The following is a 427,709-nucleotide window of genomic DNA, read 5'->3' as shown; positions in this document are numbered from 1 at the left end:
TGGGAGGAAGCCTATTTACAAAAAATTCAAATAGATGGCACAGTCAGAGCCAGTTTTGTATCGCTTGGAGTTTTTAGTTGCAAGCAATAGAAACTAACTCTGGCTCATTGAAACAGAAAAGGAATTCATGAGAAGGATACAGGCACCTCTAGAATTGTCAGTTCTGAGAATAAATGGAATCCAAGTTCTTGTGCTGTTAACTTCCAGTATGTTCCATGAACCATTCTGCTGTTCCGTAAAGCCAGCAGCTTCTGGTTGCTGGGGAGCACAGTAGGCTAATGAATCTAATAGGGCAGCCAGCTTCTTTATCTCTTTCCCTATAAAGTTAGTTCCTTGATCCAATGCCGTGATGCATAAGATACCATGATGGTGACTAAGGTATTCAGTAAGTCCATGTAGATTGATGGTAAAAGCATGACTGGCAGGAAAATCAAAACTAAATTCAGTATAACCCTCTTCCCAATGAGGTTGACACAATGTCTCCTCCATGATAGAAAGAGTCCATCATAATGCTGCCTTCTACCATGGACGCTCAGCAGTGGCAATAGCCAGGTCAGCCTTGCAGAGGGGAAGTCTCATATAATCCCATCATAACGTGAGTCATGGCCTCCATGACCACTTTGTTCAGGACCCCAATAAGCAACCACTGGTTTGACTAGGGAAGAAACTTGACCTACATCCACAGGGTGTATTAAAGCTTCCTTAGCAGTGGGACATTTTGATATGTATTCACATGGGACAAAAATACTCTCACTCTCTAAGTCTGTTCTGAAAGTTTCATCTACATCCCCTCTCTGGAACAGCCTTGTCATCAGCCCACTAAGTCCCTGACCCCTTGGCCAAAGAGAAACTGCCCTTGAATTGATGTAGGGTCTTTCTTGAGGCAAAGAGAATCACAAGAAGTACAATTCAAAGTTCTGCCCACTGGAAAGATTCCTTTTTGCCACTGTCAACGACCACTTCCAAGTGCAGCTATGATACCTTAGCAGTCCACTTCCAGTTGAGACCACCTGTAAACCAAGCTCAAATGTTGTCCTTCCTAGTCATCTGGTCATGGGGAGTCCTCCACAAGGCCGTGGTTGTGGATTGAGGGAGATGTGCTGGTTTGTATATATTATGCCCCAGAAAAAGCCATATTCTTTAATGCAATCTTGTGGGGGCAGAAGTATTGGTGTTTTTTAGGTTGGAATCTTTGGATTAGGATGTTTTCATGGTAATGTAACCCACCCAGCTGTGGTTAATAACTTTGATTAAACTATTTCCATGGAGGTGTGGCCCCACTCATTCAGCATGGATCTTGATTAGTTTTACTGGAGTACTTTAAAAAGAGCTACACAGGCCCAGATGTTTTGCTGGCTGACGCTGATGCTTAGACATGCTTGGAGCTGCAGCTTAGAGAGACATTTTGAAGACAGCCATTGAAAGCTGATGGCTGACATTTTGAGAATGCCATTTTGAAACACAACCTGGGAGCAAGCAGATGCCAGCCACGTACCTTCCCAGCTAACAGAGGTTTTCCAGATGCCAATGGCCTTTCTTCAGTGAAGGTACCCTATTGTTGATGTCTTACCTTGGACATTTTATGGCCTTAAGACTGTAACTTTGTAACCAAATAAACCCCCTTTATAAAAGCCAATCCATTTCTGGTGTTTCGCAAAATGGCAGCATTAGCAAACCGGAACAGGAGGGGTAAAAATGGGAGTAAATACACTGGGAATTGTACTCCTGTGCCTTCTCTGGAATCTGTTCTGGCCTGCTCTTATATATACCATGTCCTCTTGGGCATGGGCATGCTACTAGGTATTTTTAACTAAGTGGACAGAGACTCAGTTCATGATAAGCAGCACAGATTACTGGTCACATAGTACACCTGTGGTCAGGCTTTTGATCTTTGCCAGGGCCTATGAGCAAAGTCAGACCAGTTTCAAAGGCGTATAGTTATTAGCCAGAGAGCAAGGCTTTGCTACAAAATCCTAAGCATAACTACAGTGATGTCCTTTTTAGAGCTTGCCATTGGCTCTGTACAGCATCCCAATATGTGGCTGGACACAGAGCACCACAAGGTCCATTGGGTCACTAGGACCAATTAGCAGAGCAACTTGTACTGCAGCTTGTAACTGCCAATGAACCTTCTCCTGGTCTGGGCTGTGCTCAACATTAGCAAGGTTTCAGGTCACTCTGAAAAGGGTTTAAAGCAGCACATACAAATGTAGTATATGCAATCTTCTAAATTCAAAAACAGCTGCCAAATATCCAGTAGCATAAGTAGAAACCACTCCCTCCCACAGTCCTTGAATTCCTCACACCCATTATATGTTCTATGGCTATGCCCACACAGTCCACTAAAGACGCCTTTAATTCCAAACAACACAGGTGATTTTGTTGCATTGTTTTGCCACTGTTTGCTAAGGACCTGTCAAAGTCTCATGTCTTAATAGTAGAAGCATTTTCTCTGACATCACCCTCAAAACACTAGACGGGCAGTCACAGACCACTCCCACCCCATTTCCCCAAGAGTCTGTGGCACCAATTTTGTTATTATTGGGTTCTTGATTGCAAGCAACAGAAACCCCATTCTTTAAGCTCACAGAATATCTGAAACTGCCCAAGAACCAGGTTCTGAGGCTGTGCGGTCAGGAAGTATCCAAACTCAGGCTAGAGAATCGGACCAGTGAACACAGCACAGCTTTGGCTACCTGGCCCAAGGCTCAGCTTAACCTGCTGACACCACCAACACTGGGCTGTGGCCCCTGCTTCGGAGCAGCGCCAGCTTCCAGTTAAAAGGCTGAGGTGAGTGCCTGATGATAGGGTCTCATGAGAGGAGGACAAGAGGGCGCATCCCTGGCATTTCAGCTCCCATGATGGGATCCAGGCTATGCCTCGCAGTGTGGAGGATTCCTTGAACCTGGGAGGTGGTTCCGATTGGATGGGATCTGACAGAGAGAGATGTCAACACGGTGTGACTTGCATTTGAGTGACTTGGAGAGTGATGCACCACAGGCCTGTGGGTAAGGAGCAGAGAGTCAGAGCAGAGAGCTGATTAATGGAGGAAGTAATTATCTCTGTGACCTCGGACTGGTCACTCAACCCTGATTGATCCCCAGTTTCCTCATAAATAAGTTACGGGGACTGGATGATATCAGTAATTTCCAAACTTTTCCACATTATAGCACCCAGTAAAAACTAGAGGAATAAACTGGAGGAGATTTGGGGCATCCATGTGAAATGTAGTGAATAAAAAACCTTAACATTTTCTTTACAGAAAATAATTATAATAAAATAAAGCGTATCACATTAGAAAAGATATTAAATACTGAATTTGTATAACACTTCAGAAAAAGCCTTCTTTTTAAAATAGAAACTTAAATTCATGTGCCTCACTTTTTATTATCAGCTTTTGTGCTTTAATAGCACATGCAATTTCTGATCAAGTCACTTTAACAATGATCTCTTTAAATTCTTGATCATCATCATTGACAAGAAATTGTTTGCAACAGGTGATAAAAAAATTTAAACCATCTTTGACAACAGTTCAAACATTTGCAATAGTAAAAATTATATTTAAATTATATTTGAAACTTTCCTTTTCTTTCACTGACAAATGTACTTTTGAAATTTCTTGTGAATTTTAGATCCAATCAAACTTTTTCATTACTAGTGTTTCAGAGTAATGATGAAGCTCTAATTTATGGAACACATATGCATTAATAGAGTGGATATCATTTGTGGCACACCAGTCATAAATAGAAAGTATTATACAATATAAGTGAAGATAGAGTTTTGGGGCTGCCTACATCAGAACCTCCCCCCATCCAACACACACACATTCACTCACTCACACTGAGGAGACTGGTCCAGAGATTCCAGCCATCCTGAGGACTGGAGGGATGAACATCTCCATCCGCCTGTATCCCATTCAATCTGCACTAATGTGTGCCATTAAAGCACTGGTTGGGAAGATCTGGAGTAGATCATCCCCAAATCCTTCCAACGCTAATATCTATCATTATGATTCTATAATGGCTCCTATTTGGGTATGCTGAATTTGTTTTACTAATGAGATGACAAGGTGGAAATGTCCAGGAGATACTTCAAAATGTGGACCAAAGCTCTGGAGAGATTGAGACTGGAGGTAAAATTTGGGAATCAGCCTCTTGGAGGTGAAAATGGCGGCCATGTGGACCAATGAAACCATTATGGAAAAGAGTGCAGAGAGAGAAGGAGCACTCCATACAGATGCTTGCTCTTCAGGAGCTGGAGGAACAGAAGTCTATTCAATGACTTAGAGAACTGGCTTTAAAGTAAGTCATAGCCAAATGCAAACCAAGAATGATGAAAGAAACTGTGCCCAAAACCCTTGCAAACGTCAAATCCTCCTATCTCTTTCATTGCTCCCCTTTGGTTTCTTTTGTAGTCTCCTCTACCTCTACCTATTGGCTCAGATGTTGTTATCTTCAGGATTTTGTCCTAATTACACCTCTCCTGAACCATCTCATTCAATTCCATGGCTTCAGCTGTCACATGCTCAGCATCTTTTGTCCAGACCCGTGCTCTGATTTCTTGTTTCTCAAACAATCTTTTGATTTGTTTTCTTACTTCCTGGTACCTCATCTAGGGATGAAAGTCCCCTGAATTCAAATGCAAATATTCTCCTAACCCAGCTCTCTGGACAGGTCCACCAGTCCCTGTTTTGGGGAGAAACACAACCTGATTCCAGCAGAGAAGATGAACCCTTGTTTTCATCTTGACCTCAAAGACTTTTGCATCTTTGGATGTGCCCTGTACAGGAAGATAGGGTGACCAATTCATCCCATTTTGCCAGGGACTTTCTTGGTCCAGGTAAACCAGGTGGTTGATGGTCCTACAGGAAGGTGTCCTTTGTGAGATACTGCCAGTGCAAAGACCTGGAAGATGAGTGACTGCAGATCTAACATTCTATGACACTGGGGGTGAAGAGGAGGCAGGTGGCATGTGTACTAGCAACTAACTCCCTAAGGGCCCCCAGGGCTCTGCAGAGGTCCTGCAGGAGCAGGTGGGCGCAACGAGAAGTGAAATTTGGGTATGTCTAATGTGACCTCATTTATACCTACAGGCTGGAGAGGCCCAGGGACTTTTGGGGTATATTTACATGGCTGAGATCATACTAGATACCCAATTTTGTCCTACTGCTATTTTATCTATGACTCTACCAAACTTGATCACACTTTAATGGCTGCAGAATATAACATCAAGAGGATTTTGAGTTTGCTTCAAAATTTTTCCTATTATAAGTAACACTTCATGAACATCTTTGGGCTAAAAGGTTTTTTTTTCAGTATTTAATATTTTTCAATAGCAATTTAAAAGTACCATTTATTAAGTGTACCAGAGACGGTGCTAAGCACTTTACAGTTGTTATCTCATTTAATCCTCACTACAACATGCTGGGGTAGGTATTCTTTTCACCAGGTGGAAATTGGAGCTCAGAAGTTAGGTAATTTGCCCAAGGCCACACAACCAGTGTGTGAAGGAGCTAGGAATGGAAACTAGCACCACTCTATACCTTGTAAAATTTGTGGATGGTGAATTTTGATTAGTTCAGGGCCACATTGTCTTTTGGCTGCGTTTGCTCTACTGAGCCTCCCCTGAAGCCTCATTTATGCATCCCTTTATTTTTGGTTATATGTGCTGCCAAAGTGACCAATGTACCTCTATTTTGCATTTCTCCCACTGTGTTGCATTTGCTTGTTTATAAATCTGCTCCACCTGCAAACGGGGCAAACCCCTTGAGGGAAGAACTGCATCTCGCTCATCTCCTTCCAGCACACTTAGCATGATGTTGTAGAGACTCAAGAGAGATGTGTTGTTGAATGTGCAAAAAGAAAAATCAATTAGTAAACTGAGAGTCAAGGGAAGGATTATTTCAGGATTGGGGATACTGGAACAGCTCTAGGGGTGAGAACAGACAGTCTTGACGAAGCTGGCATTGTCAGGGGAGGAGGAGGGCTGGAGCCAGGCAGGCAAGCCATTCTGGGCTGAGGGAACGGGAGAAGCAAATTTAGGAGGATGGGACTGTCCACGGGATGCCTTCACATATCCATTGAGCAAATATTTGTTGAGCACCCACCACATGCCAGTTGGCATATGATGTTACTTGAGAAGGGAAGCCTTCTCTGCAGAGGTGACATTCGAGCTAAAACCTGAACATTAAAGAAGCTATTTGTGGGCGTGGGTGGGGAATGGGAAGTTAATGCATAATAGGTACAGAGTTTCTATTTGGGGCAATGGAAAAGTTTTGGAAGAGACAACAGTGGTAGTAGCACAGCATTGTGAATGTAATTGACACAGACATACAAAAGAAGAGGCCATCTGTGTGACAGGCTGGAGAAGAACATTCTGAACAGAGTGGCCCCAGCATGCTTGGAAAACAATAAGATTAAATGTATTGGTGCAACTGTATGATCCTAGGCAGGTTTCTTGACCTCTGTTTTGTCATCTGTAAAATGGGGATGATTATAGTACTCACTTCATAAAGTAGTTATGAGGATTAAATGAAATAATGCACATAAAGAGCCCAGCACAGTGCCTGGAACCTAGTAAAATTTAATGTAGGCTAGTGATCATCGTCATTATTATTTCAGTATCATTTATTGCTTTATTAGTTTAACACTGAGAAATGCATGGAAGGCAACGTGGGATAGTCCAATGTAAATACTCCGGAATCCGGTTTGGATTCAGTCCCAGGGTTATAACATGATGGCATATGTTCCAGTTTGCAAACACTGCCAGAATGCAAAACACCAGAAATGGATTGGCTTTTATAAAGGGGATTTATTTGGTTACAGTCTTATAAGTTACAGTCTTATGACCATAAAAGTTTCCAAGCTAAGGCATCAACCATAGGGTACCTTCACAGAAGAATGGCCAATGGTGTCCGGAAAACCTCTTTTAGCTCAGAAGGCACATGGCTGGTGTCCGCTTGCTCCCAGGTTGCATTTCAAAATGGCATTCTCCAAAATGTTGCTCTTGGGGTGTTTTTTCCTCTCTTAGCTGCAGCTCCTCTTCAAAGTGTCACTCTAAGTTGCTCTCCAAAATGTCACTCACAGCTGCTCTGCAACTGGGCCTGCATGGTTCTTTTTAAAGTATTCCAGTGATCCAATAAAGACCCACCCTGAATGGGTGGGGCAACCCCTCCATAGAAATAATCCAATGAAAGGTCTTACCCACAGTTGATTGAGTCATATCTCCATGGAAACACTGAACAAATAGGTTCCAACCTAATCAACACTAATACGTCTGCCCCCACAAGATTGCATCAAAGAACATGGCTTTTTCTGGGGGACATACCATATACAAACTAGCACAGCATAATTTGCATAATGATTTTTTTTTACCTCTCTGAGCCTTAGTTTTCCCAGCTGTAAGATGAGGGTTAAAAAGAGTACTTACTGCATAGAGTTGTTCTAAGGATTAAATGAAAAACTACATATAAAGCATTTAATACAGGGCCTGGCAACATGGGATACGCTCAAAAATGTTAGTGATTTTTATTGTATGTCTGTGTGCCTATGTGTGTATGGTAAAATCCCTTTTTTTTTTTGATAGACTTTATTTTTTAGAGGAGTTACATGTTTATAGAAAAATCTTGCAGAAAGTACAGAGTCCATTCCCCCCTGAGTTTTCCCTATTAGTAACATTTTGCATTTGTTATAATTGATGAGCCAATATTATTATAATTATATTATTAACTAAAAACCATAGTTTACATTAAGGTTCACTCTGTGTTGTACAATTCTATGCTTTTTAAAAAAATTTTATTGTGGTAATATATGTACAATATATAATTTCCCTTTTTAACCACTTTCATGTTTACAATCCAATGGTGTGTGGCTTGAAACCTCTACCTTCCCATCATGCTCCGAGGAAGAACCTCTTCAGTTCACAACAGCCTGGGGCTGACTCTGACTGACCTTTAGCACTCTGTTAGCTATGTGAATAACCTTCATAACCTTCATTGATGTGTGCTTTGTGCTTTACATCCACGTCCATGTTACTATTGCACTTCTTTGGTAAAATAAATATTTTTAAAAATAAAAAGCAAGAATTAGTACTATAATCCCAATTTTTAAAAGTACATTATTATAACGTTTGGAACTAAACCAGAAGATGCCATTTCACACACACTAGGATAGCTATAACAACAACAACAACAACACAGCGAAAATAACAAGAGTTGATGAAGATGTGGGGACACTGGAAGCCACATACATTACTGATGAGAATGTGAAATGGTGTAACCACTGTGGAAAACACTTTGGCAGTTTCTCAAAAAGTTAAACATAGTGTTATCATGTGATTCAGCAATTCCACTTCAAGGTATATACCCAAGAAAATTGAAAACATATGTTCATACAAAAACTTGTTCTGGTTTGCTAATGCTGCTGTTATGCAAAATACCAGAAATGGATTGGCTTTTATAAAGGGGATTTATTAAGTTACAAGTTTATAGTTCTAAGTGTCCAAACTAAGGCATCAACAAGAGGAAACCTTCACTGAAGAACGGCCGATGGCGTCCAGAACACCTCTGTCAGCTGGGAAAGCACGTGGCTGGCATCTGCTGGGCCTTTGCTCCTGGGTAGTATTTCAAAATGGCTTTCTCCAAAATGCCTCTGGGCTTTTGCCTTAGCTCCTCTCTCTTGGTTCTTATGTGTCGTTGCTTCTTTCTCCCAGGGCATTTCTCTCTAAGCATCTGGGGGTCCCCTCTTAACCTTTCTGGGGCAAACTCTAGACTTCATCTCTTAGCTTAGCATCTCCAATCGTCCTTCTGTCCACATCTCCAAACATCTCCAAGTGGAAGCATCGGCATCAGCATCTGTGTCAGCTCTTAGCTTCTCTCTTAAATTCTTCAGCGAACCAATCAAGACCCACCTTGAATGGGTGGGGGCCACACCTCCATGGAAATAATCTAATCAGAGGTTCTACCCTAATCAACAGACTAATCAGTCTGCCCCACAAGATTGCATTAAAGGATATGGCTTTTCTGAGGGACATAATATATCCAAACCGGCACACTTGTACACATTTGTTTATAGCTACTTTATTCATAATAGCCCAAAAGTGGAAAACCCAAATGGCCATCAACAAATGAATGGTAAACAAAATGTGGCACTTCTATTCGAGGATATTATTCAGCCATAAAAAAAGAATGCAGTACTGATACAGGCTACAACATGGGTAGACTTTGAAAATGCTATGCTTAGCAAAAGAAGGCAGACACAAAGTGCTACAAATTGTGTGATTTCATTTATATGAAATGTCCAGAATATGCAAATCCACAGAAACAGAGAGTAGATTAGTGGTTTCCAAGGACTGGGTGGGAGGGGAGATGGGGAGTGACTGTTAGCTGGTGCAGGGTTTCTTTTCTTTTCTTTTCTTTTCTGTTTTTTTTCTTTTCTTTTCTTTTTAATGTTAAAGAGGTCTCCTATTCTTAGTTTATTAGGAGCAGGGTTTCTTTCTGGGGTGATGGAAATGTTCTGGTATTAGACAGTGGTAGTGGATGCACAATCTTGTGAGTGTACTAAAACCACTGAATTGCACACTTTAAAAGGGCAAATTTAAATGTAATTTGAATTATATCCCTAAAAATAAGTAAATAAATAGTAAACAAGTGGTACAAGGAATGGGAAAAAAAAACACTGATATGCCTTATGTCTTCTTTGTTCAGTTTCCCTCACCCTTTGAGCAACAAAGAACAAAGTTACTCCCACCTGATACTATTATTATCAATTTGATACGGTTTCTAGACCTTTACTAACATTTACAAATATATTGGGATGTGTGTGTGTGAGTGTGTGTGTGTGTGTGTGTGCATGGCACACAGAGAAAATATGCAAGGTTGTTTGGTGATTTCTCTTTGTGATTTTTATACTTTTTTAAAATTTTTCAGCTGCTGTGTCTATGGTTCCACAATTTCCTTTTCTTTTACTCTGTGCACTTTCTTTCTACCTTGTTCGTACTCTGCTTAACTTGACCTAGTTTTCAATTTAATCAAATCTTCGGAAACCGATTCGTTACCATTAACAATAATCTTACCATCTTTATTGTTGAAATTCCTTTTTGGGTGGGGGGGTGTTACAGTGCAGCCACAAAATATAGGATGCCATCATTTACTTAACCAGTAACAGACAACACTTAGGAATAAAACTTGAAAACTATATGCTTACCTGATGATAAAAATGATAAAAATGATTGCAGTTCAAAGCTGCCTGTTCCAGACAATGGTTTTAGATTTGCTGTACGCCTGAAAGCCATGAAAAATGCATTGCCTGGCATCTTGATAAGGAAATCAATTACTTACTTCACTCTTGAGTGATGAGAATGAAAGGGGGGGGTTGGGGGGTGGAAATAACCAAAATGGTAAGGATAAAACAAACCGGGAAGAGACATTCATTTCACGCTAGTATGGCTTTGTTTGAAAACAAAGTCTTTAAGCCCTCAGATGTTGGTGACGACTTTCATTCCTTGACTCCTGGGTCCTCCCAAGCCCCTGAGAACACCCACCCCAGAAGCAGCTGCCAGCCTGGAGCCACACCCGATGTCATTTTTCTCAGCTTGTCAGGGCTGTTACTGGAACAGAATGGCCTCTGGTCCTCGTCACCACAGGCATCCCATTCAAGAATTCACAGTCCCTGCTGGCCTGGCAGTGGAAAACAAATTCAGTTTCCAAGGGGAAGTTACAGATAATCTTTTTTTCTGAACTGGGTTTCCATCAGTCTCAAATTGCTTTATTTGGCCTGGCTGCTCCCTGAACAGGCCTGGCAAATAGGAAGTGAAACAGGTACAGATTTTTCAAAACCCCATTCAGTCTTCCTAATGGGTCATTTTCGCTGAGCAATATAGGGACAAGAATATTTTTATGATCAACTAAAACTACCCTGAGTAATTTTAGCCATTTCATTATCTTCCCACCTTCACAAATGCCTCGTTCTCAGCCAGCAAGCTATAAAGCCAACATCTTAGAAGATTCAGAATTTTATTAAACATTTATTTGCATTACTCAAAAGCGAACTTCTGTTAGCTTGATTATAAAATGAATGACCTTTTTTTTTTGGGAAAGGGAAGGTGGTAAATGAAACATGCCAGTCGTTTGCCCCCTGATGCTGAAGTCACGTAGGATTTTCTTTTTCCTAAAATAAATAAAAGTTGGGGGAAAGCTTCCTAACCTCTGGCTGACAATGTGTATCCAAGGATTGAGATTGGAAGGAATGGATCTGCTTTTCCCAGCTCTGAACACACACACAGACAGTGGATTGTCCTCAAGGGCAGTCATGGCCAGGCTAGACCTAAATTCCTAAGCTCTGTCCTCAGCCAGGGTTGCTGCAACCTCAAAGCAGTCACTACCCAGGACTGCACCTTGCTTTGTTGATTCTCACCTTCCAGCATGTTCAGAAAACTAGACGTGGCTCATGGAGGTAAGGAACGGAAGGCAGCCTTGCAGACATGCCTCGGCCTGTTTGCACAGTTCGAATCCCTTGGCCATCACAGTAGCTCAGAAATGAATGAATGAAATCCCGAACTGGGGGCCTGCCATGCTGCCACCTGCCTGACGCCTCCGCTGGGGTGCCTAGGCCCAGCATAATGGAGGGGAGGCAGGCCAGGCTGCAGGGCATGGGGGACAAAAGTGTCTAGGTCTGGCCCTGCTTGCAATCCTTTACTTAAGGTGGTCGGATGCATCTTTGCCCTCTAAGCACTCAGCGCATTTTGATCCGAAGAGTTTTAAAGCAATGTCATCAAAGGATTCCATGGCAAGATCAGATTTGGAAGGTTTTACAAAGAATAGGGGCACAGGATTTAAAACCCAGATCACACTAGGTCTGAAGGAATCAGAGTTAAGAGACAGTTCTCAAGACGAGTCTTGAGCAGTGCTCTGAGGCTTGGGCAGTGCCCCTGCTTCTCTTTCACGAGCTAAGGAAAGGGTCCAGCCTAGCCTTCCGGATTGTGGCATCCTCTTCCACTGGGTGACATTATTATCTGTGCCAGGCTGGCCTGTGCTTTGGTCCAGCCGTTTGGGCCAACAGCAGGGGCGCCACCTTCAGGCCAAGCCCAGAAGTGTAGTTTCTCATGTTTCCACTGATGATCAGGCCATGATCATTCACTGCAGTATAGCCTCAGGATGCTGCCCAAAAGGTCTGGGCTCCTGGGTTGGGAGAAATCCTACCCCCACAATTCTGACATTGAGCATTTCTTCAGGTTCCAGAATCTGTGTGGTGTGTGGTTCATCCCCTACTTTTCTACCCTGTCTGCCTCAAGTAACCTCAGAAAAGAGAGAGGGTTCCTCAGGTACCAGTTGCAGCTCTGCATTTTGTTTCAGGGATTAACAAATGCTTTACTTCTAACTTGTCCTTGGCCTCCCACAAATCAGCCCGGCCTAACATCCTCAAAGTCAATTCTTTTCACCCATCATAAAAAGTCCCCAGCCCAGTGATTTCCTCCAATGGAACGCCATATGAAGAAACAAGTGGCAGCCAATGTCAATGCTCAGGGTGAAGACAGAACTGTGGGTAGTCTAGGGGCCTTCAAGGAAGGGAGTCCCCATCACAGGACAGCCGGGAGTTCCCAGAGCAAACCCAGCACAGCTCATACTATGTGAATTGGATCACAATCTTCAAGGAGTTTGATTCTCAAATTTGCCAGCTGGACAGCCAATACTGTCTGGTATTTATCCTGCTATGGAAGGCAGGATAGAAGGGGATAGCAGGGGAATCTCACCCCCAAAGCACCATGGCCTGAGAACTTTGCAGCATCCCAGCTTTGTTACTGCTGGTCTAAACAATTATACAAGACCATCGGCAAGTTGGCTGAGATCCAGGCCCAATCAAGGGTATGGAATGTACAGGATCCTTCTCAACCAGAACAGCCCACCAGTGCCCTGATGGTAGGAACCTGCTTGCCAGGGCCGGGAGTGGGCAGGACACTACCAGCATGTCACTGAAGATCATTAAAAATCCTGAACTTGGTCCAAGGGGACATTTGGTGGCTCTGTGATCTGGACACTGTCCCCAAAAAGCACTGGCCCTAAGGACCTTTTCTATATCTCGTGATGCCCATGGCCATCATACCATCATGGTGGAGAAAGGGGGGTACCCTGACTAAGGAGGCACACCCCACTCCCTATACTGGAACTTCCCCATCTCTTAACCCAGTCATCTCTCATGAGCCACTGCCTCTCTGTTCATGGTTTATTTCTACCTTCACAAACTGCTCAGCCATGGTCATTAGTGGTTTGCATCATAGATCTGAGAAGCCCTATTTAAAGCCCTATTTCTGATCCACTGGCCATTACTGAGTGTCTGGTGGAATGCATCAATCAAGCCCACCAGGAAACACCACTGCACCACCCACATTAACTCTGCAAGATTTGTATACAGTTCACTACATTGCCATGACCTAAACACATGGACACATATCTACCATGGCTTCCATTCCTTGGCCTTCTAGACCACCAACCAGCTTCCCAGCAGCTGGTCAGGACCTCAAGGGCTTGCACCTAGCAATGCACATCAAAGAAACCCAGTGGGGAAAGGAAAGTGTTTCCAACAAATGTTGTTGGAAAATGATATCTATATGAAGGGGGAAATAATGCACTTGACCCCTTTCTCAAACCATACACAAAATTAAATCAAGATGGATTCTAGACCTAAATATAAAAGCTAAATATAAAGCTCCTAGAAGAAAACATAGGAGAAAATGTTCATGACTTGAGGTAGGCAAAGGTTTCTTACAACACAAAAAGCAATAATCATAAAAGAAAAAAAAATGATAAATTAAACATCAAAATTTAACTGCTCATCAAAGACACCATTAAGAAAATGAATAGGTGGTATCTCTCTGACACCTGAAAAACAGAGCTAGGGCTCAGCAGATATGAATGTCAGTATTAGTGCATACAGCAACTGTTAAAAAAAAAAAAAAAAAAAAAAGCTGAAAAAGAGCCCAGACTTCAATCAGTGATATGAATGAAGCAGATCTGGTTAAGACTAGGGCAAACCATGCCAAAGGGTAAAGGTCGAAACTGACTGTGTTTTAAAACTTCAACTTCCATGTGAGACCAAGGGAAGAGATGTCTATTTGGGGCAGGAGCTATATTTTCTAAACAGTATAACTCTACAGTTGGTTTGCTCAAACACCACATTTACATGGAACTTTGAATAGGAAGTGAGATACAGTAGATTAGCATAGGTTACAGTGAAATAGTGACACATCCCAAAGTAATTTGGGCAGAGAATAAAAATGTGTTTACAGGACCCCCTGAGGAGCTGGGGGAAGGTGCGGAGGTGTTGGACTTCCTCACTTGGACTAATGTTGATGTTCTCACAAACATTGGGACTGGTGGTTTGATGTGCTGAGCCCTCTATCATGGGACCTGCCCTTATGAAGCTCATTACTGCAAAGGAGAGGCTAAATTTGCATATAATTTTGCCTAGGAATCTCCCCCTGAGTGCCTCTTTGTTGCTCAGATGTGGCCCTCTCTCTTTCTCTCTAACTGAGCCATCTCAGCAGGTGAATTCACTGCCCTCCCCTCTACGTGGGACCTGACTCCCAGGGGTGCTGGGGATGAATCTGGACCCACATCGTGGGATTGAGTATATCTTCTTGACCAAAAGGGGGATGCAAAATGAGACAAAATAGTTTCAGTGGCTGAGAGATATCAAATGGAGTTGAGAGGTCACTCTGGTGGATATTCTTATGCATTATATAGATAACACCTCTTAGGTTTTAATGTATTGGAATAGCTAGAAGTAAATACCTGAAACTATAAACTCCAACCTAGTAGTCTGGACAAGGGGTGACAGTGTGATTGCAAAAACCTTGTGGATCACACTCCCTTTATCTAGTGTATGGATGGATGAGTAGAAAAATGGGGACAAAAAACAAATGAAAAATAGGGTATGATGGGGGGGTATGATTTGGGTGTTCTTTTTTACTTTTATGTTTTATTCTTATTCTGATTCTTTCTGATGTAAGGAAAATGTTCAGAAATAGATTGTGGTGATAAATGCATAACTATATGATCGTACTTTGAACAGTTGATTGTATACCGTGGATGATCGTATGGTATGTGAATTTATTTCAATAAAACTGAATTTAACTAAAAGAAAGAAGAAAGAAAGAAAGAAAGAGAGAGAGAGAGAGAAAGAAAGAAAATGAATAGGTTAGCCACTGACTAAGTTAAAGAATTCTCAAAATATTTATCTGACAAGGGACAGGTATCCAGGATATAATAAAAAGAAAAACCTAATACAAAAATGTGCAAAGGATTTGAAAAGACACTTCACAAAGGAAAATATATGAATGGCCAATAAGCACATGAAGAAGTGCTCAACATTATTTAGTTATCAGGGAAATGCAAACTAAAATCACAGTAAATGCCTCTATTCATTCACCAAAATGGCTAAAATTTAAGAAATTGAAATACCAAACATAGGTGAGGATGTGGAGTAACCAGAACTCTCATATAGTTTTGAAGGGTATAAAATGGTGGGTGTAAGATGGTACAACAACTTTGGAAAAATATCTGACAGTTTCTCATAAAATTAAACATATACCTTACTTTATGACCCAGCATATCCACTCCTAGGTATTTACCCAAGAGAAATGAAGATGTGGCCACACACAAAAAATACTCATACAAAAATGTTCAAGGATGGTTTAATTATAACAGTAATAAACTGGAAATAGTCCAGGTGTCCATTAACAGGAGAATGGCTTAGCAAACTAGTATTTCATTCAATGGAATAGTACTCAGCAATAAAAAGGAACAAATCACTGGCAATAACTGTAACAAAATGAACTAATCCCCAAAACATGCTGAGTGAAAGAAGCCAGACACAAAAGACTAGATACTATTTGACTCTATTTATATGAAGCTCTAGAACAGGTAAGTACATGGTGGGAAAAAAACCAGGGAGATGAGGATATGGACTGACTGGAAAGGAGCATGTGGTGACGATAACATTTCATATCTTAATAGGGGCTTGGGTTACACAGGTGCATGCATTTGTCAAACTCATCAAATGGTATGCTTAAGATCTATGCATTTCATTGCATATAAACTTTATCTATAAAAATTGCAAACCCATAAACACTGAACTACTTAATAATATGCATAGTAAAGTATACTGATATTTGTCATTTACTCTGAAATGCATAAAAAATAAGACGGATTGATGGATGAACAGATGGATGGAGAAATGGATAGACGTGATAAAAAAAAATAGTAAAATGTAAATTATAGATTCTGATGGTGGGTATATTGGTAATCACCGCACAGTTTTTTCAAGTTTTTGAAGTCATGGGTGCATGAAACCTCACTGGTAACTTTTTTTTTTCTCAGTGGTAAACATATGTGGATGTTTGTAATACTTTTCTTCACATGTTTGTTATTGAAATATTCTGTAATAGCTAACTAACTAACTAAACATTTCCAAGTGATTCTGGCACTCACCCCTGGTTGAGAACTGCTGGGCTATGAGAGCTCAGAGGTCTCTGTGCACTCTTCACCGTGCTGAAGGGACACATATTAGTTACTTATTGCTGCTGTAACAAAACACCACAAACTTAGAGGCTTAAACAATGCAAATGTGTTAGCTCACAGTTCTGGAAGTCAGAAATCTGCAATGGTTCTTATTGGTTACAAAATCTGGAGGATCTAGGGGAGAATCCACTTCCTTGCCTTTTCCAGCTTCTAGACGCCGCCTGCATTCTTTGGCGCATGGCCTCTTCCTCCATGTTCAAAGCCAGCCAGCAGCACAGCATCTTCAAACCTCTTGCTGACTCTGACTCTTCTGCCTCTGTCTTACATATTTAAAGGACCCCTATGATTACATTGCCCTTCCCCACAAATAATCCAGTATAATTTTCTTTCCTTAAAGTTTAGCAACCTTAATTCTATTTGCAATCTTAACCCGCTTGCCATGTAACATAATACATTTACAGGACATGAACATCTTTGAGGGGCCATTATGCTGCCTACCACAGGGTTCTACACCCCTGTTAGTGGCTTTCCAAGTAAGAGGAGGTACTATGAATCCCTTCCTGACATACACATGACACCCAGCCTTGATGAAAATGAAAACACTCATTTTTGCAGAGCTGTGACTGTGCTCTTTGCTCATGTGGGTTTGCTCCATCTTCAACTGCTCCCAGATCACCCCCCATAACCCCCCCTACAGTCAACCCGGACAGTCGGGAGGGGAAAGTGTGGCATGTGGTGCAAGAAGCACTAAACCCCCACCAGCCTCAGGACCAAGTCCAGTGTTTGGTGCCATTGAGAGGGCATGAGCTAGCAGGTGGATAACTGGTATCCATATTCCCCTCCAGACCTCTGAAGAGGTAAACGGTCTACCAGGTGAGGGAAGGGACCATGTCCTGCCTAGGGGAGGCCATAGAAGAGTCTGGTGCCTGCCCCAGTACTAGCCGTTTACTTGGTCAGCGCAGCCAAAAATGTCATCTAACAGGCCAAGCACCCTCTGACACCCTCAGGATACTTGCTCCCCATCCCAATTTGATCTTCATTTGCTTATGTTTTTCTCTCCTCTCCTTGGTTCTGAACCCTGATCCCGTCCCTTCCTGAGTCAATTCTCGTGAATGTGAACCCCAGTGCTCCTGCACAATTTTTAGCTCAGCCTCCTCTTCCAGATAAAAATGAGGACTCCTTGACCCAGGACCCCAGTTCTGAGGATTCCACTCCTCGACTCAGCTGCCAGAGGGGGCCTGAGGCCTGGTGCTCTTGTGAGGAATGGGGAGAGGATTAAATCCCTTTGTGTTTGACATTTGTCACTTTACATTATTTTTTTACACACAGTAGCTTGCATTGATGGGGTCCATTATGTTGATAGATCATACTTTGCTCTGTCATTTCCATGTTTTGGGTGTTTAGAACATTTTCAATCTGTTATCATAAATAGCTCTGCAATGTACATTACTTTAATTTCCTTTTGGATTATTTCCTTGGGACCAATTCTTGATAGTGAGATAATTGGGTGGAGATGTTCATCTGCTCCATTTTCATCTGAGCCACATCCCTTTTCACAGCCCCTCAGTCACTTTATAGCTCTGGTGTACTTTTAGGCAAAAATCCCCACCTCCCTTGACCCAGCGGTGGGCATTTAATCCAATCTGTTAATGGTGGATTGGTAACAGCTAACCACTAATATCAGCGGTTTAACAAAGTAATGGTTTGTTTGCTGCTGGTTTATGTCACAGACTATGGGAGGGTTTGGGGCAGGGGTGCAGGGAAGCTCTCCTCCAAGCAGAAATTCAGAGATACAGGCTCCATCCTGTAAGCCCTACATTGTGTAGGGCTTCTTTGGAATCTTTCACTAGATCCTGTACATGCATCAACTACTGATGAACAAAGATGGGGTGGGGGGCATTTTACGGGCCAGCTCAGAAGATGTACACCTCCCTTCTGCCACATTCATTGGCCGTAACTAGTGATATGGTTCTACTAGATGCAAGTGTGGCTAAGATATGTATTTTTCTCCTGTGCCCAGGAGGAAATGAAACTCTCTGGCCAATTGGACTACCCCCTTTTCCCCGAACTGAAGTTGCTCAGAAATGGGTTTATGACCTAGGCATATCTATCAGAGTCCTTTTGGGGCATTGCTATGGGTTCTGTGAGAGAGAAGCTCCCTCTCCTTCTAAGGCATATAGTTATCACCTCTTGTTAGCATGGAGCTGGCAGGGCCTCTTCCCCAGCAGTGGGAGGGGGGAAGACTTGGAGAACAAAACCAGAGGCAGGGAGGGTCAAGAAGCTCAGATAGCTGGGGTTTGAGCTCCTGAATCCAGGATCAGCTCCTGGACAATGCATTCGTTTTTCTTGAGCCGATGTCTGTTGGATTTCTGTCACTTATAACCAAGGGAATCCTGACTAATACATGGGTCAAGAAGTAAAAAGATTTAGGACTTCTTGAAATGTATTTCTACATTGCTTTCTAAAAATGCTTAGTCATTTTATAAGGCAACTTGTTTTCCCAACTTTTGTTTTTATTTATAACTGATATTTTAAAGCATGATACCTTAAAGTTGTTGTATTTTAATTTTTATTGCTGGTAGGGCTGAGCCTTTTTTCAGTTGACAGTTTACCCTCTGTGTTTTCCTTGGGTTCATCTCTTCTGACAACATGTTATGGATAGTGACCCTGTAAGTCTGGATAAAAGCAGTCTTATGAGTTTGTTTCCATTCTTTATGTATTTTAAAGAGTAAGCTGTTATTGGTTACATCCATCACATAGATATGTGCACAAAGGCTAATGCTGACGATTGGTTGTAGAGCCGCATCTTTATTCTCTCAACGGATCTTTACGTATTGTTCTAGTTTGCTAATGCTGACGGAATGCAAATCACCAGAGATGGATTGAATTTTATAAAAGGGGGTTTATTTGGTTACACAGTTACAGTCTCAAGGCCATAAAAGTGTCCAAAGTAAGTCATCAACAATCAGGTACCTTCACTGGAGGATGGCCAACGGTGTCTGGAAAACCTCTGTTAGCTGGGAAGGCACGTGGCTGGCATCTGCTCCAAAGTTCTGGTTTCAGAATGGCTTTCTCCCAGAACGTTTCTCTCTAAGCTGCAATTCCTCAAAAATGTCACTCTCAGGTGTTCTTGTGGCATTTGTCCTCTCTTAGCTTCTCCGGAGCAAAAGTCTGCTTTCAACAGCCATCTTTAAATTGTCTCTCATCTGCAGCTACTCTCTCAGCTTCTGTGCATTCTTCAGTGTCCATCTTGGCTGTAGCTTCTCTTCAAAGTGTCACACTCACAGCTGCACTGAGTTCCTTCTGTTTGTCAGCTCATTTATATGGCTCCAGTGATTTAATTTAAACCCACCCTGAATGGAAATTATCCAATCAGAGTCATCACCCCAGTTGGGTGGGGCACATCTCCACAGAAACACTCAAAGAATTACAATCCAATCAACAATGACACGTCTGCCTACACAAGATTACATCAAGGATAATGGCATTTTGGGGGACATAATACATTCAAACCAGCACACTTATGAGAGTTAGTACGGCACAGTGGTTGAAAGCAGAAGCTCTGAAGCCAGATTTCTTGGGCCCAAAATCTGGTCTACCACTGTAATCTTGAGTAATATTCTAACCTCCTCTTCCTTAGCAAGCTATTTCCAAAATGTGGAAAATAATATCTACCCCACTTTATTTTTAAATGAGGATTAAATGAGTTAGAATGACTAGAACAGTGCCTAGCACCCTGGCAACACTCATTTCTGTCTGCCGTTGTTATTATTACTGAGCACCTACTGTGTGCCGGGCATTGGTGTAGATACTTGGGATATAGCCACAAAGGAAACAGATATTTATGTGCTAATATGGAAAGATCTTGAAGACAAGATGAAAATGTGTAGAGTGTAAACCATTTTGTGAAACTGGAAGTAACTTACGTATTTTCTATGTATATACATACACACATTTGTTGAAGTATGCATAGGAAAGTTTCTGATAGGATGCATAAACAATTGTTTATTTTATACCTTTCTCTACTGTTTAAATTTTTTTAACCCTCAGTATAACAGAAAACAGCAGTCATCACTATTGACCACCTGGGTCCAATGGACCCTTTAAATTATTTCTATTTTCTATGAAATAATTTACAAAAATAAGAATAAAGGGGTAGTGAAATACGGCTTTATTAGAAATGCTAACAAGAACTTAAACATAGTAAACCTCTTTGGTCATGAAAGACAAAAGCGTGCTGTCACACAGCCTTTTAACAAAATGAGATGGTTTAGGTTCTTGTTGCAAAACAATGCATAAATGAAGCCTGTCCTGCTGAATGACTTAGCTAGATGAGAATATTTTATTTCCTTTCTGCCTTTAGATATATATTGCTCATTCATTGTCTCTAAGTTTGACAAAACTCACCAGCATCTTTTCATCTGGAGATTAGGGCTGAGATTTCACTTAGGCAATCAATTTTGCCATCCTTATTTGAGTCTCTAGAGGCCTGTTATCTGTCTCTTTGCATTTATTATCTGATTTGCCTAATAACCGGGAAATGTCTTCCTCTGGAAATTTTCTTCTCCTTGCCATTATGGCAAGAAAATGAAGAATTCTGAATTTTCAACTCTGTTCAATGAAAGCTAAAAGCAGACTACAACAATGGCATTGCCAATCTTCTTTTATACCTTCTGGAAAGATGATGCAATACTCCATGTAACATGATAAGAAAACCAAAGGATGATGATTTATTTCACTATTAAATCATTTTTCTAGGCAATTCCTTCATTTTTCTGGGGTATTATTTAAATCTTTTTGGCATGTTTGGGACTAACTGATGAATTAGTAATGAAATAATTCCTGGGATGATGAAGTAGAAAAATGCCTCAAGATAAGGAAAAATAAGATCACTGAGATCTCATGATGTATCTTAGATTCATAAAACATCCAATGGACACATATGGCAATTGAAAAATAGAGTTTTATTCTATTTTTAAAAAATACATAAATTTTCTTTGTTCATTGGAAGACCTGTAAGAAAATGAAAGTCCTTACATAGCTATCCTTTCAAATATTACTGCTCAAAAAAGAAACTCAAAACTACAAATGAGTCAATGGACCCTGATGAACTACTGAGAGTTAAACCATAGTCATGTATTAGTTTATTGTTTTTTAAATACCAACAGACCTTTACTTGGGAAAATGGAAATTTTGTTTTCTTCTGTATACCTTTTCATGTTACCAGAAGCTAATATGAATAAATAAATTTAAAAGTTATTATTGCATTTAGTCTTTGTCAGTAGATTAAAACATCTTTTTTTCTTTATTTTTGTTGTTTGGGTATAAAATAGAACTTTGTTATTTTAATACGCACTTCCTATTAGCATAGTTGCACTTTTTTTTCATGGGCTTAATATTTGTGTTTCCTCTCACGTAGATTATCTATTTCATATTTGTCTGTTTATTCCTTGGGATTTTATATATTTGCACAAGTGCTTATATAGCATGAGTAATAACTATTTATGATTGGTCATATTTGCTTTAAATATTATCTTTCTTCAATATTTTTCCTTTTATGCTGGTTTTGTTGATTTTTTTTTTTTTTTTTTTTAAGGTTTTGTTGATTTTTGCACAGACAGAAATGACTGAAAATCTTCAGAACACTCCGCTACGTATTGATAATTCCTCAAAGGACTTTAGTTTCCTCTTTAACCTTCTATGTCTTTTTCCTCATACTCACCAGGAGGATCCTTTATCTGTCCAAATAGGGTAAGTTCTGGGGTACAATTTCCACTTTAACCACCGTGCGTTAGAAGACAGACCAGAGGAAATCTGAAGTGAGCATGTTGTTACAAATGGAAATAAACCTGTAGAAACTGTTGGTTTTGACTTTATTATAAACCTGCAAAGGTAAGTGAAATTAATGGCAAGTTCGACTTTTATCATTTAATCTCACTTTAGTTTTAAATTCACAAAACTCAGGGGGCCACATATGTCAGCTAATATTTATTAGTGGTCTTTAATCAATGTTTCACAGAGGCATTTCGGGGGCTGCGTAGAGTCAGGGTGGGGTTGAGAGGGTGGAACTCTAGTACTCTGTGCTCCCAAAAGGACAGCTCACTTTCATGTGTTACTCAGACACTGTCCTACATATAAAGCCTTGGAATAGGAAGGATTCCATATGAAAAAAGTTTTTGCCACTTTAAAAAAGTGTGAAAACCATGTGATTCCACATTATTTCAAGAATTAAGGTCATAATCACATACCCAATCTTCCTGTTATTTGTTTATAATGGCTAAATTATTTCTCATTTGAGAAATATTCATTTTCTTTGAATGGCTTGCAAGTGCCCAAAGTGAAATTAATTCTTACATATTTACTGGTTGATTTTAATTTACTATTGTCAATGGGATCTTTTTTTCCTCACTGAATTTTCCAGCTAATTTTTTATTAGTTTAAATGATGCAGTTGACTCATAACTTGAAATCTTGCTGAATCCATTGTTGAACTCAAGTTTTAGGTTATTTAAACATATTGACAGCAAAAAGTGACATATGTGCTTCTTTCTTCCCAATTCTTACGGATGTTACTTTTCCTTCTTAAGGAGTTATCACAAGCATTTTTAATATAGCAAGTACAAAAAATTTAAATTATAATAGGGCATCTTGGTTTTACACTTTAAAAAAATCCAATATATTCACAAGTTTGAAAATTCAAAGATTAACAGAAGAAAAACAAGGAAAAAATAGTCTTTCATCCTTACCACCTGTCCCCTCCCTAAAGGCAAAAGTTTCTTGGGCTTCTTTCCAGAAAAAATTGTTTATGTGATTTTATATATATTTATATGTTTCCCACAAGCTCTTAATTACGCTTCTTTTTATATGTGTTTTTTAAGTGTAATGGATCTGATGTTTTGCCATTAAGTGAGGATTCCAGATATGTAAGAAGGTTATTCTTTGGGATGGGTGTCCTTTGTGAGAAGTGGGGAAGGGAAATTTTATTTACATGAGGCTCCTCTGTGCCTCCAGGTAGTATGGGGAGACGGTTCGGTCCTCACAGCAAGCCCCCAGAACTAGGACTCAGCAAGCCAGCGCTTGGGCATTCCTTAAACTCTTAAGCCATGAAGCAAATACTAAGGAATATACTATGGGAAGAGGGAGATGGGGTGCACCGGCTCCCAAGAGGAGCCTGGCTTGAGAGTTGGCCAGGGAGTTCTGGAAGCAATCTTGCCTGCGAACCTGTGCCCTCACCCTGCCTACAGATGTTCTTGATGCATCTGCTAGCCTGATTCTGGATGTGGTTACTCCAGCCATGGACGTTTTCCCTGCTAGTTCAGTGTGTACCTGCCCCATCTCCTGACCTCTGGCCAGGTTCCTCCATAAATTGTGCCTTTTAAAGTGCAGACATGCTCCAATCCTGGCCCTCTCCCAGCTGCCTGTGCATCTATGAGCATCCTAAAGCTCACAGGGTGACGAGTGTCGGGCTCTAGATTCAGATGGCACCGGCGTGGGTGGACGTTGTCATGGGCTTGGGCAGGGACACCAGCTATTCTTGACTGCACCATCTTCCCTGTTTTAAGCGGGTCAATACCATAGATTCATTGCTATTTTGCACGAATCCAGCTCATTCTTTGCATCTGCTGACATAGTCTTAGTCCTCTTTAGCATATGCCATCTTGTCACAAAATTGTTTCGATATAACTACATAGCCTCTCTTAACATCATTATTTTCTGATTAAAACTCCTTATTGGTTAGAGCTTTTTCACAAGTCTTCTTTTTTTGGGGAGCCTTCCATTTGGAGCATTTGGAGTTGCCTTTCCAGCTTCCCCTTCCCCTCTGTCGTTGGTGTGTGGGGTTCCTACGGAACCCGCACCCCTGCCCGCACTCCTGGAATGCAGGCACGTGAGTGAGGCAGGTGGGCCTGCCGGGAGCCTAGCTGCCTGCAGAGCAGCTTGTCTCCTGGGAAGGACACATCCTAAGAGAAGACAGCTTCGAGCAAACTTGGCACAGGAATAAGCCTCAGGTGACAGTGTGTAAGAGTGCTGTTTGTCACTCTCACTTGTCTAGTCCCTGGCTCAGCCACCTTGGACCCAGCGCCCCGATCTGTCTCAGCCCCTAGGCTATATATGCACAAAATTTGGAACAGCTGTTTCCAGTAAAAACTCTAGAAGACAGAAGACCAGAACTAATGTTCATGTGATAAAGTATGATGGTAAAGGGGGAGAGGAGCCTTCTCCCCCACTTCTATACAGACATATGGTGAATTTTCCAGAGAACATGGCACTGCCTTGGCCTTCTGCTCATCAACCTGGTGCTACCCGTGGAAGCGGCAGAGCCAGCAGAGGCAGCAGTGGCAGTGTTATAAGAAAATGGCAGTGCCTATGTGACAGGGTCCTTGCTGTGGGCATCAGACAGGATGACGAGATGTGGGCTGCACTGAAGGAAGCCAAGGAGGAAGAAACAGCAGATACCTCCAGGCAGAAGGAGGCTCATTGGTGAACACGGGTACCAGCCTCTGAGGATGCTCAGAAACATCCCAGCAGGACTTTGGGGAGGTCCTCATCGCAGAAGGAAGTAGGAACCCGAACGATATAGTTAATCTTCATGTCACCTCATTGAAAGCTCCAGAGTGGCATAGCACAGAGAAACCCGCTGGGTTCCAAAGGGAAACAAATGGCACACTCAAATCAGGATACTGCAAGGAGGGCTTGATGGGCTATTTACTCAAGAACGGGCACAGTGCAGAGAGAACACACGGGTAGTCCAGCACCCCTGGGGCTGGTGACCATTGAGTTCTCACTTCCCTGGGCTGAAGGGAAAAGAGGAAGGAAAGGTAACAAGAGCCGGGAGCACAGAGAGCAGTGCAGATGAGGCTGCCTTGCAAGGGCCCCTCAGCGGAGGCACAGCCAGACCACTGAGCCCTTTCAGAAAGGAGCAGAGGGGAAAAACAACCCTGACCTCACTCTTCTTCCACCTCTTGCCTGGGCTCCCCTCTTGCAACCAGGAGCCTGGGACACATGGCGCTTTTCTGTGGTCTCTGCAGGTTGGCTTCCAGGCAGATGGCGGGTGAACGAAGGGCAGGGACATGCTGCCTGGCCACCAGGTTACACCGGAATATGAAGACTAGGTAGATCTTTGCTCCCTTTGGAAGGGTGTTTTTAGTGTTACACTGTGTTTCTAGTTTCTCTTTGCCTGGTGACTCTCAAGCAGGGGCACTAATGATATGCCCTTGGGGGGGATTTGGAAATGGGGGAGGGAGTGCTTTCTGTTTTCTTTGGTTGTCTCAATGCATGTGGGGCACAATTGGTATTTTGTGGGTGGAGGCCTGGAATGCTAAATGTTTTATAACACTGAGGATGGGTCCTAAATAGTGAGGACTCCTTTCCTAAATGCTGATTGCACTCTGCTGAAAGCCCTGGAGTGTATTTCTGTTGTAAGAGTCAGAGAGGGCTGCAGGCAGGATAGGCTCAGCCAAGTGAGGGCAGCTGAGCACGGGTGTGGCTAGAACTGGGGCGACCCGAAGGATGCTGTTGCCCTAAGGGAAGAGTTTAAGGATGCTCATAGATGCACAGGCAGCTGGGAGAGGGCCAGGATTGGAGCTTGTCTGCACTTTAAAAGGCACAATTTGTGGAGGAACCTAGCCAGAGGTCAGGAGATGGGGCAGGTACATACTGAACTAGCAGGGAAAAGGTCCATGGCTGGAATAACCACATCCAAAATCAGGCTAGCAGATGCATCAAGAACATCTGTAGGCAGGGTGAGGGCACAGGTTCATGGGCAAGACAGCTGCCAAAACCCCAAGGTCAAATCCAGGGTGACGAGTGTCAGGTTCTAGATTCAGACGGCACCGGCGTGGGTGGATTTGTCATGGGCTTGGACAGGGACACCAGCTGTTCTTGACTGCACCATCTTCCCTGAAGTTCAAGTGGCTTGAGGTGAGATGAGTGTTAGAACCTGACAAGATGGGCTGTGATGAGGAAGGTCAGGAGTTAGAAGATGCACTGAGTGAAGAGGCTGCCGCCACTATTGATGCCCTGTCACCTGCGGCTCTGGCACTGGGGCAGGCTGGAGTCCACAGGTAAAGACAGCAGGGAGCTACTGACCCATCTAGTGGAAGTCAAAGAAAAGGGTTGGTTGGTCTTGTGTGTGTGTGTGTGTGTGTGTGTGTGTGTGTGTGAGAGAGAGAGAGCGAGAGAGAGCGAGAGAGAGAGAGAGAGAGAGAGGGAGAGACGTGCCATTGATTGTAAGATGCATCCCAATTTCAGAGATAATAAAATGGGAAAAAAATGAGTGTCTCATTACAACTGATGAAATACACACTTTTTTTACTTGGTTCTTTCAGTAACCCTGAGAGACACAGAAACTATTTTCCCCATTGTACCAACAGAAAAGTTAAGGATCAGAGAGAGTAGGTAACTTTCCCCAAAAGTAAGTCTTCAGTCCTTCAGAAGATTGTTTCTCCCAGAGCTTTCCCTAGAGCCAGTGAGTTTCCAAAATTTCCATTTGGCAGGGATTTAGGTTCAGCAAAGTGGGTTGGAAAGAGCTAGGGGCTCACTTGTCTTGAAGCTGTCTGGGAAAGATCATATGCTTACTTGGGGGACTAATGGAGACTATGGGGGGAATCCAACCCTCCTCTGTAGACTCTTCCCTTGGTGCTGCCACTGTTTGGAGTCATGAGCAGCACAGTCAAGGCTTGTCTTGTCTGCCAGACATGATCAGTCTTGATCCCAACTTGCCTTGTCCTCTTGTGACACCTGCACTGCCCCCCCCCCCCCCCGCCACCTCGGGGAGCACAGCTCGTTTAACACCATCGTGCCCCTCAGCTTTCCTGGAACCAGGTCTCAGATACCTCTGATGTCTCTGAAGTGCTGAGGGTCCTAGTGGACTCCTTGCTCCAGCAACCCACCAGCTGGTTCTCTGCTGGGGCCTCTTGGACATTCCCTGGGGGCCCACCCCTGTCTTCTCTACAACAGAATCTAAAGTGTCTAAGCTGATAAGCCCTGGACCCTGGGCTGTTCCTAGATTCCCCGTTGGCTCTGCTCAGAAAAAAAGATGATAGCTTCAGGCTCTTGTTCTGCCCTCAGGTACTGCAGAAGCTTCGACTTGGAGATAGAGCAAATCAGAGAAAGCAGAGGCTCTACCAGGCCTCACAAGCTGGGTGCTTGTGCTTCTGAAAGGTGAGCTGGAGCACCGTCTCTGGGTACAAAGGAAATATGTCCAGCCCACAATGGCTTATTTTCAGCTAAGAATCTTGTTTCAGAGTCTCCTGTATAAAGAATCCTAGCAAACTGGCTTTTAGCAAGGGCTTGTGGTTTCTTTATAGTTTTGAAAGCCAAAGTAACATTAAAGCAAATTTCAAATAAAGAAAACCTTCATCCCTAACTCTACCACCTTAGCTTTTCACAGTTGCACAGTCACTCCTGTTACTTATTTATTTAGATATTCATCAAGCATCTACTATGTGCCAGCAGTGTACATGGAAAAACAAAACAATCCTATCCCAGACCCTAACAACCCCTGCTATCCTTCCTATATATTTCTCTATGCATTTTTTACAAGAAAATAATCATATAGCCTGCTTTTTCCCTCTTAATATTATGCCATATGTATTTTCCCATGTTGCTACCTACTCTTCTTGCACAATAGTTTTTTTAATAGAAATTTCCAGCCTCACTAGTGTTTTCCAGGTTTTCCCTACAACTGACTTCCTAAGCTTTGCTGGAGAGATGCCAAAATGATTGTGTGAGCTGGGATTTTTTTCTAAGTGGTTCTTCGTGTCAGAAACTGGCTCTTTGCTTTGGGGCCCCCTCCTTGCACCAGTGGTGCCTGTGGGGTCCCCACCTGCAGGACTCATTCCCACCTACGGGTGAGCAAGTGTTCTCCTCCCGAGCCCCCTTCAGAAACAGAGGGGTCTGGATTGAGGTCAGTTTTGCTAGTTTCTCCTTCCCTCTGCACCCCTCTCCTGCCCTCCCTTCTCACCTCTGATGCCTGCTTCCTGTGCTTTGGGAGTCAGAGATTCCTGGGTTCAAAATCAGGCTCAGCCACTCAGTACAGTGACCATAATAAGCAAGTCACCTAACATCCCTGAACCTCTCAGTGTGCAGTGCAGCTCTCTCTTCACAGGCAAAAATGAGATGATGCATGTTGTTCCAGTTTGCTAATGCTGCCGTTACACAAAATACCAGAAATAGATTGGCTTTTATAAAGGGGGTTTATTTGGTTACAAATTTACAGTCTGAAGGCCATGAATATATAAATTTGTAACCATATAGAGGCATCAACACAAGTTCACCAAAGGAAGGCCAGTGGCATCCAGAAAACTTCTGTTAGCTGAGGAGGTACATGGCTGGTGTCTGCTGATCCCAGGTTGTGTTCCAGCTCTCCTCTTGGCTCCCATGCATTCTTCAAAGTGTATCTCTTGGCTGCAGCACCTCCTTCTGTCTGTAAAACTCTTTTAAAGGACTCCAGTGATTCAATTAAGACCCATCCTGAATGGGCGGGGTAACACCTCCATGGAAATTATTCAATCAAAGTTCTTGCCCACAGTTGATTGAGTCACATCTCCATGGAAACACCCAATCAAGGGATTCCAACTTAATCAACACTAATACATCTGCCCCCACAAGACTGCACCAAAGAACATGGCATTTTGGGGGACATAATACATCCAAACCAGCACACATGTCAAGGGTGGAGCATAAGACAAGATGGGGACAGGGAGAACAACCTTACTAGGAGCGATGATGGGGAAACCAGCCTACAGAATCTCCCACAGCATCCCCTACTGCCTTAGGGTGGAGGCTGGCCATGCCAGAGGGGCCAAGGATGTGACTTAAGATGAGGACTTTGGGTCACGTGGTATCAGTTGACCTGGAGAGTGAAATCAGCCATATAAGCAATCAATTGATCAATCAATTGATTGATCATGCGTATGCAATGGAGCCCCAGTAAAAACTCTGGACACTGAAGCCCATGTGAGCTTCCCTATGTGGGAAGAGTAAGGTGTCCTGACTCCATGGGCAGGGGCAACAGATTCTCTGCATTTGAAATCCTCCTGGACTCTGTCGTATACATCCCTCCCTTTGGCTAATTCTAATCCATATCCTTTCTCATAGTAAACCATAACTGTGAGTGTAACAGCTTTCAGTGAGTCCTGTGAGTCTTTCTAGTGAATTATGGAAGCTGAGGGTGATTTGGGGACATCCTTGAGCTTGCACTTGTTGTCAGAAGTGAGGTGGTCTTGTGTGGAGACTGTGCCCTCTAAATGTCACAGTTTTCATACCATCAGGAAAACTGGATAATTGAAAAGGATTTTATTTTTTTCTTGAGTATATGGTAAAATTTCTAAACAATGGGGGGAAATTGACAAATTATCCAAAGGGAACATTTTCTTATTTTCTTTTGTTTCTAACGTTAACGGAATAGTTTTCCTTGTTGCAAATTATGCTCCTTCCTTTCACCTTTTACTTAAAACAACAACAACAACAACAACACAAAAAAAACACAAACAAAAAAACTAAGATGACCAGAGGACAGTTTTTTGCCCTAATTACAGTAGGAAATAACTGTTCATTTAAGAAAATTTAGAAAACAAAAAAGCACAAAGAAAATCATCTGTAATTGCACCATCAAAATAATCACTATTTGAAGTATTTCACCATGGATATACATTTTTTTCTTTGTATAAATGAAATGGTATCACAATGCGTAAACTGTTTTGAAGCCTCTGTATTTCTACTTAATATATTATGTATATATAGGAAATTATGTTAATAAGTTTTCCTGTGCAACATAATTTTTAATAGTTGCATAGAATTTCTTCTAATTATTCCTCTATTGTTAGTTTGTTTACATATTTGTGCTACTATAAATAACACCGGGATGAACAGCCTGGGATCAAAGCCACCCTTTGGAACATTGACTGTAGAGTAGTCTAAGTTCTAAGCACCTCCTCATATCCATAATGACAGCTAGCATTTACAGAGAGCCTATAGTACGCCAGAAGTTTATTCACTGCACATAGCTTCAAAGCAGTCTGCAAGGTAAGTATTGTTATCCCATTTTCCACATGTGGAAATTGGGTCTTAGAGAGTCTGAGTGAATTCGCTCGAGTCCCATAGCAACTAAGAACTGGGGTTTGTGAAGAAAGGCAAGCTCATCCCATAATGCCTTCCTGTTAACAAATGATCCTCTGAACACAACCTGGGGTGCAATTACCAAAGACATAATCTTATACTAACAGTTTGCTGGTTCACTCAGTGCCTTCTCACTGCGGGGGAAGCCCCCTGTTTTAGTTTCTTAGGCTGCTCTAGTTAAACAATGGGAATTTACTCACGGTTTGAGGCTGGAAAAAGTCCAAATCAAAGTGTCATCAAGGCAAAGCTTTGTTCCCGAAGACTGTTGGCTGCTGGTGATCCTCAGTCCCTAGCTTGTCACCTGGCAAGGCATAGGGCAGTGTCTCCTGGTCTCTTCCTTCTCTTCCAGGTTCTGCTGATGTTCAGCTTCTTGCTTCCTGTGGCTTTCTTTCTCTCTCTGTCTGAATTTCATTCTTCTTGTAAAGGACTCCAGTAATAGGATTAACACCCATCTTGGTCCACAGGTTAACTGAAGTAACCACATCCTATTTACAATGGGTTCACAACCACAGGAATGGGGTAGATTTAAGAACATGTCTTTCTTTGGGGTATATGCAGCAGGTAGTGAGGCCCACTGCACCCCTGGAGTCGGGTTACTTTGGACAAGTCATTTGACTCATCTCTGTTCACTTCTTTGTAGAGTTTCCAGTGTCCACATTCCTCAAAGGGCTGTTATGTATATAAAGGGGGAACAAAGAGATGAAATTAAAGCACTATTTATAGTGAAGTATTATATATTCATAAAATGAGATAATCAGGAATGATGCAGTTAACTTAAAAATGCAAAATAGTTCCCAACACTTGACCTCTGATCAGGATTTGACTAGCCCCAACCCTCTCTGCTACGGGCAGGGCCAATTGGCCATTTCCACAGATTTTTACATACAGACTAGAATGAGCTAGAAAAACCTAAATTTAGAAGATATTTTTGGTATTATATACATATATATTTCAATTTCTTCTTTAAATCATTAAGGAAAATTAATTTCAAACATATACAGATGTAGAGAGAATAGTATAACAAACCCTCATTTACCCATCCCCAGATTCAACCATCAACAAACTCATAGCCAAGCGCATTTTATTACCCTGATCCCCGCACTCATATGATTTTGAAGCAAGTACTAGAAATCGTATGATGTCTTATGTAAATATTTTAGTATACATCTCTAAAAGACAGGGGCTTCCTTTTTTAAAACATAAAACACATAAAACAAAATCAAGAATAATTCCTCATACCATAAATATATAGTAACAATTCAACTTTCTTTTTGTTTTATATGTGTCATAAATATTTTTTTTACGTTTGTCTAAGTGAGGAATCAAATAAGGCTCCTATATTGCAATTGGTTGATATGGCTTTTAAATCTCTTAATTTATAGGTTGTTCTCCCTCTTTCTATTATACCCTTGCAATTTATTTATAGTAGAAACCTAAATTATATTTTAAAGATATGATGTTAAAATCATCTTGAGATTATATGTTGGTCTTAAAACAGTATCTACCGGGGGGAAGGGGGCCGTCCTCTGTATTGTCTACCCTGCCCCCCAACTTTTGTTGTCAAACACTGATTCATTTACAAGAGAGTACCAAATAAAAAGGCAGCATTGCACTGCAGTATTAAAAGTGCACAGTCTTGGCTGTTTAAGATAGAATTTCAATTTCATAAACTTGTTTTCAAATGGCCTAACTTCTATAGGGTTACTTCTCTCAGTGATGGTTTCTAAAAATAAAGTAAAAAAAAAAAAGTAAAAAAATAAATCACTGGACTCATTTTGTGTGAAAAGGCAGCAAGCAGAGCTACTGCACAGGGGGACACCAGGGCACTGGGTGGAGAGTGTTTGCCTGAACAAGGGCATGAAAGTGCATAAAGATGAGCTGATCTTTATTAAGGAGTGCAAGGCGTCCAGAAACATGAAAGTTTAAAGACACCTGGTTGCTATGGCTGCAGAGGCCAAGTGGAGAACTGAGACAAACCTCTTTCACACACAGTATAAAGCAGAGCTTGGGGGGCTGCCTCTCTACATAACTCAAATTTCCCACTGTCCATTGCAGGGGTGAGGTGAGCAGAGCTGCTGCCTGCGGCCTGCAGGGTGGAGAGAGAGGGCTGCTGCAGATGCCTTACCTGCTTTCACTCCCTTTTTTTCTTTTTGCTAAGGTGCTCTCATCTGCCCTTGGAGTCTTGATGATGTCCACCCCATCCCGAGGAGAGCAGGGAGAGCAGTTGGGCCGGGCTGTGGGTCAGAGGGTGCCTGGCGGAGGACTGTTCTCCAGCCTGGGAGACAGCGGGGATGCCTGGCGCCGAGAACCGAGCCAGGCTGGATTATTTTTCCGATTCTTCTAGGCCTCAGCCTACCTTCCTTTTCCCTGCCCAAGCCTGGGACTCCGCAGCGCTGAGCGCCCGTGGTGGAGGTCTGTGCTTTGAAGAGCACGCGGGGAGACGTCAGAAGGAGCCAGGCTGTTCTGGCCCAGAGATCCCAGCTCTCTACTCTCCGGGGGCAGCTCCAGGGCCCAGGCCTCTGGCCTTGCGGGAAACTTGGATGCAGAGCAGAGAGGACGGTCCCTTCTGTTCCCTCCGGGCCTGTCCTGAGCCGGGTGCACTGCGGGAGGGCAGTGTCAGCTTGGCATCGAATGGAAAACTAAGTACAATCACAGACAGAGACTGAAGATTTACTACCACCGACTTATATCATTTAATTCTCACCGTAATCCCCTCGGTGCCTGGGAAAGGACTGGAAGGAACAAGGCGAGGGAGGCTTAGCAAAGACGAATCACTTCCTCACAGTTGAGCAGAGTACCAACACACTGGGCCCGTGTTGTAACTACTTTGCTCTGTGACTCTAAACAAGTAAGGCATTTCGCCTCTCTGAGCTTCAATTTCCCTATTAGGAAATATTAGTAATATCTCCCTGGAGAAGTTAATACAAAGATAAGATGAGCTAATGCATGGAAAGTCACTGTACAAACACAGGTTAAGATGTTTCAAAAGCTGCTTGCCTGGTACCAAGGCTCGAACAGACCAGGTGTTTTTCTGGTAATAAAGAGCAACAATTTCTTTGAGGACATTCTTTTATTCAATAAGCTAGGTTATCTCATAAGAATATCTGTCTCGTCTCCCAGGAGTTACTAAAGCTCATTTCATTGTGACTGGGGTAAAAATGAGGTGAGTAAACATGTATATTTTTCCTGAATTAGGAGGTGCTCACTACTAAAGAAGCTGCGTGTGCTTCAGAAGCAGGCCAAGCTTTGCATTTTGTGTCACCAGCTGCTTTTATTCAAGTCCTGAGCACAAATTAGGCTCCTGCCCAACACCTGGTTAACAAACACAACTTTCTCCAAATCCCACCTAAATACATAAAATGCCTTGCAGCCTTCAGATAACCTTATGTGGGTAGCACATATATTTTTCCACATTACAAGTACCAAGAAAGTGTCCCGTATTCTTAACTTTTAAAGCTTCACCCACTCATTCCACAACCAAAACATATCTATTTTTAATTCATTGTGCAAATTTCAAGCATGTCCACTGTGTCAGATATTGTATAGATGCTGGGAATACAGGACAGACTTGGTCCTGCCCGCATGGAGCTCACCACATTTAAGTAGGGACAACAGAAGACCTGAGCAAAAAGTAAGTAAACAACATCATGATCAATGCTGGGAAGGAAGCAAAGAGCTGATGCAGAGATGGGATGGTCACAAACGTTTAAGGTGGAAACCAAAAGGACAAGAAGGAGCCAACCCAGTGGTGGGGCTGGACACGGAGCCCCTGCAGATGGAATAGTGTGAACTAAGTGGAGGAGGTGGCTCAGCAAGCTTCCCTGGAGCAGGCCAGAAGGCTAAGGGGCAGAGCAGGAAAAGGAGGGGGAGGCAGGGGCCAGACACGCAGGGCCTCACAGGCCGCAGGCTGAAGGAGGAATTTGGATCCTCTCCCCTCCCCTCCCCTCCCCTCCTCTCCTCTTTTCTCTATTACTGTTATGGTATCTGGCACCATTTTTTATTAGCTTCTCAATTATTAGCTGCAAAGAAAACATTCTAGAATAATGTCATTAAAAACAGGTCTGATATAACACGGTCACTACTATGTATCATAAAGCAGGTACAAGATATTTTGCATTCCCAGAGGTGTGATACAATATTTTTCTACATCTATAATACTAGAGGACACAATTAAAAAGGCATTATTTGAGACTTAATTCTACTTTTCCAGCAGAGGGCCCAAAGGTTGGTGTGACACATCTCTGGTGAAGAAATGCACCTTTTTAGATAGGATTTTCTTTAATTAGTGGCATTCAGGTTCTATCTTTTTTTTTTTTTTTTTTTCATGTTTTTTTTTTTTTTAAATTTTAATTCAGTTTTATTGAAATATATTCACAAACCATACAGTCATCCATGGTATACAATCAACTGTTCACAGTATGATCATTTAGTTATGCGTTCATCACCACAATCTATTTCTGAACATTTTCCTTACATCAGAAAGAATCAGAATAAGAATAAAAAATAAAAGTGAAAAGAGAATACCCAAACCATCCCCCCATCCCACTCTATTTGTCATTTAGTTTTTACTCCCATTTTTCTACTGATTTTTTTCAATTTTTTAACTTTGTTTATCAAAAAATTAAAAACAAACAGGCAAACAACAACCAAAAAAACCCCACAACATTTCAAACAAAGCAATGGATTAAGGAAAACAAATAACCTAAAATAACTACTTTGCTTCCAATATGTTCCTACCATACCCCAAGAAAATTAATAAACCATGTCCAAACAGAGGAGTAAGAAAAACAAATAATCTAAAATAACTACATTGCTTCCAACATGTTCCTACCATACCCCAAGAAAATTAACAACCCCTAAGAAAACAAAGGAATAAGAGAAAAAAAAAAACCTAAAATAACTCTATTGCTTCCAACATGATCTTACTATATCCAAGAAAGTTTACAAACCATAATCATTCCTGAGCATTCCCATAACATTGAGATTACCCTCCATAGTTTATCTGTTCTTATTAGATTATCATTCCCCCTCCACTAATTGGTATCTCTAGGTCCCCTACATTCTACAGTATAAAACATTGTACATTTTTCACAGAATTCACATTAGTGGTAACATACAATATCTCTCTTTTTGTGCCTGGCTTATTTTGCTCAGCATTATGTATTTTTTTTTTTTTTTTTAATCTTCATTTTATTGAGATATATTCATATACCACGCAGTCATACAAAACAAATCGTACTTTCGATTGTTCACAGTACCATTACATAGTTGTACATTCATCACCCAAATCAATCCCTGACACCTTCATTAGCACACACAAAAGAATAACAAGAATAATAATTAGAGTGAAAAAGAGCAATTGAAGTAAAAAAGAACACTGGGTACCTTTGTCTGTTTGTTTCCTTCCCCTATTTTTCTACTCATCCATCCATAAACTAGACGAAGTGGAGTGTGGTCCTTATGGCTTTCCCAATCCCCTTGTCACCCCTCATAAGCTACATTTTTATACAACTGTCTTCGAGATTCATGGGTTCTGGGTTGTAGTTTGATAGTTTCAGGTATCCACCACCAGCTACCCCAATTCTTTAGAACCTAAAAAGGGTTGTCTAAAGTGTGCGTAAGAGTGCCCACCAGAGTGACCTCTCGGCTCCTTTTGGATTCTCTCTGCCACTGAAGCTTATTTCATTTCCTTTCACATCCCCCTTTTGGTCAAGAAGATGTTCTCCGTCCCACGATGCCAGGTCTACATTCCTCCCCGGGAGTCATATTCCACGTTGCCAGGGAGATTCACTCCCCTGGGTGTCTGATCCCACGTAGGGGGGAGGGCAGTGATTTCACCTTTCAAGTTGGCTTAGCTAGAGAGACAGGGCCACATCTGAGCAACAAAGAGGCATTCGGGAGGAGGCTCTTAGGCACAACCATAGGGAGGCCTAGCCTCTCCTTTGCAGCAACCGTCTTCCCAAGGGTAAAACCTGTGGTAGAGGGCCCAACCCATCAAACCACCAGTCCCCTATGTCTGTGGTCATGTTAGCAACCATGGAGGTGGGGTAGGCGAATACCCCTGCATTCTCCACAGGCTCCTCAAGGGGGCACTACATCTTTTTTTTTCCTTGTTTTTTTTTTTTTTTTTTAACTTTCCCTTCTTTTTTAAATCAACTGTATGAAAAAAAAGTTAAAAAGAAAACAAACATACAATAAAAGAACATTTCAAAGAGACCATAACAAGGGAGTAAGAAAAAGACAACTAACCTAAGATAACTGCTTAACTTCCAACATGTTCCTACTTTACCCCAAGAAGGTTACCTAATATAGCAACATTTCTGTGAACTTGTTCCTACTATATCCATCAGAAATTAACAGACCATAGTCATTCCTGGGCATCCCCAGAACGTTAAATAGCTTATCTGTTCTTCTTGGATTATTGTTCCCCCTTCCTTAATTGCTCTCTATTGCTAGTTCCCCTACATTCTACATTATAAACCATTTGTTTTACATTTTTCAAAGTTCACATTAGTGGTAGCATATAATATTTCTCTTTTTGTGCCTGGCTTATTTCGCTTAGCATTATGTCCTCAAGGTTCATCCATGTTGTCATATGTTTCACGAGATCGTTCCTTCTTACTGCCGCGTAGTATTCCATCGTGTGTATATACCACATTTTATTTATCCACTCATCTGTTGAAGGACATTTGGGTTGTTTCCATCTTTTGGCAATTGTGAATAATGCTGCTATGAACATTGGAGTGCAGATATCTGTTCGTGTCACTGCTTTCCGATCTTCCGGGTATATACCGAGAAGTGCAATCGCTGGATCGAATGGTAACTCTATATCTAGTTTTCTAAGGAACTGCCAGACTGACTTCCAGAGTGGCTGAACCATTATACAGTCCCACCAACAGTGAATAAGAGTTCCAATTTCTCCACATCCCCTCCAGCATTTGTAGTTTCCTGTTTGTTTAATGGCAGCCATTCTAACCGGTGTTAGATGGTATCTCATTGTGGTCTTAATTTGCATGTCTCTAATAGCTAGTGAAGCTGAACATTTTTTCATGTGTTTCTTGGCCATTTGTATTTCCTCTTCAGAGAACTGTCTTTTCATATCTTTTGCCCATTTTATAATTGGGCCGACTGTACTATTGTCATTGAGTTGTAGGATTTCTTTATATATGCAAGATATCAGTCTTTTGTCAGATACATGGTTTCCAAAAATTTTTTCCCATTGAGTTGGCTGCCTCTTTACCTTTTTGAGAAATTCCTTTGAGGTGCAGAAACTTCTAAGCTTGAGGAGTTCCCATTTATCTATTTTCTCTTTTGTTGCTTGTGCTTTGGGTGTAAAGTCTAGGAAGTGGCCGCCTAATACAAGGTCTTGAAGATGTTTTCCTACATTATCTTCTAGGAGTTTTATGGTACTTTCTTTTATATTGAGATCTTTGGTCCATTTTGAGTTAATTTTTGTGTAGGGGGTGAGGTAGGGGTCCTCTTTCATTCTTTTGGATATGGATATCCAACTCTCCCAGCCCCATTTGTGGAAAAGACCATTATGACTCAGTTCAGTGACTTTGGGGGCCTTATCAAAGATCAGTCGGCCATAGATCTGAGGGTCTATCTCCGAATTCTCAATTCGATTCCATTGATCTATATGTCTATCTTTGTGCCAGTACCATGCTGTTTTGGCAACTGTGGCTTTATAATAAGCTTCAAAGTCAGGGAGTGTAAGTCCTTCCACTTCGTTTTTCTTTTTTAGAGTGTCTTTAGCAATTCGAGGCATCTTCCCTTTCCAAATAAATTTGATAACTAGCTTTTCCAAGTCTGCAAAGTAGGTTGTTGGAATTTTGATTGGGATTGCATTGAATCTGTAGATGAGTTTGGGTAGAATTGACATCTTAATGACATTTAGTCTTCCTATCCATGAACATGGAATATTTTTCCATCTTTTAAGGTCCCCTTCTATTTCTTTTAGTAGAGTTATGTAGTTTTCTTTGTATAGGTCTTTTACATCTTTGGTTAAGTTGATTCCTAGGTTCTTGATTTTTTTAGTTGCTATTGAAAATGGTATCTTTTTCTTGAGTGTCTCTTCAGTTTGTTCATTTCTAGCATATAGAAACATTACTGACTTATGTGCATTAACCTTGTATCCCGCTACTTTGCTAAATTTGTTTATTAGCTCTAGTAGCTGTATCGTCGATTTCTCAGGGTTTTCTAGATATAAGATCATATCATCTGCAAACAATGACAGTTTACTTCTTCTTTTCCAATTTGGATGCCTTTTATTTCTTTGTCTTGCCGGATTGCCCTGGCTAGCACTTCCAGCACAATGTTGAATAACAGTGGTGATAGCGGGCATCCTTGTCTCGTTCCTGATCTTAGAGGGAAGGCTTTCAGTCTCTCACCATTGAGTACTATGCTGGCTGTGGGTTTTTCATATATGCTCTTTATCATGTTGAGGAAGTTTCCTTCAATTCCTACCTTTTGAAGTGTTTTTATCAAAAAGGGATGTTGGATTTTGTCAAATGCTTTTTCAGCATCTATTGAGATGATCAATTGATTTTTCCCTTTTGACTTGTTAATGTGTTGTAATACATTGATTGATTTTCTTATGTTGAACCATCCTTGCATGCCTGGAATGAACCCCACTTGGTCATGGTGTATGATTTTTTTAATGTGTCTTTGGATTCGATTTGCAAGTATTTTGTTGAGGATTTTTGCATCTATATTCATTAGGGAGATTGGCCGGTAGTTTTCCTTTTTTGTAGCATCTTTGCCTGGTTTTGGTATTAGATTGATGTTAGCTTCATAAAATGAGTTAGGTAGTGTTCCATTTTCTTCAATGTTTTGAAAGAGTTTGAGTAAGATTGGTGTCAGTTCTTTCTGGAAAGTTTGGTAGAATTCCCTCGTGAAGCCATCTGGCCCTGGGCATTTATTTGTGGGAAGATTTTTGATGACTGATTGGATCTCTTTGCTTGTGATGGGTTGGTTGAGGTCTTCTATTTCTTCTCTGGTCAGTCTAGGTTGTTCATATGTTTCCAGGAAATTGTCCATTTCCTCTACATTATCCAGTTTGTTGCCATACAGTTGTTCATAGTATCCTCTTATAATTTTTTTAATTTCTTCAGGATCTGCAATTATGTCACCTTTTTCATTCATTATTTTGTTTATATGGGTCTTCTCTCTTTTTGATTTTGTCAGTCTAGCTAGGGGCTTGTCAATCTTGTTGATCTTCTCAAAGAACCAAGTTTTGGTGATATTTATCCTCTCTATTGTTTTTTTGTTCTCTATGTCATTTATTTCTGCTTTAATCCTTGTTATTTCTTTTCTTCTACTTGGTTTAGGATTGGTTTGCTGTTCATTTTCTAGCTTCTTCAGTTGATCCATTAGTTCTTTGATTTTGGCTCTTTCTTCCTTTTTAATATATGCGTTTAGTGCTATAAATTTCCCCCTTAGCACTGCTTTTGCTGCATCCCATAGGTTTTGGTATGTTGTGTTCTCATTTTCATTCGTCTCTATATATTTAGCAATTTCTCTTGCTATTTCTTCTTTAACCCACTGATTGTTTAGGAGTGTGTTGTTTAACCTCCAGGTATGTGTGAATTTTCTAAGTCTCTGATGGTTATTGACTTCTAATTGTATTCCATTGTGGTCAGAGAATGTGCTTTGAATAATTTCAATCTTTTTAAATTTATTGAGGCTTGTTTTATGTCCCAGCATATGATCTATTCTGGAGAAAGTTCCGTGAGCACTAGAAAAGTATGTGTATCCTGGTGATTTGGGATGTAATGTCCTGTAGATGTCTGTTAAATCTAATTCATTTATCAGATTGTTTAGGTTTTCAATTTCCTTATTGGTCTTCTGTCTGGTTGATCTATCTATAGGAGAGAGTGATGTGTTGAAGTCTCCCACAATTATTGTGGAAACATCAGTTGCTTCCTTTAGTTTTGCCAGTGTTTCTCTCATGTATTTTGTGGCACCTTGGTTGGGTGCATAGACATTTACGATTGTTATTTCTTCTTGCTGAATTGCCCCTTTTATTAGTACGTAGTGGCCTTCTTTGTCTCTCAAAACATCCCTGCATTTGAAGTCTATTTTATCTGAGATTAATATTGCTACACCTGCTTTCTTTTGGCTGTAGCTTGCATGAAATATTTTTTTCCATCCTTTCACTTTCAGTTTCTTTGTGTCCCTGTGTCTAAGATGAGTCTCTTGTATGCAACATATTGATGGTTCATTTTTTTTGATCCATTCTGCGAATCTATATCTTTTAATTGGGGAGTTTAATCCATTTACATTCAACGTTATAACCGTGAAGGCATTTCTTGAATCAGCCATCTTATCCTTTGGTTTATGTTTGTCATATTTTTCCCCTCTGTCTATTAATATCCTTTATTGTACCCATACCGAATCTCTTTAGGACTGAACCTTTCTCCAAGTCTCTCTGTCCTTTCTTTGTTTCTCTGTCTGTAGGGCTCCCTTTAGTATCTCCAGTAGGGCAGGTCTCTTGTTAGCAAATTCTCTCAGCATTTGTTTGTCTGTGAAAAATTTAAGCTGTCCCTCAAATTTGAAGGAGAGCTTTGCTGGATAAAGTATTCTTGGCTGGAAATTTTTCTCACTCAGAATTTTAAATATATCGTGCCACTGCCTTCTTACCTCCATGGTGGCTGCTGAGTAGTCACTACTTAGTCTTATGCTGTTTCCTTTGTATGTGGTGAATTGCTTTTCTCTTGCTGCTTTCAGAACTTGTTCCTTCTCTTCTGTGTTTGATAGTGTGATCAGTATATGCCTCGGAGTGGGTTTATTTGAATTTATTCTATTTGGGGTTCGCTGAGCATTTATGATTTGTGTATTTATGTTGTTTAGAAGATTTGGGAAGTTTTCCCCAACAATTTCTTTGAATACTCTTCCTAGACCTTTACCCTTTTCTTCCCCTTCTGGGACACCAATGAGTCTTATATTTGGACGTTTCATATTATCTATCATATCCCTGAGGTCCATTTCGATTTTTTCAATTTTTTCCCCATTCTTTCTTTTATGCTTTCATTTTCCATTCTGTCATCTTCGAGGTCACTGATTCATTGTTCAACTTCCTCTAGTCTTGTACTATGAGTGTCCAGAATCTTTTTAATTTGGTCAACAGTTTCTTTAATTTCCATAAGATCATCCATTTTTTTATTTAGTCTTGCAATGTCTTCTTTATGCTCTTCTAGGGTCTTCTTGATTTCCTTTATCTCCCGTACTATGGTCTCATTGTTCATCTTTAGTTCTTTGAGTAGTTGCTCTAGGTGCTGTGTCTCTTCTGGTCTTTTGATTTGGGTGCTTGGGCTTGGGTTATCCATATCGTCTGTTTTTTTCATATGCTTTATAATTTTCTGTTGTTTTTGGCCTCGTGGCATTTGCTGAACTTGATAGGGTTCTTTTAGGATTTGTAGACCAATTGAAGTCCTTATCTCTAATTTATCAGATCTACAGCTTCATGGAGTACACTTTCTCTAACTAACCAGCAGGTGGCGTCCACGAGCCACCTGTTCTCCACAAGCCAGTTCTCCCCTGCTTAGCCTTTTTGGTGAGTGGGGGAGTGAGTCTTGTGGGGTCCAATCGGTGTACCAAGCTTGTGTGTGTAGTTGGTGTTGCCTGCCCTGTATATGGGGCGTGTTTCTGGGCAGTCAGGGAGGGGGGGGGTGGCTCTAACAATCAAATCTCCCTGGTGATCCTAGAGTTTTAAAGCTGCTGCAATAGTCTAATCCTTCAGTTCAGTCCTGCCACAGTTTGTGTCTGCCACTGACCCACAAGTCCTTGGTATTGGCGTATGGCTCCTGAGACTTGCAAGTTGGCCCCTCTTCCAGGCCGTGCACCCCGGGTCCTCTCTTGAGGGATGACTGTGCTATGTCACAGGTGAGTGCCGTCCCCCCAGGGCAGTTCTGGGCTGCTGGGCTGTGTAGGGAGGCTCCCAGTCTGCTGAAATGATGGCTGAATGGGGCTTTGTTAATTCACACTGCTCTACCTTCCCAACTCTGGGACAATCAGCTGAGGTTGCAGGGAAGGCTAATGTCCACGCCCAGTTTTGTGGTGTGTGCTTGTTATTTGAAGCACTTCCATCACACTGGGTTGTCTGGGGCAGTTCTGGGCTATGGGGCTGGCGATGGGCAGGAGTGTTTCCTGTCCACCAGGATGGTGGCTGTGAGCGGACACGCCCCTTTTCTTGGGAAGTTGTGGTGTTTAGTGAATTTTCTCAGCCACTGGATTATTGCGTTTTGTCTCAGAGCTCTCCTAGTTCTGCTCTTGACTTGACCTGCCCAAATAGGAAGTCTTTGAAGCTTTCTGTATTGGGCTTCTTAGAGTAATTGTTTTCGAAAAAGAAAAAAGGATTAAAAAAAAACAAAAAACAACAACAACAACAAAAAAAAACGGGCCCTCCTCAGAGATCTAATGGGTTATTGAAATGCTAAGAGACAAAGCAACCAGGGCCATTAAGGAAAGGTCCACAGGGCAGAGAGATCAGCTTTTCTTCGGGATTTGCATATGCGCCTCAGGGCCCTTCCCCTTTCTATGTTCACCAGAACTCCAAAAATCCTCCGCTTTTATTTTGGAGTTTTTCGTGTTGTTTTTTTTCTATGCCTGTCTCCTCTCTGCTGGGCTGGCTGCTCTCAGATTCTCTGGTGTCTGGTCTCAGTCTATCTATGGTTGGAGTTTGAATCAGTAGAATGAGTTTCCGATAAGGGCTGCCACTGCAGTTCTCCCTTCTTCTTCCCGGAGCTGACAGCCCCACCTCCCACGGGACTGAGCCTGGCAGGGAGGGGCGCGGGTCCCCTGGCCGCAAAAACTTACAGATTTCGCTGATCTCAGCAGTTCCACGTTTTCATGAGTGTTGTATGAAGTATGCCCAAAGTCAGATTGCTCTGTGGTGTCCAGTCCACGCAGTTCCTGGCTTTCTACCTACTTTCCTGGAGGAGTAACTAAAACATACAGCTCACCAGTCTGCCATCTTGCCCCGCCTCCGCCGACAAATATCAGGTTCTATCTTAAGACTGCAGTGAGAAGTCATTGAAGATTTTTTTTTTTAATAATTTCAAACTTACAGGACAGTTGCAAAAATAATACAAACCCCATACAGAGACCTCCAACGTACCCAACCCAGACACCCAGGTCCACCAATTTTAACAGTTTGCTACCTTTGCCAAATCATTCTACCATCTATCATTGTATCTATTTATCTATTTAATCTATTTTCTGAACATTTGAGAGCAGGTTGCATACATCATATTCCCTGTACATCAAATTCCTTGTACATTTCCTAAGAACAAGGATATTCACTTATGTAATCAACACCTTAAGTGCAGTTAACAAGTTCAAGAAATTTAATATTGATATAAAGCTTACAGTCTTTATTCCAATTTTTTCTTATTTCCCAATAATGTTCTTTTGAGCCTTGTCTCCTCCATTCCTAGATTCTATCCAGTATCATATGTTGCATTTAATTGTCATTTTCTCTTTAGTTTCTCTTTGTTTTTTTAATTGTGGAAACATATACACAACATCAATCCCCCCTTCCCATCCCCTCCCAAGCACACCATTCAGTGGGATACATCACATTCACAACGTTGCGGTACCGTCACCACAATCCATTACTACATCTTTCCCTTCACTCAGACAGAAACCCCACACTCGTTTTGCATTGACTCCCCATTGTCTCTGCCCCCACCCCTGGTAACCTGGGTGCTCTCCACCAGGGTTTATCCACACAGTAAGTTTAGATAATAGCCCCAAGCCAAAGCTTAGAGGCCTCCCTGATCCTTTCTGCACGTGCCTCTTACCTTAGGAATTCCCCCATTTACCTGGATATGAATCTCCCTCTTCCCTAGGAAAGTTTCCTCACCATCCTGGGCACTGCACTGTGTGCCCTACAGCCAGCAGTCCCTTGCCCCAGGCAGCCACTTGACAGCTGGCTCTCCTGGGGTTGTGTAGAACGGTGCAGTGAGCCACCTTCTACACGCAGGGCAAGTTCCCGGGCAGCGAGTCCCTCAGGCCACCACCACACAGGGGCCCTGGCAGGCAGGTTCCACACCTTCCACACTGAGTCCCAGAGGTAGGGGGCGGGGCCAGCTGGGTGTTAGGAGCTCTTACAGCTGTCAAGTGGCCTTTTTCTAGACCCAGCACTTGCCCTGTTACTGCAATCCTTTAACTCTTCTCTGAGCTTTTAGAAAGATGCTCCTGCCAGTTCTCGTTGGTTGTTCGAAGCTTCTGAAGAAAGATGGAGTCCTGAAGTGTTTCACTCCACCATCTTGATCGGCAGGGCTCCCATTGAAGCTTTTCAAAGTGTTTGCCTGAAAAGATGAGATTTACATTTTAGAATCACTTTCACTCTTATGGAGAGAATGGATAGGTCAAAAGCAAGAGTGAAAGTGGGCAGACCAGTTAGGGGGTATTGCAGTGGGAGGGTGAGATGATGGGGGCTGTGGAAATAGAAGGGGGCACTTTTTAAAATTTTTTTAACTTTTTTTTTATTGTGAACTTCAACATATATACATAACAGTGATAACTTTCAAAGTATGATTTCACAAGTTGTTAGAGAGCCAATTTCAAAAAATGTCATGGGTCACAGTTCCACAACTTCAGCCATTTCCATTATTGTAAAATATACGTACAGAAAGGTGTCATTATTTGATGTACAGCTCAACAAGCAGTCATATAGGTAATTTCAAAATTTGTTATGGGTTACAGTTCCAGTTTCAGTTCTTTCCTTATTATGCAATACAAGGTATATACAGAAAGGTGAAGACCTTCAAGGCACAATTCAACGAGCAGCTATAGAGCAAATCCCAAAGGATGCTATAGGCTACGTTCCACCACGTCATTTACCTCCTTCCAGCCATCGTAACACCCCAGAATCCAAATATATATATATATATAATTATACGAAGTTTCAATGTTCATACACCTTTGTTAAATCTTATCTTGGTTGGTGCTACCCCTTTCTCTCACTTACTCCTTCTCCCTCTTCAGGGGTGTCTAGGCAGTGAGCACCCTAACTTGTTCACATTGAAGGGGGCTGCATCTGATAGTTGATCTTGAAGAGGCTGTTGCCTCTGGGCTTTAGGACTTGTCTGGCATAGGAACACTCTGGTGGATTTAAGTTTCTGAAAGATAAAATTCAGTGAGCGCATCTTTTATAGAATCTCAGGTAGGGACCTAGGTATTTGGGAACTACTTTTGGTAAGGGCATGGCAAACTGTGACCATTTGGGATGTCTAGCTGGAGCTTGCGTAAGAGAAACTTCCAGGATAGCCTCTCGACTCTATTTGGGATCTCTCAGCACTGTGAACTCAGCTTGTTACCTTTCTTTTTCCCCCTTTTGGTCAAGTAGGCATTTTTAATCCCTCGCTGACAGGGCCAGGCTCATTCCTGGAGTCATGTCCCTCGTGGAGAGGGTTGGGTTGGTGGTGGTGTTAATGAATTTATATGCCTAATTGGGCTTAGAGAGAGAAAGCCCACATCTGAGCAACAAAAGAGGTTCCCTGGAGGTGCCTCTTAAGCATAACTGTAGGAGAGCTCAGCCTGAAGGGGGCACATTAGAAATATCTTATAGGTAGGGTCAACAGGACTTGCTGATGAACAGGATGAAGAGTAGGGGAAGAGTGGCACCATGTACTCAGGAAGTTGGAGGAGGACTCACACCAAGCTGCCTCTTCTTTTTAATGCCACTAAATTAAGCCATTGCGTGAATGTACTATATTTATTTATTTAGCCAGCATTCTCTTGGACATTTATTTCCAAAAGTTTCCTATTACAAACAGGATAGAAACAAATATCTTTGTACATACATCTATGGGCACATGTACCAATATCTGAAAGATAAATTCCTAGAAACTAATGGGCCAAAGGGTACCTAAATTTTAAATTTTGATAGATATTGCCAAATTGCTTTCTCATGAGGTTGTACCAATTTATAACTATGCCAAAAACGTAACTCATGCCTCGTCACCCACTCCTTCCCCACCTTTGTTCATAAAAGGCCAATATCAGCCCGGACATTTCACCGGTCAACCTCATGCAGTCTCCTGCCCCTCTTCCCTGTGCTGTGACCATAGTTGGCTGTTGGGTCCTCTTGATTGAAGACTGATGGGCTTATTTTCCTGGTTAAAATTTCCAGGACATAACTGCTGGTTTTGATCCTCTGGGCTCTTAACTTGAGAGGCATTCCAGCCTAGAAGGCCAGCTGTAACCCTTGCTTGCCTTCCCTCTCCACCCTTCCTATGAGGGTGGTAGTCAACAAATGGAGGATTCTCCATGAAGATTCTCCCTTCACAAAAGGCATTGCTGCAACAGGACCTGGGTTATCCCACCATTTGAAAGACCACTCGCTGTGCAAATCACACCAATGCATCACAGCTCCCATGGCTTCTGCCTCACACTCAGTCAGGCTAGAGCCTCCCTGCAAACCCCACAGACCCTTCAACTGGGAGTGACTAAGTAAGGCAGTCTAATGACAGGTGAGGAGAGGTGCTCTAAATAAAATTCAGTTTCTTCTTGGTGATTCAAGGGGCAGCAACCTCAGGATGCCCTTCCTCTTGTAGAATCTGCCCTCCACATTCCCAGATGTGTAGGCAGAACCTCTTTCAATCTGGCTCTGTTCACAATACTGACAGGATTCTCTCGAGTCATTGATAACATTTTAGTTGCTAAATTAAATGATAGTTTGACTCTTCTTTCTTGCCAAGTTGTCCTGCTTCCCATCTTGTGCCCCTACTTGCATCTTTGGATTTGGGCCCTTCCCTCACATGACCCTAATGCTTTGCCTCCCAAATTAAACCTGTAAACAAAAGCCTCATTAGAATTTTCATTCTGCTTTCATCATGTCACTTTCTCCACCCCCAAACTGTCATATGATGCCTATGACAAATTCCCAGAGAGGGTCCAAGGAGTCCACAGATATATTCTTGGTCAGCAGGAGATGAGCTCTCTGAGAAACTTAAAACATCTTCATTCCTGTGATAATTAAAACAATTGACATTTATATACTCTGGATCATCTGGATCAAAGGTTGGCAAATCTTTTATGTAAAGAGCTAGATATTAAATATTTTAGGCTTTGTGGGGCAGGAGTCAAAATTGAGTATATCGGTTACTTATATGACCAGAGAGAAAGCTAATTTTTTATTGACAAAATTCAAAATATGATAGTAAGTGAGTACAAGTTTTGTAACACAGGTGGGGGGGGTAACATTTCACTTAATTGGGGTTCAGAGTTAGCATTTTCTATCATAAAAGTGATTCTATCATAAAAGTGATTTAAATGTTAAATGTTTAAAGGTGATTTAAATCTGTTAATGCTGACCTGTAATGAGATTTTACGTATTTCATCTGAAAACGTCTTTTCAGATAAGTACTGCCAAATACCACTGTATCACAGTATAGCATTCTATCATATTCTTCTCCTGCTCTTTTCCTTTTAACATGTTATTACATTGAAGATTAATCACTTCTGATTGAAGATTAGGTGGACGTTCCTCAATTGCACAGTTAAATGGATTTTGAAATATTGAAATTTCTTGTGCACTAGCAAGAAGGTCTGAAAAACAGTGCTGAAACTATCGTTTGAGCCCAGAAAATATATCTGAAAATATATCCATTGCAAATTTGTGTGGGAATGGAGGTCTTGCTTCTGGTTTTAACTTTTGACAGCACGGGAAGTGTATAAAGCAGCATGACATTACTTGCGGTTCAAACATTAGCTGTCATCAAAATGACTTTACTGTGGTATAAGTGCTGTTTTGTCTTAAATTTTTAGGTAGAATACATTAAGAAACATAATCAAATCTGCAGCAAAAGCTAATTTTCAAAGCCATCTACTTTACTGCAGTGGAATGTAGTTCTTGTGGAGAAAATTTTTAATCTTCGTCTTGAGCTCAAAAAATTCCAATCAAACCTTACTATTGCTAAGCCATTGAAATACTGTGTCATAGGGCAAGTCAGGATATTCAGCTTCTATTTCTGACAAAAATTCAAGGAACTGATGATGGTTACATCCATGAGAGTGAACAATAATATATGATAGATTCGAATATTTTCTGCAGAGTACCTGCTGCTGAATAATATAATAAATAATCTTAGGCTTTAAATACCTTACATTTTTCAAAAGCTTTATAAATTTGTCCAAGTAAGTCTTTTTCTGCTCCACACTTTTTTTTTTTTTCTTTCTAATCCTAGGTTTTATCAATACAATTCTTTCATTCTACTCAACAAGGCACAATCACAAAGTTCTCTAAAATGCTACAAAGTTACAAAACTCAAAACAGAAAATTTATAGAACTGACTGTACCATAAAAGCCAAAAACGCAATGTAAACTGTGCCAAGTTAACCTGTATGACCACCATGACTGACAACTGCAGTGGGTGGCTCTGTGGTGACCTGAAGGGCTGGCCCTTAAGCTGTTCACCAATTTCAAAGAAAGGGAGGTATGAGCACATAAAAAGAAAGAACCAGTCACACCAATTAATGCAGGACGAAAGGAGTTCTTCCTGGGGTGCTCTGGCCCTAGGGCTGGGGAGAGGCCTTGAAGCAGAGGGACTCTGGATGGGGCCAGCAGGAAGGGCAGCTGCACAGATGATCACCCTGTGTTCTCGAAGGGTCCACGAAGCCCAAGGGGCGTGACGAGGCCATAAGACTGTTCCCAGGTCATTTGTGGAAAGGAGAAATGTGCCCAAGGCAAAGGCAGCACTGCCACCCTGCTGCTTTGCTTGTTGTCCTGCTGGCTCTGCCTGTGGACTAACTCTCTAGAATTGGGAACTGATGAGCTTCCTAGCCAGAATCACTGGAGGGCATCTGTATAGACACAGCCCCAAACCAACAAAAGTTCTGTACTCCAAACTCAGCCTTCAGCGGAAATGTCCAATGGCTGCCTTAGAAGCCTGCCCCGAGTCAGGGATTTCCTTTCCTATCCTCCTCCAGTTAGAAAAGTGACAAAACTTAGTTGGATGGGATGTAAGTTACAGGGAGTGAGGAGCTTCTGCAGCCCTGCTGTATCATGAGTTGGAGGGGCAGGAGCTTCTGTGGCAGCAGTAGCCAGAGGACCAAGGTGGCCATTGCACAGGATATTTGCATCCTGGAGAGAAGATCTTCTCATCCATGGGTGACCTGAGCTACATGGGAGGTGGTGGCTGCATTCTCCTGGGAGGGCTGAACTGTCTGGGGGGTGGCTGATGCAAGGGGCCAGCACACCTGTGGCAGCCATCCCCTGGCCATCTATTTGTCCTCTGTCCATGTGTTTCAGCACTTTGTCTTCATCCATATTCTCAAAGACAACATAGGCAGAGCCTTTGGATAGATGGGGATGCATCTTTTCCATAGGCATGCCAATCATTTTAATTTTCTCATAGGTGGAAAATATCCTCTTGAGCTGATCCTAGGTCACATTCCAGGTAAGCCTCCCAGTGTGCACTTTGGTGGGTTTAAGGGAAGGACCCTACCTTTTCCTTTCCTTTCCATCTCTTTTGGGTGGTTTGGACTTGGAGTAGAAACATGGTCTACTGTCATGTCTTCCCTGAGGACTCAGAGAGCCCAAGCAGCTGCCGGAGCTAGAGCTGCAAGATGTGCTGGAGCTTCTCAAGTGGCTTGAGGCTGCAGAAGAGCTGGAACCTGCTCAAGTCTGTGCTGGTGCTGGAGTGAGACCTGGTGCTGCTGCTACCACTGGCAGCACTGAACCTCTTTAGAGATTTATCCCTGCCATGATCCTTCTCACTTGACTCTTTGGTGGCCCTTTTCAGAGTGATCCTTGGACTTCTCATCAGAGCAGTTTTTGCATTTGGTAGGAAGAGCCCTAGAATTGGACATTTTGTTGTTTTGGCTCCTAGAAAGCTCTTCTTTTTCACTCCTGATAAACCCATTCTCCTCTTCTGAGATGTTCTCACTTATCTGTACTCTCACTTCTAACTCTATTCTGAGAAATGATCCATAATTGATTGCAATTTATGCCAAAGAGCAGCATCTTCCTATCTCCACCACCCATATTTTTACCATGCTCAGTTTACACATCTGTGCTGGTTTGGATGTATTATGTCCCCCAAAATACTATGTTCTTTGATGCAGTCTTGTGTGGGCAGATGTATAAGTGTTGATTAGGTTGGAACCTATTGATTGTTTCCATAGAGATGTGATTCAATCAGCTGTGAGCAAGATCTTTGATTGGATCATTTCCATGGAGATGTTATCCCACCCATTTAGGGTGGGTCTTAATTAAATCACCAGAGTCATATAAAAGAGCTGATGAACAGAAGGAACTCAGTGCAGCTGCAGCCATAAGAGACACTTGGAAGAACACACAGGAGCTGAGAGTGGAGCTGGAACACAACCTAGGATCAGCAGATGCTAGCCACATGCCTTCCCAGCTAACAGAGGTTTTCTGGATGCCAAAGGCCTTTCTCCAGTGAAGGTACCGTATTATTGATGCCTTACCCTGGAGACTTTATGGCCTTAAGACTGTAACTTTGTAACCAAATAAACCCCCTTTATAAAAGCCAATCAACTTCTGGTGTTTTGCATAACGGCAGCATTAGCAAACTGGAACATCTTAATAGATTCTATTTCAGGTTGTTCTGAATTAGTATTTTCTCAACTTCTTTGAGTATATTCTCACCTGTAAGTTGTTCCATGCAGACTATCCATAGAGACCAATTCTTCGATCCCTTCAATGTTGGCACTGACTCCTCAAAACAACTGAGCAGTATCAGTCACATCTGTGGATTAATCAAGAGCCAAGGAAAACCACTAGAACTTATTTGTCTTCTTTTTAAAATTGACTATTAATGTTGCTCCAGTGTCTTCAAGTCTTTCAGCAACTCTTCTCACCAAAAGATTAATAGTCTTCAACTATTAATACTCTGGACAGTATCATTTCTTCAGCTGCTATAGTCAAATATGATTTAATGAACTCACCATCAGTAAATGCTTTCCTTGCTTAGATAATAAATAAGCCACTTGGAAACTCAATTTGCAGTCTCATTTTCACTTTTTATTTCTGTGTAGAAATTCTACTGTGATGAGGTAGACCATTTTAAACTTTCTATTTTTTTCTGAAAGTTGCTTTCCTCTGAAATATGGATCCATGAAAACAACTGGAAATTTGAACACTGACTGAATCTTTATTAATAAAAAATGACTTGTCATTTTACTAGGTATAATAAGGGTAATTTGGCTATGTTAAAGAGTCCTGACCTTTCAGAAATACTTACTGAAATATTTAGAGCTGATATCACATGATGTCTGGGATAACACAGGAGGGGGAAAATAATGGGAGAATGGATGAAACATGATAGGAAAAATATAGATAACTGTTAAAGCTGGCTGATAAGATATAAGGGGTTTCATTATACTCTTCTAGGGGTGTCATTATATTCTTCTATCTACTTTGTATGTTTGAAATTTTCCATAATAAAAAGTAAAAAAAAAACAAAAAAGGGAGGAATTTATAGATTAAAAGTTTAAAATGTATAATCAGATAGATAGTCTTTGTGAGCTCCAACTTAAGTTTTGCTGACTTTTGCAGTTGCCGTATTTGCATCCACCTTTCTTGGGCTTAATTTTCTGTTTCTAGCATACTATTTTATTATGCCCATCTCTTTGTGAGAGAGACAGTGTATAAATAAAAGGCCTTATACCAAAGGTTATAGAAGCCATAAGTTACCTAATTTTCCTAAGGAAAATGGTGCAAAAGTCATTTTGTAGAGTTTATACGTTATTTCAACATGGAACACATGCTATTTTGTCCAACCTATTGAAACAGAGATGGTGCAATGTGGTCTGTGCAAATTCCAGAGTCTCTTCTTCAAGCATGTTCTACTCTAAGTTCATTACAAAGTAAAATAAAGCATTTGCACACTAAGTATACCTTACCTGATTTGTAATAATTAGAAATACAGGATAAGACATTTAAGAACAAAACAATAAAATATCCATGTAAACCAGAAGAAATAGAGGCTGTCAGTCCTCTGGTCTGAACATATTATAACACTGCATAACAAATTTTACACAGACAACCTGAAGCATACAAATTCATCCAGAGATGAAAAGTAGCTAAGGATAATTAGGTTCACATGAAAATAAATTTTAGACAAGAACTTCAATTTGTTAATTTAGAAAGATTAAACCAGTTTAAGAAATTGTAATCATTTCTCATATAGGGCCTCCCCATCCTGGTATCTGTGGGAAAACAGTCAGTGGTTTGCTGGTTATGGAATTAAAGAGAAGAAAGGTTAATTCCTTAAAAAAAATTTCATTTGTGCAATACTGAATACTCCCCCTTCAGAGGGGTATATTTTTCTGGTTTCCCATTTGAAGAGTTGTCCATGATCTGCTGTGCATATTCTGCACATGCACTAGATTTTTTCTTTTTGATTCAAATCACTTTCTTCCTTAAACTTGGACTAAGTGCTTTTCTATTCCAGACTTTGGACCACTGTCCATATTTTTAAAATGAAATTATCCCAATCTTGACTCCAGGACGTGTATGGTCCTTCCCAAGGAATTCTTTATCTTAATGCGACAATTTGCTAGTTCTTGGAGTAATAATGCTATCTACTAATTTGCATACAATTTTGTAGATATTTGGAATCTATTAGGTAATCTTTTAAGCATTATGTAAATAGTACCTATTCATTAATACAAAGTATTCCTTTAAATGCATCCCAAGGAGGACTCTGTGAAGCAGGTATTTTCCTATACAAACTAAACAATTATAGATATGACTAACAATCTAACAGAAGTATAGCTTGCAGTGGTCAAGAGGGAGCATAGTGTAGGGGTTAAGAGCACTATCTTGGGCTAGACTGCCTGGTTTCAAATCCTGACACTTACTAGCCGTGTGAATTTGTGCCTCAAATTTCATCAATAGTAAAGTCCTACTTCATGGAATTTGACTTCATGGGATTCTTAAGTGGGGTAGTCTTAAGATATGATCTAAAACTAATAAGGTAACCTTAATATTTATTTAAAACCCCTTTAACAGATGATTTTGACTGTATTTTAAAACTTCAACTTCTGTGAAACCAAGGGAAGAGATGTTTATTTGGTATAGGATATATGTCTTCTACAGCACACTATATAATTTAATTTATACAGTCAGTTTATTCAAACACCATAATTACATGGAACTTGGAATAGGAAGTGAGATCTGGTAGATTTGTACAGGTTAGTGTGAAATAGTGATACATCCCAAAGTAATCTGGTCAGAGAATAAAAATATATATGCAGGGCCCCTCTGAGGAGCTGGGGAAAAATGCGGAAATGTTGGACAGCCCTACCTGGGTTATTGCTGATATTCTCAAAAACATTGAGGACTGACAATTTGGGATGCTAGACCCTTGATTTTGGGGCTTGCCCTTATGAAGATTGTTACTGCAAATGAGAGGCTAATCCTACTTATAACTGTGCCTAAGAGTCTCCCCCAGAGAACCTCTTTGTTGCTCAGATGTGGCCCTCTCTCTGCAGCTAAGCCAACTCATGAACTCACTGCCCTCCCCTCAAAATGGGACCTGACTCCCAGGGTGTAAATCTCCTTGGCAACGCACAATATGACTCTGGGGATGAGCCTGGATGCAGCATCGTGGGATTGAGAACATCTTTTTGACCAAAAGGAGGAAGCAAAATGAAACAGAATAGTTTCAGTGGCTTAGAGAATTCAAATGGAGTTGAGAGATCACTTGGAGGGTATTTTTATGCACTATATAGACATCCCTTTTTAGTTTTTAGTGTATTGAATAACTAGAATACCTGAAACTGTCGTACTGCAACCCAGTAGCCTTGATTCTTGAAAATGACTGCTTAAGTATGTAGCTTACATAGTGTGACTGTCTGTGAAAACCTTGTACACTTTATGCAGTGTAGGGATGAATGAGTAGAAAAATGGGGACAAAAACTAAATGAAAAATAGGGTGGGATGGGGGGATGATTCGGGTGTTCTTTTTTACTTTTATTTTTTATTCTTATTTTTATTCTTTCTGGTGTAAGAAAAATGTTCCAATATTGATTGGGGTGATGAATGCACAACAATATGATGGTACTGTGAACAGTTGATTGTACACTGTGGATGAGTATATGGTATGTGAATATATCTCAGTAACACTTGATTAAAAAAAAAAACAACTTTAACAATGTGCAATGCTGTCTTAGAGATGAAAAGGCTTTGTAGGAGAAAATTTAAGCTATGAGAACTGGATAAAACACTTAACATCTATGGGTCTCGGTTTACTCGTATGAGTAAGAATGATTGTTAAGGCGTTTTTGGTTCAAGTTTCCTGAGCCTGAAACTTCACTTTAAGACTGTAAACATATTAACTATGTAAAAACATGTTTTTGTGAAAATATCATGTGAAAAAAGTAGACCACACATTATATATACTCACTGTGATTAAAACTATTCAAATCTGTAAAATATATATAATCATTCATCTGTAGATCAGAAGCAGACTGAGGAGATGAGAATGGTGGCTATATGACATGGCATTCCATTTAAAGTAAAATTTATACTCCCCTCCCTTCCAATTCTATAATTTGCAACCACAAGCAAAAATTACCAAGGGTTCTAAAATCACTATTAGGGAGGAAGACTTTTGCAGAGCAGGATATTCATGCAGTCCCAAAGAAACACACATTACTTACAATGTACAAAGAGAAAAGGTACTTTTTGAGTGGAGCAATCTGGTAAACCCTACTTTAACCAAGTGATCCAATTTAACACCATCAAATGATGGGGCAACTCACACCCATGCCTCCTGATGCTGTATCGCCTGTAGCATTCTTGCCAAAAATGTTTAATCTGAATCTAATCATGTGGAAACAACTTGACAATCCCAAATTGAGCGAGATGCTGCAAAACTGGCCTAGATTCATCAAAAATGTCAATGTCTAGGGAACTGTTCTAGATTAAAAGGAAATTAAAGAAAAATGAAAACGAAATGGATCTTAGAGGAAAAAAAGGTCCAGCTATAAACAACATTGGGACAACTGTGGAAATCTGAATAAGGACTGTAATAATTTTAGATAATAGTACTGTAATAATGTTAATTTCCTGAATATAATAAATGCATTGGGTTGTGTGCCCTTGTTTTAGGGGATTAAGCTAAAGTATTTAGGTGTGAAATATCTGGATGTCTGCAAATAACTCTTATGTTGTTCCACAAAAAAAGAAAAAATTAAATACATAGAGAGATAAAGCAAACATGGTAAAATGTTATCAATAGGTAAATTTAAGTGAAGGGTATATGGGTGTTCTTTCTTTTTTTCTTACAACTCTTTGTAGGATTAAAAATTTCAAAATAAAGAGCCGGGACAAAGTGAATGGACCCCACTACTGTTATAGTCACCAAACATTTAAAAAAGGCTAAGGAAGCAAAAAGCAAATAAATACCTGATCTTAAGTAATAATGATAATTAGCTAGTACACATTTGCTTTAGAAATAGATAAGGTTCACAGTAGGAAATCATTTCCTAGACAGAGAACTTTGGTTAAAAAACAACTCCTTTATTATTATATAGATGTAGTATATATAATCAGAAACAAATCTGATATATAATTTAGTGCTATAAAAAAATAAACTGTCAAGAGGCAGAAGACTACACTGCTTATATTTGGTGAACAAACATAGATGATTTAATTTCCAGAAAAGGTAATTTTTGCAAACCCTCAGAAGTATTCCTCTACAGTTGGACAGATAAGATCCATTATTTAGTAACCATTTACAGAATGCCCATTTACTGTGCCAGCTGTCCTGTGCTCAGAGTACACAAAGGATAACATTTCTTGCCTTCAATAACTCAGCTCGTGAGTCTCTGTATGTCCTTATAAAATACTTTTCACTTTCTAAATTAGGTAACTTAGAATGCAGATATGCTAGAAACAATTTGAAACTAGTATTAATGGTGATTAAATTTTTCTACTCAGTTAAAATGAGATTCAATTATGCTAGCCATAATACAGTTTATACTCTTGTCTATGGTAGCCACATTTTGAGTATCTGAACATACTGTAGAAATTTTAAGCATTGGGAGAATTGCTTCTATTATATTTACAACCCAAATTAAACTTTAAAAGGACACTATACAGAAGCTCTGTTTAAACAGACGAAAGTTTGAGGGGGCACAGGCCATCTTCCTTCCGCCTATCCCTGCTCAAAGACCTTGCTTGAATCCTGACTGGGCCAGTTATTTGACACTGCAGAAGCCACTTTCAAGGACAATTAAAAGAGGAATCAGAGAGAACAAAACATCAATTTAAGAACTGACCACCATTGAATTTGAGTCGCTTGTTTTCTCTGGCTCAAAGAATGGACAAATCAATGAGAAATTTATCTCTTAATTAAGGGTTAGTAGAAACAAAATACTAAGAAAATCACGAATAACTCAGAATCTAAAAGTATGAGTATCCTGAATAATCTTAAACTCTATAAAATGGATCTTTAAATCATAAAGGAGCTCTTATTTTGAAACTTAGAATTCTTATGAAGAAAAAGGTTAGGAATCTACAATTTAATGATGCCTGGATGTCTGTCTGCAAATAACTCATAAATAGTTCAGCCAAAAAAAGACAAAAAGGGGATATATATATTGTGGAGACTTACATTTTTCACTTCTGTTGAGAAGTACTGTACTGCTTTCAGGAAAACTGGCTGAGAAAAAGGTCCCATTGCAGAAAGTGAGCATGACAGTTAATACATACTATTCTTTTTGGTATTCCTTTTCTTTAGGGTCTAAAGAGAGATTGAGAATGACAAGGAGAACCTGTTTGATAGCTGCCTTAGTTGTGACTAAAATTTATATAGGGTGCCTGGCCTAAAATGAAGCCTTTTACTGATGCAAGTTAAATTAGGCAATCAGGATTCTGTAAATCTGGGTTCTATAAACCACACTTGAACTTATATCTATGCACTAGAATTTACAGAACTTAAACAAACTGTAAATCTTCAAATTAAAACACAGGTTTCAAAATGATTTACTCAATAGATTTCCAGTCAGAGCTCAGAAATATTTCCAAGTACTTCTGAGAAACAATTCATCACTTAAAAGAGTGATTTCATATTTAACAAATATAATCTGAATTTATCTCTAAGAAACAAAAGCATCCATTTCCTCTACATAAAACCTTTCATTTGTCCTAAATCCAGAAAGTTAAAACTGGAAAGCCTATGGTCAATCTTATAAAACCATTTACTATTTGGAAATCTAGTTTTATATCCTAAATTGATTTTTTTTTCAGTTGATCATGGAGGTAATCTGAGAGATAAAGTATAGAAAGAAGTATTTTCCAACCGTTGGGCAGGTAAGAAGGTGAAAGAAGGTGAGCGGAAGTAGGAAAAGGACAGGGTGGCAGGAGACAACCACTTCCTTCTCCAAAGGCTCCTCCCTCCCCTGTTTGTGCCTCTTCTGCCACAAGCACTGATAATCTGGGGCAGCTTCTGACTCTGATAAAACTACATTCTCCCTAGAATTGCTTCTTCAATGGTGATTTTTTATTAAAAAAAACTCAAAACACAAGATAAGAAATTAGACTTTTATCAGTACACAAATAAGTTTGCTTAAAATCAGCTCAGTTACACATTTTTAAAAAGTTTCAGAACCTCTCCACACCAATGTTCATAAACTAGAACAGGTTCACGTGAAACCTGCAGTCCTACCTAGTGAGCATCAATAAGCAGTGGTCCCAGGGAGTTGCTGACACATTGCTCTTGAAACTGAGAGATGGCCACAAACAAAACACCTCTCTTGTCTGGATGTGCAGGAAGAGTTCACATAAAAGGACTTCATAAAGTATCTATGAAGGAGAACTGATAATATCAGAAGAGTTCCAGCACTTCAATTGAATATAATTCTCTACGGTTCTTTTCTTGATTTAGTTTCTGTAGCTCCCGAAAACTCACTTCAATCTTGTTCAGTTCGGAATAAACACATACCTAAAGAAAAAAAGTTTTCATAGTAACTTTTACAATACCCTCTACATATAAACAAACCCACCATAATTACCAAATAACTATTCCAGGAATAAATTTTAACTACGTATCATAATTTAGGTGATGCTTAGGTACACAAACTAAACCCAGTATTTATCAAAAATTACAAACCTGGGATTTCACAAACTTGTAAAGACTTATTAGCAGCCTTTTTGCCTCTGGTATCATTACCACAACAGTAAAATTAGCATCTAGAAGTAGGCATATCCAATCCATAATCTGAAGATAAACAGGAAAAGGAAAGTTAAATGTTAAATTTCATTTTAGGTTAATTCATTTTCAAAGCCCATAATTATCTCAAACAGTTAAACAACTGTTCTTCATAGGAGTAGTCAGTAATAACTTGGAAAAGAAAATCATTAATATATTAAAGAAAAACAGGGTGACTATTTTTATAATTTTAGAGTGGGGAGGGCCTTAAGCATGATGTTGCCATAAAGAAGCCCTAGAGGAAAAGCTTATGAATAAATTTGATAGCATAAAAACTTATAAAGTTGTTTATGGCAAAAATTACACTAAGCAGAATAAAAAAGACCAATGACTAGGAAAAAGCATTTAAAACACATTTGACAGAAAAAGGCTAATTTCCTTAATATACAAAGAAATCTTTATAAGCCCAAAAGAGACAGGAAATGCAATGGAAACATGGAGAGAGGACCTGACTAGGCAGTTCACCAAAAGAAAAACAAATGGCCAAGAAAACCTAATCTACCTCTTTCACTATCAAGGAAATACAAGTGAAAATAAGGTACCATTTGATACTATCTGATTGGCAAAGGGTAAAAAGCTTGAAATACTAGGTGACAGGATATGGAGAAATAAGCCTTCAGACCTTAGTGGTGATAATTCCCACTATCACAACCTTTTGGTAAATTAATCCAACATATTCAAAAACAGAAATGCATGTCCCTTTGATCCAATAATTTCACTTCTGGGAATTTACACAACAATTTCTCTCAATGCTCACTGAAGGTTCATTTACAACAGCAAAAAACTGTAAACAACTTAAATGTCTATCAGTAGTGAAATCATGAATAAGCATATACTGAAAAAATGAAATAGTATGCAGTGGTTAAAAAGAATGAGGAGATGTATGTACACCAGTCCAAAAAATATCTAATATAGTGTTGAGTGAAAAAAACAAGTTGCAGAATATCATGTACACTATAATCTCAATTACCTAAGACAAAAAAAAGAGAAATACAAGTTTGTATATAGAAAAAAAAACTCTAGAACTAAAATATAGTCTTAATATTGGTTTATCTCTAAAAGGGACTATAAAAAGGAGATACATTTAGTTTTTTTTCATATCCTTTCATATTCTTGGAACTTTCAACTATAAAAATTGACTACTTAAATTTTTTAACTTAGTTTTAAAAATGGAAAATGGCCAAATTAAGTGTGTGAAATATTTAATAACAAATTCCTAAACTATAAAAAAGTATTTTTTAATGTTTCCAACTGTTTCTCAAATAAATACTATACTTAAAGAGATTCTTTGATAACATTTTTTTAATTAATCTTCATTTTATTCTTTTTAAAAATTATTAGGGAGACATCTATTACCAGCCACTCCCTGTCCTCTTCCAACAGGGTTAAGGAAATGCTTGGAAAGGATCGTAATAAAGAGTCAGAAATTTAAGATGAATTAAGTTCTGTAGTATAGAGTTATGGTTCGAAAAATCTATCCACCAAATTTAGATTCCCTCCCTACCTCGTGGTTGGTATGAATGGTGAAGTAGGAGAGTCATACGGACTAGCAGTCCAATGAGAAATTGGTTACTGAAGTACAGGTTCTGATTCTGTGGATTCCTTTTTTTTTTTTTTTTCTTTTTACAGATTTTTTTCCAGCACGAGATTAAGCAAATATATCTCACCTGGTTCAGAGTTGGAGGATGTATTCCAGGAAGAGTCATAGTAGCATTTATGCTACACTTCAGATAAAGGAAATACAAATACTGGAGAAATAACTGGGTGGGAAAAAGGAGGACAATTTATCACTTTGACAGAAAATTTTTCTCTATATACAAAGTTAACAAAGAGATTGGAAGAAAATTTAAGAGGCTGTTCCACATCAAACAAATGTGCCAGACATCAGGGGACATGAAAATAAGATGCAGTACCTGCAATTAAAGACAGATCTACCTAGTTTGGGTTGCGCATGGGGGTAGGAAGCTTATTCTGTTCATAAACAGGTGGTGAAGAGAAAATCCTTCCCTTGGCAATGCTTTTTAGTGACTATTCATTTACAACTTAAATGGCTTGATCTCGCCTTCAGGCTTGACATGAAGAATTACCAACCAAGGAATCTGCCAAGGCCTGCCACCCAAAATTCACTATAGTCTCCTGGTCACAAATTTTCATAAGGGCTGGATGAAAAAACTTTAGACTGCCTGAACAGCTGGAAAGAATTAAGCAAAACAACATAAACAGCAACAACAAAAACCAAAAACCAGAAATAAAGTTTTCTAGGATTTGTAAGAATACTTACAGTGACGTGCTGTGCTGGGATATCCTTCAAGTGTGGCAGAAGAAATGTTTCACTATATGCTGAATGAAGAACTGCATTTCTACTTAGGACTAAAGGAAACTCTTTCAATAAATAAAGGTCACTCTACTGAAATTACAAATAATTCCCTTCCTCAATATTTATCTAAATTTACAAACATTTTGATTATATAGAAGAGTTCTATCACTAAACGTTCTCCTAACCACTACAGATGACACAGAATTTTTCACTATTATAAATAATTGGTATTTATTCAGAACACCAATTTTTAGAATTAATGGAGCTTTTGCCTTACTATAGTTTCCTAATTAAGAAAACAGGTTTAAGTTAAGTTGTTTGAATACAGCACTGAACATAATCCATTTTCAAGCAGAAACTGAAAAAAAAAACTGAAAAAAACAACCCTTAAATTATCTAATTAGTCCTTCGTTATTTCTTGGCAGATGATTAGATCCCTGAAAGGTGAGACAGTAAAAGGGAAACTCTTTCTGTTTCAAAGGATACAGCAGAGCTGCTCTTTTTGGTATTATAGGGCACGAAGTGGTCTCCTCTGTTGTGTCCTGAGGCTTTTCATTTAACTCTTTATCACAGTTATTGCAGTTATCTTCTTCAGGATTAAAGCCATTTTGAATAATTTGCTCTTCCATTTTTTCATCTTGTACAGTATCACTATCATCAAAAACTGACTCTGTGTTGATATCTATTTCTTGAAGACTGTTATCATCAATGCTATGATGTCAATCAAAAGCAAGAAATTCTTATGACAAATTTATTGGGAAAAAATTTCATTTTCTAAGCACTCAAAGTTTCAGAAATCAAATAATGCAATGGGTTAAAAATGTAGTGAAAAAGGGAATGCCAGCTTCTAACTTACCTTAAGAAAATTTTTAAGCAAGCACAAGTGACTGATTCAGGAATGTCAGGGAACTGCTGTAGACAGAGCTGTAGTATCTGTATGTCTATTTTTTCTAAGGCAACCTCCATTAAGCCAGGGCACAAGCTAAGGAAAAATAAAAAACATTCTAAATCATTTTTACCTAATAAGAAAAATCTCAGCTGCAAATAATTTATAAGCTTTTTCAGAGTACGATAATTAGATCTGTAAAAAACCAGGTCAAAAGAATTATGCATGTCAAGTTTGGTGTATAGAAGTATCTACCTGTAGGAAAGCACATGCGTTTGGATAACCTGCATCAGAGAGTTCCGGGGATAAAATGATGCTTCTGTTTTACATCTTCCCAGAAGTCCTGTTGCTATGTCCTCAATAATAGTATGAAAATCAGGTGTCCGTTTAATAGATAAAAATTTACGTAGTTCTACTTCAATGTGTTTTTCTGAATCATTCTGTAAGGGCAGAATTAAGAGCTTAGTCTGGTACATTAATATGTTACTCTGAATTTAAAAGTTCCTGGCTCCTCACTTCTCAAATTAGTAAGAATATTCATGCATTCTCAAACTGGAGCTGATATAACATTTTGCTTCATAAAAACAAACTGCAAAGAAAAAATCAATTAAAAGAGTTATAAAAAAAGTCTTTAGAGACCTGGAAAATACCAGACAAAGACTTTTATAAAATGATTCTAAATATGCTCAGAGAGCTGAAGAAAAACATGGACAAAGAACTAAAGGAAATCAGGAAAATGAAAGTTGAACACAAGAAGTATCAATAGAGAGATGAAAATTATGAAAAGGAACCAAATAGAGCTGAAAACCACAGTAATAGAAATAAAAATTCTCTACAGGGGTTCACAGCAGAGTGGAGCTGATAGAAGAAAGAATCAGAGAACTTGAAGATAAGACAATTGAAATCATCCAGACTGAGAAGCAGAAAGAAGAATGAAGAAAAGTGAACTGAGCCTGAGGAACCTGTGGGAAACCTCAAGCATACCAACATACACATTGTGGAAGTCTCAGAAGGAGAAGAGAAAGAGTAAGAGCAGGAAAAAAAATTCAAAGAAATAATGGCTGAAAAAACTTCCCAAATCTAACAAAAGACATGAACACATACAACAAAGACACTGAACAAACTCCAAGCCGGATAAACCCAAATAGACCCCTGACTATTTAGTTTGTAATCAAATCATCAAATGTCAAAGATAAAGATAAAAGTCAAACCATCAAAAATTCTGAGAGACACAAGAGAGGAGCAATGTGTCTTCAATAAGGGAGCTTCAAAAAGATTAACTGCAGATTTCTCATCAGAAACCATGGAGGCAAGAAGGCAAGTGGGATGACATATTTAAAGTGCTGTAATAAAAAAAAACTACCAACCAAGAATTCTACATCCAGCAAACTGTCTTTCAAAAGTGAGGGAGACCCTACATGGGACAAGACTCCCAGGGGTGTAAATCTCCCTGGCAATGTGGGATATGACTCCCGGGGATGAGCCTGGATCTGGCATCGTGGGATTGAGAAAATCTTCTTGACCAAAAGGGGGAAGCAAAATGAAACAAAGTGAAGTTTCAGTGGCTGAAAAACCTTTCAAATGGAGTCGAGAAGTCCTCTGGAGGGCATTCTTCTGTGCTATATTATCCCTTTTTAGTTTTCAGTGTACTGGAATAGCTAGAAGGAAATACCTGAAACTGCTGAACTGCAACCCAGTAGTCTTGATTCTTGAAGACGACTGTATAACTATGTAGCTTAAACAATGTGACTGTGAAATCCTTGTGGCTCATACTCCCTTTATCCAGTGTATGGACAGATGTGTTGAAAAATGGGGACAAAAATTAAATGAAAAGTAGGGTGGGATGGGGGAATGGAATGCTTTGGGTGTTCTTTTTTACTTTTATTCTTATTTTTTTTTTTTGGAGTAAGGAGAATTCAAAAATTGATTGTGGTGGTGAATGCACAACTATATGATAGTACTGTCAACAGTTGATTGTACACTGTGGATGACTGGAGGGGATGTGAATATTTCTAAATAAAACTGAATTTTAAAAAAAGTGAGGAAGAGATTAAGATATTTCCAAATAAATAAAAGCCGAGGGAGTTCATCGCCAGTAGACTAGCCCTACAAGAAATGCTAAACAGAGTTCTGCAGGTCAAAAGGAAAGAACAGTGGACAACTGACACGAAGAAATAAAGATCTCCATTGACATTAATGATGGGGTAAATATAAATACCGGTACTACTATATTTTTGATTTTTAACTCCACTTTTTACTTCCTACAGGATCTAAAAGGCAATTGCATAAAATGTAATGTTAAGTCAGTTTTGGACTTATAATTCATAAAACATGTAATCTGTGACAAGAACTACAGGAAGGTGGGGGGCTGGAGGGGTGGAGGAACATAGTTTGTACAGACTATTGAAGTTAAGTTGAATATCAAAGCAAACAAGATTGTTAAAGACTCACAACATAAAATGTAAGCCCCATGGTAACATAAAGAAAATATCAGAGAATATGCAAGCTCATAGAAACAACTTAGAATACAGGTTGCCAGGGAATGCAGAGTTAATGCATAATAGGTGCAGAGTTTCTGTTTAGGGAGATGGGAGTTTTTGTAATGGAAAGTAGTGAGGGTATAGCAACACTGGGAATGTGATTAATCCCACTGAATGATATGCTAGGGAGGGGTTGGGATGGGAAGATTTATGTTGTATATATGTTTCCACGATTAAAAAAATAGAAAGCAACTAAAGAAACAATGACAATTAAATATAAAAATATGATTCTGGAAGGGATCTAGCAAGCTCAAAGGGACATTATTGGGACATAAAAGAAAATTGGAATATAGAATTTAGGCTTTATATATTTCCTGAACTTAGTTAAGTGTACTTAAGGTAGTTACGTAAGTTAATACCTTGCTCTTAAGAAGTGTGCATGGCAGTGTTCATTGTTTGAGGAGCATGATGTATACAACCTACACTCAAGGGTTCAGAAAATGGATTGATGGATGGATGGATGGATGGACAGGTGAATAGCATGATATGGCCGATGTGGCAAAATGTTAAAATTGGTGAATCTGGGAATCTGGAGGGTAGGGGTGTGTTGGAGTTCTGTACATGGGATTTTATTATCTTTGGTTACTGTCTTGTAAGTCTGAAAGTATTTCAAAATAAAAAGTTAAAAAGAAAAACCTTTAGGAGGCTAAATTATTCATTGTGCTGAGATATTGATGAGGCCACCACCATCACATCAACCTATAAAACTGTAGTGAAGTCCAAGTTATTGGACTAACTCTGGCAACTCTAAGATACTATGCAAATGTTAGCTATAGTATAAAAATGATCATTAAAATAAGATATAGTAAAAAGTAGGTAGGTAGGATTTCTTTTAACCACTTGAGCTTATTTTTCCTATTTCTAATATATTTTATTTACCTTTATGGTTGATAAAAGTTGTTCGGATGCTAGAACCTCTGGCTGTACACTCACTTCAACTTTTCTTGTTCTTAACTGGAATTCAGTAAATTGATTAGGATTTCAAAACAATACAAAAAATCCAATATACAATTAGAAGAATATGTAACACCCCAAATGGAGCAGCACACTTTTGTTCTAATCTCAACTGTTTTTAAAAGTAAATTTTGTTATAGTTGAAAAGTGGGCTTATTTCAATTTTCAAATTAAATATCATAAAATTTTTAAAGCTGTTGTGCTTTAAACACAAAATAAAATCTCTACATTCAGGACGGTATTATTGCTAATTGCATATTAGTCTATTTTCACACTTGAGCCTCAACACACCACAAATACACATATACATGCGCACACCCATAAAAATTAACAGACCACATATTTTTGGATAAGGGCTATGTGATTATTGGGCACAAGCTCAAATTCTGCTGTCATCAAGATCAAAGCTGTAGGAGTTTTACAAATACGAATCATTAAAATAATTAATTCATCCTTTTCTCTTTTTTTCAACATCTGCTCTAATATTTCTATTTGACTATTAAACTTACGATTCTCCTTGACTGCTCCGAGTTCTGTGATCTAAGGCCACATCCCTGAGATGCTTCCCAGCTTACAAAATGGGAGACAGTGTGAGTACCTAAGAAAACATGAAATACAGTATTTCTCTAATTTTTTTTGTCTATTGGTATTTGCCCAAACAATCAAGCAAAAAACAATAAATAACAACTACTCCTACTCAGTTTAAGAGAGACATTAAAATTCATGTAATGGTACCGATAACCTCAGAAAAGTAAATCATAATATAGTAAAAGGCCCTATGCTTAGCAACATTAAGCCAACAGAGGAGGCCACTGGTAAACCATGGAGGGTAGAGGCATTACTGATCTTGTCTTAAGGATTCTCCCACTGACCCTGAAGTCAAAAGTACACTGGCTGTTGAAATACAGTGTAGTCGTTCAGCCTGGCATAAGAGCTGCAATGTGGACTGTTCTCTGGGTCAAGAAAGTTTCTGTGAAGTGTGGCAAATTTCAAAATTAAGAAATTAAAAGCTGTGGGAATGGGCATAGCAAACTGAATGCTAATAAAATGGTTTGTATTGATAAAACAAACATTTAAGTAAGTTCCTACCTGCATCTTGAGTGTGCTTGAGTTTTCCAAGAGCACCTGCTAATGATGACACTTCACACTTATATGGAATCACAGTTAGAAATTTTCCATGTAGCATAAACAAATTTTCCCCATAATACCAGAGCTACAAAAAAAGTTATCAAATATGTAAGCAATTTTTTTTTCTTTGAAGATCTGACTCAACGAAGTCTTTTACCTTATAACATGATATGAGCTACATTAGTATAACAAAAAAAGACAAGGCAAACAAGTAACTTCCCAGAAGAATCTCACGTGCAACACAGTAATTGGAATAGGGAAACACAGTTCTTATTTTTGTACATGTCTGAATGATGCATAATTTAAATGATATTTTGACTCAAAAAATATGACCAATATATACATTTAAAACAAGTGAACTGTTTTAAACTTCAAATTCCATGTGAGACCAAGGGAAGAGATGTTCATTTGGTACAGGATCTATATTTTCTGAACAGTGATATAGTATAAGTTAGAGTGAAATACCGACATATCCCAAAGTAACTCGGGTGGAGAATAAAAATATATACGCAGGGCCTCCCTGAGGAGCTAGGGGAAAATGCGGAAGTGTTGGACTTCCTCACCTGGATTGTTGCTGATGTTCTCATAAGCATTGAGGACTGGCAGTTTGATGTGCCGAGCCCTCTATCACGGGACTTGCCTTTGTGGGGCTCATTGCTGCAAAGGAGAGGCTATACCTCCATATAATTGTGCCTAAGAGTCTCCTGCTGAGTACCTCTTTGTTGCTCAGATGTGGCCCTCTCTCTCTAGCTAAGCCACCTCGGCAGGTGAACTCACTGCCCTGCCCCCGTGGGACCTGACTCCCAGGGATGTAAATCTCCCTGGCAACACAGGATATGACTACTGGGGATGAATCTGGACCTGGCATCATGGGATTGAGAACATCTTGACCAAAAAAGGGGAGGCAAAATGACATGAAATAAAGTTTCAGTGGCTGAGAGATTTCAAATGGAGTTGAGAGGTGACTCTGGAGGACATTCTTATACAGTATGTAAACTTTTCAGGTTTTAATGTATTGGAATAGCTAGAAGTAAACACCTGAAACCATCAAACTCCAACCCAGTAGCCTGGACTCTTGAGGACGACTGTATAACAACGTAGCTTACAAAGGATGACAGTGTGATTGTGAAAATCTTGTGGATCGCACCCCCTTTATCCAGTGTATGGATGGATGAGTAGAAAAAATGGGGACAAAACCTAAATGAAAAATAGGGTGGGATGGGGGGGTGATTTGGGTGTTCTTTTTTTATTTTTATTTTTTACTCTTTTTCTGATTCTTTATGGTGTAAGGAAAATGTTCAAAAATAGATTGGGGTGATGAATGCACAACTATAAGATGGTACTGTGAACAGCTGATTGTACACCATGGATGACTGTATGGTATGTGAATATATTTCAATAAAACTGAATTTAATTAAAAAAATAAATAAAATAAAATAAAATAAGTGAACTGTTTTATATTAGTAATGCCAGTATTACACATCTATTAACATGATAATTACCAAGGCTATTGTAACACGGGCAAGCTGTTATAATGTGCTAAATGAAAAAAAGTGGGATTTAAAATAGTTTCTTTCTTACAGGCAAACAATTATACGAACAAATAACACAGTTATATGACAAAAGCTTTAGAGGAACATGGAAATCTAAATTTTTGCTACAGCAGTGGAACCGTTGAGTGGTTAATTATGTTAAAATTATTTCTTCAAATATAACTTAGAATCAAATAATATGCTGAGAAGCCTCAGCTCTTTATTCTCTAATTAAAATTATCAATAGCTTCCTCTTGTCTTGATTTATATTTTATCTTTTTATGAATATTCATTCACTAAACAACCAATACTTACTGAGTACCTCTGCAGGCACTGAAGACACAACAGAGAATGAGACAAGGATCCTTGTCTCAGGAATTCTACAGGCTGGTCAGCTTAAATTTTTACTCTTATAAAATTTAATTTATATGGAATAACTAGTAGTAAATACTTGAAACTATCAAACTACAACCCAGTAGCCTTGAAGCTTGGAGACGATTGTAAAACAATGTAGCTTACAAGGGGTGAAAATGTGATTGCGGAAGACTTGTGGATCACACTCCCTTTTACGAAGCATATGGATGGATGAGTAGAAAAATGAGGGCAAAAACTGAAGGAAAAATAGGACGGGAGGAGGGGACAATTTCTGTGTTCTTTTTTTACTCTTCTTTTTTTATTCTTATTTTCACTTTTTCTGGTATAAGGAAAATGTACAAAATAGAGCAGGGTGATGAATGAACAACTATATGATGGTAATGTGAACAACTGTATACTTCGGATGACTGTATGGTGTGTGAATAAATCTTAAAAAAATTTAATTTATAAAATTTTTATAAAATTGTGTAATTCCATGGAAATGATTAAGATATATAACCTAAAAGTCTAATTTATTGGGGTAAAGTAATAGCTGTGGGGTATAATTCAATATACCAAAGTAAAGAGATTTAAAAAAAGAGTTTTGTATTAACTAGCTAATTATTCCTCCCTGATCTAAAACTGGCTACAATTTAGTCTTTTGATGTGGCAAACATAGAGAAACAATAACCAAGTTAAAAGTAATCTTTCAGATAAAAAATTTTTCTTGTTTTCAATTAGTAACTGCCAAAAATAGACCCAGAGGTCTTTTTCTTCCCTTACAGCATATTTATTCAACACTAAATCTGAAGACATCCCCAAGTGTAAAAACTTACTTGACCAGTGGTCCCTTGTGGTAACTCTTTTGAAGCCTGGAGTGTTTGAAATTTTATGTTCCATATGGAAAGGCATTCTACAAAATAAGACAGAAAATTCAGAAGAAGTAAATATATTACGCTTTGGGGAAGTCACAGCAAACACACAAGTCTTGCTTAATTAAATGTAAAAATGAGTAATGAAGACAGTGATTACCACAAAAGTTCAAAGAAATGAGGGCTCATGGCAGGAAAGGTTTTAGAGAAGGTGAGCTCTAAGTGAGGCAGTTCTTAAAGAATCACTGGTTAATGTCCAACAATAGGAGAGTGGTTAAATATATTGTGGCACATCCATTCAATGAAATACTATGTAGCTGTCAAAAAAAAAGGAAGATTAAAAAGTAAGCTGCACCAACCAACAGTGTGTATGTATACTACTCTCTGTGTAAAATAAAGAGGAAAAAAGTGCATTTGTAATAGTGTTTGCTTGCATACACATTTCAAAACTCTGCAAAGATACGTAGAAAACTGTAACAGTGGTTACTGGGTTTTTGGGGGTGAAGTGGGAACTAGGAAGAGGGAAAATGGGAGAGGAGAATCACAGAATGGTAAAGTGGCTAAGACCGAGGCTGCTGGAGCCAGACTGGATTCAAATCCCTGCTCTGCCATTTAATGACTGTGTCATCTTTGTAATAATTAATCCCACTATGCTTCAGGGTCCTTGATCTGTAAAACAGTTTCTTCCTCATGGAGTTGCTGTAAGGAATGAATTAATATATAAGTGCTTACAAATAGTGCCTGGAATTTGGTAACTGCTATATGTTAGGTATTATCAACTAATACAACTTTTTAATGCTTTTTGATATTTGAACAATGCAAATATAATACCTACTCAAAAAAATTTAAAAAACAAACAAATTTTAAAAAGTAGCAGCAAAGAATGGATGAGACTTAGACTGGTAGAAAGCTGTAGAGTATGTGGCATAATGGAGTCAACCTGTATGGATCGAATCCAAGTTCCATTAGTTACATAACTATTCTATACCTTAGTTTTCCGATTTGCGAATCAGGGATGATAACTTTATGTTTTCTCACATGGTTCTTTGGAGGTTTAAATGCTACAAATAACGAGATAATGTAAGTAAAATGCACACAATAGTCATAACTAATAGCTCTTATCCTAATGTTATTAAGTAGGAGACAGAAAGGAACAAAGTACACAGGTGAAGATGGGCATACCAAGTTTGAGGTCAACAGGAAACCTGGCCTTAATGAAGTAGATGGTTCTTGCTCAGAAACTGTGAAAAGAGGTTGTTGGAAAAGGTGGATGAGGTCTAGACTGTGGGGGGACCTGAATGCTAAATAGATTCTGACTTTTATAGTTTTCACTGGGAGTCCCTGACCTTGCACTGACAAGAAGCAACTGTGTTCTTTATGATAGATTAGAAGTGTGTAAGTGTGTGCGCGTGTGTGTTAGAGAAAGAGAGAGAGAGAGGTGAGAGAGGTGAGAAAAAAGAAAGGGATAATCCCGTTCAGATGTCACACAGACGGACAGCATACTAATAGTCTGGCACCACAAACTATCTAAGCCCAGTGGATTACCCTGCAGTGAAATGCTCCCAAGTTATGAATCAATCTCTACTGCAACACTTCAACATTACCAACATTTCAAATCCCTATGGACTAGCACAAGTATTATCAGGTATTTATTTTTTTATGACATGACCATCATGAGCAAGATAGTGACACAAAGAAGTATTTTTGAAAGATTAATCAATGCAAGTTGAAATCAAAGACCTATTCAAGAAGAATTAGGAAGCTACAGAAATAATTCAAGTATGGCGATAAAGAGAATAAATTAGGGTGGCAATAAGGAAATGAAAAAGAAATGGAAGACTAAAAGGCATGCTTTGAAAGAAAAATCCAGAAGACTGGTCTTCAGTTACCCTTAGAAGTTGGTAGTGGAGTTCCCAGGACTGCTATGTGATTTTGATCCAGGACGCTGACTGCAACACCATTTCTAGCATTACCAGACACAACGGCCTTGAGCAACAGTGATCTAACTACCATCTGATTTCTGCCTGGGTCACTCGGATATGTCGGTATCAGGGTTTCATATATACATCCATCAGAGCCTGTTAGAAATAAGTATTTATGCTCATTATTGGGTAAAAGTTTTATCTATATTACAGGTTAAATGTACTAGGTTGTTTATAGAATGTTACCAAATTGATAAAGGATCGAACCAAAAACAGAAAAGTACTCTTACAATAACATCGTTCTATGCTTTCCCTTAAAGAATATTCAATAAATCTCCAATTGGGGGAGGAATCTTATTTATAAAAATCTCAGTAAAGAATGCCACAATAGCCAAGGGATAAAAACTGTAAATACCTGCAGTAACTTAAAATACTGAGAGGGGACTACCAGGAATACAATCTAGTTCTTTTTTTTTTTTTTTTAAAGCAGTTTTATGCCCAAGCCATATAATCCATCCAAAGTATACAATCAATGACAATCTAACTCTTAAAAGAAAATATCCCTTATTAGAAACTAGCATTCTGGTCTATACTTTACATTTCTTGATACTCAGTCACCCTACATGAAGTTGCTGTTTTTTGTAGGTCAATTGAATTTTGGCAATTTCATGTGCTTCTGCCAAAGTTACATGAAAATCTACATGACCCATTGGCCCAGGCTCCCTTACTTCAATGTTCATTAAGCTAAAACATAATCCGCAAACTTTCATTTAACAATAAATTTGTCTTACTGGTTAAACTTTAATGAAACCAGTCTCTCTTCAGCAAAGGACTAAATGCATTCCAACGACCTTCTACATATGATAAATGATGGAAGACTTTCTAAAAATAGCCATTGCAAATATTTGCGTGTTTAAAAACTTCATGGAGAATTTTATTTGTGATAATATGATAATATGGAAAAGGATTCCTAAATATTGTTCCCCATTCCCCTTAGCCTTCTCAAAGTATCTTCATAAGGTTTTTTTTTGTTTCGTTTTTGCCCTAGAAGCGTAAGACTGTTTTACTTTAGGTCATTTTATATAGGAAAATTCCAAGGCATTAAAAAGTATGTGACGTACCACCTGGCATAGGCCAAGGCTGTACTGTTAATCCTCTTGCCTGCCGGATTCAGTCACTGTTTGAAGAAGGGCCACTAAGTCTTATGGTTGGAAAAGATGAACAGAGAGGCCTTTCAAAGCTAACCTCAGATATTTTATGCCCTACTAATTATACTATCAAAGAACCTAGGTCTTATCATGATAAAAATAAAAGAACATTTTTCTTTTTTATTGGTAATACTATTATTTATAGGAGCTATTGGACATATTATTTATTGGAGAATTTTAAGGTTGTAAATGTTACAGTGATAATGTTTGAAAACTGTGCTCCATTTGAAGTACTTCAACAGCCCCTCAGAACATGGTACTAAATGCATTCCAGACATGGCACAGCAAAAAAAGTGAAGGGATAAATGTTTGTAAGGAAGCATGGAAAATGGATGTGCTATACTAGAAAACTGCAAAAAACCTAAAACACCAAATCAGAAGTACCCACTTCCCACACCATATCAGAAGTACCCACTTCCCTATAATATTCCTTTACATAAAATCTCTGAAAGTTTAAAGAAAATAAAAAACTTACTTAATGACTTCAAAGAGATGAATTTCCTATTCACAGATGCAGTAAAACTCTGTATAACAGATTTTTCTTTTTGTCCAGATAAGAGTGTGTATTTGCTTAAGATACGTGAGTTAAATATTTGTACATAAGCAAAATAATTTCCATCCTGCAAAAAAAGGTTACTTTATTTTATAAATATTCCCATTTCAACCAACTATATTTAAATATGTTAAAACTAGAAGTTTTTTGCCTCATTCTAATTACTTCAATGAGTTCTTTAAAACCTCTTTTCCAATTCAAAGTTATAAAATGATGTAATGTAGACATAGAAAATAATTACAGACAATTTAATATTTTTTTAAAAAAGAAAAACAACATTTAAACTTTTCAAAAATTTTTCTGAGAGAAATACTATAGCCCTTATTTTTAGTTTTAAAAATAATATACATGAGTTTGGAATTTCACAAAATGAGCCAGGAACAGAAGAGATCACTTACTTTTTCAGTCACAAAAATTAACATAGGATGCTTAAATACCATGAAAACTTTTGTCCATCTAAAAAAGAAAAATTATAATATACAAAATTACCAGAGAGGCATCAGAGAACACCTAATTCAGTGGTTCTCAAAATACATTCCACATGGCATTAGTAAGTATTTCTCTGTCAATGCATCTTTGGATTTAAAGCAGGTTGCTGAACTTCCCAGAGCCTTTAAGATGATAATGTGAAGAGTCAAGTTACAAGAGGGGGTTGACAGTGTACCATGTTTCCCCAAATTATTTGACATCCCTTTTTATTTCTCAAGAGTCACTTTTGGGACTACTGTTCTGAGGGAAACATTAGGATCTCATTTGCCTTCCACATTTGCCTTCCACATTTGGCAAAGGGAGGTTAAAGGTCCCTTAGCCAAGCTGGCATAGCCAGTTTGTGGCAAAGTGGAGATTAGAACCCAGATCTTCTACCTACATCTTTTATACCTGAAGATTTCCCCCAAACACAGTTGTTCACACTCTAGAGGCACTCATCAGGTCAGTTTAGGACATAACTGGTCATTGTCCACATTGTTCACTTAATAAGTACTAATCTTTGCTTTGATTTTCAAAAATTTAGTTGTCATAAGATGGACCTGGAGAAGGACCAAGTTAACTGAAATAACGAGCATCAGAGATGTGAAATCCTGAAAATTTCCTGATTTTTCATTTTTCCCAATTTTATCCCAGAATCTGAGAAAGCACAGGCCTCAAGACAGTATCATGATTTTATTTACAAGCTTCACTTTTCTTCAGAGGAAAAGACTGCGAGCTTGGCAGTCTGGGCAAAATGACAGAAACAGAAAGAATCTGGTCTTTTGGGATCGTCCACTTCATCGTTTCATCTTTCAACAGCTCTGACTACCCAGTTACCTGTCATTAGTACAGGGCTCATATTACTGTTACAGTTTCTTCAATTATCTATCACTCCAGAGGTTTTTGGTGATGTTATTATGGCCAATGTCTTATAAGTGGCTTTTAGTTATGTTACTTTTGACATGCTTTTACTCAAAATACCTATAAACAATGTGAAGAATGTTATGAAAAAAGATGCACAGTGCATTTTCATGTTGGTAAAAATTCACTTACACATATCGGAACTTACTTAATCACTTCTCCGTCAGTGAGAACAGTTTCAATTTTCTGCTGGGGCTCTGCAAGCAAGGCCTCTAGACCACGGATGGCACCTGCTTTGAATAGCACTAGTGGTTCGGTTCCTTGTATTGAATGTATCCTGTGCACTTCAGCTGACAACTGCAAGATTGTAGAAATATTTTAATTTTTATTCTAAAACCATTATCATCTAATATGAGAGAACAAAGACAATCATAGGAGAGCTATTTTTCAAGGTCTGATTTGTTTTTATTTTGATTTAATTTTGCTTTACAACCATGTATGGTCCCCAAGTCAAATCTACAAATCAAAATATATTTAGAAGTCTAACTTCTGCTTTCATCCCCTCCATCCTGTCCTCTGCTCTCCCCCAATAAGGAGCCATTTTTATTCATTTTTGGTTTGTCCTTCCATTGTGCTTTTTTTTAAATATAAGCAAATATTTATATGCATGTTCATATTTGAAAGTAGCATGGTATATACACTTTTCTGCAACTTTTTTTATTTTGCCACTTAACAGCATAAGCAGAAGATCACTCTATAATGGTTTATAGATATTCCTCATTAAAAGACTGGATTCCTAAAGTAAGACTTCATAATAGTAATGAACAGAGCCAGAACCATAGATTTAGACCTGGAACAAGTCTGCTTCCAGAATGTACAAGCAATAATCTGTATTTTGGTGGTTCACCACTAGCCAATCAAAAACAAAAAGAACCAAGCAAACAACCACTACCACCACCACAACAAAAAACAAAGCACTTACAATTCTGAGCAAGGTTAGGGTCAGTAAGTGATTATACAACCAGTGCTTGACACATAGTAGGTACCTGATATAAAGTCACTGATTAAATGACTGAAATATGATTCCAGTTTCTTCACAAGTTATGTTAAATAAATATTATCACCAAGTTATTTAGTCTCTCTGAGCCTCAGTTTCCTTATTTGTTAAGAGAGGAGAGTACCTCCTACTTTAAGAGTTGCTGTGAAAAATAGCAATAATGTATACGAGGTGTTGAAAAGTACCTGAAGTATAAGAGATGTTCAATAAATAGCAGCGCCAAGTATCTCATTTAATCTGCTCATTTCATAGAGTTAAGTTCTAAAGCGCTAAAGGTCTTGCAATATACACTATGAATGCTAAACTAAGGCTGGAATCTGAGTCTCTCAAAACTGGAGATGGGGAGAGGTATAAATAAAGCTACCAGTACAGGGTTATAAGCAGCTCTAGTGCCAGATGAAGACTGCCGCCATAATTGTAAGTAGAGTGTGTAAGCCCCAGCAAAGAAATTAACACTAATGTGGGGTCAAAAAACTCCACTATATAAAAGTCAGGATCATGTTACTTCAAGGTAAATGAAAAGATGGGAGCCAGGGGACAGCAGAGTCAGCTGGCTAGACATTTAAATGGTCCAAGCAGCAACAACTGCATTCTATCTGAATTAGCACTACTGTGAGCTACATCTAGAGTGTGCCAATTATACTTAGAATTAGACTTTTCAGAACCTGAGGAAACTTTCAATATTAACCTAGTTTGAGATCCTCATTTTACAGGTAAGAAAATTCAATTAATATATTTTCAGTCATTAGAAAAGGCACAGGTAGTTATGGTTCTTTTTTATTGCATTATGTGCCACTCTTAAAATACATAATATGTGAACCTTACACAGGGTACACAGGACTTTAGGAAAGAGCATAGTAAAATTCACTTGTTCTCACAAAGGCCACATCTTGAACATCTATACTCATGGAAATAACTATAAATTTACCATCCATGAATTAGTTACTTAAATCTTCAACCTCATGGGAAAATAAACTCATATTAACTCATGAACTGGGATATGTTACCATGGTATACTATAAGATAACTAAAACAAAGAACTGATTGCAATCTTTATGCTCCCCTTCCCAGAAGCATTATGTTAAATAACCCATACTGCATTATACATGACTCCATTTCCCCATTAAGCTAAATATGTTGGAAAACCAAAGACTTACTGTAGCTTTAAATACTTTATCCAAGTTTACATCTTCATTATTCCATATTCTCAAAACCTTAAATCAAAACATACAAGTTAAAAAGCATTCTATTCTCCTTTTGCACATATAATATGAATAGTTAATAAATCAACATTTGATTTGTACTGAATATATTAAAGTTTTAAACTCTCACCTTATCATCATGAACAACAACATACTCTCCGGTTTGAAAGTTGCATACAGCTGGACATGTTATAATTTGACCTTGCTTCACTGACCAGCTGCCCAAGGGTTTCTGATCAGAAACCTAATGAAATTAAGAGTAACATACAATATTCAGGAAGTCAATTTAAGACATTAAAAGCAGTAACCTTACAATCAAAACAAAAGAACTCATTAGTAATAAAGATGCATTTAACAAATTTCCTAAATTAAAAAATCCACTTAACAGCCCAGGTAAACACCAACGGTGTCATTTCATCAGAGAAGCCGAAACAAGCAACAGTATAGGGAACAGTTGGCAACCTGTTCTCAAAGCTTCAAAGTCAACAGCTGACTTCTTAAAGACATGGAAAAATATGTTCGGCAGCCCAGATAAAAATAATTGCTTTCTAAGAGACCACTAATGCAAAGCTGATTAGAGGGCGAGCTAAGCCAAGCGTTAGTCTAAAACGGGGGCGGGGCGTGTAGATAACCCGGAACTGAATTGTTGGCTTCACAACACAAACCAGAACTGCCAACAGACAGGACACTCAGAATCGAGGTTAACCCCCACGCCATCAAGTAAGACAAAAAAGCACTTTTTTTTTCTCATGGAGAGGGGGATGAAATGTATACACACAGAGCTAAATCACTGTTCCACCCTTGTGTCATCCTCTCCCGCCGAACCAACCTTCGTTCGACTCTTCTGAGAGCAGATGGGGTGACAGACACCCCAGGAGGGAATCTTAAGACCATATACGGGAGATGTGAAGCGAAAGCACGTGCCTCCTTTCCTTTCGGAATCTAGCCCACATGCACTTAGTTGCTCTGCCACCCGTAACTCGGAAATACGCCTCTCTCTACTACAGGAAAAACACTGAGGCAGACTCTAGATCTCATTCAGAGTCCCGGAGAGGCCAAGCTACTCTCCGCTAAGCCCGCTATAAGATCTCCTTCCGAAGTTTGTGAGAAACCCGAATCTCCGGCTCCATGCCAAGAAAAGGGCGAGACGGCAGCAGCTGTGCCCCGACCATATCACCCTCACCTTATAGAGGATGACGGTCCTACCGCCCTCCGTCACCAGAAACTGGTCTGTTTTGGCGCCCGGCTCCACGCCTAGGAGTCCGTCAGGCCCGGCGCCCAAGGATAACCCAGCCAACGTAAATTCCTCCTCCAGGGTCGCCATCTTGGGCAACCCTTTGGAAGGCCGCGCATCCTTCCCGGCAGGCCTCGCTCTTACTCTCGCGAGAACGAACGGGTCCGATGGAGCGGGCACTAGCAAAAGGAGAAACGGACTCACGGAGCCTGCGACACCTGGCGGGCGGAGGGGGCGCGTGGGGTGATGAGCCATCGTCGGGGGCGGGACCTGGAGACCTGACCTGGAGTTCGCTCCTAGACTCCGCCTCCCTAGGCCGCGCGTCCTTGCGAATCCCGGAAGTGCTCTTTTTTGAAAAGAAGGGGGAGGAGGCGGGGGAAGCTGTGGCCTTGGTGCCGAAAGAGCTGTCATCAGTTCAGCATACAGACTTGAGAGACTGAAGGATGGGCCCAGGACGTGACCGAACATAAATAAGCTAGACTTTTTTAACTTTAAGTGAACCCTTTAGGAATACCTACCACGGCCTGGTGCAACGACGTGCCGAAGGAAAAAATCTCTCTCCAGATAAACCCTCAATAACGGACTCTTCCTAAATGAAATGCCTAATCCCCCCAGCTTCTTAGAACCCACTACAAATGTTTATTCTCTGCGGCCTTGCAGGCTTCCCGGGTTGTCTCTGTCTCCCCAGATTAGAGGAAATTCAAACCAGCCTGGACGAGTTACGATGAAGGCGGCAAAGTTGAAGGCCCCCCGGCAATTTTTGACGAGACTTTATTTCCGGGAGGGTTTTATACTTCTAAGATCAGTATGACTGATTCAATCAGTAATGTAAAAAAGTAAAAAAAAAAAAAGCTATATTGTGTCTCTTCTTAGGGGGAAACCAGATAAAAAGACAATTTTAAACAAGCTGAAATGTACTAAGTATTACAAATTGCATCCCTATAAGTTTAGATTAAGCATCCACATGGGTGGCCTTGTGTGTGGACTTTCCTCATTGCCACCACATTGCAACGCTGGAGAAAGGAGAATGTGCAGCTATTGTAAAGGAATCAAATACATACATAAAGCTGGCATGCTGTTTTTTTTACGACCTGACCAAGGAACTTGACTTTGAAACGTGTGGATAGTTGGGAAAGGACTGCTGTGTTGGGATTTCAGCCTAGCATCTCCACCTCTGTGAAACCTTCCTTTTCAGACTCCCAGCACAATCAGTCTAAAGAACCTTGATGGGTACGTACTTCCCATTTTTCGGATCTCAGCCTAGACTTCTCCTCTTCCAAGAAGTCTTCCCTAAGTCTTTAAGACTCAAGTAAGTGTCAGACTTCATGGCACCAGTGGTGTTGTGATGTGTTATCCAGTATTTGGATGCGTACATACTCATATGGCTCTCTCATTATGTGGTTATATCTTTGAAGGAGCTCTGGTTTTATCACTAGTGTCTGGCATAGTGCCCACCCCATAAATCTTTGTTGCTCTGATGAATGAACATATCTAGTTGTAATTCTTCAGTGAAAGTTTATTCATAATACTGCATTTGTGCTTTTTCCTCTTCAGCTTGAAGACACTATAGAGGTTCTCAAATTTTGTGGCTTCTGGGCCCCGTTATACTCCTAAAAATTATTGAGGACCCCAAGTAGTTTTTGTTTATATGCGTTATGTCTATAGACACTGTACTAGAAATAAAAAAAATGGAGAGATTTAAAAATATTTGTGTATTCATTTAAAAATATAATAAAAATGGAGACATTTAAAAATATTTATGTATTCATTTAAAAGTAACAATAAATACATGTTAACATAAATAACATTTTAAAGAAAAATAATTTAAAAATAATTTAGTGAAAAGACTGGCATTGTTTTATATTTTTGCAAATCTCTTTAGTGTCTGGCTTAATTGAAGACAGCCAAATTCTCACATGTGCTTCTGCATTTAATCTTTTGGGGTTTCACACGTCAGGTATCTTCTGGACTGCCCCAGAGTGCACTGAAGAAGGCAAATAACATTTTCATATTATTATGAAACTAGTTTTGTCTTCATAGACTCTTTAAAAGGGCTCCGGGGGATGCCTATATCTCACTTTGAGAACTGCTACTCCTATACTTGCACTAGAAGAACAAGTATAGAGATCAAGGTTAGTGCCTGGGAGGGGAGGAGTCAAACCCCCATAATCCAGACAAGAGGGAGCAAGCAACCTCTGCTAAGTCCTGGAGTCTGGGTCAGGTGGAGGGCTCTTAAGAGAGCAGCACTGGGAAGAAAAAGCAGAAAGGCTCCCACCCTGAACAGTGAAGGTTGAGCCCTGCCCTCCTCATGCCCAGGACACCTTAGGATAGGGAGAGAACCGCCTCAGTAAGAATGCAACTAAATTCTTAGGGATGCTAAGAATTGGAACAAGTTCTAACTCTTATTTTTAGCCCTAGGAAGAATTATGGGACTTGAATAAACTCTCAAATTCTCTTTCTTTCTTTCTTTTTTTTTTTTGGTTGGTTACACTTTGACAAAATTCCAAATATCTAAAATATCTCTAGCCACCCTATTTCCTTTCCTAGAGAATATCAATGTTGACAATTCTCGTGTGACATTTCAGATAGATTTTCTACATAAATAGCTCATATACATTGTGTGTATATGCATTTTTTTACACAAATGACAATATAGCATACCCATTGCTCTACTCTTTTTTCTATTTAAATGATATGTCTTTTAGATTATTCTCTATCATTACATAAAGAACTTTCTCATTCTTTTTTTTTTTATCTTCATTTTATTGAGATATATTCATATACCATGCAGTCATATAAAAAAAATCGTACTTTCGATTGTTTACAGTACCATTACATAGTGGTACATTCATCACCCAAATCAATCTCTGACACCTTCATTAGCACACACACAAAAATAACAAGAATAATAATTAGAGTGAAAAAGAGCAATTGAAGTAAAAAAGAACACTGGGTACCTTTGTCTGTTTGTTTCCTTCCCCTATTTTTCTACTCATCCATCCATAAACTAGACAAAGTGGAGTGTGGTCCTTATGGCTTTCCCAATCCCCTTGTCACCCCTCATAAGCTACATTTTTATACAACTGTCTTCGAGATTCATGGGTTCTGGGTTGTAGTTTGATAGTTTCAGGTATCTACCACCAGCTACCCCAATTCTTTAGAACCTAAAAAGGGTTGTCTAAAGTGTGCATAAGAGTGCCCACCAGAGTGACCTCTCGGCTCCTTTTGGAATCTCTCTGCCACTGAAGCTTATTTCATTTCCTTTCACATCCCCCTTTTGGTCAAGAGGATGTTCTCCGTCCCACGATGCCAGGTCTACATTCCTCCCCGGGAGTCATATTCCACGTTGCCAGGGAGATTCACTCCCCTGGGTGTCTGATCCCACGTAGGGGGGAGGGCAGTGATTTCACCTTTCAAGTTGGCTTAGCTAGAGAGACAGGGCCACATCTGAGCAACCAAGAGGCATTCGGGAGGAGGCTCTTAGGCACAACCATAGGGAGGCCTAGCCTCTCCTTTGCAGCAACCGTCTTCCCAAGGGTAAAACCTGTGGTAGAGGGCTCAACCCATCAAACCACCAGTCCCCTATGTCTGTGGTCATGTTAGCAACCACCGAGGTGGGGTAGGCGAATACCCCTGCATTCTCCACAGGCTCCTCAAGGGGGCACTACATCTTTTTTTTTTCCTTGTTTTCCTTTTTTTTTTTTTTTTTAACTTTCCCTTCTTTTTTAAATCAACTGTATGAAAAAAAAGTTAAAAAGAAAACAAACATACAATAAAAGAACATTTCAAAGAGACCATAACAAGGGAGTAAGAAAAAGACAACTAACCTAAGATAACTGCTTAACTTCCAACATGTTCCTACTTTACCCCAAGAAAGTTACCTAATATAGCAACATTTCTGTGAACTTGTTCCTACTATATCCATCAGAAATTAACAGACCATAGTCATTCCTGGGCATCCCCAGAACGTTAAATAGGTTATCTGTTCTTCTTGGATTATTGTTCCCCCTTCCTTAATTGCTCTCTATTGCTAGTTCCCCTACATTCTACATTATAAACCATTTGTTTTACATTTTTCAAAGTTCACATTAGTGGTAGCATATAATATTTCTCTTTTTGTGCCTGGCTTATTTCGCTCAGCATTATGTCTTCAAGGTTCATCCATGTTGTCATATGTTTCACGCGATCGTTCCTTCTTACTGCCGCGTAGTATTCCATCGTGTGTATATACCACATTTTATTTATCCACTCATCTGTTGAAGGACATTTGGGTTGTTTCCATCTCTTGGCAATTGTGAATAATGCTGCTATGAACATTGGCGTGCAGATATCTGTTCGTGTCACTGCTTTCCGATCTTCCGGGTATATACCGAGAAGTGCAATCGCTGGATCGAATGGTAACTCTATATCTAGTTTTCTAAGGAACTGCCAGACTGACTTCCAGAGTGGCTGACCCATTATACAGCCCCACCAACAATGAATAAGAGTTCCAATTTCTCCACATCCCCTCCAGCATTTGTAGTTTCCTGTTTGTTTAATGGCAGCCATTCTAACCGGTGTTAGATGGTATCTCATTGTGGTCTTAATTTGCATCTCTCTAATAGCTAGTGAAGCTGAACATTTTTTCATGTGTTTCTTGGCCATTTGTATTTCCTCTTCAGAGAACTGTCTTTTCATATCTTTTGCCCATTTTATAATTGGGCCGACTGTACTATTGTCATTGAGTTGTAGGATTTCTTTATATATGCAAGATATCAGTCTTTTGTCAGATACATGGTTTCCAAAAATTTTTTCCCATTGAGTTGGCTGCCTCTTTACCTTTTTGAGAAATTCCTTTGGGGTGCAGAAACTTCTAAGCTTGAGGAGTTCCCATTTATCTATTTTCTCTTTTGTTGCTTGTGCTTTGGGTGTAAAGTCTAGGAAGTGTCCGCCTAATACAAGGTCTTGAAGATGTTTTCCTACATTATCTTCTAGGAGTTTTATGGTACTTTCTTTTATATTGAGATCTTTGGTCCATTTTGAGTTAATTTTTGTGTAGGGGGTGAGGTAGGGGTCCTCTTTCATTCTTTTGGATATGGATATCCAACTTTCCGAGCCCCATTTGTTGAAAAGACCATTATGACTCAGTTCAGTGACTTTGGGGGCCTTAAGAAAGATCAGTCGGCCAAAGATCTGAGGGTCTATCTCTGAATTCTCAATTCGATTCCATTGATCTATATGTCTATCTTTGTGCCAGTACCATGCTGTTTTGGCAACTGTGGCTTTATAATAAGCTTCAAAGTCAGGGAGTGTAAGTCCTCCCACTTCGTTTTTCTTTTTTAGAGTGACTTTAGCAATTCGAGGCATCTTCCCTTTCCAAATAAATTTGATAACTAGCTTTTCCAAGTCTGCAAAGTAGGTTGTTGGAATTTTGATTGGGATTGCATTGAATCTGTAGATGAGTTTGGGTAGAATTGACATCTTAATGACATTTAGTCTTCCTATCCATGAACATGGAGTATTTTTCCATCTTTTAAGGTCCCCTTCTATTTCTTTTAGTAGAGTTATGTAGTTTTCTTTGTATAGGTCTTTTACATCTTTGGTTAAGTTTATTCCTAGGTACTTGATTTTTTTAGTTGCTATTGAAAATGGTATCTTTTTCTTGAGTGTCCCTTCAGTTTGTTCATTTCTAGCATATAGAAACATTACTGACTTATGTGCATTAACCTTGTATCCCGCTACTTTGCTAAATTTGTTTATTAGCTCTAGTAGCTGTATCGTCGATTTCTCAGGGTTTTCTAGATATAAGATCATATCATCTGCAAACAATGACAGTTTTACTTCTTCTTTTCCAATTTGGATGCCTTTTATTTCTTTGTCTTGCCGGATTGCCCTGGCTAGCACTTCCAGCACAATGTTGAATAACAGTGGTGACAGCGGGCATCCTTGTCTTGTTCCTGATCTTAGAGGGAAGGCTTTCAGTCTCTCACCATTGAGTACTATGCTGGCTGTGGGTTTTTCATATATGCTCTTTATCATGTTGAGGAAGTTTCCTTCAATTCCTACCTTTTGAAGTGTTTTTATCAAAAAGGGATGTTGGATTTTGTCAAATGCTTTTTCAGCATCTATTGAGATGATCAATTGATTTTTCCCTTTTGACTTGTTAATGTGTTGTAATACATTGATTGATTTTCTTATGTTGAACCATCCTTGCATGCCTGGAATGAACCCCACTTGGTCATGGTGTATGATTTTTTTAATGTGTCTTTGGATTCGATTTGCAAGTATTTTGTTGAGGATTTTTGCATCTATATTCATTAGGGAGATTGGCCGGTAGTTTTCCTTTTTTGTAGCATCTTTGCCTGGTTTTGGTATTAGATTGATGTTAGCTTCATAAAATGAGTTAGGTAGTGTTCCATTTTCTTCAATGTTTTGAAAGAGTTTGAGTAAGATTGGTGTCAGTTCTTTCTGGAAAGTTTGGTAGAATTCCCTCGTGAAGCCATCTGGCCCTGGGCATTTATTTGTGGGAAGATTTTTGATGACTGATTGGATCTCTTTGCTTGTGATGGGTTGGTTGAGGTCTTCTATTTCTTCTCTGGTCAGTCTAGGTTGTTCATATGTTTCCAGGAAATTGTCCATTTCCTCTACATTATCCAGTTTGTTGCCATACAGTTGTTCATAGTATCCTCTTATAATTTTTTAAATTTCTTCAGGATCTGCAGTTATGTCACCTTTTTCATTCATTATTTTGTTTATATGGGTCTTCTCTCTTTTTGATTTTGTCAGTCTAGCTAGGGGCTTGTCAATCTTGTTGATCTTCTCAAAGAACCAACTTTTGGTGATATTTATCCTCTCTATTGTTTTTTTGTTCTCTATGTCATTGATTTCTGCTTTAATCCTTGTTATTTCTTTTCTTCTACTTGGTTTAGGATTGGTTTGCTGTTCATTTTCTAGCTTCTTCAGTTGATCCATTAGTTCTTTGATTTTGGCTCTTTCTTCCTTTTTAATATATGCGTTTAGTGCTATAAATTTCCCCCTTAGCACTGCTTTTGCTGCATCCCATAGGTTTTGGTATGTTGTGTTCTCATTTTCATTCGTCTCTATATATTTAGCAATTTCTCTTGCTATTTCTTCTTTAACACACTGATTGTTTAGGAGTGTGTTGTTTAACCTCCAGGTATTTGTGAATTTTCTAAGTCTCTGATGGTTATTGACTTCTAATTGTATTCCATTGTGGTCAGAGAATGTGCTTTGAATAATTTCAATCTTTTTAAATTTATTGAGGCTTGTTTTATGTCCCAGCATATGATCTATTCTGGAGAAAGTTCCATGAGCACTAGAAAAGTATGTGTATCCTGGTGATTTGGGATGTAATGTCCTGTATATGTCTGTTAAATCTAATTCATTTATCAGATTGTTTAGGTTTTCAATTTCCTTATTGGTCTTCTGTCTGGTTGATCTATCTATAGGAGAGAGTGATGTGTTGAAGTCTCCCACAATTATTGTGGAAACATCAATTGCTTCCTTTAGTTTTGCCAGTGTTTCTCTCATGTATTTTGTGGCACCTTGATTGGGTGCATAGACATTTACGATTGTTATTTCTTCTTGCTGAATTGCCCCTTTTATTAGTATGTAGTGGCCTTCTTTGTCTCTCAAAACATCCCTGCATTTGAAGTCTATTTTATCTGAGATTAATATTGCTACACCAGCTTTCTTTTGGCTGTAGCTTGCATGAAGTATTTTTTTCCATCCTTTCACTTTCAGTTTCTTTGTGTCCCTGTGTCTAAGATGAGTCTCTTGTATGCAACATATTGATGGTTCATTTTTTTTGATCCATTCTGCGAATCTATATCTTTTAATTGGGGAGTTTAATCCATTTACATTCAACGTTATAACCGTGAAGGCATTTCTTGAATCAGCCATCTTATCCTTTGGTTTATGTTTGTCATATTTTTCCCCTCTGTCTATTAATATCCTTTATTGTACCCATACCGAATCTCTTTAGTACTGAACCTTTCTCCAAGTCTCTCTGTCCTTTCTTTGTTTCTCTGTCTGTAGGGCTCCCTTTATTATCTCCAGTAGGGCAGGTCTCTTGTTAGCAAATTCTCTCAGCATTTGTTTGTCTGTGAAAAATTTAAGCTCTCCCTCAAATTTGAAGGAGAGCTTTGCTGGATAAAGTATTCTTGGCTGGAAATTTTTCTCACTCAGAATTTTAAATATATCGTGCCACTGCCTTCTCACCTCCATGGTGGCTGCTGAGTAGTCACTACTTAGCCTTATGCTGTTTCCTTTGTATGTGGTGAATTGCTTTTCTCTTGCTGCTTTCAGAACTTGCTCCTTCTCTTCTGTGTTTGACAGTGTGATCAGTATATGTCTCGGAGTGGGTTTATTTGGATTTATTCTATTTGGAGTTCGCTGAGCATTTATGATTTGTGTATTTATGTTGTTTAGAAGATTTGGGAAGTTTTCCCCAACAATTTCTTTGAATACTCTTCCTAGACCTTTACCCTTTTCTTCCCCTTCTGGGACACCAATGAGTCTTATATTTGGACGTTTCATATTATCTATCGTATCCCTGAGGTCCATTTCGATTTTTTCAATTTTTTCCCCATTCTTTCTTTTATGCTTTCATTTTCCATTCTGTCATCTTCGAGGTCACTGATTCGTTGTTCAACTTCCTCTAGTCTTGTACTATGAGTGTCCAGAATCTTTTTAATTTGGTCAACAGTTTCTTTAATTTCCATAAGATCATCCATTTTTTTATTTAGTCTTGCAATGTCTTCTTTATGCTCTTCTAGGGTCTTCTTGATTTCCTTTGTCTCCCGTACTATGGTCTCATTGTTCATCTTTAGTTCTTTGAGTAGCTGCTCTAGGTGCTGTGTCTCTTCTGATCTTTTGATTTGGGTGCTTGGGCTTGGGTTATCCATATCGTCTGGTTTTTTCATATGCTTTATAATTTTCTGTTGTTTTTGGCCTCGTGGCATTTGCTGAACTTGATAGGGTTCTTTTAGGATTTGTACACCAATTGAAGTCCTTATCTCTAATTTATCAGATCTACAGCTTCGTGGAGTACACTTTCTCTAACTAACCAGCAGGTGGCGTCCACGAGCCGCTTGTTCTCCACAAGCCAGTTCTCCCCTGCTTAGCCTTTTTGGTGAGTGGGGGAGTGAGTCTTGTGGGGTCCAATTGGTGTACCAAGCTTGCGTGTGTAGTTGGTGTTGCCTGCCCTGTGTATGGGGCGTGTTTCTGGGCAGTCAGGGAGGGGAGGGTGGCTCTAACAATCAAAGCTCCCTGGTGATCCTAGAGTTTTAAAGCTGCTGCAATAGTCTAATCCTTCAGTTCAGTCCTGCCACAGTTTGTCTCTGCCACTGACCCACAAGTCCTTGGTATTGGCGTATGGCTCCTGAGACTTGCAAGTGGGCCCCTCTTCCAGGCCGTGCACCCCGGGTCCTCTGTTGAGGGATGACTGTGCTATGTCACAGGTGAGTGCCGTCCCCCCAGGGCAGTTCTGGGCTGCTGGGCTGTGTAGGGAGGCTCCCAGTCTGCTGAAATGATGGCTGAATGGGGCTTTGTTAATTCACACTGCTCTACCTTCCGAACTCTGGGACAATCAGCTGAGGTTGCAGGGAAGGCTAATGTCCACGCCCAGTTTTGTGGTGTGTGCCTGTTATTTGAAGCACTTCCGTCACTCTGGGTTGTCTGGGGCAGTTCTGGGCTATGGGGCTGGCGATGGGCAGGAGTGTTTCCTGTCCACCAGGATGATGGCTGTGAGCGGACACCCCCCTTTTCTTGGGAAGTTGTGTTCTTTAGTGAATTTTCTCAGCCACTGGATTATTGCGTTTTGTCTCAGAGCTCTCCTAGTTCTGCTCTTGACTTGACCTGCCCAAATTGCAAGTCTTTGAAGCTTTCTGTATTGGGCTTCTTAGAGTAATTGTTTTAGAAAAAGAAAAAAGGATTAAAAAAAAAAAAAAAGGGCCCTCCTCAGAGATCTAATGGGTTATTGAAATGCTAAGAGACAAAGCAACCAGGGCCATTAAGGAAAGGTCCACAGGGCAGAGAGATCAGCTTTTCTTCGGGATTTGCATATGCGCCTCAGGGCCTGAGCTCGTGCCTGAGCTCTGCCCTGAGCTCTGCCCCTCCCCCTTCTATGTTCACCAGAACTCCAAAAATCCTCCACTTTTATTTTGGAGTTTTTCGTGTTGTTTTTTTTTCTCTATGCCTGTCTCCTCTCTGCTGGGCTGGCTGCTCTCAGATTCTCTGGTGTCTGGTCTCCGTCTATCTATGGTTGGAGTTTGGATCAGCAGAATGAGTTTCCGATAAGGGCTGCCACTGCAGTTCTCCCTTCTCCTTCCCGGAGCTGACAGCCCCTCCTCCCACGGGACTGAGCCTGGCAGGGAGGGGCGCGGGTCCCCTGGCCACAGAAACTTACAGATTTCGCTGATCTCAGCAGTTCCACGTTTTCATGAGTGTTGTATGAAGTATGCCCAAAGTCAGATTGCTCTGTGGTGTCCAGTCCACGCAGTTCCTGGCTTTCTACCTACTTTCCTGGAGGAGTAACTAAAACATACAGCTCACCAGTCTGCCATCTTGCCCCGCCTCCCCTTCTCTCATTCTTTTTTGCTGTTGCATCATAGGGAATACATTTTTGATAGTTTTGGGATTTCTTGAGAAATGCAGCCATCTATAGATTAGATATTGATAATATTCTATTTCCTAGATTGGGTGATATGTTCAGCAAGATGTGTTTTAATATTATGCTTCATAGCTCACATTGTGATAAGTGATAAGGAGAAAACAATAAAGCTCAGAAGGGGAAAATGAAGTAAAGGTGTGAGGAGGGAGAGGAGATAGTGTGCATGTGAAATTTTATTTAGGATCACCAAGAAGGCTTCCTTGAGAGGGTGTCTTTTGAGCAATGACTTGAAGGTGGTGAGGGAGCTAACCATGTGGTAAGCATGGGTAAGAACCTTCTCAGCAGCAAGTGGAAGTGCCCTGGGGCAGAAGCAGGGAGATCCCATTAGACAGCTATTGTAGTATTGTTATCCAGGTGAAAGATGAAGACAACATCATTAATGAGACCTTCTTGTCCACCTTGTCTAAAGCAAGTCTTGTCCATCCTTCTCCAACTTAGCAACCTGTTTCCTTTTTTGTGTGTTAAATCACAGTTTGTAACTGCTTTATTTATTTGTTTGTTCACACACCTAGTCTCTTTGACTATTTCATAAGCTCCTTGAGGATAGTTGAGGATAGGGGCCCCTGTCTTCACATCCCCATTTGTTCACATCCCCATTTCCTAGCACTTAGTAGGCATTCAGCAAAAATGTGCTGTTAGATTGAGTGAATGATTTTACATCTTTGTATTCACAGCACCAGCTCTGTGCCTGATCCTTATGAGGAGTTTAATGAATGTTTGTTGAATAAATCACATTTATGTTGCAAACCATTATAATACATAGGATGGGGGCTTGATCTCTTAGGATAAAGTAAGACTTACTGATTTAGAAAGCTAGAGTTGCATTTGCACATTCGTATGAGTCTAAGTTTGGCAAATTATGAAAGGAGGTTGCAATCCTGTTCAGAAAGGACACCAGCTATAACGATGGAATTAGGAGTCCCCTACAATCTTGCCTAAGCTAGGAAAGGGTCAAAGCATTCCATTTCCAAGATGCATCAGTCAAGGTCAATGAGCAAGAACAAGGCCTGACTATCCATCACTGTTTAGAGACGTTTGAGGGCTAGTCTTCAAAGGCAGCTGTGACCCCGTACATTTTACTGTGTGCTGTAGATGTTCTGTCTGGGCTGTTTGTCATGTTTATGCTGCTTGGCTGCCTAGTGTGAAGACTAAGGTTGCCTCTCAGGTTGAAGTCCTAGAATAGAATCAGGTGATAAATATACAGTGAACATGTCTAATTATACAATGAGTATGAAGGGATGCCTACCCATATTCAAAAAGGTGTTACCCATTTTGGATTTTTCATGGAAGATTGACACACAGCACGAGTGGGGTATAGAATGTTTCATCAGGGCAACATTTGTAGAAGGACCATTTTGCAAAGAAGGTAAATGGTAGATATATGTATTCTACTAAATTTCTATATTATATGGAAGTTGTGGTAGTTCTTAAATAAGATCTAAGATGTTCTGAGGTATGTTTTTCAGTTTTAGAAGCTCAAACCCCCTTTCATGTAATTGTTCAGACCACAGCAATGAATCAAACAAAATTTTCAGAATTCATGCAGCTGCCCCTGAAGACTGATTCCCCACAGCAAAAACGAGATAGAGGAATAGTCTAAGATCTTTTGCTATAATTTTGAGCTTGCATTTCAACCTAAGGTGAGCTTCCTCCCTATGGGTGCCAAGGTCAGTTATATTTGTGTGGTAGTTTGAAGCTGTGTGTACCCCAGAAAAGATCATGTTCTTTTAATCCATTCCTGTGAGTGTAGACCTATTGTGTGTGGGACCTTTTGATTAGGTTATTTCAATTCAGATGTGACCCACTTCATTCAAGGTGGGTTTTAATCCTCTTACTGGAGTCCTTTATAAAAGGATAAAAGACAGAAAAAAGCTCGCAGAGAATTTAAGAGATGAAATTCAGAGAAGCCCCAGAAAAGCTAATAGAGACAGAAGCTAAGAGAGAGAAACATGCAGAAGAAGCTCAGAGAGGAAGCCACTGAAGCCAGAAGCTGGAAGCAACGAAACCAGGGGAAGAAGGACGAGCAGACATCGCCATGTGCCTTGCTATCTGACAGAGGAGCCCAAGTTTGCAAGCAGCTGGTCTTTGGGGAGGAGGTATCACCCTGTTGATGCCTTAATTTGGACATTTTCACAGTCTTAGAACTGTAAGTTTGTAAGCTAATAAATCTGCTTTGTTAAAAAAGCTAGTCCATTTCTGGTATATTGCATTTCATCAGCTTTAGCAAACCAAAACAATTTGGAATTCGAAGTCAGGCAAGCCTTCAAGATTTAATTGTAACAGGACAGATAGATGGGAGAAAGACCAGGGCTGAGAATTTTTAGCTGGATGGGCAAAGTATTGAGCCCACAATAACCCAATGATCTTCAGCAACAATTTGGGAAACTTACCATTAGGGATCCAGGCTGAAGTAAGAGGTATCCCAAGCAATGGCCAGCACTCTGCAAAGGTGAGTGCTGCCAGGTGAATGAATGAACAGCCTGAGGGAGGTATGGCCTCTGGAAGTAGTTTCTGGCACTGTGCTAGAATCAGGGGTGAAACAAGAACAGGAAAAGATTCCACTCCTAGGTATATTCCCAAGAGAATGAAAACATAACGGGAATACAGAAAATGTTTGTAGTAGCACTATTCATAATAGTCAAAAGGTGGAAACAACTCAGATGCCCATCAATTGAACAGATAAGCAAACAGTTGTATATACATAAAATGGAATATTATTCAGCCATATAAAGGAAGAAAGTGCTGATACATGCTGCAACTTGGACAAACCTCAGAAGCACTGAACAGAGTGAAAGAAGCCAGACACAAAAGGTCACATGCTGCATGAGTCCTTTTTTTTTTTTTTTTTTTTAATTTTCATAGATCAATTTATTTAGAATTACAAATATCATTAAGAATAAAATATTTATACATTTCTTAATTAATATAGCAGTTTAGCTAAATATAAACTCTGCACTAAAGTTTTGCAGTGACACAATAACAACAAAGAATACAGAAGCATTCTGAAACTATACAAAAATCTCAAATGGAAAATAATCTTAAGTTTTATTATACATTAACATATAAAAAGTCTCATTTTATGAGACAGATAAAAGAATTAAAACCATCTCTACACCTATTTCCTAAACTCCAATCTGAAAACAATTTATTATACTTTATAATACTCTATTTAAAAACAAAATTCCAAATACACACTTTTTACAAGATTAACATTCTAGGCAGGGTTTCCTTAAAAAAACAAAACAAAAACAGAAAATAAACCTTTCTTCTGCATTTCACAGCACTTGGTTATCATATTTGTTTTCCTTATAAAAATCCTTTTTACTTTATAGGTTGTGTACTGTTAGATTTTAACCAGTAATCTGGTTTAAGTTGTGCAAATAAACAAAAATATGAAAATAGTGTATTATCAGTCTTTTTTTCTTTTTTTTTTTTTTTTTTAATAAATCTCATAACAATAGCACTTTTTGCCCTGAATTGACGGGAAAAGCACATGCCAAATCCACTTGCTGAAATTTAGGATTTTGCAGTAATGTTTCTTTCTTGTTCCTTCATTTTCTTTCAACAGACAAACAACAAAGGTTTCTTTTATAAATTATGATAAATTAAAATATTTAAAATTATAAAATGATCTACAGAATCATGTCACATCGCAAGTATATATCATATATACTTGTAAGTCCATATTTCCCATCTATATTCCAGTGGCTTCCTTAAAACTAGGACTTTGCACACCTTATGGCGTTATCTTTTAAAGACTAAGATGCTGATCAACTAAGTCAACTAGATTTGTAATTTTCTGGATAGAATTTCCCAATTGCCACCAATATGCACACAAAGACCATTTTTCTTCATGTTCTCTATTGCAGTAGCTGTCTGCATGCGTTGGGTTGAACTCACGCACATTAAAAAAATGGTCAATATATTCTTCCATGAAATTATACTAATATGTTCAGAAATTTTCAGTTTTAAAATACTTGCTAATAAACAAAAGTAACATAAGCAATACTACTGCAGCAGAATAATAAAAGAAAAATAAATATAATGCTGGTCAGTAATGCTGGTTTAAGAAGCAGTACAGTATATTAAAATGCCTTATTTGGAGATTTTAATTTCCCTTGTTTTGCAGCAGTTCAGTTATTTGGTACTGGGAGCCTATATAAAGGAAAACAAAAACAATGTCCTATGCAGTTGAAATAATTAAATCTTCTCAGTCTCTGTTGGTGTTATTTGCTGCAAAGGCATGTAAGTTTCCCATCTGGCTCAGGCCACTCTGAATATGTGCCACATGGATTTCTACATTATTCTGAAAGCAACTGATATTAGAAGCATCTATTGTATTCTTGATGTCATTTAATGAATCTGTAAGTGATTTGAATTCAAAGGAATTCAGGTCTCCTCCTTCTGCTAGACACTTAATTTGTAACAAAATAGCTGTAAGTCTGGAGATTAAGTCTGTAAGATTTTCGTTTTCAACACAGGGCTGTCCTGTTGAGGAATTTGCATGCCGGACAATTTCCTGTGCTTCTTCTTCACACCTTCGTCTCATATCTGTTGGCTGATCTGCAGGCTGGAGACCCTGGTCTGGAGCAAGCTCATAGCAGTACTGTTGAACTTTATGTAAAACTTTGTTTAGGTCCTTGTTCAGCTGTTCAAGCTCTAGAACAATGGTTGCGTATCTCCGCTGAAATTCAATGCCAATGGGCATGGAATATGATTTCAATTTTTCTGCTTCTGTGTTCATTTCCCTCAATTTCTTGATATGTTCCTTTTTAATCATGAGAATTTTTGATAATCTGGTCACTTGGATAAGGAACTCTACTGGAAAACCACCTAATGTCTCAGTGTCGGAGCCAGAAATTTTATTTCTCCAAGGTGACTGTCCTAATAAAGGATCATTATCTGTAACAGGTGACTGGAGAGGGGGAGTATAATGTAACCGTGGTGGAGTCATGAAAAATCGAGAAGGCCGCTGTTTTTGTCCAAAGGCAGCAATTGGCATCGTCTCATGAGGCTCATTACTAAGAACTTCATAGTCAGGGATGGTATGAGTTCCAAGCCCTGTCCTATCAAAAGTTACTCTATAAGTAGCATTAAGAGTATCCACAGCATCTATTTGTCCAGTGAACAGACCGTCATGAACACCACGTAATCGTGCTGTAACTTTGGTTCCAATAACCAGGGGTAAAGGAATTTCATCTGGGAGATCTTTGAATTGTGAAACATCTGCAACCTTCCTTTGTTGTAAGAGCCTTATTTTCTGCCGTTTCTGTTTTAATGCTGATCTCTCTTCCTCAAAAAATGCAGAAGAACATCTCCGTGGTTTTCCCATAAGTCGTCTGATTTTTCCCCATTCTACTCTTGTTAACTTTCTTGTCTTCAAATTAGGAAAAGATTCCTTTAGACATACACAGAAGTCATTATCACCTTCAAAAAGTGGTTTATCTATATTTGAATAGAACCACTCATATATGCACCATTTATGTGCTTTGGGAAGCTTGAGTAGGTTACGTAATCGAAAACCAATCTTCTGTGATGCTTTCTTATCTGGTGTTGACATTGTTGCTGTAAATTTCTGTGGAACCATTGCAACCCTCTGGTTTCTTTTAGGTGACCTTGTATTTATTTGTCGGTCGTCTTCTTCAGAAAAGAGTCGACTTCGTTTCGAATTTCTAAAAGGCATTTCCACAGCAGAGCCTGTGTTTCTGCCTTTCCAAACAGGTGTTTTCTGTAAAGAATTATACTTTTCATTCCATGTGTTAGATAAGCTTCCCTCTTTTAAACTGACAAGGGCTTTTGCTGAGGAGCCCTCAAGTGATTTTTTCCTCTGCAGGCAGAATGAGAGGCCTATAGAACAGCCATTCCATCAGCATCAAAACCATTCTTCTTTCACCCATTTCACTTGCTCTCGTCAGGCAACTGGTCGAGCTCCGCCATCTTGAACGAGCCGCGCCGCTTTTTCAAAGGCTCATGAGTCCTTTTATATGATATATCCAGAATATGAGACTCCATAGAGGAAGAAAGCAGAGTGGAGCTTACCAGGGGATGAGGATAAGGGGGAGTAGAGAGTGATTATTTAGTGAATAAGGGGGATTTTTATGGGTTGATGAAAAAGTTTTGAAGCTAGAGAGAGCTGGTGGTTGCACAACCTTGTGAATACTAAATACCACCGAACTATACACTTTAAAATGGTTAATTGTATGTCTTCCTGATGCAAACTGTACCGACGCATTCATTCTTTTAACGAATACTGATGACTGTCTAGGAACTGTGAATTCAGCAATGAATGAGACGGACAAGATTCCTGTGCCCAGAGAGCTGTCAGTCTAGAGGAGGTGGGCAATCAGCTGAAGAAAAGCCTCTCTGAGGATGGGACCTTTCGGCTGAGATGTGATGGCCAAGAAGAAGCCAGGCCAGGGGGAGAATGGACAACCATAAGGCTGAGACAGGCAGGTACTTTGATCCTGTAGGTCTTTCTGTCAGCCAGGGTAAGGACTTGGCATTTTAGTCTAAATGCACCAAGTACTCACCAAAGGGTTTTAAGCTAAGGTGTGATTTCTGTTTTGAAAAGCTTTCCCTTTCTTCTGAGTGGAGAATGGCTCCTAGGGGATAAAAGGAGAAATGGACACTAGTTTGGAGGCTGTAGCGGTCATCTAGATCAAGATGACAGTGGCTTGTGGTAGGTGGTAAAAGTGGAGGAAAAAAGTGGAACAGATTGGAGATAGAATTGACAAGCTGGCAGGTGAATGATTGATTTGATTGTGGATGGAGAGAGAGAGAGAGAGAGGGAGAGAGAGAGAGAGAGGGAGGGAGGGAGGGAAAGAGGGAGAGAGAAATCAAGACAAGTTCTGGATGTTTGCCTTGCGTGACAGGGTGGATCAGAGTGTTCTTTACTAAGATGGGGAAGACCAAGCAAGGGAGGGGAATTTGCAGGATGTGATTGGAGGAGGCCAGACCCAGAGTTCTATTTTGACTGTGTTAAGTGTGAGATGCCAAGTAAGAGTAGCCTGTAAGAGCCTGGAGTTCCTGGCAGAGGCCCAGATCAGAGATATAGATTTGAGCATCATCAACACATGCAAGGTATTTAAAGCAGTGGGACTAGGCTCAACAAGCACTGTTGATTTATCTCCTAAATATAGCTCAACCTGTCCACCTAAGTCCTTCCCACTGTCGACACTCTGCTCCAAGCCACTCTTTGACCCTTGCAATTGCTTCCTGGTCTCCCTGCTTCTACACTTAACCTCTTCCAATCTGTGGCCAGTGTAATCTATTCAAAATTCCAATCAGATCATGTCACACTCATGCTTTTAAAAAGGCCAAAATCCTTACCTTGGCCCACAGAGTTGCCAGATAAAATACAGGATGCCCAGTTAAATTTGAATTTCAGATAAACAACAGATAATTTTTATGCATAAGTATGTCCCATATCATTATTCATTGTTTACCTGCTATTCAGATTCAGCTGGGCATCCTGTATTTCATATTTGCTAAATCTGGCAACCCTACCTTCAAGGCTTTGCATACTCGGCCCCTGCCTGTCTTTCCTGGCTCAGACATTCCCTTGCTTGCAGACTTGAGGCATGTTGTTCTTCAGAACACTGAGTGGGCTATGCTCCCTCTCACCCCAGGGCCGCTGCATGTGCTGTTTCCTTTGCTGGGAATGCACTTAGGTCCTCCTGACTTGGCTGACTGCCGCTCACCATTCAGATCTCATTGTCTGCTGAGTATTCCTCTTCTCCTTGTATTATATAACGTAACTTTCTTTCACTGACCCTGTATCAACTTGTGATTACACATTTACTTATGTGACTATATACTATAATTATTATATATATATTTTCCACTAAACTGTAAGGTCAGAGAACAGATGTATTTTTGCTCACCCTGTGCCTCTCCTAGTATATGGTACATAATAGGCACTATGAAAGAAAAAGAAAAGAAGGAAGGAGGGAAGGAAGGAAGAAGGAGGAAGGAAGGAAGGAAGGAAGAGAAGGGAAAGAAAGGGAGGGAGGGAAAAAGAAAGAGGGAATAGAAAAGGATGAAGGAAGTAGATTATAGAATAAATTATAATTAGGACCTGAACAAGGAATGAGGACTAAAGCAGAAATTGACCCTGCGAATTGGTTCACAGGGCAGGGAGAGAACGCAGGCTGAGGATAAAGCTCCCAGGTCGGACTAAGTGGAGAGTAACTTAATATTTTGTCCCAATATGTCGGGGGTGAAGCTGAGGAAGAGGCTTGAGGCTTAAACGCTCTTTCCCTCTTAACCCTGTCTGTCTGTCTGTCTACCTTAAGCCCAGGCAAGTGGGATCAACCCTCTGGAATAGCTGCAGGAGGGAAAGGCCAAGGGGGTCTGGGCGAGCCCTCCCCCATCCCCGATCGACTCCGGGGGGCGTAGCTTCCCCCCACCCTTATGTCTGCTGGGTGAGTCTAGCATGAGGTAAGGATGAGGATATGTGCGGACTAAAGACAACCAATGCAACAAAACCCTGCAGTCAAATGGGTTCTATTTTTAACTCGAACCTCTAGTTGCCTACTTTTATATAAATATGGATTGATAAATTGAGTAAGTTTTGTCTTAGTAATGAAGGGAGTAGGAAGAGAAGCAGGATATTTGGTGCCATTGACATAAACATCTCCATTTCTTTGCTAATATTTTTGGGGGGGAGGTGATGCTGTCTTCATGGCAAATGTTAGCTATATACCACGTTTGTTTTATTATGTAAATTTAAATATTTGCAAATAAAGATAATGGTAACTTTTGTTTATAGAACTTTATAGTTTACTTAGTGTTTTCGTATCAATAAATTATTTTTTAGGGAATTAGATTAAATTCATGGCCCCCCAAAAGCAAAAAACAAAACAGACAACGTCTCCCCTGAAGTGCATCTCATGAGAATCTATAAATGTTACTAAATACTCACAAGCAGTCCCCAAATTACAAAAGAGCTGTGTTCCCACAGCTGGCTTGCGAGTTGGTCGTCTTGAATGCAGACCACTCTTCTCGAGGTTTCCACCTGGCCATTGTAGTGCCTTCATTGGAATCCAAAACCCCAGTGGCCCAGGATCTACAGGAAAACATTGTCACACTTGCAACCTGTCCCCAGGAAGATATCTCTATCTGGGGGAACCTGGACAAGGTGTAGTGGCTCCTACTGTCTCAGGCAGGGGAGGAAAATAAGAAGCAAAAGCAAATGCCGGAAACTGGGGGAGAAGAGAGGAATGCCACTTGAAGTCTTAGGGGTCCCCTTTTTGGGTCCTAGTGCTCCCTCTGAAAATGAAAGGCTTTGAGATGCTCTGTTTCTTAGACTGCATTTCCCTGGTTTTCACTTGAAGCATCAAGAAAGGTGCAGAGGGAAGGGGAAGGAGAGGAAATCTCCGTAAACATTTAAAATAATTGGTTCATATTTGGATCCAGGTTTGAAGAGGCTCATTTTCAAGATGTGCATGCTTCTCTGGGTAGCTTCAGTTTACTTTTATTTAAAAGGAATCATTGAAGATTTGCAGCTGGGCTAGTGGTACTGCTTAGCAAATTCAATTAAAATGTTGGCCTTTCTAGTTAAACTTCCAAAAAGCCATTTATCAGGTTGAGGAGGGTGGCTTATCATGCCAAAAGGCTTTTTCATTTAGATGTAAATTAGACCTAGCATATCAGAAAAAAAGAGAAGCTTTGGACATTTTTATATTCTAACAATAATAGGTCGTGTTGTCTGAAAGAATCTGAATATAACACAATATTGTCCTGCCAGATAATCTGAATTAGGCAGGTGTTTATTTTGTTTTGTTTTTAAAATGATCCCTCATTTGATTTTCATCACAGGAGTAAAGCATATGGACTTTACAATTTGTATGCATGAAAACGGAGCAGGTTTGGCAGGTCTGACTTCATTTTCATAGTTCTTTTTAAGCAGAAACATATTTCACCTTATGTTCACTTGAAACATCATTCATTCTACTTGAGATGTTATTAATGTTTGCTGGAATCCTGGAAAGGGATCAGAAAGTTGCAATTCTCATATTTGTGTCCCCAGGCAAACTTGTTTCTAGAAAGGACATTTGAAGTACTTCCCAACTGCTTTTAGTTAGCTCCTGTGGTTGAAAAGAACAGAGACCTACTTAAGCTAACTCACAATAAAAGGAGCTTCTGTGTAACGATGGAGCGCTAAGGAAAATGTTCACCCTCTGTCTTTTTCAAGAGCTACCTGCTCTTTCTCATGGAGGCTCTGTTTCAATTTGCCTGCCTGCTGTCTCTCTTTCTTGTGACTCTTCATTAGCAGCGCCCACTCCCAACGGACAATTTTGTTTTTACATAGTTGCAGTTCAAATTTAATACATGCTCCATTACTAATGGTGCTGGTGCTGCTACCCTTGAAGAAATGAAGGCTCAGAAATATGAAGCACCTTGGCCAACATCACACAGCCTGACCTGTTTTCTAATGCAACACACAGTAGAGTATCTATACTTATTGGCTTATTAGATTTCTTGCCCATACAATAAACTTAATATGGCTGAGTATGGTGATGACTATGTTATAGCAGAAAAAAAAAAAATTATATAACGGCTGTTTGCCTCAATGAAATATTCTTTGTTTTTAATAGTAAAGTTTTTTGGGTGGAGGTGGCGAGAGGGTGAGTGTGACTATAAAGGGGTAGAGGGAGCCCTGTGGTAATGGAACAGTTCTGTATTTTGAATGTGGTGGTAGTTACATGAAGCTACATAGGTGGTAAAATTGCTAGAACTACACACACACACACACACACACACACACACACACACACACACAGTCTTAGTTTCCTAGGGCCATGAATTGGGTGGCTTGAAACAATAGACATTTATTTTCCCATTTCTGGAGGCCAGGAGTGTGAAATCAAGGTGTCGGCAGGGCCACGCTTCCTCAGAAGTCTGTAGGGTTCTGGCAGCAGTCATACAGGATTGGGGTCCACCCTAATCAGTTTGGCCTCATTTTAACTAATAACATCTTCAAAGATCCTTTTTCCAAATAGGGTCAAATTCACAGGACTGGGACTAGGGATTGGGATTTGAACATGTCTTTTTGGGGGACCGCATTCAGAGCATAACTCACATGCACACACAATTGAGTGTTTGTAAAACTGGTGACATCTGGTGACATCTGACTAAGCTTTGTGGGTTATGCCAAGGTTAATCTCCTAGTGGTGATGCTGTTACCATGGGGACAGGCTGGGTGAAAGGTGCACAGGACCTCCCCTCATACTTTTTTTCCTGTGACTCTATAATTATTTCAAAATAAAAAGTTAAAAACAATTCATAGGGACAAAAAGAAGATTACATGTTACCAGGGGCCAAGGTGGGGAGACATGGGAGTTACTGCTTAATGGGTACAGAGTTCTGTTTGGGATGATGGAGACATTTTGGTATTGGATGTTTGAAATGGGATCACAACATTGTGAATATAACTAATACCACTGACTTGTACACATGAAAGTGGTTAGAATGGGAAATTCTGTGTTGTGTATATGTTACCACAATACAAATTTTAAAATAGATAACTAATTTAAAAAAGCCAAACAAACAAAAGGTTGCAGTCAGATTGTAAATTTTATATCTTGTTCTGGTTATGTGTGAGAAATGACCTTAGTGCTCCCTTGGTGAGAACTCTATTTCTCGGGAATGATTCTTCCCCATCATCCAAGAGAGTATAATGCATGCACTAACATCTTCCTTTTTTGGAGCAGACTTGGAATCTGTCAATACATGAAAGACTCTGCAAGGTTCTGTGAGAATCAGGGAAACCCTGATTCTAAAATAACAATGAGTTAGGGTTTTTACTCTGAGTATCCCTTGGTTTAAAAAAAAACACAAAAATTTGTTGGCACTTATATGATGGTTTTCAGGAAATCCTTAACTAAAGATGTATTCAATGTTTGTTATCACTGAAAGCCTGAATACAAAACGACTTGGAATTGATGTTTGTTTATTCAGTTAAATGAAAACAAAATGGCTTGGAATTGATGTTTGTTTATTCAGTTAAATGCAGTTCCTTATGCTCAAGTTAGGCTTTTGTGTAGTAGCTAAAGGATTTTACAACTTGGTAAGCTGGGCACTGACCATCTAAACAAATGGGAGAGCTTCTTGTGTCTAGGCTCTCCCTCCATCACATTAATGCCCCCAAAGAGGATACTGGACCATTATTACATTAAACTGAAGAAAGATTTATATGGAAATTAGAAGCTAGTGATTAACAAGTTGAGAATAGTAAACTTTTAAAACTGCAGTTACTAACTGCAATTACTTGTTAAAAAAGACATATGTCCCCACTCATACATTGTCAGTGGAACTGTAAATTGGTACAATTTTCTTTAGAGGGAATATTGGTAGTTAATACCCCAAATCATAAAAATATTCATATCCTTTGACTAAATAAATAATTGAAGACACATGTTATGTTACAAAGATGTTCCTAGCAGCACCCTATATAACAAAAAAGTCCAGAAAATAACCTAAATGCCAAATAATAAAGGAACGTGTAAGTAAATTATGGATTTCCAACCCAATGGAATATTGTATAGCTATGAAAATGATAAATATGCTATGTATCAAATGAATATATATATTAAGATGTATATGAATTATTATAAAATCATTCAAAATCCTCCAAGTATTTTGTAGAAAGTTAGCATCTGTGAGTTATCCACCATGGAAGAAAGAGCAAATTCTAAAATACTTAAGGTGAAAATAAAATTCAGATTCTTGTTAGATTTTAACAAAATACAAAGAAATAGAATAATTCTAAGATGATAGAGGGAAAATTCAAACTTGTAGAAATATTTCAAAATGTTCAAGTTGTGCTCTCAAGAGGTAAGATGCACATTTGTACTGATGACCTGACTTGAACTTTTTAAAAAAAAACTTTTTATTTAGAAATAATTTCAAACTTACTGGAAAGTTGCAAAAGTAATACAGAAACAATACATAGAACTCCAATGTACTCCCTACCACATACTCAGATTTACCAACTATTAGCATTTTGCCACAGTTGTTCTATCATTCTGTCTACCATCTATCTATCCATCCATCCATCCATCCATCTTTATATCTAATCCATCCATCCATCCATCCATCCATCCATCCATCCTTCTAAACATTTGAGATTAGATTGCATACATCATGCTCTTCTAACACTTAACTCCCATGTATACTTTCTGAGAACAAGGACACTCACTTAGATAACCACCTTGAGTATGGCTATCAAGTTCAAGAAATTTAATATTGATAAGCATATTGTCCATATTCCAATTTTTCTGTTGTCCCAATTATGTCCTTTTGGACATATTCAGGAATTTTTTTCCTCCATAATTAGATCCAGTCCAGGATCATGTGCTGTCTTTAATTGTCACTGTCTTTTCAATGCCTCTTTTATAAATTGTGGTAACATAGATAACGTAAAATTTCCCATCTCAACCATTCCTAAGCCTACAATTCAGTGGAATTGATCATATTCACGATATTGTGCTACCATCACTATTACCAAAACATTTCCATCATCCCAAACAGAAACCCGGCACCCATTAAGCATTAACTCCCTATTCTCCTTCCCTCCATTCCCACCCTAGTAACCTGTACTCTACTTTCTCTCTGTGAATTTGTATATTTTAGTTATTTCATATAAGTGGAATTATACAAGATTTGTCCTTTTGTGTTTGGCTTATTTTCCTCAACACGATGTTTTCAAGGTTCATCCGTGTTGTATCACGTATCAGAATTTCATTTCATTTTATGGCTGAATGATATTCCACTGTATGTATACACCACATTTTGTTTATCCATTCATCTGTTGATGGACACTTGGGTTGCTTCCATCTTTTGGACATTAATATACAAATATGCTATCAACATTAATATACAAATATCTGTTTGAGTCCCTGCTTTCAATTATTTGGGTCATATATTAGGTCTGAATCTTTTTGAGGAACTGCTAAACTGTTTTCCACAGCAGCTGTACATTTTACATTCCCACCAACAATGTATGAGAGTTCCTTTTATGTTTTTTTTTTTAAATAAAATTCATTCTAATGGGTGTGAGGTGGTATCTCATTGTTGTTGATTTGCATTTGTTTCATAGCTAATGTTATTGAGCATTTTTAATGTGCTTCTTGGCCCTTGTATATCTTCTTTGGAGAAATGTCTATTCAAGTTCTTTGCTCACTTTTTTAAAAAATTCAGTTTTACTGAGATATATTCACATATCATACAATCATCCATGGTATACAACCAACTGTTCACAGTTCCATCATATAGTTGTGCATTCATCACCCCAATCTATTTTTTGAACATTTTCCTTATACCAGAAAACGTAAAAATAAGAATAAAAAATAAAAGTAAAAAAGAACACCCAAATCATCCTCCCCCTCCCACCCTATTTTTCATTTAGTTTTTGTCCCCATTTTTCTATTCTTCCATCCATATGCTGGATAAAGGGAGTGTGATCCACAAGGCTTTCACAATCACACTGTCACTCCTTGTAAGCTACATTGTTATACAATCATCTTCAAGAGTCAAGGCTACTGGGTTGGAGTTTGACAGTTTCAGGTATTTACTTCTAGCTATTCCAAAACATTGAAACCTAAAACAGGTTATCTATATAGTGCGTAAGAATGCCCACCAGAGTGACCTCTCGACTCCACTTGGAATCTCTCAGCCACTGAAACTTTATTTTGTTTCATTTCACATCCCCCTTTTGGTCAAGAAGATGTTCTTAATCCCACGACGTCGAGTCCAGGTTCATCCTTGGGAGTCATATCCTGCATTGCCAGGGAGATTTATACTCCTGGGAGTCAGATCCCACGTAGCGGGGAGGGCACGTCACCTGCCAAGTTGGGTTAGCTAGAGAGGGCCACATCTGAGCAACAAAGAGGTACTCAGGGGGAGACTCTTAGGGACAATTATAAGCAGGTTTAGCCTCTACTTTGCAGCAATGCTTTGCTCATTTTTAAATAGGGTTGTTTGTGTCGTAGACTTTAACTGCATACTGTACACATGGAGCAAAAAACTTTCTTTGGGACGCTCTGAACATAATCACCTTTGTGCTTAAGACCACAAAATGATTCTCAAGGTTTGGGAATGGGCAGTAAACTCCTAGCACCTTGCATGTCTTGTATGTAGACTCCCTTGGGAGCAAAAAAGTTACTTTAGAATGAAATTTCTAAAAAAATCACAATTGTCCATATTTAGCAGAGTGACACCCTTAAGTGATGGAGGGGTCAAATTGCCCTTCTACAAGTTAAAGGAGAGGAAGTGATGATCCCAGGTCTTTTGTGACTGCCTTGTGGTGCAGACAGTTGGGACTTAGTTTAACATCAGTATCCCTTAAATTATAGGAGGTTAATTCAGCTTAGTAATGATGCTGCACTGAATGGCTGGATTCAGGACGTGTGACCAAGCCCAGTTTCTTTGGCTATGCATTAGCTCAAGCACTCAATGCTGGGAGCATTGAGGCAAAGTACCAGCCTGTTTCCAGCTTTCTTAGGAACAGGGGAAGTAGTTAAATGTTTGGATTTGAATGTGATTTCCTACTAGAAAGAGGAGAATTTATGGGAACATGGGGTGTCAGAGAGCCAATAATTAAGCAGAGAAATACAATGTAACAAACACGAAAGCAGTACTTGCCTGGATGAACAGCACTGAATTATAAACACACACACACACGAATGCACATGCACATATAGGTTGAGTTTTGTTCCAAAGTTATCAAAGCTTCAGATTTGCGAGCAACATTTTCAACATTTTCATTTAGGGATGTTTGAGAACGGAGCTTGGAGAAAGGACAAATGATTTATCCTGAATGGAGAGGACAAGATGCAGTTGGAGACTGGAGGCAAGAAACCCTAAGCGGAGTGTTATGAAGGAAACAAAATTTTAGAAAAGAATGTGAGTATTCAGAAATCTACGATTAATGCTCCAACGAGATAATGCCTTGATTAAAATCTACACTGGGAAATTGGGAGTACTACAAACATCTATTTATTTAACATAAGGCCTCCAAATATTTAGCAATCTATAGTTCAGGCCCAGGAGTAAGCACCCAGTCTGAGTGTACCCAAGTTTGCTGGCTGCAAGTCAGCCAAGAACTATGTGTGTGAAGTTTGTGTGTTTTTAATAGAGAATTACAAGGCAGGGTGGGGGTGGTAATGGTGGAGTTGGAGTGACAAAAGCAAGCATGTTTTAATTAATCGGACTGATGTTGTATCATTTCGTGAAAATTTTCAGTGTAGAGAACCTAGTCACAGTGCATTGTGATAGCATGTTGTGGCCTGATGCAGTCAGAGGTTAGAACACGATAGGGATGTTGACGTTAGTTTTAGGATTGAAGAGGCGACATCCAGTGTGTTTCTGCTTCAGTTCCTAGGTGAGCAATGAACAAGGGGCAACAAAACATTTCTGTCCTCATCTACCCAATCCCCCAAAGACCCTTTTGTGAACAACAGGAGCTACTTGAGATGAAGCCACAGCAGAGTGATTTCACCTTAAAGTCTGGCCTGCCCTGCAGTGCAGTCTGGTGGTCCACGGGGGTGATGCTCCTGTAGACTCTCGGGATGATTTTTCTTGGTCAGGCTGTAGCCTCACATTAGATGAGGGAGGACCCATGTGCCCATTTAGATAGATGGGTGAGTGTATGAGCATGTATCCCACTGGGTTAGAGATTCACCTTGGGTATTTTTGGGCTGGAAAATTAAGACGTGGAACCCAAGCTTTTCCTACTGAGAGCCCTGGCTCTGATGGCACTATATGCCCATGAGATGTCTGGGTTTCCTTGCTCACAGGTCCTCTTGTACTGGGTCTAAGTCGAGGATGCTGGCTTTTCATTCTTCCTTCTTCCCCACAAGTTCATTTTTGCTGACCTTCCCTTGCAGAGTAGCTGAGAAAGAGAGAGGAAGCTACACTTGGAAAGATTGCTTTGTACTTTATTTACAACAGAATGTAAGAAAAAGTAAGTTATTAATAATAATAAATAACTGGGAAAAAAACACAAAACAGCCACAAATAGACACAGAAGGATGGCATGTGGGAGGATCAACTTTTGTTTGCTTTGCTTTGTAGTCTATAACACTGTGCATTCCAAAACTTGGTCCTTCAGCAGTGGCAGTGGTATATTGATTCATCTAAGCAATCAAGATCCCAGCTCAAAATGTAAACTCTAAAAATTACACTTGAAGCTACACATAGAACTGGCATCAGTATAACATCAACTCAAAGAACCTCTTCTTGGTGATACATGGAAACTGAAGGGAGCCTTGCAATTCAGTAGACATGCTTTCAATTCAAAGCAAAAACACTGAGAGGCATATCCTAAAGCATTTGTTAACTTAACGACAAAATTACATTTATTAATGGCATCTGAAAAGTTCTCGACATGTTCACATTCTCTTATTGCACTAATTCCTAAAAAGCTTAAACACTTATACTTTAAATGCAAACAGGTTGTTTTGCAGGTACAGCACAGAAGAACCCAATATGTTTTGCTTCAGCATGCCAACACTGTACTTTTGTGTAACATTTCAGTTTCAGCAAGAATGAATAGTTTAAGATAGTTTATTTTACGATCAAATTTCAGTCACTGGACAGATTTTTTTTTTTTTAAATTTCAAGAACTATGTCTCAGTTTGTCACCTAGCCTACTGAATCAGATGGCCAGAAAAGAACCAAAACTATTTAGACAATTCCTCTCTACTGGGTTATCTGAAACCACATTATATGCAGAGTAAATTATACTCTGGCCATTCTCCAGCAAAATTCCTATTGATCTAAGCCAGCCAGTGACATATTACCTTGTTGTCTCTGAGCCGTAAAAAGATGCTAAGCAAAGAAGAATAAAAAAATACATATACATACATTAGCCTTGAAACTTTCAAGGAGAAATGATTTCCCGAGTGTCAGAATATATTCTCTTAGGTCACTAATTGTTTATTACAGTGTCTCGAAAGAAAACCATGTAATTACTTTTGGGGATATTGTTGTGTTTTTAAGCATCAAGTGTCTGAGTTATATATCCACAAATGGGCTGCTTAGAGATTTATTTTCACAACCAAATAAATTAAAGTAGAAGAATTTGTAAATTAGTTTGCCAATGAAACCACTTATTTAGTTAGAATTGTGATAACTGAAAAGTGTCACAGCCTCCTTGGTTGTCTTGCTTTTCTTTTGCTTTGTCTTATTATAGCCCCAAAGAAGAAAAATGAAATGATCTTCAGATCTGATCTCTGACAAAGCTTATCAGATGGAAACACTGAGGTCTTCATATCTCAGGAAAGCACAGCCAAAGCAAGAATGCTTGCACTTAACAGCCAGTGGGAAGCAAGGGGCATTTTGTATTTGAAATCCATCCGAAGTAATGAAATTTATGGTTATTTTGATGGTCTCCACTAGTATCAGAGATGAAGATAGGGTGAACATACATATGTGTTATCCTATAGATTATTTATTTTAATTTGACTACCAGAGATTTGAAACTGGTGATGTCTGGTTCACTATACTATATTTATATATAATATATATACAGGTATAATACAATTTTGGTGAACAAAGTTGAAGGTTTCCACGTTGCAGACAGAGGCACTGAGTTAAGGATTCTATTTTTCCCCAAACATGCTTTGTGAACTCAAGTTTCTCCTTTTTGTTTTCTTCTAAATTTCCATCATGCAGCCATTTAATTTCCATCCTTATAAGAATTATTAACGTTCTATATACATGTTCATCGCAGGCTTTTATCCATAAATGGAGAATGTGAAATGACACTTGAAAACAAGATATATAAAATATTGAAGTCATTTATGCCTCATAATGGGATTGGATTAAATAGTCGAAGCAGCTAAAGGAATATCTGTTCCCCACCCCACCCCATCCCGCTTTTAATGCACATGAACCACATGTAGACAGGAAAACTGAATATACTTAAGATCACACACATTTGTTGGCTAGGAATCACACTATCATAGGAGGCTTTGCAACTGATGTCTGTGGTTTATACTGGCTATAAAGGAAATAAAACTCACAAAGGAAATCACAGATTTCTAAAGCAGACAGAATTGATGACCTTGAAAGCAGAAGCTACTTTATAAAAAAAAGAGAGAAAATAGCAAGGGCATTAATGGAAAAACGAGGTGCCAGATGTGTTAACAAATTGCAAAAAATAAATTCATTCTATGTGAAAATAATGATCCCCCATCCTGATTTCAGCTTGCAAATGATAAGCAAATAAATAAATACCGTATCTTAGTATCTTCTGAGAGTAGAATTTTTGCTTTCTAAAATGATCCTGTCAAAACCAAACATTCTCATTTAGGATTACTGTGCAGAGAGGGAGCCATTTAGAAGTCCAAGGAGTTTGATAAAAGATTAAGTTTTCCCACAAGCAAAAATCATGCTACCATACCATGCAAAGAGGGTGTCTTACTACGATGTTATCACTCTTGCAACTGGTTTCCTCTTGAGTTCTGGATCTATTCATTATTTTTTTAAGCTAAATGTCAACCTACCGATAAAGAAATGATCTTGGCAGTCTGACAAATGACGTAGAATACTTTGGTGCTGGCTCATGGGGCCAGCGCCTGCACCATGGGAGAGAGAATTAACCCAAAAGACACCACGTGGAGTGCCGAGCACTGAGAGAGAAGCAGGCAGGGTTCACTGGCCCAGAGGCTGTGGGAGGACGATACGCTTCTTGGTTGATTTTGTTTCCTTTGGAATCTGTGTTTTGGGAAGTTTCCTTTCCCGAGGTTGGAGGTTATGGTGAGGAAGGCCAGCTGAGGCACGGGCCTCCGAGTGCTAACTTACCTTTTTCTCTTCCTGCCTTGGAGGACAAAAGTAAATGCTGAGATTCTGCTTGCCCTTCCTTCTGTGTTTAAAGGCAGTGAGGTGCGAAAGTGGCAGATTTTCTTCTTTAGACTGAAGAATTCTCTTTCTGCCACTTTGGTGAATGATCTTGCCTCCTGTTAACCTGGATTCTAATCCTGCGTCACCACTACTTGCGGAAAAGAAACTAGACAGTGCAGCAGCCCTTATCACTCCTCCTTTTTACTCTACAAATAGGAGTCATCGATTCCACTCATTCTGTCTTCCCTCATGGCAGCGTTTATGTGACTTCTGTGACATTCCCAATAATATTTGGATTTCAGGTAAGGAATAAGACAGTGACACTCCTTTCTAAGATTCAGTGATGGCCAGTCCATTCCAGGGAAGTATGGAGGATGTTACTAAGAGTAAAACAATGGGAGACAGTTCTCTTTTTAGAATTCGCACACCAGACTTCCTGACAGTGTTAAAGCCCAGTTACTGCACTCTACCCTTGAACTTCTTTGAATGGGCAAATAGTCAATGAATTCTATACAATTAGTTGCAAATTCTGAGAATCTTAATGGATGATGGAAGCTGACAAGTCAAGGTTTGTTGGTCCCTGTAGAGAAAAAAGATGTTTGCCTCACCTGGGCCTCTTGGTTCTTAAGCTAAAGCATTCCAAAATCAGTCAGTTATGATCACATTCATCCATGCAATTCTTAAAAGATTTCTGAGGCCACGAGGGCACAGAAGGGAAAGTTATTAAAAGACAGAAACAAGTGGAATCTCTATTAAATTCTGTGAAAGGTATAAATATGTTATCATTAATTGCACTTGGAGCCTGTATAGGTTGATAATTAAAATTTTCAAAAATTTAAAGAGTCAATTAGGCCCCAAATCCTGAGTCAAACTAACCAAACTAGGAATCTCAGTAACTGTTGGTATTCAAGTATTGGTGATCAGCAGTTCAAAATATTTAACCATTAGGTATGTGATGCCTGAGAGTGTTTTTGAGAATTTCAGGTTTGATGGGAGGAAATTGACTTCCACTATTTTACCACATCTTGTAACAAATTGGTGCAGTGTTTTCATTTGCTTACCCTTGAAGTCCACGTTGACCTCATTAAATGCCCAATTGCAAGGCTTACTCTCTGGCTTATAGCTGTTGCTATGGAAAATTCCTTCTGTCCCTTTTCAAGTCGTAACCTCTTACATCTAATACGCTGTGTGGAATACTTAGGGATTCATATTATATGTGAAATCACTTAACCACATGCACACTCAGAGATTGAAGGAACATGTTTGAGTGACAAAGCAGTCTTTTTCTATATCAGAAGATTATTTTTAAAAAAAACAACAAAACAACCCAAAATGAAAATATAAAACCCCATGAAATATTCATATTAAGTTACTCTGATTTGGGCCAACATGGCTTATCTGAAGAGTGCATGCCAGGTAAATTCAGGGTGGCTTTTTTCTCAGGGTCTGGAAGTGTGAGAGTTTCTGGGGCAGACTTTTTCCGGGGCCGATCTTTAGGAACTGACAGAAATTCTGGTGCGTCTGTGGACAGAGGTGTGGACGGAGCGCTAGAAGGGGCACTGCGGACTGAAGAAGGTAGAAGGGGGATGCTTGAGATAGAAATTGCAGGTGGGAAAATGCCAATTTTCTTGTTGGTGGCTTCCTGAGTGGCTCGTTCAAATTCTCGGACTTCATCCAATGTCATGTCTTTTAGAGAAAAAAGGAAAAAAAAAAAAGAAAGAAAAATGAGCAGCTATTGACAAGAGCTGGAAACGGATTCATCACCAAGTCTGCTTTTAAAAGGAAATATAGGAATGCCATCATCAAAGGGCTTCTTCAGATAATAAACCCAAATTATTCAAAGGCTAAATCTGCATTTTTTCTTTTTGCTAAGGCAAAACCCCGAAAATAATATTCCTTTATGAATATCCATCCAAGACTTTCCAAAGCAAAGAGAATTTTAAGTATTCTGAATAAGGAATCACAGGAGAGTTACACAACCACCCCCAGGAAAGTGTGTGTGTGCGTGTTGTTGTGGGTATATTTGGTACATGGAGATAATAGATCTGGTCATCTCTTCCATAAAGGAAAGGTAATTAAAGCAACCAATGGCCCTGAAATGATACATATTATTGTCCACTTTAGATCACAGAAGTACAAGAATACCTTTGTAGGGTAAATAGGTAAGTCATCAGAATTCTACAACACGCTATATTTCAAATCAATAACTATACTTCTTGCATTCTGAGGGTGCACGAGGAGGCTGTGGCTACTATCTGTCCTGACCGAGACCTGTGTTTTAACTGATCAACTTAAAAAACAAATAAGACAATGATAACAACAAAAGCTCAGCAAATAAAACCATTTCTTAAGAAAATCTAAAAGAAAAAGAATATAGAATAAGCCCATTTTGCATTCTTTCTTGTTCTCTGCCATGTACTTTAGTAGTTGAATCTTCACAAGATGATAATGCATGAATATACTGGCATGAAACAATACAGCCACTTTGGAAATATTAGCCATGTAAATAATATTCATAACACTCTATTAAACATTAAGTCTCATACCATATGAGCAAACCAGAACAATTTTTCATGAAACAAAATCCTTAAGAGCTTTTTCTGGGAACAATAATTAAAATTTTCTGACAGGGGAAAGTTTTTACAAATGAAGTAACAAATTACAACTGTGTAGATATAACAAAATTCAGAATCTCTCAAGAAAAGCTGTAACTGAAAACTTACCAGTTTTTTTTTATTACTAAGAATATTGAATAAGCTAAGAAATGAGATTAAGGCTTTTTAAAAAAGAGGGTATTTATTTAAAAATAAATACGGAAAAATTTCAGCGAATAGGAGTATACCATCTGAAAATTTAGACTTTAAAACTAGTGGCTTATTGCTCTACTCCAAACATCCAGCAGGGGGCAGAAATCATCCAAAGTACAGAATGTTTGATTTTCTGCTCCCAGAAGTTCTCTTCCTTCAAGGCTTTGAAACTGCTCAATTGAAAGGGAGACCATTATTTCCTTAGAGCTGTGTTCATGGATGTTAATTTTGCATATCAATCTAATTTGCTCAGGTTGATGATTTAAATTTTATTTAACACCCATGTGGTTTCCATTTGTGATGGATATCAACCTCTTGATTTGAACTGTTTTTCATTATGCTAGAGGAGAAAGAGGAGAAAAATAAATGATCCCCAATTTCATGAAATTCCAGAGAATAAGGGAAATGTTGTAAGCATTCAAAATAACCACTAACTCTGAGGAGGTGGGCATCTCCTGCGCTGACGTCATGCAGCCAGAGTAAATAGTCGGTCTTTCCCATGGGAAGAACCGCTCTAGGTATCACCTTTTACATAATAAATTGAATTTACAATAGTTGTAATGACAGTAAACTGAAAGAAAATCAAATAAGAAGTCTTAAGCCATAAGTTGCAAGAACTTTAGCTGTAAGAATTTAGAATAAGAAAAGCACTGTGCTTAGAAGTCACAGAACATGTGGCATTAACCCCTTTCCAAGAGCGGCTGGGGGGAACTGGTGTCTAATGTTCCTAAAAGAAAAGGTAATCGAAAGTGATGCAAATTCCAGGGCAATTTCCTTAATGAGCATTTCTAACTTTAAGCAGGGAGACAGGAAGGTGGGAGTCGTATTGGAATTGGAATGAGGACCATATTGGTCTGTGCATAGAGGAAAATTGCATTTAGGTCTTATCTGAGCAGCTTTCTGCAAAACCAATCACTGCATGCAGAGGAAGAGTTAGGGCCATTTCAACCCCAAGGGCAGTCACATTGCATCCAAACAGCAGCACATGAGCCTTGCAGGGGTGGTAAACGTTCCCAAGACATGCTCTACAAACTTAATTAAAAAATTCCCAAGTGCAACTGAAAGGTCTTCACAATTCTAAAGCATTCATTTACAACTCTAGTCACCTCTCAATTTTCTAATTATTACTTAAAAAAAAAAACCTAATCTGTAATATTCTAGGAGACAGGGCTAATGGCCATGAGGGCTCATGCTGGCTCCAAGAGAGCTCACAGCTCTGGCAAAGACAAATACAAATGATTCGGAGATTACATTTTTTCCCTTACTATCTGTATCTACTGCCTCTTCTCTTCATTAGCATGAATGATTGAGATATAACTATACTTAAGATGCTGGCATATACCACTTAGTTGGCTCTTGATTTTCAGCGTTTGACTAAATAACCTGGAGGCTCTCTGAGGCTTAAGTCCCAGGTAGATTCACTCTGCAGCCCAGCACATTCCCAGCTCACAACCCCCTTCAATGCTCAGGCAGTGTGTACACACAGATTGCAGCCCAATCTTGAAAGTAACCTAAGTAAAAGGGGATGGATTGGGTAAAACAGCTATAACCAGTCATAGAAAGCATTTCAAAGCAACTGTAGAGAGACCTAAAACAGCAGATGAGCCAGAAGCCCTCCCTTGAATAACTGAGTGTTAACTATGTTTTGAAAAGTTACGGACGGGTTGTTCTAGTTTACATATGACATCCACTTGGACCCCTCTGCTCTTTTATGGTGCAGGCAGTTTTACTAGTACTGAAAAATGTTTCCACTCTCCACGTTCTTGGTTTTATGACCGAAATGACCCCCAAGCCAAGTGGCTTTAAAGAATCGCACTTTCTGGGAGTGAGAGGTGACACTGCCCAATTTAGACCCAGCTCAGGTTCTTCACCAACAGCTTCTGAGCAACGATACATTTTTGAGGAAGGCTGGAATTGAATGCCTGTAGTATTTCAAAGACCAGTTTATGTGTGCATTTGCTAAAGGGTGGGCAATATGTTTTAAAAATTCTACATACACTTGTTTTGGCATGGCTCTCTATGTCATCCACAGTGGAGGAATGCTGATTGCAAACTTTTATGTTGGTTTGTTCATGCATGTTTTTCTCGTATTCCCGAACATCATCCATTGTCATATCTGAAAGAAGGTCAAGACGTTGGCAACTTGCGTTATTAAATGCAAACTTTCAATGGGGAGACTTTAGGGAAAGTTGGTAACTTAGCAGAAGCCACAAAGAGGTTTAAAAAGCAGGGAATTCACTAACTTTATGAAGAGTAAATCATAAAGTTAGCTAAACCAGCCAAAGGGGGAATGAGTGCAAGGAAGTTAAGTTAAAACAGCCTTAGAACAGAGAAGAGTGGAAATTGTTTAGGGGTGTTTCTGTAAAGTGAGCTAAGTAGGTGGACAGTATTAGCACATGGGCAGTGTCGTAGCCCGAGATCTCCTAAAGCCTTGTTAGGAGATCCCTTAGGGAGAGGTTTGGGTTTGTTTGGTTTAATACTTACCTTCCATATACCTTTCAGAATAGACTCAGAGATTTTTCAATTAATGCATTCAACAACAGAAAGGACACTTTCACTGCTATTATGGGAAACATGACATGGAAGACAGAGAAACGATGTTCTCTGGTAACCCAAGAAATGTGGTGGAATTCTCACACAGAGATATATTTTTACACGGAATACATGGTATCAGATAGTACAGGTCTGTACTGAACTTCAAGTCTAGCCCAACAGCTTGATGATGGCTGGCACTAGTTCCACCCACACTTATCTATAAATAAAATAGCACATGACATGATTATGACTTTTTTGGCCAGAGTCTGCACAGTTTTTCAGTATCTCAGGATAAGGATCTTTTAATCCAGTGGTTTTAACTGGTGGTGGTGGTGGAGTGTTAGGTGAGATATTTGTTTGTCACAGCTGGAGAGAGGGTACTACTGGCATCCAGTGGGTAGAGGTAAGGGATGCTGCCAAATATCCTACAACGCACAGGATACCTCCCCATCACAAAGAATATTCTGGTCCGAAGTGTCAACAGTGCCAAGATAGAGAACCCTGTCTTAATCCAACTGATAAAAAACAAGGAAACTGTCCATCTTCAGCATGTGAGATGCATACAAATGACAATTAGTCTCACTTGGAGACCTTCTGTTGTTTTATCCCTATCCCCCTCCCCAATCCTTGGTTCTTTTATCAGCAGTTTCCCTAGGTGGCCATGGCCTCTGTTGTTCTCTTGGCAGAATTTAACTTCACACCTCTTTACAATGAAGGTATGCTGAACAATTGCTTAATCTACCACCCTGATAACTAATTAGCTTAGTGGGGATTTAGAGCAGGTATTCACAGCTGGAATTTCTCCTTAAGTATTTTCTGTATCATGTGGTTCGGTGTCTTTTTATATCATGTCATGTGTCATGTGAGAGTCTCTTCATTTCCAGAGGCAGATTTGCCAGAAGCTTATGATTTAATTTAATGTGGTCTGGGGCCAAGATGGAGTGTGGCTCTAAATCCAGACTTGGGTTATTTTATTTAGCCGATGATCCCTCTGCACCCTGAAACTGTCAATCAAAAATGCTGTCCATAAGCAATGCAAGGATCAAGAATGCTAAGTAGCAATCCAGCCAAGCAAAGAGCATGCTTTTCTTTTAGAAGAAGGAGGCAACCATAAAGCAATAAAGAGATGCTGCTTTGTGATTAGAGCAAATGCATCTTAGTTAATAATAACATTCTTTCAACACAATCACTTTAATTTCAATGGCTAGCTATCAAAATTTCTTAAGCACAAATACACATGGAATGAATACTAAAAGTTTCTTTTTATCTAAAAGTTTAACATGAAATTTTTTCCCGGTACATGTGTTCATCAGACACTTGCTTTCTCTCCTTCCCCCATCCCCAAGACAGTAATTTGGGAAACAAAAGCAAAGGAGTTTAGTTCTAGTGGATTTCAATAGAAGTCATTCTTTATCTTTAATTACCTCAATGTTAAGAGAGGAGCTTAAACTATGTGACCATGCGCTTTTAAAGACACAATTTTATGGATGTGAAAAAGGATTTAACAACAAAGAAGTTCATTGCTTCCCTGTTTGTAACAGTGAAAAATGGAAAACAACCCAGTGAATGGATATTACCATGTAATAATTTAAAATGATGTAGAAGAATATTTAATACTATGGAGAGATATTCTTGATATATTGTTAAATAAAAAAATAGGAGGTAACAATTTGTTTAAATTGTATGAAATCATTTTTGTAAGAAAAACATATACTGTTTTTTAAAAAAAAGACCAAAAGGATACATCTCAAAATGTTAACAGTGATTATTTCCAGGGATTGGATTATAGGTAATTTTCATTTTCTTCTTTTTAAATCTATATTTTCTAAATTTTCTATACCAAATATGCATTACTTGTATAAGACAAGGAAAAAAGAACAGTATTTCAGAAACCTATTACTTTGGGTCATTAGGAAGATGGATAATATCATTTTTGGAATTAGTAAGGAGAAGATACACTTTTCTAGAAATTCTGCTCACTCTAGAAACATAATCCTTTATTAAAAAAATGAATATAACAAAGTATCAAAAAATTTCATCTAAAAGAAAAAAAATAATCTCCCAATCAAGACATAAAAGTTAACGTAGAGTAGTTCTCTAAAAGATGATAATCTGGTCCCCACTGAAGCTGAAAGGAATATATCATAAATCTTCACAGAAATGATGTAAACATTTTCAGTATTCTTCAGTAATTTATGGAAAGCTAATCAAGTGAAAGCGTTCCTGTTCCGATTATCTGGTAAAATGTATTCTGTTTTGCTTCTGCAAAGAATATTAGCTCAAAATCTATATGTGAATCAATTTTTTAGTAAATTCAATTATATGTGCCCAATGACAGATTATACTTTCAGAGATGATTCATCTTCATTACTGATTGATTTTCAATGATCAGAGTGACTTCTAACAATTTAGGTTCAGATCTCTTTGCTTCCAGCAAACAACTGCTTACATGTATTAGAGAAACTCTTAATTAAAGGAACCCTATGTCAATAATTTGCAAACAAATTTGCAAACAATCAGCCCTTAATTTATGGATTTTGAGAGGTCAGAATTTTACTTCAAGGTTTTCTTAAATAAAGGTTCTTAAACAAGAAACAACGGAGCTACTTAATTGCTTGCTTTCAGAGAATATTGGAACAAATACAGTATTTCTTCTAAGACAGGTACATCCTAATAGCTTTGAAACTTTGCTATGGGAGGTTAACTGATGTAACCAGCACTGGGTAGTACTGGGGTGAGGATGGTATAAAAGCTCTCCTTGTGGGACCAGATTTCCTGTCTCCACTTTCTCTGGAGACCATTATTTCTTTCTTTCTCTTTCTCTTCCTGCGTCAAGTGAGGGGTGAGACAGCTCTGACGTGTCCTATGCCAGAAAGTGGAGGTCACGCTGAACCTGAGTAGAACCTCCTCCTCTGCCAGGTGATGGGGCTAATACCAGAACCTTCTCCTCTACTACCAGACCAGCTCTGTCAAAGAAGCTCTGGTCCCAGGGGCTTTGTTAACTGAGGAGTCTTCTTTGGTTTCTTCAACTATGAGCTAAAGATTCTTGTGAAAGAGCTAAACTTACCTCAACTACAGGAATCTTGGACTGCCCGAACCATTTCCTGCTTTAAAAATTTTATTGTTTTCAATTATTTATTTATTGAACCATTCAAGTAATGCATGAATCATGTTCCATAAAAATAATTCAGATGGTACTGGATTATATAGAGAAAAGAGTTAAATTCCTTTTAACCTTTTCTATCAATCGTATGCCTTGGGCCTTTTCCAAGGAGATAACCACTGTTAAAAGTTTGGTGTGTGTTCCGCCAGACTTTTTTCCTTCTATCAATCATATGTATGTTATTATGCATATGAACATCTAGTCTCATTTATTTATTTTTACATATATGGAATCACACTATACATATTGTTCTGACTTGCTTTTCCACTGATGGAAAAATGTATATATTTCCATACAGTACATACTGAACTACTGTATTTTTTTTAAACTGTTGCATACAATATTTCATACTATAGGTGTATTATCATAATTTACTTGACCATATTCCTGTTAATGGACATTGGGAAAGACTAATTTTTTAGCTTTTATAAACATTACAATGAATATTTTTGTACATATGTTCATAAGCACATGTGTGAAATTTTCTTAAATTTATTCTTCAGAATAAATTTCTAGAAGTGGAATGGCTGGGTCATAGGTTATTTGTACTTACCATTTTTATAGGAACTGCTAATTATTATTCCAAGGGACTGTACCAGTTTACTCACCCATCAATAGTATAAGAGAACCCATTTCTTCCTCACCTCTCCAAAACTGGACATTATCAATATCTTAAAATTTTGCTCTCAGGTGGGAAAATAATGTATCTTGTTATTTTTATTACATTTCTTATGATTATCAGTGAGTTTATGGCCTCTTGCATTTCTTCTATGATTTATCTACTCAGGTTCTTTATCCTTTTTTCTACTGAGTGGTTGGTTTTTTGATTTATAGGACCTCTTTATATATATTACAGGTTTTAATCTTGTTGGCTACATATGTGGCAAATATTTTCTCCTAGTCTGCCACTTTTAACTTTATCTATGGTGGCAACTTTCTTTCAGTCATTTTGTTTTGAAAGAAGGACGGTTCATTTCATTGGAAACAGAGGCAGGATCATACATTCAAAAGGCTTTTTGAGACAGAAGTCAGTTGAATATATGGAGAAACTATAAATGTCCTGGAACAAAGTGTTTACAACCATGAATTTTCCTTCATTGAACTGCAAGTTGCGGGAGCTACAATTTAAAAAGAGTCTTATACTTTAATTCAATGACCTGTCCAATGGCACATTATGCTTTATTTCCTTCTTCAAACATTTTCTCTACACTTCCAGGCTCCTTAGCCTAAATGGAAATCATTTGTTCTGAATATAAGTCAAAATGAAAGTCTTGAACAAGTGGTTGGGTTGAGGAGGGGTTAGGGGTTGGGGCTCCAGAATTCATGAATTAGAGTCGATATTCCTTTGGCTCAGCAAAATGGCAGGCATCCTTTGGGAAGCACCATTTTTTTTCAACCCTTTAAAATGATAATAAATTCACTGCATGCTTGTTTTTTTTTTTTTTTTTTTTTTTTTTTTTTTTTTTTTTTTTAAAAGCTTAAGGATAAGTTTTTCTGTACAGAAAGTAGTCAATCCTCAGGGCTTGGTACATACATTTTCCCATATAAGGTCTAGAGCTGTAATCTGTAGTTTGTGACTTTTTTTATAGTTCTTGATTTTTGGTGGTGGTCATGGTGGGTGGGTCATAGATCCCTTTGAATATCTGATGGAAAACTATGGGTTCCTTCCCTCCAAAGGTGAACATATGCGCATGCGTACACACACACACACAATATTGCATACAAACCAATGCCCTCAACTCTGTATTTCAGGAAAGGGGGGCCATTGGAATACATTGGCTTGGGGAACTCAAGCAGCTAACGCTGGCCCCTCAGCAGGCTTCTTTCTTCACCTTGAGCTTGCTTTCTTCACTGATTGTTATGTCTGCTCTAGGGACTCTTGGCTGGTTTCTAAGTTAATTTTATGAAGTAGTTCCATCTCTTTCAGCCAGAACTACCCCCATCCTTTTTTTGGAAGGGTCAGGTTTTCAAAGGCATTCGTGAGGTTCTGCTCAATCACTACCTCCCTCTGGCAATCTTCTGTGTCCCTCTTTCAAAAATACTGTCAGATTTATGAAGAAAAGCCACGCTTTCGTGAAGCTGGGCTGCCTATTTTTATCCACCTCCTCTCTCACCTCATCTTCTGAAATGTGTTGTTGCTTCTCTGATTAGTGTTCCAGTCATGCAGAAAGACCCAAGGCTTGTGGAAAAAGACCAATCAGGGCTTTGAAAGACAAACTCAACTCCTCCAATATGGAAATGGTTACACTTGACAATGAACATGAGCAGAATAAAGTTTAGGGAGATAGTTATGTGACAGCCAAATGCTGAAACTCAAAAAAAGATGCAAAATTAACCCTTGGGTGAGACAAAATCACCCCCACCCTCTACAATGTCCTTTTTCTTGTCACCTAATTAAGCATTGGAGGTAGTAAGTCTAATTAGGAAGAAAGCCATCCAGGGCCAGCACTCCATAAGGCTGTGCAGTTTATAAGGGCGTGCAATTTGAGCATGGTGCAAACTCACAGCCAAGGAGGTAGATGGGACTAAAAGTCAGCCCTGAACCCAAAGCACCTGCTGAGTCTGCTTCATCTTTATAAAGGGCTGCCTTTTTCCAATTCTCACAAACTATCATGGTTCAGCAGTTGGCCCTGAAAACATTTATTCTCTAGTCCAACCTATTTGGATGGATTAAACTTTCTTTGCAATCCAATCCAGTTTCAGCCCATGCTGTATGTCAGTGGTTCCCAAACTTCAGTGTGCAGTAGAATTATCTGAAGTACTTCTTAAACCACAGATTGCTGGGCTGTACCCCGAGAGCTTCTGATTCGGTAGGTCTGGAGCGGGGTCTGAGAATTTGCATTCTAACACATTTCCAGGTGAACTGATATTGCCGGCCCAGGGACTTCAGTTCGAGAACCATGCCTATAAGCTACAGGCAAGTGTTTCTTCACTTTGGACCTTTTCCATGTTTACTACTGAGCACCTCACTGAGCCTGCATAAATAAGCAACTTCAGATACCTCAAACTGAGGGCTATCCTGGTGGAAACTTGGCTTCGGTGACAGCCACATACCCTTTTCTTGGAAAGGCCCATTTGAGCTTCCCAGGCTTATGTTGGAATAAGAGGCTGAGAAGGTGCTCTGTGGACAGGGCCATTTCCATGCATTTGACTATGTGTCTGTGTCTGTGTAATGAGGAAGCCACTGTTTTCCTTTCTAGTAGCGCTGCTGGGGGTGAAGATGTCTACAGTGGTTTTATGTGAAATTGCTGGGGTGGGTCTCAGATCCCTTGCTGAGTGAAAGGGCTGCTTGTTTGGGTTGGGCTGTAACTGTGTATATAGGGGGTGGAGAAACTCTGGGGAGTGTTATGGCACCCCGATGACCCACATCCACTAAATCACATGCTGTTTTTCTGCACTGAGATACAGAAAGGGCTTCTTAGTCAATAGATTCCTTAAGTTGTTAACTGCCCCCACCTAACCGAACTAGGTGTTGTTCTCTTCCTAAAGATAGCAAATGGGTAGGTTCTCTTCCTACAGGTCTCCAGGAATGGACATCTTTGGTTTCCTTTGATTCACTATTCTAGCTTTCAACCCCATAATGGTCTGAGAATCCCCTGCCCCCCCGCCCTCCACCTTTTTTTGGACTAGTCTCTTCCTTGCCCAAGGCTTGGCCAAGATAGAAAAGAGTCAGCCCCCATCTTCTGTACCTCTGCCTGCCATGGACTATACACCTTCCCATGTCTTTTTTCCTTTCTATATCCTGCTTCTAATTAAACCCTCATTTCTGATCAACAGACTTGCAGTGTTTTGTGTTCCTGGATCAGGCTCTGGATATCGTTTTTGATCTCACCTTTTCTGAAAAGTCCTCTATGACATTCTGGCACTATAAAGAAAACTGTCAAACTGGCCCACCTCTTGGTTTTCGAAGTGGCACATTTTTAGCCCTTCAGGAACCTGGCCTCTTGCCAAACTTCTGGTCAGTTTGAGCCTGTTATTCTCTGAATATCCTTTTCATATCCCCTTGGATTTTGGTGACAAGGAAACCATGAGCTTGGAGAAGTGTCAATTGGGAGAGAACAGCAGTTCTTGACGTTTTTTAGGATGGGTCTGGGCTCCCTCTGAGAATCTGATAAAGCTCCCAGAAAAAACAACCAGAAAGAAGTGTTTATGTTTCAGTGGAAGTAGTCACGTAAACTACTTCCACCTGCCTCCTGGAAGACACCCTCAGATAGCCAGGTTTTTGGGTGACTTAGGACAAGTGGCACTATAAGAGCAGCATCCTGGGTACAGGTGACAAGAGATAGCAAATGCTGACTTTTCAAAAGAACCTCTTTTGGACAGATCCAGAAAGTTGCATTTGCTCTTCAAAGGAGCAGATCTGGGAAAATTGGAAAAAAAAAAAAAAAAATCAAAGCATGTAGCCTACAGCATCATGCCTTTTTAAATGTGGCCCAGAAACAACTAAGAATCTTAATAAGATTTACCGTCTTTGCTCAATCAGCCCAATGTATCCTTTTACTTTAAATTTGATGCCTTCTGCTAAGAAGAGGGAAGGAATTGGTGGTACAAGGACAGGAGAGCACCAAAATGTAATCTAGGGTCCACTCAGAACAAATTCAGTGTGTCCTAGGAAAAGGCCAAGGAGGGAGGGCATTTCATTAGACAATCGACCTGAAAATCAGATCTAACCTAAGTCTCCAATTGGACTGGGCTTTCTATTAATAGCCAAGGACACTAGTCATCTGATGATTGATTCTGTGAAGGCAGAGGAGTCATGTGGATGAAACAACAGTTCTGAGGATCTGGGAAGGGTGGTACATCCATCATGGGTTGAAGTAAAGCATGTTTTCATTTACTGGAAATGTCCAGAACTTATTTAACTCTTCTCAAATCATGAAAAAAAGAAAACACCCCAGAATAATCCTAATTAGGATTAACAGGGCACCTATGCCTCTGCTCTTGAATTCTTGCAAAATCTGTGTGGTTTTGGAGATGGATTGTTTCATGTGTTCTCTGAATCAACCAAAGGTCTGCTTTCACTTGGTATGTTGCTTTAGATAACTTTGATCTTGATGTTTGGGATATGGTAGGAGGGGTCTGAAGCCCAGGGAACAGAGAATTGTGGAGCACTGTGTATCAAGCATGCAAGCATGCAGCATATGGAGGTCCTACTTAGTCAATAATGCTGTGGTTATTTTAGATCAAGCTCATCTTCATTACGCTCTGTGGACAGCGCTTTTTTTTCAATACAGGAAGCAGTGGCCCTGCCTCTGTGGTTGTCCTGCTAGCAGTTGAAGCCAAGTGGACTGAAAGTCCAAGGCAACATGTTAGGAAGTTGTTCTACAAGTTATTTTGGGGAAAATGACTTACCATACCACTCATCAACCCACGCAAAAGCCTGTCTATGCCCAATCAGCAGAATGTCTCGGACCACCTAAAAAGTAAAAGAAGGAGGTTGATATAGTATCATGGTAGACTAATACCATTGGGAAAATAGGTTTCTCCAATTCTGGGAATCCTTGTGCTCCAAATTTCTCAATTCCTCTCTCCCTATGTGATGACAAGTATAGGCTGATAGAAGTATATATATGACTAGCTCACCCACAGCCTTTCCCACAGCATGCATTTACTTGCTATAAATTAATCTCTTTGTCTTATTTGAGAGTCAGGCTGGGGGTGCATGCAAACTAATGTCGACTATTTGGCAGTCACACAGCAGTAGAATTAATTTCTGGGCTAATCACCTTGAAACTTTTCCTTCATTTATCTTTACGTAAAACAGCTTTTACTTTTCATTTACTTAAGGGTTTGTCTCACTGATGCCAGAAGGTCATACATGCGGGAAATCAAGGACATGCTTTTCTAGGCAGCAAATCATTTCAAAGCAGAGAGTACTTAGCACTGATGAAATATCCTAACATTGGTTAAAATTTTTAATGAAATGAAGGTGTAGATACCAGATAAAATCTCAGTAAAGATCCTTCTAGGTTTGACTTTCATGGAATAGAAGGGAAAAAATGTTTAGTCAACTATTACTGAGAGAGATGAAATGATACAAGAGACCTGTACTAGAATAGAACATAATGGAATGATAAGCTTGACTGGAGAGGAAACGGAATGAAATTGTTTCTTATGGTAACACACAGTGGCAGTAGAAGACTTAGAAAATAATTTCTATTTCCGTGTATATGTAATACTATTCACATGCTTTTACTTCATGGTATTCTTTTTTGTCCTGTATAAATGTGCCTTTTTATATTTCTTGGATACTTATAGTCTCCCTCCAACATTCCTTTCTTCCTGCCAAACAAATCCAGCAACTGTGAAAAAATCTCTCGTGGAAGGTTCAAGATGTTTCAATAAATGAAGGATTTTAATTTGGTGAGTTTGAAGAAACAAGGGAAGCGTTTTATAATTAAGTGTTTATTACTTCAGGCCTCTGGATATCTAGTGAGGCTTTTGTGATCTAGGAAAAGGAAACACATGTAACAAAATGAGAAACAACACACAGCAATATACACTTGAGTGCTGAGTGTGTCAAATTCATGGAAATCAAAAGAACAGCATGGAAGCATCAGTAAATGTACCCTATTACATTAAGCACAACACAGCTGTCTGCTGGGAACAAGAATTCAATAATGTGCTAATGGTTCGCTTTAGAACATTTCTTTCTCTTGACTGTGAATATATTCTTAAAAAACAAAGGTGTTCAGAGAAAGGCATCCCTGATACTTTAAACCCTTGCAAATGCTAACCTCAGATACTCATTAGCGATGCATGTGCAAGAACAGGTGTGTTTTTAAGGCACGGTGTTGGTAACACTTTGTTGTATTTAGAAACGGGCAATGGGAATACCTTCAATTGGAGTGTAATGCTTACAGGTATTTTAAGGAAGATAATAGAATCTCAAAAGTCACCAAATAAAAGAAGCACAACGAGCCCTGGACAATCTAAATGTACTTTTAAGAAAAAAAATAAAGTGCACTATGGGAGTGGCCCTTAGTAAGAGATCATTTTGGATCAAAAAGGCACACACACAAACAAATGTGGGGAGTCAAGGAAGATACAGCCTTAGACAGACACAGTGTTGAGACTGGAAAATATTTCCTCTGGGAGGCCAGGCTGTCTTCCTGCTTACTGATAAGGACAGAGAAGGAAAACAGGAGGTCCCAGAATTTATTTCTACCAGACTCACTCCATTCCTACCCCTAGCTGTGCAGAATGAGTTCGTAGAGCTCTGATGGGAATGATTCTTTTCCCTGTTCGAGGAAACACCAAGGCTCTCAAATTTGTTCAGCATCTCAGGGATTACCATGAGTCCCAGTTGTGAGGGTCTGAGAGATGAGCAGTGTATTCTTTAGATGCAAATTCAAAATCCATACTTTTTACTGTCAACGGGCCCCCAAAGCCAGGAGACAAATCTATCCAGTAACAAAAGGCTCAGTGTGTTAAGGTTAAATTCAAGTGCCTGTAAAAGAATTTCAGAAAGCAACTCTTTATCAGCTTTCAAGTGGAAAAATAAACAGATATCCAGCGTAACTGGAATGTAGAGGCAGCTTGGGTAGTATTTGATTTTATGAAATGGGAGAAGCTACAAAGGGCAGTTGTTGAACAATGCATTTCCCCCCTTTTTTTCCCACAAGGCTGTCATATTAGAAACCCCTTAAAGTAGTGTCACCAAGTGGTTTCCTGTCACAAAATTAACACATTTTGCTGGAGAGGGTGTTAAATTGAAAACTGTATTCTAAAGTTGCTGATAATTTGTTGGTAGCAGAATTATTAAATGAGCAGAAATGCTGAGGTGTACCTTCTAATGGTACTACTGAGATTTTTTGTTTTGTCTTTTGGGGTAACTTTACCTTAGGTGACTATACTTGCAGGCTCTTTTGAGTGAGAATTATCCTTGGGGACTGTGCACACAGATAAGCCTTCTAGCCTCTTCCCAAGCACCTCTGCCTGGAACTATATTAGCCTAACGACAAAGTGAGAAGTATGTTCCAAAAGCCCAACTTCTCAAATAAACTCACCCAATAGCCATAGAGGCCACAGAAGGAGAGATGAGGTGTAAAACATCTATTAGTAGAAGAATATCAAACTGAGTATAAAATGCATTATCATCAAAAAAGAGATTTTGAGATTCAATTGCCTAATGTTGGTTCATCGTATTTGCATTTGTTGTGCATCAGCTTGCCAATAAAGACAGTCACGTTGCCTAAGACCCAGGAACTGACCTTTGTTCACTTACCTTGTGTACAAATTGTTCCACTCTGGTCTGAAGCCCCCAGACCTCAAACTTCACAGTCACCAGCTTGTAGGAGCACATGATGGGCTGATGATTATCCCTCCAGCCTTCCTGTAACTGTCCCCGTCCTGTTTTCTCTGACTTGAAGTGTTTAGGATCCTAGAAAAAAAAATATCGGAGAAATGGTAACTTAAAAGTTCAATCATCATTTATATGAAATGTCCAGAATAGGCAAATCCATGGGGACAAAAAGCAGATTAGTGGTTGCCAGGGGCTGGTGGAGGAAGTGACTGCTAATGGGTACAGGGTTTCTTTTTGGGGTGACAAAAATGTTCAGGAATTAGCTAGAGGAGCACAGTCTTGGGAATACACTAAAAACTACTGAATTGTATACTTTAAAAGAGTGGCTTTTATTGTAAGTGAATTATAACTCAATTTAAAAGATGATTATGTAAATAAGCGGTGAAAAGGTAGCCCATCTATTTAAATGTCAAAAAAAGTGATTTAAAGCTAGACTGTCACCTCAACAAATTTTTTTTAAATGAAAAAACCATAAATACAATCTGAAAAAAATTGCTACCTGCTACCTCAGTAGGACTCTTTCAAGGTGAGCATCGGTTCTGGGTCTGCTGATATTCCTGCATAAAGTAATACCATAATATGTTATTATCCTGAGCATATGCTTACTGAGTGTGCACCGCAGGCATGGTATGGAAACAGGGATTGCTGTATGTTCTCCCTCAACCATGGAGTGCACCGGCTGTGTGTGTGGTCTGGAGGGCATGGCCCATGTGTGGTCAAAGAACTGACTCAATTCTACTTGGATTCTCTGTTTCCTGACCTTCCTTTAGGGTCCCTCCTCATTTGTACCCGTCAAAGAACTGATTCAATTCTACTTGGATTCTCTGTTTCCTGACCTTCCTTTAGGGTCCCTCCTCATTTGCACCCCTAGGGTGGGGAGAGAAAGGGACCGAAGTGGGACAAGTGCCTTATTAATGGAATACAAAGTCTGTTTTACTAATGGAGCAGAGAAATATTAACAAAAGGGATTTTAGGAGGAGTGGAAGGAAAAGAGAAGGCATAGTAAATATCACAAGGCAATAAGAGCTTCTGGGAGGGGAGGGGCTGGTGATCCTGGTGGTGGGTAGCATTTTTGGATCTTTGGTGCCAGCTTTGCCATGCTGTATTTCCTTCACCTGAACCAACCCAGAAGCTGCCACTGAAATCTTACACATAGGCCTGGAGAGATTATGATAATTTAATAAACATGATACATGAAAGAAGCCTAAGCACAGGGCCTGGTCCATAACGAGGGCTCAATTGATGTTAGCCATTACTGCGTTTCCCAAGGCAGTCAATGGAACCTTTTAGGGATGAGGTTTATTCCTTGGTCCAGGCAAGGGCCAGCGTCCTGAAATTGCTGGAAAAAGAGCTGGTATCTTAAGACCATGGAACTAGTTTCTGCCCGCCCCAAGTTCCTGTTCAGTGTAAGGCCATTAAGAATGAAAAGAGAAGACCAGTCAATCCAGAGATGCATCACCAGGGAGACAGTGGGAGACAACATCCCAAGATGGCTGCCATCAATGTCCTTCCTCACTGTGTCAGCTGCAGCTCCTAAGGGGGAGTCTGTTTCCCCTGCCCTTGAATCCAGACTAGCCTTGTGACTTGCTTTGGCCAAGAGCATGTGGCAGAAGAGACATGATTTTAGTTCAGGCCTTTAAAGGAAGCCAGAAGCCAGAAACTGGAAGCCAGCCACCGTGTAAAAAATCTAGTCTGATTTGAGACCACCAGGTTGTAAGGAAGCCCAAGCTATGGTATAGCTATGTGAGGAAGCCATGGGGAGAGATGCTTGGTCAGGTCTCAGATGCTCCAGTCATTCCAGCTGAAAAGCCAGATGTGAATGAAAAAGCCATCTTAGATACTTCCATCCAAGCAGACACCAAGAGGAACGTAAGATCTGCCCAGCTAAGCCCAGTCAAGACTGCAGAACTGTGGGAAACAACACACTATTGTTACTTTACAGCACTAAACTCTGGGCTGGTTTGTTACTTTGTAAGAGCTAAAACAGATGCATCAACTGGATCATCAAAGAGGAAGAGAATGTACTGCTTTGTTCTTTCATGGGAGACACCAAAAGCTCATTCAATCAGCCATATGCTGAAAGCTACACACAAAGAAATTTAAATAAGGGAATTTCTACCTGCCAAGCAACTCCTGTGAGTTAAAATACAGGAGCTGAAGTTAAACAGAAAGCTGGTTTCTTTCCCCATCCGCCCCTTGACTTTCTCACAAAACAGGCAAATGATGAATATAATTCTCAGCACATGGACAACCACCGTAAGCCTGAAGAAAATATGATGCCCGCCAAGCTGCCGCCAACCATTTATGGCAAGGCAAACGCTCACCAACCTGAGGGAGGTTATCCCACTGGGGTTAACAACTTGGTAAACAAAGGATGGTTACAGAGTCAGCAAAGTAGGAGGCAAAAACCCCTGGCAACTTGGAGAGCTGCAAGGAGATTGTCAAAAGACCCAGTGAGGGGAGCCGGGGGGCAGGCATCAGCAGCAGGGAGATGAAGTCAAAATCAGGGCCAACCCCCTGGGGAGCTAGAGGAAAATGTGGAGGTGTTGGACTTTGTCACCTGGGTTGTTGCTGATCTCTCACAGGCAGTGAGGAATGACGGTTTGGTATGCCAAGCACTCTATCTTGGGGCTTGCCTTTAAGAGGCTCGTTGCTGCAAGGGAGAAGCTAAACCTACTTATAATTGTGCCTAAGGGTCTCCCCTTGAGTACCTCTTTGTTGCTCAGATGTGGCCCTTTCTCTCTAGCTAAGCCAACTTGGCAGGTAAATTCACTGCCCTCCCCGCTATGTGGGACCTGACTTCCAGGGGTGTAAATCTCCCTGGTAACACAGGAGATGACTCCTGGGGATGAATCTGGACCCGGCATCATGGGATTGAGAACATCTTCTTGACCAAAAGGGGGATGAGAAATGAAACAAAATAAAGTTTCAGTGGCTGAGAGATTTCAAATGGATTCAAGAGGTCACTCTGGTGGACATTTTTATGCACTATAGATAACACTTTTTAGGTTTTAATGTATTGGAATAACTAGAAGTAAACACCTGAAATTATCAAACTCCAACCCAGTAGCCTTAACTCTTGAAGACGACTGTATAACTATGTAGCTTACAAGGGGTGACAGTGTGATGGTGAAAACCTTGTGGATCACACTCCCTTTATCCAGTGTATGGATGGATGAGTAGAAAAATGGCGATAAAAAGTAAATGAAAAATAGGGTGGGATGGGGGATGATTTGGGTGTTCTTTTTTTACTTTTATTTTTTATTCTGATTTTTATTCTTTCTGATGTAATGAAAATGTTCAAAAATAGATTGAGGTGATGAATGTACAACTATACGGTGGTACTGTGAACAGTTGATTGCACACCAGGGATGACTGTATGGTATGTGAATATATCTCAATAAAACAGAATTTAAAAAAAAACACACACACACACAAAGTCAGGGCCAAGGCCTGGGATGCTTTCATGTCCCTCTGATCCTGTGCAGAGGCCAGACCAAGAGCCTGCAGACGGAGGCACCTGGGCCAGCTGGCCGCACCCCACCCCACCCACCTGGGACACAAGACCCTCCTTCATTAACTGGCCGAGGCCTGTTTCTTTGTGGACAACCACTGAACGTGAAATGTGAAATGTGAACCTCCACTTACACTCCAGGTCCAGACTCCTCAAGAATGAAACCAGACTCTGAAATATTAAAATTGGAGTGCTGGCTGATTGCATTCCCAAAGGGTTTGAGAATCGCAGGGCCTCACAGAAAAGCTCAGTGCAGAATACGAGAGGAAAAGGAAAAGTACCAGCTGCATGGTGAAACTACGGAGATTCTTAAATCAACACGTGGGTCCTGATGGTACCACTAAATTATAAAATTATGTTAGACTATTGTGAAGTCAAGTTTGGGAAAGAGGGTAGATGGGCTTGAGAAGCACACTGTATTTTCAAGTTACAGAATAGAATTTTTTAAGCTGAAAGTGGTAATTTGGTGCCATGTCCTCAAATTTATAGATAAGGACACACTGATGCCTAAGAGAAATGAAATATTTTGTCCCAAATCATAGGCCCTTGGGAACAGGGCTGGGACTAGAATTCCTGCCTCCCTTCATTCTAACGCAATGTTCTTTCCACTACATTTACTTCTAATATTAGATAGCAAAAGGGTGTTTTTATTATAGCCAGATGCCACAAAAGCAATTAACATTTGGGCTTTTTATGGCAATGGAGTCTTGAATTTTTGCAAGCATTGTGTCATATCTATAGCTGTTGATTTCATCTAGTAAATCTCATACATGACCTATAATTAGGAATTCACTTTCAAAGCTCTGAGGGGGGTGAGGGAGAAGGATTTACCAGAGGACTCCTTTAATCAAAATTCAAGAAAAAAAAATGAACAACTAGTTAAAAGACTTTGAATGAAGATGGGGCACAAAAAAAAAAAGAAAGAAAGAAAGAAAGAAAGAAAGAAAGAAAGAAAGAAAGAAAGAAAATAAGCCCCGCTCCTCTGCCCTACTTTCCCAGTACCTATCATCTTGAAATTCTTTCTTCAACTTTCATTTTCTCACTTGAGTTTGTGAACTTTAGTATCTAAATTGTCCCATTCACACATGAATTGACCTTTCTTACAACCTTTATATATATATTTCTGGTTTGTATTTCTTCACTTCGGCAGTATTTTGATCCTGATTCAAACTCTGCTATATCACTTACTCATTATAAGTAAAGAACTACATTGTTTCACATTTTTGAACTTTCATTTCCAGGTTTCCTTATTTTAAAACAAGTTTTATAGACCTCAACCTTCATCTTTAATGTTACAAACCCCTGGGCTTTTCCACAAGTCGGTTTTAGGGTCTGACCTATTTTTAAATGTCATAAAGTTTAACTTTAGTGTGACATAGAGATTGTGCATCTCAAAACTCCTGCTGGATCCCAACCCAGGGTGCTCAGAAAATACAGTTCAAGGTTTCTGGAGTGGGTTAAGTGGTGGTCCCCAAAAGACATGTGCAAGTCCTAACCCCTGATACCCGTGAATGTTCTAGGCGAAAAGCATCTTTGAGGATGTAACTAGGTTAAGGATCTCAGGATGAGATCATCCTGGATTAACCTGATAGGCCCCAAATCCAATAGCAAGTGCCCTCAGAAGTGACAGAAAAGGAGAAGACATGAACATAGGGAGGACAGCCAGTGAAGACAAAAGTGGAGATTGGAGTTATGTAGCCACAAGGCAAAGAATGTGTGGAGTCCCCAGAAACTGGAAGAGGCAAGAAAGGTGTGATGGTTAAGCTCAAGTGTCAACTTGGGCAGGTGATGGTGTCCAGTTATTTGGTCAAGTAAGCACTGGCCTGATCGTTACCGTGAGGATATTTCACGGATTTAAATCATCAATAAATTGATTGCATGTATGGCTGATGGTATCTACAATCAACCAAGGAGACTGCCTTCAACAATGAGAGAAGTCTCATCTAATCAGTTGAAGGCCTTAAAGGGAGAACTGATGATTTCTGCAGTCAGAAAGGAGAATTTCCATCTCTACTTCAGCCAGCCACCTTCTCCTGGGAATCCATCAAAATCCTTCATTGGCGTTCCCAGCTTGCATCCTGCCCTATGGAATTCGGACTTGTCCATCCCCACAGTTGCGTGAGCCAATTCCTATAGTAAATCTCATACTATTTACATTATTATGTGATATTAATATATATTACATCACACACACACACACACATCCTGTTGGCTCTGTTTTCCTGGAGTGTGGCCCTGCCAACATACTTGTCCTCCTGGACTGTGACAGAAACGACTGGGGATCAGAAGCAGCCAGAGCAAGGTTAAATCCCCAAGGCTTTGGACCTAATAGGTCTGGAGTTCAGTCTGGGCATCCAGATTCTCAGAAGCTTTCCCCTGTGATCTGAATGTACAGCCAGAGCTGAGAACCACTTCTAGGAAGTGCAAATATTATCTCTGAGTTCCAGATGAGGAAACTGAGGCTGAGAGACGATCAGCGACGAGTCCATCTTCCAGCATTCAGGCTCAGGTCTGCCTGACTCCCAGGCTTGGGCTCCAGCCCCTCTACCATGTGGACAGGACATTCTGATCTGACATTCTGGCACGATCTATTGGAGGAGAGCTTTGTTTCCTTATCTGTAGGATGGAGCCTTGTGGAGCTGTTGCAAGGCTTAAACTGGATAATGTAAGCAAAGTCTCCAGTTCAATGTGTGGTATGTAGAAGGTGCGTGAGGCACGGGAGTCATCCCAGAGTGATAAGAAATACACGATATGGAAAACACCCCTAGCACCACTATAAGGTAATTTCCTCAGTTCTCATTACAATCCTCAAAAGAAAGGCAGCAGGATGTTCTCATAAACATTGGGACTGGTGGTTTGATGTGCTGAGCCCTCTATCACGGGACTTGCCCTTATGAAGCGCATTACTACAAAGGAGAGGCTAAACCTGCATATAATTTTGCCTAAGAGTTTCCCCCTGAGTACCTCTTTATTGCTCAGATGTGGCCCTCTCTCTCTAGCTAAGCCACCTTGACAGGTGATCTTGCTGCCCTCCCCTCTACGTGGGTCCTGGCTCTCAGGGGTGTAAATCTCCCTGACAACACAGGATATGACTCCCAGGGATGAATCTGGACCCGGCATCATGGGATTGAGAACATCTTCTTGACCAAAAGGGCAATGAGAAATGAAATGAAGTTTCAGTGGCTGAGAGATTCCAAATGGAGTCGACAGGTCACTCTGGTGGACATTCTTATGTACTATATAGATAACATTTTTAAGGTTTTAATGTACTGGAATAACTAGAAGTAAACACCTGAAACTATCAAACTCCAACCCAGTAGCCTGGACTCTTGAAGACAATTGTATAACTACGTAGCTTACAAGGGGTGACAGTGTGATGGTGAAAACCTTGTGGATCGCACTCCCTTTATCCAGTGTATAGATGGATGAGTAGAAAAATGGGGACAAAAAACTAAATGAAAAACAGGGTGGGATGGGGGGGATGATTTGGGTGTTCTTTTTCACTTTTATTTTTTATTCTGATTTTTATTCTTTCTGATGTAAGGAAAATGTTCAAAAATAGATTGGGGTGATGAATGCATAACTATATGATGGTACTGTGAACAGCTGATTGTACACCATGGAAGACTGTATGGTATGTGAATATATTTCAATAAAGCTGAATTTAATTTAAAAAAAAAAAAGAAAGAAAGGCAGCAGGACTATCCCAGGTGCTGTAGGATTACTATTATGCTAATCCTCTACCTAAGTGTATAAAGAAATGCTGATAAGCTCAAATAAAAATATGACTGCCCCCCATCATTACGGTTTCCTTGTACCAGTGCAAGGCTGCATGGACAATTCCATTTTCTGTAAGCTGTTCATCTGTCAGTGTGCATAAGAAGATTGATTCAAGAAATCCCAAGAGAAAGGTCTTGCTAGTTAGATGTTGCTAGGTTCTGAACCAATTCCCTTTCCTCCTTCTCTTATGTCTCAGAGGCAGGAACACTCTGTTCCAAGAAGACAAAAGCAGAGAGCAAAGCAGATTGCCCTCTTGTGGGTTGTTCTTTTAAGGAAGCGGTAGCTTCCCTGCCTGGGTGAATGCACTGGGCAGCCACCTCCCAATGGCAGGATGGGTCAACCCCGGGGGCAGACAGATTTCTAGCATCTGAGGAGTTACTTAAAGTCTTTCCTTTTGATGAGTTTACAGCCATACATAGATGCCAGCTATCATTTCCTTCCAGTAAGTTTCCAAGTTAGGATGGGGCTCTTTTCCCTAAAGGGGAACATGGGTTGGAGAGATTTTCACAAGGCAAGTCTTCCAGATTCCCCTGAACCCTTCTGTTGCTGACTCGCTTGGTCTTCCATCCTTGAACCTCATGCTAGTTACAGCTGGGTCCACTGGGTGAAGCAGAGGTTCTTGGAAACTAATGTCCTTGCCACAAGGGCCCAGCACAGCTCCTCTCGCCCAGCAGCTGGCTGGCCGGGCAAGTGGCAGGCTGCGAGTTCTTCTGGCTGGGTTTCATAAATTCGTCTGTCACGGGGTCTCTGGCTCCACTCCCCAGGCTTTGCAGATGGCAAATTGGACCCTTGTAGTTAAAGCCCATCTGTGTGAGTGCAGAATTGGAGCCAGGACTGCTCCCAGGGGCCTTCCCTGCAGGCACATCTTCTTCAGCAGGCTTCCCCTCTGTGGGTTCAGCCACACCTTCACCCCGTCTTGCACTTGGACAAGGCAGAGAGAAGGTGATGGATGCTAAGGGCTGCTTTCTTAGTGAGCCAAGGTGAACCCGTGAACCTGTGTCTCTTACGATCAGTCTTGCACCTGGGAAGTGCAAGGAATGACCTGCAGGAGATCTTGGTCCAGATGGAGTGAAGGAAGTTTATTAGCTGACATTCACGGAGATGTAATGTCTCCATGATTAATTATACTTTCAATTTGAACCACAAAGGACAATAACCAACAGAGGCGTGCCCTGTTAATTGAAATCATAAGTTTTTGATAAATGTTAAATGAAAAAGGGCTGAGCAGTAATACTAGCCAGGATTTGCTACATTATGTAACTAGACTCTCAGCCCTAAAATAGGGCAGAAGTAACAACACATTTCACACAGTGGGTTTTTTTTCCCTGGAGTTCTGGAACTTTTCTCGAAGACCCTGAAGGGCTGCAGATATTATTCCTATTCCCCTCTAATGAATGACCATCTCAACCAGGTGCAATTTAGCCCCAAATTTAGTGCAGCGTCTCTTGAACTAGAATCCCAAGAAGGGCTACACATATAAACCAAGGAGCTTTCAGAGCATGCTTGAGAACTGACCTAAAACTTTACTTAAAAGGTCAACAGCTACACATCAGCCTAAAGAAAAAAAAAAAAAAACAAAAAGAAAAAAAAAAAAGCAACCCTAAGTGCAAATCGTGGCCAGAAGCAGCCAATTCCTGCTTTGTTTGCAGTTAATACCTAAAGTGCTATTTTTAAAGCATTTGCTCTTGGCGCTAGAACATACCACAAACACTGAGCGATTTGTGCTGCTCCTCTGCAAAGTGACCCTTAAAGGAGCTTTGACTCACAAGGTGGGACGGATATGTGGAACTGCAGAAAAAAAGGTGCTGATGGGGAGGGAGGAGCTTTTGGTGTGTGTTCTGCTGCATCCTTCCCAGTGCCAGAAAAAAAGAGAAAACTCACTCAAAAGAGACAGCATGAAAACGGGCATTTCTAGCACACATCACCGAAGAATTTAATAACCAGCGGGCTCTAGCCCTGAGAGCGACCAGTATGGTTGCCTTTTAGGGGCCAAGAAGAAGACCTAGGCAAAAGAGAGTCCCAAGAAGAAGCCAGAAGAAAGTCAAGGAGGGAAGGAGGGAAAAATAATCACATTAGCTGATGTTTAAGTCCTTGCTTACCAAGAGTCCATGTCAAGCCCTTCGTATTCCTTCTCTCATTTAATCCTTACAACAAACCTCTAAAGTAGTCACACTACTATCACCATTTTGTACCTAACCCCAGGCTCCGTCTCCCTCGGTTTCGTTCCATCTCAGCCCATCCAGGGCTCATTCCACAAGCCGCCTCCTTCCCAAATCTCCAGCTGGGCAGCAGGCCTCCAGCTCTAGTTCTACAATGAACTTCTGGGGACGCTTCGTGTTTGCCCACACTCTCCTGGGATGGCAGCACTGAGGATGGGTCTGTGGGTTCTCAGCTCAGCAAATTGCCAGCTTTTTTTTTTTTTTTTCAGATACCCTGATTTCTGTGATGGATTCTCCTGGAGCACTCCCTTCATGTGGCTTCAGGTTAGGCAAGCAGCTACCTTCACTGTCTCTGAGAGCTCCCTTCCCCATCTCCATGTACAGACTGGGAAGTGGGGGTGGGGAGGAAATGGATGACCCGGGCAGTAGCTGGTGGGTGGTGATGGGGCCAGCTGGGCCACTGCCTGGTAGCCTTGGAGAGTCCCTGGCCTCAGGTACTGCTGTAGAATGTGGAGTCTTAACTCCTCTTTGACCCCAGCTTCAGGCCTGTTCCCCATTCCAGAGCAACTAGAGAAGTCCCTTAATATCCTGCTAAGTGAGGCTCAACTGTTTCTTTTGGCACGAACACATACAACTTAAAGTTTATGATGCCACCTCTAGTTAAAATCAGTAAGGTCATTCAAGGGCAGACTGGAAAGGATCCTGCTTTACTGTGTGTGACGGTGAAAGGACAGGCAACCAGCTTTCCTGATGACAAGTGAGCCAAGTTCTTCCCGTAAAGGAAGCCTGGTTAGGAGCTGGCTTGGTTTGCAGCCTTTGAATTAGACTGTGTGTTGTGAGATTTTCCCTGCTCACTCTGATTTTAACCGTGATATTTGGACACAGGCTATGAAGAAGCAATGGCTTTGGTCCATAATGAGGAGACACAAATTGCCCATACCTGGTTTAGTTTATTATTAAGTTAAATCAAAAGCTGATCATATGGACACTCCCTTTATACAGTGTATGGGCAGATTAAGTGATAAAGACAAAAAAATAAATAAAAGGCAGGAGGGATAAGGGGTATGGGATGTTTTGGGTATTCCTTTTTATTATTTTCTCTTTTTTTTGGAGTAATGAAAATGTTCTAAAATTGATTATAGTGATGAATACACAACTATATGATGATACTATGAGCCAGTGATTGTATACTTTGGATGGCTTTTATCGTGTGTGGATATATCTCAATAAAAGTGCATTTAAAAAAAGCTGATCATAGACCAACAAATATTCTTGATGAGTTGCAACATGCCAACAGTGATCAGTGCTGGATTAACTGTCCCTAAGTCTAGCTTACTCCTCATATATTGTATTATTTTGGGAAACTTGGGCCTCCAACTTGTTGAATAGAAACTGGAAAGAACTGTACCATAAGCCAATAAGCAGTTTGTAATTTGAAGACAATAAAGGATTTCCATTTTTAAAGCTGGATTAGATTTCAAACTTTTTTTTAAACTTTAGAATTGATTTTGTTTTGCCAAACATAATCTTACTTGGAATTCCAATACATAGAGCATGTAAAAGTGATGAGTGGGTTCTGCAGACCAATATATTTCATTGTTTACAGTACCCAGAAGCACCTCTGTGGGGTCCTAGGATATGTGGAGCACCAGGGAGAGGGGCACTTAAAAGGCTACGGAAGGAGATACCCCTGGGTTTGAATTTCTCCTCCAGCAACTACTACCTGTGTAAACCTGGAGAAGCTATTTAACTCTGAGACTACTGTAGGGATGATAACATGAGAAAAAGTAATGTTCCTCAAACTGAGGTCTGTGGATATTCTTTGGTGGTTATGAGATACATATGTATATTTCCCCTTTTAAAATGGAGGATAGACAGTTCTTGGTTTTTCAAGTCCTGGCTTGTTTTGGCCAATCCACTATTTTATGGAATGTTCATAAAGAAGAAATTTCTCCAAAAAGATGGGGAGTGGAGTTCTATCAGCTCATGAAAACTAAGGCAGGTAACTCAGGAAGTTACTTCACCTGCATAATTAGTTTCCTAAAGCTGCCACAACAAAGCGCCACAAACTGGGTGGCTTAAAATGACCAAAATGTATCCTCTCACATGCTGGGAGGCCAGAAGTCCAAAGTCAAGCTGTGGGCAAGGCCGTGTGCTCTCTAACGGCTGAAGGAAGAATCCTTCCTGGCCTCTGCCTACTTTCTGGTGCTGGCTGGCAGAGCTCGGCATCCCTTGGCTTGTAGCAGCATCACTTCAATCTCTGCCTCTGTTTTCACATGGTCCTCTTCTCTCTATTTCTGTATGTCCTCTCCTTTTCTTCTAAGGACACCAGCCAATGAATTCAGGGCATACCCTAATCCAGTATGACTTCATCTTAACTTGATTATGGCTGCAAAGAGCCTATTTCCAAATAATGTTGGGTGTGGATATGAATTTTGGGGGGACATGTTCAACCCAGTGCACTGGCCTTTCTCCAAGACCCTTCTTTCTCATGGTCAGTGAGATGTGGGGTTAGAGAGATACACTTAAGGAGGAAACCACCTCTTAAAGTTGTTTTCAAAGACATACAATAATTGCCTGTTACTCCCACTTTACATGAAGGAGCCAAGCTTGGTGTGGGGGAAGCACAATCATTGTGGTCAGAGACTCTGGGATTTGAGTCCTAGCTTCCTGTGACTTGCACAAGTCACTCAGACTCTATAAGCCTCAGTTTCCTTATCTATAAAATCGAGATAATATCCATTCTATCAGATTATTAGGCTCAACGACTGAATGAGACAATTTAACAAAGGCATTTATCTTCCTCAGATGTGAGTTCCTGTCCGTCTAAAGCCAGGTTTAGCAATTCCATGTGTTATCTGTTGAAACTTCTAAGGCCCGAGTTAATGACCTGGTAATTGTATGTCTTTTTCTGGGCCCCCGAACAATAAAAGATGAAGACAAGCAATTTAACAGCACCTCTTCTTTCCTGGATATTTTTGGAGTTGAAGCTGAACAGTTGCACTTGGAGTCTGTGATGGTTGGGTTCATGTGTCAACTTGGCCAGGTGCTCCAGCTGTCTGGTCAAGCAAACACTGGCCTAACAATTGCTGTGAGGACGTTTGAGGCTGGTTGATAAACCAACAGGCTGGTTTATTAAATCATCAGTCAATTGACAGCAGCTGTGACTGATGACTCACCAAAAGGCGTGTGTTCCACAATGAGAGAATGCAATTGACTGGATTTGATCCAATTAATCAGTTGAAGACTTATAAGCAAGACAGATAGAGGACCGTCACTTCTTCTTCAGCTGCCCAGTGAAGCATTTCCTGAGGAGTTCGTCGAAGCTGCCGGTTCGTTTCCTGAGGAGTTCATCGAACACGTTCATCGAAGTTCCCAGTTCATTTCCTGAGGAGTTCGTCAAAGTTGCCGGTTTGTTTCCTGAGGAGTTCATCGGACATCTTCCTTGGAGTTGACAGTTTGCTGACTGCTCTACAGAATTTGGACTCGTGCATACCCACAGTTGCATGAGTCACTTTTACAATTTGATAGTCAGAGACACCTCCCATTGATTCTCTTTCCCTAGAGAACCCTAACTAATACAGAGTCTAAATAAACAGAAGTGGAGGAGAGAATCCCTGGGTCAGGACTTCATTCTCAAGGGGAAAAGTGCCACTTCCATCATTGCAGAGTTGCAGCTGTAACTCGTGGAATGCTGGGAGAAGGAAAGGACTTGGGCAAGATTTTGCCAGAAGACCTGGGAGAGACTGACTAGGGCCTTTGATGGGAGGAAATAAACTTGGATGAGGGTCTTTTTGAAGCTAAGCCCCAGCTCAGAAACAACTTGGGGGAAAACTGCATAAATGCATTGTATTCCTTTCCTTGGGCTGCTGCAAGAAATTACTACAAACATTGTAGATTAAAACAAAATAAATTTATTCCCTCACAGTTCCAGAGGCCAGAAGTCTGAAATTAAGATGTGGGCAGGGCCATGCTCCCTCTGATGGCTCTAGAGAAGGTTTCCTTGCCTCTTCCAGCTTCTGGTGGCTCCAGGTGTTCCTTGGCTTGTGGCTGCATCACTCCATTTTGTCCTCACATGGCCTTCTCTCTGAGTCTCTGCATGTCCTTTTCTGTCTCCTTTAAGGGTACGCTCATTGGATTTAGGACCTATGCTAATCCACTATGATCTCATCTCAATCCTTACCTTAATTACATCTGCAGAGACCTTCTTTCCAAACAAGGTCACATTCTGAGGTTCTGGGTGGACACGAATTTTGGAGGGATGCTATTCAACCACTCCATGAGTATTACAATTAATGCTATTCGCTGGCAAGGAAGAACGTGACCTGGCTCCCCAATGTTGCCAGATTCCCAACAGATGGAATGAAATTGGAAGGCATTTACCCCTCCCTCAGTAGGAGAACAAGCAGGCTTCCAGGCCCATGTTGCTATTTCCTTTTTCTTCCCACAAAAAAAAGTAATAATAAAATGGTTTAAAAACTTGAATGCACTAAATGGAAGCTTTTAGGCAGACTTGCCTACCTTGAATGCATTAGAGATGTGCCAAGATCCTGCTCCCCACGGCCCTTGGGTGACCAGACTGGGCCTCTGACCTAGTGGTCAGTCACCTCTGGCCAGAAGCTCCTCCCTGTGTAAAGGGTTGGGAAGCTCTGCTCTGAGGCCATGTTTCCAAAGCTGGCCCATCCTCAGAATCACGAGCCTCTTGCCCACACTTTTTTGGGTCCCATCCTAGTGAGTCTAGTTTGGGAGGGGCACAAGTACCTGCATTTTAAAAAGTTCCTTTCATGATTCTGACTTGATTTGGAAACTCTGCTCTAAGAGCTAAGGAGTTCTGGTGTCTTAATTTAATAAGACAAAAAACAAACAAACAAACAAACAAAAAACCCAGAAGGGACTGATGCAACTGGCCCAAGATCTGAGCAACTTGTGGACTTAATACCCATTTTCTTGAAAGTACCAACGAGATTTTCTGGGAGATAGAATTGCAAGAAGAGCTTGGTTGTATCTGTTCACCCCTGGCTAAAAGCCTTGGGTCATGAGCCCTTTGGCTCCTGCCTCCTTCCTTTCAAAGTCTAAAATACACCTGGCAAGAAGGCTTATTGCAGGCAGTGATGGAATGCCAAACCTGCCCTGGGTACTCTGGGACTGCTGTGCCACAGATTGCCCCAACTTGGCAGCACACACTGGAAATGTAACTTCTAAGGTTTTGTAGAGGTGAAGTATCAAAGACACATGCAATTCTGAATTCAGGTTAAGCAATAACAGAAGTAATAATGATACATATTCAAAAAAATCTCAGAAGTACAAGTGGCTTTAGATTCTGAAGGATCTCGCTGTGCCTGCTGAGGATTCTGTAATCCCGAGTACTGGAACTATCGGAATCATCTCTCTGCTCCTTCTTTCCAGTCATCCTGACAGATGAAAACCAACATCAAACAAACTCTTATGCCATCACTCATGGCAGCCACTTTCCAAAGAAACGTGGCTCCTACTGAGCAACTGCTCCTGCACCCCATACACAGATCCTAATGCCAGAGTCAGAACATTTATTGAATGTTTCCTATGTGCCAGTGCCTTCCTTTTCCTTTCCTATCTTATCTCATCTCATCTCATCTAAACTCATCTCATCTCATCTCTCCAGCCATCCATTCTTTGAAGAGAGGAAGGGATTCAAAATATAGTAGTTGGGGATGAGAAAGCACAAGGGCTGTGATCACCTGGAGGCCTCTGGGAGCCAGGACCCCTCCTCACCTTAGGGTTTGAATCATCTAGACATGGACAGCATGGGCTGGGAATTCCAATCTGTTATCTTTTGTATTATCTTTTGTACAGATCTCTTTACAACAATCATTTCACCCTTCCATGGATGTTTTGCCTGAATGAATTCTGTTCTTTTTGGAACACTGAGCCATTTCCCCAAGAGCTCTTTCTATTTGATTCAATGATCCACCACCATAACTATTCCTGGCAGAGACTCAAAATCTCTGTTTTGGATCTGGCATTTGGGAATTCATTTGCCTTGATTTCATTTGACCTACTTGGATTCACTACCAAATCCAATTGATAAGATTGGGCAACTGCTGTTCTCAGCACTGAGTTCTGGGTGACCGCATTCATGAAAATTATTTCAATAGTTTAATTTTTTTCCTTGAAAAAGTAAAAAACAAAACAAACCTTTCTCTAGGATGGCATTGAACACCGCAGTTTTCCTAGCACTCCCAATTAAAATCTGTTTTGCTCAACTCACTGTGGTAGCTCCACACTTAGGCTAAACTAGCAGCAGTGGCTTTTAAAATCAGCAACAGGCACGGTACTTCAGCTAGACTTGTTGACCAGGTTACTTTTGTTCTAAAGGAATGAGATCCAAAGGAGAATACCTATTTGCTCCTTGGGAAATATGTATTTAATGCCCTTTAATTTCCAAATATTTCTTTTCAATAGCCAAACGTTGTTAAGAGGGCTGAGGGCAATTTGTTCAGGAAAGTGAGTAGGGGGAGAGAAAGAGGAGTAGGTGGATGGAATTGGAGGGTGCTCATCCTCTTGGCACCCAGGAGCTTGCCTTCATCATCCCAAAGAGAAGGTTAGCCTCTCTGGTTGGGTCACAAATGGAGTCCCCCTCTTCCATGGTTGTTGGTGCCCCCTGTAGGATGAAGTCCAAATTCCTTGACTTGGCATTCAAGGCTCATCCCTTCTCCATCAGCCAAAAAGTTTCTCACTGATCTTTGAATATTCACTGGGATTCCCTGACTTTGCCATTGTCTCCCCCCACCCCCTGCCCTTAGTACATTGCCTATTCAATCTCACTCATTTTCAAAACTCAGTTTGCTCCCATTTAACTGTGGATCAGAGAATAATTTAATATAGCTTTGAGGTGGGGGCAGTTTATTTTGCCTAGCAAGATTTAAACCCCCATACTCATTGACCCAACAACTTCACTTTTAGAATTTATTTTACAGAAACATTAGGGCCATACCCAAAGATATCAGATGAGGATGTTTCCTGCAGTAGTGTAATAGCAAAAGAATAGAAATACCCATTAACTGTCCATCAATCGGGGACTGGTTTTATATGGGATTACCATGTAATAGACATTGTATAGCCATTAAAAGGACTGCTAGAGAGATGTGTGCTGCCAAACTTGTACTGCTTAGTGAAAAACACATGCTGCAAAGTTAATGTGCTCAGTGTGAGCTTATTTTCATAAAATAATGTTATTTATGGATTATGTTTAAGTATAAACACCATAACCCCCAACTTTCACAGCTGTTATCTCTGTTTTGGGGATTACAGATTCCCTCTTTGCATGTTACATGCCTGTATCATCTTTGAATTTTTTAAGCAATAAAGATAAGCATTTTTTAAAAGGTCCAGCTGAAATTCCACCTCTCCTACAAAGCCTGCCCTGACCACTCCTGCATATGGAGCTGCCCCCACCCCCCTTGGGATTCTCAGGCAGTTATGGTGTGTTAGACACTCAGGAAAGTGAGTCACACGCAGCCCCACGATGCATTTCTCCTCTGCCTCACATGGTACTGTAATTTAGCCTTTTGCATTTTTATACTTTAACTTCCCAACCAGATGGATCATGACTTTTCTGAAGGTGATTTTATTGACGGTGAGGCTTCCTTTACATTTTACCCCCGGGACTCTCACCCAATGCCTTCACAAAGGATATGCTCTTGGAGGTCAGAAGGACATGACGGTCAGAGGGACGGCAGTTTACCCTCCTGGCCAGGCTGACCAGAGCCCTACCCCTAAATAGAGGAAGCCACCCAAACACCCACTAAGGCTCCCACTGGGCCTTAGCACTTCGCCTTCTGCATGCAGTGAACCCAGACAGATGTATGGGATGTTTTCCAACTTGCAAAGGGGATGGGGGAGGTGGGGGAAAGGAGAAAAAAAAAAAGAATGGCAGCTTCCAGGAGATGGCTCAGACCCTCCCTGCGTTTGTAATGTCACTGCAGGTACCATGCTGCTCTCCCCTCGGGGCTGGCTGCAAGAGGGTAGGCAGGGCCCTTGGGAAATGCCATCTGCGTCTTTGCTGGGTGCTTGGGTAAACAGGTAGGAGAATGTGTGTGCCCTGAATGATTTTCTCCTTCTCCCCATGGTTTTCCTGTGAGCTACTGCTCTAGCCGATTCCGGAACCACCAAGTGCCTCTCTTAAGATGTGTACTAGCACGAACACCACCCAGACTGTGCCAAGGCAAGAGAGGGCTCAGGGCCCCGTGATGCAGCTGCTGCTGGCCACCCCTCCCCCGATGTTTCTCCCAGTTTTAGAGGCTGTTACCGGGGAGCACTTTGGCAGCATTTCTCTCATGCCAATGGTGTAGCCTGTCCTCTTACTATCCAAGGGGCACCCAGGCCCCGGTAAGTTGGAACCCATCACAAAACAGCTGCGCTAATCTCAGAAAGAAAACAGATGGACTGAGGGAAAAGGGAAAAAATGACAATAACAACCCAACAACAAACTGAACACAACATACCATAGCATGTGACAGCTGTGTTAAATCTGGCCATTCAGAGATAGTTGAAAATCTTTACCACCCTCAACCGCCAAGATGTAGACCAAAATGGAAATAATTTTAATTTGAGAGAGCTGAGTGATTTGGACAAAGCACTTTGTACCCAAGGCTACAGCCAAGTACAACAATATTTACTCATGTCATCTCTCTGTTCCCTTTCTGGGGGCCCTTTATTCAGCACACAGCATTTAATCTCTCACCCTTTGACAATTATTGGAAAAGCTACATGTATTTCTCTTTGTTCTGTTCTCTCTGCCTAAATAGAGAATTCAGCAGATGTTTACATTGGCTTGGCCAATGCACTGGCTGCAAAAGATCTCATGGTTCAGGAAGATACTGCAATTCAGGGGCCTGGAGATTGACTTTAAAACAGACACCTTAGTCCTCCAAGTCAAGGGGATGGCTCTGAATTAACTTCTGCCTAAAAATTTCCCCAGCACTTTTATACTTTCAATTATACCACTTGGGGTGTGTGTGTGTATGGGGGGGTGTTAGTGTTTCAAGGACAGCCACAGTTACTTTTTCATTGCTAACTGAATTTAAGACTTCGACAATTTCTCTAATTTCTCCATTAACTACTACACAGTTACTGTGCTGTTATTAACCACTGGTGAGATGGAGACTTCATTTACATCCTTTAAAATGAAGGCAAGAAGAATTTCTTTTATCTGTAACAAGATCAAGTTTAAAGGACAGTAGAGAGCGAGCCCTTTGAGGGGTGATGCGATCTTGTCTGTGTAGCCTCGGTGCCTAGCATGGAGCCGGGCATACAGCAGGCACTTAATAAATACTAACTAGAGTATGATTATTGAATCTTGCGACTAATGGGCTGTACTAGGTTTCCTTTCCTTGAATTGGTCTACAGCAGGGTTTCTTAAACTCGGCCTGTTGGCATTTTGGGCTGGATCAGTCTCTGTGGCAGAGGCATTATAGGGTGTTTAGCACCATCCCTGGGCCCCATCCACTTGATGCCATTGCACCTCCCAGTTGTGACAACCAAAATGCCTCCAAACATTGCCAAATATCCTCTAGGGGCAAATTTGCCCCCATTAAGAACCATTGGTCTAGAGACATCTTTGCTTTTTTTTTTTTTTTTTTTTTACAAAAATCAATGAAGATTAAAAACAACAAAAAGCACACATAAAATCCTCAACTTCTAAACTTCCCCCTTTCTACTCAAGACATGTCTGAAAGTCTAGAAGTGGCCCACACCCTACACAGTTGTGCCTCTGGGAGACAGCTGTGGGCGTGGCACCTCCAAGGCCAATGAAGATGCCGTTTTCTCTGGTCACTCTCCATCTTGTAATGGAAGCCAAACCTCCTCGATGATGTAGTGAATCAGGGAGGAAGAGTGCTGGCCTTTCCCATTGGCCAAACCCAAAGGCCTCCAAGCTATGGTTCTCTGCACTTGACTTTTGGAGGTTCTCCAGGCTGGACTTGTCCTGTTGACTGGGTGTTGAGATGTGTTCTTGCACCCCAGAACTGCCAATTCAGCTTTGCAGGTCTGGGCTCACTGCCCGTGCCCTCTGCAGGCATGCTATGACTTATTATAAGGAGTTCCTCATTCCTGGGCTGGGATCTTCACCTTGAAGTCTTGGCAGAGCATTGAAAAGCTGGGATGGAAATCTTGGCACAAGTGAGAACCCATAGATCAGCCCTATAGCAAGCACAAGCTGCTCACATTTGGCTTCACCTCTTCTTTGCTGATTTGGTGGCATGAATGAATGCTGTCCATGTGACTCAGTGCAGGGGGCTTCATGACACTCGTGGGGGCTCAGGGCCTTGGAGAGTCTGTGTTGAGACTATTGGAGGTGGTCTCTGCCCAAGGGATAACGCTGATTTTTTTTTCTTTTTTTGCAATATAGCACTACCTTGCAGAATTTTCCTATGGAGATGAACAAAAGCTGAGGCTAAGACACTGTTGGGAATAGAAGATCAGGCCCTTGATTTATGTAGGAAACAGCAACACTGCAAAAGGAGAATAAGGAGAGGACTGGGCGGGGCTATCAGCTGATCCCAAGTACCCAACATGTCCTTTTGAATCTCTGGTTTGTGGCTGCAAGAGTACTGCTAGGCAGAGGGTCCCCAGTGGAAAATTCCTAGCCCTTGTCATCTTCATGAGGGGCATCTCCAGGGAGAAATAGAAAAAGAAAAGAAAGTGACTTCCATCTCCTCCTTCGGCCTGGATGGCGGTGTGTGTGTGTGACAGGATGAAGAAGAGTGACCCAGATAACCCGGGTCTGAATTCTTAAGCATCAAAAATCTCAGAACAGATTCAACCCACCAGTGCTCCAGCCTTCTCCGCAGAGTGTATTCCTATTTTTGATGCTGACATAGTCAACTTAAATAGGTGGATTGGAAGAAAACACTCACAAAGCTGTATGCCTCAGAGATAAAACCAAATTAAATAAAACAAAGTAAATAAGGAACTCCGGCCACCTGCTTTCACTCATTCATCCGACAACCATTTCATGAGCATCTGCTATGTGCTGGCACTGGACTAGCTGCTGGGGTATGGTGATAAGTAAGACGGAGCTCTTGTCTTCTTGGAAGTCAGAGTCTAGCTGTAGACACAGACCAGAATACTGCTGCCCCCCAGAGAGTGGATGGGGGTGCAGGGTGTCCAGGAAAGCCCATAGAGAGGAAGGCATACTTGAGCTCAACTCTAAAGACAGAGCAAATAGGCATTCGCCGCTTAAGTGGTGCAGAGGCAGGGAGGACTGGGGAGTGGAGAAGGCAGAGGGCGGTGCTGAGGGATTGGGCTTTCTCCCAGCCAGCGAGGGGTTTTAAGCAGAGAATGACAAGGTCAGATTTCATTTTAGAAGGGAACTCTGGTGGTTAGGAGGAGGATGTTAATTATTTACAATGTGCAGAGTAGAAATTTATTTGGAAATGGTCTGCCTTCTGAATTGGTTGTTTCCCTAATTCTCAGTCCCTGGCTAATGTTATTGATGGCAGACACAACAACCAAAAACAGCCCAGGAAACTCACCCCTCTCCCTCCCAGTGGGTTCACACTGTAGTCTGGATTCTCAAAGTTGAACGATGGTAGGGCTGGGAAACCAGAGGAGTTCCCTGGGACATACTTTTCCTGAGATTTTACTGCAGGCTGCTATTACACCTTTGCCCTTTGCCATCTAACGGCCAGGGTCAGGGAACAAGAATTCTACCTGTAACGTAGGCTGGCAGATCATCTGAAGAGCAGTGGACAGAGTGTGTCTAATGATAAAGAGTGTACAGGTGGGGGTGGGGAACGGGGGAGGTTCATGCTAAGTGGATACAGAGTTTCTGTTGGGGGTGATAGGAAGTTGTTAGTAGTGGGTGATGGTGATGGAGCCCTATGGAGCTCCTTTCTTCCACGTTTAGTAAGCAACCCTAAGGCTCTAGGATAGGCAGGAGGTAGCTCTGAGTGTGACAGCTGAATCCCAAGTCCTGGATGAAATACAACAGCCATCTCTGCCCTCCTTTTTTGCCAGACCTCCTTGCACACATCTCTCTCCCCAACTGCAGGGTCTGTGAGGGCACAGACTGTGTTTTACTTGTAACTTTGGGGCCTAACACAAAGAAGATGCTCATCACAGCTTTCCGAATGAACACTGAAACTTTGAAACAGAAAGCATCTTTACTGGGGTGTTTTCACTTTTGTTTCTGGCCTGGGAATAAACTGAAGAGAATATCTTTCTCTACAGTTTCTACTATCAGAACTCGTTTGCCTTAGTGCTACCTTTTTATATGACTGTTGGTGCAAGTCACTGTTTACAACCCGTTAGTATTTTATTAATGGCTGTTGATGGAACTTGGGCAACCCACTTGCAAATGATGTTCCAGCTTTGCAACGACAACAGTTGCAGGGCTATTTTTGTTGTTTAGCAACATGCAAGCCAATCACAGTATGTTTGGAATCAGGGCCCCAGACTTGTCCTTGAGCCATAACATATGGACCTTGAAACCCTTCTCTCAGATTCATTAAGGCTGATTTAAGGTGTAATAAATAAACCCGTTAAAAATGAATTCCTCTGTTACACAAACAAACCGGGCTCCCAATGTGGTTCAGATTTTTTTCCTCCACATTTTGGAATTCTTTGGTGTATAAAAGTCTAACCTGATCATAGCAAATGCTTAGCTGCTTAATTGCAGGCGTGTGCTCTGCAGCTGCTGTTTCTTAAAGACCAGGGAGAGGCTGATGTGAATCACCCTGTATCCTAAACACCAACCCAAAGGCTGAGCTTTTTAACATCACCAACTTATATGGCATTCTGCAGCCAACCACTCTCTGGAGTTTTAAGAAAAACAAAGTTAAATGCTCTCTGCATAACTGTGAACCTGCTAAGAGTTGGATAAATAAGGCCCGTTTGGCCTTTCCCTTGTCTCACTCTACGGAGATACTTCTGTGGTTTCACGTCAAGTCCACCAATATTTAGGGCATTTCGATGATGTGTAGGGCATTGTGCGAAGCAGTGGGTGAAGCTGTTTGCCCGTCACTTCTGTGGCTCCTTGGGCCTAGCGGGTTGCTGTGTTGCTTGGGTTTCCTGCCCTTTTTAGGAGCTCTGGGCCTTCCAGGAAGGCTCTGTTGCCTGAAAACTCTGAACTAATTTCAACTGTTCCTCGCTGAGTGCTTTGGTCCAGCCTGGTACTCAGAGGGTTCTCTCCTTATTCAGTGGGAAGTCTTGGGACTAATATAGAATATTAATGAAGAAATCAACAACTCTCATTTCTAGTCAAGCAGTGCCTGACTCATTTCCCTGTGCTCTGTGGTTTCAAAGGCCACCTCTAGAAAACATCTTTTAATTTACATGGACATTTGAGGAACGTTTTCTTCATGCTTCACAGAATCATTCATGGACATGTTCAATGTATCTTTCCCTGGGTCATAAAGAATTCTTTCCTGGATGCAGTTTGACCAAGAAAATCAGAAGTGAGTTGTCATTTAGCCAATAAATATTTACAGAGTACCTCCCATGTGTCATGTACAATGGTAAGACAGGGAGCAAAGAAGCCACTGAGGATCCCTCCCCCCAGGGCTCTTCCCTTCTAGCGGGGGAGACAAACAGTAAAGAAATAATCATGTGGGTAAATACACAGTTTCAGGTCACAAGTGCAAGAAGGAAGCATCCAGGGAGAGAGTGTGACAGGGAAACTGAATTTAAGATATGGGCTCAGAAAGCTGTGGTGGAAGAAATGACGTTGAAGCCAAGAACTGCAGGATGGAAGGATATAGGGGATAGAAGAATGGGGGATAGGGTTTCAGGTGGAGCATGCACGAGAGCCCTGAGGTGGCATGTGGGAGAAATGAAAGAAGGTCAACATGGTGGCAGCAGCAAAAACAGGAGAAAGAATGGCACAAAGGGAGGAAAAGGAGGAAGGGGCTGTATTTAGGCACTTCAATTTTACTCATGCAATAGAAATCCTCTGAAGAAATCGCAAATGATCCAATTTATGTTTTTAAAAGGTTGCACCGGCTGCTAGGTGGAGAATGGGTTGGAGAGCAGAAGAGTGGAAGTAAGGAGACCATGAGGTCATTGGAGTTATTTACGTTATTGGTTATTTAGGTTATATGGTGGCTTGACCTGGAGAGCTGGCAGCAGAGATGGAGAGGAGCAAGTGGTTTTGTGGTATATTTTAAAGACAGAATTGACAGGGATTGGTCATGGACTGGATATGGAGGTGGAAGAGGAGGAGGAGTCAGGATGACCCTGATGTTTCTGGATTGGGCAAAGGTAGACGTTCGTGCCATTTACTGAAATGGGAAGATGAGAAGGGGAGTGGATTTGGGGGAAAGATGGCTGGATTTTGTGATGTTGGTGAGACATCTAGTACTTTCTCCAAAATTTATGGAGCTTAGGTGAGAGGTCTTGGCTGGAGACAAATTTGAGAGTATTTGGCAAGCAAAAGATATTTAAGATCCTGGGAATGGATGAGGGGGAGTGTGCTGGTTTGAATCTATTATGCCCCCAACAAAAGTCATGTTCTTTACTGCAATCTTGTGGGGATAGACTTATTAGTCTTTTGATTAGGGTGGAACCTTCTGATTGGATCATTTCCATGGAGGTGTGCCCCTGCCTATGCTGGGTGGGTCTTAATTAGATCACTGGAGTCTTTTAAGAGAACTCATGGAGAGGAGGAGCTTAGAGAAAATGAGAGAGACATTTTAGAGAGAAGCTAAGAAATGTAATGCAGAGTTTGCCCCCAGGGAGAAGCTGAGAGCTGACAGAGACTCAGACACTTGGAGATGCAGAGAGAAAGATCTTGGAGATGCTAAGGTTATAGATGAAACCCAGAATTTGCCACAGAGAAGCTAAGAGAGGACCCCCAGATGCTTAGCAACACCCTGGGAGAACAAGCAAGGATGCACAAGAGCTGAGATAGAAAAGCCAAGAGAGACAGAAGCCCACAAGCATCTTGGAGAAAGCCATTTTGAAACCAGAACCCATGAGCAAAGGACTAGCAGACGTCAGCCATGTGCCTTTCCAGCTGACAGAAGTGTTCCAGATGCCATCGGCCTTTCCTCAGTGAACATATCCTCTTGTTGATGCCTTAGTATGGACACTTTTATGGCTTTAAAACTGTAAATTTTTAACCTAATAAATCCTCTTTATAAAAGCAAATCCATTTCTGGAATTTTGCATAATGGCAGAATTAGCAAACTGGAACAGGGAGAAAGCACAGAGTGTGATGGGAAAGGGGTTCAGGTCTGAGCCTCAAAGGATGTAGCATGTGGAGATCTGGCAGAGGAGGAAGAGGTGCAAGGAGTCTACCAAGAATCAGAGAGTTAGGAGGAAAACAAAGAGCGTGAATCAAGAAATGCAAGAGTTTCAAGAGGAAGAGAATGACCACTTGTGCTGAAGGCTGCTGTGAGAACAAGTCAGATGAAAATGGAAAACTGTCTTGTAGAGCAGTGGTTCTCAATCAGGGATGATTTTATTTCACAGAGGAAACCTGGTAATGTCTGGCAAACATTTTTGGTTGTCACAACTTGGAGGGTGTACTGGCAGCTAGGAGGTAAAGGCCAGAATGCTACCAAACACCCTACAATGCACAGGACAGTCACCCACAACAAAGAATGATTTGGCTCAAAATGTCAGTAGTGGCGAGGCTGAGAAATTCTACTCTAGAGGAAAAGATTATTGGAGGCAAACAGAACCAGGAAACGAGAGGTCATCCTTGTGATTACCGATGCTGCCCAGAATGACGTCAGAGTTGGGGAAATAGGAAGATAAATCAAAATCAAGCAGCAGCCAGAGCCAATCATGGGCCCTGAGGAGCAGGAACTTAATTTTGAGATCTCCATTAAACAACACAGCAAGATGGGAAGACAAACTGAATCAACACAAAGGCAGACGGAAGTCTCCAGATCAGGAGGTTCTTAAGTATTTGTGGAATGAATCTTGTCTACATGTCATCCCATCTCTTGCTCACCTCAGACTCCTTGTAGTAGCGTTCTGGAATTTCATCGCAGGCAATATCAATAAAGCAGACTTCTCTCTCTATGTCTTTGGCTTCATTGTCAAAAATCTGAAAGCAGAGCAATATATCAAAGGTTAGTAATACCAAGTAATATCCTCCACGATGCCCGTGGGTTGGCACAAGCATGCCTGAGGCAGAGCAACATCTCACAGAGCATCTTCACATGGCTCGGTGCCCCCAGCTAGTGCTTTCTGCCTGCCTCAGAATGTGCAAGCATGATAAAAAGCTTTTATTCGGCGCTTTGGTTTGTCACATCAGAGGCAGGTGGAGCATCAATCACTGCTTGGTGAGGGGTGGAAGAAAAAGCGGGCTGTTTTTAGACACTCAAGAGTGAAGAAATAAATCTCTTCCAAAAATGAAGTCTGCTGATTTTTGGCAGTTAATCTGAACAGGGAGAGTGAAGAGGCTGGAAAGGGTCTGGGTAGGTATGAGACCAAAAAAGCAGTATGATAGCGCTAGACCTAGAGAAGAAAAATGTGAGTTTTTTTTTTCATTAAAAACTTTTTATATATTTAATCACAAATAATACATGCTCATTGCAGAAAATACAGATAAACAAAAAGAAGAAAATAAACATTGTCCACAATCCTATTTCCCAGGATAATACAGGTGCTATTCTTGATAATTTACGACTTGGATTGTACACGTAGGGGTAATAAGGAATAGCTTGGAAAGGTGCTGCTAGGGCTTCCTCTCAGTCTACCTTAGATTTCCACTGGTCCAGAATGTTCCTTACTTGCAAAAAAAAAAAAAAATGCATAAGACATCCACATATATAGATATACATTTTGGTGAAAAATTAAATCTCTCTTGTTTTTCTCCTTGCCACTTTTCTGGTCTAAGAGGATGATCTTCCTTGTCCTTCTGAAGTATGGTAAACAAATTGAGTCTGGAAAACCACTTCATCCTTAGATGAGAGTCTTAATTGCATCCATGCATCACTATTTAGCTCGTTGAGGTAGGGGAACACTAAATAAATCATACTTTTCAGAGGGGAATGAAATATTTTGGAAGGGCAGGGTAGCTGATGTCTTAAAACATCATCTCAACTTTGGTGCCTACTAATTACGTGACCTCCCACAGGACAGCATCTTCAGGACGCTTTACATGCCATGCTCTTCTTGCTTGATTCTCAGATTGAAGCTATTAGCACTTTCCAAAACTTTCTGAATAATATTTGTGCTGGTAATTATCCTCCAAGTCTGCTCTTTGCTCTGTTTCCTATTTTCCTCTCAAATGTTTGGAGACTGGCCTCTTCGGCCTTGTCCAAGGAGATTTACTCCCAGCCTGACCAGAGGTGGCCACTGAGTGTTCTTGAAAGGTAGACACTGATTCTTGGATCAGCTCTAATACCTTCCACTGCCATTTGAAGTCAAATGCTTTGGGGCACTCCTAAAATGTATGGGAGGGACAGGTGAATGCTTTTTTTTTTTTTTTTTTTTTTTTTAATCATCATTTTATTGAGATATATTCACATACCACGCAGTCATACAAAACAAATTGTACTTTCGATTGTTTACAGTACCATTACATAGTTGTACATTCATCACCTAAATCAATCCCTGACACCTTCATTAGCACACACACAAAAATAACAAGAATAATAATTAGAGTGAAAAAGAGCAATTGAAGTAAAAAAGAACACTAGGTACCTTTGTCTGTTTGTTTGCTTCCCCTACTTTTCTACACATCCATCCATAAACTAGACAAAGTGGAGTTTGGTCCTTATGGCATTCCCAATCCCACTGTCACCCCTCATAAGCTACATTTTTATACAACTGTCTTCGAGATTCATGGGTTCTGGGTTGTAGTTTAATAGTTTCAGGTATCCACCACCAGCTACCCCAATTCTTTAGAACCTAAAAAAGGTTGTCTAAAGTGTGCGTAAGAGTGCCCACCAGAGTGATCTCTCGGCTCGTTTTGGAATCTCTCTGCCACTGAAGCTTATTTCATTTCCTTTCACATCCCCCTTTTGGTCAAGAAGATGTTCTCCATCCCACGATGCCGGGTCTACATTCCTCCCCGGGAGTCATATTCCACGTTGCCAGGGAGATTCACTTCCCTGGGTGTCTGATCCCACGTAGGGGGGAGGGCAGTGATTTCACCTTTCAAGTTGGCTTAGCCAGAGAGAGAGGGCCACATCTGAGCAACAAAGAGGCATTCAGGAGGAGACTCTTAGGCACAAATACAGGGAGGCCTAGCCTCTCCTTTGCAGCAACCGTCTTCCCAAGGGCAAAACCTATGGTAGAGGGCTCAACCCATCAAACCACCAGTCCCCTATGTCCGTGGTCATGTTAGCAACCATGGAGGTGGGGTAGGCGAATACCCCTGCATTCTCCACAGGCTCCTCAAGGGGGCACTACATCTTTTTTTTTTTTTTTCCTTGTTTGTCTTTTTTCTTTTTTTTTTTTTTTTTAACTTTCCCTTCTTTTTTCAAATCAACTGTATGAAAAAAAAAGTTAAAAAGAAAACAAACATACAATAAAAGAACATTTCAAAGAGACCATAGCAAGGGAGTAAGAAAAAGACAACTAACCTAAGATAACTGCTTAACTTCCAACATGTTCCTACTTTACCCCAAGAAAGTTACATAATATAGCAACATTTCAGTGAACTTGTTCCTACTACATCCATCAGAAATTAACAGACCATAGTCATTTCTGGGCATCCCCAGAACGTTAAATAGCTTATCTGTTCTTCTTGGATTATTGTTCCCCCTTCCTTAATTGCTCTCTACTGCTAGTTCCCCTACATTCTACATTATAAACCATTTGTTTTACATTTTTCAAAGTTCACATTAGTGGTAGCATATAATATTTGTCTTTTTGTGCCTGGCTTATTTCGCTCAGCATTATGTCTTCAAGGTTCATCCATGTTGTCATATGTTTCACCAGATCGTTCCTTCTTACTGCCGCGTAGTATTCCATCGTGTGTATATACCACATTTTATTTATCCACTCATCTGTTGAAGGACATTTGGGTTGTTTCCATCTCTTGGCAATTGTGAATAATGCTGCTATGAACATTGGCGTGCAGATATCTGTTCGTGTCACTGCTTTCCGATCTTCCGGGTATATACCGAGGAGTGCAATCGCTGGATCGAATGGTAGCTCTATATCTAGTTTTCTAAGGAACTGCCAGACTGACTTCCAGAGTGGCTGAACCATTATACAGTCCCACCAACAATGAATAAGAGTTCCAATTTCTCCACATCCCCTCCAGCATTTGTAGTTTCCTGTTTGTTTAATGGCAGCCATTCTAACCGGTGTTAGATGGTATCTCATTGTGGTCTTAATTTGCATCTCTCTAATAGCTAGTGAAGCTGAACATTTTTTCATGTGTTTCTTGGCCATTTGTATTTCCTCTTCAGAGAACTGTCTTTTCATATCTTTTGCCCATTTTATAATTGGGCTGTCTGTACTATTGTCATTGAGTTGTAGGATTTCTTTGTATATGCAAGATATCAGTCTTTTGTCAGATACATGGTTTCCAAAAATTTTTTCCCATTGAGTTGGCTGCCTCTTTACCTTTTTGAGAAATTCCTTTGAGGTGCAGAAACTTCTAAGCTTGAGGAGTTCCCATTTATCTATTTTCTCTTTTGTTGCTTGTGCTTTGGGTGTAAAGTCTAGGAAGTGGCCTCCTAATACAAGGTCTTGAAGATGTTTTCCTACATTATCTTCTAGGAGTTTTATGGTACTTTCTTTTATATTGAGATCTTTGGTCCATTTTGAGTTAATTTTTGTGTAGGGGGTGAGGTAGGGGTCCTCTTTCATTCTTTTGGATATGGATATCCAACTCTCCCAGCCCCATTTGTTGAAAAGACCATTATGGCTCAGTTCGGTGACTTTGGGGGCCTTATCAAAGATCAGTCGGCCATAGATCTGAGGGTCTATCTCTGAATTCTCAATTCGATTCCATTGATCTATATGTCTATCTTTGTGCCAGTACCATGCTGTTTTGGCAACTGTGGCTTTATAATAAGCTTCAAAGTCAGGGAGTGTAAGTCCTCCCACTTCGTTTTTCTTTTTTAGAGTGTCTTTAGCAATTCGAGGCATCTTCCCTTTCCAAATAAATTTGATAACTAGCTTTTCCAAGTCTGCAAAGTAGGTTGTTGGAATTTTGATTGGGATTGCATTGAATCTGTAGATGAGTTTGGGTAGAATTGACATCTTAATGACATTTAGTCTTCCTATCCATGAACATGGAATATTTTTCCATCTTTTAAGGTCCCCTTCTATTTCTTTTAGTAGAGTTATGTAGTTTTCTTTGTATAGGTCTTTTACATCTTTGGTTAAGTTTATTCCTAGGTACTTGATTTTTTTAGTTGCTATTGAAAATGGTATCTTTTTCTTGAGTGTCTCTTCAGTTTGTTCATTTCTAGCATATAGAAACATTACTGACTTATGTGCATTAATCTTGTATCCCGCTACTTTGCTAAATTTGTTTATTAGCTCTAGTAGGTGTATCGTTGATTTCTCAGGGTTTTCTAGATATAAGATCATATCATCTGCAAACAATGACAGTTTTACTTCTTCTTTTCCAATTTGGATGCCTTTTATTTCTTTGTCTTGCCGGATTTCCCTGGCTAGCACTTCCAGCACAATGTTGAATAACAGTGGTGACAGCGGGCATCCTTGTCTTGTTCCTGATCTTAGAGGGAAGGCTTTCAGTCTCTCACCATTGAGTACTATGCTGGCTGTGGGTTTTTCATATATGCTCTTTATCATGTTGAGGAAGTTTCCTTCAATTCCTACCTTTTGAAGTGTTTTTATCAAAAACGGATGTTGGATTTTGTCAAATGCTTTTTCAGCATCTATTGAGATGATCAATTGATTTTTCCGTTTCGAGTTTTTAATGTGTTGTAATACATTGATTGTTTTTCTTATGTTGAACCAGCCTTGCATGCCTGGAATGAACCCCACTTGGTCATGGTGTATGATTTTTTTAATGTGTCTTTGGATTCGATTTGCAAGTATTTTGTTGAGGATTTTTGCATCTATATTCATTAGGGAGATTGGCCGGTAGTTTTCCTTTTTTGTAGCATCTTTGCCTGGTTTTGGTATTAGATTGATGTTAGCTTCATAAAATGAGTTAGGTAGTGTTCCATTTTTTTCAATGTTTTGAAAGAATTTGAGTAAGATTGGTGTCAGTTCTTTCTGGAAAGTTTGGTAGAATTCCCCTGTGAAGCCATCTGGCCCTGGGCATTTATTTGTGGGAAGATTTTTGATGACTGATTGGATCTCTTTGCTTGTGATGGGTTGGTTGAGGTCTTCTGTTTCTTCTCTGGTCAGTCTAGGTTGTTCATATGTTTCCAGGAAATTGTCCATTTCTTCTACATTATCCAGTTTGTTGCCATACAGTTGTTCATAATATCCTCTTATAATTTTTTTAATTTCTTCAGGATCTGCAGTTATGTCACCTTTTTCATTCATTATTTTGTTTATATGGGTCTTCTCTCTTTTTGATTTTGTCAGTCTAGCTAGGGGCTTGTCAATCTTGTTGATCTTCTCAAAGAACCAACTTTTGGTGATATTTATCCTTTCTATTGTTTTTTTGTTCTCTATGTCATTTATTTCTGCTTTAATCCTTGTTATTTCTTTTCTTGTACTTGGTTTAGGATTGGTTTGCTGTTCATTTTCTAGCTTCTTCAGTTGATCCATTAGTTCTTTGATTTTGGCTCTTTCTTCCTTTTTAATATATGCGTTTAGTGCTATAAATTTCCCCCTTAGCACTGCTTTTGCTGCATCCCATAGGTTTTGGTATGTTGTGTTCTCATTTTCATTCGTCTCTCTATATTTAGCAATTTCTCTTGCTATTTCTTCTTTAACCCACTGATTGTTTAGGAGTGTGTTGTTTAACCTCCAGGTATTTGTGAATTTTCTAAGTCTCTGATGGTTATTGACTTCTAATTGTATTCCATTGTGGTCAGAGAATGTGCTTTGAATAATTTCAATCTTTTTAAATTTATTGAGGCTTGTTTTATGTCCCAGCATATGATCTATTCTGGAGAAAGTTCCGTGAGCACTAGAAAAGTATGTGTATCCTGGTGATTTGGGATGTAATGTCCTGTAGATGTCTGTTAAATCTAATTCATTTATCAGATTGTTTAGGTTTTCAATTTCCTTATTGGTCTTCTGTCTGGTTGATCTATCTATAGGAGAGAGTGATGTGTTGAAGTCTCCCACAATTATTGTGGAAACATCAATTGCTTCCTTTAGTTTTGCCAATGTTTCTCTCATGTATTTTGTGGCACCTTGATTGGGTGCATAGACATTTACGATTGTTATTTCTTCTTGCTGAATTGCCCCTTTTATTAGTATGTAGTGGCCTTCTTTGTCTCTCAAAACATCCCTGCATTTGAAGTCTATTTTATCTGAGATTAATATTGCTACACCTGCTTTCTTTTGGCTGTAGCTTGCATGAAATATTTTTTTCCATCCTTTCACTTTCAGTTTCTTTGTGTCCCTGTGTCTAAGATGAGTCTCTTGTATGCAACATATTGATGGTTCATTTTTTTTGATCCATTCTGCGAATCTATATCTTTTAATTGGGGAGTTTAATCCATTTACATTCAACGTTAAAACAGTGAAGGCATTTCTTGAATCGGCCATCTTATCCTTTGGATTATGTTTGCCATATTTTTCCCTCTCTCTATTAATATCCTTTATTGTACCCATACCGAATCTCTTTAGTACTGAACCTTTCTCCAAGTCTCTCTGTCCTGTCTTTGTTTCTCTGTCTGTAGGGCTCCCTTTAGTATCTCCAGTAGGGCAGGTCTCTTGTTAGCAAATTCTCTCAGCATTTCTTTGTCTGTGAAAAATTTAAGCTCTCCCTCAAATTTGAAGGAGAGCTTTGCTGGATAAAGTATTCTTGGCTGGAAATTCCTCTCACTCAGAATTTTAAATATATCGTGCCACTGCCTTCTCGCCTCCATGGTGGCTGCTGAGTAGTCACTACTTAGTCTTATGCTGTTTCCTTTGTATGTGGTGAATTGCTTTTCTCTTGCTGCTTTCAGAACTTGCTCCTTCTCTTCTATGTTTGACAGTGTGATCAGTATATGTCTCGGAGTGGGTTTTTTTGGATTTATTCTATTTGGAGTTCGCTGAGCATTTATGATTTGTGTATTTATGTTGTTTAGAAGATTTGGGAAGTTTTCCCCAACAATTTCTTTGAATACTCTTCCTAGACCTTTACCCTTTTCTTCCCCTTCTGGGACACCAATGAGTCTTATATTCGGACGTTTCATATTATCTATCATATCCCTGAGGTCCATTTCGAGTTTTTCAATTTTTTTCCCCATTCTTTCTTTTATGCTTTCATTTTCCATTCTGTCATCTTCCAGGTCACTGATTCGTTGTTCAACTTCCTCTAGTCTTGTACTATGAGTGTCCAGAATCTTTTTAATTTGGTCAACAGTTTCTTTAATTTCCATAAGATCATCCATTTTTTTATTTAGTCTTGCAATGTCTTCTTTATGCTCTTCTAGGGTCTTCTTGATTTCCTTCATATCCCGTACTAGGGTCTCATTGTTCATCTTTAGTTCTTTGAGTAGCTGCTCTAGGTGTGTCTCTTCTGGTCTTTTGATTTGGGTGCTTGGGCTTGGGTTATCCATATCGTCTGGTTTTTTCATATGCTTTATAATTTTCTGTTGTTTTTGGGCTCGTGGCATTTGGTGACCTTGATAGGGTTCTTTTAGGGTTTGTAGACCAGTTGAAGTCCTTATCTCTAATTTATCAGATCTACAGCTTCGTGGAGTACACTTTCTCTAACTAACCAGCAGGTGGCGTCCACGAGCCACCTGTTCTCCACAAGCCAGATCTCCCCTGCTTAGCCTTTTTGGTGAGTGGGGGAGTGAGTCTTGTGGGGCCCAATTGGTGTCCCAAGCTTGCGTGTGTAGTTGGTGTTGCCTGCCCTGTATGTGGGGCGTGTTTCTGGGCAGTCGGGGAGGGGGGGTGGCCCTAACAATCAAATCTCCCTGATGATCCTAGAGTTTTAAAGCTACTGCAATAGTCTAATCCTTCAGTTCAGTCCTGCCACAGTTTGTCTCTGCCACTGACCCACAAGTCTTTGGTATTGGCGTATGGCTCCTGAGACTTGCAAGTGGGCCCCTCTTCCAGGCTGTGCACCCCGGGTCCTCTGTTGAGGGATGACTGTGCTATGTCACAGGTGAGTGCCGTCCCCCCAGGGCAGTTCTGGGCTGCTGGGCTGTGTTGGGAGGCTCCCAGTCTGCTCAAATGATGGCTGAATGGGGCTCTGTTAATTCACACTGCTCCCCCTTCCCAGCTCTGGGACATTCAGCTGAGGTTGCAGGGAAGGCTAATGTCCACGCCCAGTTTTGTGGTGTGTGCCTGTTATTTGAAGCACTTCCGTCACACTGGGTTGTCTGGGGCAGCTCTGGGCTATGGGGCTGGCGATGGGCAGGAGTGTTTCCTGTCCACCAGGATGGTGGCTGTGAGCGGACACCCCCCTTTTCTTGGGAAGTTGTGTTGTTTAGTGAATTTTCTCAGCCACTGGATTATTGCCTTTTGTCTCAGAGCTCTTAGTTCTGCTCTTGACTTGACGTGCCCAAATTTCAATTCTTTGAAGCTTTCTGTATTGAGCTTCTTAGAGTAATTGTTTTAGAAAAAGCAAAAAGGATTTAAAAAAAAAAAAAAAAAAAACCGGCCCTCCTCAGAGATCTAATGGGTTATTGAAATGCTAATAGACAAAGCAACCAGGGCCATTAAGGAAAGGTGCACAGGGCAGAGAGATCAGCCTTGCTTCGGGATTTGCATATGCGCCTCAAGGCCTGATCTCCGCCCTTCCCCTTTCTGTGTTCACCAGAACTCCAAAAATCCTCTGCTTTTACTTTGGAGCTTCTCGTGTTGTTTTCCTTCTATGCCCGTCTCCTCTCTGCTGGGCTGGCTGCTCTCAGAGTCTCTGGTGTCTGGCCTCAGTCTATCTATGGTTGGAGTTTGAATCAGTAGAATGAGTTTCCGATAAGAGCAGCCACTGCAATTCTCCCTTCTCCTTCCTGGAGCTGACAGCCCCTCCTCCCCCGGGACTGAGCCTGGCAGGGAGGGGCGCGGGTCCCCTGGCCGCAAAAACTTACAGATTTCGCTGATCTCAGCAGTTCCACGTTTTCATGAGTGTTGTATGAAGTATGCCCAAAGACAGATTGCTCTGTGGTGTCCAGTCCACGCAGTTCCTGGCTTTTTACCTACTTTCCTGGAGGAGTAACTAAAACATACAGCTCACCAGTCTGCCATCTTGCCCCGCCTCTGAATGCTTTGAAATGAAATAGGGAGAAGGTGGAGAAACTCATTCAAGTTTGAGTGGAGAAATAAGTTGTAAAATGAAATACAGGGCCTCAGGTTGTTTGCATGAGTTTCTTTTAAGTGTACACCAAGAGAAGAAAAACACATGCCTCATTAAGAAAACAAAACAAGACATAACACCTCAAAGGGAAATGAGCTTCTGTAGAGTAAATTATAAAGGATGATGGAGAGGGTTGACATTTACTGATGGTAAAATTGATGGGATTCAAAGAAAGAGAAATGAGCAGGGGTCAGGGGGATTATTTGACAGATTATGTGAGCTTTTCCAATTCAGTTCAAGCATTTGATCACCCAATGTACTAGTTACCAGATTATTTATTGTCCCTCAGATCCAAATTCACCCTTCAGTTTCTGCTCTCGGATCATGGACTGGACACTGTAAGCTTTTCTCCCCTACAGTAAGCATGATGTTAAGCCTTGTCAGTAGAGAGCAAGGGAGGGACAGTGTGGGAAGAAGGGGGCTTTTTTTTCTGGCTCCAGTGTGCTATGCTTTGCTTTTTCTTGCTCCTGCTTCAGGGTCCATCAGTGGGAACATTCAGAATGCATATGCCCGGCCACCACCTGACTCCCTCTGCACACCTGCCACCAACCTCAGCTCACTAGTGCCTCAGAGGGCTGTTTCCTGTGGCTTGGTGACTCTGCTCCAGGAGAACCTGCAAACTTATCTGTCATCCTGTGGGCTACAGTCACACCTTTCCCAACAAAGTCTGAGCCCCAGCTGTGGGGAGGCGTCTTCTTCCAATTCTGCTCTTCTTTGGCTACTCTCCCTAAGCCTTAGGGTACACTTTATACCTTTACATTTCCTTTCATCGTTACTGTTACTCCTTTATGATAGTTTAAGAATTCTTTACATACTAAACTCCCCCAGTCAAATTATTAAGTGGTTTCTGTGTCCTGAGTCGGCCCTGGCTGCCACCACAATTGGTTACAAAGTGTCGGCTGAGATTTGGGGGTCTTCAAAGACAAGAAGAGCTCAGTTCCTGCCCTTAAGACATTACCGTACCATCTAGTGGGAGAGACAGACTGGGAAGCTATTAGCAAAAACATAAAGCAGAATAAAGAGTGTGCTACAAAATAAAGAAAAGAATAGACTGTAAAGCTAGGGCAAGAAGCCACTTACGTTGCATCAGGGTTTATGGGGCACCTTCATGGAAGTGGTGGTATTTGACTTAGAAATTACAAGGAAATATGAGTTTGGGGGAGAGGGGATAAAGAGATAGGTGGGCAAAAGGCCATCCTAGAAGGAGGGAATAGTGAAAAAAGCCATAGAGACCTGAATGTATTACCTGGTAGAATGAATGAATGAATGAATGAATGCTGTTTAAGAAAAACCTCTTCAAATAGGCAGTACTATGAGTATTATTTAAATGCCAGGTACTACCAGGTACTGTATAATACATGCTGTCTTGTTTCACCCTCACAGCAACCTTATGAGGATAGCATTATTCTCAGATTTTCCATAAAAAAACCAAGGCTCAAAGAAGAGCCTTGCCCAAGGTCACACAGGCAGTGAGCAGAGAAGCTGGGGTTCCAGGGCAAGTCTTTTGGTTTCACACCCAGGCTCCTCCCACGCTAAAAGGCTGCCTCTTAGCACCCAACCAAGAAGATAAACCAGTCAAACGGTTTCCCAACATTGTGAATGTAATCAACACCACTAAATTGTATATTTGAAAGTGGTTTAAAATGGGAAATTTTATGTTGCATAAATGTTACCACAATTAAAAAAAAAAAAAGTGTGTCCAGCTCTTTTCTGTAAACAGGAAATCTGAATCTGGTTGTCCTTATGTTATAAAAGGTAGCTGTTACTGAGAACTCCCCAAAGTCATGGCACTTTTCTGTTCCATCGTTGAAAAATTAAGCCTGAAGCAGAATCTACCTAGGTGCCCTTCAGTCCAAACTCTGGTTTCCTTTGTTAATATGATAACTCTCGTTCGGAAGTCCACAAAACACCAACCTTGGGAAAGCCTGCCTTCCTTGACCGTTGCAGTAAGTGTTCCAGGATGGGGTTTCCAGCACCAGAACAAAACCACATACCAAAAATTACTTTGAGCACCATCCTCCTCAGGCTTGAGATGACCAAGTCTTAATTTCAGATAAATAATTAATCTCCCAATGTTTAGAGATTTTAGGAGATGCTCCTAGATTCTCAATATAAGTGCCTGCCGAATTAACGGAAGGCATTAGCTTCTGCTTTCCAAAGAGGAATCTATGGCAGGAATATTGCTTCCTAAGTGATCTTTGTTTCCTTTCATGAGCCCAAGTTCTATTTCTTTGGTTATAAGCACCCTAAATTCACATAATTCCCAATAACAGGTTCATCCGGCTGGCGACATGTACCACATTAGGCACTGGGAGAGTTAGTTTAAATTCAGTTATCTTCTGTGTAATCCAGTACCTTCTTTGACTGTCCATGTCCTCATCTGTAAAATAAAAGCTTAGTCTAGATGGATGAGTTTCAGGAAGTGTGTGAAACTTCCGGAACCGTACACAAAATATGGGGAAGTGCATTTTCTGGAGCAAGGGTTTACCACCTCCATCTGATTAGCAAAGAGATCTGTGGCCCCAGTGAGGTTAAGATCGAGTGACCCAAGTGACTACTAAAATTCCTCCCAGTTTAAGTCTTATATTAAGATTGACCTCTCGTAGTATTACATCCCATAAAACACACTTTATTGGGCCCATGCTTTGTGCAATTTTGAAGAGATGACTTTTATTAGGTATAACTATGTATATATAATTAAGAATCATATTTTCCACAATTTAAATGTGCATTATTTTTTCAAATGTTTTTCATTGCTATTTATTTTTATTTTTGTTTCTGAACATTCAGTACTTGTTCAGTTTCTGTGTATGCTTAATACATGTCTGTCATGTATAATATTAATTTTTTACTGTACATTAACTTCTGGAAAGAGCAAATAGATGAAGATTGTTTTTATTTGCTTGTAAAGTAACTGGAAGTGTACTTTTTTTCTATAAAGCTGTTTTTTTGTCACAATTGTGCCTGCCCAAATTTTAAAATGTCTTGTAATAAAAATATATATGCTGGCTTAAAAAAAAAAAAAGACTGACCTCTGGCAATGGGTGCAGAGTTTCTGTTTGCGGTGATGGAAAAGTTTTGGTAGAGGATGGTGATGATGGCAGCACGACAAGGTGAATGTAATTACCACCACTGAATTGTATACTTGAAATGGGAAATGCTAAGTTGCATATATGTTATCACAAAAAAAAATTTAAAAAAGGATTGATATCTCCTACATCTATCTCCTTGGCTGTTCCGTCTCTGTCCCAAGCCATCCTCCATCCTACTCCTTGGGTGGGGAAACCAAGGGCCCACAGCAGGATTCTACCTCCGCACGAAGACGGGAAGAGGCTGTGGTTATGATGTATTGTAATTGGAGGCCACAGCTAGGGTGAAACAGTCTAATCTCAACACTCAGGTCAGGGCACGATCCAGAATTAAGCCAACACTGTTACAAACAGAAAGTGGCTTAGCCAGGCCCCAAAGGACAACACTCAGTGAGAGTAACTATTCATTTGGGTTTTTCCAGTGGCGGCAGCAGCTGCCAGAACTCTGATCCAAACATGAGCTCTTGTAGGTGGAGCAAGAGATTTGCTGGTATAGCTTCAGGACAAGACGCATCTTGTTGATCCGTCACGCAGAAGCGTCTCCAGGTCTGCACTTGACACAAGAGCACCGTGCTCATTCATGGTCTGTGAGCCTCTTGGGTGAATGTGTCTCCTTCCGAATGTGATGCGGGCTTGGGAGTTGCTTGTGGTACTTTGCCTATATCCCCTTGTCTTAGTTTTCCCTGCTGCTATGATAAATACTAACAATGGGTTGGCTTAAACTACAGGAATTTATTGGCTCACAGTCTTGAGTCTGGAGAATTTCAAAGCTGAGGTGTCAGCAAGGTGATGCTTTCTCCCTGAAGACTGCAGTGTTCTGGGGCTGGCTGCCAGTTATCCTTAGGTCTTTGGCTTTTCTGTCACACATCAATGCACCTGGCGACCTCCTTTCCTTTCTCTTTGGGTTCTGCTGACTTCCAGCTTCTGCTCCTCCATGTGACCTTCATTTCATAAATTCTCCAGTAATAGGATTAAGGCCCAACCTTATTCAGTTGGGCCACACCTTAACTAAAAAATAACATCTTCAAAAGGTCCTATTTATAATGGGTTTATACCTACAGGAATGGATTAGGATTAAGGACATTTTTTTTTCTGGGGTTCATAATTCAACCTACCACACCCCTATAATAACACCCCCATCTTTGGGTGTTTAACAGAGACATGGTATCCTCTTGCTATTCTACCTTCCACCAATGGTTCATCTGCAGTGGATTTCGGGGCCAATCAGGTTTCCTCTCCTGACCTCCACCCCACCATCGACAATGAATGCTTAACAGGGCAAACTCCTTTTAATAAGAACCGAGCAATACTACAATAATAAGGCAATCCTCCTAAATAAATATCATCTTACAGATTCAAAAAGGAAATAATCTTCCTTTTCTGTACAATATGATGAACAATAAGTATCAAGTATCTTAAAAATCTTTAGATACTTGGACCTAGCAAACTTACACTTTGAGAATTTATCTTAAGGAGAGAATCTTAAATAAAGGGAAAGCTTTATGCACAAAGATTTTCACTGCTATATTATTGCCATAGCAAGAAACGAGAGAGAGAGAGAGAGAGAGAGAGAGAGAGAGAGAGAGAGAGAGAGAGAGAGAGAGAGAAGAAAACAGCTTCAACACCCCACTATGGGAGAATGGCTGAAGAAATTATGATAAATCCATCTGATGAACTATTATGAAGCCATTAATAACCCTATTCTTTAAAAAGATTTTGTCAGGAAGATGAATATGGGGGTGTGCAGCGTGGAAGGGGAGAGGCTTCATTTTGAATACAGGCAGATGCTTTTGTTGTGGGGGAAACAATAGCAAACTGTGGTCCTAATCCTGAAGGGGGAGGAAGGGGGAGGTACACTGATAAAACGTGGAATGTGTCTTAACAGAAATTACACTTGATTTCTTCCATAAACAGTGGTGTCTGTTTCTAGATTTTCTAATCTTTCTTGTTTTGCTTCTAGGTTCCGTGATCTCTCTTGTTACAGCCCATAGAGGAAGAGCACCAGGTGGGGCAGCTCTTCAGAAATCCATAATCCCTGGGAATCACTGACCCTGCAGCTTCCTTCTCTAGAATGGTAACTTTCATGGTTTCAGATCCAAGCTAAATAGCTATGTGGATTTTATCTTCCTGTCATCTGTCTGGGCTTCTGAGGATGCAAGGTGGAGGTGGCTGATCAGTAGGGATTTGGAGATCTACCTACCAGTCATCTTGTTTTATGCTTCCTATAGGATTCAAAGGACAAAGAGTCCTAGCTAAGCTGCTGTTCTCCTCTACTATAACTTTATTTTTCTGCACTTGGGAGGTCTCAGGGGGAAACAATTGACTAAGGCATACAAATCAAGTACAGGTTCAGCAAGAAGGAACACTAAATGCAGAATTTTTGTTTCAACAACGTTTTCATTCTAATGTTGTTCTAGATTTGCAAAGCGGCCACTGGTTTGGTGGAGGGAAGGGGCTGCTGGTCACTGGTTAATACTTTAGGCATAAAGGGCTACATGATGGTCATGGTTTAGCGATTATTATCTCACAGCAGCTTACCTAGTTGGGGAGAGCCTGAAAAGCAATTATGACTGGGAGGAAAAATATAGTCCAGGTTACAGACGAGGAAAACCATCATTCATGACCCTATCTCTATTGGTATTCTTCCCAAGAACAATTTCACTGCTACACAATTCAATGGTGACTGCATCATAACTATGTACACTCTATGATCCAACCCAAGATGCATGCAACGTGTCTTACATATCACCATTAAGACAGGGGTTAAAAGGATGGTTTTACCTGCTCTCTTTAAAAACATTTTTCTGCCTCGATTCTTTTTTCTATTTTCCAGAATAGAGAGTTGAGTAACTGTTATTTTGAAGGAATTCCTTAAAGGCAGTGCTTGGAAGAGGCTGGACACACAGCAACAAACGAATCCACAACTATTTATTAAGCACCTACTATGAGTTCAACCTTGTGCTTCATAAAATGTGTACAATAAGGCCCACTCTTGAGGGGCCTTACCATTTTCTAGAGAAGGCAAGATTAAATGATCAACAACACTGTGTAACATATAATCAAGTACTGACAGATGCGCTTTGGACAAGCAAACTCCAGTCTGAATCAGTGAGGATGGAACTCAATGAAAGTCCATAGTGGCCTGGGTTGAGTCCAGGTTCATTATTTGGCTAACAGGAGTGAGGTGAGTCACAAGACTGGCCATTTTGTGTTGGAATGAAAGGAGAATCCAGTACCATAATGTCCCCATTCAGGGGTCCAGAGATGCCAGAGCTGGGATTCCAGCTTATGGCTGCTGAGGCTTCCTTTTGGGGTGCCTGAAGACTATCTGTCTATAAGGCCTGGGGGCACTAAGTGATGCCCCTTAGTCCACTCCTGAACTGACCCTGGTCTTGGAACCAAACTTGGGAGGTGAATTGCTTTTATTTAATACTCATCAAATACTCTGCTTGCCACTGGATTTAGGGGGTATTAAGGTTGAGTAAAGGAACCTCATCTATCAGGGTTAGGCTGGTTTGTCTTAGATGCTGTGTAAATTTCAGTGCTTCCCTGGAGAATGCTCCCTGGTGGACAACATTATTAGGCCTTTGGTATGAAAGGAAAACTGTTGTTCTTAAGCCAGAGGGAGTTGCAAAGCAAACTGAAGGCAAATGTTTCAGCCTCACAAGTGTATGACAGGATTCTGTCCCCAATGAGGTTGTAGTGACACCTGTGCAGAGCTACTGAAGGGGTGGAGAGGGGTAAGGGATGGCAGGGGAGCTCCAAAGAAGACTCTGTGGCTCCTGATGGAATTAGCTTGTCGTGTTCTTCTGTTTGCCTTACACTGTCCTCTCTTCTTTCACTCACAGCCCAACTATCTTCCAGTGTATTGGGTTTGACTCATAACAGAGTATTAAAGGGCTCTAAAGAGAAAATGGGTAGATGTGACATAGAGGGAGAGCCCTCTCTTTGGAGAGCTGTCCTTGGGCCTAGGTTAAACTTCCAGGCTATTCTAGTTATAGGATCCTGGAAGGAGGCAGAGTGTATGAGGAGGGGGTAAAGCTTTCAGCAGTATGAGCTGGCAAAGTGAGGAGATCTTTGTGAGGAGAAAGGGTTTAGGGAGTGAGGAAAGAAGCACCAGTGTTCATAAACCAGGTGGAATATTAGCACGGCCCATCCAGTGGCACTGGGGAGAAGCCATTGAGTTCTGGAGAAGGTGGGAGGAAAGCAAAACTCTTGGAGGAAGGCTGGAGCTCTGGGTGGTGGGAGACGGAGAGGGGTGGTGGAGCAAAGTGGCTTCCCTCAGCAGCCCCCGTCTGTACTCTGCACATTGTCACCACCACTGTAGTCCATATACAGAACAGTTCCATTATTCAACCCCCAAAATCCTGATGTTAATCCTTTATAGGTCTCTGGACAGTAACCAGGGAGGCTGGCACCTACTGGAGGTCCCCAGGGCTTTCAGAGGGATGGAGAGCCCTCAACTGAGCGAGGCCCCCTTCCACTTTAGCAGTGGAGTGAGGATGCCAACAGGGGGTCCTTGGGGGGGCTGTTTTAGTTTCCTGGGCTGCTCAAGCAAATACCATGAAATGGGTTAGGATAAACAATGGAAATTTACTTGCTCATGGTTTTAAGGCTAAAAGAAAGCCCAAATCAAGGTGTCATTACAGCAAGTTTTCTTCCCAATGACTGACATTCCGGGGCTGGCTTCTGGTGATCCTTGTCTTGACTTTTTTTGTCACATGACAATGCACATGGTGGTGTCTGATGGCCTTTCCCTTCTCTTCTGGGTTCCACTGATGCTCACCTTCTGGCTACTCCCTCTGGCCTCTCTCTGCCTGAATTTCATTCTGCTTATAAAGGACTCTAGTAATAGAATTAAGACCCACCCTGATTGGGCTGGGCCACCCCTTAACTGAAGTAATCTCATCAAAAGGTCCTACTTACAATGGGTTCATGCCCACAGGATTGGATTAGATTTAAGAGCATGTTTTTCTGGGGTACATACAGCTGCAAACCACCACAGAGGCCAAGAATCCTGAGTAGAAAAGGACACCCATATCTTGTGCCATCTCGAGTGAGCTGATTAAAAACTTGGGGCATTCAGAGCCTCAGCTTGCCTGCTTCTTATACTAGTTACTGAATAAGGTTTCTCTCTATTAGTTTAAATGAATTAAACTCCTAAATGGAATTCTCTGCCAAGAACATTCACAAGAAGGGTGCTTGGGGAAACTTGGCACAATGGTTATTTTCAGTTCAAATGGCTGGTGAACTCCCCAAATGCTCTCTCTAGCTGATCCCTTCATGTAGACAGCTAGAAAGTTCACTCTCTAGGGTTGGATGTGTGTGTGTTTTTTTGTTTTGTTTCTTCTTTAAGTTTCTCAGGAACTGGATGTTTTTAATTTGAGAAAGAAGAAAATTAGCCACTGCCTGTGAAAGTTATTCATATCTCAATCCCTTAGTCCTTTAGCATGGGACAGGTAAGATCTTTAAAAATCAACTTTATACAAAATCTAGTGCTATCTTGTCATCTTGTTGTTCACAAAATATAAATGACAGCTTAACACCATTAGTAAGATGTGTAGATTCGTCTTTGGTTTTTTAGACTCCCTACTCCTAAAGCTATCTTTTTTTTTTTTTAATTGCTTTTTGGAGGTGTACAGTTCTATGAATTTTAACACATGTATGGATTCTTGTCACCACCACTGCAGTCCATATACAGAACAGTTCCATTATTCAACCCCCCCAAACCCTGATGTTAATCCTTTATAGTCTTACACCCTCCCTCCACCCCAAATCCTGGTAACTACCGATCAGTTCTCCATTCCTATATAGTTTTGCTTTTTGAGAACATTATACAAATGGAATAATACAGAATGTAATCTTCTGAGACTGACTCCTTTCACTCAGTATATTTCCTTGCAATTCATCTGAGTTGTAGTATGTATGAAAGCTCCTTTTAACCGCTAAGCAGTATTCCATTTTTTTTTACCCATTATCTTATTTCTAGTTTGGGGTGATTACAACTTGAACTGCTTTATCCATTTATGAACAAGGTTTTTGTGTGAACACAAGTTTTCATTTCTCTAGGGTAAACACCCAGGACTGCGATTGCTGGGTTGTATGGTATATGTTGACCCTTCTTTATAAGTAGAAGTATCAATACTCCTCCATTTAGGACACCTTTTTTTTCATTCTCAAGGTCAAGTTGAAACTCTCCAGTCCCTGGAGCTGGAAAAGCTGGCCTTCTGAGGCCTCACTGACCTGAACTTTTATGAATGAAGGCAACTAGGTCTTCTTCTCTCTGTTATTAAATGTGTGCAGGCAGAAGAAAGATACAGAAAACTCAAAAAGAACACATTCACTGTGGAGTTCAGACCAGCAAATGGCGAAGATTTGTCTTTTCCTTCTTCACCCAAGTCAAAGGTTGCAGAGATTTCAAAACCAACAGTCAGAGACCTTGGCAGAGAAGATGACAATGATACATTCAAGAGCCAGAGGACGGCAAAAACTTAGGGCACCGCTCATCAGTGAAGTTCAAAATAAAAAGCGGCTGATAAGCTTACCTGGGGGATGAGACGAGCCAAGAGTTAACAGAGGAAATGCTGACTGAGAAAGTGGTACAGTGGAGAGCTATGCGGGGCGGTGGATAACAAAGTGGATATGAATTCACAGCCTGATTCCTTTGAAGGAAAGGATACTTTTATTCCCGGATTTGTGTCTAGGAAGAGCTCCAGCAAACCAGTGGAGGGTTGAGAAACATTTTACGCTGTGACCTGAAGTCCCACGCAGGGGATAATGGTGAACCATGGATCTTTCGGGTGAGATAAGAAGTGACAGAAAAGGTTCAAGAGGCAGTAATCAAAGTGGCACCGTGACTGATGAAAAAGGGATTCTGATTGGAAGAACAATGTTCTAATAAGGTGCTCTAGGTCACAACAGCTAATTAAGAGAAAGACAGAAGCGTATATTAAGGCAATGCAGAGGGGTCACAAATGCTAGGATTCAATTCATTTGCAGAGGAGGCTTTGAAGGCACAAATACACTCCTAAGTTACAACCCCCAGGGCAGCTGTAACAAAACTCTTTTCATACACTTTGGTCTAATTTCAGCACAGAGCAGTGTCAATCTGAATTCTTCCCCTGGGTTTGCAGCCCCCTTTGGGCACAAACACTGTATCATATTAGTCCAAGTCTGCCCATGTGCACGTGTGGATATTGGCACCAGGGATGGTGTACGGTTTCCCCGCATGATCAATAATGCTTCCTAAAATAAGTCTCAGAAGCTGAGCTTAAAATAATTCCAATTTCTCCCAGCTCTTTTTTTATTTCAGTTCACAGGGTGGTCTCTGGGAACCAGAACTGCTGGTTTTCTGTGAAGTTGACAAATCGATATTTAACCTGGAAGAGCTCACGGGCTCGCATTGCGCCAGCCTTCCATATTCAATAGCTTCAGTGTTCAGTGCTTGCCACGTCAAGGTGACTTTGCTCCCCAGCCTTCCCTAGACCATTTTTGAGTCTAAATGAATCCTTTGCACAAAGAAGCAGAGTTCCTGACACAGAAAAATGACTGGTACTTGGTTTTTCCCCGAGAAGCTACTAACTCAGTCTTGTTGGAAGAGAATAAAATACTTAGATGGCTTGCTGAGGCCCGCATTGCAGAGCAGTGCACTGGGGGGCAAAAGATGACGAGGAAAATTGCAAGAAGGCTGCCAGCAGCCTTGCCCTCCAGGGGCCCGAGTTTCCTTCTCTTGTTCACCAAACAAGAGTCCTGAGATACTTCAGGTTCCTGTATCTCCTTCTAGCTCATTCCTGGCTTCAGTTTCTGGGCAAAACAATGGACTGGGCATCAGTCCCAGACCACTTAAGAATCATAGTAGATTACATCTACTGTCAGAAAAAACAAATTTAAGGAACAATTGTTCCATTTTCCTAGTAGGTCCTGTTGTGTTTGGTTTTCCCCTTCTGCGTGGATTTGTCCTAAATACCTCCCAAGACAAAGTCAGAGAAGTACACAAGGCCTCCTGGCAGAGCTCCACAGACCAGCCCCAGGCAGCCCTCTTGAGACACACCAACTGGAGGGTTCGAGAAGGAGCTTTCCAGGCTTTGGGCCAGCAGAATGGGAGGGGGTTGGCTTTCTGGGCCCTTTCCAAGGTTATGGTGTGATTAGGTTGGAGGCGCCTGGAAGGGCCTGCCATTTCTGTCTCTCCTTAGTGTGCAGGAACCTGCTGCCTCGTTTCCGCCTTGATGGACCAGCTCTCAGCAATGCTCTTGTGGCTTGACTTTGCGTTATCTATGATTTCATTTTCATACAACAATCTTTTCTGTTCTCTTTTTCCCCCTTATTACAAACCTAACTGTCCCTTATTATAGAAAATATATAAGAAAAAAGTTGGAACAGGGAAAAACACAGTGTGGGGGTCATGAGCCCAGACTCCAGAATCAGCAGACCTGGGTTTGACATTGGGCTCTGCCACGTGGATGTGGGACCCGGATGCGGAACGTCGTCGAGGACAACTGAACCTCACTTCTCTCATCTGTAAAGTGAGAGCAGTATCAGTTCCTCCCTCCTAGGTGGTAGTGAGAATTCCATGACATAAAGTAGGTAAAGCCCACTTTATTCGAGGCATGGACCTGGCCGTGGTGAGTGATGCTGTGCGACTTCTGAGACAAGGTGATAAAAGGCATTGGGCTTTTTCCTTGCTTGCTCTCTCGAGGAAGCCAGCTGCTATGTGGTGAGGGTACTTAAGCAGAGTTCTAACAGTCAATGTCAGATGTTGTTATCATTAAAGGGAAAAATCCTCCACAATCCCATCACTTACTTACTTTTTTTTGCCTTCTATTCTTTTTCCTAAGGCAATTTTATTGAGATATAGTCACATACCATACAGTCATCCAAAGTGTACAGTTGTTCACAGTACCATCATATAGCTATGCATTCATTACCACAATTAATTTTTTGCACATTTTCATTACTGCAAAAAATAAAAATAAGAATAAAAATAAAAGTAAAAAGAACACTCAAAATATCTTATACTCCCCACCCCCCATTATTCATTTACTTTTTGTCCCCATTTTTCTAGTCATCTGTCTATACACTGGATAAAGGGAGCCAGCACTTATTTTTAATTTCAAGTTTTAATTGCATTTCATTGTGTAGCTATAGCATAAATAAATCAATCTTCTCACAGTTAATTGTATAAGAACTCTTCTTTTTGTCTTCTCTCTCTCTCTCTCTCTCTCTCTCTTTTTGGCAGTTATTTAAACCACAGTGAACAATTGTAATAAAATGTTCATCTTTGCTAACGATTTGACAAATCTCCTTCTATATCGCAGACACTTTCTCTGAATTCCAGACCTTTTAGATAGTCTACTGACTACCAGTCTACTGACAGTTCCTCTTGTGGTCCCAGATCGTAGTGGTAACATCCGTTCCCTTAATCATCTAAGGTAGAAACTTGGGTGTCATCCTAGGCTCTTATTTCTTTCTCTTTCTGACATCTAGTCAAGCACTAAGTTGTATTAATTCTACTGTCTTTAAAGCTCACCAGTCTATCTTCCTGATAGGCCTTCTCTTCCTCTCACCAGGAGTGTTGCAGGACCCCTAACTTCCTTTCTCTTACTATTCTCATCTCCGTCCATCCATCCATCCAACCATCCTTGCATCCATCCATCCAACCATCCTTCCTCACTGCTAGGAGAGTTCAGTGCTTTTTCTAAACTTCAAAATTAAGTTCAAGCTCTTTATTACAGCCCTGTGTGATCCAGCTTCTGCTTATCTCTCCAGCATCATTGCATCTTACTGCCTGTGGTGCTTTTACACTATATCCACAGATTCTCTGATATTCCTCCCTTCAAGAGCTGGAGCCTAGTTCCCCTCCTGTTGAGTATGGATTGGACCTGATTCCCTTCTAATGGATAGAATAAAGTGGAAGTGATGGTGTGTGACTTCTGAGACAAGGTGATAAAAGGCATTAGGCTTTTTCTTGCTTTCTCTTTTGGCTCACCTGCCCTGGAGGAAACCAGTTGCCATGTGATAAGGATGCTCAAGCAGCCCGATGGACAGGTCCAGGTGGTAAGGAAATAAGACCTTCTGCCAATAACCAGTATTAATTTGCCAGGCATGAGAGTGACCCACCATGGAAGCAGGTCTTCCAGCTTCAGTCAAGCCTTCAGATGACTATGTCACTGACCAACATTTTGTCTGTAACCTTGTGAGAGAGCCTGAACCAGAACCAGCAAGCTAAGCTACTCTTGGATTGCTGTCAAAGAACTGTAGGACACAATGAATGTTTATTGTTGCTTTAAGCTGTTAAGTTTTTTTAAAATTCAGTTTTATTGAGATATATTCATATACCATACGATCATCCAACAGTGTATAATCAGCTATTCATAGAACCATCATATAGTTGTGCACTCATCACCCCAATTTTTGAACATTCTCCTTACACCAAAAAGAATAAAAATAAGAATAAAAATAAAAGTGAAAAAGAACACCCAAAGCATTTCGTCCCCCCATCCCACCCTATTTTCCATTTAGTTTTTGTCCCCATTTTTCTACTCATCTGTCCATACACTGGATAAAGGGACTGTGAGCCACAAGGTTTTCGCAATCACAGTCACACATGGAAGTTACATGGTTATGCAATCGTCTTCAAGAATCAAGGCTATTGGGTTACAGCTCGATAGTTTCAGATATTTCCTTCTATAGCACATAAGAATGCCCTCCAGAGTGACGTCTCAACTCCATTTGAAATCTCTAAGCCACTGAAACTTTATTTTGTTTCATTTTGCTTCCCCCTTTTGGTCAAGAAGATTTTCTCAATCCCACGATGCTGGGTAAGCCATTAAGTTTTGGGGGTAATTTCTCACGCGTCAATAGACAACTGATACATTACCCTCTGTTCCAGTGAGATGAAGCTCTTTGATGCTTCCACACCTTTGAACATACAGTTTCCTCTGCTTGGAATGCCCTTTCCCTCTGGTCTGCTGCACTTATCTTTCGAGATCTAACACGAGCACCTTCCCTGTTCATTTCTCCACTTCTCAAGTTGATCTTCTTTTCCTTGTGCCTCCACTAAACTTCCTTGTGCAGGGCAGACCCAAGTCCAAGTCCTAGGCTCAATTCTCAGCTCTGTCATCTAAGAGCTGTTGACCTTGGTTTCCTCATCTATAAAATGAGGAGAATAATAGTACCCTCTCCACAGGGTTGATGAGAAGATTAAACAACGCAGTACAGAATTCCCCATCTATTTATCTTATCAGGAGAAGGCAAACTTCCTGGCCACACTCCAGACCCACAGAATTAGAATTTCAGAGGAAGGTAGAGTGGGCTGGGAATCTGACTATTTAACAAATAAACCAAGCAAGTTTGGGCACTCAGATAAAGTCTGTAAGGTGCTGAGCCTAGTGCTTGGTCCAAAATTTTGTATTACTTGTGCCTAGATCATAGTTAGCACTTGAGACAAGTATGCTAAATGAGACAAGCATACTTTTGAGTCATTGACCTTTTACCTCGATCTAAATTCAGTCTAACTACAATAAAATTAAGAAGTAAATGTATTTCTAAATGTGATCATATATGTCCCAATACCTATAGTGGTGTCCAGAACACAGAAACCCAATATGCATAAAAAACAAAAGTTACAGGATCTTGTCTACAAAGTCCGTTTCTTTATTTGTATTGTCTAGAAGTAGCAAGCAAGGAGGTAGGATTTTTGCAGATTCTGTAATCCTGACAAATCTGTATTTTCCAGGATAGTTCTGATGGAAAGGAGAGAAATACGTTCCTCAGTTTAAAGTCTGATTGCCAGTGTTCATTCAGGTTTGATACTTGAAACCCCCTTTGCTTCAGCTCTTCATCCCTTCTATATATTCAGATGCCAAGTCCTGCTGGTCTTTCCTTAGCACACTCTCTCTTTTTCCCTTCCATTCCCCATGCTACCTCCTTCACACAAGCCATTATTTCGTCCCCCTGGCCATGATTACAACAGCCTTCCAACTGGCCTCCCTGCCTCCTTCTCTCCTATCACCACATCACCTGCACATCACTGTCGGATTTACCTTCTAAAACTCTAGTCTCTGTCTGCCACTACCCAATCCAACTTGCATTCTATGCCTTAAATTCAAAGCCCTCCACCTGCCCCTGCTCCATCCCTGCAGCTGGGTGTCTCAGCATTCAGAATCATGAATTCTCTTCCAACATACACTAGGGTGGTTTCTTCAATGCTTCATGGAACATGTCAGTTTATGGTGGAAAGAGAAGAGCAGAGCCCAGCATCTAATTTTGGCTCCAGAACTGAGAAGTTGCATGACGATAGAAACTGCTCCAGGCAGTTTCATCACCTAGAACTGAGTACCCTACGAGCCCTGCCTCCTCACTGAGCTGGCAGGACCAGGTGAGGTGATAGGTGTGCAAGTCCTTTGCAAACTCCAAAATGCTACCCGAATGTACGGAACTATTATTCCTGCTTCCACCATTGAACTCACACCAACTGGAGCACCTTCCTTCCTTTCTCTCTTCCTTGCTCCATGCAGCTCCATGCAACTCTCTGTGCCAGCTCAGGCTTCCTGACAAGCCCTGCTCACAGTTTCTTGCATCCAGGCCCAGCTTTTGCTCCTCCTTTGGCCCTAAAGGCTCTTCCCATCCTACCTGCCTGGCACACACCAACTCATCTTTCAGGACCATGGCCTCAGCCATGCCCTTCTTTGATCACCTTGTAGTAAAGTGTTTTAGTAAACCAACCATATACATAATGAATTTTTTTAAATTTAATATTTGGTTATAGTTAAATTCTTAGGCTCCCAGAGGACTCAACCCATATCTCCCTAATGGAATTACCAGGGAAACACCCCCTCTAATAAGCAGTTTGCCCCAGCTGTTGCTACTTTTGTGAAATCCGGGCATCATAAATCTTTAGTGCCCCAGTAAAGGTTAAATAGCTACCCTTCAGGTCCAGGCTTTTGAAGTCTTCCCATCTAAAGCCAAAACTAGTCAGTGGCAACAAGCCTATTGTGATTTTTAATCTTAAAAACTCATTCATCTATCAAAGTGGGGAATCCAGAGAAAACATCCTGGTTGCACGGTTTTGAATAACTGTTTGGATATGGAAGATGAAATAAATCTGACAGGTGACAGTGAAAATCTCATTTCAGTGAATTCTGAAAATCTGGACTGCTAGCATCCCAAAGATTCCAGCAAGAGGATGGTCATTGTCAAAGTCCTAGTAAGTGCCCCAGCACAGGTAGCCCAGGGGGTGATGGGCAACATGCTATAAAACTGATATTTCTCATTCATCTGAATATCCCAGGAGCATTCTTTTAGTACTTGGTATTTTTAGTACCTGGTTCCTCTATTAAGAAGTTCAACACTGAAAAGAATGTTCTTTCCTTTAGCTATTGGCCTGAACTGTTAGATTAACATTAACTTTCAGTTTTAACATTAACATTTGTTTGCTAGTAGTTCATTCATTTTGTTGTTGGTCAGCAGATGAAATCTTGTTAGACAACAAGCAGTAGCAGATGTCAAAGTTTCGGAAAAAATTTGGGAGAGAAAAAAGTAAAGTTAAGAAAACCCCATCCACTAACTTTTTTTTTCCTGCAAATTAGGAAAACCAATTGCAAAGTTTAATTTTAGAGACTGAATCCCTTGGATTAGAGAACAGTTTGAGAGTCTTGTCTCAAGGATAGCAGAGCCTGAAGGACAATTTAAATTCCCTGCACAGAATATACCCTTCTAGCATGTTCTAAATAGTGCTTCCTGTCCTTTAATGTGCATATGAACCACCTGGGGAATCTTGCCAAAATGCAGGTTCTAGTTCAGTGGGTCTGTCACGGGGTCTGAGACTGTACATTTATGAACCGCTTCCAGGTGATGCTGCCGCTAAAGGTTCCAGAAACATTGGATATTTTGGCTATACACATTTGGGGCAGGGATTATGGAGAGAAGAAGCTGGAGGAGAAGTAGTGGCCAGTTGACAGAGGGTCCTGTGTGTGCCAGGCTCCAGGACTCCATCCCAGCAGTGGAAGCTACCACGAAATGGTCAGATTTGGGGACTTACATAGATACCACAGGTAGCTCCAAGGGAGTCAAGTTTAGTGAGTTCTAGAAAAGAGTCAATGCCTTAACTAGGGGAATGGTGGTTGGGATGGGGATGGTGGGAGGCAGGAAATATTTAGGAATTAAAACAATCCAAGCTCAGCAACTTGGCACAAAAGGCAAAGGGAGCCAGGGATTTGGCTTCTTTTCCCTAATCCAGTCACACCGCCTTCTGCTCTGAGTGGGCACATGAGGGCTCAGTCAGCAGCTGGCAGAAGTCAGAGGCCAGGTTAAGGAGTTTGCTGTGGCCCCTTGTTCAGGATTCTTCCTGCTTTCTCCCAGGGTAACTTTCTAGAGCAGTTATCCAGCATTCCTTCTCCCATGCTGGAAGAAGCCCACCCCTCAGCCAGGGCCCCCCACTTTGGTTCTGTGATGAACATGGTTTGGAAAACGAGGCTGAGATCTTCTTAAAAGGCCACAAAATTAAAAAAACAGGGAAGCCACACAGGGTGAGGAAAGGATTTTTTGAAGGTCTACTGCAACCCAGTATCGCGAATACAGAATTCCTGCCAAAAATGCAGAGTCTAAAACTCATCATGAGAAAACAATGAGGAAAACCCAAGAATGAGAGACAGCCACCAAACAACTGGCCTGTGCTTTTCAAAATGCCAGGATCATGAAAGTCAAAGAAAAGCCGAGCAACTGCTGCAGAAGAAAGTGGGAGACTAAAGAAAGTGACAGCCAAATACAACCTGTGATCCTTTACTGGAACACAAATTATGAAAGCTTTTATTGTTGTTGTTACTTGCTATAAAAGACATTATTGGGACAATTGGAAAGATTTAAATATGGACTCCATATCAGATAACAGTATTGTATCAACGTTAAATTTCCTGAATTTAATCATTGCCCTATGGTTATGCCAGGAAAAGTCCTTGTTCTTAGGACCTGAGCACCAAAGTATTTATTTAAGGGTGAAGGGTTATTGTGTTGGCAACTTACTCTAAAAGTGTTCAGGAAAAAAAATATAACAAGGTGTAAATATTTATGGAGAGAGAGGGAGAGAAGACAAAGCAAGTATAGAAAAATGTCAACAATTGAGGAATCTAGAATCACTGTATTATTCTTGCAACTTCTTTGTGGGTTTGAAGTATTTCAAAATAAAAAGTTCAAAGTGGGATTGAGAACATCTTGACCAAAAGGGGGATGCGAAATGAAATGAAATGGAGCTTCGGTGGCTGAGAGATTTCAAATGGAGTCGAGAGGTCACTCTGGTGGACATTCTCATGTACTATATAGATAGCACTTTTTAGGTTTTAATATATTGGAATAGCTAGAAGTAAATACCTGAAACTACCAAACTCCAACCTAGTAGCCTTGACTCCTAAAGACAATTGTATCACAGTGTAGCTTACAATGGGTGACAGTGTGATTGTGAAAACCCTGTGGATTGCACTCCCTTTATCCAGTGTATGGATGGATGAGTAGAAAAATGGGGACAAAATCTAAATGAAAAATAGGGTGGGATGGGGGGGGTGACTTGGGTGTTTTTTGTTTTGTTTCGTTTTGTTTTGTTTATTTTTATTTTTTATTCTGAGTCTGATTCATTCTGATGTAAGGAAAATGTTCAAAAATAGATTGGGGTGATGAATGCACAACTATAAGATGGTACTGTGAACAGCTGATTGTACACCATGGATGGCTGTATGTTATGTGAATATTTCTCAATGAAACTGAATTAAAAAAAAAAAAAAAGTTTAAAAGAAGGCCACAACAGATCTCTTGCTGGTTTTGAGAAAACAACTCCCAAACATGAAAACCCAGCATATCAGCAGTGGAAGGTGGGACCAGTCAGGCAAGACTTAGTTGGTGGCCATAGGCTCTGAACTGCGTGTCCCAAAGATCTCTATGAAAAGGCTACCTCCACTCTGCTTCATCGCGTAACTCCTGGACTGGGTCCCCCTCCAGAAATCTCAGAAGGCTGCACCCTAAAGGGAGCAGGTTATTAGAAAAGTGCTGCCTCTCAGGAGGTCTCAGGGGCACTGTCCCCATGTTCTCACCAGCCCACGATGCAGGTGCTACAGGTGGCTGACAACTGTCTTGTTCCTTCCCAGACTCCCATGGGTGGGAAGGTAGCCGCCTGAAATTTTCTCAAATGGTGTCTCCCTGAATTCCAAGTGGAAAAAATGGGCCTCGGAATCATTGTTTTCCTTCCTGTTGGAGGTAACATATCCCATCCTGTCCCTGGGCCAGCTGAAGGGCAGAAGAGTGAGGAAGGGTCACTGCAAAGTCCATTTGGACATCAAGCAACTTGCAAGCTTTCAGACAGAGAACGGTTTCTATGCTTATCTGGATATCTAAGAGGAACAATTTGAATGAGGGTTGCTAAACAAGAATTCTTCTGCACCTTTCCTCCTTTTTTTCTTTCTCTCTCTTTCTCCTTTTATTACTATTTTTTAATGAAATGGAAAAAAAAAAAAAATCTCCTGGCCCTGAGCCTAAAATCTCTTCCTTGTGATGCTAATCTCTTCTCGCTGGCGGCATGCTGCTGCCTTGGCTCCTTGCCTGTTTAATATCGTGGTTGCTGATGGCAGGTGGTGTCAGCGTTTCCATTATGAAGCTCAGCTTTAACAATTTTTTGAAATGGACGGGTACAGGCCTCCAGGCAAAGGGTACTCACCCCACGCCTGGGAACCCAAGTATCTGCTGGGGTCTCCAGCCTGCGTTTACAAATCTTACCTCTCTGAGGTGAAATATAGTGTGTGCCATAGGAGCTCCTTTGGAAAAGCGAGTTTTCAGAGAGACGCTTCTTTCTCTAAACATTGTCCCAGCTCCTTGACAGCATTTGAGTTTGGGTGTGAGGGAAAAAAAAAAAAGGGTCTCTTATTAAGAGAGAGAGAGAGAAAAAAAGATAAATGTCACATTGGATATTTGAAGAGTATTTTTCCCCAAGGCTTGATAAAGAAAATATTTCTGTCTCTTTACTCTCATCTCTCTCAACCCAATTTTTCATGACTTAAGTAATACTTGCTTACATACTGAAGATTTTTTCAACCAAACTACTAAGTCCCTTATTTATCACCCATTGCCTATTGTTCCATTAATTCAGTCAGTCAGTTTAGAGCAGAAATCCTCAATATCTGATGCTCCCTCCTGAGGTCCACTCTGGCCACAGGATCTGCTTCTGAGGCAGAGTGTCGAAAGAGCAAAGGATACACAAACAAAAGACCAGGGACTTCGGTCTGATCAGTTATTAATTGTGTAGCTTGGACAATTTATTTTAAAAATCCCTCACTCCTATCCCCTATCTACAAACAAACTGAGATAACTAACTGAAATAATATATAGCACAATGTTCTCTTAACTCTAGGTGTTAGTCATTATACTTTGCTGCTGGTCTCTAACGGGAGCTCCATGAGTGCCTACTGAATTCACCTGATTTCCCGATCACTGGGCAGGAAGCACTTTTCTGTCAGGCATTGGAGGAGTTTTTCGACCTGGGTTTAAGAGCCGTCTTCCTGCCCCATTATTTATTATTTTATTGTCCATTATGACTTCCCAGGAATAGCCCACAACAAAGACAAGGACTTACTGTACTGCTTTTACTTACAACTAATATAATTTAGAGGGATGACATAAATATGGGAGCCACTAACACAATTTCCCCTCGCCAAAATCTTCATTAAGACCGTTAAGAAAAGGTCAAGAGGTTTTCAGGATGAATATATGAAACTGGGTAAATTCACAATAAAGCCTTGTGAGGACTCTGGGACCAGGAGCAAGAGCTGTCACATCTGTCCTCAGCTGGACGGCGGCTGCCAGTTGGCAGGTGAAGTGTGGTCAAGGTCTTCTGCAGATTAAGGAAAATCTATGAACGGTTCAAAGACTTTTGCCAAGCTGTTACTCTCTCCAAGTGGCAAGACACGCTGAGGAGATTTGGCTGTGTATATTTCGAGATGTCCTTTGGCACCTGACTGGTGAAGGCACTTGGGGACTAAAACTTAGGAAAAATACGTCGTTCAGACATCAGGTCCTAGGAATAGAGCACCCCGTCTAACTTTGCCTTGTTTTATTCTTAACTCAGTTCCTTTGCCTTTGGGTCCTGGGTCCAGGCTTTCTTTCCAATCATGATGTTCCCACCTAGATCCTCCTCCTCTCCACATCTGCTCATTTCCATGAGAAACGAATCCCCCTGCATGTAGCACCAATATTCAGCGACTAGCACATCAGCCACCCCTTCTAATCCTGGAATATCTGATCTGAGTCAGATTTAAGGTGACCCAGCCCTGTCCTCACACCTACAGTGGAAGATGTACAAAAACTGAAGACACAGCCATAGAAAGGAATGAAGTTCTGATCCTTGCTACAACATGAACCTTGAAAACATTACGCCAAGTGAAAGAAACCAGACACAAAAAGACAAATATTGAACAACTCCGCTTACGTGAAATATCTAGAATAAGCAAATCCATAGAGACAGAAAGTAGATTAGGCGTTACCAGGGGCTGGGGGGAGGAGGAACGGAGAGTTACTGCTTTTAGGGCATAGAGTTTCTATTTGGGGGAATGAAAATTTTTGGAAACAGATAGTGGTGATGGTTGCACAATATTATGAATATAATTAATGTCACTGATTTGCATTCTTAGAAACGGTTAAAATGGCAAATATTATGTTATACTTATTTTACCACAATAAAAAAAGTAAAACAACAACAACAACAAAAAAAACAAAAGCCACAAAGTTCTGGAGATGTGGTTGGAAAGACATTTTTCCTGTCTTTTTCAGTTGATAAACACCCCTTACTAGGCATGGAACCTCAGAAAATACAGAGGTTTTGAAAAAACAGTAAGATGATAAGGGATATTATTACCACTACAATTCCTCTCAGGAATATTTGCTGCCCTGAAAAACGTGGAAGGAAAAACTTTTTTCTTTTTTTTTTTTGACACTGCTTCTGTGAGATGGGAGGCCTATTTCCTTTTCCTTACAGTGAAAATCTAAACCTTCAACTAGGCTTTAAAATCTAAGGTAGCAGCTTTCATGTATGGTGTCAGAATTTCATTTTTAGAGCAAATAGAGTCTATCTATGAGTTGGACCTTGTACTCCAAGGTCAAACTAATCTAAAATTAAGTCCTAGGTCTGATCTTGTGCAGACTACGCACTTTCCCTAAGCCTCAGTCTTAGCTGTAAAACGGGGGTAACAGCAGTTGTGCGGATTTGATGAGATCATGCCTATACACAGGTTAGTGTGATGCTGGGCTTGTGCTCAGTAAATATTCCTGCCAGAATCCACATCATCGTGGATATCATCATCATTACTTATTATCATTATTATTATTAGTCAAGGAGAAGGTCCCACCTTGAAGAAGTTTTTTCCAAGCTGGGCCTACGGATTTACCCTGTACTCTCTTAGACCTTCCTTTAGTTGCCGGTGGAGGAAAGGCAGGGGAGGAGCTGCTTGCTCCACCTGCGCTTTGCCAAAGGACCATTAGGTGGGGCCCCGCCATCCCCACTCAAGTCAACATGTAGCTCTGACTCTGGACTTTGGAATCCAGGGAAAGAGGCATGAGAGGACTACTGCATTTTGTGATTACTGCTTGACTTAATCAAATGAACCCACTGCCTCTGGTAAGAGGAGACCCAGGGTCTGCCATAGGCCCCGTGTAATAATGCAGCAAACACCACAGCCCCCATCGTTTGGCAGATGTGTGCGTTAAGCTGGGTCTCCAGGCATGGAGTAGAGGCGATGTGCTTCTCCCTTGGAACATGGAGCTCAGGACTGAAGAGGCAACACATTCAGAATCATAAATCAATCCGTTTCTAGAAAATGATGATAAAGCTTAGGAGAAAACTTTAAAGTACACTAAAATCCCTAGAGGTTACCAGTCCCCGGTACATTGATTGACACTTTTCAGGCACCTTCTCCCACCAGGCTCATGCTTTCTAGCCAGGTCATCTCACTGCTGATTGCTCTGATCTACAGACCACTTTGTCCCTGGCTCCTTGCTTCACTGAACATCCCGGACCAGGTTCAGGGTTCTGCTTTGCCCCAACTCATGCCCACATCTTTGTGATTTCAATGTCCATATTGACGACCCATTTGATGTCATAGACCTAGCCTTCTAATTTTTTTTCTACTTCTCCTCCAATGACATTTACCTCCATTCTAACTACATTACCCCAAATCCCACCCTGGTTTTGCATCTCCTGGAATTATTCCACTTCTGAAATCTGAAAACTCTAGTATCTTTTTCTCTAACTCCAACCTCAATGATCTCACTCTCACTGCCAGGTCACCTTCTCCTTGACCTCACTGAGTTCTACAATCCCCTAGAGCCTCTGCTGGGTCCAGGGCTCATTTCAGCAATCTTCATGGCATGCCTTCAATTTTTCCATACGCTGCTGAACCAACTCTGAAAATGAATCCCGAATCAATACAACCATTTCCTTCGCTTCTACATGCAGGCTGCTATACAGAGCAGGAAAGTGACACAATTATTTAGGCTGCTCAAAATTTCCCAAGTCATCAAATTGCTTGATGACTCACCTGGAGTTGGTTTTCTCAACTTCCCATAAAGGTTAATTAACTTAAACCTTCTTCACCCTTGTTAAGCCCTCTTTCCTCTCTCTCCCTTTTGGCAGATGACCTTTCTTTCCACATCACAGGGAAACTAGAGGACATCAAGCATGAACTCCTGAGACTTCCTGTCCCTCCCTCCCCTCCCTCCAGACACATCCTTATTTGCCCTGACCTCCCGCCTTTCCTTCTACCTGGGAGGGTCATGAACCTCATCCACTCTCTGGTTTCTGGGAGGGGCTCATCCTCTTCTAAGCCCAACTCTCATTTGCTTACCAGCAGCTTCCTCAGTATTTTACAGTTAAGAGTTAATTCACAGTCACTTTATCAACTGATGGGCCCACATTTGTCTTGTATCCCATTCCTTCCCGAGTTCGCTTTTCTTCTTAAGAACCATCCTGTAGACAGTAAACCCTTAGTCCTCACACATACAATCTGAATGATAGTTTAGTCATATAGGCTGACATCTATTTTTTTCTCAATATTTAAAATATATCCTTTCATTGACTTCTTGCATCTATTGTTGCAAATGAGAAATCTGCTGTCCGGATTATTGTCCCTTTGTATGGGATCTTTCTCTTGATTAACTTTTTTTTTTTTAATATTTATTTTATTGAGATATATTCACATACCATGCAGTCATACAAAACAAATCGTACATTCGATTGTTCACAGTACCATTACATAGTTGTACATTCATCACCAAAATCAATCCCCGACACCTTCATTACCACACACACAAAAATAACAATAATAATAATTAAAGTGAAAAAGAGCAATTAAAGTAAAAAAGAACACTGGGTGCCTTTGTCTGTTTGTTTGTTTGTTTCCTTCCCCTATTTTTCTACTCATCCATCCATAAACTAGACAAAGGGGAGTATGGTCCTTATGGCTTTCCCAATCCCATTGTCACCCCTCATAAGCTACATTTTTATACAATTGTCTTCGAGATTCATGGGTTCTGGGTTGTAGTTTGATAGTTTCAGGTATCTACCACCAGCTACCCCAATTTATTAGAACCTAAAAAGGGTTGTCTATATTGTGCGTAAGAGTGCCCACCAGAGTGACCTCTCGGCTTCTTTTGGAATCTCCCTGCCACTGAAGCTTATTTCATTTCCTTTCACATCCCCCTCTTGGTCAAGAAGATGTTCTCCATCCCACGATGCTAGGTCTACATTCTTCCCTGGGAGTCATATTCCATATTGCCAGGGAGATTCACTCCCCTGGGTGTCTGATCCCACATAGGGGGAAGGGCAGTGATTTAACCTGTTAAGTTGGCTTAGCTAGAGAGAGAGGGGGCCACATCTGAGCAACAAAGAGGCATTTGGGAGGAGGCTCTTAGGCACAATTATAGGGAGGCCTAGCCTCTCCTTTGCAGCAACAGTCTTCCCAAGGGCAAATCCTGTGGTAGAGGGCTCAACTCATCTTGATTAACTTTTAACATTAAAAAACAAAAAAACTTGATACTCTGTAGTTTTATGACAATGTGTCTAGGTATAGATTTATTTTTGTTTACCCCCCACTGTATTCAGGGAGGTATTAGAGGGTAGCCAGACTGTTTAGGGTTGAATCCTCCCACTTGGCTGTGCAACCTTGGGCCAGTTATACACATTCCCTCTGTTCCAATTTACTCCCAGATAAAATGATGTTATCTCAGGGTTAATGGAGGGTTAAATGAGGTAACAAATGGAAAGCACATAGATTGAAAACTCTATTTAACTATTAAATTTTTTTTTTTTTTACATTTCTGTGCTATGAAGTGGGTGTATTCCCCAATACTATCTTCCAATTCACTATTTCTTAAGTTGTGTCTAGTCTAGAGTTTATCCTGTCTATTGAATCTTTTATTTCAATGACTCCATTCCCAAATCCCCAGTCCTTGTTTCCTTTCTGCTAGCTTTTATTTCTTAATTTCTCATACTTTAAAAATGGAAGTTTTATTTTCATTTTCCTCTTTTAGCAGCGTAAACATTATTTTAACCGGACATATCTATAAAATTATTTTTTGTCTGCAGAAAATTCATGTTCTAATTGTTGATCATATTGGCTAACTCTCTTACCATTAAGTTTCAGGGTCTTTTTGACCAGTGGGCAGCTTGGTCCAGTTTCTGGTCTTGAGATTGATTCTGTGTCTTCCTCCTCTTTAAAAGTCATTGCTGAGGCAGTAGTCATAGGAGATTCTTTCAACCTCCTTTCTCTAGTGGAGAAGCCCCACCCCAGAATATTTCTTCAAACAGTGAGCCTGACTCTGGTGCCTCATTTTTCTTGGAGTACTTTTAGTCCCATTACCTTATGAGACACACATCAACACCTGCCATTGCCTGCTCCCCAACTCATAGTCCAGGAACTCCATGCCTCCCCCTCCTGAGTTTCTGTCCCATTTCATGTCATGAGTCTAGCTCTGTTGTTGTGCTTTTCTCTTTTCATATTTAATCTGTCATTGCTCTGTGTTTGGAACACAGGAGATGTGTCTCAACATGAACATGCTTTGCAACCAAGATGAGACATCTTCTATAGGCTTCTCCCCTCAACCTGGTGTCCCCTTCTGGCACAATTCCTTACTTTCCTTTCGTAGCCAAGCATCTCTGCATTCTTCTTTGATGTCCTGCAACCTGGCTTCTGTCTCCACCATTGCACTCATTTTCATAAATTTCACCAGTGACCTTATCACTCAACCAACAGGACCTTTTAAATTCTCGTGTTCTTTTAACTCTGCTATTAGCATCAGTACAATTTCTTTCTCGATGTCTGCTATTTCCTGGGCCTTTGTGCTTCCCAACACCTTGATTCTCCCCCTACCTCTCAGGGTGCTCCTTCTAATCCATCTCTATGGGATGCTTTTCCTTTTCTCTCCCCTTAAATGTTTATATTCCCATAGGTTCCACCCTTTCTCTTTACCCCTCATGTATCCCTTGGGTAGTATCATCCATTCTTATGGCTTCAAAATTACCTTTACTTTATGACTTCCAATTCTGAACTCCAGGTCAGACATAAGTCTTGAGCTTTGGATTTATATATCCAGCTTCCTCCTGGTTATTTTCACTAAATTTCCCAGAAGCACTTTAAACTTCGTTAGGCCAAAACTGAACTCATCAACCTTTCCTACGCTGCTTTTCTTTTCTTTTCTTTACACTTTTTATTGCCTCAAAATTTCCCATTTTAACCATTTTCACGTGTACAATTCAGTGGTAGTAATTACATTTACAGTTGGTGCTACCATCACTAACACCCATTACCTAAACTTTTTCATCTTCTCAAACAGAAATTCTGTACACCTTAAACAATAACTCCCCATTTCCCTCATCCCCCAGTCCCTGGTCATTTTTTTTTTTTTTTTTTAATTTATTGCTTTAGTTGGTGGCACCACCACCAATCCATGTCAAAATCCTGAGTTATGCCAGACCCTAGAGCCAGCCACCCCATCTCATTCCCAAATCCAATCAGGCATCAAGACCTGACGACTCTCCCTCTTCTTAATTAATCCTTTCCTATCTATTTCTGATGTCACTGCTTTGACTTTTGGGCTGCATTCTCTCTCATTTAATCTACCCCAAAATCTTTTTTTATCAACTCATTTCTCTCTGCACCAAAATCCTGGCTACCTCTCCAAACTCACCCTCCACCCTGCGTTCTCCACAGCACATTACACTGTAATTATAGTACTTGCCTCCCCATTAGACTGATAATTCCCGGGGCCAAACAGATGCTCAACAAATGAACTAATGTACTATTGAGATAATCCTCCCTTTCAATGGGTATTGAAAAATAAAGGACTTTTCAGATTCCCACTGGGAAGGTAAGACAAGAAATTGGGGAAGAAAATTAATACTTACTAAACACCTAATTAATTAATATTTACTAAACATCAGGAACTGTGATAGATGACTTATATTAATTATGATTCAGAACATTCCTTATCGTTTTTAAAACTGACCCAAGGGAGCAAGGAAAATTCAAGGGCAGAGTCTTTAAACCATAAGAATTTGCTAGACCTCTAGAGAACATGAAAATCCAAGGGAACAGTCTTTAAACTAGAAGACTTTACATTCTTGTTGGTTTAGAATAATGGCTGCAAATAGTATGAGTAAATCTAGGTCTGCTGAAAACTGCTCTGACTTCCCCATCTCTCAAGGTGGGCGCTGACTGCCCTTGAAACATCGCAGGATTCTTCAAGTACATTACTGCAACTTTGCAGCAGGAGAAATCTGTTAAAGTCCCTGAATGTTTCGCAAACACACACAAAAAAACAATTCTTGGCTTTGTCCAATGTAACTAAATATGTGTTATCAGTAGGGGCATAGGCGCAGTACAAGATAAAGCACACAGAGTTGCGAAGGTCCTTTACATTGGACATTCTGATTTACACGAGCACATAATGATATCTTTTACCCATGTACATTCTGCTCCTCAATATCCTATGGTGCAAATTTACAAAGCAGGTACCAGAAGACATGGTCTTCGGGGCAGTTAGAGAACAATCTGGCATGAAATGTAACTCTCAAATATCTGTACCCAAAGAGGATCACTAATTAATTTGTTATTCTTAATTGTATGAGAGAATAGATTTTTCCAATAGTAAGAGCAAATCTTAGACAGAGGAAGCAACATGAAGTTAGATGAATTCTTAAATAAAGTGGAATATTAAGTCACTCCTGGGTACCACATGACTGCCTTTTTTTTTTCTTTTTTAAAGTAATAGTGTTTTGTATTTCAAACTATTATAAAAAGCCCCAACAAAGGCATGTCATGTGTGCAACTGGTGTATCTGGTTTGACATCATCTATTTCAAGAGACCCAGATGGTTCTAGAGCAAATAAGCTGGGTGCTGAAAACCAGCCTTCACCTGGAGATCAAAATTAAATTTCTGTGAAAATCAATCTTCACAGTCTCCTTCATTCCTGAGGACCTTCATTAATACATTTCAAATTTCATTTCAATATTTCACTCCAGTTTTCACATGCCAACCGAGGTGAAGTGGAGTTAATAATAAACTCAGATTCACAGCAGATTTCTGTTCTCCTTTGAACCTACGTATGAGCAAAAAAAAATTTTGGCACCAAATGGTCAATTATTTGGTTTCGCCCCAAATCCTTTTCCATGACGGCATTTAGTTGATGCTTTTCAACATCAATTTATTAATAATCTGATCATCAGAGCTAGAGATAATCAAAAGTACTCCAGATAATGGTCTGCATATTACAAAGGTATTTACGATGGACTCTAGAGGGCTGGGAACAGGATGAAAAATTTTCAGATGCAGCTCCATGAAGTTTATATTTAATAAATTTATGTACCAAATGGCTATAAAATCTGATGGACTATAAACAGGCCTTCAGTGGGCATTAGTGGGGAAATAGGATTTAAATATGATTTTAAAACTTAACATTGTTCAACAGACAGAACTGCTATCAGCCTCTAAAGATCAAGTACAGAATTTGGTGGGCAATAGCTGACACTAAGCACGCTGCAAAAGCAGAGCCTGTGTACTAGCAGAGAAGCAGTGCTTTCAGTGTAGCAAAATGAAAAAAACTGCTTTGAAACCTCATCCACTGGAAATCATTAACTTCTTTTCTATAAGGTCAGCTCCTATCATATCTCCGTGCCCCACTTTTTCTTAAGGACTAAAATACTAGAAGGGACTTTGTCCTTGAAGATGTATATCAGATAGATGGCATCCAGCGATTTTAGAGAGAAATCCATTCTACAAAGATGATGGCTATGAACCTGCGAGCGGAGGAAGATTCAACTACTCCCTTTTCAGAGTTCTAGCAAGTCATTGCATGACTAGGATGCCTGTCAGTGCCTTGGAAAAAGTTAACAAACAACCTTCCAGGCCTGAATGACTGAAGAGCTTATTACTTAATGACTTTTCTTTGGCAGAATCCAGTTCAAGGGTCACATTTTATATGTGAACGCTATTCAGTGCTTACAGGTGCTCCTGACAAACACCTCAATATCCCACGTAGGAGGAGAGTATCGTGATGAATTCACTGAACTTAAGATGTCACTGATTGCACCACTAAGAAAGAAAAAATGCTTCCACTTATAATTGCAAGATGCCATCGACCCTAAGATACATTCCATTTTTAGGACTGTTAAAATGTGAAAAACAATAGGGCACCTTAGAATTGAGGAAGTATGAAAACATCAGTAACAGCTACTGTGTTGAACACCTACTATGTGTACCAAGCACACTGTGAGCACTTTTCACGATTAACTCATTTAATCCTCACAAGTACCTTATGAGTAGGAACCATTATTATGCCCATTTTACAGGGGGGCACAAAGAGGTAAGATCTTCCTGCTAAGTGGCCAAGCCTGAAATCAAACCCGGGGTGGGCGGGGGCTGACTCCAGTGCCTGGGGCCCTCATCCCTTGACCATTCTGCCCCATCCTGTTGATTACTAACCTGGAGCAACAAGGTCAGGTGGCTCTCACCTCTTGGGGCAGAGCTGTGCCAAGCAGGCTCCCCTACAGGTGAATGAGACCCCAAGAAGGGCTGGTCTGAAACCAGAACTCCCAATCTCCAGGCTGGAGGCTTAGGCCAATGACCACTCCCTCCCTCACCTTGGGGAGTGAAACTAGAAAGCTCCCAGAGACATGCAGCTTATCAACTCGTGCCTGAGGATGCTGCACCCTGGAGGGAGGAAAGGAATCGGGGCTGAAGACTTCAGAAATTTGACCACTTAGCATCTTCCCTCCAAAAGAAGTCCCCAAATTAATTTCTCCACTTGTGGATCTCTAAGAGTCCAATTCTGCAGTGGTTCCCATGAAGCATAACTGAAATTAAAGAGAAGAAAAGAACCACCATTTTTGGACCCTGTGTGTTCCGGGCACTTAACTTGCATCATCTCACTGAATCCTTCCAACAGTCCTCTGAAGTGAGTTTTCCCCTTTTCACAGCTGAGGAAGTTCAGAATGGTAAAGTCCATTATCACCCGGACTTTACCCGTTGGGTCCAACGCCTGTGATTTCTGAGTCTAGTACACTGTCCTGCTAAATGCATCCGGCCGGTTGCTACCTTTTGGCAGATTCCTAAGGTGGCCCCATCTAAAACTCCAAGACCCAAACACTGCTGGTCATCATCTGCCATTAACAACCCCTCCCCCACGGTACCAGCAACTGGGCTCAACAAACATAAATCCAAAGCTCTAGGTAAACAAACAGGAGAGCAGCTGTGCTTTTTCTTTCTTTCTTTTTAAAATTTTAGTGAAGTGTATTGTCTTCCCATAGTCATTACATCTTGTATAATGGGAAAAAAGGCAAACATTTAGGACCAACTGCAAAGCCAATGACTATAGCTGAGAGTGAATAACAGAAAAAAGGAGAGGTTTGGGTTTCATGGAACAAAGAGTCAGATGGGTTATTTTTTTCAAAACTCAAAAGACCAACACTTCAAAGAACACTAGGGGTCATGTAACAAACAGCCACTAGCCACCACTCAAAAGAACACATGTAAACAGTTGGACACATTTGATGCTGATTCTGCCCCTTCTTTTTTTTCCCCCTAAAGAAATGAAGTTTCACACTTACAGTCAAAATTCCTTCCCCTCACTCTCCAGGATGATGGTTATGAATTTATTGTGACTCTGGCCCATATTTTTATAAATGTATCCATAAACAGTATGTTCTTAAATGATGTTGATGGTATTCCACACTTAAGTTTGAGGTAGGTTCTAATATTTTATTTTTCTATACGAAAGTCAATTGATCTGATGTGATTTATCTTTCTCACCACTGATTCGAGACACCACTACTAAGTCCCAAACTCACGTTTTCAGCTTTTATCTATTTCTATATTTGTACAAATATCACATTGTCTTTATTAATATGATTTTGTTACCTGGTAGGATGAACCTCCCTTAACTTGTTCTCTATTTAAAATCTGTCCTATTTTGGACTTTTATTCTCCCATTTGAATTTTACAATCAAGCTGTGACAATCCCATTGGGATTTTGATTGAAATTACATCTAACTTGGAGATTAAAAATTTAGGAAAGAATTACTTCTGTATAGTAATTAGTCTTTCCATCCATGAAGGGAGTATTTGCTATTTATTCAGGTCTTCTGTTATGTCCTTAGAGAATAATTTTCTCTAAAAAAGACAGATTTGTTTGTAGGTAGCTTAGAGTTGTGTTGGAATAGTTAATAGGGCCTTTTTTCCTGTTATATTTTCTAATTGATTATTACTGATATATAGGAAAATGATTATTTACGTGAAGATCTTACATCAAGTAATCATTCTGAACTCAACAGTTTTAGACATTTGTCGATTCTCTTAAGATTTTCAATTCAGACACACTGTCTGCAAATAACAAAAAATGATGTCTCTTTAGTTACATTCCTTTACCACTATTTTCTTTCTCTTTTCTGTTTCAATTTTTTTATTCTTAAGAATAATTGTAATTTTAAATGTTGACATAATTTCAAACTTACAGAAAAACTAAGAATATTACAAAAATTTCCTGAATGCCTTTTAACCTGATTCCTCAGTTGCTCACATTTGCTCATGTGCTTTGTCATTCACATTCGACAGTAAGTTGTGGACATCACATCCCTTTATTCCTAAAGATTTCATTGTGAATTTCCTAAGAACAAGGACATTCTTTTATATAACCAAGGTGCAATGATCAAAATCAGGAAATTTAACTGTGACATAATATCATTATCTAATCTGTGGTACACATGCCACTTTTGCCAATCATGATATCCTTGGTAATGTCCTGGTAATATCCTTTGGCTATTTTCCCCCCAGTTTAGGGTCCAATCCAGGTTCACATACCACATATAGTTATCTTGTCTCTGTAGTTTCTCTTTATCTAAACCAATTCATCAGCCTTTTTTTTGTCTTTCATGACCTTGACATTTTTGGAGAGAACAGTCCAGTTATTTTATAGAATCCCATCAATTTGGGTTTGTCTGATGTTTCCTTATGATTAGATTCAGGCTACACCTTTTTTTGAGCAGGAATACCTCAGAAATGATACTGTGTCCTTTTCAGGAAACATTTGATTATCTGTTTGCCCCATAATTGATAATGCTAAAGACACCTGATGCAGGTGGTGTCTGCCAGGTTTTTCTATTTAAAATTACTAGATTTCCCTTTTCAATTAATACGTAATTTGTGGAGAGATGCCTTGAGACTATGCACATATCCTATTCCTCATCAAATTTTCACACACTAGTTTTAGCATCCAATGATGATTTCCGCCTAACTCAAGTATTATTATATTTGAAATGGTGATTTTTATTCTATGTATTCCATTATTTCTCTAACATTTATTAGTTGGTATTCTACTGTAAGGATGATCTTTCTCTTTTCCCTTTACTTATGTTTTCTTTTCTTTAAAGTACCATGGACTCAGGGATTTTTATTTTATTCAATAGATCATATTGTGTTACTATCAATATTTGTTTTGATGCTCAAATTGTGCTAACTTTGGCCAGTGGCCACCCCTTCAAGCTAGCTCTTGTGCTTTTGACATGTTATCATAACAAAGTGTTCCAGGCTCATCCTGTACTTTCCCTGTCCCAGCCCTGGAATCAAGCATTTCTCCAAGGAGCTCTGATTCCTTTTAGTGGGAAGTAGTATTTAGAAACCAAGATCTGGGGGCTAGATGTGCTCATTGCTACTGGGGTATCATTTCTTCTAGGCCCCTTTCAGAGTCAGCACTATATACATATAAACACACACACACAATACATCTATGTAAAAATCATTAATTCATACTGATATCTCCAATTCCACTCCAACACCACCAGCATTTATTCTGGTCTTCTCTCTGTGCATATTTATAACTCTCTTCTCTAGCAGTAAGAAACCTGGCTCCCATCATCCTCATTATATTTACTCATACTTACATCAAAAATAGTTTCAGTATTGCTAGCCCATACCACAGCAAAAAGCAAATTTATGACTTAGAATTCAATATTTGTTTACACTCCTTTTGTGTGTAGTCAAAGAATTGCATAACCAAAAATTATTTGGGTTGGTTCTTTTTTTACCCCCCTTCAGTGTGGTCATTCTATTCATTTAAAATGCATTTATTTCTGTTTGCATTCCAGTTTATAGAGACTCTCCCCCACTCCTTGCTGATTTCGTTTTATTATTTTTGAGTGTATAAAACATTTATTTGATTCTGAAAATCAAACCATACAAAAAGGTATATTCAGAGAAGTACAACGTCTCTCTCCATCTCTCTAGGCTGTTCCAACCCAACCCCTATAGGTAACCAATCTCATTTGTTTCTATTTGCCCTTCCTTTGTTTGTTTTCATAAAATAAGCAGAGAGATGTGTAGTTTCTTATTCCCTCTTCTTTCTAACACAAAGGAAGAAAACTGTGGAAGATTTCACGAATTTGTGTGCCATCATTATCCAGGGGCCTGCTTATCATCTCTGTATCGTCACAGTTTCAGAATATGTGCTGCCAAAGTATACACTCTTTTTCTTTTCTAATTGCATTGTCTAGTTTCTCTCTAAAATGTTGGATAGTAGAGATATTAGCAGATACCCTTGTCTTGTTCTCAATTTAGTCTTAAATGACTTCTTTTTCATTCAGTCATTCAACAAACTTTTTTGAGCGTATATCATGTACCAGTATTCTGGATACAACCATAAATGAGAAAGACTTGGTGTCTGCCCTCAAAGAGCTTTAAACTACTTGGAGAACAGACAGTTAAATGAGCAGTTACAATACAGCACAAGTTCTGGGGTTGGGTGCACACAGAAAAAGGTGGTTCAGAGACATTTAGGTGAGGAATGTGGCCTCGGCCCAAACTCGTAGAAGTCCAGCCTGAATGGCCTCCACCTGCCTCTTCAAAACTTTCGGACCCAACCCAGAGTGTTATATCATTCAGAGAGAACCTAGGGTTTCTGACATTCAAAAGTCTCCTGCTTCATAATTATCTTTTGGGTCAATAGGATCAGTGGTGATACTGATGAGTCATGAGGAGGCTAACTTTTTTTTTCTGTTTCATTAATGAAATCAGGAAATCAGGACATGCACTGAAAGGTGAGAGATGAATGAAAATTTTTGCTTCATGGCTACCAAAGAAGAAGAAAAAGATTCATTGTGTGACCTTGATAAGTTATTTGACATCTCAGTGAAATTGAATAGTTCCTCAATTTTAATATTTTCTTAAGGCAGTAAAATTTTTTTGGCCAGATCACATAAATAAGAGTATGCTTTATTCCTAAATATATCAGCATGCATCTCCTTAAGCCAAGGACCTTCTCCTACATATGCACAAAATAGTGATCTCAGGCAAAAAACTTAATATTGATATAATACTAAACCATTCTTTTATTTATTATATGGTCTATGTTAAAATTTTCCCAATTGTCCCAATAATACCTTTTTTTTTCCTCTGTATTCCCTCTCCTTCCACCCAAATCCAGGGTCCAAAACCAGGACGAGGCATTTAATGGTCAAATTTCTTTAGTGTCTTTAAAATCTAGGACAGTTCCATAGTTTTTTTTTTTTTTTTGAGGGGTCAGGGGTAAGGGTTAGTCTTTAATGACACATTCAGTCTTGAAGAGTTTTGGCCAGTGGTTTTGTAGAACAGCCCTCCATTTAGACTTGCCTGATTGTTTCCTCATGATTGAATTCAGCGTAAACATTTTTGGCAAAGATAATCAATAGGTGACTGTGCCCTTCTCAGTGTGTCACAGCAGGAGCCACATTATGTCAATTTGTCCCATTATTGGTGATGCTAAATTTGCTTACTTGATGTATGTGTGGGGGCGGGAGGGGGGTACTTTGAAACTGTCAATATCCTGTTCCCAGATACTGTTTCACTCAATGGTTTTTAGCCTCCACTGATGATTAGCCTGAGCTAATTATTACTACAATAGCTGCAATATGGTCATCTAGACCTTGATACTTGGTGTTGCTTTTCTAGCTCTGATTTCTGGTTTCCCAACCATGATTCTCCTTCTTCTTTTTATTATGCTGCTCTTGACTAGTTTGGTTAACCATCTTCCTAATCCTTGGTACTAACACATCAGCACTGGCAGGGCTTTTTGGATTTATCACAGCCCTATGGACCAGGCTCTGACAAAAAGCAGTATACCACTTTAAGCTATATCTTAATAATGACGACCGCTACTAAGTTCTAGCTTCTTTGCATGCACAGATAAGTTGCATTGTGACTATGCATCTGAGATGAGAAAGTGGGCCCTCCTGCTGGACTGGTCCTCCTGCTGGGTGGATGCACATGTGCTTTTCACATCCAGCTCTCAGGTCACAAATTGTATCACAAATGCCAATGGAAACATTTTAAGGAATCAAATATGATCAGTTTTCCATTCTCCTCAGAATGACACCGTTAGACACACACTGAGTAGGGACATTGACTTTCCACTTCATGGCATCAAAGTGGATAATCCATCCAAAATGCTAATGCATGTGCTTTGTGCTATCTTCTTTTTAGCATGGACTGATTTATTAGAGAAAACTGCAGATATTGTAGGTGGCTGGTTATAATAATCTAAGCTTAGAAACAGAACCTGAAAAGTTGAAGACATCAGAGATCATGTCTAAAAATAAAGCAAGAGCTTTTTATTTCTATAATCCTCAATTATAGGCCATTTAAGGAAAAGATAATCAGCTTCAGAGACCTGCAAATATGGATTCTACAGTTCTCATTGGAACCACTGATTTACAAACTAATTTCAGTATGTTCTGAAATGTGTTAATAGATTACTTAATCTTACATCCATCTATGTTGTTCTCTTGATGTTACAAATACTAATACTAATAATGAAAAAGACTTTGTGATGACTATTATAATAACAAATCCTCAATAAATACAGCTCTCCTTAGATGAAATTCCATCTTTTTCAGATGGTAACATTTATGGAAGCTACTTGTGGTCAAGAAGAGACTTTTCTGGCCCTTTCTCCAAGGCAATCCAAGTTGAGCCACATCAAAGCACTGAGATTTACTCAGTTCATCCAAAAGAGATGCCCAGGGGAAGAAATTTCCTCAAAACCTTTCTCTGGTAAACCTCTGTAGTTAAATCAGAAAATCTAATCTCCCCTAGGCTTCTCTTTGAACTTCAGGTTCATATACCCAACTCCTTACCTGCCATTTCCACTTGGAAGTCTCACTGGTACCTCAAACTAATTGTGTACAAAATGGAGCTCTCGATTTCCCCTCAGAACTTGCTTCTCCTCCTCTGTCCCTTACTGTGGTAATGGCACAATCACCCACCGAGGGTCAAAAGACATAACTAGAAATCCTGGAGTTATCCTTTTTATAATCCTTTTATGCCCCACATTAAATCCAATGGGAAGTTAGTCTGTCTCCAAAATGTGCCCCTCCCTCCTCTCTTTCTCCACTGCCATCTCTCCAACTGGAGCCACCATCATCTTTAGCCTGGATTAATGTAAGTCAGTCAGCTGGTCTCTCTGCTTCTTTTCTTGCTCTCTTTCTACCCATTTTCCACAGAACCACCACAGTAAACATTTAAAAACACAAAGTACCCAGTGTAACATGGTATCCTAGGCTGGAACCTGGCACAGTAAAATGACATTAGTGGAAAAACTGGTAAAAATCTGAATAAAGTCTGTAGCTGATAGTATTGTACCAATGCTAATTTCTTAGTGTTGACAAATGTACCATGGACAAATGTACCATGTTAGCAATAGGGGAAGCTGGGTGGAGGGTTTTGGGGAACTCTCTATTCTATCTTTGCAACTTAACTGTAAATTTAAAATTATTCTAAAATTAAAATAAAAAAAAAACACCCATAAATCATATCATGTCACTTGTTTGTTTAAAACCCTTCAATAGCTTCCCACTACACCAAAATCCAAACTCTGCCGTGGCCGGAAGTCTTACACAGTCTGGCTTCTACTCCTTTTTCAATCCCATTTCCTACCCGTCTCCCCTCACTCCTGATGCTCTGGTCACTGGTTTTCTGACAGTTCTGGGGCCCTAGTCCTTGCTCTCCCCTTGCCTGGAAAGCCCCTCTGTGGTTGGTTTCTTCCTATACTCAGGTCTCACGTGGCCTAGTCACCTCTTCTGAGAAGCCTTTACTGAGCACATGGCCTTTAGGCTGAGCTCCCCCCATCATCCTGTTTATCGACTTGGCACTTACAACAGCTGTGATTCTTTTCCACTTCTCCCTCTCCAGAAGTAGGGGAGGACTCATCTGAATTATCGCTGTATCCTCAGTGCCTCTTGTAATGCACAGCATCTAGTAGGCACTCAATATTTATTGAACAACAAAAGGTTTGTTGACAATTCATAGACAAAATCGGAGCCATTAATGACAGGAAGTCATCATTAATGCAACTAATCCCAAGGTATGACCACACCAGTATCAGCACCTAATATCTGTATATAGTACTTTAGAGTTTATCAAGTGCTTCCATGTAAATGAACCTCTGTGAATCCTCCATGATTGCAAGCATCATTAACTTATTTTACTGATAAAGACACCAAAACTCCTATTTGATCAGAGGATTGCTTAAGATCTTATAGCTGGGATTTGAATACCGATTTTGATTCCAATGTATGTGTTCTTTCATTACACAAAATAGCTGAACTAGAAACTAAATAAATTCCAAATACTTCTTCTAGGCAACCTCCAAGGAGATCTGTGTGAAGGGCAGGGCCTTGCACTTCCAGGAACTAAACTGGGCATTCTTGCCATCTGATCAGAGGAATATCCTTGCTGAGGAATAATGTCCTAGACGATATTTGACCTAGGAGAATAGATTTGGTGCCCTAAGGCCCTTTCCTTGAGTGTATGTTGGGGAATGGTTATAAACACGCTTTTGGCAAACTCTTCTACTTCAGAGAGTATGAAGAAGCAAAGAATCTGATTGCCTATGTGTTCGCAGTTGGTTTTAATTAGTATTTAAATATTTTCTTCAAATCTATAATTCTTTCAGATAATCCCTTAGCCTTGATGCCCTGTAGATTCACCTAGGGGAGCTTTATAAATCCCAATCCTGGACCCCACCCAAAACAAATTAAGTCAGAACCTCTGAGGCCGGGACCATCGCATCAGTGTTTGCTAAAACTTTCCCAGATGACTTTACTATGCAGCCACAGTTGATAACGACTGGTCTAGATTTTCAAATGGGTTAGGGGTGGCATATTCTATGCTGCCCCCTCCCCTTTGCACCCGTCCCCCAAGAGAATGTTATCAGGTTCAGCTGGGGAAGTGAACTCTTTAAAACTACACACACATCCAGTTGGAGAATCCATGTTCAGGGTGAACGCCATTCCAGAAGGGCGTTGGCGGGTTTAGACCAGTCTGTACCCAGGACCAATTAAATCAGAATCTCGGGGTAGGACCCAGGCACAAATAGTTGTTAAAATTTCTCAGGTGAGTCCAGTGTGCAGCTAACGCTGAGAACCACCGCTCTAAATGGTTCCTGTTTAGTTTGGAAGAGGAACTGAAGGCAAAGCTGTCCCCCCATTAACCTCGCTGAATGCAGTAACCTGGCAGTGGCTGTCACTCGAGCCACTTCGACTTCAGCTGAACCAAGCAGTGCTAAGTGCTAGCTCTCCCAGGCCTAGATTTATGGCCTCGGACAAACAACAGAACCTTGCCTTGGCGTGGTGCCATCCTCCCGAGCCCTAATTAAACCCTAAATAATTCTCATCAGCATGTGCATAAAATAAACGAGCCTCAATTTAAGACACCTTCCCCACTGTGTCCTAGTTAATGAAATCACATTTTGCAGGTTTCCACAATCATAAATATACTTGTTTTATTTTAACAAGGAGAATGTATCTATATCTAGTCATGCTGCCACTAATTTTTTTTCACTAGACATTGGATCATGTAAAATAAATTACTTACACAGTAATTGATAATAAGATGACAACATGTACTCTATTCAACTAGTAATCAATATGATTATCACCAGTGTCTTTCAGGTTAATGATTGCTTCTTATCATCACCAATTTCATTAAATATTTGGCAGGTAAGGGAGGAAACAGGGTGCAGATAGCAGTATAAAGGATGGAGGCTGAATGATAAGACATATCTAGAGAATGCAAAGAGATGAAGTGAGTTTATTAAATAATTTGGCAACGTGGCAAGACAAGAGAAATATCCAATTCTGCTTTGTTTTCTGCCCCCCGAAAACCTCCCTACTCAGCCTGGACACAAAAGGAGCATGCCAGCAAATGCTCACTGCTTAAGGCTCTAGTTTTGAACCCCTGGACCAACCTATCTTTCACTAAGAAAGTATTATTAGATAAATATATATTTCTCATATTCTGGTTTCTAAGCATCAAAATGATTTCCGTCTGAATAAAAATTGACCAAGCCCTCCTCTGCAGCTTCCCCGGAACAGGACCAAGCTTGAACAGGCTGGGGGGTCACCAGCTGCTGCTGAATATGTAAATTAGAGGAGGGCGAAAAGCAAAGGAAGATGTCTAAGTGAGCCTCGGGCTGGATCTTCTGGCCCGGAGGTCTCAAAGCAAGACCGGGGGGTCTACAGAGCAGAGCAGAGCAAACGCTGGAGTGAGGACTCAGACAGTCACATATTTAGGGTCACTTTAATGGAACAAGATGGTAGGAATTGGACTCGAGAAACTTGGGGGCCATGACAGAGAGAGAAGGATCAGGCCAAACGGGCAGTCTCCGAGTCAGCACTGGGGAGAAGGAGCCAGGCCAGGTATAATAACTGGCATTTCTCCAGGAGGAAGCAAATTGTGTTGACAAGGACTGCACAGCAGGGGCTCAGTGCGGCCTCGCCCTTGGTGTGGGTGGGACATCCTGAATTGAAGCACGTCTGGTGGATTACTTGGTATTTTAAATTCCTAGGAGAGTAGTGAAAAGAACTGAACACCTGCCAAGATAGAATTCAAGGCAATAAAAGACACCATGTGAATTTTGTTGACTGTATGAAGCAAGCAGAGGATAAAACCAGATTACACTGGTCCTATTTACCTGTAAGGATCACGGTGAGGCTGCATGTCTGCTCTGCACCTCTACAAAGGGAGAGCTGTTTTGAACTAATTCATGGGGACGGAGCCAGGGAGAAAGAGAAAAGCAAGGGAATTTGTTTGGACACACTTGCTCTATATCACCCTTTTCTTAATGTTCTAGAACTAGAGCTACATCAAAATGGTCAAGCCCACTTCAATATCTGGTGGCAGGCTATTGTTTAAAGATGTATATTTAAACATGGATGTACTGCAGTGATCAAAAATCATACTGGGTAAGAATATTTATGACATGACAAAAATAACATATGATTCAGTTTTTGTGGAGTTGGTTAAAAAATTAATGAATTAAAAAAATGGCAAAAAATAAATACAACTGCTCTTCAAAAAGTTAAATATAGAATTACCCCATGACCCAATAATTCCACTCCTAGATATATATACCTAAAGAAACTGAAAACAGGGACTCAGACACTTGTACCCCAATAGGAGTATTCACAATTGCCAGAAGGTAGAAACAACCCGAGTGTCCTAAACAGATGAATGGATAAACCAAATGTGGTATATACATGCACTGGAATATTATTCATCCATAAAAATAAATGAAGTATTGATATATGCTACAATGTGGATGAGGCTTGAAAACATTATGCTGAGTGAAATAAGCCAGGCACTTTAGGGTAAATACTGTATGATGTCGCATATATTAAATATCTAAAAATAGCAGATTCATAGAGACAGAAAGTAGATTAGAGGTAACCAGAGGCTTTGGGAAGGGGAAAGGGGGAAAGCTGTTGCTTGGTGGGTACAGAGTATTTGTAGATTTTGGAAATTTAGAAATAAAATTTAAATATATAGATATATATAATCTGCAACATGAACAAAATGCTAACAGCAGCCATCTCTGAATTGTGGGATTACTACTGGTCTCTCCCTCCTTCCCTCCCTCCCTCCCTCCCTTCCCATCCTTCCTTCCTTTTTCCTTCCCTTCCCTTCCCATTTTTTTGTATTTCCCAAAATTTATAACCATGTATTAATTTATCAATAAAAAAGTCATTAGTTTTTAAAAGGGTTCAAGTTTTAGAATTATAGTTTTGATGAGATTGGCCAGCAAAGTGCCTCTGATTTCAGGCTGCTGACAAGCGGTTGGTCCTGAAATAAGTGGGAGGACCATATCCCTGCCTGTTGCATTCTTCTTCCCTTTGGGAAAGTTCCAGGAGCTCTGGAGAAGGCATATGGCTGGGATAGTGGTTGGGGAGATGTATCAGGGGGTCAGATTTTGAGACATGGTGGGTCCTGTTCTGATGTGATTCTCTCTAAACCAGGGTCAGCAAACTTTTTGTAAAGGGCAAGTGTTTTAGTTTCCCAGCTGCTAAAACAAATACCAGATAATGGGTTGGCTTAACAACTGGAATTTATTGGCTTCCAGTTTTGAGGCTAAGAAAAGTCCAAAATCAAGGTGTCAGCAAGGTGATGCTTTCTCTCCAAAGACAATGGTTTTCTAGGGCTGCCTGCTAGTGTTCCTTGGTCCTTAGCTTTTCTGTCACATGGCAATGCACATGGTGGCATCTTCTTTCTCTTTCAAGCTCCAGTGATTTCCTGCTTCTTGCTTCTACCCTGGCTTCTCTCTCTGTGGTCTTCTCTAAAAGGCCTCCAGTAATAGGATCAAGATCCATTCTGATTCAGTTGGGCCACGCCCACAGGAATGGATTAAGATTAAGAACATGTTTGTCTAGGATACATAACTCCAGGCCACCACAGCCAGATAATAAATATTTTAGGCTTTGCAGGCCATACTGTCTCTGACGCAACTACTCACCTCTGCCACTGTAGTGCAAAAAGCAGCCATAGACAATACATAAACAAATAAACATGGCCTGTTTCAAGAAAACTCTGTTTACAAAAAAAGTAGTTTGCCGACCCCTGACAAACTCCAGGTTTCCTAACTTAGTTTGAGCAGCTGAAGTGAAAGGCAGTTCTTGTAAACAGATGGGCCTACAATGACAGTCAACCCTACAGCTCTTACTATTCCAAGGGCTGACCAGGGTGGCTCTTACTACAGAAGAAAAGGAGCCCATTATCATGCTTATGTTTTTAGTCACTTAATATTTTGGTCTTTTCTCCCCAGCTAAACTGTGAGTACCTGAAGTTTGGGAAATGAGTCTTGTGTTTTAAGTACCACCCCTGTAACTCATATAGTGATATATAAATAGGTGCTTGATATGCCCTTGCTGAAAACTGAATAGATGAATGAATAAATGAGTGAACGTCCTCCTTCCCAAGCTGGTGTGACACCACTTGGGACCCACTCACCCTCTATCTATGCAAATTCCACCTTGAATGGGACAACCTGTGTCCCTGGGGTTGGCTAAAATGACCTTCGCAAAGTAGCCCAGCAGAACAGCCAGCAAGCCAGATGACATGGCAACATGTCCTGCGGCTTAGGCCTCATGCCTAGGACTAACCCCATCTTTCTTGAAGATGGCAACAGGAAGAACCACAGAGTAGGCCTGGCCAAAGCCATCCTGTTTCTCAGTTCTTCCCAGTGACTGCTTTCACAGGAGAGAAAGGTTCCAACCTGATGGTGTTGAGGCATCCTTGGTCTTCACTCCTGGCACTTAGGGACCTCTGTGACATCCTGCATCCTTTTGTGCATTCCCTGGGCTCAGTTAAGGCACCAAAGGAAACACCTTGTCAGGACACTCTCTCTCCTGCCTATTTTTTTTTTTTTACATATTAAAAAAAAATATTTAACACATGTAATAAGACAACCAACATTCTGCTTTAACTTTAATTTGCATTTACTTTATGATGAATTTATTCCCGAGCCATAAGTTTCTGTTTTCTGAGTTTCTTCTGGGATATGTTTTTCTTCTGTGCAACCTCCTCTTCTGGTTTAGTAACAGCAGTAAGGATCATCTCAGTGTGGCGGGGGGAGCTCATTTATGGGTTAATCCAACCTTGAGCTCTGAAAGCGTGAAGGTACAGCTTGGGGGCTTTGTTCACCTGGATGTGCTCAATGACCAGGGACTCTACATCCAAACCCTTAAGTTCAGCATTACTTTCTGCATTTTTAAGCATGTGCAACAGAAACTTAGCACTCTTTTTGGGCCACCGATCCTGCATCCAGCCCCACAGTTTGGCCTGGGCACACCTACCAACACCACCATTGTAATGATGGAATGGCACACACTGCTTCTGTAAAGTGACATCTTTTGGATACTTGGTGGCTTTCTTAATATGCATACCCTTGATGGTCTGAGCAGTTTCTCGGGTATTCTTAAAGGGAACACGAAGATTTGAATCTCTTGATTTGCATGATTTTGTGGGGTTTTCTGGGTCAAGTGAATAGTGAACCACTTTCAGAGAACACCTCGGTCACTTATGGGAAGAGCTTTCCTGCCTATTTTGATACAGTCTCAATCTTTGTCACTCTCTTCTAATGCAAAGCATGGCAAGGGGTAGAAATTAATAGGTGAAACCCTGTAGCTTCTAGACTGAGGTTCTTCCCCTCAATGGCTGAGTCCTGACGGAAGCCACAGCCCAATCTCAGGGTGAGGCTCTGGGGAGGGCAAAAAAAGAGATGGGACTTTGAAAATGTATACCCCAAAAGAAAGAGTTTGCGGGTAACTGCTAGGTCAGAAGATGGATTTTCTGCAATACTAATAAACACGGTACTTTGCAGAAATTTGTTAAGAATCAGAACACCGAATGAAGTAAATATTTTTCAGGGGTACCTCCTGACTCTAGAGTGGGACAGGTGTGTATGCAAATATATATGTACATAAGCATAGCCAGAAAATATATATGGCATGCACACATGCACATATGATTGTATTCATATTTGTGAGTAGTACAAGTCATTGAGAAGATGTTTGCTCCAGAAACCAAATCCTGGACTTCCATGTCCCCTATCGTCTCTCCATCCCTGAGTGACATCATTCCAAGTCACAGAGATTCTGCACAGAGGCCCACGGAAAGTGCATGACAATGGGCAGAAAGAAAAGCTAAACAACAAAATAGCTCCAGGGAGAATCCCAGAGCAATAAGCCTCTGAGGCCAAAGGCCAGATGGTCTCTGAGGCCCCTGATGAAGGTCGTTTGCCGCTGGTCCTGACCACACACTCCCAGAGACCAAAGGGCCAGCCTGGGCTGGCACGAGGTGGGGCTACTTACGCAGTCATTGCTCCCTTTGTTGTCCTCGTACTTGGTTTCTATGTGAATGGAGAATTTCGGCAGAAAGGAACACTATGGAAAAAGGAAACTCGCATTAGTTCAGCATTTTATCGCTTCACATATTCAATAGAAACTCCGGCAGCATACCTGGCCCATTGGAAGGGAGCCCTGTTCTAGAGCAGAGATGTCATAATCCCACATTAATATCCAAATTCAGACAAGAAAAAGTGCTTTAGGAACTTGAACACAATTCCTTCCAGAAGTCGGGCCAGAGCAAATAACCAGCAATGGAAGGCAGGAGGCGGAAGGGGACATTTCCAAAGGGATTATGTTCCATGAGTCTATTATCATTCAAAGTGGCCAATTCTTGTTCTGGGGCACTTAACTTTGGGGAGCAGTTGCCATGGCTGGAAATCTGGTTACCCAGCCCTAATCTTATACACATATATAGATTTTAATATATAACATACTAATTACTACCTTATTATGTTCCTTATGTCATGATATAATTACATATTATACAATTATAAATATATATTTTTAAAAATAAATAAAATTAGGGAGGTGGTACAGTAGAGCTTTAAGATCATGAATTTTGAAGTCAGGCTGACCTGCCTTTTAATTTCGGGTTTATCAGTTAATAGACTTTGAGGTAACTTAACTTCTCTGAACCCCAGCAGTACTAACCCAGGGATAATAATTATTACCTAATAGGAACACTGTGAGGGTTAAATAAAATCACATGTATAAAATGTATATTTGGGGGCATAAGCATTCAATAACAGTCAGTGATTGGGAGGAGGCTGGAGCTGAGGTTGGCCATAAAAGGCAACCCCTCTCTTTGCTCACCCAAGGGAGAGAAACCCCAATGCAGCGCAGTCCTAGCATCTGGGTCTCAGTGAGCTGTATTCGACACATTCAGTAGAATTTCAAGGTTAAGGTAGCTTGAGAAAAGGATTTTGAAGGATGATGATGCAACCTCCACCCCGCTGGCAATGAGCTGGGCATGAACTTTCTTGGCCACCAAGATGGGATGAAGATCAATGGGTAAAATGGCCATGGGGAGCTACTGCACATATGGGTCCTTTATTTATTTTTCCAACACTCACAGAGCATGTACTTGATACAAACCCCTGCCCTAAGAGCTTTCAAGTACCAATTATTTACTCCTTGCAATAACCCGTTGAGGTGGGTACTATTATCATCCTTGCTTTCAAGATGAGGAAATGGAGGCACAGAGATGTTAAGTAACTGGGCCATAATCACACAGCTAGTAAGGTGCAGGGGCAGGAATGAAAGCCTGGTGGCCTGTCTGCGCTCTTGACCATTATGCCAATGGTTTTCAAAGTGGTCCGTGGACCAGCAGCAGCAGGACCCAGGAACATATGAGAAATGCAAATTCTTCAGCCCTATCCCAGACCCACTGAATCAGTCACTCTAGGGACCGGACCCAGCAACCTGTGTTTTAACAAGTCTTCCAGGGGATGCTAAGGCCGCACTCAAGCTGGAAAATCCTGTACTGCATTATGCACAGCAGGAAAAGGAAACAGAGAGTGGGTTATCCTAAATCCCACAGTCCACAAATACCCACCCTCACCATGAGTGTTTCACCCCCACAATGATTGTGCTCCCCTTTCAGCCCAGTGGAGACCCCGGTCTTGTCTGTCCGGGAAGGCAGAGGCTCGGACAAGCCATCGGCAAGTCTCCTGACATCACATGCCTGTGCACACTCGGCATTCATCTGTCTTCATTTGAGTGCACAGGCAGTCTGGACTGTGACTAAGGAAACACAGAAACAATCAATCCCACTAATTGCCTTTATAGAGAATGAGGCCCTGCGATTATTCATTAACATCTTCTTTGCTGTCTTCTTGCAAACCTCTCACCTGGTAACTGCTGCCCTCATACCCAGCCCAGGGAGTTCAGAAGGAGTTGATGCTCATCGCCCAAAAAGACCCCGGAGGACTCAGGGCAGCTCCAATCCCACAGGGGGGCCCTTGATTGATATGTGCACTTAGGGAGGTGCAAGAGACCCTTACAAAAATGTCAAGCCTATAGGTAAACTGACTTAGCACTTTCTAACCCACAACTCATCTAAGAGTTAATCCACTAAGTAAACAGTACCAGATAGTGAGCGAATAGAGCCATTCCAGGGTGGGGAGTTGAGTTTGGGTGCATCAGAGTGGAACCCTGCAAACAGTTTTTTTATAGGTTGAATCTCTAAACCACTTAACTAAGTCAAACAAATGAATTTTAGCATTTGGGTATTAAACCCAAATATGAAATGCAAAACTCTCATGCAAACTAGCAGATGTTATTTTTGAGTCAAGGACTTGAGTTATTTTCATATCTGAGTGGCAGCCCTGCCACGAGGCTTCGTGTGCACCTGGCTTCGGCAAGGCCCCAGGAGAACTGGGATCAGACAGGTCAACTTCAGACTGGTCAGTGTTTTCTCCTTTAGCAGGTGGTTTGGGACTTCCTCTTGGGGTATCTGATGGCTGGTTCTAGGAGTCCTGGAGTGTGCAGGTATCTCACGTTAAAATCAGAAGTTCACTGCGCTCGGAGCATTTTCAGAGCTATCACTAAAGTTCGCATCCTGAGCTAAGCTTCTGCCATCTCCAAGCAGGTTTGCTTCCCTAAAAATCTAGCCTGCTAATCCTAGCAGTGCCCTAACTGTTAAGCAAGGCCTTTCATTTCTCCTTGGTTGGCTCACTGTATCTCACTTACTGCAGTTGTTCTAAATCCCTTCCCCTCTCAAGATCTCGTGCCTGGCTTCCTCCCTCTCAGCTGATAATTTTGATTCCTAGTTTAATGAGAAGGACACAGACCCTGTGACAGAAAAACCTACAACTTCCCCCTCATTCATGGCAAATATTCTGCTTATTTTTAAATGTTTCTTATTATCCTCTGTGAATCAGAGACATTCCCTTCTATATTCCATTGGAAAAATACTATCATGAAAAGAACTAATAGATTGGAGTCAGCAGACTGGGGCTCAAATCCAGGGTGTATTGACTTGGACAAATTACTTCACCACTCCCAGCCTCAGTTTCCCTATTCATAGAATGGGGACAATCAGATCTACACTGTAGGAGCACTGAGAACATCAGTGAGATCACAGAGGGTAAACCCCAGAACAGTGTCTGGCATGTAGTAGGTGCACAGTAAAAAAAAAAAAATAGCCAGTAATCATAAAGTTCTTCTCTGGAACTTTGTTTCGCTAATTATTAGCTTCTTCTTCCTGCTTCCTTCCCACAGCCTAAAAATACAACAAAAATGGTCATCTTCTTAAAAACCAAATATGCACAAAGTTCCCTTGATTATGTTTCTTCCTCCTTTTACAGTTAATTCCCTTTCTTTTTTTGTCTTCACAGTCACACTTATTCAAAGAGTGGTCACAGTGCTTGCTGTCTTTAATTTTTCACCTCCCACCTATTCTCAACCAGTGCAATATGATATGGAAATGACTGATTAGCGAAGAATTACCAAACCAACATGGCTTCTCCATCCTCAACCGGTAAACCTCTCCACACTGTTTGACATGACTAACTCCTCCTTCCCGGAAGGCTGTTCCTTCTCAGGCTTCCCTTCCCTCGCACATCCTTTCAAGGTAGGTGGTCTCGAAGCTTCCACCCTTTCCTCTCCTTGCCCCAAACTCTCTCCCCTGGGATCTCATCTGCTCCTGACTTTCCCATGACCATTTTTTGTGGATGCCCCTCAAATCGACATGTCCAAATCCAACTGCTCTCCACACATTTCCAGCTGCCAATTGGGCCATCTCCAACAAGGGCGCTACAGGCATCTCCAAAGGTTCAAACCAAACTCAGAATGTTCTCCCTCATCCACCACATCCAATCTACCCCCAGGTCCTGCTGGCTTGGCTTCCCCTCCTTAAGGAAAGACCAGAGTCTTCTACATCTGGCTCTAATTTTCTTTCTGGCGCTGCCCTACATTTTTCCCTTGGCTCAGTCACAGAAGAGGACTCCTCATTCCCTTCAACACTTCTGGCCACCATGCTCCTCCTCTCCCCTCCAGTTCTCTCAGACTGAAATTTCCATCCTAAACCTTACCCAGAGACCATCTCAAACACCACTTCAGAATGATTATTCCACGTGGGTAAGCAGCGTTCTGTTTGCACCCTTATGGCAGCACTTCTTTTCTTCCTTTTTTATGACAGCAGTTGCAGGTTTACAGAAATTTGATGCAAAAAGTACAGAGTTCCCATATACTCTCCTCTCACAAACACAATTTTCTGTATTTAACATTTTACATTAGTGTGGTACTTTTGTTACAATTCACATAACAATATTATTATAATTATGCTATTAACTTTAGCCTGCTGTTTACATTAGAGTTCACTCTTTGTGTTGTATGGATCACAGAACTTATTTTCCATCATTACAACTAGCTGCATGTGTGTCTCACTCCCCAGCCGGATGATAAGCTCTGGTTCTGTCTTACTCATATTTCAACAGGAGGATCCCTCTCCCACCCCCCAACGCCATTCTTATGACTTGAGAATGTCATAAGCCACAGCCCTCAAGTTATTACAGACACTGAAGCATCTCCTTGAGTTCAACATTGCTCAAATCTGCTTTCTGCAGCTAAAGGCCTTGCTTTAGCTTGGGATATACCATCTAACCTAGTCATTCTCAAATATTCAAGGGGAGAAGGGAGCACCTCACCTCCCCAACCATGGACTTTCTCAAACTGTGCACCACCCACAAGGGATTCTAACATATTCCCGTAGGCGGGGGGGATTCTGAATCACTGAGGAGACTGTCAGGAGTGTGGGTGTGGGGAAAAAAGGTTGGGAACCCTGGTATACCCATTTTTGAGCATCCTCCAAGAAGAGAAACATCATGAGTGGCATCCATTGGCTCAAACTGGAGGATGTTTAAGGGATTCAGAAGACTCCTATACCAAGGGGACAAGAAAGTCACTCTGCAGATACATATTCCATTCAATAAGACTTCATTTAAAAAGAAGCAGAGATTCTTTGGCTGGCTTTAAAGAAGTAAGCTGCCACTTTGTGAAAGGGTCATGTAGCTAGGATCTGAGGGAAGCCTCTAGAAGCTGAGAGAGACCCCAGTCCTACAACCACAAGGAACAGAATCCTGACAACAACCAGTGAACTTGGAAGAGGTTCCCAGGCCTCTGATGAGATTGCAGTCCTGGCTGATGCCTGGATTTCAGCCTGGTGAAACCTTGAGCAGAGGGCTCAGCTAACCTGTGCCCAAACACCTGACCCACAAACCCAGGAGATAATAAATTTGTATTGTTGTAAATCACCAAATTTGTGGAACTCTATTATAAGTACAACAGAAAACCAATACAATGCCCAACCTCAAGAATCTGGCCACTGCTCCCCTTCTTCCCAGGGAGTGCAGAGGAACTGTGGTGTCCGCCGGGAAATCACCCATCTGGCTTTCACCTGAATAAAGCATCACTCACTTTGAGGTCTGAACATGTCCAGGGAAGTGGGGAGTTTGTATTCTTTCTAACTTGGTGGTTGCACCTATGATGCCATCTGCTGCGTCAATGGCCACTGCTTACAGCCCAGGGTGATATTTACCAGTAACTGACGGCACTAAACTTGCTGTTGGCTGGTGTCCAGATGTAGCAACATGCACCCCAGTCCCCAGGGAGGCAGTTGGATGGGCAGTTCATTAGAAAGAATAGAGACAGGTTTTGGTGTCAGATGTCCTTTAGTTCAAACCCTAGCAGTTTTCTTCACTAACTGTGTGACTTTGGGCAAATTCCTTAATCCGTCTGAGCTTCAGTTTCCTCATCTATAACAAGGAGACAACCAAGCTGGGAGGTGAGGGTTAAATGAGATAATGGATGTTCAGAGCCAGGCAGATCAGGGACTTGGGAAATTATACCCCATTGTACCCCTCCCCAGGCCTCTCCCCATGAAGTTCTCATGGGCTATATAGGGAGGAGAAAACAAAGCTGGAGGCAGGTAAGGATGCAACAGGGTGGGGGTGGGGGGGTGGCATGGGTATTTCTTAGAAGGCTCACAAGAGCGGTGGCAACAGGCAGGAGACCATCACAGAAGGGGGCAGTGGCCAAACCACAGGGCAGGTTTGTCTCCCTCTGTCTCAGTCTCCTAGTGCTGCCATTAAGAAAGTACAAACCAGGTGGCTTCAAACAACAGAAGTGTATTTTCTCACAGTTAGGGGGCTAGAAGTCCAAAACCAAGGTGTCAGCAGAGCACTGCTCCCTCTGAAATGTGTAAGGGAGAATCCTTTCTTGCATCTTCCTAGCTTCTGGTGTTTGCCAGCATTCCTTGGCTTGTGGCTGCACCACACCAGTCTCGGCCTCAGTGGTCACCTGGCCCTCTCCCTGAGGTCTTGGTCTCTGTGTCCAAATTTCTCTCTTCTAAGGACACCCTAATCCGGTATGACTTCATCTTAACTTGGTTATATCTGCAAAGACCCTGTTTCCAAATAAAGGTCACATTCACAGCTTCTGGGTGGACATGGATTTGAGGGGACACCATTCAAACCAGCAGAGTCTCCTGCAGCCTTGCTCTGACCCCCTGAACTGAGCTGCTGCTGAGGATGTGCTGCCACATCTGCCAGGCTCCGTCCTTCCACTGTTCTTTCCCTGAAGGCCTTGCACTCCATTTTCTGCACAGGTACTCCTTCTGTCCTTGTGTAGCTCTCCCTCCACCCCTGCTGATTTCATGCAGGAAACAAGAACATGGGTTGACTCCTTCCATTCCAGGTGTGGCTCAAGGTGTGACCCTGTGTGCCAGGCAGGGGGCCAGCACCCTGACTCTGGAGCAGGGTGATAAAGCAGGGGGAGAGGCCAGGAAGTGCTCCTGCCCCTGAGCCTAGGGGAGGGGAGATCATCAGTGAGTCACTTCAGTCCCTCCCCAGCCTTCCTTCCTCCTCTGGGCTCACTCCAGATCTGGAATCCTCCTTCTCATGAAAAATCTTTTTCTCTCTCTCTCTTCTTGGCTAGAGAGATGGTTTGGCAGAACAAAGCAGTGGGAGAATCATAAAAACATTCAGTTTATTACATCCAGATTTGTTTGGTACTTTTTTTGTCCCCACAGTCTCCTAAAACTACTATCAGCGTCATGGAGAAATCAAGAAAATGAGGCAGAAGATGTCCTGTCTTTTATTTTCTAGCTTAGATCCTCACAAACCAGAGGAATCTGTACCACCCTCTTGCTAGCGTTGGCTGCTATCTGCTCCCTGCAGTGACCAGCTTCCTTTGTATCTAGTATCTGAACATCTTTAACTTGTCTTCCAAACTCAATGGAACCCACCGGGATGAACCTCTCATTGTAAATGTATCATCTGGTACCTATAAAATCTCCAGCAAGCACCTAAAACTGCATGTGCAGAGAAGTGTTGGTTCTTTATTGCACATTTAAATGCATATACTCATATCTTTTGGAAGTGATTGGGGGTAGAGGATCTGCAGTTGGGAAGAAAAATGCCAGGAAACACAAGCGAGGTACCTGGGCCTCTGCAAGAATAATTTCCAGACACAAGTGCTCCCAGGTTCAGTGTTGGAAACGAAAGCAGCATATGCAAAATGCACAGCAGAGCTGAATTTTCAATTCACTACAGACATCCTTTGGAAAAATGAAACAGCTATTTTTAGTCCAGTGATTGATTAGGGTTGCCATGGCAATAAGGAACACTTAAAAAAGGTAAGCAAGGCAAAGTCATAGAGAAAAAGGATCAAACACATGGGGGAGCTTCATAGCCAGTTTCTGGGTGGTGCTGGAGACCCTGACTGCAGTCTACACACCTTCATAGAGAAAGAGGGGATGGTGGCTGCAGAGAACATGGCACAAGGCAGAAGATACTGGGGCTCTTTAGGCTGTCGGCATTTCAGAAGCATGGAATGGCAGAACTTCTGGAAGAACATTCACCATTTGTTTTGATGATCATTATTATTGCCATCAAAGGATGCTATATTCTCACAGTACCAGCCTAGAGTAAAAATGTAAGCAAAAAGGTATTAATCTTGCCCTATGCCAGTTTGCATCATAAAAAGTAATAAGCTCTCTAACAATGTATTCCTAAAATCTACTTAATGATCATTGCTTCATCTGATGGACTGATTAAAAACAGATTCCACTGGCGCCAACCCCTAAGCGCAGGAGCTGTTCTCTTTAATTCACATAATCATATACTGCACCCATTTAAAGTGTACAGGTCAGTGGTTTTTAGTATAGTCACAGAGTTGTGCAAGTATCACCATAATCTAATTTTAATACATTTTCATTAACTCAAAGAAGAAATCTTGTACCCATGAGCAGTCACTCCCATTCCTGCCAACCTGCCCCTGTCCTCAGCCCTGGGCAACCACTTTCTGTCTCTATAGATTTGTCTATTCTGAACATTCCATATAAATGGAACCACACAATATGTGGTCTTCTGTGTTTGGCTTTCTCCACCTAGCATAATGTTTTCAAAGTTCATCCATGCTATAACATGCATCAGTACCTCATTCCTTTTTTATGGCTGAACAATATTCCAGTGTTTGGATAGACCATATTTTGTTTATCCATATATCCATTGATGGACATTTGGGTTGTTCCCACCTTTTGGCTATTAAGAATAATGCTGCTATGAATATTTGAGCTCAAGTTGTTGTGTGGTTGGATGCTTTCATTTCTCTTGGGTGTATACTTGGGAGTGGAATCGCTGGGTCATATGGTAACTCTATGTTTAACCTTTTGAGGAACTGCCGAAGAGTTCCTTAAAGTGACTGCATCACCTTATATCCCCACCAGCAGCATATGAAGGTTCCAGTTTCTTCAAATCCTTGCCAATGCTTTTTCTTGCCCGGGTGTTTCTTAGCCCCGGAAAGTGTTGGAGTATCTTTGGTTCAAAATGATGATCCAAGGTAAACACGGTCAGTTCCAGTCAGGGGCAAACAGATATGCCCTCATACTGAGGTAATAATAACAATAGTATTTATACTGTACTTACTATCTTCAGGCATTGTTCTAAGAATCTAATATATATGAATCCATCTATTAACTGATTAACTCTTAAACAACAACACTGGTTATGTCCTATTATCACTCCCATTTTACAGATGAGGAAATAAAGGCTCGAAAATGTCAAGTAGTATGACCTAAGTCACACAGCTATTACTGAGTGGAATTGAGATTCAACCCAGGCTGTCTGGCAACGAAGCCTGCATTTGTGACTCCCATGTCATGCTGCCTCTTGAGTATCAGTAAAGCACACACGTGTTCAAGTGCAGCAAAGGCTGAAAGCCTTGGCACTGGCTTTGCTTCTCAGCATGTCCTGTGGCCACTGAGGGCAGAGGAAATTTGTGTGTGCCTCTGCCAAATGACAGATTCAAATGATAGATGTGCCTGCCCTGCTTTAAACAAAATCAAAGTGTGAAAAACAAGAGTTGCCCAAAAAAGATAAACTGGGGAGAAAATTATTCATTTAAAAAGTTTACAGTGCTGTTCCTTTAAATGCCAAAATATCCTCATACCATTACAACACAATACTTTTCAAAGAAGGAGTTCAGAGTCAATGGCTTGGGTTAATTGCTTCTGTGGAAGTGCTCTTGAAACCCTGCCCAGAACTCAAGGAGGGATGTGAACTCTCTGGGAGTGATGATGCTCATTACTGCACGGTTGGTCCTATCAAAACCTAGAAACAAACCCAAAGTCCATCAGTAAGAAATTGGTTAAATACATTGTGGTGGACTCATACAATTGTATGCCATAAAGAACTAAAAAGCAAAGTATGAAACAGGTTGATCCCATTTTTTGTAAAAAAAAAAAAAAAGGAAAAAAGAAGGATGATAGTATGTGCTCAGAAAAAAATGGAGGAATAGACACTAAAATATTCTCATGGAGGAGAGTAGGGGTAATTGTCGGGCCCTTGAAGTTCAAATGTATGTGATATATTTTACAACGCTTGAATTTTACAAATACCTACTTTTTCAGAAAGCAGGAAAAAATTCAAATCCAATAAAAAAGTAAATAGACACTTCATTGATTTCCCACGTAACTGTTTTCTTAAAGTAAGTCAAGAGATTTTCCAAAAGTTCTCTTACTTTTTAAATGGCTTTCAGGCTCTTTCTCCACGTAAAATATTATGCACGGATGTGGTGGCCATGGAGGCATGCCTGTGGAAACTCTTGGACCAAGATAAGAACAGTTTGAAAACTACTGATTGAGAAGAACATTCAGAACGATAACTCACGCTTTATTCCTGGTTACCAGACTCAGAATCAAGAGGGCTCAGAATCAAGAAAGTTAAAGAGTTGAGAGCTGGTATAGGGTAGATGAAGGATTTATAGGTTTTTAAAAGATCTTTTCCTTTGAGCTTTTATCTGGAACTCAATGCCTCCCTTGCCATCTTGTTTGGACTCCAAGCAACATGTATTCTCTGCTATCAGTGAACACTGACCTCTATATAGACTTGACCTTCTCTCTAATGGTGTTCCCCTGAAGACAGCATCAATTCTCTGGTACTACATTCTGTATTATCATATTAAATGTACTCCAAGACCATATCTGAAATTTCAGCTCAAGATGAGATCATTAATTAAGCTGAATTACCAAAAGTTTCCACCTTTCACCAGTAGGAGACATATGTCTGGAATGTTCCACAGTGCTACTGCAATCAGGTCCAGAGTTTAGGATTTATTATCTTCTGGGTTCCTGGGGCTGGAGCTACTAGAAAGTAAATGAGAGAAGCCTGTGTTGTTTGTAAAAGAGGGGACTGTGGGTGGTGAAGCTGTATACAGAAGCACTTGGGAGACACCTTGACATTAAACTCCTTTCAATATTCTTTATTCTCCACCAGAAGGGTTTTATCCTTCCAATTTGACTGAAACTCTGCCCCACAGTTGAAAGGCAATATACTAGCTTTGCTTTGTGTGCACAGAAGATCTGTAGCGCACACACCAATTCTGAGATGTATGCCCAGCTGGCCCCCATGTACCCAGAATCTCAGTCATCATTCAGGGAAATGATGCAAAGGAAATAAGGAGGGGGGGCTATTTTGGCTTTCTTTTCTGAAGTGGGTTCTGAGGGCCATGTACCCAGATATGGTGGGAGGTGATAGTGACAGGGCAATTGGTGAAAATTTTGCAAAGAAGGATAGTTCCAAAAAAGTAAGAAGAGGAATATAAGTAGAGGAAAAAAAAAAAGTAGAACTTTAAAAATAGAGCAAAGAGACAGAGGGGGAGAAAAGGAACTGCATGTAAATAATAGAGATGAGAATAATTCAGAGTGACTTCCCGGCTACATGCTGTATATGAACAAAAATGTGGACAAGAAAAGCAGGGGACCTGAAAGAGAAATGAGGGTGGAAGAGCAGAGCATTGAAATGTAGCAGGAAAACAGCTGATGGTTTTCCAGCCCACAGCAAGGAAATGAACGTCAGACTCTCTGCTGTCTCTCACCAGCCCGCACCGTACACTAATGTTTCTGTTCATTCATTAGTTCATTCATTGATGGAGGCTCTTTGCGTCCTCTGACAAGCTGAGTAACAGCAACTCACTGGAGAAGCAAGGGCAGGAGGGAGAAGGAGCAGAATACATGAATGAAAGTATGTTTCCTAATGGGAGGGATGCTTTGCTACTGGGGCTTCTATGAAAATCAAGCAGCAAAACCAAATTCAGAATCAGTCTAGGGCTGGTCCTGTCAATTCAGAAGCAAGTAGAGGACGCTTGTGAATATAGATAGCTACGCACAAAGAAGGCACGACATGAATTTAAAGAGACAGGCAGACCACATGGATGAAAATGAATGGTCTCTAAATAAAAGAGATGGGAATGAATCAGAGTGACTTCCCACCTGTAGGCAGGCATATGGCTAGGTAGGAAACATTGAGATTCCAGACCTTCTCAGTTAAAAACTGTAAGAATTGCCCCTTGAAACCAACTAGGCAAATCGCTTACTAAAAACAAAAACAAAAACTCACTGATAAAAATTTCCACAAAATCAATGTTAAAATTCTGAACTGAAAAGAATTTTCATGGCAACATTTATCTAGATGGTAAAGATATATAGTATCAGGTAGTTCAGAGTATCTTTAGTGATCAGAAAGGTCAAGAAACATAAGGGAAATTTTACCTTCACTTTGTTTTATCGTTGAAGTTTGCTTTTGTAGTATATTCATAGTTCTATGTGGTTTATTTTTACAGAAAGAAATCTGCCCACAGAACCCTTCCAGTTGTATTATTTTGATGTTGCCAACTTGAACTGAACACAACTTGATAGGCATTAAGAAACTGTAGAAGAGAAATGAAATTTTCAATAACACAAGTTCATGGAAAACAGAAAACAAAGTGGAAAGGAAAATTTCTTAGTAAATTCTTCTATCAAATTAACAGCACTGAAATATATATTTGAATGTGGTTAAAAGGGGAAATTTTAGGTTGTATATATGCTACCAAAATAAAAATTAAAAAAGAAAAAGTAGGACTGTACAACACAAACAGGGAACCCTAATGTAGATTAGAGATTATAGTTAAAAGTAAAATTATAAAAATGTTCTTTCATCAAATGTAACAAATTTACCAAATTAATGCAAAGTGTTAATAACAGGCGGGTATATAGAAACTGTATTTTATGTGTGGTTTCTCTGTAAACCTACTGCTTCTCTAATTAAAAAAAACCTCAAAAACAGAAAACAATTCTTTAAACAAATACTTTTCTTTGGTGATTGCCCTTTGTAATGTAAATGAACCTTTGCAATGAATATTAAGTCATTTTGAGTGGTGTTAAAAAAAAAACAACTCCAATTTAAAAATGTTAGGTTATCATAGAGAAGCATGCTTTATCTTCTGCTCTCTCCGCACCAAAACGGCTGAAATAATTTTTTCTGAAGTACAAAGAAGAGCTTGGGAACAGCTAGAGCAAATGGAAATGGCAAAAGCTGGACAGACAGCCCTGGCTGTTCCCAGGCTAGCGTTTCACCAGACACTAACTGACTGGGTTGCTGAGATGCGGAGATGAACTCCAGTCTGTACACAGATAACACCATGTCTGTGAATAAGCTGGTTTGCTACTGGTTCACCTGTCCCACAAGTTCATTGTCTAAATCAAACAAATCAGAACACACAAATTCTCTGTCATCCCAAGGCACTGCTGCCTTTGCCATACGGCCTGACAATGGACTTTGCTTAAAAAGGCACTTAGGAGAGAACCTAAGATGGTGGCTAGGAGAAACAGGGCAAAACAACACCTCCGTGAAAAATACTAGATAAAAGCCAGAAAGTGACCCAGAACACCAGTTCCAGTGATGCACCAGCTGGACAAGGTCTGCTAAAACCACAGGGACCGTGAACTTGGTAAAACCGGGAGTCTGTGTTCTGAAATGAGTGAGTAAGCTGCTGAATATCCAGCAGCCATGCGGTGGTGTGGGGAAACTGAGGGTTGGCATTTGGAGGCAGACTAGTTCTTTTTTTAAAAAACCCAAAAGCAACTGCAGATATAGCAGTGAGAATTGCACAGTGAAGTGCAGCAGGAATGGGCTGTGTGAATGCCTCAATATCTGGTGTGGAAGATAGCCTTTTGTGCACTGGCTGCTAACTGTCTCAGAGCGAGGAAGGCAGGGGTGAGCCAAAAGGAGAAAAAAAACCACACCCCTTGAAGTCATCTTCCTGGCGGGCTGGGAATGCTCCTGCCTGGCGCCAGAGCCACAGCCCAGAGCCGTGCCAAAAAACCCAGTGTGACAGGAAGTGTTTCCAACAACACGCGCACACGCCACAATATCAAGTGTGGACAATAGCCTTTCGTGCACCCACAGCTAATTGTCCTGGAGCTGGGAAGGTGGAGCTGTGTGAAAAGGGAGAAATTAACACGCTCCTACAGCCATCCTTACAGCAGGCTGGGAACGCACCTACACGGCCTGGCGGCCCAGAACTTCCCTTGAGGGATGGCATGCACTTGTGACGTAGCACAACCTTCCCTCAGCAGAGGCCCTACAAGGGCACGGCGTGGGAGAGGGACCCACTCGGAAATCCTAGGGACCATACGCCAATACCAAGGACTTGTGGGTCAGTGGCAGAAACAATCTGTGATGAGAATGAAATGAAGGTTTAGACTCTTGCGACAGCCTTAAAACTCCAGGAACACCTGGGAGGTTTGATTATTAAAGCTGCCCTGCCTCCCTAACTGCTCAGACACATGCCCCACATTCAGGGCGGACAGCACCAACAACACACCCAAACTTGGTGCTCCAGTTGGACCCCACAAGAATCAGACCCCCACAACCACAAAGACAAAGTTGAAGAGAACTGACTTGAGGGGAATAGGTGACTCGCGGACGCCATCTGCTGGTTAGTTAGAGAAAGTGTACATCACCAAGCTGTAGATCTGACAAATTAGAGATTCATCCTTGAATAATTCTACATATCCTAAAAGAACCCTATCAAGTAAAGCAAATGCCAAGAGGCCAAAAACAACAGAAAATTTTAAAGCATATGACAAAACCAGATGATATGGCTAAGCCAAACCCAAACACCCAAATCAAAAGATCAGAGGAGACACAGTACTTGGAGCAATTAATCAAAGAACTAAAGACAAACAACAAGAGCATGGCACAGGATATAAAGGACATGAAGAAGAGCATGGCACAGGATATAAAGGACATGAAGAAGACCCTAGAAGAGCATGAAGAAGACCCTAGAAGAGCATAAGGAAGAAATTGCAAGAGTAAATAAAAAAATAGATGATCTTATGGAAATTAAAGAAACTGGTGACCAAATTAAAAAGATTCTGGATACTCATAGTACAAGACTAGTGGAAGCTGAACAACGAATCAGCGACCTCAAGGACCACAGAACGGAAAATGAAAGAACAAAAGAAAGAATGGGGAAAAATAAAAAAAACTGAAATGGACTTCAGGGATATGACAGATAAAATAAAATGTCCAAATATAAGACTCATTGGTGTCCCAGAAGGGGAAGAGAAGGTTATAGGTCTAGAAAGTGTATTCAAAGAAATTGTTGGGGAAAACTTCCCAAACCTTCTACACAATATAAATACACAAAGCATAAATGCCCAGCAAACTCCAAATAGAATAAATCCAAATAAACCCACTCCAAGACATATTCTGATCAGACTGTCAAACACTGAAGAGAAGGAGCAAGTTCTGAAAGCAGCAAGAGAAAGGCAATTCACCACATACAAAGGAAACAACATAAGACTAAGTAGTGACTACTCAGCGGCCACCATGGAGGAAAGAAGGCAGTGGCATGACATATCTAAAATTCTGAGAGAGAAAAATTCCAACCAAGAATACTTTATCCAGCAAAGCTCTCCTTCAAATTTGAGAGAGAGCTTAAATTTTTCACAAACAAATGCTGAGAGATTTTGCTAATAAAAGACCTGCCCTACTTGAGATACTAAAGGGAACTCTACTGACAGAGAAACAAAGAAAGGAGAGAGAGAGATGGAGAAAGGTTCAGTACTAAAGAGATTCAATATTGGTTCATTAAGAGAGAGAGGCGAAAAAATATATCTGACAAACATAAACCAAAGGATAGGATGGCTGATTCAAGAAATGCCTTCACAGTAATAACATTGAATGTAAATGGATTAAACTCCCCAATTAAAAGATATAGATTGGCAGGATGGATCAAAAAATATGAACCACCAATATGTTGCATACAAGAGACTCATCTTAGACACAACAACACAAAGCAATTGCAAGTAAAAGGATGGAAAAAATATTTCATGCAAGCTACAGCCAAAAGAAAGCAGGAGTAGCAATACTAATCTCAGATAAAATAGACTATAAATGCAAGGATGTTAAGAGAGACAAAGAAGGCCACTCCGTAAGAATAAAAGGAACAATTCAATAAGAAGAAATAACAATCATAAATGTTTATGCACCCATGTATATGAGAAAGGGATATAGGGGAGTAATATGGGATTCTTGGTAGGGGTGTTATTTGCTGTCCTTAGTAGTATATTGTATTGTATGACATGTTATTTTTCTTTTTAACATTTTTTCTTATTGCTAAAAAAAAAAAAAAACAAGCAATTTTTCTTGTAGTAATCAGTATGTTCAAATGCTGATTGTAGTGATAAATGTACAACTTTATGATGATACCATGAACAACTGATTGTACACTGTGGATAAATGTATGGTATGTGAATATAAGTCTATAAAATTGTAGGAAAATATATATAAAGGAGTAAAAGTGTTGGAGAAAACATGGTGAGAGCAATGATGCCTCACCAATATGGACTAACTACAATGTGTAAACTCAGAATTGAATCTTAGAACATAGCCTAACGTGGACACAATAATTGTAATAGTACCTAGATTGTAAGCTCTTACAGCAGTTAACTCTATCCCTGAATTGTAAGGCCTATCTCTAAACTTTGAGATGCTGATCCCCTAGCGTATGTTGTCACAAACATTGGGACTGGTGGTTTGATGTGCTGAGCCCTTGAGCATGGGACCTTGCCCTTATGAAGCTCATTACCACAAAGGAGAGTCTAAAGTTGTATGTAATGGTGCCTAAGAGTCTCCCCCTGAGTACCTCTTTGTTGCTCAGATGTGGCCCTCTCTCTCTCTAACTGAGCCATCTCGACAGGTGAACTCGCTGCCCTCCCCCCTACGTGGGACCCAACTCCCAGGGGTGTAAATCTCCCTGGCAACGCAGAGTATGACTCCCGGGGATGAATGTAGACCCGGCATCGTGGGACTGAGAGTATCTTCTTGACCAAAAGGGGGATGCAAAATGAGACGAAATGGTTTCAGTGGCTGAGAGATTCCAAATGGAGTCGAGAGGTCACTCTGGTGGACATTCTTATGCACTATATAGATAACACCTCTTAGGCTTTAATGTATTGGAATAGCTAGAAGTAAATACCTGACACTACCAAACTCCAACCCAGCAGCCTGGACTCCTGAAGACAATTATATAATAATGTAGATTACAAGGGGTGACAGTGTGATTTTGAAGACCTTGTGGATCACACCCCCTTTATCTAGTGTATGGATGAGTAGAAAAATGGGGATAAAAACTGAAGGACAAATGGGGTGGGATGGAGGGATGATTTGGGTGTTTTTTTTTTCACTTTTATATATATATATATTTTTTTAACATTCTCTATATTTAATTTCAACTTTATAATAGATTACAGGAAGATGCTTACGAAACAAATACAACATTTGTTTCAGTACATGTCTTTAAATGATAGACTTATAAGTATGTAAACAACTATATAATAAAAAGTTTCCAAACGTTACCTGTAAGAAATCAGGCAAATTTTACCATAAGCAATAAACCATTCCAAGCCTTCAAGATAGTTTATATAGCTGCACCAGCATGGCAATAAACTTTTATCAAACAAACAAAAACAAAAACAAACAAAAAACCTTTGTAATTTGCTACAAAATAGAGCAAAAAAAAAAAGTATAAGCTTGATGGAATTACAATAGTTTAGATAATTTAAGGGAAAATAAAGGCATAATAAAATTTATGGCGCTTAATGTTTAAAAAAGTAGAGCTTTGCTATTTTGCTTGGTTCTTTGGACACTGCATGATTTAATAAAATAAAAACTTGCTATGTCATCTTGCTATCCATTGGTTAGTGGCACCATTCAAAACACACTGCAAATAAATGGGCATTCAGTGTACCATTTTCCACAAAAGGATAGCATTTTATTGTCATTGATGTGGATGATGTACAATTTCTTCAGCAAACTCAGCAGAATTGTTAAGGGGGCAAAAATGAACTCTGAATTAAAAAAAAAAAATTAGAAAATGAAAACACAAAATCCTAAGAAGTAAATAAAGACTCTGCATCAGCACACTGGTGTCAAAACACACATCCACACCACATTTTAAAAAATCCTACAAAAAAACATCCTTGCTTGCTTATTGGAGGTGCGTATCTAAAGTCAATAGCTTACCAATATCTTCTTGGGAGTAGGCCAAAAAGAAAAGAGAAAAACTCACATTAAAAAAACAAAAGTTTCTCTTCCCTAACAATTTTTTCCTGAAGCTGAATTTGAAGGGGGAAGGGGAGTCTACAAGCCAAGAAAATCAGTCTTCATCATCATTTTCATTAAAGTCATCGTCGTCATCATCATCTTCCCCGACATAAGACACGGGCGTCTCCACCCTGGAGCCGCTGTACTGAGACCCGCTGGAACTTGTGGCCAATGTCCCATCTGCACCGTTGGTCAAGTCACTGGCAGAAAGCCTTGTGCCATTTGAAGTTGAACCTGATGATGTGACAAATACACCGCTGATTGATCCCTGAGCCATTTCTGTCACATAAGGTTCCAGAGCTTTAGGTACCAAACTTCTTGCCATTTTAAGGTCTTCGGCAGAACAGCTTCCTGATTCTAATCCACAAGCCATTCCCATTCGCTTTAATACTTCTATGTCATCATGGATTTCAAACGTGTTGTCAAAATTAAACAGATACTCAAATTTGTCGTTAGAAATACTGCAGTCGATCACGGTCTTCTTGCTGGTGTTCACGATGATGAATGGGAGGTGGATGACGGAGTTGGAGGGAGGGGGCCGGTTCGCTTGCTGCTCTGCTTGGCGGTTTCTCTGCACCAAATTCTTGAAAGCAATTTGCTGTAGAATAAGTTCTTGAAGTTGAGACTGTTTCTGTTTTATTCTTTCAAGTCTTCTCTGTCTCTCTACCTCTAAATTCTGACATTCCTGAGCCGAGTTTGTAGGCAGACCAATCCATTTGATTTCTTTCTTCTCCTTAGAGATAATGTTCATGGCCATTAAGACATTTAAGGCATCATAGACTCGTCGTCTTATATTCTTCTGGTCATAAGCTGATTCATTTGGTAAAATATGGTTATCAGCAGCACTGAACTCCGCGACCAGTTCATCTGCCACTTCGTTATAGGAAGTGGTTCCTTTCCGCTGAACCTTCTCACAAACCTTCATTGAAAAATGCCTCAGGCCCTTGCCATTCTTCTCTCCTTTTCTGTTGCGTTTCCACTTGCTGTGCAATGTTGACATTGGACTGTCCAAAGGTTTTTGGCAAGAGTTGCTTTCCAAGGGTGTTTACTGTCGAAGGATGAACAGCTACTAATGATACCACACCTTTTCCAGGACTAAGATTCTGGTCTATAAAGACTTTTAGTTCTCCATTGGCTTCTATTAGACTGGCATCTTTTGCCATGTTACCAGATCCTTGAAATCAATTCTATAAATGTTCACCCTCCAGAGAAGAAACAATGATTTTTACTTTGTACCGGGAGCGTCGAGCCGGCGTGACGTGCCGGGAGTGCGGTGACGTGCGGCCACGAGCGGCCCCATAGAGACTGGCCCTTCACTTTTATATTTTATTCTTGTTCTGGTTCTTTCTGATGTAAGGAAAATGTTCAGAGATAGATTGTGGTGATGAACGCATAACTATGTTATCATACTGTGGACAGTGGATTGCATATCATGGATGATTGTATGATGTGTGAATGTATTTCAATAAAACTGAATTAAAAAAAAAAATGTTTATGCACCCAATCATGGTGCCACAAAATACATGAGACAAACACTGGCAAAACTAAAGGATGCAATTGATGTTTCCACAATAATTGTGGGAGACTTCAACACATCACTCTCTCCTATAGATAGATCAACCAGACAGAAGACCAGTAAGGAAACTGAAAACCATAACAATCTGATAAATGAATTTGATTTAACAGACATACATAGAACATCACATCCCAAATCACCAGGATACACATTTCTTCTCTAGTGGTCATGGAACTTTCTCCAGAATAGACCATATGCTGGGACATAAAACAAGCCTCCATAAATTTTAAAAAATTGAAATTATTCAAAGCACATTCTCTGACCACAATGGAATACAATTAGAAGTCAATAACCATCAGAGACTTAGAAAATTCACAAACACCTGGATGTTAAACAACACACTCCTAAAATAAATGGTTTATAATGTAGAATGTAGGGGAACTAGAGATAGAGAGCAATTAATGAAGGGGAAACGATAACCCAATAAGAACAGATAAGCTATCGTGGGTAAATTTAACATTTTGGGAATGCCCAGGAATGACCATGGTTTGTTAATTTCTGATGGGTATGGTAGGAACAAGTTCACAGAAATTTTGCTATATTAGGTTATTTTCTTGGGGTAGAGTAGGAACATGTTGGAAGTAAAGCAGTTATTTTAGGTTAGTTGGCTTTTTCTGATTCCCTTATTATGGTTTGTTTGAAATGTTTTTTTATTATATACCTTTAAAAAATTTTTTTTGATACAGTTAATTAAAAAAAGAGTTAATTAAGAGTTAATGCCAATCAATGCAACATATGATACTGGAGTGGATCTAAGAATGGAGGAGCAAAGCTCAAAAGGGGCATAAGGAAAATTGGAATATAGAATTTAAGCTTTATATCCATATGAATTTTCTTAAATTAACTGCAGTTAAGTTAATGACATAAGTTAATATACTTGTTCATAGAAAATGTATATGAAGTATTATGAGTTCAAGGAGTATGATATATGCAACCTGCTCTCAAATGTTCAGAAGATGATAAATGGTAGATAGATAATTGATAGAAAGATGATATCGTTGAAAAAAAGAGAGAGGGGGAGGGAGGGAGGAAGGGAGGGAGAGGAAGGAAGGAAGGAAGGAAGGAAGGAAGGAAGGAAGGAAAGAGAAAGGAAGGTACTACAAAGGTAGCAAAATGTAAAACTGGTAGATACAGATATCTGGGGGTGGGGAGGGTTGGAGTTCTCTGTATGGGGTTTGTATTGTATTTGCAACTGTCCTATATGTTTGAAATTATTTTTTAAAAAAGGCACCTATGGGTTCTGTTTTACTAGATCCTAAAAAAAAAAAATATTTCATTGCTGTGAGGTATTCTTCAAAAACTTCGGTGTTTGTGTAATAGTAATCTTCAGGCAACATATTAGCCCACCGAAATTTAAGAGAAAAAATATTTTACCCTAACAGAATTGATTCACGGGCCAATTATGGACCTGATCTGACAGAAGCTTCTGGAATTCCTCTGTTTTAGAAGACTGGCCTTGCAAAATCCATGGTTAAATAAGTGTGAGAAGTGTTGCATACCACAGCTCCCTTTTGAGACTCACAATATATGTTAGAATAGTAAAGGTTCTGAGATGCCCTGCAATAAAGATATCTGTATAACCCAGTCCTTCCCTTACTTAAATGTGCACCGTCTTAAATGATAGTTATATATGGTTCTGAACTGCGTCCACATAAATTCTCTCACACCCTGGAGATTTCTGAACTTGGTCATTCTGACTGAATACTCATAACACTAGTCTTACACCAAGACTCACGTCTCCGCTGACTTCGTCTTCTCTGTGAAAGTCTTCTTCTGACCTGTGCCTAATCATTGCCTTGCTCATTAGCTCCCTCCCCCCACCACAACTGAAGGCCTGTTTCTTTGGCCTGGTCCCTAACATATCCCAACTCACAGGGCCCCCATTTCTAAACGAGGGATACTTCCCCATGCCCACATAAATTATGTACCTCCTTGGATATTCAAGGTTCATTGTGATATGACGATAAAAGTTACTTCCTAACCAACTTACTCCCACCTTTGGGGTCAAGTTTTCATGACCCCAAAGGAGGAACACTTAGGGTACTTAATTATCTTAGTTTACATAGTAGTCGAGATGGCTAGATTGTTCTCCAATTTCCTTCTAAACAAGACCAATCCCAGAGTACTGGTATAATAAACTTATTCTTCCCTGGATTTGTACCTACTTTCCTAGTTATGTAATTTAGAGGCTTCTACTACTTTTTGGCTGCAATGTAGTGGAAGCTGGGGGAGGAGGAGGCTTAAGAAGGGAGAGAGGCAGTGCAGAGCCAGTTGTGCTCCCGATACAGATCCCTGGACCTGGTTCTGGAGGGAACAGAGCAGCCCTGGTGCTTGACTGTCTGGCTCAATCTGTCTAGTGGTGGCCTGAGGGACTTGCTGTCTCAGAACATGTCCCGTGTGTGGAAGGTTGCTCACAGAGCTCTCCTACAGAACACTGCGGGTGAGCAGTCAAATTGTGCTGCCTGGGGCAAGGGACTGCTGACTGTAGGACGTACAGTGCAGTGCCTGGAACCATAAAGAAACTTTCCTAGGGAAGAGGGGACATTCCTACCCATTTAAAGGGGGAATTCCTAGGACCAAACCCATGTTCCCAAGACAAGACACCTGTAGAAAAGATCAGGGAAGCCTCTACAATTTGGTCTGGAGTTATCTTTCCAACTCATTGTATGGATAAACCCTCAAGGAGAGCACTTGCACAGGTCAATCTGCAAAAATGGAGAAAGGCGTTTCCTTTTTCTTCTTATTTTTGTCTGTTAGCTTCTGGTATTCAAGGAAAACTCAGTGGTAACACTAGCTGGATGCAAGCTTAAGGAACAGATGCCTCAGAGACTATATTTCAGTGATAATACATTAAAATGCCAAAATGTTCAAGTTTCAATAAAAAGCTTACAAAACACACAAAGAGACAGGAAGCAATGGCCCAGGCAAAGAAGCAGATTAAGGCATTAAAAACCATCAATGATAAAAGATGTATGTAACTAATAAATGCTAAAGAGCCAAAAAAAAAAAAAAAAAAAAAAACCATCAATGAGGAGGACCAGATCTGGGACATACCAGACAAAGACTTAAAAAAAAAAAAAAAAAAAAAAAAGGTCCTAAATAGTCTTAAAAAGCTAAGGGAAAAAAAGGACAAAGAACTAAAGGAAATCAGGAAAATGATGGATGAACATAATGAGAATGTCAATAGAGGTATGGTGATTATGAAAAGGCATATAATAGAGCTGAAGACCACAGTAACAGAAATTAAAAATTCCTTGGAGGGGATCAACAGCAGATTGGAGTTAGTAGAAGAAAACATCAGAGAACTTCAAGATAAGACAATTGAAATCATCCAGTCTGAGAAGCAAAAAGAAGAAAGAAAGAAGAAAAGTGAACCTGTGGGACACCATCAGACATTACAATATGCATCATTGGAGTCCCAGAAGGAGAAGAAAGAGAGAAAAGGGCAGAGAGAATATTTAAAGAAATAATGGCTAAAAATGTCCCAAATTTAACAAAAGACATGAACATACAGATGTTCAACAAACTCCAAACAGGAAAACCCAAATAGACCCACAAAATGGCATTTTTTTTCATTTGTTATTTCAGTTTATTTTATAGTCTCTCAACATGGTGATTACAGTAAGTTTTATTATTCTTTTTTAACTTGCACTTCACTTCTACCATAGTGTTTTCTTTGCTTTACCTGATACGTTGATCAAAAGATTTAGGGAAATATACCTATAAGTAAGGGAAATGTCACAAAGAGAGCATAGGACATGCAAATATTGAGCTCGGCCATCTTCAAGAAGTTGCACACATTATTCTGAAATCCTACGAAGCAGTTTTCCAAGGGGTTTACAGGCCTCAAAATTACTTTCTTTGTCATTAGTTTTTTTTGTTTGTTTGCTTGTTTTTAATTCAGTTTTATTGAAATATATTCACATACCATACAATCATCTATGGTATACAATCAACTGTTCACAGTATGATCATATAGTTATGTGTTCAACACCACAATCTATTTCTGAACACAAAATGGCATTTTTTAATCAAATAATCAAACACCAAAGAAAAAGACAGAATTCTGAAAGCCTCAAGAGAGAAGCAGCATGTCATGTACAAGGGAGTTTCAATAAGATTAAGTGCAGATTTCTTATTAGAAATCATGAAGAAGGCAGTGGGGTGACATTTTAAAGTGCTGAGAGCAAAAAATTGCCAAACAAGAGTTCTATATTCAGCAAAACTGTCTTTCAGAAATGAGGGAGAGATTAAGACATTCCCAGATAAACAAAAGCTGAGTGAGCTTGTCACCAATAGATCGGCCCCACAAGAGATGCTAAAGAGAGTTCTGCAGGTTGAAAGGAAAGGACAACTGACAATAGAGTGGAGCCGCATGAAGAAATAGATCTCTGGTAAGGGTAACGACATGGGCAAATATAAATGCCACTACTACTTTATTTTTGGTTTGTAACTCTACTTTTTACTTCCTACAGGATCTAAAAGGCAAGTGCATACATCGATGTTTATGGAGGCAGTATTAATGATTTGCAATGGGTGGAGGTGACCTAAGGGTACACTGAGGAACAGAATGGTGAACTGTGGTGTGTGCATACAATGGAATATTGAGCAACTACGAGAAGGAGTGAAGCTGTGAGACACACAAGGAGGTGAATGGATCCTGCAGACAGCATGTTGAGTGAAGTACACCAGAAACAAAGACAAACACTATAATGCCTCACCAATATGGACTAACTACAATGCGTAAACTCAGAATTGAATCTTAGAGCACAACCTAACAGGAAAATGATTATTGTAATGGTCCCTCGATTGTAAGCTCTTACAGCAGTCCAATCTATTCCTGAATTGTAATGGCTATCTCCAAACTCTGAAATGTTGATCCCTTAGTATATAACCTGATTGGTCTCTGGAACATTGGGTATCTTGTTACACCTGAAACTCACAGCTAGAGCTCAGCAGATATGAATATCAGCATTAATGCATACAGGAACTGTTAAAAAAAAAAAAAAATGCTGAAAAAGAGCCCAGACTTCAATTAGAGATATGAATAGAGCAGATCTGGTTAAGACTAGAGCAAATCAGGCCAAAGGGTAAAGGTTGAAACTGACTGTGTGTTAAAACTTCAACTTTCATGTGAGACCAAGGGAAGAGATGTTTATTTGGTGTAGGATCTATATTTTCTAAACAATATAACTTCTACAGTCAGTTTGTTCAAACACTACAATTACGTGGAACTTTGAATAGCAAGTGAGCTATGGTAGGTTTGTATAGATTAGAATGAAATAGCAACACATCCTAAAGTAATTTGGGTGGAGAATAAAAGTATATATTCAGGGCCCTCCGGAACAGCTGCGGGAGGATGCAGAGGTATTGGACTTCCTCACCTGGATTGTTGCTGATGTTCTCACAAACATTGGGGACTGATGGCTTGATGTGCTGAGCCCTCTGTCTTGGGGCTTGCCCCTATGAAGCTTGCTGCTGCAAGGAGAGGCTAAACCTGCTTATAATTGTGCCTAGGAGTCTCCCTGAGTGCCTCTTTGTTGCTCAGATGTGGCCCTCTCTCTCTAACTAAGCCACCTTGGTGGGTGACCTCACTGCCCTCCCCTCTATGTGGGACCTGACTCCCAGAGATGCAAATTTCCCTGGCAACACAGGATATGACTCCCAGGGATGAATCTGGACCCAGCATCATGGGGTTGAGAACATCTTCTTGACCAAAAGGGAGATGAGAAATGAAATGAAATAAAGCTTCAGTGGCTGAGAAATTTCAAATGGAGTCAAGAGGTCACTCTGGTGGACATTCTTAAGCACTATATAGATAACAATTTTTAGGTTTTGATATATTGGAACAGCCAGAAGTAAATACTTGAAACTACCAAACTCCAACTCAGTAGCCTTGACTCTTGAAGACAACTGTATAACAATGTAGCTTACAAGGGGTGACAGTGTGATTGTGAAAACCCTGTGGACTGCACTCCCTTTATCCAGTGTATGGATGGATGAGTAGAAAAATGGGGACAAAAAGTAAATGAAAAATAGGGTGGGATTGTGGGGGAGTGATTTGGGTGTTCTTTTTTTATTTTTATTTTTTATTCTTTTTCTGATTCATTCTGGTGTAAGGAAAATGTTCAAAGATAGATTGGGGTGATGAATGCACAATTATAAGATGGTACTGTGAACAGTTGATTGTACACCATGGATGATTGTATGGTATGTGAATATCTCAATAAAATTGAATTTAAAAAAAAAGGCAAGTGCATAAAATGCAATGATAAAACAGTGGTTTTGGACTTGTAATGTATAAACATGTAATTGTTGCAAGAAGTACATAAAGTCCAGGGATAGGAACATGGTCTGTACTCTTGAAGTTAAGTTGGTATCAAAGCAAACAAAATTGTTATAGATTTAGAATGTTAAATGGAAGCCCTATGGTAACTATAAATAATGGAAGATGGTGGGTGAGGTTACTGCAGTATAGTGAACATGATAATCCCATTGAATGATATGCTTGGGAGTGGTTGAGATGGAAAAGTTTATGTTGTATATATATTCCCACAATTTAAAAAAAAGGAGAGAAAGAGCAACTGAAGAGAGAGTAACAATTAAATGTAATACATGATCGTGGATGGGATCTAGAAGGTAGGATAAAAGGTCCAAAGGGACATTATTGAGACATATGCAAAACTTGGAACACAGATTGAGAGCTTTATATCAATGCTAAATTTTGAACTTTATTACTGCATTTAAGGTAGTTACGTAAGTGAATATCCTTGTTTGCAGAAAATGCATATGGTGGTATTAATTGTTCAAGTATACAACCTACACTCAAGTGTGTTCAGAAAATGGTTTGATAAATAGATAGGCAGGTAGGCAGACAGACAGATGGATTGATAGAATGATACAGCAAATGTGGCCAAATTTTAAAATTGGTGGATATGAGTATCTGGGGATGGGGGGAAAGGATGTGTTGGAGTTCTCTGTGTGGGTTTTGTATTATTTTTGAAACCAGCCTGTAAGTTTGACAGTATTTCAAAACAAAAAGTTATAAAACAATAAAGAAGGGAGGGAGGGCTTGAGAGAGATGAAAGTCTTCAGTCTATACCCACAGTCTATAAAGCACCCACAAGCTCTTTCAATTATTGGGGAAGCTGAAAAGGCCAAGATTGGAAGTTAAATTCCCATCCAGGACAGCTAGTTGCTTTCAGAAAAATACCTCAATCTCCCTATTGTTAATCTGTGAAGATAAACCAAGTTCACCTTGGGTGACAGATGATCGATTCTCATCTGTGAGTGGCCTTTACTCTCTTCACCACTTCACCCAAGCAACCCTGAACAAACCCATCTTTTGTTTTGTTTCAATACCATTTGAGGTTCTCATTAAAAAGTCATTTCCTTCTCCCTGGTCAGTTACTATCACCAGTTTTCTTTTTCCATCGCTTCCATCTAAATAATTAAAATGTTGGATAACACTGGACAGCCTACTACTGCTTTTGCTCCTTGAGTAACAGCTACCCATTTTAACTAATTGTGCATTCTATCCTTTACAGAAAGGTGCTTCCCATTTGGCATTGCCTCTTCTGTGGATTCCACCTGAAAGATGTTTGGGGAGGAGGAGGATGGGCCATGGCAGCAAAAATATATACAGACTGTATATTCTACGTCACTGTTACCAACTTACTATAACCTAGGTCTTCAACTTCTTACAAATGAGAAGAAAATTCTTTTTCCTTCCTTCTACCAGGCTGAATTGGTGATGCTGAGCTATGTTCCAACTCAAGCACTGACTTTTTATAGCCCTAGAAAAACAAAAGCAGCTTTGGAAGGCAGCCAGTCTCCGCAGGCACCTTCCTTTGTGACTTTACAAACTTCAGAAGAACCTGCAGGGTTTTGAAGTACTGGTTGGATGGTCTGTCCTCTGGAAAATTGCCACTGTGTTGTTCTTTGTTTATTGTAGAATTAAGACTTTTTTCCTATAACCAAGCTAAAGATATTTTTCCACTTCCTGGGCAAATGGCATTTCTCCCTAATCCTAAATACACACACAGTCACTCACAGTGATGGAAAAAGCTTTTATGTCTTGATAACTGTGATAATTTTGAAACCTAAATGACCCTATATAGAAAGTTCTCTTGGCTGGGTTTTGTCACAAAGGAGGGCAGTATGAGGTCTCCGTGATGGGATGGGTAGCCAGATATGAGATTTAGGGCCACCCTAGGGTAAAGGTACCACTGCTCTGTGCTGGTGCAATCAGAAGAAACACCAGGCTGAGGGAGGGTAACCCATGTTGTTCCGAGTTGGGAGTTTGCCACTGGGGAGTTTTGCTTTTGGGTGTAGAATGGGAAATATGGAACTTGGAAAAGAGATCAGAAAGAGGCATTTAGGATTAAAGGATCAGGGGATAAATAGGTCAATTAAAAAGCATTTAAAACAAGAAAAAAGATGAAGGCAATTGAAAGCATCTGTCCTCAATGGCTGGAGGCAGAACAAAGGGTGGGTTCCTCCACCACAGCCACCGTGGGCAGGGAGTGTGAGAATGTGGTTCTGTCTGGGTCACGGGATGGGCAACTTTAAAATGAATACTGCAGCCTGAAGGGGTACACCTGGAGCCAAAAAGAGAGTGATACTGATCCCCAGCCACAGCAGAGGCGAAAAGAAAAGTTGGCCTATATTTGGGATGGGAAATAAAAGCGAACCAGCCAGGAACAACATCACTTCCCTACCAAGATTTAAATCCAGTCCTCAACTTGACTTTCAAAGCTGCCACAACCTGGCCTCTGCCACATGTCCAGGCACCTCTGGTCCAGGCACATCGTTTGCCCACCTGGCCTCGAAAAAGCAGGCTTTGTGTCTGCAAGTGGGGCCTCTTCTCTTCCTTGGGATCCAGGTGAAACCCCACCTTCTCTAAAAATCTTCCCATATTCCTAGCAGAATTTCTCTCTCCTTTTCACAACACTCAGTTTGTGCTTCAACTATACCAGCACAGATCTTCCTTGAAATACTGAGAGTTATGTATTCACTTGGTCCCACTTGATTTTCCCAGCTCTGCTCCCCTTCATCCATATCACTTTCCGAGCCAATACTGAGGCAGGAAGTACTTAAGTTGTTCCGACAGGGCATTTGATTGCCCTCAGTGTCAATGTGGCATGTCCAGGATGGGACAGTTTTCCAAGTCAAATGCTCCCCTCCCCTCCCCTTGGCCCACCAGTGTGCCCTCGTCTTCATAACCTGACAAAATGCTTTAGTCTCTGAGGCCATTTCTGCCTCATTGCCACAGCTCCTCCCATAGGGTTGCCAGACAAAATGTAAGACGAATAATCTTTTAGTATAAGTATATCCCATGCACTATTTGGGACATACTGATAGTGAAAAATTATTTATTGTTTATCTGAAATTCAAATTTAATCAGGTAGCCTGTATTTTTGTTTGCCAAAGCTGGCAACCTTAAATTCCCAGCACCTTATAATTGAGCATCAGGCCTAAGATTGCTGTGCCCTGCTCTCGCCTGCACCCCACCACCCCCGACGGGAGACTACAGCCAATGGTGCCCAAAAACTGAAACTCCAGGCCCCAATCTAGAGGCCAGGGGGCTTCCTCTCATAAGGTAGTTTCTTGTCTTGTTGCATTTCTCAGTGCCACATCCTGAATGCTTCATTCTGCCCTCTGGTCTGAACCTTCACTGATCCCAGAGGGCAGGTCCAGTGACAGCCTGCCCATCTTGCCTCAAGAAAGCCCCATGAATTGCTGATGAATCCCGGGTGTTGACTGGAATATCTTGCTATTGCCCACTAGATTATGACTCCCCAAAAGGCAGAAATTATTGCTCAGTGATGTCTTTGAGCATGATGCTTTTCTGCACATCATTGGTGCTTAATACATGACCAGTAACCTAAATGTGAAATACGGTGACTCAAAGGATGGAATTGGGGAAGAACGGGCAAAAATGGGGGTAGAATGATGAGAGCCTAGAAGAGACTGAGTAACAACTGAGTAAAAGAGAAAGGGGTGGTTGTGAAACATACGCTACAACTAACTTCCTTTGTAAATGACTTGTCCCCAAATTTTCTCAAACAGAAATAAAATAACTTGTGTTCCTTTAAAAGTCTGAACTGTGTGATTAGAACTGCAGGAGGACTCTGGGGCAGAGGCTTGGCAGCATTAAAAGGCCACGAGCCTTTCAGAAATCCTCTGTACCCTGCACAGAGATCAGCGCAGGCACCGCCGCTCACGGCAACGGAGGCTGGCCTGGAACGCTTCCACTGGAGGCCTGTCCCAAGGACTGTGCGTCCCCAGGGGAGTGGCTTTGTCAAGAACTGTTGTTTTCATTCCGTTGCTTTCTCTTTCCAGAACCTCAGCATTTTAATTCATTAATTCTTAACAAATGAACACAATGTCACATAAGCTTTTTTAGCTTTCATTTCTCTGTTAACGTTTACCTACTCTCACATTTCATTGTACTGCCATGAGCTTATGGAGAGTAAGTGCCATTGGTTTTGGGTCAAGTCAAGGTGACTTAATTCAGAGAATAAGTGCCACTGGTTTTGGGTCAAGTCAAGGTGACTTAATTCTAAGGCTCCCCAAACAAATACTGCCTTTACATAGTATTCTGGACAAGAAGTGTCTTGTCCATATAATTATTAATTACGTTTCAAATGAAAAGTCAAAGCACAGACTTTCAGGGAAGGGAGAAGTGGGATAGGATAAGATATCAATGAAATCAAATAATATCCTAGATAATTAGTACCTTCCAGTCTAATAACTGGGCCCAGGTCTGCAATGAAGAGCACTAAGATACATGTCCACTTATTAGCCTATAGAACTTCCATTTTGATGGTGGTGACTTCTAACATTGCATAAAATGTAATGACAATGAACATTTATTATTTACCATGTGCTAAGTACTAGGATAAGAGTTCACATGGAATTATTTAATATAATCTTCCCATCATCCTTATGAGATCATCATTACTGTCCTCCCCACTTACAGATAAGGAAGTGGAGGCTTAAAGAGAAGTGACTGTGTCTCCACTAATGGGTACAGGAGGAAGGATTCAATGGATCCTAAGTCTCCCTCTTGCCCATTGTGCAATTACTAGAAGCAGTGGAACATGGAGGTGATGTTGGTGGGGAACCATTTAATTGCCTGCCAAGTATAAGCGCTGTGCTAACAGCTTTCTATACATTACATTAGGGTTGGCAAACTATAGCCCAGGGGTAAAATTCTGCCTGTTGCCTGGGCAAATATGATCACGTCATTTGTTTATGTGTTGTCTATGGGTGCTTTTGAAGGGATGGACTGTACAGCTCACAGAGCAGAAAATATTTACTACATGACCCTTTACAGGAAAATTTTGCCAATCCCTGCATTAGAACACTGAATCCTTCTAATAGCTCTGTAAAAGAGGGATTTCCTTGATTTTAGAGGTGAGGAAACTAAGGTTTATACAAGTTAAGCTGCTTTTCTTGATCAGTGGGTCCCCAAATTGTAAAATTTAAAATTTGTATTTTGCCACAGAACTGCCTCCTCCAACCCCAAATTAGGGACATTGGGGAAAAAATACTATATATATTCTTATCATTTCACAAAAGAAAAGATATTTAATAGCCAAGTATGAGGGAGGTAATCACAAACAGTCTTTCAAATGGAATAAATATAATTTTATGGAGAAAACTTTCAATATTATTCTCATTTTTTAAAAATTTTGCTGAGGACAGGTGAGAATGTAGTCATGGACTGGCAACTGGCAGTTATGAATAGGCAACTGGAAGCCACTGACTTAGGAATTTCAGCCAGTAAGTGGCAGAGCCGAAAGAAAACCAGACCCATGTGATTCCAAAGCCTGTGACACTTATATCAGTTGGCTTAGTTGTCCATCTGTCTATCTACTAATTAAACATTTGTTCTATAATTCAATTACAATTTTCTGAGCACTTACCACGTGCCAGGTACCATGGTCATGCCAGAAATATAATGAGTGATTGTCCTCCATTTTTCTCTCGCTCTCTCTCCCTTTCCTTTGGCATTTTTGATAAAGACCAACAACTCAACTCTGTCACAACTAAGTTAACTGTTTTCTTGTTATTATATAGTTTGACCTTGTGGCCACTGGGTGTAATGACCCAAAAGAAAATACCACAACACAATGATATTATAGCATCCCCCCCATTTTTTAGTGTTAAGTGATGACTCTAGAGGATATTAGGATAGGAAGAAATCAAATGGTTTTCATCAAGCCTCAGAGACTGTTCAATACAGAGCTCTGAGCAAAATAATTTCACATGTATCTTCCCAGTCAACAAAGTTGTCCAATAAAGGATTGGGCCACAGCCTTTGAGTGAAAGCCCCACCTTCTATCAATAACTATCCTCATCTCTTTAATACCATGTTTCTAGAAACTGCTCTTCAGTTACCATGAACTATCACAAATAAAGCAGTCAAGCTATTTAAAGGCAGAAGTTAATTATGTAAAGTGAGTATCAAAGCACTTTAACATTCATATTCTTGAACAAATAAGAGCACTCAAGTTCTTGCATTATATATAACCATGTAAGAGCCTCATTTAAATACCTCTGATTCTGAATTATTGTTTTTTACTGCATTGATAAGAAGGGCAGTAAAAGGGAAGTTCCACTTATTCCACTGATCTTAGACTGAATATTTAAAAATAATTAAATGATACTTACTGTATATTCTGATCCCAGATGTTCATTTGGAGAAGAGGGAAAAGAAAAAGAGAGACAAATGAAATAGACCATGCTTATATGTTACATGCAGTATAAAACCACAGAACTAACAAATACTGGTGAATTACAATTACCAAAAATGTAGTAAAGAAATCTTCCAAAAATTTAACTTTCCATGTTTGCTCTTGAAACCCTTTCACATGATATTTTTGTGGTTGGGCAGATAGGAAAAAGAAGACAAGATTCAATTAGCCTATGAGTTTGTAGCTAATTAAAAGCCAATGAGTTGTCATTATAAAAACAGGATTAAAGACTATTAATTCCAATAGAGCATTTAATTAACCAAAAAGAAAATATTTTAAGTGGAAAAGCAGCTTTTAAATCAATAAAAAGAGTTTGCTGTGATGATGTTGAAGTGGGATCTTGAATTTTAGTGTGCTTGAGGGCAAAAACTAGACCTTCTAAATACGTGGGGCACGGTTTCTAGTGCAGGATAGACAGTTGCTACTCCAAGTGGGAGGGAAAATTATCTTAAAGATCTCCATTCTATCCAATAGCAGAGGAAGTATTTTGGGACAGATACAGTCAACAGACTCTTTTATACAAATTATAGTCAGATTTTTTTTCCTTTGGGGTGGGCATTTTAAAACAAACAAGTCAAAATAAATAACAACCCCCCCCCCAATGACTAGGAGATTATTGTGGAAACAGGGAGAAATAAGGATAATAAAATACCTAGAAATGCCACTAAGCATTTCATTTCCATGAGCCACTTAGTGCCATCATTCCAAGAAGGAAGATGGAATGGCTGGGCTTGACCCCACTACTCCCTGCTAGCCTCACATCTCAGTGTTAGGAAAAGGGTTGATAATCTAAGAGCATCAAGGCCAAGGGAGAGAGAGATATTATGGGGCTCTAAAAAGTCGCTGCTTGGATAATCAACCCCAAACCAGTGAAATTTGACTTTTATCCTTGCATTCACTACATGTGAAATGCTGGTTGGGCTAAGGACTTACCTGTAATCGTGTAGGGATAATAGTTCCAAGCCTTCTCTGTAACATAAAATATTTTGGGGACAACAGCTCTAGCCCAACTAGGCAATTTGCTAAGGGGAAAGAAAGAGAAAAAAAAAACATAAAAAACAATTAGAGTCTGTTCAGAGCCTCAGCATGCTACCACGTTTTTTTCTGGATAAACTGACTACTAGAGAAAAGAGATGAATTCCGAGGCATCTCTTCTCTCCACAGACATCCCTTCCCCATCTCTCTGGTCTTTAGGACCATAGCTGTTTTCTATGCATAGTCCTGTGCTCTTAAAATGTGTAAAGGCAGAAGGCATAGCCTGGTGTAAGGGTTGTAAGCCTGTCTCTCTGAGTTGATTTGAAAGGCCGTGAGGATCAACTGCCTGGAAGGTGCCATGGTGGAGCGTTTGGCCAGCTTGGCCTTTGCCGTGGGCTCGGTCTCTGGGGAGTAGTTTGGTGGAAGTGGTATAAGGGGAATATGAATATGGAGGGACAAGGCAAATGTTAGTCCCCAGCTTTAGCTTAATGGAATATCAACTTTGGGGATACGAGGAGGAATAAAACATAGTCCCTTGATGACAGTCATTCCCCTGGAGCAGGGCCCTTGGCAGACATTTGCAGAAAACAAATCCCAAAACCAAGGATAACCCAAGGGCACACGTGCCCAGATCTTCTGTAAACCAAATACTAAGTAAGTTTTGTTTTGGTTTCTCCTTCAGAGGCAAACCCTACAGGACAGTCTTGGCCCAGAGAATTCCTTAAGTATTATGTTTAAATATATATCATATATCCCTTAAAACATATCTGTGTGATTTCAACCCTGCCCCCTGGGCTATATCCTGGGGTCTCTGTCTTTCCAGATGTTATCATTTTGGTGCCCATAGCTAACGTTCCCATTCTGGTCCTAGTAGACATCGGACCTAGAGAGATGACGCAGGCTCAGCAACTGAGGGCTGCATGTTGGCGACAAGGACCATCAAGAAGCAGTTTTGAATTCCACGCTGACAGCACCAAGAAATGGGTGACATCAAGCTAACAGAACCCCAAATTCCAAAGTCCCCCTGTAGGTGGAATTTAAATGATAAGCAGAGCTATAAAACACTGTGTATCTCAAATGTCTTCTTAAATGGTTTCACTCATTTCTGACGGTATCCAGGCCCTGCTTTTTAATAGAAAAATACGCATTTTTCAATGGCCGGCTGGATCTAACCCAAAATGGTGAGCTATTCATCAGGCTTAAAACAAATGGGGAAATCAAAGCTCCCCCAAAGTTGGATGAGTGTCAGACGAAGGCAAGTGCTCTCAGGTGGGTCATGAGAAGTAAGCTGAAGCAGTTTTATAATTCATGTAATTCTTCTTGCTGCTCTAATGGAGAATTTCTCCTATAAAATCCTTTCTGCAGTGACTGCTCATTTACCTTACAGTCACACTGCTCATATGGACAGGGCTACTCCCTGACAGGAGCTTTTATAGTTTTTGATGACGGTTTATTCTATCAGTCACTGAGGTTTGAATGCAATTGGTGCTGACCTCAAGAGTGGGAAAATCCACCAGGCTTGTTTGTGGGGAAATGATCATAACCAAAATACCACCTGGGTTTCCACCTGTTTGTCCCCATATCCCAGAGAAATATGCTGACAGTTAGCATAGGAAAACATGGATTCTACTCATAGGCAAGTGGTTGTCTTGTGCTTTTTAAAGAAGCTTTATTGCAGCTCTCTCTCTCTCTCTCTCTCTCTATATATATATATATATATATATAACAGAATTTGTCATTTTTATGTGTACAATTCAGTGGCATTAATTATATTCACAGTGTTTTGCAACCATCACTACTATCTATTTCCAAAACTTTTTCATCACCCAAAAAAGAAACCCCTCACCCATTAAGCAATAACTCCACATTTCCTCTATCTCCAGCCCCTGGTAACCACTAATCTACCTTCTGTCTCTATGAATTTGCTTATTCTAGGTATCTCATACAAGTGGAATCATACAGCATTTATCCTTTTGTCTGGCTTCTCTTGCTTAACACAATGTTTTCAAGGCTCATCCATGTTGCAGCATATATCAATTCTTCAATTGTTTTCATGGTTGAATAATATTCCATTGTATGGATAGATACATCATATTTTGTTTGTCTGTTCATCCATTGATGGACACTTGGGTTATTCCTACCTTTTGGCTCTGGTGACTATTACTGTTATGAATGTTGGTCTACAAGTGTCTGTTTGAGACCCTGTTTTCAGTTCCTTTGGGTATACATCTAGGAGTGGTATTGCTGGGTCATAACGTAATTCTATGTGTAACTTTTTGAGGAACTGCCAAATTGTTTTCCACAGGGGCTGTATCATTTTCTTGTGCTTTTTAAAGGACTAAAACAGAATATCCCCAAAGAAAGCAAGTTGATATGGATTGAATTGTGTACCCTAGTTTGGACTTGCTCTGGATCTTGGTCTGCATTCTGATGGGCATGGGCCCATTGTAAATAAGATCTCTTCAAGATGTCACTTCAGTTAAGGCGTGGCCAACTAAATCAGGTTAGGCTTTAATCCAGATTACCAGAGTCCTTTATAAACAGAGTGAAAGTCAGACAGAGAGAAGCCATGGGGAGCAGCCAGAAGCTGGAAGTCAACGGAACTGGGAAGTGAAAGGAGAAGACACTGCCATGTGCACTGCCATGTGATGGAAAAGGCAGAATCACCTGCAGTCAGCCTCGGAATGCCACAGTCTTCTGGGAGAAAGTATCACCTTGCTGACACCTTCCTTTTAGACTTCTCCTAGCCTCAAAAGTATGAGCCAATAAATTCCCGTTGTTTAAGCCTTCATTGTTCAGTATTTGTTTTAGCAGTTAGGAAACTAAAGCTCAAGGCATTACAGTTTTACTTCTTTGGAAAAATGTCCCAAGTGCATATGACTTTCTACAAACTTTAGGGCTCACTTTTCACTGTTCTCTTGGGGGGAGGGTTCTATTCACAGTGCCCACCCCTCCAAATTCAATAGGCTTCTCATTCAGAATACTCCAGGGTCCAACTACACTCCTCCTCCATAATTCATTCCATGATCATTTAAAAGGCCTCCCAGCAGAACCACATCCCTAAACAACCACCATTTTCTGGAAGAAAGATGAAAAACAGTGGCAATTTTCCATTCATGTTGATGCTTTTCCTGTTGGTAAGCGGTCAGGACTCCAGATTCTAGAACCTTTATTTTAGCTGTTTCATCCACCAACACATGCAGGGTACGCAGCACTATAATCAATTACCTTTCCAATGGGATGCCCTAAAAAATACAATCATTTAACCAAGATGGCTGATATGATTTTATGTGACTCTTCTTATTAGTCTGGCAAGGAGGCCCTTTGAGTATAAAATATTGACTGGGCCAGACACAGGAGGCATTTGCAACAAGTTCCATAATAAGCTATTCAAATAGCAAGAAAAGAAGGTCTTAGGTCTGAATCTCTGGCTCTGACACTCTATCACCTGTTGCCCAGACAGTGAGCAATCCTCAAAGCCATGTAAGCTCTGGGGACTGAAGCTACTTTGGGGAAGATCTGGGGAATGCGATTGATTTCCTAAGCAACTCAAACAGCTGGGGAAGAGGAAGAGGAAATGTGAAAGAGAGGCCTAAACCATGGCAATGAGGTGCCCCCAGTGAGCTGTTAGGTAAAGCTATCAGCTGGTGGCTTTGTGTGCTCAGTTAAAAGGGTTCATGGCTAACAGAATCTTTACCTTCCTCTACCCAGGGTCACCAGAGGCCATGAGAGGTTGCCGTGGAGGGCGAGAGCCATGTGGCAGGAGAAATGTTCTCTCTGTGAAGATCAATTCAGGCATTTGGGGGAATCACCATTGGAAGCTGGCAAACCTCCCTGACTGGCAGCACAGCCTAATTAATCCAGTAGCTGTGCTGGTGAAGAACATGACACTTCATGACTGAAAAACAAGCCTAAAAATAGACTCCGTCTTTTCTGCAATACCCACCCCTCCACACACACAAATCTTCACCACCCTCCCACTTTCCCTTCCCTCCTGTGCTTCAGTGGGAAGGGATTGAAGAGATGCTACAGATGAAATGAAAATGAAGGGGACAAAAGAAAATCCCCATTCCCATATGATTCTCAGTGACAGGTTTTATTTAGAATCACTTTTCTAGAGTTTGATTAGTATCTTGCCTCCTTTCCCTGGATATCAAGTGAAACCCAGAATTTTGAAGTCAGGCCAAAAAATACCACCTATTTGGTTTAGGACCAAAAACTTAAGGACAAGGACAATCAGCCAATCACAAAAATGCATTGTGCATCCAACAATGCATGTGATGCCTTTGGTCTCTCTTTTTTTTTTAAGCTTTTTTTTGCATATATTTTGTAAGCAACAAATTTTTTTTTGTAAAAAAGTCTCGCGTCTCTTGCAAAAAAAAAAATATGTATCAGACATTATAGGAAAAGCTAAAGGGATGGCACAACGCCACAAGGCCTGGAGGCAAACTCTAAAGGTAAGAATGGCATTTTTCAAAAGACATTATAGGCCCCCACTTCCATGAAGATGGTGGACAGAGACACTTCAGGGCTCTGTCCCCCCAACAGAAGCTTTGACCAACCAGCAAGCACTGCAGAAACATCTTTCTCAAAGCTCCAGAAAACAATTAAAGGGCCACAGTAACAGGGCGAGCATCACATAAAGAAAAAGGCCACTCAAAAGTGGTGATCTCATAGCGCCCCAGCTGGCACACCAACCCCCCCACCCCCACCCCTCACCAGCTCAGTGCAGAGCCAGGTGTGCTCCCAGTGCAGATCTCTGTCCTGGCTCGAAGGGAGCAGAATAACCCCCATGCACATACTGGGAGCATGTATGTCTGGCACAGTCTGTCTAGTGGTGGCCTGAGGGACTTGCCACCCCAGAACATGCCCTGCATGTGGAAGGGGGCACACAGAGCTCTCCTATGCTGTGGGTGAGGCGTCAAGTCATGTGGCCTGGGACAAGGGACTGCTGGTTGTAGGACATACAGTGCAGTGGCCAGAACTGTGAAGAAACTGTTTCCTAGGGAAGAGAGGACATTCCTATCCACTTTACGGAGAAATTCCTAGGGCCAAACCCACTTGCCCAAGACGCATGTATAGAAAGGACCACTTTGGCCTGGAGCTATCCTTTAAACTCATTGTATGGATAAATCCTGAAGTACAGCATTTGCACAGGTCAATCTGCAAAGACTGGGAAACGTGTTTTCTCTTTTTCCTTCTTTTTTGTCTGTTAGCTCCTGGCATTCAAGGAAAACTCAATCACAACACTAGCTGAATACAAGCTTAAGGAACAGATGCTTCAGAGACTAAATTTCAGTAATAACACATTAAAAATTAAAATGTCCAGGTTTCAACAAAAGTTTACAAAATATACAGAGAGACAAGAGGCAATGGCCAGGCAAAGGAGATCAAAGAACCAGAAACCATCAATGAGGAATACTGGACCTGGGGCATACCAGACAAAGACTTTAAAATGGCCTTAAATATGCTGAAAAGCTAAAGTAAGACATGGACAAAGAACTAAAGGAAATCAGAAAAATGATAGATGAACACAAAGAGAATATCAATAGAGGGATGGAAATTATGAAAAGGAACGAACTAGAGCTGAACACCAGACTAATAGAAACTCACACATTCAACTTATGTATTGCATAATGTGTTACATTAAAAAAATTTATCAGAGTACACTGGTTGATCAAGTTTATCTGCTTCAGAGTTTTCTATTACATGAATACACCATAATGAATTTCCATTCCTAGATATTTAGTATGTTTCCAATTTTTCCTTTACATACAGTGTTGAAATTAATCTCCTGGTACATGTCTCCTTAAGTACTGTGGAAGAATTTCTCTAGGGTTTTGACCTAGAAATAGAATTGCTTGGTAGAAGTTATATATATTTTTCAATTTTTGTAATTATTGCCAATTGCTCTCTAAAGAGATGATATCAGTTTATACCTCTCACCAGAACAGGAAGTGAGTTCTTATTTTCCACATACTAGTCAACCCAGCTATTAACAGACTTTTAAATTTTGCCAGTCTGATGAGTGAGAAATGGGGTACTGTTATTGTTGTAATTTGTAGTTTCCTGCCTTTCTATAGGGTGAGCACTCTTCATATGTATATTGTCTATTCACAGTTCCTCTTTTCCAAATATATTTTGAGGGTGTGCCTTTTGTTATGCAGTGGTTCTTAATTTTAATGTAGTAATATTTATAGTCCATTTCTTTATGTCTTGTTTAATTACTCCTATCCTACTACTCAAATCATAAAGATATCTACCTATATTTTCTTTAAAAATGTTTACAGTTTAAAAAAATGTTTACAGTTTTCCCCCATTTGTGTTTAATCAATCTGGAATTTATTTTTGTATATGGTGTAAAGTAGGGTCTAATTTTTTTTCTAATTGGAAACCCAAGAAACCCAACATCATATTATTGAAGAGCTCATATTTCCCTCAATAATTTCTAATGCCAGCTCTGTTAAACACCAAGGATCAATAATGCCTTAGTCTGTTTGGGGGTTATTTTGTTCCAAAGGTTTTTTGTTTATCTCTTCTCTAGTACACAATTGTCTTAACACTGTAATTTTATATAAAGTCTTGATATGTGGTACAGAAAGCCCCTCCTACTTATTCAACTTTTTCAAAATTGTTCATATGGATTTTAGAGTTAGTTTCTCAAGTCCCATTAAAAATAACTCCACTGCATTTTAATTTATAAATTTGTATTAAATTTATAAATTGATTGGAAATTGACGGCATCTTTGTAATATAGAATTTCCCATCCATGAATATGGTATACCTTGCCACCTATAAAGGGTTTTTAAATGTCCTTCATTAATGGTTTGTATTTCTTCCAAAATGATTTTGCACATTTTGTAGATTTGTTACTGAGTGCCTTTAAATTTCTTTTGCAATTGCAATTGGAATTTTTAAAAATTACATTTTCTCATTTATTGTTCATGCTGCTATTGATTCTTGTTTATTGATCTTATATCCAGCAATCTTGTTGAATTCTCTTAATAGTGTTAGCAGTATCTGGAGTATCTGGAAATTCTATTAGACAATATATTATCTGCAAATGATAATTATTTCTTCCATTCCTCTTTATTTCATTCTCATTTTACTGCATTGGCTAGGATCTTCACACAACATTAAAAAGAAGTAGTGATAACGAGGGCATTTATTTTGTTCCTGTCTTAACTGTGGTCAACTACACAAAAAGATTTACTAAATATTAACAACAAATTTCTGGGGAAAATCTAATTATGTCATGATATAATATTAATATTATTATTATTACACTGTCATTATTTGCTGAAGTATTTGATTTGCTAGTGTTTTATTCAGGATTTTCATATCTATGTTCTTAACTGAGATTGGTCTATAAATTTCCTTTTTTTTTTGATACTGTTAAGTATTAGTTTTGTTACCAAGGTTAATGATGGTAGGCACAATTAGTTTTCCTTCAGCAGTCATCTCCCATCTTTCCACTTTCTTACAGGAAGATCATCCGTTTCTTGACAGAAGTGGAAAAATGTCAGATATTCACTTTTCCTGCCACATTTGCAGCTAGGGATGACCATGTGATCTAGTTTTGGTCACTGAGACATAAAATTTTCCTCCCTGATAAAAAGAGAAAGATGCCCAGGGGCTCTCTTTCCTATTCCTTCTATTTTACCTTTTATATGTATCTATTATGTTAGGATATGATGGCCTGCTGTGGCACCATTTATAATACCAGGACACAAGTTTAGGGGTGAGAATTAATGTGCTGAGGATGATAGTGAAAGGAGAGAACAGCCTGGGTCAACACTGACCTCACTGAGCCCCACTAGCTTCTTGCTTTGTGAGACATAAAAAAAAATACACACACACACACACAGCAGCAGCAGCAGCAACATTATTTTACTCACTGTGGTAGTTATCCTAAAGTTGCAGCCCAAAGCATACTAATTAACAACTCATTTACTTAACATTAAAATTAGTTGGGGGCATTTCCCTCTTTTTCTATTCTCCTGAATAGTACAAGATGGAAACTCTCTATTTCTTGAAAGTTTGGTAAAACTCACCTGTAAAACAAGCTGATCCTGGGTTTATACACATGTGTGGAGGTTGGGGAAATTAATTTTTAATTTCTGATTCAATTTCCTTAATGGTTGTATGTGTTTCCCTTTCTATAGTAAATTTAGAATTTTATATTTTTCTAGAAAAATTCCATTTCATCTAAATTTTCAAGTTGGCACAAACATATTCCTAGCATCCTCTCTTTATGTTTTAAATATCTGCTGTATCAGTAATGTTCCCTTTTAATTACAAATATTAATATTTGTGCCTTCTTTAATTTTTCTTAATTTTGAAATAATCTTAATAATCTTTTCAGACAACCAACTTTCGGATTGATTTTTCCTTTTTACTATTTACTGGTTTTCTATTTCATTAATTTTTGCTCTTTTCTTTATTGTTTGCTTCTTTCTTTCAATTGACACAGTTATTCTAATAAAAATTTCTTGAGTTGACTGCAGATTATTAATTCTTAATCTTTCTCCTTTTCTAATATGAGTTAAAAGCTATAACTTTTCCTTTTATGTACTGCTTTAGCAGAACCTCACAAGTTTTTGATGTATAGTGTGCTTGATGTCCTTCAACTCTAAATACCATATGATTTCCATTATGATTTCCTCCTTCATCTATGAATTATTTAGAAGTTTTTACACATCTAAATGATGAAGAGATTGATTTGTTGTTGTTGTTGCTATCAATTTCTTATTCTAATGCTTTGAATTCAGCAAATAGGAAGTACGTGATTTTGATTTTCTAGTATTTGTTGAAATGGCTTTCTTGCCTAGTTTGTAGTCAGTTTTTGTACATTTTCATGTGTATTTTAAAAGCACATTGGTCTTTTGTCAATGTGATATATGTCAATTTGATAAAGCTTATAATTTTGTTATTTATATCTTCTCTATGTTTGCTAAATTGTTCGCCTACTTGATTGAGTAATTTATCAAACAGAAATGTTAAAGTCTCCCATTATAATTTTGGACTTCTTGCAATCCTGTCAATTTTGCCTTATATTTGTAGAGGCTAGATTCAGGCTTACTATTTAATTTATATACCTCTATTATGACCACTGATTTATTCAGATTTATTTTACCATCAAAACTTATGTTTTCTATTTACCATGCTTTTTATATGCTTCTCTTTTCTGTTTCCCTGCCTCCTATTGGATTGATCAAGTTTTCTCTCATAAGTTATATACTGTTTTACTTTTCCCTTAGAGGTTACCGTTACATTTTAAAAATGCATATACTTGTCTTAAAAAATCAAAAGCTAACATCTTTCTCCTCTTCCTAAACAGGTAGTTGTTATGTTGTCGCTATTATTTTAATTTCGCAAATAAAACCCTAATTCATCATTACTAGTGTTTTTTTTAAACATTCTATGCTCATTCAGATTTGCCCAGATGTTTACCAATTTCTTTGTTTATTTATTGCATCTCGCATCCCCCTGCTTCTTCCTGGGCTCAATTTCCTTTTTCTTGATGTACAGCCTTCAGTAGTCCTCTCAAAGTGGTTTTTGAGCAGTAACCTCTCTCAGTCCTTGACTGTCAACTACAATGCATGATTCACAGTTCCAGCTTCTAGTTTATGTGGGTCCAAGATCACATCTCCTGTTGCCTTGTGGCCACTACATACCCAGCACCCAGACCCCAGGGCCTACACTCAGTTCTGATACCCTTGGGCCTCTAAACTATTAGCCTGTCTGCTCTCCACTCTGTTGAGTTCTCTCTTTATTCTAGAACCTGAGGATTTCCCTTCCTTTGTTTTGAGCTCAGCTATATGTTATTATATTTCATCCCGTGCTTGCTGTAGGAGGTTGGGCAGGGGCCTGCATTAATCTTTTTCATTACTATTATTGGAAGACCAGATATCCTATTTATAACAACATTCCCTTTTACTAATGCTTATTATTCTCTTTTAAAATAAATATAATATATTTTGATAGAGAAAACAGACATGAAGAGGCAGCTGGATACTTCCTTGTTCTGTTCCAGCAAAAGTTGTGAAATTTTCTAAGTTTTTTTCTTGATTCTGGTACAGCGTGAACAATCCCCAGGTAATAACTTGGGAGAATGCAATTGTCTGCCAAGAAATGGAATTTTCTGTAGCTTTGTGTCTATTTTCTTGCACCTCTCTCACTTCTCTTTGCCCTACAGAGGTGATCCTGGAGGAGAAACCTGCTCAATATTTGATTTACACCCTCCACATTTAGAATATCAAAGCAGCATATTGAGAAATCTGTCTCTATAAGGAAACCATCCCCAGGCCAGACCCTGAGCTCAGCGACCCCTGCAAATGAACGGCTGGCTGGAAGCTGAACTACTTCCAAACCTTGGGAATTCACGGCTACTGATAGATGAATGAGATCGAGCTCATTTGCATTTCATCATGACTCAGGAATTCCCTGGTACTGTTTCCCTGGGCAAATTAAAAAGTGTTGGTTTAATTAGCCCAAGGCCTTCACTGTCAGGACCTGGCCTGAGAGATTTCCATAAACTCTAGAGACAGCACCCGAATACTCCTATGAAGGAGGAATAATTCACTTAGCCTGCCGGAGGGTGGAGCCTATGTGAGAATGGTGGAATCCAAATACAACTCTTCTCTGAAACATGTGAGCATGTCCAAGGCACAGACAATGGATAAATATTCATAGGTGTCAGTGAACAGAAGGGGGATTTATGTTGGAAATGCTTTCTGAATAATCACAAATGAGCTCACTGGAGAGGCCATCTGTGAGAATAAAAAAAGACTAATATAATAAGCCTTGATAGCAAAGGTCAAACTGGTCAATCACAGTTCACTGAGTAACAGTTAATTTTAAAATATATATATTCCATATTGCATCTGACCATGAATATTTTGACCCAGAAAAGAACTAAACAGAAGGAAATGGGCTGGAGGTGGGTATAGGGCAGAGAGACGATTGGACAAGCCCTGATATTCAATTATGTCATTAATGACAAGAAAATGGCAAGAAATTAAAGAAAGTATTTTGCAAGGCGGAAATGGTAGTCTTGATTAGTGCTGGCTTATAATCCTCCATACCTTCCCCTTCTAAAAAGGAGAGATGACAACCTTTCCCTTGGGAAGAATGGGGCTACTTGAGAAACGGAAGCCATCTTAGCCATCACCTATCACTTCGGTCACAGGTGACAGTTCATTTTGTCACTTCCCTTTGCAGAGGCCTGAATGATCACTTGGCAGCAAGTGGAACTCTTACCTAGTGAAGCTCTCAATGCTAAAGGCCATACTGAACACTTTTTTACAATTTACAGGCAAAGCCATCTCTTTCTACTGCTAACATTGAACTAAGTGAGAAGACGAAGTCCTTTAATTAATCTTAAGAGCAGATTTCATGTTAACACAGAATTGAAGGGATGGGAAAGTTGGAAGGAAAGCGCCTCCAAAGGAAAATGCAGTTGAGAACTATTTTGCAGAATGCAAGGGATCCCGGTTTTGGAAGCAACTAGACTGGTGATTGTAGAGGGCAGACAGCATGACTTTCCAAGTCACCTTTTTATCCCAGACACTCACTGCCCCTACCTGTCGCACCTTTTTCCCAGTGGGGTCAGGAAGGACGGGCCGCTGTGTTGAATATGCAGCTGCCAGGACTTACCTGTTGAGGTACACTCGCTTCTCGGTGAACTGCCCGTTGCCGTGGTGAGGGTCCTCGAAGGGCTCATTCTGGACGACCTCCACGCCTTCTCCCCGGTCACTCTGTTCGTGGCTGTGCTTGCTGATCATGTACAGCTGTCCAATTTTGTACTAGAGAACACAAAGAGACAGAGAGGTCAGCTCCACTGCTTGCTTTCGCCAGCCCTCCACCCCTTGCAACCACAATGCGACAGCAACTAGGAACATCAGCACCTTCTGCTAAGCAAAGAAAGCAGATACCAGGGGCTAATGTTACTTTTCCTCAGAAGCAAGGAAGAGAATGAGGAGTAAGTAGAATGTAGAAATGGACTGCTTCCGTGAGCATTTTTCATTGCGCTTCAATTAAATACTCGCTGGGGTGCAGGTCTTTAAGGTTTGGGTTTGTTGACCAACCCTTGGGCAACAGCTAAGGAAGGGAGGAAGCACTGGAGTCTCCTCTTCCATTCTGGCCCTACAGGACTGGATGGAGCTAGCGTCTTGTTTTACTTGGCAAAAGACAGGCTAGGGTGTGTAGTTTCTGTCCCTTCTTTCTGCCTGAATAATGACATTGCTGGATGTCACCTATCTCTTCCATCACCCCCTCGAGGCTTTCAACTCTCCCGGAGGCCTCTGTCCCCTAGAATGTCAGTTCTCAGATATGGCTGGACATCAGAATCACCTGGAAGGTTTTAAAAACTCCAGCTGCCTAGGCCCACCATGAGTGGAGCCAGGGCTAAGAACCTGTGTTCTAGAAGGCTAATCCACAATGAAGACCATCTAGAGTATCTTTAACTTCTTTTTTTTTTCAAGCTCCAATAACACTTTGGAGCTTTCCAGCCTAAGATCCCAGGAGCCAAGTGCATTTTACACTACAATGATAATATTGAGCAACATACAATATGAACCTTCTCTGCCCTGTCTTCATTTCTTAGCTGGTCTGCTCTCCTTGCCTCTCTGAACATCCTGGGGCCAGCAGGTCTTTCTTCCCCTCATTGAACTTTCAAAGTGGCAAAACTAATTTGATGAGGGAAAAAAAGAGAAAGGAAGGGTGGAGTGACTGTAAAGCAACTTCAGCACGAGGCACTGTTTGCTGAAAGTTGGGAGGCAGGGCCATGTGACTGCCGAGGTCCTTCCAGGGGATTCTGTGTGAAGCAACACAAACATCTCAGTGGCGTCATCACCTTGGGGAGGGGAAAAAGGGGCCCGAGGCTGTAGCAAGCTAATGGCTGGCTCTGGGTCATTCCCAAAGGGCCCACAGCCAGCAGGGATGCAAGTGCAGAAGAGAGAAAAATATATTTTACATGAAGGGGGCAGGCAAAATGTAAAAATCAACAGTGCAGTCAGCTCCAAAGCTGAGTGGTGGCCCGGCTTCTCGGGGCTCGGCTCTTGGGCACACCCGTGTCCGAAGGTCCCTCTTTCCTTCTTAGGTAGGTGTGGGAAGAGGCTCTTAAAGGCTCTGGTCTGGGGCCAGCCCGAGGGACCGTGCCCAGTAACCATGACAATGAGACTGTGCTACTGACTTAGGCTTCTCAATTGGCTGTGCTTCCTACCTGTACCACGTCCCTCTCCAGGAGGGCCTGCGTTTAAAATGCTTTTAACGTGAGTGTGTGTGTGTGTGTGTGTGTGTGCGTGTGCAAGTGTGCTGGGAGGCCGGGGGAGGGAGGAGTGCTGGGGATAGGAGCAGGGAGGAAAGAGAGGAAAATTAAAGATAAAATCAATTAAAAATTAATTTTAGGATGAGGTGCTGGATCTGAATTCCCTTAGTCCAATACTGCTCTTACTTTTGCTCTTTCAAAGGGGGAAGAGGGAGAAGAAAAGTTTACGGATTTGAGATCTATGCGATGTACCTGAGAGAGCAACACCCACCACCTCATGCACATGGGTGCAAAAGCTCTAACACACAGGGTGCTCTGCTGCCCGGCGAGTGGCAGCTTTCACTGGCCATTGCTTTGCACTTAGTGGGTGTTCAAAATATAAGCATTGACTGGCTGCTCTGAAACAGATGCCCCTAATCCAAAAGAAGGGGTGTGTCTACCACTGGGTTTTCTTCAGGAGCTCCGATCCAGCCCCACATGAAAAATGTTCAGGATTAAGGACAACGCACGACACGGAAAAGTCATTAGCCAGACGCGAGTCAGCCCTGGCTCTCAGCTCAAGTGCCTCCAGCTCGGTGGAGACAAGGAGGCGGCCGGCAGATGATTCACCCGCGGCCAGCGGAGGGTCCCGGCTGCCAAGCACCATTGATCATCCCAGCGTAGTGGCAGACACTGGCTTTAGCTCACTTGGATAGCGTCAGCCTGGAGGTGACCTGTGGAGTCTGAATGCAGGGACGTGGGTGATGATACTGGGGGCGAGGGAACACTCCACCCTGGATGCCACAATGGACAAGCGACTCTGCGGCTGCCATTCTCTCCCTATCAAGAAAATCAGACCTGATAGCTGGTTGTGGCCATCAGGAAACGGGGCTTTTTGTTTTTGTTTTTTAAATCACAAACTGACTTGCAGCCATAAACATCGAGTAGTTTCTCAGTTAAAGAGAGAGGAGCGGGTAGTCCTTGAACCACCTGTCCTTCTAAAAAGGTAGAATCCTGGACCCCAACCCAGACCTTTTACATTCAGACTTGGGGGCGACAGCAGTTGGGAGTCTTATGCACCCTAAATGCTGAGAACCACTGGGGTAGAGAGGCGAAGGCATTCCTCAGCAACTTGCTCAGTACTAAACGGTCCCAAAACTAAAATTTCCATCTTTAGGAAGCCTGTTATTTCCCCCCTCTTTAATACTAATTTCTTGCAAAGCCCCTTTTCTAATTTAGTGAAAATACCACATCCCTAATCACCATCTTTAAACAAACTTGTATGTCAAATGAAGGCTGCTAAATGGAAAGCATAGCTTCCATTTACTGCCTGCCTCTTAATGTGAGGCTCCAACTAGATGCTTTACATTCATTTCTAAGCCTCGCAAGGATTCGTCCAGGTAGGTGTTTGCAGATGAGACTAAGGACTTTCCCTGGACCGGTAGCTTCTCAATGGCCGAGATGGGATTTGAACATTGCAGGTCTGTACTTTTTCTACTCTGCCCAACTTCAGGCCTTCTTTCTTTAACAGGTGAATGCCTTTAACAAATCTAAGCCTCACTATAATTAAAAAAGAGAGAGAGCAGAAAGCCACCGCCTCTGAACTTTGCTATTTCAAAAGATGAGTAACAAAAAAGTCTGATATCATTTGAAAGATCAGAATTGTTTAAACTGTGCTCACTTATGGAATGGTGGAGCAATTATGCTCTAACTTTGTAAAAGCCATTGTTATAATTCCAGAGTTTGGGTAAATCATCATTAGAGGCAGTCATGATTAGAGACAGTTCTGTGCTGCAGGGTGAGCCTCAGTGTGAGTTATCAGAATAGCTACCCCAAATAATTATCTCCATAGTCAAAAAACATCATGGGCTCCAGATCTTTCCCTCCCGTGCACAGTGCTGTGTGTTGGAAAGAGCTACAGAGTTCGAGGGTAGGCAGAGTTGCGTAATGCACTTGGGAGAAGCCAAGTGTTTTCGTCAGTTTTGTTCTTTTGCAAAGTATGACTGTTACTTAATACTGTTCCACCTCAAACCTTGTTTCAAAAAAGACAGCCCAGGCCAAAACATGTGATTATGGTAAGGAATTATTAACTAAGCTCCAACAATACATTAAATATCATCCTTGTCTGAAGAAGTACTGGACCCAAAGTTTTAAGCTGAACAGAATTCCAAGCTATGACTGCTTTGTATTCACCTTGTCTACCCACTGCTGAGGCTTCAGAGATCTCTACATGGTAAAGAACCGAGGGAGTGTTATCTTCCTTCTGACAATCCCTGCTTCCCCACTTCCAGTCCCCTTCCTCTTCCTCCATTTATCCCAATACCATCTCTGAATTTCATGATGTGAAAAGTCCCGAATAGCCATCACCAACCCCAGATGAAGTCATTTCCTAATGCCATGACTCAACTGACGGGTCCTAGATCAGAAGTCAGAATTTATATCTTGACCTTTACTGTCAAAAATGGGTGGATGACCCCTGAGTGCCTCTTTGTTGCTCAGGTGTGGCCCTCTCTCTCTAGCTAGGCCAACTTGGCAGGTGAACTCACTGTCCTCCCCACTACGTGGGACCTGACTCCCAGGGGTGTAAATCTCCCTGGCAACACAGGATATGACTCCTGGGGATGAACCTGGACCTGGCATTGAGGGACTGAAACATCTTCTCTACCAAAGGGGATGCAAAATGAAACAAAAAGTTTCAATGTTTGAGAGATTTCAAACGGAGTCAAGAGGTCACTCTGGTGGGCATTCGCATGCACTATATAGATATCCCTTTCTAAGTTTTAGTGAATTGTAATAGCTAAAAGTAAATACCTGCAACTATCAAACTCCAACCCAGTGGCCTTGACTCTTGAAGACGATTGTACAACTATGTAGCTTACAAGGGGTGACAGTGTGATGGTGAAAACCTTGTGGATTATACTCCCTTTAACCAGTGTATGGATGGATGAGTAGAAAAATAGGGACAGGGACTAAATGAAGATTGGGGTGAGATGGGGAGGATGATATGGGTGTTCCTTTTTACTTTTGTTTTTTATTCTTATTTTTATTCTTTCTGGTGTAAAGAAGATGTTCAAAAATGGATTGGGGTGATGAAGGCACAACTATATGATGGTACTGTGAACAGTTGATTGTACACCATGGATGACTGCATGGTATTTGAAGATATCTCAATAAAACTGAATTTTTAAAAAATGGGTGGATGATACATAAGCATGGAAAAACACCTGTCCCTCTGACTTAATTGTAATCATGTATTTTTCCATCTGTGAAAGGTGTGTGATTCCTGCCTGTCTCACTCTGATTACGAGGATAATAGGAAGACCAGAGGGTGATATAATTTGGCATTCTTGGGAGTTTTTCACATTTTTCATATCACTATTAATGTTTTTGTTGAAGTTATTTCTTCCAGTCTTCTCCAATCTCAAAACAGGGACCTCAAAGCACAGTGAAGCAATTGCCTCGTGACACTCAAGGAGCCCACGCTGAAGACAATGTCTTGAAAGATAAAACACCATATAGGATTCAGGTGCATTACCTGCTCCTCACCAAGTGGTGCCAAAGTCATAATTACACATAGCGAAGGCGATTCAATGGGTCCAGATTCAAACAACCTTGTCTCTGAAAACTAGAGCCTGCTGCTTTCTTTGTTCCACAGCACAGCAAAGGCACCAGGGCAAAGCAAAGGCACAGCACAAGCACCAGCACAGAAGTGTACTCTGTTCTTGTTCTATGATGGAACGGTTGCCTGGTTTTATAGATAAAGTTTTTTTGGAACCCAGCCATGCTTAGTTTTGCACTACAATGGCACGAGTAGTCATGACAGAGACCGTATGGCCCACAGAACTGAATGTATTTACTATCTGGCTCCTTACAGAAAAAGTTTGCTGGCCCCTGTTCCAGTCCACTCGAATTGGATCCATGCTAAGCCAGCCTTGGCAGCCCACCTAGACCTGCGCTCTCTAGTACGGTGGCTACTAATCATATAGCTAGTGAGCCTTTGAAATGTGGCCTGTGTAATGCAAAAACTGAAATTTTCATTTTCTTTCATTTTAATTGACATACATTTAACAACTGACCCTCGATTCAGTTATTGGAAAACCTTTAAGTATATTTGAAACATCTTGCGTATGTGAATCTACTTTTTCCATTGTAAATTGTACAAAATCCAAATACAGATCAAGTATTTCCAACTAAAGTTTAGATTTTGAATTGAGATTAATTAAGCGGAAAATGCACCCTGGATTTGAAAGACTTAGTACAAAAAAAAAAAAGGATATCAAATATCTCACTAATAATTTTTTATATTGATTGTATATTTAAATGATAGTATTTTTGGATATACTGGGTTAAATACAATAGGTTCTTAAAATTAATTTCATCTTTGTACTTTTTTTAGTGTGGCAACTATAAAATTTAAAATTACATATGTGGTTTGCATTTGTGACTTCCCTATTTCTATTTGAGGACGCTGGTCTGGCCCCTAATCTCAACCAACAGGCGACTCAAGGTTGGGCCATTATGCCAGGTCTCTTAACAACACCAGAGGTTGGTTGGTGGGGCCTCAGAGGCAGGCCAAGGGTTTCCAGGCTTAGAAGGTAGAGCACTGATAATTAGGAATGCGTTTGGAGAAGCCCTCCCTTCCAGAGGACTGGCTCCCAGAGAGGTGATAATTGTTCACAGTGGGCTGTGAGGGAAAGCACTGTGGCTTTAAAAATGGAAAACTGGAGCCTAAGTCCTAGTTCTGCCTTTTATTAGCTTTGTAACCTTAGACTATCTACTTATCTGAGCTACGGTTTCCTTCACATTGAAATGGGGCTAATAAAATATCTCACAGAGCACAGTGAGAATCATGTGAGGAAAAAACTTGCAAATTAAAATGTTTTGCAAATTATAAAACTGTGTACAAACAGTTGTAGCTCTTACACTGTCTGTTTGGCAAGAGGTCTGATTGGAACTCAAAGAGCTGTTTCATTTCCCTACCATGCTACAGTTCTAGAAGAGAATTAGGCATCTGCCATACACCTGTACGATACAAAAACTAAAGAAAACTTGACCGTCTACCCAAGAGGATCTTTCCTTCTGCAAAATCTGCATTAGGTGGTAGTCAGATCGAACACTTTCTGAAAGTATTATAAAAAGCCTGGGAACATATTTTTCAATGAGTGTAGCTCATACTTCAAGGTGGTCATCTAACAACGATTTTGTATGTGTGTGATTGCGAAATTAAAAAAAAAAAGACGGACTTTTTTTTTTGATGGATCTTTGGGTTGGAAGTTTATTTGAAGGTGTTGAGTCCAGTGAACGTGAGAAATCTAAAATGACTTTGCTCGAAACAGTGCTACGTGGGACGCCCTGATTGCTGCCAGGCCAGGGGACTTTTCTGGTTGGATGAGCCCAAAATTATTAAACACAATTATCACGTTTCACAGTCTGCTCCTTCCAGTTGCTCCTCCGCCTGAAGTTTTGCCTGAGAGTGACTCTAAAGCAAGTCCAATGTCAATTCCTTTTTCTGTTGGGAAAGGAGCACGCAGAGCAGTTTTACCTACAAGCACTGGATATGATTTGGGTTTTGCCCAGGAAGGGAACATGACTGTCTAGCCCCTCAGTCTTCCTGATTCAATGTGCAGATTTTTCCATGTAGACAAGGAGGTTAAAAAAAAAAAAAAAATAGGTGTAAAGTTCTTTGGTGTTTTGTCAGATCTCTCTGCCAGGTCAATAAAGCACGAAAACCAATATCCGATCCCACAAAGAAAATACAAACCTGCAGCTCATATTTCAAGATATCAGAGTATCATCACATATTTATCTTTTCTCCTGGATTTTTATAAGCAGCCCTCTGAGGTGCCTTGTTTACGCAATACCTATGTCATTATGCCAGGGTGTGGGAATGAGAAAGCAGATAAAAAGATTTAAGAAGGAGCAGGGTTATCGACATTTTAATTCAACAAATCCCCCTTTTGTGACAAAGTAATATCAACAGCATTGTACACTGATGCTTAACCTGTCCTAAGTTTAGAACCAAACTGAACAGAAATAGAGCAACACCACTCCAAGGGATGAGATCAGATGTGTTTCATACAGGTGGAAGCATGACTCTGGTGGCTGCTGCAAAACTGGGCAAATTGTTTCAGCCCTCTTGGCCATCTGGGAGAGTAATCAACTTGACTGAGTTCAGGACAGTAACAACATGATGAAAAGTAGATGAAAAGTAAGATTGCATGTTTTATCTACTTCTTCCAACAGTGACTCGCTTTTGGGGGTGGTAGGCTAGCCCTGAGAATTCACTCTACTCCCAGACTGAAGAGCCAAAGTGATAACATGCAGCACTTATAGGCTACCTTGTAAGTGTCAGCTAAAGCAGGAGGTGTCACCCCCTTTTATTTATAAATAAGAAGCTGAACAATTTAGCCATTAGTGAGAGCAATGAAGAACCATTAAGAGAGCAAAAACAGGAACCAGGGCTTGACCTCAACTCACACCACAAGTGTGGCTGGCCCTGGCAGCAGAACACGAGCTCTCTCCATGCTTTGGTGGCAGAGACAGCCTCGGCTCCTATGGTCCTATCCATTCTCTGGTTCACTCTCATTCTGCAAGCACATAGCGTGTGCCAGGCACTGAAGGCATTGGAGACACAGCAGTGAACAAGACAGACCTAGTCTCTGGCTACCAGAAGGATTTCCTGAGTAGTTCTGTCTCAAAGACAAAGGCTACCAGCTGAAGGAACTTGATGCATTCACCAGAGCGACCAACCTATTTGCTGAGAAACGTGAAACCAACCGCAACTCAAGTAAATGGAGAGATTTGATGACATGTCTGAACTTAAGAAGGCAGGACTCTTGTGTTTACTATCCAGTGTAAATCCACAGTCAATCAAACACCAGAAGGGGGGAAATCGATATAGAGCTTTCCTGGGAAATGTGTCTGTGCCATCTCCTTGCCACCCTTTTGTCAACGCTAATTTCATTAATCCTGGCCTCATAAAACAGGGGTGCTCCCAGGAGGGAGGTACAACTACCATGGGGGTGGCAAGGTCTCTCCAGAATTAGAAAAGCCCGTTTGTGAGGTCTATTACACGTTTCAATCCTGTATGAAAATGACTGATGGTATCAAGGAAGCTGTAGTACTGGTTAAAAGTTGATATTTAATTTCAGGAATCAGAGCAATTAGTTTTAGTGTCATTGAGACCTTTTGAGAACAGAAGGGCAAACTGAACGCAGAGAAGCATGAGCTGCTTCATGTTCAGTTGAACAATGGGAGTTCCCAATGTTTTGAAAAAGTTACTCAAGCCTCTTTGTGTCTAGAAAAAAATAAGTTTAAAGTCACTTAATCCCTCCACTTTGGTGCTAGCTGGCAATGCAAGTGGTTTCAGGGCTCTGCTAGCTATCTAAGCAATGTCAGGAGAGAGTTATAACCAACTTATGTCAATGGCTCTAAGTATGGAAAGTTCCAACATCTTTTCTCACTCCACTTTGGAGGAGAGGCTCCAGGTTTCACATTGTGGTACTTGTAGCCAGAGAAGATTTGTAGCTGCTTTGCAGGGAAAAAGCACAGGAAAGGCACCATTTTTGGTGTTTCTTTCTTGGTAAAACAAAGCAGATAATTGACTGAGAAAAGCAAATGGTTATTAGCTCCTGGTCTCCTGAGGTAGTTAGTGAAGACGGACAAAACAGAGTCAATCGGGTTCATTTCCAGGAATTGCTATATTAAAAAAATCTATCTTCTGAGTTGCTATTGCATTTTAGACTTATTCTAATAACCTGGAGAGATATTGTCTCAATTGGTACTTTGAAGGCTGAATGGTGTCCCTGTCCTTCCATGTATCAACAGTTGGTCCTCTGGTCCCTCTGCATATCTCCTCTTAATGGAGACGAGAACAGGTCCCCTAAGGCAACGCCAAGATGATATATAATTTACCATGTTTTCAAAGAGTTGGGAGAGGAAAAAAGAACACAGGCTAGATGAAGCAACAGGAAGTGTTGTTCTTCACAGGATGTTGTAAAGCCAAGTCTAGCTTCTTTCTTATATCCTTGTAAAACCCATTTTAGGTGATGATGGGGCATCTCAAACTGTTCTTCCAAATAAGTACTGTGCCAGCCCTGGGAGATATTTCAACCCTATTATTTAAACCAGAAGTCTCAGTCAGTAGATTCCTCTGGTGAAATACTGATGAACTGAGAGGTTATTTTTCAGGGGGTTAGGTGTTCCCTGGAAATGCTCGGGTTGCAAAGGTAAGATAAACTCAATACAGTAAATCCCTTTACTATTGAAATGGCCCCTAACACATTTGCAGTTAAATCACTCTTTGTAAGGACATCACAAATAACCAGCCATCCCCCTTACCTTGGAGGGGGATGGTGGGAAAAATTATGATCTGAAAAGGCACTTCTATTTCTGTTGTAGAAGCAGCATTCAGTATGTAGTAAATTACAGAATAGGAATGTAGTAAGTGATAGAATCACAATGTAGAAGGCAGTAACTGTCCTTTGGAATTTACTTATGAATCACATGTATGTGGTTTATATTCAAAGATTGGGGGTGGAAAAGTCATCCTTGATAATTTGCATTTTTCATCTTTTTCTTATGGGTTTAGTCACCTTTTATTCTATTTTACTTGACAGCCTAATACCTAGGTTAATCCAAATTTCATAAAAACGACTTTAAACTGCAGTAGAATATCTGGATGCTTCTCTACTTCCTTTTTTTCTTTCAGGGGAAATTCACATAACATAAAATAAATGTTTTTTTTTTATTTTTTTAAACTGATGACTTTAAAGTGAACAATTCAGTGGTGTTTAGTACATTTTCAATGTTATGCAACCACCAACTCTCTCTAGTTTCAAATCATTATCCCAAAAGAAACCCCATATAAATTAAGCTGTTTCTCTTCATTCCTCCCTCCCCCAGCCCCTGACAATCACCAATCTGCTTTTTGTCTCTACAGATTTACCTATTCTGGTCATGTCAAATAGTTGGAATCATTCAGTATGTGACCTTTTGTGTTTGGCTTCTTTCACTTAGCATATTGTTTTCAAGGTTTATCCACATTGTAGTATGTATTAGTATGTCATTCCTTTTTATGGCTGAGTAATATTCCATTGTACGGATATACTAAAAATTGCTTATCCATTCATCAATTGATGGACATTTCAGTTGTTTCCATGGTGCTGTTATGAACATGTGTGTTCTTGTTTGAGTCCCTATTTCCAACTCTTTTAGGTATACACTTGGAAGTAGAATTGCCAAGTAATATGGTAATTCTACGTTTACATTTTTGAGGAACTGCCAAACTGTCTTCCATAGCAGCTGACCATTTTACATTTCCACGAGCAAGGATTCCATTTTCTCCATATCTTAGCTAACATTCATTTTCCTTTATTAAAAAAATTATAGCCCATCTGGGCAGATATGAAGTGGTATCTCATTGTGTTTTGCTTTCATTTCCCTAATGACTAATGATGGTCATCATCTTTTCATATGCTGGTTGGCCATTTGTATAGTCTTCTTTGGAGAATTGTCTATTCAAGTCCTTTAGCATCTTTTAATTGGGTTGTTTGTCTTTCTGTTGTTACATTATAAGAGTTCTCTATATATTTTGGATACTAGACCCTCATCAGATATATGATTTGAAATATTTTCTCCCATTCCGTAGGAGGCTGTCTTTTTCACTTTCTTGATAACGTCCTTTGATGCACAAATCTTTCAATTTCAAGTGGATAAAGTACAATTTATCCACTTTTTTCTTTTGTTGCTTATGTTTTTGTTATATATGTAAGACTCCATTGCCAAATCAAAGGTTATGAAGATTTGCCCTTGTGTTTTATTCTAAGAATTTTATGGTTTTAGTTCTTACATTTAGGTCCATCTATCCAATTTGAGTTAATTTTTGTATATGGTGTAAAGTAGGGGTTCAATCTCATTATTTTGTATGTGGATATACAGTTTTCCCAGAACCATCTGTTGAAAAGACCATTCCCTATTGAATGGCCTTGACATTTTTTGTTGAAAATCAACTGGCCATAGATGAATGGATTTATTTCTGGACTCTCAATTCTATTGCAGTGGTCTACATGTCTAGCCTCATGTCAGTATCACACTGTTTTGATTACTTTGCCTTTGTAGTAACTTTTGAAATTGAGTAGTGTGAGTCCTCCAACTTTGTTCTTTTTTGGCTATTTGGAAACCCTTACAATTCCAAATGAATTTAAGGGTTGACTTTTCCATTTCTGCAAAAAAGGTTGTTGGAATTTTGATAGGGATTGCATTGAATCTGTAGCCAGCTTTGGGTAGTATTGACATTTTAACAAAATTAAGTCCTCCAATCCATGAATATGGGATGTCTTTCCATTTATTTAGGTTTTCTTTAATTTCTTTCACCGATGTTTTATAGTATTTAGTTCACAAGACTTTCACTTTGTTGGTTAAATTTATTCCTAGGTATTTTATTTTTCGGATGCTATTGTAAATGGAATTGTTCTCTTAATTTCCTTTCAGATTATTCATTGCTGTTGTATAGAAACACAACTAATTTGTGCATGCTGATCTTGTACCCTGCAATTTTACTGAATCTCTATATGCACTGCTGAGATTTTGTTACTTGCAGAAACAAGAAAGCCAAACAAGTAACTTCAAATGCCATGGGACAAGAGTGTCTATGTCACCATCTTTTAAACTTGGGCACATCCAATGACTAAACATCACAGGCAACCATTCAGCCACGTGGCATCTTTCTACTATTCCGCCGGGACAACAAAGGGCTAAAATTCACACTATAGACATTTAGAAGCTAAGATAGCATATCCATCCAAATTGCCAATTATGTGGCACAGGCAGAAAGTATATGAGGAGTAAGGAACAAACAGCACAGGCTACAGTTGTACAGGACTCAAACAGGAAACAAGGTTTGATATGTGCATGCTAGAAACTAGCTTGACAAGAAGGAACGGGTAGGTCACAGCCTGCAAACAAATCCTTGAAATTTACTTGCCCACAGCAAAATTTCACGACTTCACCGTGAGTCCTGCATGTAAGCAACAGAAGCTGCTTCACAGAGTGTTGACCTCTCTGGACTCTGCATGCTTCTGAAGCATTTATACGATTTAATCCACTTAAGAAGCCTATGAGTTTGGTACTATTTGTATCTCTATTTTACAAATGAGGAAACTGATGCACAGAGAAGTTAAGTCACTTGCCCAAGGTCACACAGCTAAGTAAATGGTGGACCCTGGATTTGAACCTAGGCAGTCTAGCTCCAGGCTCTGTCCTCTCCTGCCTCCGGCATTCATGACATCCAGATAAAAGGCTATTTATGAGGTTGGGTGAAAGATTCATGGTAAGCAAAATGACTTTCTTTAGGCTTGCATGCTGTTGACAGTGTTAGGTTGATGGTAGGAGACTTTTTAAAGAGGTGGGAGACTGGTGCCAGGGAGAGCAAGGAGAGAGGTCACAGGTAAGTCACGAGTGTGGACAAAATTAGAAGTCAAGAGCAAGTTCTCGGCCCTGTTCCTGAAAAGTCTTCTTCCCACACAAATTCTGGCACTCAGCAGTTAAAAGAAACATACCCACTCATAAGTAGTCCTTAAGAGTTTAAAATTAAAATTAATGAGTCCATCTAATTTGGACTCATAAAATGTGTGGGTGGGAGAGATTCCTGCAGCTGACAGCTGATGTGACAGTTATTTCATGAAAAGGAATAGAAGAACTTCTCTGCCTTTGGATTTGAGTGTTTCCAAATGTGATTCTGAAGCCCAGCCTGAAACAATATGCAGGACAAGAGCCGAATATAGATATTCTGTGGGAGAAATTCCCTCAGCTTACCCAGTCAACCTGGTGCGTAGGAAAATGAAATGAAATATCCACTTCTATTCATCCTTCTTGAGAACTATGGATAAAGACAGCAGGTTCCATATGCAGCTCACACACTTTATCAATTGGAAATTAGATTCCTAATGGCATTTTGGAAGGGAAGAATCACATATTCAAAGGCTTCTTTAAGCTGCTCCAATGATCTGAATCTAAGTGTTTTTTCGGATACCCTGAAGTAATGTATGCTACCGTTTTTGCTCAGTCCACCAGAAAGAGAAATGTAAACCACTCCTCTAAGCCCCTGATGATATATACCCAAAGGGCTGTCCATAAGGCAGATCACAAAGTCCTTTTTAACTGTAAGGGAAAAACTAAAGGTGAAATACCATGTCTTTCTCCCTGGTTTTCCTTCTCTTTGGCAAGCTTTCCTACTATTCCCCAAGGAAGACATTTCCAGAACTGCTGACAACCCCCAGAGGAGGAAGGCCTTTCTTTTTCCTCTTGGGCAGATGGTATTTGCATACTGACATATTGTAAATCTAGTCACCCAGGTAACAGGGCTCCAGTTAGCAACAGCGAAATGAAGGTCAGCTTGATTCCTTCTAAAATTAGAAGTCAGACAAATCTGATTTTTAACTGTTCAAGGTAGGGATGCCCAGTTAGGCGGCAAATCCAATTCTTAAATGAATTTTCAGTTGGGAGTCTGAGCACTAGTTAATAAAGGCAGGTTGGGGCATTTCAACATAGCAGCATAGGTTTTTACATGTTAGAGTTTTAGCTTCTTCTGAATTCTTATTTCTGTGAATAATCTCGCCATGGCCCTGGTCTCCTGCAGTGGAGTTGTCTTCGGACCTGGCCGCTCCCTTGACCTTCATGGTCAATCAGTTGCTAATCCTATGCCAAGCATTTATGGCCTTCTAGAGTCTAAACCTCTTTCCCCACCCCAATCTCTACCCTGGTCCCCCAACACCCTACACACTCTCTCCCTCAACACAGTGACTGACATTGAACAAGACCCACCTTTTCCAGCTTCTTTTGTCTCGGCTCACACAGATCCCTCCCGCCTGGGATTTTCTCCCTTCTTTTCTTTCCCACACCATGGAGGGGGCTCTTGGATGGGCTTCAGCGAGTACGTGGATTGTGCACAAACATCTGTGTAGACCTCATTCCCCATGATCAGTTTCTCAAGGTCCACATCTCCCCAAACTTGAATCACTGACTATCTAATCAAACATGATTTTAAGGGATGATAGTTGCACGGTGAGGAAAAAGAGCTCCACAGCCAAGTAAGTATGGGATATGGGTTAAAGAAAGTTCGACAGGGTTTTAAATACATGCCTTCTCAGAGCCTCTGCCGTGCAGATATGCACTATGAATTACTAACTGATTTCACCACGGAGCCCATTTCTCAGGGGACATTTCTTAGGGATTGTTACCCCTAGAACACATTTTGGGGAAGCTGAGCTTTACTTTTACTTGGCAACTACCAGATCATGCTCTGCTTTGTGATAGTTCTTCTGTTAGTGTTTTGCACTCTATTTTTTACTATATATTTTTAGTGACTGTTAGAAATTATGTTATTACACTTCTCATATTATGTTGTGCTCATTTTATATATGTCTCCACTACTAGACTGGAAGCCACTTGACAGTGGGGTACACACCTTGACATCATATCCCAGGGCCAGTCTGACTGGAGCTGAGATACTTTAGTAAATGTTGAATTACTGAATGAAGGAATGAATGATTGGATAACAAGCTCCTTCAAAATACAAGTTATGTTTTAAACTTTCAGATACTCCCATAGCACCCAGGACACAGCTTTTCATGATAAAATAATCAACAAAATTTTTAAAAATTAAATTCATTGGAAAATATTTATTGAAAACCAGTTATGTCCTGAGCATCTTGACACAAGGATATGAAAAGGGACAAAGCATAATCCCTGCATTCAAGAAGCTTAGAGCCTACTGAGATAAACAAACATATAAACAAAAAATGATGATACAAATAGTCTAAGTCACATTTTGGCAGGGGTGGGGGTAGGGAGGGGACTGGCCTAGAGGCTGTTTTAGTTGAGGCAATGCTCACACCAGCTGGAGCTTGGCCTCACACCCCTGGCCTACGCCCCCAGGCATGGCAGGCCCTGTGGCCCTGGGTGAGAGGTCCTAGGGCTTAGAACCAGGCAAGCAATCTGGTTTTCTCTGTCCTGAAATCCATAGCCAAACCTGATCCTTTGCGTCTTGCCAGTGTGAGAGGGAAGGACGGGAAGACCAAAGGAAAAACACAAGATAAAGAATGGAAGTGTTTCTCTCCTCCTTAAGAACTAGGGCACAACTGATCTCTTTGCCCACCTAGCCTTCCCAGGCAGGGCAGCTCCAAAGCAGGAGAATTCTGAGCCTCATCTGACCCTCAGTTTTGGGAGAGAAAAACCAGGGATCCTAAGAGGAACATGCCTGGACAATAATCGTTCCTGCTCTTGACACATCCACAAAGGAACTGGGACTCCTGCTCTTTGGGAGAGGGGTGGGACAGGGGAGAGGAGCATTTCTCAATTCTGGCTGTCCAGAGAATCACTTGGGAACCTTTGAAAAATCCCAACACCCAGGCTGTACCCCAGGCTAATTATAAACCTTGCCTGTGGGGGTAAGGACTGGGTATCAGTATTTTTTAAAGTCCCCAGGTTAAGGGTGAGAACCACTGGGGAAAAGAGAGTCGACAAGAGCCCTGGTGCACCCCTAAGGGCATATGGTTAGGACTGACATATTACGAGTCACATCTCCATCCCTCTCATACTGGCAAGACTTGGAGATCAGGTCAATGAATGATGCCAATGGCTAAAAGGAACAGATACAATTTCTTGCAAGTCGATCAGATGGGAGTATCTTTTACTCATACCAAGAAATGTAAGAAATACGCTTCCTTTAATTTTTTGTGTGTCTTAGTTTCCCACTTCTAGTGGAGATATGGGTACCAAGAAATAATCCTTTACCATAAGGAAAGCAATAGGGCAAGTGTGATGATGAATGACAGATGATGCCCAGCTGTATGCAAGAGGGAAGCAGAAGGGTGAGGCAGCAAAACATAAGGAGGGAAGCATGGAAACCTGGAGAACCCAACATTTCCACTTTCTATCTCTCAAGAGAAGGTGGAACTCTAGATTTTTACATGAAATGTCCCAATTTCTATGTATTGGCTCAAATTAAAAAAGCAAAACAAAACAAAAAAACCAACTCACAACACTGTGTGAACACAAGGAGTTTGTAAGCTGCATTTTGCCCGTGGGCTGCCAGTTTGTAACCTCTGATTGTAAGTCACTCATTTACAATAAAGAGTTAAAACAGGAGTGCACAGCTGGAATAATGCTGGGAAGTGTTATATTCAGAGCCCAAGAGTCTCATGAATATTTGAGCCCCAAGACAGTTATAGGAATAGAGAAGATGTACAAACACTGTAAATGTTTTCAGCATAGTTCTGCTTTCAAAGACTTAACCTACCCATCTGTGGCCTCATCTCAATATTGATACTGGTCAGAAAGAATTAAGTTAGCAAACACAGATTTACAACTAACTATAGCAATAACAGCAATAGTTAGCATTTCCAATATAAAAGGCAAGGACTAAGTGCTCTCTATAAAAATTAACCCATTATTAATCGTGACAACAACGTGGGAGGCAAGATTGCCACCTCAGCTTTCAAATGAGGAAACCAAGGCTTTGTCCACGGTCGGGCAGTGCGCAGAGCAACTGGGGGTCAAGCCGTGCCTCCTGCAGGTCGCTGAGCTGGCTGCGGCCTCACCCTCCAGCCTTGACTCGGGGAGTGGTAGCAGGCGCAGAGGCCTGACGGGAGGGAATGGATGGCCTGTCCTGGAAGGCAGAGCGCAGAAAGAGGAATTCTTCAGGTGTGCGGTAGATAGAAGACCAGGCAAGAATTTAGAGAAATACAAAAGGCCCATGGATTAGTTCCCTGTGGCTGCCATCAACAAATGACCACAAACTACGTGGTTCACAGCAACAGAAACTTCTTCTCTCGTAATTCTGGAGGCCGGAAGTTAGGAATCAAGGTGCCAGCGGGGCCAGGGCTCCCCCCTCCCTCGCCTCTTCCAGCTCCAGGCATTTCTTGGCTCGTAGCTGCATAACCCCTAGTCTGCCTCCAACTTCCTATGGCCTTCTCCTCTTCTCTCTGTGTCTCTTAGAAGGACATTTGTCATGGGATTTCAGGCCCACTCAGATAACCTAGATGATCTCATCTCCAGATTTCTTTTTCTAAGTAAGGTCACTTTACAGGTTCCAGGGTTTAGGACATGCACATATCTTTTGGGGGGCTACGAATCAACCCCCTACAGCCTATAAATATATAAACGATGTGCAACTTCAGGTAATCAGTACCAAGTAATCAGTTTGGTGACGGAGGTCCAGCAAAAAAAAATAAAAAGTGTTTTTTTTTTTTAATGCAAACCAGCATTTTTCACCTATCTGATTAGGTCAAAAATTAAAAAGCAGGCCTGTGCTGGTGAGGTGAAGGGAAATGGACTCTTACCCACAATGTTGGTGGGAAAGCAGAAATGGTTAAATCCTTTAGGAAGATGATTTGGCAATGTCTATTAAGATTAAAAATCTTTATACCATTTGACCTAGCTACTCTCCCTAAGAATTTATCCTAGAAAAATACTTTTGCAACTGGGCAAAGATTTATGTGCTTAAGACTCTTGATAACTCTATTATATGCGATAGCAAAAATCTGGAGAAATTCCTATTGTCCATCAATGGGACCAGTTAGATAAATCATGGTTCATATAAATAATGGACTACAACACAGTCATTAAATCATGAAACAGATCCTTACTTGCCGAAATGGAAAGATGCCCTAGATGCATAATTAAGTGAAAAAAAGCAGTCAAACAAGCATAGTATGGTTTTTATTAAACACGTGCACACATGTGTACTAGTATAAGAATAGGAAAAACAAAACCTGAAAAATGTACAGTCATACAATCATTTATTGATAGCAATTACTTAAGAAAAGATTATGAGAAATCAGTTTCTATTAAGGTTTGAAATTTTTGTAAGGAGCATTTACTTTCCAAATAACAAGTTGACCTGGAAAAAGTGATCCTATGCTGAAACTCCAGGGCAGGATTCCAATTCTTGGAAGGTTAAACAGAACAAGGAAGGGGAAAGGGAGACTTGAGCGATGGGGCGGGTGCACAGTTTGCACACTGCACGATGGCACTGTCTTGTTTTGCAGGGCTTAGGGCATTAGGCAGGACCCTGAAACAACTCAGGAAGGCAACAGAAGCAACACTTCAGCCATGTAAACAGGGGCAGAAGCACCATTTATGGGGAGTGGGATGAGAAGATTGGAGAAGAGAGGGGTGGGCACATCAGCTCTGGACATACTAGGACACAGCAGTCCATGACAAGGCTAGGTCTGGGTGCCCCAAAAATGGGCCTCACAGTGGCCAAGGGAGCTTGAATGGGGGGCTCTGATTCTGAGATCTGCAGACCTGGTGAATGACATTAAACCACCACATGGACGGAGCCTCTTAAGTACTTTTTACCATAGATACTCTAATCTGGGACGCAGGGCTGGTTTGGGCCAGCACATGGGTGTCCTTTGGAGTGGAGTAGAAACTGGGGCTGGAGGAAAGAGGGACAAATGCAACGTCTGAGGTTGTCTATTTCGCTTCCTCTTCATTCACCCAATTCCCTGAGCTCAGCCTTGAGTTTCAACACATCTAGATTGGTGATAATGACTGGAAGCCTGAAAATTAACCCAAATAGGCAGACTGCTGTATCTTTTCCCAATAATTTGCAAACATCTGCATAAAACGAGCAGATTATGTACTTAAACTTGTTGAAGTAAATCGTTCTCCAATTTGAATGGACTATGTTCTAGAAGTTTCTTTTCAAGCTAAAGTGTTTCAAAGCTCCTGATACATTTTCTCATAGAAACACTGTCACTAGGTCAGCCCAAAGAAGTCCAACTGACTCATAATTCCCCTAAAAGAAAAAACCCAACCACCAAGTCTAACAATGTTTCTCTAAGGAAACGCAGTCTGCGTTCCAGTGGGGTGTGAGGAATTTGATTTCTCCTCCCTGCCCCAAATATATAGGGATTTTTCCCAAAGCGTGTTCTCCAACATTTAAAGGATGTGAACATATGTACTTTAAAGCATTTTTTCTTTTGATCAGGAGTTCCATAGCATGACACATGAGTTTGTAATTTTCACAAGAAGGTTTTTTTGTATGTGTACTTGGCTTTAAAATAAGGTATGAGTCAGAAGTTAGCAAGTAACCTATTTTTGAGAAATTGAATGGAAGGATGAATGGGGAATATGGTCCATCTAGTAAGCTTCCTTTCACTGTATTTAAATATGAAGCCCAACCTTTCAAATCTTTAATCCGTGGTCCATTCACCCAGGTAGAGAGTGGTGTGTGCAGAGGCTTATTTGGAAAAGGAAATGCAGCAAAGATGGACAGCAGCCAGAGGTGGGGGGGGGGTGAGCAATGGAAACAGCAGGGGGGGCAAAGACCAGGTCTGGGAGAGCCCCATTAGGGACACTGGACTTTATCTTGTGAGCAATCTGGAGGCTCTGCCTGAAGGATTTCATGCAGGGGAGTGGCATCATCAGATTGATATTTTTATAATGACTGTTCTGATAGCACATGGAGCATGGACTTGATGGGGTCAAGACTGTGGCCTAAGCCAAAAGGAGATCCGGCAGTGGCAGAGGGAACTGTGGAAAGGGGACTGAATGGAGAAACGTTAAGGGCAGAAGAGGTGATCTGGAGGTCCATAGGCGAAAGGAGAGAAAAGTCAATGATGACATTCAAGTTTCTGGCTTGGATGACAGGTAGAATGGGAGAATGGAGACCCTGCTCAGGGACCAGATATAGAAGGAGGAGGAGAAGACTTTGGAAGAGAAACGGGACATAATGAAACACATACATGACTGGAGCCAGGCAAGAGATCCAGAGGGTGTCCTGGATTGGAAGTCCATGCAATCAGAATGGCGGTGGAGCTTTGGAGTGATGGGAATGGCCAGCAGTGCTCAGAAGCACTCATCAACAAACAAGGGGCGGCAGGAGGAGGAAGGAAGAACCAGGGAAAGCAACTGAGAAAGACCAGCCAGAGAAGCAGCAGAAACCAGGAGCACAACTCCCAAGTGTTCTCCCTGCTTCTGGTCTCCCAGCTTTCAATTTATCCTACTCTTCACCCGCCTAAAACACAGATCTAATCTTGATATGATTCTCTCACCCCAAATCTAAAACCTTTATGATTTTCTCCATGAAAAGAGCAAAAGCTGAGCTCCTTACCAATGTTTTCAAAGCTCTCTCTTTGAGCTCATGGAGAACTGAATTTTTTTTTCAGTTTGTAAAAGCCACTTAAGTGTGATTTATGTGCTTGTGCATATTAAAGTGAACTTACAGTATCACTAATTAATATCTACCTGGCACACACTGTTTTATCTCTCAAGCATGATGATTTGAGGGAGGAAGGAGAGAAAAGGAAATGGAACAGAACTGGACTGAGATTTACCCATGAGGACAGAAAAGGGGGTTCCAGGGTGGGGTAACAACAGAAAGTCAACAACTGGGAAAAAGCCTACATCCAAAAAGAAGCGATGGCAAGCGCAAACACAACTTAGGTAAAGGGGCTGAAGCTAGTGCTGCTGGCCAGAATACAAAGAAACACCATCAAAAGAATTTTGAGAGGAGAAAAGCGAGGTGCCCGAGATTTTACCAATGGCCAAGTTATCAGTTGTGTGAGAGTAAACACATGCCAGGACTTGAAAAACATCCCATACAGGTGTTCTCAGAAACAACTACTTGATGATTTACTCCAGATCTCTAAGAGGGGATTCAAAATTAAGAGCTCAAAATAGGGTAAATCAAGGAGTAAAAGATCTAGTAGTGTACACTGAAACCAGCAAAATAGTTACATTTGAATAATGATTGTAAATATGACATAAAACTGAATGAAAGTTAAAACTTAGAAAATATAGTATACAATGCAAAAGGTATTAATTCTGAGTTAATACTCAGTATTAATTCTGAGTATGAATGAAAATAAAGGGAGATGGGGAGGGTAGGCAAAACTACTGCTCCAAGTACTGATCATCCTGACATTGATAATTAGAAACAACAAAAGTTGAGAATGCATTTGCAAAACCTAAAGGTAACTTCAAGAAGAATTACAAACAGGATAAGATTTTAAAATCACTAGAGAAGATACAGCGAATATACTAAACAGCAGAAGTTAAAGGAAAGGTAAATAAGTATAAAAAACATAAAATAAGATGGCAGAAATAAGATCATTCCAATATTTATAATAAGTGTAAATGAGTTATACTTTCATATTAAAAGGAAATGAATTTCATATTGGGTTGTAAAAAAAAAAACCTCAGTGACATTTTGCTTACAAGAGACAGAACTGAAACAAAATGAGACAGAAATGGTTGCATAAAAGGGTGAACAAAGGTTTAGCAGACAAGAGCAAACAAAAAGAAAGTATGGGCAGTGATATTAATTAACAATAATAAGAGTCTATGGTTCTTTTCATGTGCTCATGGAACACATAAAAACTAATCATATAATAGACCCCAATAAAAACCTAAATAAATTCCAAGGAAAAAAACTATACAGGACTGATTTTTACTCTTTCCCCCAAAAAACACTCACTGAAAATTTCAGAAGTCTAAATCAACCCAACCCTTGGAAATTTAAAAGAACTTTTCTATTCAAATTTTTGGTCATGGAGGAAAGCAAGACTCTAGCTACAAACAATTAAAAAATGGGAAATAACAACAATGGAACACTACATATTAAAACTAGGATGATCCAGAAGGAAAGTTGAAGGTTAATACATGGGAACGTATAACACAGTGAATTTTGTGGTGGACAATGCCTGTGATTAACTGTACAAATATAAAAAAGCTCTTTCATGAGCTAGAATAAATGTATGACACTATTAGAAGGAATCAATAATAGAGGGATTTATGGGGGAAAATGTACCTATTGCAAACTATGGACTATAGCTGACAGTGATATTTTAATACTCGTTCATCAACAGTAACAAATGTACTACACCAATACTATGGGTCAATAATGGGAGGGGGGATAAGGGGTATGGGAGGATTTTGGTTTTCTTTTTAATTTTTATTTATTTTCTGGAGTAACAAAAATGTTCTAAAATTGATCATGGGGTTGTATGCACAACTATGTGATGATACTGTGAGCCAGTGATTGTATACTTTGGATGGTTTGTATGGTGTGGAAATATATATATCTCAATAAAACTTCATTAAAAAAAAAAAAAAGACTGGAAAGGAATACATTTAAAAAACAAAACAAAAAAACCCTTGGGTGATACAGCGAAAGCTATAATCCAAGGCAAAATGAATAGATGGTAACTGAACTATTATAACCTGTTCTTTCCACCATAACTCTTAGGTTTAAAGCTACCCTAAATCCAAATTCTGATGTCATTTAAATATTATAAATACATATAAACATGCATGCACACAGAAAGAGAAAAGGAAAAAACTCTCCAAAATATTAAGAGTAGTTACTTCTGGGTTATTGAATTTCTATTTTCTTCTGAACTTCTTAAATATTATTAATGAGCATTAGGACTTTTATAATCAGAAGAAGATTAAACAAAAGCACAACAAAACATAATTTATAGTCACAGGAGGGTAAGGAAAAACAAAACATTCCCTTGCTTAAATGATCAAAGCAATTAAAATTCTATCTTTTGCTTTGACTTTTAATCTCTAGCCTGCTGCTGCTGAATACATGCCTGTTTTTACTGTGTTTCAGCATCATTTCTCTCTGGCCTTGCGCCTGCAGTCCAGATGCCTGGCTGGCAACTTAAAACCAACCTTTTCCCTAGTTTTAGGAAAAATCCAGTATTAAGACAGTTGGGGAACTACAGACAGCATGGTGGCTGTAACCATGTTTTAAAGTCAGCATTAGTTTCACATAGCACCATTTGTGTTAGGGGGTTGAAAAATTAAAATAGAGGAGCTGAAGAGGTTCTCCTTTTTCTCCTTTCTTTGCTGTTCTTAGAGTATGCGGTTTTATTTTCTGTTTGTTTTTTTTTTTTTTAAGCAAACAGGTGGGAGATAATACAAATGGCATCTTAAATATCACAAGCAACCCAAGACAGCAATTCTAATCCACATGGAAAAACAAAGAGCACTGGTAAAGGTAATTATGTATTTATAAAAGACAGTATAAATGCATATTTCTTCTCCGTTCTTCTCTTAACTTATTTAAATGTAAGAGTATAAAGCAATTTGTATAATTGTATTGTTGGGCCTATAACATCTAGAAATGTAATATATTTGACAGACAACAACAAAAGAGGTGGGTGAAAGCAAAGCTGTTTTGGAGTAAGGAAATGACAACAGGTGGTAACTCAAATCCATCAAATGAAGGAAGCCAGAAACAGTAAATAAAGAAGGTTAATAAAACAAACTACAAATATATATTTGTTCTCCTTTCTTCTGCCAGTTTTTTAAAAGACTTAAAATTATATAAAGTAATAATTATACCAATATATTGTTGGTATATGTATATAATGTGGTAACAATAACAGCACAAAAAGGAGGAAGAAGGGGTACACTTACATAGGACTAAAGTTTCTACAACTCACCGAAATTAAGTTAGTATACATATGAGATAGATTCTGATAAGCTATGATATATATAGTAAGCCTAGAGCAACCACTAAGAAAATAACTTCTAAAAAAATGAAAAAATACTTAAAGAAAATAAAATGTTACACTAGAAAATATTCACTTAATGCAAGAGAAAGCAGTAAAAGGGGAAGAGAGGAACAAAAAAGACATGAGACATATAGAAAACAAACAAGTAAAATGGCAGACATAAATCCAACTATAACAATAATAATATTAAATATGACAGAATTAAGCAACCAATCAAAAGGCAGAGACTGTCAGACTGGATTATAAAAACAAGCTCCAACTATATGTCATCTAAGGGAGACACATTTAGATTCAGAAATATAAACAGGCTGAAAGTAAAAGGATGGAAAAAAGTTATCAGGCACGTAGTAACCATGAGAGAGCTGGAGTGGCTATACTAATATCAGGCAAAAAAGCTTGAAAACAAAAACCTTACTAGAGATAAAAAGGGACATTTTATAATGATAAAAGGGTTGATCCATCAGGAAGATATACCAATTATAAACATGGTGCACCTAACAACTGACAGAACTAAAGGGGGAAACAGATATTCAACAATATGAGTCGAAGACTCCAATACCCCATTTTCAATAATGGATAGACAAACTAGATAGAAGATCAACAAGGAAACAGAAGACTTGAACAACCCTGTAAACCAACGAGACCTAACAGTTATCCATAGAACACACCACCCAAAGCAGCAGAACACACATTCTTCTCAAGTACACATGGAACATTCTCCAGGATAGACCACGTGCTAGACCTAAAACAAACTTCAATAAAAATTTTAAAGCACTGAATTCATACAAAGTATGTTCTCTGACCCCAACGAAATAATATTAGAAATTTGGGTAATTCACAAATACATGGAAATTAAACAAAGTCCTTCTAACTAACTAATGGGTCAAAGAAGAAATCACAAAGGAAATTAGAAAATACTGTGAAATGAATGAAAATGAAGATACAACATAGAAAACTTATGGAATGCAGCTAAAGCAGTGCTAAGAGGGAAAGTATGGGGTAAATGCTGTAAATGCATATGTTAAAAAAGGAAGATCTCAAATCAATAACCTAACCTTCCACCCAAAGACACTGTTAAAAGAAGAGTAAACTGAACCCAAAGCAAGCAGAAGGAAGGAAATAAGGATTAGAGTGGACATTAATGAAATAGAGAAAATCAATGAGACCAAAAGTTGGTTCTTGGGAAAGTTCAACAAAATTGACAAACCTTTAGCTAGACTGACCAAGAAAAAAAGAGAGAAGACTCAAATTACAAATATCACAAGCACTGCTTTGTTAAAATATGTTCTTCCTGTCCTCCCTTTGCCTCAGGGAGGAATGGATACTAGGCAGATTTTAACCATTTCCTCATAGACTTGCAGCAGAGAGTTGAGAACTTGTTCTTCAGTAGTGTACATATGGCTGCCCCTTCCTGGAAGCCCAAAGCAATTATTGCTTTCCGCCTTTTCAGCTGCTTTAGATAAAGTCTGTTTTGCACCTACCTGAGAAAATAGGAAGATTTGGTGTAGCTTTTCTGTGATATGCTTATTACACAGCATAGTGCTTTCACTTACTTTAGACTTCACGGCAGAAACAAAACCAAATAAAAACAACTTATGTTCAAACAGAGTGGTCCAATGGTCCCATTCCTTTGGGAAAGGGACTTTTGGAAGGTTGGGAAAATACTAGGGCTACAAAGAAGTGACCCGGAGCATGAGGTAGTGAGGAGGTCACGCGGACCCCTTTCCTCTTCAAGGTAGAACCAGACCACCAAGATTCAATTACCAGCTCTGTGATCAGAACAAGTCCTTTACCTCTGCCATCTATGAGATGAAAAGGTCCAAGAAGTGAACCAGCTCCTGCTACCACCATACACCCAGCTCTAGCAGTGAGAAATCCAGATGTCATCATCCCTGATGCCTTCCTACTCCACCCCAGACCACATCCCATAGATTTTATTTCTCAATAACTTTGACTTCCACCCCATGATAGTTGTCCTCATCTAACTCCCTCCCTCTGGACTTCTGAAGAGGACTGCCCAAAGCCATTCCGGTCTCTCTCTGTGCCCTTCTCCTCACTGCAAATCTGATTTTGTCACATTCCTGGACAATAACTTCTGTCCCTGGAACAAAGCCCCCGACTGTAGCGTGGCCCCTGATGCCCCGTCTGATCAGGCATGGGCCTCCCCCTTCAGCTGCCGCATACGCCTTCCTGTCCCCTAGGTGTTTGTGCCTCAGACACACGGGCCCACTCCCTCTTTTCTTGGAGTCCTTCTCTTAAGGCTCCCAACCCCTTGCCATTTAGCTCCCCTCCCTTTGCCTAATTACCTCCTCAGCTCACTCAAACCTCCTCAGACACTTTCCCCGAGCACCCCATACTAGACCAAGTCTCTCTGTCAGATCTCACAACTCTTTGTACTTTTCTTTCATGGGAAAGGGTTAAGGTGAGGCCAGTAATGACAAATGCTCCTACCCACCATGGCAGACATTGCTGATTGACAACAGCTCAGATGCAGCCCACATTCTCTTTAACACAGAGTTCCGGGAGCCACTAGAGATAGATCTGATGGACGGGTTTCTGTATTCGTGCCAACCTATCCCTTTCATTCTTCAATATCCTAAATTTTCTAACCTCCTTAAGCAGCTTGCATTGCTAGATCCCAAACTGCTTTCATACATCGAAACCAAGTCTGCATTATAATTTAAATCCATTTCCTGGAAATGACTGTGCTTTGCTAAAAATCTGGAGAGCTGTGAACAGCCTAGTGACCTAAAAACAAGTACAAGTATATCCTTAAACACTGATTATGATTTTATGAAAGCAGACAGAAAGAGGACTAAGGAATAATTCATAAACCTATGGCACCGCTATAGTAATAGGATTGTTTACTTAATCACACAAACTTTCATCTTACTCCTTCACTGATGGTCTTTGGACGCTGTGTTACAAGGAAAGTGCTTCAGTTACAACATTAACAGTGAGTGTTTACTGAGCAAATTATGATGTTTAATCCTCATTGGTAACTCTGAGGGATAGGTGCAATTACGATTCCCTCATTGTAAAAACAAGGAAACTGAGGCCCAAGACCAAAATGAAGATGTTTTTAGACATGTTAGGATTTACAAAGCTCACTCTCCCCATCTGTTTTCTTATGTGGAAGTTACAAGAGGGTGTACTCAGTCAAGAAGCTGCAAAAGGAAGGAATAAAAAAGAGGAAGGCAAGAAATTCAATAAAAGGCCAAGCAAGGCAGCGAAGGGGCGGTGGAGGGGGCGAGTGCTCTAGGATAGTGGCCGGTGGGCTGTACCAACATGTTGATGCCTCTGAGAAGTAAGGATAGAGGTCATGGATCCAAGAGCATGTTTATGTGCTAGATGATGAAGCATATTATTTTTGTGTGTCCACGTGAAAAAGAAAGATAAGTAGGAATTCCAGGAAAACAAAACCTGTAGTTTTCGTTACATAAGAAAAGAGAATTCATTTGAACCTTGAGGCATAAAATATTGTCCTTTGGGTGGTCTATCCTACAGAGAAGGTAATATAGCTTTAGCACCTGGCACTGCAGTGCACAATGTTTGTAGTATCATGAAAATATAAATGTTGTTTACTGGTTTCAACTTCTAGAAACAACCGAAAAACATTAGGATTAGAGAACGGAATATAACTAAGGATCTTTTTTTAAACTGAGATATAGTTCACATACCATAAAATTCACTCTTTTTAAGCATACAAATTCAGTGTTTTTCAGTATAGTTACAAAGTTGTATAGCCATCACCACTATCTAATATCAGAACACTTATCACCCCAAAAAGAAAACCCCATATCCATTAGCAGTCACTCCCCATTCCCCGCTCCTCCAGCCCCTGGCAACCACTAATCTACTTCCTATTGAAGTACCTATTCTGGACATTTCAGATAAATGGAATCACAAAATATGTGGCTTTCTCTTCCTTAGAATATGTCTTCAAGGTTCATCTCTGTTATAGCATGAATCAGTACTTCATCACTTTATGTGGTTGAGTAATATTCCACCGTATGGACAGACCACAATTTGTTTATCTATTCATCTGTTGATGGACACTTGGGTTGTTTCCACCTTTTGGCTACTGTGAATAGTGTGGCTATGAACATTCATGTGTGTATTACTTTTTTTAATGTAATTTTATTGAGATATATTCACTCATCATTTAGTCCATCCAAAGTATACAATCAATGGTTCAAGTATCATCACATATTTGTGTATTCATCACCATGATCATTTTCAGAACAGTTGCATTACTCCAGAAAAGGAAATAAAAAGTAAAAAGAAGACCCCAAACATCCCATACCCTTTATTCCTCCCTCTTATTGATCACTAGCATTGCATCTACCCAATTTTAAGACTTACAATAGAGGTAAGGTTAACTAAGACAGTGTAGTATTGTCAGAGAGAGAGAAACACAGATCAGTGGAACAGAACAAAACATCCAGAAGTAGATCCATATAAACATGGCCAACTGCTTTATTACTTTTGAATTAAAAAAACCACTTTTCCATTTCTGAAATTATCACTTTCAGCCTTCTTTTCTCTATTCTAAATAGATGCAATTCTGCATACCATTTGTGATACCACTATTTTCATCGTCCATATATGACTCTGGGGTTAAAATCATTCAAGAGTTCTGACAAAAGTGGAACTATTTTTTCCTAGGGCTAATGGCACCTAAGGTACTCAGCAGGGCTCAACCAGAGTGGAACAGCAAGTGCTTTCCATGCTTTTCAGCAGAGTGGAATTCAAACGCTGGGTTATTTATTGATGAGATCATTTTACAGGAAACACAGGGAGACTGGGACTCAAGATTGGGGTGATGCTTGTCACAAGTGGATCTGACACAGCTCGTTTTTCACAAAAACAAACAATAAGCTTTATATGACTCAACTCAAAGATAGCCAGGCATGGGACTTAAATGTCTCTTGAAACTGGTTAAAAGCTGCATATTTGGTAATGTAGTTAGAGGCCCAAAAATATTTTCATATAATTTACATGGGGGAATTGTTGCATGCACGAATCTGTAGTTAAAGTAAATAAAGAGTAGGAGGAAATGGAGAAGACTAGTGGGGAAGGGAGAATGTCTCTGTCACTAAAGTGTTTGTTAGAGAGGCAGTATTTTGAAAATTTGTTCTTTTTTCTCATTTCAAGTTGTGTTCTCTGGCATGTCTTCCTTTGAGGACAAGTATTACGCTTGGCACTATATCAAGAACGCTCTTTGTAATTCCAGCAACAATTTTCTCTCAGAATTGAATTCCTAACACCACCAAAATTCATTTGTATTTCAGTATTTCCAAACTTAAGCATAATGAATGGAACATAATTTCAAACAAAAGATGACCAAATACAGATAAACTATACCATATCCAAAGATTTTTCTTTTTAATGCTGATTATATACCTTCAGTTAAAAATAAAAACCCTCTATTATTATTGCCATGAATAATATCATAGAGTTAGCTATATGCTGTCTCCATTTAGTTGCTTTATATATATTATGCTCATAGCTGTATCAGTCAGGATTGGCCAGTTATGTTTGTAACAAACCCCAATATCTCCATGGCTCAAAACAGAAAAATTTCTAATCAGTGGGGTGCTCTCTTCCTCATAGTCATTCAGGAACCAGGGCTGATAGAGCAGTTGCCATTTTGGACTTTGCTTATCACCACACAGAGGGTTCACGCCAACAATCGAATGCTGAACTCAACAATATGTCTCTCTCTTTACAACTCATTGGCCAGAACTGGTCACATGGTCTCACCCAACCATAGGGACCAGGAGTAAAGTTCTCTATTGTGCCCAAAAGGAGATATTTGGACAGTAACACAAACAATAACCAATAGCTGTTGAAAACCACACTAGAAATGAGTCCATAAAATTGGCTGGTTTTTTAAATGCAATTTTATTGTCACAAATTGATATAAAATTCAGAAATTCCATCTGGGTAACCATACTTAGATGCCAGCCTCTAGTTGACAAACCTTTCTCCCCATCAGTGATGTCTTCACAAGTTCAAGTTTGTAGCCAAAAATTGTAAACTTTTCTCTCTTTTATGAGCATTTCCTGAGGTATAAGAAGTAATAAATAAACTTTCACCATTTTGATATTTTGTTATATATTTTCTTTTCAAGTAAGGAATTATGACTAACTATGAACTAACTATAAAAAAATCATCAACCTTTTTCTATTTTATTCATTATTTTGGCATAACAGGATGCCAAGCAAGAGAAATGTCCAGATCTTCAGGTTATCTTAAATAATCTAAGCTAAAATCCAGTCATAATCACTTATTTTTAGAAAATTGGACTTGTGATTTGCAAGTTCAAACAAATGTCTAAATGAAAAGTGGGTGGTTGTTACCTAAAAACATTATTCTGACTTTCTTAAAGCAGAATTTATGTTGACTAATACATAGTTACAAACCGCTGACTCACATTTAATTACATATCAAGTATGCAGTGTAGAGTCACCCAATTCATTGGTCAAGACCGCTCTTGAAAATGTGTTGTGTCATTCTAGCATTGAATGATTTTCCCCTCACATTGTAAGAAATCTGTAGATATCTGTCATCAAATTTCCTTCTTCCTTTTTATTCCACACTAGATCACCAGGAATGGAATTCAGGGTCATAGATTTGTTTCTAACATTGCTAGTGCCCAGTGTTGGTTTCCTCAGAAGCAGACGCTGAGAAAAAAACTCAAGTACAAGACATTTATTTGGGAGGTAAAGGGAGCAGGGAAGTGAGATACGGAAGTAAAGAAAGCCAATAAATGGTGTGTTTCAAGCTAAATTCTGCTGTAGGCAACTGAGCTGAATTCTACTGGAGAAACCTGCAAAATCCAGTTGTAGACACGTGCCTCAGAGTTATCTTGCCCTGCAGGGTGAGTGAGCTGGGGTATTTATACACCAACTCCTCTCAGTCATAGGTTGGGCAGCTGGCTCTTGAGAAGCACTGGTTCCTGGCAATTCCAAGCTGTGAGGTGGGCAGCAAAGAGAGCTGTAGGAGGCCAGAAATATCCTCAGGCAAAGAAATGCAGGTGCTGGAACTTGGAAGTCAGGCCAATATGCATGGAAGAGGTAAGGATGACGGGATATAGGAAGGGCACCAATGGCATCTGCTACAGCTACTCACTCATCTGATAATGACCACTAGCTTTGAGTCTTACTCCAGCCAACTGCCTTATTATAGGACACTAGAAGAACCATACACACCTGTACTTCCAACAGTGAACCAGCAGGGTTATAATAGTGGAAGACCAAGATGTAGTTCTTTTTAATATACTTAGTAATTGTAAAACTTAAGGTAAACCAGAAAGAAAAGGTTAAATTTCACACAATAGTTGTATATCGAAAGCAACTTTTCCCAAAGTGAGAAAAGGGTTCCAAGGTCAAAAACACTTGGGAACCTTCTATCCCCACTCCACCACACCATTTTCTTGTACTGTCTTTTCAGCTTTCCACTGTTAGAAATTATTGATTCATTTGTGGATTTACTTGTTTATAAACTGTTTCAACCCCTTAGAATGTAGGAACTGAGACCTTGCCTGTCTTGTTTACTATTGTAACGCCAGCACCTGGCTTAAGGTCGCTCAATAAATAGTTGCTGAAAGAATAACTGAGTATTCCCTTTTGAGAGAGACTCAAAAACCCACAGGCACAGCATAGGCTCTGAAAAGTAATACTACAAATAAACTTGTTTAACTTTACTTACCCCAGCATTTCGCAAATGTATTTGACCATGGAACCCTTTTTTCCTGAAAATTAGTTTTCCCTAGAAACAAAGTCAGAGAAATGCGAATCTAGAGATTCCAATGCTAACAAGACTGAGAGTAACTTTAGTGAGTGTTACATGATTAATAAACTGTAGAGTGCATGGCAAATCTTCATTCTTAGAAATTCAGCAGACTGAATTTCTAAAGGCCACTTTAGAATAGAAAATATCTCATTCAGCTACCATTAGCTGGCCTATTTCTAGAAGATGCTAAAGTACAAGTTGCATAATAAAAGGTGTTCCAGTGATTTTCATTTTTAGTTCACTACAATCAATTTAAATTACTACAAATCAAATTGATCCTTGGGACAGGGAAGGCTGGCTGGCTGACTACTGATAATGGTGGCCTTCTACAGTTCAGGGGTTTAGTTCAGGTCATGTTCATTGATAAATCTGTAAGAGTTATATCAGAATATCTGTTGCCATGGAAAGAGGTAAAAAGTATTGGTTACTGATTCTAGGGAGGCGGGGCAAGATGGCGGACTGGTGAGCTGTATGTTTTAGTTACTCCTCCAGGAAAGTAGGTAGAAAGCCAGGAACTGCGTGGACTGGACACCACAGAGCAATCTGACTTTGGGCATACTTCATACAACACTCATGAAAATGTGGAACTGCTGAGATCAGCGAAATCTGTAAGCTTTTGTGGCCAGGGGACCCGCACCCTCCCCGCCAGGCTCAGTCCCGTGGGAGGAGGGGCTGTCAGCTCCGGGAAGGAGAAGGGAGAACGGCAGTGGCAGCCCTTATCAGAAACTCATTCTACTGATCCAAACTCCAACCATAGATAGACTGAGACCAGACGCCAGAGAATCTGAGAGCAGCCAGCCCAGCAGAGAGGAGACAGGCATAGAAAAAAACAACACGAAAAACTCCAAAATAAAAGCGGAGGATTTTTGGAGTTCTGGTGAACATAGAAAGGGGAAGGGCAGAGCTCAGGCCCTGAGGCTCATATGCAAATCCCGAAGAAAAGCTGATCTCTCTGCCCTGTGGACCTTTCCTTAATGGCCCTAATTGCTTTGTCTCTTAGCATTTCAATAACCCATTAGATCTCTGAGGAGGGCCCTTTTTTTTTAATCCTTTTTTTTTTTCTAAAACAATTACTCTAAGAAGCCCAATACAGAAAGCTTCAAAGACTTGCAATTTGGGCAGGTCAAGACAAGAGCAGAACTAAGAGAGCTCTGAGACAAAAGGCAATAATCCAGTGGCTGAGAAAATTCACTAAACACCACAACTTCCCAAGAAAAGGGGGGGTGTCTCCTCACAGCCATCATCCTGGTGGACAGGAAACACTCCTGCCCATCACCAGCCCCATAACCCAGAGCTGCCCCACACAACCCAGTGTGACGAAAGCGCTTCAAATAACAGGCACACACCACAAAACTGGGCGTGGACATTAGCCTTCCCTGCAACCTCAGCTGATTGTCCCAGAGTTGGGAAGGTGGAGCAGTGTGAATTAACAAAGCCCCATTCAGCCATCATTTCAGCATACTGGGAGCCTCGCATACTGGGAGCCTCCCTACACAGCCCAGCAGCCCAGAACCGCCCTGGGGGGACGGCACTCACCTGTGACATAGCACAGTCATCCCTCAACAGAGGACCCGGGGTGCACAGCCTGGAAGAGGGGCCCACTTGCAAGTCTCAGGAGCTATACGCCAATACCAAGGACTTGTGGGTCAGTGGCAGAGACAAACTATGGCAGGACTGAACTGAAGGATTAGACTATTGCAGCAGCTTTAAAACTCTAGGATCATCAGGGAGATTTGATTGTTAGAGCCACCCCCCCTCCCTGACTGCCCAGAAACACGCCCCATATACAGGGCAGGCAACACCAACTACACACGCAAGCTTCGTACTCCAATTGAACCCCACAAGACTCACTCCGCCACTCACCAAAAAGGCTAAGCAGGGGAGAACTGGCTTGTGGAGAACAGGTGGCTTGTGGACGCCACCTGCTGGTTAGTTAGAGAAAGTGTACTCCACGAAGCTGTAGATCTGATAAATTAGAGATAAGGAATTCAATTGCTCTACAAATCCTAAAAGAACCCTATCAAGTTCAGCAAATGCCAAGAGGCCAAAAACAACAGAAAATTATAAAGCATATGAAAAAACCAGACGATATGGATAACCCAAGCCCAAGCACCCAAATCAAAAGATCAGAAGAGACACAGCACCTAGAGCAGCTACTCAAAGAACTAAAGATGAACAATGGGACCATAGTACGGGATACAAAGGATATCAAGAAGACCCTAGAAGAGCACAAAGAAGACATTGCAAGACTAAATAAAAAAATGGATGATCTTATGGAAATTAAAGAAACTGTTGACCAAATTAAAAAGATTCTGGACACTCATAGTACAAGACTAGAGGAAGTTGAACAACGAATCAGTGACCTGGAAGATGACAGAATGGAAAATGAAAGCATAAAAGAAAGAATGGGGAAAAAAATTGAAAAAATCGAAACGGACCTCAGGGATATGATAGATAATATGAAACGTCCGAATATAAGACTCATTGGTGTTCCAGAAGGGGAAGAAAAGGGTAAAGGTCTAGGAAGAGTATTCAAAGAAATTGTTGGGGAAAACTTCCCAAATCTTCTAAACAACATAAATACACAAATCATAAATGCCCAGCGAACTCCAAATAGAATAAATCCAAATAAACCCACTCCGAGACATATTCTGATCACACTGTCAAACACGGAAGAGAAGGAGCAAGTTCTGAAAGCAGCAAGAGAAAAGCAATTCACCACATACAAAGGAAACAGCATAAGACTAAGTAGTGACTACTCAGCAGCCACCAAGGAGGCGAGAAGGCAGTGGCACGATATGTTTAAAATTTTGAGTGAGAAAAACTTCCAGCCAAGAATACTTTATCCAGCAAAGCTCTCCTTCAAATTTGAGGGAGAGCTTAAATTTTTCACAGACAAACAAATGCTGAGAGAATTTGCTAACAAGAGACATGCCCTACTGGAGATACTAAAGGAAGCCCTACAGACAGAGAAACAAAGAAAGGACAGAGAGACTTGGAGAAAGGCTCAGTACTAAAGAGATTCGGTATGGGTACAATAAAGGATATTAATAGAAAGAGGGGAAAAATATGACAAACATAAACCAAAGGATAAGATGGCTGATTCAAGAAATGCCTTCACGGTTATAACGTTGAATGTAAATGGATTAAACTCCCCAATTAAAAGATATAGATTGGCAGAATGGATCAAAAAAAATGAACCATCAATATGTTGCATACAAGAGACTCATCTTAGACACAGGGACACAAAGAAACTGAAAGTGAAAGGATGGAAAAAAATATTTCATGCAAGCTACAGCCAAAAGAAAGCAGGTGTAGCAATATTAATCTCAGATAAAATAGACTTCAAATGCAGGGATGTTTTGAGAGACAAAGAAGGCCACTACATACTAATAAAAGGGGCAATTCAGCAAGAAGAAATAACAATCGTAAATGTCTATGCACCCAATCAAGGTGCCACAAAATACATGAAAGAAACACTGACAAAACTAAAGGAAGCAATTGATGTTTCCACAATAATTGTGGGAGACTTCAACACATCACTCTATCCTATAGATAGATCAATCAGACAGAAGACCAATAAGGAAACTGAAAACCTAAACAATCTGATAAATGAATTAGATTTAACAGACATATACAGGACATTACATCCCAAATCACCAGGATACACATACTTTTCTAGTGTTCATGGAACTTTCTCCAGAATAGATCATATGCTGGGACATAAAACAAGCCTCAATAAATTTAAAAAGATTGAAATTATTCAAAGCACACTCTCTGACCACAATGGAATACAATTAGAAGTCAATAACCATCAGAGACTTAGAAAATTCACAAATACCTGGAGGTTAAACAACACACTCCTAAACAATCAGTGGGTTAAAGAAGAAATAGCAAGAGAAATTGCTAAATATATAGAGACGAATGAAAATGAGAACACAACATACCAAAACCTATGGGATGCAGCAAAAGCAGTGCTAAGGGGGAAATTTATAGCACTAAACGCATATATTAAAAAGGAAGAAAGAGCCAAAATCAAAGAACTAATGGATCAACTGAAGAAGCTAGAAAATGAACAGCAAACCAATCCTAAACCAAGTAGAAGAAAAGAAATAACAAGGATTAAAGCAGAATTAAATGACATAGAGAACAAAAAAAACAATAGAGAGGATAAATATCACCAAAAGTTGGTTCTTTGAGAAGATCAACAAGATTGACAAGCCCCTAGCTAGACTGACAAAATCAAAAAGAGAGAAGACCCATATAAACAAAATAATGAATGAAAAAGGTGACATAACTGCAGATCCTGAAGAAATTAAAAAAATTATAAGAGGATATTATGAACAACTGTATGGCAACAAACTGGATAATGTAGAAGAAATGGACAATTTCCTGGAAACATATGAACAACTTAGACTGACCAGAGAAGAAATAGAAGACCTCAACCAACCCATCACAAGCAAAGAGATCCAATCAGTCATCAAAAATCTTCCCACAAATAAATGCCCAGGGCCAGATGGCTTCACAGGGGAATTCTACCAAACTTTCCAGAAAGAACTGACACCAATCTTACTCAAACTCTTTCAAAACATTGAAGAAAATGGAACACTACCTAACTCATTTTATGAAGCTAACATCAATCTAATACCAAAACCAGGCAGAGATGCTACAAAAAAGGAAAACTACCGGCCAATCTCCCTAATGAATATAGATGCAAAAATCCTCAACAAAATACTTGCAAATCGAATCCAAAGACACATTAAAAAAATCATACAACATGACCAAGTGGGGTTCATTCCAGGCATGCAAGGATGGTTCAACATAAGAAAATCAATCAATGTATTACAACACATTAACAAGTCAAAAGGGAAAAATCAATTGATCATCTCAATAGATGCTGAAAAAGCATTTGACAAAATCCAACATCCGTTTTTGATAAAAACACTTCAAAAGGTAGGAAGTGAAGGAAACTTCCTCAACATGATAAAGAGCATATATGAAAAACCCACAGCCAGCATAGTACTCAATGGTGAGAGACTGAAAGCCTTCCCTCTAAGATCAGGAACAAGACAAGGATGCCCGCTGTCACCACTGTTATTCAACATTGTGCTGGAAGTGCTAGCCAGGGCAATCCGGCAAGACAAAGAAATTAAAGGCATCCAAATTGGAAAAGAAGAAGTAAAACTCTCATTGTTTGCAGATGATATGATCTTATATCTAGAAAACCCTGAGAAATCGACGATACAGCTATTAGAGCTAATAAACAAATTTAGCAAAGTAGCGGGATACAAGATTAATGCACATAAGTCAGTAATGTTTCTATATGCTAGAAATGAACAAACTGAAGAGACACTCAAGAAAATGATACCATTTTCAATAGCAACTAAAAAAATCAAGTACCTAGGAATAAACTTAACCAAAGATGTAAAAGACCTATACAAAGAAAACTACATAACTCTACTAAAAGAAATAGAAGGGGACCTTAAAAGATGGAAAAATATTCCATGTTCATGGATAGGAAGACTAAATGTCATTAAGATGTCAATTCTACCCAAACTCATCTACAGATTCAATGCAATCCCAATCAAAATTCCAACAACCTACTTTGCAGACTTGGAAAAGCTAGTTATCAAATTTATTTGGAAAGGGAAGATGCCTCGAATTGCTAAAGACACTCTAAAAAAGAAAAACGAAGTGGGAGGACTTACACTCCCTGACTTTGAAGCTTATTATAAAGCCACAGTTGCCAAAACAGCATGGTACTGGCACAAAGACAGACATATAGATCAATGGAATCAAATTGAGAATTCAGAGACAGACCCTCAGATCTATGGCCGACTGATCTTTGATAAGGCCCCCAAAGTCACTGAACTGAGTCATAATGGTCTTTTCAACAAATGGGGCTGGGAGAGTTGGATATCCATATCCAAAAGAATGAAAGAGGACCCCTACCTCACACCCTACACAAAAATTAACTCAAAATGGATGAAAGATCTCAATATAAAAGAAAGTACCATAAAACTCCTAGAAGATAATGTAGGAAAACATCTTCAAGACCTTGTATTAGGCGGACACTTCCTAGACTTTACACCCAAAGCACAAGCAACAAAAGAAAAAATAGATAAATGGGAACTCCTCAAGCTTAGAAGTTTCTGCACCTCAAAGGAATTTCTCAAAAAGGTAAAGAGGCAGCCAACTCAATGGGAAAAAATTTTTGGAAACCATGTATCTGACAAAAGACTAATATCTTGCATATATAAAGAAATCCTACAACTCAATGACAATAGTACAGACAGCCCAATTATAAAATGGGCAAAAGATATGAAAAGACAGTTCTCTGAAGAGGAAATACAAATGGCCAAGAAACTCATGAAAAAATGTTCAGCTTCACTAGCTATTAGAGACATGCAAATTAAGACCACAATGAGATACCATCTCACACCGATTAGAATGGCTGCCATTAAACAAACAGGAAACTACAAATGCTGGAGGGGATGTGGAGAAATTGGAACTCTTATTCATTGTTGGTGGGGCTGTATAATGGTTCAGCCACTCTGGAAGTCAGTCTGGCAGTTCCTTAGAAAACTAGATATAGAGTTACCATTCGATCCAGCGATTGCACTTCTCGGTATATACCCGGAAGATCGGAAAGCAGTGACACGAACAGATATCTGCACGCCAATGTTCATAGCAGCATTATTCACAATTGCCAAGAGATGGAAACAACCCAAATGTCCTTCAACAGATGAGTGGATAAATAAAATGTGGTATATACACACGATGGAATACTACGCGGCAGTAAGAAGGAACGATCTCGTGAAACATATGACAACATGGATGAACCTTGAAGACATAATGCTGAGCAAAATAAGCCAGGCACAAAAAGAGAAATATTATATGCTACCACTAATGTGAACTTTGAAAAATGTAAAACAAATGGTTTATAATGTAGAATGTAGGGGAACTAACAATAGAGAGCAATTAAGGAAGGGGGAACAATAATCCAAGAAGAACAGATAAGCTATTTAACGTTCTGGGGATGCCCAGGAGTGACTATGGTCTGTTAATTTCTGATGGATATAGTAGGATCAAGTTCACAGAAATGTTGCTATATTAGGTAACTTTCTTGGGGTAAAGTAGGAACATGTTGGAAGTTAAGCAGTTATCTTAGGTTAGCTGTCTTTTTCTTACTCCCTTGTTATGCTCTCTTTGAAATGTTCTTTTATTGTATGTTTGTTTTCTTTTTAACTTTTTTTTCATACAGTTGATTTAAAAAAGAAGGGAAAGTTAAAAAAAAAAAGAAAAACAAGGAAAAAAAGATGTAGTGCCCCCTTGAGGAGCCTGTGGGGAATGCAGGGGTATTCGCCTACCCCACCTCAATGGTTGCTAACATGACCACAGACATAGGGGACTGGTGGTTTGATGGGTTGAGCCCTCTACCATAGGTTTTACCCTTGGGAAGACGGTTGCTGCAAAGGAGAGGCTAGGCCTCCCTATAGTTGTGTCTAAGAGCCTCCTCCCGAATGCCTCTTTGTTGCTCAGATGTGGCCCTCTCTCTCTGGCTAAGCCAACTTGAAAGGTGAAATCACTGCCCTCCCCACTACGTGGGATCAGACACCCAGGGGAGTGAATCTCCCTGGCAACGTGGAATATGACTCCCGGGGAGGAATGTAGACCCAGCATCGTGGGACGGAGAACATCTTCTTGACCAAAAGGGGGATGTGAAAGGAAATGAAATAAGCTTCAGTGGCAGAGAGATTCCAAAAGGAGCCGAGAGGTCACTCTGGTGGGCACTCTTATGCACACTTTAGAGAACCCTTGTTAGGTTCTAAAGAATTGGGGTAGCTGGTGGTGGATACCTGAAACTATCAAACTACAACCCAGAACCCATGAATCTCGAAGACAGTTGTATAAAAACGTAGCTTATGAGGGGTGACAATGGGATTGGGAAAGCCATAAGGACCACACTCCACTTTGTCTAGTTTATGGATGGATGAGTAGAAAAATAGGGGAAGGAAACAAACAGACAAAGGTACCCAGTGTTCTTTTTTACTTCAATTGCTCTTTTTCACTCTAATTATTATTCTTGTTATTTTTGTGTGTGTGCTAATGAAGGTGTCAGGGATTGATTTGGGTGATGAATGTACCACTATGTAATGGTACTGTAAAGAATCGAAAGTACGATTTGTTTTGTATGACTGCGTGGTATGTGAATATATCTCAATAAAATGAAGATAAAAAAAAAATACTTTAAGGCACTGAGACAGATGCCAACTTATTTTCAACACACTGAACTATGAAAAGCATATTGAATAAGTATATAAAATAAATAAGATTACTTTTTATAAAAAAAAAAAAACAAAAAAAAAAACTACAACCCAGAACCCATGAATCTCGAAGACAGTTGTATAAAAATGTAGCTTATGAGGGGTGACAATGGGATTGGGAAAGCCCTAAGGACCACACTCCACTTTGTCTAGTTTATGGATGGATGAGTAGAAAAACAGGGGAAGGAAACAAACAGACAAAGGTACCCAGTGTTCTTTTTTACTTCAATTGCTCTTTTTCACTCTAATTATTATTCTTGTTATTTTTGTGTGTGTGCTAATGAAGGTGTCAGGGATTGATTTAGGTGATGAATGTACAACTATGTAATGGTACTGTGAACAATCGAAAGTACGATTTGTTTTGTATGACTGCGTGGTATGTGAATATATCTCAATAAAATGAAGATAAAAAAAAGAAAAATAGGGGAAGGAAACAAACAAACAAACAAACAAACAAACAAAAGTATTGGTTACTGGGCAAAAGCAGGTGATAATAAATGTGTGCAACATGATTTCATTTCCAGTGATGAGTTAAGAATATTTAAAATCCATAGCCATAGCTGAACCTCTCTGATTCCTAGAAACTGGAGAGCTCTAATACCTGCTCAAGCCTAAGACATAGAGTACTCCTGACTGAGAATGTGGAATTCCTATCTAAGGAAGGTGTGCTTTGCTCTTAGAAATCCGTAGGTCTATAACTTTGACCTTATAAAACACCCACACTAAAGAATGGTTATTGAATAATTCACTGATGGACTCTCCATGTCACAAAAGATTTCCAAGTTTGATTGGATTTTTAATCAACTGGAAAACCATCTGGCACTATTTATTAAAGCTGAACATACACAGCCTATAACCCAACAGTTCAACTCCTGAAGATACACCCAACAAAAATGCATACATGTATTCACCAAAAGACACTTAACAGAATCTATGACAGCACTATTTGTAACAGCCCCAAACTAGAAGCTACTCAAATGTCCCTAAAAGGAAAAGAATAAATAAATTGTGGCATATTCTCACAAAGGGAACACCATACAGCAATGAGAATGACCAAACACAAAACAATACAGATGTACTTTGCAAATACAACGCTGAGACTGAGAGATGCATGATGCAGAAGTCTACATACTGCATGATTCCACTTAGAGTTCAAAAGACCTAAAACCTAGCCATGGGTTAGACGTCAGGAGAGTTGTTGGTGGTGTGGAAATGGAAATTTGGGGCAGTTTTGTGATAATTTTCTATTTCTTGCTCTGGGTGCCGGTTACTGTATTAGTTCTCTGGGGCTGCCATAACAAATTACCACAAACTTGGTGGCTTACTGTTAACAAAAGAAATTTATTCTCTCCCAGCCAGAAATCCAAAATGAAGGTGTCAGCAGGGTCATGCTCCCTCCAAGGCTCTAGGGGACACCCCGTTCCTTGCCGCTTCCAGCTTCTGGGGGCTAGTGGTGGCATCACTCAGATCTCCCCCTCCATCTTCACATGGGCTTCTCTGGGTCTCTTCTTCCATCTCTTAGAAGAACGCTGGTCATTGGATTAAGGGCCCACCTGGGTAGTAATCCAGGATGATCTCATCTCGAGATTGTTAAGTATATCTGCAAGGACCCCTTTTTCCAAATAAAGTCACCTTCACAGGTTCCCTCTTTTTGGGGGACACCACTCAACCCTCTCCAGTTCCCTGGGTGTGAAACCTTTTCCAGCAATGCACGTGCTTTTCTGATTGGATATTCTACATCAGTAAGGAGTTGTTTTAAAGTCAGCTGACCGTGTGATTGTGAAAGCCTAATGGCTCACACTCCCTTTTTCCAGTGTATGGACAGATGAGTGGAAAAATGGGGACAAAAATTAGATGAAGAATAGGGTTGGAAAGAGGGAATGGAAAGATACGGGTGTTCTTTTTTGCTTTTATTTTTATTTGGGAGTAAGGAAAAGGTTCAAAAATTGATTCTGGTGATGAACGCACAAATATATGACGGTGCTGTGAATAATCGATTGTACATTGTGGATGACTGTAGGGTGTGTGAATATATCTCAGTAAAACTGTATTAAAAATGTAAATGAACAATGGGGGAGAGTAGGGGGAGGGGATGTTTTGGATATTTTTTTTAACTTCTGTTTTATTTTGTGGAGTAATGAAAATGTTCAAAGACTGTGGCGATGAATGCACAACTATATGACAATACTGTGAACAGCTGATTGTACACTTTGAATTATTGTATGTTATGTGAATAATTCTCAATAAAACTGCATTAAAAAAAAAGTCAGCTGATGACTTCTCACGAGTACATTTGTTATTCACCATGGGGCACCCTGCAGGCAACCTGGCAAAAAAGAAAAAATGCGATCCCTAGCATTTCCCCGGCCACAGTGCCAGCAATTTTTGGCTTCTCAAGACGTTCTATACCCCTCTGGACCTTACTAGAATGTAAAGTAATCCTCATAGCAACTTACATGCGTATTTTTCTTCTCTAACTAACCCTTCACCCCCTACCCAAAGTGGTGAAATCCTTAAACAAATTACAAGCCAGAGACAGAGCCTCGGCTCTGCCCCGTCAGCCTGGAGATCAGGCAGTTTTCGCCAGATGTTAATGAATTTGGAGATTCCTGGCGGGGGTGGGGAGGGGGAGCGCTCTTACCCCAGCTGGCAGGGGAAGGAGTCAGTGCTCAGCACCCGGATGACCCAGAAAAAGCTTCTTCATGAATCGCCCGGCGTGACTCACGCTGTCTCCCACATCTGGCAGATCGCGGTGTCCCGCGGGTTCCTGGGAACGTGCTGCCCAAAGTCAAGTGCAGCAGCTGCGGCTGGCGGCCGCATTCACACGCCTCCCTGCGTCATCCTGACGGCCACACGCTACGGGGCTGGCTCCAGCTCCCGGCTCCGGAGGCTTGGGCGACGGGGCGGCCCCAGGAGGTCGCCTCCCCTCACTTTCCCATGGGCCTAAGTAAAATTCTGTGCCTGGAGGTATCCGGGACAGGCCTGCATTCTTTGCTTTTTTACGAATAGCTCCTGGCACCATAATTGAAACTCATTAGCAGTGTTACTGTAGAGAGATGGAGGGGAAAAAACAAAAACCCAGAACCCTGAGCCATTTACATGTCTCCAATAGGATCAGAGCAGGGAAGAAATAAGTATGAACTTTGAAAGAATCCCAAGAAGCAATATGTAACAACTAGCAGCACAAGGTGGGGGTGGGGGCAGGAAGGAAGTGAGTTGGGGTTGCAATGTGCATGAAGACAGAGGCCTCTGATTCTCCACTGGAACCAGACAGAGCCCTGCTGTGTTCACTCCATCCCTTAAAAAGTCCCCAAACTCTCTGGCAGTCTCCCTGATACCAGTTCTCCTTTATAAATTAACTATGGGACCTTCCAGATGTTTATTTTGTATCCTTTTATTTCCTGCTCAGAACTGCCCTGAGGACTGCTTCCCAGCATCAGAGTCCCATGGGGAGGTTCTCTGTCCACCTTCTCCCTGTTGCTAGAATGTAATGTAGTTCACATTAGCGGACTCTCTCTCACAGCCTTCCTCACCCTTCCTCATCTTCATCAGTTCCACCTGTTCATTCTCAGGGTCATGACATTTTAGAGGTAGAAGGGACATTTCATTAATTTCATTCTTCTAATGGGTTTGCCAAACCACATGCTAATTTTAAACCAAGATAAAAAAAAATTTTAACAATTAAAAGTTACTTAATATCCTGACAAATTAAGTAATTCATCCCTGGTTAGATAATGACACACACAAGACAATGACCAAGGTCTGTTTATTCTTGGTTTCAAAATAACATCATGCAGAAAGATCCACAAAAAGCCACTACAACTAATAAATGAATTCAGCAAAGTGGCAAGGTACAAAGATTAACATGCACAAATCAGTAGTGTTTCTATTCACTAATAATGAACAATGTGAAGAGGAAATCAAGAAAAAAAATTCCATTTACAATAGCAACTAAAAGAATCCAATATCTAGGAAGAAACTTAACCAAGGATGTGATGGACTTGTACACAGAAACTACAACACTTTGCTAAAAGAAATCAAAGAAGGCCTAAATAAATGGAAGGACTTCTGTGTTTATGGAATGGAAGACTAAATATTATCAAGACGTCAATTCTACCCAAAATAATTTACAGATTCAATGCAATCCCAATCAAAATTCCAACAGCCTTCTCTGTAGAAATGGAGGAACCAATCATCAAATTTATACAGAAGGGTAAGGGGCCCCAAATAGCCAAAGCCGTCTTGAAAAAGAAGAACAAAGTTGGAGGACTCACACTTCCCGATCTTAAAACTTATTACAAAGTCACAATAATGAAAACAGCATGGCACTGGCACAAGGACAGGCACACAGACCAATGGAATCAAATTGAGAGTTCAGAAATAAACCCTCACATCTATGGCCAACTGATTTTTGAAAAGGGTGCCAAGTCCACCCAATTGCGAAAGAATGGTCACTTCAACAGATGGTGCTGGGAAAACTGGATGTCCATATGCAAAGGAATGAAGGGGGATCCCTATCTCACACCATATACAAAAATCAACTCAAAATGGATCAAAGACCTAAATATAAGAACAAGAACTATAAAACTCCTGGAAGAATACATAGGAAGCATCTTTGGGATCTTGTATCAGGCAGTGGTTTCTTAGACTTTACAAAAGTAAAGCATAAGCAACAAAGGAAAAAAAACAGATAAATGGATCCTCATCAAAATTAAAAAAAGTTTTTTATGATAAAGTAAAAAGACAACCTATCATGAAAGTAAAAAGACAACGTAAAGAATGTGAGAAACTCTTTGGAAACCACATATCTGATAAGGATTTAAAATCTAGAAATCAACAATAAAAAGACAAATAACACATTTTAAAAATGGGCAAAAGACTTAAGCATACATTTCTCCAAAGAAGATATACAAATGTCAAAAAGCACATGAAAAGATGTTTAACATCATTAGCCCTTAGGAAAATGCAAATGAAAACCACAATGAAATACCATTTCACACCCAATAACACGGCTATTATTTTTTTTAATGGAAAATTACAAGTTTTAGAGAGGATGTGGACAAATAGGGACACTCATTCACTGTTGGTGAGAATGTAAAATGGTGCAACTACTTTGGAAGACAGTTTAGCAGCTGCTCAGAAAGTTAAGAAGACAATTACAGTATGACCCAGCAATTCCACTTCTGTGTATACACCCAAAAGAACTGGAAACAGAGACTTGAACAGATATTTGCACAGTGATGTTCTTAGCGGCATTATTCACAATTGTCCGAAGATGGAAGCAAGCCAAGTGTCCATGAACTGATGAATGGATAAACAAAATGTGGTATATACATAGAATGGAATGTTATTCAGCCATAAAAAAGGAACTCTGATACATGTGACAACATGTATGAACCTTGAAGACATCATGTTATATGAAATAAGCCAGACACAAAAGGACAGATACTGTATGATCTTACTGATATGAAATAATTAGAAGAAGTAAATTCAGAGTCAGAAACTAGAATATGGGTTACCAGGGGTCAGGGTGGGGGTGGGGAATGGGAAGTTAATGCTTAAGTCACAGTAAGAAATCACAACGCATACTTTAAGGGTAGTCACGGGTTCTCAAGGTCCTTTTGGTTTTTTTGGTTGTTTTTGTTTTTAAAGGAACACATTGCATGTTTTTTACAGACTTCTCTTGGGTGTTGGTAGAGGCAAGTGAGGATGGAATTCCCAAAGATAAAACACGTCATCCATAAAATCCTGAAGCCTGAGGTCTGTGCCTAACATACCCAGGCTTCTGGGATCCATTTGGTGGGACTGGCTGACTTGAGAAAGAGTTACACAGATTTGCAGCTCCCCAGGGGCGCACTGAGGGCCGGCCTGGCAGGCCTGGTGTTTCACGTTATATAACCCAACCCGCCTGCCAGCTTCCCAGCAACACGAGGTGAATACTGATGTGCTCCATGCTTGGGATGGGCCAAGTGATGATTAATTCCCAAATAACTTTATCATGAAGACTTTTTCTTCTTCCTTTTTTTTTCATGAAGGCTTTTTCTAATTTCCAAGTGTAGAAATGCCACTTATTTGTTAGTTGAGAAATCTCTGGTTTTCCCTTTGATGGGTCCAAACATATTTTTAAAGAGGGGTTTATCTTTCATCTTTTCCTTCCTTTTTGCTTAGTATTCTAGAGGCAAAGAAAAACTTCAGCAAGGAGAAAATTCTGCCAGCAACGGCTCTTAGGAGTTGCACAGTAATCCAAACATTTCAAGTGTGTGAGCTCTCTCTTTTACTGACACTTCTGAGAAAGATGGAGAAGAAAAATCTCAGCTCTTCTGATCAGCGGTCCTAACTCTTTCCCTCAATCCAACAGTCCATGCTGATTCTATACAGAGGATGACACATGAGGATATTTTCTAGGGGAAAATCATTTCTACTCTGGGGACAGACTTCCCAAGCCCACGTGTCTGAGCTCCAGCCAGGCATCTAAATAAACTTGTTAAGCTCCCCCAGCCTTGAACCAGCTGCTCCAGAGCAGTGCTCACACTTGGCCTAGAAAGTCTATCCCAATGATTCACTAGAAAAGTCCAAATTTTGGAAGCTGGAGAACCTTAAATCTCCCCTTTCTTAGAGTTTGCAAATTAACAGTTCTGCCAGAAGTTAATTATTTAACAGGAGTTGGATTAAATACCGGCCACTTGGGGATCCTTCTAAGCTCAGATAGACTACAGAGAAATACCAGCTTGTTCCTTTGACATCCTCATAAAGTTTTGAAAAATAAAAAAAGCAAGAGGTTCTTGTCCATGGGGAGGATAAAGAACCCTAACTTAAATGGTGTGACTTGATTTGTGATCAATTTCTAACTAATACTAACATTTGATTTAGGATTTTTTAAAATTGATATTTAAGAATAAAATTCCACAATACTCTTTAACACAGAACAGAACATGGCATCTTTGAGAATCCAGGCTATAGCCTGAAGGGTGAGAGGGAAGGGGATTTCCTGGATGCTCCCACCCTGCCCTCCTCCAAAAGCACATATGCTTTCCAGTCAACTATATTTCTCATTATGTGTCTAGATTCCAAACATAACCTCCTGTCATTTTTGTCCCATCTGCTAGCCCTTGGATGGAAGGGTGAATTTCCCCTTCCACACAATTGCAGAAGTGGACAGCACAATCCCAGCTGGACACCGGAACCATCTCAGATCAATGTCATCTTCTCACACAGCCTACCAAAACCACATCCATACTCGCTAAAGGAAGAGGGAAAAAAAGGTGTTTCTCTACCTTTATTCCTTAAAGGCATGCTAAGCTTCACGGTACAGTGGCCTATTCCTTTCTCTGAACGTAAGAGAGAATTTGGTTCAAGAAATACCACCATCAATACATACTGAATGTTCATTATATACATAGCCCAACACTAATACAATGCACTATATTCCAAAATGCTGCCAAGACTCTGAGAACAGTTTTTGGCACACATAAACAGCAGAATGACCATAAGTTATGTAAAGGGAGAACTTTCTTAGTACGTTTCAGAAAATATAAAATAAAAACCTCTAGCAACTGAATTAAGTGCTTAATAACTCTCATATGCTAAAGTTTCAGATTAATCCACTGCGACTTTTGATATTTTATTTAATACATCTAGCAGACATCACCAAAAGTGTTATTTTAATATTGCTACTAAATTCAATTAGAGTGGTTACATTTTCATGATAAAGTAACATTTGCAAGGTCATTCTTTAATACAAGTTATTAAATCCCACAGTCCCTTAATCTATACTGCCGACAGATCTAACGCATTTCTCCCTTGAGAAACCGTATTTCAGCTCGTGGTTCACTCATTGTGAGCTTTCACTTTTCTGACCTAAGAAGACATTTTTTTCCCCTCTTGACATCTTAAGAGTCATCTTTAATAATGTTTTTCTGTAGTTCCAATGTCCTCAATGCCCGGTGTTCCTTGACTTGGTGAGTCAGCTCTTCTCCCATAAAAACACCCTTCAGACATGGCTACTCCCAGGTAGTCCCAAGCACAAAGCTCCAGCTCATGACCAGGCAGATATCCCAATACAAAATCCATTAAATGTAGGTGAAAATGTTAGCATCTATACCTTCCAGCTCTGTGCCCATGAAATGTTCCTGGTGGCATGACTGCCAGGAAACTGACACACACACACACACACACACACACACACACACACACACACACAGAGGAGGCATTCACTCAGCCCAGTGGTTAGGAGTGAAGACTCCGGATTCAAATCTTGCTCCTCCACTCCTCGCCAACTCTGGGTAAGTCAATTGGCCTCTCTGGGGCTCTGTTTCCCTATCTGTAAGATGGGGTACTGATTGCAGCCATCTTTGTTGCCACAATGATCAAGAATCAAAAAAAAACCCAGGACTTCAGGTGGCATTTGAAGTTTTTACTGAAATCTTTAGGCTGATTTCTTAAGAGAACTGAACTAATATTTTCACAAAACTGGCAAAGTAAGAATCAGCATGTTCTCAGTTAGGGTTCCTCTGCCTTAAATGTTTTTCAGAACAAGGTCAGATGTAAATTAACAATGACAGCAGCCCTTAGGGAACTGTATACTAGCTTATGTGGTGACTGAACTAAAGATGAATTATTTGATACAAAGTCGGGATAATCCCAATTGAGGATAACAAAACATTTCAATGGAGGCTTATTTTTTTAATTTGGAAAATCTTGGCTATAAATGATCTCAAGTTTAACAGAAATCTAATTAGGTAAAGTTAGAGAGTAGGAACCAACATGAGAGTTCAACAGCAACTCTCTGACACGGTATCATCCCCATTTATAGGTAAGAAAACCGAACGAAGAGATGGGTGAACAGTGATGAAGAGAGGAGTGGCTATTGCATGGTGGCCAACAGTGTTGGCTATGTTATCAAACTTCCTGCTCTTCAGTTTTAACAGAGTTGGGTTTTGAAAACTGAGATCTATATACTTTTGAAGTATAGAAACCACAGTATGAAATACCAAGTTTTCCTGCCACCCCCGCATCCCCCGTGCCTTGGAGGCTACCAATCCAAGCTGTTGGACATTCAGTGGAAACTTTGCATTTTGTTCCCAGATGGGTTGGTGGATGAAGAATAGATGGACAGATGGATTTATAGTCTTTAAAATCAATAAACCTATAGCTCATAAAACATTTTCCTTAAAAATTTTAACATTTAAACCAGCATCACAGCCCAGAAAGAGCAACTCATCACAATGGTGACCAAAAAAAGCATAAGAGGATTATTTTAAAAGATAGTGTTGCTTTTCACCTCTTTAACCACTTTATAACAAGGAGGAAATATTTTAGGTTTATTGTCACTGTGAGATTTCAACTCTCAGCACTCCAATAGTTTAAAATAAAAACTTTGAATTCTTTATCTAGGGATGTTTTGGCTGTGAAACTTCCTTACAAAATTGGCTACAGGTCCAGTTTCTGCCCCAAACAGGTTTATCATTAATATGAATCAAGAAACATATTTCGTGAAGACCTTGTGGATCGCACTCCCTTTGTCCAGTGTGTGGATGGATGAGTTGAAAAATGGGGACAAAAACTAAATGAAAAATAGGGTGGGATGGGGAGATGATTTGGGTGTTCTTTTTTACTTTTGTTTTTTATTCTTGTTCTGATTCTTTCTGGTATAAGGAAAATGTTCAAAGGTAGAGTGGGGTGATGAATGCACAGCTATGTGACGGTGCTGTGAACAGTTGACTGTGCACCATGGATGATTGTGTGGTATGTGAATATATCTCAATAAAACTGAATTTAAAAAGAAAAGAAAAGGAAAGAAAACATATCTCTCCATCTTTGCAGATGCTCTGCAGACAAAGCCTCCAGAAAGCAGCCAGAAGGGCTGGTCTTTAAATTTGGCTCCCTCACTCCCACTTCACCCCAGTCCAAACACCATCATACCCACAGATCAGGGGTTGTGTGTGAAAGGACTGTCCTGTTCCCGCTACAGTTTCTATCTGAGGTTCCCTCTGAACAGGGAAAGTGAGCTGGGCAACAACAGGGGGCATAAAATAGAGAGTCACAGGACAGTGTTGGGCAGGGCTATCAGAGGACTGAAAGAGACTCTAGGTTTTGAATTTTGTCACAAGCAAATTATGTAACCCCAGCAAGTGACCTGACCTCTCTGTGCCTTAGCAATTGTGCTGTAGCAATCTTTATTTCTAGAATAAGCACAATTTTCAAAACTGCAATTTTCAAATCTGGGCCTCGTTTGCAACAATTGTTGCTTTATGGGGCTTTGGCAACCTGATTTTCCCAAAAAAACCATTGAAGTTTCAAATGGTTCTTAACGCCCTTTCAAACATTTTGTTGCATCTCAGGGAATCTCGGGGAAATACCAAATCAGAGGCATGTAGATTCCAGAATGTCTTAAGGGAACACATTTGGGGTGAATGAGGGAAGAGGCCAAAAATTCTACAGTGATTCCGTTTAAGTCAATTCACCATTTGACTTTGGAAGACTTTGTGCACAAAACCAGAATGTTTTTCAGTTTTACTAGCCTAGACTCCACAGAGCTGAAGAATCTAATGTTAGGTCAAAGATATACAAAATTTAATCCTATTGTGAAGGGAGTAATATATCATATGATTACTAAAAATACTACCAAAGAGAGCAAAATTTCTATCCAGGGATGGAAAGAAAGAAAAAACAAACAAACAAAAAACCACATCTAGCCAGCATATTTCTGGTTTGTCCTTCAAATGAGTCTAGGAATACCCTACTCTAGACAACTATATCAAAATTGAAAAGCCATACTTTAAAGTTTATTTAAAAGTTAAGAGTTTCCTTTAAATTATAATTCTTTCAGGATATTTTATGCTAAAGATGACTAGGTATTTAACAAAGAATTACTAAAAAATGACAGCTAACTAAAGATCAATTAGTCTTATGTTACTGTTAGGTCAGTAGGAAAATATGATTCAGTTCCTCTATGGGGTATAGTGAGGTCATACAACCCTAAAAGTCCACAAAACACAAATAGTTTTACTTCTTCCAAAGATACAAGTAATTCTGGTAGCTCAACAAAGCAGAATTAGAAACTTTTCAATTCACCGAAGTGTTATTGCATGACCCTAGGCAAATTTCTCCTTTGAACTTATCTGACCACTCTTTCGGCTCTTTGCATGTACTGCTTTGTATTGTTAACTGCAAATCCCTTGAAGGCGGTGCCCAAATTCTGTACCTTCTCTGTGCTCTTAATTCCCAAAGAAAATGGAGACATGTGATCCAAAACTCTGCTGCCTTTTAAATTTTTTTGTTATTTTTTACCATACAGGAATTACATTGGGTGGGATACTGAAAGCTGTCCCGCAATGTCCATTTCCCCTTCTTCCACAGCACAGCATTGCAGCTGCGCACATAGTTGCCTACAAGGATTTTGTTCCCAGCATGCTCTGCAGTTCGGTGTGGCCACATGACTAAGTTCCTGCTAAGGGATGTGAGCACAAGTGCTATGTGCCACTTTTGAACCAGGGCTTCAAAAGTGAGACAGTGAGTGTGTGCCTCCACCGTGCCCCCTCTTCCTCCTTTTTGAAGCCCAATGTGACAGCACCCAAACTGGACCAGGCAGAGGATGACTAGGTCCTGGGGGGTAGAGGACCCACAAGATGGAGGGTAGCTGGATCCATGCACATCTACATGAAACAAAGCCACCTGTATATCTGGAGCACTCACTACATCTTACTGTTGTTAAATGAGAAGAAATTAATTTTGTGGTTCTTTAAATCACAATGTTTTTGCCTCTCTAGCTATAGCAGCATGGTGTTTTATTCTAACTAATACATGCATATTTATAGTGGAAACATTGAGAAAATATGAGAAGCAGATGAAAAGTTGCCCTGAATCCTACTACCCCTAAATCGCCACTATTAATATTTTGGGGTAGTTCCTTCTGGACTTTTCTCTGTTCCAACAAAAGAAAAACCACACATACCCACACTTTTCTTCAGAAATTAAATTATACTGGCTTATAGCCTATTTCACTTAAGATCTTCCTTTATTTAATATACTGATTTTCTTCGAAACCAAAGCTACATATATATCATTTTAATGACTTATAATACTCCACTATTTGAACATACCCGAGGTAATTTAACTATTCTTTCATTGTTGGACATTTGAGCTTTTCTTATTTTCTTTTTTCAAAGTGTTTTTAACAACACTGCAGAGAGCAGTCTTGCACAAAAAGCTTTACATACCTGTAAGATTATTTTTTTTCTAAGCCTCTATTCTTATCTTTGCAAACAAATATGTTCCCCTCTCTGGGTTCCTGCATAAATCAGTACATCTGATGGATATTTGCAAGGCTACATTCATTAATTTTATTCATTAACTTTATTTTAGGACAAATTCCCAATTCGTGTTTTGTCACCCAGAGGCAACCTGGAAACCAAACAAGGTTCCCCCTCTCCAGTCAGTGACCAGGATGAATAAGTGGCTCCCTAAACAATGGTATCAGACAAACTTCCTTTATAGGAAGCAATCCTGGGTATCAACATACACAAAAGGGAGTGGGGTAGTAGACCTTGTTTCCTGCTGACAAACCTTGATCTACATCTGTGTTGCCAATTACTTGTTCAACAAACCTGTTACTTTTTTGGGAATAATAAATAATTCAGGGAAAGTCATTTTGAATCCTCTGACATCTGTTGCTTGTATGACTCTGAATTATTCATCAGTGAGCATAAACGGTGTTAATTAAAGAAAAGTACTGAGGCAAACCATTGAAATAGAAATGAACATTGCAGAAGAAAATGCCTTTACTAGAAGCACACTTTACTTGTCATTGACAAATAATCTTTGAACATGCCAGTCCTTGGAATCTGAAAGAATTGAGACACTTAGAAATCAGAAGGCAAGATAGAAGTGACAAGCATTATTTTATGTTTCCAAATTTATTTTTCTTCTCCCCTTCAGAAAAATCATAACCTTTTATTTGGTCTCTTTCAGTGTTCTACCTGCTTGCCCTCAATTTGGAGGAGTGTTATATGGGTATTAAAAGAGAAATAAAGTCTTACTAACTGATGTTCAAAAGAATAAGTAGGGATCAAATCATCTGTAAACTAAGATTTAGATGTATTTCTGTTAGAGTAAATCTCGCCCCCCTCTCCCAAATTAAAGATGCCTCAACCGATCTAGCTGCCACCGCACCTGATAATTTATTTCCATGACGACTGACTTTGGCACTTCCTTTTCACAAAGCGCTTTCCTGTAGTAAAGAGCAAAAAAGAAAAACCTTACAGCCTTGCTGCCTCTTCCACATGGGTGGCCATTGGCTAATAATTTAATTCTTCCCTTTCTCTCAGCTCAGTTAGAGTGATTTCAGATTCAGTAACCCCTCTGCCTTAGAAGAGGACTACTGGTTCTGTGTGTGTGTGTGTGTGTGCGCGCATGCATGCAGGGAAAGAGTGAGCATAAGGGAAAGGTGTTCAAGAGTTTACAAAGCACTGCTGGTAAACAAATGCCTCCAAATGGTGGGGCCAGGCAGTGCCTCAAAAGGCAGGTCCTGGAGGAAAAAGGCATCTGGGGAAAGGCAAGCTGGTCTGAAGCAGGGAGATGCTCAGAGAAACCTACTCCTTTGTGTGCCTCCGTGGAAAGGCTGGGTGATGTCTGCCTGACACTGAGATAACCCGGCCAGCCCTCTCCACCCCTCAGTATCAACTGCTGGGGTTGCTGTAGGCAACAGAAGAGAAACGCACAAGAGTGGCAGAGAACAGAGAGCCAGAGCAAGAAATATCAGGAAGAACACAAGATTGAAGAAAGCCACAAGTACAGTTTGGGGTCCTTTCAAAATCTCTGACTAGCCACTGTCATGGTTTACTTGCAAGTAGAGACTATTGAGTAGCCCCTGTGCATAAATTAGCACTCAAGTCTCTCCAAGATCAGATCCGCAAAGGGACCTACCAACACTTCCAGAAAAAGGAAGCCACAAAAACCCTCCACAGCCTTTCAAGGGGTTTCACAAATGGGGACAAGCCTCCCTTGTTTCTCAAAGTTTGAATTTGTTGTGTGTGTGTGTGTGTTTTTTTTTTTTTTCCTTTTGGGGGGAAGGTTGAAGGAGGTACAGGAGCTGGTGGAGGGAAGCCTGGAGGAGAGAAGAAATGAAAGGAGGAAAAACAGCTCTCTGCACATCTCAGAAGGGCGCTTCATCAAAAGGGGTTTGTTGTTGCAGACACCAGAGCATGGCTGGAAAAGAAGCCAAGGCCCCGGGCTCCCAAAAAGAGGCTGAACAGGGACTGCTGTGTCTCTTTTAGGTACTGCCCAAAATGAAACTGCAGATTTAGAAAGGATCCAACTGGCTCTCAAGGCGCATTGGATTTTAAGAAATGAACTAAAAAAGATCTTTTCTAAAAAGACAATGGATGGACTTTGCTGGGTAAGTGGACCCCTCAACTAAACCAAGTACAGCTGGACGGAGCTGGTTTGTAATGCCAAATGCTTCCCAGGTGCCTCCACCAGTCCGAATTTCATTCAAATACTCAAAAACAAACATTGACTGATACCAACTATTTATAAGAAAGGGAGAAAAAAGGCATTGCCTCCCCACTTTCCAATACAAGCAATGGAAGTACAAGGCAAGAATTGTCAGAGCTAAACAAGTTGAACCTTCCATCACCGGTTCATGTGGCACTGAGGTACTCCTGCTCCGAAGTGGAAGGAACTGGAAGCAGCACACAGACTGGAGTCTTGATTTGGTGACTACATTGATGAAGCACCCAGAAATCAGGAGCTGTGTAAACACATTCTAATAGCTAGCAAGCTGCTTAGGGTGAGAAAGGGAGCATCTGGTCTCTCACTTCAGTCCGGGAGGCCTGTGGAATGCACAGGGCAGAGGAAAGCCCAGGGCCCTGCCTAAAGGAGGCCTCGAATGCTGTCTGAACAGCAAAAATAAGACAAACAGGTGTCCTCAGTAGAGACACCAATGGGCAGCTCAGTAACCCCTGTCTCTGAAGCAAGGCACAGAAAGTTCAACTTCATGGGGCACAGGAGCACCTGGGAATCCTGTTACAATGCAGATTCTAATTCAGGTCTGCAGGGAGGCTTGAGATTGTGCATTTCTAAAAAGCTCCAAGATGGTGCTACGTTGTTGGTTGAGGGACCACACTTTGAGCAGCAGCTGTTCAACCCAGCAGCACATTTAGTGAGCTGGGAAAGAAAGAGGCCTGCCTGATCCCCACCCCAGCCCAATTAAATCAGTATCTGGGAGCAAGGCTCAAACACAGGGATATTTAGTTTCTCAGGTGATTTTTGAGAACCCACTGGCTGGACTAATTCTGAGTCTCATTATCATCTAGATGTGTGAAGCCTAGGAAATCAATCTCTAGGAATCTGTTTTGCCATCAAAAAAAGTGGGGATACACAATTCTAAACGGGTTGTTACAGCAACAAATGCACAGGATTTGAAAGCACCTTGAAAGAAGATAAAATATAGTAATAATTTTGCATTCTATTGTATTTCTTTTAAAAATCAGAGTCAGGAGTTAACAGTGTCCTTTACCAATTAAATTCCACAAATAATGATTGAATGCTTATTCTGTAGAAGAATCTGGCTTTTGTTTTTTTGTTTATTTTGTTTTTTTTTTAGTTGAGAGGCCTCTCTGTTGCTCTAACTCCCCAAAGCCCAATGCATTGGGACTCTAGCTTCTTTAACTGACAATTGGCTTGTAAATGTAGGCCCAATGGTATCCTAGCCGGTACTTGGAAAAAATTCTTCTAAAATTATTCCAAATATGGTTTCCTGTAGTACCACCCAATTATTGCTGCAGGATCTACAAAGCAAACCCACGTCCCTCCCTCCCCTTCTACTCCTCTCCTATCCTGCCAGCTCTGGCACTCCCAGGTGGAAGGCAGATCCTCCAGAGCCAACCTTGAACTTTCTGCACAATAAACAAAGCTCCATCAAAGCAAAGGCATCAGTTCAGCCAGCCACCAACAGATGGCATCAGCAGTTGGGCGAAGCCGTTTCAGCCTCAGCCTTAGTCCTTAGTCTCTGTCATATCTGCTCTTTTTGAAACGCAGTGTCTTGTTAGAAACTTTCCGATGGTGAAAAAAACTGGGCCAAATGCAAGCCTTTTTGGATGACAGAATGAGAGTTGAGGAAAGCAAGAGTCACCAACTAAGTTTGCTTTAGAAACAACTTTATAAGCCACCAATACCTACCCATCTAGGTAGGCATCAGGTTGGACTTAGAACAAAGGGGCCTTCAGACACCAGCCTGTGAGAAGAGCTTGTGTCCCTAACTGACATAACCATGTTCTTGCTTCTTACAGCCCACGCAGAAACCACAGAGAAAGCAAAACAACCCTCCACCGTGAGGCAAGGCTCTAACCACAGAAACCCTTTTCAGAACCGAAGACCCTCTGAGAACCAGAACCCCATTTCCTCTTGATTCACCGGCTTATATGCTAACTTCACCAACAGCTGTTCCCAAGAAAACAGGGTCCTCCCTCAACACTGCAGCAAAATTAGTGAATTGTTCAAGCTAGAGCAGCTTAGTTCTTTCTGCAGGAACTTAATAATTGAATGCCATCATCTTAGTCTTTCAAAGGTAATGGTCAGGAATCTGTAGATTTCCAGGAATGGGTCTATTATTGTAGAGCAGCCGTTCTCAGCCTGGGGGCCGAGGGAACATTTGGTGTTGCCTGGAGACATTACTGAGGGTCATGATGGGGGCAGGGGAGTGGGGGAGGAGGGTGTTATGCTAATGGCATCTACTGGGTAGAAGCCAGGGGTGCTGCTAAGCATCCTACAATGCATAGGAGAGGCCCCCACAACAAAGAATGAGCCAGTCCAAAATGTTAATACTGCCAAGGTCAACAAATCCCATGTTAGAAGCCAGGAATTTTGGCCAAGAAACTTAAAACTCCAAAAGCCAATTTTCCAAATGTCATTACAGAAAACACCTTGAGTGAGAAGACAAAAGCTCACTAATGGAACACATCTATGGCCAGTTGATTTTCAACAAGGGTGCCCAGTCCATTCAATGGGGAAATAATAGTCTCTTCAACAAATGGTGCTAGAAATCCACATGAAAAAGAATGCATGTGGACCCCTGCCCTTCACCAAATACAAAAATTAATTCAAAATGGATCAATTACCTATATATAAGAGCTAATACTATCAAACACTGACAAGAAAACATAGGGAAATATCTTCAGGGCCTTTTAGTAGGCAATGGATTTTTAGATTTTACACCAAAAGCACAAGCAACAAAATAAATAAATAAAATGGACTTTATCAAAATTAAAAATTTTTGTGCACCAAAGGACATTATCAAGAAAGTGAAAAGACAACCTACAGAATGGGAGAAAATATTTGGAAACCATATATCTAAAGGTTTAATATCTAGAATATACAAAGAACTACAAATCAATAACAAAAAAGACAACCTAATTTCAAAAATGTGCCAAGGATTTGAATAGACATTTCTCCAAAGAAGATAATCAAATGGCCATTAAGTATATGAAAAGATGCTCACCATCACTAGCCATAAGATAAATGCAAATTTTAAAACTATAATTAGATAATACTTCATACCCACTAAGATGGCTATTATTAAAAAAAAAAAAAACTGAAAATAACAAGTATTGTTGAGGATGCAGAGAAATAAGAACCCTAGTACATTCTTGGTGGGAATGTAAAATGGTGTAACTACTGTGGAAAACAGTTTGGCAGTTCCTTAGAAAGTTAAACATAGAATTACTATAGGACTCAGCAATTCCACTCATAGGTATATACCCGAAAGAATTAAAAGCAGGGACTCCAGACATTTGCACACCAATGTTCATCACAGCATTATTTACAACAGACAAAAGGTGGAAGCAACCCAAGTACCCATCAACAGAAGAATGGATAAACAAAATGTGGTCTATCCATAAGGGAATAATATTCAGTTGTAAAAAAGAAGTGAAGTACTGGAACCAGCTACAATATGGATGAACCTTGAAGACATGATTGAGTGAAATAAGCCAGGCACAAAAGGAAAAATGTTGTATGATTTCCCTTATATGAAATACTTAGAATAATCAAATTCTTAGAGACAGAAAACAGAATAGTGGCTAGTAGGGGGTGGTAGAGGAGGGAACGGGGAGTTACTGCTAAATGAGTATGAGTTTTGGTTTGGGATGATGGAAATAGTGGTGAAAGTTCCACAGTATGTCAATGTCCTTACTATCAAATAAATATCCAGTTAAAATGGTTAAAATGATTTTTATGTTATGTTTTGTATCTTTTACCACAATGAAAAGTAAATACTTTTTTTAAAAAGTTAATTAATGGGAACTCCAAGTTCTCCCCCTCCAGACGTCAAAATCAACTCACCCAAGCTTTCTTTCTCCCTGGTTCTGAGAACACAGTGTTCCTCATTTTTGCCAAGGCCTACCCTTCTTGATCTCATCCTAGATTTCCCAGAAACTTCTCTCCATCTATCATCTACTTTTCCACTGCTTCTGCGCTCTTCCTCACCATCTCCCTCCAACCTAACTCAGAGAGGGTCCTGTTTAAAAGACTTCTCTCACCCAGGGAAGAAAATAAATATCCATGAGTCTATATTGATATAAATGAATGACTGAATAAATAAATAAATGGGGGAGAAAGGACAAATCTTCCTTACAGAAGATTTCCAAGTAATAAATGTAGAAGGAATGAGATAAATAGAAAATCACCATTAGAACCCTACAGTAATAATCGCTACAGGCAAGGTCCACTGATGAAGGTGGAAATTAACGGGCAAACTTTAAAGAGAAAGAAGAGACCTGAATAGCATCCAGTATGTCACCCCAAATATTTATTAATTACTGCAATGGTTTAGTATATGTGCACAAATTCGTATGATACTCCTCTGTCCAGGAGGCGATGCTTAACTCCCCTCCCCTTGAGTGTCACCTGGATTTAGTGACTTGCTTCTAATGAATACAGGAAAGAAAGGGGAAAATAGTAACTTTATAGTGGAGACACCACTTTAACCAAGTGATCAAGGTTAACATCACCAGTAAGTCATGTTGATATCTTGTACCCCCTGAGATGATGCAATGAGAAGGGCACCTCACCTCTGTGGACTCTTCCCCAAACCCTACATTCTAGTCTATTCATCAGAAAACATCAGATAAACCCTCACCACTGTACCAGTGTTTTCAACTGCTGGTAGAGTTCTCCAGCTAGTTTACTGGAACCTGAAACCCACCATGTCCAAAGCAAATCTGTTTCTCCCGTATTCTCTTTATCAGTTGGTTGTTATACTGGACAATTCCTTTAACTCTAAAAAGCCCTATTGCTAGGGAACTCTTTCTGCATAAAGTTGCCTGCCTTATACCATATGGTCACACTACCAGGCCACAAGTGACTGGACCAGGGGTCAGTGCCCGAGGCAAAAGGGCCTGGGAAAAGCATGGAAATAACGGAGGTTATGTCGAGTTTGGCATGAGACTTCGTCCAATAGGAGCGTGACATGCTGCATGTTAACAAGGGGGAACAATGAGCGCGTCCCTTGGGGAGAAAGCCTGTAGGACTTGCAGACTAAGAGCAATGGAAACTCACTCACATTTGCACAAGCCAAAAACCATGGAGTGGATCCCAAATGACGATGAGCCCTACTGTGCTGCTCTCTGAAGCCTGCCTTCCATTTGTCCCTTGGAGTCCTCGAAGCCCAAAGGGAACATTCCCAGTCAGTGTTTCCCTCGCTTTCCTACTTCCCAGTGTATCCACAGACTAAACCTCTGTCACACACACTGAGCCTGGAACAACAATTTTACTAAAAGATTTGCAAGGAAAAGCTAAGCCTGGTCATTTAAAACATTTTGTGTATTAGCGCAAATATGGATATGTTATGGAATGGGATACAAAATTTGAATGAGTGATTCAGACTAAACAAGTGGGTTAAAAGAACTTTCTCATTGCTTCAGAATTTAATTCTTGGGGACCCTTTATCGAGAAAATTTTCCATGTCAGTATCACCTAAAGGGGCAAAGGAGAACACAGGCAAAATGGTGAGACACGTGGGACAGGAGGGTGGGAAATCTGTGTGCCTTTTTCTTTCAATCTGGAAGAATCTGGAGCACCACTAGCTACCCCCCAACCAAGCCGAGAAACTGGGAGTTACCCCAAAGTCCTCCCTTTCCCTCATCCCAACATTTAGTCAAACATTTAACCGTTGGTAACTAAAGCACATGGTGACACAGTGATGCTGCTAGAACAAGCGGCTCTGGAGCCAAACTGCCTGGGCTCCTACTCCCAACTCTGCCTTGTATGCGCCAAGTATCCTTGGGTGGATTTTTTTTTAACCTCAGGTGCCTCAGTGTCTGTATCTATAAAATGGAAATAAAAATAGTACCCACCCTCTGGGGCTGTGGTGAGGATTTAATGGTTTAATGTAGGTAAAGGGTTTTTTGCAGGGCTGGGTACTTACTAAGCACCATATGTATTAGCCATCATCATCATCTTCATCCTCATTGTTATCATCATCATGATTATTATCTCTACCTTCAAAATGTCATTTACATATACTGCACCCTTTCCAACCTCAGGTCCTTATTATCTCACACACAGTCATCTGCAATGTATTTTTTAATTAATGAATGAATTTCTAAAGTGACTGTCCCAGCATACATTCCTAACTGCATTATACAACTTCCTATTGTGTATTCCTATATTTTGTACTTTAAACAATTTTTTTAATTAAAAAAATTTTTTTTTCTAATTTGGTGGGTCTAAAATGGTATTCTCATTGTGAGAATCACTGCTTGATTTCTAATGAGGTTGAACTTCTTTTCATAGATTTATTGGCCAGTGGTATTTTCTTTCTTATGGAATGTCTTTTCATGTATTTTGCCCATTGTTCTATTGTGTCTTTTTTTTTGGATGCTGTTCTGAGATGTGGGTTTTTTTTTTTTTTAATTTCTGAATTTCTAAATTTACACTCTGTACCCACCAAGCAACAACTCTCCCTTCTTTTCCCCCTCTCCCCCACAACCCCTGGTAATCTCTAACCTACTTTCTGTCTCTACGAATTTGCTATTTCTAGATATTTCATATAAGGGAGATCATACAGTATTTGTTCTTATGTACCTTGCTTATTTCACTCAATGTGCTTTCAAGTTTCAACCAGGTTGTAGCACGTATCAAAAATTCATTCTCTTCCACAGCTGAGTAATATTCTGTTGTATGGATAGGCCACATTTCGTTTATCCTTCCAGCTGTCGATGGACACTTGGATTGTTTCCACTTTTGGCTATTATGAATAATGCTGCTATGAACATCGGTGCTGTTTGAGTCCCTGTTTTCAGTTTTTAAGGAGTATATACCTCACAGTGGAATCGCTGGGTCATACGGTAATTCTGTGTTTAACTTTTTGAGAAACTGCTATACTGCTTTCCACAGCAGCTGTACTATTTTGCATTCCCATCAACCATGCATGGCTGTAATTGAGATACAATAAACTGCACATTTAAAACATGCAATTTGCTACATTTGACATATGTGAAACCATGACCAAAGATAGACATCAAGATAGTGCACATTTCCATCATCCCCCAACGTACCCTCGTGCCCCTTTCTAATCCCTAACTCCCACCAAGCAACTGTGGGGTAACCACCGTCCAGGAGATTCTGATGTGGACTCAAGGCAGAGAACCCCAGACTGGATCCCTCTGCACGTGTCTTTTAGGGCCCTCACCTGATCCCACCTTCTTTATTCTCATTTTTATTTCCCCTGCTGGACTGCAAAGCTTTGCAGCTCATTGTACCGCGCACAAGAGCTTAAACAGGTGTTAACATTTTGCCAATTTGCTTTTGTTATTTTATGGTAAGTATGTCATAGATTCAAACACAAGTCTATTCTCTCAACACATTTTACAGATGACAAATCAGGCACCTCCTGAATAATACCTCCCGCATGAAGCCTTTCCTGATGCCCTGATGACATCCTTCGAACCCCAGGAGCATGTCCTTGCTTCTGCTCATGGAGAAACTACAGCCCCACCATACTGTAATTCCTCGTGTGTTTGTCTTATAGCCCTCCAGAGGAAAAGCCTCTGGAGGGTGACTTTGTCTTACTCATATTTGTGCTCCCTCAAGTCTCTAGCAGAGGACGACTTTGTACTCAATAGGGGTTTATGATAAAAATCCATTTTTAATCGAATAAAAGCCACCACTGTAGCCCTCCTCAAACCAACACCTTTTCTCTATCAATGTTTAAGAACAGGATTCCTCAGCCCTGTTCCTCCAGGCCTGCCCACGTTTGTAACTCTCCCCTGCTTCCTATGTCTTGGCCACATGGGTCTGCTCTCAGTTCCTTGGAAGCAACAAACTCTTTCCTGACCCAGGACCTTCACGCGTGTTGGCCCCTCTTCCTGGATACTTTCCTCATTGCTTTTCCTAGATAAAGCCTTCTCATCCTTTTGGATTCTACCTTAAATTACTCTTCTAAAAATGTTCCTTGATGGCCAAGACCATTGCATTCCACTCTGATGGAACTCTGTAGTTACTTTTTACCCCAACTGCAATTAATTATGGAGGTGATTACTTGTCAATGTCAAGTTCCCTTATAGGACAACATAAGGGCAGGAGTCCTCTCTGCTTTGTGGTTTGATCCCCACTCTGCCACCAGCTCCGAGCCCAGGACCTGGAACATAATGCAAGAGATGCAAGTCTATCATGTGTTCCACCCATTTCCCACCAGGACCATCTAAACCTGCATATTAAGGAGCATCTTGGTTATCCAAAATGACCATGCTTACTAATTTTTAATCATTTTTCTAGGGACAGCTTTCTAGAAAATCAGGTTGACCTTTCTTGGGGGGTTATTCTTAAATCATTGGGATATTTTGACACACTATCAAAGCACAACATATACCTGGAGGTGGCTGTCAGTTTGCTTTCCTTTTTATGACATCCATGTTTACCCTGAGTGACAATAACTTGTGGAGCAAATCTGTTTTGGGCTTAGGCAGAGTAAATCTCATTAGATTCCTAAAGGTTGAGAGAGCAGTACCTGATTCCAAAATTCAGAATTTTGCCAACAGCTGTTCAATCACCGAGCCTGGCCACTTCAAACCCTCCTTCACAGCACCCGTTAAGTAAATGCCCCAATCACGCTGGGTAGGAATAAAGATTTAAAAGGTATAACTGAAACCTCTTAAACCTCTCCACCTCTAACCCCCAAACTTGTATCTGGAAAGAAATTTGAGCTCAGAAAAAAATCTCCTAGGTGGCTTGGAACCCTTTTCAATTAAAATGGTAACCCTTTGTAACAAAAGCAGGCTCAAGAAGGAGGCACATGATCTTTAGTACAAGAATGCTGGGTTATTCTGCAAAGAGAAGAGTCAAATCCTTGTTATTAGGAGGAACATACTTTTCTTTTATAAAAATAGATTGGTTGCTGGACTGTTTGGGGCAAAAAAATTAATACCCACTGCTGAGGCCTACTTGCCTTCAGTTGACTCTGGAAGAAAAGTTTCTAAAGATGGAATCGGATCTATGCACTCATCATTTCCCACCCAACCTCCCATTCTTCCACTGGAGCAGATGAACCCCAAGTGTGCCCAACTTAAGCTACAGGTGTCAGGTGGCACAGGTGTTTGACCCTCCTCTGTGTAGAGGAGTGGAGTTTTTCAAGGAAGGGGGCTGAGAACCCTAAATTTGGAGGGCAAGAGGGGCAGTTTGAAAAGGAATCCTTGGAGGACTAGTGAAATGTGTTTAAATGGGATGAGTCAGAAAAGGGCCAGTGCCCAGCCCTGCTCTCTCTGATGCTTTGGGGAGTGCCTGAGTGTCCTACCAGGACCCCTTTACCAGGCACTTGTTGCTGGGGGTGTTGGCTGCTATGGGCCCCATCTGCCCCCTTGTCCAGAAAATTGCCCTTCACCAACAGGAGGCTCTCCGCCTGGGAGGGTATGCCTACACTGCCGGCAGCCCATATGCAATCAATGGCTGACATAGGAGAGGGGTACGAAAAGTGACCCTTGCCTCAAGGTGGGAGGGGGACAGCCCTGAGGTAAAAGTCATGCCACTAAGCTCCCCACTAGCCAGGCTGAAGCTCAGCTTCCTCCCCTACACCCAGCAAGACTCCCTCAATACATCAACCTGACCCAAGACACTGGGAGTTAAGCTTCCATGGAGTCTGGGGAGTATTTGGGAGGTTTGGGGAAGAGAACAGCAGGACTCCAGTATTCTTCTGTGGACAACCAGACAGAGAGGACTCAGACCCAAACCCAACTGTCATCCCAAACACCAGAGATGAGCTCATTTCCCTGTTCTCCCTTGCACTGACTGGAGGAAGGACATCTTCACACCTAGGTGAGAGACAATCCTTTGTCTCCTAAAAATATTCGAGAACAAAAGGTTGGCTTTACTAGTTCCTGGGCACCCTAGTACCCAAGTTGGGAAAAACTCAACTTTGGCAAGTCAAATGTCATGGATTTGTTGATAAGACTAAAAGAGGTAGTCCAACTACTTATGTCAACCAATATGTCTTCTTTTCAGTATGGCATAGACTTTGCTTGGTGCTTTTCACGCTGTTTCCCCTACAATGGATTCAGTAGGAAACTCGCTCCGTAACGCACATTCTATTTCCTTCATTTCTTCCCTTTCTCACTCTCCACACTCCTCCTGGGGCTTCCTAGGCTCTCCTCCCAATTCTCATCTTAGGGTTGGCCTCTGGGGCACCACCCTAAGACAAGTACATGGTCAGTGACATGAAATCTTAAAAATCAGAGTTTCAGAGGGCACACTTGCAATGAATAGCCCAAGAATGCAAAGCATGAATCTGTAGCCTAATTAGTAATAACTTGCTAGTCAAAAGTGCTTGAGTCTAAGGCGAAGTAGCTTAAAAGCCAAAAGGTTGTAAAATCATGGTCCAAAACAGCCTAAGAACTTTATAAAATCCCTAACACTATACTTCTTTTGTGCAATTTTAAATTAGCTTTTAAAATTAGCTTTCATAAATCTTAGCTCAGGCCATTGTATTTCAGATGTTGAATTTAGGACAGTGTTCAAAAGATTTTTATGTGCCCAGTCCCACAGTTCCAATTCCAATTTACCATTCTTCCTTTTTTTGATACTTTTGGAGTTCACCAGCATATGAATCCTTGAGGACTAAAAAAACCAATGAATTAATCAAAGGAAAAATGTTCTGTTTCCCCCATTTAGAAATTTGTTGAAATATAGATGAAATCCATCTCGAACAGCAGGATGTTTTAGAAAGCCATCAGCCTAAATGCCTTTTTGAATAACTATTATGCTAGAAGCTCAGAAGACCTTATCTCTCAGCCAGATGAAGAGTCAGGCCAACAAGGAATATGGAGAAGCATATGAATATGATGTGGATCTATAAATTTTTCTGTGCTTATATGAACACATAAAATATCTTTGCATTTTTTTTTTACCACAGTAAACACATTTACTAGATTTCCTGATATCAGGGATGCTCCCTGGCCTTAAGTTAAGGACTTCTGGAACCTGAATTTGCTTCCTTAGGCCTCCAGTGTACTATGTGAAAAACAACATGATTATAGCATTAACTTGTAAGAACTGGTGCTTTGGGTTCAAGAAAAGGTGAATCAATGTTGCCATAAAAGCATACTATGAAAATATATATCACATATGCAATTAAGAAAGTGATGAATTAGTACTGAAAGTTAAGTATTAAAAAAAAAATGACCAAAAATCAAGTTTTCAATTCTCCCTTTCCACCAATCATAGAACAAGAGAAATATTACAAGTATTCAACCCTCTTTGATCAATAGAAATTGTTATTTGCTATGTGAGATATTTGTAAGTCTGAATCACTAAAGGATGTTTATGGTTTCAAAAGATACAAATGGTAACTATTATTGTACATTAATATATATGCATGCCTGTATTCATAAACACAACTTATGTATTTGTCTATAATTATTTAATGATTAAGCTAATTTTTTTGCCACTTATGAAATATCACTACTTCACGTAACTGATATCCCTGCCTCCACCTCACTGGCATGAAAGCAATCTCTTTCTCTGAACAATATGTATTTGGAAAGTGCCTACTATGTGGTGTACTTATCTAGATAAAATTGCTAAAGCACAGAACAGAAGAAAAGAAACATTATGTTCAAGCCCACTCTTCCTAAGCCCACTCCCTTCCCAGCCAAAGGACCAAGATAATGAACTTCAATGAAACGAGCTACCAGCAGCAGTTTTCCTTTAAATTCAAGAGGTCGGTTTGTGAAAGCTAATGGAACATTACCTAGGATGGAAGCGCTCAGGGAAACAGTGATGGGCAGGAAGAGACCCAGGTTTTAATTCTGGCTGTGTCATTGACTCGTACTGTGACCTTGCGCAAGTCACCAAACAGTTTCAAGCTTCAGATTCCTTGTCCATAAAGTTAGAACACTGGATTAAATGAGTAAGGTCCACGCCAGCTCCCAAATTCTAAGATTTTTAATTTAATCTCTTCAATATCTGGGTAATGCTGAAGTTCAACAACACTGATCCTCACCCTGAAGGCTGCTTCTGTGGTTGCTGAAAGGCCGATTTTGCTTTGTCACTCTCCAACACAATGGAATGGGGCTGGAGAAAAACAGGAAAGAAATGTCCTGTGTGATACGCATATTGTCCCGTAAGTGAAAGGAATCTCCTCATTTCATTAGTTCTCACAGGATGCTCATTATCTTCCTCATAACAGGCACTGTCCCCATAGCTGGGACTGTTATCCTGTGCTGTTCTATCGAGACCTAGTATCTATTTGACTCAAGTAGGAAGATTTTAGAATCATTTTCAAAATTGGAATACAGAGTATGTTTTACTTCTAATTTGAGTAATTTGAAGTACCAATGGAATTTGCTCATTTTATAAAAAGGTTTAAAGCAGGATAAGTTCAGAGCCCTAGAATATTAAAAAAAGGCTAACCCCTGCAGCAGAGTACCTGGAGTGGGAGAACAGCCTGCCACCTTAAACTGTTTATCCACCTCTAACCAACAATGGCAATCCAGTGGCTGACGGGGAAGGTATGGAAAATCAATGAACACTCACTTTGACAGACAATTCTGGGTGCAGAATACCTGCCACAGGTAATAAATCACTGCATTTAAGTTTATCTTTTTAGCAGAGCACAGTAGATTATGCCCATACATCATTTCAGCCTCTCTTTTCTGCCCTGTTGACAAAGGACAAATTGAGGATGGTGGGAAAGCTGGAAGAAAATGGGGAGAAAAAGAGAAGAGCTACTAGGAGGCCCGTGTAGTAGAAGAAATAAAGTAATGTCCAAGCTGTCAGTTCCATTTGTAAAATCTTACAGAGCTTCCTGGGTTTACCAATGGAAGTAGCACAAGTTGGAAAATAAAGGTAGCTTTCTTTCCAATCCACTCAAGGTACACTATTTAGCCACAGTATCAACAGGATCTCAGACGCTTTGTTGTGTTAATAATTGGTGAATTCATGGGCTTCACTAATAACAATGCTTAGAAACCAGTGCCCTGAGGAGCTTGAAGCACAAAATTCAATATGGTAAGTGGGACTTGTGATTCGGCAATATGGCAGACTAAGATAATATGAAAAAAACTCCTTCTATAAACACCTAGAAATACTGGATAAAATATAACCTGAGACAGAAAGGGGATAACTGAGTGAAAACATGTGAGGTAATTCTTTACTCTGGTAACATACAGACTTGGATTTTAAAAACAAAGTAGACAAAGGAGGTGAAACCTTGAGCTGCCATGAGGCAGAGTTAAAATTAAAATGCTTGAAGTGTCAGGATCCTCAGAAGAACACTGCCTCAATGAAATGGTGCACCAGGAGGGGACTTCATCTCTTGGGATAAGAGTACAAGAAGACCACTTTGTGTGTCCCTGGGCTTTAAGTGTGTGTGTGGGGGGAGGCTCCCCTGAAAACTGGATATCTCAAATCTGAGCCTTGGGCAGTGTAATTCAAGAAGTTCCAAACCAAAAAATTAGCACAAATATTAGTTCCAAGTCAGTGATACTCCTGGGGTCTTTGGGAGAAGTAATCTACCTTTTCCTGAAGGGGCCCCACTAACAGACCATATGAAAGAAATAAGCCCCAGTAAAAACTAACTTATAAAAAATTTTAAATTGCAACAGATGATAGGTAGAAAACAATGAACACCACAAACAAGATTATTAGAGCTCCAGGAATCTAGGATGATAAAGTTACAATGTAAAAAAGAGACTATGAAATATGTTTAAAATTAGTAAAAACATAAAAGTAGGCAATAAAACCCTGATAAAAATATATTATGGAAAAATAAAAGCCACATTTGAAAATAAACTATATAGAACTTCTAGACATTTGTATTATAATAATTTAAATTAAAAAAGTCAATAGGGTAGTTAATCACGGACATTGTCCACCACGAGATTCACTGTTTTACACATTCCCATCTCATAACCTCCAACTTTCCTTCTGGTGACGTGCATGACTCTGAGCTTACCCTTTCCACCACCTTCACATACCTTTCAGCACTGTTAGTTATTTTCACAACATGCTACCATCACCCCTGTCTGTTTCCAAACGTTTAAGTTCACCCTAGCTGAACATTCTGCTAATAATAAGCAATCGCTCCCCATTCTTTAGCTTCATTCTATACCCTGGTAACTTATATTTCATGTCTATGAGTTTACATATATCCTGCAATATCTGTCTTTATGTGTCTGTCTTATTTCATTCAATAGAGTGCCCTCAAGGTTTCTTCATCAACCCATTTCTTTTAAGATGATTTTGCTCACACATCATACATCCCTTCGTAAGTAAACAATCGTTGATTCTCTGTATAGTCATGTATTTATGTATTCAGCACCATCACCACTATCTATATAAGGACATCTCCAATTCTTCCACAAAGACGGAGGAAGAGTCAAAGAAGGCAGAGACACAGAAGAAAAAGAAAAGAGAAAGAGAGAAACAACAACAAACAAAATTTGACAGCTAGAAAGCAACAAAAGAAAAGACAGCATTAACCTAAAGTAGAATAAAGAGTTAGACAACATCACCAATGCCAGGAGTCCCATATCCTTCCCCTATTCCCCACCCCCCCATATGCATTTAGCTTTGGTATGTTGCCTTTGTTATATTAAAGGAAGCATAACACACACACACACACAAAGTCAATAGGTTAAATAGCAGGCTAGACTTAAATGAAGAGAGAATTAGTAAAGTGGAAGACAGATTTGAGGAAATTACCCAAAAAGCATCAGAGAGATAAAGAGAGCATGAAACAATAGCTAAGAGAATAGAAAGTAAAATGAGACGGTCCATATGCATTTAATATAAGTTCCAGATGTTGAAATTAGAATGTGTTAGTTTGGGTCCTCCAAGAAACAGATGCCAAGAGAGGATGCTGAAGGAAATGCCTAAGAAGGGGAAAGTGAAGAAAGCAGGAATAGGCAGGGAGACCCTTCATATTATGATGCAAGTATGACATCTGTGAAAGGAGAGGGAGAAGGAAGGAATATTGGGTAGGAAGAGACTCAGAGTGAAGCACAGTTCTAAGAAAGTTTTGGCCATGCTGATGGGATGTCTTTGAGACAAAGTCACCCATTAGAGGAATCCTGCATTTTGTAGTAATGGGCCAGCACTCATACTGTCATCATGCATAGTCATTGGCTGGAAACAGCCCAGCTTTTTTTTTTTTTTGCTTCTGAGCAAATCCTGAGATGTAGCTTCTAGGGCTATCAGTCAACTATGCTTCTTGCAGCACAAGATCTGAGTGGCAAGTTTCTAAGATTGCCACAATGAAGGAGAAGCAATATTTTAAAAGATAATAGTTAAGGATTTTCCAGAATTATGAAAGCCAGGAATCATCAATATAAGAAGTATTCCAAGTTCGGAGCAGAATGAACAAAATTAAATCCATACACTCAGCAGTGAAACTGCAGAATATCAAAGACAAAGAGAAAATCTTAAAGGCAGCTAGAGGGAGACAACACATTACCTACAAAGTAACAACAAAGAGAAGACTTCCCATTAGTGAAAGAAAGACCAGGAGATAAAGGGAATAATATTTTCAGAGTGTTGAAGAAAGATTTTATGAGCAAGGACTAAGACTATTTATATTGTAAAAAAAAAAAAAAAAAAAAAAAAATGTATGTACACACTAAAACAGAGGGTAGTTAGAAGCAATGGTGAGCAAAGACATTGGTAAAATACATAGAGTTTTAGTTGTAAAAAATAATAATGAATAAAATACAAAATACAATAATATCACCAAAAAGGAAAGAAATTAAAATATTAAATAAAAAGATAATAAACCAGGAGGAGAGTGATTGGAATTAATTTTAGATTGGCAATTTAAGAAAACAGATTAAACTTTTAAAGGTAACCAAACCAGTAGAAGACAATCAGGGAGGAATTGGTCAAACTCAATCCAATAGAATAGAGGAAAAGAGAAAAAGAAAACAAAGGGAAAGCATGGGAAATAGAAAGCATGAAAGCAGAAAAATAATTTTAAAATATCAACAATAACTATAAATGCAAAGAGACTAATGAGGTTGAACAGAAGATTCAGATCGGATTTTCTCCTCCAAATTTTGCTATATACGACTTACAAAAGACACATCTAAAATGTAAGTGTAGAAAAGTTAAAAGTAATGGTACTAAAAAAAACATATACCAGGCAAATATTTGAATAACTTTATTAATCTCATCAAAACAGACTAAGGCAAGAACATTGTTAGGATTGCCCACTTACTAGTTCTTACTAGTTGGACAAGTTACTTGACCTTTCTGAGCCTGTTTCCACAATTGTAAACTGGGATGATCATAATAGCTTTGTTTTTGAATCATAACATTTTTTCTTAAAATGAAAGCAAATAACTTATTTTAAAATAAAATTTATTATTAAAAAAAATGAAAGCAAATACAACAACATGTTAACACCTTTTTAATCTCTCTGGTGGGTACACAGGTGTGAGTTAAATTTCTGTCTAAATGTTAATATATATTTGAATGGTTTTAAAAATAAAAACGTTTTAATTTTTTAATTTCCCAAGCCCAATAACCCAGTAAAAATGTAAGAGCACAGTAACTGACAGATTTACTCAGATATCAGTTGGGAAAGTACAAACTACAATTTTCCTGGAGGGCAATTTTGCAAGATGCACCAATGCCTTAAACATATAGATAGCCTTAACATAGTGATTACATTCTTTAATTTATCCCAAGGAAATAATCAGAGATGTGTACAAACACATATGTACTAGTTTACAGCCAAGTTATATTTAATATTGAAAAACTGAAAGTCATTTTAATGTCCAACTTTTGGGAATTTGGTTTAATAAATGTTAATGTAACTGTATAACAAAATATTCTGGGAATAAAGAACATTAATAGATATTATAATTAATAAAATAAAAAAGATACAAAGCAATATACATAGTATGAGCTTATTTTTATTAAAAAATACATGTGTATATATGCACAGATAATGGGCAACAAGGATATAAAGCAACATGCTCCCATCAAAGTGTCTCTGAATGTTGGAAATTTTGAGTGACTTTTGTTGTTGTATTGTGCTTTTCTGTGTTTTCCGAGTTTTTTGCACTGAACATATGGTGCTTTACAATTAGGGGAAAAAGCAATCATTTTTAAAGTAAGTGGCAATAATTACAGTTTCTGCTCCAATTCAGGGGCTCACAAACTGTGGCCCACAGCAAAATCCAGGCCAAGAATGGCTTTACATTTTTAAATGAATGAAAAAATTATGAAAAGAATAACATTTACATTGTCATGTGCTATTCTAAATCTTTGTATTTAATTTTTAGAACAACCCTGTGAAGAAAGTACTTTTATTACACATGAGGAACCTGAAGCTTCTAGATAGGTTAAGTAAGTAATCAAAGATCTCATAGCTGATGAACCCTCAAACTAGAATTAAAATCCAAGGAGTTTTAATCACAGCCTGTGCTCTTAACCTACTTCCCCATATTCTGATGAGCTCTCAGGATGGGAAACCACTGGGGCCATGTTTCTACCATGATGATAGAACACACTAAGTTTGAACTCCAAGTAAGCAACAGGTTATCCCCACAAAAAGAATTTCATTCTTCTCATTAGTAGACTTGAATTACAGAAAATTGTACTCAAGTATTATTCTTATATTTTGAACTTCATCAATAAAAAATTTTCAGAAATTTGTTTTGACTCATCATATAAGCATCTACCTGATGTACATGGATCTCTTGGCCCACAAAACTTAAACTATTGACCATCTGGCTCTTTACAGAAAAAGTTTGCTGGCTCCTCCTCTTATTGAAACAGAGAAGGAAGGCAGGGAGAAGCAGCAGGCAGTCCCAGTAATGGCAGAAATTCCCCACATCTAAAACCATGGAGTAACCAATAATCCAAATGCTTCTCTCCCAAGCTATTCCAAAAGCTCTTAGTCATTTAGAGATTGAGTGTCTTTCTTCTTTTTCTTTCTTCTCTACATTTTATCCATTTTACCTGTCATTAAGGGGAGAACAAGGCATAGAAAAGAAAGTAAAACTTACTTAGGTAAAGTTTGTCTCTTAGATACTCTGGCAAAAAGTTTGTTCGGGCAGGATTGGACTTTTATACCACCCATGGAGTTGATCATCAGTGTTTTCTGTTACCAAGAATAACTACTTGGCCATTCATACTAGTTACGTTTGTTCACTCATTTCAACAAACTCTGTACCTGGCACCGTGCTAGATGGACCAGCCTTAGAGCAGCTCTCAGATTAGCAGACGTGTCAGCTACACATATAATACAATATAACACATTCTCTACAAGAAAGCAGTTTTAAAGGGCTAGAGGAAGTACACATGAAAACCACATTGAGATGCCACTGTATACCCACTAGAATAGCTATAATCAAAAAGAGTGTTAATACCAAGTACTGGCAAGGATGTGGAGAGACTGAAACTCCCATACACTGCAGGTCAGAATGTAAAATGCAACAGCCACTTTGGAAAACAGTCTGGCAGTTTCTTCAAAAGTCAAACATATACTTACTATATGACCCTGCAATTCCACTCCTAAGTACCTACCTAATAGATGAAAACATGCATCAATGCTAAGACTTGCACAGAAATGATCATAGCATTATTCATATTAGCTCCATTGGAAACAACCAAATACCCATCATCTGCTGAACGGATAAACAAAATGTGGTGCATCCATACAACAAACTGCTACTCAGCAATAAAAAGAAACCAACTTCTGATACATTAAACAACATGGCTGAACTCAAAAAGACTAAACTGAGTGTGAGAATTAGATTAAGTTTAGCTTTCACACAAGGTGGGGGCAGCTCAGGGGAATGGCAGAGGGTTAAGAAGCCAAGCTGTAATTGGTGGCCGGTCCTCCTGTTTACCCGCCCACTGTCCTTGCAAGATGGAGACTTGGGGGTGGAGTTTCCTAAAATAGCCTCGTAACTTGTTAACAAACTAGCTCAGACTGACTCTGCAGTTAAAGAACAAAGGAAAGAGGCCTGGGCATAACAATTATAGTCAGAGGTGGAGATTTGTTTCAAATGTTCCTCGTTTCAAATGTTTCCAGTTCAGCAGGGACACTTATTTTGAATGTTTCAAATTTGCACTGGCTAGTTAGACCTGTCAAATAGAATGTAACCTCTGAAGTATACTGTATGATTTTATATGTCTTTTCTAAAAAAGGCAAAACTATAGAGACAGAAAGCAGATCATTGGTTCCCTGGGAGTTTGGAGTGGGAATGAACACTGACTACAAACAGGTACAAAGGCATTTTTGGAGTTAATAGGAAGTTCTAAATCTGGATTGCGGTGATGTTTACACAATTGAATAGGGTTACTAAACACATCAGTATACTTGAAAAGGGTGAATTTTATGGTATGCAAATTGTACCTCAGTAGCTGTTTATGACAAAACTATAGGAGCAAAGGGGCAACTAACTGCCTGAGAAGGAGGAAAGGTTTCAGAAGAGAGAAATTTTGAGATAATATTGCAATAATTTCTTAGAAGTTTAGTTCTGACATGGATTTAATGGTGTGCAAAGGCAAGAAAGCGAGAAAACTCGGGTAGCGTTTTGGGAAGGGAAAGAAGTATATATGCTGGGGAGCAGGATGCACTCAGAAAGAGGGAATAAACGAGAAAACAGGAGAGCTGTGCCGAAAAGTTGGTACTTCATTTCATAGGTGACGGGAAGCCATTAAAGAATTTTAAGGAGGTGAGTGACAATCAGATTTGAGTTTTAGAATGCTAACTCTGGCAGCAATGTGAAGAGACGTCTTAGAGACAAAGAAACAAAGCAAGAAGCTATTTTGAGGTAAAAGAACTGAAAATCAGGATATAGGTTAAGTGGATAGAAGTCAGATCAAAGAAGTTTTTGGGAGACAGAATCAACCATTTTAGTTTTTGGTGAGGTAGTGGGAGAGAAGAGGAAGATAGTTTCTGGGTTTCTGGTCTCAGCCAACTGAGAAGACGGTGGTCTCATTAAAAAGGATAAGGAGCCCAGCTCAAGCAAGAGGGCAGAATGAGACTCTTCAGGGCTCCATCCCCCACAGAAGCTTTGAACAACCAGCAAGAACTAGCAGAAACATTTTTCTCAAAGCTCCAGAAAACAGTTAAAAGTACTGCAATAACAGGGCGAGCATCAAATCAAGAAAAAGGCCACTTAAAAGTAGTAGGATCTTGTGGCACCCTGGCTGGCCCCTCTTCCACCCCTCAGTGTGCTCCCAGGGTAGATCCCTGGTCTTCCGTTCTGGAAGGAACAGAGTAACCCTCATTCACAGACTAGGAGCATGTGTGTGGGGCCCGACGTTTCTGGTGGTAGCCTGAGATACTCATCCCAGAACTTGCCATGCATATAAAAGGAAACTCACCAAGCTCTCCTACAGGGCTCTGTGGGAGAGCAGTCAAACCATATTGCCTGAGGCAAGGGATTGCTGTTTGTAGACCATGCAGTGCAGCACCCAGGGCTGTGAAGACACTGATTCTAAGGGAAGGAGGGGCATACCTATCGTGTAAAGTGGGGAATTCCTAGGGCCACCACTCATGCTCAAGACAAGAGGTATGCACAGAAAGGATAGGAGAGCCCCTAGACTTTGGCCTGGAGCTATTCTCCAATCTCATTTATGGATAAGCCCGGAAGAAGGCCACTTGCACAGGTCAATCTGCAAAGACTGGAAAGGTATTTTCTTCTTCTTCTTCTTCTTTTTTTTTTTTTTGGTTAGTTCCTGGCAATCAAGAAAAGCTCTGTCATAACTCTAGCTGGATACAAGCTTAAGGAACAAACACCTCAGAGTCTAAATTCCAACAATAACACTTTTTAAAAAAATTTTTCAAAATGTCCAAATTTCAATAAAAAAAAGAACAAAATATACAAAGAAACAGGAAGTTATGGTCCTATGTACGCTCAAAGAGCTAAAGGAAAACCTGGACAAAAAACAAAAGGAAATCAGGAAACCAACAATGAATATAAAGAAAATGTCAATACATAGAAAAAAATTATGAAAAGGAACCAAACAGAGCTAGATCACAGTCACGGAAATGCAAAATTCACTAGAGAGTTCAACAACAGATTAGAGCTGGCAGAAGATAGAATCATTAAACCTGAAATCGAAATCATCCATTCTGAAGAGCAAAAAGAGAAGAGAATGAAGAAAAGTGAACAATGCCAGCAGAACATGTGGGACACTATCAAGCAAACCAATATATACATTGTGGGAGTCTCAGCAAGAGAAGAAAGAGAAAAAGGGGCAGAGAGAATATGAAAAGAAATAACGGCTGAAAACTTCCCCCAATTTAACAAAAGACATGAATATACACATCCAAGATGCTCAACAAACCCCAAACAGGATAAATCCAAATAGCCCCAAACTGCGCGATGTTATAACAAACTGCCAAATGCCAAAGCCACAAGGGAGAAGCAACATGTCATATACAAAGGAGTTTCAATAAGTGTAAATGTCGGTTTCTCATTGGAAACCCTGGAAGCAAGAAGGCAGTGGGAAGACATATTTTAAGTGCAGAAAGCAAAAAATTGCCAATCAAGAATTGCATATCCCTGGGGTATGTACTTGGAAGATCTGAAAGCAGAGACATGAATGGACATTTGCAGGCTGGTGTTTATGGAGGCAGTATTCATGATTTGCAGTGGGTGGAGGTGGCCTAAGGGTACACTGAGGAACAGAATGGTGAACTGTGGTGTATGCATGCAATGGAATACTGAGCAACTACAAGGAGTGAAGTTGTGAGACATGCAAGGAAGTGAATGGATCCTATAGACAGCAAGTTGAGTGAAGTACACCAGAAACAAAGGCAAACACTATAATGCCTCACCAATATGGACTAACTATAATGTGTAAACTCAGAATTGAATCTTAGAGCACAGCCTAACAGGGAAATGATTATTGTAATGGTCCCTAGATTGTAAGCTCTTACAACAGTCAAATCTATTCCTGAATTGTAATGGCTATCTCCAAACTCGGAGATGCTGATCCCTTGATGTATAACCTGATTGGTCTCTGGAACACTGGGTATCTGTGTGACACCTGAAACTCAGAGCTAGAGCTCGGCAGATATGAATGTCAGTATTAGTGCATACAGCAACTGTTTAAAAAAAAAAAAAAAAAGCTGAAAGAGAGCCCAGACTTCAATAAGAGATATGAATGAAGCAGATCTGGTTAAGACTAGGGCAAATCAGGCCAAAGGGTAAAGGTGGAAACTGTGTGTTAAAACTTCAACTTCCATGTGAGACCAAGGGAAGAAATGTTTATTTGGTATAGGATCTATATTTTCTCAATGATATAACTTCTATAGTCAGTTTGTTCAAACACCACAATTACATGGAACTTTGAATAGGAAGTGAGATATGGTAGGTCTGTATAGGTTAGAGTGAAATAGCAAAGTAATTTGGGCAGAGAATGAAAATATATATGCAGGGTCCCCCTGAGGAGCTGGGGGAGGGTGTGGAGGTGTTGGACTTCCTCACCGGGATTGTTGCTGATGTTCTCACAGATACTGGGGACTGATGACTTGACATGCTGAGCCCTCTGTCTTGGGGCTGGCCCCTATGAAGTTTGTTACTGCACAGGAATGGCTAAACCTGCTTATAATTGTGCCTAGGAGTCTCCCCCTGAGTGCCTCTTTGTTGCTCAGATGTGGCCCTCCCTCTCTAACTGAGCCACCTTTGCAGGTGATCTCACTGCCCTCCCCCCTACATGGGACCTGACTCCCAGGGGTGTAAATCTCCCTGGCAATGCAGTATATGACTCCCGGGGATGAATCTGGATCTGGCATTGTGGGATTGAGAACATCCTGCTGACCAAAAGGGGGATGTGAAATGAAACAAAATAAAGCTGAGAGATATTCAAATGAGTCGAGAGGTCACTCTGGTGGACATTACTGAGCACTATACAGATAACACTTTTTACATTTTACTGTATTGGAATAGCTAGAAGTAAATACCTGAAACTACCAAACTCCAATCCAGTAGCTCTGACTCCTGAAGATGACTGTATAACAATGTAGATTACAAAGGGTGACAGTGTGATGGTGAAAACATTGTGGATCGCACTCCCTTTACCCAGTGTATGGATGGATGAGTAGATAAATGGGGACAAAAACTAAATGGAAAACAGGGTGGGATGGGGGGATGATTTGGGTGTTCTTTTTTGTTTTTATTTTTTATTCTTATTCTGATTCTTTCTGGTATAAGGAAAATGTTCAAAAATAGATTGGGGTGATGAATGCACAACTATATGATGGTACTGTGAACAGCTGATTTTACACCATGGATGACTGTTTGGTATGTGAATATATCTCAATAAAACTGAATTTAAAATAAAATAAAAATAAAATAAAATATGAAGAATGGCACATCCGGCATAACTGTCTTTCAAAAATGAGGGAGGAATTAAGATATTCCCAGATAAACAAAAGCTGAGGGACTCTGTCATGACTAGGCTGGTCCTGCAAGAAATGCTAACGAGATTTCTACAGGTTGAAAGGAAAGGACACTACACAACTGACTGAAACCACATAAAGAAATAGAAATCCCTGGTAAAGATAATGACATGGATAAATATAAATGTCAGTACTGTCGTATTTTTTATTTGTAACTCTGCTTTTTACTTTCCACAGGACCTGAAAGGCAAATGCATAAAATGTAATGATAAATCAATGGTTCTGGACTCATAATGCATAAATATATAACTTGTGACAAGAACTACACAAAGGTAGAGGGACGAAAGGGTATAGGACCACAGTTCATGTATGCTATTGATTTTGTTCAGTTGATATCAAAGCAAATGAGACTTGTTATAGATTTAGGATGTTAAATTAAGCCCCATAATAACCATGAGAAAATATCAGAGAACATGCAAACTCATAGAGATAGAAAGTAAAATACAGGTTATCAGGGGTGGGGGCAGGGACAATGGGGAGTTCATGAAAAATTAGGGTAGGGTTTCTGTTTGGGGTGAAGAGAAAGTTATAGCAATGCATGGTGGTGAGGGTACCGCAACACTGTGAATGTGATTAATCCCACTGAATGGTGTGCTTGGGAGGGGTTGGGATGGGAAGATTGATGTTGTATGTTTCAACAATTAAAAAAAAAGAAACTGAAGAGATAATGACAATTAAAAGCAATCCATGATACTGGATGGGATCAAAGAATGGAGGAGAAAAGGTGCAAAATGACATTATTGGGACATAAAAAAAATTGGCATATAGAATGTAGGCTTTTTATCAATGTTAAACTTCTTGAACTTGATAACTGTACTTAAGGTGACTATATAAGTGAACATCCTTGTTCCTAGGAAATGTATGTGGAAGTATTATGTTTTCAAGGAGACTGATGTGATGTGTGCAACCTGCTCTCAAATGTTCAGAAGATAGATTGATAGATAGATAGACAGACAGATACACAGATGAAAGGAAGGAAGGGATGGAGGAAGGGAGGAAGGGAGGGAGGGAGGGAGAGAGGAAGAGGGAGGAAGGAAGAAAAGAAAGACATGGGAAAGTGGCAAAAGGTTAAAATTGGTGGATCTGTGTACCTGGTATGGGTAGGGATATGCTGGAGTTCTTTATGGCCTCTGTATTATTTTTCTAACTGTCCTGTAAGTTTCAAATTATTTCAAAATAATAAAAAAAAAAAAAAGGAAATAAGGACATAGAACCAGAAGCAGGTTTTGAGGAAGGAGGTGACAATAAATTCTGTTTTAGATAGGTTGAGTTTTAGGCACCCTGAGGATAGATATTTAGGACAAACATCCAATGGACAGTTGCAAAATTGGAAAGAATCTAGGATTGAAGTCAGGGCTTGGGAAATCATTAGCAAAAAGCTGGTTTGCCAAAACCGCTGAAGTGAGTCAAGATTCATATGGTCTCTAATGAACTGTAAGAAGTCAGGGCTTAAGATTAAAATGACCAAGAAGAGTGTACCTTCCCTGTCATGCCTGCAAAGACATTAAGAAAATCCCTTTCCCTCAGCTGCTGCTCATGTCATTGTCAGTTGGTTCAGAGCAGACTGCCAACAGATTTTCCAAAGAGTTAGAAATTACAAAACAAACATGCCACAGATGATGACCAAACTGGGGACAAATATACAGATTGAAGAGTATAATAACAGAACAAAACAGAGGCAATTTAGGCTATATAGAATTTGGTATCTAGAAAACAAGACATGTGCTTTAGCTGCCTTTGAAACTCTCATATTGCTAATATGGATATTATTCTGCTGTTTCAAGTTCAGAGTAGATGGGTCAGGATTCCATATATTGCCTTCAGTTCACCCACAACCATCCAAAGGCTTATCAGTTCCATCACTCCTGTCCAGAATACACTGCATAAATCGGTAGCTGGAGACCCACTTTCTTGGAATCGTCCAAGTGCCCAAAAATTAGCCAATGCAGGGAGAAGCCAAAAACTTTCATATAATATTACACAGGGAATTAGAGAAATGTAGACAAAAGAGCAGGAGGCTAAATGCCAGCAGATCCAGATTCCATGTGCTATTCTTCTACCATGGACAAGTTAATTATATTCTCCCATTTCTTTGTATGGTATGTACAAAAGGGAATGTAATGCACAGAAGAGATTTTGAAAATATAAATGTTGTACAATGTGTTGGTAATATTGCTTGAAAGGTGGCCACGTCACTCACAGGCTACTGCATATTTAGGGGCCAGTTGAGTTAAAGTGGTGCTCTGTTGTTTGAGAGGAGAGGGGAAGAGAGGCGAGGAATCTTCTGTGGTAAACCTTGAAAATAATTTTCAAGAAACCAATGCCTAGGTGAGGAGGACTTGCAGTTTAACTTGGATTCTCTTTCTGTATATAACTTTTTAATTCTGCTCACAGCTATTGCTAGCCTTTTAGGGAAAAGAACTTAAGAGCATGAACTAGAGCTCTTCCTTGCTCAGACACCACCCCAAGTCACCCACCTACAGTTTTCTGTAGAACGTCTGTAGAACATCTCCCACGTTCTCCTCTGCCTTCTGCCATCAAACGAAGCCACCGTGCCTCTGGCTTAGGTGACCACCCATTAGGCCACGGTCACTGATTGCCTTGTCGGTCTGCTCTATCAGACAAGTGGTTCATTGAAAGCAGGGGTGAGCTCATTCATCTCTGTATTCAGAGCACCTGGCACCACACAGAGGCTCCAGAAATGACTCCTGAATGGAAGAACAGCAGGTGTTTAGGAGGAAAGATTTTCAAATGGCGCTTCTTAAAAATAAGTTCTTAAAAATTTCCCTTGTAGTCTTCAGTATGAGGGAGAAGAAAGGCACAGGACTGTGGTCCTTGACCCATTCTTAGGGGGCTATTTCTTCATAAGTTGAGTCTGTAAATATCTAACTAGTGGAAAATACTTTTTGCAACTGCGCAGCTCATTGTCCAAATGTCTACAGTCCTTAGTTTGGAAAATAGCACAAGAATCATGAAATTGACTCTAAATTTGCTCCTAAATCATGAAAGCAAAAAATGAAGTGCAATTTTAATTGGGTTTTCTGGGACTTGACGTGTTGTTGTGTGTGGCTTGTTATTTTGTTTAATTGTTAGTAATTACTGGCTACTGTACTATTCTCATTGTCAGAAAGATAAACAGTTGAGTAATTAAAACATTGAAAACCTGAGCAAACAGAAAGAAGTCACATTTCTAATGCTTTCATTTTAGCACAAATTGGGATACATGTATCCAAGGACAAACCCATCAGAAGGAGATGAATTAGGTTTATAAAGAATAGCTTTCAGATTTGGCTCTTTGGTCAACTAGCTGTATAAAACTGTTTTGCTGCCCTTGCCCCACACCCCCAAAACAGAGAAAGCTGTTGCATTTCAAGTCCCCAAGATTTCTGGATTATAATGTTGAAGTCCTCATTCAAGCAAAATCTCCCAGCAATACTAGATGCTTTGTCAAGGTAAAGACAAGGCAATTTTTTTTTCTTTGAAAACTGTTCAGAAAATATAGTACCGTGTTTCCTTTTTTAAAAAAATTTCTTTTCTCCTTAAAGAAAAGTTTTATGTTATTCTGATGACAGCTTAACAAATAAGCTTGGGTCCAATGCTTTTCCAGCTAATACAGACAAAAAGAGTTTAAAATGAGTGACTAGAATCCAACAAGCTGACAGATCCCAAATTAAATTGACAATACCCAATCTAAAGCGTCAAAAGATGTGAGTATCACATCATCAAAAGCAATTCTCTGGGGTCACTTTTAACTTCTTCCAAACAGTGAGCCTTCCCAAACTAGAACATGAAGAACAGAATATGCCAGATAAGGTACTTTCCTTATGTTGACATGGACACCTCTTAGAAAGTCAGCACAAACTAAATAAATGCAACCAAATATTGGCGGGGGGTGGGGGTGGGGGGGGAACTCTTAAATTTTTTTAAATTTTTATTTTGCAACCAAATGTTCTTAATTGCTTGGATGGTGATGCACAGGTGACAGAGGAAGAGTAAGAGCAAAAAAAGGTTAGTGCTTGAAGGAGCAGAGTAATAAATGCTTTGCATATGAATGAACCCATTATCTGCAGCTCAGTTAATGCGGCTTAATGGCAATTTTGACTGTGGATGATGAGAAAGGACTTTCCACCAGAAGATAATATCCCACAGAAGGACCAGACGCACAGGCCATGAAAGAGAAGATGGAATGGCCTAATAGTTCTAGATTGACCCAGTGGAAGAGAGAGATAATGGTGATATCAGTGAAGGTGACAACTGTACGAAGCCTACAGGAAGCTCCTCCAAAGGGCAGGGCGTGCATTAGCTACCAGGGACATACGGGCAGCTTCTCCAGGCTGTGGTGGTGTCCAGGTTGCCTGGAGAAGACGTGTGCCCTCTCCTGCACGTCAGGGAAGCTGCCCCAGTTCTGAATGAGCATCTGGTTCCATATGATAAAATTGCCCTACTCTGTGGGAGGAAGAACCAGCAGCATCCACACTCAGGGACACTGGTAAGTGAGGCGACCAAAAGAAAAAGGAAAACATCCCGATTAAGCCCACAAATATATTTTTTTTACTGTGGTAAAACACATATATCATCAATTTGCCATTTTAACCATTTTTAGGTGTACAATTCAGTGGCATTAATGACATTCACAATGTTGTACAACCATCACCGCTATCTATTTCCAAAAATTTTCATCACCTCCACCAGAAACTTTGTGCCCATTGTAACTTCCCATTCTCTACTCCCCGCAGCCCCCAGTAATGTCAAATCTACTTTCTACAAATTTACTGATTCTAAATATTTCATATAAGTGGAATCACACAGTATTTGTCCTCTTGTGTCTGCCTTATTTTACTTAACATAGTATTTTTCAGGGTTTATGCATGTTGTGGCATGTATCAGAACTTCATTTTTTTTTTTTTTTTTGACATCTCCATTGTATAGATATACCACAATTTTTTTTAATCCATTCAGCTGTTGATGGACAGTTGGGTTGTTTCCATCTTTTGGCTATTGTGAATAAAGCTGCTTTGAACCTTTGTGTACAAATATCTGTTCAAGTCCCTGTTTTCAATTCTAGGAGTGAATTTGCTGGGTCACAGAGTAATTCCATGTTTAACTTTTCAAAGAACCAATTCACTATTGATTTTAAATGAGCTTTTATATAAAAGTAATGTGTTAGCTGGGATCCCATGTAAAGATTTCAGAAAATAAAAATAAACACCTTCAAAGAAAGAGGGCTACTTTTCTCTGTGGTTTTGATGACCACCGAGCAGGTTTTATTTAGATCCGCCACTCACAGGACCCAGAAAGGCTCACTGTGCTGCAGAGTTGAGTTGTGTGAGCTCTGAGCTTGCCCCAGCAATCAACTCTTCCTTTAGAGATACCAGAATGAAATGACTTGTCCTCCTAAGAGATTCCAGGGCAGCAACAAATTTAATAGGCTTATTCTGTACTATTCTTCTATATCTCCTAGCTTAAAAATTTTTTTAAAAATCTTAAGTCAAAATCATTTCTTAACTCTATTCTAAAATGTTCTATTTCTGCTTGATATCCTGATTAAGCTTGCCCATTGGACACAGAAGAATCTCCTCCTTCTCTAGGAAGAAAAGTCTCCAGTAAAAGATTAGTTGTGCCCTAGTTTGAGGAGGTACAGACCAGGCAGGGCCTCAAGCAATACTGAGAAAACCACTACTTGTGACCTCAGGGGGAAAAAAAGAATCAGAGAATCAAAGATACCTGGAGTCTGGTTTAAACTTCTGGGCAGTTTAAACCTTAGGCTCCAAATGCCTAAACAATGGCCTCTATTTATGCACAGTTCAAAAGACCTCATGACATCAGAAGGCACCTCTCAGAATAAGAGTGCAGCTAATTTCCTGAGCAGCAGAAATCCACTCCCAAGGATAACAAAGCTCTGTTATTCATAAGGATTAAACTCAGCGGGATAAAATGCACAGTTGCCAGGTCCTGTTAGCGTAGGGCTGAGCTTGGAAAACTGAATTCTCACTTGTCTTCAACTAGAGACAGGTAGTTGGTATAGGTACCAGTTTCTTTAAACACGTCTGTCACGATTTCTTTGGCTGTTAAAGACGAAATTAATCAAAAAGAAAAGTGCTTTGAGCAAGCCAAAGAGCATTACATAAATATTATTTCCGCCCTCAGCCCGGTGTCACTATTGTGAACGCAGCCCTTAAAAAGGATGCATTGTGACATAAAACTAAAAGGTTCTCCAGCCTTTCCCCCCCACCCAAAAGGCTGCCCGTAAAGCTTCAAGGGGCTTGCTTTTCTGTTCCATGCCTAGGTTTTCCTTCCCGTTCTCTGCTCCCCACCCTGCCCCCTGTTCCAGCTAAAACAATCTGTGGATCACAAGCTGCCTACATGATTTATAATTTCCACTTACAAACCTTCTTTGCCAAAATTCATATCCATCCTTCATGACTTGCTTTTAAAGGGCCTCCTCATAATCCCAACTCATTCAGATCTCTTCTTCATACATGGCTGAGATTGAATTTGCAAAAAATTAAAATGTTAATGTTCTCACTGAAATAGTTATATAGGAAACGATAAACTGCCTGGGATTTGTGTCAAAAATAAATGGGGGTGGGGAGGAGGCTACCGGAAGAAATGAAAAACTAGATTGGCCATGATCGGTTTCTGTAGGTGGGCGATGGTACATGTGCATGCATCGCACTGTGCTCCCTATTTTTGCTTATGTTTGAAACTTTCCATAGTAAAAATCTGAAAATAATTGCAGTAGCACAAAGCTAGTTAATAACAGGCCCAAGACTGGGACTTGGCATCTCCTTAAGACCTGTGTCCCCTCTGCCATGCTAGTGTTTTTCATGAATTATTTTATAGTTGCTGTTCCTGCTCTTTCATTGTATCAAATTGTACTCATTTATTCATGTGACATGAAAAGCCCTGGCTGCTCTCCTCAAGGAGCTGGCGGTGTAACTGGGGACACAGGTAAACAGATAAATCACAGTCGAATAGTGTGTGCAACACCCAAAATATAAATCGAGCGGGAACAGTTTTCTAGGGGAAAACAAAATAAATAAGCCTACTTCAGGGAGCCAGGAGGTGGTATTCGAGGTAGGGCTCAACAGCTAGGCTGTGATATTTTAGGTGAAGGCGTTTGGGGACAGAGGTAGAATTCAGGCAGAAGGTACAGGTGGGCGAAGGTGCAGTCACAAAGAGGCCTGGGGCAGTGGTGTGAGAAGAGAGGCAGGGAAAGGGACAGGCGGGGCAGATGTCACTTTGGGAGTCAACAAGGAAGTGACAAGATCGCGGTTGGTCTGTTAGGAAGCAACTGGCAGCAGACCAGGCTTTTCTGCAATAGACCAGGGCTTAGGTTAGGGGAGGTGAGGGAGGTACCCACCTCGGATGCAAAATTTAAGGGGGGGTTGCCAAACAACTCGGTTATCAAGCTAAGTAGTTACTTATTTTAATGCATATTTTTAAAAGTCAAAATTAATGCAAAAACCCACGACAAAAAAGATATCAAAATTTTAAGTAAAGTCCAACCCTATGTTATTGAGCAGCTGGCTGTGGCCTTTCCCCACCCCCCAAGCCCAGTGGGTCAATGAGGGCTGACAATGTCGTGTGAACCGACTGGACAACATGAGGCTTTCTATACAGTCATGTTTTTTGATTGCAGCGTTTTTATCAACTTTTCCCGCCTGGTTCATAATACAGAGGCTATCCTGATGAGTGTATACAGGCACTCATTTTTTCTTTGCCTTGAGTGGGCTCCAATATGATCCCACCTGGCACTCCAAGAACAAGGCACCCCAATAAAAAGCCAGTCAATGAGGAAGGACCCCTAACACAGGAGCAGAAGGTTCTGGGGGTTAAAGAGGAAAAGTCAGATTCCAGCAACAAATCTAGGGCAGAAATGAGAGAATTTGGAAATGCTGTGTGAAGAAAAGGCTCAACTTGAGCCAAGCAGAATTTTTCTACCCAACTAAATCATAAATTCTTCAGAGGCAAAAATCCCATTTTCCTATGCTTTTGTATCATTTTTTTTTTTGCCTAGCTCAATCAGGTCCTGTTAATAACTAATGAAGTGGAAAAGAAGAGCTTAAATCCAAAGCACACATGACTGTAGCCACACATGTGGAATTCCCAGTTTATTCAGTGTCTCTCACTGTAGGGCAGAGCATACTTATGACTATTCAAAAAGCAGGAACCATTAAAGATGACTAAGACCCCAAAAGCTTACCAAGTTATTTCAGTGACACTCTCCTGTCATTTTTTCCATCTAGTTTCCCATTCTCAGGACTAAGGAAAAGAAAAAATATAATCAAAAAGAGGATTCTGTGGTCTCTCCAGCCATGATGGGACTAAAAGAAAGACTGACGAAATGGTTGTTTCCAACCACGTGGTACAATTGGAGGGAATAAAGGAGCTGGTTTCCAGGGTTTTTTTTGTATCAAATATGAACTGGACCCCCATTTCACTCTCCTTCCACGACTTCCCCTCCTCCCGGGTTAGATTCAGTATTACGTGTGATAGGGACACAGTCTCATCTCTGACCAGCAAATCGGAAGCTGAGCCCAGAGCTATGGAGAACGTGGGGATCATAAGGGTGAGGCATATGCTGATGAAATCCATCAGGTGTTGGAAATGCCCTCAAGAAAGACCTTAATAAATAAAAGCTGCTATTAAGACCTAACTTCCAGGAGCCATCAGGTCCTTTAACTTTGAGTCAGTTGACCTGGTGACTCTGAGAGGGAGGTATAGACAACGGCAAATTGCTGTCTGTGGCCTGGCCCAGGCAAAAAGCTATGACTAAACAGGAAATCAGTTACTTAGCAGTTGAACGGATGTATGAGTGTTCAAAGCTCAGGCCCAGGGGCCATATTCCCATATAGCTTATAAAATTAAAAAACAAAGCCGGGCTAACCCTGGCAGATGCTCAAGGGACTTGTGTGCTTTCGCAGTACCTGGTTGGTCTCCTTGGACTCTCAATTCACTATGAATAATTATGAATTATTTAAAGCCATCATTTATTGAGGGTCTACTATGCACCCAGCATTTCACAGGCATAATTTCTGCACCACAAAGTCACCTTGCAAAGAAAAGCATTATCTCTACTTTACAAAAGGAAGTTCAGAGAGGTTAAGTGGTTTACTTAAAGTCACAGAGCTGGTAATGATGGAGCTAGAATTCAAACCCAGAGCAAAGCCAGGCTTAGGGGGAAAGTGAAACTTTTCTCAGTGAGGTCTTGCTGATCTCACTTTCAGTTACTCAAGGCCAGGCAGATTAGGAATGGACACCGTTGAGTAGACCAGTACGGCTTCAGATCCTCTCTATTTAGTATTTTGATATTTTGTTCAACATGCAGTATTTTGCATTAATTTTGATTTTTTAAAAATATTCTATTAAAATATTACTTACCTTGATAAATGAGTTTTTTGGGTAACTCCTTTAACTTTGAGTCATGGACCTCACCCTCATCCTGGTTCTGCTCAAGGCCAAGGACAACTGTAACAATCTGCTTTAGGCCTACAGGGAATGCTCATTTCAGGCAGATATTTCAACTTTCCTCCTGCGTGCCTATTAAGTTTCACATCCAAAACTACTGTCTACTTGGAAAGAAGATGTTACGTTGTTTTTATTATTTTATTTTATTGTTCACTTGCTTCTTTTGCTTTGTTTTTCTTTATTCATCACTGGTTGCAATACTCATAAGCAAGAAATGAGGCAAAAGAAGAAAAATTGGAAAATGGGATGCAAGACATTCCACACAACTCATGAATTAACATCATTACTTCCCTCTCCCACCAAGGCTGGAGAACATATTTATTTTATGAGAAACTGGCTTCCACAATGATCAGATGTTCACACATCTGCCTCACAGAATTGTCTCTAAGCCCTATCACCAGATACAAAATTAAATAAATCTCATGAGCTGAGGCTGGGGGTTGTTACTGGTAGCTGTAAGTCATCTTTTTATTTCTACACTTTTGTTTTTGCAAATATGATGCTGTTACGACATGCACTGGTATTAGGAGGGTAACAGCCACACCAATGGCAAACACAGCTGTTCCGATTCCTATTCTGTATTCTTTTTTTTATTAACTAAGCCAAATACAGCGCTTGATTATTTTTTCACCTTCTCTACATTAGGGAGCTCGTCATTTACCAGGGGAGAAACTGGGACATAGAAATTGAGACCCTCCAGCGACCCACACTTGATCAATTTCCTAAGCACATCAGATTCTTCTTGGTTGTATAAACAAATGACTGTCATTTACAGCCCTGATTTCAATTAGGAAAGGCTTGCTCAACATCTATTGTGTGCCTAAACACAATCAGGAACTTGGATAACCGGAGCGAAGGGCCTGCTGGTCTCCTGGGAAAGAGTGGGCTGGGCACGGTGCAGACCGGATCCCAACAGGGCACCACCAACCGGACTGGGGTTTTATGAGACAGCCGTCAATTAGTTTAACTTGGAGTAAATGCTCGATCGCATCCATGTATATCCTGTACACTTTCAACAGGACAGGCCAAAAGACATTTATAGGAGAAGTGGGGGTGGACCTTTGGCAGAGTTGCAATCAAATCAAACTTTTGTAGCCTGGAGTTTCCTCTCCCTTTTCAGCACTTTCAACGCTAAACAAAAGCCAGCAGGGGGACTGCTTTTCCTTGCTGGGACAGAGGATTATGCTCCTAGATTGCTTCTCCAATTCTCCTAATTTGACCTATCTAATGGATATTTAAAAGGGAAGAAGGAAAAACTACTTAGCTCGTGAAATTAATGGTAAAAAGTTAATATTCTAAAATCCACACCTTCTATGCATTAGAAAGTCGTTTAGGCCCTCACTTAGGAACTCTGTCCTTTTTATCCAAATTCTAACAAATATCATCATCAGGTTTCCCAACCCACACAGCAAGAGCGGTGGCGAGGCGGTGGCTGGCCACACAGACTAGCGGAGTTCAGGCACTGCCCACACCAAGGAGTGTGGCTGGGGCTAATGAATGGCCTGCAGGGCTGGCACAGCGTGGTCTCAGGCCCATTCACTCATTCAACCATCAGGTGGCTCCTCTCTCCCCCTAGTATTCCTTCCTGTTCCTGGTAAAACCACTTCTTACCGGCTTTAACGGAGGTCCACAGAGCTGCCCATGCCCCTGATAAAAATATCTCTCCACGTCCCTCCACCCCATCACAGCGTATACCTCCTAAGAGATCAATGACTCTTTGGAGGCTATGAGTAGATCTGATAACTGATTACCCACCTTCCTTTAAAAGACCATCAGACAATTGAGCTCTCTTTATCTTGGGCACCCTTTCCTGCCCCCGAGTCCAAGACTCCAGGACCTCTGTGGTGCCTGGACTTTTATCCCTGCCCTCCACCCAGCAAAGAAACATAAATCAGATCATATCATCACCCCCACCCCCCGCTTGTAACCATTCAATGGCTTCTGCTGCAAGAACACATCCCAAACTCCTCACCAGGCCCGCCAAAGCCCCGCAGTCTCCCCTCTGCACCCTGCTGCACACTCCTCTCCTACCTCCCTCTCTCACCTCACCTCTTGGTTCTCTCCTCCTTGTTCACGCAACTTTACTTTTACACGCCTTCTTGCTATTCCTAAAACACACAGAGCTCATTCTAGCACTTGCTAATCCCTCTTTCTGGAAGGCTCTTCCCCCAGATTGTCATTCAGATCAGGTTTTTGTTCAAATGTCAAATCCTTAAGAAGACTTCTCCATCCCTCTTATTTAAAATAGCACACACAAACCCACACCCACATGCACACATCTTGGTCACTCTCGATTACATGATCCTGGCTTGTTTTTTCTTGACAGCACTTATCACTGCCTGAAATTGTATTATTTATTTCTATGTTCACTCATTTATCGTCTTGTCTCCCCCGTAGAATGTCAGCCCCATGAAGGAAGGGCTTGTCTGTCTCATTCGTGGTGCCTGGCCAGGGCCTCGCAGTAGGCACGTCAATAAATACATGTTCAGTGAGTAAATGGACCCATGTGCCAGGTGGTGTGACAGGCCCTGGAAATACAAGAATGCCTACAAGTGTCTCGCCTTGGAGGGGTTCACAGTTTAGTGAGGGATACAGACATGTCAAAAGTAGTAACACTTATTGGGCCAGACACTGATCACAACAATCCTACAAGACAAGTACTATCACTGTCCCCAGTTTACAGATGAAGTAACTGGGGGTGAGTAACTGGCGCCAAGGGCAGCCAGGGTTCTGCCCTTGGCATCTTAGCCAGGAAACTCCCCTCCCCAGCAAGGATTACAGCCCTGTGCCAAGGGGCATAATAAGGGTTATATAACAAGCCTGTGGGAGTGGGAAGAGAAAACTCTGCCTGAGGTGGATATAAGAGGTTTCCCTTTGCTGCTGAGCTCTGAGGCAGAGGAGGCAATCAACATGTGCAAATGGGGAAGAGTTGGTGGGGTGGGGGATGGAGAGAGGGACAGAGAGCAGATTTAGCTTCACAATTGAGGTGTGAACATTAAGTCACAATGGCTACAAGACTCACTTCCATCTTGCAGGCCTGGTTCTAATCACTGAGCTCTTGTGCCTCCTTAATGTTTGTAATCAAGGCTTTTGTGTAAACCATAGTCTGCTTCTGGGCCCCAGCCTTGCTCCGCTCCATCCCCCTGGGAACCCAAGTCCTGTTCTAAGCCTCAGCAGTAGTGCCATCTACTATCTTAGCCCTCCTCCCTCATGCTGACAATCCTCTCACCTGGCCTCTATGTTGACTTCCTGCCTGCCGCCAGGCTCCCCTTTGACGTATATTGCTCCCCAGGGCCGGGCGCTCCCCTTGCATCTGTCTGTCAGCAGAGCTGTGCTCGTAGGCAGCTGCTGGGCTCTCCTGACTGTCTCACCCGTGTCCAGGGGCACTCCACTGCCTGCAGCTAAGACCTTCACATCGTCTGCTCCATATCTGCAGCTTCATTTCCTTTCTAGAGCTGGCTTCCTTTGGCCTATGACAACTCAGCCCAGTTCTGACACTGACAACAAGGAGGAGCCGAGAAAACTATAAAAAGCAGAAGAGGGAGAACCATTTAGTGTAGAAGCAAATGGCCCTTTTAACAAATATCTGCAAGGCCTGTTCCCACAATTCATTCAGGTCTCTGCTCAAATGTCAACTCATCTGAGGCCTTTCCCCATCAGTCTCCTGACTCCTACCCCTTCTTCCTGTCCCTTCACCTTGCTTTGTTTATCTCTACTTGCCAATATATTATATAATTGTAGGTTTTGTATGTTTATGTGTTATTGTCTGGGCCTCCCCCTTCAAAACATTAGCCCCCTGAGGGCAGTGTATTTGCTTTCGTCACTTTTGTGTGTTTCTGGTATCTATGGCTGTACCTGCCTAGCACATGGTAATCATTCAATAAATACTGGTTAACTGAATGAGTACAACAGCCCTACGTGCCTGAAATCTAGATGGTAGGGCACAGTATAATAGCAGATACTTACAAAGACCTCTCAAGAGATCAAGGCAGGGAAGTATATTTTTTAGGAATAAATGAGATAACGTTTGTAAAGCCGGTAACGAAGTGCCTAGACCACAGCAAGTTCACAAAAAATGTCAACTATTATTATAAGAAATATATACATCATTTCAGTAAAACTTTCTTTTCAGGAATACCCATCTCTAGGAGGCAGCTCCTTTCCACAGAGTTTCAGATAGCTGGAGTTTTCCTGAAGGGCTAATCCATTAGGGGAAATAGCAGGTAGCCTGGGTGTGGCCAGTGCCCTATGAAACTGAAAATTTCTGAATGAGCCAAGTGGAAGACAATTAAAGGTGCTGCTGCTGAAATAAATGTACAGTCAACTGTCAAGAATGTTGTGACACTGAAACAAAGAAAAGTTTTTTGGAGTGCTTCGTGTTGAGTTTCTGGAGATACAAAATGTGTGGAGACGTGAGAACCATACACTCTCCATGTTTATGCTTCTTAGATAAGTTCTGGTAAGGGACAAATATATATTAATAGACAAGGCTATAGAAACCAGACTGTTTTACAAAATTACCATGTAATTAAGCAGAAGGCATATGAGATCTATTTTAAGTATTTCCTCTCCTTATTCTTAGTATCCTGCTCAATGACCAAGTCCTTATTAATACCTCTTGCCAAAACCAGAACTTAAAAAGCTGCAGATTCATGGTACTACCAAGGAAAATTTTTGAAATGTACCCTAAAATCAGGTTGCCAGACAAGCTGTGTTCCCGTTATGAACCACGTTAGTGTAAAGAGGCTAAAAGGAAGTTAAAAAGATAGCCAATGGGAGAAAATGCAGAGTGGTAAGGCTTGAGGGTAAGACAAGATAGGAAACTTAAAATTAAAAGTGTTGTTGTTTTTAGTGATCATTAAAGGGATAGTTCATCATAAAGCAGAAACAAATAAACTTCTTCCAACATTCCAAGTTTTTAAACACAAAGCAGTAGAAATGGTTCAATGATCCTGAGAGAAAGAATTGTTACTATTTATGGACACCTATATATCTGCAACTGTCCTAAACCCTTTATAAGCATTATCTCTACATCTCTGACAGGTACCCCTTTTGGAGATGGGTAAAATGAGGTTCAGGAAAGTTAAGTGATTTGCCCAAGTTGCTGGGATTCAGAGACAGAAGTGTAATTTTGTTGTTCCAAAGCAATATTCTTTTGGCTTCACAGACAATCCCTAAATGCTAGTGCATCACAAAGTTTGTACACGTTCATTGCCAGATGGAAAAGACAAAGCTGGTGCAGTCTGTTTCCATAAAGCTAAATTTATTCAATATTTATGTCCTGAAATTGTACCTTTCCTAATACTTCATGTTAAAATAGCCTTTATTTTATGAAAAATTTCCCCCAAATCATAAAATTCATAAAAATGAATTTCTAACATGAAAAATTAATAAAAGAATAGTGGTAGTATACAATATTACTTTTGGAAGTTTTAAAAATATCCATGCTTCTTGCAACATAAAAAGTGGGGGATTTTACACCCATTCCCAAAATTTCTTTTGACATTTTACTGACCCAAGAACTACACTTCTGGCAACCACTGCACTATAATTAGTATTTTTCAATTTACCCCTCAGTGGCTTATGAAATTATTTCCTTCTTTTTTTCCTCTCAGTAAAACAGAATAGAAAAATAGAAAACATTAAGGGGTAAGGGCATGTTTTTATGGGTCAGGATGTAAAATGCATTTCTTATTGTGGGTCATGAGTCACAAAAAACTCTGAAAGCCTTTGCACTGTATCACATTGCTTACCATCACATTTTTCTTAGAGTAATACATATTTATTATCGAACATTTATAAAACACAAAGTGTAATGATGAAAGTTTTAAATCATCTATAATCCCATCACTCGCAGATAACTACTATTAATACTGTGCCCTTAGGCATAGTGGGCAGACACTAGCTATACACTCAAACACTAAATATTTCTAAGTCCTCTAAAATAGCAGCATAACTTAAATAAAAGACTGATCCTCAACAACAGTGAACCACCAATGGGCGAAATGCCCTCAAACAAGTGTCACTTCAGATGCTTAGGTGTCCGCATCAAACTCTTTTTTTTGATTATATCAACTGACAAATTGAATTGATTTCTATCCATCTACTCACACACAGGAACACAGCTCAAAATGCAATCTTCCATTTTGAAGGTAAGCATTTGATTCCCACCATTAACATATTCAATCAAATCAGATTATATATTTGCCTGGAATTTTGCTTCCAAGTGTTAAATATGCTTTATTTTTGGTCTAGGGAGTGATGGAATTTGTGTTAACAGGCCCCAGTGAGAATCATCAGTTCACAGCAAAGCTCGGGGTGCAGCCAATGTTCATGTGTAATGAAGGATGACTGAAAATACAGCAAATCCAGCTCACACACTCTTGTGAGGAGTCAGAGAAGGCATGCAATAGTGAGAAAGCATGAACTGTGAGCCAGGATCTCACGACATCACTAACCCCTAAGCATTAGTAAGGACTCATCCCAGACAAGCAGGAGAACTACAGGGCTCCCTCCAGGTTAGGAGCCTGTCGACTGGGATGGCAACTCCACAGCATGAAGGAATTCTCGGGTCCTCATACTTGGATTCGCTACAAGGGAGAGATGTATCTAAATGTGGTGCTCACAACTCAATGGCATGTGAAAAGGAACTTCAAAGTGAACAGGAATTCAAACATTTGCAGGTTGTTGGGCACCCTTAGCAAGCATTTATGTAGAATCCAATTTTCAAGATTTATTTGGAACATTTATATAAAAATTAAATTAGTTGTAGGAAAACATTGTGATGTGTACATTTGGCAGTACTCTCAACATATATATTTATATGCAAATGAGTTTCTTTCCAAAATATGATGTTCGTACTTAAAAGGGTACAGGAAGTTCACGATGGTCTATGGAGGGGCCAGCAAATTAGGGACTGCAGGCTGGACTCCTCTTTTTGTAAATAAAGTTTCACTGGAACACAGCCATGCTCATTCATTTACATAGTGTCTATGGCTGCTGTCGAGCTACAGTAACAGAGGCGAATGGCGACAAAGACCAAATAACCTGCAAAGCCAAAAAAATTTATTGTCTGGCCCTTTAAGAAAAAGTTTGCCAACCCTGGCAAGGATTTCTGTCGGGAAAATGAGTCTTTTGAACTAACAGCATAACATGAGTAAACTGTGACCATTGCTGAGGGCTTGGTGTTCTTGTAAAATGAACTGGTGATTCTCCTTTCTCTGTTGAGGTCATTTTAGGGGGCACATGAATAGTTGTAAAATGTAACAAGAACATCAATAGGTTTTGAATTGGTGTTAAACCAATTTCTGAGAAGTGTGACCTTCAGGACTTCAAGGAATCTACTCAAAATCTCTTCCATGAAACTGATGCAGAGGTTTCAGCACTGAATCCAAAGGAGGCTTTGAGAACCAGCTTCCAAGACACCCAAGAAGGAACACCGCAATTCTCTGCCTGTGGTATTTGGGCGACATCTTTTCCCCGAAAGGTAAACATGTTCTAGAGGACAGAAATCGGGAATGTGCTTTTGAAGGTCCTACAGAAACTTTCCTCTTTTCTTTAGCAACTGTTGCCTTTTTGTCCTTTGCCCCAAAACCACAGAAGAGAAACCCAGGCACACCTGGGCATGCACCCACCTTAGTTCACACAGAGGCAGACCACACAACCCTGTAGGTTGAAATTGATAGTAAGCAGAATTCACCAACGCCCTATACCAAGCCCAAGTCCTTACCTTTAGGGGAAGAAAGCTACTGTTCAAAGAGCCCTGCCTGTTGGGTGGGTGGGAAGGGGGCTCCAGGCAGACATCACCTTGCCTAGGCAAGGCTCTGCAGGGCAATGTTGAATATTTCCCCAACACTTAACCTTACGCCTGTCAGGGAAAAGTCCTCTATTCAACTTGTATTGAATGATTTGAAAGCCAAACCCAAATCTCAATGCCATCCTGACAATATTTCTATTAAATAAAATCCTCTCTTCTGTTGAGGACTTTTAAAATCAATGTGCCACAAAAAGCTTCTGAACAAGTTAATATGCGCTGACTCACTCTTTCCAACAAGCACTCCACCACAAGGAATCAATGGACTTTGTTCAACACAACAAAACAGTTAGCAGTTGAAAATTAAATGCAGCTCAACAATTAAAATGCAGCTCTTCGCTACCCAATTCTTTCTGGTATTTGGAAAAAAAAAAAAAAAGGTAAGCGCTCTTAAGTCTTGGGAGTAACAGAGGTAAGAGAGATCTGGGTTCAAATCGGGGCACGTATATACAACCACCTGCAAGGTAGGTATTTTTTAACCCACTTTTAAAGATCAGCAAATGGGAGGCTCAGAGAGTGAAGTGACTTGTCCAAGGTCAAACACCTAATAGAAGTGGCAGAATTGGAATTCACATTGGGAATCAAACTCAGTCCGTCCATCTTGAAAGTCCTCAGGCTTTTCTCCAAACTCTACCCAATGGTAGTTAGACAGTGTCAATGGTTTGTGAGCTTCCCTCTACCTGGGACAGGCCTGGAGAGGTGCCGTTTTGTTTTTCTCTCTGCCCCTCCTTTTATTGTTTTAAAGCATATGTTGGCACATCCTTTCTTGAGATATTTGGCTTAAGCCTTCTTGGTTACAGTCACAACTGAGTCATATTTCCTGCAAGCTACACTCAGCTCACCTTTACTGGGTTGAGAGGGCCCACAGGCTCTTGGCTCATCTCTCACAATGTCAATGTTAACTTCAGTTTGAGGTCATATCCTGTTGGTCTCTTGTATCACTAATGTAGAATTTTCCTCTCAATAATATTTCTGCAAAGTCTCTTATTGCTTTGGCCCTGCTAGACTGTGAGTCCCATCAAGGGAGGATTTGTCTGCCTCATTCACCACTGTATTCCCAGAATTGGATAAACATTTACTAGATGAATGGACACTCCATCTCTGCCACATTTCAACAGCAAGGAAACTTTGGCACAGGGAAGTTAAAGTAACTTCGCTAAGGCCCTGCAAGAGTGGGGCTTCGCAGAAAGTAATTTAAGCAGTGAAGGGCACCATCTGGTCAAACGACCTGGCACTTTCCCAGTACCACACTGTACAAAGGGGTGTGGAGAAACATAATGGGTTCCAAAAAGTTACTGTCCACTGTTCCCAAGAGTCTTTGGCATCAAGGTAAAAGACCTTCATCTTACATATGGGCAGTAAGTGTGAATGAATCCAATGGGCCGGCAGACAGCGAGGGGAAAAGCAATTCTTGCTCTACCTGCCAAGTTCTCATTAGCACATAAGGAAGAAAGTCTTCTCTTAGCCTTCCTGGAGAGAAGCCAGGCAGGGGTATGCAAAGGCCTCCTGTAGTATCATCTTCCCTTACACCCAGAAGGACCCTACAGAGTCCCAAGAAGAGACTGGATCCCAGAATGTTCTAGTTAACCTTGTGGATAATGCATTCATTACACATGGCTGGTGAGATTCCTAACAGTTTCATGATCAATTAGGCACCCACACTGGGCATTCCTGATTTTCCTTCCACTGTATATAAACTGTATAAGTACTAGGATAAATGGATCAGAAGAATGGAAAATAAACCTGAGTACAAGATAATAAGGGCTTCTATGATAAGAAAATATACTAAGTCAGAAAATGCAGTGGAAATAAAAACACAAGTAGAAAAACTGAAGTGGTTAATCTCTGTGTATCCCCTAGAATTTAGAAATTTGGCCACACATTGAGATTTTTGCTCCAATGCTTCTGGCTCCATTGGGGGACTTGCTGACAGGCTGTGACTTATTAATCCCTGAAAACCTTCCTTTGAAGATTTCCAAATCTTATTTAATACAATGCATGTCAGAAAAAGACTCACTAATCATTGATCAATATACACTCCAATCTGAAAAAGCATTGCTTGATTCTGCCACTCCTCAGAGATTAAAGACAGACTCCTATCAGGCCTGTGGAGCACAAAGCAAAATGAGGGCATGCCTTGTCTCTGATAACCCTGTGCCCCCTCTGTGCCAAAAGTGGATCGTTCTGGAACAAAAGATTTTTTTTCTCTATAATGAGTCAATTTTCCCTGAATTTCAGGGGGGGTGGGAAACGGGGGTCCTCCCTTTCTCTGAATTTCCCTGAAACCATATTTAAGGTGAAGACTAGAAAGCCTCCCAGGTATGTGTGAATGACTGGTTAGGTCTTAGACCTAAAGCATGTACTGAACCCAGAGAATCTGAGGAATGACACAGAAAAGAACCCACAAGTTTGGGACAGCAACTTCTGATGATGTTTGCTGGATATAAAGCTGTCTCAATAGGAAAGGCACCATATCTATGAGCTAAGCCAGAAACAGAAAACCTCTGGAACACGTGCTAGTGAGAACGAACCGATGGAATGGTTGGGAGAGCTTCCACTTCTGGACCACATGCACCTATTTTCCCTCGTCCTTCCCTGCTCCAGCCTGTCTTTTCCTACCTCCTATTGCTTTCTTTTTGCATTCACATTTTTTTTCTCACCCCTTCTTCCCCAAAGCATGCTTCTACTGGTAGTTGAGAGTCACAGTTTTTGCTTAATTTTACTGAATTATTAATCCAATGTTAATCTGTGCAAAGAGGTTACTGTCCTCTGCCCTTTCCCTGTTAAACTTGCATAAGAGGGGCAGTTACTTTTGTAATAAAAGCAACTAGCACAGATTTCCTGCAGGCTGAGAGTGCTCTGCACACAGCCGGAGGCATCACCAGCACCCATTTTCTCAGGTCAAGGACATTCCTTTTTATCATTGTTTTATTAAGCCAAATTCCTAAAATGGATACTACTCTCAGCTGCTGATTTCTTTCTTTTCTTGATTTCCCCCCATCCAGCAACAATGTTTCACAGGACGTGTAGAAATCTGCCTACTTAGCCAAAGAACGAAAAGTGTGATTCTCTTGTGATAGAAACTTTTTGCATGGAACACTGAAATTCCATTTGTAATTTTTAGGTCACTACTTACTAAGCAAAGTTAAAACAGTTGGTTTAAATGTAACATTGTCTTCTCCAAGGACTGGCAGAGCACTGGTATCATAAACAAACCAGTTGAGCAAGTTAGAAATTCATTCTCTAATAAAAATAGGTATTGGGGGATTTATATAGTCTGCAAAGCAATAAGTAGGTCTTAATCTACTGCCTACTCATCTCTGATAATGAGGTCATGCACCTGGGAACCTTAAGACAACAATCATCTGTCAGAGAGATTTATGACATGCGCTTCACAAGGAAAGGACCCCTCACAATGCTGCCTCATCCCACTGACTTTAAGCAAGGAGAGCTTCCACATCTGAGGGAAACCAGGGAGAACCATTCCATGGTGCTGACTGCAAAGGTACCTAATCATCTGGGCAGCTGACTGAGAAGTAATTTTAAAAGGGTGCAAATATAAATTTGACCCCTAGCAGAGGACATCCAGAATTTTATAGAAAATACAAGAAATTCAATTCAGGCTTTTAAATACTCTAGGCCTGTGGGGCAGTGAGCTTTAGGAAGACCCTGGAAAGCTGGCAATCAAATTATATGTAAGTCAAGTTACCTTGGTCTCTGCATTCCTCGTGGACACCAAGTTGGGCTCAAGAACAAGGAAGGTCCTGGATGTGGTGGCTAATTAGTTTTTAGAGCAGTTGTAGGTTTACAGAGAAATCATGCAGAAAGTACAGAATTCCCATATTATCCACCCTGCCCTCCCCCACTCCACAAACTAACACACTCGATTGACATTTTCTTTTTATAGGCATAAACTGCTGATATAAGCTCGTCTTGAATGGTGGTATAGGTGTGGAGCTAAATACAAGAGTGTGGTGCAGCAAAAATTGAACATCTCAAATATGGCAGGACCCTACCAGCATTCTTAGCACCTGGGCACCTGACATGAGGCTGGGGGCCATAGAGTCTATGCAAAAATACACAGCCTATCACGACTTTGTTTTTCCTAGGTTTATGTATCCTTAGCTAAAAATAATAGGAACTTAATCTGATTGTACACTGTGAAATTATGCAAGACTCCAAAGTAAATAAAATGGTAATACACACAAAAAGTGGGATGTGCATTTACTCAAAAAAAAGGACAAAGCCTTATTCGGAAAGTTAAGTGAATTTTTCAAAGTTGGGACCTGCATTCATCAGATTGTAGTCATGGGCATACTTAAATTCTATTCCATATTAGTAAACATACTCAGTATGAATATTGCCATGCCTTTAATCCTTCAATTTTGCAATTCTTCTTCAACATGCAAGCCAAGAAGAACGAAGAATGGCAGTATGTTTTTACATATATGATAAATATAACAAATTTCCATTTTGTTTCTCAGGCAAGTGTGATTTTTAAAAATCAATGTTTCTGGAGGATCTAAGATGGCCACTGTGCCAGTTTAAATGTATTATGTCCCGAAAACACCATTATCTTTGATGTAATCTTGTGTGGGCAGATGTTATCAGTGTTGATTAAATTGTAATTCTTTGAGTGTTTCTTTGGAATGGGCCCCACCCAGCTGTGAGTGATGACTCTGATTGGATAATTTCCATGGAGGTGTTGCTCCGCCTATTCAGGGTGGGTCTAAGTTGATCAGTGGAGCCATATAAATGAGCTGACCTAACAGAAGGAACTCAGTGCAGCTGTGAGTGATGTTTTGAAGAGGAGCCACAGCTAAGAGGGACACTTTGAAGAAAGCATGGGAGCTGCAAATGAGAGACAGTTTTGAAGATGGCTGCTGAAAGCAGACTCTTGCTCCGGAGAAGCTGAGAGAGGACAAATATCCCAAGTGCAACTAAGAGTGACATTTTTGAGGCACTGCAGCCTAGAGAGGAACATCCTGGGAGAAAGCCATTTTGAAACCAGAACTTTGGAGCAGACGCCGGCCACATGCCTTCCCAGCTAACAGAGGTTTTCTGGACACCATCGGCCATCCTCCAGTGAAGGTACCCGACTGCTGATGTGTTACCTTGGACACTTTATGGCCTTAAGACTGTAACTGTGTAACCAAATAAACCCCCGTTTATAAAAGCCAATCCATTTCTGGTGTTTTGCATTCTGGCAGCATTAGCAAACCAGAACAGCGGCATAGAGAGGAGTGGAAGCTAGTTAGTCTCACCCTGGAACAACTGAAAAAAAACAGGAACAATAGTAAATAATCGGGAATAACTGTGGGGGGACAAACGTGACCGTCCGCTCATCATATACCACCCTAAATTGGGAGGAATGCCCGAGATCACAGCATAAAATCTGTAAGTAAAAACTGTGGATTCAAGCCAGGAAACCCCTCCTCCCACAGCACGAGCTGCGAAGCCTCATGATAGTAAAGAGAAGCTCTATCCCAGCAAGCGAATATAGCTCAGCTGAGCTCCAACTAGGGTTTTAATTAGCAAGTGTGAATTGCTCACTACGAGCTATGAATCCCCAACAAGCAGAGGCTTTGGGTGATGACTGACCTCAGAGAGCCAGAGGGTTGCCGAGGACTAGCCCTGAAGGGAACTTTCTGTCCCTTTTTCAGCTCAGTGGAGAAAGTCTCAGCTATTTTCAGTTCCCACTGCTCTGACCCAGACAAGGGTGGAGATAGCACAGGCAGAGAGAGACCACTGAAATGCTAATGACCTCTCTATAGGGGGTTGTGATGGTTAGGTTCATGTGTCAACTTGGCCAGGTGATAGTACCCAGATGTCTGGTCAAGCAAACACTGGCCTAACAATTGCTGTGAGGACGTTTGAGGCTGATTAATAAACCAACAGGCTGGTTTATTAAATCATCAGTCAATTGACTGCAGCTATGACTGATGACTCACCAAAGGGTGTGCCTTCCACAATGAGAGAATGCAATTGGCTGGATTTGATCCAATTAATCAGTTGAAGACTTATAAGCAAGACAGACAGAGGACCTTCACTACTTCTTCGGCTGCCCAGTGAAGCATTTCCTGAGGAGTTCATCGAAGCTGCCGGTTTGTTTCCTGAGGAGTTCATCGGACATCTTCCTTGGAGTTGACAGTTTGCTGACTACTCTACAGAATTTGGACTCGTGCATACCCACAGTTGCGTGAGTCACTTTTACAATTTGATAGTCAGAGACACCTCTCATTGATTCTGTTTCCCTAGAGAACCCTAACTAATACAGGGGTCTATCTTCTCTAAGAGGAAAGGGGTGGAGCCAGCTCTACTACCTGCCTTCTATTCAGAACCAGACCCCAGAGCCTGGGGGAAAACAGCTATGGGCCACACCTCCTTACATCAGTCTGGAATTACAGGCTGACAGGTGCCACCTACTGGGCAGAGAAGTACAGTGACCTGAGGCATCACAGGATGTACCAATTTTCTAAGACACGCCCTCAGGGAAACCGGATACTGAATATTTCTTCCTTCTGGGACCTGAGCCTGTTCTGGTCTGGGAAAACCTGACTGGGGTAACCAAGGAAGCCATGCCTCGATAACAGAAAACTACAAACTACAATAAGAAAAATGAAGTTATGGCCCAGTCAAAGGAACAAACTTACACTTCAACTGAGATACAGGAATTGAAACAACTAATAATAAGTCAATTCAAAAAGTTTAGGGAAGATATGGTGAAAGAGCTGAACCATATAATGAAAACAGTGGGCATATGTAAGGTAGACATTGAAAGTTCGAAAAACCAACTGGCAGAATCTATGGAAATGTAAGGCACAACACAAGAGATGAAAGACACATGGAAACATACAACAGCAGAGCTCAAGAGGCAGAAGAAAACACCCAGGAACTGGAGAACAAGGCACCTGAAAGCCTACACACAAAGAACAGATAGAGAAAAGAATGGAAAGATATGAGCAACATTTCTTGGATCTTAAGGACAAAATGAAAAGCAAGAACATACGTGTCATTGGTGTCCCAGGAGAAGAGAAAGGAACAGGGGCAGAAGCAACAATAGAGGAAATAATCAATGAAAATTTCCCACCTCTCATGAAAGACATAAAATTACAGATCCAAGAAGGACAGCTGTTCTAGTTTGCTAATGCTGCCGGGATGCAAAACACCAGAAAAGGATTGGCTTTTATAAAAGGGGGTTTATTTGGTTACAAAGTTACAGTCTTAAGGCCATAAAATGTCCAAGGTAACACATCAGCAATTGGGTACCTTCACTGGAGGATGGCCGATGGTGTCCAGAAAACCTCTGTTAGCTGGGAAGGCTCGTGGCTGGCATCTGCTCTAAACTTCTGGTTTCAAAATGGCTTTCTCCCAGGACGTTCCTCTCTAGGCTGCAGTGCCTCAAAAATGTCACTCTTCATTGCACTGGGGGTATTTGTCCTCTCTCAGCTTCTCCAGAGCAAGAGTCTGCTTTCAATAGCCATCTGCAAACTGTGTCTCATCTGCAGCTCCTGTGCTTTCTTCAAAGTGTCCCTCTTGGCTGTAGCTCCTCTTCAAAATGTCACTCACAGCTGCACTGAGTTCCCTCTGTCCATCAGCTCATTTATATGGCTCCAGAAACTCAACTTAGACCCACCCTGAATGGGCAGAGCAACACTTTCATGGAAATTATCCAATTAGAGTCATCACCCACAGCTGCGTGGGGTGCATTCCAAAGAAACACTCAAAGAATTACAATCTAATCAACACCGATAACGTCTGCCCACATAAGATTACATCAAAGATAATGGCATTTGGGGGACACAATATGTTCAAACTGGCACAACAGCATACCCCAAACAGAATAGATCCAAATAGGCCTACGCCAAGACACTTAATAATCAGATTATCAAACGTCAAAGATAAAGAGAGAATCCTGAAAGCAGCACGAGAAAAGCGGTCCATCACATACAAAGGAAGCTTCATAAGACTATGTGCAGATTTCTCAATAGAAACCATGGAGGCAAGAAGGAAGTGGGGTGATATATTTAAGATGTTGAAATAGAAAAACCGCCAACCAAGAATCCTATATCCAGCAAAACTACCCTTCAAATATGAGGGAGAGCTTAAAATATTCTCTGACAAACAGACAACGACAGAGTTTGTGAACAAGATACCTGCTCTATAGGAAACACTAAAGGAAGCACTGCAGACAGAAAGGAAAAGATAGGAGTGAGAGGTTTGGAAAACAATTTTGGGAGATAGCACAGCAATGTAAGTACACTGAACAAAGATGACTGTGAGTATGGTTGAAAGAGGAAAGCTGGGACCATGTTGGACATTAGAACAAAGATGTATGATAAAGACTGGGACTGTGTAACTCAGGGAAACCTAGGGTGTTCAATGATTGTAATAAAAGCTACAAATAGGTTTTTACATGAGGTAGAACAAATGAATGTCAACACTGCAAGGTATTAAAAATAGGGTGGGATGGGGGGAAAATACAATGAATGCAAAGTTGAAACTATAATTAACAGAAACATTGTATTATGCTTCCTTTAATATAACAAAGGCAATATACCAAAGCTAAATGCATATAGGGGAGTGGGGAATAGGGGAAGGATACGGGACTCCTGGCATCGGTGATGTTGTCTAACTTGTTATTCTACTTCAGGTTAATACTATCTTTCCTTTTGTTGCTTTCTAGCTATCAAGTTTTGTTTTGTTTGGTTGTTTTTTTTTCTCTCCTTCTCTTCTTTTTCTTTTGCCTCTCTGCCTTCTTTGACTCTTCCTCTGTCTTTGTGGAAGAAATGGAGATGTCCTTACATAGAGAGTGATGAAATGGTGCTGAATACATAAATACGTGACTATACAGGGAACCAGTGATTGTTTACTTAGGACAGAACGTATGGCGTGTGAACAAAACCATCTTGAAAGAAATGGGGTGATGAAGAAATCCTGAGGGCACTATATTGAGTGAAATAAGACAGACACATAAAGGAAAATATTGCAGGGTCTCACGGATATGAACTAATTATAACATGTAAACTCATAGACATGAAATATAAGTTACCAGGATATAGAATGAGGCTAAAGAATGGGGGGCAGTTGCTTCTTATGAGCAGAATGTTCAACTAGGGTGAACATTTGGAAATGGACAGGGGTGATGGTAGTATGTTGTGAGAATAACTAACAGTGCTGAAAGGTGTGTGAAGGTAGTGGAAAGGGTAAGCTCAGAGTCACGCATGTCACTAGAAGGAAAACTGGAGGTTAAAAGATGGGAATACATAAAACAGCGAATCTTGTGGTGGACAATGTCTGTGATTAACTATACAAATATTAGAAATCTCTCTCACGAACTAGAACAAATGTATGACACTAGAACTAGAAGTTAATAACAGAGAGGCATATAGGGAAAAATATATATACCTATTGCAACCTATATACTCCAGTTAGTAGTATTTTAACATTCATTCATCAACAGTAACAAACGTACTATACCAAAACTATAAATCAATAATAGAGGGGGGCATGGTTAGGGGTATGGGAGGATCTGAGTTTCCTTTTTTTTTTTTTGGTCTTTATTTCTTTTCTGAAGTAATGAAAATGTTCTAAAAATCGAAAAAAATTAATTGTGTTGATGGATGCACAGCTATATGATGGTATCATGGGCAACTGATTGTACACTTTGGATCTTTGGATAACTGTATGGTATGTGATCAATCTCAATTATATATATACATAAAAATCAATGTTTCCACCAAAATAATTTTGTTTTAAAAAGTGAATGATTTCATTCCAAAAGATGTAACCATTTACATTTATCACATTTAAGTTGGGACTTTATTGCTTTTGATCCAAGTTCCTTGCAAATCATCAGAAGAAAGAAGGGTGCAACATGATCTTCAGAAAATGCTATCAAGCTTCAAAAAGAATAAAATTTGAATGAATTTCTGGGTTTGAAAAGATGTAACATTTTATATTTCATTCATTAATGATATCATGAGGCCATTATACAACCAGGTCTGTGTAATTATAATAGCTAACATTTCATTAGCTCTGATTTTGAGAGAGCTAAGGTAATAAAAAAAAAGAGAGAGATTAAAAGTTAACTACATAGTACATTTGGGAACTGTAATTAATTTCATGTGGCCGGAGCACAGGCTATAAGGGAGGAGATGAGACTGGCTGAAGTTTGACCAGGGGACTTTAAATGTCACACAAAGAGGCTTAGATTCATACTGTAAAAATAGACTATGCCAACCCAAGAGATTCAGAGAAGAATGGGACAGAGAAGTCCACGCACTGAGGAAAGGCAGCAAGAAATTGGTTATGACCAGGGGGATGAGAAAACCTTCACTGTGAATGTGGCATTTCAGCTGGGCCCTAAAGGGTAGGTAAGATTTTGACAGTTTTCCCTACTATTAACACTTTGTATTACTGCAGTACTTATTAGAATTGGTAGAACTATTATTATATTCAAACTATGAAATGAAAAGTTCATAGTTTACATTAGGGTTCATCATTTGTTTTGTACAGTTCTGTGGTTTTCTAAAATTTTTATTCTGGTAACATATATACAACCTAAAATTTCCCACTTTAACAACTTTCAAATATTCAATTCAGAGGTGTTAATTGCATCCACACCATCCATTACCAAAACTTTTCCACACATGATGGAATGTTTAATGGCTCATTATTGCTGAAGGACCTGATGATGTGGTGGACATAAAGAGGGATGTAGAGGAAGCAGCACTGAAACCAAGGAAACCAATGGCAAGCCTCTGGGAAGGGCCAAGAATCAGAAGATCCCAGCTTCAGATTCTGCTCAGCCCAGGCTAGCTCTGGGACATGGACAAGTTGCTGCTCTCTGCCTCAGTTTCCTCACCAGTAAAATGAAGGGATTATACAATTGAATTCCAAGGTCCACTTTGGGTTCTAAAATTCTGCATCTCCAGGATTGGTTTCCTCCAGCCAAAATTTTAATGTCCTCTGGATGTTTTCCAAAAAACTGGGTGTCAAAACATGGAAACATATCAGGCAGTGGCCATCTGTTTATGATCTATTTAAACCCTAAAAAGAAAAATAAAGTCTGTTTACCCAATGCAAAAAAAAAAAAAAAAAAAAAAAAAGCCCATATTATTAATGCATGTAAACAGTATAGCCAATTTAGGGAATTTATGGGGACACTATACTCTTTTGTGGTGCCTTGTCTGAAGAGAGAAGGCAAAAATGGTCAATTGCACCTGATTCTGGGACTCACTAAGGTAAATTTGTTATGAATATTAAAAAATTTTGTTTTCAAACCCAGAAAAAGGGTCTCAATCTTTGTGATAATGGTTATATGAATCTCTGATGATATGATTAAGAGATCTAGGTTTGTTTAAGGTTGGATAAAACAAAAACTCAGAAGTGAAATTCATTTGTTTTCAACTTGATTACCTCCTTCTTTACAGTTTCATAAAGGTATAATTAATATACAATAAAGGGCACATATTTAAGGTACACAATTTACTAAGTCACAATATACTTATACACCCATGAAACCAACACCACAATCAGGACAATGAGGATGTCCATTACCTCCAAAAGGTCCTTTGTACCACTCGGTAAATTCCTCCCTCCCTGCACCTCTTCACCCTGCCCTGTCCCAGGTGACCACTGATCTGCTTTGTCACTATAGACCAGATGGCATTTTCTAGAATTTTATAAGAGGACTCATACAGTATGTACTCTTTTTTTTGCATGGCTTTTTTCACTCAGCTTATCTTGATACACATTGTATATTTAAGTAGTCCATTCCTCTTCATTGCTGAGTAGTATTCCACTGAATGGATATACCACAATTTATTGATGCATTTACCTGTTGATGGACATCTCGGTTGTTTCCAGGATTGAAGTATTACAGATAAAGCCAGCAAAGTCACTTTTAATCCTTGCCTTTACTCTTTGGTAACCCCTCCTTTTTTCCGTATTAAAAGCATCTCTTAACTGGCCAGGGGTTGATAATTGGTGAGCCTAGGTGAGGGGACATGGGGTTTCATCACACCTGTGCCGGTTTGGATGTACTGTGTCCCCCAAAACACCATGGTCTTTAATGAAATCTTGTGGGGGCAGACATATTAGTGTTGATTGGGTTGGAATCATTGGATTAGCTTGTTTCCATGGAGATGTGACCCACCCAACTGTGGGTAATATCTTTGATTAGATTATTTCCACAGAGGTGTGGCCACACCCATTCAGCATGGGTCTTGATTTAATCACTTGAGTCCTATAAAAGAGCTCACAAACAGAACAACCAGAGAGCAGCTGCAGCCTAGAAAGACATTTTGGAGATGGCGGTTGAAAGCACTTTTCCTAATGCTTTGGAGAGGCCAGCCCAGAGTTTGCTCTGGAGAAGCTAAGAAAAGGACAAAACGCCCCAAGAACAACACTTTTAAGAATGCACAGGAGCTGAGAGGAGATGGAACACAATCCGGGATCAGCAGATGCCAGTCACGTGCCTTCCCAGCTAACAGAGGTTTTCTAGACACTATTGGCCTTCCTTTGGTGAAGGTATACTGGTGTTGGTTCCTTAATGTGGACATTTTCATGGCCTTCAGACTGTAACTTTGTAACCAAATAAACCCCCTTTTTAAAAGCCAATCCGTTTCTGGTATTTTGCATAACAGCAGTATTAGCAAACCGGAACAATACCATTCTCTCTTTTTGTCTAGGTTTACATTTTTCCACAATACAAAGATGCTTAAGCACTTTATAAAGTGTTTCTTCTATCAATACTAAGAATATTCAGTAATTCTGTAGCTGAGCCAATAGGTCAAATTTGAGGGCTTTATTTAAAGGGGGTTTAAGTTTGTTTCCTGCGTTTGATTATTATAGTCATGGGGAGGAGGTGAGAAGAATGATAGCGAAAATGACAAGATTCCTTGCCCCCTTCTCAGTCCTGCTGAATCAGGACAGACCACCCCAAGCCTTTCTTCGGAACAAGCAATTCCAAAAATCCTGAATTTTCTCTTCCTTGATGATCTAACCTCCAGTTTTGGTGTCATATCAGAAACAGAGGAATGATAAGTTTAATTCTCCCACTGGCATCTCTTTTTATTCCTACCCTGTCCATTTCTCCTCTCTGATTCTCAAATACACAGAAGCTATGTCCAGGAACCAACTAATCAGAGAGGTTTCTGTAGGGGAGAAACGATACAAATGGGAATAAAATCAGCAAATGGGGAGGATTTTAAGAGAAGGGAAAAGGAATTTAAATATAAAGAAAAAGATGTAAGGAAATTAAATCTCAGTACTAGTCCTCTTTCAACTTCTTTTTTGAGTAAAGTCAAAGTCTAAAGTCAGAAAATCAGCAGTAGAATCATAGGGATGCAAAAGAGAAGTCACTGAAATTGTAATACAGTCTCCCATTAAGGTGGAGAACTTGGCTAATTGCAGGCATCCTTGGACTTGTGACACAAGCACTTAGTTTTGTCAGTACCTGCTTGGAATTTCAAACCCCATGCCTCTCTTCTCCCCTGATCCTTACATACAGATTAAACTTTGCCTTAGACTACTGGCCAAATCCTTTCTCCATTTGGAAAGGCTTATTATAGTAGCAGTAGTCATAATGAAAGCTTACCAAGTACCTATGTGGACTAGGTAAGAGGTGAAGGCACTTCCACATAAATAAGGAAACTGTGGCTCATGGCAAATTTAGTTGACTTGTCTAAGGTGATAAAGACAGTACAAAGTTGAAGTGAAGATTAGAACCCAGCATGTTTCAAACCTCAAGCTATGGTTTTTCTAGAGGAACCATATCACCATAGTGAAGGAGCTTGGGCTCTGGAGCCAGCGGGTCCGGCTCTGCCATCACTAGCTGTGTGACTTCGGGCAAGTTACTTGACCTCTCTGTACCTCGGTTTTCCTATTTGTAACATGAAGACAGTAATAGAATCCACCTTGGAGGGTTGTTGTGTGAATTAAACAAATCAATACAGAAAATGCTTAGTCCGTATTTAGCACTCAAAAAACAATAGCTATTATTACCATGAGAGCACTAAGGGTCAAGTCCACCTAGTTCTGACCCTGTGCACCTGTTCTAATAACCAATCCTAACATCAACTTTTACCTGAGATCAAGTTGCTTCCTTGTATTCTAGTTACAGTTTCTTGAACACAGGGCCTGATGATCTATCCAGACACAAGTGCCCCTGGGGCTGGGATATCTTGCCAATCTCCTCCTTTCCCCCACCCTCACATCTGCTGGGAACTGACAACCTGTCCGTGAGCTGCAGCTCTGAGGGTGCAGACCCTCACATCTCTGATGCAGCCAGGTGGCGGGGCTGCCCACATCTCTGGCCCTGGCAATGCGTGCATCCTCTCCCACCTGCCTCCTAGAGGCCTTTCTTCACCTCCTGATGGCCATCCCTGTTGACATCCAGTTGTTGGGACCACACTGGTGGTCAGGCATAAGCATGTTATGCTTGCCAGGTGTAACTCTCTTTTATCTCAAGCAGAGGATCTGGCCCACCCCAGAAAATGTTTCTATCTTCTTCAAGGCTCTGAACACTACCCTGCCCAACTTGGTCATCAGTCAGCCCCTTTACCTCCTACTGTAGGATGAGACAGGGCATATTTCTCACAGTCACAGACACAATTTTGTCTTCTGATGACCTAAAATAAAGCAACCATTGTGTGATAATATGTGGGTCCTGAGAAAAGGATGCATCTCCCCCTACCCTCCAAACCCTGATTCTGCCAATAGGTATATTATACTGCTCCAGACCCCACATAAGAGAGCAATAGTAGGCTGGCATGATGTTACTTTAGTTAAGGCACAGGCTCATCAACTATCAGCAAAAAGCTTCACCAGCCAAAGATCTGTTTGAGCCTCACGCTAAATATTTAAATATTTAAAGGGACACTAATTGCATACCAGTTTCTCTAGCGACTGGCCTTTTGCTTGTTTAAAATAATTCCTACTAATAAAATACCAGAAGACTAAAAGGCCAATTTCACATGCAAATACCACTTGTTTCCTTTCGGTAATGACTATTTTCAGAGACACAAAAGAAACAGAATACTTGAAAAATGTTTTCCCAAATGCAACACTTACACACTGCTAATGGGAGTATAAATATTACAATCACTTTGGAAAATGACACATGTATCCACACTCCTTGGCATAAGCATGCGCAGTAGGCGACGTTCGAATATGCTAACAGCAACAGAGTTCATAAAACACTGAAAACCCAAATGCGTACAGATTTAAGAATCGATAAATACATGACAGCAGCTTCATATAAAGGATACTATACAGCCACATAAATGAATGAACTGCCGTTACATACATCAGTCTCAGGAACAAAATCCTGAGTGGGGAAGAAAAAAAAAGCAAGCCGCAGCCAATTCAATGGGGAAATAACAGTTTTTCAACAAATGGCGCTGAGACAACCAAATATTCACAAGCAAAACAATGAATTCTCATGCCTTATACAGAAATTAGCTGAAAATGGACCAGAGATCTAAATATGAGAGGTAAAACTATAAACCTCTTGGAAGAAAACGAAGGTGTAAAGCTTTGTGATCTTGGATTAGACACTGGTTTCTTCGATATGACACCAAAAGCACAAGTAGCAGAAGAAAAAAATAGGTAACTGACTTTGTCAAAACTAAAAACTTTAGTGCTTCAAAGGATATGATCAGGAAAATGAAAAGGCAACCCACAGAATAGGAGAAAATATTTGCAAAGCATGTATCTGTTAAGGCTCTAATCTCCAGAGTATATAAAGAACTCTTAAAATTCAACAAAAAGACAATCAACTCAATTTAAAAATAGGCAAAGAATTTCAATAAACATTTCTCCAAAGATATACAAATGGCCAAAAAGCATGGAAAAGATGCTCAGCACCATTATTCATTAAGGAAATGAAAATCAAACCCACAATGAAATACCACGTCATACCTACTAGGATGGCTTTAATCAAAATGAGAGACAATAACAAGTGTTAGCGAGAATGTGGAGAAACGGGAACCTTCACACACTGACAGTGGGAATGCAAAGTGGTGCAGCCACTTTGGAAAACAGTTTGGCAGATGGAGTTACCATATGATCCAGCAATACACCCTAGAGAATTGAAAATACATGTCTACACACTGTACACAGATATTCATAGAAGCGTTATTCATAATGGTCAAAAGTTTAAAACAATCCAAATGTTCATCAACGGATGAATGGATAAACAAAATGTGGTACATGGAACCACATGGTGGCTTGGAACTATGTACCCCAGAAAAACATGTTCTTATACTTAATCGACTCTGGGGGTATGAACTCTTGCAAATAGGACCTTTTGATGAGGTTACTCCAGTTAAGGTGTGGCCCAACTGAATCAGGATGTCGCTGAATCCTATTACTGACAGCCTTATAGGGAAGGCCAAAGAGAGAGAGAAGCCACGGGAAGGAGCCAGAAGCTGGAGGTCAACAAAACGGAGGAGCCAGGAGAGGCTGCCACGTGACAGAAAAGCTAAGAACCAAGGATCACCGGCAGCCAGCCCCAGAATGCCACAATCTACTGGGAGAAAGCAGAAGCCACCTTGATTTTGGACTTCTCTTACCCTCAAACCATGAGTCAGTAAATTTCCATTGTTTAAGCTAACCCACTGCATGATATTTGCTTTAGCAGCCAGGAAACAAAAACACCATACAATGCAATACTATTCAGCCATAAAAAGGAACGAAATACTGCTACATGCTACAACGTGGATGAACGTTGAAAACATGATGCTAAAGTGAAAGAAGCCAGACACAAAGACCACATATTGTATGTTCCCCTTTAGATGAGATGTCTGGAATACACAAATCTGTAGAGACAGAAAATAGTTTAGTGGCTGTCAGGGACTGGCAAAAGTGGGGAATAGGGAGTGATTGCCAATTTTGGGGTTTCTTTTGGAGGTGATGAAAATGTTCTTGAATTAGATAATGGTGATGATTGCACAACCTTGTGAAGATACTAAAAATCACTAACTTGTACAGTTTAAAAGGGTGCATTTTATGGTATATGAATTATATTGCAATTTTAAAAATTGACAGGAGAAAACCACGCATGGAAGACTCAATCCTCTAAGATGCCATGTGTTGAGAGGGGTTGGAATCAGGGAGAGGGACAGAGAATGTGAAATAAACTCGTACTGTTCTATTTGGGCCATGGTTTCACAGGTGTCTTGCTTCATATTTATTCAATAGTCAATAAAAACAAAAAATTTTAAAGGCAAATATCATTTTTCCTATTTTTCAAGCCACAATAAACACAAAAATTAAATTTGAATTTAAATATCACAAGCTGGTTGCCACCATCAACTAAGAAACCCACGTGTGCAAAGCACCATAAAAGGCACCATGAGCATTACAAAAGACGCAGTAACAATTCCCATCTACACCACAAGCGGCCACCAGCTCCAGAAAGCCATAAATTGGCTTTCTCAGAGAATAATCCCAGCAAAGGTTTTGCCATCCCCAACACCAGTTATTAATTTAAGGAATTCATTTTGTACAATTAGGCAACTAAAGTATTAAGTGTATTTTACTTTCAGAGCTTCAAAATTTGTTTTGATAATTGGTGTCATCTCTCTTTTCCAAGTCTGCTTTTAAGCACATGGCATATATGTGGAATTAGAGCACAGTTAGTGAATTATAAGGAACTATGTTTACGAGCCTTCCTTTTTAAAGCCCTGACTTAAATGATATCTTTAGATTATCATACATTCTCATCTAGGATCTATTATATCTTAGTTTCTAAATATTCATATAATGACATCTGAAATGCCTTTTTGCAAGATACAGTCTAGATAAACTTATGGGACATTTTCTAAAAACCACCAAGGTTTCCCTCATGATTTACAATAGCTTTAGGGTAATCTAAAATTGTATCTATGTTTCCAGTTTTACCAAAGAATGACAAATGCAAATATTTTTAACTTGAACAGTGCCTTTCACTAAGGAGGTCAATATTCTAATTTTACATCATGGTTTCTGAGATATATGCCCCAGAAATGTATCATTCCAGTAAATAACTCCAGGTCATATATCTATTTTAGGATCAATGGCCTATACTGATACAATTAACTTGACAATGAATGAACGTCAATTTCTCCTTGCCTGTAGTAAACAAAGTTGGTGATGGAGAAAGCAAATGCAATTTCTAGCCAAAGAACCCTGGGTTTGAATTTCAGGCCTGCCTTTGACAGCCTCTGTGACTCTGGCAAACCTCTGAGCCTCAATTTCCGTATCTGTAAAGTGAAGTTAGTAGGATCCACCTTGGAGGATGATAATTCACACAGTGGGCTTGGCACCCTAGGATCTTCCACCAATGTTGGCACTCTGCATTTTCCCTTCCCCTGTGAAAGCAAAGCCTTATTAAGTAAATGGTCACACGGACAATTTTATAATTTTAATTAAATGTTTATACACTAAAAAAATTGGCTTCATCATTTTCTAAATTTTTCCCTCTGCATACTAAATTATAATCTTAAACTGCTAACAAAATATTTAATGAGAATCTTATTTAGAAAAATTAAAACTAATGAGGAAGTAGAGAACGATCCATTCTTAAACTTATTGATATAATTGAGGATTTCACTTCTACATCCAAATGCCTACTGGTTTCTGCAACAACAAAGGTGAACAGTTATGAATTCTGCTATTTTATGATTTGGATGTTCCTGAAAAGTCAGTGGCTTGGATAAAGACAGGAAGGCATGATTATCACATCCACTACTAAGCTAAGAGGAGTGGCTAATACAAAAACTAAAAGAAGCAAGGATTAAAAACATTTTGTCAAATCTGAAACCGTTGGATGTTAATAATCACATTCATATTTCAAAGTCCTGTGGTTATGGTTGTTGTACAGGTGCTTGTTTTTGGTAGATTTCCTAGAGGCAAGATAGAGAGAACTGGCTTTGCCAGGAGAGCATCTGGATAAGATCTGGGATGTGGTTGATCACCCTGTCAAACACAGCCAGCAGTTTGATGCAGCTTCAAAAAATGGCAATGCTATTGCAAAAGCATCAAGAAAGCTTAAGATGCTGAAGTAACAGTTCCAGTGTTTTGGCACTGACTCTCCAGAGCATGTGTTGACAAACCATAGCCCATCCATGGGCCAAACTGGGCTCACTGCCTGTTTTTGTATGGCCTGTGGGCTCAGAATGGTTTTTACATTTTTAAACGGTTGAAAATGTCAAAAGAAGAATAATATATTTTCATGACATGTAAAAATTAGATGAAATTCAAATTTCAGTGTCCATAAATAAAACTTTATCGGGACACAGCCATGCCTATTCTGTTACTTGTTGTCTATGGCTACTTTCATGATACAGAGCAGAGTTGAACAGCTGTGACAGAGACCTTATGGCCTGCAAGGCTGAAATATTTCTATCCGGCCCTTTACAGAAAAAGCTTGCCAACCTCTGCTCCAGAATATTGAATTTTTTTTTAAGGGCAGTAATGGAAGAGGACCACAGGAATGGTGAGGGGTCTGGAAACCATTTCTCAAGTTGGATAGTTGAGAGTCAGTAGAAAAGAAGATCAAAGGACACAGTTCTCTTCTCATATTTAAAGGTCCAGCATGGGATGTGGCTTGTTTTTTTGTTACTACAGAGGGGAGAACAAGGAACGCTTATGAAAATTCTAGGAAGTCAGATATCAATTAAACGTAAGAAAGCATCTTTTAACAAGCTGAAGTGGACAATCATAGAAGAGGTCATACCACAAAATACTGAGCACCCTGCCATTTGCTAGTATTTACGCTAAGAGGCAACATGATCACCAGTCGGGGTTATTATAGAAAGAATTCTTACAGTGAGTAGGAAATTGAATGACTTAAAGCTCAGGGTCCTTTACACAGCAAAGATTCTATGGTTTTATCTCAAGAGAAAAGAAAATGATCATAAATGGAAGGTAAAATCACAATGACCAGTTGATGGAAACAATTTCTACTATCTTTGTTCACTAGGGATTAGAACCTGCAGGGAAATACAATTTATTACAGACTTTTTTTAATCAATTAAAATGAGTACATTAAAAAGTGGTCTTCCATTTATATAAAGAGTACATTAGCTATAAAAAGAATCACATTAGGAAAAGAAGGTTATTTTTGGGTGGAGGGCTCCAATTACACAATATAAGGAAAGGGCATTCACTGCTAAATAAAATGAGTTGGAACCTTTCCTTGTGTTACTACAGGAAATTGGCATGTGGCACTGCTAGAAAGAGGAAAAAAAGTCTATATATAAAACAGAAAGGGAGAGGGATGCGTTAAAAAAGAACACGCTAAAATGCAGTTAAGGGCACAGCCATGTGATATACTTGCATTGGATTGCTTCATAAAATAGCTTCACAAACAACTTCACAAACCTGTTAAGCTGTTATTTTGGCCTATCTATTTTCAATGGCAATCTTGACACCCAAGCAAGGCTCACACCACCATGGCAATATAAACATCAGGGTGTTGGAGAATAAAATTTAAAGTAGCAATTTATAGCCCCTGCAGGGCTGGAAATAAACTAATCCTTAAGCATTTGTTACTATGACATAACATTCCTCAGATCCCATGGACACCTCAGGATTTCCCCACCAGGGCCATTTAGAAAGCAGAGACCCCAAAATGCCTATTCTATTAGATGATCCCTGCCCCCGAGAGTTTTAAAATACAGGTATTTAAAAGCATGAGACAGTATAATTCCTGCACAGCTCAGGGAATGCGTGATTCCGAGAAATCTGAGCAACACCCACTGAAAGGCAATTATCATCGTGACTTCCATTTGCCCAGCAGTCTTCATAGCTCATGTGATTCTTGTATCAGCCCGATTCAGGCAAGAAGAGGCGTATTTGACAGTTGAGGAAACTGAGGCACAGGAAAACTAAGTCTTCCTATAACAATTCCAGGCACCACACAGCAAGGACTCAGCTAGGTCTTCTAACTCCGCACCCACAGCCCTCCACTATACCACATTCCCTACTTGAAACCAGAAACCCCAATTTAGGGCAATTTATAGAAATTTAGGTACTTTGGCTCAGGCAGATAAAACACAAAAGTGTTTAATTAAATGAAAGGACAGAGAAAAATGAAAGAAAAATTATGTTTGAAAGTGAGCCTGCTTCTTTGCAGGGACAATACTTCCTGTTGGAAGGGGAGCAATTACCGAGACTTAAACAGTGAAAATTGTAAGGTGTGACTGATGTGCAGCTCAAAAAGCAAAAAGGAGACATTCCTGCTAAAGATGAAACACACCCAAAAGTCAAGGAGTTGGGGGGCCTGGGGTGGTCACAGGGCCCAGCCGTCTGCTCAGGACCGGCTGTAGTGTTGGGTCACTTATGGCGATCAGCACCCAGGCTCAGAGTCCAGCCTGGAACCACAATCTATCAGCCCTGGCCACCACTTCCCCGGCTGCGTCATTTTACTTTGTTATTAACTTTGCTCAAAAAGAGAGGCCTGTAAGGCCCTGGGGGCAGTTCCTTCTCAAGGTCTTAGGAAGAGACTATGTGACAACAAGGACAACTCTTTGAGAACAACCAGTCTGCAGATGAAAAACAGATGAACCTGTGATGAAGGTTTTTGTGGCACTTGGCTGCTTTTGATCTAAGAAACAGTACTGAACCCCTTCTTTAAAAATAAGATGGTTTCTGGCAGACATAACCAACATCAAAAAAAAAAAAAAAGAAAGAAAGAAAAGAAAAGAAAAGAAAGAAAGGAAAAAGTTAAAAAAAAAAAGCTGCAGAAAGAACATGGGTAAAAAAGCTCAGTAAATAATGGCTGATTTTAAATATACTTGACCCTTTCAGGAGTGTTTTTCTTGAAAAGGCTTAAGGGGATTATTCCATTTGGACAACTAATAGCCTAATTACTATTAAAAAAAAAACAACAAACACAACTAAGCTCCTTTTCAGTCAGATCTTGGCAAGTAAATACCTCAAAGTATACCCATATCTGCAGCACCATAAGTCATACTGTCGAAAAACATAATTAAACTCAGTTGTGTCCAAGTTTCTGTCAAACACAATCCATAACAGGTGAACTACTGAATGCTGAATATAAAGATTTTTCATTTTGGACATGATTCCTCTTTATAAACAGCAAAAGTATAACATAAAAAAATAAGCAATTGGTACTCTCCTGCTGGCACCACACTCTGTATGTACCCTGATGGCTAAATGCAATTCTAATACCAAACTCTTTGCACCTAAGGAGAAGGAATTAAATAACCACATTTCATACTTTTAAAGCTGTCCCACTGAGCAAAAAAAAAAAAGTCTTTTCACAGGACTTTTTTTTTCATAGCACTTTTTAACTATTTAGAAAATTACTTTTCTCTGCTGTATCACCTTTACGGATGCTAAAATATCCCAAACTGATGAAATGTATGAGATGTAAAGTCTACAATAGTCTTCTCATCATTATCATCATTTGATATCAGGGCAAACTCAGCGAAATGTTCCTGATGGTGGACCACATCACATCATGAGGCACCAACAGTGAACTTACACATTTCAGCAAAAATCCGCCAGGGTTTAAGCACAGACTTCTCTAAGTGATAATCCCTGTCTTCAGAATTACTTGCTCATAGAAGCAGATGATCACAGGCTCCCTCTTCTCAAACATCTATCCAGCGTTGTTTCTCTATTTTGTTTAATGGCTAATCAATGGCTTACCAAAAGTGTTTTTTTCTGGGTTTAAATATTGCAGATGTAGAATATTTTGGCTACAGTGGGAATTAAATGGACACTTGTAGGTTGTCCCAGACCCACTGGTACTTCTTAGACTGGAATGGAACTCTGAAGAACGTTTTTCTAGATCCCGTTACCTTCATGGATAGAGCATGTAACAACCGCTCCTTCGGGGTGGCAGGACCGTTGTACAATGAAATCTAATGAAATTCAGGTCATTGGCTAGTGAGTTGGAAGTTCTATCTGTAGATATCACAAAAAGAATTTACAAAAATGAAAAGTGTTACATAGTGAATTTATTAATAAGCCACAATACTGACTTATGTTATTTTCTTTCTCTCAAGTTAAACATTTATAAACCCCTAAAAATTTAAGATAACATTTTAACTGTACTTCCTGGTACAGGAAGAAAGCTATCATTAATCAAACATTCTGTCTTCTACTTTAATATAAGAACCCTTGTGGGTGCCAACCCTGTTTGTTTGATACATTTCTAAAATGCATTGGTACTTTCGCTGGCCTTAGTAAATATTCTGAACAAAAATGCACTTTTTCTGATAAATGACGAAAAATAGTACTCCCGAATTAAAACCGTCAAGCACTTCAGCTGTTGCTGCAAAGGTATAGGAAGCATTATTGAATCACTAATGCCACCCAAAATATGGATATGGGCTCATCTCATTGTCATTTTCTTCCCTCTGAAGATGGCAGAATTCAGAAATAATTCCATTTAGGTTCCATTAATTTCAAGTTTAATTGGGTTTGGGGTTTTATTGGGGCTTACTGGGAAATGAAGTATGAATTGTAATGATAAGGTGATATAATTGATGCTTATTAAAAATGACCAGAATGGGCATATCCTATTAAGTGTGGTTCCCTTCAAATAGTTCATTTTAGGTGATGACATGTTTATTTCAATAGCGCTAACATAGAGTAATACATCTCAGAAGCTCCTTTGTGGAACCTAAAGAAGTTTTATTTCTCCATTGTTTTTAACATTCTTGGTTATGATAAGTATCTTTTAATGATAATTTTGAATTTGGGAAGTAATAATCTTGCAAAGTTAAAAATTAATTTTAGTCCACATAGAGTGTAACTATAAAGGAACAATACTAATTTGTGCACGTGCTTTGTAAACCAGCTCTTGAGGCAATTCTAGTAAAGGTGAGCTGGAAGTTTCTAAGGAGCAGTAAGATCATTTGGAAGGGTAAATAGATAGCTTTGAACAGATTATTGCTGATCATTTTAAATACCTTCCCATTTGGTTACCTCCAAGGGAAAAGTTTGAAAGTTTTAAGCTAAATGTGCCAAAGACATGGTACTGTTTGTCTGTCTCTATAGTTATTTTCAGATACTAATTTTAAGAAACTCCCAAGTGTTCATCAGCAAACATCCTGGTTGATGGTGTCTATAAAAGCCAAAAGTTCCTACTGCCATTAAAATGAATAATTTCCAAAAATGAAGAGGTGGGTCTCTTTTTAGAGCATGAACTACAAAAGTTATTTTCAAAGAAAACTATGATTCATTTATCAAAGTTAAGCTGAGGAATGCCAACTGGTTTAATACTCAGGTAAAATTAATGGTTTGACGGCAGATAAAACTTATGGATCACTCTCTTCTCTTACTAAAACAAAAGCATTACCTTCTCCCCAATTATTTCCTTTGACAGTCCTGGGAGTTATTTAATCTCTAGGAAATCGAGTTTAATTGTTACAGAACTAGATAAATCTCTGATGTTCCATCCAGCTTTTGAAGTTTAGGGAAGCAGACTGGGTAGAGCAAAGAGCATGCATGGGCTGTGAAGTCTGAGCAGCCTAGATGTGAAAATCTGCCTACCAGTGACTAGCCACGTGCCCTCTGTAAGCACCCTTGACCCACACCTGTGAAATGGAGACGACAACATCTGACTCCTAGGAGTTTTATAAGAACGAAGTGAAACAAGAAGGCACTCAACAAATGTTACTTCTCTCTTCCCCTCCTTTTCGTGGGAAATGTGACCTCTATCAGTCCAAGCATATAAAATAGAAACCACATTTTAAAACTTGTATTTTCTAAACAGACTGTTTCATGGGATGCACTTTTGAGATATATGGTGCTGAGTATTTTATTATGTCTATAATGACACATTACTGCAAGGCCACACTCAACCAAGACCATGTGATATAGGATAATTGCCTAGCTCCTAACTGTTGTGATCAAGAAAGCCAAGGCAAGCAACTTTCACAACGTCTGTAAGACAGGAAGACGGAGATGGCCCAGAGAAGCAGAATGAACAGCAAGACAGTCAGCTTTCTAAGTACTCTTCAGTCCTACACAATACTTTTCAGGAAGTGTGGGTACAATACTCATTACCATATCACTGTCTCAATTAAACTGTCTATACAAGTTGGAAGTATTTTTGCCAGGCAGTTGAGAGATAAATGAAACATCGCCATTTTAAGAATAAATAAACCCTGCTTTTGAGAGTGCTTTTGAGAAAAACAAATAATCCAGCCAATAAGACCCAGTGCATTTGAAAGTTTAAACAACTTAGTTATATCAGCATCCAAATTGATAGTGCCTTCTCATTTCTCAAATGATGAATTTTCTTCTAGATAAAGTCATAGGTTTTATACAGATTTGGTATAGCAATACACAAACTAGTGCTCAGACAACTTGCTTGTCTCTAAGATTCAATGCTATAAAAGAATGTTTTTGTTCATGGGAATTGTATATGTGAATTCTAGTGTATGTTCAAGGATATGTGCAGCTTACTCTCATATGTTCAGAAGACAGAGCAATAGATGATGGATGATGGGGGGGAGGGAGGGAGGGAAAGAGAAATGGTGGTGTGATAGCATGTTAAAGTTGGTGGATCGGGGTATCAGGGGAGGGGGTCAGGGTATGCTGGAGTTCTGTGTACGGGGTTTGTATTGTTTTTGCAACTGTTCCTATAACTTTGACTTTATTTCAAAATAAAGTTAAAAAAATAAATTGTGGTGATAAATGCATTAAAAAAATATATTCAGTGCTAAACACCTGGATCTGGCCTTAATACAGCAAATATAATCAGATCTGAACACAGTATGTGTCCGTATGTGTATACAGACACACGCACATACATATATGTGCATAGACGACATGGGGAGGGGGCCCAGTCTCTGAAGATAAGCTGCTTAGATTAGGTGTTTAAACATTACTATAGGCTGCCCTCAAATTACATTTGTTTGGCTAATCTCTAAGTGATTCAGTCTGGGAAAGAAACACCACCATAAAGATTGTCAGATATGTTAAAGGAATTAAAGGATGATGATGTTTCTTCTTTGCTGGGGAACAATTACAAATTCTAGAAGGTCATGTTTCACCCAAACTTAAAAGGAGCAAAAAAAGAAAGATAAAAGAAGTGAAGAGTCATTAGATAAATTTCAAAATCTTACGTTGGCTACTTGTTTAGATAGATGAGTCAACTTCCACTAAGTCCAAAAAGGAGTTTAAGAGTGGGCCCCTTTTGCCAAGAGTCTGGGAAATGAAAGAATGACTCACTTTAATACTTGATGTCAAAATCTTGGTGAGCTCTGGCTTTGGTGTTTTTTAAGTCAATAAATGGCGTTGTATAATGTTGCTCAGACAGCAGCCAGGAAGTGGCAGCCAACCTTAGACTCCGTCCTCTATCCCAGGATAAAGCCAGTGGCCAAGAAAGTGTCCTCTGCAATGCCTGATATTCTATGGAGCCCCTTTTTAGAGATTTGCCACCCTATGAGATTTGTCCAGCCTTACCTGGTGTGATTTTGCCACCCTAGACAAATATTGTTAAGACATAGCTTAAATAGGCAGTGAGCCACCTTTAGAATGAAGTCCAAAAGGCAAAGTCTGAAGGACATCTGCCAGAGATCTATAAGGCTCACCTCCCAGGTAGAACCATCTTCTCCAGAATGTGTATTCTACAATTCATTCTGCTAGCACATCGTTTCCCATTTCGTGGCACATAGAAAGTAAAGAAATGCACCTGGAGCCAAAGCCAGAAGGACCCCAAGGTGCTGTCCTTCCACTGATGGTGGCCATCAGCTTTGGTCTACCTTGGGGGGCTCCTGAGGATTGTGAAGTCTGTCAAAGAAGTTCCCCAGTACTCTGTGGCCCGCAGCAATTCAAGCTGTGATTACTTTTTTCCCCTTAAGCATCAAGTTCTGATCTAATCTGCATTCATTCTGGTCCAAATCTGGCAGATTTTTTCCCACACTGCTGCAGAAGAGAACAACCTCCTTTGGAAATTTCTCTAAATTCAGGAAAACCAAAGCCATCTCCATGAGGACAGGGACCATAACTTTTTAATTTACTTATAATCCAAATTTAGCACTTTCTGTCAATGGCTCTCTCTCTCTAAGCATAGATGTCTGTTCTGCTGAAAAAAAATCCATAGATATCTCTTTTAAAAAAAAACAGCTTTGGTGAGATACATTTTTATGTACTGTATACTTCACTCATCAAAAGTATACAAATCATATTTTTTGTTTAGTCTATTTGCAGACTTGGGCAACTATCACCATTAATTCAATTTTAGACCATTTTCACTCTATTTTTAAATGGCAATGAAACTTCTCCAATGCCCTATTGTCTGTAAGCTCTAAGAGGGCAGGGATCATGCCACCCTTGTTCACTGCTCCATCCGTGCACCTACCCAGGCACAGAGTAGGAGTGCTCTTGGTATGTGTGAAATGAATGCCTTCATTCTGTCTTGAGTCCCAACTGGAACTTCCATATCCCCCAGTTCTTTAACTTTAAGAAATAGCTACTTCTCTTCTCCAGTGGAAACATTCGCAATCTAGCTAATCTCTCTGCTGTAGGCAGAATACTAAAACAGCCCCAAGATTCCCTTCCCATGGTATGTATATTCTGTATAATTCTCTCCCCTTGAATGTGGGTAAGCCTGACCAAATCATGTGCACCCTTTAAAAAAAGGGTCTAGAGGTCAGAGACAAGAAGTCAGAGTGCTTCCAATTGCAGCAGATGCTCTCTTGTTGGCCTTGAAGGAGCAAACTGACAAGTTGTGGGAAGGGCCACACAGCCAGAAATGGCAGGCAGCCTCTAGAGGCTGGCCCATAGCTGATGCGCAGCAAGAAAGTGGGGACCTTAATCCTACACCACAAGGAACTGAATTCTGCCAACAACAACATGAACTTGGGAGAAGATACCAAGCCCCAGAAAAGAAAGCAGCTCAGCCAACACCTTGATTTCAGCTTGGGAGACCCTGAGCAGAAAAATCTAGACATGCTTAGACATCTGGTCTACAAAAACAGTGAAGGAAGACATTTAGGGTCAGCTTTCCTAAAAGGTTCCTGTTTTTCTCAGCTTCTTCCTGTCCGTTCATTCAGCAGATATTTACTTGGTGACAGACCCTGGGTTTAGCAGGAGAGCCGCATGGTCCAATGTGTCATCCATGAACCACATATGGATACACGGTGGATTTAAACTAAAAGATCTCATTAGCATTTTTGTATGTGGATTACATGGTGAAAAGATAATGATGGAGATGGATGATAAACAAAAAAACAAATCAATAATGTAATTATTGATTACGATAAATTCTCTGAAGATAAGATATGGAGACAGAGAATAATAGGAGAAAACTATTTTAGATGGAGTGGCATTTCCACTTATAAACCCACGAGTTTGCTATAAACTTCCCCGTTTTAACACATGGTAGTAGCAGGGGCTGGGAGTGAGAGGAACTAACAAAGGTGAGTGGCTATTTGCAGGCCCAGGGCAATGAAACGTGCCCACTGGGTTCCATGTAAGTGGTACCCCTGGGAGGTATGCACCCTTGAAGCCATTTGTATGACTTGTAAATTTTTATAAGTTGGAAGTTGTATAGTATGAAAAGTACAGCTTCTGAGACAATTTTTGCAAAACAATTTCCCATTTTCCAAATACAATTTATTTTTCAAATTTTATTTATAACACACTTGGGCTTCATCCTCAATGTAACCAACAAAACATACCCATTTGAGAACATCAGGAAATTCCTGATTTCCAGCACCAGACAGGGAAGGTAGGCGGCTGGCAGTCTGCAATCCGAACTTCTCTTTTTCCTCTCCCAGTGGGCTGAATTTGATAAAGATATACAAAACATTCCTGGTTTCCAGATACAAATCAGCCGCTCATTTCTATAGTTCGAGTTTGCTTCTCTGGACAGTGGTAGAAATGTGAACCAGTTTTCAAAGACGTTTTCAGACCTCCAACCAACAGAAAACAGGCAGAAGCCCACGCAGGCCAGCCAGGGCACTTGTGACGTCGCTCAGGAGGCTCAAGCAATGAACCTAAATATTGCCCCTAAAAATAGCACTTTTACTGCCTGTCACTGTGAATACACTATTAAATTAAAAAAACAAACAAACAAAAAAAACCCACCTTTGTGAACACCCCCTTTCAAATACACGCTTCCCTAATTTACATTCTGGGGTAAAAGTGTTGAGAGATTAAAAAGAATGAGTGTTGAGAATACACTAATTTTAAAAAAACTGCTTACCAAGGATAGTGAGCTCCATTCACCTAAAATGAAGACTACTTTCTAAAATGAAGAGTACTCGCTTTTCCTTGAAAATCAATAATTTTCCAGCAGATACTGGGTTTCTAAGTTGATTTTTAGAAGCCTCAGGGACTTGCTCCCAGGTCTTCCTAATGAAAAGCATTTAATTACTATCCACTTTTAACTGGGATTTTGTTAACAATAGTGTTCTTTTGTTTTTGTTTTTTTTTCAGGGCCCAGAATCTGTTTTGTGGGAAATGTTCACACCCAACTCACAGGGAAAATGCTGGGTCCTTCATAAACAAAGTCAATTTCACTGACCCGCCAGCAGGACAGCATCTGTTCCTTGTTGTCCGTTCCATTAGTGGTGAAAGGTTTGCACTTACCATTAACCCGCCCTCCCTTCCCTCGTGCCCTTCGCAACCAAGAATGGAGCTTTGTAGACGGCTGGGCAGCATGAGGGACACTGTCCCTTAGCTGAGGAACAAGACAGGGAAGCCAGTGGACGGCCCAGAAATCAAAACTCATGACCCTAGCCTTAGTCCCTCTCAACCAGGCTAACAGTCAAAAGAAAAATAAAAAACAAAACAATCAAAGTAGTGCTCGCTCCTGATAAACATTTTCAAAAGTATGTATATGAGGAATCCTGGGGAAGTTCTAAGAGATTCATCTGAAGAGCCTTTATCCTTTTTATTCAGGGGGTGTCACTTTGTACAAGAAAAATCAAAGCTGATGGCTGTCACACTTAAAATCTCTTTCCTTAAAGAATTGCTGTCCCAATATGTCTGCAGATACATGTAATGAAAATCATTTAAAACAGAAACCAAGGAGTGTTCCACATTTTGGCATCTCCATTCATGTCATTCCAGAGGCGGCACCACCCAGATGGCAAATGTGTTCTCAGAAATGTGCAAAAGTGTGTAAGAAAACTCTCCAGTGATCTTTTTTTTTTTGGGGGGGGGGGGGTGCTGAATAAAGTGCAAAGAACAAAATAACATGTATAAAAAGTTGTTTTTCTTTTCTCTCTTTCTCTTTTTTTTCTTGGTGGGTATAGGGCTGAGAGTGGTGTTTCTGTTTTTCTTCATTGTACACCAAACCCCTAAAGACCACAAATAAATCCCTAAAACACACACATTAATGCTAATATAGGCAGAAGATAAACTGTTAAACAGGAAAGGAGGCAATGAAAACTAAAGGATTTCTGCCTTAGATAATATTAAGATGAGCTTAGAGCGTTTAAGATGCTTATCTTGTTGATAAGTACCTCAGTCAGGAGAGGCCAAATCTAGACTTGCCTCCCAGGAGCCCCAATGGGGGATGTTGGGACCAATGGCTACACTGGAATGGCCATCAAGCCACCCATCCTAAAGCCACCCCAAACAAATGTACAATCTAAGGAAAACCCGGGGCTTGTTACACAAAACTAGCTTCAAACAGTCTCCTGGACCCCTTCCAATCAGCTGACTACCCCTAAATGGCCCCCAAGTAGACACAAAGTAAGTCCCCAACCCACCTCTACCCAGAGACTGCTCAGTGTACACATTTTCCTTTCAACAAGGGATCCTGGGGGGGGAAGGGAGATCGGAGAACTCCTATGAAGACAGGCAATTAACAGATACTTCTCCCCGTTTTAGTCTCCTCCATAAAACGAAAAGGTTGATGATCTCTCATAGCCCTTCTGAGCCTAAAAGTCCAGAATCGACATCACCAAATATTTCAAATGAAGTCAATGAGAACTTTCTCTTTTTAGCCACTTTCAGCCCCCAGGGATCCTTACTGCTCATAACTTTCCAACAGGCTTAAATTTAGTTCAGAGACTACATTTAACAATCAAATGAGGAACTATTCCAATGAAATTTTTTTTCTTAAAATTAACCCATGATATGTAACCTCTTATAATTCTTTATTTGCCATGAAATTAATATCTAAAGAGCAAACAAACAAACAAAACCACCCTGATCTAGACTTGTGGTTCAGCTTTATTTTGTCTTCCAGAGCTGTTCTTCTTTCCTGAAACTAGGGAACATTTTATGAGTCAAATGAGGCTAGAGAAATAGTAGAAACCAGTGCTCTTTCTATACAAATTCAAAAGGCCTCTGATTTTTCATTTAGTTGATAGTGCTGACTTTATTTTCAAGAAATGTTTTCCCTTGTGCTGGACTAAACACTAGTTGACAGGCCACAAGCAGAGTCAGGTAAAACAAATAATGGGTTTTAGCTAGGCTCTGATTCTGGCTTGGCTATGAACTAGTTTTGTGGCCTGGAGAATATTACTTAACCTTTCCAAATCTCAATTTACTTACCTGCAAAATCCAGATAATAACACACCTTCCTTCCCAAAGCCCTCTGCTCCACCCCACTCTCCACCCCTAGGTTAAGTGGGATAAGGCCAGGGATAAAGAATTGACACACTGTGTTGGTTCTCTAACTGACTGCCCAAAACAAGAGAATTTGCCTCATTTTCAAAAATATGGACAATGCCTATTTTCAAAAATATGGACAAAAATATGGATAATACTAAAAATATGGATTAACTGTAATGGTTAAAAAGAAACAAGTTCCAGAAGTTCCATTTAGGTTGAATCAAGCCCAATCAAGAGTTGAAACAAAAGTAGGCTTCCAATACAGAAAAGCCTACCCAAAATGATGGTAAATGTCTTCTTTGAAGAAACTGTTTAGGTTGCTTCCCAGTTTTCAATTTTAAGATCAGTGGGACATACTGCAAAAGCACCTGGACCAGGAGACAGTGGGTTTTACTTCCAGTTCAGAATCCAGGGGTCTAACATCTGCCGAGCCAGGTCTGGTTTCCTTGTCAATCAGCTGAGTTAGTTAGTCTGAATCCTTCCAGTTTGAGGGACTATCAATTTAATTTGCCCTGTGCTTTTCTGACAGAGTAGAAAACAACTTTAGAAAAATGATCTTACAGAAACTGAATCTTGCTTACTTTAGTCCAAATAAGTATACAATAATTAATCTGTAATTATACATTATGTTACAGATGGAGTCTGATTTCATTTGCCAATTAAGAAAGGAAGGGCCTCCACTTATACCACTCAAATGATTACTTCATCTTGCAGTTGTGGGTATTTATTTCAGCACGAAAAAAATAGGTGAGTAAAGAGACCAGGCAGAAAGCCCTGCTTTCTTAAGAAAGCCTAAGAAGGAAACAAGCAGTATAATGAGATTTTATAGGTAGGTTGTAGAGAAGATTCTAGAACTGGATTTTTTCTTTACTGCCACCTGCATTTCTTGTGTATTCCATGCACAACCAATATCCCTAGATTCCAAACTCCTATCAATAAATAAAACCATTAGGAGGCGATGGGGAAGCAGTCATATCTCAGAGCTGACCAACTCCAGCCCAATTGCCCACAGGCTGATCTCACCCTTTTCTGGAAATACCAAGGGAAACCAGTTCCATTCATTTGCGTCCCTGGTCCTGCACAAGGCTGGACTCCTCCACTTTATTTACAAGGTTGGGATGCGCATAACGCCCACCCCCCAAATTCTGCCCACAGGATATCCATTCAGACCCTCTTAAATGCTAATCACCTCGAAAGGTTGGGCATTCTGGGGAGAGCTGCTGCCTCCCCGTCTTTGGCAGCCGTGTTCCTATGGTAGATTGTGTAAACTGGGAGCTACTTTCATCTTGCCTTGGACGGTAGCCGGGTATTGCCTTAACACTTAGCCCCAGATGACAAATGAACACAGTGGTGGTTCAATAACATGGCTGATAAATACATTCACTGTATTTAAATAGAAACATGGTTTTGATCGCTGATTTCATTTGTGTTGCCACACCAAACCAAACTAGTGAGTTTCAAATTGCCCTGAGTTCGGGCTCCCTCCTTGCCCCTAGACGGGCGCTAAGCAGTTACGAAATCACCAAAAAGGTGGAGAGGAAGAAGTGAGGGAAGCCGGGCCCTGAATAACCCTCTCCTCACTGAGTCATCATTTCCTGAATGGTGGAGCAGCGCGCCGAGGACGAGCCCCCACTCCCCACCACCACCCTCCCACCACCTCCCACCCCCTCCCACCCCCTCCCACCCCTCCCTGGACAGGTTCTGGAGCGGGAACCCGGCCGGGCACCCGCGTGATGGAGCGCCCCCCAGTGGCCCAGCCGCAGCCCCCGCTGCTCCCAGCTCGTCCGCAGACCACGCTCCCCGCGGCGGAAGAAACAGACACAGAAAAGTTTCGGAGACAGGCGGTTTGCGAAAGGCCGGAGCCGGGTCCCAGAGCCTTGCTGAGCCTGCACGGGGGAGCGGCGCCCAAGCCGGCAGCGACGGCTAGGGCCTGGGGTCCCCGAAGGGCTCCAAGGCGGTGCCGGGGTGCCCAGAGTCCGAGGACGAAGGGCTTCTCTCTGCGCCCCGACCTTGCAGCCGAGGGCGGGGTGTTGGTGGTGGAAGCTGGGCCGACGGTTAGTACGGGGTGATACCGCCCTCCCCCAAATACCGAGGCGCGTTTGGGGCCTTGGGGTTCGCTTTATCCATTTTCTTAATTGGAGGGAGAGGCACACGAGCTCCCTTTGGGGCACTGTGATCTCCAACAAGCTGGACTCCTGGGTGCCCCCCTCCCAAAGAGCCCACCTGGAGCCGCCCCACCCAACGCCGCCCTCCCTACTGGCAGAAAAGTGTAAAAGACAAATCCCCTTCCTCCTCCGCTCCAGCCTTCTGGTTTGGGAGGAAATGTTCCAACAGGATCTCCCTGACGTCCGCAGTGGACCCGCCTGCCGGGAGGCGGCGGCCGGGGACGCGGCGCCTCGGGGCGGGGGTCCAAGACGGGGAGAGGCCGGGCCCGGAGCGGCGCTTACCTCGTCCACTGTCAGCGGCATGCAGATCCGGTACTCCTTCAGCAGCATGGTCCTGCCGGCCGCGGACTCCCGGGGCGGGAAACGGGGAGCGCCCCCCAGACCAAAGAGGCGGCCGCCCCGGCGCAGGGCAGGGCGCCCGGAGCCGGCCCGCGAAGCACTCCAGCGGTGCGCTCAGCTCCGGGCTTCCTCCTCTCCGCCCGAGAGCATGTCAAGGTTTGGGACCCGGTGTTCGCTGCTCCCCCGCCTCCTTCCTTGCCGAGGTCTGCCCTCCCGGAACGCGGTGTTGCAAAGTCAGGGAGGGAGGAAGACCCGCTGGGAAAGCCTCCAATCGGCGGCTCAGGGCGATAGGAGCGGCAAGAAGATCAGGGTATGCCAGGCGCGGGCGAGGGAGGAAAAAAAAGAGAGTTCCAAAAATGAAAACAAATGCACAGAAGTCACCCACTTGATCCGTCTCCGAAACAAGAGATGAACCTGGTGACGCCCCCCGCCCCACTCCAGCAGTCTGCCCAATGCTAATGTCTCCAGGAACACATTGCAGCCGAGCCGAAGATGCTGACTTTCCAGACAAAGGCTCGATCAGCTCCTCTCCCCGGGCGGTAAACAAGATTTCCTTCTCTTTTTAGGGCCGGTCCCCGAGCTGCTCCAGGGCTGGCTTGGCTGAGGGAGAAAAGGGAAGCCGCCGCCGCGCCTCTCGGCTCTGCCGGGCTGGGGCCGCCGGGTCCCTCCAACGTCGGCTCGCGGCTGCGAGGGGAGGGCGAGAGGGAGCTGGCGCCTTCTAGGGCGCCTCCCCTCCCCGAGTCCCTTCGCTGCCCGGGAGCCGTGCGTGCCCGCGAGTTCGCAGCCACCTCGCCGGGGCTGGAGAGTCCGCGCGGAGCTGCAGTGTACCTCGAGCCGGGGAGGTGGGTGCGGGAGGAGCGAGTGCGAGCGAGGCTGACATCAGCAGCGGCCGCGGCGGGGAGGGTAGCCCCATCCGGCCAATGGGGAAATGGCAAAGAATGTGGAGGATTTAAACAAAACAGCACGTCTCTCCCGGGCTGCTGCCAGCCGGCAGGGCTGCCCCAGAGCCGAGCTCGGCTAGCGCTGGGGAGGACCGGAAACGGGGCTTCCCTCGGTTCCTTGACCCTTGCATTCTGTGCCATCATTTCCCATTAGTGCCACAGGGCTCCGTCCACCTACTCTAGGAAGCTAATGGTTTCGAGGTCCAGAAATCTTCCTTGACCTTCGGAAAACGTCTTTACAAAGCCCACCGTGAACACTGTCACTTTGGCCTAGTCACTCAGTCCAGTGCTGGAGAGATGGTAGGATTTGAGAGGAGTTTAAGTACTTACCGGATTTCGTAACTGGTTTCAGAGAAAATCCTGGAAAACTAGGAAGTGCAACAGTATGAATGAAAATAAATACAAACAGAGAGAACATGCAACAGGAGGGCATCTTTTACCTCTCTTGGCCCCACTCTGCACCCGACTGTGGGCTTTGCAGAGCAACTAGAATATGTTTTCGTGTCAGCACTCTTTTAAGTTCAAAAAGTCACAGTGAAATGTCAATGAAAATGCCTGGAGTGTTGCTATTTCATCCATATTAAACAGATCCCTCATTTTAACCACAAGAGGCACATTCTTCAGTTACTCAGGAAGCAGCATGTAACTGCTGAAGTCTGTTTTTCATTTGTCTGGTATTTTTAAGCTTGTTTTTCTAAAAAGTTGCTGGATGAAAATCCATCAGTTGCCTGTGTGCAGAATAACCTGCAAGCATAATCTTTTCTCAGAAAAAAAGTATTCTTGCTGTAAGATCCTGCAGCTACTCAGACAGCTTAGATGGCATTACAGATGGCTTCAATAGTATACTATTTTTAGTTATGATTAATAACCAACCAATATAAAGATGATGGACTTGTGGCAAAAATCACCCAGATGGCTGGAGAGAATTTATAACTGTGCTAATATGATACAAAGCCTGCTAGAAAAGTGACATGCTCTATCCAGCTAATATTTTAGTGAAAACTATTTTCTAGATAAATGCTTCCCCGAGTTGGCTCAGAAATATTCACTGCAACTAAATAAAGCTAAACCAAATTCCTCGAGGTGGAAAATCTAAATCTGACACTGGAGTGTTGAATAATATAACACATTGAAAGCCTGTGATATGGAGAGAAGCTCAAGCTGTTTTTCTTTTTTCTACTTCTTACTTGAAAACAAGTATAGTGGCTTCACTTCTGCACCTAATGTTCGTTGGTCCCAGAGGCAGTTAAGGAATGTACTGGCTAGCCAAACACGTACACACAGGACATCGCAATATATAGACTCTATTCCTGGCTTCCCAGACATTTCCTGACACTTATTTTGTAGCTAGGTATTTTACTGATGAGTATTGTGGCCGAGGAACTACTCCGAATTTCCCAAATTGTAAATTACAGTGAATATGCTTCTCCCCCTGCCCCTTACTTTTGAAAGCTGACCTCTCCACTGAACTCTTCCTTTTCATCCAGTCCATTCCAAATGGCTGGCCCGATTAATCTTGTTCAAGCACCATGTTAATCCTGCCACCTGCAAAACTTTTTAGTGGTTCTCTATGGCTTACTGAATGAGTCAGAATTCCTTGGCAGGAGGTGAAGGCTCTGAATTGACCTTTCTCACGTTATCCAGTTACCCTTCTGTGTCCCTAGGCCAGACAAATGAGACAACTCTGTTCTTGAGAGATGACCTCCACTTTTCTACCTTGAAATCCCTCTCCCCATCTCCCCCTCCCCGCGACTACATCACTTTGAAGCAGGCCACTGCCAATGTGTGTTTTTGAAAAATTATGCTGATGGCAGTTTGTTGGATGGATACAAAGAATAACAGAGATAAGAGGTTATTATATTATGTACTACAGGAGACACACAGGAGGGTCTGAATGAGGCAGGGAATGCAGAAGAGAGGATGAATTCAACAGATTTGGACAGGATTTGGGAAGGGATTGGTATTCACTGCAATCACGGTGGAGAAGGGGGGTGGAGTCCCGGAAAAGTCTGTTCATTCACACCAAGGGAGGAGCCCGCCATCTACTGGTCAAACACGATGGTTTAAAACTGTTTTAGTTCATCTTGTCAGCAAGAGTCTGGCAAGGAGAATTGTATCTGTGTTTCTTCTCAACCAATGGAGTCCACAGTATCTACTTAAAAAGAGCCTTGAAGGTTTTATGTTCATTTTTATGTATGGTAGTGATGTTCCACGAACAAAATGCAATCTAGTGATCATCATAAAATATTGGGGATGAGTGCAAATGGCAAAAAAAGGAACCAAGAGTAAAAATCGAGAGAAATGATATGATCAAAAGGAAAAGAACATTAGGCTGTAGATGTCTTTTACATATATTCTCAGATCATGAAGGCAGGGGTTCTCAGATTGTGGAGTACAGGACGTATGCATCAAAATCAAAATCATCAGGAAACTTTTCAACCCATTGCCTTCTCCCCCACAATAATCTGCTCTCTCCCTCCCCGACTGAGACTCTCTCAGTTTGTATGAAAAAAACTATAAGGTCCTGATCCACCTCTGTAAATAGCCTCTGAAAGAGCTTGTCTTTATGACTTTTCAAATTATGTTTTATTCTTAGAGTATCTCTGGTACTTATAAAGCAAAGTATTATAGTTCTTTCCATCTCTCCTCCCCACTGTATTTAAGGCCTATTGCAAGTGCTAAGTCCTACACAAAGCCATTCTTTACCTTTCTAGACAGTCCATAAACCCCTATATGGACTCATTTGGATCCTGATTATATGTAAGTGTGACCTTCATATATAATGTTATATAGAAAAGTGTTTCGCCTGTTCTCCAAACTCCCCTCCAAACATGATGGGAAGCTTCTGAGGAAACAGACCATGTCTTATATGTGTCATCTGGACAATATTGTAGGTACCTGGTAAATGTCTATCTGATATATGCAAACATGAGTGCAAGGTTTCTCAACCTCACCGTTACTGACATTTAGGGCTGGATCATTCTTTGTTAAGGATGGAGGTGGGATCCTGTCCTATGCATTGTAGGATGTTTAGCAGCTACACACCAGAAGCCAGTAGCACTCTGCCCCCAGACATTGCCATATGTCCCGTGGGGAGTCGGGGGTAAAATTTGAGAACTACTGAATTAGTGTAAAATTCATTAGTCTTATCTAAATGTTTAGCTACTCCAAGAAGAAGTTTTTGAAGAGACTTACCTTCAGCTTGTCAAAATCAGGGCTAGGAGAGAAGGAATAAAACAAAACTGTTAACATCGCAATGATAAAAACGTGTCCCCTTCTCATTCCTATACTCAGTTAAGGTAGTATTTGCCAAATTTCTCCACTGTAAAGTTACTGTTTTCCCTTTTTCCATACTCTATTTTTTTAAGCAAGTCTTTTAAGTCCAGCTCACACTCAAGGGAGGGGGATTAAGCTCCACCTCCATAAGGACAGCATCTCTACATATATTATTTGGAATTCTGTGAGGAAGATTTGGTCCTTCTCCCCTATTCATTTATTTATTCAATTATTTATATCTGTATGGATTCATGCATATTTATTTTATACTTTGAATTAAAATCTAATATTATGTTATTTATTTTGTTGCTCAAATAGTTGCATCTTTGGCCATTAGTAGCCCTTTAAGTTTGCCCCTGAGTCCCTTTGACATGTCTCCCCTTTCTAAAGGACAGTTTTGGAAAATCAATTGTTTTTCTTTACAATTAATTTTGTTTTATTAAATACTGTTCATTCCAGAAAGTTCTAATTATATGTGTGTTTGTGTTGAAACACCTGTATGCCCAACCTCGTTAGGTAACTAAAGAAATATTAAATCCCTTCTTAATAAAACTACATACACTATGAACATTAACAGCAGTGAATTATATATTTGACTGTGGTTAAAAGGGGAAATTTTAGGTTATATAAATGTTACTAAAATTAAAATAAAAAAATTCCATAGGACTGCACAACACAGTGAAACCTAACATAAACTATGGACTATAGTTAATAGTACAATTATAATATTCTTTCTAGTTAATAGTAAATTATAATAATATTCTTTCATCAGTTGTAACAAAGGTACCACATTAATGCAAGGTGTTAATAATAGGGGGGATATACGGGAACTTTGTATTTTCTGCATGATTTTTCTGTAAACCTACAACTTCTCTAATAGAAAAAAAAAAACACCATATTTTTGAAAAACTACACAAAGCAAGTCCCAAAGGCAATTTGTATGTATAGGCCCATTTATCAGGACTCTAATGAATACAGAGAATGCCTTTGATGTGTAATTGCTTCTAGTTGTGCAGTAAATGCTCATAAAATAAAAATGAATTGATGGTGATGTGGTACAAATTGCTTCACAAAGAAAAACCTGGGAGGTTTTGTGGCCAAAGGTGTAGTTTTGTTTGTTTCTTTAAAATAAGAGAGCAATAAATGAATCGGTTTTACTTTGTGTTGCACTGCCTGTTTTTACAGGAATTGGCAGAACCGTGGAATATTCTGGAATGAGTTGAAAGGCCTAAGTTTTTTTGCTAAGTCTTTTAACTATCTACAGAAAGAGCCAGGAGGAAATACAGCATTAAGATCATGATACTGTAGTTATTGCTTCCTCATCTTCAGGTATATGAGATCTAAAAGTCTGTTATTGTGATACTCTTTTGGGAGGAAAACCCAATTTACTATTTTGTTCACACTATGAGACTATATGTAATCTATACCCACTGGAGAGAAATTTTAGTGATGAAAGAACATGTGCTTGAGCCTGAGTGTCCCTTAAGAGGAGACAACTGTACAACCATAATTTATTATGGTTCTTTAATGCCAAAGCATATTTAATCTGGTATCATCAACTGACGTCAACTCAGATCTGGAAACAGTGCTTCTTAACTATGTAATTTGACTGTTATTTTGGAACATTTTAAACATTACCAGAGAGAAAAGAGAGGGACTTATATTTGCACTAAGAGTAGTTAATCACATATATCAATACCCCACTTTAAAAATGGCTTAGATGACTGTAATGGACCGAATCATGCCTGCAAAGGAATCAGGTCCTAATCTCTGGAACCTGTAAATGTTACCTTATATGGAAAAGAGAGTTTGTGGATGTGAGTAAATTAAAGTTTTGAGATGAAGAGATTAGCTTAGATATCCAAGTGGACCCTAAACACAATCACATGTGTGTGAATGAGAGCGGCAGAGGGATATCTGACACCGGAGAGGAGAAGGCAGTGTGACCAGGGAGGCAGAGACTGGAGTCATGGGGCCATCTGCCAAGGAATGCCCAGCAGAAGCTGGAAAAGACCAGGAAGAGATTCTCCCTAGAGCCTGTGGAGGGCATGTGGTCCTGCTGACACACTGGTTTCACCGTGATCCTGGGACTTCAGACTTCAAACTTCCAGTTTGCAGAACACCAAGACAGTAAATGTCTGTTGTTTTAAGCCACCAAGTTTGTGGTCATTTGCTTCAGTAGTAATAGTGAGGCAGGCTAGAATAGGGCACTCTGGGCAGGCCAGGGGCATTGGTCAGTTCAAACAGAGAGTCAGCATCAGTCCACAGATAGCCAGATGGAGAGCAAGAAGGAAAGGCCGAGCCAAAGGAAGACCAAATCCTACTTCTCAGAACCAGCTGAGATAGACAGGCAGAGGGAGAAAGGAGGGGCTGGGTGGAAGGAGAACCAGACCCCAGTTCTCAGAATCAGCTAAGATAGCCAGATGGAGGAAAAGGAGGGATTAAGCCAGCGTGGGGGAGAATGGGAATTTCCAGCAACAGGCCAAGATATAAAACCTGGACATAGCTCAAACAGGTGCGGCCCCTCTCTTGGGGCCCGCCCACACTGACCTCTAAAGCATGTATTCCTTCTTACCAACCTTTGCTATTTCCTGTGTGCTGGCGTTTTCAAATAAACTTTACTGCTTGCTACTATTCCTCTTGTCACTAAATTCTTTCTTGAGACAAGAAAAACGAGCCTGCACTGGAGCTCACCTTGGGTGCCAACCGGGCTCTGGCAACAATAAGAAACTAATAGAGTGACTTGGGTGGTATCATTTTATTTACCTGAGAGAACAGTACTTGATGTGAAGTAATTCCAACACAGGATCAAGAGATCTACTCAAAATATAAAATATGAGGTAATTTTTCTTTACAAAACGATTCACAACAGACTTGAAAACAGCAGGTCCTCCGATTGCAACTTCAAACTTGTTTATCTATTTGCCTTCTCAACATGGTCTCTTGGTTATCCCACAGGCATCTCAAACTTAACATTTCCAAATTAAGCTCCAGCTCTTTTCCCCCTCACTTGCTCCTCTCTAATCTTCCCCATCTTGATAAATGGCAATGTTTTCCTTCCAGATGCTCAAGCCAAAAATCTTGCTCAACCCTCTTCTCTCAAACCCAACATCCACTCCATCAGCAAATGCTATCTTGGCTCTATTTTCAGAGTATATCCTGAATTGAGCCACTGTTCTAGTTTGCTAATGCTGCTGGAATGCAAAACACCAGAGATGGATTGGCTTTTATAAAAGGGGGGTTATTTGGTTACACAGTTACAGTCTTAAGGCCATAAAGTATCCAAGGTAACACATCAGCAATCGGATACCTTCACTGGAGGATGGCCAATGGTGTCCAGAAAACCTCTGTTAGCTGGGAAGGCACGCGGCTGGTGTCTGCTCCAAAGTTCTGGTTTCAAAATGGCTTTCTCCCAGGACTTTCCTCTTTAGGCTGCAGTTCCTCAAAAATATCACTCTTAGTTCACTTGGGATAGTTATCTTCTTTCAGCTTCTCCAGAGCAAGAGTTTGCTTTCAACGGCTGTCTTCAAACTGTCTCTCATCTGCAGTGCCTGTGCTTTCTTCCAAGTATCCCTCTTAGCTGTAGCAAGCTCGCTCCTTCTGTCTGATCTTATATAGTGGGCCAGTAATTTAATTCAGACCTACCCAATGGGCAGGCCAACACCTCCATGGAAATTATCTAATCAGCGTCATCACCCACAGTTGGGTGGGGTGCATCTCCATGGAAACATTCAAAGAATTATAACCTAATTAACACTGATAGGTCTGCCCACACAAGATTACATCAAAGATTATGGCCTTTGGGGGGTCATAATACACTCAAACTGGCACAGACACTTCTTACCATTTCCAATGTCTCCATCCTAGTCCAAGCCACCATGTTTCTTCCCCCTAGAGTATGGCAATAACCTCTTAACTAGTCTCCCAGCTTCTGCCTACTCTAGTCACCACACAGCAACCAGAGTGATTCTTTTAATAAGCAGTTTAGCTTATGCTGCTCTTTTGCTCCAAACTCCCACTGGCTTCCTAACTCAGAGTGAAAACCAACTCCTTCTAATGACCAACTTGCCCTAACCCTCATCTACAACTGTTGCCCTCACTCATTCTGGTCTGGTCACTCTGACCTCCTTGTTCTTCTTCAAACAAGCCCAACATGATCTGATTGCTATCATCTGAGGTTTCTTGCAACTGCTATAGCCTCTGCCTGAAATGTCCATCCTCCAGATATCTGCAAGACTCACTCCCTTACTTACTTCAGGTCTTTGCTCAGTGTCACTACAGATGCCTTCCTTGACCACCTCTCAAACACAACTCCTGGACATTTATTAACCTCTGCACATAGTCACATGCTTATTATCTGCTTTCCCCCATTAGAAATGTTCACTTCTTAGAGACAGGGACTTTGAGTCAGATAAGTGTACAGCCAATAAGTTGTGCCAGAAATGTCAAAAAAGGAAAAAGATATACCAAGCATAGTAATAACCTGGGTACATTATTTTTAATAATTAGTATATATTACCACTGATCTTTCTGAATACATTCCTTTTTCCAATCAGCAGTTCCCCTCATCTTTCAGATATTTTATTCTTCCACTGCCAATTTTTCCCTTCTGAAACCAAATTCTTTCTCACAAAACCACAAATTTAATCTCATAATCACCCAAATAAAGACTTTATAAAGAATCTGTTAATATGGAATGCAAAATGGTACAGCCTCCATGCAAAGCAATATAGCAGTCCTCAATAAGTTAAATTTAGAATTACCATTTGACCCTGCAATTCCACTTCTAGGTATATACCCGAAGAGAGTGAAAACAGGGTCACAGATACTTGTACACCAAAGTTTATGGCAGCATTAATCACAATAGCCAAAAGCTGGAAACGACCCAAATGCCCATCAACAAATGAATGGATAAACAAAATGTGGTACATACACACAAATGTATTATTTGGCCATAAGAAAAAATGAAGTTATGAGACATGCTGCAACATGGAAGAACTTTGAAATCATTATGTTCAGTGAAACAAACAAGACACCTAAGACAAAAATCTTATGACATCACTTAAAGAGATGACTAGAAATAGCAAATTTGCAGACATAGAAAGCAGATTAGAGGTTACCAGAAAGGGGGACGGGGTAAGTGGGGAAGCAGGAGTGTCTATTAAAAGGAAATCTGTCTATAATACAATACTGTCATCTATTTTCTCTGACCATTGCTCAGACTTCCACTGAGTTCCTTCTGTACTTAATTAACTTTAATTTGTTTCCTTTGCGGGCTTTTCCTTAGATTTCAATTTGCTTTCATTTTCCATTAGCTCTAGGCTAATGGAAGGGCTTTAGCTTTGATTTGGGAACTTCTTGAGTTTTCTCCAGTAACGGTTTGTCTCTTTCCACTCTTATTTTTTAAATTCTGGAAGACATAAATCTGCTAACTCCATCACACCTTTGTTACTTTTTGTTTTTTCAAACATGCAAAACTTAGACCTTCACTGCCTTTTGTCTCTTCTAGTCAAACCAACCTCACACAGAAAAAGAGCCAGAAAGTATCTTAGCCCAGTCTGTGTCAACAACACTGACCTCTAGGTGTTTTAGAAATTTGTAGGGGAATTTGGGGTTGGCACAATAATCGTGGTGGGGGTAGGGGTACCCTAGCATGCAGTTGGAATGCTAGACTTCCTGCAATGTAACATTTATGTATAGACAATAAAATATTGCCCCACATTCCATCAGACTTTTGAACGTTCCACAGGCCTCTCTCTGTGTGTCTCAGCCTCAGGTTACATTTTACATAAAACAAACTATTTTTTTGAAGTTTTAATGTGCACTAAAATTAAAGACTTCTATGTACAAAACAGTGAAAGATTATACTTTGATGTATTCAGAGATTTACAAGAAGTTGTTCACCCATTTTGGAAAGTCATGCTGCCAACAGTAAGGCCTTATTATGCTTGAGTCACCAGTAGAACACATCTGTGGCAGTTGTAGCTTTTGCATTCAGTTATTTTGAAATATATATATATTATTTTGCTATTTTAACTTTGTTTCCACTGTTATATTACAGCTAGCATGTTATCTTGTGTTGCTTAACAATGCGTGTAGATAGGTTATTATATCCAGATTTTCATTACAGAACAGTAAACAAAAAAAAAAAAAAGTTTTCAGGAAATATAAAAAGGGATGTGGGCACTGACTTAATGAGGAAATTAAGGCCAAGAAAGATGACATGAGTTGGATGAGATATTGTCCCATTCTTCAAGATAACAGGTAGATGATTCCAAGATTTCTGCTTGCTTCCCCAGGCTACTGTTACCAGCCACTTTGACCTCACCACTCTCAATCTCGTTACCACTTTCAAAGACCCTAAAGTTACTTTTTGAGACCCGGAGGGTGTGCCAAGGGCAAATGGAGCGGATGATAATAAAATCTATAGGGTTCTGAAAAATTTAAATAGCCTCACATACGTGATCTTGTTCGATGTTCACAAGTGTCCTGTAGAGATAGTGTCTCTAACGATTCTTCTTACCAACGTAGTGGATTATAGTAAAAACAAACAAAAAAAAGACTTTGATTGTTACAACACTGGGCCTCTACTGCATTACCTCTTATGAGCTTTCATAGTTCCCACAGGATAAGCCATCAAGATTCTCAATCAGATAAAACCTTACAACTTTTTTTAAGGTTCACGTCAGCCTCTTCATGTAGACATGAGAAAACCGAGACCCCAAAAAGCTAAGTGACTTACCTACGGTTCTGAGAAATCATAATATTTCGAAACAAGCGTGTAAAACTATATGAGATGGCCCATTCTATTACCCTAGCCTCCCTAAAAGCAAATTTTAGATGAAAAATCCGAGTTTATCAAAGACAAAACCCGACGTGACTACAGCGGCGACTAACTGGCGAGCTGGAGCATTTTGTCCTCTGCTTTTAGCCTTTTGGGTTTCTTTAGGGAAATGCTCGGTGATGTCCTATGTCCATCTTCCTCCTGAGACCAACCCCCAACCTTCGATACATCCTGGACTTAGAGCCCCTGCCCTTGACTCCACCCCGCCGAGGTCGGGCTGCCTGCTGAGCAGAAAGCGGGGTGAGGAAGGGAGCACAAGAGCCTGCCCCTCCAACAAGAGACTGTGAGGAGGGAAGTGGCTGGCCTTTCCTTTATTGAGCACCTACTATGTGCTTGGTGCATTAAATATATTGCTTCACTGAATTCTCACACCAACCATCAGGTTTTGGCCTGATTGACCCCAGGACATGAGGAAACAGGTTCAGAGTGGTTAACTGATTTACTCAAGACCAGATAGCTAGTTAAGCGCCAGAGCCAGGATTTGAACCCAGCTCTAACGTGTTCCAATGCTGCACTCCTCATTACTCCTGTTCCCTCTCTTCCACCATCCCTGAGCTGGTTTCTCCAGTTGTCTCGGTGGGAGAGATGTTGTCTTCTACCAGAAGCAGGAAGAGATGGAGAGAACTTGGATTCCTCCCAGGAATTCAGGGGTGGGGGGCCCTGCCTGGCCTAGACCCGGCCTGGCATTCCCTGTACAGTGCTCCCTCAACTCACTTCTGCTACTCTTTTCTGCCCTCTCTGGAGCCACTGGTTCCCTGCAAGTCAGGTCCCTGTTTGATGTGTGTTCACTCTCAATTCTTGTAATAACATTGAAAGGTAAGCATATTGGTTATTCATTACTGCATAACAACTTACCTTTAAATTTAGCAGCTTAAAACAAACACTTATCTCACACCGTTTCTGAAGGTCAGGAATCCGGGGGCAGCTTAGCTGAGTGGTTCTAAGGGTCTCTCATGAGGTTGCAGAGAAGGTGTTGGTCAGAGGTGGGGGTGGAGGATCTGCTTCTGAGATGACTCCCCAACGTGGCTGCCACTTGGAGGCCTCAGTTCCTCTCTAGAGGGCTGCTTGAGTGTCCTCCCAACATAGCAGCTGGCTTCCTGCAGAGCCACTCTTGAAGATGGGCTTGAAGAAGAGCAACTGGTGGAAGAGAGGGGACCAGAAGAGTGAGGTTGCCAGTGAGGCCTGCTATCTGTCATGTTTTAATGGAGAGAGGTCACTAGCCCCATTTGACAGATGAGCAAATGGAGGCTTCAAAACCAGAAAAGAAAAGAAAAATCTTGCCCAAGGTCACAGAGCTGGCACTTGGCAGAGTGAGGATTTAAACCCTTAGCTGCCTGACAACAAAACACCAAGTTCCTTCAAGCATTTGGCTGGAGACATGATGAGGGGATTGGTTGGTAGGGAAAGTCCCCATCTGTTGAGGGCTTGGGAAGGGCCTTAGGAATCTCAAGAGGAGCTGCAATCCAGGCTGTCTCCCTCTGCTCTAGAGAAAAGGAAGCCTCAGGGCCCAGCTGCCACCCACATGGAACTATTTTACCCTTCACCTTAGTGACAAGGCTGCAGCTACTGGTGCTGGAAGGGCCATCTGGGCAGTCTGGCTGCCCCAGGAGGAGCCTGCACCCAGAGACCCAATCTATGTCCTTTGTTCCTGCTGCTGTTTCTAGGTGAATCCTTAGTGCTCTGGCATACCTTGGCCGTCCAGGGTCTGTAAGAACCCCACCCCCACCCCAGATTCAGAGTGTAATAAAATCTCCCTAATTAGTCCTACTTGGGGGTCTATCTGAACTAAAAAGTTTGAATCTGCAGGCATTTTATATTGTTCACATCTCAAACTACATTAATAAAAGGCTGTTTGCATGAACCACTTTAATGAAGCAATAAGAATAATTTTATTTGTATATTCACCTGTCCCCCCACCTCCAAGAAAAATAGATAACCATTGTATGTCAACGTACTTCAGTGTGACCCGAGAGCCCTTGAACATAATTCATTTTCTGGAGAAGTTTCAAACAACCCCTTAGGATACTATTTACACTATTCATTGGTTTGATAAACTCTTCCTGGAGTGGGTACAGGTTGCCTTCTGTCCGGTTCCTGTCTAAATGATGTCACGTTTCAACTTGGTGGAGGGGAAGTTAATGATGTTTTACTGCATCTGGTTCAGAATTAAAATAAACATGGATTGCCCTCTTCAGCCTTTGCTTCCTAAAGGAAAAGGTGGGGCTTGCCCCTCTCTGTTTACCCTCTGCTGGAAGGCAGAGGGAAGCCCCCAGACAAGTCAGGCCCCAGCAGTTTTACCCAACGCAGCAGGAGAAATGCCTGGGGCGGGGTGGTGCATTTGGGCTGTAGTAGAAAGGGGGCAGTGCCATGGAACTCCACAGCAAATACACACACACACACACACACACACACACACACACACACAGGGCCTAGATTGCCTCATCTGTAAATCAAGAGAACAGGATCAAATAACTTCCAATAAAACTTTATTTACAAAAGCAGGTGGTAGTCTGGAGCTTGCCTAGCTCTGCTTTGTGGTTCCTGTGGGGTGCAGAGAGCATGGCCCCCAGGATCTACACCTGGTCTGCCTCTAAAGCACTGCCTGGGCCTCTGTTTCCCCTTCTCTGAAATGAGGAGTTTGGTCAAAATCTGCATTCCCCAAATTGTGCTTTCTGGGTCAGTAGTTCTGTGGGGTCTGCAATGGAAGAGACACTGACTGAAGCAGGTTCTTTATTGCAGGACTTCTCAGGGCCTTTAGTATGTTGGTAAGCACTGTGAATTTCCCAAGGGAGGGGGGAATGCCAAATGCAGCTTTCATCAATGGAATACTTTTTTATTAAACACCAACTAATATTTTGTGCCACTATGTGCCACTCTGTACAGGCTGGGAAATGCCCAGTTGCCCCCTCTCAGCTTCCAAGTTTTCTATCTGGTGAAACAGGGATAACAATGGCACCTGCCTCCTAGAATTGTTGGGAAGGTTAAATGTGGCCATGCATGGAAACAGGCCTGGCACAGAGTAAATGCTCAATAAATGCTGGTAACAGTTATTTAGAACAAGGTCCTTGCTCTCCAGTGCTGATATTCTGTGCTTCCAACTGCAGTGTATAATTAAACTCCAAAGCATCTGGCTTCCCTAGAAAGAACAAGCCTGGAGGAAGGAAAAAGGAAGGGAAAGATCCTTCTAGATTACCCATGTGTGCACCAGCCTCACTGCCAGTTGTCATATCGGGGGAATGCAGCAAGATGCCAACCCCTAATGACGGGGCTCAGGTGAGCCGGGGATTCTCTGTTCAGCTCAGATCCTGAGGGGGATGCTGGAGACCATGGAGAGGGGAGAAGGAGGTCGGCGCTGCTTTATGGTCAAGCAACAGAAGACCCCAACTGTGTCCTGCGTGGGGCAGCTTCCCCTTCCCCCTGACCTGGGCATGGTGGTCCTGGCCACTTGCCGGAGGATCGGTGACGGGAGGAGCGGCCACTGGAGTTGCAGGGAACCGGGGGTGGGGGACGGTGAGGGGCGTCAGAAGAGCGGGCTGACGAAGTTCAGGCAGACGCCAGCACACGCGGGACCGCAGCCAAGTCGGGGGTGGGGATGATGCCTGTGCTGTCTGGCATTTACAATTCCCTGGATTAAAACACAAAATAAAACTCTCGTCTCTATTTTCCAAATATTTGACAGTGAACATATATAACTTTGATAATCAGAAGAAGAATAACATTTTCAAAAAATAAAGGGAAATGATCATACAGCCATGTGGAAAACAGACTGGACTGGCCTGGAGGAGGCTGGCCTGGGGCTGCTGCAACTGACTGGGACAAAGGTGATGACGAGGATCTGAGCCAGAGCAGCAAAAGAGGAGATGGGGAAGGGCCGGAGATTCTGGAGGAAGCACCGTCAAGCAGGGAGATTTGCACCTTCCACTGGGATAGGGAATGCAGGAGGAGAGGAAGGTCTAGGAGAAAAGAGGAGCTCAGGGTTGGGCGCAGTGAGTCTGGAGCGCCCAAGAGACATGCACGTGGCAGCGATGGGCAGGTGGAAGCTGGAGGCTTAGAAGCCATCTGCCGGCCATCCTCTGTTCACCGAATATATACTGAGCACCTGCTGTGTGCCAGATCCTGTGCTGAGTGCTGGGAAACAGTGCTGGAAGACAGGTCCTGCCCTCAACCAGTCCAGGCAAGGGAGGGAGACAAATGGAGAAATGAAATCATGACAAGCCAGTGTGAAAAGTGCTGAAAGTGGAAGATGTAGGATATAAGATAATAGCATTAGCTGTGTGATGTTCCGCTATTAGCATGGTCAACAGAGGGAAGGAAATGAATGCTTCTCTCTGTTTTAGCCACGCCAACCCCACTCAAGCCTGGAAAAGTATTCCCATAGTCTGCTGGCATATTCAAGAATTCAGAATACAGATTCTTCCAGGTGAAGGACCTTCTGAGAGGGACAAGCCATTCAGACTCTGTCACAGTGAAGGGCAGGACATGTTGTGGCGATTCCTGCCACCTGTGTCGGGGTTCAGGCGGGCTGGGAGTGGCGTCCCATTCAGTAGGTTGGGACAACTGCCTGGGGACTGCCCCCCTTGACCAGGCCCACAGGGGGCCAGGGACACCAGGCAGGCTTGGCTTCTGGTTAAGTTGTATTCAGAATTGTCAAAGACATCTTGCTCCAAGAAAGTGGGCGTTTATTGTTTTTACTGCCCTAAGCACCATCTGTTTTCCTTTGAGGACGTACTCTTCCATGATTCTATCCAGTTAAGGTGGAGGCCTCCAATCATGGTATTTCACCCTCCACCCGGGCAATCTAAGGGGACAGAGACAAGATGGAGGCTGGGCCAATCTTAGTGCTTCTTAAGCCTCACCTCGTGATTGGCCTGGAATGGGCATGTGACCTGTGATGGACTGTTATTTGGGAACCACCAATGAATCATGCCTCCACATAGTCCCACCCTTGCGTAGTCCTGCCCTAGGCTGTGAATTTCCTGTTGACTTCTGCCTTGTGCCATAATCTGAGTCACTGAGGTAGGTTCTCTTACTCTTCAGTTACAAACTCTCTGATTTTTAGCTAGGCCCATGGTTGTGTGAAATGAAGACTACATTTCCCATCCTCCCTTGTAGCTGGGTGTGACCTTGTGACTCACTTCTGGCCAACAAAATGTAAGTAATGTGGTGTGCAATTCCAGCAGTTTCCCTGTGGAGAAGAAGAATGCTCTTCTCCTTCCTCTCCTCCTTCCTGCTGCCTGGAATATGGCATAAAAAGGCTGAGTTCCAGCAGCTATTTTGTACCATGGGGGTGGAAGTCATGTTTGAGGATGACAGCAGCAAGACCAGGGAGCCTGGGTCCTCTCTCTCCTCCATCTCCTTTACATTGTGGAACATCCTGTTGGCTTGTGACCTACTCCTACAAGACATCTTAACACACGAGAGAAATGAGCTTCTACCATGTTTGAGCCAATGATGTTAGGGGTTTTCCATTCTTCTCAAGCCATGGTAATCCTAACTGATACACCGGGCATCTGACTTGAACCCTGTGTCTGAGTTCCTGCCTCAGTCACCCTGCCCTGTGTGAGGATGCTGGTCCTGGCTTCCTCCACCCTACAGACTGGAGATCTGCCCCTGCCCCAGCCCAGTGGTTGGACCCTGCCACAAACTGGTGCCACCCATCCATGCTGTCTGTCTATATATCAGGATTTTGTGTTACTGGGTTTGTCTCCTGCCAGGGTGGAGTGTCCCCTCCCTGCCCCCCCCCCCCCAGCCCCAGATGCTTTCTTGGAGTGAGCTCTGCTGTCTCCCACTTCCTGCTCATACCCATACCCTTTCTCTGGCCCTGGTCCTGATGACCTGACTGCTCTCTTGGCATCTGTATATGTTCAGTGTCTTCCCTAGTAAGTAGGTCTGGGAACAACCAGTTCTTCAGACATAAAAACAATGGCACCTTCTCCATCCATCCATCCATTTATTCTTTCAACAGATATTCGTTGGGTGTCTATCATGGGCACTGGTGACACCACAGTAAATAAGATGTTGTTGAGCCATGGGCCTAGTGCAGTGGCTACAGGAACCACCTGTGGAGTGAGACTGTCAGGCAGAGCCATTGAGGACAGGAACTGACCACAAGGTATGCCAGGAGTTTCCTTAAAGGATCTGCCTATGCCCTCAGATATGTGTACAAACCTGGACGAGCCACTTTTCTTCTCCGGTCCTCCACTTCCCCATCCAACATGGCAAGGTTGGATGGATGATGTTTAAGACTCTGTGCAGGGCTGCCTGCCTGTGAAGGGACAAAAGGGCCCAGGAGCCTTCACTCCGGGCTTTTCCTGACTAGGGGCTTAAAACAACCACCATTTAATTGTTATGATCCTGTGGGTTGACCAGGGCTCAACAGGACAGTTTTTCTGCTGGTGGCAGTTCCCTCAGCCACTCTGACCTCAGTGTCCTCATCTCTGAAGTGGGAATAATCAAGAGTACCTGGAATCCTTACAGAATTCATAAGACAATACCCTGGGTAACTGACAGTAGGTGAAGAGACTTTCTCTTTATAGGAGTATTCCAGCCAAAAAGTGAAGAGGGCATGATGGAATTATATTATCATTATTTGTAACCTCCACTAACTTAATGGGCCTAGGCATTAGACATCAACAGTTGCTAATGTCATAAAAAGGTAGCCAACTAGACTTATGTGCCTTCTCTGGAAGAATACAGCACCATCTATAAAGTAGTCTTGCCAAAAACATTCAAATCTTAATCTGATCAAGCCTCTAGATTCAATTGTCAATCTACAGGTTGTACAGGGAGCAGAGAAATATGTTAAACTGCTTCATGAGTTTGCAGTCATAAAAATCCAGACTAGTCAATCTGCAGGCCAAGTGATGTGACTTCCTCAATAATAAATTGCAAGGGAATAGAGAGAAAGATGAATGAGGAACCTATAGATTAAAAAAGACTTAGATAATGTAAACTATGGACTATAATTCATCATATAATTATAATAATGTTGCATCATTTGTAACAAAGTTACCATACTAATGCAAAATGTTAATAACAAGGTAAACTTGTATGTGAGTGGGGGTGTATATGGAAATTTTGTACTTTCTTCATGATTATTCTTTAATTCTACAGCTGCTCTAATATGAAAAAAAGTGAGATCAAAAAATTTTTTTTTAAAAAGAGAGATTTAAGGGACATCAGCCAGTCACAAGTGTGTATCTTATTTGGCTCTTGATATAACTAAATTGTTAAGACATGCTTTTTGACATAAAACAATTAGAAATTTGAACACTGACTAAATATGTGATGATATTAAAGAATTGTTGTTCTAAGAAAGAGAGAGTGCAAACAACAGTTGACAAAATATAAAGATGTACCCAGCGGCAAGGACATACTAAGAAGGTCAGAGAGTACGGGAGAGACTATGCTGGGAGCCCTGGCCCTAGCTCGGTCACCAGCTGTGATGGTTAGGTTCATGTGTCACCTTTGCCAGGTGATGGTGTCCAGGTGTCTGGTCAAGCAAGCACTGGCCAAACAGCTTCTGCATAGACATTTGTGGCCGGTTAATGAACCAGAAGGCTGGTTTATTAAATCATCAGTCAGTTGGGTGCAGCTGTGACTGATTACATCAATGAAGAGTGTGTCTTCCACAATGAGAGAATTCAGTCAGCTGGATTTAATCCAAGCAGTTGAAGGCTTTTACACAAGACACATAGAGGACCTTCACTTCTTTGGCTAACCAATGAAGCATTCCCTGAGGAGTTCATTGAAGTTGCCAGTTCATTTCCTGAGGAGTTCATCGAACTTGCCAGTTCACTGCCTGAGGAGTTCATTGAACATCTTCACTGGAGTTGCCAGTTTGCTGCCTGCCCTACGGAATTTGGACTCATGCATACCCACAGTTGCGTGAGACACTCTTATAAAATCTTTTTTTTAATTCATTTTATTGAAATATATTCACATTCTATGCAGTCATACAAAACAAAGTGTACATTCAGTTCACAGTACCATTACATAGTTGTGCATTCATTACCAAAATCAATCCCTGACACCTTCATTCCCACACACACAAAAATAACATGAATAAAAATTAAAGTGAAAAAGAGCAAATAAAGTAAACAAGAACACTGGGTGCCTTTGTTTGTTTGTTTTCCTTCCCCCATTTTTCTCCTCTTCCATCCATAAACTAGACAAAGGGAAGTGTGGTCCATATGGATTTCCCAGTCACATTGTCACTCCTCATAAGCTACGTTTTTATACAATCGTCTTCAAGATTCATGGGTTCTGGGTTGTAGTTTGATAGTTTCAGGTATTTACTGCTAGCTACTGCAATTCACTAGAACCTAAAAAGGGTTGTCTATATTGTGTGTAAGAGAGCACACCAGAGTGACCTCTCAGCTCCTTTTGGAATCTCTCTACCACTGTAGCTTATTTCATTTCCTTTCACATCCCCCTTTTGGACAAGGGGATCCCCCTTTTGGACAAGAAGATGTTCTCCATCCCACGCTGCTGGGTCCAGATTCCTCCCCGGGAGTCATATTCCACGTTGCCACAGAGATTCACTCCCTGGATGTCAGATCAGAGGTAGGGGGTAGGGCAGTGATTTCACCTGCCTAATTGGCTTAGCTAGAGAGAGAGGGCCACATCTGAGCAACAAAGAGGCATTTGGGAGGAAGCTCTTAGGCGCAGTTATTGGGAGGCCTAGCCTCTCTTTTGCAGCAACAGTCTTCCCAAAGGCAAGTCCTATGGTAGAGGGCTCAACCCATCGAACCACCAGTCCCCTATGTCTGTGAGCACATCAGCAACCATTGACATGGGGAAGCCCAATACCCCTGCATTCTCCACCAGCTCCTCAAGGGGGCTCTGCATATATTTTTTTTTAACTCTTTTTTTTTTTTAATCAAGTATATAATAAAAAAGAATTTCAAACAAACCATAACAAGGGAGTAAGAAAAAGACAACTAACCTAAGATAACTACTTTACTTCCAACATGTTCCTACTCTACCCCAAGAAAATAGCCTAACATACCCACATTTCTGTGAACTTGTTCCTACCATACCCATCAGAAATTAACAGACCATAGTCATTCTTGGGCATTCCCAGAACATTAAACTTATCCCCGATAGCTTATCCATTCTTACTGTGTTATCATTCCCCCTTCCTTAATTGCTATCACTAGTTCCCCTACATTCTACATTATAAACCATTTGTTTTACATTTTTCAATGTTCACATTAGTGGTAGCATATAATATTTCTCTTTTTGTGACTGGCATATTTAACTCAGCAATATGTCTTCAAGCTTCATCCATGTTGTCATATATTTCACGACATCATTCCTTCTTACAGCTGCATAAGGGGAAAAACTTCCCAAATCTTCTAAACACCATAAATACACAAATCATATATGCCCAGCGAAGTCCAAATAGAATAAATCCAAATAAACCCACTCCGAGACATATTCTGATCACACTGTCAAATATGGAAGAGAAAGAGCAAGTTCTGAAAGCAGCAAGAGAAAAGCAATTCACCGCATACAAAGGAAACAGCATAAAACTAAGTACTGACTACTCAGCAGCCACCATGGAGGCAAGAAGGCAGTGGTATGACATTTAAAATCTGAGAGAAAAATTGCCAACCAAGAATTCTTTATCCAGCAAAGCTCTCCTTCAAATCTGAGGGAGAGCTTAAATTTTTCACAGACAAACAAATGCTGAGAGAATTTGCTAACAAGAGACCTGCCCTACTTGAGATACTAAAGGAGCCCTACCAATAGAGAAACAAAGGAGAGAGAGATATGGAGAAAGGTTCAGTACTAAAGAGATTCAGTATGGGTACATTAAAGGACATTAAGAGAGAGAGGGAAAAAATATGTATGACAAACATAAACCAAAGGTTAAGATGGCTGATTCAAGAAATGCCTTCACAGTAATAACGTTGAATGTAAATGGATTAAACTCCCCAATTAAAAAATATAGATTGGCAGAATGGATCAAAAATTTGAACCATGAATACGTTGCATACAAGAGACTCATCTTAGACATAGGGACAAAAAGAAATTGAAAGGATGGAAAAAAATATTTCATGCAAGCTACAGCCAAAAGAAAGCAGGAGTAGCAATATTAATCTCAGGTAAAATAGACTAAGTGCAAGGATGTTATGAGAAACAAAGAAGGCCACTACATACTAATAAAAGGGGCAATTGAACACGAAGAAATAACAATCATAAATGTTTATGCACCCAATCAAGGTGCCACAAAATACATGAGACATACACTGGCAAAACTAAAGGAAGCAATGGATATTTCCACAATAATTGTGGGAGACTTCAACACATCACTCTTTCCTATAGATAGATCAACCAAACAGAAGACCAATAAGGAAATTGAAAACCTAAACAATCTGATAAATGAATTGGATTTGACAAACATATAGAACATTGCATCCTAGATCACCAGGGTAGACATTCTTCTCTAGTGCTCACAGAACTTTCTCCAGAATAGATCATACGCTGGGACATAAAACAAGCCTCCATAAATAAAACAATGGAAATTATTCAAAGCGCATTCTCTGACCACAGTGGAATACAATTAGAAGTCAATAACCATCAGAGACTTAGAAAATTCACAAATACCTGGAGGTTAAACAACATGCTCCTAAACAATCAGTGAGTTAAAGAAGAAATAGCACGAGAAATTGCTAAATAAATAGAGACAAATGAAAATGAAAACACAACATACCAAAACCTATGGGATGCAGCAAAAGCAGTACTGAGGGGGAAATTTATAGCACTGAACATGTATATTAAAAAGGAAGAAAGAGCCAAAATCAAAGAACTAATGGAGCAACTGAAGAAGCTAGAAAGTGAACAGCAAGCCAATCCTAAATCAAGTAGAAGAAAAGAAATAACAAGGATTAAAGCAGAAATAAATGACATAGAGAACAACAACAACAACAACAACAAAAACCAATAGAGAGGATAAATAACACCAAAAGTTGGTTCTTTGAGATCAACAAGATTGACAAGCCCCTAGCTAGACTGACAAAATCAAAAAGAGAGAAGACCCATGTAAACAAAATAATGAAGGAGAAAGGTGACATTACTGCAGATCCTGAAGAAATTTAAAAAATTATAAGAGGATACTATGAGCAACTGTATGCCAACAAACTGGATAATGTAAAGGAAATGGACAATTTCCTGGAAACATACGAACAACCTAGACTGACCAGAGAAGAAATAGAAGACCTCAACCAACCAATCACAAGCAAAGAGATCCAATCAGTCATCAAAAAGCTTCCCACAAATAAATGCCCAGGGCCAGATGGCTTCACAGGGAAATTCTAAGTTTCCAAAAAGAACTGACGCCAGTCTTACTTAAACTCTTTCAAAACATCGAAGAAAATGGAATGCTGCCTAACTCATTTTATGAAGCTAACATCAATCTAATACCAAAACCAGGCAAAGATGCTACAAAAAAGGAAAACTACAGGCCTATCTCACTGATGAGTATAGATGCAACAATTCTCAACAAAATACTTGGAAATCGAATCCAAAGACACATTAAAAAAATCACACCATGACCAAGTGGGGTTCATTCCAGGCATGCGAGGATGGCTCACCATAAGAAAATCAATCAACGTATTACAGCACATTAACAAATCAAATGAGAAAAATCAAATGATCATTTCAATAGATGCTGAAAAAGCATTCGACAAAATCCAACATCCCTTTTTGATAAAAACATTTCAAAAGGTAGGAATTGAAGGAAACTTCCTCAATACGATAAAGAGCATTTTTGAAAAACCCACAGCCAGCATATAGTACTCATTGGTGAGAGACTGAAAGCCTTCCCTCTAAGATCAGGAACAAGACAAGGATGCCCGCTGTCACCACTGTTATTCAACATTGTGCTGGAAGTGCTAACCAGGGCAATCTGGCAAGACAAAAAATAAAAGGCATCCAAATTGGAAAGGAAGAAGTAAAACTATCATTGTTTGCAGATGATATGATCTTATATCTGGAAAACCCTGAGAAATCAACAGTACAGCTACCAGAGCTAGTAAACAAATTTAGCAAAGTAGCAGGATATAACATTAATGCACATAAGTCAGTAATGTTTCTGTAAAATCTTATATTTATAGATATCTCTGGTTGATTCTGTTTCCCTAGAGAACCCTACCTAATACACCAGCCCCCTGTGTGTGTGGCCTTGGCCGAGTCCCTTCCCCGCCCCAGGCCTCAGTTTTCCCATCTGTGCAGTGAAGCAGTTGGACCCAGTGGGTCTGTGCGGGTCTGTCTGGCTATGGTCTCCTATGACTCTGTGGTCTCCCATGCAACCACAGAGCCTTTTCCTCAGTGCCTCTGTCAGCTCAACCAAGTGTCCACAAGATTGTAAGAGCAGCACGATGGGCAGAAGCCCAGAGCTGCTGGCCTCTGCAGAACCCTTAACAGGAAGGGCACACCTCTAAAGCACCTCACCTGGAGGATCAAATGCCACCCAGGTGGGCAGGTCCAAATCTGAGGGAAAGGATATCCGAGAAAGAAACAACTGGAAGACTTCACCTACCCACGAACCACAGGCATGAGTTATCTGCTCACCAGGATGTTTTGACTTGGGCTTTCTGATGAGTTCCCTGGGCCTGCATCCTGGTCTGTTTACCTGCCCAAGACACCTGTTGAGGTGGGGTCCTGCTGCATTTGACAGAGTCTGGTGGGCATGAGTGAACAATGTCACTGGATTGTTATGTGTCTCCTACCCCTTGATTCCTTCTTGCAGGCTTCTGCCCACCTGCCCTTCAAATAGATTACTATGGAAATATCAGCCTTTGTGAATTGTAAATGCTCAACAAATAAGAGATGGGGGCCAATCTTGCTTCCGGACCACCATAGGTGCTTACAGTTCCCTTGAAGCATCATTACTAGATCAGGCAGGAAATTTATTTCCAGAATTAAACTAAAACATCCATCACCTGCTACCAACCAGTTAAATACATAAATTAAATAATGGCCTAGGCCTTATGTGCAAGCAAGATAATTCAAGCAAGCAAGTTGCAGGTTGACAGGATAGAGCAGTGGCTAAGCCAACATGTTGGTGTCAAACTTGGATTCGAATCCTTCCTCTGCCTCCTCCTAGCTCTTTAACTTTGGGTGAGTTACTTAGCTACTCTGCCGCTGGTTTTACAAGGGTGCTGGGAAGATGAGATGGTTCACCCCATACAGTGTTCAACTTCATGCCTCAAACACTGGGAGGACTCAATAAGTGTTAGCAGTTGTTTTTATTTGGAGGCCTTCACTGCATATCCCATGGTTTCTCCCAGTGAAACCTCTCTGCTCTCTCCCTTATAAAAATGAGACTTTCCAGTATCTCATTCTTTCAGTGACATGCTAATGTGGTTGGCTAATCCTCTGATGTAGCAATGTCTGGTAATGGGACTCTGCCTTGCTCTAAAATGGGGAGCTCCAGGCACAGCGGAGGACCGACATACAGAGGCTGATTCAAGCCTGGGAGGCCTTCTAAGGGCACCTTGAGAACCACAACTCCTTGGTGCCATCTTCAGCTGCTCCATGTCAGCCCTGCCCTATCAAACAAGCTGAGAATAACAGACCCCAAACTATGGCTCCTGGTTCACTGGAGGTAGGACACCTTTTTAAAATATATGCAAACACAGGGAGGTCTCTTGGTGTTGAGGGACCAACAAGGTGGGATCAGGAGCCAAAGAGACCACGACCCAAATCCCAGCTCAAATACTGAGTATAATGGGGATTAGGCTATTGAGCATAGAAAGGGGAGCGACGGTGCGCTTTCTGTATTTCCCACTTAAAATGGGCCACTGCTGGTCACCAGTGGCCGACAGATAAATTGCACAGCGGTTCAGCCAGAAGAGGGGGATGTGGGAGTTTTTCCCCACTTTAGAATCTACTGATGCTGGGGTTCTCAACCATGCCAGACCCATCACTCTCTTTTTATAAAAATATTTTGCAGAATTATAGTAATCTTTTAACATTTTCAAACATATATGTTGTGGTATAGTTGATGTACAATAAAATGCACATGTTTATAGTCTACACTAGATGAGCTTGACTTGCACATCTGTAAAACCAACATCACAATCAATGTCATGAACATATCCATCACCCCCTAATGTTTCCTTGTGCCCTTTTGTGATCCCTCCCACCATCGCCTTCCTGCTCTCCCATCTCCAAGTAACTACTGATCTGCTCTCTGTCATTATAATTAGTTTACATTTTCTAGAGTTTTCTAAAATGGAATCATACAGTGTGTACTTTTGTTTGGTCTGCTACCTTCACTCAGCACAATTGTTTTAAGAATTATCCATGTTGTTTTGTGCTTCAATAGATCCTTTTTTAGAAAAATAGACTATTTTTTTTAGAGCAGTTTTTAGGTTTACTGAAAAATTAAGCAGAAAATACAGAGAATTCCCATCTAACCTCCCTTCCACTATTTTGGTCATTCTTTTTATTGCTGAATAGTATTCCATTAGATGAATGTACCACAATTATTTTTCTATTCAGAATGATAGTAATTTTAAAAACCAATATAATGCCCTACCTATAATATACAAGAGAAACTAAGAGAAAGTAAGCAAACCTGTGATGTCCGTATAAATGCTCAGGCGTGAGCACACTGAAACGTATCATGAAGTAGTCAGACACATGCACTTATTCTCAAAGTTACAGCACATGCAGCAGCTCTGAATGTAGTCAGACAGAGGTGTAGTAAGCCAGCGCATCAGATAAGACAAGCAGCACTGCTATGGGATATCACACAGTGGGTGGGCGGGACAGCTTTGGCCCAGGTCTGTTTGGCTCCAAAGCCCAGCAGTTGGGAGGGTGCAGTGCTGGGTGGGGCTGGGACTGAGCTCAGGGGGAGGATACATTTCTCACAGGGCTGATCATCAGAGTGGCCGCTATCTTAAAACAAAGACTGCACCAGCCTGGCATTTCTCCAGTCCCTCAGTTATGCAGACTCATTCACTAAGGTCCACATTTGATTGTTGGATTTTGCTTGTCTTGCATTTCACACCACAAAACAGGGGCTTTCCACTTGGTGCTTTCCTGAACAAAGAGATCAACAACACACCCCCTATCTTGTTCCCTGCCCCCTGCTCTAAGGGGCCAGCTGCAGGCATTGGCATTCTGGGGCTTGCTGAGCATCTCTCATGGCAGAATGTAATTTTATGGAAGAAAGTGTTTGGTGATGCCTTTGAGGCAATGAGGCTTTAGGACCTTTGCCTATAAAATATTCAGTCATATTTGCCTTCTTGGATAATCTACAGACTGTGTTACTATTAAAGGAGTCTGTTGGTGGTAACTCTTGGCTTCAGAATAGCCTGTCCTTGCAAAGAGCTCATTCCAGATACTCTGAAGAATTCAGTTTTTCCAACACTAGTGCTACAGGTAAGGATCCGAAGTCCATGGTGAGTGTGGTGGGACATGTTTGTAACACAAGGGGTTTGTAGTTTTGTTTCCCAACTCAGTTTTGGACCTATCACCTCAACATTTTTCCCTGAAGCCAATTAAATATGTAATACTTTAATTCTTTATGTTTTGCTACTCCCTGTTTTCCTTGGAAATGTTTCCCTTGTAGTTTTTCTACCTTCTTGAGTTGAATGTTCAGTTCATTTATTTGACTGAAAGCACTTAAGATGATTAATTTACTTCTGAATACAGTTTTGGCTAAATTTCAGAAACTTTTGGTTTTCATTGTTTGAGAGACCTCTTATTTCATATTTGACTTTCCCTTTGACCCAAAAGTTATTCAGGGGAAATGTGTGTGTGTGTGTGTGTTTTAAGTTATAAGAATTTGGGGGTTTTAATTGTAGTCAGAATATTCAGCCTATATAATACCTGTTTTGGAGAACTGGAGCAGAACTTTGCAGCCTAGCTTCTAATCAATCTGTGTAACCATTCCTGAAATATTTGAAAAGATATACATTCTTAACAATTCAGACTTAATCATATGGTTTGAAATATGTCTCAGTGTGAGTAACTTCATATACTTTTCCTGGTACATAGTTTAACCTGGTAGATCTTCAAACTCAGCTTTTTCAGCTTGGGTTTCTTTTTCCAGAACATTTATTATTCCCAGTTTACATCTGCAGTCTTTGTTATCCATATCCATCATTCTTTGTCTCATTGTTTTCAATGTGTCTTTCTGCTTTGCATTCTCAGAGAACACCTCCAGTGTGCGACGACAGCCTTGACTGAAATTGTGGCAGTGTGGATTCTGCTTTCTGTCTTCATTGCAGATTTCATTTCTGTCAGTGGATTTTAGTTCCTTGTGTTCTTTTATTACTATTATCTGCATTTCAGCATGCTGTATCATTTTTGTTTTTATCCTTAAAAGGCCGTATGTTATGGGTTAAATTGTGTTCCCCAAAAAAGATAACGTGGAAGTCCTAACCCTCAGTATGTGTGTCACAGCCCAAGAGGGTATTTGTTGTCAATGGACTAAAGAAAGCACCAGACATGTTCTGAGACATGAGCTTTTTTTATGGGGCTTACCTCCAGGGTGGGGGAGTTGAGCCACATTGCCCTGAAATCAGGGGCCTCTCTGAATGGATTCAGGAGCTGCTCTGAATGGTAGCGAGTTCAGAGCACAATGTGGAAATAGTCCGCACTTTCGGGGTGCTGAATAAGCTGGTTATAAGGGCCCGATATTCCAGTGGGTATGAGAGCATAAGGTGGGGAGCCAGGGTTGTGCAAGGAAGGGAAGGATTGATTGTAATCAACAGGGAGGAGGGGAGAATTAATAGATTATCTTGTAGATAACAGTATCTCAGGGAGTCCCAGGGAGGAGGTAGTTTCTGGTATAGATTACATTTAGCACCTGATATTACAAGGAGAATAGGTCAAACCTTAACTGTCCTAGGTCAAGCAAACGGCTGTGTGTAGTCTTTAAGACACTTGGGGGCCCCCTGGGCTCCCACAATGTGTGAATGTGACCTTATTTGGAAATAGGGTCTTTGCAGATATAATTAAATTAAGATGAGGTCATACTGAGTTAGGGTGGGCTGTAATCCAATCTGATTGGTGTCCTTATAAAAAGAGAAGAGACATCAACACAGAGGCAAGGACATGTGACGACAGAGGTGGAGATTGGCATCACACTGCCACTTGCCAAGGCATGCTGGGGCCACCCAAAGCCAGAGAGGCAAGGAAGGATTCTTCCCTAGAGCCTACAGTCGGCAGCATGGCTCTGCCGACACTTTGATTTCAAACTTCTGGCCTCCAGAACTGTGAGAGAATAAATTTTTGTTGTTTTAATCCATCCAGTCTGTGGCAATTTGTTACGGCAGCCCTAGGAAAGGAATACACTGTATTTTCTTGTATTTCATTGAAAACTCAAAGCAGATACTTCCTTAAAATTTTCTGTTTTCTATGACAGTTTATCTGCAGAAGCATTATTTTCCATAGAGCTGGCAAGAGCCCTGGGCATATAAAATAATGGGATTTATTAAGTAACATGGGGAGCTTCTGTAGCTTGGAATGTGGTTCTAGCCCTGGCACAGCCCGACCTGAAGCCTTAAATGGGCATCCTCTTGAATAGTGACGTTCAGGGCTCAAGGAGATGCTTCTCCATATCTTGCCCCATGTCTTGAGGAAAAAACGCCTTGGCATTTAAATGCTGCAGAGATTTAATGGGGCCCTGCTTTGTATATTTGAGAGAGCAGAAAAGAACTTAGGACAGAGAAAAGACAAATTAATCAGCTTGTCAAATCTTTCTTCTCAGTGTGAATGCAGTAGATTCAAGCAAATAAAGTACCATCTTCTAGGAGGGCCAAGTTTTCAGTTTCTTCTTGTTCATGTGTTTGTATTCATAATTCTGGAGGTACTGAAGAATTAGTACAGTATTTGTCTCAGCTGAAAATAGAAGCTGTGGAAAATTTTGCAGTATTAAGTAAATCACATTACACATTACCCTTAATATATGTGTATATATATGTCTAGACCTTAGACGTATTACTGATCCTTTATATTGGCAACTAGATAGATATTGAATGCTAAAATTGTGAATATTAATTTTTTATAAGAAAGTTTTTGCATAGAAGCATTTAATTAAATTTTATTGAATTTTCAAAAAAATTAAAAATAAAACATTTGGATTTATTTAAATCACTGATATAAAATCTGTTATTCATTAATTTTAATTTATAGTTTGCCTTTCAATTTAATAGCCATTCTTCAACATTTTAAAAAGAAAACTAACTTTTTGGAAGATATTTCTGAAAAAATAATTAAAATTTACAGAATAACATTTTTTTATTTACTTATACTTACATTTTTTTGAAAATATATTTAAATCTTTGTAGTTTGAATACAATTATGTTTTTAATACTATAGACCCTTACTGTCAATAAAACCCAAATTATTTTTAAAACTTTGTAATAACATAATTAGCAAGTGTGCTGAAATGAAGATAAGAAAAATAAATTTCATGGAATGGTTATAATAATTTGTGAACTTTGTATATCTTTATTTTATTACTCATCCCGACATCGTCAGCCCATCAACTTGCACTGAGATATGAGCAATAAAAATTAAATTCACTCATCTTTGACATTTTGCTAATTTTCAGTCATAGAGGAGCCATAACTTCATACACATTGTCACAGCTCAAGAGGGCCATGCCAGTCCAAAGGCCAAAGAAGACAAAGAGCATTTTCTGATACATGAACTTTTATTCAGGGATTACTTACAGGGTGAGAAGTCGTGGAGAGATCATGACGGCTCTCTCAGGCCGAGCAGGCATCGCATTCACGGGAAGACGACGGAGCAATGCAAAGAGGACAGAAAGCCTTTTATAAGTGTTTAAGACAAAGGCATTCCTAATGGTCGGGGAAGCATAGATGCAGGAACAGGTCGCTCTAACCTGGGAGGTGGTGCAGGAAGGACTAGAATAACACTTGAACAAGTACATTTTGCTCTTTTTGTGAGACTAAGAGCCCCTCACTTCCTGCCTGCTTCCCATAAATTTACATTTTAAGGTCAGTTTACCCTTTTTCTCTTTACTGGCTTAGAAAGACAATAGGTTCAACATTTAGCTGCCTAGGTGATGCAGACTGCTGTGCACCAAAGATCTGCAGGCCTGTTTTGCTCAGGCCACAGGTTGCCACACATATGTAAAATTTTTGTCCATTCAATAGGTCAAAATAAGAGGATAGAACATATTTTATTTAACAACTTGCGTGTTTGATTTATAACTTGTAAATATTTAGACATATGGTCTGTGGTCCTCCATTTGTCCTCTTGCCCGGAGACAAGCATTCAGTACTGATTCCTGGGCCAGGCTTGGATTTCCCACCTCCTTGAATTGTAGGAGTCTGTTGGGATGCTCATTTGCCAGTGGCTGGGTGCTGAGGATGGAGTTTCCCTCTGGTCTCCCTGGGAGTGCTGACATCATCCCCTCGATAAGATTGAGCTGCAGAGCCACCCTCCCAGCTTGGATTCTCAGCATTTGGACTGGGGCTGAGGGAGCTTCTCCTGCCTGGGGCTTTGACTCCCTGGGGACAAGTTTATTCCGAGACATCTGAGGCACCTGTCGTTTTTTGGCTACAAGCTGCACCTCATAAAATCTCCCCCCAGAACGCCCTCCTCCCGGGGCCCTCCCTCCACCCCGTGGCTTTGGGCTTCACATCCCAGGATGCAGTGTGCTGCCCCACCTGGAAGAGGAGTACCAGAAAATTTGTTGTTTATCTGAAATTCTAACTTAACTGGGCATTCTGTAATTTTATTTGCTAAATCTGGCAATCCCATGGTGAGCAGAGAAGCAAAAGAATGGCCCCGCGCTCATTCTGGGGTGGAGCAGTGAGTCTTGGAAGGCAGCACAGATCTGTGTGGAGGCAGGGCCACCACGGCAGCCGTCTTGTCCAAGCCGAAGCTGGCCTGACACCTGAAGCTGGTGGATAAGCTTTTGCCTTCTGGAACATACACCCACTTCAGGGGAAAAGACACGCACACACACACACAAGTGTGCACAGAGGCTTGTTTATTTAAAAATTAGTGAAACACCACACATACACCCAGTGATAGATAGCCCCACTCTTTGTTTTCATGACATTGACAGTTTTGAAAAATACCAGTTATTTTACAGATTTTCCCTCCATTTGGGTTTCAATGATGTTTCCTCAGGATTATAAACAGATTATGCATCCATAGCCAATATTATTTAAGTGATGCCCGTGTCCTCCAACACACTAGGAGGCATACAAGGTCCCTCTGTCCTTCATTGGTGATGTTAATTTTGAGCACAAAGTCAAAGTGCTGTTGGCTTCCTCCACTGTATAGTTACTGTTTTGCCCCAGGGCGATGAATAAGCAATCTGTGGATGATACTTTAAGACCATGTACATACAGGGGTGGGAGTGGAGAAGGGGGAGTGAATGCTTAGTTGGTGGAATTTCTGTTTGGCGTGATAGAAAACTTTTGGCAATGGATGGTGTTGATCGTAGCACAATGTTGTGAATATAATTAACACCACTGAAATGTATACTTGCAAGTGGTTAAAATAGGAAATCTTATGTTGCACGTTACAATAAAAATTAAAAATAAAAAAGACCATGTACATATCCAGTTCCTCATCAGCTTCCCATCACCTCAGATTTAGTATCCCTTGATGATTCTTGCTCGAACTATGATGGCTGCTAAATGGTGATTTTCCAACTCCAGGACTGCTTCCACATTTCTCAGGCAGCATTCTACTGTCAGGAAGGGCCTTTCCTTCATCCCTATTATGCATCCATTTGTCTATTTATTATTGTTATGAACTCATAGATTCCTCTTTATTTAATGGATTATAATCTGTGACTGTCATTATTTATTTTGATGGTCAAATTAACCCAGATTATCTTGGAAACCATTCGACAATGTTTTCTTAGATATGATACCAAAAACACAAGCAACAAAAGGAAAAATAGACACATTGGACGTCATTGAAATTTAAAACTTTTTTGCTTCCAAGGACATCAACAATAAAGGGAAAAGACATTTGAAATTATTTTAAAATTAAACGTTTTTAAAAAGTGGAAAAGTCCACAGAACAAGAAAAAATTCTTGGGACTTGTGTTTAGGATATATAAAGAACTATTACAACTCAGTGATTAAAAGACATCCCTAACAAAAAATGGGCAAAGGATCTAAATAGACATTTCTCCAAAAAGGATATGTAAATGGCCAATAAACACATGAAAGGGTGATCAACATCAGACATAAGCTTTAAGGGAAATGAAGGCATAGCTCATTTCATCCTCTCAACTTTCCATGCAGGAGAAACTATGGTTCCCCTCTTTACAGATTGGCAAACCAAGGCTCATGAATAGAACCAGTACTGAAGATCAGACGCCAGCCTTGAAGCTCAGCTGCAACCACTAAGTAGTACAGTCTTCAGCTAATGGTCTGACCAAAGGCCAAGGGCAAGTGTCCCATCTCAGAGCTGATCCAGGAAGCTTGGCAGGGTCCATGACTCTCTAGCCCTCAGCCCTTCCTCCATACTCGGGGTAATGTCCCTAGGCTCCTTGCCTAAACAGCCCACTCATCAGGCAGGATTTTTACCTTGGCCTCTGTGCTGCCTGTTTTGCCATTTCCTCTCTGTAGAACCCCCCAGACTTTGGGTGAACCACCATCTGCCCTGCCTAGAAAGTAAGGTAATGAACAGGTCTAAATCTGAGTCCCTTACCCCCACTCGACAGGCCCTCCAACCCCCACCACTCCTGACCTCCAGCAGCCATTGAAGGGATGTTTAAATGGGATCCTTGGAAGGAAGCCTCTCCTGATCTGGAGGCCCCCTGGGTGGCAGATGCCTACACAGGGAGGGCCAGTTTCTCCTCCCTTAGCCTTTGGGACTGTCCTCTGTGTTCTCAAGTTGTTCTCTTTCTCCCTTTGAGAACTGCTGAACACCAACCTTCTCTCAGCCATCAACTGCGCCAAAACGATTATGTCCGCAGGAGTGGGGGTGGACAACTGGTAAGGACACTGTGGGACTTAGTTAGCAGGCAGAGCCCCAAGAAGGAAGATGTGACATAGAAAGGGGCAACAGGCAATGACTGGTGGGTACTCCCTTTTAGCAATCTAGAAAAAATTGGTAGAGTGGAAGAGCTTGCAACTCCGAGTTGGTAGACCTGGGATATGATTCTTTCTCTGATACGGTGTTAAACACGAGTGTTGATTGCAGTAAGAGAAACCAACTAAGCTAGCTGGGGGGGATTTATTCTGTGAGGACAAGGTATCTCGCTGACCCAAAACCCCCTCCCCTCCTCTGCCGCCTGCGCGCGTGCGCACACATACACACACACGGTGCAGCTGGCTTCAGGAAGAGAATGGAACCAGGGATGGAAACTGTTAGCAAACTTTCCTTGACAGGTTTCTGCTTCTCTTGGTGCTTTGAGTTCACCACTCTTTCTGCAGATCAGCTGTTTCTGCTCCCCTATGCATGACACACTATGGGTGCTCCAAACTTGCAGTCTAAAGTTCTAAACCGTAGAGACCAGCTAGACTTCTTCCCAGTCCAGGTTCCTGGCATAGAGAATGTGATTGGTTCAGCTTGGACTACTTGTTCTCCCCTTGGTCCAATCAGCTGTAAGCCTGGGAGCAGTGAAGCAATGCAATCATGCTTGTCACTGGGGCCCACTCTCCATAATCAGGAGCAAAATTTCTGTGAAGAAAGTGGTACTCATCACCTGGGCAGACGATTGACAGCTGACAGTTCACCAACTATGGACATTGGGATGGTCACTTAACTTTTCTGAGCTTCAAACTGAATATATAAATCTGCTCTGGCTGCCCCCACAGATAACTGTGAGGACTGAAGGAGTTAAGTTCTCTTGCATACCCTACACCCCATGCAAGTTGTTGGTTTTAGGGCTGATCCTTTTAGAAGGCAAGTCAATGGTTGCACCTGGGATTTCTAAAGTAATAGCCCTGTAAAGCAGTGTTTTCCCCCTTCAGAGGGAGAAAAGTGTTTCAAAATGTGGAAATATACTGAATGGGGGAAGAGGGCAGGCACTAGAGATGAGGGAAATTTAAAGGAAGAACCAGAGGACTGACCAGAGATGTAGGAAGGGGATTCTGGGCATTGCTCTGCACAGGAGACTCATCAAGAGCTGGGCCATGTGTGTGGAGAAAGAAACTACCAAGTGGGAAGCAAGAACCGCATTGTTTTCTTCACAGGATAGAATGGAAGTTGCAGTGTTTGGGCCAGCCACTGTCCTACTGGATGACAGGATGTCACCTGTGACAAAACAAGGGTGCAGGCCAGCTATGGAGTCATTCCAGGACTCTTCTTCATGAGGGTATTTTTCATTTCTTCTTCCTCTTGCCTCCACTTCATCTTATCGTCTTCCTTTCCCATGTACAAATAAAATGTCCTTTCCTCCAACTTCCAAATTGACCAGAGCCCCAGGAATAAATGGTTCTCTTGGACTTCCTCTTTGTTCTCATCCAGGCCCAGGACTCTGGTTCCTGACCATCATTTGCAAACCAAGAGGACCACAATGAAGTTTCTGTATTTTTGGAATTATTAAAGCATTCCCTGTACAAAGACTGTCAATTTATTCAGTAGTTCCACATATATTTGGGTGTCTAATGTGGTAGGAGTATGCTAGATATTGATAAGTAAGATAAAACATAACTAAAGCTCTTTAAGCATTCATAATCTAGGTGAGGAAGTAGAGACATACATGACTATAATGGATAATGAAATGACTAATAATATCTATAATATTGGATTGATACAGTATCATGATATGAGTAATTCTTCAGAAGAGAATAGGTTGAGCTAAGGATGTGGTATTGAGGTAGAGAAAGTAGTGGCAGGAAGGGGGAAATGGTACCAAGTGCCAATATTTTGGAGTGCTTTGGGAGAATGGGCTAGAATCTAGATTTCTTAGGATGGCCTCTCTGGCTAGGAACCAGTTTTCTTGGAGGATGCTGAGGTGGAGTAGACCATGTTTTAGGCCAAGGCAAAGGCAGAAAAGGGACAGTTGGAGGAATATCCTCATAGCTATCATTAGCAGTGTCTGACCAAACTGGGGTGTTAGCTTGGGCCACTCATGCCCCTACTGCTGGCCCTCAACTACTTCAGCTACAAGATGAGAGCTTTTACTATTCAGTGGGTTCCTGACTTTTCAATTTCACACACCAGTAAAATAAACCAGAAAACAGAACTGTGAGAAGATTTCCAACTTTTTTTTTAATGCCCACTAAGTGTATGAATCAAAACAACTATGACTTACTTATCAGCATCTCTTCATAAAAGAAAAAAAAAATGTATCACTGTAATTATTGGGAGGTCATAATAGGATAATAAAATGGAATATATTTTGCTTTATGAAATTAAAAAAACTGATTATATTGTCCTTTTCTCATTTTGCTGAAGATTAGTGAACACTCACCACAGACTAGCACGGGTCTGAGGGCCAGTATTTAGAAACCACGGGAGAAACCACATGTTCTGCAAGGACCCTTCTGGCTCTGACAGTCTAGGATTAAAATAAAGAGTCTTAGGGTCCATCAGCAAGTTACTTTGCCAAATAGCTGCCTCATGATGCCTAGAATGTCCCTTCACAGGCACCACCAGCTCCAGTGTTGATGCGTCACTTGGAACCACTCTTTGGCTTTCCAAATTTATAGAAAATAAATCTCCCATATCTTCCCTTGCCCCAAAACATACATACACAGTTTACCTGAACCACACAGGACTCCCAGGGAATTCTTTTCAAGGATTTCATGCTAGACTGTTAATAATGGCTGAGTGAGTTATACCTTGATTTGCATATTTAAAACTCCTAAAAACACTGTAAAGTCAAAGGATTGTATCGTTAGTGGTCACTTCTGACACAGCGTCCGGAAATCCTTTTCAAGCTCAGAAAGTAGTGCTAACTACCTAGTCCCCTAGGCCCCTTTTCCAGGAGTGAAGATGGTGAAGCCGGCCTCTGTAAACATGTCTGTGCCTACCTTTGATCTTATAAGCCTGCCCTTTAGGACTCTACCCTCAAAATAACTCTTTGATAAAAGCACTAAATGCTATGAGATTGGGGCAGACGGGTTGGAGGCGGGGACCCAGATGCAAACACCTGCCCGGGGTGGGAAGGAAGAATGAGCCATATCAGGGCTGCTGACGCTCCGCCCACGTCGAGCTGGCCCCGCTCCTCTCGCGGGCCTCCCTTAAAACTTCGCGGGGGCGACAGGGGCGCGGGGGCCGGGCCGGCGGCGCAGCTGCAGCGCGGAGCCCGCGGGCCGCCGGGGCCGCTCGAGCGGGCCGACGTCTGGCGCGGGGCCGAGCCGGGACAGGGGGCGGCGGGCGGCGGCGGGCTGCGGGCCGCGCGGGAGCCGCATGTGTGCATGGATCCGGGCGCCGCGCGGCAGAGGCGGGCCGGGAGCGGCCTGGGCGCAGGCTCCCCGGCGCTGTCGGGCGGCCAGGCCCGCCGGAGGAAGCAGCCGCCCCGGCCGGCCGACTTCAAGCTGCAGGTCATCATCATCGGCTCCCGCGGCGTGGGCAAGACCAGCCTGATGGAGCGCTTCACCGACGACACCTTCTGCGAGGCCTGCAAGTCCACCGTGGGCGTTGACTTTAAAATCAAAACTGTAGAGCTAAGAGGAAAGAAAATCAGATTACAGATCTGGGACACGGCAGGTCAGGAGAGATTCAACAGCATTACCTCAGCCTATTACAGAAGTGCCAAGGGTATCATACTGGTATACGATATCACCAAGAAGGAGACATTTGATGATTTGCCCAAGTGGATGAAGATGATCGATAAGTATGCCTCAGAAGATGCAGAACTTCTCTTAGTTGGAAATAAGTTGGACTGTGAAACGGACCGAGAGATCACCAAGCAGCAAGGTGAAAAGTTTGCACAGCAAATAACCGGGATGCGGTTCTGTGAAGCAAGTGCCAAGGATAATTTCAATGTGGATGAAATATTCCTGAAACTTGTTGATGACATTCTGAAAAAGATGCCTCTGGATATTTTAAGGAATGAGTTGTCCAACAGTATCCTCTCATTACAACCAGAACCTGAGATTCCACCAGAACTGCCTCCACCAAGACCCCATGTCCGATGCTGTTGATTTGCTACTTTGGAGACAAAGTGGAAACAATTCCTGGAAAGGGGAATAACTCTATTCTGCACTACAATCATTTTGACAATTTCCTTTCGCACTTTGTAATCCAAGTCAGAGCTATACACTAACTTGTAAATATGCAAATATGCAATCCTGGGTAAGTTTTGGTTATAAATTCCATATTTCCCTCCAAATTACTATATTTCATTCATAACCCCAGTGTCTAGTGCACATACACTGGGAAACGTAGTACTTCGAATATGAAGAATGGAAGAAATACAAGGTATAATGTTTCTTGAAATAAATAATATAAATGTCCTTGTTAATTATATTATGAGGACAGAAGCTATTCTGATAAGAAGAGAGAATGTGGTGCTTTGCTTACTGTTTTAAAGAAAATTTGTAAAACTAAAGACTTTTTGAAAAATGCTATCTTAAAGTGCTTTTTCTTTATTTACAAGACATTTCCCCCCCCCCCAGCTGTAGCATCTTTGAAGTATTGGAGTATTTCTGCCACAAAGCTCAGATCCATTTACAGCCATCATGTAAGATTATTTATTAATGTTATGTAATTGTAGAATATTACTGGTTTAAAGAGACTGAATTTGACTTGGTCTAAGGCTGCAGAATTGTTGTCATGGTTTCCTGACAGACATACTCTGTACTTTCAAGAACTGCAGAGATTCAGTAAAGTGTTTTTGAAACTATAGTAGATGATTTTAAAACAATGCTGCTGCCTGAACAAATCCTGTTTAAAGGAATTTTAAAGAGATACATTTTACTATATCAAAGAGCATACCTGTATTTGCCTAAACATTCTGTACCTTTGTAATGATAGGACCTCCCCCTTCTGGTAAAGCTTATTCCTAGTAAGACTCAACCGTGCTCATTTTGTTTTGTTTTTTTTTTTTTGGCGGGGGGTCTGGTAATGAATTTGTGAACTCTGTCTTTGGTATATCTTTTATTAAACTGCACTGTTTTGTTTAGTCAAAGTAAATAAGTAATTATGTATTTGAAAAAAAAAAAAAAAAAAAAAAAAAAAAAAAAAAACTTTGCGGGCGCGCCTTGGGCAGGCGCAGTGCTGCTGGAGCCTCAGCCGCGCAGGCGCAGTAGCGGGGAGGGGGAATGGCGTTGTTGTTTCCTTTTGCCGTTGCGGCCGAGGGTGATCAAACCTTGCTGATGTGGGAGCTGAACTTTGGGCCCACGGCCGAGGCCTTGCTTGTGAGCCGGGGCCAGGGCGGAGGGAGGGAAGAAGAAAGCCGCCCAACCTCTGGCCGAGAGTTCCGGAGTCCTGCCTTAGCACTTCACCCGTGCTGAATTACCTCCACTTCCTCTCCCGCCTTGAGGTCTCCGCTAATTTCAGGCCACATTGAGTGCAGGGAAGAGGAAAGAGGGTACCCCAGAGTCAGCTAGCCCAGCATGTTTCCCAGAGACCCAGAAAACTCAACAACCAGCACAAGCTGTCTTCTAATGCTTCTCAGATCTTAGTTTCATGCACTTAACTTGGCGTGGGACACCCACCCCTCCCCACCCGCCAGCATTCTCTGTTCACAGTATTCTCCCAGTTTGGCCTTCTGTATTCAATCCGTGTCTTCTCAAACTCTGCGGTGGCCTGTCCTAGTTACTATGCCATCATCAAGTTTTATTCAGCAAGGGATGCTCACAGTGCCCAAAAGGCATGCGACCAGAAGCTGGTTTTTAAGAAATCTCCAGTGAAGGTGGGTCCGAATATGGAATTCCTAGCCCCACACGAATGAAGAGCTGAATTCAATAACAGGCCAGCGTTTGCATGGTACTTTGCTTTACAGAATGCTTTCAGGTGTATTGCCATACTGATTCTCCACTCTCCAGTTTCTTTTAGATGAAGAGATTCAGGATGGTTGACATGCTTAAGGAGCATGACGATAATTGTTGGAGCTAGAGGTCAGACAGAAACTTAATGATGTTGAACCCCATGCCACTCTGGACTGCCCCTAAATTTGAGAAATCTTCAAAAGAAGATAAGTCTTGCTTATGTTTACTTTTATGTGGGTTTAAAATATTTGACCCCGACAATCTCTTTGGCCAGTTGTATAGCATAAAGAATGCTTTGTCATCATTATCGTCATTACTATCAAATGCCTATTCAGAACTCCCTTCAGTTTCCAGAAGATAGGCAAAACATACTTTAATGCATTATAGAAACCATAAATCCATATTGACATACTAACCAATTTTACTTTCCCAGATCCCTACAACTATATCTTATTATGTGCCTCAATGTCTCAATTAAACCACCTTTGCATTTTAAGGACCATTTCAATTTCTCTAAATGAGTGAGGCTTAGACTTCCCAAACCTTTTGCTTTATAATTGTATGTCTTCATAAGCTTTTTTTGATTGGCTACTTGATCCTTCCCACTTCTCTTGCTGCCTATTCTTGTCCATCTTCCTTTCCTCATTGATTTAACCTTGATCTAATTTGAGAACTCTCCTCAGTAGTGACTCTAGGTATAATACTTCCACTTCTGCCTCCTGTTTGACACCCTCTTCAATACTGGCTTTACTCCCTGTGATTGAAATGATTACCTGTCAGATCTTTAATTTGCAAACTAGGATCTGCTTGCTTGTAACCTATGACCATTTCATGTAGCCACTCAGATATTACAGATGCTACTGGAAAACTTATGAAAAAGTTGTTTGGTATAAGTTTGTAAATAATGAGTTTTTAGTGCTCTTCAGACATTAAAACCACTTCATAAACTTTAGGTTTTTAGGTTTTCACAGCATAAAGCCCATCACTGATAGATTGCTAAGAAAATGTTCCACAAGTCAAAATATAGATGAGAAGAAAGAGGGTGCATATCAAATTTGGTTTATTTATTGATTTTATACAAAGCTTTGTGTTACTATCCCCCAAATTGTTATCTAGTTTAATTAAATTGATCTTTTATACTTTAGCAAATCCACATAATTCCTGTCTTTTTTGCCTTTTATAGCTACAGTGAAGAGAATAATATTTAAAATAAAATCAAGGAAAGACCCGAGGGACCTGACAGGTTTTGTCAGCAGCATGAAGGAAAATGGTCTTCAGTCAGAACTGTGGCAAGGTTATCCACGGTCACGTCTGTCTACCCCTTAGGACTCAGCCCTTCTGAAGCTCTCTGGTTGTCCAGAAAAGCTTCACGATGACCCACCATACAGGCCAGCCTCTGCTGCTGCACTCTACGTTCAAAAATTAGTCCTCATTTCTCCTTCCCAGCAGGCAGGTTCAAGTGGGGAAAGTAATCTTTATTTACTCATTCTTTCATTCCTTCATTCAACAGACCATCAATCCCCTGTTATATGCCAAGAACTGTGCTTATTTTTTTTTATTAATAATAAATTTTATTTTGAAATAAGTTCTATCTTACAGGAGCAGTTGTAAAAACAGTACAAACCCCCTACATAGAATTCCATCATACCCTGACCCCCTACCCTGATACCCTGATCCATCACCTTTAAGATCCTGTCACACCACTCTTTCTTTCCCTCCCCCTCTCCCTTCCTCCCTCCCTCCCTAACACCCATCATCTATTGCTCTATCTTCTGAACATATGGGAGCAAGCTGCACATATCTTTGAACAGGCAATATAATTCACATATACCTTTCCCATGGACAAGAACATTATTTTATGCAATCTCATTAAACGCAGCTAAGAAGTTCAAGAAATTCAACATTGATATAAAGCTTACATTCTATATTTCCTTTTTTTTTTTTTTTTTTCTTGTGTCCCAGGTGTGTCCCTTTGAGCCTCCTCTCCTCTGGCCTCAGATCCCGTCCAGGATCATCCTTGGCATTTAATTGTCGTCTATTTAGACTGTCTTTTTTTTTTTTCAATTTTGGAAAGATATATATAGCCTAAATCTTCCTATTCCACCCCTTCCTAGCATTCCCTTAGTGGGATTAATCACATTTAGAATGTTGCAATGCTATCACCTTCCGACCATCCATTTCTAGAAGTTTCCCTTCACCCCAAACCAAAACCCCTACTCTCATTTCTTAACTCCCCATTGCCCCTTCCCCCACTTCTTGGAACCCCTACTCTACTTTTCATCTCTTTGGTAATATTCTTTGATACTTTCTTTCTGTTTACCATGGGGGTTAAATTTAACCTCTTAAATCTATAACAATCTTGTTTTTCTTTGAAACCAACTTAACTTCAATAGGACATGTAAACTGTTCCTATACTACTACATTCCCCCACCTTTATGTAGTTCTTGTCAAGAATTACATATTTTACATTGAGTCCAAAACCACTGATTTATCATTACAGTTTATGTATTTTAGATCCTGTAGGAAGTAAATAGTGGAGTTATAAATCAACCATACAGTAGTATTGGTCTTTATATCTACCATGTGATCTTTACTGGAAATCTTTATTTCTTCATGTGGTTTCAGTCAATTGTTTAGTGTCCCTTCCTTTCAGCCTGCTTAGGACTGATCTACTGGTGATGAAGTTCCTCAGCTTTTGATTGTCCGGGAATGTTTTCATCTCCCCCTCATTTTTATCTTTCAGGTGTTTGTGAATTCTCCAAGTCTCTGATGGTTATTGACTTCTATTTGTATTCCATTGTGGGCAGAGAATGTTCTTTGAACAAATTCATTTTTATATTTTTTATTTTATTGAGGCTTGTTTTTATGTCCCCGCATACAGTCCATTCTGGAGAAAGATCCGTGATCACTAGTGAAGAACGTGTGTCCCAGTGACCTGGGAGGTAATATTCTATATATGTCTGTTAAAAGTCTCTATATCTCTCTTTCATTTCTTTGTTTCTCTGTCGGTAGGGCTCGCTTTAGTATCTGAAGTAGGGCAGGTCTTTTATTAGCAAACTCTCTCAGCATTTGTTTGTCTGTGAAAAATTTAAGCTCTCCCTCAAATTTGAAGGAGAGTTTTGCTGGATAAAGTATTCTTGGTTGGAAATTTTCCTCTTTCAGAATTTTAAATATGTCATGCCACTGCCTTCTCACCTCCATGGTGGCCGCTGAGTAGTCATTACTTAGTCTTATGTTGTTTCCTTTGTATGTGGTGAATTGCTTTTCTCTTGCTGCTTTCAGAACTTGCTCCTTCTCTTCAGTATTTCACAGTCTGATCAGAATATGTCTTGGAGTGGATTTGTTTAAATATATTTTATTTGGAGTTCGCTGGGCATTTATGCTTTGTGTATTTATATTGTGTAGAAGGTTTGGGAAGTTTTCCCCAACAATTTCTTTGAATACTCTTTCTAGACCTTTACCCTTCTCTTCCCCTTCTGGGACACCAATAAGTCTTAAATTTGGACGTTTTATTTTGTCTATCATATCCCTGAGATCCATTTCGATTTTTTCAATTTTTTTCCCCATTCTTTCTTTGTTCTTTCATTTTCTGTTCTGTGCTCCTCGAGGAGGTTGAGTTGTTGTTCAACTTCCTCTAATCTTGTATTATGAGTATCCAGAGTCTTTTAATTTGGCCTACAGTTTCTTTAATTTCCATAAGATCTTCTATTTTTTTATTTACTCTTGCAATAATATCTTCTTTATGCTTTTCTAGGGTCTTTTTGTTGTTGTTGTTGTTAATTTCTTTTTTTTTTATTAAATTCAGTTTTATTGAAATACATTCACACAACATACAATCATCCATGATATATAATCCACTGTCCATAGTATGATAACATAGTTATGTGTTCATCACCACAATCTGTCTCTGAACATTTTCCTTACATCAGAAAGAACCAGAACAAGAATAAAAAATAAGAGTGAAAAAAAACACCCAAATCATCCCCCCATCCCACCCCATTTATCCTTTAGTTTTTATCCCCATTCCTCCACTCATCCATACACTAGATAAAGGGGGTGTGATCCACAAGGTCTTCACAATCACACTGTCACCCCTTGTAATCTACATTATTATATAATTGTCTTCAGGAGTCCAGACTGCTGGGTTGGAGTTTGGTAGTTTCAGGTATTTACTTCTAGCTATTCCAATACATTAAAGCCTAAGAGGTGTTATCTATATAGTGCATAAGAATGTCCACCAGAGTGACCTCTCGACTCCATTTGGAATCTCTCAGCCACTGAAACTATTTCGTCTCATTTTGCATCCCCCTGTTGGTCAAGAAGATACTCTCAGTCCCACGATGCCAGGTCCACATTCATCCCCGGGAGTCATACTCTGCGTTGCCAGGGAGATTTACACCCCTGGGAGTCGGGTCCCACGTAGGCGGGAGGGCAGCGAGTTCACCTGTCGAGATGGCTCAGTTAGAGAGAGAGAGGGCCACATCTGAGCAACAAAGAGGTACTCAGGGGGAGACTCTTAGGCACCATTACTTACAAGTTTAGACTCTCCTTTGTGGTAATGAGCTTCATAAGGGCAAGTCCCATGCTCGAGGGCTCAGCACATCAAACCGCCAGTCCCAATGTTTGTGACAACATATGCTAGGGGATCAGCATCTCAAAGTTTAGAGATAGGCCTTACACTTCAGGGATAGAGTTAACTGCTGTAAGAGCTTACAATCTAGGGACTATTACAATTACTGTGTCCACGTTAGGCTATGTTCTAAGATTCAATTCTGAGTTTACACATTGTAGTTAGTCCATATTGGTGAGGCATCATCCCTCTCACCATGTTTTCTCCAACACTTTTACTCCTATATATATATTTTCCTACAATTTTATAGAGTTATATTCACATACCATACATTTATCCACAGTGTACAATCAGTTGTTCATGGTTTCATCATAAAGTTGTACACTTATCACCACAATCAGCATTTGAACATACTTATTACTACAAGAAAAATTGTGTTTTTTTGTTTTTTGTTTTTTTTTTTTAGCAATAAGATAAAATGATAAAAAGAAAAATAACATGTCATACAATACAATATACTACTAAGGACAGCAAATAACACCACTACCAAGAATCCCATATTACTTCCCTATATCCCCTTCTCATATACATTTAGCATTGGCGTATTGCCTTTGTTACATTTAATGGAGGTATATTACAATGTTACTGTTGACCATAGACTCCAGTTTGCTTTGATTATGTTTTTTCCTGAATACCATCCCTTTTTCAAATTTCTACATGGTTGACATTCATTTGCTTTCCCACATGCAAAAACATTTTTATATTTGTATATTTAGTAACAGTCATTGGCCACTCCAGTTTTTGCCACGTTATACAGTCCCAGTCTGTATCATCTATCTTTACCTCTGGTGTCATACATTATCCTATCCCACCTCTTTCAGCTTTACTCACAGACATCTTTGTTCAGTGTACTTACAATACCGTGCTACCATCACACAGTATTATCCTGTCTATTTCTGGATCTATGCAATCAATCCTAAACATTCTGTAGTCCTTCAGCATCAAATGGCTGATCTCTGCCCTCTTTCTATCTCCTGGTCACCTGTGTTGTCAGCTTTTAACTCCCAAAGTTTGTTCATTAATGTCTGTTCATATTAGTGAGACCATACAGAATCTGTCCTTTTGTTTCTGGCTAACTTCACTCAACATAATGTCCTCAAGGTTCATCCACATTATTACATGATCCATGTCTTTGTTCTGTCTTACAGCTGCATAATATCCCATCATGTGTATATACCACAGTTTGTTTATCCACTCGTCCTTTGATGACATTTGGGCTGTTTCCATCTCTTGGCAATTGTGAATAATGCTGCAATAAACATTGGTTTACAAATGTCTGTTTGTGTCTTAAGTTTCAGTTCCTCTGAGTATATACCCAGCAATGGAATAGCTGGGTCATATGGCAAATCTATATTTAGCTTCCTGAGGAACCTCCATACTGTCTTCCAGAGTGGCTGCACCATTCTACATTCCCACCAACAATGAATAAGTGTGCCTCTTTCTCCACATCCTCTCCAGCACTTGTCATTTTCTGTTTTTTGGATAATGGCCATTCTGGTAGGTGTGAGATGATATCTCATTGTGGTTTTGATTTGCATTTCCTTAATAGCCAGTGAAGTTGAGCATTTTTTCATATGCTTTTGAGCCATTTGTATTTCCTCTTCAGAAAAATGTCTGTTCATGTCTTTTGACCATTTTTTAATTGGATTGTTTGTCTTTCTGTTATTGAGATGCAGGATTCCTTTATATATTCGGGATATTAAACCCTTATCTGATATGTGGTTTCCAAATATCATCTCCCATTGTGTAGGTTGCCTTTTGACTTTTCTGACGAAGTCCTTTGATGTACAAAAGTGTTTAATTTTGAGGAGATCCCATTTGTCTATTTGTTCTTTGGTTGCTCGTGCCTTGGGTGTGAGGTCTAAGAAACCACCTCCTTTCACAAGATCTTTAAGATATTGCCCTACATTTTCTTCTAAGAGTTTTATGGTCTTGGTGCTAATGTTTAGGTCTTTGATCCACTTTGAGTTAATTTTGGTATAAGGTGTGAGATGGACATCCTCTTTCATTCTTTTGGAAATGGATATCCAGTTCTCCAAACACCATTTATCGAACAGGCTGCTCTTTCCCAGTTGCTTCGGCCTCACTGCCTTATCAAAGATCAGTTGTCCATAGATGTGAGGGTCTACTTCTGAACACTCAGTTCGATTCCATTGATCAGTATATCTGTCCTTATGCCAGTATCATGCTGTTTTGAGCACTGTAGCTTTGTAATATACTTCAAAGTCAGGTAGTGTGAGACCTCCCACTTCACTCCTCTTTCTCAAGACATTTTTGGCTATTCGGGGCACCTTACCCTTCCAAATAAATTTAGTTATTTGTTTTTCTATTTCTGTAAAGTAAGTTGTTGGGATTTGAATTGGTATTGCATTGAATCTGTAAATCAGTTTAGGTAAAATTGCCATCTTAACTATATTTAGTCTTCCAATCCATGAACATGGTATGTTCTTCCATTTTTTCAGGTCTTGTTCAATTTCTTTTAGCAGTTTCTTATAGTTTTCTATGTAAAGGTCTTTTGTGTCCTTGGTTAAGTTTATTCCTAAATACTTGATTCTTTTGGTTGCCATTGTAAATGGGATTTTTTTCTTGATTTCCTCCTCTTGTTGCACATTACTTGTGTATAGGAACACTACAGATTTTTGCGTGTTGATCTTGTAGCCTGCTACTTTGCTGTATTCATTGACTAGTTATAGTAGCTTTGCTGTAGATTTTTCTGGATTTCCTACATATAGAATCATGTTATCTGCAAATAGTGAAAGTTTTACTTCTTCCTCTCCAATTTGGATGCCTTTTATTTCTTTTTCTTGCCTAATTGCTCTAGCTAGAACTTCCAGCACAATGTTGAATAGCAGTGGTGATAGTGGGCATCCCTGTCTTGTTCCTGATCTTAGAGGAAAGGCTTTCAGTCTCTCCCCATTGAGTGTGATGTTAGCTGTGGGTTTTTCATATATTGCCTTTATCATATTGAAAAAGTTCCCTTCTATTCCTATCCTTTGAAGTGTTTTCATCAGGAAAGGATGTTGAATTTTGTCAAATGCCTTTTCTGCATCAATCGAGATGATCATGTGGTTCTTCTGCTTTGATTTATTGATGTGGTGTATTACATTAATTGATTTTCTTGTGTTGAACCAGCCTTGCATACCTGGAATAAATCCCACCTGGTCGTGGTGTATAATTCTTTTAATGTGCTGCTGGATTCAATTTGCGAGTATTTTGTTGAGGATTTTTGTGTGTATATTCATTAAAGAAATTGGTCTATAATTTTCTTTTTTGTAGTATCTTTGCCTGGTTTTGGTATTAGGGTGATGATGGCTTCATAGAAAGAGTTAGATAGCTTTCCCTCTTCTTCAATTTTTTGGAAGAGATTGAGCAGGATTGGTACTAATTCGTTCTTGAATGCTTGGTAGAATTCACATGTGAAACCATCTGGTCCTGGGCTTTTCCTTTTTGGGAGCTTTTTGATGACTGATTCAATCTCTTTACTTGTGATTGGTTTGTTGAGGTCATCTATTTCTTCTTGAGTTAATGTTGGTTGTTTATGCTTTTCTAGGAAGTTGTCCATTTCATCTAAGTTGTCTAGTTTATTAGCATATAGTTGCTCATAGTATCTTCTTATTATCTCCTTAATTTCTGCAGGGTTGGTAGTTATATTTCCTTTCCCATTTCTGATTGCATTTATTTGCATCTGCTCTCTCTTTTTTTTTGTTAGCCTAGCCAGTGGTCCGTCGATTTTATTGATTTTCTCAAAGAACCAACTTCTGGTTTTGTTGATTCTCTCTATTGTTTTCCTGTTCTCAATTGCATTTATTTCTGCTCTAATCTTTGTTATTTCTTCCCTTCTGCTTGCTTTGGGGTTAGTTTGCTGTTCTTTCTCTAATTCCTCCAGGTGGGTAGTTAACTCTTCAATTTTTGCTCTCTCTTCTCTTTTAATATAGGCATTTATGGCAATAAATTTCCCTCTCAGCACCGCCTTTGCTGCATCCCATAAGTTTTGATAAGTTGTGTTTTCATTGTCATTTGCCTCAAGGTATTTACTAATTTCTCTTGTAATTTCTTCCTTTACCCACTGGTTTTCTAAGAGGGTGTTGTTTAGCCTCCATATGTTTGTGAATTTTATGACCTTCTGCCTTTTATTTATTTCCAACTTCATTCCATTGTGGTCTGAGAAAGTGTTTTGTATAATATCAATATTTTTAAATTTGTTGAGACTTGCTTTGTGACCCAACATGTGGTCTATCCTAGAGAATGTTCCATGAGCACTTGAGAAAAAAGTGTATCCTGCTGTTATTGGATGTAGTGTTCTATAAATGTCTGTCAAGTCTAGTTCATTTATCATACAATTCAACATCTCTGTTTCTTTAGTGATCCTCTGTCTAGATGTTCTATCCATTGATGAGAGTGGTGTACTGAAGTCTCCAACTATTATTGTAGAGGTATCTATTTCTCCTTTCAGTGATCGCAGTGTTTGCCTCATGAATTTTGGGGCATTCTGGTTTGGTGCATAAATATTTATGACTGTTATGTTTTCTTGATGAATTGACCCTTTTATTAATATATAGTGTCCTTCTTTGTCTCTTTTAATTGTTTCGCTTTTGAAGTCTAACTTGTCTGATATTAATATAGCTACTCCTGCTTTTTTCTGGTTGTTGTTTGCATGAAATATCTTTTTCCAACCTTTCACTTTCAGTCTATGTTTGTCCTTGTGTCTAAAGTGAGTTTCTTGTAGACAGCATATAGATGGGTCCTGTTTTTTAATCCATTCTGCCAGTCTGTGTCTTTTTATTGGGGAGTTTAATCCATTTACATTTAGTGTTATTACTGTAAGGGCAGTACTTTCTACTGCCATTTTGTTTTTTGGAATTTATATGTCATATCTTATTTTTTCCTCTCCTTTTACCTTTCCTGATAA

The 427,709-nt window shown here is 40.6% G+C and overlaps 4 protein-coding genes, 1 non-coding gene and 2 pseudogenes across 13 annotated transcripts; 1 reads left to right on the top strand and 6 right to left on the bottom strand.

Moving 5' to 3' along the window:
• Positions 1 to 49,640: 49,640 nt before the first annotated feature.
• Positions 49,641 to 50,609, bottom strand: LOC119514790 (annotated as a pseudogene).
• A 7,533-nt stretch (positions 50,610 to 58,142) lies between these two features.
• Positions 58,143 to 78,049, bottom strand: NOL11 (nucleolar protein 11). 2 transcript variants are annotated; one of them, XM_037809533.1, is made up of 18 exons: positions 77,861 to 78,049; positions 76,808 to 76,921; positions 76,633 to 76,689; positions 74,627 to 74,775; positions 73,488 to 73,545; positions 73,012 to 73,156; positions 71,296 to 71,484; positions 69,371 to 69,447; positions 66,610 to 66,733; positions 66,030 to 66,118; positions 65,446 to 65,520; positions 62,282 to 62,466; positions 61,997 to 62,122; positions 61,627 to 61,851; positions 61,105 to 61,186; positions 60,491 to 60,583; positions 58,725 to 58,832; positions 58,143 to 58,556 (listed from the first exon to the last, which is right to left on the bottom strand). In XM_037809533.1, exons 1-18 carry the CDS (start codon positions 77,999 to 78,001, stop codon positions 58,440 to 58,442), a joined length of 2,154 nt encoding a protein of 717 aa, XP_037665461.1. In that variant the 5' UTR covers positions 78,002 to 78,049; the 3' UTR covers positions 58,143 to 58,439. The 2 variants fall into 2 exon arrangements, with proteins under 2 accessions (XP_037665461.1, XP_037665462.1); XM_037809534.1 differs by having other exon boundaries at positions 61,105 to 61,183; positions 77,861 to 78,048.
• A 14,690-nt stretch (positions 78,050 to 92,739) lies between these two features.
• LOC119513680 (protein lin-9 homolog) lies at positions 92,740 to 94,389 on the bottom strand. The gene has a single exon (XM_037809084.1). The coding sequence runs from the start codon at positions 94,264 to 94,266 to the stop codon at positions 92,794 to 92,796; it is 1,473 nt and encodes a 490-aa protein (XP_037665012.1). The 5' UTR covers positions 94,267 to 94,389; the 3' UTR covers positions 92,740 to 92,793.
• A 15,375-nt stretch (positions 94,390 to 109,764) lies between these two features.
• Positions 109,765 to 380,099, bottom strand: PITPNC1 (phosphatidylinositol transfer protein cytoplasmic 1). Of its 8 annotated transcripts, none has more exons than XM_037809087.1 (10): positions 379,199 to 380,099; positions 330,401 to 330,627; positions 249,755 to 249,903; positions 238,055 to 238,143; positions 237,039 to 237,046; positions 204,813 to 204,884; positions 150,632 to 150,727; positions 125,164 to 125,319; positions 122,289 to 122,352; positions 109,765 to 110,117 (listed from the first exon to the last, which is right to left on the bottom strand). In XM_037809087.1, the coding sequence occupies exons 2-10, from the start codon at positions 330,455 to 330,457 to the stop codon at positions 109,801 to 109,803; spliced, it is 1,008 nt and encodes a 335-aa protein (XP_037665015.1). In that variant the 5' UTR covers positions 330,458 to 330,627; positions 379,199 to 380,099; the 3' UTR covers positions 109,765 to 109,800. The 8 variants fall into 8 exon arrangements, with proteins under 8 accessions (XP_037665015.1, XP_037665014.1, XP_037665017.1 ...); XM_037809086.1 differs by lacking the exon at positions 379,199 to 380,099 and adding an exon at positions 340,620 to 340,981; XM_037809089.1 differs by lacking the exon at positions 379,199 to 380,099 and adding an exon at positions 340,620 to 340,978 and having other exon boundaries at positions 330,397 to 330,627.
• On the bottom strand, positions 194,055 to 194,160 carry LOC119515075. Its single transcript, XR_005212970.1, has one exon. It is a non-coding gene; the product is annotated as a U6 spliceosomal RNA (small nuclear RNA).
• On the bottom strand, positions 222,227 to 224,211 carry LOC119513681 (annotated as a pseudogene).
• A 35,484-nt stretch (positions 380,100 to 415,583) lies between the features above and the next one.
• Positions 415,584 to 417,345, top strand: LOC119514234 (ras-related protein Rab-12). The gene has a single exon (XM_037809910.1). It carries the CDS (start codon positions 415,654 to 415,656, stop codon positions 416,380 to 416,382), a length of 729 nt encoding a protein of 242 aa, XP_037665838.1. The 5' UTR covers positions 415,584 to 415,653; the 3' UTR covers positions 416,383 to 417,345.
• Positions 417,346 to 427,709: the final 10,364 nt, after the last annotated feature.

This window comes from Choloepus didactylus, chromosome 18, assembly GCF_015220235.1.
Source record: "Choloepus didactylus isolate mChoDid1 chromosome 18, mChoDid1.pri, whole genome shotgun sequence".
Taxonomy (NCBI): domain Eukaryota; kingdom Metazoa; phylum Chordata; class Mammalia; order Pilosa; family Megalonychidae; genus Choloepus; species Choloepus didactylus.
This window is presented reverse-complemented; position numbering and strand designations above follow the sequence as displayed.

What these genes read in the sequence shown, in the direction of transcription:
- NOL11 (XM_037809533.1), bottom strand. Translation starts at nt 78,001, where the DNA reads ATGGCGACCCTGGAGGAGGAATTTACGTTGGCTGGGTTATCCTTGGGC. An exon ending in ACTGACGGAGAAGTGATTAA is followed by an intron (nt 73,546 to 74,626) that starts GTAAGTTCCGAT and finishes TTTCTTTTTTAG; the next exon opens with ATGGACAAAAGTTTTCATGG. An exon ending in ACGCATGTGCTTTCCTACAG is followed by an intron (nt 62,123 to 62,281) that starts GTAGATACTTCT and finishes ATTTTTCCTTAG; the next exon opens with CTTGTGCCCTGGCTTAATGG.
- LOC119513680 (XM_037809084.1), bottom strand. Translation starts at nt 94,266, where the DNA reads ATGCCTTTTAGAAATTCGAAACGAAGTCGACTCTTTTCTGAAGAAGAC.
- PITPNC1 (XM_037809085.1), bottom strand. Translation starts at nt 340,703, where the DNA reads ATGCAAGGGGAGCGCCCGGCCCTGGGGAGCAATATACGTCAAAGGGGA. An exon ending in AAGCGAGTGTACCTCAACAG is followed by an intron (nt 238,144 to 249,754) that starts GTAAGTCCTGGC and finishes CTTTCCCCTTAG; the next exon opens with CAAATTGCCTAGTTGGGCTA. An exon ending in TGGAACAATTTGTACACAAG is followed by an intron (nt 122,353 to 125,163) that starts GTAAGTGAACAA and finishes TTTACTTTTTAG; the next exon opens with GTGGTCCGAGACATTCTGCT.
- LOC119514234 (XM_037809910.1), top strand. Translation starts at nt 415,654, where the DNA reads ATGGATCCGGGCGCCGCGCGGCAGAGGCGGGCCGGGAGCGGCCTGGGC.